Source organism: Schistocerca serialis, chromosome 11, assembly GCF_023864345.2.
Source record: "Schistocerca serialis cubense isolate TAMUIC-IGC-003099 chromosome 11, iqSchSeri2.2, whole genome shotgun sequence".
In the NCBI taxonomy this organism is placed as follows: domain Eukaryota; kingdom Metazoa; phylum Arthropoda; class Insecta; order Orthoptera; family Acrididae; genus Schistocerca; species Schistocerca serialis.
In genome coordinates this window covers 123,779,323-124,356,038 of record NC_064648.1, presented here as the reverse complement: position 1 = coordinate 124,356,038, position 576,716 = coordinate 123,779,323, and the positions used below count along the sequence as shown (strand labels likewise).

The 576,716-nt window shown below is 43.9% G+C and overlaps 1 protein-coding gene across 50 annotated transcripts; it reads left to right on the top strand.

Moving 5' to 3' along the window:
- Positions 1-107,893: 107,893 nt before the first annotated feature.
- On the top strand, positions 107,894-551,209 carry LOC126427195 (THAP domain-containing protein 1 B-like). Of its 50 annotated transcripts, XR_007576547.1 has the most exons (6): positions 107,894-108,340; positions 108,544-108,685; positions 108,808-109,638; positions 329,436-330,012; positions 382,431-382,837; positions 550,704-551,209. XR_007576547.1 is itself a non-coding variant. In XM_050089428.1 (3 exons), exons 1-3 carry the CDS (start codon positions 108,188-108,190, stop codon positions 479,545-479,547), a joined length of 420 nt encoding a protein of 139 aa, XP_049945385.1. In that variant the 5' UTR covers positions 107,894-108,187; the 3' UTR covers positions 479,548-479,622. The 50 variants fall into 50 exon arrangements, 11 of the variants coding, with proteins under 11 accessions (XP_049945385.1, XP_049945386.1, XP_049945383.1 ...); XR_007576562.1 differs by lacking the exons at positions 108,544-108,685; positions 108,808-109,638 and adding an exon at positions 278,083-278,204 and having other exon boundaries at positions 328,602-330,012; XR_007576557.1 differs by lacking the exons at positions 108,544-108,685; positions 108,808-109,638 and adding an exon at positions 328,334-328,479 and having other exon boundaries at positions 328,602-330,012; positions 550,704-551,208.
- Positions 551,210-576,716: the final 25,507 nt, after the last annotated feature.

Sequence of the window (576,716 nt, the reverse complement as noted above, 5' to 3'; positions counted from 1 at the left end):
CCAGGCGCTTAAGTCCGGAACCACGCAGCTGCTACGGTTGCAGGTTCAAATCCTGCCTCGGGAATGGATGTGTGTGATGTCCTTAGGTTAGTTAGATTTAAGTAGTTCTGAGTCTAGGGGACTGATGACCTCAGATGTTAAGTCCTATAGTGCTTACAGCCATTTGAACCATTTTTGAAAGGCATTCTTAACTAACATCAATTCAGCACACCCCATAGCAGAGGTAACTGAAGCTACTAGCACCACCCTTATGTGACTGTGACGCAATCTGAAAAGACATCATCTTTCAGACGTAGAAACACACCCGTCATATTTCGTTCATAATGCACAAGTCCTTCTTGGTGTTGGTATTTTCTTTCCTGTCTGTGTATTGGTGATCTTTCTACTTCACTATATTATCAGCTTTCCATATACAGAAACATACGAGCTAACATGTACCAAATGCAAACTCGTAGCTACTCCAAGTTTTCAATGCAAACATTTGGAAATTCTTGCAGTAGGTTAGTTAATTCTGAACTAGCACAATAACTAAGACCATAAGTGAAATCAACAATTATACTCTGCAAATGACTGTGAGATGCATGGCAGGGGGTACATCCCATTGTACCTGTTATTAGGGCTTTTTCTTGCTTGATTCGCACATGGGGTGTGGGAAGCAGGATTGTTTGAATGTGTGCAGCAGTTATTCTAATCTTATCCTCAATATGCCCCTGTGAGCAATACGTAGCAAGCTGTATTATTTCCCCAAGCCGGTTTCCCGTCTCAACATCCTAGCTTAAACCTCACCATGTCGTGGCAGCATCGTATCTTGTTCAGTAACATCCATTCTCTAGCTACCAACAATCATCTCCTCATGCACACCCTTCTGACCCACTATGTGGATGCCTTCCTCCTCAATAAAACTTTTCTCCAGCCCCCGTGTATCATAAGCACTCATTCACTGCTCCGATAATCCCTTCCTGATGGCACGTGGCAGAGTTGCCATCAGCCACCTATGCCACGTCCCTGTTTGGCTCCAAACCCTCCTTCATGACCCCACTGAACATCTTATCCTCAGCCTCTTTTTCCTTGGCCTCACCATAACCTGTACCACCATCTATGTCCGTGCCACTGGCCTCATACCATTTAACATCCTTTCCCACATTGACTGCACCTTCTCCTCCTACGTGATTGCCGCCAACCTAAACATCCACAGTCGTACCACCGCTGAGCTAGGATGGTGGCATCAGTTCCTCACCTCACTTCAAGGTAATTTCCTTCCCATCCACCACCACACCTTTCCTGAATCCAATACCACTCCCAACGTAGTCCTGGCCTCCTCCAACTTCCTTGTACGCGTTACAGCGGACGTTCTCGACCCTATTGGTGGCATCCATCTCCCTGTCCTTCTTACCATGACAGATGGGTGAAACCCACACCTCGCTCAATGCACCGACCCTCCCCAAAAGTTCGTCCACGACTACCCTCGTCCTAAATAGAATGCCTACCGGGCGACCCTAGATACCCGGTTTGATGACCACCCTCTGGCCTTCCAGCATCCTGATGATGTCACCCATGCCACCTGTTTTTTCCACCAAACCCTGTCTGAGGCTGTTGAAGCTCATTTCCCCACTACCTTCATTCACCTGCACTGCCCCACTTTACCCCCACAGGCCATCCTTCTCCTTCATGAATCCTGCCATCTCTACCATGACTTTCTCCACACATGGGACTGGGACACACTCCATCACCACCGGCAACTCTACAGTGGGATCTGAAATTTGCTCGCTGCCAGAAAACGCTGGGACTGGCACCAGCACCCACCTAAGTGATACTCTCCCTATCATCTCATCCAAGAACTGGTCAGCCTTCCATCGCCTCACTGGATCTAATCCCTCGCCGCATTATCCCCTCCTCCATGATGATCAACGTTTTCCTGGCGACCTCAGCAAGGCCAATCATTTTGCTTCCTACCTGTCCAATATCCTTACTATTCCTGATGATCCCATGTTCGATTACTCCCTCTTCCCAGATGTCTGTGATTGTACTGACACCTCTGGTCCCCTACATGCCCTTAGCTTCCAGTACTTGGACCACATCCCACGCACACCACTTAACGTTCCTATCACCACACAAGACACCATAGCCACACTTCACACTAAACGTTACACCATTCCTGGTCACGACCCTGTCACCTACCACTATCTCTGTGAGGCACCCATATCTTTCCTCACCATCCTGGCTGTGCTCTAAAATGTGGTCCTCATGACCGAATACTACCGCCACCTGTGGAAAACCTCCCGGATCCTGATGTTCATCAATCCTACCAAACCACCCACTGATGGCTCCTCCTACCATCCCCTCACTCTTCAGCAATAATTTGGAGTCCATCTTCACCTGAAGAATTCACCAGCACTTCCACCTGCATTGTCTCCTTCCCTCTATCCAATGTGGCTTCCAACCCTCCTTCTCTGTTGATGACCTCCTCCTCCATCTCACCCACCTCCTCTCCGGCCAACTAAATTCCCATCGCTCCACTGTCTTCATGTCTCTTGACCTCAAACATGCGTACAACCGTGTCTGGCATTCGCACCTCCTCTCCGGCCAACTAAATTCCCATTGCTCCACCATCTTCATGTCCCTTGACCTCAAACTTGCGTACTACCGTGTCTGGCATTCCGGTCTCCTTTTCAAGCTCCAAACCTTCGCCCTTCCCATCAGTTATACCTGTCTGGCCGCCTCCTTCCTCTCCCAACACCCTCCTATGTTACCATCCACAATACTGACTCCTATATCTTCTACTCCTTCGCCAGTGTGACCCAGAGCTCCATCATCTCCCCTCTTCTTTACCTCCTCTATAAGGCGAACATGCCATCACCCCACTCCATCCAACTCCTCCAATTTGCTGATGAGACTGCCTTCCTTGCCCTCGGCCTCACTCTCCAATGCTCCCAATGCCTTCTTCAATCCCACCTTGACCAATTCACCGCTTGATGCACCCAGTGGTTGCTCATGATCAGTCCTTCCAAACCAAGGCAATCATGGTAGGGAACACCACCCCTATCTTCCGTCTCCTAGATTTTTACCTAACCATATACCTACCCAATCAACCTCACCCCACACTCTCAAGTACCTTGGTGTCACCCTCAACTGCCACCTTTCCTGGACCCCCATCTCTGGGCAGTCCAAGCTGAGGCCCGTACCTGCCTCTGTCTCCTTAAACTCTTCTCCACCCAAACATGGGGTTACGACTTCTCCACTCTCTTCCACACTTATCAATCCCTCATCTGCCTCATCCTCTGCTATGCCTATTCCACCTGGGTTTCCGCCCCTCCCACATACTATAAGTCCATCCAAATCCATGAATGCCATGTGCTCTGCCCTGCCTACTGCATCCGCCTCCCATCCCCCATGTGGATCCTTTCTGACCTGATTCCCTTCCTGCACCTTCTCCTTTTCCTCAAACAAATTCTTTACACCCCCTGCAGACTCGATCCTTCACACCCACTTGTCTCTCGCATCTGCGCCCAACCTGGCCCACTGCCATGCCTGTATTCTTGCGTCCTGCCTGCTCTCCATCTTCACACTCTCCATACTCTCGCCCAAGGTGGTTTCTGCCGACTCCCCCTCCCTGTGATGTCTTTGTTCCCCCATCTAGCCCTCCTATCAGATCTAACCCCCTCTCCCTCTCCCCCTTTTTTCCTTCTGGTCTCCCTCTCTTCTCCCCACCTTCCTTTCTCCCCTATCCCCTCTCCTTTGTCTCCCTCTTCCTCCACTTCTCCTCGCCGGGCTTCCAACTTCAGTGTGTTGGTGACCTTTTCGCTGATGATCCTCACCACAGTGGTCAGTGCACCACTGTTACTTCAACAGTGTTTTTCGGTGTCCTTCTACGTTTGTGTCTCCAACTGGATGTCTACATTTTTTTTTAAAAGTATGACCTCATTTGTGTATACCAAGCCTACAGTCGAACGACTTCATTTCTATCATGTTACATATTGTCACCATGTTTTTCCCTACATATATTTTCTATTGTTTTCTATTGTATCTAATGTTGTACCATTTGGCTAAAGAACCTCATATGTAGGCCGCTGCAGGCCCACCTTGTGTGAGGAATGAAATAAGAATAAAGGAACAAAAAAGGAAAAAAGGTATTGAGGGGTAATGAAAGTTTTGGATATGACCTCATCCTCTTCCCCCACCTCCTCCTTCTCCTCCAACATTTACACATCCTTTACACTGTCCACAGGCTTGTTCCTTCTCACCCCCTGGTTTCCTCCTTCCTCTCCACCCTTCGCCCATTGCCGCGACTTTATCGCTATATCCCTCCCTCTCTTAATCACCACATCCTCCATCTCCTTCATCAGGGCAATTTCTAGCACCTCCCCCTCCCAGATTTTGAACTTTGCTGTGACATCTACGCTTCCTCCCAACTGTAACACCCATGTCCTCCCCTAACTCCCTTCTTCCCTTCTTCTTCCCTCCTTCCTCATATGTATGCCCCTGGCAGATGCTCTCTGTCATCGTCATCGGTGTAGTACATCAGTGTTGTGTTTGCTGCCGTTCTCCTGTAGTTCAAGAGCTGTGATTTTGATTGTGTTCTGGACTTGTACATAGTGTTATTGTCAGTGATTGTTATGTGCTACGCTGTCCGTCGATACATTTATAATCCAGCGTGTTGTTTTGTTTTCTGTGCGCTAATTTGTTACTGTTTTTATCTCCATTTTTCAGTCGCCCCCCTTTCGTCTGTTCTCTTCCATGATGTTCCCCCTTATTATATGTATGTACGCCATATTGTCTCCTTTATGTTATTTTAAATGTCTTCTGTTGTATGATTAATGTCTTTCGGCTGAAGAGCAGCGCAAACGCTGCTGCCAGCCCGCCCCAGATGGGGCATTGAAATACAACAAAGAAAAAAAAAAATAGTTTTGGACGGCTCAGTGTAATTTTGTGGTCTGGGCCTATTGGTGCAGAGAAGAACTTCGTGCGCATGAATAAATAGAAACTGGAGAATCGCCATAGGTAGAAACACAGTTGGGGAATTCACGGGTTGCATCCTTCAGCACTGTAATAAGGCTATTATGAGATCCGTTACATTAAAGTATTTTATACTTTAATTAATTACAAGTAGCAACTAACAGGTGCTGGCAGCTATGTGTGCCACCCGCTGCTTCTGCTCAGGTGACTTGTCTCAGTCCAACCGAAATACCATGTTATCGCCTGTAAAATGTGCAAGCTGATTGTTTCTTCGCTGTGTCTCTCAAGTCGTTACGCGTTTTTCAAAGGAATGATAAGTAAATGTAAAGCAAACTGAAAGCAGGAAATGAAAAGTCCATTGTCCCTCTGTCAAAACCGTTCCATAGCCCTAAATTTTCCGTAATGTTGTTGATAAAAATTCGGTTAAGTGTTTTAGGGTTCATGATGGGGAAACGAAAACAGTGGGATGTACAGGTATACTAGTTAAAAGCTGACGTCGGCAATTCTTTTAAGTGCGGTACTTGGAGACACACACAAATAGCTTACCTGTATATCGTAGTATTGAAAAAACAATCCATAAGTTACGTAGTCGACACGTGTTCCATCTCTCAGTATATATCCCTCCATCGCTCCTATATATGAGCGTGTAATACACATCAAAATTCTCGTCGGAACCTTGTCCATTATTTAATATACATTTTATCAATTTTCTTTGCACTTTTACTTCTTGTGAGGGAAAATGTGTTGTGTATATTTAAATATGGCACGAACATTAACGTAAGGTTAACTATAGGTCCATATGTTACCACCACATTTATTAGGTATTTGTAAAGTCAACCGAATTATCATCTTTTACCCTAACGTATACCTTAGGATACGTTACTGATCAGTGTGTCGTCAGAATCAAGATTTCAAGGGGGTAGGGTGAGGGGAGGGTGTCTGATATCAGTCTTCCCAACCGTTGTACAGCGCTAAGTAGCTTCTTCCACGCACTTGACAGTGGTTTGAAAAATAAGCACATCTGTATCTACGTGAATACTCTGCAGTTCACATTTAAGAGCTTGGCGGAAGATTGATCGAACCACTTTCAGACTATTTGACTACCGTTCCATTCTCGAAAAGCTCGCGGGAAAAACGAACACTTAAATCTATTTGTGCGAGTGCTGATTTATCTTATTTTACTAAGATGATAATTTCCTGCTAACAAAATAATTTCCGGTTCAGAGGAGAAAGGTGGCGTTTGGATTTCTGTGAAAACCACTCGGCGAAAAGGAAAACCACTTGCTTTTAATAACTGTCACCTCATCGTACTGATGACACTTTGTCCCTCATTTCGCGATAATAGAATAGGCGCAGCCTGTCTTTGAACTTTTTCGATGTCCTTTGTCAAGCCTGTCTCGTAAGGATCCGAAATAGCACAGTAATATAAGCAGAAGAGAACCAACAAGCGTAATGTAATCGATACACATTGCAAAACCATGGAAAGTGTATCACATCGTTTCCTAGTTTTAGGACCCAGGAATCTGGCTAAAACCTCAGAGATGGAATTTTGAATGACTGTAAAAAGTTTAGTGGACAATAATCACGAGATTTCTGAAGATCGTATCCTCACAGAAATTTCGTACATGGGAAGATTTCTGCAAGCTGGCAAAGTTCAGAAAGAAGAATCCATTTTTGGACGTCTTTAAGGTTCTTATAGTTCGTTTTTGAATACGGATTTTTCGAATCTGTTCGCATCCTCATTTTGGTGCTAAAGTTTTTCTGAACTTGGTGTGTTTCAGTAGTGTCACATCAAAGGAGTTATTTAAAATTCAAACTAATTAATATTATCTTTGGTCTACCATGAGTCAAGCACGACAAAAGTCATCCACAAATCCAGATGCCGATAGTATCGCGTACACACGGCATAAAAGGGCAGTGCATGGGCAGAGCTGTCATTTGTAAACACGTGATTCATGTGAAATGGTTTCCGACATGATTATGGCCGCGCGACCAGAAGTAACAGGCTTTGAACTCTGAACGGTAGTTGGAGCTAGACGCGTGGGGCATTCCATTTCGGAAACGGTTAGGGAGTCCAGTGTTCTGACTTCCACAATTTCAAGATTGTGCCGAAAATATCGAGTTTCAGGCGTTCTCCTCATCACGCACAACGCAGTGGCTGACGGCCTCACGTAACGACCGAGAGCTGGCGAGTTTGTGTAGAGCTGTCAGTACTAACAGAAAGATACACTGCGTGGAATAATAAAAGAAATCAGTGTGGGACGGACGACGAAAGTATCCGTTATGACAGTGCCGCGGGTTCGAGTGTGGTGCAGACCCCACAAAGCCATGGACTCAAGTTGTCAACAAGGCTCTGTGCAAGGTGATGATATTAGGGGATATCCCATGACTTTTGTCACCACAGTGTAGTATGACAATTTTGTCGATGCAAAATAGTGGTGCTAAAGATATCGATTCTGATGGAGCAATAAAAAATTTGCGACATAAGAAGTTACAATAACTCTAAATTACATATTGAACTTACCCACCAATAAGAAGATCACTTGTTATTTGTACTGATTCATCAATAACTAGTTAAAACTATGTTATTTACAAGAATGAGTTTTACATATTCCTATCCATTCATAATAACTGTTTACAAAATTGTAAACACTATATTTTGTTTACTTAAACACTTGTTCCGAAAAATTTGTCCCTACCTCTCCCAGAAGTACTTGTTCAGCTTTTTGTGGGGTTGTCGAGGGGGGCGGGAGGAGAGATTGTGTCTGTCAAGTTAAAACACCGTGCTTGCTGCCGAACTCTGTAACTACGCCAGTGCCTCAGGCATGAAATATAGTTTATTAATAACACCCCCCAGCTTCATCTGAAACTGATCAGGTGTAAAAGTATGCTAAGATATGAAACTACATATAAAAATGTAATGTGATTTAGAATTTAAAACCCTTACACAACTCTATTATGAATAACATAAACTTCACAAGACAGCAGTATTAATCGGAGACAGGACGAAGAAAAAAAAATTTATTTTGCACTGGTGTGGATTAGTTTTGTGAAGTTTACATCTGAAATCCATCACGTTGCTAGATGCACTACAAAAAAAACACTTACTTCTTTTCCCACATAATTTTACATACGATTTCTATGTTAAGTAATCCACTATGAGGGAAATATATATTTACTTCATGTAGTCTAGTAGACTCGTTCGAAAAATGTATCTTTCGTTCCAATTCGATGTAGCCATATTTTGCGTAATTCCGAATTTGTATCACTTTTTGTAATTAAGAGAAACGTACTACTGCGCTCTGCTCTCGAATAGCATTTTGCTGTAGAACACTGTGGCGTTATTCACCACAGAAAAGTTGACACTTTTTTTTGTTTTTGCTCTTAATTTAGTGTACACTCTGAGACAAAAACAACGACATACCACGAAGGAATTAGAATGGGATGGATATCGGTGGATGTAATGTACATATACAGACAAACAAATGATTAAATTTCAGGAAAAGCAGATGATTTATTCAAGAGAAAGAGCTCTGTAAACTGAGCAAGCCAATGATTCGACGGTCCACCTCTGCCCCTTATGCAAGCAGTTATTCGACTTGTCATAGGTTGATTGAGTTGTTGGATGTCTTACTGACGAATGACTTTCCAAATTATGTGGAACTGGCGTGTTAGATCATCAATACACCATACCGACAGAAGGGCCCTGCTAATAAAGCTCGAAACGTTGACAGAGCTCTGGCGACCTTGCTGGTCAAGGTGGGGCATGGAAAGCAGTAGAAACTCTCGTCGTTTGCCGTCGGGCGTTATCCTGCTGAAAAGTATGACCATGCCATGGTGGGGCAACAAAACGGGGCATAGAATATCGTCGACATACCGCTGCACTGTAAGTGTTCCACAGAAGTCAACTAAAGAGGTCTTACTGGGAAATGTAGTAGCACCCCAGACGATAACACCTGATTGTCCTCCCATATGGCGGGACTGTCTGTTTGATATCCCATCACTGTCTGCAGCATCTCCAGGCAAGTGTTCGTTGGTATTCGGGGCTCAGTTCGAAGTGGGACTCATCACTGAAGACAATTCTACTTGACTCAATGGGATTCCAGGCCGAATGTGCCTGACACCACTGAATACGAGCTTGATGCTGTACAGGGGCGACGTGAACACAGCCCCTTTCTGTGAGCCGCCTGTTAATGGTCCCTGCAGTAAATGAAGTACCAGTTGCACGTCAGCTCGACAATAATGATGAATCCGGCTCTCTGAGTGTCTCTCTGATGACTGTCCCGACCTCACGTTCTGTCATCTCCCGAGGTCAAGCACTTCCTTCTTGATGCTATGTTTGGCCACTGTTTACCCATTCCTGCTGACATAGGAAAATAGTGGCATCACTCCCCCTCAGATGTCGAGTGATTCGTCTATTACTCCAACTGCCTTCTTTTAGCCCAACAAGTCTCCCAAATGATGAAATCTGCATATAGTGTCTACGTACCTGTCTGCCAGGCATAGTTGCTGTCCAGAAGAGTACACAGAATGAAATTCGTAAAGATTGTATTTTTTCCTGCCGACATGTCCCTCATTTACTAACTTCGCTAGTTGCGCGTTGAAATTGCTCTGCAGCGTCACACATTCATTCATCGACCACCAAAGTTTACAATTTTGCATTTTCTGTCGATATCTGCATTCATTTCAATTTTTGACCAATATGCACAAGTTGTTTGTGGTGCACCTTTTTCTTCTTTTTCCCCTGTCGCAGTGTAAAATGTATCTGCATGTTTCACACCACTCTATATAATAAAGTAACTACTAATTAAATAAATTCTCCCATATACACATATGAAGTGCTTGGGCAGCCTTTTGCCAACTGCCCAATTTTTTAAAATAATGATATGAAAATGAGGAAATAGATAGGATTTCGTCGTTCTTCTGACTTGGTAAGTAACAAAATTCCTTAGTTGAAGATAAATAGCGGACTGCATTTAATCATCATGAGAAACAAGTCTTTTGTGACGGCATTTATATGTAAAACATTCTCGGTTTTCTTGCCGCATCAATACGGGATAAAATCGCGAGCTTTCGACGATAGCCCCCATCGTCATCGTCAGGATGACACATGAATTTAAGCATATGTCACGTTTGATTTTTTTTCTACTTTAATGAAGTGCCTTTGATCCATGTGCTTGTTTCCCCCGTGATGCCCACTTCTACAACTAGTCTCGCACCTTTATCACCCACATGAACAGGCTATAGCATTGTACGGAATTCTTCTATAGCGTGTCGGTTATGGCTTAAGTGCAGCAGTCGAGAGTACTTGCGCGGATTCCATGGTCATGATATGCAGCATGTTGCCAAATGTTTTCCGATGATTGTCACCCGCGCCAACCGAAAATATTCCCCTTCAACGTAGGACAGATATTCGAAGGATGTAGCATCGCTGTCCTCAACAATGTAGGCGGCCGTATGTCCGAACATCCATAGTGCTACATTTTCTTTCATAACTGGTCATCACATGCGGTCCCGCCACATCCCTTCACGAACGTTCAGATAGCGTGCTGAAATGTTACGTTATAAATGTATAAAGAAGTAGCCCTAGTTTTAATTATCGCCAGAAAATATCGTAAATAATTTTGCATATAAAAATAAATTTGTATATAATTGAAAGAAACGATGTACTAATGAGATGACGTATTTCTAGTTATTTATGAATTATTTTGTAAAGAAGTATCTTTGATTTAAAATGTTGAAACAAAATGTAGTAGGTACGCTTGTTTGTCTAACGATATAAAAAAAAAGCGGAAGGCGACTTGTTTTCCCCTCTCCCTTTTGTCCTGCGGTACCGAGATAAGCTGTGTAGTGTCACATGTGTGCTTTTGTGAAATAATTATATCAATTTCATCTTAAGTAGCCGTGTTTCATTTGAAGATCCCTTTCCCTGCTGTTCACGTTACACATGAGTTTAGTATGGATTTCTTAGTGCAGTTTCGGGCTGTATTGGAGAGAAGTTGTTTCTGGGATTGTTTGGGGGTCATGACCGAACACTGTTAGCGGTCATTCGCAGTTTAATCAATCACATTCTAATTCATACGTCCCTGAGATTATTTTTATCTATGTTTTTCTCTCAAATCGGGGCAATGTTATAACGCGAACCGTGTAGTATTCAGATTGGTCGTTTGCCCCCAAAGAATGTTGTCTATCAATGCATTCGCCGGTTTCATATAATGACGATGCTGGAAGACAGCACAGCGTAATTATAATCTGTTCATCATAAGAATAAAACTGATGTAACCATTACGTCATGTATTCTTGTATGTTTGCTTCAATATAATTGGATTTCGTTTCACGTGGAGCGGAAACCAATCTGAGACCAGTACAGTCAAGTAAGATCATAAGGATACGTTTTGTGCTGTGTTACACGCACACAGACGGAGCGATAATGCGGGACAACAGCTATACCGGAGCATCAAACTTGGACAGCACTGGCCAGCCAGCGGTCCAACTTACCTGCAATGATGTGAACAGTTGCAGCTCAGATGTAAAACGAGACGAGGAAAGAAACAAGATAGCTTCGAATGTCATTTAATTTTTAAAGAGAATGAAACTATATTTGGAGAAACTCCACCACTACCGCTCACTTCTTCAGTCACCAGACGACAAGCATGAAATGCAATTGTTGTCGCCTGACATGGTGTTCTAATTACAAACAAGAGTGATGAAAATTTCCAACTTAAACATAGCGAGCTGTGTATAATGTAAAAGCATACTGCAGGGATTTCATCGTACTGTTGAACACTGAAGCCACTAATGTATTTATTACAGTCAGTCATCTGGTGATCTCTTAGCTCCTGCGTTATCGGAGTCGGAGAAATACATTTCAGTTCTGGAAGTGTCACCTGCTACGTTGATAACGACCCTGTCGACATCAGAATACACGATGCCAACCAGCCGCCCCATTTTCTCTTCTTCTTTTTTGACGAGCCGTTCTGTATCCCGCCAGCGTACTGCGTGACGTGTGAAAAAGCTGCGTGCGTTTGTACCAGTAGTCTACGTCTGGCAGTTGGCAAGTCTTGTTATTTCTTGGGCCAATTCCCTTCATTTGGCAGCAGATCAGTTCTGCTGAGTTCGTATTGTAATGGTACAGTGGCAAATGTAAAAATCCAGAATCTGTATGCCATGCTCGATGCTGTGAAAAGAATTGTTTTTCATGTTTCTACGAGGCTTATCTACTTCTGTGGTATAAAACGATGAAGATAATTCAAATAAAAAGTGTTTGGTTTTTCATTTTTGTCTTAAAACTTATATTCTTATGTTTTCATAATTTAAGCAACTTTTGTTAGCAGTCATTCATAAAAATCGATAATTCAGAATTTATATACCCAATAAAAACGAGAATTTCGCAAGTAATATGTAAGTAGAAACAAGAATTCGTACATTATTCATAAAAAATTATGATGAGTTCTACAATTACGAGATGTAGCTATTTCAAATTGAATGAGAAAAAAAATGACTATGGGGAAATTGCAACCAGGGAACAAACGCCCACAGCGGGCTACCGATTCAGCGAAACCTGCAGTTTTGATGCGTAACTGCACTGTGTCTAACACAGTCCCTCAGAAAAGTTCAAAGCCGATTACCTCTGTAAATTTATGAAAAACATTAAGAATAATCTATTTTTCGGCCCTCTTTTTAACCCTGTTTCACTATGGAACAGTCTGCAGCCTCAGGTATTTTCATTCCGCGTATTAACAGCGCGACAATCAGAGCTCAACAATAAAGAGGCTGTGACTGTAGAGCATTTTTGGCTGGTTCACACGGCTCTGAGCACTATGTGACTTAACGGCCATGGTCATCAGTCCCCTAGAACATAGAACTACTTAAACCTAACTAACCTACGGACGTCACAAAACACCCAGTCATCACGAGGCAGAGAAAATCCCTGACCCCGCCGGGAATCGAACCCGGGAACCCGGGCGTGGGAAGCGAGATCGCTACCGCAGGACCACGAGCTGCGGACGAGCATTTTTGAAATTAAATTAAAATTCGTAGCTAAAGCGTTATTAAGAAAAAGGTTGGTGGCTCTTAATAGATTTGAACATCATACTGTTTTATTTAATGTAGCTAATACATAAGTAGGACCTACTTCCAAGAACGTAATAACACCAGTGTACGTCTGCTAGTGCTTCTGACCTATCATCGCGATTGTGTTTTTTTACACCAGGTTTATTCTTATGGTGAACTCCATATCCATAACGCCATGTCTACCGCTAGCGTCTGCCACTTCCATTTCTTTTTTTTTCCTTTATTGAATCTCGATTGCGCCCTAAGGGGGCGGGCTGGCAGCAGCTTAGTACGCTGCTCTGCAGCCTACAGACTTTTTAAAACGTAAGAAGAAGATAAGAAACAATAAAAGCAGGGGATAAAACGGTGACTTAAATTGTAAAACGGTGGAAAATTGTGGAAAGCTAAAACATAAAGCAAACGGTTGGCAAAGCCAATTAGATACACAGGAAGCAGACAGGTAACATAGTAAACAGACAATTAAAAAACACGGCCACAGTCTGGTTTCTGTTCGCAAGAGATATAAAAATCACACCCTGCGACAGTATGACGTCTGTTCGCAACGCTTCGGAAAAGACACACAACACTGAACACTCACTGTAAGCCGGCCGCGGTGGTCTCGCGGTTCTAGGCGCGCAGTCTGGAACCGTGCGACTGCTACGGTTGCAGGTTCGAATCCTGCCTTGGGCATGGATGTGTGCGATGTCCTTAGGTTAGTTAGGTTTAAGTAGTTCTAAGTTCTAGGGCACTGATGACCACAGCAGTTGAGTCCCATAGTGCTCAGATCCATTTGAACCATTTGAACTCACTGTAAACATTGCACTAAAATGTCGGCACAAAGATGACACACCATAGCCGAGGGCTGATGGGGGGGCTGGACAGATGGGGGGGGGGGTAAAACTAGGAGGGAGGAGAGGAAAAACGAAAGGGGGAGGTACCAAAGGAGGTAGAGGACACATAAGGGGGGGAGGGGCAGGGCAGACGCGACAGGGAATGGGAAAAGGTAGAGAATGGAAATACAAGAGGACTCAGGGGAGGGAAGGCAGGCAGAGAGATGGTAGGTGGGGAAAAAAGAGGATGGAAGGGGAGCCCAGGAAAAGGACGGAGGTAAGGAGGGGGTGAGGATCAGAGTTGATAGGAGGGATAAATGGAGAGAGAGAGGGCATCATCAGGGAGGGGGAGTTGATGGAAGCCACCTTGGGAAAGGAGATGAAGGGTGTAGAGATGGAGGGTAGGGTGACACAACAGTGGAGAGGTGGCAGGGGGCGGGGATGGGAGAGGAGAGGAGCAACCAGGGGGTGAGGGGGATCTAGGCGGCGGGAGGTGTAGAGTATGCGGATATGTTTGAGGAATAGGAGAAGATGGGGGAAAGGAATGAGGTCATAGAGGATCCACATGGGGGATGGGAGGCATATACAGAAGGCAAGGGGGATTGCATGACACTCAAGGATCTGGAGGGACTTATAGAATTTGGTGGGAGCAGATATCCAGGCGGGACTGGCATAACAGAGGATGGGACGGATTAAGGATTTGTAGGTGTGGAGGATGGTAGAGGGGTGCAACCCCCATGTCCGGCCAGAGAGGAGTTTGATGAGTGGGTGGCAGTTGTGGGCCTTGGATTGGATGGAGTGGAGATGAGGGATCCAAGTGAGGTGACGGTCAATGGTGAGGCCAAGGTAGGCGAGGATGGGGTTGAGGTGGAAAGGACGGGCGCAGATGGTAAGGGAGATATCCAGGAGCCAGAAGGAGCGAGTGGTATGACCTATGATGATTGCCTGGGGCTCGGAGGGATTGATTTTCAGGAGCCACTGGTTACACCATGCGGCAAAAAGGACAAGGTGATTCTGGAGAAGGCTTTGGGACCGTTGGTGGGTAGGAGTGAGGGCGAGGAATGTTGTGTCATCGTCATATTGCAAGAGGTGTACTGGAAGGGGGTTGGGGCATATCTGCCATGTACAGGAGGTAGAGGAGAGGGGAGAGGACAGAACCCTGGGGCACACCGGCACAGGGGCAGATGGTGCGGGAATTGGGATTATGGATGGTAACGTAGGAGGGGCGGTGGGAGAGGAAGGAGGTCATCAGTCGGATGTAGTTGACAGGATCGGCGTAGGTTTGGAGTTTAAACAGGAGACCGGGATGCCAGACACGGTCGTAGGCCTTTTCGAGGTCAAGGTTTGCTGAACACTGATGTGAGACAGATAGGACACTAGGGAGATTTTCTTCATCATCTGCAGAGCTAGTTGGCATTTAAACTTGTACTACTGCTGTAGGCATGGGCTTCATGTCTATCTTGGCCACAATAATGAGTTCACTATGCTGTTTGTAGTAGCTTACCTGCACTCCTATTTTCCTATTCATTACTGAAGCTACTCCTGCATTACCCCTATTTGATTTTGTATTTATGATCCTGTATTCGCCTGACCAAAAGTCTTGTCCCTCCTGCCACCAAAGTTCACTAATTCCCACTATATCTAACTTTTACCTATCCATTTCCCTTTATAAATTTTCTAACCTACCTGCCCGATTAAGGGATCTGACATTCCTTGCTCCGATCCCTAGAACGCCAGTTTTCTTTCTCCTGATAACGACGTCCTGCTGAGTAGTCCCCGCCTGGAGATCTGAATAGTGGGCTATTTTACCTCCGGAATATTTTACCCAAAAGGACGCCATCATCATTTAATCATACAGTAAAGCTGCATGCCCTTGGGAAAAATTACTGCTGTAGTTTCGCCTTGCTTTCAGCCGTTCGCAGTACCAGAACAGCAAGGCCATTTTGGTTAGTGTTACAAGGCCAGATCAGTCAATCACCCAGACTGTTGCCCCTGCAACTATTGAAACGGCTGCTGCCCTTCTTCAGGAACCACACGTTCGTCTGGCCTCTCAACAGATACCCCTCCATTGTGGTTGCACCTACGGTACAGCTATCTGTATCGTTGAGGCATGCAAGCCTCCCCACCAACAGCAAGGTCCATGGTTCATGGGGGTGGATTTCAGTTACTGCTCTTAAAATATCTTGGCAGGCTGTTCTACCACTTGTGTTTATTCATAAGTTTTTGTTTGTCTGAAGTAATGGTATTGTGATCAGGTATCTTATTACACATTTTTGATTAATCTTAATGGTACACGGAAAATTAAAAGTAACTGTGGAAGTAAATACGTCTTTTTATGTTTTCTTGTATCATGTCCTGACATGAGGTCCTTCCTACACAAGATTATACCTACTTAACCCGGTACTTTTTTTGTAGCTCTTTGTCTTCGGTACGCATAACAAAATATTTATGCTGGATAACACCTTCGCAGATGTAGATCTGATGCAAGCGTTGCTGCTCTAATTTACAACAGCAGTGTTCTGTTACTGTGTGTACTAACCCAAAGAAAATCTATTATTACAACATGCTACCATTTTGTCAAAAGGAAGGAATTATGTTTGAACCAAGAGCTATAATGCTTATCCCCGAATTAATTAAAATTTTGGTGATTTACACAACCTGAATTCAATATTATTCATCTGTGAAAGATAATTTTAATCCAGAAAGTTACGCATATGCAGTGAAAGGTATCATGTACTTTTTTATAATATTCCATTTAGCCATCATCAGTATAACACTATTTAGCCAAGGTTTCCTATACTCGGTATGTGTTAATTGTTTATGGATTCATCGCCTCAACAAATTCATTGTTTTAGTATGTAGACTACTCCATAATTTCATTGTAAGATGTGCATATTAACACTTTGACTGTACAGTGTAGCATTTAGTATTGCAATTTTGGGCAACTGGTTTCACCAGTTGGAAAGGAAGTTGCTTACAAAATCCTTGTTTTAGTGTGCACTCCTCTCATTCTTAGTTGTATAGATAGCCACATTTTATGTTTAGTGCATCATTAGGAAGCTTTTCATCATCATTAGGGACTCTACAGTTCCATGGTGAAAAGCTAAACACACTATGTAACATTACTGACCTGGTTATATTGCTGGTATTCTTTTATACTGCTAAACTTTTGAAGTATCATTATCTGAAAGTGGTTGAAGATGTAGTCTAGTTCAGTGATGGGCATGATATCATTGATTTAAACTTGTCATTACTTCACATTTATTAGTGCCAAAACACACAATGATGAAGATTAACTTTTGGTATAGCTATTTTTATAGTTCAAATAGACCAAGTCAGCTACTACAATTGATGAACTCTCAGTGGTGGGTTCTTTCCATGGCAAAGTCGTCATCCTAGTCTACAAAAAAGTAAACCTTCAGAAAACAGCATTTGAAAGAACTAAGTCGCTGAAGCTTTACTAACACTTTAACACAGAGAAGTTATGTGGATGACTACAGACAGATTTTTCAAACAAGTTCATTAAATAATCACACTGAGTGACTGTAACAGTAAGATCTGCTCATATTAGTGACTCTGACATTGAAATGTGGAGTAGATATGGATTTTTACATTGAGATATTAAGATGAAAATAGCTAATCGTGACTCTGCCATGGAGAAGTTACTGTAACAATTACTAGAACCTAAATTCCTATTGCTATAGTAAGAGAACATTTTTGAAATTAGTGGCAATCACAATATTGGGAAGCAACTAATAATTTGGTTTATCTGAAAAGTTTGGTGGATTATTTTACTCATATCATGCACACTGCCGTGGGAATTTACAAAGCCTCTTGTAAATTTAACAGGATAGTAGTTTCCTCCATTTCTTAATTGTCAAATTACTCTGATAACCAAAGCTATTTTCTAGTTCAGAATAATTACAGCAAGAAAATTATAACTACATCTATGATTTTATAAACATACTTAAAGGTCCAAATAATAATATTATTTTCTGGGTGTGGAAATTTAATTATGAATGACATTTTAGTTAATTAATTTTCACAAATAATAAAATGTTTACTGATAGAGTGAAATGAGGGCTTTCAAATAATTTATGTCATTCTGGAAATAAACAATTGTTAGCTCACAATATGTTCCTGAGCATATGGCTTCTGAATAAAACAAATTACAGATTTCTCTTAAAAGAACACATACAATGTTTACATTAGCAGAACTCAGTTAAACTGACAGATAATGAATTTTACTGAAACATCACTTAAATAAGAATTTTGGTGCTTTGTGTAAATGTGGTACATCTACAACCAGCAGAAGATAAAAAAAGAAATAAGAAAGTTATCTAAGGAGTAGATTTATAGCAAATGCAGTTACTCCAACTTTCCAAGTTTCAAGTTCCTCATCTCTACAATGGAAGTATGTATTATACTGTCCCCACCTTAAAAAAGTGAGTCTACAGTTCTCAAATCCAAAATGGTGCATGCATGTCAATCAGTGTTTCTGAAGTTACTGTTGATTGCTTTAGCACTGCAGATAAATTTAGCTACATTATGAAAACCTACCAAATTTGTGATAGCTTTAACCCAGCACACAGCTGCAAGATCATGAAGGGAACATGGCATTAAAAAAAATGCTGTAAAATAATAATAGAGTACTTGTGTATGTAGTACACAGAGCTACAAAAGCAAACTTAAGAGTGTGGCATACAAGGGCAGTCAAATATGAAAAATGTGGAAAAATGTAAGTAATCTACTCATTAATACTGAAGTACTTGCCATAGTTGTTAACACATTTATTCCACTGTAATTGCCTTACAATGGTCAACGCCTTTGTGGAAAAATGTTGTCAGACACACACCTCTTTATCTGAAGCAAAGGGACAGCCATGAATGCCTTTCTTCAGCACTTTAAAAATATGGAAATCACATGGAGAGAGATTGGGACTTTATGGAGAATATGTGTTTCCCAGCAAAACTTCTACAACCTACTCTATACAGTCTTGGCAGGCATTTTACTGGCAGGTTGCTTAAACTATGATGCAGAGTTTTGTCTGGGAAGCTTTCACACAACCTCCATACAGTCCCAATCTTTCCTTATGTGATTTCCATATTTTTGGAGCCCTAAAGAAACATTCTTGGTCATTCGTTTGGTTCACACCAAGAGTTCGTACAACACCGCAAACATTTTTCCATGAAGTGATTGACCATATAGTCTCACAGGGGCATAAATGTATTCACAGCTATGGTGATCACTTTTGAAATACTTAACAGTTAACTTACTTTTTTCTATCAATCTTGTTTTATGGAGCTTTCCTCTCGTGTATTCTTTCTGAAGTTTTGCATCAGTGTAACCAAATATATTACAACAAAAAAAGATGAATGTGACAGGGTTCAGATCCTATACAGAGCCAATCACAAAATATTTTGATTTCATTCATCACTTTCAAATTATTGTTTAATTCTGGTATGTTAACGCAATGCTAAATCTATAGTGGCAGATCCATTATTAGGTTGGGATTTCTTAATTAACACATACTAAGATAGATTTTTGCATGTGAGCAGTGCAAACCTTCCCCTGTGCCTCCAACCCTTCTCCCTGCCCTCCCCCGCCCCCCCCCCCCTTGCACCACACAAAAATTCGTAAGACCAGTTTTGTTTATCAGTTTCTTTGAGTGGCAGTGGCAGTGTGCATAAACACAAACACACATACCTTACCACAGAGTCTGGCTGCCAAGGCCAGAATGTGAGCAGCAGTGCAAGATGCTCAAAGTCTTGCCTTGGCAGCCAGAGACTGTGGCCATGTCTGCGCATGTTGTGTTTGTGTGTTGTGTTGTGTGCTGTTTAAGTGTAATGAAGACCTGTTTAGCTGAAAGCTGTGTTTGACAGTATTTTTGTTGTGCCTGTCTGCGAATCAGCGACTCCACTATATGATGGGTAGCAACTATCCATTTCATAAAGCTGTCGAACATAAACCTTCATTTTTCTTTGCTCTAACAAGACAAAGCAATCCAGGTGCAGTTACTGGCACCACTACTTCAAACCAAACAACTGCTTTGGTTGTTATAACCAGCGCTCGATTTGTGATGGTATGCCATACTGATACCTCTGACAAGCCAAAGTACTGGTACCTCTTCTTTTTTATAAATCAAGCACTGGTCATAACTGTTACTACTTCAACTTGTTTTATTCGAGATCATGTCACATCCAGAAGGTCAAACCAAACTGAGCTTATCTAGTAGGAACTGTTGTAAATAAGTGTTCATTTTCATAGCCCATTATGTACTCTCACAGACTGATCAATCTGAAGTTACAAGCAGAGGAGAGGTGATGCGTGGAATGAATCAAAGAAAAAGAACTGAACACATGCCACATAAGAAGCTGTGTATCACTGGCCGAATGTGCTACAATTAGCTCATTATACCTTATTTTAAACATATACACAGTGAATCTTTGATGAGGTTCAAGTTGCACTCCGGCACAAATTTTCACATGTCACTAATATACCTAATACAGCTGATGTCTAATAGTTCACAGTAAGCAAACAAATTTTGAATAATTTAATATATTATAACAACATTCCATGCTGAACCAATCACAACACAGATTCTTGATTCTGTAATTACTTTCTGTGGGTGGGGACGGGAGCAGGGATTGTGAACAACACATTTATAAGATGGGACGATACAACATATGTAAAAGACATACCGGTAACTCCTTTTGCAATAAACAAATTTATTTTACTACTGTTGTTTTTAACATGTCATACTAAAAAATCACATTCACTGCAACAGTAACTCCAACACAAGAGATACACATGTCATCCACATCAATAAACATTTTATGACATGGGTTTTCACAGTGGAATGTAAGCCATTTCATTTTCTTAAAGTGTATCTATGATACTACTACAGACAGTGATATAACATTATTAATACAGGGCTATTACAAATGATTGAAGCGATTTCATAAATTCACTGTAGCTCCATTCATTGACATATGGTCATGACACACTACAGATACTTAGAAACACTCAAAGTTTTGTTGGGCTGAAGTCACACTTCAGGTTTCTGCCGCCAGAGCGCTCGAGGAGCAGTGAGACAAAATGGCGACAGGAGCCGAGAAAGCGTATGTCGTGCTTGAAATGCACTCACATCAGTCAGTCATAACAGCGCAACGACACTTCAGGACGAAGTTCAACAAAGATCCACCAACTGCTAACTCCATTCGGCGATGGTATGCGCAGTTTAAAGCTTCTGGATGCCTCTGTAAGGGGAAATCAACCGGTCGGCCTGCAGTGAGCGAAGAAACGGTTGAACGCGTGCGGGCAAGTTTCACGCATAGCCCGTGGAAGTCGACGAATAAAGCAAGCAGGGAGCTAAACCTACCACAGCCGACGGTTTGGAAAATCTCACGGAAAAGGCTAAAGCAGAAGCCTCACCGTTTACAATTGCTACAAGCCTTGACACCCGATGACAAAGTCAAACGCTTTGAGTTTTCGCCGCGGTTGCAACAGCTCATGGAAGAGGATGCGTTCAGTGCGAAACTTGTTTTCAGTGATGAAGCAACATTTTTTCATAATGGTGAAGTGAACAGACACAATGTGCGAATCCGGGCGGTAGAGAATCCTCACGCATTCGTGCAGCAAATTCGCAATTCACCAAAAGTTAACATGTTTTGTGCAATCTCACGGTTTAAAGTTTATGGGCCCTTTTTCTTCTGCGAAAAAAACGTTACAGGACACGTGTATCTGGACATGCTGGAAAATTGGCTCATGCCACAACTGGAGACCGACAGCGCCGACTTAATCTTTCAACAGGATGGTGCTCCACCGCACTTACATCATGATGTTCGGCATTTCTTAAACAGGAGATTGGAAAATCGATGGATCGGTCGTGGTGGAGATCATGATCAGCAATTCATGTCATGGCCTCCACGCTCTCCTGACTTAACACCATGCGATTTCTTTCTGTGGGTTTATGTGAAAGATTCAGTGTTTAAACCTCCTCTACCAAGAAACGTGCCAGAACTGCGAGCTCGCATCAACGATGCTTTCGAACTAATTAATGGGGACATGCTGCGCCGAGTGTGGGAGGAACTTGATTATCGGCTTGATGTCTGCCGAATCACTAAAGGGGCACATATCGAACATTTTTGTATGTGTGTGCAAAGCATTGTGAAAATATCTCAAATAATAAAGTAATTGTAGAGCTGTGAAATCGCTTCAATCATTTGTAATAACCCTGTATATTACCAGACACATTAATTTTGCACAGATGGAAAATAAAAATAATGATCATGGGTACTGGGTGTTGCCTATCCCTAGTAACCATCCCAGAAAATATAGGGTGGTGGCAGAGAACGTTTGGTTGTGCAATCCTGTAGTCACTCTTTGTGGTACTGGATTTGCAATGTGTTTCTGAAAATACATCAAAGATATATTGAATGAATTATTGCATATTTTAAGATAGAACCTGGCAGTAATGGAAAGAACAAACGTACGTAGAATAACATCATTAGATGACAAATTAGAATAACATCACGACATGTCAAATTAGAAGAGAATTATCTATGTACTGATCAGCAATATGAATTTTGTATGTAGAATACACCACTCTGTGGCCAATTAGGTGCAAATCAAACTCCCAAATTTGACTACATATTAAGTTGTTAAATGGTGGCACATTTAATCAGCTAATCTGATCATGTATTGCATTCACACTGCAACTGGACAGCTGAAGATAGTGATGCTACCATTTACCGACACTCATTATATAGGTACGTGTTCAAGGCATTAAGCGTTCTAATATCACCTTCACATTATATACATTTACTAACATTTCTTGACATAAAGAAACCATCACAATTTCAGAAGAATAGAAATTTATTCTACTCATACATCATATTCTGTACATCCCACCAAGAAGGTGAAAATGATTAGAAATTTCTTCTACTCTACCACCAAGGAGGTGAACCTACAGGGAGTAAGTGAAGGTAAACATTAACAAAAGACAACCAAACATTACTTAAGCTGTACACTATATTAACAAGAAACTATCACAGTACTGCTTGATGCTAGTTCTTTTTATACCAGTTAAATGTGTTCTAGTGAATTAGAAAGAAAGCTGCTGCTACTTCAGTCACATTAGGTACCTTCAGGATGTCTTATAAGAAACTTGATATTTAGTTCATTAATCAAGTATTTTTTAGAAAAAACAGTAACCTACATATGTAATTACATAGGACAGTTTACAACACACTACCTGCCATCCATCTAAAGAAGGAATGAAATCCTTGCACTAAGATAATCAATGGAAGGAGTCACTACTGATGTATTTTTTAAATTTTCCTTTGAATTTCCTGAGATAGCTAATTTCTTGTTTTATGTTAGATGGGAGCTTCTCAAATATCTTCAGACCATAATACGTAACTTTGTTAAATCCTAGTTAAGGATGAAAAGTTTACACAAAATTTATATTTCTGTCTTGTATTGATATTGCAGATCAAATTTCAGCATGAACTGATTTTTTCACAACCACACTACGCCTTGATTAAAGTAACTGTGATTGTGGCAGTGACTAAGAGTCAGCCAACTGCTGTTCTTTTTTGACACCTATGTGCCCACTATAATGACTGATTTTTAGGCACCGCACAGCTTTCTCAGCTGCAGTACGATGCACGGGAAGGCGAGAGCCAACTGTTGCTCTATCCACAATCCCCACTGATTTACTTCCCATTGCTGCTGACAATGACAACAATAAAAGTAATCTGAATGTATGTTTTGCTCTATTTGCATTGCGTGTGCAGCTCTTGCTCATTCCATGTGGAATGATGTAAATAAAGAATGTCCCTTCACCACCATAGCTGTCTGCCAGCCATGAGGTTATTTTAATCAAAATTTAGAAGAAAACATAACAATTGTTTATCACTAAGTCGGCCAAAGGTTCGCAAAAGCGTTCAACAATAACCACAAAAGTTTTCTTATATAATTCACTAATATAATCGGAGGGGGGTCGACAGAAGCGTCCGATCCCACGCGTCGGCTTTGACCCGTGACGTACGTGTGTGACGTCATGACGGCGCGGAGTTTGCCTTGCGAGTGTGGCGTGTTTGTAGATGTCATCGTGTTGTGGTTTGTTGTGCTCTCTGGTGGTGTGTTCAGGGTTTTCGTTTGTATGGTGTAATGGGCTCAGTTTGCTTTTGCTCATTATCCAGAATTGTTCGAGTGTCGGCTGTGTTTGTGGTGGAATTCGTTTCAGTGAGTTAACGATTTTGTGTGAAGGTTAATTTAGTGTTGTTCGCTGTAGATCGTGTGATAATTTTAGTAAAATTAATCGGTTGTTGTTTTTTGTTCAGGAATGGATATGACGGATAAAAGTAACATTGCGCAGCTCAAGGGAAGTGTTCGATCCCAATATGTGGCTGTGTATGTTGATATTGGTATCGGGAGTTGTTTTTGTGCTATATAGGTCAAGGGAAGTGTCCGATTCCAGATCATATTGTGTTTAGTGGTATTTGGGGAGTTTTGTGATCTCAGTTTTTCTCGTCGTTTTGTACGGGGGTGGGTGTCTAAATTTGTTTATATTTAGTTTGCCCCCACCCAAAAACACCCCATTTCCCGTGCTTATCCCGTTAGTGACATAGGCTTTTTGTGGAAAGTGTGTGTGTTTGTTTTTTGATGTATTTTCGTCCTCATAATGTGTACGTACCGACTTTATATGCGCCATATTGGAATCGTGGTTTATGGTCGTTTCCACCATATTTGTGACGTCATGAGTCAAAGCAGACGGGCGGTATCGGACGCTTCCGTATTTCCTCTGAGAGGTGCTAAAAAATTTTTTGAAACTTTCCTGAAATTACTCTCAGTCACCATTTGAATTTTGTTATGCAATCTTTATTTACCAAGACCAGTTTTGAATCACTATCAGCAGATGGTACACATTTATTGCATGTTTGCAGCTTTGTTGGAGTTGTGCAGCTGTGGCCAGGCGAGAACTGTACATACTTCTAACCACATTTGGTGCGTGTATGTTTCATTCTCTTGCCATAACTACATGAGCCACAAGAATGCTGCAAATATGCAATAAATATGCACCATCTGATGATAAACAGCTTGTTAATTTAAAACTAGTCATGGTAAATACAAACTGAAGAACAAAACCAAAGGAAATTGGCTCATGTAGACCTTTACAAAAATTTAAATCTGAACTGAAATTGCTTCTTCTAGCTATTTCTGCTTTAAAGAGGGATATTTAACAAAGACATTGTGGTATAAACAGACTACAATGATTGCTTGTGCTATTTAGAAGTAGATGTAAACATTCTGTAACAGTAACATGAGCAGCGACAGAGACCAATATGTTCATTATAATTATTTTTCAGCCAATAAGTTACCTGGTAATCTGTAAATAGCCAGTATGTAGACATAAACAAAGACACAGAGTGTAAATCCAAAGTAATCTACACCATTTTGATAGAAACAGACCAATGATCTTTGGAACACAGCATTACTTTTAACTAATCAAAATACACACAAACTATATCTGAAAAACAAAATCAGTTTGTATAACGTGATCTACTTCTCAATTATAAAAGGTAGATTGGTCTAAAGTCATGACTCCACCTGTCTGTTTTGACCAGTAATGCCCTCAACAAGGTGTACGCTATTTCAAACAAATACAATATGGTGACCACGACATCACTCATTACACCTGCGAACAAACATAAAGAGCATGTGAAGTATTTAACTCCAGCAATAGAATGAAACTAATACAACAACCAAATGAAGAGGGCAAACTAAATACATGACAGTAAGAGTAATGACATAAATGCAAAACAAATATTCATCCAAAAATGAAGCACACAAAAATGACATAATATAACAAAAAAATTACAAAAATGAAAACTATTGGTGTTGTAAATTTCACGTCACCCATATATCGCAAATGAAGACCTCAGTACCAGTAACCCACACAGAACTCGAAAACTCAACACAATTTTCACTCCAGCTACACAGCTCCAACAAAGCCCTCAATACCAGGAACCGACCACTCTAAAACATTGTGTTGCAAATTTCACTTCACCCGCAAAGCTCCAGATACAAAACTTTCATGTACTCTATCTAAACCAAAGTTCTCAGTACAACAAACCAAACCATGTTCACATGACTAAAGTCAGAAATGTATCCTAAACAACGATGGTACATCAGTACCCATGATACCTACTAATAACATTCCAACAATTACCGAAGACTAACATGGTAATCCCGAAAACTCATGAAAACTTTCACCACCACCAATTCCAATATACGCAAACAACGTCACCTATTGCAACAAGCAATGAGCTACTCTTAACTATCTGTATCTTCTTCACAACAGAAGAAAAAAGAAAAATATTAAATCTCCTTCCACAGGAAACACTGGCACTAATATTTCCAAACATAGAAACGAATCTATCAGCCAAAGTATGCAAATTCAAAGTAACTCACCAGAAAGCCAGCACAAATTCTTTCAATACCAACATGAAACATTCAATTCGTGTCACACTACAAACATCGAGTCTCACCATGACATTACGGGTCAAAGCACCTGACCTTGTGCGAATGCAATGACTGCCAATTGGCAAGAAAAGAGAATTAAATTATCAGAAAAGAAACTTAATTACTGTTGGAACATTGGTCCTGAGTTTGCATCTTTTTGCTAAAACCCAAAAAGGCCAGTACTACCTGCTGTGCACTTAGGATATCTTTCTCACTGTACTGACCCACAAACAGAATACTTTTATTCAATCTGCCCTACAGCATTTTCTTTCTAAGCAGCGCAGCTTAGATCTAAAAATTGTCCATTCTAACATTGAAATTCTAATACTTACATCCTAAACCATTTACTCCCTAATGGTCCTTATGACCAATAATGAAGAGTGAATTCACTAGACACTGATTTGATTTTAGAATTACCTGAATGTCAGGCGGGACATTCACATGAACTCTTACCTGCTGTATCAGCATATTTTGCAAATGCGAATTTCCCTCACTATCTCCAGTTTGCTGCATTTCTCTTCCTGTTTTTAGCGAGTTTCATCGCTATATACTTTAGTGAGTAAAAATAAAGTCCAAAAACTCCATTAATGAACATCTGAACAGGCTTCAACGAGAGTTACCTTTCAAGAGGCCTTTCAACGGCCACTACAACAGTAGTAAGTTGCATACAACACAGCTATGAAACTAAATCTGCCGTTTATAACGTTCATGAGTACAACACTACACGTGCTGCTTTATTACATACGTCACAGTCTAAATAGATCCTATACATTTACATTCTATGGGAAAATACGATATTCTAGCCACAATCATTTTAACCGATCAGCCTGTTTGCATCCCAGAATCCGAATGTACATTACATTTCCTGTTTTCTCTCCAACAATTTCGTGTTCCGCTTTTCGTCTCTTAGAACTCACAATACCACAAAGCCCATTACTAACTAGAAAAGTTCCACGCGGCATCTACTACCCCGACGAAAACAATAACAAACATAGGTCTTTCTGTCCGCCACTTCCTGTGTTTCGCTGTCGCTACAGTCTAAGTCTTGTACTTCCCTGGATTTCCAAAGCTGAGCGCCGGCGACGAAAGAAAAGCTTACTGTCATTTCAATACTGGAGAGAGGGAAGCCGAAAGTATGCTTGGAACTTCATACAAAAAACTAAACTACCATGCAACCATTGAATCGATGAAAGTTACAGATTGGGCAGAGAAGTAAGATAAACACGAAAATAAAAGTAAGGTGGTGCTTTAGGGTAAACTCGATGTAGGTTTAAAACTAAGTGTCCGACTTCTTCAAAAGCCGAAGTTTGGAAATAATAGCAGTCTACACGATTTGACTCTTAGCTTGAGGAGTTGCTTGTTGGGAATTACTGGGGGAGACAGAGATATATACAAATACGTCAGCCCCATAACGCACTAGCAAAGAGAAATGTTGTAGGGAGAATATACATTTAACGCATAGGTAAACAGCGAAAAGATACCGATACAATTATTCTACTTGATACGTAGGGACGGAATAAATTATCCGACCCTTCCAAAAATTGCAAATCACTTTCTAGAAGCCAACGAAGTAAGAAGGACAAAGCAGAAAGTGGCCATATTTAAATCATACCTTACCAAGAAATTTTGTGGGTATGAATTATACTCTTCACAGACAAACCAAGGGGGAGGGTGGTTATTGCTATTTTGTTAGCGGTATAGAAAAAAATACTTGATACAAATACGGAATTGTTTCTTACTATCAATATTTTCCTGCTGAACTTGTAAAGTAAAATAAGCAGCGCTTGAATCCTTCAGTGTTGCTGGGCGCTGCCAACAGATGTCACTGCGAGACGCCACCTCAGAAAATATGGCGATCATTTTAGCTCCGTCTGCAATTCGTGACTGGCCGAAAACGAGTCGCATTGGAGCAACTACACCTAGAAACAAAGCTTACGAACACAATTCTGTGGGAGCTGTGACGTTAGCGTTCTGCAGTTGAGCAGTGCTATCTGTTGTTGAAGCGGTGTTTGGAAGCGTGGTCACGGCATGGGTTGTTTCCGCAGCAGTGTCTGAAAACATGGCTTTGTTTTTGTAACATTTGTGGCGGAAATCTTGCTCTCACTGTTATATACGATTCGGATTGTTATTGAGCATCTGCTCGAGATGCCACGCAAGTGCTGTATGCCCTATTGTAGGGGAAACTACGACAACGGTTTAAAAGTTAGCGTCTTTTCATTCCTGTCTGATGAAGCCTTAAGATTGAAATGGATCGCTGCAGTTCATAGGAAAGACTGGGAACCCAGTAAACAGTTCGTTGTATCTGTAACTTAACTTTATTTCTATATTGTTACTCTTTTTAATACTGTTATGTTACAGAGATGAAAATTCAAATCAATACCCTGTCTATAACAAAGTATTATACTTTTAAGCTCACTTTAAGCAGTCCTCAGTTAGATTTCATTTGTCAGTTTACATTCTGCCTTTACGTTAACAGTAAAATATATGGTTCTTTTCAGATATGTGAACTGCATTTCACTGCAGACGACATTGAGAAAATTACCAGTGCTTACGACCCAAAACTGACAAACTACAGCACCTTTGGACCGTCCACGTTTAAAGAAACGTTCGTGAAAATTTATCGTAAAGGGTACTTGTAATCAGTTTACAGATTAATGTACAGGTTCCTTAATTTTCTTACGATATTGTTAAATATCTAAGATCAATAAACATTGCTATTCGAATCTCATGTTTATCTCTCTCTATTTGCAGATGCTGTACCATCAAAGTTGCCAGGAAGACCTACGTATTTATCTTCAAAACAAGCACCAGCTCGAGAAGATCCAGAGAGTCGCGAACGTTTGGGGAACCAAGCACTTGAGAAAGTCAGTGAGCAGAGTGTGGAATCACACAAAAAATGATGGAGAAGAGTTCATTTGCTAGTTTAGAAGATTTTAAATCAAAATTATCTGATTGTGAAAAGCACAGTGACTGGGTCACGGTAACCAAATCAAATAATTTGTCTTTTGTGTTAAAGGATGCTCCTTATCTAAGTGTTGAGTGTCATGTCATTACAAATAGAGATTTAGTGGTAAGTGCATTTGTGAAGGAAGCTGAGCTAAAGTGTGCTGGTAAGATTAAATTACCAAATCAAGTAAGTGATACTGGTACAGTTAGCAATATTTTGAAAGAGTTGTATGTGATGTTTCATATAAATGCGGCTCAATTTTAGGCAAGTTTGTCTTGCTTTGAAGACATTTTCATCCTGAGCAGACTTCTGCAGACCGCCCACTTTACTATTTTGTGGATACTGTACACATTGTAAAATGTAAACGGAACAACTGGGGTAACGAAAAGGACCAAATTATGTGCTTTCCTTCTTTTAGTGATAGCTTGAAGGGAGGTCTTGCTTCTGTTACAGCATTGAAGGAACTACATTTACTAGAAAAAGGTGAACTTTTGCAGTATGGCAGCACTTTAACACTTAAGTCACTATATCCAGATTCTTTTGAACGGCAAAAATGTGAAATTAGCATTGCGTATTTTTAATATAATGACAGTTGTTGCAATGCAAGAACTAGGTGTAAGAATGAATTTTAAAACTGGGAGACTACTGCCACATTTGTAAAAATAATAAGTCAGTCGTTTGATATTGAATGTTGAAACGCCGCTGAAGGGTGAAAGGCTAAGAAATGTATACCAAGAACAGATTACCCTCAATTCAAAACATATCCATGACTTTTTGAGAAACTTTCTCTCGTGGTTGTGTTCATGGGAAGATTGCAATGGAGGAAAGAAATTGACCAGAGAAACACACTTTGCTCTCAAACATACTACTGCAGCCTTTATTGATTTTAGTGAATACTGGCTGTGTGAGAAGAAGAGAACATATTTGCTCTTTGGGAAAATACAGACAGACAGGTTTGGGAAATACCGCCAACTTAATGGGGGAAGTTACCATGTATCACAAAGGCAGCTATTTGAAACAGAAGGAAAATTAAGGGCCCTGAGTATGTTTTCCCTTGTATTAAAGGCCAAAGTGTTTGGTGATGTTGTTGTAAGACCTAATGATGTTGATGCTGCTTGTTGTAGAATCCCAGACTTTCAAGATATCGACAACCCTGAGCTATTAAATGTAGTAGTTGATGATAGTGATGTTGATAAAATAGAGGAAAACACTTGGCCATTACTCCATTATATTGCTCACACCAAGTGCATCTAAAATAAATTGTCCATATTTAAAAGGTCACACTCTTGAATCTATCATACATTGTATATTGACGTGCAGCGCAAATATTTTACTAAACAACTTTGTAAAACGAATAAATTATGTGTGTGTGACAAAAGATGTAAGTATTTATAAAAGAATGAAAAAGTCTTGACATCTGACTCCTTGTCACAAAAAATCGTGAAATAAATGTTTTCTGGAAATTTACTTATTAAAGTGAAGCTTGTTAAGTATCACATGTCCCATTTTCATAAGTTATTAAATGAAAAAAAATTTAATAAATGATTTGCAGTATTTGCGGTGAATTTTTAAGGTCCTAGTGTATTTTTTATTATGTATTCAAGGAAAATCATTATTCCTTAGGTATTCGAAATATTGCGTTGGTTACCTAATTGTAAGATCTAATCAGCAGTAAGGTGACGCTATAAGTGCTTAAAATCCTAAAAAGTAGGTAGTGGTGACTATATAAACTGGCTTTGAAGATACACGATCCAATATTTATATAAATATTTTTCACTCAATCGTGTTACGACACAATTCATCATTTACGAACTAGGTGATACAGTATGCAGTACTCTCTTAGTTCTAGGTGTCATTGTTTTCGTTACTTCTATCAGTTAAATAGCGAATGTGCATTCCCTCGCGCTACTTCAATGCTAGTTTCTGAACACAGTCCCAGAGCTGTGATGTCACAGCAGGCATTGTGAGGCTTTGTTTCTTGGTGGTGTTGACTGGAGAAGTACGATTAGGTTTGATGAAACAGTCGCCGGCGGGCTCACATGCATGCGTGTTGCGAACAGAAAACATACTGTCGCCATGTTTTTTAAATTTTGCCTGTGTACTTTCTGTATTTCTTCATTAGCCTCATCAACCCCATATTTTCTTTGTTTTAACGTCTGCAACTTTTCCGCCATTTTACCGTTTTTAACAAAGTCGCCGTTTTATTGCTTTTTTATATCGTTTATCTTCCATTTTTTTTTTTTTTTTTTTTTTTTTTTTTTTTTTTTTTTTTTTTTAACGCATCTATCGACAGGGGGGATTGACATTCAGTAAGGGGAAAAAATTAACATCTCGAGGGTTGCATCCCCTCACTTCCAAATCGGACGATGATGCCACCCGGGCTACTCTAAAGGTGCCTTTGCCATCTCTCTGCCGGCCACCGCCGATGCCGTCCGATGCTTCCCACCACCACCGCCGCCGCCCCCCTGTCCCCGTCACAGCCACCCTCCATATCTGTTCTGTTTTCCCATTTCAGTGACTCCTATTGCCAGTGGACAACGCATTCCATCATGGACACACCCACTTGCACCATTATTTACACCTCTACTTGCCCTGCGTCCACCATTACCTCGTGGAGTGCCTCCCACTAACTTAAATAATGTCCTAACCTTGGCCTCCTCCTTCCTGCAACACCTGCTACAAATTCCACCCCGCCTACTCCAAATGCAAAGCCGAACCCCCTCTCACCAATCCTGAGCTCACTGCCCCCGTTCACCACACTGACCAGCCCATCCATCCCATCAATTTCCTCCACCCTCCCCCTACAGCTGAAGACATCTGGTTCCTGTCCATTGTTCTGCAGAATATCCACCCACTGCAACATCCCCACACCCTCCAGCAGATCTTCCTTGCTGCTGCTCCGTCTTCCATTTCAATAGCTATGCCACTTAATCTCACAACCAGGCCCACTTTATCTTCATATGCCTAGACCCTTGTTTAAGCTCCTCTCTGCTCTTCCCCTCCCACTCTGCTGAGCTACTGACAGACAAAACAACTAAACTATCATCTGAAGAACACGCGTCTGATTTCTACCAACCACATACAGGCCCATTCTGAGTGCTGCGCATATTGCCAAAAGACTACGTGATAGATTGGAACGAAAAGCCGGGTTTTTCTTAGTACGAAAACACACAGCAATCACAGACAATTCTAGCTACTTAATCCATGGCAGCAAATGGATAAATGTATGTACAATGATGCTGGGAGTGGAATGACAAATCGACATGATTGGGCTGTGCGCCCTTTATTTGACAAAATAATACTAATCTGGAATCTAAATTTCTAATTTTTATGATGGTTTTTATGCACTGAGGCGCCAAAGAAACTGGTATAGGCATTCAGAACCACAGATACCGTTCACCACATCAACCAGCTCTGTGCTGCATTGTGCAGCTACCTACTGCCAGGTACTCCGTATCAATGACATCATGGGAGAGCAGAATGGGACGCTCCGCGGAACTCACAGACTTTGAACATGGTCAAGTGATTCGGTATCACCTGTGTCATACGTCTATATGCGAAATTTCCACACTCCTAAACATACCTAGGTGCACTGTTTCCGATGTGATAGTGAAGTGAAAACGTGAAGTAACATATACAACACAAAAGCGTACAGACCGAACTCGTCTGTTGACTCGCAGAGACCACCGTCAATTGGAGAGGATCGTTATGTGTAGTAGGCAGACATCTATCCTGACTGTCACACAGTAATTCAAAACTGCATCAGAATCCACTGCAAGTACTATGAAAGTCAGGCAGCAGGTTGAGTAGCTGTTCATAAGGCATACATCACGCCGGTAAATGCCAAACGACGCCCCGCTTAGTGTAAGGAGAGTAACATTGGACGATTGAACAGTGGAAAAACGTTGTGTGGAGTGACGAATCACGGTACACAGTGTGGCAATCCGATGGACAGGGTGCGGGTATGGCGAATGTCCGGTGAACTTCATCTGCTAGCGTATGTAGTGCCAACAGTAAACTTCGGAGGCGATGGTGTTATGGAGTGGTCGTGTTTTTCATGGAGGAGGCTTGCACCCCTTGCTGTTTTGTGTTGCACTATCGCAGCACTAGATTGATGTTTTAACCACCTTCTTGCTCCCACTGTTGAAGATCAATTCGGGGGTGGTGATTGCACCTTTCAACACGATCGAGCACCTATTCATAATGCACGACCTGTGGGGGAGTGGTTACACAACAATAACATCCCTCTAAAGGACTGGCCTGAACAGAGTCTTGACCTGGATCCTATAGAACACCTTTGGGATATTTTGGAATGCCAACTTCGTGCCAGGCCTCACCGACCAACATCAATAACTCTCCTCAGTGCAGCACACCATGAAGAATGGGCTGTCAATCCCGAACAAACCTTCCAGCACCTGATTGAACGTATGCCTGCAATAGTGGAAGCTGTGATCAAGGCTAAAGGTGGGCCAACACTGTACTGAATTCCAGCATTGCCTATGGAGGGCACCACGAACTTGTAAGTCATTTTCAGCCAGGATTACAGATACTTTTGATCACATAGTGTATGTTTCGTAGGGTGAAACTGCTGTTAATTTTCAAGCTTTTACGTGAATATACTTTGCGCAGCCTTTTACAAGTGAGAAGATATCGTGAAGTACGATTGGGAAAGTCTGTAAATTAACCATCTATGTCCCTTTATTGAGTCCAGATGTGTGAGAACTGGTTGAACACAGAGAGTGTCAAATACGCTGACAGATTAAAAAATCGCACCAACAAATAATAATTACTGTGGAGTAATGAAATTTCTTGGCTAAACTTGCTTTGGTAACATATTTCAGTGATTAACACTGCAAGATCATAGGTTAATTTAAGTGCAAGGTAAGCTGTCGCAAATCAAAGGGATAGTACACTATTAACCAGCGTAAGTTCCAAAATGTTGATTGAAACCATGAAATCGTAGATGTTGTGCAGGTCTCAGGTGTCAGTTTGTGGGGTTGAGTTCCATGTCTGTTGCACTGGGTCGGTCAATAACGGTATGGTTAATGCTGGTTGTGGATAGCACTGGATCTGTCGTCCGATGATGTCTCATATGTGCTCGATCAGACAGATCGGTGGTGGAGCACGCTAAAGCAACATGTCGATTCTCTGAAGAGTGTATTGAGCTACAATAGCTGTATGGGGTCGAGTGTTATCCTGTTGCAAAACACCCACTGGACTGTTCTTCATGAATGGCACCACAACAGATCGAATCACCGGACTTACATACAAATTTGCGGCCGGAATGCGTGGGATAACCACGAGAGTGCTCCTGCTGTGATACGAAGTCGCACTCCAGACAATAGCTCCAAGTATAGGTGTATTGTGCCTACCACACAGACAAATTGGTTGCAGGTCTTCAGCTGGCCGAGTCCTAAACAACACACGGCGATCACTGGCACCGACCAACACAAGAAGCTCTCATGAGTAAACACAGCAGACTGCACCCTGCCGTCCAATGAGCTCTCGCTTGGCACTAATTAAGTCGCAAATGGCGGTAGTTTGGCTTCAGTGGGGTGCACATTACAAGGCGCCTGGCTTGGAGCTGTTCTTGAGGCAACTGGTTTCTAACAGTTCGTTGTGTCACTATAGTGCTAACTGCTGCTTAGGCTCCTGGGGCAGATGCAATACGCTGCGCCATAACCATATGCGAAACACGATGGTCGTCCCTCTTGAAAGTGCCACGTGCCTGTCTGGAGATCATTTTTCTTGTGACTACATTTTCGTGACCACTGCTGACAGCAAAAATGTACAGTGAGTCCTTTTCAGCTAAGTCTTTTTGCAGTATCACAGACAGAACATCCAGCTTTGCCTGGCCCTATAATACAGCCTCATTGAAACTCAGTGAGACATTGATAATGGCATCTTTGTCTCCTTAAAGGTATTGTTTTTTGGCCGCTGCGGCCGAGCGGTTCCAGGCGTTTAAGTCCAGAACCGCGCTGCTGCTATGGTCGCAGGTTCGAATCCTGCCTCGGGAATGGATGTGTGTGATGTCCTTAGGTTAGTTAGATTTAAGTAGTTCTGAGTCTAGGGGACTGATGGCCTCAGATGTTAAGTCCTATAGTGCTTACAGCCATTTGAACCATTTTTGAAAGGCATTCTTGACTAACATCAATTCAGCACACCCAATAGCAGAGGCAACTGAAGCTACTAGCACCACCCTTATGCGACTGTGACGCAATCTGAAAAGACATAATCTTTCAGACGTAGAAACACACCTGTCACCTTTTGTTTATAATGCACAACTCCTTCTTGGTGTTGGTATTTTCTTTCCTGTCTGTGTATTGGTGATCCTTCTACTTCACTGTATTATTTGCTTTCTGTATACAGAAACATACGAGCTAACATGCACCAAATGCAAACTCGTAGCTACTCCAAGTTTTCAATGCAAACTTTTGGAAATTCTTGCAGTAGGTAAGTTAATTCTCAACTAGCACAATAACTACGACCATAAGTGAAATCAACCATTATACTCTGCAAACGACTGTGAGATGCATGGCGGGGGGTACATCCCATTGTACGTGTTATTAGGGCTTTTTACTGCTCGATTTGCGCATGGGGTGCGGGAAGCAAGATTTTTTATATGCGTGCAGCAATTATTCCAATCTTATCCTCACTATGACCCTATGTGCAATACGTAGCGAGCTGTATTATTTCCCTACAGTAATCATTTAAAGCCGGTTTCCCATCTCAACATCCTAGTTTAAACCTCACCATGTCGTGGCAGCATCGTATCTTGTTCAGTAACATCCATTCTCTAGCTACCAACAACCATCTCCTCATGCACACTCTTCTGACCCACTACGTGGATGCCTTCCTCCTCAATAAAACTTTTCTCCAGCTCCCGCATGTCATAAGCATTTCGCCCTACCTCATTCACTGCTCCGATAATCCCTTCCTAATTGGTCGTGGCAGAGTTGCCATCAGCCACCTATGCCACATCCCTGTTTGGCTCCAAACCCTCCTTCGTGACCCCACTGAACATCTTATCCTCAGCCTCTTTTTCCCTGGTCTCACCATAACCTGTGCCACCATCTATGTCCGTGCTACTGGTCCCAATCCATTTAACATCCTTTCCCACATTGACTGCACCTACTCCTCCTACATGATTGCCGCCAACCTAGACATACACAGTCATACCACCGCCGAGTTAGGATGGTGGCTTCAGTTCCTCGCCTCACTTCAAGGTGATTTCCTTCCCGTCCCCCACCACAACTTCCCTGAATCCAATACCATTCCCAACGTAGTCCTGGCCTCCTCCAACTGCCTTGGACGCATTACAGCGGACGTTCTCGACCGTATTGGTAGCGTCCATCTCCCTGTCCACCTTACCGTGACAGATGGATGAAACCCACACCTCGGTCCATGCACCAACCCTCCCCAAAAGTTCGTCCATGACTAGTCCCGTGCTAAATAGAATGCCGACCAGGCGACCCTAGATACCTGGTTTGATGACCACCCTCTGGCCTGCCAGCATCCTGATGATGTCACCCATGCCACCTGCTTTCTCCACCAAACCCTGTCTGAGGCTGTTGAAGCTCATTTCCCCACTACCTTCATTCACCTGCACTGCCCCACTTAACCCCCACAGGCCATCCTTCTCCTTCATGAATCCTGCCATCTCTAAAACGACTTTCTCCACACATGGGACTGGGACACGTTCCATCGCCTCTGGCAACTCTAGGGTGGGATCCGAAATTTGCTCGCTGCCAAAAAACGCTGGGCTGGCACCAGCACCCACCTAAGTGATACTCTCCCTATCACATCATCCAAGTATTGGTCAGCCTTCCATTGCCTTACTGGATCTAATCCGTCCCCGCAGTATCCCCTCCTCCATGATGATCAACCTTTTCCTGACAACCTCAGTAAGACCAATCATTTTGCTTCCTACCTGTCCAATATCCTTACTATTTCTGATGATCCCATGTTTGATTACTCCCTCTTCCCAGATGTCTGTGATTGTACTGACACCTCTGGTCCCCCGCATGCCCTTAGCTTCCAGTACTTGGACCACATCCCACACACACCTCTTAACATTCCCATCACCACACAAGACACCATAGCCACACTTCACACTAAACGTTACACAATTCCTGGTCACAACTCTGTCACCTACCACTATCTCTGTGAGGCACCCATATCGTTCCTCACCATTCTGGCTGTGCTCTATAATGTGGTCCTGATGACCGGCTACTACTGCGTCCTGTGTAAAACCTCACAGATCCTGATGTTCGTCAATCCTACCAAACCACCCACTGATGGCTCCTCCTACCATCCCCTAACTCTTCAGCAATGTCTTGGTCCATCTTCACCTGAAGAATTCACCAGCACTTCCACCTGCACTGTCTCCTTCCCTCTATCCAATGTGGCTTCCAACCCTCCTTCTCTGTTGATGACCTCCTCCTCTATCTCACCCACCTCCTGTCCGGCCAACTAAATTCCCATCGCTCCATGTCCCTTGATGTCGAACATGCGTACAACCATGTCTGGCATTTGCGCCTCCTCTCCGGCCAACTAAATTCCCATCGCTCCACCATCTTCATGTCCCTTGACCTAAAAATGGTGTACTACCATGTCTGGCATTTCGGTCTCCTTTTCAAGCCCCAAACCTTCGCCCTTCCCATCAGTTATGCCTGTCTCGTCGCCTCCTTCCTCTCCCATCACCCTCCTATGTTACCATCCACAATACTGACTCCTACATCTTCTACCCCTTCGCCAGTGTGACCCAGGGCTCCATCATCTCCCCTCTTCTTTACCTCCTCTATAAGGCGAATGTGCAATCACCCCACCCCATCCAACTCCTCCAATTTGCTGATGAGACTGCCTTACTTGCCCACGGCCTCACCCTCCAACGCTCCCAATGCCTTCTTTAATCCCACCTTGACCAATTCACTGCTTGATGCAACCTGTGGTTGCTCATGATCAATCCTTCCAAAACCCAGGCAATCATGGTCGGGAACACCACCCCTATCTACCGTCATGAGATTTTTACCTAACCATATATGGCCACCCCATCAACCTCACCCCCCCACTCTCAAGTACCGTGGTGTCACCCTCAACTGCCGCCTTTCCCGGACCCCCATCTCTGGGCAGTCCAAGATGAGGTCCGTACCTGCCTCTGTCTCCTTAAACTCTTCTCCACCGAAACATGGGGTTACCCCTCCCACATACTATAAGTCCATCCAAATCCTTGAATGCCATGTGCTCTGCCTGGCCTATTGCATCCACCTCCCATCCCCCATGTGGATCCTTTATGACTTGATTCCCTTCCCGCACCTTCTCCTTTTCCTCAAACAAATTCTTTACACCCCCTGCGGACTCGATCCTTCACACCCACTTGTCTCTCGCATCTGCGCCCATCCTGGCCCACTGCCGTGCCTGTATTCTTGCATCCCGCCTGCTCTCCATCTTCACACTCTCCATACTCTCGCCCAAGGTGGTTTCTGCCGACTCCACCTCCCTGTGATATCCTTGTTGCCCCATCTAGCCCTCCTACCAGCTCTAACCCTCTCTCCCCCTTTTTTCCTCCTGGTCTTCCTCTCTTCTCCCCACCTTCCTTTCTCCCCTCGCCCCTCTCCCTTATCCCCCTCTTCCTTCTCCTCCCCGGGCTTCCAATACCTACCCTCTACCCTCACCCCACCCTTCTTTCTCTCACTGGTTCCTTCCCCTTCTCCTTTCCTCATGCCTTTTCCTTACACTCAGTGGCAGCCCCCCCCCCCTTCTTCAGTGTGTTGGTTACCTTTTCGCTGATGATCCTCACCACAGTGGTTTAGTACACCACTGTTTCTTCAACAGTGTTTTTCCGTGTCCTTCTACGTTTGTGTCTCCAACTGGATGTCTACATTTCTTTTAACTGTTGACCTCATTTGTGTATACCAAGCCTACAGTCGAACGACTTCATTTCTATCGTGTTACGTATTGTCACCATGTTTTTCCCTACATATATTTTCTATTGTTTTCTATTGTATCTAATGTTGTACCATTTTGCTGAAGAACCGCATATGTAGGCCGCTGCAGGCCCACCTCGTGTGAGGAATGAAATAAGAATAAAGGAACAAAAAAGGAAAAAAGTTATTGAGGGGTAATGAAAGTTTTGGATGTGACCTCATCCTCTTCCCCCACCTCCTCCTTCTCCTCCGACATTTACACATCCTTTACACTGTCCACAGGCTTGTTCCTTCTCACCCCCTGGTTTCCTCCTTCCTCTCCACCCGTCGCCCATTGCTGCGACTTTATCGCTATATCCCTCCCTCTCTTAATCACCACACCCTCCATCTCCTTCATCAGGGCAATTTCTAGCACCTCCCCCTTCAGAGTTTGAACTTTGCTGTGACATCTACGCTGTCTGTCGATACATTTATGATCCAGCGTGTTGTTTTGTTTTCTGTGCACTAATTTGTTACGGTTTTTATCTCCATTTTTCAGTCGACCCCCTTTCGTCTGTTCTCTTCCATGATGTTCCCCCTTATTATACGTATGTACGCCATATTCTCTCCTTTATGTTATTTTAAATGTCTTCTGTTGTATGATTAATGTCTTTCGGCTGAAGAGCAGCGCAAACGCTGCTGCCAGCCCACCCCAGATGGGGCATTGAAATACAATAAAGAAAAAAATGCAATAGCTTTGGACGGCTCAGTGTAATTTTGTGGTCTGGGCGTATTGGTGCAGAGAAGAACTTGGTGCGCATGAATAAATAGAAACTGGAGAATCGCCATAGGTAGAAACGCAGTTGACGAATTCACGGGTTGCATCCTTCAGCACTGTAATAAGGCTATTATGAGATCCGTTACATTAAATATTACACTTTAATTAATTGCAAGTAGGAACTAACAGGTGCTGGCAGCTATGTGTGCCACCCGCTGCTTCTGCCCAGGTGACTTGTCTCAGTCCAACCGAAATACCATGTTATCGCCTGTAAAATGTGCAAACTGATTGTTTCATCGCTGTGGCTCTCAAGTCGTTACGCGTTTTTCAAAGGAATGATAAGTAAATGTAAAGCAAACTGAAAGCAGGCAATGAAAAGTCCATTGTCCCTTTGTCAGAACCGTTCCATAGCCCTAAATTTTCCGTCATGTTGTTGATAAAGATTCGGTTAAGTGTTTTAGGGTTGATGATAGAGAAACGAAAACAGTGGGATGTACAGGTATACTAGTTAAAAGCTGACGTCGGGAATTCTTTTAACCCTTCTAATACCGAGTATTTTTTGTTACACTGAGTACCATTGGGGTCTTTAGTGACCCCAACGGAATTTATTTTTTATTAAAGATAGTTTTAATAATGGTAGAATAATATTACATTCCTTTTTTTTTCCCACAATCTAAAACTTGATGTCAGTGACATTACATTAAATTAAAATGCATATTTTTAAATTATTTATTTCCATATAATTTACAAACGATTCTCATGAAACTACAAACATTTCTGTTTAAATTCCGAATTGACATTTCTGACCCATTACACTTACAGCAATAAATTGCAGAGTGGTTTTTACACACATTTTGAACATTTATCGGTGAATTTTCTATCCTCAGACCTTATACAAAACGGACTCCTTCCTCTTTTTTATTGTCTGTACTGTTGATGGAAGTACTGGGGAAATAATTTTGTCTGGCTTTGTTCCGACGAGCTGCTTTCCTAATTCTATGAGAATTGCCCGTCTCTTGTAGTTGGTCCTTTCTAAGATGTAGCCTTATGATAAATGCATTCAGTGCACTGATATCAATCATGTTGTAAAATAATACCATTGACCACCTTCTGCTCATCCTCTTTGTAGTGTACGTTCTAAGCAGCTTGTCCATAGTACATCTACATCTACATCCATACTCCGCAAGCCACCTGACGGTGTGTGGCAGAGGGATCTACTCCTGATTTTGTTTTATTATAATCCAGAATCATTACTGGCTTCCATTCTTCACGATCATCCACTTCCTTCCTTGAATGCATTATACTGAGCAAAGTTACAACTTTCCCTTTTTCGGACAGTATGAAACAAATGAAGGATGCTCTTGGAATCCAAAAATAGATGAACATTTGACTCGACCTTTGGTCTGAGTGAAAGCTTGTGGTAGTTCTCCTTTATTTTTTCTAATTGTTCCTAAGAGTGTGAGATTGATTTTCAGAAGTTCTCTCGCTAGTGAAAAAATTGTCAGTTGTTACATTTTTGCCACTGTTTTCTAAGCCTTTCACCATATCTAAATCAGCTCTCTTGCCTTGACCAACTTCAAGAGACTCATTTTCTTGTCGACCAGTGTAAACTTGGAGATTGAGAGTGTAAGACGTAGCACTATCACATACAACCCATAATTTCAACCCATATATTCCTGGCTTTGAAGAAATATATTGCCGAAATGGACATCTCCCACGAAATACCACAAGTTGTTCATCAATTGTTACGTTGCCATGAGGAACATATGCTTCTTGAAATGTGTGTAGCCACGTTTCAAATATTTCTCTAATGGGAGCCAGCTTGTCAGGAGCACGGTTGTGACGTCTCACATCTGCGTCATCAAATTGGATGCACCTTGAAATTTGCATAAAGCGATTTCTAGCCATTGCTTCACTAAAAATGGGTCTACCATCCTCTTTGTTCCACAGATGTGTAACTGCTTCATTATGGGCCTTGTAAGCACCTGCTAGGATCAACACACCGATAAAGCACTTCAGTTCAATGGCATCTGCTGCTTTCCATTTACTACCGTAAACAAGACTACCCTCTTTGTTAGTCCGCTTTAGAATTACATCAACAACGTTTCTGCTAAGACACAACTGAAAAGCTGTTTCTATGGAGTCTACATTTTTCACTGCGAATTTTGTTGGACCTGACTTTACTCGCATTATGTTAAATCTCTCTCCTCTTACACAAGCTCTTCTCAACTCGAATTTGTGCCACAATTCTTCTTTGTTTTCAGACCTACACAAAATAAAAATAAAAAATACAAAGGGTATATCTTGGCGCTAGACCCTGACGCACATTTACAAAAATACGATGTGTACTTACATATAACAATCAGAAATATGTGCTACTTCCTGTTCAGGCTGAACATCTGTGCTGTCCACATCTTCTTCTGAACTTCCGTCTGATTGAGGAATATTCTCTTCTAAGACGTCAATTTCTCCATCGCTGCATGAGACATCAGAAACTATATCGCTGATTTGCTATTTGATTCTCCAGATAGAGGATTATCCTGCAGTAGTATCTCAAGCACTTCGTCTTCGGAGAGGTGACGAGACATTTTCCACTAAATGCAACACACACAATAGTAGTATCCACTTGTATGGAACAAATAACTGTCGGCTTATAAAGTATTGGCAACAACCACACGTTACAGCAATATTTACAAGAATAAAACAAAGTAAATACAGCAACAGTTACGCATTCAATGCAGCATTATTGGGTAATAATACTGCAAGAGCTAAATGTGGTCGCATTTAACCCCAATGGTATTCAGTGGCTCTCTCTTGATTTTCGGCAAAACTAAATATTTTCAAAAAGTTATATTAATATATTACGAAACCAATACTTAATTCAGGAAAAGTCCGAATTTTTCTTAATTTTTAGGAATGAGAAATAAGGTATATTTTATAGAAAATTACGGCCTGGGGTCATTATAGACCTCACAGTATTAGGAGGGTTAAGTGGGGTACTTGGAGACATACACAAATAGCTTACCTGTATATCGTAGCATTGAAAAAATTATCCATAAGTTACGTAGTCGACACCTGTTCCATCCATGTCCTATATATGAGCGTGTAATACACATCAAAATTCTCGTCGGAACCTTGTCCATTATTTAATATACATTTTATCAATTTTCTTTGCACTTTTACTTCTTGTGATGGAAAATGTGTGGTGTATATTTAAATATGGCACGAACATTAACATAAGGTTAACTATAGGTCCATATGTTACCACCACATTTATTACGTATTCGTAAACTCAACCGAATTATCATCTTTTACCCTAACGTATACCTTAGGATACGTTACTGATCAGTGTGTCGTCACAATCAAGATTTCAAGGGGGTAGGGTGAGGGGAGGGTGTCTGATATCAGTCTTCCCAACCGTTGTACAGCGCTAAGTAGCTTCTTCCACGCACTTGACGGTGGTTTGAAAAGTAAGCACATCTGTATCTACGTGAATACTCTGCAGTTCACATTTAAGAGCATGGCGGAGGATTGATCGAACCACGTTCAGACTATTTGACTACCGTTCCATTCTCGAAAAGCTCGCGGGGAAAACGAACACTTAAATCTATGTGTGCGAGCACTGATTTATCTTATTTTACTAAGATGATAATTTCCTGCTAACAAAATAATTTCCAGTTCAGAGGAGAAAGGTGGCGGTTGGATTTCAGTGAAAACCACTCGGCGAAAAGGAAAACACTTGGTTTTAATAACTGACAGCCCATCTCGCATATCATACCAATGACACTTTGTCCCTCATTTCGCGATAAGAGAATAGGAGCAGCTTGTCTTTCAACTTTTTCGATGTCCTCTGTCAATCCTATCTCGTAAGGATCCGAAATAGCACAGCAATATAAGCAGAAGAGAACCAACAAGCGTAATGTAGTCGATACCCATTGCAAAACCATGGAAAGTGTATCACATCGTTTCCTACTTTTAGGACCCAGGAATCTGGCTAAAACCTCAGAGATGGAATTTTGAATGACTGTAAAAAGTTTAGTGGACAATTATGATGAGATTTCTGAAGATCGTATCCTCGCGGAAATTTCCCACATGAGAAGATTTCTGCAAGCTGGCAAAGTTCAGAAAGAAGAATCCATTTTTGGACATCTTTAAGGTTCTTATAGTTCGTTTTCGAATATGGATTTGTCGAATCTGTTCCCATCCTCATTTTGGTGCTAAATTTTTTCTGAACTTGGTGTGTTTCAGTGGTGTCACATCAAAGGAGTTATTTAAAATTCAAACTAATTAATATTATCTTTGGTCTACCATGAGTCAAGCACGACAAAAGTCATTCACATATCCAGATGCCGATAGTATCACGTACACACGGCATAAAAGGGCAGTGCATGGGCAGAGCTGTCATTTGTAAACACGTGATTCATGTGAAAAGGTTTCCGACATGATTATGGCCGCGCGACCAGAAGTAACAGGCTTTGAACTCTGAACGGTAGTTGGAGCTGGACGCGTGGGGCATTCCATTTCGGAAATGGTTAGGGAATCCAGTGTTCTGACTTCCACAATTTCAAAATTGTGCCGAAAATACCGAGTTTCAGGCGTTCTCCTCATCACGCACAACGCAGTGGCCGACGTCCTTCACGTAACGACCGAGAGCAGGCGTGTTTGTGTAGAGCTGTCAGTGCTAACAGAAAGATATACTGCGTGGAATAATAACAGTGTGGGACGGACGACAAAAGTATCCGTTATGACAGTGCCGCGGGTTCGAGTGTGGTGCCGACCCCACAAAGCCATGGACTCAAGTTGTCAACAAGGCTCTGTGCAAGGTGATGATGCCTCCTTAATGGCATGGGCTGTGTTGATACGGAATGGACTGTATCCTCTGGGTCAACTGAACCGATCATTAACTGGAAATGGCTACGTTCGGCTACTTGGAGACTGTTTGGCTTAATTCATGGACCTCCTGCTACCAAAAATATCACTGGGCCAGAACTGTTCGAGATTGGTTAGAAGAACATTCTGAAGTATTCCGGCAAATGATTTGGTAGCCAAGAACGCTCGACATTATTCCCACCGAACATCTATGGCACATAATTTGGAGGTCAGTTCGTGTACAAAATGTTGCTCTAGCAACACTTTCACTATTATGGATGGCTGTAGAGGCAGCAAGGCTCAGTACTTCTGCATGGGACTTCCAGTGACTTCCTGAGTCCATCTCACGTCGTGTTGCTGCACTACGTCGTGTAATCGGAGATCCGATACGATATTAGGGGATTTCCCATGACTTTTGTCGCCAGAGTGTAGTATGACAATTTTGTCGATCCAAAATAGTGGTGCTAAAGATATCGATTCTGATGGAGCAATAAAAAATTTGCGACATAAGAAGTTACAATAACTCTAAATTACATATTGAACTTACCCACCAATAAAAAGATCACTTGTTATTTGTACTGATTCATCAATAACTAGTTAAAACTATGTTATTTACAAGAATGAGTTTTACATACTCCTATCCATTCATAATAACTGTTTACAAAATTGTAAACACTATATTTTGCTTACTTAAACACCTGTTCCGAAAAATTTGTCCCTACCTCTCCCAGAAGTACTTGTTCAGCTTTTTGTGGGGTTGTCGAGGGGGGCGGGAGGAGAGATTGTGTCTGACAAGTTAAAACACCGTGCTTGCTGCCGAACTCCGTAACTACGCCAGTGCCTCAGGCATGAAATATAGTTTATTAACAACATCCCCCAGCTTCATCTGAAACTGATCAGGTGTAAAAGTATGCTAAGATATGAAACTACATATAAAAATGTAATGTGATTTAGAATTTAAAACCCTTACACAACTCTATTACGAATAACATAAACTTCACAAGACAGCAGTATTAATCGGAGACAGGACGAAGAAAAAAAAATTTATTTTGCACTCAGTGTGGATTAGTTTTGTGAAGTTTACATCTGAAATCCATCACGTTGCTAGATGCACTACAAAAAAAAAAAAAACACTTGCTTCTTCTCCCAAATAATTTTACATACGACTTCTATGTTCAGTAATCCACTATGAGGGAAATATATATTTACTTCATATAGCCTAGCAGACTCGTTTGAAAAATGTATCTTTCGTTCCAATTCGATGTAGCCATATTTTGCATAATTCCGAATTTGTATCACTTTTTGTAATTAAGAGAAACGTACCACTGCGCTCTGCTCTCGAATAGCATTTTGCTGTAGATCACTGTGGCGTTATTCACCACAGAACAGTTGACACTTTTTTTTTTGCTCTTAATTTAGTGTACACTCTGAGACAAAAACAACGACATACCACGAAGGAATTAGAATGGGACGGATATCGGTTGATGTAATGTACACATACATACAAACAAATGATATCAATTTCAGGAAAAGCAGATGATTTATTCAAGAGAAAGAGCTCTGTAAACTGAGCAAGCCAATGATTCGACGGTCCACCTCTGCCCCTTATGCAAGCAGTTATTCGACTTGTCATAGGTTGATTAAGTTGTTGGATGTCTTACTGAAGGATAACTTACCAAATTCTGTGGAACTGGCGTGTTAGATCATCAATACACCATACCGAGAGAAGGGCCCTGCTAATAATGCTCGAAACGTTGACAGAGCTCTGGCGACCCTGCTGGTCAAGGTGGGGCATGGAAAGCAGTAGAAACTCTCGTCGTTTGCCGTCGGGCGTTATCCTGCTGAAAAGTATGACCAGGCCATGGTGGGGCAACAAAACGGGGCATAGAATATCGTCGACTTACCGCTGCGCTGTAAGGGTTCCACAGAAGTCAACTAAAGAGGTCTTACTGGGAAATGTAGTAGCACCTCAGACGATAACACCTGATTGTCCTCCTGTATGGCGGGACTGTCTGTTTCATATCCCACCACTGTCTGCAGCATCTCCAGACAAGTGTTCGTTGGTATTCGGGGCTCAGTTCGAAGTGGGACTCATCACTGAAAACAATTCTACTCGACTCAATGAGATTCCAGGCCGTATGTGCCCGACACCACTGAATACGAGCTTGATGCTGTACAGGGGCGACGTGAACACAGCCCCTTTCTGTGAGCCGCCTGTTAATGGTCCCTACAGTAAATGAAGTACCAGTTGCACGTCAGCTCGACAATAATGATGAATCTGGCGCTCTGAGTGCCTCTCTGATGACTGCTCTGACCTCACGTTCTGTCATCTCCCGAGGTCAAGCACTTCCTTCTTGATGCTATGTTTGGCCACTGTTTACCCATTCCTGCTAACATAGGAAAATAGTGGCATCACTCCCCCTCAGATGTCGAGCGATTCGTCTATTACTCCAACTGCCTTCTTTCAGCCCAACAAGTCTCCCAAATGATGACATCTGCATATAGTGTCTACGTACCTGTCTGCCAGGCATAGTTGCTGTCCAGAAGAGTACACAGAATGAAATTCGTAAAGACTGTATTTTTACCTGCCGACATGTCCCTCATTTACTAACTTCGCTAGTTGCGCGTTGAAATTACTCTGTAGCATCACACATTCATTCATCGACCACCAAAGTTTACAATTTTGCATTTTCTGCCGATATCTGCATTCATTTCAATTTTTGACCAATCTGCACAAGTTGTTTGCGGTGCACCTTTTTCTTCTTTTTCCCCTGTCACAGTGTAAAATGTATCTGCATGTTTCGCACCACTCTATATAATAAAGTAACTACTAATTAGATAAATTCTCCCATACACACAAATGAAGTGCTTGGGCTGCCTTTTGCCAACTGTCCAATTTTTTAAAATAATGATATGGAAATGAAGAAATAGATAGGATTTCGTCGTTCTTCTGACTTGGTAAGTAACAAAATTCCTTAGTTGAAGATAAATAGCGGACTGAATTTAATCATCATGAGAAAAAAGTCTTTCGTGACGGCATTTATATGTAAAACATTCTCGGTTTTCTTGCCGCATCAATTCGGGGTAAAATCGCGAGCTTTCGACGATAGCCCCCATCGTCATCGTCAGGATGACACATGAATTTAAGCATATGTCAGGTTTGATTTTTTTCTATTTTTAATGAAGTGCCTTTGATCCATGTGCTTGTTTCCCCCATGCTGCCCACTTCTACAACTAGTCTCGCACCTATATCACCCACATGAACAGGCTATAGCATTGTACGGAATTCTTCTATAGCGTGTCGGTTATGGGTTAAGTGCAGCAATCGAGAGTACTTGAGCGGATTCCATGGTCATGATATGCAGCATGTTGCCAAATGTTTTCCGATGATTGTCACCCGCGCCAACCGAAAATATTCCCCTTCAACGTAGGACAGATATTCGAAGGATGTAGCATCGCTGTTCTCAACAATGTAGATGGTTGTATGTCCGAACATCCATAGTGCTACATTTTCTTTCATAACTGGTCATCACATGCGGTCCCGCCACATCCCTTCACGAACGTTCAGATAGCGTGCTGAAATGTTACGTTATAAATGTATAAAGAAGTAGCCCTAGTTTTAATTATCGCCTGATAATATCGTAAATAATTTTGCATATAAAAATAAATTTGTATATAATTGAAAGAAACGATGTACTAATGAGATGATGTATTTCTAGTTATTTATGAATTATTTTCTAAAGAAGTATCTTTGAGTTAAAATGTGAAACAAAATGTAGTAGGTACGCTTGTTTGTCTAACGATATAAAAAAAAAGCGGAAGGCGACTTGTTTTCCCCTCTCCCTTTTGTCCTGCGGTATCGAGATAAGCTGTGTAGTGTCACATGTGTGCTTTTGTGAAATAATTATGTCAATTTCATCTTAAGTAGCCGTGTTTCATTTGAAGATCCCTTTCCTTGCTGTTCACGTTACACATGAGTTTAGTATGGATTTCTTAGTGCAGTTTCGGGCTGTATTGGAGAGAAGTTGTTTCTGGGATTGTTTGGGGGTCATGGCCGAACACTGTTAGCGGTCATTCGGCAGTTTAATCAATCACATTATAATTCATACGTCCCTGAGATTATTTTTAACTATGTTTTTCTCTCAAAATCGGGGCAATGTTATAACGCGAACCGTGTAGTATTCAGATCGGTCGTTTGCCTCCAAAGAATGTCGTCTATCAATGCACTCGCCGGTCTGATATAATGACGATGCTGGAAGACAGCACAGCGTAAGTATAATCTGTTCATCATAAGAATAAAACTGATGTAGCCATTACGTCATGTATTCTTGTATGTTTGCTTCAATATAATTGGATTTCGTTTCACGTGGAGTGGAAACCAATCTGAGACCAGTACAGTCAAGTAAGATCATAAGGTTACTTTTTGTGCTGTGTTACACGCACACAGAGTGAGCGACAATGCGGGACAACAGCTATACCGGAGCATCAAACTTGGACAGCACTGGCCAGCCAGCGGTCCAACTTACCTGCATTGATGTGAACAGTTGCAGTTCGGATGTAAAAAGAGACGAGGAAAGAAACAAGATAGCTTCGAATGTCATTTAATTTTTAATGAGAATGAAACTATATTTGGAGAAACTCCACCACTACCGCTCACTTCTTCAGTGACCAGACGGAAAGCATGAAATGCAATTGTTGTCACCTGACATGGTGTTCTAATTACAAACAAGAGTGATGAAAATTTCCAACTTAAACATAGCGAGCTGTGTGTAATGTAAAAGCATACTGCAGGGATTTCATGGTACTGTTGAACACTGAAGCCACTAATGTATTTATTACAGTCAGTCATCTGGTGATCTCTTAGCTCCTGCGTTATCGGAGTCGGAGAAATACATTTCAGTTCTGGAAGTGTCACCTGCTACGTTGATAACGACCCTGTCGACATCAGAATACACGATGCCAACCAGCCGCCCCATTTTCTCTTCTTCTTTTTTGACGAGCCGTTCTGTATCCCGCCAGCGTACTGCGTGACGTGTGAAAAAGCTGCGTGCGTTTGTACCAGTAGTCTACGTCTGGCAGTTAGCAAGTCTTGTTATTTCTTGGGCCAATTCCCTTCATTTGGCAGCAGATCAATTCTGCTGAGTTCGTATTGTAATGGTACAGTGGCAAATGTAAAAATCCAGAATCTGTATGCCATGCTCGATGCTGTGAAAAGAATTGTTTTTCATGTTTCTACGTGGCTTATCTACATCTTTGGTATAAAACGATGAAGATAGTTCAAATAAAAAGTGTTTGGTTTTTAATTTTTGTTTTCAAACTTATATTCTTATGTTTTCATAATTTAAGCAACTTTTGTTAACAGTCATTCATAGAAATCGATAATTCAGAATTTATATACCCAATAAAAACGAGAATTTCGCATGCAATATGTAATTAGAAACAAGAATTCGTACATTATTCATAAAAAGTTATGATGAGTTCTACAATTACGAGATGTAGCTATTTCAAATTGAATGAGAAAAAAAAATGACTATGGGGAAATTGTAACCAGGGAACAAACGCCCACAGCAGGCTACCGATTCAGCGAAACCTGCAGTTTAGATGCGTAACTGCACTGTGTCTAACACATGCGGGGTGCCGGGGCAAGCAGTGTATTTAACACTAAATTCTTGTAGAATCTACATATGTAAATGATGCTCTAAGCCCCCCCCCCCCTATTCTAACTCCGACTTTTGCTGTTGCACATGGATAAAAAAAATATACGCAAACTGACTGTAATCAACACTGCAAGTGGAGTAGAAAAGAGTTTGGCACCTGCAATAATTTAATTTGATAAATAAGTTAAATAAATGAAGGTTTCATTAACGTAGTGAGAAAAGATGGGTTGCTCTACCGATTAACAGAATGAAAGTTCTGTCCAAAATAACAATAGGATTTATTAAGACTAAACACAAAATAATAAACAAAAACACATGAAACATTTACAGTACATCAAATTGGCTCAAATTGGATACTCATACAAACACTGTAAAGGTGAAGTTGTCCCTAAACTGGGTTGTGAGGATAAAGACGATGTGGTATGTGGAGCCAATTTCTTGCCACTCAAATCTTAAGAGAGACACACAGCTAACCCAACATTAATTGCTGCTACTCAAGACAGAACAAAGTTAGAAAAAGACGAACAGGCGCGCTCTGCTGAGCTCTGATTATCACCTAGGAAAATCCCCATCTGCCGGTGCTATGGACATACATTACCAAACTGTCTTCTTATCTGCCAGAACACGATCTGGCGTACCGGAGGCGATGGCTGGTTGCTTCGACGTCCTCGACCGAAAGGCGAGAGCCGACTACTCCTGAGCACCCGTACAGGCCGAACACAGAACATTCCCGCCCCCATGACAGTGGCCATGGTTGAACATTCCAATCAGCAACTCGAAAACCGGCGGAAAATTCCACTCCATTGCCGGAGCACTACCATTCCACCAATGGAGATTCTTGGCGCCAATTTCTGCGCTGATTTTGCTATGTCACAGAGCTATGCCCTGAGCAAGCCAATCACAGTTACTATTTTGCAGAAAGCGCGGGAATTTTCCCGCCACAACTGCCTGGGTACACAAGTCATTCCCACGCCTCGCTGGTAGCCCGCCAGAAAGTGTTTTCGCTAAGTTTCTGCGAAGTAACAGAACCTCTAGCCCAGCCGCTACTTCAGGCCCCGGCAGGCGCGTCTCTTGACAATGTTAGCGTCTGGAAAGCATTCACTCGACTGCCCCACACCCGTCGGCTTAACCCTCTCGAGATCAGTGGTACCCGCCTGTCACCGGACCACCTGGGTGACGAGAGACGCTGCGTGGGAAGTCCGCGTGTGAAGGAATAGCAACTTTCCACCGCATGCAATTAGAGAGGAGAATCGTAAGATAGAAATATGAGAGGGGGCTCATGCCACCTTTCATTGCCCCTACGCCATTTTAGATTGTAATTGGTGAGCAGTTGTCTCACTTAGGAGCAAGGTAGTGAGTCAATCACCCAAGAACAATCTTACAAACTGACTCCACATGCCGCACTCTATAAAAAATCATTGCAACTGAAAAAATGCAGCTCATAGAAGGAGGATTATTTATGATGTAGCCAACTTCACCTTCTTAAGATGGAACACTAAGACTCACATCACACATCCATACCCAGGGAGCCCCTTCCAAACACCAATTCACACAGACATTCACGTTCTAAATATGGCCCGGGCATGTGAGCCAAATATGGAGCAGTTTATTCTTTACAATCAGAGTTGGAGTGCTCCGCAATTAAATGCCTGAACTCACTCACACATGATACTATTTAAGTTAACAATCTCTTTGTGAGCTTTCAGAATCTAATTAAAACCTCCGATTCATTCTGTCTCCCTGCAGCAAGAATAACCTTTACAAAATGTTCCCTGAACCGATAGTCCATTCACAATGACAGTGGTGGTATCTGCTTCAGTTTATGGGGACTTCAGGCACACTGTTTGCATACACACAACAATAAATACAAAATACAAAAAAAAAAAAACATGGTGTGGAGAACAATACAGTAATTTGTAATAAGAATTACAATGTAAAACAAAAACACATACAAGGTGTAACATACATTACAAAAACAACACAAGAGAAGGAAATTTAAGAAAAAAAACAAGGTTCATGGGTCATCAAATTGTGCGTGCACATTGCACAAAGTTCACGACTGTGCTGAGAATGAGGCACCAAATCACATTGTAAGAAATATTCGAAGCACTTCACAAATTCCACAGTACTGACATCACATAGGGCTAAACGTCGGGTGTTGTTGCTTCATTGTTGCAACGGCAATAGGGTGTGCTGGAGCATCTGCAGTACTCTGTTGAGATTGCACCAAGACCCACGCATATGATCACGGCAGTATGGTAGGAAGACACAGTGATAGGCTCTCCTGACGTCGATTAATTGTCTCTGAGGTCTACTTGTTGGGATACATCACTAGTCTAGGTCTCTTCTCTCGCTGGACAGTATTTATGTTTCCCAATATTGCAGTTCGATGAGGGATGGTGGCACGTGAAGTGACTCCACAAGTGTGTGAGGTCATCCATACAGGATCGAACTAGGAGCGACGATTGCTAAAACTGCTCTCTAATAGAGAGGAGAAGTTAGAAATTAGACCATTCATTTGTTAGAGTGTGTGGCACGATACTGCTTTGTATATGCAGATCGGCCAATGCTAGTGAGTTGTAAAAACCCAAACAGGTGAGTATATAGCGTCCCTTTCTGTCCTGAGGCACATGAGGCGCAGGTTCTGACACGATATGTGATCTTCTTCGTGTACTCACGACAACGTGGTCTGTCGCACGGAATCCCTCCAAACGGCTGCCGCGTCCGGAGAGCTAGCAGGCTGTTGCGTGTGGGTCGCGTGTCAGTGTCAACGGCCAGCCTCACTTTCGCTTGTGGCCCGGCGAGGATTGTCTGCCGCCTAATCCCTCAGGTATACGGCCCGGTGACTGTCAGCTTGTAGGACCGGATGCTCTCGCGCCCTTCACGTCAGGTGGCACGCTGACGCTCTCTTCTTGCAGGTAGCTGATGACCTCTTTTTTGCTCCACCTGGCCTCTGCATTGCCACGATTCCCGTCATCTGCACAGTTCTGACAAAAATCTTATGCCTAACTTTTTCCCATGACCTTCTATGTTATAATAAATTTACATAACGATACATTGATGGTCTGTCATTTCAGACACTCTTATTTTAATTTTATAATTATCAATCTACGGTTATCACTATAACCTAATCTTGGTGTCTCTAAGCTAGACATGGAAATAATCTATCTTGATATTTGTGTAGAGACCGATCTCACTACTGTACATGGTGTGTGACGCTATACTGGATGACCAACTAAACGTGCGGGCCCGCACTAATGTTACTATTAATTATATGGATCGACAGTAGACATGCTCAAGAATTAACTACCATTTGCCAACGATCTACATTCTATGTCTTTTAATTAAATTATGTTGTTATGCAGGTCTAAGTTTTACTGTGCTATAAAGAACATGCAACTATGCTACTTTCGCTCGCCCGTCGTCCCTCCATCTCGGGTCTGTGGTTTGGTGACCTGAAAAATAGCATCTCAACGGGCGCGCGCCGCCAAACACTTGTGGTAGAAAACCGCCACAATATTAAGGATGTAGTTATTGTAAAATCCTAAAGTTTAATTTATCCTAGTATATGGTACTCTCTCTATTATTATTATTATTATTATTATTATTATTATTATACTTTTTTTTTACCTTATACGACACTCTTACATAATTCCTGTTACGCTGAGATGTCTCGCTGCTCGCTGCTATTGACGACAGTGATGTGCGCGCCGTACGACATGGCCTCCGAGTTCTCACTACGCCTCACTGAAACTCCAGAGGCTGGGTTAGCCATGGCTATACAAGACAATAAATTTATAGTTGCAACTTCTTTTTCTATGTTATGCAGTATTCGCGATCAAAGCACACCTTTCCAGAGGCAATGTAATATGACCAAGCCAGGACTGGTTCCTGTTGAGGATTCCGTCGCCCACCACACATCAGCTACACAGTATGACACGAATTTCCAAGTATAATTCCTTGGTTATTCATCTGTGACAGTCACAAGCAGCACGCTAAATCCCCAACCAGCACATTGTCATGGTAGGCTTTATGCCCGCATTTCTATCGTCTAGGGCACCATTGGAGTAAAACACTCACAGGTCCACCTCGAGTTGCAAGACAACGATGCTGGCGCATCACTGGTCAGCCTTCCGTCGCCTTACCGGAACTAAACCCTCCCCCTACTATCCTCTTCTCCATGATGATCATCCTTTCCCTGACACCCTTAGTAAGGCCAATCACTTTGCCTCCTACCTCTCCGATATCTTTTCCATCCCTGATGATCCCCAGTTCGATTACTCCCTCTTCCCGGATATCCGCGATCGAACTGACACCTCTGTCCCTCCCCTCTCTCCTGGTTTCCAGTACTTGGACAACATTGCACACACGGAACTCAATGCCCCTATCACTACACAGGATCTCATTGCTGCACTCCATACAAAATGCAACACCGCTCGTGGTCACGATCGTGTCACCTACCATCACCTTCGTGAAGCTCCTGTCTCTTTCCTCTCCACCCTGGCCAGGCTCTACAATGTAGTCCTGTCCACCGGTTACTACCCCGACCTGTGGAAAACCTCCCATATCCTTATGTTCCTTAAACCTGGCAAACCGCCGTCCGCCGTCTCCTCCTACCGTCCCATCAGCCTTACCTCGGTCTTCAGCAAGGTCCTGGAATCTATCCTCACCCGACGCATCCACCCGCATCTCCGCACGCACCGCCTCCTCCCCATTACCCAGTGGGGCTTTCGGCCATCCTTCTCTTCCGATGACCTTCTCCTTCACCTCTCTCATCTCCTTTCTGAACAGCTTAATTCCCGTCGCTCCACAATCTTTCTCTCCCTGAACCTTGAACGTGCTTATGACCATGTATGGCATTCCGGTCTCCTCTTCAAGCTCCAAACCTTCGCCCTTCCCATTAACTACGTCCGTCTGATCGGCTCCTTTCTCTCCCGCCGTCCTTCCTATGTCACCATCCATAACACGGATTCCTACACCTTTTTCCACTCCGCTGGTGTGCCCCAAGGCTCCGTCGTCTCCCCCCTTCTGTACTTATTGTACACGGCGGACATGCCGCAGTCGTCACCCCTGTCCACCTTCTCCAGCTTGCCAATTACACCGCCTTCCTTGTCCTTGCCCCCACCCTGCAGCGTTCCCAATACCTTCTCCAATCCCATCTTGACCAGTTCACTGCTTGGTGCAGCCAGTGGTTACTCAAGGTCAATCCCTCCAAAACCCAGGCGATCATTGTAGGCAAAACCACCCCTGCCTTCCGCCTCCTTGATTTCTATCTCACCATCTATGGCCGTCCTATTGCCCTCACTCCCACCCTTAAGTACCTTGGCGTCACCCTCGACCGTCGCCTCTCCTGGACTCCCCATCTCCGGACAATCCTAGCCAAGGCACACTCCCGACTCCGTCTCCTCAAGCTCCTTTCCGGCTGTACGTGGGGTCTGGACCCCTCCACCATCCTCCACACTTATAAATCCCTCATCCGCCCTATCCTTTGTTACGCCCAACTATCCTGGATCTCCGTCCCCCCTACCTTTTATAAATCCCTCCAAATCCTTGAACGCCATGCTCTCCGCCTCGCCTATCGCATCCGTCTCCCCTCCCCCACGCGGATCCTGTATGATCTCATTCCCTTCCCCCACCTCGTACTCTTCCTTGAAAGGATACGGACCCTGTACACCTCCCGCAAACTCGATCCTCCTCATCCCGCTTGTCTCACCCATCCTCTCCCGCCCCCGCCCACTGCCGCAACTGTATTCCCACGTCCCACCTGGTCTCCATCTCTCCACCCTCCTCACCCTCTCCCAAGGTGGCTTCCGCCAGCTCCCCCTCCCTGATGATGCCCTCCTCCCCTCCATCTACCCCTCCTATCAACTTTGATCCTCAACCCCACTTCTACATCTACATCTACATCTATACTCCGCGAGCCACCTTACGGTGTGTGGCGGAGGGTACTTATTGTACCACTATCTGATCCCCCCTTCCCTGCTCCATTCACGAATTGTGCGTGGGAAGAACGACTGCTTGTAAGTCTCCGTATTTGCTCTAATTTCTCGGATCTTTTCGTTGTGATCATTACGCGAGATATATGTGGGCGGTAGTAATATGTTGCCCATCTCTTCCCGGAACGTGCTCTCTCGTAATTTCGATAATAAACCTCTCCGTATTGCGTAACGCCTTTCTTGAAGTGTCCGCCACTGGAGCTTGTTCAGCATCTCCGTAACGCTCTCGCGCTGACTAAATGTCCCCATGACGAATCGCGCTGCTTTTCGCTGGATCATGTCTATCTCTTCTATTAATCCAACCTGGTAAGGGTCCCATACTGATGAGCAATACTCAAGAATCGGACGAACAAGCGTTTTGTAAGCTACTTCTTTCGTCGATGAGTCACATTTTCTTAGAATTCTTCCTATGAATCTCAACCTGGCGCCTGCTTTTCCCACTATTTGTTTTATGTGATCATTCCACTTCAGATCGCTCCGGATAGTAACTCCTAAGTATTTTACGGTCGTTACCGCTTCCAATGATTTACCACCTATGGCATAATCGTACTGGAATGGATTTCTGCCCCTATGTATGCGCATTATATTACATTTATCTACGTTTAGGGAAAGCTGCCAGCTGTCGCACCATGCATTAATCCTCTGCAGGTCCTCCTGGAGTACGTACGAGTCTTCTGATGTTGCTACTTTCTTGTAGACAACCGTGTCATCTGCAAATAGCCTCACGGAGCTACCGATGTTGTCAACTAAGTCATTTATGTATATTGTAAACAATAAAGGTCCTATCACGCTTCCCTGCGGTACTCCCGAAATTACCTCTACATCTGCAGATTTTGAACCGTTAAGAATGACATGTTGTGTTCTTTCTTCTAGGAAATCCTGAATCCAATCACAAACCTGGTCCGATATTCCGTAAGCTCGTATTTTTTTCACTAAACGTAAGTGCGGAACCGTATCAAATGCCTTCCTGAAGTCCAGGAATACGGCATCAATCTGCTCGCCAGTGTCTACGGCACTGTGAATTTCTTGGGCAAATAGGGCGAGCTGAGTTTCACATGATCTCTGTTTGCGGAATCCATGTTGGTTATGATGAAGGAGATTTGTATTATCTAAGAACGTCATAATACGAGAACACAAAACATGTTCCATTATTCTACAACAGATTGATGTAAGCGAAATAGGCCTATAATTATTCGCATCTGATTTATGACCCTTCTTGAAAATGGGAACGACCTGCGCTTTCTTCCAGTCGCTAGGTACTTTACGTTCTTCCAGCGATCTACGATAAATTGCTGATAGAAAGGGGGCAAGTTCTTTAGCATAATCACTGTAGAATCTTAAGGGTATCTCGTCTGGACCGGATGCTTTTCCGCTACTAAGTGATAGCAGTTGTTTTTCAATTCCGATATCGTTTATTTCAATATTTTCCATTTTGGCGTCCGTGCGACGGCTGAAGTCAGGGACCGTGTTACGATTTTCCGCAGTGAAACAGTTTCGGAACACTGAATTCAGTATTTCTGCCTTTCTTCGGTCGTCCTCTGTTTCGGTGCCATCGTGGTCAACGAGTGACTGAATAGGGGATTTAGATCCGCTTACCGATTTTACATATGACCAAAACTTTTTAGGGTTCTTGTTTAGATTGTTTGCCAATGTTTTATGTTCGAATTCGTTGAATGCTTCTCTCATTGCTCTCTTTACGCTCTTTTTCGCTTCGTTCAGCTTTTCCTTATCAGCTATGATTCGACTACTCCTGTGTCCTTTCCTTTAGGCACCCTCCCTGCCTTCTCTTCCCTTTTCCCCTGTACCCTCCCTCCACCACTCTTCCCCCAGGCTTCCCCTCCCCCTTCGTCCCTTCCCCCCATCTCCCCTGCCCAGGGCATCTGCTCCTCCCTCCCTCTCCCACCCCCCTCCACCTATCTTGGCAGGTCCCCGGACTCGCACACGCTCAGTGAACATTCGCGCGCCGGAGATCATCGCCATCAGTGTCTCGTGTGGGTGCCTTCGTCTGCGGTTAGTGTTCTTTCGACGTCACGCCTCCACTGTTCACGTGTGCCGTCGCAGTCGTCCTTATTCTGTGCTCCGTGTCAACAAGTGTTAGTGTTTTTTCGTCCAGCGTGAATGGCTTCATGTTTATTGTTTTTGTATCTACATTTTCTTGCCCGCCGTTTTTCTTGTATTGTTTGTGTCTCCTCTATGTCATATTATTGTACCCCTTAAGGCTGAAGAGCGGCGTAATATGCTGCTGACAGCCCGCCTTGTATGAGGTGCTAAAAATTACAATAAAGAACGGTCTCAAGGTACCCTCCAAACCCACCTTAACCAGTTCACCACTTGGTGTAACCAGTGGTTCCTCCGTCTCAACCCCACCAAAACCCAGGCAATCATCATAGGCCGCACCACTCGCTCCTTTCGCCTCCATGATTTCTACCACACCCCTTATGGTCATCCTATCCAGCTCACCCCCACCTTGAAATACCTTGGCCTCACTCTCGACCGACACTTCACCTGGACCCCTCATCTCCAGACCGTCCAGCAGAAAACCCATTCCCGCCTCCACCTGTTGAAACTCCTGTCTGGCCGGACATAGGGATTGCATCCTTCTACCACCCTCCACACCTACAAATCCCTCATCCGTCCTATCCTCTGTCATGCCAGCGTTGCCTGGATCTCCGCCCCCGCTCGCTTTTACAAGGCCCTCCAAATCCTTGAATGCCATACACTCCGCCTTTCCTTCCGTATCTGCCTTCCTTCCCCCACACGGCTCCTGCATGAACTGATCCCCTTCCCCCACCTCCTCCTGTTCCTCCAACATCTCCGCATACTTTACATTGTTCGCAGGCTTGATCCCCCCCACCCTCTGGTTTCCTCCTTCCTCTCCACCCCCCCCCCCCCTGTTTGCCATGCCTCTATCGCTGTATCCCTCCCTCTCTCCACCTCCACACCCTCCATCTTCTTCATCAGGGCAATTTCCAGTGCCTCCCCCTCCCAGATGACGAACTTCGCCGTGACATGTACCCTTCCTTCCAACTATAAGCTGGCCTTGTTCCCCCACCCTCCCCAGGGCCCCCTTTTTCCTCTTCCCTCCTTCTTCCAGAGCGGATTTTCCTCCATCCCCCCCTCCCCTGAGACCCTGCACCCCATACTTGCCTCTTTCCTTCCCACATCCCTCCCTACCTGGCCCTCTTCAGCGCGCCCCCCGCTCATCTCCCCCATCTCTTCCCCTCCCTCCCTTCTTCAGGTCTCCCTCATCTCCTAGCGCCTGGCAGATCCTGTGTATTGATCATCATCAGTGTGCCACATCAGTGTTGTGTTTAGTGCTGTTTCTCCTGTGTGTCAAGAGGTGTGATTTTAATTGTCTACTGCCTTGAGGTTCGCTGTCACTGTTGCGTTATGTGCTATGCCATCCGTCGATACCTTTATGCTCCAGACATACTGTGCGTTGTGTTCTTTTAATCGTTGCAGTGTGTGGCTTTTTGTGTGTGCTACTTTTAAACAGTTTTTTCTCTCCATTTTACAGTCATCCCGTTTTTTGTCTGTTGGCTTCCATGATGTTCCCCCTTTTTTATATCTATGTTCACCTTATTCTCTCCTATGCTGTTTTTAAATGTCTTCTATTGTTTTGTTCTATGTCTTTTCGCTGAAGAGCAGCACATATGCTGCTGCCAGCCCGCCCCGAAGGGGAATTGAAATACAATAAAGAAAAGAAAAAAGTAGTAGTGTTATTTCATTGGTCTTTTTTCAAGCAGTAAATTTTTGAGCGGTCCTGATTGTGATGTTGCGGTCTGGGCCCGTTCGAGACTTGAGAGTATGTAAACTTAAATGTACTAATTGTGCTGGTTAGTAGTAGGTCAAACGGTTATTCTGGAGTAACGTTTATCACAGTTCTGTTAGTCTTTGATAACCGTTATTTTTAACGGCTATTAATAACTGTCAAGTTATATTTCGCTAGCGAATACCGAATGCTCCGATGGGGCTACAGTTAAATAACGACATAGTTGGAATCCATCTGTTTTGTTATCAGTATAACTGCGAGTAGTGTGAAATGGCAGGAATGTTGTATGAATCATGTCATATCCTTAGCTAATTAACTCTGGGTACATTTTAGTTGACGTTAGAACGATTATTAGTGTTTCATATTATATGTATGTAGGTAATCGGTCGCTATTAGAAATATTATCATCACAGCTGCAACAGAAAGTAAGCGGAACTTCGCCACAGCACTGTTTGAGTAAAATGTTAACAACGTGCGTTTTTAAGTATGAAGTAATATGTAATCTGAATAGTGTAGATTAAATTTGAAGCTTAATTTCTTGTGCTGCTCACTTAATAGAATAAGTATACAGCCTTGTAATACAACAAAAAATATACATAATGTATCAGATTTGTTTACTCCTGTCCTGTACAAGATAGTCCTATAGTGGAAAGTGTAAGTACGCTAATCCAAGTTTTATGTGCAATTTGGAAACTGCTCAATTTCTCCAGCTACAGCATTTTTACAACATATGAAGACATGCAGATCGAAAAGGTTGACAGTGTTACATTTCTGGGACTACAACTCGAAAATAAATTCAGTTGGAAAGGGCATACCACAGAATAGATGAAGCGCCTAAACAGGTCTGTATTTAAAGTGTGAGTGATGTTAGATGTAGGTAACTCATCAAACGGAGAAAAAGTTTTTCGCATGTAAAAGCGTGTAATAAAAATCGATTGTGGTATAAATTCAAGAACATCATGTAGGAACCTGTTCAAGGAACTTTGTAGTCTAACCACTGCTTCCTAATATATTTATTCCTTAATGAAATGTATTACAAGTATTTCCAACCAATAGCTCAATACATAATATCAGTACTAGAAATAGGAACAGCAGTCTACATAAAGACCTAAAATCACTTACCTTGCTCCAAAAGGGGTCCAATATTCAGGAACATGCATTTTCAATAAAATGCCAACAAGTCAGCAACCATTAAAAACTTGGTTTAGATAAAGCACTGTTTACAGACTGTTTGAAATAGTTTTTGATACAGAAGCGTCCGATTCCATGCGTGTGCTTTGCCCCAGGACGACATCAATATGCCGGAAATGGCTATTTTAAGTGTTTCTATGACGTCACTATATACACATGGCAACAAACACTAAGATACATATAAATAATACAATAACAGCTCCCACCAAAAAAAAAAAAAAAAAATCAAACCAACGGGACAACTGCGGGATGTTGGTGGTTTTAGGGTGAGGACAAGGTAGTAAAAAAAAAAAAAATCCATGATCCAAAAACACCAAATGAAGAACATAAGGAAATAAGGGGGGAAAAAATACAGCAGTCCGCTACACTAACAAAATCTGCAGGAATCGGACACTTCTCTTTAACAAAATAGGTCAACCATAGGTGACCATACCAAAACACTAATATCCACAACTAAAAGTACGAAAATAGGAATCAGACATTTCCCTTGACCTACATAGGTCAACCTCAGATGACGATACCAACACATCAACACATACAACTATGAAAATGGGAATCGGTCATTTCCAGTGACCTATATACGTCCACCACAACTACTGATGCCAAAAAACCAACAACTACAACTGCGAAAAATAAAACCAAAACCACAACCTCAAAAATCCACAAATCAAACATCGCTACATAAATTAAAACACTTTTAATACTCCATAAATATACAAAACATCACAACTTGAAAAAAAATTAATTAGCACCAGCAAATCCCGGCACTGCAAACTAGATCAGCCAGCCCCCCTCCTTCCCCCCCCCCCCCCACACACTTACAAAACAACACATAAACACTGTGTCATAATGACATTCACACACCACAACATCTTTAAGTCAAAGCAGACGGATGGAATCAGACGCTTCCGTTGACCCCTCCTTCTACTCTGTAGATGAATCTCTTAACAGAGACAGACCAGATTAAGTAAAAATTCTGCTATATTTGAGTTTTGACAGCACTTGGTCGCAACAGTCAAGATCGGGTATTCTGTGTATGATAAATTTATTAAAAGTGTTTTATTCTGACAGTGTATCAATTCTGTAAATATTAGCAGTTACTCACAAGCAGTAAATATTAGCAGTTATTCACATATTTTGACAAATGATGAGGATAATAATTGTTATATTCAAATCTATTATGTTATACTTTCTAAACCGGTCGGTGTGGCCGTGCGGTTCTAGGCGCTTCAGTCTGGAACCGCGTGACCACTACAGTCGCAGGTTCAAACTCTGCCTCGGGCATGGATGAGTGTGATGTCCTTAGGTTAGTTAGGTTTAAGTAGTTCTAAGTTCTAGGGGACTGATGACCACAGATGTTAAGTCCCATAGTGCTCAGAGCCATTTGAACCATTTATACTTTCTGACATGTTATTTGTCATTCGCGATGGCCAGAGGCTATTTTCGAAGAAGTACGAAAATATTAGTTCGCTCCAGTAACTATCCTTTCTGAAAATATCAGCGGGTTGCAAGACTGGAGTCACTGTGTCAGGAACACAGACACACAGTTATACCATTACCAACTTCCAGGTTACCTTTAGTGGTAGCCCGATGACTGCCAGAGAACGAGAACTGTGAGCCAAAACGATCACCAGAGGAAATTATTTTTTTTTCTTTATTGCCATTTCACACCTTAGACAAGGTGGGCTGGCAGTGGCCACAGTACGCCGCTCTTCAGCCACAGGTATTACAAGAGAAAAAAACATTGGAGACACAGAAAGAACATAGCATAACGGGGGACAAAAAAACAGTAGACACAGATTTTAACCTTGACATATACATATTTTAATTAAGTATTTTTATATAAAAAAAAGATCTACTGAATACAGTATGTGCAAATGGAATGTAACAAATGTACCAGACGCCACCTGTCGGTAATAGTGTTATAATTAATATAAATGGCGGGCACTCTGCCAACCAATTTTATGTGACGTAGCATGTGAAAGTTGCTGGATTTGGATGGGTTACTCCTGTAACTGAAATATCAGGTACGTTCTGGTACATTTGATGTTGATTAGATAGGATGAAAAAGATTTGCTTCCGTGAAATAGTAAATTAGTATCATTATTTTTACAGATCTGAAGATGGTTCTGAATGAACCGAAACCGGTCATATGAATAAAAAATTTGCAATCAAGACGGATTTTAAGTAACATTATAAAATCACTGATAGCTGTTATCCCATAAGACATTATGTCTGTTTTTGCAAAGTTTGTGCCACGTCAGGCTTCGGGATACATTACGAAGTTCTTACGTATTAGGCCAAAGATAATGAAAGAAAACCTGAAAATAAAATTTAACAAAACATACTTAGACGCAGGGATTACTCCTAATTACGCAAAAGTAAAAATCAGGAATATGTCAAACATAGCACAAATAGTAAAACGTAAAAGTGAAGTATTATGGGTTAAAACTCAAATTCGAGAAGCATATAAAATGAAAGACAAGTTAAATAGAGAAGCTTTTAATCTTCACTTGATTTTAGGTGACATTTTATCTCCATTACAGTTCACATACGTAAGCAGAGAGATTGAAAATAGAATTGTCAGGGAGCGAGAACTAACTCTAAACAGACATCAGAAGAAGCTTTTTAACCTAGGTGCAGATTTTAATAGTGATGACGAAACGGTGTATAAAAAGTTGCATACTTTTTGTGAGAGGGTCGTGAACTTAACTGAGATAGAATTAACAAAGGATGTGCAGAACCTTTTAAATAAAGGGCTGCAATATAACCTAAATCCCGCAATTAACTCAAATACAATAAAAAAGACTGTCGCAGAAGTGAAAATTGCATGTGTTATCGCAAATATGAATAGATACGAACAGGCCAACACGGCAGTTAAAGTAAAGAAGTCGATTATAGATGAAATGCACTCTGCTCACAAGAACAGAAACGAACTACTAACTCTTAAGGGCTTGAATAAGAAGTTAAAATCACGTAAGGCTATCTATCATCACAAAGGCAGATAAGGGCGGCACTATGGTTTTAATACATGATACAGACTATATAGAGAAAACTGAAAAGTTCTTTGTGGAAAACGGAACAGTAGAAGTCAAGAAAGATCCAACCAAGAAATTTCAAACAGAAATAAGGAAACAAATAGATAACAGTGTGTTTCTATTCACAGAGGAGGAAAAGCTTAAACTGAAAGTAACGAATCCGCGAATCCCCGAATTACGGTCACAAATAAAGCTCCATAAAGTTGAAAAATCGATTCACCCAATCGTTAATAGCACCAGCAGCCCAAGTTATAAGTTAAATAAAGAGCTAAATAACAGATTGAAGGCGGCATATACATATCGTCGGACTTTCAACATTAGCAACAGCTACGAATTTGCCGAGCAAATTAAAGACGTACTTATACCTCAGAATGCGTCACTAGCTTCATTGGATATCACCAATCTGTACAAAAACATTCACGTAAAAGAAACGATTGCGATCATTAAGAACAATCTCCTCACTCATGGTAAATTGGCACTGGGGGAAGTGATTGAACTAGTGGAACTGTTGGAACAAGTCTTGTCGTTCAATTACTTTACTTTCAATGGTAAAATTTATCAACAAAGATGGGCTGGCAATGGGGAATAGTTTAGCTGGGACGCTGGCTGACATTTTTGTAAATCATTTAGAAAACAAATTCTTTGATGAAAATCCTAATATCGATGAGAAAATTGTATATTACAGGAGATATATTGACGACTCCATTTTATTATACAAAGGAGATAAAAATGATATCGAAAACTTAGCACAAAAAATGAGCTCCCAAACCCGAAAATTAGATTCACCATGGAATTTGAAGAAAACAACTGTATAGATTACTTAGATTTAACACTAATAAAGAAAGATGGGAAGCATGAATTTAGCATATTCAGAAAACCTACGTGTACGGATCTAGTTATCAATGAGCGCTCTTGTCACCCACCGCGATACAAATGGGCATATTTAACTTGGATGGTATACAGGCTACTAAGATTGCTACTAAGCTAACAGGAATTAGAAAAGGAGTTAAGTATTTTAAAAGAAGTGACCGTAGCGAACGGATATACGTGTAAGCAGGTGATGAATATTTATAGGAAGACAAAGAAGCGGAAAATGGAACAAATAGAAGGAAATCAAGTAGCAGTTAAGAGGAACAACAAGAAAAAATATGTAGCTCTCACTTACAATGGAAGCATTACAGATAAAATTGAAAGATGCTTTCGTAAATCCGACGTTAAAATAGGGTTCCGAACAAATAACATGTTAAAATTGAAGCTCCGGCATAGAATATGTAATAGTAGGAATAAATTTCAGGATTCAGGGGTATATAAGACCAAATGGAATGACTGCTGTAAACAATATACAGGGCAGGCTGGTAGGAACTTTGAAACCAGATTCAGGGAGCACACCTACTCTCAAAACAAAACAGCTTTTGGGGCGCATATGGCTGCGACAAAGCACTCAGTCACAAACATTGAACGCAAGTTAGACATACTGCATAGAGCTCATAAGGGACGGTTTCTTAACATTTTGGAAGAAATTGAAATACACTCCTGGAAATTGAAATAAGAACACCGTGAATTTATTGTCCCAGGAAGGGGAAACTTTATTGACACATTCCTGGGGTCAGATACATCACATGATCACACTGACAGAACCACAGGCACATAGACACAGGCAACAGAGCATGCACAATGTCGGCACTAGTACAGTGTATATCCACCTTTCGCAGCAATGCAGGCTGCTATTCTCCCATGGAGACGATCGTAGAGATGCTGGATGTAGTCCTGTGGAACGGCTTGCCATGCCATTTCCACCTGGCGCCTCAGTTGGACCAGCGTTCGTGCTGGACGTGCAGACCGCGTGAGACGACGCTTCATCCAGTCCCAAACATGCTCAATGGGGGACAGATCCGGAGATCTTGCTGGCCAGGGTAGTTGACTTACACCTTCTAGAGCATGTTGGGTGGCACGGGATACATGCGGACGTGCATTGTCCTGTTGGAACAGCAAGTTCCCTTGCCGGTCTAGGAATGGTAGAACGATGGGTTTGATGACGGTTTGGATGTACCGTGCACTATTCAGTGTCCCCTCGACGATCACCAGTGGTGTACGGCCAGTGTAGGAGATCGCTCCCCACACCATGATGCCGGGTGTTGGCCCTGTGTGCCTCGGTCGTATGCAGTCCTGATAGTGGCGCTCACCTGCACGGCGCCAAACACGCATACGACCATCATTGGCACCAAGGCAGAAGCGACTCTCATCGCTGAAGACGACACGTCTCCATTCGTCCCTCCATTCACGCCTGTCGCGACACCACTGGAGGCGGGCTGCACGATGTTGGGGCGTGAGCGGAAGACGGCCTAACGGTGTGCGGGACCGTAGCCCAGCTTCATGGAGACGGTTGCGAATGGTCCTCGCCGATACCCCAGGAGCAACAGTGTCCCTAATTTGCTGGGAAGTGGCGGTGCGGTCCCCTACGGCACTGCGTAGGATCCTACGGTCTTGGCGTGCATCCGTGTGTTGCTGCGGTCCGGTCCCAGGTCGACGGGCACGTGCACCTTCCGCCGACCACTGGCGACAACATCGATGTACTGTGGAGACCTCACACCCCACGTGTTGAGCAATTCGGCGGTACGTCCACCCGGCCTCCCGCATGCCCACTATACGCCCTCGCTCAAAGTCCGTCAACTGCACATACGGTTCACGTCCACGCTGTCGCGGCATGCTACCAGTGTTAAAGACTGCGATGGAGCTCCGTATGCCACGGCAAACTGGCTGACACTGACGGCGGCGGTGCACAAATGCTGCGCAGCTAGCGCCATTCGACGGCCAACACCGCGGTTCCTGGTGTGTCCGCTGTGCCGTGCGTGTGATCATTGCTTGTACAGCCCTCTCGCAGTGTCCGGAGCAAGTATGGTGGGTCTGACACACCGGTGTCAATGTGTTCTTTTTTCCATTTCCAGGAGTGTATACACCCACAAAAATTAAAATCCGGATTTAATCCTCAATGAGCAAAGCGAATTCAATCGTAACGCCTATTTTAGCACTTATGACGACCTACTAAGATGACAAGTGTTGCGTGTGGAGATCCAGACTGAGGGATGAGAGATGGTGCACGGTGGAGAAGCCGGAAGACGCGTGCAGCGCCCGGCGTCGTTGACGGGGCCCTCCTGTGCAAGCCCTCTTGCCCGTGGCGATGGACATCAGACGACTGAGTGGACCGCGGCACAACACCGAAATGGCGGAAACCGCAGAAGCAGACCGACCATAGAGGAAAACAAGTTCCCACCAGCACCATAGATATATAAATCGCCCTATGTTTTTTAGATCGTATAAAAATGATAATTTTACTGTTTTTTAATTCTGACAAGTACAGATTTTAACCTTGCCATCTGCATATTTTAATTAAGTATTTTTAATATAAAAAAAGATTTACTGAATAAGGTATGTGCAAATGGAATGTAACAAATGTACCAGATGCCACCTGTCGGTAATAGTGTTATAATTAATATAAATGATGGGCACTCTGCCAACCAATTTTATGTGATGTAGCATGTGAAAGTTGCTGGATTTGGACGGGTTACTCCTGTAACTGAAATATCAGGTACGTTCTGGTACATTTGATGTTGATTAGATAGGATGAAAAAAAGATTTGCTTCCGTGAAATAGTAAAATAGTATCATTATATTTACAGATCTCAAGATGGTTCTGAATGAACCGAAACCGTTCATATGAATAAAAAATTTGCAATCAAGACGGATTTTAAGTAACATTAGAAGGTTTGGGGGTACAGGAAGCCTGGGGGAGGGAGGAGGGACAGAAGGGAGGGAGGGTGTCCTGAGGAAAAAACACTGGAAGTGGAAGAGGAGGATCAAAGTTGATAGGAGGGGTAGATGGAGGGTTGGAGGGCATCATCAGGGTAGGGGAGCTGGTGGAAGCCACCTTGGGAGAGGGTAAGGAGAGTGGAGAGATGCAGAGGAGGTGGGATGTGGGAATACAGGTGCGACAGCGGACAGCAGTGGGAGAGGATGGGAGAGACAAGTGAGTGAGGGGGATCTAGTTTACAGGAGGCGTAGAGGATCTGTATCCGTTCGAGGAAAAGGAGGAGGTGTGGGAATGGATTAATATCGTACAGGATGCATGTGGGGGAGGGGAAACGGATGCGATAGGTGAGGCGGAGAGCGTGGCGTTCAAGGATTTGAAGGGATTTGTAAAAGGTAGGAGGGACAGAGATCCAGGCAGGGTGGGCGTAGCAGAAGATAGGGTGGATGAAGGATTTATAGGTGTGGAGGATGGTGGAGGGACCATAAAGGAACTTGAGGAGTTCGAGTCACGGGCGTGCCTTGGCTTGAATTGTCTGGAGATGGGGGTCGAGGAGAGGCAATGGTCAAGGGTGACGCCAAGGTACGTAAGGGTGGGGGTGAGGGCGATAGGACGGCCATAGATGGTGACATAGAAGTCGAGGAGACGGAAGGAAGGGGTGGATTTGCCTACAATGATCGCCTGGGTCTTGGACGGATTGACCTTGAGCAACCACTGGTAGCACCAAGTGGTGAATTGGTCAAGATGGGATTGGAGAAGGTGTTGGGAGCGCTGCAGGGTGCGGGTGGTGGCAAGGAAGGCGGTGTCATCGGCGTACTGGAGAAGGTGGACGGGGGGGTGAAGGGCCGGCATGTCCGCCGTATACTAAAGGTACAGAAGAGAGGAGAGGACAGAACCTAGGGGCACACCAGTGGAGGGGAAAATTGTGTAGGAATCCGTGTTATGGATGGTGACCTAGGTAGGACGTTGGGAAAGAAAGGACCCAATCAGACGGACGTAGTTAAGAGGAAGGGCAAAGGTTCGGAGAGGAGATGAGTGAGGTGAAGGAAAAGGTTATCGGTAGAGAAGGACGGCTGAAAGCCACACTGGGTAACGGGAAGGAGGCGGTGCTGGCGGAGATGCTGGTGGATGAGTCAGGTGAGGATGGATTCCAGGACCTTGCTGAAGACCGAGGTAAGGCTGATGGGACTGTAGGAGGAGACAGCAGACGGTGGTTTGTCAGGTTCAAGGAACATCAGGATGGGGGATGTTTTCCACAGGTGGGCAGAACTACATTGTTGAGCCTGGCCAGAGAGGAGAGGAAGGAGGCAGGAGCTTCACAAAGTTGGCGATAGGTGACACGATCGTAAACAAGAGCGGTGTTGTGTTTCATGCGGAGTGCAGTGATGAGATCCTGAGTAGTGATGGGGGCATTGCGTTCGTTCTGTGTAATGTTGTCCAAGTACTGGAAGCCAGGAGCGAGGGGAGAGGCAGAGGTGTCAGTTTGACTGCGGACATCTGGGAAGAGGGAGTAATGGAAGTGGGTATCATCTGGGATGGTAAAGACATTGAAGAGGTAGGAGGCAAAGTGATTGGCCTTACTATGGTTGTCAGGGAAGGATTGATTAACATGAAGGAGAGGATAGTAGGGAGGGGGTTTAGATCCGGTAAGGCGGCAGAAGGCTGACCAGTACTTGGACGAGTTGATAGGAAGTGTAGCATTAAGATGGGTGCATGTCTTCGCCAGTCCCAGCATTTCTTAGCCGTGAGCAAGTTTTTGATGTGTCGTTGTAGTTGCCGGTGGCGTTGTAGTGTGTCTGGGTCACACGTGTGAAGGAAGGAACGGTAGGGACGGCGTGATTCACGGAAATGGAAGTGGGGGTAAAGTAGGACAATGGGGGTGGATGGCGATGGAAGGGCCTCCACAACCTCAGACAAGGTCTGGAGGAGAAAGGAGGCGGCACAGGTAATATCATCAAGGTGGTGGTAGGTGAATGGGTGGCTATCAACCTGGATAGAGAGGGTATCCTGGTAGGGATTCCAGTTTGCCGAGAGGAAATTATTATTTTTTTCTTTATTGTTATTTTTCACCTTATACAAATGTGGGCTTGCAGCGGATAAATCTACTGTGTTCTTCAGCCACAAGCATTACAATAAAAGAGACAATGAAGACAGGAAAGTAACAGATTGGTGGTTAAAAAAACAGTAGATACAAAAATTAAAAACACGAAGGCATTCACACTCGACGAAAAACACAAGAAACTGTCAGCACTGCGCACAGACACTGATGACTTAGACGGTACGAGTGAACGAAGGAACGTGGCGGCGAAAAACACTAAATCACAAACACAATGGCACACACACAAGAAACTGATGGCGATGATATCTGGTGTGCAAATGTCCACTGAACTTGTGCGAGGGACCTGACAAGAGGGGAAGAAGGTGGTGGGGGAGGGAGAGGGGAGAGCGAAGATGCCAATGGCAGAGGAGATGGTGGGAGGAATGAAGGTATGGGCGCAAGGGAAGCTGGGGAGGAGGGGGGAAAAGGAGGAGGGAGGGAAGGGGGAAAGAAGGGAGAGAGGGTGCCCATAGGAACAAACACAGGAAGAGGGAGAGGAGTATCAATGTTGGTAGGAGGGGTAGATGGAGGGGAGGAGGGCATCATCAGGGAGGGGGAGCTAGTGGAAGCCTCCTTGAGAGAGGGTAAGGAGAGTGGAGAGATGGAGAGCTTGTGGGAAGTGGAAATACAGGCACGGCAGCGGGCGGGGTCGGAAGAGGATGGGAGAGACAAGCGGGTGAGGAGGATCGAGGTTACGGGAAGTGTAGAGGACCCGTATCCGTTCGAGGAAAAGGAGGAGGTGGGGGAATGTAATAAGGTTGTACAGGATCCACGTTAGGGAGGGGAGACGGATGTGATAGGCGAGGCGAAGAGCATGGTGTTCAAGGATCTGAAGAGATTTGGAAAAGGTAGGAGGATCGGAAATCCAGGCAGGGTGGACGTAGCAGAGGATCGGGCAGATGAGGGATTTATAGGTGTCGAGGATGGTGGAGGGGTCCAGGAAGGACGGCCAGGAAGGAGCTTGAGGAGACGGAGTTGGGAGCGTGCCTTGGCTTGGATTGTCCGGAGGTGGGGGGCCAGAAGAGGCTACAGTCAAGTGTGATGCCATGGTATTTAAGGGTAGGGGTGAGGGCGATAGGGCGGCCATAGATGGTGACATAGAAATCGAGGATGCGGAAGGAAGGGGGTGGTTTTGCCTACAATGATCTCCTAGGTTTTGGAGGGTTTGACCTTAAGCAACCACTGGTTGCACCATGTGGTGAACCGGTCAAGATATGACTGGAGTAGGTGTTGGGAACGCTGCAGGGTGGGGCCGAGGGCAAGTGCCATCGGCGTACTGGAGAAGGTGGATTGGAGGTGAAGGCGGCGGCATGTCCACTGTATGCAAAAGGTACAGAAGAGGGGAGAGGACGGAACCTTGGGTCACACCGGCAGAGGGGAAAAGGTGTAGGAATCCGTGTTATGGTTGGTGACGTAGGAAGGATGGTGGGAGAGAAAGGGGCCGATCAGACGGACGTTGAGGAAATTATGGATCGCTGACAGATGTTTCCATAGTCGCTCGAATTCCTTATGGTAACTCTCTTTATACTACCCATCCACGCTAAATTGACATATAAGGCGGTGGCTCAAGGGAACAACCGTACTTGTTAATGCCTGTACTGCAGCTCCTATCAGCCACCGCTTGGACATTAACTTTATTTAATTGTTTGTGCTAAAAGTAACGAAGGCACACAAAATAGTACACAGCTCTTGTCAATAGATGGCGCGCATTCTCACAGTTATTCCCATGCCCTATAGAACGCCTTCCAAATGGTGTATCCCTCTCTTTCGTTCGTAGCCTGATCTCTGATGAGTTGACGGGAAAGCATAGTATGATCTTTAGTCAACAGATGGCGTGAGGCACTGTCAACTCCTGTTAACTCAGACACTGCTCTGATTGTTAAACGGCGATCTTGTCGAACAAGTTTACCGATGTTTTCAATGTTTGCATCAGTTTTTGCTGACAATGGTCTGCCAGTGCGAGTGTCATCACTGGTGTCTTCGCGGCCATCTTTAAATCGTTTAAACCACTCAAACACTTGTGTTCGCGATAAACAATCATCGCCGTACACTTGTTGTAACATTACAAACGTTTCACTTGCAGATTTTCCTAGTTTGAAACAAAATTTGATGTTAACACTCTGTTCTTTCTGTACACTCAACATTTTCCGACGCACAGACAAAACGTCAACTACTTAAAACAGACGCCACGGGCAGACTGAGTGCAGGAGGCAGATGAAACTCGAGCAGCAGGCGGAGCGAGAGTCACGTGACAGGCCACGCGACTTTCAGCCTTATTGCATTCGTTTTATTGTTTCACCAGTACTAGTTCGGTTTTTTTCTAGCCACACCTCGTATATATGTATCCAAACTTTCAGCCAATGGGCGTTCAGATCGCTGTTGCTAGGCGGATCTGACGTCATGTTTGCGGAAATTGTGACCGAAGTTTGTCTCGTAACACTGTCTCAGATTGTAAGATCCTACTCCCGAATAGACAGATCTCGTCCATACTAAGGTTCCAGAACATTGCCTCCTATGGTTTCATCACTAACAGTCCTTGTTGACGCTTAATTGTCAAATGAACATGTAACCTGGCTGCTACTGAGCGTAATACTTGGCTTAAACATGTGAAGGGATTGCACGTGCAAACACATTCCCCCCCCCCCCTCTTCTTTTATTTTCAAAATTCAATATGCTCGAAGACCCTGTTTAATTTTGAAATATTTTCGGTTGGGTGTCTCTTGCCCTCGGTTTACATCTTTAATCATTGGTATTACTTCGTCTTACACATACTCTACAATCATTGCTTATCGACTACTGTTCTTATTACTACACTATCCTTAACACGTTATAGCTATACAGATACATGTCCCATTGAAGTGAGTATGTATCTTTAAAATTACTTCTGATCGTTATCTGATTCGATCTTTATCTGATGCCTTGAGAGTGGCACCATTTTAGCTTTAAATCATTTCTGAATATACCATGAACACTATATAATACATACCTTAATTAAAATTGAATACTTATTCTGATGCACTTCTGTTTTATCTGAGATGGAACATCTACTCATATGCCCCTTACTTTTAGCTCATCTAAACATTTACATATTAATTATTTCTACATCCAAGTTAATCAAAAATTTATAAAACTCACATTTGGCTAATCTTACTTTATAATGCCCATTTTCTACTACATACAAGAACATGTTCCATAATCATCGGCTAAGTAATTGCCGTCCTTTTAGTCACTGGTTGATTACTTTTTGTTTCTTTTTCGCCAGCGAATACCGTCCTTCTCACTCTTATAACTATAAAGCATTCCCTCTAACTTATTTCAATACTTCTTATCTTTACTGAAGGTACCTCTCGGGTTACCATTACCCATTATTGGATGTGGGGACGCCTTTGTATGACCCTCATCATCTTTATACTTCATAACGTATAGTGATACCATCCTCGGCCACTCATTAACTTATACCTTTTCTTTCTTTTATTCCATGGGGTTTGGACCCAGTTCCCATACTTACATAACTTCAATTCTTCATCTTATTCTGCTGCACTTACCTCTTTATCCTTTGGTCACGATTTACCTTGTCAGTTGGCTAAACATATGTTTCGAATTTTGTTACCATTCGATCTCTTTACTGTTCTCTTATCTAAGCACAATTGCAGAATGATACCCACTTATATCTATTTTTCCTGTTTTCGCTAAGTTGTTTGTTCACTGTCTCCATGGTGTCTTTTTAGAATTTGTTAAATTTGTTTCCAACAGGATAATATTCTTTGTCTCTGTATACCTTGTTTACTCTAATCATAGCTTTTTCCTTGTTGTACTGACTGTCTTTTAGGGTTGATACATGTTATAATCACATAATTTCAGATTTTGCTAAACATTTTCCAACAGGATAACACAATTTTATAAATAGCTTTTCCTTTTTTGTACCGTCTCTTTTTCTCACTTACCAGTGTTACTCACTATTCCCATGTTCCTATATTCTAAGATGAAGCAGGGACTGATGATAGAGCATCATTTTGACAGAAACAAGGGAATATTGGCAATATGACGAGAATTGGAATATTTTGCCGATGCCTGAGCACCTGGTGTGTGTCACGCACCTTACCTTGCAAAGCAGTTGTACACTCTGAAGTTGGATAGCGATGAATTAAAGATGATAGTAAATAGTTCTGACTGAAAGAAGATGAAGATTGACAATATGAAGGGAAACTGAAATAATATTCGCTTCAGTCGCAGGTTCGAATCCTGCCTTGAGCATGGATGTGTGTGATGTCCTTAGGTTAGTTAGGTTTAAGTAGTTCTAAGTTCTAAGGGACTGATGACCACATATGTTAAGTCCCATAGTGCTCAGAGCCAAATGAACCTTTTTTTGAAATAAAATTGTCAATAACTTGAGTGCCAGGTGTTTGTTAAACAACTTGTGTTGTACAGAACACAACGCCCTCTGAGGTTAAAAAAAATGGCTCTGAACACTATGGGACTGAACTTCTGAGGTCATCAGTCCCCTAGAACATAGAACTGCTTAAACCTAACTAACCTAAGGACATCACACACATCCATGCCTGAGGCAGGATTCGAACCTGCGACCGTAGCGGTCGCTCGGTTCCAGACTGCAGCGCCTAGAACCGCTCGGCCACCCCAGCCAACTGAGGTTTTCGGTTGATCCTTTGACCAGTTGTGTGTGTCCTGTCTATCATTGTCTCCTGTTGAGTTATTCCATTATCTGTGTGTTGAGGATATTGTATCTGTCTGTTTGTCAGTTCTCCTTGTATCCTATCTTCATTAGGTCCGTTGTTTTCCCAGGGGTTCCTTCTCCAACCTTCTAGATTCTGATTGTTCCCTGAAAATGAATCCAATTGGTCCAGCGCTTGCACAATTGCGTTTACATCTGCCTTATATATTCCTATCAATTTTCCTTGTACCCTCAGAGGCAACTTGATCAAAATAATTGATATTAAATCCGTTTCTTTCAGGGGATCATCTAAATACAAGTTCTTTTCCACATACTTCTGGAAGAACTCTTTGTAACTCCTGCAACCACAATTATTTAAGTTTCGACAGTGGCATTGTAGTGAGAAGGAACCAATTCTGCCTTACTTCTCTGGTTTAGTATCACTAACCTGGTGTCCTGCTGCTTCGGTAGTCCCTCGTTGCACAGTAGTAGCGCTCAGGTACCAGATTCCACGTAGGTGCGATCCTGGCAGTCATTTATGAATACAGACATGTGCAAATATTTTCACTGCTCTAGGAGAACTCGTCTTTGTTGTATTTTTTCGTACCGTAATTAGTAAAATAACTCAAGGCTCATTCCGCTTAAGAACTTGATGCTCGCAAGTCCTTAAATAAGTCCCTGTGCGGTAGTAATGCATGAAAGGAAACAAACTGTTGGACAAAAGAATGGAGAGCTCCCTGCTTTTTGCGTTTCTGATAGATCGTATGACAAGAATCTGGTGTCATATTATACTTCAGAACCCTAAACTGTTTACTTTCTTACTTCATACGAAAACAAAACCTATAATATGAGAAGAGGAAATGGCTTACGTGCCTCTCAGAAACTTCAGCTTTTTGTGTTTATTTCCTCACTTCATACTAAAACAAGGGCGTTGATATGAGAGGAGGAAATGAAGTATACGCTTCCAAGACATAATATTTCCTTGTGTGCAACTACTGCATGCATGAAAGCTCTGCAGTTAATTTTTGTGTGTTGGATAAATTTTGATATCATCTACATTACTTTGTGAGAAGGTTCCGAGTTTTGGGATTCAAAGAGCGTAAAATTTTCATCACTGGTTAATAATATGATAACTAGTGACGTGATACCCGTTGCAATTGCTCCATGGCACCTGTGAGTAGAGTCTCACGTTGGTTACTATAAGGAAATGCAGGCAGTGATGTCCGCTCACTGCAGTCAGAGCCATGTTTATTTCCTTCTGTTTATGGAGAAGCGTCTGCAGCAGCATCCACGCTCAGCCAACATAAACAAATCGTGGCGGCATTGGGCACTGCTAATCGTTGCACTTGTTGCGGGTCGCGACAACAAGAGCGCACTGTCTCTGGCAACGATATAATGGAGTTTATACATCTTACTTGCTTACCGTAATTTGCAGGACATGGGTTGGCTAAAAATTCAATTTGTAGTAACTAGCCACTGCATTACAATGGTTAACAGTTACATTTGATACAATATTTATTGTGGCTTGTCTCTCTCTTATGTTGATAGTATTGATTCAGATCGGGCACGAACATGAAAACACACACACACACACACACACACACACACACACACACACACAGAGTCACTGATTGCAGTGAGAGTGACGACTGCTGTCTGTTGAACAACACATGCACCAATCAATAATCAGAGACACTGTGACCGAATGGTGTCTCAATTGTTGGCAACAAATTCCAGCTGTAGTAGTAGTGCAAAACACACTGTTGGAGCTATCAGATGGAAAATATTATGTTCACACTACTCTTTGCTCGAGTTTACGTCTTTTGGTAGGATTCAGCCTTTCATTTCTTCCTAGAAAGTTAACGATAAAAGCATCATAACACGTCACCAGTAACAGAATTGCATAGGAATGCTCAATGAGCGACCTGATGACGTTCAAGCCAAACTGTAATAATACTCATTTCATTGATTTTTGTTGTTTCGAATTAGAGCACTCAGTACTCCTACACCAGACTTCTGAACCTTGCCTGTTGAATGCAAATGTCGCATGACGGTTAAATGGTAATCCATAACTTATTACAGTAGTCAAGACTTCCTTAACGTGAAAAATCATTAATGCCAGAACGATCTTTGTTGAACCAAGAATATCTTTTTCTGGCGTATTTTTACCAAAAGCACTCGCTCCAGACACAGTTCAAATTTTTCGAGTTGCCTCCTCTGCATTCAGCCCTCTATTATACAAAAAGCAAATATTGTGTTGCTGATGTTATACCTTTTTCCACTTGCGACCCAATTTTACAACGCTTAACTGTAGTTCATGATTTTCAAGTATGCAAAATCCAATGCTTAACTGCAAGATATAACTAGAACTTGAAATTCTAAAATGACGGTTGATACATACACGACAGTATCGCGCCTCGTTCACCTGGGCGGCGCCGGATTCCATGCAGTGGGTGGCGTCTCGGTGCCTATTCTGTATCTTTCCGGCATTGTGCCGATCGTTTCGGTACTCCAGAGCACCGAACGCTCTAGTACTCGAATTAGCGTCCCTGCATCATTCAGTATGCATTTCGGTAGTGATAACGTTTGGGTCTAGAGAACCGAAACACTGTTGTCGGTTCGCGTTGTGCAAGCCAATCAAAAGCAAGCAGCTGCAGATCCGCACATGCACACTGCAGCGCACACAGCACCATAGACACAAAGTTGGTAGCACATGACACAGGCGCGCTATTCTTCCAAGTACCGAAAATTGCGCTTACGTTGCCATAACGCATGACGCCGCATTCCATCGAGCTGATGTGCCTGCCTTCATCGGTCTTGCCTCCTCCTTAAAAGTATCAGGCGCAGTATATCCATTTCCATGTTCCTCAGCTGAAATGCATAGAAATTTTTACAGTTTCCCTGTCCGCATGTTTCCATGCATGCATAATAACAATAGCGTATTTGTATTCTGCAAATTGTCGTAAAGGCCGCATTATGTCAACTTATTCTCATTGACGCTGACATTGGGTTATGGTGAAGTTTATGTTTCGAAGAATGAGTTAAGGAATAGTGTGTAGTACCACATTGTACTAATATACCTAAAAAACACCAGAAAAATTGATTCTGAGAGTTTCAAAGAATAAGAAGATGAACAGAGTGTGGTTATAACTCACTCCTAGAGATTCACATGATTAAGTAGCCCACTTCCCTATATGATAGGTCAACGATTTGGGTCGTAAAAACAAAACTGAAAAAAAAAAAACATTTTGGGGAGCTCCTGCAGTTCCTCGAAGTTTATAACATGCATCTTATGAATGAAAACCCCCCATGAACCATGGACCTTGCCGTTGGTGTGGAGGCTTGCATGCCTCAGCGATACAGATAGCCGTACCGTAGGTGCAACCACAATGGAGGGGTATCTGTTGAGAGGCCAGACAAATGTGTGGTTCCTGAAGAGGGGCAGCAGCCTTTTCAGTAGTTGCAAGGGCAACAGTCTGGATGATTGACTGATCTGGACTTGTAACAATAACCAAAACGGCATTGCCGTGCCGGTACTGCGAACGGCTGAAAGCAAGGGGAAACTACAGCCGTAATTTTTCCCGAGGGCATGCAGCTTTACTGTATGATTACATGATGATGGCGTCCTCTTGGGTAAAATATTCCGGGGGTAAAATAGTCCCCCTTTCGGATCTCCGGGCGGGGACTACTCAAGAGGATGTCGTTATCAGGAGAAAGAAAACTGGCGTTCTACGGATCGGAGCATGGAATGTCAGATCCCTTAATCGGGCAGGTACGTTAGAAAATTTAAAAAAGGAAATGGATAGGTTGAAGTTAGATATAGTGGGAATTAGTGAAGTTCGGTGGCAGGAGGAACAAGACTTCTGGTCAGGTGACTACAGGGTTATAAACACAAAATCAAATAGGGGTAATGCAGGAGTAGGTTTAATAATGAATAGGAAAATAGGAATGCGGGTAAGCTACTACAAACAGCATAGTGAACGCATTATTGTGGCCAAGATAGATACGAAGCCCACACCTACTACAGTAGTACAAGTTTATATGCCAACTAGCTCTGCAGATGATGAAGAAATTGAAGAAATGTATGATGAAATAAAAGAAATTATTCAGATTGTGAAGGGAGACGAAAATTTAATAGTCATGGGTGACTGGAATTCGAGTGTAGGAAAAGGGAGAGAAGGAAACATAGTAGGTGAATATGGATAGGGGGACAGAAATGAAAGAGGAAGAGGCCTGGTAGAATTTTGCACAGAGCACAACATAATCATAACTAACACTTGGTTTAAGAATCATGAAAGAAGGTTGTATACATGGAAGAACCCTGGAGATACTAAAAGGTATCAGATAGATTATATAATGGTAAGACAGAGATTTAGGAACCAGGTTTTAAATTGTAAGACATTTCCAGGGGCAGATGTGGACTCTGACCACAATCTATTGGTTATGACCTGTAGATTAAAACTGAAGAAACTGCAAAAAGGTGGAAATTTAAGGAGATGGAACCTGGATAAACTAAAAGAACCAGAGGTTGTACAGAGATTCAGGGAGAGCATAAGGGAGCAATTGACAGGAATGGGGGAAATAAATACAGTAGAAGAAGAATGGGTAGCTTTGAGGGATGAAGTAGTGAAGGCAGCAGAGGATCAAGTAGGTAAAAAGACGAGGGCTAGTAGAAATCCTTGGGTAACAGAAGAAATATTGAATTTAATTGATGAAAGGAGGAAATATAAAAATGCAGTAAGTGAAACAGGCAAAAAGGAATACAAACGTCTCAAAAATGAGATTGACGGGAAGTGCAAAATGGCTAAGCAGGGATGGCTAGAGGACAAATGTAAGGATGTAGAGGCCTATCTCACTAGCGGTAAGATAGATACCGCCTACAGGAAAATTAAAGAGACCTTTGGAGATAAGAGAACGACTTGTATGAATATCAAGAGCTCAGATGGAAATCCAGTTCTAAGCAAAGAAGGGAAAGCAGGAAGGTGGAAGGAGTATATAGAGGGTCTATACAAGGGCGATGTACTTGAGGACAATATTATGGAAATGGAAGAGGATGTAGATGAAGATGAAATGGGAGATATGATACTGCGTGAAGAGTTTGACAGAGCACTGAAAGAGCTGAGTCGAAACAAAGCCCCTGGAGTAGACAATATTCCATTGGAACTACTGACGGCCGTGGGAGAGCCAGTCCTGACAAAACTCTACCATCTGGTGAGGATGATGTATGAGACAGGCGAAATACCCTCAGACTTCAAGAAGAATATAATAATTCCAATCCCAAAGAAAGCAGGTGTTGACAGATGTGAAAATTACCGAACTATCAGCTTAATAAGTCACAGCTGCAAAATACTAACACGAATTCTTTACAGACGAATGGAAAAACTAGTAGAAGCCAACCTCGGGGAAGATCAGTTTGGATTCCGTAGAAACACTGGAACACGTGAGGCAATACTGACCTTACGACTCATCTTAGAAGAAAGATTAAGGAAAGGTAAACCTACGTTTCTAGCATTTGTAGACTTAGAGAAAGCTTTTGACAATGTTGACTGGAATACTCTCTTTCAAATTCTAAAGGTGGCAGGGGTAAAATACAGGGAGCGAAAGGCTATTTACAATTTGTACAGAAACCAGATGGCAGTTATAAGAGTCGAGGGACATGAAAGGGAAGCAGTGGTTGGGAAGGGAGTAAGACAGGGTTGTAGCCTCTCCCCGATGTTGTTCAATCTGTATATTGAGCAAGCAGTAAAGGAAACAAAAGAAAAATTCGGAGTAGGTATTAAAATTCATGGAGAAGAAATAAAAACTTTGAGGTTTGCTGATGACATTGTAATTCTGTCAGAGACAGCAAAGGACTTGGAAGAGCAGTTGAATGGAATGGACAGTGTCTTGAAAGGAGGATATAAGATGAACATCAACAAAAGCAAAACAAGGATAATGGAATGTAGTCTAATTAAGTCGGGTGATGCTGAGGGAATTAGATTAGGAAATGAGGCACTTAAAGTAGTAAAGGAGTTTTGCTATTTGGGGAGCAAAATAACTGATGATGGTCGAAGTAGAGAGGATAAAAAATGTAGGCTGGCAATGGCAAGGAAAGCGTTTCCGAAGAAGAGAAATTTGTTAACATCCAGTATTGATTTAAGTGTCAGGAAGTCATTTCTGAAAGTATTCGTATGGAGTGTAGCCATGTATGGAAGTGAAACATGGACGATAAATAGTTTGGACAAGAAGAGAATAGAAGCTTTCGAAATGTGGTGCTACAGAAGAATGCTGAAGATTAGATGGGTAGATCACATAACTAATGAGGAAGTATTGAATAGGATTGGGCAGAAGAGAAGTTTGTGGCACAACTTGACCAGAAGAAGGGATCGGTTGGTAGGACATGTTCTGAGGCATCAAGGGATCACCAATTTAGTATTGGAGGGCAGCATGGAGGGTAAAAATCGTAGAGGGAGACCAAGAGATGAATGCACTAAGCAGATTCAGAAGGATGTAGGTTGCAGTAGGTACTGGGAGATAAAAAAGCTTGCACAGGATAGAGTAGCATGGAGAGCTGCATCAAACCAGTCTCAGGACTGAAGACCACAACAACAACAACATGAATGAAGACGTTTCGTATATGGCGCTACAGTCCAAAAATATTACGATGGGGACCATTCATCTCTGTCTACTGTGGTTGAGGATTCGATCGCAGATAAACAGTTGTGACAAGAAAGCTTCTGAAGATGACTGCTGCTAGTTACATTCCCAGTAATTTAAGTTGTGTTCTTAGATTCCTGTCTAACCGAAACTAGGAAATCGCTATATATTCGGAAAAAAATGGAAAATTATTTCTGACAAGAAAAAATATAAAGGCCACTGTCGGTTGTTTCACCCACAGCAATTTCATCTCCAGCAATTTCGTATTTCGTTTTTTAAACACACACTAATCACGAAATTGTTACTGAGGAAGTGTGCTCTTATATGTAAGTAATAACGAATATTGCTCAAAAATCTTAACTTACACGAATAACAATGTCTCACAACGTGCTGGATACATGAAGCGGAAAAAAAATCTTTCACCCATCCATGTGCGAACCCAGATGCTTGTATACAGCATACCCATGCGCTAACCACAATTTTTTTTTATACATTCTCATTTCGTTCGTTTTCGTTCGTTATATCTGCTCGGTGCGGACATAGAAAAACATCCATTTCAGTTTGTTTTTGATCCATTAACTCAGTTTTTTTGTTACAGAGGGTAGCTATCCCTCTGACCGAACACGCTGAGCTACCGTGTCAGCTACCACTTGGCCACGCCTAACAACAGAAATATACCGCTCAGTTCTTGTACTATTGTGCAGAGTAACGTAGGCTGACTTTGTTGCCAAATGGTGCTCCGTAAGTCATAAATACATGATAGTTTGGAAGGTTTCCAGTATCAGGTTTCAAATAATTGCTTTCCTTTGTTACTTCAAAGTTATAAACACGTTTCGATTATTACTAACTAAACCATTTGTGGGGAAAAGTACAAGAAGCCACTAGTAACGTCAGTTCACACTCATGTAATATACGTAAGCAGAGGCGATGTCTTGATATTTAATGACCTTCAAACTCTTATTTGCATAAAAATAACATGTATTTTGAGAGAATAATGACACAAAACATTTTTTTATGTACTCATTAACAGAAACAACCTAACCTAACCATATTTCTAACAAAGGAAAATTGTCTATTAAGAACTCACTTTCACACTGGATGCATCCTTTGGTGATTCTTTAGTAACACAATCACTAAATCGAAAGCTAAAACCGATAAATATGTTTAAAATAACAAATTATAAGTATACATAAACCACAGCTCACCGATCAACAGGGCCACCCGAAATCCAAAACCTTTCGTTACAATTGTCGTAAAATCGTTGGAAGTCCATTCGGTAACAGGTCTCAGAAGCTTACTGAATAGGATGTTTCGGTAAAGAACCCAAAATGACGTCAGTACCGAGACAAACCTACTACACCAATCGGTATGAACGATACAGAATGGGGCCCCTGGCCAGTTGCTGGTAGCCGCCACAGCACTAGGAAACGCTCAAGCGCAAGCTGTTCTGATCGCGACGTAGCCGCGATCTGTCTTGCAGAATTGTTTCTTGAAGTATTTTTTATTATTGGTGGGTTCAATCACACTCATAACTTTACATGAGGGCCGATACGTCGGGGAAAAAGTTTATATGGTTGGACACAAACACGCGACAATAAGTTTAGAATGCACTATAATTACCACTAGATCACGGGCTCACACTTCACAAGAACACCTAGGAAGCAGACTACCTTTCCTCGTGACACTTCTGCATCTTACAGTGTTGCCAGATTGTGCCAAGGGCCGGACTGAGCGTTGTCAGGGGTGGTCGGTTTTATTGGGCACCTTAAGTGAACAACTCAGGCTTAGTCTCTGTGGCTGCCGGCCGGCGAACAGGTTTTATGTCTAAGACTGTCCATGTAGCCTGGCAGCTACTGAACATTCCCGATCGCTTAAGTGTGTGTAATACTTGGCTTAAACACGTGAAAGGAATGCACGTGCATTACACCAGTCCAAAGCCAAGAGCGGAAAGCAGAAATGTGGAAGGAGTACTGCGTGCAGAGTTTGACAGAGCACTGAATGACCTAAGTCGAAACAAGGCCCTGGAGTAGACAACATTCCGTTAGAACTACTGATAACCTTGGGAGAGCCAGCCCTGACAAACCTCTACCATCTGGTGAGCAAGATGTATGAGACACGTGAAATATCCTCAGACTTCAAGAAGAATATGATAATCCCAATCTCAAAGAAAGCAGGTGTTGACAAATGTGAAAATTACCGAACTATCAATTTAATTAGTCATGGCTGTAAAATACTAACACAAATTTTTTACAGGTGAATGGAAAATATTGTAGAAGCCAAACTACCGAACTATCAATTTAATTAGTCATGGCTGTAAAATACCTACACGAATTCTTTACAGGTGAATGGAAAATCTGGTAGAAGACGACCTCGCAGAAGTTCTGTTTGGATTCCACAGTAACGTTGGAACACGTGAGGCAATACTGACCCTATGACTTATCTTAGAAGATAGATTAAGGAAAGGCAAACCTACGTTTCTAGCATTTGTAGACTTAGAGAAAGCTTTTGACAATGTTGACTGGAATACACTCTTTCAAATTCTGAAGGTGGTAGAGTTCAAATACAGTGAGTCAAAGACTGTTTCCAATTTGTACAGAAACCAGATGGCAGTTTTAACAGTTGAGGGACATGGAAGGGAAGCAGTGGTTGAGAAGGGAGTGAGACAGGTTTGTAGACTATCCCCAATGTTATTCAATCTGTATATTGAGCAAGCAGTAAGGAAACAAAAGAAAATTTCGGAATAGGAATTAAAATCCATGGAGAAGAAATAAAAGCTTGAAGGTTTCTGATGACATTGCAATTCTGTCAGAGACAGCAAAGGACCTGGAAGAGCAGTTGAACGGAATGGACAGTGTCTTGAAAGGAAGATATAAGATAAAAGTCAACAAAAGCAAAACAAGGATAATGGACTGTAGTCGAATTAAATTCCTCTAGTGCGTCCCAAATCCGGGTAGCCTCCATTTGTGGTGAAAAGGAAGCAAGTTTTCCTGATATGTTACGCACTCTGTGGCAGTGTAAATATGTGTTTGCTTGTGCATTATGAATGAAAAAGCATTGCAATCGTTTAAATTTTCTATACATTTCCTTCTATCCCATAAATTACATAAATAAACAATAATATAAATAAAGAACTATATAAACAAACAATATTGCACGCATTCCTTACATTGCAATCGATTTCCCACCAAAATCTATACATAAACAAATAAACTAAATTTCATTCAGAGATTCATATCCCATAAATTGTTTAAATTAACAATATTCCACACATTGTCTAAATTCTTCACATAATATTCCATGAACCAACATCAATTTCCCACCGAATTCTTTAAATAAGTAAACTATATTGCCTAAACTGTTTAAACAATGTTCCATACTCTGCAATCGATTTCCCAACTAAATTCCGTAAATAAATAAACAAATACAAATAATTAAACAATACTCCATACACTGAATTTCACAGTGGGGGAGGGGTTTCCCAGATGGGATTAATCAGTTGATCGATATCATTAGTCAGTCATTCAAATAGATATCAAAAGTGTGCTCGTATCAGCGAGGGGAGTTCACAGAGGGATGGGGATGGATGTTGGAGAAGGGAAGGGTAGGGTGATGGGTGTGGACACTAGGTTAAAGGCCTGTTAATCGAAGAGAAGGATAATCCCCACGGGGTCATAATCCTATTAGCAGAACATTAGGTTAATGACCTGTCAATCAAAAGAGAACAATAGGTTGGCCTCTGAATGTATACTTGTCCCTGATGTAGGCTCTGAGCGCCTCTCTGACATTTCCTCAGTCCTCACATTCTGTCGTGTCTCGAAGTTGACTGCTTCCTTCTTGATGGTGTTTTTCTTCCATGCTTCACCCATTCCTGCTACCATCAGCAAATAGTGGCATCATCCCACTCAGATGTTGAGTGATCTGCCAATTACTCTGACTACCTTCTTTAACCCAACTACACGTCCTCTCTCAAATGTTAACTTCTGCGTATATTGTGCACATGCCTACCCGCCAGGCGTACTTACTGCGTAGCTGAGTACGTAGAATGAAATTCACAAAGACTTTATACCTTGGTATCGACACATCCCCTGTTTGCTAGCCTTGCCAGTCACGCATTGATATTGCACTGCAGTGTCACATGTTCATCCATCAGGCACCAAAGTTTACAATTTTGTATTTTCTGCCGATACCTATATTCGTTTCAGTTTGCGACCAATCTGCATAAGTTGTTCATTGTGCACCTCTTTTTTCTTTATTCACCTCTCAGACTGTAAAATGTATGTTTCACATTGCTCTATATGCTAAGGTAACAACGAGTTAGATAATTCTCCCATTTACACGCATGTCATGTTTGGGTGCAGAACGGCTGGCTTGTACCATGTGACGTCCAACTGACCAATTGTCTTTAATAATAGTATGGAAATGAAGAATTATTTAGGATTATGTAGTGATTCTGAATTCATGAGGTTAAAAAATCCTTTCTTCTGCAAATGTGCAGAAAAATAACTATATCTGCATGAAAGAAATTGTTTATTCTTCGAGTTAAATAAAAGCAATCTTTTGTGGAGATCTCGTCCGAACATCACGTTTCAAGCCATGCCTGTTATGCTCAATAATGTCTGGGGAATTTGGTGGCCAGTGGAAGTGTAGCGGCAGTAACTGATCTAACAACTGCGCCAGCCACTTGTTGTCTTATATAGGCGTTGCCAACTGCATCGCCTTATTCTTCCTTAATTATCTCTGTATTTCAATACGCAATACCCGTATTAGTTTCTTTGGCGATTCAGTGTATATTGTTGTTGTAGGCGATTTTAGAGTTCGATTAAGCGTTACTTCTTTTCTTTTCATTAAGAATTTCGTTTTCTTTCAGTGTATGTCCACCAGATAATTGACAACCTGGCTCTTGAAAGCCAGCAACAGCAGCGGCAGCGGCAGGAACGCCATTGTAAGCAGACCATATATTTTTTTCGTCGTACCACTGCATATCTGTCTACGATCCGGTAAATGCAGGGCCTAGCTATATAGCACCATGCATTAATGTTCAAAATGAAAAGCATAAGGCTTGTTTTGTATGGTCAGTCCTGGCTCGTGAGAGAAATTATGAGAAAAAACCACAGCGTTCATCTCGATATGGTAGGTACTTCGATTTTCGTAATTGTTATAACTTTCATGCTATCGAGTTCTCCGTCAAGATACAGGACACACCTAAATTTGCGGCGCAGAATACCAGACTATTGGTCCATGTTTATGGCGTAGATAAGAAAGCAAGTCAGATGAGTAGGACAAGCAAAATGTTGCCCTGTTTATAGTACTTGTGCCACAACATAACCTGGCAGGTTTTGTCACCACCATGAAGCTGGAAACAGGTGTGGAACACACTCCACCCCTCCGCCTCTTCCTCAAAGACCCGTTAACTATCTGTGTAAGTACTGTTATCTCATCGTACAGTGATTCAATCTGTTCATCTGTGGTGTTGACAGGCATGTTCACTTGTACCACTGTGGTGGGTGGTTTTGGATTTGTGTTTATTTTTCATATAAAGTTAATGCAGGTTAGCGATGGAGCCAAGTATTGTGATACTGCTTCACTGATTGTTTCAATAACAAAGGGGTTAACACATATCTTCTTCATATACAGTAAGGATCAACTGCCACACATTTTCGGTTATAGATACCTACTCCATAAGAGGTGATGTGCAATAATTATGGTAAACTGCACTTCGGTACTGCAACTGTCAATACTAAAAGTTGGTATGAGAGTCACAGCAAGTTTTAGTTCTGGGGTGATCGGTTTCATAAATATTGTCCACTACATAATGAGACAGGGGACAGTCATGAACAGTAATTCGTCCAGTCTCTTTATGATAAAGTAAGAAAACGTGAATAATGAAAGATGTGGAAGAATATTTTGCAAAGAAAATGAAAACTTTGTATGTCTTCACGCAACTCCGTCTTTCTTTCGTGTAGGTTCGTGGTATTGTTAATGAAATTCATCACGCGTCTGAGTGGGTCCCCACCTGCACAGTCATTCTCTGTTGCTAGCGTCTGCCGCTTCCAGCTGGGACTGCCAATTCCTCAAACAGCCGCGTCACCGCGGAAAGCATTTGTCGGCGCTGTTGCTGGGAAACGACCTTAATAGGTACGTCGCTAGTCAGTTGTTTTATCTGGCGAACACATTGTAGACACAAAGTCACACATTTGACTCGCTCTTTCTTCGAAACTAGCGTCAAATACTGTGGGGAAACGGACCGACACTGCAGCAAAGTCAAGTGCGGCTACTGCCCTGTCATCTGTTAGTGGCGCCAAGCGAAAGACGCATAGCCCGATTTTCCATACCAGCCCAAAGTTTTTTTATGGTTTTTTTCTCCCCAAAATGGGGTCGCTTGACAGTGGCACAATACGCCGCTTTTCAGCCAAGAGAGTTACAGAAAAATCATAGTCAAATGAGAAAAGAACACATAACATAGAATTGTATAAAGTGATGAAGAAACGAGAACAAAAACAAATGAGTATAAATGGTAGATTTAAAAACAACATAGACGGGAGCCACACACACATGTGGAGAATGAACACTGTAATTTGACACAAAAATAAAGAAATACCACAGTGTGAACACAAATGAGTGATTCTGGCGACACTGCACATGGTACTAGAGTAATGCTGACACCATAACAAAAACTATAAACATCACTGCACCGAAGGCGACCTACCACTGGGTGAAGGGATGAGAGGGGAAGAAAAGGGGGAAGAGATGGTAGGAGGAAACAAGGAGGGGTTAGAGGGGACAAAGGAGGGGAGAAATAAAGGAGGGGGCAGGTTAAAAGGAAAAGAAGGTGTTTGGCATGGGAAAAGGAAGAAGATGGGAAGGGGGAGAGGGTGGGAGCCCTGAGGAGGGGGAACAAGGAGGGATTAGATCTGGTAGGAGGGGTAGATGGGAGACATGAGGACATCATCCAGAAGGGGGAGTTGGCGGAAGCCACCTTGGGCGAGGGTATGGAGCGTGTGGACATGGAGACCAGGCGGTACACTGTGGTGCAGGTGTGGCAGTGGGCTAAGATGGGAGAGGATGGGAGAAACCAAAGGATGGGGGGGATCCAGTTTGTGGTAGACATATAGGATCCGTATCCATTCTGGGAACAGGAAAGATGGGGGAAAGGAATCAGATCATAACGGATCCGCATGGGGGACAAGAGACAGATGCAATAAGTGAGGTGGAGTGCATGGCGCTCAATGAATTGGAGGGATTTGTAATAGGTGGGGGAGGTGGTGATCGTGGAGTGGGCATAACATAGGAGGGCGCAGATGAGCGACTTATAGGTATGTAGGATAAGTGTGTCTAATTCCCATGTTCGACCAAGGAGGAGACAGAGTCGGATATGTGCCTTGGCTTGGACTGTGAGGAGATAGGGGGTCCTAGAAAGGTGGCAGTCGAGGGTGATGCCAAGGTAGTTGAGGGTGGGAGTGAGGGCAATCAGAGATGATAAGGTAGAAATCTAGAAGGCGGAAGGAGGGGATGGTGTGGCCTACGATGATTACCTGGGTCTTGGAGGGATTGATCTTAAGGAGCCATTGGTTGCACCATGTGGTGAACAGGTCAAGGTGGGACTGGAGCAGGCGCTGGAAGTGTTGGAGGGAGGGGCAAGAGCAAGGAAGGCAGTGTCATCGGCATTTTCCAAGAGATGGGCAGGTGGTGGAGGCTGCGGCATGTCTGCCGTGTGTAACAGGTAGAGGAGAGGGGAAAGGACGGAGCCTTGGGGCATGCCTGTGGAGGAGTAGAAGGTGTAAGAATTGGAGTTGCGGATGGTAACATAGGAGGGGCAGTGAGAGCAGAAGGAGGCTATCATGCGAACATAGTTGATGGGGAAGGTGTAAGTCTGGAGTTCGAAGAGGAGCCCGGGATGCCATACGCGGTTATAGGCACGTTCAAGGTAAAGGGACACAAAGATGGCGGAGCGATGGGAATTGAAATGAGTGGAAAGGAGGTGTGTCAGGTGGAGGAGGAGATCGTCAACAGAGAAGGAAGGTTGGAAGCGACATTGGGTCAAGGGAAGGAGACGGTGCTGGTGGAAGTGGTGGTGAATGCGGCAGGTAATGATGTACTCCAGGACCTTGCTGAACACCGACGTGAGACCCATAGGGCGCTAGGAGGAGGAATTGGAATGGAGTTTGGCAGGTTCGAGAAACATTAAGGATCTGGGAAGACTTCCAAATGTCAGGGTACAAGCCGGTGGAGAGGATAACATTATAGATGGTGGTTAGGACTGTAAGTAAGGAGAGGGGGGGTTCTTTGAGTTGGCAGTATGTAATACGGTCGTGCCCGGGAGCCATATTACGATTGGTGTGTAGTGTGGTGACGATGTCTTGTGTGACGATGGGGGTGTTGAGATAGGATGGTGGTGTGGCCCCCAAGCACTGGAAGCTTGGAGCAAGTGGGGGGGAGAGGTGTCAGTGCGGCCCTGGATGTCAGGCAGACAGCCTGCTCACCTGCCCGTTCACCGACATCCATCGCCTATGCTAACTGCTGTCCAGCTGTCCGTCCCTCTGTCCGTTTGTCCATCCATTGTCCATCGTCGCCGCTACCTGCTGTCCGTCTGTCTGTCGCCATCCGTCCATCATGAACCTTCCCCCCTCCACTGTCATCTACACCTCCCCCTCCCCCTCTTCCACTGTCCATTCCTGGAGTGCTGCTTCTCGCCTCCCTCCTTATACCTCGTTTCCCCTCCCCCAACAACAGCTCCTGCCCCCTCCCACAAATAAACCTCTGCTGCCGTCTCCGCTGCCACCTCTCAGGTTGTCGGTTTGCTCCCTTTGCTCCCTCTCACCCCCCTGTCACTTCATCATCTGCATCCACCGCATTCACCACGCCATGCCATGCGACAATCACCGCCACTGAACCAGCTGCTTCTCCCAGCATGTCCACCACGCCTACAGGATCTGCCACTCGCCACCTCCCTCTCTCCTCCTCCCAGCCTACAGTCTCCAAAAAACCCCACAAACACGTCATTGCCGACTCTACCCCTCCAGCAAAAAGGCACCACCTCCTCCCCCTCCCCCATTGACTCCATGGACACTACCACTCCTCCTGACAACCGTACCCCACACCCCACCCTCCATACCTTCGTCCTGTCCACCCCAGACACTGGTGCTCGCATCTCCCAGCTGATTTCCCGCAGCCGGCCGCTGTGACCGAGTGGTACTGCGCGATTCAGTCTGGAACTGCGCAACTGTTACTGTCGCAGGTTCGAATCCTGTCTCTGGCATGGATGTGTGTGATGTCCTTAGATTAGTTAGGTTTAAGTAGTTCTGTAGTGTCACGGAATAATAAAGAGTTGGAGATGTGGAATATTGTCAAAGTTTCGTTGCCTATGCCGAAAGCCAGAGGCAGTAGGTTGGCCAAGAAGTAAGAGGATTGCATATGTATGGAATGTGTCGTCACGCAGGGGCAATGTCCTGGTTCCACACAACAGGCGAGAGAGAATTGCTTTGCACGCGGGTTTGTGTTAGACGGAGACTTTTGTAGAGTGCAAGACAGAGGTATAGCGTCAGCTGTACTGCATTTCACAACTTTGCATAAGTCTGTCGAATCAACACGTAGGCCTAACTCTGTGGCAAGAACACCTAAGGGGCGAGTACGACAGATACGTCAGCACTATAAGTGGAACAAATGTGGTCATTACAAAAGTGCATGACGTCAGGACGTCTCTCGTGCTTCCTTTAAATACGCAACAGGGCACTCGCACTCACAGTTAGACTTGCAGTTAGATGTGTACTGGGTCGCCGCATAACGCTCACGTCGGTGATCGACATGTTAATCTTTATTAAGGAGATGTTGCAGTAAGGGCGGCCCATCCGGCAGCAGACGTGAGGGGACAGTACCAGCTCTGGTCCTCTCTGCTGCCGCTGTCAGTCATCGACCCAGGATTAGCAGACATCGCGGCAGACTCGCTCGCCGCCTATGCTGACCACATCAGTGAACCGTCGTCGAGATCGTGCGGGGCCTGGGCCCTGTGCATCCGCCATCACAACCGGGTAAGCCAACGACGCTGGGGGACTGCAGCCTGTTCCGCCCGTCCACCGCGGACGAGCCACCAGGAGGAGCAGGGAAGAAGATGGGTTGGGATAGAGTACACTCTGCACTACGAGAACGCTTCTGGTGCCGACAGCGCCGGGGACTCCAACCCGGAGCCTCTACATGCAGCAGCCTGCTGTCTGCCGCGAGCTGGCTGACCAGAGGGGCGCCGGCAACCACGCGCCGCCGACTTGAGGACATTCCTGCGCTACGTCACTGCACGCAGCGCTGCGCTAGCAAGACTGGTGCGGCCCGGATCTGGTGTCATCGCTACGAGTCAGCGAGGACTCGGTGAAGGTCGTTGATATCACCAAGCCACATTGTACCGGCACGAATTAATAATGTTTCTTTGGCGTTTCTGATGCTTTTACAGCCATTTCCTAGCATCCTGACAGCTGGAGAGGTCACCGCTCGGCTATCCAGTCCACTGTAGGCGACCGGGACCACCGGTTGTAGGGAACTGATGACCACGGATGTTAAGTCCCATAGTGCTCAGAGCTATTTGAACCATTTTTCGATTCCTTGCAGGGACTCAGTCCTCATCGAGACCCCTTCTTTCACACAGATCTCCTCCGTTAACTACTGCACATTATGTTTGGCCCCCACACATCCCTGACTCCCTTCCTCTCCTCTTCTTCTCCCTGTCAGCCACAGCCTCCCAATCGTCCCCCCACCTACACCCCACGTCCCCAGCTGTCCCCATTGCAAGGTCTCCCACTTTCTTAAAAACTGCCCCAATCTAGCCACCCCTCCTTCCCGTAACACCTGCAACACCCCCATCCCACCTACTGCTACATGTGTAAAGCTAAACCCCCTCATACCACCCTGAGGTTACTGTCGCTGTTTGTCCTATTGTCCCCCATCCATCCCAACAATTCCCACGTTGACCACACCTTCTGCACCTTTGTAATAGCCATCGACATAAACATCCGTAGCTGCTCCCCTGCCGCCCTTCAGTAGTGGCATCAGTTCCTCTCCACTCCAATCACAGCACAAGACATTAAACTTCTCTGATCCAAATGCAACAAGGCCCACTGTCTCATGACTGTGTCATCTACTGCCACCTTATAGAAAGCCCCATCTCCTTCTTGACTCTCCTGGCCCATTTCTATTACGTCATCTCTCTACCCCCATCCTTTTATTCCTCAAACCCAACAAACCACCTTCCGTCGCCTCTTCCTATCATCCCATCTGCCTCACCTCCATCTTCAGTAAGATCTTCGAATCGATCCTCTCCTGTCATATCTGTCAGCACCTTAATCAACACCACCTCCTCCCCCTTACCCAGTGTGGCTTCCAACACTGCTTCTCAGCAGAAAACCAACTCCTTAACGTAGTTCACCTTCATCTCCACTAGCTTAACTCCATTTGCTCCACCATTTTTGTTTCCTTCGACCTCCAAAATTCCTATGGCCATGTATGGCATCCCGGTCTCCTCCACCTACACCTACCTCCACCCTGCCTATCAATTTTGTACATCTGAGCGCTTCCTTCCTCTCACGCTGTCCTTCCTATGTCATCCTCCACAACACGAACCTTTTATCCCATTGCTGCTGTGCTCCAGGGTCCATCCTCTCCCCTATCCTCTATCTCCTGTACACTGCTGATATGCCCAATCATTCCCCACCTGTCCACCTTCTCCAATATGCTGATTACACCACCTTCCTGGCTTTCTATCCTACCCTTCAATGGTCTCAACACACCCTCCAAAACCACCTTGACCTGTTCACCACTTGGTGTAACCAGTGGTCCCTTCATCTCAACCACTCCAAAACCCAGGCAATCATCATAGATCGCACCACCTGCTTCTTCCATGACTTCTACCTCACTCTTTATGGTCGTCTCATCCAGCTCACCCCCACCCTGAGATACCTTGGCCTCACCCTCAACCCTCACATCGCCTGGACCCCTCACCTCTTGACCATCCAGCAGAAAGCCCATTCACGCCTCCGCCTCCTGTCTGGCCTGACATGGGGTTACATCCTTCCAACATCCTCCACACCTACAAATCCCTCATCTGTCCTATCCTTTGTTATGCCAGTGTTGCCTGGATCTCCACACCCACCAGCTTTTACAAGACCCTCCAAATCTTCAAATGGCATGTGCTGTGCCTTACCCTCCATATCCGCCTGCCTTCCACCACACACCTCCTGTACGACCTCATCCCCTTCCCCCACCTCCTCCTTTTTCCTCCAACATATCTACATCCTTTACACTGTCTGCAGGCTAGATCCTCCCCACACCCTGGTTTCCATAATTTGCCTGGTGCCATTTAATCTAGTGTGTGTTTTTTGATTTTTTGTTTCTATATTCCGCCATGTTTCCTTCATTATATTGTTTTACATGTCTTCCTGCTTAAGCTGCTGCCAGCCTGTCCCTAATCGTGAATGGAAATTACAATAAAGGAAAAAGAAACTATTGAAAACTGTAAGTTCAGATCCCCCACCCCCCCCAACACACAAACACATCTCCCTAACTCACTGTCCCCGTCTGACCTATTTACGATCCCACCTCTCCTGGAAACAGCCTTTGCCCTCCCCCCACAGTCAAGGACATCGTTAGATTCGTAACCATCATCCTACAAAATATCCGCCATTTTCAACGCCCCTGTACCATCCAATAGATCTCCCTAGCTGCCGTTCAATCTTTCACCCTAACACCTTCGCCACCTACTCCCATAACCAAGCCCATTTTACCTTCTCCCATCTCGACACCCTAGTTTAAACCCCACCATAGCGCGGCAGCCTCGTATCTTGTTCAATAACATCCGTTCTCTACCTACCAACAAACAACTCTTCATGCACATCCTTACAACCCACCGTGTGGATGCCTCCCTCCTCAATGAAACATTTCTCCAGGCCCCATGTATCATCAGCACATCACCCTACCCCCTTCAACAATCCAATAATCCCCACCTGATTGCGCATGGTGGAGTTGCCATCGGCTACCTTCACCAGACCTCTGTTGGGCTCCAAACCCTCCTTCCTGAGCCCACTGAACACCTTATCCTCAGCTTCTTGTTCTCTGGCCTTATCATAAACAGCACCACCATCTATGTCCGTGCCACTGCCCTCATCCCGTTTGACTTCCTTTGCCACATTGGCCACACCTTCTCCTCCTATGTGATTGCCACTGACCTAAACATCCACCGTCGTACTGATGCACAGCTACAATGGTGGCATCGGTTCCTCGCCTCACTGCAAGATGAGCTCCTCCACTAACCCGCCACACCTGCCCTGATTCCAATACCACTCACGACGTAGTCCTGGCCTCCAGTGACCTCCTTCGACACATTATGGCGAACGTATTAGACCCCACTGGTAGCGACCATCTCTGTGTCCTCCTTACCGTGACAGACCGACAGAACCCATGCCTCACTCCTCACACCAATCCTCCCCCAAATTTCGTCCATAACTACTCCCATGCTGACTGGAATGGCTACTGGGCAGCCCTAGATACCCAGGTCAGTGGCCATCTTCTGACCATCCAGCATCTGGATGATATCAGCATGCTGCCTCCTTTCTCCAACAGGCCCTGTCTGAGGCCATTGAGGCTCACATCCCCACTACCACCATTTGCACACACCACCACACTTTACCCCCACGTGCCATCCTCCTTTGTGAATCCCATCGTCTCCACCATACCTTTCTCCACACACAGGACCGGGATACACTCCGATGCCACCGAAAACTCCATAGAGATGCCCGTAATTTCCTCGCAGCCAAAAAACGCTGGGACTGGCACCAGGCCTGCACCTGCCTAAATGATACCCTAACTATAAACTCATCAAAGTACCGATCAGCCTTCCATCACCTTACTGGATCTAAACCCTCACCACAGTATCCCCTCCTCCATTGAACCTGATTTATTTTCTAAGAATATCCATAAGAATTTGTTTTATTTACTAGCGATTCATGAATAACATTAACACATTTAATCGGACTATGCGAGCGAGAAAGTAGTTACCAATGGTAACTGAAAAAACAAATTAAAAATTTTATTTTCAATAAATGGAAATTTTATTCCTAAATGCCTTTTTTTTAAACAGATTTAAAATTATAATCTGAAAGCACCCAGTAGATATCAAGTTACAATCTCTTCGGAGGCAGAAATAACATTTTTTTTTTTTTTGTGGTATGAGCTTTTGGGCTGAGAACCTTGCCACTTCCTTTTAACATGGCTGTAGACACGACCGCTCACAACACCTCTTAAAGACTACACTGGTGCAAATCTAAATTAAAATTTTTAACAACTCACACAAACACATAAACTATGCGACCTGTAAGAGGATTGTAAATGGTACAAAACACTCACATTAAAAATTATTTGCCACCGAAAGTGTAACTTGTTTTAAAAGAACCCTTACGGTGAAAGGGTGGCAAATTTATATGATTAATTGACCATTTAAATAAAATCCATGAAATGCAATTTTACATAAAATGTACCAACATGCTCTACATTACACATATACCACCTCACAAGATGATAGACAAGATAAAAACATATTTCAGGAATTCGGCCTTTCCACCTTAAGCAATAAATTCGTTAACACCGAATCCAACAAACAATGCAGAGGCAGCTATTAACGTATGGCAGATTGACAGGGGGATTACTGAACAACCTGAACTGCAGATTGCTCTAAGTTGCCCCCACTCCACAAGGGAAAATGGACCACCCAATTCATAAATAACCAATTTCCCACGGGTGGGCAAGCGGAGAAGAATGGTGGGACGATTACAAAACAAAGCAGCTGGTGATCTCACCAAGAATACTAGTATAATTTAACAAGTAAATGAAACAACATATCTCCAATCACTCAACTTCTAATGAACTGTGATTTCTGGTGAAGGCCTGGCGCAGTACCTCCAACACTATCACTTTTCAATGTCAGTGAAAATCTGAGTAGGCAATGTAACAGATGAGGTCATTAATGTAAACAAGAAAAAAAAACAATGGACCCAAGATGGAACCTTTAACACCACATGTAATTACTTCCCAATCGGATGAAGGCTGACTGCTTAGGTTTTTCACAACAACACCCTTTCTTTCCTGTTAGATAAGAGATTAACAATTTCACAGCACTGCCAGTGACAATATAATATTGCAACTTACTTAAGAGAATGGTGTGGTTCACATAGTCAAAGGATTTTGACAGGTCAAAGAAAATGCCAGTAGCCCCTAATAGCTTTCACTATATCAGAACATTTAAGTAACACACACTGTGACTTTGACAGTATATTATTTGCAGTCAGGTGCTTGAGGATTACAGAAACAACTTAAGATAGAACTCAACTCGAACGAGCACTCTTTGATTAACTTCAAAAAAATGGTTCAAATATCATTGAGCACTATGGGACTTAACATCTTAGGCCATCAGTCCCCTAGAACTTAGAACTACTTAAACCTAACTAACCTAAGGACATCACACACATCCATGCCCGAGGCAGGATTCGAACCTGTGACCGTAGCAGTCCCACAGTTCTGGACTGCAGCGCCTAGAACCGCACGGCCACCGCGGCCGGCCTGATTAACTTCTTTTGATATATTATCATACCCACTTGAATACTTACATTTGAAGGATTTTATGATGAATGCTACTTCTCTGGGAGACCTGAGCACCATTTCTATTTTAGTGAAGTTATTTTTAAGGACTTGTCTTGGATACACAATTGCACTGCTCACCGAACCTGATTACATCAAGCTGTCTGTAACAGAAATGAAGTACTTGTTTAAGAGGTTTGCAACACTACATGCACTTGTTACTGAAGTCTCATTTATTTTTAGAGCTATCTGTTCCCCTTCCTTTTTGGCCCCACCTGTCTGTCTTCACTATATCCCACACAGTTTTTGGTTTGTTGTACGATGTAATTATCTTTTTCTCATAATAAACCTGCTTCGATTTCTGGATTACTTGCTTCAATATTTTGCAGTACTCTTTGTAATACATTATAGTGTTAACATCAGAGTTGTTCCTAGATGGTAGATACAGTCTCCTTTTTGTCCCACATGATATCTTTATTCCTTCTGTTGCACAAGTTTCTAAGTGCCACTCTGATCAAAATTTATTAATATCAATATTCTTGAAATCAAAACAGTTTCTGACAAACTGGCAACTCCTCCTTTGTCTATGTTTTCTCTACAGAAGTAAGAAGCTAACTTTAGTCCTGCAACATTTCACATATATAGAACAGTGGTCACATAACAGACTGAACAGGAACCTGGAGAGTCCCCAACATGACACAAGGCCAAACAAAGTTAGAAGATTAGTTCCCCATACAACTAAACTGTATAGTAGTGGTGAAACTGTAAGGGAGTAGAGCTGAAAAACCATATCCTGAAAAGTAAAAGATATTCAAGACCCAAAAAAATAATTTAAAAAACTTGGTCATTTCAAACAAACCTTTACTGCTGTAGAATATAGGACTTCCTTGAATGTGATTTCTTGTGAATTATACTAAACATATTTTGGGTTGGCATACAAAACTAAACGGTTTCATTAGAAATAAAAATGTTTGATTATGACCAGCATTACTACTCGAACTTACTCTTACCCTTTTAACATTATGAATTCATATTTCATATATTTTCAGTGTGGTGTAAACTACATGAAACAATGTTCTTTTATCATCTGTTTGAGTTTTGTCATATGCTGTTGTACAATGGATGACAGAGGTCACTTGAGATACAATATGATACCACCTTGGAATTACAACAAAGTATATGTACCTCTCTTACTTTCCTTTTTTCACCATCAGTCAACAGTCCAATTGAGCCCCTTGGTACTGCAAACTGTATAGTCATGTTTTTGCCTGTAAATTGCAACAAATGTATAAATTTCCTTCAAATAACAAAATTTGGAAATAGGTTATGAACAAAGACACAGAACATGGAGAGAAACAGTCCACTTTGAGCCACAGACTTGTTTAACTTAAACAGTTGTATCAACACAGCGTAGAATATTAAACCTTATCTGGATGAAACAAGAACAGCAACAGCACATATTTGTGAGGGGTTCTCGGAGGTTTTGCTACAACACAACCTGCACTGAGTTAATGCAGTTATCAGCTGTGTAAGCAAAGTCCTGAGGGCAATTGCTTTTGACTGAAACGAAGACTTACATCCAAGCCATGCCTGTTGCTCCAGTTGGGAGGTAGGAATAAGCTAATTAGTGCCTGCACCTGGGCAGGAGGGAGAAGGGCAGATTATCTGAGCATCTTACAGGTAGTGTAAGAAGGAACATATTTAAGATGGAGTGAGATTACAGAGAGACAGTCGAATCAAATTAGAAATGAAAAGGACCAAAACTTTTCTTTACTGCTTGCTCAATATACAGATTGAATAACATTGGGGATAGGCTACAACCCTGCCTCAATCCCTTCCCATCCACTGCTTCCCTTTGATGTCCCTCTACTCTTATAACTGCCATCTGGTTTCTGTACAAATTGAAAATAGCCTTTTGCTCCCTGTATTTGAAAGAGAGTATTCCAGTCAACATTGTCAAAACCTTTCTCTAAGTCTACAAATGCTAGAAACCTAGGTTTGCCTTTCCTTAATCTTTCTTCTAAGATAAGTTGTAAGGTCAGTATTGCCATACATGTTCCAACATTTCTATGGAATCCAAAGTGACCTTCCCAGAGGTTGGCTTCTATCAGTTTTTCCATTCGTCTGTAAAGAATTCAAGTGAGTATTTTGAGGCTGTGACTTATTAAACTGATAGTTCGGTAATTTTCACTTTTATGAACACCTGTTTTCTTTCGGATTGGAATTGTTATATTCTTCTTGAAGTCTGAGGGTATTTCGCTTGTCTCATATATCTTGCTCACCAGATGGTATAGTTTTGTAAGGACTGGCTCTCCAAAGGCTATCAGTAGCTCTAATGGAATGTTTTCTACTCCCGGGGACTTGTTTCGACTCAGGTCTTTCAGTGCTCTGTCAAACTCTTTACACAATATTGTATCACCCATTTCATCTTCATCTACGTCCTCTTCCATTTCCATAATATTGTCCTCCAGTACATTGCCCTTGTATAGACCCTCTAGATACTCCTTCCACCTTTCTGCTTTCCCTTCTTTGCTTAGAATATTATCCTCAAGTACATCGCCCTTGTATAGACCCGCTATATATTCCTTCCACCTTTCTGATTTCCCTTCTTTGCTTAGAATTGGGATTCCATCTGAGCTCTTGATATTCATACAAGTGGCTCTCTTTTCTCCAAAGGTCTCATTAATTTTCCTGTAGGCAGTATCTATCATACCCCTAGTGAGATAAGCCTCTGCATCCTTACATTTGTTCTCTACCCATCGCTGCTTACCCATTTTGCACTTCCTGTCGATCTCATTTTTGAGACGTTTGTATTCCTTTTTACCTGCTTCATTTACTGCTTTTTTATATTTTCTCCTTTCATCAATTAAATTCAATATTTCTTCTGCTACCCAAAGATTTCAACTAGTCCTTATCTTTTTACCAACTTGATCCTCTGCTGCCTTCACTACTTCATCCCTCAGAGCTACCCATTCTTCTTCTACTGTATTTATTTCCCTCATTCCTGTAAATTGTTCCGTTATGCTCTCCCTGAAACTCTGTACAACCTCTGGTTCTTTCAGTCTATCCAGGTCCCATCTCCTTAAATTCCTACATCATTGCAGTTTCTTCAGGTTTAATCTACAATTCTTCCATGTGTACAACCTTCTTTCATGATTCTTGAACCATGTGTTAGCTATGATTAAGTTATGCTCTGTGCAAAATTCTACCAGACATCCTCCTCTTTCATTTCTGAGCCCCAATCCATATTCACCTACTATGTTTCCTTCCATACCTTTTCCTACTCTCGAATTCCAGTCACCAATGACTATTAAATTTTCGTCTCCCTTCACTACCTGAATAATTTCTTTTATCTCATCATACATTTCATCAATTTCTTCATCATCTGCTGAGCTAGTTGGCAATAAACTTGTACTACTGTAGTAGGCAAGGTCTTCGTGTCTTATCTTGACCACAATAATGCGTTCACTATGCTGTTTGTAGTACCTTACCTGCACTCCTATTTTCCTATTCATTATTAAAGCTACTCCTGCATTACCCCTATTTGATTTTGTATTTATGATCCTGTATTCGCCTGACCAAAAGTCTTGTTCCTCCTGCCACCGAACTTCACTAATTCCCACTATATCTAACTTTAACCTATCCATTTCCCTTTTTAAATTTTCTAACCTACCTGCCCGATTAAGGGATCTGACATTCCACGCTCTGATCCGTAGAATGTCAGTTTTCTTTCTCCTCATAATGATGTCCTCATGAGTAGTCCATGCCTGGAGATCCGAATGGGGGACTATTTTACCTCCGGAATATTTAACCAAAAGGATGCCATCATCATTTAATCATACAGTAAAGCTGCATGCCCTCAGGAAAAATTACGGCTGTAGTCTCCCCTTGCTTCAGCTGTTCACAGTGCCAGCACAGCAAAGCCGTTTTGGTTAGTGTTACAAGGCCAAATCAATCAATCATCCAGAGTCTTGCCCCTGCAATTACTAAAAATGATGCTGCCTCTCTTCAGGAACCACATGTTTGTCTGGCCTCTCAACAGATAACCCTCTGTTGTGGTTGCACCTACGGTACGGCCATCTGTATCACTGAGGCACACAAACCTCCCCACCAATGGCTAGATCCATGGTTCATGTATGATTTTATGACTATTATTTATTTCAATTTATCTGCTTTCCTTTCCCGAGTTTCCTCAGCTGTCATATGTGGCACAGCTGTTTCTGCCAGAATGATGGATTTCCATTTCCTTACAATTCAAATGAAGGTGGAAAATATACTGCTTAAATTAAACAAACAAAAAAAAAATATAGAAATTCCATAGAATGAAATACTGCGTAACTGGAGCTTCAGTAGTTATGTGAGGCTATTTGTCTGTATAGAGGCTGAGAAGCTGGATGGTAGCATTGAAGTGCAGGAAGGCTTGCAGAGGTCCAAATAATAATATTATTTTCAGTGTGTGGAAATTTAATTATGAATGACATTTTAGTTAATTAATTTTCACAAATAATAAAATGTTTACTGATAGAGTGAAATGAGGGCTTTCAAATAATTTATGTCATTCTGGAAATAAACAATTGTTAGCTCACAATATGTTCCTGAGCATATGGCTTCTGAATAAAACAAATTACAGATTTCTATTAAAAGAACACATACAATGTTTACATTAGCAGAACTCAGTTAAACTGGCAGATAATGAATTTTACTGAAACATCACTTAAATAGGAATTTTGGTGCTTTGTGCAAATGTGGTACATCCACAACCAGTAGAATATAAAAAAAAGAAATAAGAAAGTTATCTAAGTAGTAGATTTATACAAAATGCAGTTACTCCAACTTTACAAGTATCAAGTTCGTCAACTGTAAAATAGAAGTACGTGTTCTACTGTTCACACCTTATAAAAGTGAGTCTACAGTTCTCAAATCCAAAATGGTACATGCATGTCAATCAGTGTTTCTGAAGCTACTGTTGATTGCTTTAGCACTGCAGATAAATCTAGCTACATTATGAAAACCTACCAAATTTGGGATAGCTTTAACCCAGCACACAGCTGCAAGATCATGAAGGGAACATGGCATTAAAAAAAATGCTGTAAAATAATAATAGAGTACTTGTGTACGTAGTACACAGAGCTACAAAAGCAAACTTAAGAGAGTGGCATACAAGGGCAGTCAAATATGAAAAATGTGGAAAAATGTAAGTAAACTACTCATTAATAGTGAAGTACTTGCCATAGTTGTTAACACATTTATTCCACTGTAATTGCCTTACAATGGTCAACGCCTTTGTGGAAAAATGTTGCCAGACACACACCTCTTTATCTGAAGCAAAGGGACAGCCATGAATGTCTTTCTTCAGCACTTTAAAAATATGGAAATCACATGGAGAGAGATTGGGACTTCATGGAGAATATGTGTTTCCCAGCAAAACTTCTGCAACATACTCTATACAGTCCTGGCAGGCATTTTACTGGCAGGCTGCTTAAACTATGATGCAGAGTTTTTTCTGGGAAGCTTTCACACAACCTCCATACAGTCCCAATCTCTCCTCATGTGATTTCCATATTTTTGGAGCCCTAAAGGACCATTCTTGGTCATTCGTTTGGTTCACACCAAGAGTTCGTAGTACACCACAAACATTTTTCCATGAAGCGATTGACCATCTTGTCTCACAGGGGCATAAATGTATTCACAGCTACGGTGATTAGTTTTGAAATACTAAACAGTTAACTTCCTTTTTTCCATCAATCTTGTTTTATGGAGTTTTCATCTTGTGTACTCTTTCTGAAATTTTGCATCAGTGTAACTATATATATTACAACAAAAAAAGATGAATGTGACAGGGATCAGATCCCATACAGAGCCAATCACAAAATATTCTGATTTTATTCTTCACTTTCAAATTATTGTTTAATTCTGGTATGTTAACGCAATGCTAAATCTATAGTGGCAGATAAATGATTAGGTTGGGATTTCTTAATTAATACATACTAATATAGATTTTTGCATGTGAGCAGTGCAAACTTTCCCCTCTGCCTCCAACCCCTCCACCACACAAAAATTCATGAGACCTATTTTGTATATCAGTTTCTTTGAGTGGCAGCGGCAGTGTGCGTAAACACAAACACACATACCTGGCCTCAGCATCTGGCTGCCAAGGCCAGAATGTGAGCAGCAGTGCAAGACGCTAAAAGTCTTCCCTTGGCAGCCAGAGACTGTGGCCGCATCTGCGAATGTTGTGTTTGTGTGTTGTGTTGTGTGCTGTTTAAATCTAATGAAGACCTGTTTAGCTGAAAGCTGTGTTTGACAGTGTTTTTGTTGTGCCTATCTGCGAATCAGCGACTCCACTTTGTGGTGGGTAGCAACTATCCTTTTCATAAAACTGTCTAACACATATCTTCATGTTTCATTGCTGTGACAAGACGAAGCAATCCAGGTACAGTTACTGCCATCACTATTCTAAACCAAACAACTGCTTTGGTTGTTATAACCAATGCTCGATATGTGATGGTATGCCATACTGATACCTCTGACAAGCCAAAGTACTGGTACCTCTTCTTTTTTATAAATCAAGCACTGGTCATAACTGTTACTACTTCAACTTGTTTTATTCGAGATCATGTCACATCCAGAAGGTCAAACCAAACTGAACTTATCTACTAGGAACTGTTGTAAATAAGTGTTCATTTTCATAGCCCATTATGTACTCTCACAGACTGATCAATCTGAAGTTACAAGCAGAGGAGAGGTGATGCATGGAATGAATCAAAGAAAAAGAACTGAACACATGCCAAATAGGAAGCTGTGTATCACTGGCCGAATGTGTTACAATTAGCTCATTATACCGTCTTTTAAATATATTCAAAGTGAATCTTTGATGAGGCTCAAGTTGCACTCTGGCACAAATTTTCACATGTCACTAATATACCTAGTACAGCTGATGTCTAATAGTTCACAGTAAGCAAACAAATTTTGAATAATTTAATATATTATAACAACATTCCATGCAGAACCAATCACAACACAGATTCACGATTCTGTAATTACTTTCTGTGGGTGGGGACGGGAGCAGGGATTGTGAACAACACATGTATAAGATGGGACAATACAACATATGTAAAAGACATACCGGTAACTCCTTTTGCAATAAACAAATTTATTTTACTGCTGTTGTTTTTAACATGTCATACTAAAAAATCACATTCACTGCAACAGTAACTCCAACACAAGAGATACACGTATCATCCACGTCAGTAAACATTTTATGACATGGGTTTTCACAGTGGAATGTAAACCATTTCATTTTCTTAAAGTGTATCTATGATACTACTACAGACAGTGATATAACATTATTAATATATTACCAGACACATTAATTTGACACAGATGGTAAAATAAAAATAATGATCTTGGGTACTGGCTGTTGCCTGTCTCTAGTAACCATCCCAGAAAATATAGGGTGTTGGCAGAGAACGTTTGGTTGTGAAATCCTGTAGTCACTCTGTTGTGGTACTGGATTTGCAATGTGTTTCTGAAAATACATCAGAGATATATTGAATGAATTATTGCATATTTTAAGATAGAACCTGGCAGTAACGGAAAGAACAAACGTGAGTAGAATAACATCATTAGATGTCAAATTAGAATAACAGTAATACATGTCAAATTAGAAAAGAATTATGTATGTACTGATCAGCAATATGAATTTTGTATGTAGAATACACAACTCTGTGGCCAATTAGATGCAATCATTTTCAGAAAACTCCTACATTTAACTACATATTAAGTTATTAAATGGTGGCACATTTAGTCAGCTAATCTGATCATGTATTGCATTCACACTGCAACTGGACAGCTGAAGATAGTGATGCTACGGATTTACCGACACTCATTATATAGGTACGTGTTCTAATATCACCTTCACATTATATACATTTACTAACATTTCTTGACATAAATAAACCATCACAATTTCAAAAGAATAGAAATTTATTCTACTCATTCATCATCCCACCAAGAAGGTGAAAAAGAATAGAAATTTCTTCTACTCTACCACCAAGGAAGTGAACCTACAGGGAGTAAGTGAAGGTAAACATTAACAAAAGACAACCAAACATTTTTTAAGCTGTACACTATATTAACAAGAAACTATCACAATACTGCTTAATGCTAGTTCTTTTTATGCCAGTTAAATGTGTTCTAGTGAATTAGAAAGAAAGCTGCTGCTACTTCAGTTACATTAGTTACCTTCAGGATGCCTTATAGGAAACATGATATTTAGTTCATTAATCAAGAATTTTTTAGAAAAAACGGTAACCTACATATGTAATTACATAGGACAGTTTACAGCACACTACCTGCCATCCACCTAAAGTAGGAATGAAATCCTTGCACTAAGACAATCAATGGAAGGAGTCACTACTGAGGTATTTTTTAAATTTTCCTTTGAATTTCCTGAGATAACTTATTTCTTGTTGTATGTTAGATGGGAGCTTCTCAAATATCCTCATACCATAATACATAACTTTGTTAAATCTTAGTTAAGGATGCAAAGTTTACACAAAAGTTATATTTCTGTCTTGTATTGATAGTGCAGATCAAATTTCAGCATGAAATGATTTTTTCACAACCACACTACGCCTTGATTAAAGTAACTGTGATTGTGGGAGTGACTAAGAGTCAGCCAACTGCTGTTCTTTCTTGACACCTATGTGCCCACTATAATGACTGATTTTTAGGCACCACACAGCTTTCTCAGCTGCAGTACGATGCACAGGAAGGCGAGAGCCAACTGTTGCTCTATCCACAATCCCCACTGATGTACTTCCCACTGCTGCTGACAATGACAACAATAAATCTGAACGTATGTTTTGCTCTATTTGCATTGCATGCGCAACTCTTGCTCATTTCATGTGGAACGATGTAAATAATGAATGACTCTTCACCACCACAGCTGTCTGCCACCCATGAGGTTATTTTAATCAAAATTTAGAAGAAAACATAACAATTGTTTATCACTAAGTCTGCCAAAGGTTCACAAAAGCGTTCAACAACAACCACAAAAGTTTTCTTATATAATTCACTAATATAATCTGAGAGGGGACGACAGAAGCGTCCGATCCCACGCGTCGCCTTTGACCCGTGACGTACGGGTGTTGTCGTGTGACGTCATGACGGCGCGGAGTTTGCCTTGCGAGTGTGGCGTGTTTGTAGATGTCGTCGTGTTGTGGTTTGTTGTGCTCTCTTGTGGTGTGTTCAGGGTTTTCGTTTGTGTGCTGTAATGGGCGCAGTTTGCTTTTGCTCATTATCCAGAATTGTTCGAGTGTCGGCTGTGTTTGCAGTGGAATTCGTTTCATTGAGTTAACGTTTTCGTGTTAAGCTTAATATAGTGTTGTTTATTGTAGATAGTGTGGTAATTTTAGTAAAATTTATCACTTGTTGTTTTTTGTTCAGGAATGGATATGACGGATGCCACTACAACAGTAGTAAGTTGCATACAACACAGCTATGAAACTAAATCTGCCGTTTATAACGTTCATGAGTACAACACTTCCCGTGGATCTTTAGTACATACGTCACAGTCTAAACAGATCCTATACATTTATATGCTATGGGAAAATACGATATTCTAGCCACAATCATTTTAACCGATTACATTTCCTGTTTTCTCTCTAACAATTTTGTGTTCCGCTTTTCGTCCCTTAGAACTCACAATACCACAAAGCCCATTACTAAATAGGATCTACTTGCCTGGATTTCCAAAGCTGTGCGCCGTCGACGAAAGAAAGGCTTACTGTAATTTAAATACTGGAGCGAGGGAAGGCGATAGTACCCTTGGAATTTCATACAAAAAACTAAACTATCATGCAACCATTAAATCGATGAAATTTACAGACTGGGCAGACAAGGAAGATAAACACGAAAATAAAAGAAAGGTGGTTGCTTTACTGTAAACTCGATATAGGTTTAAAACTAAGTTTCCGACTTCTTCGAAAGTCGAAGTTTGGAAATACTACCAGTCTACCCGATTTGACTCTTAGCTTGAGGAGTTGCTTGTTGGGAATTACTGGGAGAGACAGGGATATATACAAATAGGTCAGCCCCATAACGCACTAGCAAACCATATTGCAGTTGATAAAACAAATGTTGAAAGGAGAAGATATATTTCACGTATAGTAAAGCACTGAAGAGATACCGATACACAATTTGAGCTTCCTATATAGGGACGGAATATACAATCCGTACCTTACAAAAATTGGACTAATAAAAGATAAGTAATACAAGTCACAGGACAAAGTTACCATATCTAAAGAATACTTTACCAAGAAATTTTGTGGGTATGAAATATATTCTTCACAGACATACCAAGGGCGAGGGTGGTTATTGCTATTTTATTAGCAGTATAGAAATAAATACTTGATATAAATACGGAATTGTTTCTTACTCTCAATATTTTCGTGCTGAACTTGTAAAGTAAAATAAGCAGCGCTTGAATACTTCAGTGTTGCTAGGCGCTGCCAACAGATGTCACTGCGAGGCGCCACCTCAGAAAATATGGCGATCATTTCAGCTCCGTCTGCAATTCGTGACTGGCCGAAAACGAGTCGCATTGTAGCAACTACACATAAAAACAAAGCTTACGCACACAATTCTGTGGGAGCTGTGACGTTAGCGTTCTGCAGTTGAGCAGTGCTATCTGTGGTAGAAGTGGTGTTTCACGTTTGGAAGCGTGGTCACTGCATTGGTTTGTTTTCGTAGCAATGACTGAAAGCATGGCTTTGTTTTTGTAACATTTGTGACGGAAATCTTGTTCTCACTGTCATATGCGATTCGGATTGTTATTGAGCATCTGCTCAAAATGCCATGCAAGTGCTGTATGCCCTATTGTAGGGGAAACTACGACAACGGTTTAAAAGTTAGCGTCTTTTCATTCCCGTCTGATGAAGCATTAAGATTGAAACGGATCGCTGCAGTTCGTAGGAATGACTGGGAACCCAGTAAACAGTTCGTTGTAAGTATCTGTAATTTAAATTTATTTCTATATTGTTACCCTTTTTAATACTGCTATGTCACAGAACTGAATATTCAAATCAATAGCTTATCTATAACGAAGCATAATACTTTTAAGCTCACTTTATGCAGTCCTCAGTTAGATTTCATTTGTCAGTTTACATTCTGCCTTACGTTAACAGTGAAATATATGCTTCTTTTCAGATATGTGAACTGCATTTCACTGCAGACGTCATTGAGAAAATTACCAGTGCTTACGACCCAAAACTGGCAAACTCTTTACAGTTTACAGCACCTTTGGACCGTCCACGTTTAAAGAAACGTTCGTGAAAATTTATCGTAAAGGGTACTTGTAATCAGTTTACAGATTAAAGTACAGGTTCCTTAATTTTCTTACGATATTGTTAAATGTCTAAGATCAATAAACATTGCTATTCGAATCTCATGTTTATCTCTCTCCATTTGCAGATGCTGTACCATCAAAGTTGCTAGGATGTTCTACGTATTTATCTTCAAAACAAGCACCAGCTCGAGAAGATACAGAGGGTCGCGAACGTTTGGGGAACCAAGCACTTGAGAAAGTCATTGAGCAGAGTGTGGGATCACACAAAAAATGATGGAGAAGAGTTCATTTGCTAGTTTAGAAGATTTTAAATCAAAATTATCTGATTGTGAAAAGCACAGTGACTGGGTCACGGGTGTTAAAGGATGCTCCTTATCTAAGTGTTGTGTGTCATGTTATAAATAGTGATTTAGTGTTAAGTGCATTTGTGAAGGAAGCTGAGCTAAATTGTGCTGGTAAGATTAAATTATCAAACCAAGTAAGTGATACTGGTACAGTTAGCAATATTTTGAAAGAGTTGTATGTGATGTTTCATATACATGAGGCTCCATTTGAGGCAAGTTTGTCTTGCATTGAAGACATTTTGGAAAACTTGTAATAAAAATTACCAGAAAGTGAGCATAAAATTAAATTTTTGAAGGAACAAGTTTCATTTCCAAGATTTAATAGTCCAACACAGATTAGGTGCGGGAGTGTTTCAATGATTTTATGGTCATTACCTTATTCTATCTGTCCACATGCATATAGGTTTTTGAGGAGTGCTCGTAATTTTTCCATTCCCGGTCCCAGTACTTTGTCAAAACTTTGGAGTAAAATTCCAACTAACCCAATCATTGAGCATGAGAGTGAGTTGTTTCTCAGTTACATACCACAAAAAGTTGGTGCTTTATCTGTGAATGATAAAACTGTCCTGTTGATGGATGAGATTTATTTAAAGTCACAACTTGACTATAAAGGTGGCAATTTTGTAGGTGGTGCTTTTAACACAGATGTGGTTTTGTGTGCAACTAGTGCTTATGTTTTTATGATCCAGAGTATGGATTCAGTGTACAAAGATGTGGTGCATATTCTCCCAGTTCACACAATTCAATTAAACTAGAAGCAGTGGGATTTGAGGTAATAGTAGTAGCTGACAATAATGCTATTAATAAGCAAGCTATTTCATACTTTTCTTCCCCCCCCCCCTCCCTCCTAGTGTACAGATAAAATATGTTCATCCCGAGCAGACTTCTGCAGACCGCCCAATTTACTATTTTGTAGATACTGTACGCATTTTAAAATGTAAACGGGGCAACTGGGGTAACGAAAAGGACCAAATTTTGTGCTTTCCTTCTTTTAGTGATGGCTTGAAGGGAGGTCTTGCTTCTGTTACAGCACTGAAGGAACTACATTTACTAGAAAAAGGTGAACTATTGCAGTACGGCAGCACTTTAACACTTAAGTCACCATATCCAAATTCTTTTGAATGGCAAAATGTGAAATTAGCATTGCGTATTTTTAATAACACGACAGTTGTTGCAATGCAACAACTAGGTGCAAGAAAGAATTTGAAAACTGGGAGAGTATTGCCACATTTGTAAAAATAATAAGTCAGTGGTTTGATATTAAATGTTGAAACGCTGCTGAAGGGTAAAAGGCTAAGAAATGTTTACCAAGAACAGATTACTCTCAATTCAAAACATATTCATGACTTTTTGAGAAACTTTCTCTCGTGGTTGTGTTCATGGGAAGATTGCAATTGAGGAAAGAAATTGACCAGAGAAACACACTTTCCTCTCAAACATACTACTGCAGCCTTTATTGATTTTAGTGAATACTGGCTGTGTGAGAAGAAGAGAACATATTTGCTCTTTGGGAAAATACAGACAAACAGTTTGAAGGACAGGTTTGGGAAATACCGCCAACTTAATGGGGGAAGTTACCATGTATCGCTAAGGCAGGTATTTGGAACAAGGAAAATTAAGGGCCCAGAGTATGTTTCCTCTTGTATTAAAGTCCAAAGTGTTTGGTGATGTTGTAAGACCTAATTATGTTGATGCTGCTTGTTGTAGAATCCCAGGCTTTCAAGATATCGACAACCCACAGCTATTAAATGTAGTAGTTGATGATAGTGATGTTGATGAAATAGACGAAAACACTTGGCCATTACTCCATTATATTGCTCACACCAAGTGCATCTAAAATAAATTGTCCATATTGTGAAGGGTTTGTAACATCCGAAGAAACAAGACAAGCAGATGATTTGATAATGGCAAATGACAGGGGAGGTTTAACATACCCTAGCGGTGATGTAGTCACATGTGTTTCCTATGTATACTTAACACTATAAAAAATTCTTAAAGAAAAGGAAAAATTTGTTCCTGCAACAAGTAAATCAAAGAAATGTGCTTGTGAAAGAAGCAGCCATTAATGTTCCAAAATACTTACTTCTTGGTTTCCATTGTTTAAAAGGTCACACTCTTGAATCTATCATACATTGTATATTGACTTGCAGTGCAAATATTTTACTAAACAACTTTGTAAAACGAAAAAATGATGTGTGTGTGACAAAAGATGTAAGTATTTATAAAAGAATGAAAAAGTCTTGACATCTGACTCCTTGTCACAAAAACTTGTGAAATAAATGTTTTCTGGAAATTTACTTATTAAAGTGAAGCTTGTTAAGTATCACATGCCCCTTTTTCATAAGTTATTAAATGAAAAAACAATCCATAAGTTACGTAGTCGACACGTGTTCCATCTCTCAGTATATATCCCTCCATCGCTCCTATATATGACCGTGTAATACACATCAAAATTCTCGTCGGAACCTTGTCCATTATTTAATACACATTTTATCAATTTTCTTTGCACTTTTACTTCTTGTGATGGAAAATGTGTTGTGTATATTTAAATATGGCACGAACATTAATGTAAGGTTAACTATAGGTCCATATGTTACCACCACATTTATTAGGTATTTGTAAAGTCAACCGAATTATCATCTTTTACCCTAACGTATACCCTAGGATACGTTACTGATCAGTGTGTCATCAGAATCAAGATTTCAAGGGGGTAGGGTGAGGGGAGGGTGTCTGATATCAGTCTTCCCAACCGTTGTATGGCGCTAAGTAGCTTCTTCCACGCACTTGACAGTGGTTTGAAAAATAAGCACATCTGTATCTACGTGAATACTCTGCAGTTCACATTTAAGAGCATGGCGGAAGATTGATCGAACCACTTTCAGACTATTTGACTACCGTTCCATTCTCGAAAAGCTCGTGGGAAAAACGAACACTTAAATCTATTTGTGCGAGTGCTGATTTATCTTATTTTACTAAGATGATAATTTCCTGCTAACAAAATAATTTCCGGTTCAGAGGAGAAAGGTGGCGTTTGGATTTCAGTGAAAACCACTCGGCGAAAAGGAAAACCACTTGCTTTTAATAACTGTCACCTCATCATACTGATGACACTTTGTCCCTCATTTCGCGATAATAGAATAGGCGCAGCCTGTCTTTGAACTTTTTCGATGTCCTCTGTCAAGCCTGTCTAGTAAGGATCCGAAATAGCACAGTAATATAAGCAGAAGAGAACCAACAAGCGTAATGTAGTCGATACACATTGCAAAACCATGGAAAGTGTATCACATCGTTTCCTAGTTTTAGGACCCAGGAATCTGGCTAAAACCTCAGAGATGGAATTTTGAATGACTGTAAAAAGTTTAGAGGACAATAATCATGAGATTTCTGAAGATTGTATCCTCGCAGAAATTTCGCACATGAGAAGATTTCTGCAAGCTGGCAAAGTTGAGAAAGAAGAATCCATTTTTGGACGTCTTTAAGGTTCTTATAGTTCGTTTTTGAATACGGATTTTTCGAATCTGTTCACATCCTCATTTTGGTGCTAAAGTTTTTCTGAACTTGGTGTATTTCAGTAGTGTCACATCAAAGCAGTTATTTAAAATTCAAACTAATTAATATTATCTTTGGTCTACCATGAGTCAAGCACGACAAAAGTCATTAACATATCCAGATGCCGATAGTATCGCGTACACACGGCATAAAAGGGCAGTGCATGGGCAGAGCTGTCATTTGTAAACACGTGATTCATGTGAAATGGTTTCCGACATGATTATGGCCGCGCGACCGGAAGTAACAGGCTTTGAACTCTGAACGGTAGTTGGAGCTAGACATGTGGGGCATTCCATTTCAGAAATGGTTAGGGAGTCCAGTGTTCTGACTTCCACAATTTCAAGATCGTGCCGAAAATATCGAGTTTCAGGCGTTCTCCTCATCACGCACAACGCAGTGGCTGACGGCCTTCACGTAACGACAGAGAGCAGGCGTGTTTGTGTAGAGCTGTCAGTGCCAACAGAAAGATACACTGCGTGGAATAATAACAGAAATCAGTGTGGGACGGACGACGAAAGTATCCGTTATGACAGTGCCGCGGGTTCGAGTGTGGTGCAGACCCCACAAAGCCATGGACTCAAGTTGTCAACAAGGCTCTGTGCAAGGTGATGATGCCTCCTTAATGGCATGGGCTGTGTTGATACGGAATGGACTGTATCCTCTGGGTCAACTGAACCGATCATTAACTGGAAATGGCTACGTTCGGCTACTTGGAGAGCATTTGGCTTAATTCATGGACTTCCTGCTACCAAAAATATCACTGGGCCAGAACTGTTCGAGATTGGTTAGAAAAACATTCTGAAGTATTCCGGCAAATGATTTGGTAGCCAAGACCGCTCGACATTATTCCCACCGAACATCTATGGCACATAATTCGGAGGTCAGTTCGTGTACAAAATGTTGCTTTAGCAACACTTTCACTATTACGGATGGCTGTAGAGGCAGCAAGGCTCAGTACTTCTGCATGGGACTTCCAGCGACTTCCTGAGTCCATCTCACGTCGTGTTGCTGCACTACCTCGTGTAATCGGATATCCGATACGATATTAGGGGATATCCCATGACTTTTGTCACCACAGTGTAGTATGACAATTTTGTCGATCCAAAATAGTGGTGCTAAAGATATCGATTCCGATGGAGCAAAAAAAATTTGCGACATAATAAGTTACAATAACTCTAAATTATATGTTGAACTTACCCACCAATAAGAAGATCACTTGTTATTTGTACTGATTCATCAATAACTAGTTAGAACTATGGTATTTACAAGAATGAGTTTTACATATTCCTATCCATTCATAATAACTGTTTACAAAATTGTAAACACTATATTTTGTTTACTTAAACACTTGTTCCGAAAAATTTGTCCCTACCTCTTCCAGAAGTACTTGTTCAGCTTTTTGTGGGGTTGTCGAGGGGGGCGGGAGGAGATATTGTGTCTGTCAAGTTAAAACACAGCGCTTGCTGCCAAACTCCGTAACTACGCCAGTGCCTCAGGCATGAAATATAGTTTATTAACAACATCCCCCAGCTTCATCTGAAACTGATCAGGTGTAAAAGTATGCTAAGATATGAAACTACATATAAAAATGTAATGTGATTTAGATTTTAAAACCCTTACACAACTCTATTATGAATAACATAAACTTCACAAGACAGCAGTATTAATCGGAGACAGGACGAAGAAAAAAAAAATTATTTTGCACTGAGTGTGGATTAGTTTTGTGAAGTTTACATCTGAAATCCATCACGTTGCTAGCTGCACTACAAAAAAAAACACTTGCTTCTTTTCCCACATAATTTTACATACGATTTCTATGTTAAGTAATCCACTATGAGGGAAATATATATTTACTTCATGTAGTCTAGCAGACTCTGAAAAATGTATCTTTCGTTCCAATTCGATGTAGCCATATTTTGCATAATTCCGAATTTGTATCACTTTTTGTAATTAAGAGAAACGTACTACTGCGCTCTGCTCTCGACTAGCATTTTGTTGTAGAACACTGTGGCGTTAGTCACCACAGAAAAGTTGACCCTTTTTTTTTGCTCTTAATTTAGTGTACACTCTGAGACAAAAACAACGACATACCACGAAGGAATTAGAGTGGGATGGATATCGGTGGATGTAATGTACATATACAGACAAACAAATGATTACAATTTCAGGAAAAGTAGATGATTTATTCAAGAGAAAGACCTCTGTAAACTGAGCAAGCCAATGATTCGACGGTCCACCTCTGCCCCTTATGCAAGCAGTTATTCGACTTGTCATTGGTTGATTGAGTTGTTGGATGTCTTACTGACGAATGACTTTCCAAATTATGTGGAACTGGCGTGTTAGATCATCAATACACCATACCGACAGAAGGGCCCTGCTAATAAAGCTCGAAACGTTGACAGAGCTCTGGCGACCTTGCTGGTCGAAGTGGAGCATGGAAAGCAGTAGAAACTCTCGTCGTTTGCCGTCGGGCGTTATCCTGCTGAAATGTATGACCAGGCCATGATGGAGCAACAAAACGGGGCATAGAATATCGTCGACTTACCGCTGCGCTGTAAGGGTTCCACAGAAGTCAACTAAAGAGGTTTTACTGGGAAATGTAGTAGCACCCCAGACAGTAAAACCTGATTGTCCTCCCGTATGGCGGGACTGTCTGTTTGATATCCCACCACTGTCTGCAGTATCTCCAGACAAGTGTTTGTTGGTATTTGGGGCTCAGTTCGAAGTGGGACTCATCACTGAAGACAATTCTACTCGACTCAATGGGATTCCAGGCCGAATGTGCCTGACTCCACTGAATACGAGCTTGATGCTGTACAGGGGCGACGTGAACACAGCCCCTTTCTATGAGCCGCCTGTTAATGGTCCCTGCAGTAAATGAAGTACCAGTTGCACGTCAGCTCGACAATAATGACGAATCCGGCGCTCTGAGTGTCTCTCTGAAGACTGCTCCGACCTCACGTTCTGTCATCTCCTGAGGTCAAGCACTTCCTTCTTGATGCTATGTTTGGCCACTGTTTACCCATTCCTGCTGACATAGGAAAATAGTGGCATCACTCCCCCTCAGATGTCGAGCGATTTGTCTATTACTCCAACTGCCTTCTTTCAGCCCAACAAGTCTCCCAAATGATGACATCTGCATATAGTGTCTAAATACCTGTCTGCCATGCATAGTTGCTGTCCAGAAGAGTACACAGAATGAAATTCGTAAAGATTGTATTTTTTCCTGCCGACATGTCCCTCATTTACTAACTTCGCTAGTTGCGCGTTGAAATTGCTCTGCAGCGTCACACATTCATTCATTAACCACCAAAGTTTACAATTTTGCATTTTCTGTCGATATCTGCATTCATTTCAATTTTTGACCAATCTGCACAAGTTGTTTGTGGTGCACCTTTTTCTTCTTTTTCCCCTGTCACAGTGTAAAATGTATCTGCATGTTTCGCACCACTCTATATAATAAAGTAACTACTAATTAGATAAATTCTCCCATATACACAAGTGGAGTGCTTGGGCAGCCTTTTGCCAACTGCCCAATTTTTTAAAATAATGGTATGGAAATGAGGAAATAGATAGGATTTCGTTGTTCTTCTGTCTTGGTAAGTAACAAAATTCCTTAGTTGATGATAAATAGCGGACTGAATTTAATCATCATGAGAAAAAAGTCTTTTGTGACGGCATTTATATGTAAAACATTCTCGGTTTTCTTGCCGCATCAATTCGGGATAAAATCGCGAGCTTTCGACGATAGCCCCCATCGTCATCGTCAGGATGACACATGAATTTAAGCATATGTCAGGTTTGATTTTTTTCTATTTTTAATGAAGTGCCTTTGTTCCATGTGCTTGTTTCCCCCGTGCTGCCCACTTCTACAACTAGTCTCGCACGTATATCACCCACATGAACAGGCTATAGCATTGTACGGAATTCTTCAATAGCGTGTCGGTTATGGGTTAAGTGCAGCAATCGAGAGTACTTGCGCGGATTCCATGGTCATGATATGCAGCATGTTGCCAAATGTTTTCCGATGATTGTCACCCGCGCCAACCGAAAATATTCCCCTTCAACGTAGGACAGATATTCGAAGCATGTAGCATCGTTGTTCTCAACAATGTAGGTGGTTGTATGTCCGAACATCCATAGTGCTACATTTTCTTTCATAACTGGTCATCACATGCGGTCCCGCCACATCCCTTCACGAACGTTCAGATAGCGTGCTGAAATGTTACGTTATAAATGTATAAAGAAGTAGCCCTAGTTTTAATTATCGCCTGAAAATATCGTAAATAATTTTGCATATAAAAATAAATTTGTATATAATTGAAAGAAACGATGTACTAATGAGATGATGTATTTCTAGTTATTTATGAATTATTTTGTAAAGAAGTATCTTTGAGTTAAAATGTTGAAACAAAATGTAGTAGGTACGCTCGTTTGTCTAACGATATAAAAAAAAGCGGAAGGCGACTTGTTTTCCCCTCTCCCTTTTGTCCTGCGGTACCGAGATAAGCTGTGTAGTGTCACATGTGTGCTTTTGTGAAATAATTATGTCAATTTCATCTTAAGTAGCCGTGTTTCATTTGAATATCCCTTTCCTTGCTGTTCACGTCACACATGAGTTTAGTATGGTTTTCATAGTGCAGTTTCGGGCTGTATTGGAGAGAAGTTGTTTCTGGGATTGTTTGGGGGTCATGGCCGAACACTGTTAGCGGTCATTCGCAGTTTAATCAATCACATTCTAATTCATACGTCCCTGAGATTATTTTTATCTATGTTTTTCTCTCAAATCGGGGCAATGTTATAACGCGAACCGTGTAGTATTCAGATTGGTCGTTTGCCCCCAAAGAATGTTGTCTATCAATGCATTCGCCGGTTTCATATAATGACGATGCTGGAAGACAGCACAGCGTAATTATAATCTGTTCATCATAAGAATAAAACTGATGTAACCATTACGTCATGTATTCTTGTATGTTTGCTTCAATATAATTGGATTTCGTTTCACGTGGAGCGGAAACCAATCTGAGACCAGTACAGTCAAGTAAGATCATAAGGATACGTTTTGTGCTGTGTTACACGCACACAGACGGAGCGATAATGCGGGACAACAGCTATACCGGAGCATCAAACTTGGACAGCACTGGCCAGCCAGCGGTCCAACTTACCTGCAATGATGTGAACAGTTGCAGCTCAGATGTAAAACGAGACGAGGAAAGAAACAAGATAGCTTCGAATGTCATTTAATTTTTAAAGAGAATGAAACTATATTTGGAGAAACTCCACCACTACCGCTCACTTCTTCAGTCACCAGACGACAAGCATGAAATGCAATTGTTGTCGCCTGACATGGTGTTCTAATTACAAACAAGAGTGATGAAAATTTCCAACTTAAACATAGCGAGCTGTGTATAATGTAAAAGCATACTGCAGGGATTTCATCGTACTGTTGAACACTGAAGCCACTAATGTATTTATTACAGTCAGTCATCTGGTGATCTCTTAGCTCCTGCGTTATCGGAGTCGGAGAAATACATTTCAGTTCTGGAAGTGTCACCTGCTACGTTGATAACGACCCTGTCGACATCAGAATACACGATGCCAACCAGCCGCCCCATTTTCTCTTCTTCTTTTTTGACGAGCCGTTCTGTATCCCGCCAGCGTACTGCGTGACGTGTGAAAAAGCTGCGTGCGTTTGTACCAGTAGTCTACGTCTGGCAGTTGGCAAGTCTTGTTATTTCTTGGGCCAATTCCCTTCATTTGGCAGCAGATCAGTTCTGCTGAGTTCGTATTGTAATGGTACAGTGGCAAATGTAAAAATCCAGAATCTGTATGCCATGCTCGATGCTGTGAAAAGAATTGTTTTTCATGTTTCTACGAGGCTTATCTACTTCTGTGGTATAAAACGATGAAGATAATTCAAATAAAAAGTGTTTGGTTTTTCATTTTTGTCTTAAAACTTATATTCTTATGTTTTCATAATTTAAGCAACTTTTGTTAGCAGTCATTCATAAAAATCGATAATTCAGAATTTATATACCCAATAAAAACGAGAATTTCGCAAGTAATATGTAAGTAGAAACAAGAATTCGTACATTATTCATAAAAAATTATGATGAGTTCTACAATTACGAGATGTAGCTATTTCAAATTGAATGAGAAAAAAAATGACTATGGGGAAATTGCAACCAGGGAACAAACGCCCACAGCGGGCTACCGATTCAGCGAAACCTGCAGTTTTGATGCGTAACTGCACTGTGTCTAACACAGTCCCTCAGAAAAGTTCAAAGCCGATTACCTCTGTAAATTTATGAAAAACATTAAGAATAATCTATTTTTCGGCCCTCTTTTTAACCCTGTTTCACTATGGAACAGTCTGCAGCCTCAGGTATTTTCATTCCGCGTATTAACAGCGCGACAATCAGAGCTCAACAATAAAGAGGCTGTGACTGTAGAGCATTTTTGGCTGGTTCACACGGCTCTGAGCACTATGTGACTTAACGGCCATGGTCATCAGTCCCCTAGAACATAGAACTACTTAAACCTAACTAACCTACGGACGTCACAAAACACCCAGTCATCACGAGGCAGAGAAAATCCCTGACCCCGCCGGGAATCGAACCCGGGAACCCGGGCGTGGGAAGCGAGATCGCTACCGCAGGACCACGAGCTGCGGACGAGCATTTTTGAAATTAAATTAAAATTCGTAGCTAAAGCGTTATTAAGAAAAAGGTTGGTGGCTCTTAATAGATTTGAACATCATACTGTTTTATTTAATGTAGCTAATACATAAGTAGGACCTACTTCCAAGAACGTAATAACACCAGTGTACGTCTGCTAGTGCTTCTGACCTATCATCGCGATTGTGTTTTTTACACCAGGTTTAGTCTTATGATGAAGTCCATATCCATAACGCCATGTCTACCGCTAGCGTCTGCCACTTCCATTTCTTTTTTTTTCCTTTATTGAATCTCGATTCCGCCCTAAGGGGGCGGGCTGGCAGCAGCTTAGTACGCTGCTCTGCAGCCTTCAGACTTTTTAAAACGTAAGAAAAAGATAAGAAACAATAAAAGCAGGGGATAAAACGGTGACTTAAATTGTAAAACGGTGGAAAATTGTGGAAAGCTAAAACATAAAGCAAACGGTTGGCAAAGCCAATTAGATACACAGGAAGCAGACAGGTAACATAGTAAACAGACAATTAAAAAACACGGCCAAAGTCTGGTTTCTGTTAGCAAGAAATATAAAAATCACACCCAGCGACAGTATGACGTCTGTTCGCAACGCTTCGGAAAAGACACACAACACTGAACACTCACTGTAAGCCGGCCTCGGTGGTCTCGCGGTTCTAGGTGCGCAGTCCGGAACCGTGCGACTGCTACGGTCGCAGGTTCGAATCCTGCCTCGGGCATGGATGTGTGTGATGTCCTTAGGTTAGTTAGGTTTAAGTAGTTCTAAGTTCTAGGGGACTGATGACCACAGCAGTTGAGTCCCATAGTGCTCAGAGCCATTTGAACCATTTGAACTCACTGTAAACATTGCACTAAAATGTCGGCACAAAGATGACACACCATAGCCGAGGGCTGATGGGGGGGAGCTGAACAGATGGGGGGGGGGGGGGGGGGGTAAAACAAGGAGGGAGGAGAGGAAAAACGAAAGGGGGAGGAACCAAAGGAGGTAGAGGACTCATAAGGAGGGGAGGGGCAGGGCAGACGCGAGAGGGAATGGGAAAAGGGAGAGAATGGAAATACAAGAGGACTCAGGGGAGAGAAGGGAGGCAGAGAGATGGTAGGTGGGGAAAAAAGAGGATGGAAGGGGAGCCCAGGAAAAGGACGGAGGTAAGGAGGGGGTGAGGATCAGAGTTGATAGGAGGGATAAATGGAGAGAGAGAGGGCATCATCAGGGATGGGGAGTTGATGGAAGCCACCTTGGGAAAGGAGATGAAGGGTGTAGAGATGGAGGGTAGGGTGACACAACAGTGGAGAGATGGCAGGGGGCGGGGATGGGAGAAGAGATGAGCAAACAGGGGGTGAGGGGGATCTAGGCGGCGGGAGGTGTAGAGTATGTGGATATGTTTGAGGAATAGGAGCAGATGGGGGAAAGGAATGAGGTCATCAAGGATCCGCATGGGGGATGGGAGGCATATACAGAAGGCGAGGGGGACTGCATGACACTCAAGGATCTGGAGGGACTTATAGAATTTGGGGGGAGCAGGACTGGCATAACAGAGGATGGGATGGATTAAGGATTTGTAGGTGTGGAGGATGGTAGAGGGGTGTTGCACCCCATGTCCGGCCAGAGAGGAGTTCGATGAGTGGGTCGCAGTTGTGGGCCTTGGATTGGATGGAGTGGAGTGGAGGGACCCAAGTGAGGTGACGGTCAATGGTGAGGCCAAGGTAGGCGAGGGTGGGGTTGAGGTGGAAAGGACGGGCGCAGATGGTAAGGGAGAAATCCAGGAGCCAGAAGGAGCGAGTGGTATGACCTACGATGATTGCCTGGGTCTCGGAAGGATTGATTTTCAGGAGCCACTGGTTACACCATGCGGCAAAAAGGACAAGGTGATTCCGGAGAAGGCTTTGGGACCGTTGGTGGGTAGGAGTGAGGGCGAGGAATGTGGTGTCATCGTCATATTGCAAGAGGTATACTGGAAGGGGGTTGGGGCATATCTGCCATGTACAGGAGGTAGAGGAGAGGGGAGAGGACAGAACCCTGGGGCACACCGGCAGAGGGGTAGAAGGTGCGGGAATTGGGATTATGGATGGTAACGTAGGAGGGGCGGCGGGAGAGGAAGGAGGCCATGAGTCGGATGTAGTTGACAGGAACGGCGTAGGTTTGGAGTTTAAACAGGAGACCGGGATGCCAGACACAGTCGTAGGCCTTTTTGAGGTCAAGGGAGACAAAAATGGCGGAGCGATGGGAGTTAAGCTGGAGGGAGAGGAAATGAGTGAGGTGGAGGAGTTGGTCATCGGTGGAGAAGAAAGTTCGAAAGCCACATCGGGTGTCAGGGAGGAGGTGGTTTTGGTGGAGGTGGTGATGGATGCGCCGGGTAAGGATAGATTCCAAGAGTTTGCTGAACACCAATGTGAGACAGATAGGACGGTAGGAAGCGGAATCAGATGGAGGCTTGTTTGGTTTGGAGAATATCAGCATACAGGAGGTTGCCACTTTCAGGTGACAATGCCATTTCCTGAAGCAACTGCATCACAGCGGAAAGCATTTGTCACGCAATTGCTGGGAACTGCCTTAATACATACGGCGGTAGTCTGTTATCTTTATCTGGCGAACATGTTCAGACCCTAATTAAAACGTTAAACAAGCTCTTTCTTCTAAACTGGCGTCAAAACTGAAGGGAGAAAGAATCGGCACTGCAGCAATTGCAAGAGTGGCTACTGTGCGTCCATCTGTTGATGACAGCACGGGTGGTGCCGTTCTTCGATACCTGCCTAATGTAAAAGTCGGGTTTACGGTCCCTGCTCGGATATTCGTGAACGATTCGTTTAAGGAAAGCATATTTATAAAAAAAAGATATTTATTCTTTAATGATAATCATGTGAGTGAGAATTAGACTGAATGGTTCCTGACGACGGCTTCATACTCGTTTCTACTATTTATGGCAAATGCTATTCATAAATGCAATCGCAAGTAGTAGTGCCATCTCCGGCGGTAATTCGTTTGAATACCGCCCTTCGATTTGTGCTATTCTGGTACCGATCGAAGTGATAGATGTTGCAGGTGCCAGCCAGCCAGCCAGCCAGCCAGCCAGCCAGCCAGCCAGCCAGCCAGTCAGCCAGCCCGTCGGCGTGCGTCAGTCCAGCCAGCAGCCAGCAACCAGCAGCGGTCTCTGCCAGCGGCGGTCATCGCCAGCAGCGGTCCCCACCGGCAGCCAGCAGCGGTCTACGCCAGCAGCCAGCAGCGGTCCTCGCCTGCGCTGGCCGCAGCCAGCAGCCAGCAGCCAGCAGCAGTCCCTGCCACCAGCGGTCGCAGACAGTGGCCAGCGGTGGTCCTAGCTGCCCCCACCATCCGCCAGCAGCAGCAGCAGCAGAGGAGTCCCCACCAGCCAGTCAGCCAGCCGGATCGCCCCCCCCCCCCCCCAGCGGCAGCAGAGTGGGTCTTAGGCCCCAGTCTCCTTCGTCATTCTCCGTCCCTTTCTCCTCTGTGTCTCTCATTGCTCTGCCCGTCTCTCGTTTGCTCCTTTGTCTAGTACTGTGCTTTTTTCCCCCTTATCATAATGTCAACCCCCACCACCTCTTCTACAGCCACCACCACTGCCATTATATACACCTCCCCTCTGCTGCTGCCACCACTATCACGTTGTGTGCCGCTTCACTCCCCCCTCAGTCCATCCCCCCACTCGTCACTCTCTCATCTCCCTCACTATTTGTCGCCCCGTCCCCGGCTCCTCCCTCAGGCGCCTCCTCTGATCCCTTCCCTCCACTCCCTCCCTCTGCTCCTTCCGTTTCTGCAGCCCCTGCCAGGGTGGTCGCCCGGCGGGCTACGGCCCATGATCCGCTCTCCCCTTCACCTTCGTCTTCATCGTCCTCGACATCGTCTTCGCCATCGCCTTCGCCATCGCCCTCACCATCTCCGGCGCCGACTCCCGCCCCGGGACCTGCCACTACCCGCCACATTCCAGTTGTTCCCATCCCCCCCACCTCCTCCACCGCCGTCAAGCGCCCCAGTGACACCCCTGCCTCTTCTGCTCCCAAAAAGGGTCCGCCTCATCCTCCTTCCCCCACCCCTGATGCCAAGGATGTCTCTCCACCCGTCCCTGCCCCCTCCTCCTCTGCCCCTACCCCCTCCTCCTACCGCTACGTCATCTCCTGTCCTGATCCCTCCCTCCTTGAAGCCCGGAACCTCACCCTGTTCCTTCGCCAGAATTGTCCTGGTGCCCCCATCTCCCTCCTCACTCCTCGCCGTGATTCGGTACTCATCTCCTCCCCCCGCCCTACCCTCCACACCGACCTCCTTTCCCGCATCCCTGTCACCTGCTTTGTCCCTCATGCCTCCCTCCCCCCTGCTCCTTCCCCACCTCCCTCCCGCCAACCCCAACCCCCGCGTCGCCCGCCGACCCTCACCGCCGTGATCACTCGGCTCAGTCCAGTGATCACAGAGGAGGAGGTGTTGGCGAAGCTTCAGGCCCATCCCCATCTGGAGGTGCGTGTGGCTCGCCGCATCCAAAACGCTGCTGACCCCACCCGCCTTATGCGGGTTTTTTCTGGTCACGCCCCCTCAATAGACCGTCTCATGAAGGAGGGTGCCCTCCTTTTAACCAGCGTTATAAGGTTGACCCCTCCCGTTCCCCTCCTCAATCCCTCCGCTGCCAAAGGTGCTTGCGGTATAATGCGCACCCAACATCTGAGTGTCGCGAGGCCCCCACCTGCCCGCACTGTAGGTAAGCCCACTTTTTACGGCAGTGCCCCAATCTCCAGTCCCCCCCCCCCCCCGCCCCCTCCTGTAATACCTGTAACCTGCCTCATCCTACCTACTCTCAGAAGTGTAAGGCCTGGCCCCTCCTACCACTCCTGAACTCACCATTCCTGTCCGCCCTCTGGACGCCCCCACCCCTCACGGTAACTCCCTTCACCCACCCCCTACCGCTGAGGACATCATCAGATTCCTCACCATTGTCCTTCAGAATGTTCATCCTTTTCAGCGCCCGCACACCCTTCAACAGATCTCCCTCGCCGCCCGTTCCGTTTTCCAACTCTAAATGTATGCCACCTACTCCAACAACCAGGCCCATTTCACCTTCTCCCATCTTGACACACTCATTTAAATCCCTGTCATGGCGCGGCAGCACCATATCCTTTTCAACAACATCCGCTCCCTTCCCACCAACAAAAACCTCTTCCTGCACACCCTGCCACCCACTGTGTGGATGCCTTCCTCCTCAATGAAACCTTCCTGAAGCCCCACCACACCATCCACCCTTCGTCCTACCTCCTCCACCGCTCCGATAATCCCCTCCCGATTGCGCGTTTCGGAGTTGCCATTGGGAACCACCGCCATATCCCCGTTCGGCTCCAACCTCTCCTTCCTGACCCCACTGAACACCTGATCCCTAGTCTCTTCTTCCCCAGCCTTACCGTTACTTGCGCCACCATCTATGTCCGCCTCATCGACCCTATTCCCTTCGACTTCCTCTCCCACATCGACCTTACCTTCTCCTCCTATGTGATCGCCGCCGACCTCAACATCCATAGTCCTTCCGCTGCCCAGTTACGGCGGTGGCATTGGTTCCTCTCCTCCCTTCAAGGTGACCTCATTCCCATCCCCCAGCACACCCGTCCCGAATCCAACTCCATTCCCGATGTTATCCTCTCCTCCCCCAACCTGCTTGGCTGCATAACAGTGGATGTCCTGCAGCCTATTCGTAGCGACCATCTCCCTGTCCTCCTCACCGTTTCAGACAGTTGTCGCCCCTGCTCCGACCCCCTCCCTAAGTACGTCCATGACTATTCCCGTGCCAACTGGAATGCCTACCGGGATACTCTCTCCACCCAGGTCGATTGCCACCCTTTCACCTACCACCACCCCGCTGATGTCACCCATGCCACCTTTCTCCAGCAGACCTTGTCTGAGGCCGTGGAGGCCTACGTCCCTACTGTCGCCATCAACCCCCACCATCCTACCTTACCCCCACAGGCCGTCCTCCTCCTCCGTGAATCTCGCCCCGTCTCTACCGTGCTTTCCTCCGCACACGTGACCCGGACACACTACGATGCCACCGGCAACTCCAGCGACACATTCGTAATTTGCTCGCGGCTAAGAAACGCCGGGACTGGCGACAGACATGCACCCATTTAACTGATACTCTACCTATCAGCTCGTCCAAGTTCTGGTCAGCCTTCCGTCGCCTTACCGGAACTAAACCCTCCCCCTACAATCCTCTTCTCCATGATGATCACCCTTTCCCTGACACCCTTAGTAAGGCCAATCACTTTGCCTCCTACCTCTCCGATGTCTTTTCCATCCCTGATGATCCCCAGTTCGATTACTCCCTCTTCCCGGATACCTGTGATCGAACTGACACCTCTGTCCCTCTCCTCGCTCCTAGTATCCAGTACTTGGACAACATTGCACACACGGAACTCAATGCCCCTATCACTTCAAAGGATCTCACTGCTGCACTCCACACAAAACGCAACTCCGCTCCTGGTCACGATCGTGTCACCTACCGTCACCTTTGTGAAGCTCCTGTCTCTTTCCTCTCCACACTGGCCGGGCTCTACAATGTAGTCCTGTCCACCGGTTACTACCCCAACCTGTGGAAAACCTCCCGTATCCTCATGTTCCTTAAACCTGGCAAACCGCCGTCCGCCGTCTCCTCCTACCGTCCCATCAGCCTTACCTCAGTCTTCAGCAAGGTCCTGGAATCTATCCTCACCCGACGCATCCACCCGCATCTCCGCACGCACCGCTTCCTCCCCGTTACCCAGTGTGGCTTTCGGCCGTCCTTCTCTTCCGACGACCTTCTCCTTCACCTCACTCATCTCCTTTCCAACAGCTTAATTCCCGTCGCTCCGCAATCTTCCTCTCCCTGGACCTCGAACGTGCTTATGACCGCATATGGCATTCCGGTCTCCTCTTCAAGCTCCAAACCTTCACCCTTCCCATTAACTACGTCCGTCCGATCGGCTCCTTTCCCTCCCGCCGTCCTTCCTATGTCACCATCCATAACACGGATTCCTACACCTTTTTCCCCTCCGCCGGTGTGCCCCAAGGCTCCGTCTTCTCCCTCCTTCTGTACTTATTGTACACGGCGGACATGCCGCCGCCGTCAGCCCCCATCCACCTTCTCCAGTTTGCCGATTACACCGCCTTCCTTGCCCTTGCCCACACCCTGCAGCGCTCCCAATACCTTCTCCAATCCCATCTTGACCAGTTCACTGCTTGGTGCAACGAGTGGTTGATCAAGGTCAATCCCTCCAAAACCCAGGCGATCATTGTAGGCAAAACCACCCCTTCCTTCCGCCTCCTTGATTTCTATCTCACCATCTATGGCCATCCTATCGCCCTCACTCCCACCCTTAAGTACCTTGGCGTCACCCTCGACCGTCGCCTCTCCTGGACTCCCCATCTCCGGACAATCCTAGCCAAGGCACGCTCCCGACTGTCTCCTCAAGCTCCTTTCCGGCCATACGTGGGGTCTGGACCCCTCCACCATCCTCCAAACTTATAAATCCCTCATCCGCCCTATCCTTTGTTACGCCCATCCGGCCTGGATCTCCGACCCCCCCTACCTTTTATAAATCCCTCCAAATCCACAGTATGTCTATATAAGGGCGATGTACTTGAAGACAATATTATGGAAATGGAAGATCAAATGGGAGATATGATACTGCGTGCAGAGTTTGACAGAGCACTGAAAGAACTAAGTCGAAACAAGGCCGTGGAGTAGACAACATTCCGTTAGAAGTACTGATAACCTTGGGAGAGCCAGCCCGGACAAACCTCTACCATCTGGTGAGCAAGATGTATGAGACACGTGAAATATCCTCAGACTTCAAGAAGAATATGATAATCCCAATCTCAAAGAAAGCAGGTGTTGACAAATGTGAAAATTACCGAACTATCAATTTAATTAGTCATGGCTGTAAAATACTAACACGAATTTTTTGCAGGTGAATGGAAAATATGGTAGAAGCCAAACTACCGAACTATCAATTTAATTAGTCATGGCTGTAAAATACTAACACGAATTCTTTACAGGTGAATGGAAAATCTGGTAGAAGACCACCTCGCAGAAGTTCAGTTTGGACTCCACAGTAACGTTGGAACACGTGAGGTAATACTGACCCTATGACTTATCTTAGAAGATAGATTAAGGAAAGGCAAACCTACGTTTCTAGCATTTGTAGACTTAGAGAAAGCTTTTGACAATGTTGACTGGAATACACTCTTTCAAATTCTGAAGGTGGTAGAGTTCAAATACAGTGAGTCTAAGGCTGTTTCCAATTTGTACAGAAACCAGACGGCAGTTTTAACAGTTGAGGGGCATGGAAGGGAAGCAGTGGTTGAAAAGGGAGTGAGACAGGTTTGTAGACTATCCCCAATGTTATTCAATCTGTATATTGAGCAAGCAGTAAGGAAACAAAAGAAAAATTCGGAGTAGGAATTAAAATCCATGGAGAAGAAATAAAAACTTGAAGGTTTCTGATGACATTGCAATTCTGTCAGAGACAGCAAAGGACCTGGAAGAGCAGTTGAATGGAATGGACAGTGTCTTGAAAGGAAGATATAAGATGAAAGTCAACAAAAGCAAAACAAGGATAATGGACTGTAGTCGAATTAAATTCCTCTAGTGCGTCCCAATCTGGGTAGCCTCCACATGTGGTGAAAAGGAAGCAAGTTTTCCAGATGTGTTTAAGCACTCTGTGACACTGTAAATATGTGTTTGCTTGTGCATTATGAATGAAAAAGCATTGCAATCGTTTTAATGTTCTATACATTTCCTTCTGTCCCATAAATTACATAAATAAACAATAATATAAATAAAGAACTATATAAACAAACAATATTGCACGCATTCCATACATTGCAATCGATTTCCCACCAAAATCTATACATAAACAAATAAAATAAATTTCATTCAGAGATTCATATCCCATAAATTGCTTAAATTTACAATATTCCACACATTGTCTAAATTCTTCACATAATATTCCACGAACCAACATCAATTTCCCACCGAATTCTTTAAATAAATAAACTATATTGCCTAAACTGTTTAAACAATGTTCCATACCCTTCAATCGATTTCCCAACGAAATTCCGTAAATAAATAAACAAATACAAATAATTAAACAATACTCCATACACTGAATTTCACAGTGGGGGAGGGGTTTCCCAGATGGGATTAATCAGTTGATCGATATCATTAATCAATCATTCAAATAGATATCAAAAGTGTGCTCGTATCAGCGAGGGGAGTTCACAGAGGGATGGGGATGGACGTGGGAGAAGGGAAGGGTAGGGTGATGGGTGGGGACACTAGGTTAAAGGCCTGTTAATCGAACAGAGGGATAATCCCCACGGGGTCATAATCCTATTAGCAAAACATTAGGTTAATGACCTGTCAATCAAAAGAGAACAATAGGTTGGCCTCTGAATGTATACTTGTCCCTGATGTAGGCTCTGAGCGCCTCTCTGACATTTCCTCAGTCCTCACATTCTGTCGTCTCTCGAAGTTGACTGCTTCCTTCTTGATGGTGTTTTTCTTCCATGCTTCACCCATTCCTGCTACCATCAGCAAATAGTGGCATCATCCCACTCAGATGGTGAGTGATCTGCCAATTACTCTGACTACCTTCTTTAACCCAACTACACGTCCTCTCTCAAATGTTAACTTCTGCGTATATTGTGCACATGCCTACCTGCCAGGCGTACTTACTGCGTAGCTGAGTACATAGAATGAAATTCACAAAGACTTTATACCTTGGTATCGACACATCCCCTGTTTGCTAGCCTTACAAGTCACGCATTGTTATTGCACTGCAGTGTCACATGTTCATCCATCAGGCACCAAAGTTTATAATTTTGTATTTTCTGCCGATACCTATATTCGTTTCAGTTTGTGACCAATCTGCATAAGTTGTTCATTGTGCACCCTTTTTTTCTTTATTCACCTCTCAGACTGTAAAATGTATGTTTCACATCGCTCTATATGCTAAGGTAACTACGAGTTAGATAATTCTCCCATTTACACTCATGTCGTGCTTGGGTGCAGAACGGCTGGCTTGTACCATGTGACGTCCAACTGACCAATTGTCTTTAATAATAGCATGGAAATGAAGAATTATTTAGGATTATGTAGTGATTCTGAATTCATGAGGTTAAAAAATCCTTTCTTCTGCAAATGTGCAGAAAAATAACTATATCTGCATGAAAACAATTGTTTATTCTTCGAGTTAAATAAATGCAATCTTTTGTGGAGATCTCAACCGAACATCACGTTTCAAGCCATGCCTGTTATGCTCAATAATGTCTGGGGAATTTGGTGGCCAGTGGAAGTGTTTAAACTAACGTTGCTGGAGCCACTTTGTAGCAATTCTGGATGTGTGGGCTGTCGCATTGTCCTGCTGGAATTGCCCAAGTCTGACGGAATGCAAATGGACATGAATGCATGCAGGTATTAAGACAGTATCATTATGTACGTGTCACCTGTCAGAGTCGTATCTAGACATATCAGGGCTCCCAAATCACTCCAACTGCACAAGCCCCACACTATAACAGAGTTCATGAGGTTGTCTCCATACCTGTATATGTCTGTCCCCTCAATACAATTTTAAACGAGATGCATCCAACCAGCCAACATTTTTTAAGTCATTAACAGTACACTGTCAGTGATGATGGGCCCAGACGAGGTGTAATGCTTTGTGTTGGCAGTCATCAAGTGTACACCAGTGGACTTCACCTCCAAAAGAGTGTATCGATGATGTTCCGTACAATGGTTTGCATGCTGACCCTTTTTGATGGCACAGCATTGAATTCTGAAGCAGTTTGCGAAAGGATTGCATTTATGTCCCATTAGACGACTCTCATGAGTCTTAGTTGATCCCATTCTTACAGGATTTTTTTCCGGCCCCATCGATATCGGAGATTTGATGTTTTACCTATTCCTGATATTCACGATACACTCTGAAATACCCCTATGGGATAGTCCCGATTTTATTGCTATCTCGGAGATTCTGTATCGCATCCCTCGAGCACCGTCTGTAACACCACGCCCAAATGCACTGAAATCTTGATAACCTGCCACTGTAGCGGCAGTAACTGATCTAACAACTGCGCCAGCCACTTGTTGTCTTATATAGGCGTTGCCAACTGCATCGCCTTATTCTTCCGTAATTATCTCTGTATTTCAATACGCAATACCCGTATTAGTTTCTTTGGCGATTCAGTGTATATTGTTGTTGTAGGCGATTTCAGAGATCGATTAAGCGTTACTTCTTTTCTTTTCATTAAGAATTTCGTTTTCTTTCAGTATTTGTCCACCGGATAATTGACAACCTGGCTCTTGAAAGCCAGCAACAGCAGCGGCAGCGGCAGCGGCAGGAACGCCATTGTAAGCAGACCATATATTTTTTTCGTCGTACCACTGCATATCCGTCTACGATCCGGTAAATGCAGGGCCTAGCTATATAGCACCATGCATTAATGTTCAAAATGAAAAGCATAAGGCTTGTTTTGTATGGTCAGTCCTGGCTCGTGAGAGAAATTATGAGAAAAAACCACAGTGTTCATCTCGATATGGTAGGTACTTCGATTTGTGTAATTGTTATAACTTTCATGCTATCGAGTTCTCCGTCAAGATACAGGACACACCTAAATTTGCGGCGCAGAATACCAGACTATTGGTCCATGTTTATGGCGTAGAGAAGAAAGCAAGTCAGATGAGCAGGACAAGCAAAATGTTGTCCAGTTTATAGTACTTGTGCCACAACATAACCTGGCAGGTTTTGTCACCACCATGAAGGTGGAAACAGGTGTGGAACACACTCCACCCCTCCGCCTCTTCCTCAAAGACCCGTTAACTATCTGAATAAGTACTGTTATCTCATCGTACAGTGATTCAATCTGTTCATCTGTGGTGTTGACAGGCATGTTCACTTGTACCACTGTGGTGGGTGGATTTTGGATTTATGTTTATTTTTCATATAAAGTTAATGGCAGGTTAGCGATGGAGCCAAGTATTGTGATACTGCTTCACTGATTGTTTCAATAACAAAGGGGTTAACAAAAAAATGGTTCAAATGGCTCTGAGCACTATGGGACTTAACATCTGAGGTCATCAGTCCCCTAGAACTTAGAACTAATTAAACCTAACTAACCTAAGGACATCACACACATCCATGCCCGAGGCAGGATTCGAACCTGCGACCGTAGCGGTCGCGCGGTTCCAGACTGAAGCGCCTTTAACCGCGTGGCCACACTGGCCGGGGGGTTAACATATATCTTCTTCATATACAGTAAGGATCAACTGCCACACATTTTCGGTTATAGATACCTACTCCACAAGAGGTGATGTGCAATAATTATGGTAAACTGCACTTCAGTCCTGCAACTGTCAGTACTAAAAGTTGTTATGAGAGTCACAGCAAGTTTTAGTTCTGGGGTGATCGGTTTCCTAAATATTGTCCACTACATAATGAGACAGGGGACAGTCATGATCAGTAATTCGACCAGTCTCTTTATGATGAAGTAAGAAAACATGAATAATGAAAGATGTGGAAGAATATTTTGCAAAGAAAATGAAAACTTACTATGTCTTCACGCAACTCCCGTCTTTCTTTCGTGTAGGTTCGTGGTATAGTTAATGAAATTCATCACGCGTCTGAGTGGGTCCCCACCTGCACAGTCATTCTCTGTTGCTAGCGTCTGCCGCTTCCAGCTGGGACTGCCAATTCCTCAAACAGCCGCGTCACCGCGGAAAGCATTTGTCGCCGCTGTTGCTGGGAAACGACCTTAATAGGTACGTCGCTAGTCAGTTGTTTTATCTGGCGAACACATTGTAGACACAAATTCACACATCTCACTCGCTCTTTCTTCGAAACTAGCGTCAAATACTGTGGGGAAACGGACCGACACTGCAGCAAAGTCAAGTGCAGCTACTGCCCTGTCATCTGTTAGTGGCGCCAAGCGACAGCCGCATGGCCCGATTTTCCATACCAGCCCAAAGTTTTTTTATGATTTTTTTCTTTATTGATATTTCACTCCCCAAAATGGGGTCGCTTGACAGTGACACAATACGCCGCTTTTCAGCCAAGAGAGTTACAGAAAAATCATAGTCAAATGAGAAAAGAACACATAACATAGAATGGTATAAAGTGATGAAGAAACGAGAACCAAAATAGATGAGTATAAATGGTAGATTTAAAAACAACATAGACGGGAGCCACACACACATGTGGAGAATGAACACTGTAATTTGACACAAAAATAAAGAAATACCACAGTGTGAACACAAATAAGTGATTCTGCCGACACTGCACATGGCACTAGAGTAATGCTGACACCATAACAAAAACGATAAACATCACTGCACCGAAGGCGACCTACCACTGGGTGAAGGGATGAGAGGGGAAGAAAAGGGGGTAGAGATGGTAGGAGGAAACAAGGAAGGGTTAGAGGGGACAAAGGAGGGGAGAAGGAAAGGAGGGGGCAGGTTAAAAGGAAAAGAAGGTGTTTGGCGTGGGAAAAGGAAGAAGATGGGAAGGGGGAGAAGGTGGGAGCCCTGAGGAGGGGGAAAAAGTAGGGATTAGATCTGGTAGGAGGGGTAGATGGAAGACATGAGGGCATCATCCAGAAGGGGGAGTTGGCGGAAGCCACCTTGGGCGAGGGTATGGAGCGTGTGGACATGGAGACCAGGCGGTACACTGTGGTGCAGGTGTGGCAGTGGGCTAAGATGGGAGAGGATGGGAGAAACCAAAGGATGGGGGGGATCCAGTTTGTGGTAGACTTATAGGATCCGTATCCATTCTAGGAACAGGAAAGATGGGGGAAAGGGATCAGATCATAAAGGATCCGCATAGAGGACAAGAGACAGATGCAATAAGTGAGGTGGAGTGCATGGCGCTCCATGAATTGGAGGGATTTGTAATAGGTGGGGGAGGTGGAGATCGTGGAGTGGGCATAACATAGGAGGGCGCAGATGAGCGACTTATAGGTATGTAGGATAGTGGGTCTAATCCCCATGTTCGACCAAGGAGGAGACAGAGTCGGATATGTGCCTTGGCTTGGACTGTGAGGAGATAGGGGGTCCTAGAAAGGTGGCAGTCGAGGGTGATACCAAGGTAGTTGAGGGTGGGAGTGAGGGCAATGGGGCAACCAGAGATGGTAAGGTAGGAATCTAGAAGGCGGAAGGAGGGAGTGGTGTGGCCTACGATGATTACCTGGGTCTTGGAGGGATTGATCTTAAGGAGCCATTGGTTGCACCATGTGGTGAACAGGTCAAGGTGGGACTGGAGGAGGCGCTGGGAGTGTTGGAGGGAGGGGCAAGAGCAAGGAAGGCAGTGTCATCGGCATTTTCCAAGAGATGGGCAGGTGGTGGAGGCTGCGGCATGTCCGCTGTGTATAACAGGTAGAGGAGAGGGGAAAGGACGGAGCCTAGGGGCATGCCTGTGGAGGAGTAGAAGGTGTAAGAATTGGAGTTGCGGATGGTAACATAGGAGAGGCAGTGAGAGCAGAAGGAGGCTATCATGCGAACATAGTTGATGGGAAGGTGTAAGTCTGGAGTTCGAAGACGAGCCTGGGATGCCATACACGGTTATAGGCACATTCTAGGTAAAGGGACACAAAGATGGCGGAGCAATGGGAATTCAGATGAGTGGAAAGGAGGTGTGTCAGGTGGAGGAGGAGATCGTCAACAGAGAAGGAAGGTTGGTAGCAACATTGGGTCAGGGGAAGGAGACGGTGCTGGTGGAAGTGGTGGTGAATGCGGCAGGTAATGATGTACTCCAGGACCTTGCTGAACACCGACGTGAGACCCATATGGCGCTAGGAGGAGGAATTGGAATGGAGTTTGGCAGGTTTGAGAAACATTAAGGATCCAGGAAGACTTCCAAATGTCAGGGTACAAGCCGGTGGGGAGGATAACATTATAGAGGGTGGTTAGGACTGTAAGGAAGGAGAGGGGGGCTTCTTTGAGTTGGCAGTATGTAATACGGTCGTGCCCGGGAGCCATATTACGATTGGTGTGTAGTGTGGTGACGATGTCTTGTGTGACAATGGGGTTGTTGACATAGGATGGTGGCGTGGCCCCCAAGCAGTGGAAGCTTGGAGCAAGCGGGGGGGAGAGGTGTCAGTGCGGCCCTGGATGTCAAGCAGACAGCCTGCCCACCTGCCTGTTCACCGACATCCATCGCCTATGCTAACTGCTGTCCAGCTGTCCGCCCCTCTGTCCATTTGTCCATCCATTGTCCATCGTCGCCGCTGCCTGCTGTCCGTCTGTCTGTCGCCATCCGTCCATCATAAACCTTCCCCCCTCCACTGTCATCTACACCTCCCCCTCCCCCTCTTCCACTGTCCCTTCCTGGAGTGCTGCTTCTCGCCTCCCTCCTTATACCTCGTTTCCCCTCCCCCAACAACAGCTCCTGCCCCCACCCTCAAGTACACCTCTGCTGCCGCCTCCGCTGCCACCTCTCAGGTTGTCGGTTTGCTCCCTTTACTCCCTCTCACCCCCCTGTCACTTCATCATCTGCATCCACCGCATTCACCACGCCATGCCATGCGACAATCACCGCCACTGAACCAGCTGCTTCTCCCAGCATGTCCACCACGCCTACAGGATCTGCCACTCGCCACCTCCCTCTCTCCTCCTCCCAGCCTACGGTCTCCAAAAAACCCCACAAACACGTCATTGCCGACTCTACCCCTCCAGCAAAAAGGCACCACCTCCTCCCCCTCCCCCATTGACTCCATGGACACTACCACTCCTCCTGACAACCGTATCCCACACCCCACCCTCCAAACCTTCGTCCTGTCCACCCCAGACACTGGTGCTCGCATCTCCCAGCTGATTTCTCGCAGCCGGCCGCTGTGACCGAGTGGTACTGCGCGATTCAGTCTGGAACTGCGCAACTGTTACTGTCGCAGGTTCGAATCCTGTCTCGGGCATGGATGTGTGTGATGTCCTTAGATTAGTTAGGTTTAAGTAGTTCTGTAGTGTCACGGAATAATAAAGAGTTGGAGATGTGGAATATTGTCAAAGTTTCGTTGCCTATGCCGAAAGCCAGAGGCAGTAGGTTGGCCAAGAAGTAAGAGGATTGCATATGTATGGAATGTGTCGTCACGCAGGGGCAATGTCCTGGTTCCAGACAACAGGCGAGAGAGAATTGCTTTGCACGCGGGTTTGTGTTAGACGGAGACTTTCGTAGAGTGCAAGACAGAGGTATAGCGTCAGCTGTACTGCATTTCACAACTTCGCGTAAGTCTGTCGAAACAACACGTAGGCCTAACTCTGTGGCAAGAACACCTAAGGGGCGAGTACGACAGATACGTCAGCACTATAAGTGGAACAAATGTGGTCATTACAAACGAGCATGACGTCAGGACGTCTCTCGTGCTTCCTTTAAATACGCCAGCTTTGATAGCAACAGGGCACTCGCACTCGCAGTTAGACTTGCAGTTAGATGTGTACTGGGTCGCTGCATAACTCTCACGTCGGTGATCGACATGTTAATCTTTATTAAGGAGATGTTGCAGTAAGGGCGGCCCATCCGGCAGCAGACGTGAGGGGACAGTACCAGCTCTGGTCCTCTCTGCTGCCGCTGTCAGTCATCGACCCAGGATTAGCAGACATCGCGGCAGACTCGCTCGCCGCCAATGCTGACCACATCAGTGAGCCGTCGTCGAGATCGTGCGGGGCCTAGGCCCTGTGCATCTGACATCACAACCGGGTGAGCCAACGACGCTGGGGGACTGCAGCCTGTTCCGCCCGTCCACCGCGGTCGAGCCACCAGGAGGAGCAGGGAAGGAGATGGGGTGGGATAGAGTACACTCCGCACTACGAGAACGCTTCTGGTGCCGACAGCGCCGGGGACTCCAACCCGAAGCCTCTACATGCAGCAGCCTGCTGTCTGCCGCGAGCTGGCTGACCAGAGGGGCGCCAGCAACCACGCGCCGCCGAAGCGAGGACATTCCTCCGCTACGTCACTGTACTCAGCGCTGCACTAGCAAGACTGGTGCGGCCCGGATCTGGTGTCATCGCTACGAGTCAGCGAGGACTCGGGGAAGGTCGCTGATATCACCAAGCCACATTGTACCGGCACGAATTAATAATGTTTCTTTGGCGTTTCTGATGCTTTTACAGCCATTTCCTAGCATCCTGACAGTTGGAGAGGTCACCGCTCGGCCATCCAGTCCACTGTAGGCGACCGGGACCACCGGTTGTAGGGAACTGATGACCACAGACGTTAAGTCCCATAGTGCTAAGAGCTATTTGAACCAATTTTCGATTCCTTGCAGGGACTCAGTCCTCATCGAGACCCCTTCTTTCACACAGATCTCCTCTGTAAACTACTGCACATTATGTTTGGCCCCCACACATCCCTGACTCCCTTCCTCTCCTCTTCTTCTCCCTGTCAGCCACAGCCTCCCAATCGTCCCCCCACCTACACCCCACGTCCCCAGCTGTCCCCATTGCAAGGTCTCCCACTTTCTTAAAAACTGCCCCAATCTAGCCACCCCTCTTTCCCGTAACACCTGCAACACCCCCATCCCACCTACTGCCACATGTGTAAAGCTAAACCCCCTCATACCACCCTGAGGTTACTGTCCCTGTTTGTCCTATTGCCCCCCATCCATCCCAACAATTCCCACGTTGACCACATCTTCTGCACCTTTGTAATAGCCATCGACATAAACATCAATAGCTGCTCCCCTGCCGCCCTTCAGTAGTGACATCACTTCCTCTCCACTCCAATCACGGCAGAAGACATTAAACTTCTCTGGTCCAAATGCAACAAGGCCCACTGTCTCATGACTGTGTCATCTACTGCCACCTTATAGAAAGCCCCATCTCCTTCTTGACTGTCCTTGCCCATTTCTATAACGTCATCCTCTCTACCCCCATCCTTTTATTCCTCAAACCCAAAAAACCACCTTCCGTCGCCTCTTCCTATCGTCCCATCTGCCTCACCTCCATCTTCAGCAAGATCTTCAAATCGATCCTCTCCCGTCATATCTGTCAGCACCTTAATCAACACCACCTCCTCCCCCTTACCCAGTGTGGCTTCCAACACTGCTTCTCAGCAGAAAACCAACTCCTTAACGTAGTTCACCTTCATCTCCACTAGCTTAACTCCGTTTGCTCCACCATTTTTTTTTCCTTCGACCTCCAAAATTCCTATGGCCATGTATGGCATCCCGGTCTCCTCCACCTACACCTACCTACACCCTGCCTATCAATTTTGTACATCTGATCGCTTCCTTCCTCTCACGCTGTCCTTCCTATGTCATCCTCCACAACACCAACCTTTTATCCCATTGCTGCTGTGCCCCAGGGTCCATCCTCTCCCCTATCCTCTATCTCCTGTACACTGCTGATATGCCCAAGCATTCCCCACCTGTCCACCTTCTCCAATATGCTGATTACACCACCTTCCTGGCTTTCTATCCTACCCTTCAATGGTCTCAACACACCCTCCAAAACCACCTTGACCTGTTCACCACTTGGTGTAACCAGTGGTCCCTTCATCTCAACCACTCCAAAACCCAGGCAATCATCATAGATCGCACCACCTGCTTCTTCCATGACTTCTACCTCACTCTTTATGGTCGTCTCATCCAGCTCACCCCCACCCTGAGATACCTTGGCCTCACCCTCAACCCTCACATCGCCTGGACCCCTCACCTCTTGACCATCCAGCAGAAAGCCCATTCACGCCTCCCCCTCCTGAAACTCCTGTCTGGCCGGACATGGGGTCACATCCTTCCAACATCCTCCACACCTACAAATCCGTCATCTGTCCTATCCTTTGTTATGCCAGTGCTGCCTGGATCTCCGCACCCACCAGCTTTTACAAGACCCTCCTAATCTTCAAATGGCATGTGCTGTGCCTTACCCTCCATATCCGCCATCCTTCCACCACACACCTCCTGTACGACCTCATCCCCTTCCCCCACCTCCTCCTTTTCCTCCAACATATCTGCATCCTTTACACTGTCTGCAGTCTAGATCCTCCCCACCCCCTGGTTTCCATAATTTGCCTGGTGCCATTTAATCTAGTGTGTGTTTTTTGATTTTTTGTTTCTATATTCCGCCATGTTTCCTTCGTTATATTGTTTTACATGTCTTCCTGCTTAAGCTGCTGCCAGCCTGTCCCTAATCGTGAATGGAAATTACAATAAAGGAAAAAGAAACTATTGAAAACTGTAAGGCCAGATCCCCCCCCCCCCCCACACACACACATAAACACATCTCCCTAACTCACTGTCCCCGTCCGACCTATTTACGATCCCAACCCTCCTGGAAACAGCCTTTGCCCTCTCCCCACAGTTGAGGACATCGTTAGATTCGTAACCATCATCCTACAAAATATCCGCCATTTTCAACGCCCCCCTACCATCCAACAGATCTCCCTATCTGCCGTTCAATCTTTCACCCTAACACCTTCGCCACCTACTCCCATAACCAAGCCCATTTTACCTTCTCCCATCTCGACACCCTAGTTTAAACCCCACCATGGCGCGGCAGCCTCGTATCTTGTTCAATAACATCCGTTCTCTACCTACCAACAAACAACTCTTCATGCACATCCTTACAACCCACCATGTGGATGCCTCCCTCCTCAATGAAACATTTCTCCAGCCCCCATGTATCATCAGCACATCACCATACCCCCTTCAACAATCCAATAATCCCCACCTGATTGCGCATGGTGGAGTTGCCATTGGCTACCTTCACCAGACCTCTGTTGGGCTCCAAACCCTCCTTCCTGAGCCCACTGAACACCTTATCCTCAGCTTCTTGTTCTCTGGCCTTACCATAAACAGCACCACCATCTATGTCCGTGCCACTGCCCTCATCCCGTTTGACTTCCTTTGCCACATTGACCACACCTTCTCCTCCTATGTGATTGCCACTGACCTAAACATCCACCGTCGTACTGATGCACAGCTACAATGGTGGCATCGGTTCCTCGCCTCACTGCAAGATGAGCTCCTCCACTCCCCCAACACACCTGCCCTGATTCCAATACCACTCACGATGTAGTCCTGGCCTCCAGTGACCTCCTTCGACACATTATGGCGAATGTACTAGACCCCACTGGTAGCGATCATCTCTGTGTCCTCCTTACCGTGACAGACTGACAGAACCCATGCCTCACTCCTCACACCAATCCTCCCCCAAATTTCGTCCATAACTACTCCCGTGCTGACTGGAATGGCTACTGGGCAGCCCTAGATACCCAGGTCAGCGGCCATCTTCTGACCATCCAGCTTCTGGATGATATCAGCATGCTGCCTCCTTTCTCCAGAAGGCCCTGTCTGACGCCATTGAGGCTCACATCCCCACTACCACCATTTGCACACACCACCACACTTTACCCCCACATGCCATCCTCCTTTGTGAATCCCATCATCTCCACCATGCCTTTCTCCATACACAGGACCAGGATACACTCCAATGCCACCGGAAACTCCAAAGACATGCCTGTAATTTCCTCGCAGCCAAAAAACAGTGAGACTCTCGCCAGGCTTGCACCTGCCTAAATGATACCCTAACTATAAACTCATCCAAGTACTGGTCAGCCTTCCATCACCTTACTGTATCTCAACCCTCCCCACAGTATCCCCTCCTCCATTGAACCTGATTTATTTTCAAAGAATATCCATAAGAATTTATTTTATTTACTAGCGATTCATGAAGAACATTAACACATTTAATCGGACTATACGAGCGTGAAAGTAGTTACCAATGGTAACTGAAAAAACAAATTAAAAATTTTATTTTCAATAAATGGAAATTTTATTCCTGAAAGCCTTTTTTTTAAACAGATTTAAAATTATAATCAGAAAGCACCCTGTAAATATCAAGTTACAATCCATTCAGAGGCAGAAATAACATTTTTTTTTGTGGTATGAACTTTTGGGCTGAGAACCTTGCCACTTCCTTTTAACATTGCTGTAGACACGACCGCTCACAACACCTCTTAAAGAATACACTGGTGCAACTCTGCAACACACCAGATTACCCTAAATCAAAATTTTTAACAACTCTCAGAAACACATAAACTATGCGCCCTGTAAGAGGGTTGTAAATGGTACAAAACACTCACATTAAAAATTATTTGCCACCGAAAGTGTAACTTGTTTTAAAAGAACCCTTACGGTGGAAGGGTGGCAACTTTATATGATAAATTGACCATTTAAATAAAATCCATGAAATGCAATTTTATATAAAATGTACCAACATGCTCTACATTACACATATACCACCTCGCAAGATGATAGACAAGCTAAAAACATATTTCAGGAATTCGGCCTTTACACCTTAAGCAATAAATTCATTAACACCAAATCCAACAAACATGACAGAGGCAGCTATTAACGTATGGCAGATTGACAGGGGGATTACTGAACAACCTGAACTGCAGATTGCTCTAAGTTGCCCCCACTCCACAAGGGAAAATGGACCACCCAATTCATAAATAACCAATTTCCCACGGGTGGGCAAGCGGAGAAGAATGGTGGGACGATTACAAAACAAAGCAGCTGGTGACCTCACCAAGCAAACTAGTATAATTTAACAAGTAAATGAAACAACATATCTCCAATCACTCAACTTCTAATGAACTGCGATTTCTGGCAAAGACCTGGCGCAGTACCTCCAACACTATCACTTATCAATGTCAGTGAAAATCTGAGTAGGCAATGTAACAGATGAGGTCATTAATGTAAACAAGAAAAAAAAACAATGGACCCAAGATGGAACCTTTAACACCACATGTAATTACTTCCCAATCGGATGAAGGCTGACTGCTTAGGTTTTTCACAACAACACCCTTTCTTTCCTGTTAGATAAGAGACTAACAATTTCACAGCACTGCCACAGACACCATAATATTGTAACTGACTTAAGAGAATGGTGTGGTTCACATAGTCAAAGGATTTTGACAGGTCAAAGAAAATGCCAGTAGCCTCTAATAGCTTTCACTATATCAGAACATTTAAGTAACACACACTGTGACTTTGACAGTATATTATTTGCAGTCAGGTGCTTGATGATTACAGAAACAACTTAAGATAGAACTCTACTCGCACGAGCACTCTTTGATTAACTTCAAAAAAATGGTTCAAATGTCTTTGAGCACTATGGGACTTAACATCTTAGGCCATCAGAACTACTTCAACCTAACTAAACTAAGGACATCACACACAACCATGCCCAAGGCAGGATTTGAACCTGTGACAGTAGCAGTCCCACGGTTCTGGACTGCAGCGCCTAGAACTGCACGGCCACCGCGGCCGGCCTGATTAACTTCTTTTGATATATTATCATACCCACTAGAATACTTACATTTGAAGGACTTTATGATGGCTGCTACTTCTCTGGGAGACCTGGGCACCATTTCTATTTTAGTGAAGTTATTTTTAAAGACTTGTCTTGGATACACAATTGCACTGCTCACCGAACCTGATGACACCAAGCTGTCTGTAACAGAAATGAAGTACTTGTTTAAGAGGTTTGCAACACTACATGCACTTGTTACTGAAGTCTCATTTATTTTTACAGCTATCTGTTCCCCTTCCTTTTTGGCCCCACCTGTCTGTCTTCACTATATCCCATACAGTTTTTGGTTTGTTGTTCGATGTAATTATCTTTTTCTCATAATAAACCTGCTTCGATTTCTGGATTACTTGCTTCAATATTTTGCAGTACTCTTCGTAATACATTACAGTGTTAACATCAGAGTTGTTCCTAGATGGTAGATACAGTCTCCTTTTTGTCCCTCATGATATCTTTATTCCTTGTGTAATATTTGGTTTATTGTTTGACTTCTGTGTGATTTGAGTTACCTTTAGAGAAGAACAATTTTCAAAAGTGGAGGTAATTTTATTAGCGAATGCTTTGTATTTTCCATTTGAGTCAGAAGTGTCGTAAGCATATATCCAGTTCATGTTTTTGAGCAATATAAAATTTTTTACTCATGTATTATCCTCCTGTACTCAGATTTAATAGATTTTTTTATCCTGAGAAGTTTCAAAATATAACACAAGAGGCTGCATGTCACGATCAGATAGCCCATTTACTATTGGTTTTGTGATATGCCTTTTTTCCTCTTGATTTGTATACAAAGATATTATGAATGGCAATCTCTGAGCATTTAAATATCCTAGCTGCAAAGTTCACAGTGGGAACTAAATTGAAAGATAGTGTTACTGAGTGCCATAATTGTTCTCTGACAAGAGCTTTTCAATAAACTTACATTAATATCACCAGTAACCACTATATCCATTTTTTTTTTTTTTTTTACTGTGAGAAGGGACAATAGAGCTTTCATAATTCTTTAGAAGAGGTTAAAATTTCCTGAAGGTGATCTGTAAATACCTCTATTATAAAGGACTTATTATAAAACACTAATTCTGTTGCACAAGCTTCTAAGTGCCACTCTGATCAAAATTTATTAATATCAATATTCTTGAAATCAAAACTGTTTCTGACATACTGGCAACTCCTCCATTGTCTATGTTATCTCTACAGAAGTAAGAAGCTAACTTTAATCCTGCAACATTTAACATATATAGAACAGTGGTCACATAACAGACTGAACAGGAACCTGGAGAGTCCCCAATACGACACAAAGCCAAACAAAGTTAGAATATTAGTTCCCCATACAACTAAACTGTATAGTAATGGTGAAACTGTAAGGGAGTCGAGCTGAAAAACCATATCCTGAAAAGTAAAAAATATTCAAGAACCAAAAATTAATTTAAAAAACTTGATCATTTCAAACAAACCTTTACTGCTGTATAATATAGGACTTCCTTCAATGTGATTTCTTGTGATTATACTAAACATATTTTGGGTTGGCATACAAAACTAAATGGTTTCATTAGAAAAAAAATGTTTGATTATGACCAGCATTACTACTCGAACTTACTCTTACCCTTTTAGCATTATGAATTCATGTTTCATATATTTTCAGTGTGGTGTAAACTACATGAAACAATGTTCTTTTATCATCTGTTTGAGTTTTATCATATGCTGTTGTACAATGGATGACAGAGGTCACTTGAGATACAATATGATACCACCTTGGAATTACAACAAAGTATCTGTACCTCTCTTACTTTCCTTTTTTCAACATCAGTCAACAGTCCAATTGAGCCCCTTGGTACTGCAAACTGTATAGTCATGTTTTCCGCCTGTAAATTGCAACAAATGTTTAACATTCCTTCAAATAACAAAATTTGGAAATAGGTTATGGACAATGACATAGAACATGGTGAGAAACAGTCCACATTGAGCCACAGACTTGTTTAACTTAAACAGTTGTATCAACACAGCGTAGAATATTAAACCTTATCTGGATGAAACAAGAGCAGCAACAGCACATATTTGTGAGGGGTTTTCGGAGGTTTTGCTACAACACAACCTGCACTGAGTTAATGCAGTTATCAGCTGTGTAAGCAAAGTCCTGAGGGCAATTGCTTTTGACTGAAACGAAGACTTACATCCAAGCCATGCCTGTTGCTCCAGTTGGGAGATAGGAATAAGCTAATTAGTGCCTGCACCTGGACCGGAGGGGGAAGGGCAGATTATCTGAGCATCTTACAGGTAGTGTAAGAAGGAACATATTTTAGATGGAGTGAGATTACAGAGAGACAGTCGAATCAAATTAGAGATGAAAAGGACCAAAACTTTTCTTTACTGCTTGCTCAATATACAGATTGAATAACGTTGGGGATAGGCTACAACCCTGCCTCAATCCCTTCCCATCCACTGCTTCCCTTTGATGTCCCTCTACTCTTATAACTGCCATCTGGTTTCTGTACAAATTGAAAATAGCCTTTCGCTCCCCGTATTTACCCCTGCTACCTTTAGAATTTGAAAGAGAGTATTCCAGTCAACAATGTCAAAACCTTTCTCTAAGTCTACAAATGCTAGAAACCTAGGTTTGCCTTTCCTTAATCTTTCTTCTAAGATAAGTTGTAAGGTCAGTATTGCTATACGTGTTCCAACATTTCTATGGATTTTCCCCGAGGTTGGCTTCTATCAGTTTTTCCATTCGTCTGTAAAGAATTCAAGTGAGTATTTTGCAGCTGTGACTTATTAAACTGATAGTTCGGTAATTTTCACTTTTGTGAACACCTGCTTTCTTTCGGATTGGAATTATTATATTCTTCTTGAAGTCTGAGGGTATTTCGCCTGTCTCATACATCTTGCTCACCAGATGGTATAGTTTTGTAAAGACTGGCTCTCCAAAGGCTATCAGTAGCTCTAATGGAATGTTTTCTAGTCCCGGGGACTTGTTTCAACTCAGGTCTTTCAGTGCTCAGTCAAACTCTTTACACAATATTGTATCACCCATTTCATCTTCATCTACGTCCTCTTCCATTTCCATAATATCGTCCTCCAGTACATTGCCCTTGTATAGACCCTCTAGATACTCCTTCCACCTTTCTGCTTTCCCTTCTTTGCTTAGAATATTGTCCTCAAGTACATCGCCCTTCTATAGACCCGCTATATATTCCTTCCACCTTTCTGATTTCCCTTCTTTGCTTAGAATTGGGATTCCATCTGAGCTCTTGATATTCATACTAGTGGCTCTCTTTTCTCCAAAGGTCTCTTTAATTTTCCTGTAGGCAGTATCTAGCGTACCCCTAGTGAGATAAGCCTCTGCATCCTTACATTTGTCCTCTACCCATCCCTGCTTATCCATTTTGCACTTCCTGTCGATCTCATTTTTGAGACGTTTGTATTCGTTTTTACCTGCTTCATTTACTGCATTTTTATATTTTCTCCTTTCATCAATTAAATTCAATATTTCTTCTGTTTCCCAAGGATTTTAACTAGTCCTTATCTTTTTACCTACTTGATCCTCTGCTGCCTTCACTACTTCATCCCTCAGAGCTACCCATTCTTCTTCTACTGTATTTATTTCCCTCATTCCTGTAAATTGTTCCCTTATGCTCTCCCTGAAACTCTGTACAACCTCTGGTTCTTTCAGTTTATCCAGATCCCATCTCCTTAAATTCCTACCTCTTTGCAGTTTCTTCAGGTTTAATCTACAATTCTTCCATGTATACAACCTTCTTTCATGATTCTTGAACCATGTGTTAGCTATGATTAAGTTATGCTCTGTGCAAAATTCTACCAGACGGCCTCCTCTTTCATTTCTTAGTCCCAATCCATATTCACCTACTATGTTTCCTTCCATACCTTTTCCTACTCTCGAATTCCAGTCACCAATGACTATTAAATTTTCGTCTCCCTTCACTACCTGAATAATTTCTTTTATCTCATCATACATTTCATCAATTTCTTCATCATCTGCTGAGCTAGTTGACATATAAACTTGTACTACTGTAGTAGGCATGGGCTTCGTGTCTATCTTGACCACAATAATGCGTTCACTATGCTGTTTGTAGTACCTTACCTACACTCCTATTTTCCTATTCATTATTAAAGCTACTCCTGCATTACCCCTATTTGATTTTGTATTTATGATCCTGTATTCGCCTGACCAAAAGTCTTGTTCCTCCTGCCACCGAACTTCACTAATTCCCACTATATCTAACTTTAACCTATCCATTTCCCTTTTTAAATTTTCTAACCTACCTGCCCGGTTAAGGGATCTGACATTCCACGCTCTGATCCGTAGAATGTCAGTTCTCTTTCTCCTCATAATGATGTCCTCATGAGTAGTCCACGCCTGGAGATCCAAATGGGGGACTATTTTACCTCCGGAATATTTAACCAAAAGGATGCCATCATCATTTAATCATACAGTAAAGCTGCATGCCCTCGGGAAAAATTACGGCTGTAATTTCCCCTTGCTTCAGCTGTTCACAGTGCCAGCACAGCAAGGCCATTTTGGTTAGTGTTACAAGGCCAAATCAATCAATCATCCAGAGTCTTGCCCCTGCAACTACTAAAAATGATGCTGCCCCTCTTCAGGAACCACATGTTTGTCTGGCCTCTCAACAGATAACCCTCTGTTGTGGTTGCACCTATGGTACGGCCATCTGTATCGCTGAGGCACACAAACCTCCCCACCAATGGCAAGATCCATGGTTCATGTTTGATTTTATGGCTATTATTTATTTCAATTTATCTGCTTTCCTTTCCCGAGTTTCCTCAGCTGCCATATGTGGCACAGCTGTTTATGCCAGAATGATGGATTTCCATTTCCTTACAATGCAAATGAAGGTGGAAAATATACTGCTTAAATTAAACAAACTAAAAAATATATAGAAATTCCATGTAACTGCAAAAGAATGAAATACTGCGTAACTGGAGCTTCAGTAGTTATGTGAGGCTATTTGTCTGTATGGAGGCTGAGAAGCTGGAAGGCAGCATTGAAGTGCAGGAAGGCTTGCAGAGGTCCAAATAATAATATTATTTTCAGTGTGTGGAAATTTAATTATGAATGACATTTTAGTTAATTAATTTTCACAAATAATAAAATGTTTACTGATAGAGTGAAATGAGGGCTTTCAAATAATTTATGTCATTCTGGAAATAAACAATTGTTAGCTCACAATATGTTCCTGAGCATATGGCTTCTGAATAAAGCAAATTACAGATTTCTATTAAAAGAACACATACAATGTTTACATTAGCAGAACTCAGTTAAACTGGCAGATAATGAATTTTACTGAAACATCACTTAAATAGGAATTTTTGTGCTTTGTGCAAATGTGGTACATCCAAAACCAGTAGAATATAAAAAAAAGAAATAAGAAAGTTATCTAAGTAGTAGATTTATACAAAATGCAGTTACTCCAACTTTACAAGTATCAAGTTCGTCAACTGTAAAATAGAAGTACGTATTCTACTGTTCCCACCTTATAAAAGTGAGTCTACAGTTCTCAAATCCAAAATGGTGCATGCATGTCAATCAGTGTTTCTGAAGCTACTGTTGATTGCTTTAGCACTGCAGATAAATCTAGCTACATTATGAAAACCTACCAAATTTGGGATAGCTTTAACACAGCACACAGCTGCAAGATCATGAAGGGAACATGGCATTTAAAAAAAGGCTGTAAAATAATAATAGAGTACTTGTGTACGTAGTACACAGAGCTACAAAAGCAAACTTAAGAGAGCGGCATACAAGGGCAGTCAAATACGAAAAATGTGGAAAAATGTAAGTAAACTACTCATTAATACTGAAGTACTTGCATAGTTGTTAACACATTTATTCCACTGTAATTGCCTTACAATGGTCAACGCCTTTGTGGAAAAATGTTGCCAGACACACACCTCTTTATCTGAAGCAAAGGGACAGCCATGAATGTCTTTCTTCAGCACTTTAAAAATATGGAAATCACATGGAGAGAGATTGGGACTTTATGGAGAATATGTGTTTCCCAGCAAAACTGCTGCAACATACTCTATACAGTCCTGGCAGGCATTTTACTGGCAGGTTGCTTAAACTATGATGCAGAGTTTTGTTTGGGAAGCTTTCACACAACCTCCATACAGTCCCAATCTCTCCTCATGTGATTTCCATATTTTTGGAGCCCTAAAGAACCATCCTTGGTCATTCGTTTGGTTCACACCAAGAGTTCGTAGTACACCACAAACATTTTTCCATGAAGCGATTGACCATCTTGTCTCACAGGGGCATAAATGTATTCACAGCTATGGTGATTAGTTTTGAAATACTAAACAGTTAACTTCCTTTTTTCCATCAATCTTGTTTTATGGAGTTTTCATCTTGTGTACTCTTTCTGAAGTTTTGCATCAGTGTAACCATATATATTACAACAAAAAAGATGAATGTGACAGGGATCAGATCCCATACAGAGCCAATCACAAAATATTCTGATTTCATTCATCACTTTCAAATTATTGTTTAATTCTGGTATGTTAACGCAATGCTAAATCTATAGTGGCAGATAAATGATTAGGTTGGGATTTCTTAATTAATACATACTAAGATAGATTTTTGCATGTGAGCAGTGCAAACTTTCCCCTCTGCCTCCAACCCCTCCACCACACAAAAATTCATAAGACCTATTTTGTATATCAGTTTCTTTGAGTGGCAGTGGCAGTGTGCGTAAACACAAACACACATACCTGGCCTCAGCATCTGGCTGCCAAGGCCAGAATGTGAGCAGCAGTGCAAGACGCTAAAAGTCTTCCCTTGGCAGCCAGAGACTGTGGCCGCGTCTGCGAATGTTGTGTTTGTGTGTTGTGTTGTGTGCTGTTTAAATCTAATGAAGACCTGTTTAGCTGAAAGCTGTGTTTGACAGTCTTTTTGTTGTGCCTATCTGCGAATCAGCGACTCCACTTTGTGGTGGGTAGCAACTATCCTTTTCATAAAACTGTCTAACACATATCTTCATGTTTCATTGCTGTGACAAGACGAAGCAATCCAGGTACAGTTACTGGCATCACTATTCTAAACCAAACAACTGCTTTGGTTGTTATAACCAGTGCTCGATTTGTGATGGTATGCCATACTGATACCTCTGACAAGCCAAAGTACTGGTACCTCTTCTTTTTTATAAATCAAGCTCTGGTCATAACTGTTACTATTTCAACTTGTTTTATTCGAGATCATGTCACATCCAGAAGGTCAAACCAAACTGAACTTATCTAGTAGGAACTGTTGTAAATAAGTGTTCATTTTCATAGCCCATTATGTACTCTCACAGACTGATCAATCTGAAGTTACAAGCAGAGGAGAGGTGATGCGTGGAATGAATCAAAGAAAAAGAACTGAACACATGCCAAATAAGAAGCTGTGTATCACTGGCCGAATGTGTTACAATTAGCTCATTATACCTTCTTTTAAATATATCCACAGTGAATCTTTGATGAGGCTCAAGTTGCACTCTGGCACAAATTTTCACATGTCACTAATATACCTAATACAGCTGATGTCTAATAGTTCACAGTAAGCAAACAAATTTTGAATAATTTAATATATTATAACAACATTCCATGCAGAACCAATCACAACACAGATTCATGATTCTGTAATTACTTTCTGTGGGTGGGGACGGGAGCAGGAATTGTGAACAACACATGTATAACATGGGACAATACAACATATGTAAAAGACATTTCGGTAACTCATTTTGCAATAAACAAATTTATTTTACTGCTGATGTTTTTAACATGTCATACTAAAAAATCACATTCACTGCAACAGTAACTCCAACACAAGAGATACACGTGTCATCCACGGCAGTAAACATTTTATGACATGGGTTTTCACAGTGGAATGTAAACCATTTCATTTTCTTAAAGTGTATCTATGATACTACTACAGACAGTGATATAACATTATTAATATATTACCAGACACATTAATTTGACACAGATGGTAAAATAAAAATAATGATCTTGGGTACTGGCTGTTGCCTATCTCTAGTAACCATCCCAGAAAATATAGGGTGTTGACAGAGAACGTTTGGTTGTGAAATCCTGTAGTCACTCTGTTGTGGTACTGGATTTGCAATGTGTTTCTGAAAATACATCAGAGATGTACTGAATGAATTATTGCATATTTTAAGATAGAACCTGGCAGTAACGGAAAGAACAAACGTGAGCAGAATAACATCTTTAGATGTCAAATTAGAATAACAGCAATACATGTCAAATTAGAAAAGAATTATGTATGTACTGATCAGCAATATGAATTTTGTATGTAGAATACACCACTCTGTGGCCAATTAGGTGCAAATCATTTTCAAAAAACTCCTACATTTAACTACATATTAAGTTGTTAAATGGTGGCACATTTAGTCAGCTAATCTGATCATGTATTGCATTCACACTGCAACTGGACAGCTGAAGATAGTGATGCTACGGATTTACCGACACTCATTATATAGGTACGTGTTCTAATATCACCTTCACATTACATACATTTACTAAGATTTCTTGACATAAATAAACCATCACAATTTCAAAAGAATAGAAATTTATTCTACTCATTCATCATCCGACCAAGAAGGTGAAAAAGAATAGAAATTTCTTCTACTCTACCACCAAGGAAGTGAACCTACAGGGAGTAAGTGAAGGTAAACATTAACAAAAGGCAACCAAACATTGTTTAAGCTGTACACTATATTAACAAGAAACTATCACAATACTGCTTAATGCTAATTCTTTTTATGCCAGTTTAATGTGTTCTAGTGAATTAGAAAGAAAGCTGCTGCTACTTCAGTTACATTAGTTACCTTCAGGATGCCTTATAAGAAACATGATATTTAGTTCATTAATCAAGTATTTTTTAGAAAAAACAGTAACCTACATATGTAATTACATAGGACAGTTTACAGCACACTACCTGCCATCCACCTAAAGTAGGAATGAAATCCTTGCACTAAGATAATCAATGGAAGGAGTCACTACTGAGGTATTTTTTAAATTTTCCTTTGAATTTCCTGAGATAACTAATTTCTTGTTGTATGTTAGATGGGAGCATCTCAAATATCTTCATACCATAATACATAACTTTGTTAAATCTTAGTTAAGGATGCAAAGTTTACACAAAAGTTATATTTCTGTCTTGTATTGATAGTGCAGATCAAATTTCAGCATGAAATGATTTTTTCACAACCACACTACGCCTTGATTAAAGTAACTGTGATTGTGGCAGTGACTAAGAGTCAGCCAACTGCTGTTCTTTCTTGACACCTATGTGCCCACTATAATGACTGGTTTTTAGGCACCACACAGCTTTCTCAGCTGCAGTACGATGCACAGGAAGGCGAGAGCCAACTGTTGCTCTATCCACAATCCCCACTGATGTACTTCCCACTGCTGCTGACAATGACAACAATAAAAGTAATCTGAATGTATGTTTTGCTCTATTTGCATTGCATGCGCAGCTCTTGCTCATTTCATGTGGAACGATGTAAATAATGAATGACCCTTCACCACCATAGCTGTCTGCCACCCATGAGGTTATTTTAATCAAAATTTAGAAGAAAACATAACAATTGTTTATCACTAAGTCGGCCAAAGGTTCACAAAAGCGTTCAACAACAACCACAAAAGTTTTCTTATATAATTCACTAATATAATCTGAGAGGGGACGACAGAAGCGTCCGAACCCACGCGTCGGCTTTGACCCGTGACGTACGGGTGTTGTCGTGTGACGTCATGACGGCGCGGAGTTTGCCTTGTGAGTGTGGCGTGTTTGTAGATGTCGTCGTATTGTGGTTTGTTGTGCTCTCTTGTGGTGTGTTCAGGGTTTTCGTTTGTGTGATGTAATGGGCGCAGTTTGCTTTTGCTCATTATCCAGAATTGTTCGAGTGTCGGCTGTGTTTGTAGTGGAATTCGTTTCATTGAGTTAACGATTTTGTGTTAAGCTTAATATAGTGTTGTTTATTGTAGATAGAGTGGTAATTTTAGTAAAATTAATCAGTTGTTGTTTTTTGTTCAGGAATGGATATGACAGAAGCCACTACAACAGTAGTAAGTTGCATACAACACAGCTATGAAACTAAATCTGCCGTTTATAACGTTCATGAGTACAACACTTCACGTGCAGCTATAGTACATACGTCACAGTCTAAACAGATCCTATACATTTGTATGCTATGGGAAAATACGATATTCTAGCCACAATCATTTTAACCGATCAGCCTGTTTGCATCCCAGAATCCGAATGTACATTACATTTCCTGTTTTCTCTCTAACAATTTTGTGTTCCGCTTTTCGTCCCTTAGAACTCACAATACCACAAAGCCCATTACTAAATAGGATCTACTTGCCTGGATTTCCAAAACTGTGCGCCGTCGACGAAAGAAAGCTTACTGTAATTAAAATACTGGAGCGAGGGAAGGCGACAGTACCGGTACCCTTGGAATTTCATACAAAAAACTAAACTATCATGCAACCATTAAATCGATGAAATTTACAGACTGGGCAGACAAGGAAGATAAACACGATAATAAAAGAAAGGTGGTTGCTTTATTGTAAACTCGATATAGGTTTAAAACTAAGTTTCCGACTTCTTCGAAAGTCGATGTTTGGAAATACTACCAGTCTACCCGATTTGACCCTTAGCTTGAAGAGTTGCTTGTTGGGAATTACTGGGAGAGACAGGGATATATACAAATACGTCAGCCCCATAACGCACTAGCAAACCATATTGCAGTTGATAAGACAAATGTTGGAAGGAGAAGATATATTTCACGTATAGTAAAGCACTGAAGAGACACCGATACTCAATTTGGGCTTCTAATATAGGTACGTAATATACAATCCGTACCTTACAAAAACCGGACGTTAATAAAGATTATTGTGATTTTAACACCTTATACAAAGGCGGGCTGGCAGCAGCACAATACGCCGCTCTTCAGCCTTGAGTGTTACAACAAGTAGTACATAAAGGTGGCACAGAGTAGACAGTAAAAAAATGGAGTCACTAAAAATCGAAAAAACATGTAGCCGTTCACGCTGGACGAGAAACATCACTAACACTGGGCGACACGATGCACAGAACACGGATGATAACGGTGGGCAAAAAAAATGGAGACACTAAAAATCGAAAAAACATGTAGCCGTTCACGCTGGACGAGAAACATCACTAACACTGGGCGACACGATGCACAGAACACGGATGATGGCGACGGCGAACAACACTACACACAAACGAAGGCGCACACACGGCAATGATCTCCGGCGCGCGAATGTTCACTGAGGGTGTACGATTTTTTTTTTTTTTTTCTTTATTGTTAGTTTCAAGCCCGTACAAACAGGCAGGCTGTCAGCAGCATGGTACGCCGCTCTTCAGCCGTAGAGGAGATAAAGATAGAACAGAAAGAATACACAAATGTGACATAACGGTGGGTAATAAAACAGTAGACACATAAAGACAAACACGGAGGCGTTCACACTTGACGAAAATTCACTACAAACTGTTGTCACGATGCACTAACACTGAAGATGGCGATGGCACGGCACTCACGAGACACTGATGGCGATGATCTCTGGCGCGCGAATGTCCACTCAGCGTGTACGAGTCCGGGGACCTGCCAAGAGAGGAGGAGGAGGAGGAGGAGGAGGAGGAGGAGGAGGAGGCGGAGGCGGCGGCGGCGGCGGCGGCGGCGGCGGCGGCGGCAGAGATGCCATGGGCAAGGGGGGGAGGGGAAGCCCGGTGGAGTGGGGAGGAGGAAGGGGGGAAAAGGAGAGAGGAGGGAAGGGAGGGATAGTTACAGCTTTTTTTTTTTTTTTTTTACTTTATTGTTATTTTAAAACCTGTACAATTCAGGTAGGCTGGCAGCGGCACACTACGCCGCTCTTCAGCCATAGCGGTTTACAAGAGTATAAAACACGGTGAATGACAATGAACAGAGTGACGGGCAAAAGAGAGAGGTCACAGAGACAGAAAAAACACGGAGTCGTTCACATGTGACGATAACAACACTGAAAACACGTTGGCACGGCGCACAAAACACTGGTGAGTCCGACAGCACAAGTGAACGTAGGAGTGGGACGGCGGACACCAAAAACACTATATGACGTCACACACACGAAGCACAAAAGGCGACGATCTCCGGCGCGCGAATGTTCACTATACGTGTGCGAGTCCGGGGACCTGCCAAGAGAGGAGGAGGAGGAGGAAGGGGAGTGGGAGAGCGAGAGGGGAGAGCAGAGATGCCACGGGCAGGGGAGATAGGGGGGAGGGAGGAAGGGGGAGAGGAAGCCCAGGGGAAGAGGGGGAAGGGAGGGGACAGGGAGATGGAAAAAGAAGGGAAGAGAAGAGAAGGGAGGGAGGGTGCCGAAAGGACAGGACACGGGAAGTGGGGGGTGGGGCAGGGTCAAAGTTGATAGGAGGGGTAGATGGAGGGGACGAGGACATCATCAGGGAGAGGGAGCTGGCGGAAGCCACCTTGGGAGAGGGTATGGAGGGTGGAGAGATGGAGACCGGGTGGGACGTGCGAATACAGGCGCGGCAGCGGGCGGGGGTGGGAGAGGAGCGGGGAAACGAGCGGGTGAGGGGGATCAAGTTTACGTGAGGTGTACAGGATGCGTATCCTTTCAAGGAAAAGGAGGAGGTGGGGGAAGGGGATGAGATCATACAGGATCCGCGTGGGGGAGGGGAGACGGATGCGATAGGCAAGGCGGAGAGCATGGCGTTCAAGGATTTGGAGGGATTTATAGAAGGTAGGGGGGGCGGAGATCCAGGCTGGATGGGCGTAACAAAGGATAGGGCGGATGAGGGATTTAGAGGTGTGGAGGATTGTGGAGGGGTCCAGACCCCACGTGCGGCCGGAAAGGAGCTTGAGGAGACGGAGTCGGGAACGTGCCTTGGCTTGGATTGTCTGGAGATGGGGAGTCCAGGAGAGGCGACGGTCGAGGGTGACGCCAAGGTACTTAAGGGTGGGAGTGAGGGCGATAGGACGGCCATAGACGGTGAGATAGAAATCAAGGAGGCGGAAGGAAGGGGTGGTTTTGCCTACAATGATCGCCTGGGTTTTGGAGGGATTGACCTTGAGCAACCACTGGTTGCACCAAGCGGTGAACCGGTCAAGATGGGATTGGAGAAGGCGTTGGGAGCGTTGCAGGGTGGGGGCAAGGGCAAGGAAGGCGGTGTCATCGGCAAACTGGAGGAGGTGGACAGGGGGCGACGGCGGCGGCATGTCCGCTGTGTACAAAAGGTACAGAAGGGGGGAGAGGACGGAGCCTTGGGGCACACCGGCGGAGGGGAAAAAGGTGTAGGAATCGGTGTTATGGATGGTGACATAGGAAGGACGGCGGGAGAGAAAGGAACCGATCAGACGGACGTAGTTAATGGGAAGGGCGAAGGTTTGGAGCTTGAAGAGGAGACCGGAATGCCAGACGCGGTCATAAGCGCGTTCGAGGTCAAGTGAGAGGAAGATGGCGGAGCGACGGGAATTAAGCTGTTCGGAAAGGAGATGAGTGAGGTGAAGGAGAAGATCGTCGGAAGAGAAGGATGGCCGAAAGCCACACTGGGTGACGGGAAGGAGGCGGTGCTGGCGGAGATGCTGGTGGATGCGGCGGGTGAGGATAGATTCTAGGACCTTGCTGAAGACCGAGGTAAGGCTGATGGGACGGTAGGAGGAGACGGCGGACGGCGGTTTGCCAGGTTTAAGGAACATGAGGATACGGGAGGTTTTCCACAGGTCGGGGTAGTAACCGGTGGACAGGACTACATTGTAGAGCCTGGCCAGGGTGGAGAGGAAAAAGACAGGAGCTTCACGAAGGTGACGGTAGGTGGCACGATCGTGACCAGGAGCGGTGTTGCGTTTTGTGCGGAGTGTATCAATGAGATCCTGTGTAGTGATAGGGGCATTGAGTTCCGTGTGTGTAATGTTGTCCAAGTACTGGAAGCCAGGAGCGAGGGGAGGGGAAGAGGTGTCAGTTCGATCGCGGATATCTGGGAAGAGGGAGTAATCGAACTGGGGATCATCGGGGACGGAAAATACATCAGAGAGGTAGGAGGCAAAGTGATTGGCCTTACTAAGGGAGTCAGGGAAAGGGTGATCATCATGGAGAAGAGGATAATAGGGGGAGGGTTTAGTTCCGGTAAGGCGACGGAAGGCCGACCAGAACTTGGACGAGTTGATTGGTAGGGTTGCATTTAAACGGGTGCATGTCTGTCGCCAGTCCCGGCGTTTCTTAGCCGCGAGCAAATTACGAACGTGTCGCTGGAGTTGCCGGTGGCGGCGTAGTGTGTCCGGGTCACGCGTGCGGAGGAAGGCACGGTAGAGACGACGGGATTCACGGAGGAGGAGAACGGCCTGTGGGGGTAAGGTAGGACGGTGGGGGTGGATGGCGACAGTAGGAACGTGGGCCTCCACGGCCTCAGACAAGGTCCGCTGGAGAAAGGAGGCGGCATGGGTGACATCGTCAGGGTGGTGGTAGGTGAGAGGGTGGCTATCGACCTGGGTGGAAAGGGTATCCCGGTAGGCATTCCAGTCGGCTCGGGAATAGTCGTGGACATACTTAGGGGGAGGGTCAGTACGAGGGTCGGGGCGAGGGCGACGACCGTCTGAAACGGTGAGGAGGACAGGGAGATGGTCGCTACCAATAGGCTCCAGGACATCCACCGTGATGCGGCCAAGGAGGTTGGGGGAGGAGAGGATAACATCAGGAGTGGAGTTGGATTCAGGACGGGTATGCCGGGGGATGGGGACGAGGTCACCTTGAAGGGTGGAGAGGAACCGATGCCATCGCCGTAACTGGGCAGCGGAACGACTATGGATGTTGAGGTCGGCGGCGATCACGTAGGAGGAAAAGGTACGATCGACGTGGGAGAGGAAGTCGAAGGGAATAGGAGCGTTGGGGCGGACATAGATGGTGGCGCAGGTAACGGTAAGGCCGGGGAAGAAGAGACTAAGGATCAGGTGTTCGGTGGGGTCGGGAAGGAGAGGTTGGAGCCGAACGGGGATCTGGCGGTGGTGACCAATGGCAACTCCGCCACGCGCAATTGGGAGGGGATTATCGGAGCGGTGGAGGAGGTAGGGCGAAGTGTGGACTGTGTGTTGGGGTTGCAGGAAGGTTTCATTGAGGAGGAAGGCATCCACGCGGTGGGTGGCAAGGGTGTGCAGGAACAGGTTTTTGTTGGCAGGAAGGGAGCGTATGTTGTTGAAAAGGATACGTTGCTGTCGCGCCATGACTGGGATTTAAACGAGGGTGTGAAGACGGGAGAAGGTGAAATGGGCCTGGTTGTTGGAGTAGGTGGCGTACATCTTGAGTTGGAAGATGGAACGGGCAGCAAGGGAGATCTGCTGGAGGGTGTGAGGGCGCTGAAAGGGATGAACATTCTGGAGGACGATGGTGAGGAACCTGATGATGTCCTCAGCGGTGGGTGGGGGACGAAGGGAATTGCCAGGGGGGGTGGGGGCGTCCAGAGGACGGACAGGTACGGTGAGTTCAGGAGTGGTTGGAGGGGGTCGGGCTTTACACGTTTGGGAGTAGGTGGGATGAGGGAGATTGCAGGTATTACAGGAGGGAGGGGATTGGAGGTTAGGGCACTGCCGGAGGAAGTGCGCCTGCCGACAATGCGGGCAGGTGGGGGCCTCGCGGCACTCAGCTGTGGGGTGCGCATTATAGCGCAGACACCTCTGGCAGCGCAGGGATTGAGGAGGGGAACGGGAAGGGTCGACCTTGTACCGCTGGTGGAAGAGGAGGGCACCCTCCTTCAGGAGACGGTCAATGGAGGGGGCGTCCTCAGAGAAAACCCGCATAAGGCGGGTGGGGCCGGCCGAGTTGAAAATGCGGCGGACCGCCCGCACCTCCAGCGTGGGATGGGCCTGGAGCTCCGCCAACACCTCCTCCTCCGTGATCGACGGACTGAGCCGCGTGATCACGGCGGTGAGGGTCGGCGGGCGACGCGGGGGTTGGGGTTGGCGGGTAGGAGATGGAGAAGGAGCAGGGGTAAGGGAGGCGTTGGGACCAAAACGGGTGATGGGGAGACGGGAGAGGATGTCAGTATGGAGGGTTGGGCTGGGGGAGGAGATGAGAACAGAATCTCGGCGAGGAGTGAGGAGGGAGATGGGGGCACCAGGACAATGCTGGCGAAGGAAGAGGGTGAGGTTCCGGGCTTCAAGGAGAGAGGGATCAGGACGGGAGAGGAGGTAGCGGTAGGAGGAAGGGAGAGAGGAGGAGGATGAGGGGGCAGGGACAGGCGGGGAGACTTCCATGGCATCAAGGGTGGGGGAAGGAGGACGAGGTGCAGCCTTTTTGGAAGCAGAGGAAGCAGGGGTGCCACCGGGGCGCTTGACGGCGGTGGAGGAGGTGTGGGGGATGGGAACAACGGGAATGTGGCGGGGAGGGGCAGGTCCCGGGGCCGGAGTCGGCGCCGGAGATGGTGACGGTGACGGTGAAGGCGACGATGACGATGACGGCGGCAGAGGCGGCGGTGATGGCGAAGGTGACGGGGAGAGCTGGGCGTGGGCAGTGGCCCGACGGGCCACCACCCGAGCTGGAGCTGCAGTGACAGGCTGGGGGAGTGGGGGGAAGGGATCAGAACGAGAGGAGCGGGAGGAAGAAGCGGGAGAGGGGGCGACAAAGATAGAAGGTGAAGGGACAGTGAGGAGAGGTGGAATGGAAGGAGGGAGGTGGGACTGGGCACACCAAGTTATAGTGGTGGAGGCGGCGGAAGGGGAGGTATAGACAATGGCGGTGGTGGTAGTAGTGACAGTGGTGGTGGGGGCGGACATGACGGGAGAGAGAAACAAGAACGAACAGAACGAAGAGGAGAGGACAGAAACCGGGGACAGACAAAGACGAAGACGGATGAAGACGAAGACGGCAGACCAGGGTCAGGACGGCGGCGATGGTGGCGACTAGGCGGCACCGGATGGCGGCGGCGGCGGCGGCGAGCACCGGCAGGCGGCGGCGGCGGGCACCGGCAGGCGGCGGCGGCGGGCACCGGCAGGCGGCGACCAGGCGGGGGCGGCGAGCCCCGGCAGGCGGCGACCAGGCGGGGGCGGCGAGCCCCGGCAGGCGGCGACCAGGCGGGGGCGACGGGCGACGAGCCCCGGCAGGCGGCGGCGGCGGCGGCGGCAAGGACCGGAAGGCGGCGACCAAGCGGCGGCGGCGGCGGCAAACAGACGACACGGCAAGGATCTTCCACGTCGAAGGCGCACCCTGAGAGTAGCCCAGGCAGTGAAACACTTCGATGAAGAAGAGAGGGAATCCAACCCTCGAATGATAGTTACAGCAGAAAGTTGCCATATCTAAAGAATACCTTACCAAGAAATTTTGTGGGTATGAAATATATTCTTCACAGACAAACCAAGAGCGAGGGTGGTTATTGCTATTTTATTAGCAGTATAGAAATAAATACTTGGTATAACTACGGAATTGTTTCTTACTCTCAATATTTTCGTGCTGAACTTGTAAAGTAAAATAAGCAGCGCTTGAATACTTCAGTGTTGCTGGGCGCTGCCAACAGATGTCACTGCGAGGCGCCACCTCAGAAAATATGGCGATCATTTCAGCTCCGTCTGCAATTCGTGACTGGCCGAAAACGAGTCGCATTGTAGCAACTACACCCAAAAACAAAGCTTACGCACACAATTCTGTGGGAGCTGTAACGTTAGCGTTCTGCAGTTGAGCAGTGCTATCTGTGGTAGAAGCGGTGTTTCACGTTTGGAAGCGTGGTCACTGCATTGATTTGTTTTCGTAGCAATGACTGAAAGCATCACGCATTCGAGGGTTGGATTCCCTCTCTTCTTCATCGAAGAGTTTCACTGCCTGGGCTACTCTCAGGGTGCGCCTTCTACGTGGAAGATCCCTGCCGTGTCGTCTGCTTGCCGTCCGTACTGCCTGCCGGTGCTCGCCGCCGCCGCCGCCGCTTGGTCGCCGCCTTCCGGTCCTCGCCGCCGCCGCCGCCGTCGCTGCCTGCCGGGGCTCGCCGCCCCCGACTGGTCGCCGCCTGCCGGTGCTCGCCGCCGCCGCCGCCGCCGCCGTCGCCGCCTGTCGGGGCTCGCCGCCGCCGCCGCCGGTGCCCGCCGCCGCCGCCGCCATCCGGTGCCCGCCGCCGCCGCCATCCGGTGCCGCCTGGTCGCCGCCATCGCCGCCGTCCTGACCCTGGTCTACGGCCGTCTTCGTCTTCATCCGTCTTCGTCTTTGTCTGTCCCCAGTTTCTGTCCTCTCCTCTTCGTTCTGTTCGTTCTTGTTTCTCTCTCCCGTCATGTCCGCCCCCACCACCACTGTCACTACTACCACCACCGCCATTGTCTATACCTCCCCTTCCGCCGCCTCCACCACTATAACTTGGTGTGCCCAGTCCCACCCCCCTCCTTCCATTCCACCTCTCCTCACTCTCCCTTCACCCTCTATCTTTGTCGCCCCCTCTCCCGCTTCTTCCTCCCACTCCTCTCGTTCTGATCCCTTCCCCCCACTCCCCCAGCCTGTCACTGCAGCTCCGGCTCGGGTGGTGGCCCGTCGGGCCACTGCCCACACCCAGCTCTCCCCGTCACCTTCGCCATCACCGCCGCCACTGCCACCGTCATCGTCATCGTCGCCGTCGCCTTCGCCTTCACCGTCACTGTCACCATCTCCGGCACCGACTCCGGCCCCGGGACCTGCCCCTCCCCGCCACATTCCCGTTGTTCCCATCCCCCACACCTCCTCCATCACCGTCAAGCGCCCCGGTGGCACTCCTGCTTCCTCTGCTTCCAAAAAGGCTGCGCCTCGTCCTCCTTCCCCCACCCATGATGCCATGGAAGTCTCCCCGCCTGTCCCTGCCCCCTCATCCTCCTCCTCTCCCCCTTCCTCCAACCGCTACCTCCTCTCCCGTCCTGATCCCTCTCTCCTTGAAGCCCGGAACCTCACCCTCTTCCTTCGCCAGCATTGTCCTGGTGCCCCCATCTCCCTCCTCACTCCTCGCCGAGATTCGGTCCTCATCTCCTCCCCCAGCCCCACCCTCCACACCTACCTCCTTTCCCGCATCCCTGTCACCCGCTTTGGCCCTCATGCCTCCCTCACCCCTGCTCCTTCACCACCTCCCTCCCGCCAACCCCAACCTCCGCGTCGCCCGCCAACTCTCACCGCCGTGATCACTCGGCTTAGTCCAGTGCTCACGGAGGAGGAGGTGTTGGCAGAGCTCCAGGCGCATCCCCATTTGGAGGTGCATGCGGTTCGCCGCATACATAACGCTGCCGGCCCCACCCGCCTTATGCGGGTTTTTTCTGAGCACGCCCCCTCCATTGACCATCTCCTGAAGGAGGGTGCCCTCCTTTTTAACCAGCGGTACAAAGTCGACCCCTCCCGTTCCCCTCCTCAATCCCTGCGCTGCCAGAGGTGTCTACGCTATAACGCGCACCCCACAGCTGAGTGCCGCGAGGCCCCCACCTGCCCGCATTGTCGGCAAGCGCACTTCCTCAGGCAGTGCCCCAACCTCCAATCCCCTCCTTCCTGCAATACCTGCAATCTCCCCCATCCCACCTACTCCCAAAAGTGTAAAGCCCGACCCCCTCCAACCACTCCTGAACTCACCGTCCCTGTCCGTCCCCTGGACGCTCCCACCCCTCCTGGCAATTCCCTTCGTCCCCCCCCCCCCCCACCGCTGAGGACATCATCAGGTTCCTTACCATTGTCCTCCAGAATGTTCATCCCTTTCAGCGCCCACACACCCTCCAACAGATCTCCCTCGCCGCCCGTTCCATATTCCAACTCAAGATGTACACCACCTACTCCAACAACCAGGCCCATTTCACCTTCTCCCGCCTCGACACCCTCGTCTAAATCCCTATCATGGCGCGACAGCAACGTATCCTTTTCAACAACATCCGCTCCCTACCCGCCAACAGGAACCTCTTCCTGCACACCCTTGCCACCCACCGCATGGATGCCTTCCTCCTTAATGAAACCTTCCTCCAACCCCACCACACCATTCACACTTCGCCCTACCTCCTCCACCGCTCCGATAATCCCCTCCCGATTGCGCGTGGCGGAGTTGCCATTGGTCACCACCGCCAGATCCCCGTTCGGCTCCAACCTCTCCTTCCCGACCCCACCGAACACCTGATCCTTAGACTCTTCTTCCCCGGCCTTACCGTTACCTGCGCCACCATCTATGTCTGCCCCAACGCTCCTATTCCCTTCGACTTCCTCTCCCACGTCGATCGTACCTTTTCCTCCTACGTGATCGCCGCCGACCTCAACATCCATAGTCGTTCCGCTGCCCAGTTACGGCGATTTCATCGGTTCCTCTCCACCCTTCAAGGTGACCTCGTCCCCATCCCCCGGCATACCCGTCCTGAATCCAACTCCACTCCTGATGTTATCCTCTCCTCCCCCAACCTCCTTGGCCGCATAACGGTGGATGTCCTGGAGCCTATTGGTAGCGACCATCTCCCTGTTCTCCTCACCATTTCAGAAGGTCATCGCCCTCGCCCCGACTCTTGTACTGACCCTCCCCCTAAGTATGTCCATGACTATTCCCGAGCCGACTGGAATGCCTACCGGGATGCCCTTTCCACCCAGGTCGATAGCCACCCTCTCACCTACCACCACCCTGACGATGTCACCCATGCCGCCTCCTTTCTCCAGCAGACCTTGTCTGAGGCCGTGGAGGCCCACGTTCCTACTGTCGCCATCCACCCCCACAGTCCTACCCTACCCCCACAGGCCGTTCTCCTCCTCCGTGAATCCCGTCGTCTCTACCGTGCCTTCCTCCGCACGCGTGACCCGGACACACTACGACGCCACTGGCAACTCCAGCGACACATTCGCAATTTGCTCGCGGCTAAGAAACGCCGGGACTGGCGACAGACATGCACCTGCTTAAATGCAACCCTACCAATCAACTCATCCAAGTTCTGGACGGCCTTCTGTCGCCTTACCGGAACTAAACCCTCCCCCTACTATCCTCTTCTCCACGATGATCACCCCTTCCCTGACACCCTTAGTAAGGCCAATCACTTTGCCTCCTACCTCTCCGATGTCTTCTCCATCCCCGACGATCCACAGTTCGATTACTCCCTCTTCCCGGATATCGGCGATCGAACTGACACCTCTGTCCCTCCCCTCGCTCCTGGTTTCCAGTACTTGGACAACATTACACACACGGAACTCAATGCCCCTATCACTACACAGGATCTCATTGTTACACTCCGCACCAAACGCAACACCGCTCCTGGTCACGATCGTGTCACCTACCGTCACCTTCGTGAAGCTCCTGTCTCTTTCCTCTCCACCCTGGCCAGGCTCTATAATGTAGTCCTGTCAACCGGTTACTACCCCGACCTGTGGAAAACCTCCCGTATCCTCATGTTCCTTAAACCTGGCAAACCGCCGTCCGCCGTCTCTTCCTACCGTCCCATCAGCCTTACTTCGGTCTTCAGCAAGGTCCTGGAATCTATCCTCACCCGACGCATCCACCTGCATCTCCGCCAGCACCGCCTCCTTCCCGTCACCCAGTGTGGCTTTCGGTCGTCCTTCTCTTCCGACGACCTTCTCCTTCACCTCACTCATCTCCTTTCCGAACAGCTTAATTCCGTCGCTCCGCAATCTTCCTCTCCCTGGACCTCGAACGTGCATATGACCGTGTATGGCATTCCGGTCTCCTCTTCAAGCTCCAAACCTGCGCCCTTCCCATCAACTACGTCTGTCTGATCGGCTCCTTTCTCCCCCGCCATCCTTCCTATGTCACCATCCATAACACCGATTCCTACACCTTTTTCCCCTCCGCCGGTGTGCCCCAAGGCTCCGTCCTCTCCCCCCTTCTGTACCTGTTGTATACGGCGGACATGCCGCCGCCGTCACCCCCCGTCCACCTTCTCCAGTTTGCCGATGACACCGCCTTCCTTGCCCTTGCCCCCACCCTACAGCGCTCCCAACGCCTTCTCCAATCCCATCTTGACCGGTTCACCACTTGGTGCAACCAGTGGTTGCTCAAGGTCAATCCTTCCAAAACCCAGGCGATCATTGTAGGCAAAACCACCCCTTCCTTCCGCCTCCTTGATTTCTATCTCACCGTCTATGGCCGTCCCATCGCCCTCACTCCCACGCTTAAGTACCTTGGCGTCACCCTCGACCGTCGCCTCTCCTGGACTCCCCATCTCCAGACAATCCAAGCCAAGGCACGTTCCCGCCTCCGTCTCCTCAAGCTCCTTTCCGGCCGTACGTGGGGTGTGGACCCCTCCACCATCCTCCACACCTATAAATCCCTCATCCGCCCCATCCTTTGTTATGCCCATCCAGCATGGATCTCCGCTCCCCCTACCATCTATAAATCCCTCCTAATCCTTGAACGCCATGCTCTCCGCCTCGCCTATCGCATCCGTCTCCCCTCCCCCACGCGAATCCTCTACGATCTCATCCCCTTCCCCCACCTCCTCCTTTTCCTTGAGAGGATACAGAACCGGTACACCTCCCGCAAACTCGATCCTCCTCACCCGCTCGTCTCCCCGATCCTCTCCCACCCCCGCCCGCTGCCGCGCCTGTATTCGCACGTCCCACCCGATCTCCATCTCTCCACCCTCCTTACCCTCTCCCAAGGTGGCTTCCGCCAGCTCCCCCTCCCTGATGATGCCCTCCTCCCTTCCATCTACCCCTCCTACCAACTTTGATCCTCCCGCCCTCCTCCTGTACTTATTCCTCCGGGCACCCTCCCTCCCTCCTCTCCCTTTTCCCTCCCTCCTCCTTTTCTCCCCCCCTTCTCCCCCGGGCCTCCCCTCCCCTGTTCCTCTCCTCCTGCCCCCGACTCCTCAGCCATTGGCATCCTTTTTCTCCCCTCTCCCCCACCTCCCCCTTCTACCCCTCTTGGCAGGTCCCCGGACTCGCACACGTTACGTGGACATTCGCGCGCCGGAGGTCGCCGCCATCAGTGTTTTGTGTGTTTAGTGTTTAGTGTTTAGTGTTCACCGTCCCCTCCATCGTTCACGAGTGTCATCATCATCTTCAGTGGTTGTGTGTCGTCTCATCAGCTAGCAGTGTGGATTATCGACGAGTGTGAACGGCTCCGTGATTGTCTCTATGTGTCTCCTGTTTTATTGCCCACCGCTCTGTGACTTATGTGTCTTCTCCCTGTTTTTTCTGCTTGTGTCTTCTATGGCTGAAGAGCAGCGTAGTGTGCTGCTGACAGCCTGCCTGTTGTACAGGTTTTAAAATAACAATAAAGTAAAAAAAAAAAAACTGAAAGCATGGCTTTGTTTTTGTAACATTTGTGGCGGAAATCTTGTTCTCACTGTCATATGCGATTCGGATTGTTATTGAGCATCTGCACAAAATGCCATGCAAGTGCTGTATGCCCTATTGTAGGGGAAACTACAACGGTTTAAAAGTTAGCGTCTTTTCATTCCCGTCTGATGAAGCATTAAGATTGAAACGGATCGCTGCAGTTCGTAGGAATGACTGGGAACCCAGTAAACAGTTCGTTGTAAGTATCTGTAATTTAAATTTATTTCTATATTGTTACCCTTTTTAATACTGCTATGTCACAGAACTGAATATTCAAATCAATAGCCTATCCATAACGAAGCATAATACTTTTAAGCTCACTTTATGCAGTCCTCAGTTAGATTTCATTTGTCAGTTTACATTCTGCCTTACGTTAACAGTGAAATATATGCTTCTTTTCAGATATGTGAACTGCATTTCACTGCAGACGTCATTGAGAAAATTACCAGTGCTTACGACCCAAAACTGGCAAACTCTTTACAGTTTACAGCACCTTTGGACCGTCCACGTTTAAAGAAACGTTCGTGAAAATTTATCGTAAAGGGTACTTGTAATCAGTTTACAGATTAAAGTACAGGTTCCTTAATTTTCTTACGATATTGTTAAATATCTAAGATCATCAAACATTGCTATACGAATCTCATGTTTATCTCTCTCTATTTGCAGATGCTGTACCATCAAAGTTGCCAGGAAGACCTACGTATTTATCTTCAAAACAAGCACCAGCTCGAGAAGATCCAGAGGGTCGCGAACGTTTGGGGAACCAAGCACTTGAGAAAGTCATTGAGCAGAGTGTGGAATCACACGAAAAATGATGGAGAAGAGTTCATTTCCTAGTTTAGAAGATTTTAAATCAAAATTATCTGATTGTGAAAAGCACAGTGACTGGGTCACAGGTGTTAAAGGATGCTCCTTATCTAAGTGTTGTGTGTCATGTCGTTATAAATAGTGATTTAGTGTTAAGTGCATTTGTGAAGGAAGCTGAGCTAAATTGTGCTGGTAAGATTAAATTACCAAACCAAGTAAGTGATACTGGTACAGTTAGCAATATTTTGAAAGAGTTGTATGTGATGTTTCATATAAATGAGGCTCCATTTGAGGCAAGTTTGTCTTGCATTGAAGACATTTTGGAAAACTTGTAATAAAAATTACCAGAAAGTTAGCATAAAATTAAATTTTTGAAGGAACAAGTTTCATTTCCAAGATATAATAGTCCAACACAGATTAGGTACGGGAGTGTTTCAATGATTTTATGGTCATTACCTTATTCTATCAGTCCACATGCATATAGGTTTTTGAGGAGTGCTCGTAATTTTTCCATTCCCAGTCCCAGTACTTTGTCAAAACTTTGGAGTAAAATTCCAACTAACCCAATCATTGAGCATCAGAGTGAGCAGTTTCTCAGTTACATACCACAAAAAGTTGGTGCTTTATCTGTGAATGATAAAACTGTCCTGTTGATGGATGAGATTTATTTAAAGTCACAACTTGACTATAAAGGTGGCAATGTTGTAGGTGGTGCTTTTAACACAGATGTGGTTTTGTGTGCAACTAGTGCTTATGTTTTTATGATCCAGAGTATGGATTCAGTGTACAAAGATGTGGTGCATATTCTCCCAGTTCACACAATTCAATTAAACTAGAAGCAGTGGGATTTGAGGTAAAAGTAGTAGCTGACAATAATGCTATTAATAAGGAAGCTATTTCATACTTTTCTTCCCCCCCCCCCCCCCTCCCTCCTAGTGTACAGATAAAATAGGTTCATCCTGAGCAGACTTCTGCAGACCGCCCAATTTACTATTTTGTAGATACTGTACGCATTTTAAAATGTAAACGGGACAACTGGGGTAACGAAAAGGACCAAATTTTGTGCTTTCCTTCTTTTAGTGATGGCTTGAAGGGAGGTCTTGCTTCTGTTACAGCACTGAAGGAACTACATTTACTAGAAAAAGGTGAACTATTGCAGTATGGCAGCACTTTAACACTTAAGTCACCATATCCAAATTCTTTTGAATGGCAAAATGTGAAATTAGCATTGCGTATTTTTAATAACATGACAGTTGTTGCAATGCATAACTAGGTGCAAGAAAGAATTTGAAAACTGGGAGAGTATTGCCACATTTGTAAAAATAATAAGTCAGTGGTTTGATATTAAATGTTGAAACGCTGCTGAAGGGTAAAAGGCTAAGAAATGTTTACCAAGAACAGATTACTCTCAATTCAAAACATATTCATGACTTTTTGAGAAACTTTCTCTCGTGGTTGTGTTCATGGGAAGATTGCAATGGAGGAAAGAAATTGACCAGAGAAACACACTTTGCTCTGAAACATACTACTGCAGCCTTTATTGATTTTAGTGAATACTGGCTGTGTGAGAAGAAGAGAACATATTTGCTCTTTGGGAAAATACAGACAGACAGTTTGAAGGACAGGTTTGGGAAATACCGCCAACTTAATGGGGGAAGTTACCATGTATCGCTAAGGCAGGTATTTGGAACGAGGAAAATTAAGGGCCCAGAGTATGTTTCCTCTTGTATTAAAGTCCAAAGTGTTTGGTGATGTTGTAAGACCTAATTATGTTGATGCTGCTTGTTGTAGAATCCCAGGCTTTCAAGATATCGACAACCCAGAGCTATTAAATGTAGAAGTTGATGATAGTGATGTTGATGAAATAGAGGAAAACACTTGGCCATTACTCCATTATATTGCTCACACCAAGTGCATCTAAAATAAATTGTCCATATTGTGAAGGGTTTGTAACATCCGAAGAAACAAGACAAGCAGATGATTTGATAATGGCAAATAACAGGGGAGGTTTAACATACCCTAGCAGTGATGTAGTCACATGTGTTTCCTATGTATACTTAACACTATAAAAAATTCTTAAAGAAAAGGAAAAATTTGTTCCTGCAACAAGTAAATCAAAGAAATGTGCTTGTGAAAGAAGCAGCCATTAATGTGCCAAAAGACTTACTTCTTGGTTTCCATTGTTTAAAAGGTCACACTCTTGAATCTATCATACATTGTATATTGACTTGCAGTGCAAATATTTTACTAAACAACTTTGTAAAACGAAAAAATGATGTGTGTGTGACAAAAGATGTAAGTATTTATAAAAGAATGAAAAAGTCTTGACATCTGACTCCTTGTCACAAAAAATTGTGAAATAAATGTTTTTTGGAAATTTACTTATTAAAGTGAAGCTTGTTAAGTATTACATGCCCCTTTTTCATAAGTTATTAAATGAAAAAACAATCCATAAGTTATGTAGTCGACACGTGTTCCATCTCTCAGTATATATCCCTCCATCGCTCCTATATATGACCGTGTAATACACATCAAAATTCTCGTCGGAACCTTGTCCATTATTTAATATACATTTTATCAATTTTCTTTGCACTTTTACTTCTTGTGATGGAAAATGTGTTGTGTATATTTAAATATGGCACGAACATTAACGTAAGGTTAACTATAGGTCCATATGTGTACCACCACATTTATTAGGTATTTGTAAAGTCAACCGAATTATCATCTTTTACCCTAACGTATATCTTAGGATACGTTACTGATCAGTGTGTCGTCAGAATCAAAATTTCAAGGGGGTAGGGTGAGGGGAGGGTGTCTGATATCAGTCTTCCCAACCGTTGTACTGCGCTAAGTAGCTTCTTCCACGCACTTGACAGTGGTTTGAAAAATAAGCACATCTGTATCTACGTGAATACTCTGCAGTTCACATTTAAGAGCATGGCGGAAGATTGATCGAACCACTTTCAGACTATTTGACTACCGTTCCATTCTCGAAAAGCTCGCGGGAAAAACGAACACTTAAATCTATTTGTGCGAGCACTGATTTATCTTATTTTACTAAGATGATAATTTCCTGCTAACAAAATAATTTCCGGTTCAGAGGAGAAAGGTGGCATTTGGATTTCAGTGAAAACCACTTGGCGAAAAGGAAAACCACTTGCTTTTAATAACTGTCACCTCATCATACTGATGACACTTTGTCCCTCATTTAGCGATAATAGAATAGGCGCAGCCCGTCTTTGAACTTTTTCGATGTCCTCTGTCAAGCCTGTCTAGTAAGGATCCGAAATAGCACAGTAATATAATCAGAAGAGAACCAACAAGCGTAATGTAGTCGATACACATTGCAAAACCATGGAAAGTGTATCACATCGTTTCCTAGTTTTAGGACCCAGGAATCTGGCTAAAACCTCAGAGATGGAATTTTGAATGACTGTAAAAAGTTTAGTGGACAATAATCATGAGATTTCTGAAGATCGTATCCTCGCAGAAATTTCGCACATGAGAAGATTTCTGCAAGCTGGCAAAGTTCAAAAAGAAGAATCCATTTTTGGACGTCTTTAAGGTTCTTATAGTTCGTTTTTGAATACGGATTTTTCGAATCTGTTCACATCCTCATTTTGGTGCTAAAGTTTTTCTGAACTTGGTATGTTTCAGTAGTGTCACATCAAAGGAGTTATTTAAAATTCAAACTAATTAATATTATCATTGGTCTACCATGAGTCAAGCACGACAAAAGTCATTAACATATCCAGATGCCGATAGTATCGCGTACACACGGCATAAAAGGGCAGTGCATGGGCAGAGCTGTCATTTGTAAACACGTGATTCATGTGAAATGGTTTTCGACATGATTATGGCCGCGCGACCAGAAGTAACAGGCTTTGAACTCTGAACGGTAGTTGGAGCTAGACGCGTGGGGCATTCCATTTCGGAAATGGTTAGGGAGTCCAGTGTTCTGACTTCCACAATTTCAAGATTGTGCCGAAAATACCGAGTTTCAGGCGTTCTCCTCATCACGCACAACGCAGTGGCTGACAGCCTTCACGTAACGACCGAGAGCAGGCGTGTTTGTGTAGAGCTGTCAGTGCTAACAGAAAGATACACTGCGTGGAACAATAACAGAAATCAGTGTGGGACGGACGACGAAAGTATCCGTTATGACAGTGCCGCGGGTTCGAGTGTGGTGCAGACCCCACAAAGCTATGGGCTCAAGTTGTCAACAAGGCTCTGTGCAAGGTGATGATGCATCCTTAATGGCTTGGGCTGTGTTGATACGGAATGGACTGTATCCTCTGGTTCAACTGAACCGATCATTAACTGGAAATGGCTACGTTCGGCTACTTGGAGACCATTTGGCTTAATTCATGGACTTCGTGCTACCAAAAATATCACTGGGCCAGAACTGTTCGGGATTGGTCAGAAGAACATTCTAAAGTATTACGGCAAACGATTTGGTCACCAAGACCGCCCGACGTTATTTCCACCGAACATCTATGGCACATAATTCAGAGGTCAGTTCGTGTACAAAATCTTGCTCCAGCAACACTTTCACTATTACGGATGGCTGTAGAGGCAGCAAGGCTCAGTATTTCTGCAGGGGACTTCCAGCGACTTCCTGAGTCCATCTCACGTCGTGTTGCTGCACTACGTCGTGTAATCGGAGATCCGATACGATATTAGGGGATATCCCATGACTTTTGTCACCACAGTGTAGTATGACAATTTTGTCGATGCAAAATAGTGGTGCTAAAGATATCGATTCTGATGGAGCAAAAAAAATTTGCGACGTAAGAAGTTACAATAACTCTAAATTACATATTGAACTTACCCACCAATAAGAAGAACACTTGTTATTTGTACTGATTTATCAATAACTAGTTAAAACTATGTTATTTACAAGAATGAGTTTTACATATTCCTATCCATTCATAATAACTGTTTACAAAATTGTAAACACTATATTTTGTTTACTTACACACTTGTTCCGAAAAATTTGTCCCTACCTCTCCCAGAAGGACTTGTTCAGCTTTTTGTGGGGTTGTCGAGGGGGGCGGGAGGAGAGATTGTGTCTGACAAGTTAAAACACCGTGCTTGCTGCCGAACTCCGTAACTACGCCAGTGCTTCAGACATGAAATATAGTGTATTAACAACATCCCCCAGCTTCATCTGAAACTGATCAGGTGTAAAAGTATGCTAAGATATGATACTACATATAAAAATGTAACGTGATTTAGAATTTAAAACCCTTACACAACTCTATTATGAATAACATAAACTTCACAAGACAGCAGTATTAATCGGAAACAGGACGAAGAAAAAAAAAATTTATTTTGCACTCAGTGTGGATTAGTTTTGTGAATTTTACATCTGAAATCCATCACGTTGCTAGATGCACTACAAAAAAAAAAAAAAAAAAAAAAAACACTTGATTCTTCTCCCAAATAATTTTACATGCGATTTCTATATTAAGTAATCCACTATGAGGGAAATATATATTTACTTCATGTAGCCTAGCAGACTCGTTTGAAAAATGTATCTTTCGTTCCAATTCGATGTAGCCATATTTTGCATAATTCCGAATTTGTATCACTTTTTGTAATTAAGAGAAACGTACTACTGCGCTCTGCTCTCGAATAGCATTTTGCTGTAGAACACTGTGGCGTTATTCACCACAGAAAAGTTGACACTTTTTTTTTTGCTCTTAATTTAGCGTACACTCTGAGACAAAAACAACGACATACCACGAAGGAATTAGAATGGGATGGATATCGGTGGATGTAATGTACATATACAGACAAACATATGTTTACAATTTCAGGAAAAGTAGATGATTTATTCAAGAGAAAGAGCTCTGTAAACTGAGCAAGCCAATGATTCGACGGTCCACCTCTGCCCCTTATGCAATCAGTTATTCGACTTGTCATTGATTGATTGAGTTGTTGGATGTCTTACTGAAGGATAACTTACCAAATTCTGTGCAACTGGCGTGTTAGATCATCAATACACCATACCGACAGAAGGGCCCTGCTAATAAAGCTCGAAACGTTGACAGAGCTCTGGCGACCTTGCTGGTCAAGGTGGGGCATGGAAAGCAGTAGAAACTCTCGTCGTTTGCCGTCGGGCGTCATCCTGCTGAAAAGTATGACCAGGCCATGGTGGGGCAACAAAACGGGGCATAGAATATCGTCGACATACCGCTGCACTGTAAGTGTTCCACCGAAGTCAACTAAAGAGGACTTACTGGGAAATGTAGTAGCACCCCAGACGATAACACCTGATTGTCCTCCCATATGGCGGGACTGTCTGTTTGATATCCCATCACTGTCTGCAGCATCTCCAGAAAAGCGTTCGTTGGTATTCGGGGCTCAGTTCGAAGTAGGACTCATCACTGAAGACTACTCGAGTCAATGGGATTCCAGGCCGAATGTGCCCGACACCACTGAATACGAGCTTGATGCTGTACAGGGGCGACGTGAACACAGCCCCTTTCTGTGAGCCGCCTGTTAATGGTCCCTGCAGTAAATAAAGTACCAGTTGCACGTCAGCTCGACAATAATGATGAATCCGGCGCTCTGAGTGTCCCTCTGATGACTGTCCCGACCTCACGTTCTGTCATCTCCCGAGGTCAAGCACTTCCTTCTTGATGCTATGTTTGGCCACTGTTTACCCATTGCTGCTAACATAGGAAAATAGTGGCATCACTCCCCCTCAGATATCGAGCGATTCGTCTATTACTCCAACTGCCTTCTTTCAGCCCAACAAGTCTCCCAAATGATGACATCTGCATATAGTGTCTACGTACCTGTCTGCCAGGCATAATTGCTGTCCAGAAGAGTACACAGAATGAAATTCGTAAAGATTGTATTTTTTCCTGCCGACATGTCTCTCATTTACTAACTTCGCTAGTTGCGCGTTGAAATTGCTCTGCAGCGTCACACATTCATTCATCGACCACCAAAGTTTACAATTTTGCATTTTCTGTCGATATCTGCATTCATTTCAATTTTTGACCAATCTGCACAAGTTGTTTGTGGTGCACCTTCTTCTTCTTTTTCCCCTGTCACAGTGTAAAATGTATCTGCATGTTTCACACCACTCTATATAATAAAGTAACTACTAATTAGATTAATTCTCCCATATACACAAATGAAGTGCTTGGGCAGCATTTTGCCAACTGCCCAATTTTTTAAAGTAATGATATGGAAATGAAGAAATAGATAGGATTTCGTCTTGGTAAGTAACAAAATTCCTTAGTTGAAGATAAATAGCGGACTGAATTTAATCATCACGAGAAAAAAGTCTTTCGCGACGGTACTTAAATGTAAAACATTCTCGGTTTTCTTGCCGCATCAATTCGGGATGAAATCGCGAGCTTTGGACGATAGCCCCCATCGTCATCGTCAGGATGACATGAATTTAAGCATATGTCAGGTTTGATTTTTTTCTATTTTTAATGAAGTGCCTTTGATCCATGTGCTTGTTTCCCCCATGCTGCCCACTTCTACAACTAGTCTCGCACCTATATCACCCACATGAACAGGCTATAGCATTGTACGGAATTCTTCTATAGCGTGTCGGTTATGGGTTAAGTGCAGCAATCGAGAGTACTTGCGCGGATTCCATGGTCATGATATGCAGCATGTTGCCAAATGTTTTCCGATGATTGTCACCCGCGCCAACCGAAAATATTCTCCTTCAACGTAGGACAGATATTCGAAGGATGTAGCATCGCTGTTCTCAACAATGTAGGTGGCTGTATGTCCGATCATCCATAGTGCTGCATTTTCTTTCATAACTGGTCATCACATGCGGCCCCGCCACATCCCTTCACGAACGTTCAGACAGCGTGCTGAAATGTTACTTTATAAATGTATAAAGAAGTAGCCCTAGTTTTAATTATCGCCAGAAAATATCGTAAAAAATTTTGCATATAAAAATAAATTTGTATATAATTGAAAGAAACGATGTACTAATGAGATGATGTATTTCTAGTTATTTATGGATTATTTTGTAAAGAAGCATCTTTGAGTTAAATGTTGAAACAAAATGTAGTGGGTACGCTCGTTTGTCTAACGATATAAAAAAAAAGCGGAAGGCGACTTGTTTTCCCTCCCTCCCTTCTGTCCTGCGGTACCGAGATAAGCTGTGTAGTGTCACGTGTGCTTTTGTGAAATAATTATGTCAATTTCATCTTAAGTAGCCGTGTTTCATTTGAAGATCCCTTTCCTTGCTATTCACGTTACACATGAGTTTAGTATGCATTTCTTAGTGCAGTTTCGGGCTGTATCGGAGAGAAGTTGTTTCTGGGATTGTTTGGGGGTCATGGCCGAACACTGTTAGCGGTCAGTCGCAGTTTAATCATTCACATTCTAATTCATACGTCCCTGAGATTATTTTTATCTATGTTTTTCTCTCAAAATCGGGGCAATGTTATAACGCGAACCGTGTAGTATTCAGATCGGTCGTTTGCCTCCAAAGAATGTCGTCTATCAATGCACTCGCCGGTCTGATATAATGACGATGCTGGAAGACAGCACAGCGTAAGTATAATCTGTTCATCATAAGAATAAAACTGATGTAACCATTACGTCATGTATTCTTGTATGTTTGCTTCAATATAATTGGACTCCGTTTCACGTGGAGTGGAAACCAATCTGAGACCAGTACAGTCAAGTAAGATCATAAGGATACGTTTTGTGCTGTGTTATACGCACACAGAGGGAGCGATAATGCGGGACAACAGCTATACTGGAGCATCAAACTCAAACTTGGACAGCACTGGCCAGCCAGCGGTCCAACTTACCTGCAATGATGTGAACAGTTGCAGTTCTGATGAAAAACGAGACGAGGAAAGAAACAAGATAGCTTCGAATGTCATTTAAGTTTTAAAGAGAATCAAACTATATTTGGAAAAACTCCACCACTATCGCTCACTTCTTCAGTCACCAGACGGCAAGCATGAAATGCAATTGTTGTCACCTGCATGGTGTTCTAATTGCAAACAAGAGTGATGAAAATTTCCAACTTAAACATAGCGAGCTGTGTAATGTAAAAGCATACTGCAGGGATTTCATCGTACTGTTGAACACTGAAGCCACTAATGTATTTATTACAGTCAGTCATCTGGTGATCTCTTAGCTCCTGCGTTATCGGAGTCGGAGAAATACATTTCAGTTCTGGAAGTGTCACCTGCTACGTTGATAACGACCCTATCGACATCAGAATACACGATGCCAACCAGCCGCCCCATTTTCTCTTCTTCTTTTTTGACGAGCCGTTCTGTATCCCGCCAGCATTCGGCCAGCATTGGCCAATTCCCTTAATTTGGCAGCAGATCAGTTCTGCTGAGTTCCTGTTGTAATGGTACAGTGGCAAATGTAAAAATCCAGAATTTGTATGCCATGCTCGATGCTGTGAAAAGAATTGTTTTTCATGTTTCTACAAGGCTTACCTACATCTGTGGTATAAAACGATGAAGATAGTTCAAATAAAAAGTGTTTGGTTTTTCATTTTTGTCTTAAAACTTATATTCTTATGTTTTCATAATTTAGGCAACTTAAGTTAACATTCATAAAAATCGATAATTCAGAATTTATATACCCAATAAAAACGAGAATTTCGAATGCAATATGTAATTAGAAACAAGAATTCGTACATTATTCATAAAAAGTTATGATGAATTCTACAATTACGAGATGTAGCTATTTCAAATTGAATGAGAAAAAAAATGACTATGGGGAAATTGTAACCAGGGAACAAACGCCCACAGCAGGCTACCGATTCAGCGAAACCGGCAGTTTAGATGCATAACTGCACTGTGTCTAATACAGTCCCTCAGAAAAGTTCAAAGCCGATTACCTCTGTAAATTTATGAAAAACATTAAGAACAATCTATTTTTCGGCCCTTTTTTTAACCCTGTTTCACTATGGAACAGTCTGCAGCCTCAGGTATTTTCATTCCGCGTATTAACAGCGCGACAATCAGAGCTCAACAATAAAGAGACTGTGACTGTAGAGCATTTTTGAAATTAAATTAAAATACGCAGCTAAAGCGTTATTAAGAAAAAGGTTGGTGGCTCTTAATAGATTCGAACATCATAAAGATTTATTTAATTTAGCTAATACATAAGTAGGACCTACTTCCAAGACCGTAAGAACACCAGTGTACGTCTGCTAGTGCTTCTGACCTATCATCGCTATTGTGTTTTTTTACACCAGGTTTATTCTTATGATGAACTCCATATCCATAACGCCATGTCTACCGCTAGCGTCTGCCACTTCCATTTCCTTTTTTTTTTTTTTTTTTTCCTTTATTGAATTTCGATTCCCCCCTAAGGGGGCAGGCTGGTAGCAGCTTACAGACTTTTTAAAACGTAAGAAGAAGATAAGAAACATTATAAGCAGGGGATAAAACGGTGACTAAACTGTAAAACGGTGGAAAATTGTGGAAAGCTAAAACATAAAGCAAACGGTTGGCAAGGCTAATAAAATACACAGGAAGCAAACAGGTAACATAGTAGACAGACAATTAAAACACACGGTCACAGTCTGGTTTCTGTTCGCAAGAGATATAAAAACCACACCCAGCGACAGTATGATGTCCGTTCGCAACACTTCGGAAAAGACACACAACACTGAACACTCACTGTAAACACTGCACTAAAATGTTGGCACAAAGATGACACACCATAGCTGAGGGTAGTTGGGGGGTGGAGCTGGACAGATGGGGGGGTAAAACAAGGAGGGAGGAGAGGAAAAACGAAAGGGGGAGGAACCAAAGGAGGGAGAGGACTCATAAGGGGCGGGGCAGACGCGAGAGGGAATGAGAAAAGGCAGAGGGTGGAAATACAAAAGGACTCAGGGGAGAGAAGGGAGGCAGAGAGATGGTAGGTGGTGAAAAAAGAGGATGGAAGGGGGGAGAGGGAGCCCAGGAAAAGGACGGAGGTAAGGAGTGGGTGAGGATCAGAATTAATAGGAGGGATAAATGGTGGGAGAGAGGGCATCATCATTGAGCGGGAGTTGATGGAAGCCACCTTTGGAAAGGAGATGAAGGGTGTAGAGATGGAGGGTAGGGGCACACAACAGTGAAGAGGTGGCAGGGGGCGGGGATGGGAGAGGAGAGGAGCAACCAGCGGGTGAGGGGGATCAAGGCGGTGGAAGGTGTAGAGTATGCTGATATGTTCGAGGAATACGAGCAGATGGGGGAAAGGAATGAGGTCATAGAGGATCTGTGTGGGGGATGGGAGGCGTATATGGAAGGCGAGGCGGAGTGCATGACGCTCAAGGATCTGTAGGGACTTATAGAATTTGGGGGAAGCAGATATCCAGGCGGGACTGGCATAACTGAGGATGGGATGGATTAAGGATTTGTAAGTGTGGAGGATGGTAGAGGGGTGCAACCCCCATGTCCGGCCAGAGGGGAGATTGAGGAGTGAGTGGCGGTTGTGGGCTTTGGATTGGAAGGAGCGCAGATGAGGGATCCAGGTGAGGTGACGGTCAATGGTGAGTCCAAGGTAGGTGAGGGTGGGGGTGAGGCGGAAAGGGCGGGCGCAGATGGTAAGGGAGAAATCCAGGAGCCGGAAGGAACGAGTGGTATGACGTACGATGATTCCCTGGGTCTCGGAAGGGTTGATTTTCTGGAGCCACTGGTTACGCTATGTGGCAAAAAGGACAAGGTGATTCTGGAGAAGGCATTGGGACTGTTGGAGGGTAGGAGCGAGGGCGAGGAATGTGGTGTCATTGTCATATTGCAAGAGGTGTACTGGAGGGTGGGTTGGGGCATATCTGCCGTGTACAGGAGGTAGAGGGGAGGGGAGAGGACAGAACCCTGGGGCACACTGGCAGAGGGGTAGAAGGTGCGGGAATTGGGATTATGGATGGTAACATAGGAGGGGCGGCGGGAGAGGAAGGAGGCCATCAGTCGGATGTAGTTGACGGGAAGGGGGTAGGTTGGAAGTTTTAACAGGAGACGGGGATGCCAGACATGATCGTAGGCCTTTTCGAGGTCGAAGGAGACAAAAATGGCAGAGCGACGGGAGTTAAGCTGGAGGGAGAGGAGATGAGTGAGGTGGAGGAGTTGGTCATCGGCGGAGAAGGAAGGTCGAAAGCCACATTGGGTGTCAGGGAGGAGGAGGTTTTGGTGGAGGTGGTCATGGATGCGCCGGGTAAGGATGGATTCCAAGAGTTTGCTGAACACTGATGTGAGACACATAGGACAGTAGGAAGAGGCATCAGATGGAGGCTTGATCGGTTTGGAGAACATCAGGATACAGGAGGTTGCCACTTCTAAGTGACAACGCCATTTCCTCAAGCAGCTGCATCATAGCAGAAAGCGTTTGTCACGCAATTGCTGGGAACTGCCTTAATACATACGGCGGTAGTCTGTTATCTTTATCTGGCGAACATGTTCAGACCCTAATTAAAACATTAAACTAGCTCTTTCTTCTAAACTGGCGTCAAAACTAAAGGGAGAAAGAATCGGCACTGCAGCAATTGCAAGAGTGGCTACTGTGCTGCCATCTGTTGATGACGGCAGGAGCGGGGCCGTTCTTCAATACCTGCCTAACGTAAAAGTCGGGTTTACGGCCCCTGTTTGGATATTCGTGGACGAGTCGTTCAAGGAAAGCTTATTCTATAAAAAATATATTTATTCTTTAATGATAATCATGTGAGTGAGAATTAGACTGAATAGTTCCTGATGATGGCTTCATACTCGTTCCTACTATTTATGGCAAATGCTATATATAAATGCAATTGCAAGTAGTAGTACAGCAACGAAACTCTGGGACTGGCGCCAGACCTGCACACGACTCAACGCCACCCTCCCTATCAACTCCTGCAAGTACTCTTCCGCCTTCCATCGCCTTACTGGTTCCCCTTCTGCTCCCCAGTACCCCCTTCTCCATAACCATCGCCCCCTTCCTGACTACCTCAGTAAGGCCAAACACTTCGCTTCCCACCTTTCCGAAGTGTTCTCCATCCCAGATGAGCCCCACTTTGATTATCCTCTTTTCCCCCTCTTCATGGAACGTGCCGACACCTCGGTCACTCCACTTGCTCCTAATTTCCAGTACTTGGGGCAGTTGACCCCCTCCGACATAAACACTCCCATCACAGCACAAGACATTACACTTATCCTCCGGTCCAAACGCAACACGGCCCCTGGTCATGACTGTGTCACCTACCGCCACCTTCGAGAAAGCCCCTATTCCTTCCTAACTGTCCTCGCCGTCTCTATAATGTCATCCTCTCTACTGGCTTCTACCCTGACCTGTGGAGGACCTCCCGCATCCTCTTATCCTCAAACCCAACAAACCACCTTCTGCCGCCTCTTCCTATCGTCCCATCTGCCTCACCTCCGTCTTCAGTAAGGTCTTTGAATCCATCCTCTCTCGCTGTATACATCAGCACCTTACTCAACACCACCCCCTCCCCCTTACCCAGTGTGGATTCTGACCCTCCTTCTCTGCTGAAGACCAACTCCTAAACCTCGTTCACCTTCTGTCCCTCCAGCTCAACTCCCATCGCTCCACCATTTTTGTTTCCCTTGACCTCCAAAATGCCTATGACCGTATATGGCATCCTGGTCTCCTCTTTAAACTCCAAACCTACGCCCTGCCTATCAATTTTGTCCATCTGGTTGCTTCCTTCCTCTCGCACCGTCCTTCCTATGTCACCCTCCACAACACCAACTCTCATATCTTTTATCACATGGCTGGCGTCCCCCAGGGTTCAGTCCTCTCCCCTTCATCTCTTGTATACGGCTGATATGCCCAAGCCACCCCCACCAGTCCACCTTCTCCAGTATGCTGATGACACCGCCTTCCTGGCTCTCTATCCTACCCTTCAATGGTTCCAACGTACCCTCCAAACCCACCTTAACCAGTTCACCACTTGGTGTAACTAGTGGTTCCTCCTTTCTCAACCCCTCCAAAACCCAGGCAATCATCATAGGCCGCACCACTCGCTCCTTCGCCTCCATAATTTCTACCTCATCCTTTATGGTCGTCCCATCCAGCTCACACCCACCCTGAGATACCTTGGCCTCACCCTCGACCGACACCTCACCTGGACCCCTCATCTCCAGACCGTCCAGCAGAAAGCCCATTCCCGCCTCCGCCTTCTGAAACTCCTGTCTGGCCAGACATGGGGATTACATGCTTCTACCATCCTCCACACCTACAAATCCCTCATCCGTCCTATCCTCAATTATGCCAGCATTGCCTGGATCTCCGCACCCACCCGCTTTTACAAGGCCCTCCAAATCCTTGAATGCCATGCGCTCCGCCTTGCCTTCCGCATCTGCCTTCCTTCCCCTACACGGCTCCTGTATGAACTGATCCCCTTCCCCACCTCCTCCTGTTCCTCCAAGATCTCTGCATCCTTTACATTGTCCGCAGGCTTGATCCCCCCACCCTCTGGTTTCCTCCTTCCTCTCCACCCCCCACCCGTTGACGCCTCTATCGCTGTATCTCTCCCTCTCTCCACTTCCAGACCCTCCTTCCCCTTCATCAGGGCAATTTCCAGCACCTCCCCCTCCCGGATGATGAACTTCGCCGTGACATCTACCCATCCTTCCAACTATAACCTGGCCTTGCCCCCCCCTCCCCAGGGCCCCCTTTTTTCCTCTCCCCTCCTTCGCCCAGAGTGGATTTTCCTCCTTCCCCCCACCCCTTGAGACCCTGCACCCCCTACTTGCCTCTTTCCTTCCCACATCCCTCCCTACCTTGCCCTCTTCATTGCGCACCCTGCCCATCTCGCCCTCTCTTCCCCTCCCTCCCTTCTTGCGGTCTCCCTCATCTCCTTGCACAGATCCTCCATTTTGATCATCGTCAGTGTGCCATGTCAGTGTTGTGTTTAGTGCTGTTTCTCCTGTGCATCAAGATGTGTGATTTTAATTGTGTACTGCCTTGAGGTTCGCCGTCAGTGTTTGTTATGTGCTACGCCATCCACCAATACCTTTTATGCTCCAGTCATACTGTGCCTTGTGTTCTTTTAATTGTCCCAGTGTGTGGCTTTTTGTGTGTGCTACTTTTAAACTGTTTTTTATCTCCATTTTACAGTCACCAGGTTTTTTGTTTATTGCCTTCCATGATGTTCCCCCTTTTTTATATCTATGTTCACCATATTCTCTCCTTTGTTATTTTTAAATGTCTTCTATTGTTTGTTCTATGTCTTTCAGCTGAAGAGCAGCACATATGCTGCTGCCAGCCCACCCCGATGGGGAACTGAAATACAATAAAGAAGAAAGAAAGTAGTAGTATTATTTAATTGGTCTTTTTTCAAGCAGTAAATTTTTGAGCGGCCCTGATTGCGATGTTGCGGTATGGGCCCATTCGAGACTTGGGAGTATGTAAAGTTAAATGGACTAATTGTGCTGGTTAATAGTGGGTCAAACGGTTATTCTGGAGTAACGTTTATCACAGTTCTAGTTAGTCTTTGACAACCGTTACTTTTAACGGCTATTAATAACTATCAAGTTATTTTTCGCTAGCGAATACCGAATACTCCGATGGGACAACAGTTAAATAACGACATAGTTGGAATCCATCAGTTTTGTTATCAGTATAACTGCGAGTGGTGTGAAATGGCAGGAATGTCGTATGAATCGTGTCATAACCTTAGGTAATTAACTCTGGATACATTTTAGTTGATGTTCGAACGATTATTAGTATTTCATATTATTTGTATGTAGGTTATCGGTCGCTATTAGAAATATTATCATCACAGTTGCAACAAAAGTGAGTGGAACTTCGCCACAGCACTGTTTGAGTAAAATGTTAACAACATGCATTTTTAAGTATGAAGTAATATGTAATCTGAATACTGTAGGTTAAATTCGAAGCTTAATTTCTTGTGCTGCTCACTTAACAGAATAAGTGTACAGCCTTGTAATACAAAAAAATATATACGTAATGTGTCAGATTCGTTTACTACTGTCCTGAACAAGATAGTCCTATTGGGGAAAGTGTGGGTACGCTAATCCAAGTTTTATGTGAGATTTGGAAACTGCTCAATTTCTCCAGCTACAGCATCTTTACAACATAAGATCGAAAAGGTTGACAGTGTTACATTTCTGGGACTACAACTCGATAATAAATTCAGTTGGGAAGGGCATACCATAGAATTGATGAAGCGCCTAAACAAGTCTGTATTTACAGTGAGAATGACGTTAGATGTAGGAGACATAGATATAGAAAATCTTACATATTTTCATTCTATTATTTGATAAGGGTTCATATTCTGTGGTAACTCATCAAATGGAGAAAAAGTTTTTCGCATGTAAAAGCGTGTAATAAAGATCGTTTGTGGTATAAATTCAAGAGCACCATGTAGGAACCTGTTCAATGAACTTTATATTCTAACCACTGCTTCCTAATATATTTATTCCTTAATGAAATTTAAAATGGCCCTGAGCACTATGCGACTTAACTTCTGAGGTCATTAGTCGCCGAGAACTTAGAACTAATTCAACCTAACTAACCTAAGGACATCACACACATCCACGCCCGAGACAGGATTCCAACCTGCGACCGTAGCATCCACGCGGTTCCGGACTGAAGTGCCTAGAACCTCACGGCCACTGCGGACGGCTTAATGAAATTTATTACAAGTATTTCCAACCAGTAGTTCAATACATAATATCAGTAGTAGAAATAGGAACAGCAATCTACATAAAGACCTAAAATCACTTACCTTGGTCCAAAAGGGTTCCAACATTCAGGAACATGCATTTCCAATAAACTACAAATAAGTCAGCAACCATTAAAAACTTGGTTTTAGATAAAGCACGGTTTACAGAATATTTGAAAGAGTTCCTGGTACAGAAGTGTCCGATTCCACATGCGTGCTTTGCCCCAGGACGACATCAATATGCCGGAAATGGCTATTTTAAGTGTTTCTGTAACGTCACTACATACACATGGCAACAAAAGCGAAGATACATGTAAATGATACAATAACATCTACCACCAAAAATACAATCAAACCAACACGACAACTGCGGGAAGTAGGGGTTTTTAGGGTGAGGAAAAGAAAGCTAGTAAAAAAAAACACACCATGAGCCAAAAACACAAAATGAGGAACATAAAGAAAAAAAATACAGCACTCCGCTTCACTCACAAAAACTGCAGGAATCGGACACACCTCTCTAACAAAATAGTTCAACCATAGGTGACCATACCAAAACACCAATACCCACAACTAAAAGTACGAAAATTGGAATCAGACATTTCCCTCGACCTACATAGGTCAACCTCAAATGAGGATACCAAAACATCAACACGTACAACTATGAAAATGGGAATCGGTCATTTCCAGTGACCTATATACGTTCACCACAACTACTGATGGAGATTGGTGGGGGGGTGCAGACCGCAAGTGCGACCATAAAGGAGCTTGAGGAGATGGAGTCGCGGGCGTGCTTTGGCTTCGATTGTCTGGAGATGGGGCATCCAGGAGAGGCATCGATCAAGGGTCACGCCAAGGTACTTAAGGGTAGGGGTGAGGGCGATAGGACAGCCATAGATGGTGACATAGAAGTTGAGGATGCGGAAGGAGTGGGTGGTTTTGCCTACAATGATCGCCTGGGTCTTGGAAGGATTGACCTTGAGCAACCACTGGTAGCAAGTGGTGAATCAGTCAAGATGGGATTGGAGAAGGTGTTGGGAGCGCTGCAGGGTGGGGGCTGGGGCAAGGAAGGCGGCGGTGTCATCAGCGTACTGGAGAAGGTGGATGTGGGCTGGCAGCAGATAAATCTACTCCGCTCTTCAGCCACAAGCATTACAATAGAAGAGAAAATGAATACAGGAAAGTAAGAGATTGGTGGTTACACAAAACAGTAAGTACAAAAATTTAAAACAGAAAGCCATTCGCACTCGACGAAAAAACACCAGAAACAGTCGGCACTGCGCACCAACACTGATGTCTTAGATGGTACAAGTGAACGAATGAACGTGGCGGCGAAAAACACTAAATCACAAACATGATGGCAGACACACAAGAAACTGATGGTGATGATATCCGGAGCGCAAATGTCCACTGAACATGTACGAGTCTGGGGACCTGCCAAGAGGGGAAGAAGGTGGTGGGGGAGGGAGAGGGGAGAGCAAAGATGCCAATGGCAGAGGAGATGGTGGGAGGATTGAAGGTATGTGGGTAGGGCAAGCTGGGAGAGGAGGGGGGAAGAAGGGAGGTGGCAGGGAAGGGGAAGAGAAGGGAGAGAGGGTGCCCATAGGAACAAACACAGGAAGAGGGAGAGGAGTATCAACGTTGGTAGGAGGGGTAGATGGAGGAGGGCGTCATCGGGGAGAGGGAGCTTGTGGAAACCTCCTTGGGAGACAGTAAGTAGAGTGGAGAGATGGAGAGCTGGTGGGAAGTGCAAAAACAGGCACGGCAGCGGGCAGGGTTGGGAGAGGATGGGAGAGACAAGTAGGTGGGGATTATCGAGGTTATGGGAGGTGTAGAGGACCCGTACCCATTCGAGGAAAAGGAGGTGGTGGGGGAACAGAATAAGGTCATACAGGATCTGCATGGGGGAGGGGAGACAGATGTGATAGGCGAGGTGAAGAGCATGGTGTTCAAGGATCTGAAAGGATTTGGAAAAGGTAGGAGGAGCGAAGATCCTGGCAGGGTGGGCGTAGCAGAGGATAGGGCAGATGAGGGATTTATAGGTGTGGAGGATGGTGGTGGGGTCCAGACCGCAAGTGCGACCATAAAGGAGCTTGTGGAGACGGAGTTGGGAGCGTGCCTTGGCTTGGATTGTCCAGAGGTGGGGGGTCCAGGAGAGGCGACAGTCAAGGGTGACGCCAAGGTACTTAAGGGTGGAGGTGAGGGCGACAGGGCAGCCATAGATGGTGACATAGAAGTCGAGGAGGCGGAAGGAAGGGGTGGTTTTGCCTACAATGGTCGCCTAGGTTTTGGAAGGTTTGACCTTAAGCAACCACTGGTTGCACCATGTGGTGAACCGGTCAAGATGTGACTGGAGAAGATGTAGGGAGTGCTGCAGGGTGGGTCCAAGGGCAAGGAATGCGGTGTCATCGGCGTACTGGAGAAGGTGGATGGGAGGTGAAGGCGGCGGCATGTCCACCGTATACAAAAGGTACAGAAGAGGGGAGAGGACGGAACCTTGGGGCACATCGGTGAAGGGGAAAAAGGTGTAGGAACCCGTGTTATGGTTGGTGTGGTATGAAGCACATTGGGAAAGAAAGGACCCGATCAGACGGACGTAGTTAATAGGAAGTGCGAAGGTTTGGAGCTTGAAGAGAAAACTTGAATGCCACAACTGGTCAAGGGTCTTGCTTCGAGGTCAAGGGAGAGGAAGATAGCGGAGCGACGGCAATTGAGCTGTTGGGAGAGGAGATGAGTGAGGTGAAGGAGAAGGACATCGGTAGAGAAGGATGGCCGAAAGCCACACTGGGTAACGGGAAGGAGGTGGTGCGGGTTGAGATGCTAGTGGATGTGTTGGTTAAGGATGGATTCCAGGACCTTGCTGGAGACCGATGTAAGGCTAATGGGACTGTAGTAGGAGACCACGGACGGCGGTTTGTCAGGTTTAAGGAACATCAGGATGCAGGAGGTTTTCCACATGTCGGGGTACTAGCTGGTGGAGAGGACTACATTGTAGAGCCTGGCCAGGGTGGAGTGGAAAGAGGCAGTAGCTTCACAAAGATGACACGATCGTGACCGGGAGAGGTGTTGCTTTTGTGCGGAGTGTAGCGATGATATCCTGAGTAGTGATGGGGGCATTGAGTTCGTTGTGTGCAATGTTGTCCAAGTAACAGATACCAGGAGCGAGGGGAGGGAAAGAGGTGTCAGTTCGATCGTGGACATCCGGGAAGAGGGAGTAATCGAACTGGGGATCGTCAGGGGTGATAAAGACATCGGAGAGATAGTCTAGAATGGTATAGACAGCCAAAAGGTAGGAGACAAAGTGATTGGCCTTACTAAGGCTGTGAGGGAAGAGTTGGTTATCATGAAGGGTAGACAGTTATTGAAATAACTGCCTGTATCAGAGGAACGGTGATAGCAGTAACCGTTACTTCTCAGTAACCAGTTATTTCTATCAGTTACGTTATTTTTTGCCACCTCTAGTGCTGGTACTGGGAACGGCTGAAAGCAAGGGGAAACTACAGTCGTACTTTTTCCCGAGGGTGTGTGGTTTCGCTGTATGGGAAAATGATGATGTTGTCCTCTAGGGTAAAATATTCCAGGGGTAAAGTAGCCGCCATTCGGATCTCTAGGCGGGGACTACTGAGGAGGGCGTCGTAATCAGGAGAAAAAAAAATATAGTGCCTTATGTATGGGAGTGTGGAATGTCAGATCCCTTAATCAGGCAGGGAGGTTAGAAAATTTAAAAAGGGAAATGGATAGATTAAAGTTACATATAGTGGGAATTAGTCAAGTTCAGTGGCAGGAGGTACAAGATTTCTGGTCAGGTGAAACAGGGTTATATATAAAAAATCAAATAGAGTAATGTAGGAGAAGGTCTAATACTGAATAAAAAAATAGGAGTGTGGGTGAGCTACTGTCAACAGCATATTTAACACCTTATTGTAACGAAGATAGATACGAAGCCCACTCCTACCACAACAGAACAAGTTTATGTGCCAACTAGCTCCGCACATGGACTCTGACCACAATCTGTTGGTTATGAACTGTAGATCAAACCTGAAGAAACTGCAAAAAGGTGGGAAATTTGAGAACTTGGGACCTGAATAAACTGAGAGAACGAGGGGTTGTAGAGAGTTTCAGGGAGACCATTAGGGAACGATTGACAAGAATGGGGGAAATAAATGCTGTAGAAGAAGAATCAGTAGCTTTGATACATGGAGTAGTGAAGGCAGCGGACGATCAAGTAGGTAAAAAGATGAGGGCTATTAGAAGTCCTTGGGCAACAGAAAAAATACTGAACTTAATTGATGAAAGGAGAAAATTTAGAAATGCAGTAAATGAAGCAGGCAAAAAGGAATACAAACGTCCCAAAAATGAGATCCACAGGAAGTGGAAAATGGCTAAGCGGGGATGGCTAGAGGACAAAAGAAAGGAGGTACAGACATATATCACCAGGGAAGAAATAAATACTGCCTACAGCAAAATTAAAGAGACCTTTGGAGAAAAGAGACCCACTTGTTTGAATATCAAGAGCTCAGATGGAAACCCAGTACAATGCCCTCAGTGACAATGTAGCGAGAAGGAAGCGACTCTGCCTTATTTCTCTGGTTTATGTATCACTAACCTGGTGTCTTGCTGCTTCGGTAGTCCCTCATCCCAAGTATTAGCACTCAGCCACCAGGTTCAATGTAGGGGCGATCTTGCTGAAGTGGAGTGTTTCTGGATGCCAGTAGTTAAATGCCAACAACGCTTTGTACTATACTCATTTTAATAAAGAAAATACTTTGAAACACACTTCACCGAATTTCCAATATGGCGGCTCTTGGCTACGCCGTTATTCAACCCTTTACAACACATTAACACTTTTCAAACTTTCCATAATCGTAATACACACTGCCCACGACACGTGGCGTTCACTGATAACTAACTTTCACTATCTCACGTTTAACAGCTGGAACATTTATTCATCATCGTTCTTTTGGAGTCACCCCCACAGTTACTCGAACGTGCTTTTTGAGTGGCGCCTCGCTACTAACTGGCCCTCTCTTCCCGACGGACAAGAGAAACCCCACCTTTCTCTCTCAGCCAATAAGGACACTTCGCTCATTTCCTACACACACGCGTATATATATATATATATATATATATATATACATATATATATATATATATATATATATATATATATATATATATCCGAACTTTCAGCCAATGGGCGTTCAGATCGCTGTTGCTAGGCCGATCTGACATCATATTTGCGGATATTGTGACGGAAGTTTGTCTCGTAACACTGTTTGAGATTGTAAGATCCTACTCCCGAATAGATGGATCTCGTCCCTTCTAAGGTTGCACAACATTGCCTCCTATGGTTTCATCACTAATGCTGCTTGTTGACGCTTAATTGTCAAATGAACATGTAGCCTGGCTGCTACTAAGCATTCCTGATCGCTTAAATGTGCGTAATACTTGGCTTAAACACTTGAAGGGATTGCACGTGCATTACACATTCCCCCCCTCTTCTTTTATTTTCAAAATTCAATATGCTCGAAGACCTTGTTTAATTTTGAAATATTCTCGGTTGGGTGTCTCTTGCCCTCGGTTAACTTCTTTAATCATTGGTATTACTTAATGTTTCACATACTCTACAATCATTGCTTATCGACTACTGATCTTATTATTACACTACCCTTAACACGATATAGCTATATAGATACATGTCCCATTGAAGTGAGTATGTATTCTATCTTTAAAATTACTTCTGGTCATTATCTGATGCGATCTTTATCTGATGCCTTGAGAGTGACACCATTTTAGCTTTAAATCATTTCTGAATATACCATGAACAATATATAATACATACCTTGATTAAAATTGAATACTTATTCTGATGCACTTCTGTTTTATCTGAGATGGAACATCTACTCATATGCCCCTTCCTTTTAGCTCATCTGAACATTTACATATTAATTATTTCTATATCCAATACAGAACAAGTTAATCAAAAATTTATAAAACTCGCATTTGGCTAATCTTACTTTATAATGCCCATTTTCTACTACATACAAGAACATGTTCCATAATCATTGGCTGTGTAATTGCCGTCCTATTAGTCACTGGTTCACTACTTTTTTTTCTTTTTCGTCATGAATGACGTCCTTCTCACTCTTATAACTATAAAGCATTCCCTCTATCTTATCTCAATACTTCTTATCTTTACTCAAGGTACCTCTCAGGTTACCATTACCCATTATTGGATGTGGGGACACCTTTGTATGACCCTCATCATCTTTATACTTCATAACTTATAGGGATACCGTCCTCGGTCGCTCATTAACTTATACCATCATCTTTATTCTTCATAATGTATAGTGATACTGTCCCCGGCCACATTAACTTATACCTTCTTTCTTTTATTCTATGGGGTTTGGACCCAGTTCCCATACTTACATAACTTTTATTCTTCATCTTATTCTGCTGCACTTACCTCTGTATCCTTTGGTCACGATTTACCTTGTCAGTTAGCTAAACATATGTTTCGCATTTTGTTACCATTCGATCTCGTTACTGTTCACTTATCTAAGCACAATTGCAGAATGATACCCACTTATATCTATTTTTCCTGTTTTCGCTAAGTTGTTTGTTCACTGTCTCCACGGTGTCTTTTTAGAATTTGTTAAATTTGTTTCCAACAGGATAATATTCTTTGTCTCTCTATACCTTGTTTACTCTAATCATAGCTTTTTCCTTGTTGTACTGACTGTCTTTTAGGATAGTTACATGTTATAATTACATAATTTCAGATCTTGCTAAACATTTTCCAACAGGATAACACAATTTTATAGATAGCTTTTCCTTTTTCTCACTTACCAGTGTTACTCGCTATCCCCATGTTCCTATATTCGAAGATGAAGCAGGGACTGATGATACAGTATTGTTTTGACAGAAACAAGGGAATATTGCCAATATGACGAGAATTGGAATATTTTGCCAATGCCTGACCACCTGGTGTGTGTCACACATCTTACCTTGCAAAGCAGTTGTATACTCTGAAGTTGGATAGCGAAGAATTAAAGATGATAGTAAATAGTTCTGACTGAAAGAAGAGGAAGATTGACAATATGAAGGGAAACTGAAATAATATTCGCTACAGTCGCAGGTTCGAATCCTGCCTTGGGCATGGATGTGTGTGATGTCCTTAGGTTAGTTAGGTTTAAGTAGTTATAAGTTCTAGGGGACTGTTGACCACATATGATAAGTCCCATAGTGCTCAGAGCCATTTGAACCTTTTTTTGAAATAAATTGTCAATAACTTGAGTGCCAGATGCTTGTTAAACACCTTGTGTTGTACGGAACACAACGCCCTCTGAGGTTAAAAAAAATGACTCTGAACACTATGGGACTGAACTTCTTAGGTCATCAGTCCCCTAGAACATAGAACTGCTTAAACCTAACTAACCTAAGGACATCACACACATCCATGCCTGAGCCAGGATTCGAACCTGCGACCGTAGCTGTGGCGGGGTTCCAAACTGTAGCGCCTAGAACCACTCGGCCACCACAGCCAACTGAGGTTTTCAGTTGATCCTTTGACCAGTTGTGTGTGTCCTGTCTGTCATTGTCTCCTGCTGAGTTATTTCATTATCTGTGTGTTGAGGATATTGTATCTGTCTGTTTGTCAGTTCTCCTTCTATCCTATCTTCATTAGGTCCGTTATTTCCCCAGGGGTTTCGTTCTCCAACCTTCTAGATTTTGATTGTTCCCTGAAAATGAATCCAATTGGTCCAGCGCTTGCACAATTGCGTTTACATCTGACTTACATATTCCTATCAATTTGTCTTGTACCCTCGGAGGTAACTTGATCAAAATGATTGATATTAAATCCGTTTCTTTCAGGGGATCATCTAAATACAAGTTGTTTTCCACATACGTCTGGAAGAACTCTTTGTAACTCCTGCGACCACAGTTACTTAAGTTTCGACAGTGGCATTGTAGTGAGAAGGAAGCAACTCTGCCTTACTTCTCTGGTTTAGTATCACTAACCTGGTGTCCTGCTGCTTCGGTAGTCCCTCGTTGCACAGTAGTAACGCTCAGGTACCAGGTTCCATGTAGGTGCGATCCTGGCAGTCATTTCTGAATACAGACATGTGCAAATATCTTCACTGCTCTAGGAGAACTCGTCTTTGTTGCATTTTTTCGTACCGTAATTAGCAAAATAACATAAGGCTCATTCTGCTTAAGAACTTGATGCCTCCAAATCCTTAAATAAGAATTGCGAGCGGTAGTAATGCATGAAAGGAAACATACTGTTGGACAAAAGAATGGAGAGCTCCCTGGTTTTGCGTTTTCGATAGATCGTATGACAAGAATCTGGTGTCACATTCTACTTCAGAACCCTAAACTGTTTATTTTTTTACTTCATACGAAAACAAAACCTATAATATGAGAAGACGAAATGCCTTACGTGCCTCTCAGAAACTTCAGTTTTTTGTGTTTATTTCCTCACTTCATACTAAAACAAGGGCGTTGATACGAGAGGAAGAAATGAAGTATATGTTTGCAAGACATAATATTTCCTTGTGTGCAACTACTGCATACATGGGATTCAAATAGCGTGGAAATTTCATCACTGGTTAATATTCTGATGACTAATGGCATGATACCCGTTGCAATTCCTCCATGGCACCTGTGAGTAGAGTCTCACGTTGGTTACTATGAGAACACGCAGGCAGTGATGTCCGCTCACTGCAGTCAGAGCCATGTTTATTTCCTTCTGTTTATGGAGAAGCGTCTGCAGCAGCGTCCACGCTCAGCCAACATAAACAAATCGTGGCGGCATTGGGCACTGCTAATCGTTGCACTTGTCGCGGGTCGCGACAACAAGAGCGCACTGTCTCTGGCAACGATATAATGGCGTTTATACATCTTACTTGCTTAACGTAATTTGCAGGACATGGGTTGGGTAAAAATTCAATTTGTAGTAAGTAGCCAATGCATTACAATGGTTAACAGTTACATTTGATGCAATATTTATTGTTGCTTGTCTCTGTTATGTTGATAGTATTGATTCAGATCGGGCACGAACATGAAAACACACACACACACACACACACACACACACACACACACACACACACACTCACTCACACAGAGAGAGAGGAGAGAGAGAGAGAGAGAGAGAGTCACTGATTCCAGTGAGAGTGACGACTGCTGTCTGTTGAACAACACATGCACCAATCAATTACGCAGAGACACTGCGACCGAATGGTGTCTCAATTGTTGGCAACAAATTCCAGCTGTAGTAGTAGTGCAAAACACACTGTTGGAGCTATCAGATGGAAAATATTATGTTCACACTACTCTTTGCTCGAGTTTACGTCTTTTGGTATGACTCAGCCTTCTTCCTAGAAAGTTAACGATAAAAGCATCATAACACGTCACCAGTAACAGAATTGCATAGGAATGCTCAATGAGCGACCTGATGATGTTCAAGCCAAACTGCAATTATACTCATTCCATTGATTATTGTTGTTTCGAACTGGAGCACTCAGTACTCCTACACCAGACCTCTGAACTTGCCTGTTGAATACAAATGTCGCATGATGGTTAAATGGTAATCCATCACTCATGTCAGTAGTCGAGACTTCTTTAACGTGGAAAATCATTAATGCCAGAACGATCTTTGTTGAATCAAGAATATCTTTTTCTGGCGTATTTTTCGCAAAAGCCCTCGCTCCAGACACAGTTCAAATCTTTCGAGTTTCCTCCTCTGCATTCAGCCCTCTATTATACAAAAAGTAAATATTGTGTTGCTGATGACCTTTTTCCACTTGTGACCCAATTTTACAACGCTTAACTGTAGTTCATGATTTTCAAGTGCGCAAAATCCAATGCTTAACTGCAAGATATAACTAGAACTTCAAATTCGAAAATGTGGTTACAACTCGCTCCTAGAGATTAAAATGATTAAGTAGCCCACTTCCCTATATGATACGTCAACGATTTGGGTCTTAAAAACAAAACTGAAAAAAAAAAACATTTTGGGGAGCTCCTGCAGTTCGTCGAAGTTTATAACATTCATCTTATGAATAAAAATATTTCGTAAATGGTGCTACAGTCCAAAAATATTATGGCGGAGACTTTCATCTCTGTCTACTGTGGATGAGGATTCGATCGCAGATAAACAGTTGTGACAAGCAAGCTTATGAAGATGACTGCTGCTAGTTACATTCCCAGTAATTTAAGTTGTGCTCTTAGATTCCTGTCTAACCGAAACTAGGAAATCGCTATATATTCGGAAAAAATGAAAAATTACTTCTGACAAGAAAAAATATAAAGGTCACTGTCGGTTGTTTCACTCACAGCAATTTCATCTCCAGCAATTTCGTATTTCATTTTTTAAACACACACAAGTCACGAAATCATTAGTGAGGAAGTGCGCTCTTACATGTAAGTAATAACGAATATTGCAGAAAAATCTTAACTTACACGAATAACAGTGTCTCATACATGAAGTGGAAAAAAAAATTTTTCACCCACCCATGTGCGAACCCAGGTGCTTGTATACAGAATACCCACGCGCTAACCACTTGGCCACGCCAAACAACAGAAACATAGCGCTCAATTCTTGTACTATTTTGCAGAGGAACTTCGTTGCAAAACGGTGCTGCGTAAGTCATAAATACATGATAGTTTGGAAGGTTTCTGTTGTGGCGTAACAAGCTAGCTACGCCACACTGAGGAGGAAGCCGAACGGCACGCGTACACACACGCCGACTGACGTCAAGTCTGGAACAGGATACGTTATGACTGCTATAAAGAAAATACGTAGCTTTGGAATATACTTAACGTTTACTGCCTCCTTTGGTATACAGCATTCTTGGTACAATTGAGACTCATTAAGATACATGCACTGTTACAATTGGCGCCTTGCTAGGTCGTAGCCATTAACTTAGCTGAAGGCTATTCTAACTGTCTCTCGGCAAATGAGAGAAAGGCTTCGTCCGTATAGTCGCTAGCAACGTCGTCGTACAACTGGGGCGAGTGCTAGTCCGTCTCTCGAGACCTGCCTTGTGGTGGCGCTCGGTTTGCGATCCTGACAGTGGCGACACGCGGGTCCGACATGTACTAATGGACCGCGGCCGATTTAAGCTACCACCTAGCAAGTGTGGTGTCTAGCGGTGACACCACAGTTTCCAGTATCAGGTTTCACATAATTGCTTTCCTTTGTTACTTGAAAGTTATAAACACGTTTCGATTATTACTAACTAAACCATTTTGGGAAAAAGTACACAAAGTCACTAGTAACGTCAGTTCACACTCATGTAATATACGTAAGCAGAGGTGATGTCTTGATATTTAATGGCCTTCAAACTCTTATTTGCATAAAAATAACATGTATTTTGAGAGAATAATGACCGAAAACATTTTTTTATGTAATCATTCAGAGAAGCAACCTAACCCAACCATATTTCTAACAAAGGAAAATTGTCTATTATGAACTCACTTTCACACTGGATGCATCCTTTGGTGATTCTTTAGTAACACAATCACTAAATCCAAAGCTACAACCGATAAATATGTTTAAAATAACAAATTATAGGTGTACACAAACCACAGCTCACCGATCAACAGGGCCACACTGAAATCCAAAACCTTTCGTTACAATTGTCGTAAAATCGTTGGGAGGACCGTTCGGTAACAGGTCTCAGAAGCTTACTGAATAGGATATTTCGGTAAAGAACCCAAAATGACGTCACTACCGAGACAAACCTACTACACCAATCGGTATGAACGATACAGAATAGGGCCCCTGGCCAGTGGCTGGTAGCTGCCACAGCACGAGGAAACGCTCAAGCGCAAGCTGCTCTGATCGCGATGTAGCCACGAGCTGTCTTGTGGAATTGTTTCTTGAAGTATTTTTTATTATTGGTGGGTTCAATCATACTCATAACTTTAGACGAGGGCCAATACATGGGGAAAAAAGTTTATATGGTTGGACACAAACACGCGACAATAAGTTTAGAATGCACTATGATTACCACTAGATCACGGCCTCACACTACACAAGAACACCTAGGATGCAGACTACCTTTCCTCGTGACACTTCTGCATCTTACAGTGTTGCCAGATTGTGCCGAGCGTCGGACTTAGCGTTGTCAGGGGTGGTCGGTTTTATTGGGCACCTTAAGTGAACAACTTAGGCTTAGTCTCTGTGGTGGCCGGCCGGCGGTCAGGTTTATGTCTAAGACTGTCCATGTAGCCTGGCAGCTACTGAACATTCCCGATCGCTTAAAAGTGTGTAATACTTGGCTTAAACACGTGAAAGGAATGCACGTGCATTACACCAGTGCAAAAGCAAGAGCGGAAAGCAGAAAGGTGGAAGGAGTACTGCGTGCAGAGTTTGACAGAGCACTGAATGACCTAAGTCGAAACAAGACCGCTGAAGTAGACAACATTCCGTTAGAAGTACTGATAGCCTTGGGAGAGCCAGCCCTGACAAACCTCTACCATCTGGTGAGCAAGATGTATGAGACAGGTGAAATACCCTCAGACTTCAAGAAGAATATGATAATCCGAATCTCAAAGAAAGCAGGTGTTGACAAATGTGAAAATTACCGAACTATCAATTTAATTATTCATGGCTGTAAAATACTAACACGAATTCTTTACGGGTGAATGGAAAATCTGATAGAAGCTGACCTCGCAGAAGTTCAGTTTGGATTCCACAGTAACGTTGGAACACGTGAGGCAATACTGACCCCATGACTTATCTTAGAAGATAGATTAAGGAAAGGCAAACATACGTTTCTTGCATTTGTAGACTTAGAGAAAACTTGTGACAATGTTGACTGGAATGCTCTCTTTCAAATTCTGAAGGTGGTAGAGTTCAAATACAGCGAGCTAAAGGATGTTTCCAATTTGTACAGAAACCAGATGGTAGTTTTACAGTTGATGGGCATGGAAGGAAGCAGTGGTTGAGAAGGGAGTGAGACAGGCTTGTAGACCATCCCTGTTGTTATTCAATCTGTATATTGAGCAAGCAGTAAGGAAACAAAAGAAAAATTCGGAGTAGGAATTAAAATCCATGGAGAAGAAATAAAAACTTGAGGGTTTCTGATGACATTGCAATTCTGTCAGAGACAGCAAAGGACCTGGAAGAGCAGTTGAACGGAATGGACAGTGTCTTGAAAGGAGGATATAAGATGAAAGTTAACAAAAGCAAAACAAGGATAATGGACTGTAGTCGCATTAAATCCCTCTAGTGCGTCCCAAATCCGGGTAGCCTACACAGGTGGTGAAAAGGAAGCAAGTTTTCCAGATATGTTTAAGCACTCTGTGACAGTGTAAATATGTGTTTGCTTATGCATTATGAATGAAAAAGCATTGCAATTGTTCAAATTTTCTATACATTACATTCTATCCCATAAATTACATAAATAAACAATAATATAAATAAAGAATTATATAAACAAACAATATTGCACGCATTCCATACATTGCAATCGATTTCCCACCGAAATCTATACATAAACAGATAAACTAAATTTTATTCAGAGATTCATATCCAATAAATTGCTTAAATTAACAATATTCCACACACTGTCTGAATTCTTCACATAATATTCCATGAACCACCATCATTTTCCCACCGAATTCTTTAAATAAATAAACTATATTGCCTAAACGGTTTAAACAATGTTCCATACTCTACAATGGATTTTCCAACAAATTCCGTAATTAAATAAACAAATAAATGAATGAACGATTTTCATACAGAGTCATATATCCGATAAATCATTTAAATAAACTATATTCCACACATTGTCTAATTGTTCAAACAATTCTCCATACACTGAATTTCACAGTTGGGGAGCGGAGAGGGAGACCTGGGGGTTTTCCTAGATGGGATTAATCAGTTGATCGATATCATTAATCAATCATTCAAATTGATATCAAATGTGTGCTCGTATCGGCGAGGGGAGTTCACAGAGGGATGGGGATGGACGTGGGGGAAGGGACGGGTAGGGTGATGGGTGTGGACACTAGGTTAAAGGCCTGTTAATCGAAGAGAAGGATAATCCCCATGGGGTCATAATCCTCTTAGCAGAACATTAGGTTAAGGACCTGTCAATCAAAAGAGAAAAATAGGTTGGCCTCTGAATGTATACTTGTCCCTGATGTAGGGTCTGAGCGCCTCTCTGACATTTCCTCAGTCCTCACATTCTGTCGTCTCTCAAAGTTGACCGCTTCCTTCTGGATGGTGTTTTTTTTCCTTGCTTCACCCATTCCTGCTACCATCAGCAAATAGTGGCATCATCCTCTCTCAAATGTTAACTTCTGCGTATATTGTGCACATGCCTACCTGCCAGGCATACTTACTGCGTAGCTGAGTACATAGAATGAAATTCACAAAGACTTTATACCTTGGTATCGACACATCCCCTGTTCGCTAGCCTTACCAGTCACGCATTGATATTGCACTGCAGCATCACATGTTTATCCATCGGGCACCAAAGTTTATAATTTTGTCTTTTCTGCCGATACCTATATTCGTTTCAGTTTGTGACCAATCTGCATAAGTTGTTCATTGTGCACCCTTTTTTTTCTTTATTCACCTCTCAGACTATAAAATGTATGTTTCACATTGCTCTATATGCTAAGGTAACTACGAGTTAGATAATTCTCCCATTTACACTCATGTCATGCTTGGGTGCAGAACGGCTGGCTTGTGCCATGTGACGTCCAACTGACCAATTGTCTTTAATAATAGTATGGAAATGAAGAATTATTTAGGATTATGTAGTGATTCTGAATTCATGAGGTTAAAAAATCCTTTCTTCTGCAAATGTGCGGAAAAATAACTATATGTGCATGAAAGAAATTTTTTGTTCTTCGAGTTAAATAAAAGCAATCTTTTGTGGAGATCTCGTCCGAACATCACGTTTCAAGGCATGCCTGTTATGTCTCAATAATGTCTGGGACATTTGGTGGCCAGTGGAAAAGTTTAAACTAACGTTGCTGGAGCCACTCTGTAGCAATTCTTGATGTGTGGGCTGTCGCATTGTCCTGCTGGAATTGCCCAAGTCTGACGGAATGCAAATGGACATGAATGCATGCAGGTATTAAGACAGGATCATTATGTATGTGTCACCTGTCAGAGTCGTATCTAGATATATCAGGGCTCCCAAATCACTCCAACTGCACAAGCCCCTCATTATTACAGAGCCTCCACTACCTTGAACGTTCCCCTACTGACATGCAGGGTCCATGGGTTCATGAGGTTGTCTCCATACCTGTACATGTCCGTCCCCTCAACCGCATCGCCTTATTCTTCCTTAATTATCTCTGTATTTCAATACGCAATACCCGTACTAGTTTCTTTGGCGATTCAGTGTATGTTGTTGTTGTAGGTGATTTCAAAGATTGATTAAGCGTTACTTCTTTTCTTTTGGTTAAGAATTTCGTTTTGTTTCAGTATATGTCCAGCGCATAATTCACAACCTGGCTGGTGAAAGCCAGCAACAGCAGCGGCAGTGGCAGAAAAGCCATTGTAAGGAGTCCATATATTTTTTTCGTCATACCACTGCATATCCGTCTATGATCCGGTAAATGTAGGGCCTAGCTATATAGCACCATGCATTAATGTTCAAAATGAAAAGCATAAGGCTTGTTTTGTATGGTCGGTCCTCGCTCGAGAGAGAAATTATGAGAAAAAACCACAGCGTTCATCTCGATATGGTAGATACTTCGATTTTCGTAATTGTTATCACTTTGATGCTATCGAGTTCTCCTTCAAGATAGAGGACATACCTAAATTTGCTGCGCAGAATACCAGACTATTGGTCCATGTTTATAGCGTCGAGAAGAAAGCAAGTCAGATGAGCAGGACAAGCAAAATGTTGTCCAGTTTTTAGTACTTGTGCCACAACGGAACGTGGCAGGTTTTGTCACCACCACGAAGCTGGAAACAGGTGTGTAACAAACTCCACCCCTCCGCCTCTTCCTCAAAGCCCTCCCCCTCTATCGCCACTGGTAATATAACACATTTTAAATATTTGTCCCTGTTAACTATCTGAATAAATTCTTTTATCTCATCGTACAGTGATTCAATCTGTTTATCTGTGGTGTTAAAAGGCATGTAAACTTGTACCACTGTGGTGGGTGGATTTTGGATTTATGTTTATTTTTCATATAAAGTTAATGGCAGGTTAGCGATGGAGCTGAGTATTGTGATCCTGCTTCACTGATTGTTTTAATAACAAAGGGGTTAACACATATCTTCTTCATATACAGTAAGGATCAACTGCCACACATTTTCGGTTATAGATACCTACTCCACAAGAGGTGATGTGCAATAATTATGGTAAACTGCACTTCGGTACTGCAACTGTCAATACTAAAAGTTGTTATGAGAGTCACAGCAAGTTTTAGTTCTGGGGCGGTCAGTTTCCTAAATATTGTCCACTACATAATGAGACAGGGGACAGTCATGAACAGTAATTCGTTCAGTCTCTTTATGATGAAGTAAGAAAACATGAATAATGAAGGATGTGGAAGAATATTTTGCAAAGAAAATGAAAACTTCGTATGTCTTCACGCAACTCCGTCTTTCTTTCGTGTAGGTTCGTGGTATAGTTAATGAAATTCATCACGGGTCTGAGTGGGTCCCCACCTGCACAGTCATTCTCTGTTGCTAGCGTCTGCCGCTTCCAGCTGGGACTGCCAGTTCCTCAAACAGCCGTGTCACCGCGGAAAGCGTTTGTCGCCGCTGTTGCTGGGAAACGACCTTAATAGGTACGTCGCTAGTCAGTTGTTTTATCTGGCGAACACATTGTAGACACAAATTCACACATTTGACTCGCTCTTTCTTCGAAACTAGCGTCAAAAACTGCAGGGAAACGGGCCGACACCGCAGCAAAGACAAGTGCGGCTACTGCCCTGTCATCTGTTAGTGGCGCCAAGCGACAGCCACATGGCCCGATTTTCTATACCAGGCCAAACTTTTTTATGTTTTTTTTCTTTTTTGTTATTTCACTCCCCAAAATGGAGAGGGCTGGCAGCGGCACAATACGCCGCCCTTCAGCCAAAAGAGTTACAGAAAAATCATAGTCAAATGAGAAAAGAACACATAACATAGAATGGTATAAAGTGATGAAGAAAGGAGAACAAAAATAGATGAGCATAAATGGTAGATTTAAAAACAACATAGACGAGAGCCACACACACATGTGGAGAATGAACACTGTAATTCGACACGAAAATAAAGAAATACCACAGTGTGAACACAAATGAGTGATTCTGGCGACACTGCACACGGCACTAGAGTAATGCTGACACCGTAACAAAAACGATAAACATCACAGCACTGAAGGGGACCTACCACTGGGTGAAGGGATGAGGGATAAAGAAAAGGGGGTAGAGGTGGTAGGAGGAAACCAGGAGGGGGTAGGGGGGACAGTGGAGGGGAGAAGGAAAGGAGGGGGTAGGTTAAACGGAAAAAGAAGGTGTTCGGCATGGGAAAAGGAAGAAAATGGGAAGGAGGAGAGTGTGGGAGCCCTGAGGAGGGGGAACAAGGAGGGATTAGATCTGGTAGGAGGGGTGGATGGAAGACATGAGGACATCATCCAGAAGGGGGAGTTGGCGGAAGCCACCTTGGGCGAGGGTATGGAGCGTGTGGACATGGAGACCTGGCTGGACACTGTGGTGCAGGTGTGGCAGTGGGCTAAGGTGGGAGAGGATGGGAGAAACCAAAGGATGGGGGGGGATCCAGTTTGTGGTAGACATATAGGATCCATATTCATTCTAGGAACAGGAAAGATGGGGGAAAGGAATCAGATCATAAAGGATTCGCATGGGGGACAGGAGACGGATGCAATAAGTGAGGTGGAGTGCATGGCGCTCAATGAATTGGAGGGATTTGTAATAGGTGAGGGGAGGGGACATCGTGGGGTGGGCATAACATAGGAGGGTGCAGATCAGGGACTTATGTGTATGTAGGATGGTAGAAGGGTTTAATCCCCATGTTCGACTAGAGAGGAGACAGAGACAGATATGTGCCTTGGCTTGGACTGTGAGGAGATGGGGGTCCTAGAAAGGCGGCAGTCGAGGGTTGATACCAAGGTAGTTGAGGGTGGGAGTGAGGGCAATGGGGCAACCAGTGATGGTAAGGTGGAAATCTAGGAGGCGGAAGGAGGGAGTGGTGTGGCCTACGATGATTACCTGGGTCTTGGAGGGATTCATCTTAAAGAGCCATTGGTTGCACCATGTGGTGAACAGGTCAATGTGGGACTGGAGGAGGCGCTAGGGAATTTTGGAGGGAGGGGCAAGAGCAAGGAAGGCAGTGTGATCGGAATATTCCAAGAGGTGGGCAGGTGGTGGAGGCTGCGGCATGTCCGCCGTGTATAATAGGTAGAGGACAAAGTACGGAGCCTTGGGGCATGCTTGTGGAGGGGTAGAAGGTGTAAGAATTGGAGTTGCGGATGGTAACATAGGAGGGGCAATGAGAGCAGAAGTAGGCCATAATGCGAACATAGTTGATGGGGAAGGTGTAAGTCTGGAGTTCGAAGAGGAGCCCGGGATGCTGTATGCGGTTATAGGCACGTTCAAGGTAAAGGGACACAAAGATGGTGGCGCGATGGGAATTGAGATGAGTGGAAAGGAGGTGTGTCAGGTGGAGGAGGAGATCGTCAGGAGAGAAGGGAGGTTGGAAGTGACATTGGGTCAAGGGAAGGAGACGGTGCTGGTGGAAGTGGTGGTGAATACGGCAGGTAATGATGTACCCCAGGACCTTGCTGAACACCGACGTGAGACTCATTGGGCGCTAGGAGGAGGTATCGGAATGGAGGTTGGCATGTTTGAGAAACATAAGGATCCGGGAAGACTTCTACAGGTCAGGGTAGAAGCCGGTGGAGAGGATAACATTATAGAGGGTGGTTAGGACTGTAAGGAAGGAGAGGGGGGCATCTTTGAGTTGGCAGTATGTAACACGGTCGTGCCCGGGAGCCATATTACGATTGGTGTGTAGTGTGGTGACGATGTCTTGTGTGACAATCGGGGTGTTGAGAAAGGATGGTGGTGTGGTCCCCAAGTACTGGAAGCTAGGAGCAAGTGGGGGGAGAGAGGTGTCAGTGCGGCCCTGTATGTCAGGCAGACAGCCTGCCCACCTGCCCGTTCACCGACATCCATCATCTTTGCCGCCTGATCTCCATCTGTCCGTCTGTCGGTCCATTTGTCCATCCATAGTCCATCGTCGCCGCTGCCTGCTGTCCATCTGTCTGCCGCCATCTGTCCATCATGAACCTTCTCACCTCCACTGTCATCTACTCCTCCCCCTCCCCCTCTTCCACTGTCCCTTCCTGGAGTGCTGCTTCTCGCCTCCCTCCTTATACCTCGTTTCCCCTCCCCCAACAACAGCTCCTGCCCCCACTCTCAAGTACACATCTGCTGCCGCCTCCGCTGCCACCTCTCAGGTTGTCGGTTTGCTCCCTTTACTCCCTCTCACCCCCCTGTCACTTCATCATCTGCATCCACCGCATTCACCACGCCATGCCATGCGACAATCACCGCCACTGAACCAGCTGCTTCTCCCAGCATGTCCACCACGCCTACAGGATCTGCCACTCGCCACCTCCCTCTCTCCTCCTCCCAGCCTACGGTCTCCAAAAAACCCCACAAACACGTCATTGCCGACTCTGCCACTCCAGCAAAAAGGCACCACCTCCTCCCCCTCCCCCCATTGTCTCCATGGACACTACCCCTCTTCCTGACAACCGTACCCCAGACCCCACGCTCCAAACCTTTCTCCTGTCCACCCCAGACACTGGTGCTCCCATCCCCCAGCTGATTTCTCGCAGCCGGCCGCTGTGGCCGAGCGATTCTGCGCGATTCAGTCTGGAACCGCGCAGCTGTTACTGTCGCAGGATTGAATCCTGTCTCGGGCATGGATGTGAGTGATGTCCTTCGATTATTTAGGTTTAAGTGGTTCTGTAGTGTCGCGGAATAGTAAAGAGTTGGAGACGTGAACTATTGTCAAGTTTCGTTGCCTATGCCGAAAGCCAGAAGCAGTAGGTCGGCCAAGAAGTAAGAGGATTGCACATGTATGGAATGTGTCGTTACACAGGGGCCATGGCCTGGTTCCACACAACAGGCGAGAGAGAATTGATTAGCACGCGGGTTTGTGTTAGACGGAGACTTTCATAGAGTGCAAGACAGAGGTATAGTGTCAGCTGTACTGCATTTCACAACTTCGCGTAAGTCTGTCGAAACAACACGTAACTCTGTTGCAAGAACACCTAAGGGGCGAGTACGACAGATAAGTCAGCACTATAAGTGGAACGAATGTGGTCATTACAAACGAGAATGACGTCAGGACGTCGCTCGTGCTTCCTTTAAATGCGCCAGCTTTGATAGCAACAGGGCACTCGCACTCGCAGTTAGACTTGCAGTGAGATGTGTACTGGGTTGCTGCGTAGCACACAGGTCGGTGATCGACATGTTATTCTTTATTAAGGAGATGTTGCAGTAAGGGCGGCCCATCCAGCAGCAGACGTGAGGGGACAGTACCAGCTCTAGTCCTCTCTGCTGCTGCTATCAATCATCAACCCAGGATTAGCAGACATCGCGGCAGACTCGCTCGCCGCCAATGTTGACCACATCAGTGAGCCATCGTCGAGATCGTGCGGGGCCTAGGCCCTGTGCATCCGCCATCACAGCCGGGTGAGCCAACGACGCTAGGGGACTGCAGTCTGTTCCGCCCGTCCACTGCGGATGAGCCACCAGGAGGAGCATGGAAGAAGATGGGGTGGGATAGAGTACACTCCGCACTACGAGAAAGCTTCTGGTGCCAACAGCGCCGGGGACTCCAACCCGAAGCCTCTACGGGCAGCAGCCTGCTGTCTGCCTCGAGCCGGCTCACCAGCCGGGCGCTGCCAGCCACGCGCAACCAAAGTAAGGGCATTCCTCCGCTACATCACTGCACGTGGCGCCGCGCTAGCAAGACTGGTGCGGCCTGGATCTGGTGTCATCGCTACGATTCAGCGAGGACTCGAGGAAGGTCGTTGATATCACCAAGCCACACTGTACTTGGCACGAATAAAGGTGTTATGAATTAATAATGTTTCTTTGGCGTTTCTGACGCTTCTACAGCCATTTCATAGCATCCTGACAGCTGAAGAGGTCACCGCTCGGTCATCCAGTCCACCGTAGGCAACCGGGACCACCGGGACGCATAAAGTTCTAAGTTGTAGGGGACTCATGACAGCAGATGTTAAGTCCCATAGTGCTCAGAGCTATTTGAACCATTTTTCGATTCCTTGCAGGGACTCAGTCCTCATCGAGTCCCATTCTTTCACACACACCTCCTCCGTAAACTACTGCACATTATGTTTGGCCCCCACGCATCCCTGACTCCCTTCCTCTCATCTTCCTCTCCCTGTCAGCGTCAGCCTCCCGATCGTCCCCCCCACCTACACCGCCATGATGACCAAACTCAGCCCGGTGATCACAGAGGATGAGGTGTTGGTGGAACTGAACTCACACCCTAACCTGCAAATCCACTCCGCCCAACGTATCCACAATGCTGCTGGTCCCACCTATTTCATGAGGGTCTTTTCGGAGTCCACCCCCTCCATTGACCACCTCCACTCCCAGGGTGCCCAGATCTACCACCACCACCATCCAGTTGAATCCTCCAAATCCCTCCCCAATCCTACCACTTCCAGCACCACCTCATGTACAATGATCACATGACCCCCAACTGCAAAACCCTCCCCAACTATCCCCATTGCAAGGTCTCCCACATTCTTAAAAACTGCCCCAATCTACCCACCCCTCTCTCCTGTAACACCTGCAACAGCCCCCATTCTACCTACTGCCACATGTGTAAACCTAAACCCCCTCATGCCACCCCTGAGCTTACTGTCCCTGTTTGTCCTATTGTCTCCCACCCACACCAACAATTCCCACTTTGACTTCACCTTCTGCACCTTTGTAATAGCCATCGACATAAACATCCATAGCTGCTCCCCTGCCGCCCTTCATTGGTGGCATCAGTTCCTCTCCACGATCCAAGGCGTCTTTGTTCCACATCGAAAACACATCCATCCCGAAAGCGATGCCACCCACAATGTTGTCATTACCTCCACCTTGACCCCACACGTACTGACCACTTCCCCGTCCTCTCACCATAATGTCTGCTCATCACGCCCCTCCAGCTCTCTGCCCTGCACCCCCTCCCAAGGTCATCCATGTCTACCATTGTGCCAACTGGGATGCCTACTGGGAATCCATCACCACCCAGGTCGAAAGCCATCCTCTTACTTATCACCATCCTGACGACATCATTCATGCCTCGTCCTTCCTTCAGAAGGTAATTACTGACGCCTTGGAGGTCCATGTTCCCACTAAAACCATCCACCCCCACCGTCCCACACTCCCTCTGCAGGCTGTCCTCCTCTTCTGTGAATCCCGCCGCCTCTATCACTCCTTCCTGCGCACTCATGACAGGGATACTCTTCAACACCACCGGCAAATGCAGCGAAACATACAGAAACTTATTACAGAAAAGAAACGCCAAGACTGGCGCCAGACATGTACACGACTGAATTCCACCCTGCCTATCAACTCCTCCAAGTACTGGTCCGCCTCCCTTCGCCTCACTGGTTCCCATTCCGCACCGAATTACCCCCTTCTCCATAACGACTGCCCCCTTCCCGACAACCTCAGTAAAACCAACCGCTTTGCTTCCCAACTTTCTGAGGTCTTCTCCATCCCATTGCTGGTGTCCCCCAGGGCTCCATCCTCTTCCCTCTCCTCTATCTCCTGTACATCGCTGATATGCCCAAGCCATCCCCACCTGTCCACCTTCTCCAATATGCTGATGACACCACCTTCCTGGCTTTCTATCCTACCCTTCAATGGTCTCAACACACCCTCCAAAACCACCTTGACCTGTTCACCACTTGGTGTAAACAGTGGTCCCTTCATATCAACAACTCCAAAACCCAGGCAATCATCATAGATCGCACCACCTGCTTCTTCCATGACTTCTACCTCACCCTTTATGGTCATCTCATCCAATCACCCCCACCCTGAGATACCTTGACCTCACCGTCAACCCTCACATCACCTGGACCCCTCACCTCCTGACATTCCAGTAGAAAGCCCATTCCCGCCTCCGCCTCCTGAAACTCCTGTCTGGCTGGACATGGGGTTACATCCTTCCAACATCCTCCACACCTACAAATCCCTCATCTGGCCTGTCCTTTGTTATGCCAGTGTTGCCTGGATCTCCGCACCCACCAGCTTTTACAAGACCCTCCAAATCTTCAAATGGCATGTGCTGTGCCTTACCTTCCATATCCGCCTTCCCTCCACCACACAGTTCCTGTACTACCTCATCCCCTTCCCCCACCTCCTCCTTTTCCTCCAACATATCTGCATCCTTTACACTGTCTGCAGGCTATATCCTTCCCACCCCCTGGTTTCCATAATTTGCCTGGTGCCTTTTAATCTAGTGTGTGTTTTTTGTGTAGCATAATTTTTTCAGATTTTTATCTCTCATTTAATGTCAGTTCTTCGTATGCTTTCTTTTCTTCTATTTCGCCTTTTTTGTTTCTATATTCCGCCATGTTTCCTTCGTTATATTGTTTTACATGTCTTCCTGTTTATTTATGTCTCTTAGCTGTAGAGCAGCACTTATGCTGGTGCCAGCCTGCCCCTGATCGTGAATGGAAATTACAATATAGGAAAAAGAAACTATTGAAAAATGTAAGGCCAGATACCCCCCACATCTCCCGATCTCACTGTCCAGGTCTGACCTATTTACGATCCCACCCCTCCTGGAAACAGCCTTTGCCCTCTCCCCACAGTCGAGGCATCGATAGATTTGTAACCATCGTCCTACAAAATATCCACCACTTTCAACCCCCCCATACCCTCCAACAGATCTCCCTAGCTGCGATTCAATCATCCACCCTAACACGTTCGACACCTACTCCCATACCCAAGCCAATTTTACCTTCTCCCATTTCAACTCCCTAGTTTAAATCCCACCATGGTGCAGCAGCATCGTATCTTGTTCGTTAACATCCGTTCTCTACCTACCAACAAGCAACTCTTCATGCACATCCGTACAACCCATCATGTGGATGCCTCCCTCCTCAATGAAACATTTCTCCAGCCCCCACGTATTGTCAGCACATCACCCTACCCCCTTCAACAATCCAATAATCCATACCTGATTGCGCATGGTGGAGTTGCCATCGGCTACCTGCGCCAGATCACTATTGGGCTCCAAACCCTCTTTCCTGACCCCACTGAACACCTTATCCTCAGCTTCTTTTTCCCCAGCCTTATCATAAACAGCACCACCATCTATGCCCGTGCCACTGCCCTCATCCCGTTTGATTTCCTTTGCCACATTGATCACACCTTCTCCTCCTAAGTGATTGCCACTGACCTAAACATCCACCGTCGTACCGATCCACAGCTACAATGGTGGCATCGGCTTCTCGCCTCCCTGCAAGGGGAGCTCCTCCACTCCCCTGCCACACCTGCCCTGATTCCAATACCACTCACGATGTAGTCCTGGCATTCAGTGACCTCCTTCGACACATTATGGTGAACGTCCTAGATCCCACTGGTAGCGACCAGCTGTGTGTCCTCCTTACCGTGACAGACCTACAAAAGCCATGCCTCACTCCTCACACCAATCCTCCCCCAAATTTCGTCCATAACTACTCCCGTGCTGACAGGAATGGCTACTGGGCAGCCCTAGATACCCAGGTCAGTGGCCATCATCTGACCATCCAGCATCTGGATGATATCAGCCATGCTTCCTCCTTTCTCCAACACTGAGGCTCACATCCCCACTACCACCATTCACCCACACCACCACACTTTTACCCCACAGGCCATCCTCCTTTGTGAATCCCATCATCTCCACCATGTCTTCCTCCACACACGGGACCGGGACACACTCCGATGCCACCGGCAACTCTAAAGACATGCCTGTAATTTCCTCGCAGCCAAAAAACGCTGGGACTGGCGCCAGGCCTGCACCTGCCTAAATGATACCCTCACTATAAACTCATCCAAGTACTGGTCAGCCTTCCATCACCTTACTGGATCTAAACCCTCCCCACAGTATCCCCTCCTCCATTGAACCTGATTTATTTTCAAAGAATATCCATAAAAATTTATTTTATTTACTAGTGATTCATGAAGAACATTAACACATTTAATCAGACTATGCGAGCGTGAGAGTAGTTGTGAATGGTAACTGAAGAAACAAATTAAAAATTATATTTTCAATAAATGGAAATTTTATTCCGAAAAGCCTTTTTTAAACCGATTTAAAATTATAATCAGAAAGCACCCTGTAAATATCAAGTTACAATTTATTCAGAGGCAGAAATAACAATTTTTTTTGTGGTATGAGCTTTCGAGCTGAGAACCTTGCCGCTCCCTTTTAACATGGCTGTAGACACGACCGCTCACAACACCTCTTAAAGACTACTCTGGTGCAAATCTGCAACACACCAGATTACCCTAAATTAAAATTTTTAACAACTCACACAAACACATAAACTATGCGCCCTGTAAGAGGGTTGTAAATGGTACAAAACACTCACATTAAAAATTATTTGCCACCAAAAGTGTAACTTGTTTTAAATGAACTCTTACGGTGGAAGGGCGGCAACTTTATATGATAAATTGACCGTTTAAATAAAATCCATGAAATGCAATTTTACATAAAATATACCAACATACTCTACATTACACATATACCACCTCGTAAGATGATAGGCAAGATAAAAACATATTTCAGGAATTCAGCCTTTACACCTTAAGCAATAAATTCATTAACACCGAATCCGACAAACATGACAGAGGCAGGTATTAACGTATGGCAGATTGACGGGGGGATAACTGAACAACCTGAACTGCAGATTGCTCTAAGTTGCCCCCACTCCACAAGGGAAAATGGACCACACAATTCATAAATAACCAATTTCCCACAGGTCGGCAAGCAGAGAAGAATGGTGGGACGATCCCAAAACAAAGCAGCTGGTGACATCACCAAGAAAACATGTATAATTTAACAAGTAAATGAAACAACATATCTCCAATCACTTAATTTCTAATTAACTGTGATTTCCGGCGAAGACCTGGCGCAGCACCTCCAACGCTATCACTTACCAATGTCAGTAAAAATCTGAGTAGGGCAATGTAACAGATGAGGTCATTAATGTAAACAAGAAAAAAACAATGGACACAAGATGGAACCTTTAGCACCACATGTAATTAATTCCCAATCGGATGAAGGCTGCCTGCTTAGGTTTTTCACAACAACACCCTTTGTTTCCTGTTAGATAAGAGACAAACAATTTCAAAGCACTGCCAGTGACACCATACTATTGTAACTTCCTTAAGAGAATGGTGTGGTTCACACAGTCAAAGGCTTTTGACAGGTCACAGAAAATGCCAGTAGCCTCTAATAGCTTTCTCTATATCACAACATTTAAGTAACACACACTGTGACTTTGACGGTATATTATTTGCAGTCAGGTGCTTGAGGATTACAGAAACAACTTAAGATAGAACTCAACTTGCACGAGCACTCTTTGATTAAATTCAAAAAAATGGTTCAAATGGCTCTGGGCACTATGGGACTTAACATCTTCGGTCATCAGTCCCCGAGAACTTAGAACTACTTAAACCTAACTAACCTAAGGACATCACACACATCCATGCCCGAGGCAGGATTCGAACCTGTGACCATAGCAGTCCCACGGTTCTGGACTGCTGCGCCTAGAACCGCACAGCCACTGCAGCTGGCCTGATTAACTACTTTTGATATATTATCATACCAACCAGAATACTTACATTTGAAGGATTTTATGATGCATGCTACTTCTCTGGGAGACCTGAGCGCCATTTCTGTTTTACTGAAGTTATGTTTAGAGACTTGTGTTGGATACACAATTGCACTGCCCACTGAACCTGATGACACCAAGCTGTCAGTAACAGAAATGAAGTTCTTGTTTAAGAGGTTTGCAACACTACATGCACTTGTTACCAAAGTCTCATTTATTTTTAGAGCTATCTGTTTCCCTTCCTTTTTGGCCCCACCTGTCTGTCTTCACTATATCCCATACAGTTTTTGGTTTGTTGTTCGATGTAATTATCTTTTTCTCACAATAAACCTGCTTTGATTTCTGGATTACTTGCTTCAATATTTTGCAGTACTCTTTGTAATACATTAAAGTGTTAACATCAGAGTTGTTCCTAGATAGTAGATACAGTCTCCTTTTTGTCCCACATGATATCTTTATTCCTTGTGTAATCCTTGGTTTATTGTTTGACTTCTGTGTGATTTGAGTTACCTTTAGGGAACCGAGCAAGGTGCCGCAGTGGTTAGCACACTGGACTCGCATTCGGGAGGACGACTGTTCAATCCCGTCTCCGGCCATCCTGATTTAGGTTTTCCATGATTTCCCTAAATCGTTTCAGGCAAATGCCGGGGTGGTTCCTTTGAAAGGGCATGGCCGATTTCCTTCCCCATCCTTCCCTCACCCGAGCTTGCGCTCCGTCTCTAATGACCTCGTTGTCGACGGGACATTAAACACTAACCACCACCACCACCTTTAGGGAACAACAATATTCAAAAGTGGAGGTAACTTTATTAGTGAATGCTTTGTATTTTCCATTTGAGTCAGAAGTGTTGTAAGCATATATCCAGTTCATGTTTTTGAGCAATATCTAAATTTTCTACTTATGTATTATCCTCCTGTACTCAGATTTAATACATTTTTTTTTATCCTGAGAAGTTTCAAAATATAACACAAGATGCTGCATGTCATGATCAGATAGCCCATTTACTATTGGTTTTGTGACATGCCTTTTTTCCCCTTGATTTGTATACAAAGATATTATGAATGGCAATCTTTGAGCATTTAAATATGTTAGCTGCAAAGTCCACAGTGGGAACTAAATTGAAAGATAGTGTTACTGAGTGCCATAATTGTTCTCTGACAAGAGCTTTTCAATAAACTCACATTAATATCACCAGTAACCACCATTTCCTTTTTTTTTTACTGTGAGAAGCGGCAACAGACCTTCCATATTTCTTATGAACAGGTTAAAATTTCCTGAAGGTGATTTGTACATACCTCTATTATAAAGGACTTAATTATAAAACACTACTTCTGTTGCACAAGCTTCTAAGTGCCGCTCTGATCAAAATTTATTAATATCAATATTCTTGAAATCAAAACAGTTTCTGACAAACTGGCAACTCCTCCTTTCTCTATGTTTTCTCTACAGAAGTAAGAAGCTAACTTTAATCCTGCAACATTTAACATATATAGAACAGTGGTCACATAACAGACTGAACAGGAACCTGGAGAGTCCCCAACACGACGCAAGGCCAAACAAAGTTAGAAGATTAGTTCCCCATACATCTAAACTGTATAGTAATGGTGAAACTGAAAGGGAGTCGAGCTGAAAAACCATATCCTGAAAAGTAAACAATATTCAAGAACCAAAAAAATAATTTAAAAAACTTGATCATTTCAAAGAAACCATTACTGCTGTAGAATATAGGTTTCTTTAGAAATAAAACTGTTTGATTATGACCAGCATTACTACTCGAACTTACTCTTACCCTTTTAGCATTATGAATTCATGTTTAATATATTTTCAGTGAAGTATAAACTGCATGAAACAATGTTCTTTTATCATCTGTTTGAGTTTTATCATATGCTGTTGTACAATGGATGACAGAGGTCACTTGAGATACAATATGATACCACCTTGGAATTACAACAAAGTATCTGTACCTCTCTTACTTTCCTTTTTTCACCATCAGTCAACAGTCCAACTGAGCCCCTTGGTACTGCGAACTGTATAGTCATGTTTTTTGCCTGTAAATTTCAACAAATGTTTAACATTCCTTCAAATAACAAAATTTGGATATAGGTCATGAACAAAGACACAGAGCATGGAGAGAAACAGTCCACAATGAGCTACAGACTTGTTTAACTTAAACAGTTGTATTAACATAGGGTAGAATATTAAACCTTATCTGGATGAGACAAGAGCAGCAACAGCACATATTTGTGAGGGGTTTTTGGAGGTTTTGCTGCAACACATCCTGCACTGAGTTAATGCAGTTATCAGCTATGTAAGCAAAGTCCTGAGGGCAATTGCTTTTGACTGAAATGAAGACTTACATCTAAGCCATGCCTGTTGCTCCAGTTGGGAGATAGGAATAAGCTAATTGGTGCCTGCACGTGGACAGGAGGGAGAAGGGCAGATTATCTGAGCATCTTACAGGTAGTGTAAGAAGGAACATATTTAAGACGGAGTGAGATTACAGGGAGACAGTCGAATCAAATTAGAAATGAAAAGGACCAAAACTGCTTGCTCAATATACAGAGTGAATAACACCGGGGATAGGCTACAACCCTGCCTCAATCCTTTCCCATCCACTGCTTCCCTTTGATGTCCCTCTACTCTTATAACTGCCATCTGGTTTCTGTACAAATTAAAAATAGCCTTTCGCTCCCTGTATTTTACCCCTGCCACCTTTAGAATTTGAAAGAGAGTATTCCAGTCAACATTGTCAAAAGCTTTCTCTAAGTCTACAAATGCTAGAAACCTAGGTTTTGCCTTTCCTTAATTAAGTTAACTCGTAAAGTCAGTATTGCCTCACATGTTCCAACATTTCTACGGAATCCAAAGTGATCTTCCCTGAGGTTGGCTTCTACCAGTTTTTCCATTCGTCTGTAAAGAATTCAAGTGGGTATTTTGCAGCTGTGACTTATTAAACTGATAGTTTGGTAATTTTCACGTATGTCAACACCTGCTTTCTTTGGAATTATTATATTCTTCTTGAAGTCTGAGGGTATTTCGCCTGTCTCATACATCTTGCTCACCAGATGGTAGAGTTTTGTCAGGACTGGCTCTCCCAAGGTTATCAGGAGTTCTAATGGAATGTTGTGTACTCCTTGTTTCGACTCTCCCTGAAACTCTGTACAACCTCTGGTTCTTTCAGTTTGTCCAGGTCCCATCTCCTTAAAATCTCACCTTTTTGCAGTTTCTTCAGTTTTAATCTACAGTTCATACCCAATAGATTGTGGTCAGAGCCTACATCTGTCCCTGGAAATGTCTTACAATTTAAAACCTTGTTCCTAAATCTCTGTCTTACTATTATATAATCTATCTGATACCTTTTAGTATCTCCAGGGTTGTTCCATGTATACAACCTTCTTTCATGATTCTTGAACCAAGTGTTAGCTATGATTAAGTTATGCTCTGTGCAAAATTCTACAAGGTGGCTTCCTCTTTCATTTCTTAGCCCCAATCCATTTTCACCTACTACATTTCCTTCTCTTCCTTTTCCTACTGTCGAATTCCAGTCACCCATGACTATTAAATTTTCGTCTCCATTCACTACCTGAATAATTTCTTACATCTCATCATACATTTCATCAATTTCTTCATCATCTGCAGAGCTAGTTGGCATATATACTTGTACCAATGTAGTAGGCATGGGCTTCGTGTCTATCTTGGCCACAATAATGAGTTCACTATGCTGTTTGTAGTAGCTTACCTGCACTCCTATTTTCCTATTCATTACTGAAGCTACTCCTGCATTACCCCTATTTGATTTTGTATTTATAATCCTGTATTCGCCTGACCAAAAGTCTTGTTCCTCCTGCCACCAAACTTCACTAATTCCCACTATATCTAACTTTAACCTATCCATTTCCCTTTTTAAATTTTCTAACCTACCTGCCCGATTAAGGGATCTGACATTCCATGCTCCGATCCGTAGAACGCCAGTTTTCTTTCTCCTGATAACGACGTCCTCCTGAGTAGTCCCCACCTGGAGATCCGAATAGTGGGCTATTTTACCTCCGGAATATTTTACCCGAAAGGATGCCATCATCATTTAATCATACAGTAAAGCTGCATGCCCTTGGGAAAAATTACTGCTGTAGTTTCCCCTTGCTTTCAGCCATTCGCAGTACCAGAACAGCAAGGCCATTTTGGTTAGTGTTACAAGGCCAGATCAGTCAATCACCCAGACTGTTGCCCCTGCAACTATTGAAAAGGCTGCTGCCCCTCTTCAGGAACCACATGTTCGTCTGGCCTCTCAACAGATACCCCTCCATTGTGGTTGCACCTACGGTACAGCTATCTGTATCGTTGAGGCATGCAAGCCACCCCACCAACAGCAAGGTCCATGGTTCATGGGGGGGGGGGGGAATTCAGTTACTGCTCTTAAAATATCTTGGCAGGCTGTTCTACCACTTGTGTTTATTCATAAGTTTTTGTTTGTCTGAAGTAATGGTATTGTGATCAGGTATCTTATTACACATATTTGATTAATCTTAATGGTACACGGAAAATAAAAAGTAACTGTGGAAGTAAATACGTCTTTTTATCTTTTCTTGTATCATGTCCTGACATGAGGTCCTTCCTACACAAGATTATACCTACTTAACCCAGTCCTTTTTTTGTAGCTCTTTGTCTTGGGTACGCATAACAAAATATTTATGCTGGATAGCACCTTCGCGGATGTACATCTGGTGCAAGCGTTGCTGCTCTCATTTACAACAGCAGTGTTCTGTTACTGTGTGTACTAAACCAAAGAAATACTATTATTACAACATGCTACCATTTTGTCAAAAGGAAGGAATTATGTTTGAACCAAGAGCTCTAATGCTTATCCCCGAATTAATTAACATTTTGGTGATTAACACAACCTGAATTCAATATTATTCATCTGTGATAGATAATTTTAATCCAGAAAGTTACGCATATGCAGTGAAAGGTATCATGTACTTTTTTATAATATTCTATTTAGCCTTCATCAGCATAACACTATTTAGCCAAGGTTTCCTGTACTTGGAATGTGTTAATTGTTTATGGATTCATCGCCTCAACAAATTCATTGTTTTAGTATGTAGACTACTCCATAATTTCATTGTAAGATGTGCATATTAACACTTTGACTGTACAGTATAACATTTAGTATTGCAGTTTTGGGCAACCTGTTTTTCCAGTTGGAAAGGAAGTTGCTTACAAAATGCTTGTTTCAGTGTGCACTCCTCTCATTCTTAGTTGTATGGATAGCCACATTTTATGTTTAGTGCATCATTAGTAAGCTTTTCATCATCATTAGGGACTCTACAGTTCCATGGTGAAAAACTAAACACACTATGTAACATTACTGACCTGGTTATATTGCTGGTATTCTTTTATACTGCTAAATTTTTGAAGTATCATTATCTGAAAGTGGTTGAAGATGTAGTCTAGTTCAGTGATGGGCATAATATCATTGATTTAAACTTGTCATTACTTCACATTTATTAGTGCCAAAACACACAATGATGAAGATTAACTTTTGGTATAACTATTTTTATAGTTCAAATAGACCAAGTCAGCTACTACAATTGATGAACTCTAAACAGTGGTGGGTTCTTTCCATGGCAAAGTCGTCATCCTAGTCTACAAAAAAGTAAACCTTCAGAAAACAGCATTTGAAAGAACTAAGTCACTGAAGCTTTACTAACACTTTAACACAGAGAAGTTATGTGGATGACTACAGACAGATTTTTCAAACAAGTTCATTAAATAATCACACTGAGTGACTGTAACAGTAAGATCTGCTCATATTAGTGACTCTGACATTGAAATGTGGAGTACATATGGATTTTTACATTGAGATATTAAGATGAAATTAGCTAATCGTGACTCTGCCATGGAGAAGTTACTGTAACAATTACTAGAACCTAAATTCCTATTGCTATATTAAGAGAACATTTTTGAAATTAGTGGCAATGACAATATTGGGAAGCAACTAATAATTTGGTTTATCTGAAAAGTTTGGTGGATTATTTTACTCATATCATGCACACTGCCGTGGGAATTTACAAAGCCTCTTGTAAATTTAACAGGATAGTAGTTTCCTCCATTTCTTAATTGTCAAATTACTCTGATAACCAAAGCTATTTTCTAGTTCAGAATAATTACAGCAAGAAAATTATAACTACATCTATGATTTTATAAACATACTTAAAGGTCCAAATAATAATATTATTTTCTGGGTGTGGAAATTTAATTATGAATGACATTTTAGTTAATTAATTTTCACAAATAATAAAATGTTTACTGATAGAGTGAAATGAGGGCTTTCAAATAATTTATGTCATTCTGGAAATAAACAATTGTTAGCTCACAATATGTTCTGGAGCATATGGCTTCTGAATAAAGCAAATTACAGATTTCTATTAAAAGAACACATACAATGTTTACATTAGCAGAACTCAGTTAAACTGACAGATAATGAATTTTACTGAAACATCACTTAAATAGCAATTTTGGTGCTTTGTGTAAATGTGGTACATCTACAACCAGCAGAATATAAAAAAAGAAATAAGAAAGTTATCTAAGGAGTAGATTTATAGCAAATGCAGTTACTCCAACTTTCCAAGTTTCAAGTTCCTCATCTCTACAATGGAAGTATGTATTATACTGTCCCAACCTAAAAAAAGTGAGTCTACAGTTCTCAAATCCAAAATGGTGCATGCATGTCAATCAGTGTTTCTGAAGTTACTGTTGATTGCTTTAGCACTGCAGATAAATCTAGCTACATTATGAAAACCTACCAAATTTGGGATAGGTTCAACCCAGCACACAGCTGCAAGATCATGAAGGGAACATGGCATTAAAAAAATGCTGTAAAATAATAATAGAGTACTTGTGTACGTAGTACACAGAGCTACAAAAGCAAACTTAAGAGAGTGGCATACAATGGCAGTCAAATATGAAAAAGATGGAAAAAAGTAAGTAAACTACTCATTAATACTGAAGTACTTGCCATAGTTGTTAACACATTTATTCCACTGTAATTGCCTTACAATGGTCAACGCCTTTGTGGAAAAATGTTGCCAGACACACACCTCCTTATCTGAAGGAAAGGGACAGCCATGAATGCCTTTCTTCAGCACTTTAAAAATATGGAAATCACATGGAGAGAGATTGGGACTTTATTGAGAATATGTGTTTCCCAGCAAAACTTCTACAACCTACTCTATACAGTCTTGGCAGGCATTTTACTGGCAGGTTGCTTAAACTATGATGCAGAGTTTTGTCTGGGAAGCTTTCACACAAGCTCCATACAGTCCCAATCTTTCCTTATGTGATTTCCATATTTTTGGAGCCCTAAAGAAACATTCTTGGTCATTCGTTTGGTTCACACCAAGAGTTCGTACAACACCGCAAACATTTTTCCATGAAGCGATTACCATCTAGTCTCACAGGGGCATAAATGGATTCACAGCTATGGTGATCACTTTTGAAATACTTAACAGTTAACTTACTTTTTTCTATCAATCTTGTTTTATGGAGCTTTCCTCCCGTGTATTCTTTCTGAAGTTTTGCAACAGTGTAGCCAAATATATTACAACAAAAAAAGATGAATGTGACAGGGTTCAGATCCCATACAGAGCCAATCACAAAATATTTTGATTTCATTCATCACTTTCAAACTATTGTTTAATTCTGGTATGTTAACGCAATGCTAAATCTATAGTGACAGATCCATTATTACGTTGGGATTTCTTAATTAACACATACTAATATAGATTTTTGCATGTGAGCAGTGCAAACCTTCCCCTGTGCCTCCAACCCTTCTCCCTGCCCCTCCCCCCCCCCCCCCCCCCTGCACCACACAAAAATTCGTAAGACCAGTTTTGTTTATCAGTTTCTTCGAGTGGCAGTGGCAGTGTGCGTAAACACATACACACATAACCAACCACATAGTCTGGCTGCCTAGGCCAGAATCTGAGCAGCAGTGCAAGATGCTCAAAGTCTTGCCTTGGCAGCCAGAGACTGTGGCCATGTCTGCGCATGTTGTGTTTGTGTGTTGTGTTGTGTGCTGTTTAAATGTAATGAAGACCTGTGACGTCCGCGACGGGCGTTGCTTCCTGCCAGCGAGTGAAGCGGTCCACCATAGTTAGGAGGTACCGCTTGCCTTGTGAGAGAGGAAGCGGGCCGACGAGGTCCACGTGAACGTGCGCAAATCGGCGTGTCGCGTCCGGGAAGGTGCCCACAGGTGCGTGGGTGTGCCTCCCGACTTTGGCGCGCTGACATGCGGTGCAAGTGCGCGCCCATTCGCGGCAGTCCTTCCGAAGCCCGGGCCAGACGAAACGCGCAGCCACGAGCGTCGCGGTGGTGTTGATGCCGGGGTGTGACAGTCCGTGGACACGGTCGAAGGCACTGCGCCGGAATTTCTCCGGGAGAAACGGTCGGTGCGTGCCGGTTGAGGTGTCACACCAAATCTTCCGTGTGGAGCCGGGGACAGGCACCAGCTCCAGTTGCAGGCCGCTGGAAGTGTCGTGACGGAAGCGGTGTAGTTCTTCGTCACTCTCCTGTACTTGGGCCTCGTCCTCAAAGTTCACAGGGGGTGAAATAACGGCACACGCTCGGGACAAACAATCGGCGACGATATTGTCTCTCCCCGAAATGTGTCGAATGTCAGTCGTGAATTGCGACACGTACTCTAACTGCTGGAGTTGGCGCGGTGAACACTTAGTGTGGTTGTTCTCGAACGCGTGGGTAATGGGTTTGTGATCGGTGAAAATGATGAACTGTCGGGCTTCTATGGACGGTCGGAAGTATTTCACCGCCGCGTACACCGCAAGCAACTCTCGGTCATAAGCGCTCCATGCACGTTGCGAATCAGGAAGCTTTTTAGAGAAAAAACCGAGAGGCTGCCAACTCCCGCCGACGCGCTGTTGTAACGCCGCGCCGATGGCGGCCTGGCTGGCGTCCACGACTACAGCTAAGTCCGCGTCATGTACCGGGTGTGCGAGCAGCGTCGCTTCCATGAGATTCCTTTTTGAGTCCGTGAAGCTCTGCTCCATTGCGTCTGTCCAATTCACGAGGGTCTTTCCTTTTGAGGTAGGACCTTGCAACGCCTTAGTCAGCGGCTCTTGCACTGCTGCGGCGTTTGGCAGGTGTCGGTGATAAAAGTTCAACATGCCGAGGTAACGTCGTAATTCTTTGTGCGTCTGCGGACGCGGCATGTTCTGTATTGCCTTCACTTTCTCCGGTAGCGGTGTCGATCCGGTGAGCGTAATTAAATGGCCGAGGAACTCAATTTCCGTCACGCCGAACTCGCATTTAGCGGGGTTAATGACGATGTCGGCTTCACTCAGGCGCTGAAAGATGGTCGTTAAGTGGCGGCGGTGGAGATCGGGCGACTTGGAATACACCAAGATGTCGTGGAGGTATGCGAAGCAAAATAGCAAGCCTAGCAAGACGCCGTCCAGGAACCGCTGCCAAGTCTGGGCAGCATTCCGAAGACCGAAAGTCATAAACAGGCTTTCGAAAAGCCCAAAGGGCGTTACGATGGCTGTTTTTTCGATGTCTTCGGGCGCCACCGGAATTTGGGTGTACGCCTTTGCACAGTCAATCTTGCTGAACACCGCGCAGCCCGCCAAGGCATAGCTGAAGTCTTGAAGGTGTGGGACTGGGTATTGATCCGGCACCATTCGCGAATTAAGGGCGCGATAGTCCCCACACGGGCGCCACGAATTATCTTTTTTTTGGCACTAAATGCAACGCCAATGACCATGGGCTGCTCGATGGTCACACGATGCCTTGCCGCAGCATGGCCTCGAACTCTGCCTTTGCTGCTGCGAGTCTGTCCGGCGCGAGTCGACGTGGGCGACACGATGTGGGGGGTCCGGGTGTGGTTATTATGTGGTGCACCGTCGAATGTTTGATGTCTCTCGGTGCACCGGCTGGGCGGGTGAGGTCGGGGAATTGTTCAAGAATGTCAGCGTACGGTCCGGGGCACTTCACGGGTTTAACACTGTAGTATGCAGCCTGCCGGCGCTGTCCCGCTATCTTTAAATTAGTCGTGGCGTCGATGAGCTGGCCGTTTGCAATGTCGACTAGTAGCCCGTAGTGGCCGAGAAAGTCTGCGCCCAGGATCGGCTCATTGACGTCGGCCACGGTAAAAGTCCACGAGAACGTGCGCCGTAGGCCTAGATCTATATTGCGGCTGTGTGTGCCGTAAGTTTTTATAGCGGAATTGTTCGCCGCTGTAAGGCAGAGTGCCTCGGCCCGCCTGCGGTCTCGTAACATAGAACGGGGGAATATCGAGAGGTCCGAACCCGTGTCGACGAGGTACCTCACGCCTGCCCCCGTTCCGCAACAAACAGACGCTTCGATATCATATTGCAGCCGCGTGCGCCTAGGTCCGGTCGCAGCTGGCGTTTGGGTGCGAGCAAGGAGCGCGGCACCTGGTTGCTTCGTTGCCGAAGCGGGCGTGGTACCAGCAGTAGCCGCTTTGTGTGTGCTGTGACGTCGGCGGGGTACCGTTGGAGCGGCTGTTGCTGTGTTGCCGGCTGCGCGAGCCACGCCGCCTGTCGCCCGGTCTGCTGCCGCTGCGGCGCGTGCTGCCCTCTTGCTGCGAGCGCGCCAACCGGTCGACTTGCGTCGAGAGAGCTGCCACCTGTGCGGTCAAGTGTTGCACTAGCTGGTGCAGGTCGGCATCCGATGCGGGTGCGGGAGGCGCTTGCCGCCACGGTGGTGGGGGGACGGAGTAGTAAGCTGCCGCAGACGCGGTGCTAGGCGCCGTTGTCAGCGCGTCGTGCACCCTGTCGGCCAAGTTAGCGACGGCGTCCAGCTGCATCTCCGTCTGTGCGGCTATCACTGCCTGCACCTGAGCTGGGAGGCTGCGCACCCAGATAGTGCGTAACAGCGAATCTGGCACCATATCGGACTGCACTAGGCTCCGCAAGTGGCGCAGGAACTGCGAGGGCCTCCGATCGCCGCATTCCTCTTGCCGCAGCAGTTGGTGCACTCGCTGTTCCTCTGACGACGAAATCCGCCGGATCAGCTCTTCCTTGAGCCGTTTGTAGCTTGACTGCGTCGGCGGGGCGGTGATTATGTCCCGCACTTCGGCCGCATAGTTCTGGTCCAGCTGGCTCACTACGTGCCCAAATTTCGCCAGGTCGCAGGTCACGTGGTTGCTCATAAATACCGCCTCAACCTGGCTGAACCACATCACAGGGTCGCGCGGCCAAAAGGGAGGCAGCCTGATCAGTGCCCGTCCAGCGCTTGTCGGCGTTCCGGCGGTCGTAGGAGGCGTCGGTGTGGCGGGGATTTGCGCGCCAACATTGTCCTGAGCTGTCTGCGGCTGCGCGGCGTCCGCGCGTGTAGTCCGTGCCTGTAGCTCATTCTCTAGCCACGTGTTGCGTGCGAGCAGTTCTTCGACTGTCTTTCGTAACTCCTCTAGTGTCGCCATCTTAGTTCAGAGTCGAATCCTCGTACAAGAGGAAAGTACACACTGAAAATAACACAAGGGAAACACACGAAAGGAAAAAAAATAACACTAAACAGTTCGCGATCAAAATATACGCACACAAAAACAATACAAAAAAAAGTTAGTTAAAGAAAATTTTACTACGGAGCACTGTTCGGCGCGGGCGTATGCGCGCAAGCCTACTCGCGGTTCCACGTCTCTCGTACCGACGAACGTTAGTGTCACCACGTGTTTTTTTAGCCTCAGATCACGTCGGGGTCACCAGTGAAGCGGGAACGTGTTGTATCTCCGCTTACAGTCGCTCATGTGCAGTGAACCGGCATTTATCACCGCGCCCACGCACTATGCTCATGGGAGAGGCTTTGTGGCAATAAACTACTAAAGCGGTTTCTGGACAGGACACATTTATTTTTCCTGCCGTTACAAAAAATGACAAATAATATACTTCGCTAATGTCCGTCTATATAGGCGCGTTGCACTGGCGGCACGGCTCGGTCACCGATCCCGGAGGGTGTACACTCCCGTGACGAGCCGTGGCGCGACCGCGTGGACCGAGCGAGACAAAAGGCCGCGTCACAGAATGTTCTGCTCTTGGCGCGACCGGAGGCGCCGTAACGTCCGCGAAGAAGCGAAAGACAATTTAACGGCGACTGCGTTAACGACCGCGCGTACGCATTTACGGCGGAGTCACGTTGACTCGACGCACGTGGTCCGCGGCGGAAGAACTGGGGAGACGTGTGTCGCGTCGCGTCGACTAGCTCGCACTGGTGGCAGCTTTGTTCCCGTGCGGTCCGGTGTGCGACGCACCGTTGCCGAAATTCCGCATAACGGTACAGCTGCCCCTACTTGTGTCGGCAGTGCCGTAGTTCAGCTCTTCGTGCGTTGGACGGTGCTGCCGCCACAACCCTTCACCACCATAGCTGTCTGCCAGCCATGAGGTTATTTTAATCAAAATTTAGAAGAAAACATAACAATTGTTTATCACTAAGTCGGCCGAAGGTTCACAAAAGCGTTCAACAATAACCACAAAAGTTTTCTTATATAATTCACTAATATAATCGGATGGGGGTTGACAGAAGCGTCCGATCTCACGCGTCGGCTTTGACCCGTGACGTACGGGTGTTGTCGTGTGTGACGTCATGACGGCGCGGAGTTTGCCTTGCGAGTGTGGCGTGTTTGTAGATGTCATCGTGTTGTGGTTTGTTGTGCTCTCTTGTGCTATGTTCAGGGTTTTCGTTTGTATGGTGTAATGGGCTCAGTTTGCTTTTGCTCATTATCCAGAATTGTTCGAGTATCGGCTGTGTTTATGGTGGAATTCGTTTCAGTGAGTTAACGATTTTGTGTGGAGGTTAATTTAGTGTTGTTCGCTGTAGGTCGTGTGATAATTTTAGTAAAATTAATCGGTTGTTGTTTTTTGTTCAGGAATGGATATGACGGATAAAAGTAACATTGCGCAGGTCAAGGGAAGTGTTCGATCCCAATATGTGGCTGTGTGTGTTGATATTGGTATCGGGAATTGTTTTTGTGCTATATAGGTCAAGGGAAGTGTCCGATTCCAGATCATATTGTGTTTAGTGGTAATTGGGGAGTTTTGTGATCTCGGTTTTTCTCGTCGTTTTGTACGGGGGTGGGTGTCTAAATTTGTTTATATTTAGTTTGCCCCCACCCAAAAACACGCCATTTCCCGTGCTTATCCCGTTTGTGACATAGGCTTTTTGTGGAAAGTGTGTGTGTTTGTTTTTTGATGTATTTTCGTCCACATAATGTGTACGTACCGACTTTATATGCGCCATATTGGAATCGTGGTTTATGGTCGTTTCCGCCATATTTGTGACGTCATGGGTCAAAGCAGACGGGCGGTATCGGACGCTTCCGTATTTCCTCTGAGAGGTGCTAAAAAAATTTTTGAAACTTTCCTGAAATTACTCTCAGTCACCATTTGAATTTTGTTTTGCAATCTTTATTTACCAAGACCAGTTTTGAATCACTATCAGCAGATGGTACACATTTATTGCATGTTTGCAGCTTTGTTGGAGTTGTGCAGCTGTGGCCAGGCGAGAACTGTACATACTTCTAACCACATTTGGTGCGTGTATGTTTCATTCTCTTGCCATAACTACATGAGCCACAAGAATGCTGCAAATATGCAATAAATATGCACCATCTGATGATAAACAGCTTGTTAATTTAAAACTAGTCATGGTAAATACAAACTGAAGAACAAAACCAAAGGAAATTGACCTTTACAAAAATTTAAATCTGAACTGAAATTGCTTATTCTAGCAACTTCTGCTTTAAAGAGGGATATTTAACAAAAACATTGTGGTATAAACAGACTACAATGATTGCTTGTGCTATTTAGAAGTAGATGTAAACATTCTGTAACAGTAACATGAGCAGTGACAGAGACCAATATCTTCATTATAATTATTTTTCAGCCAATAAGTTACCTGGTAATCTGTAAATAGCCAGTATGTAGACATAAACAAAGACACAGAGTGTAAATCCAAAGTAATCTACACCATTTTGATAGAAACAGACCAATGATCTTTGGAACACAGCATTACTTTTAACTAATCGAAATACACACAAACTATATCTGAAAAACAAAATCAGTTTGTATAACGTGATCTACTTCTCAATTATAAAAGGTAGATTGGTGTAAAGTCATGACTCCACCTGTCTGTTTTGACCAGTAATGCCCTCAACAAGGTGTACGCTATTTCAAACAAATACAATATGGTGACCACGACATCACTCATTACACCTGCGAACAAACATAAAGAGCATGTGAAGTATTTAACTCCAGAAATAGAATGAAACTAATACAACAACCAAATGAAGAGGGCAAACTAAATACACGACAGTAAGAGTAATGACATCAATGCAAAACAAATATTCATCCAAAAATCAAGCACACAAAAATGACATAATATAACAAAAAAATTACAAAAATGAAAACTATTGGTGTTGTAAATTTCACGTCACCCATATATCGCAAATGAAGACCTCAGTACCAGTAACCCACACAGAACTCGAAAACTCAACACAATTTTCACTCCAGCTACACAGCTCCAAGAAAGCCCTCAATACCAGGAACCGACCACTCTAAAACATTGTGTTGCAAATTTCACTTCACCCGCAAAGCTCCAGATACAAAACTTTCATGTACTCTATCTAAACCAAAGTTCTCAGTACAACAAACCAAACCATGTTCACATGACTAAAGTCAGAAATGTATCCTAAACAACGATGGTACATCAGTACCCATGATACCTACTAATAACATTCCAACAATTACCGAAGACTAACATGGTAATCCCGAAAACTCATGAAAACTTTCACCACCACCAATTCCAATATACGCAAACAACTTCACCTATTGCAACAAGCAATGAGCTACTCTTAACTATCTGTATCTTCTTCACAACAGAAGAAAAAAGAAAAATATTAAATCTCCTTCCACAGGAAACACTGGCACTAATATTTCCAAACATAGAAACGAATCTATCAGCCAAAGTATGCAAATTCAAAGTAACTCACCAGAAAGCCAGCACAAATTCTTTCAATACCAACATGAAACATTCAATTCGTGTCACACTACAAACATCGAGTCTCACCATGACATTACGGGTCAAAGCACCTGACCTTGTGCGAATGCAATGACTGCCAATTGGCAAGAAAAGAGAACAAAATTATCAGAAAAGAAACTTAATTACTGTTGGAACATTGGTCCTGAGTTTGCATCTTTTTGCTAAAACCCAAAAAGGCCAGTACTACCTGCTGTGCACTTAGGATATCTTTCTCACTGTACTGACCCACAAACAGAATACTTTTATTCAATCTGCCCTACAGCATTTTCTTTCTAAGCAGCGCAGCTTAGATCTAAAAATTGTCCAGTCTAACATTGAAATTCTAATACTTACATCCTAAACCATTTACTCCCTAATGGTCCTTATGACCAATAATGAAGAGTGAATTCACTAGACACTGATTTGATTTTAGAATTACCTGAATGTCAGGCGGGACATTCACATGAACTCTTACCTGCTGTATCAGCATATTTTGCAAATGCGAATTTCCCTCACTATCTCCAGTTTGCTGCATTTCTCTTCCTGTTTTTAGCGAGTTTCATCGCTATATACTTTAGTGAGTAAAAATAAAGTCCAAAAACTCCATTAATGAACATCTGAACAGGCTTCAACGAGAGTTACCTTTCAAGAGGCCTTTCAACGGCCACTACAACAGTAGTAAGTTGCATACAACACAGCTATGAAACTAAATCTGCCGTTTATAACGTTCATGAGTACAACACTACACGTGCTGCTTTATTACATACGTCACAGTCTAAATAGATCCTATACATTTACATTCTATGGGAAAATACGATATTCTAGCCACAATCATTTTAACCGATCAGCCTGTTTGCATACCAGAATCCGAATGTATATTACATTTCCTGTTTTCTCTCCAACAATTTTGTGTTCCGCTTTTCGTCTCTTAGAACTCACAATACCACAAAGCCCATTACTAACTAGAAAAGTTCCACGCGGCATCTACTACCCCGACGAAAACAATAACAAACATAGGTCTTTCTGTCCGCCACTTCCTGTGTTTCGCTGTCGCTACAGTCTAAGTCTTGTACTTGCCTGGATTTCCAAAGCTGAGCGCCGGCGACGAAAGAAAAGCTTACTGTCATTTCAATACTGGAGAGAGGGAAGCCGAAAGTATGCTTGGAACTTCATACAAAAAACTAAACTATCATGCAACCATTGAATCGATGAAAGTTACAGATTGGGCAGAGAAGTAAGATAAACACGAAAATAAAAGTAAGGTGGGTGCTTTACTGTAAACTCGATGTAGGTTTAAAACTAAGTGTCCGACTTCTTCAAAAGTCGAAGTTTGGAAATAATAGCAGTCTACACGATTTGACCCTTAGCTTGAGGAGTTGCTTGTTGGGAATTACTGGGGGAGACAGGGATATATACAAATACGTCAGCCCCATAACGCACTAGCAAACCATATTGCAGTTCTTAAGAAAAATGTTGTAGAGAGAATACACATTTACCGCATAGGTAAACACCGAAAAGATACCGATACAGTTCTTCTATTTGATACGTAGGGACGGAATAAATTGTCCGACCCTTCCAAAAATTTCAAATCACTTTCTAGAAGCCAACGAAGTAATAAGGACGAAGCAGAAAGTGGCCATATTTAAATCATACCTTACCAAGAAATTTTGTGGGTATGAATTATACTCTTCACAGACAAACCAAGGGCGAGGGTGGTTATTGCTATTTTATTAGCGGTATAGAAAAAAATACTTGATACAAATACGGAATTGTTTCTTACTATCAATATTTTCCTGCTGAACTTGTAAAGTAAAATAAGCAGCGCTTGAATCCTTCAGTGTTGCTGGGCGCTGCCAACAGATGTCACTGCGAGACGCCACCTCAGAAAATATGGCGATCATTTTAGCTCCGTCTGCAATTCGTGACTGGCCGAAAACGAGTCGCATTGGAGCAACTACACTTAGAAACAAAGCTTACGCACACAATTCTGTGGGAGCTGTGACGTTAGCGTTCTGCAGTTGAGCAGTGCTATCTGTTGTTGAAGCGGTGTTTGGAAGCGTGGTCACGGCATGGGTTGTTTTCGCAGCAGTGTCTGAAAACATGGCTTTGTTTTTGTAACATTTGTGGCGGAAATCTTGCTCTCACTGTTATATACGATTCGGATTGTTATTGAGCATCTGCTCGAGATGCCACGCAAGTGCTGTATGCCCTATTGTAGGGGAAACTACGACAACGGTTTAAAAGTTAGAGTCTTTTCATTCCTGTCTGATGAAGCCTTAAGATTGAAATGGATCGCTGCAGTTCATAGGAAAGACTGGGAACCCAGTAAACAGTTCGTTGTATCTGTAACTTAACTTTATTTCTATATTGTTACTCTTTTTAATACTGTTATGTTACAGAGATGAAAATTCAAATCAATACCCTGTGTATAACAAAGTATTATACTTTTAAGCTCACTTTAAGCAGTCCTCAGTTAGATTTCATTTGTCAGTTTACATTCTGCCTTTACGTTAACAGTAAAATATATGGTTCTTTTCAGATATGTGAACTGCATTTCACTGCAGACGACATTGAGAAAATTACCAGTGCTTACGACCAAAAACTGACAAACTACAGCACCTTTGGACCGTCCACGTTTAAAGAAACGTTCGTGAAAATTTATCGTAAAGGGTACTTGTAATCAGTTTACAGATTAATGTACAGGTTCCTTAATTTTCTTACGATATTGATAAATATCTAAGATCAATAAACATTGCTATTCGAATCTCATGTTTATCTCTCTCTATTTGCAGATGCTGTACCATCAAAGTTGCCAGGAAGACCTACGTATTTATCTTCAAAACAAGCAACAGCTCGAGAAGATCCAGAGAGTCGCGAACGTTTGGGGAACCAAGCACTTGAGAAAGTCATTGAGCAGAGTGTGGAATCACACAAAAAATGATGGAGAAGAGTTCATTTGCTAGTTTAGAAGATTTTAAATCAAAATTATCTCATTGTGAAAAGCACAGTGACTGGGTCACGGTAACCAAATCAAATAATTTGTCTTTTGTGTTAAAGGATGCTCCTTATCTAAGTGTTGAGTGTCATGTCATTACAAATAGAGATTTAGTGGTAAGTGCATTTGTGAAGGAAGCTGAGCTAAAGTGTGCTGGTAAGATTAAATTACCAAATCAAGTAAGTGATACTGGTACAGTTAGCAATATTTTGAAAGAGTTGTATGTGATGTTTCATATAAATGCGGCTCCATTTTAGGCAAGTTTGTCTTGCTTTGAAGACATTTTCATCCTGAGCAGACTTCTGCAGACCGCCCACTTTACTATTTTGTGGATACTGTACACATTGTAAAATGTAAACGGAACAACTGGGGTAACGAAAAGGACCAAATTATGTGCTTTCCTTCTTTTAGTGATAGCTTGAAGGGAGGTCTTGCTTCTGTTACAGCATTGAAGGAACTACATTTACTAGAAAAAGGTGAACTTTTGCAGTATGGCAGCACTTTAACACTTAAGTCACTATATCCAGATTCTTTTGAACGGCAAAAATGTGAAATTAGCATTGCGTATTTTTAATATAATGACAGTTGTTGCAATGCAAGAACTAGGTGTAAGAATGAATTTTAAAACTGGGAGACTACTGCCACATTTGTAAAAATAATAAGTCAGTCGTTTGATATTGAATGTTGAAACGCCGCTGAAGCGTAAAAGGCTAAGAAATGTATACCAAGAACAGATTACCCTCAATTCAAAACATCTCCATGACTTTTTGAGAAACTTTCTCTCGTGGTTGTGTTCATGGGAAGATTGCAATGGAGGAAAGAAATTGACCAGAGAAACACACTTTGCTCTCAAACATACTACTGCAGCCTTTATTGATTTTAGTGAATACTGGCTGTGTGAGAAGAAGAGAACATATTTGCTCTTTGGGAAAATACAGACAGACAGGTTTGGGAAATACCGCCAACTTAATGGGGGAAGTTACCATGTATCACAAAGGCAGCTATTTGAAACAGAAGGAAAATTAAGGGCCCTGAGTATGTTTTCCCTTGTATTAAAGGCCAAAGTGTTTGGTGATGTTGTTGTAAGACCTAATGATGTTGATGCTGCTTGTTGTAGAATCCCAGACTTTCAAGATATCGACAACCCTGAGCTATTAAATGTAGTAGTTGATGATAGTGATGTTGATAAAATAGAGGAAAACACTTGGCCATTACTCCATTATATTGCTCACACCAAGTGCATCTAAAATAAATTGTCCATATTTAAAAGGTCACACTCTTGAATCTATCATACATTGTATATTGACTTGCAGCGCAAATATTTTACTAAACAACTTTGTAAAACGAATAAATTATGTGTGTGTGACAAAAGATGTAAGTATTTATAAAAGAATGAAAAAGTCTTGACATCTGACTCCTTGTCACAAAAAATCGTGAAATAAATGTTTTCTGGAAATTTACTTATTAAAGTGAAGCTTGTTAAGTATCACATGTCCCATTTTCATAAGTTATTAAATGAAAAAAATTTTAATAAATGATTTGCAGTATTTGCGGTGAATTTTTAAGGTCCTAGTGTATTTTTTATTATGTATTCAAGGAAAATCATTATTCCTTAGGTATTCGAAATATTGCGTTGGTTACCTAATTGTAAGATCTAATCAGCAGTAAGGTGACGCTATAAGTGCTTAAAATCCTAAAAAGTATGTAGTGGTGACTATATAAACTGGCTTTGAAGATACACGATCCAATATTTATATAAATATTTTTCACTCAATCGTGTTACGACACAATTCATCATTTACGAACTAGGTGATACAGTATGCAGTACTCTCTTAGTTCTAGGTGTCATTGTTTTCGTTACTTCTATCAGTTAAATAGCGAATGTGCATTCCCTCGCGCTACTTCAATGCTAGTTTCTGAACACAGTCCCAGAGCTGTGATGTCACAGCAGGCATTGTGAGGCTTTGTTTCTTGGTGGTGTTGACTGGAGAATTACGATTAGGTTTGATGAAACAGTCGCCGGCGGGCTCACATGCATGCGTGTTGCGAACAGAAAACATACTGTCGCCATGTTTTTTAAATTTTGCCTGTGTACTTTCTGTATTTCTTCATTAGCCTCATCAACCCCATATTTTCTTTGTTTTAACTTCTGCAACTTTTCCGCCATTTTACCGTTTTTAACAAAGTCGCCGTTTTATTGCTTTTTTATATCGTTTATCTTCCATATTTTTTTTTTGTTTTTTTTTTTTTTTTGCTTAACGCATCTATCGACAGGGGGGATTGACATTCAGTAAGGGGAAAAAATTAACATCTCGAGGGTTGCATCCCCTCACTTCCAAATCGGACGATTATGCCACCCAGGCTACTCTAAAGGTGCCTTTGCCATCTCTCTGCCGGCCACCGCCGATGCCGTCCGATGCTTCCCACCACCACCGCCGCCGCCCCCCTGTCCCCGTCACAGCCACCCTCCATATCTGTTCTGTTTTCCCATTTCAGTGACTCCTATTGCCAGTGGACAACGCATTCCATCATGGACACACCCACTTGCACCATTATTTACACCTCTACTTGCCCTGCGTCCACCATTACCTCGTGGAGTGCCTCCTACTAACTTAAATAATGTCCTAACCTTGGCCTCCTCCTTCCTGCAACACCTGCTACAAATTCCACCCCGCCTACTCCAAATGCAAAGCCGAACCCCCTCTCACCAATCCTGAGCTCACTGCCCCCGTTCACCACATTGACCAGCCCATCCATCCCATCAATTTCCTCCACCCTCCCCCTACAGCTGAAGACATCTGGTTCCTGTCCATTGTTCTGCAGAATATCCACCCACTGCAACATCCCCACACCCTCCAGCAGATCTTCCTTGCTGCTGCTCCGTCTTCCATTTCAATAGCTATGCCACTTAATCTCACAACCAGGCCCACTTTATCTTCATATGCCTAGACCCTTGTTTAAGCTCCTCTCTGCTCTTCCCCTCCCACTCTGCTGAGCTACTGACAGACAAAACAACTAAACTATCATCTGAAGAACACGTGTCTGATTTCTACCAACCACATACAGGCCCATTCTGAGTGCTGCGCATATTGCCAAAAGACTACGTGATAGATTGGAACGAAAAGCCGGGTTTTTCTTAGTACGAAAACACACAGCAATCACAGACAATTCTAGCTACTTAATCCATGGCAGCAAATGGATAAATGTATGTACAATGATGCTGGGAGTGGAATGACAAATCGACATGATTGGGCTGTGCGCCCTTTATTTGACAAAATAATACTAATCTGGAATCTAAATTTCTAATTTTTATGATGGTTTTTATGCACTGAGGCGCCAAAGAAACTGGTATAGGCATTCAGAACCACAGATACCGTTCACCACATCAACCAGCTCTGTGCTGCATTGTGCAGCTACCTACTGCCAGGTACTCCGTATCAATGACATCATGGGAGAGCAGAATGGGACGCTCCGTGGAACTCACAGACTTTGAACATGGTCAAGTGATTGGGTATCACCTGTGTCATACGTCTATATGCGAAATTTCCACACTCCTAAACATACCTAGGTGCACTGTTTCCGATGTGATAGTGAAGTGAAAACGTGAAGTAACATATACAACACAAAAGCGTACAGACCGAACTCGTCTGTTGACTCGCAGAGACCACCGTCAATTGGAGAGGATCGTTATGTGTAGTAGGCAGACATCTATCCTGACTGTCACACAGTAATTCAAAACTGCATCAGAATCCACTGCAAGTACTATGAAAGTCAGGCAGCAGGTGAGAAAACTTAGATTTCATGGTTGAGTAGCTGTTCATAAGGCATACATCACGCCGGTAAATGCCAAACGACGCCCCGCTTAGTGTAAGGAGAGTAACATTGGACGATTGAACAGTGGAAAAACGTTGTGTGGAGTGACGAATCACGGTACACAGTGTGGCAATCCGATGGACAGGGTGCGGGTATGGCGAATGTCCGGTGAACTTCATCTGCTAGCGTATGTAGTGCCAACAGTAAACTTCGGAGGCGATGGTGTTATGGAGTGGTCGTGTTTTTCATGGAGGAGGCTTGCACCCCTTGCTGTTTTGTGTTGCACTATCGCAGCACTAGATTGATGTTTTAACCACCTTCTTGCTCCCACTGTTGAAGATCAATTCGGGGGTGGTGATTGCACCTTTCAACACGATCGAGCACCTATTCATAATGCACGACCTGTGGGGGAGTGGTTACACAACAATAACATCCCTCTAAAGGACTGGCCTGAACAGAGTCTTGACCTGGATCCTATAGAACACCTTTGGGATATTTTGGAATGCCAACTTCGTGCCAGGCCTCACCGACCAACATCAATAACTCTCCTCAGTGCAGCACACCATGAAGAATGGGCTGTCAATCCCGAACAAACCTTCCAGCACCTGATTGAACGTATGCCTGCAATAGTGGAAGCTGTGATCAAGGCTAAAGGTGGGCCAACACTGTACTGAATTCCAGCATTGCCTATGGAGGGCACCACGAACTTGTAAGTCATTTTCAGCCAGGATTACAGATACTTTTGATCACATAGTGTATGTTTCGTAGGGTGAAACTGCTGTTAATTTTCAAGCTTTTACGTGAATATACTTTGCGCAGCCTTTTACAAGTGAGAAGATATCGTGAAGTACGATTGGGAAAGTCTGTAAATTAACCATCTATGTCCCTTTATTGAGTCCAGATGTGTGAGAACTGGTTGAACACAGAGAGTGTCAAATACGCTGACAGATTAAAAAATCGCACCAACAAATAATAATTACTGTGGAGTAATGAAATTTCTTGGCTAAACTTGCTTTGGTAACATATTTCAGTGATTAACACTGCAAGATCATAGGTTAATTTAAGTGCAAGGTAAGCTGTCGCAAATCAAAGGGATAGTACACTATTAACCAGCGTAAGTTCCAAAATGTTGATTGAAACCATGAAATCGTAGATGTTGTGCAGGTCTCAGGTGTCAGTTTGTGGGGTGGAGTTCCATGTCTGTTGCACTGGGTCGGTCAATAACGGTATGGTTAATGCTGGTTGTGGATAGCACTGGATCTGTCGTCCGATGATGTCTCATATGTGCTCGATCAGACAGATCGGTGGTGGAGCACGCTAAAGCAACATGTCGATTCTCTGAAGAGTGTATTGAGCTACAATAGCTGTGTGCGGTCGAGTGTTATCTTGTTGGAAAACACCCACTGGAATGTTCTTCATGAATGGCACCACAACAGATCGAATCACCGGACTTACATACAAATTTGCGGCCGGAATGCGTGGGATAACCACGAGAGTGCTCCTGCTGTGATACGAAGTCGCACTCCAGACAATAGCTCCAAGTATAGGTGTATTGTGCCTACCACACAGACAAATTGGTTGCAGGTCTTCAGCTGGCCGAGTCCTAAACAACACACGGCGATCACTGGCACCGACCAACACAAGAAGCTCTCATGAGTAAACACAGCAGACTGCACCCTGCCGTCCAATGAGCTCTCGCTTGGCACTAATTAAGTCGCAAATGGCGGTAGTTTGGCTTCAGTGGGGTGCACATTACAAGGCGCCTGGCTTGGAGCTGTTCTTGAGGCAACTGGTTTCTAACAGTTCGTTGTGTCACTATAGTGCTAACTGCTGCTTAGGCTCCTGGGGCAGATGCAATACGCTGCGCCATAACCATATGCGAAACACGATGGTCGTCCCTCTTGAAAGTGCCACGTGCCTGTCTGGAGATCATTTTTCTTGTGACTACATTTTCGTGACCACTGCTGACAGCAAAAATGTACAGTGAGTCCTTTCCAGCTAAGTCTTTTTGCAGTATCACAGACAGAACATCCAGCTTTGCCTGGCCCTATAATACAGCCTCATTGAAACTCAGTGAGACATTGATAATGGCATCTTTGTCTCCTTAAAGGTATTGTTTTTTGTCCGCTGCGGCCGAGCGGTTCCAGACGTTTAAGTCCAGAACCGCGCTGCTGCTATGGTCGCAGGTTCGAATCCTGCCTCGGGAATGGATGTGTGTGATGTCCTTAGGTTAGTTAGATTTAAGTAGTTCTGAGTCTAGGGGACTGATGGCCTCAGATGTTAAGTCCTATAGCGCTTACAGCCATTTGAACCATTTTTGAAAGGCATTCTTGACTAACATCAATTCAGCACACCCAATAGCAGAGGCAACTGAAGCTACTACCACCACCCTTATGCGACTGTGACACAATCTGAAAAGACATAATCTTTCAGACGTAGAAACACACCTGTCAGCTTTTGTTTATAATGCACAACTCCTTCTTGGTGTTGGTATTTTCTTTCCTGTCTGTGTATTGGTGATCCTTCTACTTCACTGTATTATTTGCTTTCTGTATACAGAAACATACGAGCTAACATGCACCAAATGCAAACTCGTAGCTACTCCAAGTTTTCAATGCAAACTTTTGGAAATTCTTGCAGTAGGTAAGTTAATTCTCAACTAGCACAATAACTACGACCATAAGTGAAATCAACCATTATACTCTGCAAACGACTGTGAGATGCATGGCGGGGGGTACATCCCATTGTACGTGTTATTAGGGCTTTTTACTGCTCGATTTGCGCATGGGGTGCGGGAAGCAAGATTTTTTATATCCGTGCAGCAATTATTCCAATCTTATCCTCACTATGACCCTATGTGCAATACGTAGCGAGCTGTATTATTTCCCTACAGTAATCATTTAAAGCCGGTTCCCATCTCAACATCCTAGTTTAAACCTCACCATGTCGTGGCAGCATCGTATCTTGTTCAGTAACATCCATTCTCTAGCTACCAACAACCATCTCCTCATGCACACTCTTCTGACCCACTACGTGGATGCCTTCCTCCTCAATAAAACTTTTCTCCAGCTCCCGCATGTCATAAGCATTTCGCCCTACCTCATTCACTGCTCCGATAATCCCTTCCTAATTGGTCGTGGCAGAGTTGCCATCAGCCACCTATGCCACATCCCTGTTTGGCTCCAAACCCTCCTTCGTGACCCCACTGAACATCTTATCCTCAGCCTCTTTTTCCCTGGTCTCACCATAACCTGTGCCACCATCTATGTCCGTGCTACTGGTCCCAATCCATTTAACATCCTTTCCCACATTGACTGCACCTACTCCTCCTACATGATTGCCGCCAACCTAGACATACACAGTCATACCACCGCCGAGTTAGGATGGTGGCTTCAGTTCCTCGCCTCACTTCAAGGTGATTTCCTTCCCGTCCCCCACCACAACTTCCCTGAATCCAATACCATTCCCAACGTAGTCCTGGCCTCCTCCAACTGCCTTGGACGCATTACAGCGGACGTTCTCGACCGTATTGGTAGCGTCCATCTCCCTGTCCACCTTACCGTGACAGATGGATGAAACCCACACCTCGGTCCATGCACCAACCCTCCCCAAAAGTTCGTCCATGACTAGTCCCGTGCTAAATAGAATGCCGACCAGGCGACCCTAGATACCTGGTTTGATGACCACCCTCTGGCCTGCCAGCATCCTGATGATGTCACCCATGCCACCTGCTTTCTCCACCAAACCCTGTCTGAGGCTGTTGAAGCTCATTTCCCCACTACCTTCATTCACCTGCACTGCCCCACTTAACCCCCACAGGCCATCCTTCTCCTTCATGAATCCTGCCATCTCTACCACGACTTTCTCCACACATGGGACTGGGACACGTTCCATCGCCTCTGGCAACTCTAGGGTGGGATCCGAAATTTGCTCGCTGCCAAAAAACGCTGGGCTGGCACCAGCACCCACCTAAGTGATACTCTCCCTATCACATCATCCAAGTACTGGTCAGCCTTCCATTGCCTTACTGGATCTAATCCGTCCCCGCAGTATCCCCTCCTCCATGATGATCAACCTTTTCCTGACAACCTCAGTAAGACCAATCATTTTGCTTCCTACCTGTCCAATATCCTTACTATTTCTGATGATCCCATGTTTGATTACTCCCTCTTCCCAGATGTCTGTGATTGTACTGACACCTCTGGTCCCCCGCATGCCCTTAGCTTCCAGTACTTGGACCACATCCCACACACACCTCTTAACATTCCCATCACCACACAAGACACCATAGCCACACTTCACACTAAACGTTACACAATTCCTGGTCACAACTCTGTCACCTACCACTATCTCTGTGTGGCACCCATATCGTTCCTCACCATTCTGGCTGTGCTCTATAATGTGGTCCTGATGACCGGCTACTACTGCGTCCTGTGTAAAACCTCACAGATCCTGATGTTCGTCAATCCTACCAAACCACCCACTGATGGCTCCTCCTACCATCCCCTAACTCTTCAGCAATGTCTTGGTCCATCTTCACCTGAAGAATTCACCAGCACTTCCACCTGCACTGTCTCCTTCCCTCTATCCAATGTGGCTTCCAACCCTCCTTCTCTGTTGATGACCTCCTCCTCTATCTCACCCACCTCCTGTCCGGCCAACTAAATTCCCATCGCTCCATGTCCCTTGATGTCGAACATGCGTACAACCATGTCTGGCATTTGCGCCTCCTCTCCGGCCAACTAAATTCCCATCGCTCCACCATCTTCATGTCCCTTGACCTAAAAATGGTGTACTACCATGTCTGGCATTTCGGTCTCCTTTTCAAGCCCCAAACCTTCGCCCTTCCCATCAGTTATGCCTGTCTCGTCGCCTCCTTCCTCTCCCATCACCCTCCTATGTTACCATCCACAATACTGACTCCTACATCTTCTACCCCTTCGCCAGTGTGACTCAGGGCTCCATCATCTCCCCTCTTCTTTACCTCCTCTATAAGGCGAATGTGCAATCACCCCACCCCATCCAACTCCTCCAATTTGCTGATGAGACTGCCTTACTTGCCCACGGCCTCACCCTCCAACGCTCCCAATGCCTTCTTTAATCCCACCTTGACCAATTCACTGCTTGATGCAACCTGTGGTTGCTCATGATCAATCCTTCCAAAACCCAGGCAATCATGGTCGGGAACACCACCCCTATCTACTGTCATGAGATTTTTACCTAACCATATATGGCCACCCCATCAACCTCACCCCCCCACTCTCAAGTACCGTGGTGTCACCCTCAACTGCCGCCTTTCCCGGACCCCCATCTCTGGGCAGTCAAAGCTGAGGCCCGTACCTGCCTCTGTCTCCTTAAATTCTCCAGCCAAACATGGGGTTTCGACTTCTCCACTCTCTTCCACACTTATCAATTCCTCATCTGCTATGCCTATCCCACCTGGGTTTCCGCCCCTCCCACATACTATAAGTCCATCCAAATCCTTGAATGCCATGTGCTCTGCCTGGCCTATTGCATCCACCTCCCATCCCCCATGTGGATCCTTTATGACTTGATTCCCTTCCCGCACCTTCTCCTTTTCCTCAAACAAATTCTTTACACCCCCTGCAGACTCGATCCTTCACACCCACTTGTCTCTCGCATCTGCGCCCATCCTGGCCCACTGCCGTGCCTGTATTCTTGCATCCCGCCTGCTCTCCATCTTCACACTCTCCATACTCTCGCCCAAGGTGGTTTCTGCCGACTCCACCTCCCTGTGATATCCTTGTTCCCCCATCTAGCCCTCCTACCAGCTCTAACCCTCTCTCCCCCTTTTTTCCTCCTGGTCTTCCTCTCTTCTCCCCACCTTCCTTTCTCCCCTCGCCCCTCTCCCTTATCCCCCTCTTCCTTCTCCTCCCCGGGCTTCCAATACCTACCCTCTACCCTCACCCCACCCTTCTTTCTCTCACTGGCTCCTTCCCCTTCTCCTTTCCTCATGCCTTTTCCTTACACTCAGTGGCAGCCCCCCCCCCCCCTTCTTCAGTGTGTTGGTTACCTTTTCGCTGATGATCCTCACCACAGTGGTTCAGTGCACCACTGTTTCTTCAACAGTGTTTTTCAGTGTCCTTCTACGTTTGTGTCTCCAACTGGATGTCTACATTTCTTTTAACTGTTGACCTCATTCGTGTATACCAAGCCTACAGTCGAACGACCTCATTTCTATCGTGTTATGTATTGTCACCATGTTTTTCCCTACATATATTTTCTATTGTTTTCTATTGTATCTAATGTTGTACCATTTTGCTGAAGAACCGCATATGTAGGCCGCTGCAGGCCCACCTCGTGTGAGGAATGAAATAAGAATAAAGGAACAAAAAAGGAAAAAAGTTATTGAGGGGTAATGAAAGTTTTGGATATGACCTCATCCTCTTCCCCCACCTCCTCCTTCTCCTCCGACATTTACACATCCTTTACACTGTCCACAGGCTTGTTCCTTCTCACCCCCTGGTTTCCTCCTTCCTCTCCACCCCTCGCCCATTGCTGCGACTTTATCGCTATATCCCTCCCTCTCTTAATCACCACACCCTCCATCTCCTTCATCAGGGCAATTTCTAGCACCTCCCCCTTCAGAGTTTGAACTTTGCTGTGACATCTACGCTGTCTGTCGATACATTTATGATCCAGCGTGTTGTTTTGTTTTCTGTGCACTAATTTGTTACGGTTTTTATCTCCATTTTTCAGTCGACCCCCTTTCGTCTGTTCTCTTCCATGATGTTCCCCCTTATTATACGTATGTACGCCATATTCTCTCCTTTATGTTATTTTAAATGTCTTCTGTTGTATGATTAATGTCTTTCGGCTGAAGAGCAGCGCAAACGCTGCTGCCAGCCCACCCCAGATGGGGCATTGAAATACAATAAAGAAAAAAATGCAATAGCTTTGGACGGCTCAGTGTAATTTTGTGGTCTGGGCGTATTGGTGCAGAGAAGAACTTGGTGCGCATGAATAAATAGAAACTGGAGATTCGCCATAGGTAGAAACGCAGTTGACGAATTCACGGGTTGCATCCTTCAGCACTGTAATAAGGCTATTATGAGATCCGTTACATTAAATATTACACTTTAATTAATTGCAAGTAGCAACTAACAGGTGCTGGCAGCTATGTGTGCCACCCGCTGCTTCTGCCCAGGTGACTTGTCTCAGTCCAACCGAAATACCATGTTATCGCCTGTAAAATGTGCAAACTGATTGTTTCATCGCTGTGGCTCTCAAGTCGTTACGCGTTTTTCAAAGGAATGATAAGTAAATGTAAAGCAAACTGAAAGCAGGCAATGAAAAGTCCATTGTCCCTTTGTCAGAACCGTTCCATAGCCCTAAATTTTCCGTCATGTTGTTGATAAAGATTCGGTTAAGTGTTTTAGGGTTGATGATAGAGAAACGAAAACAGTGGGATGTACAGGTATACTAGTTAAAAGCTGACGTCGGGAATTCTTTTAACCCTTCTAATACCGAGTATTTTTTGTTACACTGAGTACCATTGGGGTCTTTAGTGACCCCAACGGAATTTATTTTTTATTAAAGATAGTTTTAATAATGGTAGAATAATATTACATTCCTTTTTTTTTCCACAATCTAAAACTTGATGTCAGTGACATTACATTAAATTAAAATGCATATTTTTAAATTATTTATTTCCATATAATTTACAAACGATTCTCATGAAACTACAAACATTTCTGTTTAAATTCCGAATTGACATTTCTGACCCATTACACTTACAGCAATAAATTGCAGAGTGGTTTTTACACACAGAAAATCCGCATTTTGAACATTTATCGGTGAATTTTCTATCCTCAGACCTTATACAAAACGGACTCCTTCCTCTTTTTTATTGTCTGTACTGTTGATGGAAGTACTGGGGAAATAATTTTGTCTGGCTTTGTTCCGACGAGCTGCTTTCCTAATTCTATGAGAATTGCCTGTCTCTTGTAGTTGGTCCTTTCTAAGATGTAGCCTTATGATAAATGCATTCAGTGCACTGATATCAATCATGTTGTAAAATAATACCATTGACCACCTTCTGCTCATCCTCTTTGTAGTGTACGTTCTAAGCAGCTTGTCCATAGTACATCTACATCTACATCCATACTCCGCAAGCCACCTGACGGTGTGTGGCAGAGGGATCTACTCCTGATTTTGTTTTATTATAATCCAGAATCATTACTGGCTTGCATTCTTCACGATCATCCACTTCCTTCCTTGAATGCATTATACTGAGCAAAGTTACAACTTTCCCTTTTTCGGACAGTATGAAACAAATGAAGGATGCTCTTGGAATCCAAAAATAGATGAACATTTGACTCGACCTTTGGTCTGAGTGAAAGCTTGTGGTTGTTCTCCTTTATTTTTTCTAATTGTTCCTAAGAGTGTGAAATTGATTTTCAGAAGTTCTCTCGCTAGTGAAAAAATTGTCAGTTGTTACATTTTTGCCACTGTTTTCTAAGCCTTTCACCATATCTAAATCAGCTCTCTTGCCTTGACCAACTTCAAGAGATTCATTTTCTTGTCGACCAGTGTAAACTTGGAGATTGAGAGTGTAAGACGTAGCACTATCACATACAACCCATAATTTCAACCCATATATTCCTGGCTTTGAAGAAATATATTGCCGAAATGGACATCTCCCACGAAATACCACAAGTTGTTCATCAATTGTTACGTTGCCATGAGGAACATATGCTTCTTGAAATGTGTGTAGCCACGTTTCAAATATTTCTCTAATGGGAGCCAGCTTGTCAGGAGCACGGTTGTGACGTCTCACATCTGCGTCATCAAATTGGATGCACCTTGAAATTTGCATAAAGCGATTTCTAGCCATTGCTTCACTAAAAATGGGTCTACCATCCTCTTTGTTCCACAGATGTGTAACTGCTTCATTATGGGCCTTGTAAGCACCTGCTAGGATCAACACACCGATAAAGCACTTCAGTTCAATGGCATCTGCTGCTTTCCATTTACTACCGTAAACAAGACTACCCTCTTTGTTAGTCCGCTTTAGAATTACATCAACAACGTTTCTGCTAAGAAACAACTGAAAAGCTGTTTCTATGGAGTCTACATTTTTCACTGCGAATTTTGTTGGACCTGACTTTACTCGCATTATGTTAAATCTCTCTCCTCTTACACAAGCTCTTCTCAACTCGAATTTGTGCCACAATTCTTCTTTGTTTTCAGACCTACACAAAATAAAAATAAAAAATACAAAGGGTATATCTTGGCGCTAGACCCTGACGCACATTTACAAAAATACGATGTGTACTTACATATAACAATCAGAAATATGTGCTACTTCCTGTTCAGGCTGAACATCTGTGCTGTCCACATCTTCTTCTGAACTTCCGTCTGATTGAGGAATATTCTCTTCTAAGACGTCAATTTCTCCATCGCTGCATGAGACATCAGAAACTATATCGCTGATTTGCTATTTGATTCTCCAGATAGAGGATTATCCTGCAGTAGTATCTCAAGCACTTCGTCTTCGGAGAGGTGACGAGACATTTTCCACTAAATGCAACACACACAATAGTAGTATCCACTTGTATGGAACAAATAACTGTCGGCTTATAAAGTATTGGCAACAACCACACGTTACAGCAATATTTACAAGAATAAAACGAAGTAAATACAGCAACAGTTACGCATTCAATGCAGCATTATTGGGTAATAATACTGCAAGAGCTAAATGTGGTCGCATTTAACCCCAATGGTATTCAGTGGCTCTCTCTTGATTTTCGGCAAAACTAAATATTTTCAAAAAGTTATATTAATATATTACGAAACCAATACTTAATTCAGGAAAAGTCCGAATTTTTCTTAATTCTTAGGAATGAGAAATAAGGTATATTTTATAGAAAATTACGGCCTGGGGTCATTATAGACCTCACAATATTAGGAGGGTTAAGTGGGGTACTTGGAGACATACACAAATAGCTTACCTGTATATCGTAGCATTGAAAAAATTATCCATAAGTTACGTAGTCGACACCTGTTCCATCCATGTCCTATATATGAGCGTGTAATACACATCAAAATTCTCGTCGGGACCTTGTCCATTATTTAATATACATTTTATCAATTTTCTTTGCACTTTTACTTCTTGTGATGGAAAATGTGTGGTGTATATTTAAATATGGCACGAACATTAACATAAGGTTAACTATAGGTCCATATGTTACCACCACATTTATTAGGTATTCGTAAACTCAACCGAATTATCATCTTTTACCCTAACGTATACCTTACGATATGTTACTGATTTACTGATCAGTGCGTCGTCACAACCAAGATTTCAAGGGGGTAGGGTGAGGGGAGGGTGTCTGATATCAGTCTTCCCAACCGTTGTACAGCGCTAAGTAGCTTCTTCCACGCACTTGACGGTGGTTTGAAAAGTAAGCACATCTGTATCTACGTGAATACTCTGCAGTTCACATTTAAGAGCATGGCGGAGGATTGATCGAACCACGTTCAGACTATTTGACTACCGTTCCATTCTCGAAAAGCTCGCGGGAAAAACGAACACTTAAATCTATGTGTGCGAGCACTGATTTATCTTATTTTACTAAGATGATAATTTCCTGCTAACAAAATAATTTCCGGTTCAGAGGAGAAAGGTGGCGGTTGGATTTCAGTGAAAACCACTCGGCGAAAAGGAAAACACTTGGTTTTAATAACTGACAGCCCATCTCGCATATCATACCGATGACACTTTGTCCCTCATTTCGCGATAAGAGAATAGGAGCAGCTTGTCTTTCAACTTTTTCGATGTCCTCTGTCAATCCTATCTCGTAAGGATCCGAAATAGCACAGCAATATAAGCAGAAGAGAACCAACAAGCGTAATGTAGTCGATACCCATTGCAAAACCATGGAAAGTGTATCACATCGTTTCCTACTTTTAGGACCCAGGAATCTGGCTAAAACCCCAGAGATGGAATTTTGAATGACTGTAAAAAGTTTAGTGCACAATTATGATGAGATTTCTGAAGATCGTATCCTCGCAGAAATTTCCCACATGAGAAGATTTCTGCAAGCTGGCAAAGTTCAGAAAGAAGAATCCATTTTTGGACATCTTTAAGGTTCTTATAGTTCGTTTTCGAATATGGATTTGTCGAATCTGTTCCCATCCTCATTTTGGTGCTAAATTTTTTCTGAACTTGGTGTGTTTCAGTGGTGTCACATCAAAGGAGTTATTTAAAATTCAAACTAATTAATATTATCTTTGGTCTACCATGAGTCAAGCACGACAAAAGTCATTCACATATCCAGATGCCGATAGTATCACGTACACACGGCATAAAAGGGCAGTGCATGGGCAGAGCTGTCATTTGTAAACACGTGATTCATGTGAAAAGGTTTCCGACATGATCATGGCCGCGCGACCAGAAGTAACAGGCTTTGAACTCTGAACGGTAGTTGGAGCTGGACGCGTGGGGCATTCCATTTCGGAAATGGTTAGGGAATCCAGTGTTCTGACTTCCACAATTTCAAAATTGTGCCGAAAATACCGAGTTTCAGGCGTTCTCCTCATCACGCACAACGCAGTGGCTGACGTCCTTCACGTAACGACCGAGAGCAGGCGTGTTTGTGTAGAGCTGTCAGTGCTAACAGAAAGATATACTGCGTGGAATAATAACAGGAATCAGTGTGGGACGGACGACAAAAGTATCCGTTATGACAGTGCCGCGGGTTCGAGTGTGGTGCCGACCCCACAAAGCCATGGACTCAAGTTGTCAACAAGGCTCTGTGCAAGGTGATGATGCCTCCTTAATGGCATGGGCTGTGTTGATACGGAATGGACTGTATCCTCTGGGTCAACTGAACCGCTCATTAACTGGAAATGGCTACGTTCGGCTACTTGGAGACTGTTTGGCTTAATTCATGGACCTCCTGCTACCAAAAATATCACTGGGCCAGAACTGTTCGAGATTGGTTAGAAAAACATTCTGAAGTATTCCGGCAAATGATTTGGTAGCCAAGAACGCTCGACATTATTCCCACCGAACATCTATGGCACATAATTTGGAGGTCAGTTCGTGTACAAAATGTTGCTCTAGCAACACTTTCACTATTATGGATGGCTGTAGAGGCAGCAAGGCTCAGTACTTCTGCATGGGACTTCCAGTGACTTCCTGAGTCCATCTCACGTCGTGTTGCTGCACTACGTCGTGTAATCGGAGATCCGATACGATATTAGGGGATTTCCCATGACTTTTGTCGCCAGAGTGTAGTATGACAATTTTGTCGATCCAAAATAGTGGTGCTAAAGATATCGATTCTGATGGAGCAATAAAAAATTTGCGACATAAGAAGTTACAATAACTCTAAATTACATATTGAACTTACCCACCAATAAAAAGATCACTTGTTATTTGTACTGATTCATCAATAACTAGTTAAAACTATGTTATTTACAAGAATGAGTTTTACATACTCCTATCCATTCATAATAACTGTTTACAAAATTGTAAACACTATATTTTGCTTACTTAAACACCTGTTCCGAAAAATTTGTCCCTACCTCTCCCAGAAGTACTTGTTCAGCTTTTTGTGGGGTTGTCGAGGGGGGCGGGAGGAGAGATTGTGTCTGACAAGTTAAAACACCGTGCTTGCTGCCGAACTCCGTAACTACGCCAGTGCCTCAGGCATGAAATATAGTTTATTAACAACATCCCCCAGCTTCATCTGAAACTGATCAGGTGTCAAAGTATGCTAAGATATGAAACTACATATAAAAATGTAATGTGATTTAGAATTTAAAACCCTTACACAACTCTATTACGAATAACATAAACTTCACAAGACAGCAGTATTAATCGGAGACAGGACGAAGAAAAAAAAATTTATTTTGCACTCAGTGTGGATTAGTTTTGTGAAGTTTACATCTGAAATCCATCACGTTGCTAGATGCACTACAAAAAAAAAAAAAAAAAAAAAAAAAAACACTTGCTTCTTCTCCCAAATAATTTTACATACGACTTCTATGTTCAGTAATCCACTATGAGGGAAATATATATTTACTTCATATAGCCTAGCAGACTCGTTTGAAAAATGTATCTTTCGTTCCAATTCGATGTAGCCATATTTTGCATAATTCCGAATTTGTATCACTTTTTGTAATTAAGAGAAACGTACCACTACGCTCTGCTCTCGAATAGCATTTTGCTGTAGATCACTGTGGCGTTATTCACCACAGAACAGTTGACACTTTTTTTTTTGCTCTTAATTTAGTGTACACTCTGAGACAAAAACAACGACATACCACGAAGGAATTAGAATGGGACGAATATCGGTGGATGTAATGTACGTATACATACAAACAAATGATATCAATTTCAGGAAAAGCAGATGATTTATTCAAGAGAAAGAGCTCTGTAAACTGAGCAAGCCAATGATTCGACGGTCCACCTCTGCCCCTTATGCAAGCAGTTATTCGACTTGTCATAGGTTGATTAAGTTGTTGGATGTCTTACTGAAGGATAACTTACCAAATTCTGTGGAACTGGCGTGTTAGATCATCAATACACCATACCGAGAGAAGGGCCCTGCTAATAATGCTCGAAACGTAGACAGAGCTCTGGTGACCCTGCTGGTCAAGGTGGGGCATGGAAAGCAGTAGAAACTCTCGTCGTTTGCCGTCGGGCGTTATCCTGCTGAAAAGTATGACCAGGCCATCGTGGGGCAACAAAACGGGGCATAGAATATCGTCGACTTACCGCTGCGCTGTAAGGGTTCCACAGAAGTCAACTAAAGAGGTCTTACTGGGAAATGTAGTAGCACCCCAGACGATAACACCTGATTGTCCTCCTGTATGGCGGGACTGTCTGTTTCATATCCCACCACTGTCTGCAGCATCTCCAGACAAGTGTTCGTTGGTATTCGGGGCTCAGTTCGAAGTGGGACTCATCACTGAAAACAATTCTACTCGACTCAATGAGATTCCAGGCCGTATGTGCCCGACACCACTGAATACGAGCTTGATGCTGTACAGGGGCGACGTGAACACAGCCCCTTTCTGTGAGCCGCCTGTTAATGGTCCCTACAGTAAATGAAGTACCAGTTGCACGTCAGCTCGACAATAATGATGAATCTGGCGCTCTGAGTGCCTCTCTGATGACTGCTCTGACCTCACGTTCTGTCATCTCCCGAGGTCAAGCACTTCCTTCTTGATGCTATGTTTGGCCACTGTTTACCCATTCCTGCTAACATAGGAAAATAGTGGCATCACTCCCCCTCAGATGTCGAGCGATTCGTCTATTACTCCAACTGCCTTCTTTCAGCCCAACAAGTCTCCCAAATGATGACATCTGCATATAGTGTCTACGTACCTGTCTGCCAGGCATAGTTGCTGTCCAGAAGAGTACACAGAATGAAATTCGTAAAGACTGTATTTTTACCTGCCGACATGTCCCTCATTTACTAACTTCGCTAGTTGCGCGTTGAAATTACTCTGCAGCATCACACATTCATTCATCGACGACCAAAGTTTACAATTTTGCATTTTCTGTCGATATCTGCATTCATTTCAATTTTTGACCAATCTGCACAAGTTGTTTGCGGTGCACCTTTTTCTTCTTTTTCCCCTGTCACAGTGTAAAATTTATCTGCATGTTTCGCACCACTCTATATAATAAAGTAACTACTAATTAGATAAATTCTCCCATACACACAAATGAAGTGCTTGGGCTGCCTTTTGCCAACTGCCCAATTTTTTAAAATAATGATATGGAAATGAAGAAATAGATAGGATTTCGTCGTTCTTCTGACTTGGTAAGTAACAAAATTCCTTAGTTGAAGATAAATAGCGGACTGAATTTAATCATCATGAGAAAAAAGTCTTTCGTGACGGCATTTATATGTAAAACATTCTCGGTTTTCTTGCCGCATCAATTCGGGGTAAAATCGCGAGCTTTCGACGATAGCCCCCATCGTCATCGTCAGGATGACACATGAATTTAAGCATATGTCAGGTTTGATTTTTTTCTATTTTTAATGAAGTGCCTTTGATCCATGTGCTTGTTTCCCCCATGCTGCCCACTTCTACAACTAGTCTCGCAGCTATATCACCCACATGAACAGGCTATAGCATTGTACGGAATTCTTCTATAGCGTGTCGGTTATGGGTTAAGTGCAGCAATCGAGAGTACTTGAGCGGATTCCATGGTCATGATATGCAGCATGTTGCCAAATGTTTTCCGATGATTGTCACCCGCGCCAACCGAAAATATTCCCCTTCAACGTAGGACAGATATTCGAAGGATGTAGCATCGCTGTTCTCAACAATGTAGGTGGTTGTATGTCCGAACATCCATAGTGCTACATTTTCTTTCATAACTGGTCATCACATGCGGTCCCGCCACATCCCTTCACGAACGTTCAGATAGCGTGCTGAAATGTTACGTTATAAATGTATAAAGAAGTAGCCCTAGTTTTAATTATCGCCTGAAAATATCGTAAATAATTTTGCATATAAAAATAAATTTGTATATAATTGAAAGAAACGATGTACTAATGAGATGATGTATTTCTAGTTATTTATGAATTATTTTCTAAAGAAGTATCTTTGAGTTAAAATGTGAAACAAAATGTAGTAGGTACGCTTGTTTGTCTAACGATATAAAAAAAAAAGCGGAAGGCGACTTGTTTTCCCCTCTCCCTTTTGTCCTGCGGTATCGAGATAAGCTGTGTAGTGTCACATGTGTGCTTTTGTGAAATAATTATGTCAATTTCATCTTAAGTAGCCGTGTTTCATTTGAAGATCCCTTTCCTTGCTGTTCACGTTACACATGAGTTTAGTATGGATTTCTTAGTGCAGTTTCGGGCTGTATTGGAGAGAAGTTGTTTCTGGGATTGTTTGGGGGTCATGGCCGAACACTGTTAGCGGTCATTCGGCAGTTTAATCAATCACATTATAATTCATACGTCCCTGAGATTATTTTTAACTATGTTTTTCTCTCAAAATCGGGGCAATGTTATAACGCGAACCGTGTAGTATTCAGATCGGTCGTTTGCCTCCAAAGAATGTCGTCTATCAATGCACTCGCCGGTCTGATATAATGACGATGCTGGAAGACAGCACAGCGTAAGTATAATCTGTTCATCATAAGAATAAAACTGATGTAACCATTACGTCATGTATTCTTGTATGTTTGCTTCAATATAATTGGATTTCGTTTCACGTGGAGTGGAAACCAATCTGAGACCAGTACAGTCAAGTAAGATCATAAGGTTACTTTTTGTGCTGTGTTACACGCACACAGAGTGAGCGACAATGCGGGACAACAGCTATACCGGAGCATCAAACTTGGACAGCACTGGCCAGCCAGCGGTCCAACTTACCTGCATTGATGTGAACAGTTGCAGTTCGGATGTAAAAAGAGACGAGGAAAGAAACAAGATAGCTTCGAATGTCATTTCATTTTTAAAGAGAATGAAACTATATTTGGAGAAACTCCACCACTACCGCTCACTTCTTCAGTGACCAGACGGAAAGCATGAAATGCAATTGTTGTCACCTGACATGGTGTTCTAATTACAAACAAGAGTGATGAAAATTTCCAACTTAAACATAGCGAGCTGTGTGTAAAGTAAAAGCATACTGCAGGGATTTCATCGTACTGTTGAACACTGAAGCCACTAATGTATTTATTACAGTCAGTCATCTGGTTAACTCGTAGCTCCTGCGTTATCGGAGTCGGAGAAATATATTTCAGTTCTGGAAGTGTCACCTGCTACGTTGATAACGACCCTATCGACATCAGAATACACGAAGCCAACCAGCCGCCCCATTTTCCACTTTTTTGACGAGCCGTTCTGTATCCCGCCAGCGTACTGCGTGACGTGTGAAAAAGCTGCGTGCGTTTGTACCAGTAGTCTACGTCTGGCAGTTGGCAAGTCTTCTTATTTCTTGGGCCAATTCCCTTAATTTGGCAGCAGATCAGTTCTGCTGGGTTCCTATTGTAATGGTACAGTGGCAAATGTAAAAATGCAGAATTTGTATGCCATGCTCGATGCTGTGAAAAGAATTGTTTTCATGTTTCTACGAGGCTTATCTACTTCTGTGGTATAAAACGATGAAGATAATTCAAATAAAAAGTGTTTGGTTTTTCATTTTTGTCTTAAAACTTATATTCTTATGTTTTCATAATTTAAGCAACTTTTGTTAACAGTCATTCATAAAAATCGATAAATTCAGAATTTATATACCCAATAAAAACGGGAATTTCGCATGCAATATGTAATTAGAAACAAGAATTCGTACGTTATTCTTAAAAATTTACGATGAGTTCTACAATTACGAGATATATGCTATTTCAAATTGAATGAGAAAGAAAATGATTATGGGGTAATTGTAACCAGGGAACCACCGCCCACAGCAGGCTACCGATTCAGCGAAACCTGCAGTTTAGATGCGTAACGGCACTGTGTCCAATACAGTCCCTCAGAAAAGTTAAAAGCCGATTACCTCTGTAAACTTATGAAAAACCTTAAGAACAATCTATTTTTCGGCCCTTTTTTTAACCCTGTTTCACTATGGAACAGTCTGCAGCCTCAGGTATTTTCATTCCGCGTATTAACAGCGCGACAATCAGAGCCGGATTCCATGCAGTGGGTGGCGTCTGGGTGCCTATTCTGTATCTTTCCGCCATTGTGCCGATCGTTACGGTACTCCAGAGCACCGAACGCTCGAGTACTCGAATTAGAGTCCCTGCATTATTCAGTATGCATTTCGGTAGTGATAACGTTCGGGTATAGAGAACCGAAACGCTGTTGTCGGTTCGTGTTGCGCAAGCCAATCAAAAGCAAGCAGCCGCAGATCCGCGCATGCACACTGCAGCGCACACAGCACCATGGACACAAAGTTGGTAGCACATGACACAGGCGCGCTATTCTTCCAAGTACCGAAAATTGCGCTTACGTTGCCATAACGCATGACGCCGCATTCCATCGAGCTGATGTGCCTGCCCTCATCGGTCGTGCCTCCTCCTTAAAAGTATCAGGCGCAGTATATCCATTTCCATGTTCCTCAGCTGAAATGCATGGAAATTTTAACAGTTTCCCTGTCCGCATGTTTCCATGCATGCATAATAACGATAGCGTATTTGACTGTATTCTGCAGATTGTCGCGCATTATGTCACCTTATTCTCATTGACACTGACATTGGGTTATGGTGGAGTTTACGTTTCGGAAAATGAGTTAAGGAATATTGTGTAGTACCACATTGTACTAATATACCTAAAAAACACCAGAAAGATTGATTCTGAGAATTTCAAAGAATAAGAAGATGAACAGAATGTGGTTATAACTTACTCCTAGAGATTCAAATGATTAAGTAGCCCACTTCCCTATATCATAGGTCAACGATTTGGGCGTAAAAACAAAACTGAAAAAAAAACATTTTGGGGAGCTCCTGCAGTTCGTCGAAGTTTATAACATGCATCATATGAATGAACACGTTTCGTATATGGCGCTACAGTCCAAAAATATTACGATGGAGACCATTCATCTCTGTCTACTGTGGTTGAGGATTCGATCGCAGATAAACAGATGTGACAAGAAAGCTTATGAAGATGACTGCTGCTATTTACATTCCCAGTAGTTTAAGTTGCGCTCTTAGATTCCTGTCTAACTGAAACTAGGAAATCGCTATACATTCGGAAAGAAATGGAAAATTATTTCTGACAAGAAAAAATATAAAGGCCACTGTCGGTTGTTTCACCCACAGCAATTTCATCTCCAGCAATTTCGTATTTCGTTTTTTAAACACACATTAATCACGTAATCATTACTGAGGAAGTGCGCTCTTACATGTAAGTAATAACGAATATTGCTCAAAAATCTTAACTTACACGAATAACAATGTCTCACAACGTGCTGGATACATGAAGCGGAAAAAAAATTTTTCACCCATCCATGTGCGAACCCAGATGCTTGTATACAGCATACCCATGCGCTAACCACTATCTTTTTTTATACACTCTCATTTCGTTCGTTTTCGTTCGTTACATCTGCTCGGTGCGGACGTAGAAAGACATCCATTTCAGTTTGTTTTTGATCCATTAACTCAGTTTTTTTGTTACAGAGGGTAGCTAACCCTCTGACCAAACATGCTGAGCTACCGTGCCAGCTACCACTTGGCCACGCCAAACAACAGAAACATAGCGCTCAGTTCTAGTACTATTGTGCAGAGTAACGTAGGCTGACTTCGTTGCCAAATGGTGCTCCGTAAGTCATAAATACATGATAGTTTGGAAGGTTTCCAGTATCAGGTTTCAAATAATTGCTTTCCTTTGTTACTTCAAAGTTATAAACACGTTTAGATTATTACTAACTAAACTATTTGTGGAAAAAAGTACAAGAAGTCACTAGTAACGTCAGTTCACACTCATGTAATATACGTAAGCGGAGGCGATGTCTTGATATTTAATGATCTTCAAATTCTTATTTGCATAAAAATAATATGTATTTTGAGAGAAGAATGACACAAAACATTTTTTTATGTACTCATTAACAGAAACAACCTAACCTAACCATATCTCTAACAAAGGAAAATTGTCTATTAAGTACTCACTTTCACACTGGATGCATCCTTTGGTGATTCTTTAGTAACACAATCACTAAATCGAAAGCTAAAACCGATAAATATGTTTAAAATAACAAATTATAGGTATACATAAACCACAGCTCACCGATCAACAGGGCCACCCGAAATCCAAAACCTTTCGTTACAATTGTCGTAAAATCGTTGGAAGTCCATTCGGTAACAGGTCTCAGAAGCTTACTGAATAGGATGTTTCGGTAAAGAACCCAAAATGACGTCAGTACCGAGACAAACCTACTACACCAACCGGTATGAACGATACAGAATAGGGCCCCTGGCCAGTGGCTGGTAGCCGCCACAGCACTAGGAAACGCTCAAGCGCAAGCTGTTCTGATCGCGACGTAGCCACGATCTGTCTTGCGGAATTGTTTCTTGAAGTATTTTTTATTATTGGTGGGTTCAATCATACTCATAACTTTACATGAGGGCCGATACGTCGGGGAAAAAGTTTATATGGTTGGACACAAACAAGCGACAATAAGTTTAGAATGCACTATAATTACCACTAGATCACGGGCTCACACTTCACAAGAACACCTAGGAAGCAGACAACCTTTCCTCGTGACACTTCTGCATCTTACAGTGTTGCCAGATTGTGCCGAGCGTCGGACTTAGCGTTGTCAGGGGTGGTCGGTTTTATTGGGCACCTTAAGTGAACAACTCAGGCTTAGTCTCTGTGGCGGCCGGCCGGCGGTCAGGTTTTATGTCTAAGACTGTCCATGTAGCCTGGCAGCTACTGAACATTCCCGATCGCTTAAATGTGTGTAATACTTGGCTTAAACACGTGAAAGGAATGCACGTGCATTACACCAGTCCAAAGCCAAGAACGGAAAGCAGAAATGTGGAAGGAGTACTGCGTGCAGAGTTTAACAGAGCACTGAATGACCTAAGTCGAAACAAGGCCCTGGAGTAGACAACATTCCGTTAGAACTACTGATAACCTTGAGAGAGCCAGCCCGGACAAACCTCTACCATCTGGTGAGCAAGATGTATGAGACACGTGAAATATCCTCAGACTTCAAGAAGAATATGATAATCCCAATCTCAAAGAAAGCAGGTGTTGACAAATGTGAAAATTACCAAACTATCAATTTAATTAGTCATGGCTGTAAAATGCTAACACGAATTTTTCACAGGTGAATGGAAAATATGGTAGAAGCTAAACTACCGAACTATCAATTTAATTAGTCATGGCTGTAAAATACTAACACGAATTCGTTACAGGTGAATGGAAAATCTGGTAGAAGACGACCTCACAGAAGTTCAGTTTGGATTCCACAGTAACGTTGGAACACGTGAGGCAATACTGACCCTATGACTTATCTTAGAAGATAGACTAAGGAAAGGCAAACCTACGATTATAGCATTTGTAGACTTAGAGAAAGCTTTTGACAGTGTTGACTGGAATACACTCTTTCAAATTCTGAAGGTGGTAGAGTTCAAATACAGTGAGTCTAAGGCTGTTTCCAATTTGTACAGAAACCAGATGGCAGTCTTAACAGTTGAGGGGCATGGAAGGGAAGCAGTGGTTGAGAAGGGAGTGAGACAGGTTTGTAGACTATCCCCGATGTTATTCAATCTGTATATTGAGCAAGCAGTAAGGAAACAAAAGAAAAATTCGGAGTAGGAATTAAAATCCATGGAGAAGAAATAAAAACTTGAAGGTTTCTGATGACATTGCAATTCTGTCAGTGACAGCAAAGGACCTGGAAAAGCAGCTGAACGGAATGGACAGTGTCTTGAAAGGAAAATATAAGATGAAAGTCAACAAAAGCAAAACAAGGATAATGGACTGTAGTCGAATTAAATTCCTGTAGTGCGTCCCAAATCCAGGTAGCCTCCACATGTGGTGAAAAGGAAGCAAGTTTTCCAGATGTGTTTAAGCACTCTGTGACAGTGTAAATATGTGTTTGCTTGTGCATTATGAATGAAAAAGCATTGCAATCGTTTAAATTTTCTATACATTTCCTTCTGTCCCATAAATTACATAAATAAACTATAATATAAATAAAGAACTATATAAACAAACAATATTGCACGCATTCCTTACATTGCAATCGATTTCCCACCAAAATCTATACATAAACAAATAAACTAAATTTTATTCAGAGATTCATATACCATAAATTGCTTAAATTAACAATATTCCACACATTGTCTAAATACTTCACATAATATTCCATGAACCAACATCAATTTCCCACCGAATTCTTTAAATAAATAAACTATATTGCCTAAACTGTTTAAACAAGGTTCCATACTCTGCAATCGATTTCCCAACTAAATTCCGTAAATAAATAAACAAATACAAATAATTAAACAATACTCCATACACTGAATTTCACAGTGGGGGAGGGGTTTCCCAGATGGGATTAATCAGTTGATCGATATCATTAATCAATCATTCAAATAGATATCAAAAGTGTGCTCGTATCAGCGAGGGGAGTTCACAGAGGGATGGGGATGGACATGGGAGAAGGGAAGGGTAGGGTGATGGGTGGGGACACTAGGTTAAAGGCCTGTTAATCGAAGAGAAGGATAATCCCCATGGGGTCCTAATCCTATTAGCAGAACATTAGGTTAATGACCTGTCAATCAAAAGAGAACAATAGGTTGGCCTCTGAATGTATACTTGTCCCTGACGTAGGCTCTCAGCGCCTCTCTGACATTTCCTCAGTCCTCACATTCTGTCGTCTCTCGAAGTTGATTGCTTCCTTCTTGATGGTGTTTTTCTTCCATGCTTCACCCATTCCTGCTACCATCAGCAAATAGTGGCATCATCCCACTCAGATGTTGAGTGATCTGCCAATTACTCTAACTACCTTCTTTAACCCACCTACGCGTCCTCTCTCAAATGTTAACTTCTGCGTATATTGTGCACATGCCTACCTGCCAGGCGTACTTACTGCGTAGCTGAGTACATAGAATGAAATTCACAAAGACTTTATACCTTGGTATCGACACATCCCCTGTTTGCTAGCCTTGCCAGTCACGCATTGATATTGCACTGCAGCGTCACATGTTCATCCATCAGGCACCAAAGTTTATAATTTTGTATTTTCTGCCGATACCTATATTCGTTTCAGTTTGTGACCAATCTGCATAAGTTGTTCATTGTGCACCCTTTTTTTTCTTTATTCACCTCTCAGACTGTAAAAGGTATGTTTCACATAGCTCTATATGCTAAGGTAACTACGAGTTAGATAATTCTCCCATTTACACTCACGTCATGCTTGGGTGCAGAACGGCTGGCTTGTACCATGTGACGTCCAACTGACCAATTGTCTTTAATAATAGTATGGAAATGAAGAATTATTTAGGATTATGTAGTGATTCTGAATTCATGAGGTTAAAAAATCCTTTCTTCTGCAAATGTGCAGAAAAATAACTATATCTGCATGAAAGAAATTGTTAATTCTTCGAGTTAAATAAAAGCAATCTTTTGTGGAGATCTCGTCCGAACATCACGTTTCAAGCCATGCCTGTTATGCTCAATAATGTCTGGGGAATTTGGTGGCCAGTGGAAGTGTTTAAACTAACGTTGCTGAAGCCACTTTGTAGCAATTCTGGATGTGTGGGCTGTCGCATTGTCCTGCTGGAATTGCCCAAGTCTGACGGAATGCAAATGGACATGAATGGATGCAGGTATTAAGACAGGATCATTATGTACGTGTCACCTGTCAGAGTCGTATCTAGACATATCAGGGCTCCCAAATCACTCCAACTGCACAAGCCCCACACTATAACAGAGTTCATGATGTTGTCTCCATACCTGTACATGTCCGTCCCCTCAATACAATTTTAAACGAGATGCATCCAACCAGCCAACATTTTTTAAGTCATCAACAGTGCACTGTCAGTGTTGATGGGCCCAGACGAGGTGTAATGCTTTGTGTTGGCAGTCGTCAAGTGTACACCAGTGGACTTCACCTCCAAAAGAGTGTATCGATGATGTTCCGTACAATGGTTCGCATGCTGACCCTTTTTGATGGCACAGCATTGAATTCTGAAGCAATTTGCGAAAGGATTGCATTTATGTCCCATTAGAAGATTCTCATGAGTCTTAGTTGATCCCATTCTTACAGGATTTTTTCCCGGCCCCATCGATATCGGAGATTTGATGTTTTACCTATTCCTGATATTCACGATACACTCAGAAATACCCCTATGGGATAGTCCCGATTTTATTGCTATCTCGGAGATTCTGTATCGCATCCCTCGAGCACCGTCTGTGACACCACGCCCAAATGCACTGAAATCTTGATAACCTGCCACTGTAGCGGCAGTAACTGATCTAACAACTGCGCCAGCCACTTGTTGTCTTATATAGGCGTTGTCAACTGCATCGCCTTATTCTTCCGTAATTATCTCTGTATTTCAATACGCAATACCCATATTAGTTCCTTTGGCGATTCAGTGTATATTGTTTTTGTAGGCGATTTCAGAGATCGATTAAGCGTTACTTCTTTTCTTTTGATTAAGAATTTCGTTTTCTTTCAGTATATGTCCACTGGATAATTGACAACCTGGCTCTTGAAAGCCAGCAACAGCAGCGGCAGCGGCAGGAACGCCATTGTAAGCAGACCATATATGTTTTTCGTCGTACCACTGCATATCCGTCTACGATCCGGTAAATGCAGGGCCTAGCTATATAGCACCATGCATTAATGTTCAAAATGAAAAGCATAAGGCTTGTTTTGTATGGTCAGTCCTGGCTAGTGAGAGAAATTATGAGAAAAAACCACAGCGTTCATCTCGATATGGTAGGTACTTCGATTTGCGTAATTGTTATAACTTTCATGCTATCGAGTTCTCCGTCAAGATACAGGACACACCTAAATTTGCGGCGCAGAATACCAGACTATTGGTCCATGTTTATGGCGTAGAGAAGAAAGCAAGTCAGATGAGCAGGACAAGCAAAATGTTGTCCAGTTTATAGTACTTGTGCCACAACATAACCTGGCAGGTTTTGTCACCACCATGAAGCTGGAAACAGGTGTGGAACACACTCCACCCCTCCGCCTCTTCCTCAAAGACCCGTTAACTATCTGAATAAGTACTGTTATCTCATCGTACAGTGATTCAATCTGTTCATCTGTGGTGTTGACAGGCATGTTCACTTGTACCACTGTGGTGGGTGGATTTTGGATTTATGTTTATTTTTCATATAAAGTTAATGGCAGGTTAGCGATGGAGCCAAGTACTGTGATACTGCTTCACTGATTGTTTCAATAACAAAGGGGTTAACAAAAAAATGGTTCAAATGGCTCTGAGCACTATGGGACTTAACATCTGAGGTCATCAGTCCCCTAGAACTTAGAACTACTTAAACCTAACTAACCTAAGGACATCACACACATCCATGCCCGAGGCAGGATTCGAACCTGCGACCGTAGCGGTCGCGCAGTTCCAGACTGAAGCGCCTTTAACCGCGTGGCCACACAGGCCGGCGGGTTAACACATATCTTCTTCATATACAGTAAGGATCTACTGCCACACATTTTCGGTTATAGATACCTACTCCACAAGAGGTGATGTGCAATAATTATGGTAAACTGCACTTCGGTACTGCAACTGTCAATACTAAAAGTTGTTATGAGAGTCACAGCAAGTTTTAGTTCTGGGGTGATCGGTTTCCTAAATATTGTCCACTAGATAATGAGACAGGGGACAGTCATGATCAGTAATTCGACCAGTCTCTTTATGATGAAGTAAGAAAACATGAATAATGAGAGATGTGGAAGAATATTTTGCAAAGAAAATGAAAACTTAGTATGTCTTCACGCAACTCCCGTCTTTCTTTCATGTATGTTCGTGGTATAGTTAATGAAATTCATCATGCGTCTGAGTGGGTCCCCACCTGCACAGTCATTCTCTGTTGCTAGCGTCTGCCGCTTCCAGCTGGGACTGCCAATTCCTCAAACAGCCGCGTCACCGCGGAAAGCATTTGTCGCCGCTGTTGCTGGGAAACGATCTTAATAGGTACGTCGCTAGTCAGTTGTTTTATCTGGCGAACACATTGTAGACACAAATTCACACATTTCACTCGCTCTTTCTTCGAAACTAGCGTCAAATACTGTGGGGAAACGGACCGACACTGCAGCAAAGTCAAGTGCGGCTACTGCCCTGTCATCTGTTAGTGGCGCCAAGCGACAGACGCATGGCCCGATTTTCCATACCAGCCCAAAGTTTTTTTATGGTTTTTTTTCTTTATTGATATTTCACTCCCCAAAATGGGGTCGCTTGATAGTGGCACAATACGCCGCTTTTCAGCCAAGAGAGTTACAGAAAAATCATAGTCAAATGAGAAAAGAACACATAACATAGAATGGTATAAAGTGATGAAGAAACGAGAACAAAAATAGTTGAGTATAAATGGTAGATTTAAAAACAACATAGACGGGAGCCACACACACATGTGGAGAATGAACACTGTAATTTGACGCAAAAATAAAGAAATACCACAGTGTGAACACAAATAAGTGATTCTGGCGACACTGCACATGGCACTAGAGTAATGCTGACACCATAACAAAAACGATAAACATCACTGCACCGAAGGCGACCTACCACTGGGTGAAGGGATGAGAGGGGAAGAAAAGGGGGTAGAGATGGTAGGAGGAAACAAGGAAGGGTTAGAGGGGACAAAGGAGGGGAGAAGGAAAGGAGGGGGCAGGTTAAAAGGAAAAGAACGTGTTTGGCGTGGGAAAAGGAAGAAGATGGGAAGGGGGAGAGGGTGGGAGCCCTGAGGAGGGGGAAAAAGTAGGGATTAGATCTGGTAGGAGGGGTAGATGGAAGACATGAGGGCATCATCCAGAAGGGGGAGTTGGCGGAAGCCACCTTGGGCGAGGGTATGGAGCGTGTGGACATGGAGACCAGGCGGTACACTGTGGTGCAGGTGTGACACTGGGCTAAGATGGGAGAGGATGGGAGAAACCAAAGGATGGGGGGGATCCAGTTTGTGGTAGACTTATAGGATCTGTATCCATTGTGGGAACAGGAAAGATGGGGGAAAGGAATCAGATCATAAAGGATTCGCATGGGGGACAAGAGACAGATGCAATAAGTGAGGTGGAGTGCATGGCGCTCCATGAATTGGAGAGATTTGTAATAGGTGGGGCAGGTGGAGATCGTGGAGTGGGCATAACATAGGAGGGCGCAGATGAGCGACTTGTAGGTATGTAGGATAGTGGGTCTAATCCCCATGTTCGACCAAGGAGGAGACAGAGTCGGATATGTGCCTTGGCTTGGACTGTGAGGAGATAGGGGGTCCTAGAAAGGTGGCAGTCGAGGGTGATACCAAGGTAGTTGAGGGTGGGAGTGAGGGCAATGGGGCAACCAGAGATGGTAAGGTAGAAATCTAGAAGGCGGAAGGAGGGAGTGGTGTGGCCTACGATGATTACCTGGGTCTTGGAGGGATTGATCTTAAGGAGCCATTGGTTGCACCATGTGGTGAACAGGTCAAGGTGGGACTGGAGGAGGCGCTGGGAGTGTTGGAGGGAGGGGCAAGAGCAAGGAAGGCAGTGTCATCGGCATTTTCCAAGAGATGGGCAGGTGGTGGAGGCTGCGGCATGTCCGCCGTGTATAACAGGTAGAAGAGAGGGGAAAGGACAGAGCCTTGGGGCATTCCTGTGGAGCAGTAGAAGGTGTAACAATTGGAGTTGCGGATGGTAACATAGGAGAGGCATTGAGAGCAGAAGGAGGCTATCATGCGAACATAGTTGATGGGGAAGGTGTAAGTCTGGAGTTCGAAGAGGAGCCTGGGATGCCATACACGGTTATAGGCACGTTCTAGGTAAAGGGACACAAAGATGGTGGAGCAATGGGAATTCAGATGAGTGGAAAGGAGGTGTGTCAGGTGGAGGAGGAGATCGTCAACAGAGAAGGAAGGTTGGAAGCGACATTGGGTCAAGGGAAGGAGACGGTGCTGGTGGAAGTGGTGGTGAATGCGGCAGGTAATGATGTACTCCAGGACCTTGCTGAACACCGACGTGAGACCCATAGGGCGCTAGGAGGAGGAATTGGAATGGAGTTTGGCAGGTTTGAGAAACATTAAAGATCCAGGAAGACTTCCAAATGTCAGGGTACAAGCCGGTGGGGAGGATAACATTATAGAGGGTGGTTAGGACTGTAAGGAAGGAGAGGGGGCTTCTTTGAGTTGGCAGTATGTAATACGGTCGTGCCCAGGAGCCATATTACGATTGGTGTGTAGTGTGGTGACGATGTCTTGTGTGACAATGGGGGTGTTGACTTAGGATGGTGGTGTGGCCCCCAAGCACTGGAAGCTTGGAGCAAGTGGGGGGGAGAGGTGTCAGTGCGGCCCTGGATGTCAGGCAGACAGCCTCCCCACCTGCCTGTTCACCGACATCCATCGCCAATGCTAACTGCTGTCCAGCTGTCCGTCCCTCTGTCCATTTGTCCATCCATTGTCCATCGTCGCCGCTGCCTGCTGTCTGTCTGTCTGTCGCCATCCGTCCATCATAAACCTTCCCCCCTCCACTGTCATCTACACCTCCCCCTCCCCCTCTTCCACTGTCCCTTCCTGGAGTGCTGCTTCTCGCCTCCCTCCTTATACCTCGTTTCCCCTCCCCCAACAACAGCTCCTGCCCCCACCCTCAAGTACACCCCTGCTGCCGCCTCCGCTGCCACCTCTCAGTTTGTTGGTTTGCTCCCTTTACTCCCTCTCACCCCCCTGTCACTTCATCATCTGCATCCACCGCATTCACCACGCCATGCCATGCGACAATCACCGCCACTGAACCAGCTGCTTCTCCCAGCATGTCCACCACGCCTACAGGATCTGCCACTCGCCACCTCCCTCTCTCCTCCTCCCAGCCTACAGTCTCCAAAAAACCCCACAAACACGTCATTGCCGACTCTACCCCTCCAGCAAAAAGGCACCACCTCCTCCCCTTCCCCATTGACTCCATGGACACTACCACTCCTCCTGACAACTGTACCCCACAACCCACCCTCCAAACCTTCGTCCTGTCCACGCCAGACACTGGTGCTCGCATCTCCCAGCTGATTTCTCGCAGCCGGCCGCTGTGACCGAGTGGTACTGCGCGATTCAGTCTGGAACTGCGCAACTGTTACTGTCGCAGGTTCGAATCCTGTCTCGGGCATGGATGTGTGTGATGTCCTTAGATTAGTTAGGTTTAAGTAGTTCTGTAGTGTCACGGAATAATAAAGAGTTGGAGATGTGGAATATTGTCAAAGTTTCGTTGCCTATGCCGAAAGCCAGAGGCAGTAGCTTGGCCAAGAAGTAAGAGGATTGCATATGTATGGAATGTGTCGTCACGCAGGGGCAATGTCCTGGTTCCACACAACAGGCGAGAGAGAATTGCTTTGCACGCGGGTTTGTGTTAGACGGAGACTTTCGTAGAGTGCAAGACAGACGTATAGCGTCAGCTGTACTGCATTTCACAACTTCGCGTAAGTCTGTCGAAACAACACATAGGCCTAACTCTGTGGCAAGAACACCTAAGGGGCGAGTACGACAGATACGTCAGCACTATAAGTGGAACAAATGTGGTCATTACAAACGAGCATGACGTCAGGACGTCTCTCGTGCTTCCTTTAAATACGCCAGCTTTGATAGCAACAGGGCACTCGCACTCGCAGTTAGACTTGCAGTTAGATGTGTACTGGGTCGCTGCATAACTCTCACGTCGGTGATCGACATGTTAATCTTTATTAAGGAGATGTTGCAGTAAGGGCGGCCCATCCGGCAGCAGACGTGAGGGGACAGTACCAGCTCTGGTCCTCTCTGCTGCCGCTGTCAGTCATCGACCCATGATTAGCAGACATCGCGGCAGACTCGCTCGCCGCCAATGCTGACCACATCAGTGAGCCGTCGTCGAGATCGTGCGGGGCCTAGGCTCTGTGCATCTGACATCACAACCGGGTGAGCCAACGACGCTGGGGGACTGCAGCCTGTTCCGCCCGTCCACCACGGACGAGCCACCAGGAGGAGCAGGGAAGGAGATGGGGTGGGATAGAGTACACTCCGCACTACGAAAACGCTTCTGGTGCCGACAGCGCCGGGGACTCCAACCCGAAGCCTCTACATGCAGCAGCCTGCTGTCTGCCGCGAGCTGGCTGACCAGAGGGGCGCCAGCAACCACGCGCCGCCGAAGTGAGGATATTCCTCCGCTACGTCACTGCACGCAGCGCTGCACTAGCAAGACTGGTGCGGCCCGGATCTGGGGTCATCGCTACGAGTCAGCGAGGACTCGGGGAAGGTCGCTGATATCACCAAGCCACATTGTACCGGCACGAATTAATAATGTTTCTTTGGCGTTTCTGATGCTTTTACAGCCATTTCCTAGCATCCTGACAGTTGGAGAGGTCACCACTCGGCCATCCAGTCCACTGTAGGCGACCGGGACCACCGGTTGTAGGGAACTGATGACCACAGATGTTAAGTCCCATAGTGCTCAGAGCTATTTGAACCATTTTTCGATTCCTTGCAGGGACTCAGTCCTCATCGAGACCCCTTCTTTCACACAGATCTCCTCCGTAAACTACTGCACATTATGTTTGGCCCCCACACATCCCTGACTCCCTTCCTCTCCTCTTCTTCTCCCTGTCAGCCACAGCCTCCCAATCGTCCCCCCACCTACACCCCACGTCCCCAGCTGTCCCCATTGCAAGGTCTCCCACTTTCTTAAAAACTGCCCCAGTCTAGCCACCCCTTCTTCCCGTAACACCTGCAACACCCCCATCCCACCTACTGCCACATGTGTAAAGCTAAACCCCCTCATACCACCCTGAGGTTACTGTCCCTGTTTGTCCTATTGTCCCCCATCCATCCCAACAATTCCCATGTTGACCACACCTTCTGCACCTTTGTAATAGCCATCAACATAAACATCAATAGCTGCTCCCCTGCCGCCCTTCAGTAGTGACGTCAGTTCCTCTCCACTCCAATCACAGCAGAAGACATTAAACTTCGCTGGTCCAAATGCAACAAGGCCCACTGTCTCATGACTGTGTCATCTACTGCCACCTTTAGAAAGCCCCATCTCCTTCTTGACTGTCCTTGCCCATTTCTATAACGTCATCTCTCTACCCCCATCCTTTTATTCCTCAAACCCAACAAACCACCTTCCGTCGCCTCTTCCTATCGTCCCATCTGCCTCACCTCCATCTTCAGTAAGATCTTCAAATCGATCCTCTCCCGTCATATCTGTCAGCACCTTAATCAACACCACCTCCTCCCCCTTGCCCAGTGTGGCTTCCAACACTGCTTCTCAGCAGAAAACCAACTCCTTAACGTAGTTCACCTTCATTTCCACTAGCTTAACTCCGTTTGCTCCACCATTTTTGTTTCCTTCGACCCCCAAAATTCCTATGGCCATGTATGGCATCCCTGTCTCCTCCACCTACACCTACCTACACCCTGCCTATCAATTTTGTACATCTGATCACTTCCTTCCTCTCACGATGTCCTTCCTATGTCATCCTCCACAACACCAACCTTTTATCCCATTGCTGCTGTGCCCCAGGGTCCATCCTCTCCCCTATCCTCTATCTCCTGTACACTGCCGATATGCCCAAGCCATCCCCACCTGTCCACCTTCTCCAATATGCTGATGACACCACCTTCCTGGCTTTCTATCCTACCCTTCAATGGTCTCAACACACCCTCCAAAACCACCTTGACCTGTTCACCACTTGGTGTAACCAGTGGTCCCTTCATCTCAACCACTCCAAAACCCAGGCAATCATCATAGATCACACCACCTGCTTCTTCCATGACTTCTACCTCACCCTTTATGGTCGTCTCATCCAGCTCACCCCCACCCTGAGATACCTTGGCCTCACCCTCAACCCTCACATCGCCTGGAACCCTCACCTCTTGACCATCCAGCAGAAAGCCCATTCACGCCACCCCCTCCTGAAACTCCTGTCTGGCCGGACATGGGGTTACATCCTTCCGACATCCTCCACACCTACAAATCCCTCATCTGTCCTATCCTTTGTTATGCCAATGTTGCCTGGATCTCCGCACCCACCAGCTTTTACAAGACCCTCCAAATCTTCAAATGGCATGTGCTGTGCCTTACCCTCCATATCCGCCTTCCTTCCACCACACACCTCCTGTACGACCTCATCCCCTTCCCCCACCTCCTTCTTTTTCCTCCAACATATCTGCATCCTTTACACTGTCTGCAGGCTAGATCCTCCCCACCCCCTGGTTTCCATAATTTGCCTGGTGCCATTTAATCTAGTGTGTGTTTTTTGACTTTTTATTTCTATATTCCGCCATGTTTCCTTCGTTATATTGTTTTACATGTCCTCCTGCTTAAGCTGCTGCCAGCCTGTCCCTAATCGTGAATGGAAATTACAATAAAGGAAAAAGAAACTATTGAAAACTGTAAGGCCAGATCCCCCCCCCCCCCCCCGCCGCACACACACAAACACATCTCTCTAACTCACTGTCCCCGTCCGACCTATTTATGATCCCACCCCTCCTGGAAACAGCCTTTGCCCTCTCCCCACAGTCGAGGACATCGTTAGATTCGTAACCATCATCCTACAAAATATCCGCCATTTTCAACGCCCCCGTACCATCCACAGATCTCCCTATCTGCCGTTCAATCTTTCACCCTAACACCTTCGCCACCTACTCCCATAACCAAGCCCATTTTACCTTCTCCCATCTCGACACCCTAGTTTAAACCCCACCATGGCGCGGCAGGCTCGTATCTTGTTCAATAACATCCGTTCTCTACCTACCAACAAACAACTCTTTATGCACATCCTTACAACCCACCATGTGGATGCCTCCCTCCTCAATGAAACATTTCTCCAGCCCCCATGTATCATCAGCACATCACCATACCCCCTTCAACAATCCAATAATCCCCACCTGATTGCGCATGGTGGAGTTGCCATCGGCTGCCTTCACCAGACCTCTGTTGGGCTCCAAACCCTCCTTCCTGAGCCCACTGAACACCTTATTCTCAGCTTCTTGTTCTCTGGCCTTACCATAAACAGCACCACCATCTATGTCCGTGCCACTGCCCTCATCCCGTTTGACTTCCTTTGCCACATTGACCACACCTTCTCCTCCTATGTGATTGCCACTGACCTAGACATCCACCGTCGTACTGATGCACAGCTACAATGGGTGCATCGGTTCCTCACCTCACTGCAAGATGAGCTCCTCCACTAACCCGCCACACCTGCCCTGATTCCAATACCACTCACGATGTAGTCCTGGCCTCCAGTGACCTCCTTCGACACATTATGGCGAACGTACTAGACCCCACTGGTAGCGACCATCTCTGTGTCCTCCTTACCGTGACAGACCGACAGAACCCATGCCTCACTCCTCACACCAATCCTCCCCCAAATTTCGTCCATAACTACTCCCGTGCTGATGGGAATGGCTACTGGGCAGCCCTAGATACCCAGGTCAGTGGCCATCTTCTGACCATCCAGCATCTGGATGATATCAGCATGCTGCCTCCTTTCTCCAACAGGCCCTGTCTGAGGCCATTGAGGCTCACATCCCCACTACCACCATTTGCACACACCACCACACTTTACCCCCACATGCCATCCTCCTTTGTGAATCCCATCATCTCCACCATGCCTTTCTCCACACACAGGACCAGGATACACTCCGATGCCACCGAAAACTCCAAAGACATGCCCGTAATTTCCTCGCAGCCAAAAAACGCTGAGACTCTCGCCAGGCTTGCACCTGCCTAAATGATACCCTAACTATAAACTCATCCAAGTACTGGTCAGCCTTCCATCACCTTACTGTATCTCAACCCTCCCCACGGTATCCCCTCCTCCATTGAACCTGATTTATTTTCAAAGAATATCCATAAGCATTTATTTTATTTACTAGCGATTCATGAAGAACATTAACACATTTAATCGGACTATGCGAGCGTGAAAGTAACTGAAAAAACAAATTAAAAATTTTATTTTCAATAAATGGAAATTTTATTACTAAAAGCCCTTTTTTTAAACAGATTTAAAATTATAATCAGAAAGCACCCTGTAAAAATCAAGTTACAATCTTTTCGGAGGCAGAAATAACAATTTTTTTTTTTTTTTTTTTTTTTTTTTTTTTTTTTTTTTTTTTTTTTTTTTTTTTTTTTTTTTGTGGTATGAGATTTTGGGCTGAGAACCTTGCCACTTCCTTTTAACATTGCTGTAGACACGACCGCTCACAACACCTCTTAAAGACTACACTGGTGCAAATCTGCAACACACCAGATTACCCTAAATTAAAATTTTTAACAACTCACACAAACACATAAACTATGCGCCCTGTAAGAGGGTTGTAAATGGTACAAAACACTCACATTAAAAATTATTTGCCACCGAAAGTGTAATTTGTTTTAAAAGAACCCTTACGGTGGAAGGGTGGCAACTTTATATGATTAATTGACCATTTAAATAAAATCCATGAAATGCAATTTTATATAAAATGTACCAACATGCTCTACATTACATATATACCACCTCGCAAGATGATAGACAAGATAAAAACATATTTCAGGAATTCGGCCTTTACACCTTAAGCAATAAATTCATTAACACCGAATCCAACAAACATGACAGAGGCAGCTATTAACGTATGGCAGATTGACAGGGGGATTACTGAACAACCTGAACTGCAGATTGCTCTAAGTTGCCCCCACTCGACAAGGGAAAATGGACCACCCAATTCATAAATAACCAATTTCCCACGGGTGGGCAAGCGGAGAAGAATGGTGGGACAATTACAAAACAAAGCAGCTGGTGACCTCACCAAGAAAACTAGTATAATTTAACAAGTAAATGAAACAACATATCTCCAATCACTCAACTTCTAATGAACTGCGATTTCTGGCGAAGACCTGGCGCAGTACCTCCAACACTATCACTTATCAATGTCAGTGAAAATCTGAGTAGGCAATGTAACAGATGAGGTCTTTAATGTAAACAAGAAAAAAAACAATGGACCCAAGATGGAACCTTTAACACCACATGTAATTACTTCCCAATCGGATGAAGGCTGACTGCTTAGGTTTTTCACAACAACACCCTTTCTTTCCTGTTAGATAAGAGACTGACAATTTCACAGCACTGCCACTGACACCATAATATTGTAACTTACTTAAGAGAATGGTGTGGTTCACATAATCAAAGGATTTTGACAGGTCAAAGAAAATGCCAGTAGCATCTAATAGCTTTCACTATATCAGAACATTTAAGTAACACACACTGTGACTTTGACAGTATATTATTTGCAGTCAGGTGCTTGAGGATTACAGAAACAACTTAAGATAGAACTCAACTCGCACGAGCACTCTCTGATTAACTTCAAAAAAATGGTTCAAATGTCTTTGAGCACTATGGGACTTAACATCTTAGGCCATCAGTCCCCTAGAACTTAGAACTACTTAAACCTAACTAAACTAAGGACATCACACACATCCATGCCCGAGGCAGGATTTGAACCAGTGACAGTAGCAGTCCCACGGTTCTGGACTGCAGCGCCTAGAACCGCATGGCCACCGCGGCCGGCCTGATTAACTTCTTTTGATATATTATCATACCCACTAGAATACTTACATTTGAAGGATTTTATGATGGATGCTACTTCTCTGGGAGACCTGAGCACCATTTCTATTTTAGTGAAGTTATTTTTAAAGACTTGTCTTGGATACACAATTGCACTGCTCACCGAACCTGATGACACCAAGCTGTCTGTAACAGAAATGAAGTACTTGTTTAAGAGGTTTGCAACACTACATGCACTTGTTACTGAAGTCTCATTTATTTTTACAGCTATCTGTTCCCCTTCCTTTTTGGCCCCACCTGTCTGTCTTCACTATATCCCATACAGTTTTTGGTTTGTTGTTCGATGTAATTATCTTTTTCTCATAATAAACCTGCTTCGATTTCTGGATTACTTGCTTCAATATTTTGCAGTACTCTTCGTAATACATTACAGTGTTAACATCAGAGTTGTTCCTAGATGGTAGATACAGTCTCCTTTTTGTCCCTCATGATATCTTTATTCCTTGTGTAATATTTGGTTTATTGTTTGACTTCTGTGTGATTTGAGTTACCTTTAGAGAACAACAATTTTCAAAAGTGGAGGTAATTTTATTAGCGAATGCTTTGTATTTTCCATTTGAGTCAGAAGTGTTGTAAGCATATATCCAGTTCATGTTTTTGAGCAATATAAAAATTTTTACTTATGTATTATCCTCCTGTACTCAGAGTTAATAGATTTTTTTATCCTGAGAAGTTTCAAAATATAACACAAGACGCTGCATGTCATGATCAGATAGCCCATTTACTATTGGTTTTGTGATATGCCTTTTTTCCTCTTGATTTGTATACAAAGATATTATGGATGGCAATCATTGAGCATTTAAATATCCTAGCTGCAAAGTTCACAGTGGGAACTAAATTGAAAGATAGTGTTACTGAGTGCCATAATTGTTCTCTGACAAGAGCTTTTGAATAAACGTACATTAATATCACCAGTAACCACTATATCCATTTTTTTTTTTTTACTGTGAGAAGGGACAATAGAGCTTTCATAATTCTTTAGAAGAGGTTAAAATTTCCTGAAGGTGATCTGTAAATACCTCTATTATAAAGGACTTATTATAAAACACTAATTCTGTTGCACAAGCTTCTAAGTGCCACTCTGGTCAAAATTTATTAATATCAATATTCTTGAAATCAAAACTGTTTCTGACATACTGGCAACTCCTCCATTGTCTATGTTATCTCTACAGAAGTAACAAGCTATCTTTAATCCTGCAACATTTCACATATATAGAACAGTGGTCACATAACAGACTGAATAGGAACCTGGAGAGTCCCCAACATGACACAAGGCCAACCAAAGTTAGAATATTAGTTCCCCATACAACTAAACTGTATAGTAATGGTGAAACTGTAAGGGAGTCGAGCTGGAAAACCATATCCTGAAAAGTAAAAAATATTCAAGAACTAAAAAAATAATTTAAAAAACTTGATCATTTCAAACAAACCTTTACTGCTGTATAATATAGGACTTCCTTCAACGTGATTTCTTGTGAATTATACTAAACATATTTTGGGTTGGCATACAAAACTAAACGGTTTCATTAGAAATAAAAATGTTTGATTATGACCAGCATTACTACTCGAACTTACTCTTACCCTTTTAGCATTATGAATTCATGTTTCATATATTTTCAGTGTGGTGTAAACTACATGAAACAATGTTCTTTTATCATCTGTTTGAGTTGTATCATATGCTGTTGTACAATGGATGACAGAGGTCACTTGAGATACAATATGATACCACCTTGGAATTACAACAAAGTATCTGTACCTCTCTTACTTTCCTTTTTTCACCATCAGTCAACAGTCCAATTGAGCCCCTTGGTACTGCGAACTGTATAGTCATGTTCTCCGCCTGTAAATTGCAACAAATGTTTAACATTCCTTCAAATAACAAAATTTGGAAATAGGTTATGAACAAAGACACAGAACATGGTGAGAAACAGTCCACATTGAGCCACAGACTTGTTTAACTTAAACAGTTGTATCAACACAGCGTAGAATATTAAACCTTATCTGGATGAAACAAGAGCAGCAACAGCACATATTTGTGAGGGGTTTTCGGAGGTTTTGCTACAACACAACCTGCACTGAGTTAATGCAGTTATCAGTTGTGTAAGCAAAGTCCTGAGGGCAATTGCTTTTGACTGAAACGAAGACTTACATCCAAGCCATGCCTGTTGCTCCAGTTGGGAGATAGGAATAAGCTAATTAGTGCCTGCACCTGGACAGGAGGGAGAAGGACAGATTATCTGAGCATCTTACAGGTAGTGTAAGAAGGAACATATTTAAGATGGAGTGAGATTACAGAGAGACAGTCGAATCAAATTAGAAATGAAAAGGACCAAAACTTTTCTTTACTGCTTGCTCAATATACAGATTGAATAACGTTGGGGATAGGCTACAACCCTGCCTCAATCCCTTCCCATCCACTGCTTCCCTTTGATGTCCCTCTACTCTTATAACTGCCATCTGGTTTCTGTACAAATTGAAAATAGCCTTTCGCTCCCTGTATTTTACCCCTGCTACATTTAGAATTTGAAAGAGAGTATTCCAGTCAACATTGTCAAAACCTTTCTCTAAGTCTACAAATGCTAGAAACCTAGGTTTGCCTTTCCTTAATCTTTCTTCTAAGATAAGTTGTAAGGTCAGTATTGCTATACATGTTCCAACATTTCTACGGATTTTCCCCGAGGTTGGCTTCTATCAGTTTTTCCATTCGTCTGTAAAGAATTCAAGTGAGTATTTTGAGGCTGTGACTTATTAAACTGATAGTCCGGTAATTTTCACTTTTGTGAACACCTGCTTTCTTTCGGATTGGAATTATTATATTCTTCTTGAAGTCTGAGGGTATTTCGCCTGTTTCATACATCTTGCTCACCAGATGGTATAGTTTTGTAAGGACTGGCTCTCCAAAGGCTATCAGTAGCTCTAATGGAATGTTTTCTACTCCCGGGGACTTGTTTCGACTCAGGTCTTTCAGTGCTCAGTCAAACTCTTTACACAATATTGTATCACCCATTTCATCTTCATCTACGTCCTCTTCCATTTCCATAATATCGTCCTCCAGTACATTGCCCTTGTATAGACCCTCTAGATACTGCTTCCACCTTTCTGCTTTCCCTTCTTTGCTTAGAATATTGTCCTCAAGTACATCGCCCTTGTATAGACCTTCCACCTTTCTGTTTTCCCTTCTTTGCTTAGAATTGGGATTCCATCTGAGCTCTTGATATTCATACAAGTGGCTCTCTTTTCTCCAAAGGTCTCTTTAATTTTCCTGTAGGCACTATCTATCGTACCCCTAGTGAGATAAGCCTCTGCATCCTTAAATTTGTCCTCTACCCATCCCTGCTTAGCCATTTTGCACTTCCTGTCGATCTCATTTTTGAGACGTTTGTATTCCTTTTTACCTGCTTCATTTACTGCATTTTTATATTTTCTCCTTTCATCAATTAAATTCAATATTTCTTCTGTTACCCAAGGATTTCAATTAGTCCTTATCTTTTTACCTACTTGATCCTCTGCTGCCTTCACTACTTCATCCCTCAGAGCTACCCATTCTTCTTCTACTGTATTTATTTCCCTCATTCCTGTAAATTGTTCCCTTATGCTCTCCCTGAAACTCTGTACAACCTCTGGTTCTTTCAGTTTATCCAGATCCCATCTCCTTAAATTCCTACCTCTTTGCAGTTTCTTCAGGTTTAATCTACAATTCTTCCATGTATACAACCTTCTTTCATGATTCTTGAACCATGTGTTAGCTATGATTAAGTTATGCTCTGTGCAAAATTCTACCAGACGGCCTCCTCTTTCATTTCTTAGTCCCAATCCATATTCACCTACTATGTTTCCTTCCATACCTTTTCCTACTCTCGAATTACAGTCACCAATGACTATTAAATTTTCGTCTCCCTTCACTACCTGAATAATTTCTTTTATCTCATCATACATTTCATCAATTTCTTCATCATCTGCTGAGCTAGTTGTCATATAAACTTGTACTACTGTAGTAGGCATGGGCTTCGTGTCTATCTTGACCACAATAATGCGTTCACTATGCTGTTTGTAGTACCTTACCTGCACTCCTATTTTCCTATTCATTATTAAAGCTACTCCTGCATTACCCCTATTTGATTTTGTATTTATGATCCTGTATTCGCCAGACCAAAAGTCTTGTTCCTCCTGCCACCGAACTTCACTAATTCCCACTATATCTAACTTTAACCTATCCATTTCCCTTTTTAAATTTTCTAACCTACCTGCCCGATTAAGGGATCTGACATTCCACGCTCTGATCCATAGAACGTCAGTTTTCTTTCTCCTCATAATGATGTCCTTATGAGTAGTCCACGCCTGGAGATCCGAATGGGGGACTATTTTACCTCCGGAATATTTAACCAAAAGGATGCCATCATCATTTAATCATACAGTAAAGCTGCATTCCCTCGGGAAAAATTACGGCTGTAATTTCCCCTTGCTTCAGCTGTTCGCAGTGCCAGCACAGCAAGGCCATTTTGGTTTATGTTACAAGGCCAAATCAATCAATCATCCAGAGTCTTGCCCCTGCAACTACTAAAAATGATGCTGCCCTTCTTCAGGAACCACACGTTTGTCTGGCCTCTCAACAGATACCCCTCTGTTGTGGTTGCACCTACGGTACGGCCATCTGTATCGCTGAGGCACACAAACCTCTCCACCAACAGCAAGATCCATGGTTCATGTTTGATTTCATGGCTATTATTTATTTCAATTTATCTGCTTTCCTTTCCCGAGTTTCCTCAGTTGCCATATGTGGCACAGCTGTTTATGCCAGAATAATGGATTTCGATTTCCTTACAATGCGAATGAAGGTGGAAAATATACTGCTTAAATTAAACAAACTAAAAAATATATAGAAATTCCATGTAACTGCAAAAGAATGAAATACAACATAACTGGAGCTTCAGTAGCTATGTGAGGCGATTTGTCTGTATGGAGGCTGAGAAGCTGGAAGGCAGCATTGAAGTGCAGGAAGGCTTGCAGAGGTCCAAATAATAATATTATTTTCAGTGTGTGGAAATTTAATTATGAATGACATTTTAGTTAATTAATTTTCACAAATAATAAAATGTTTACTGATAGAGTGAAATGAGGGCTTTCAAATAATTTATGTCATTCTGGAAATAAACAATTGTTAGCTCACAATATGTTCCTGAGCATATGGCTTCTGAATAAAGCAAATTACAGATTTCTCTTAAAAGAACACATACAATGTTTACATTAGCAGAACTCAGTTAAACTGACAGATAATGAATTTTGCTGAAACATCACTTAAATAGGAATTTTGGTGCTTTGTGCAAATGTGGTACATCCACAACCAGTAGAATATAAAAAAAAGAAATAAGAAAGTTATCTATGTAGTAGATTTATACAAAATGCAGTTACTCCAACTTTACAAGTATCAAGTTCATCAACTGTAAAATAGAAGTATGTATTCTACTGTTCCCACCTTATAAAAGTGAGTCTACAGTTCTCAAATCCAAAATGGTGCATGCATGTCAATCAGTGTTTCTGAAGCTACTGTTGATTGCTTTAGCACTGCAGATAAATCTAGCTACATTATGAAAACCTACCAAATTTGGGATAGCTTTAACCCAGCACACAGCTGCAAGATCATGAAGGGAACATGGCATTTAAAAAAATGCTGTAAAATAATAATAGAGTACTTGTGTACGTAGTACACAGAGCTACAAAAGCAAACTTAAGAGAGTGGCATACAAGGGCAGTCAAATATGAAAAATGTGGAAAAATGTAAGTAAACTACTCATTAATACTGAAGTGCTTGCCATAGTTGTTAACACATTTATTCCACTGTAATTGCCTTACAATGGTCAACGCCTTTGTGGAAAAATGTTGCCAGACACACACCTCTTTATCTGGAGCAAAGGGACAGCCATGAATCTCTTTCTTCAGCACTTTAAAAATATGGAAATCACACGGAGAGAAATTGGGACTTTATGGAGAATATGTTTTTCCCAGCAAAACTGCTGCAACATACTCTATACAGTCCTGGCAGGCATTTTACTGGCAGGTTGCTTAAACTATGATGCAGAGTTTTGTCTGGGAAGCTTTCACACAACCTCCATACAGTCCCAATCCCTCCTCATGTGATTTCCATATTTTTGGAGCCCTAAAGAACCATTCCTGGTCATTCGTTTGGTTCACACCAAGAGTTCGTAGTACACCACAAACATTTTTCCATGAAGCGATTGACCATCTTGTCTCACAGGGGCATAAATGTATTCACAGCTATGGTGATTAGTTTTGAAATACTAAACAGTTAACTTCCTTTTTTCCATCAATCTTGTTTTATGGAGTTTTCATCTTTTGTACTCTTTCTGAAGTTTTGCATCAGTGTAACCATATATATTACAACAAAAAAAGATGAATGTGACAGGGATCAGATCCCATACAGAGCCAATCACAAAATATTCTGATTTCATTCATCACTTTCAAATTATTGTTTAATTCTGGTATGTTAACGCAATGCTAAATCTATAGTGGCAGATAAATGATTAGGTTGGGATATCTTAATTAATACATACTAAGATAAATTTTTGCATGTGAGAAGTGAAAAACTTTCCCCTCTGCCTCCAACCCCTCCACCACACAAAAATTCATAAGACCTATTTTGTATATCAGTTTCTTTGAGTGGCAGCGGCAGTGTGCGTAAACACAAACACACATACCTGGCCTCAGCATCTGGCTGCCAAGGCCAGAATGTGAGCAGCAGTGCAAGACGCTAAAAGTCTTCCCTTGGCAGCCAGAGACTGTGGCCGCGTCTGCGAATGTTGTGTTTGTGTGTTGTGTTGTGTGCTGTTTAAATCTAATGAAGACCTGTTTAGCTGAAAGCTGTGTTTGACAGTCTTTTTGTTGTGCCTATCTGCGAATCAGCGACTCCACTTTGTGGTGGGTAGCAACTATCCTTTTCATAAAACTGTCTAACACATATCTTCATGTTTCATTGCTGTGACAAGACGAAGCAATCCAGGTACAGTTACTGGCATCACTATTCTAAACCAAACAACTGCTTTGGTTGTTATAACCAGTGCTCGATTTGTGATGGTATGCCATACTGATACCTCTGACAAGCCAAAGTACTGGTACCTCTTCTTTTTTATAAATCAAGCACTGGTCATAACTGTTACTACTTCAACTTGTTTTATTCGAGATCATGTCACATCCAGAAGGTCAAACCAAACTGAACTTATCTAGTAGGAACTGTTGTAAATAAGTGTTCATTTTCATAGCCCATTATGTACTCTCACAGACTGATCAATCTGAAGTTACAAGCAGAGGAGAGGTGATGCATGGAATGAATCAAAGAAAAAGAACTGAACACATGCCAAATAAGAAGCTGTGTATCACTGGCCGAATGTGTTACAATTAGCTCATTATACCTTCTTTTAAATATATTCACAGTGAATCTTTGATGAGGCTCAAGTTGCACTCTGGCACAAATTTTCACATGTCACTAATATACCTAATACAGCTGATGTCTAATAGTTCACAGTAAGCAAACAAATTTTGAATAATTTAATATATTATAACAACATTCCATGCAGAACCAATCACAACACAGATTCATGATTCTGTAATTACTTTCTGTGGGTGGAAACGGGAGCAGGGATTGTGAACAACACATGTATAAGATGGGACAATACAACATATGTAAAAGACGTACCAGTAATTCCTTTTGCAATAAACAAATTTATTTTACTGCTGTTGTTTTTAACTTGTCATACTAAAAAATCACATTCACTGCAACAGTAACTCCAACACAAGGGATACACGTGTCATCCACGGCAGTAAACATTTTATGACATGGGTTTTCACAGTGGAATGTAAACCATTTCATTTTCTTAAAGTGTATCTATGATACTACTACAGACAGTGATATAACATTATTAATATATTACCAGACACATTAATTTGACACAGATGGTAAAATAAAAATAATGATCTTGGGTACTGGCTGTTGCCTATCTCTAGTAACCATCCCAGAAAATATAGGGTGTTGGCAGAGAACGTTTGGTTGTGCAATCCTGTAGTCACTCTGTTGTGGTACTGGATTTGCAATGTGTTTCTGAAAATACATCAGAGATATATTGAATGAATTATTGCATATTTTAAGATAGAACCTGGCAGTAACGGAAAGAACAAACGTGAGTAGAATAACATCATTACATGTCAAATTAGAATAACAGCAATACATGTCAAATTAGAAAAGAATTATGTATGTACTGATCAGCAATATGAATTTTGTATGTAGAATACACCACTCTGTGGCCAATTAGGTGCAAATCATTTTCAAAAAACTCCTACATTTAACTACATATTAAGTTGTTAAATGGTGGCACATTTAGTCAGCTAATCTGATCATGTATTGCATTCACACTGCAACTGGACAGCTGAAGATAGTGATGCTACGGATTTACCGACACTCATTATATAGGTACGAGTTCTAATATCACCTTCACATTATATACATTTACTAAAATTTCTTGACATAAATAAACCATCACAATTTCAAAAGAATAAGATTTATTCTTCTCATTCATCATCCGACCAAGAAGGTGAAAAAGAACAGAAATTTCTTCTACTCAACCACCAAGGAAGTGAACCTACAGGGAGTAAGTGAAGGTAAACATTAACAAAAGACAACCAAACATTGTTTAAGCTGTACACTATATTAACAAGAAATTATCACAATACTGCTTAATGCTAGTTCTTTTTATGCCAGTTAAATGTGTTCTAGTGAATTAGAAAGAAAGCTGCTGCTACTTCAGTTACATTAGTTACCTTCAGGATGCCTTATAAGAAACATGATATTTAGTTCATTAATCAAGTATTTTTTAGAAAAAACAGTAACCTACATATGTAATTACATAGGACAGTTTACAGCACACTACCTGCCATCCACCTAAAGTAGGAATGAAATCCTTGCACTAAGATAATCAATGGAAGGAGTCACTACTGACGCATTTTTTAAATTTTCCTTTGAATTTCCTGAGATAACTTATTTCTTGTTGTATGTTAGATGGGAGCTTCTCAAATATCCTCATACCATAATACATAACTTTGTTAAATCTTAGTTAAGGATGCAAAGTTTACACAAAAGTTATATTTCTGTCTTGTATTGATAGTGCAGATCAAATTTCAGCATGAAATGATTTTTTCACAACCACACTACGCCTTGATTAAAGTAACTGTGATTGTGGGAGTGACTAAGAGTCAGCCAACTGCTGTTCTTTCTTGACACCTATGTGCCCACTATAATGACTGATTTTTAGGCACCACACAGCTTTCTCAGCTGCAGTACGATGCACAGGAAGGCGAGAGCCAACTGTTGCCCTATCCACAATCCCCACTGATGTACTTCCCACTGCTGCTGACAATGACAACAATAAAAGTAATCTGAATGTATGATTTGCTCTATTTGCATTGCATGCGCAGCTCTTGCTCATTTCATGTGGAACGATGTAAATAATGAATGACCCTTCACCACCATAGCTGTCTGCCACCCATGAGGTTATTTTAATCAAAATTTAGAAGAAAACATAACAATTGTTTATCACTAAGTCTGCCAAAGGTACACCAAAGCGTTCAACAACAACCACAAAAGTTTTCTTATATAATTCACTAGTATAATCTGAGACGACAGAAGCGTCCGATCCCACGCGTCGGCTTTGACCCGTGACGTACGGGTGTTGTCGTGTGACGTCATGACGGCGCGGAATTTGCCTTGTGAGTGTGGCGTGTTTGTAGATGTCGTCGTGTTGTGGTTTGTTGTGCTCTCTTGTGGTGTGTTCAGGGTTTTCGTTTGTGTGCTATAATGGGCGCAGTCTGCTTTTGCTCATTATCCAGAATTGTTCGAGTGTCGGCTGTGTTTGTAGTGGAATTCGTTTCATTGAGTTAACGATTTTGTGTTAAGCTTAATATAGTGTTGTTTATCGTAGATAGTGTGGTAACTTTAGTAAAATTAATCAGTTGTTGTTTTTTGTTCAGGAATGGATATGACGGATGCCACCACAACAGTAGTAAGTTGCATACAACACAGCTATGAAACTAAATCTGCCGTTTATAACGTTCATGAGTACAACACTTCACGTGCAGCTTTAGTACATACCTCACAGTCTAAACAGATCCTATACATTTATATGCTATGGGAAAATACGATATTCTAGCCACAATCATTTTAACCGATCAGCCTGTTTGCATCCCAGAATCCGAATGTACATTACATTTCCTGTTTTCTCTCTAACAATTTTGTGTTCCACTTTTCGTCCCTTAGAACTCACAATACCACAAAGCCCATTACTAAATAGGATCTACTTGCCTGGATTTCCAAAGCTGTGCGCCGTCGACGAAAGAAAAGCTTCCTGTAATTTAAATACTAGAGCGAGGGAAGGCGATAGTACCCTTGGAATTTCATACAAAAAACTAAACTACCATGCAACCATTAAATCGATGAAATTTACAGACTGGGCAGACAAGGAAGATAAACACGAAAATAAAAGAAAGGTGGTTGCTTTACTGTAAACTCGATATTGGTTTAAAACTAAGTTTCCGACTTCTTCGAAAGTCGAAGTTTGGAAATACTACCAGTCTACCCGATTTGACCCTTAGCTTGAGGAGTTGCTTGTTGGGAATTACTGGGAGAGACAGGGATATATACAAATACGTCAGCCCCATAACCCACTAGCAAACCATATTGCACTCGATAAGACAAATGTTGGAAAGAGAAGATATATTTCACGTATAGCACTGCACACATACCGATACTCAATTTGGGCTTCTTATATAGGTACGGAATATACAACCCGTACCTTACAAAAATTCAACATTAATAAAGATAAGTACAACTGGTTACAGCAGAAGTTACCATATCTAAAGAATACCTTACCAAGAAATTTTGTGGGTATGAAATATATTCTTCACAGACAAACCAAGTGCAAGGGTGGTTATTGCTATTTTATTAGCAGTATAGAAATAAATACTTGATATAACTACGGAATTGTTTCTTACTCTCAATATTTTCGTGCTGAACTTGTAAAGTAAAATAAGCAGCGCTTGAATACTTCAGTGTTGCTGGGCGCTGCCAACAGATGTCACTGCGAGGCGCCACCTCAGAAAATATGGCTATCATTTTAGCTCCGTCTGCAATTCGTGACTGGCCGAAAACGAGTCGCATTGTAGCAACTACACCTAAAAACAAAGCTTACGCACACAATTCTGTGGGAGCTGTGACGTTAGCGTTCTGCAGTTGAGCAGTGCTATCTGTGGTAGAAGCAGTGTTTCATGTTTGGAAGCGTGGTCACTGCATTGGTTTGTTTTCGTAGCAATGACTGAAAGCATGGCTTTGTTTTTGTAACATTTGTGACGGAAATCTTGTTCTCACTGTCATATGCGATTCGGATTGTTATTGAGCATCTTGTCAAAATGACACGCAAGTGCTGTATGCCCTATTGTAGGGGAAACTACGACAACGGTTTAAAGGTTAGCGTCTTTTCATTCCCGTCTGATGAAGCATTAAGATTGAAACGGATCGCTGCAGTTCGTAGGAATGACTGGGAACCCAGTACACAGTTCGTTGTAAGTATCTGTAATTTAAATTTATTTCTATATTGTTACCCTTTTTAATACTGCTATGTCACAGAACTGAATATTCAAATCAATAGCCTATCGATAACGAAGCATAATACTTCTAAGCTCACTTTATGCAGTCCTCAGTTAGATTTCATTTGTCAGTTTACATTCTGCCTTACGTTAACAGTGAAATATATGCTTCTTTTCAGATATGTGAACTGCATTTCACTGCAGACGTCATTGAGAAAATTACCAGTGTTTTTTTACGACCCAAAACTGGCAAACTCTTTACAGTTTACAGCACCTTTGGACCGTCCACGTTTAAAGAAACGTTCGTGAAAATTTGTCGTAAAGGGTACTTGTAATCAGTTTACAGATTAAAGTACAGGTTCCTTAATTTTCTTACGATATTGTTAAATATCTAAGATCATTAAACATTGCTATACGAATCTCATGTTTATCTCTCTCTATTTGCAGATGCTGTACCATCAAAGTTGCCAGGAAGACCTACGTATTTATCTTCAAAACAAGCACCAGCTCGAGAAGATCCAGAGGGTCGCGAACGTTTGGGGAACCAAGTACTTGAGAAAATCATTGAGCAGAGTGTGGAATCACACAAAAAATGATGGAGAAAAGTTCATTTGCTGGCTTAGAAGATTTTAAATCAAAATTATCTGATTGTGAAAAGCACAGTGACTGGGTCACGGGTGTTAAAGGATGCTCCTTATCTAAGTGTTGTGTGTCATGTCGTTATAAATAGTGATTTAGTGTTAAGTGCATTTGTGAAGGAAGCTGAGCTGAATTGTGCTGGTAAGATTAAATTACCAAACCAAGTAAGTGATACTGGTACAGTTAGCAATATTTTGAAAGAGTTGTATGTGATGTTTCATATAAATGAGGCTCCATTTGAGGCAAGTTTGTCTTGCATTGAAGACATTTTGGAAAACTTGTAATAAAAATTACCAGAAAGTGAGCATAAAATTAAATTTTTGAAGGAACAAGTTTCATTTCCAAGATTTAATAGTCCAACACAGATTAGGTACGGGAGTGTTTCAATGATTTTATGGTCATTACCTTATTCTATCAGTCCACATGCATATAGTTTTTTGAGGAGTGCTCGTAATTTTTCCATTCCCAGTCCCAGAACTTTGTCAAAACTTTGCAGTAAAATTCCAACTAACCCAATCATTGAGCATCAGAGTGAGCAGTTTCTCAGTTACATACCACAAAAAGTTGGTGCTTTATCTGTGAATGATAAAACTGTCCTGTTGATGGATCAGATTTATTTAAAGTCACAACCTGACTATAAAGGTGGCAATGTTGTAGGTGGTGCTTTTAACACAGATGTGGTTTTGTGTGCAACTAGTGCTTATGTTTTTATGATCCAGAGTATGGATTCAGTGTACAAAGATGTGGTGCATATTCTCCCAGTTCACACAATTCAATTAAACTAGAAGCAGTGGGATTTGAGGTAATAGTAGTAGCTGACAATAATGCTATTCATAAGAAAGCTATTTCGTACTTTTCTTCCCCCCCCCCCCTCCCTCCTAGTGTACAGATAAAATATGTTCATCCTGAGCAGACTTCTGCAGACCGCCCAATTTACTATTTTGTAGATACTGTACACATTTTAAAATGTAAACGGAACAACTGGGGTAATGAAAAGGACCAAATTATATGCTTTCCTTCTTTTAGTGATAGCTTGAAGGGAGGTCTTGCTTCTGTTACAGCACTGAAGGAACTACATTTACTAGAAAAAGGTGAACTATTGCAGTATGGCAGCACTTTAACACTTAAGTCACCATATCCAAATTCTTTTGAATGGCAAAATGTGAAATTAGCATTGCGTATTTTTAATAACATGACAGTTGTTGCAGTGCAACAACTAGGTGCAAGAAATAATTTGAAAACTGGGAGAGTATTGCCACGTTTGTAAAAATAAAAAGTCAGTGGTTTGATATTAAATGTTGAAACGCTGCTGAAGGGTAAAAGGCTAAGAAATGATTACCAAGAACAGATTACTCTCAATTCAAAACATATTCATGACTTTTTGAGAAACTTTCTCTCGTGGTTGTGTTCATGGGAAGATTGCAATGGAGGAAAGAAATTGACCAGAGAAACACACTTTGCTCTCAAACATACTACTGCAGCCTTTATTGATTTTAGTGAATACTGGCTGTGTGAGAAGAAGAGAACATATTTGCTCTTTGGGAAAATACAGACAAACAGTTTGAAGGACAGGTTTGGGAAATACCGCCAACTTAATGGGGGAAGTTACCATGTATCGCTAAGGCAGGTATTTGGAACAAGGAAAATTAAGGGCCCAGAGTATGTTTCCTCTTGTATTAAAGTCCAAAGTGTTTGGTGATGTTGTAAGACCTAATTATGTTGATGCTGCTTGTTGTAGAATCCCAGGCTTTGAAGATAACGACAACCCAGAGCTATTAAATGTAGTAGTTGATGATAGTGATGTTGATGAAATAGAAGAAAACACTTGGCCATTACTCCATTATATTGCTCACACCAAGTGCATCTAAAATAAATTGTCCATATTGTGAAGGGTTTGTAACATCTGAAGAAACAAGACAAGCAGATGATTTGATAATGGCAAATGACAGGGGAGGTTTAACATACCCTAGCAGTGATGTAGTCACATGTGTTTCCTATGTATACTTACACTATAAAAAATTCTTAAAGAAAAGGAAAAATTTGTTCCTGCAACAAGTAAATCAAAGAAATGTGCTTGTCAAAGAAGCAGCCATTAATGTGCCAAAAAACTTACTTCTTGGTTTCCATTGTTTAAAAGGTCACACTCTTGAATCTATCATACATTGTATATTGACTTGCAGTGCAAATATTTTACTAAACAACTTTGTAAAACGAAAAAATGATGTGTGTGTGACAAAAGATGTAAGTATTTATAAAAGAATGAAAAAGTCTTGACATCTGACTCCTTGTCACAAAAAATTGTGAAATAAATGTTTTCTGGAAATTTACTTATTAAAGTGAAGCTTGTTAAGTATCACATGCCCCTTTTTCATAAGTTACTAAATGAAAAAACTTTTAATAAATGATTTACATTATTTGCGGTGAATTTTTAAGGTCCTAGTGTAATGTTATTAACAATCAAGGAAAATCATTATTACTTATGTAGTCTAAACTATCATGTGGAAGGTTACCTAATTATAAAATCGAATATGCAGCAAGGCAATGCTGTAAGTGCTTAAAATTTTACATCGCATAAAAAGTAGGTAGTGGTGACTGAAAAAATAGGATAAATGATTTATATTATTTGTAGGCGAATTTTGAAGGTCCTAGTGTATATTTTTTATTTACTTTATTTGTTTTTATTTTTTTTTTGTATTCAAGGAAAATCATTATTCCTTAGGTAATCGAAATATTGCGTTGGTTACCTAATTGTAAGATTTAATCAGCAGCAAGGTGACGCTATAAGTGCTTAAAATTCTAAAAAGTAGGTAGTGGTGACTATATGAACTGCCTTTGAAGATACAGGATCCAATATTTATATAAATCTTTTTCACTCAATCGTGTTACGCCACAGTTCATCATTTACAATCTAGGTGATACAGTATACAGTACTCTCTTAGTTGAAGGTTTCATTGTTTTCGTTACTTCTATCATTAGTCAAATAGCGAATGTGCATTCCCTTCCGCTACTTCAGTGCTAGTTTCTGAACTCAGTCGCAGAGCTGTGATGTCACAGCAGGCGTAGCGAGGCTTTGTTCCTTGGTGGTGTTGATAGGAGAACTACGATTAGGTTTGTTGAAACAGTCGCCGGTGGGCTCACACGCATGGTTGTTGCAAACAGAAAATGTAACGTCGCCATGTTTTTTAAATTTTGCCTCTGTACTTTCTGTATGCCTTCATTAGCGTCATCAACCCCATATTTTCTCTAACTTATGCAACTTTTCCGCCACTTTACCGTTTTTAACAAAGTCACCGTTTTATTGCCTTTTTATATCGATTGTTATCTTCCCATAATGTGTTTTTTTTTTCTCTTTTCTTATTTGGGCTTTACGCGTCTATCGCCAGGGGGGATTGAATTCAGTAAGGGAATAAAATTAACATCTCGAGGGTTGGATTCCCTCACTTCCAAATCGGAGGATTATGCCACCCGGGCTACTCTCAAGGTGCCTTTGCCATCTGTCTGCCGCCGGCGCCCCCCCCCCTCCCCCCCCTGTCCTCGTCACAGCCACCCTCCATATTTGTATATTTTCCCATTTCAGTGACTCCTATTGCCAGTGGACAACGAATTTCATCATGGACACACCCACTAGCACCATCATTTACACCTCTACTTGCCCGGCATCCACCATTACCTCTTGGAGTGCCTCCCACGACCTTAAACAATGTCCTAACCTTGGTATCCTCCTTCCTGCAACACCTGCTACGAATTCCACCCCACCCACTCCTCCAAATGCAAAGCCAAACCCCCTCTCACCAATCCTGAGCTCACTGCCCCCGTTCACCACACTGACCAGCCCATCCATCCCATCAATTTCCTCCACCCTCCCCCTACAGCTGAAGACATCTGGTTCCTGACCATTGTTCTGCTGAATATCCACCCACTGCAACATCCCCATACAATCCAGCAGATCTCCCTTGCTGCTGCTCCGTCTTCCATTTCAATAGCTACGCCACTTACTCTCACAACCAGGCCCACTTTATCTTCATATGCCTAGACATTTCTTTAAGCTCCTCTCTGCTCTTCCCCTCCCACTCTGCTGAGCTACTGACGGACAAAACAACGAAACTATCGTCTGATGAACGCGTGTCTGATTTCTACCAAACACATACAGGCCCATTCTGAGTTCTACGTAGATTGCCAAAAGACTTCGTGATAGATTGGAACGGAAAGCCGGGTTTTTCTTAGTACGTAAACACACAGCAATCACAGACAATTCTAGCTACTTAATCCATATCAGCAAATGGATAAATGTATGTACAATGATGCTGGGAGTGGAATGACAAATCGACATGATTGGGCTGAGCGCCCTTTATTTGACAAAATAATACTAATCTGGAATCTAGATTTCTAACTTTTATGATGGTTTTTATGCACTCAGGCCCCAAAGAAACTGGTATAGGCATTCAGATCCACAGATACCATTCACCACATCAACCAGCTCTGTGCTGCATTGTGCAGCTACCTACTGCCAGGTACTCCATATCAATGACATCATGAGAGAGCAGAATGGGACACTCTGCGGAACTCACAGACTTTGAACATGGTCAAGAATTCACAGACTTTGAACATGGTCAAGTGATTGGGTATCACCTGTGTCATAAGTCTGTATGCGAAATTTCCCCACTCCTAAACATACCTAGGTGCACTGTTTCCGATGTGATAGTGGAGTGGAAACTAGAAGTAACATATACAGTACAAAAGCGTACAGACCGACCTCGTCTGTTGACTCGCAGAGACCGCCATCAATTGGAGATGATCGTTATGTGTGGTAGGCAGACATCTATCCTCACTGTCACACAGGAATTCAAAACTGCATCAGGATCCACTGCAAGTACTATGAAAGTCAGGCAGCAGGTCAGAAAACTTGGATTTCATGGTCGAGCAGCTGTTCATAAGCCACACATCGCGCCGGTAAATGTCAAACGATGCCCCGCTCGGTGTAAGGAGAGTAAACATTGGACGACTGAACAGTGGAAAATCGTTGTGTGGAGTGACGAATCACGGTACACAATCTGGCGATTCAATGAACAGGGTGCGGGTATGGCGAATGTCCGGTGAACGTCATCTGCTAGCGTATGTAATGCCAACAGTAATCTTCGGAGGTGGTGGTGTTATGGAGTGGTCGTGTTTTTCATGGAGGAGGCTTGCACCCCTTGTTGTTTTGTGTTGCACTATCACAGCACTACATTGATGTTTTAACCACCTTCTTGCTCCCACTGTTGAAGATCAAGTCGGGGGTGGCGATTGCACCTTACAACACGATCGAACACCTATTCGTAATGCACGGCCTGTGGGGGAGTGGTTACACGACAATAACATCCCTCTAAAGGACTGGCCTGAACAGAGTCTTGACCTGAATCCTATAGAACACCTTTGGGATATTTTGGAATGGTAACTTCGTGCCAGGCCTCACCGACTGACATCAATACCTCTCCTCAGTGCAGCACGCCGTGAACAATGGGCTGTCATTCCCGAAAAAACCTTCCAGCACCTGATTGAACGTATGCCTGCAATAGTGGAAGCTGTGATCAAAACTAAAGGTGGGCCAACATTGTACTGAATTCCAGCATTACCGATGGAGGGCGCCACGAACTTGCAAGTCATTTTCAGCCATGTTTCCGGATGCTTTTGATCACATAGTGTATGTTTCGTAGGGGGAAACTGCTGTTAATTTTCAAGCTTTTGCGTGAATATACTTTGCGCATCCTTTTGCAAGCGAGAAGATATCGTGAAGTACGATTGGGAAAGGCTGTAAATTAACCATCTATGTCCCTTTATTTAGTCCAGATGTTGAACAGAGATAATGTTAAATACGCTGACAGAAGAAAAAATCGCACCAACAAATAATAATTACTGTGGAGTAATGAAATTTCTTGGCTAAACTTGCTTTGGTGACATATTTCAGTGATTAACACTGCAAGGTCATAGGTTAATTTAAGTGCAAGATACGCTGTCGCAAATCAAAGGGATAGTACACTATTAACCAGCGTAAGTTCCAAAATGTTGATTGAAACCATGAAAACGTAGATGTATTGTGTTGTACAGGTCTCAGGTGTCAGTTTGTGGGGTGGAGTTCCATGTCTGTTGCACTGGGTCGGTCAATAACGGTATGGTTAATGCTGGTTGTGGATAGCACTGGATCTGTCGTCCGATGATGTCTCATATGTGCTCGATCAGACAGATCGGTGGTGGAGCACGCTAAAGCAACATGTCGATTCTCTGAAGAGTGTATTGAGCTACAATAGCTGTGTGCGGTCGAGTGTTGTCTTCTTGGAAAACACCCACTGGAATGTTCTTCATGAATGGCACCACAACAGATCGAATCACCGGACTTACATACAAATTTGCGGCCGGAATGCGTGGGATAACCACGAGAGTGCTCCTGCTGTGATACGAAGTCGCACTCCAGACAAAAGCTCCAAGTATAGGTCTATTGTGCCTATCACACTGACAGGTTGGTTGCAGGTCGTCAGCTGGCCGAGTCCTAAACAACACACGGCCATCACTGGCACCGACCGACACAAGAAACTCTCATGAGGAAACACAGCAAACTGCACCCTGCCATCCAATGAGCTCTTGCTTGACACTAATTAAGTCGCACATGGCGATGGTTTGGGTTCAGTGGAGTGCACATTACAAGGCGCCTGGCTCGGAGCTGTTCTTGAGGCAACTGTTTTCAAACAGTTCGTTGTGTCACTATAGTGCCAACTGCTGCTTAGACTCCTGGGGCAGACGCAATACGCTGCGCCATAACCATACGCCAAACACGATGGTCGTCCCTCTTGAAAGTGCCAATGTGCCTGTGTGGAGCTCATTTTTCTTGTGACTACATTTTCGTGACCACTGCTGACAGCAATAATGTACAGTGAGCACTTTCCAGCTTAGTCTTTTTGCAGTATCGCAGACAGAACATACAGCTTTGTGTAGCCCTATAATACAGCCTCATTGAAACTCAGTGAGACATTGATAATGGCATCTTTGTCTCCTTAAAGGCATTGTTGTTGGCCGCTGCGGCCGAGCGGTTCCAGGCGCTTAAGTCCAGAACCGCGCTGCTGCTATGGTCGCAGGTTCGAATCCTGCCTCGGGAATGGATGTGTGTGATGTCCTTAGGTTAGTTAGATTTAAGTAGTTCTGAGTCTAGGGGACTGATGGCCTCAGATGTTAAGTCCTATAGTGCTTACAGCCATTTGAACCAGTTTTGAAAGGCATTCTTGACTAACATCAATTCAGCACACCCAGTAGCAGAGGTAACTGAAGCTACTAGCACCACCCTTATGCGACTGTGACGCAATCTGAAAAGACATAATCTTTCAGACATAGAAACACACCTGTCAGCTTTTGTTTATAATGCACAACGCCTTCTTGGTGTTGGTATTTTCTTTCCTGTCTATGTATTGGTGATCCTTCTACTTCACTATATTATCTTCTTTCCGTATACAGAAACATATGAGCTAACATGTACCAAATGCAAACTCGTAGCTACTCCAAGTTTTCAATGCAAACTTTTGGAAATTCTTGCAGTAGGTTAGTTAATTCTGAACCAGCACAATAACTACGACCATAAGTAAAATCAACAGTTATACTCTACAAATGACTGTGAGATTCATGGCAGGGGGTACGTCCCATTGTACCTGTTATTAGGGCTTTTTCCTGCTCGATTCGCACATGGGGTGCGGGAAGATGGATTGTTTGAATGTGTGCAGCAATTATTCTAATCTTATCCTCACTATGCCCCTGTGAGCAATACGTAGCGAGCTGTGTTATTTCCCCAAGCCGGTCTCCCGTCTCAACATCCTAGCTTAAACCTCACCATGTCGTGGCAGCATCGTATCTTGTTCAGTAACATCCATTCTCTAGCTACCAACAATCATCTCCTCATGCACACCCTCCTGACCCACTACGTGGATGCCTTCCTCATCAATAAAACTTTTCTCCAGTCCCCGCGTATCATAAGCACTTCGCCCTACTTCATTCACTGCTCCGATAATCCCTTCCTGATTGCACGTGGCAGAGTTGCCATCAGCCACCTACGCCAGGTCCCTGTTTGGCTCCAAATCCTCCTTCGTGACCCCACGAACATTTTAACCTCAGCCTCTTTTTCCCTGGCCTCACCATAACCTGTGCCACCATCTATGTCCGTGCCACTGGCCTCATACCATTTAACATCCTTTCCCACATTGACTGCACCTTCTCCTCCTACGTGATTGCCGCCAACATAAACATCCGCTGTTGTACCACTGCCGAGCTAGGATGGTGGCATCAGTTCCTCACCTCACTTCAAGCTGATTTCCTTCCCATCCACCACCACATCTTCCCCGAATCCAATACCACTCCCAACATAGTCCTGGCCTTACAGTGGATGTTCTCGACCCTGTTGGTAGCATCCATCTCCCCGTCCTTATCGTGACAGATGGGTGAAACCCACGCCTCGCTCCATGCACCGACCCTCCCCAAAAGTTCGTCCACGACTACTCTCTTGCTAAATAGAATGCCTACCGGGCGACCCTATGTACCCGGTTTGATGACCACCCTCTGGCCTTCCAGCATCCTGATGATGTCACCCATGCCACCTGCTTTCTCCACCAAACCCTGTCTGAGGCTGTTGAAGCTCATTTCCCCACTACCTTCATTCACCTGCACTGCCCCACTTAACCCCCACAGGCCATCCTTCTCCTTCATGAATCCTGCCATCTCTACCATGACTTTCTCCACACATGGGACTGGGACACACTCCATCGCCACTGGCAACTCTAGGGTGGGATCCGAAATTTGCTCGCTGCCAAAAAACGATGGGACTGGCACCAGCACCCACCTAAGTGATACTCTCCCTATCACATCATCCAAGTACTGGTCAGCCTTCCATCGCCTTACTGGATCTAATCCCTCCCCGCAGTATCCCCTCCTCCATGATGATCAACCTTTTCCTGACAACCTCAGTAAGGCCAATCATTTTGCTTCCTACCTGTCCAATATCCTCACTATTCCTGATGATCCCATGTTTGATTACTCCCTCTTCCCAGATGTCTGTGATTGTACTGACACCTCTGGTCCCCCGCATGCCTTTAGCTTCCAGTACTTGGACCACATCCCACACACACGTCTTAACATTCCCATCACCACACAAGACACCATAGCCACACTTCACACTAAACGTTACACCATTCCTGGTCACGACCCTGTCACCTACCACTATCTCTGTGAGGCACCCATATCTTTCCTCACCATCCTGGCTGTGCTCTATAATGTGGTCCTCATGATCGGCTACTACCGCAACCTGTGGAAAACCTCCCGGATCCTGATGTTCGTCAATCCTACCAAACCACCCACTGATGGCTCCTCCTACCATCCCCTCACTCTTCAGCAATAACTTGGAGTCCATCTTCACCTGAAGAATTCACTAGCACTTCCACCTGCATTGTCTCCTTCCCTCTATCCAATGTGGCTTCCAACCCTCCTTCTCTGTTGATGACCTCCTCCTCCATCTCACCCACCTCCTCTCCGGCCAACTAAATTCCCATCGCTCCACCGTCTTCATGTCCCTTGACCTCAAACGTGCGTACAACCGTGTCTGTCATTCGCACCTCCTCGACAGCCAACTAAATTCCCATCGCTCCAGCACCTTCATGTTCCTTGACCTTAAACTTGCATACTACCATGTCTGGCATTCCGGTCTCCTTTTCAAGCTCCAAACCTTCGCCCTTCACATCAGTTATGCCTGTCTGGTCGCCTCCTTCGTCTCCCACCACCCTCCTATGTTACCATCCACAATACTGACTCTTATATCTTCTACCCTTTCGCCAGTGTGACCCAGGGCTCCATCATCTCTCCTCTTCTTTACCTCCTCTATAAGGCGAACATGCCATCACCCCACCCCATCCAACTTCTCCAATTTGCTGATGAGACTGCCTTCCTTGCCCTCGGCCTCATCCTCCAATGCTCTCAACGCCTTCTTCAATCCCACCTTGACCAATTCACCGCTTGATGTAACCAGTGGTTGCTCATGATCAATCCTTCCAAAACCCAGGCAATCATGGTAGGGAACACCACCCCTATCTTCCGTCTCCTAGATTTTTACCTAACCATATATTGCCACCCCATCAACCTCACCCCAAACTCTAAAGTATCTTGGTGTCACCCTCAACTGCCGCCATTCCTGGACCCCCATCTCTGGGCAGTCCAAGATGAGGTCCGTACCTGCCTCTGTCTCCTTAAACTCTTCTCCACCGAAACATGGGGTTACAACTTCTCCACTCTCTTCCACACTTATCAATCCCTCATCTGCTCCATCCTCTGCTATGCCTATCCCACCTGGGTTTCCGCCCCTCCCACATACTATAAGTCCATCCAAATCCTTGAATGCCATGTGCTCTGCCCTGCCTATTGCATCCGCCTCCCATCCCCCATGTGGATCCTTCCTGACTTGATTCCCTTCCCGCACCTTCTCCTTTTCCTCAAACAAATTCTTTACACCCCCTGCGGACTCGATCCTCCACACTCACTTGTCTCTCGCCTCTGCGCCCACCCTGTCCCACTGCCATGCCTGTATTCTTGCGTCCTGCCTGCTCTTCATCTTCACACTCTCCACACTCTCGCCCAGTGTGGTTTCTGCCGACTTCCCCTCCCTGTGATGTCTTTGTTCCCCCATCTAGCCATCCTACCAGCTCTAACCCCCTCTCCCTCTCCCCCTTTTTTCCTCCTGGTCTCCCTCTCTTCTACCAACCTTCCTTTCTCCCCTCTCCCCTCTCCCTTGTCTCCCTCTTCCTCCACTTCTCCTCCCAGGGCTTCCAACACCTACCCTCTCCCCTCACCCCACCCTTCTCTCTCGCACTGGCTACTTCCCCTTCTCCTTCCCTCATGCCTTTTCCTTACACTCAGTTGCAGCCCCCCCTTCTTCAGTGTGTTGGTTACCTTTTCGCTGATGATCCTCACCACAGTGGTTCAGTGCACCACTGTTTCTTCAACAGTGTTTTCCGGTGTCCTTCTATGTTTGTGTCTCCAACTGGATGTCTACATTTTTTTTAACTGTTGACCCTATTTGTGTATACCAAGCCTACAGACGAACGACTTCATTTCTATAGTGTTACATATTGTCACCATGTTTTTCCCTACATATATTTTCTATTGTTTTCTATTGTATCTAATGTTGTACCATTTGGCTGAAGAACCACATATGTAGGCCGCTGCAGGCCCATCTCGTGTGAGGAATGAAATAAGAATAAAGGAACCAAAAAGGAAAAAAGTTATTGAGGGGTAATGAAAGTTTTGGATATGACCTCATCCTCTTCCCCCACCTCCTCCTTCTCCTCCAACATTTACACATCCTTTACACTGTCCACAGGCTTGTTCCTTCTCATCCCCTGGTTTCCTCCTTCCTCTCCACCCCTCGCCCATTGCCGCGACTTTATCGCTATATCCCTCCCTCTCTTAACCACCACATCCTCCATCTTCTTCATCAGGGCAATTTCTAGCACCTCCCCCTCCCAGATTTTGAACTTTGCTGTGACATCTACGCTTCCTTCCAACTGTAACCCCCATGTCCTCCCCTCACTCCCTTCTCTGCTCTCTTTTCCCCTCCCTCCCTTCTTCCCTTCTTCGTCCGTCCTTCCTCATATGTATGCCCCTGGCAGATGCTCTCTGTCGTTGTCATCAGTGTAGTGCATCAGTGTTGTGTTTGCTGCTGTTCTCCTGTAGGTCAAGAGGTGTGATTTTGATTGTGTGCTGGACTTGTACATAGTGTTATTGTCAGTGATTGTTATGTGCTACACTGTCCGTCCATACATTTATGATCCAGCATGTTGTTTTGTTTTCTGTGCGCTAATTTGTTACGGTTTTTATCTCCATTTTTCAGTCGACCCCCTTTCGTCTGTTCTCTTCCATGATGGTCCCCCTTATTATATGTATGTACGCCATATTCTCTCCTTTATGTTTTTTTAAATGTCTTCTGTTGTATGATTAATGTCTTTCGGCTGAAGAGCAGCGCAAACGCTGCTGCCAGCCCGCCCCAGATGGGGCATTGAAATACAATTAAGAAAAAGAAATAGTTTTGGACGGCTTAGTGTAATTTTGTGGTCTGGGCCTATTGGTGCAGAGAAGAACTTGGTACGCATGAATAAACAGAAATGGAGAACCACCATAGGTAGAAACGCAGATGACGAATTCACGGGTTGCATCCTTCAGCACTGTAATAAGGCAATTATGAGATCCGTTACATTAAATATTACAATTTAATTAATTACAAGTGGCAACTAACAGGTGCTGGCAGCTATGTGTGCCACCCGCTGCTTCTGCCCAGGTGACTTGTCTCACTCAACCGAAATACCATCTTATCGCCTGTAAAATGTGCAAGCTGATTGTTTCTTCGCTGTGTCTCTCAAGTCGTTACGCGTTTTTCAAAGGAATGATAAGTAAATGTAAAGCAAACTGAAAGCAGGCAATGAAAAGTCCATCGTCCCTTTGTCAAAACCGTTCCATAGCCCTAAATTTTCCGTCATGTTGTTGATAAAGATTCGGTTAAGTGTTTTAGGGTTGATGATGGGGAAACGAAAACAGTGGGATGTACAGGTATACTAGTTAAAAGCTGACGTCGGCAATTCTTTTAAGTGCGGTACTTGGAGACACACACAAATAGCTTACCTGTATATCGTAGTATTGAAAAAACAATCCATAAGTTACGTAGTCGACACGTGTTCCATCTCTCAGTATATATCCCTCCATCGCTCCTATATATGAGCGTGTAATACACATCAAAATTCTCGTCGGAACCTTGTCCATTATTTAATATACATTTTATCAATTTTCTTTGCACTTTTACTTCTTGTGAGGGAAAATGTGTTGTGTATATTTAAATATGGCACGAACATTAACGTAAGGTTAACTATAGGTCCATATGTTACCACCACATTTATTAGGTATTTGTAAAGTCAACCGAATTATCATCTTTTACCCTAACGTATACCTTAGGATACGTTACTGATCAGTGTGTCGTCAGAATCAAGATTTCAAGGGGGTAGGGTGAGGGGAGGGTGTCTGATATCAGTCTTCCCAACCGTTGTACAGCGCTAAGTAGCTTCTTCCACGCACTTGACAGTGGTTTGAAAAATAAGCACATCTGTATCTACGTGAATACTCTGCAGTTCACATTTAAGAGCATGGCGGAAGATTGATCGAACCACTTTCAGACTATTTGACTACCGTTCCATTCTCGAAAAGCTCGCGGGAAAAACGAACACTTAAATCTATTTGTGCGAGCACTGATTTATCTTATTTTACTAAGATGATAATTTCCTGCTAACAAAATAATTTCCGGTTCAGAGGAGAAAGGTGGCGGTTGGATTTCAGTGAAAACCACTCGGCGAAAAGGAAAACACTTGGTTTTAATAACTGACAGCCCATCTCGCATATCATACCGATGACACTTTGTCCCTCATTTCGCGATAAGAGAATAGGAGCAGCTTGTCTTTCAACTTTTTCGATGTCCTCTGTCAATCCTATCTCGTAAGGATCCGAAATAGCACAGCAATATAAGCAGAAGAGAACCAACAAGCGTAATGTAGTCGATACCCATTGCAAAACCATGGAAAGTGTATCACATCGTTTCCTTCTTTTAGGACCCAGGAATCTGGCTAAAACCTCAGAGATGGAATTTTGAATGACTGTAAAAAGTTTAGTGGACAATTATGATGAGATTTCTGAAGATCGTATCCTCGCAGAAATTTCCCACATGAGAAGATTTCTGCAAACTGGCAAAGTTCAGAAAGAAGAATCCATTTTTGGACATCTTTAAGGTCCTTATAGTTCGTTTTTTAATACGGATTTTTCGAATCTGTTCCCATCCTCATTTTGGTGCTAAAGTTTTTCTGAACTTGGTGTGTTTCAGTGGTGTCACATCAAAGGAGTTATTTAAAATTCAAACTAATTAATATTATCTTTGGTCTACCATGAGTCAAGCACGACAAAAGTCATTCACATATCCAGATGCTGATAGTATCGCGTACACACGGCATAAAAGGGCAGTGCATGGGCAGAGCTGTCATTTGTAAACACGTGATTCATGCGAAAAGGTTTCCGACATGATTATGGCCGCGCGACCAGAAGTAACAGGCTTTGAACTCTGAACGGTAGTTGGAGCTAGGCGCGTGGGGCATTCCATTTCGGAAATGGTTAGGGAGTCCAGTGTTCTGACTTCCACAATTTCAAGATTGTGCCGAAAATACCGAGTTTCAGGCGTTCTCCTCATCACGCACAACGCAGTGGCTGACGGCCTTCACGTAACGACCGAGAGCAGGCGTGTTTGTGTAGAGCTGTCAGTGCTAACAGAAAGATACACTGCGTGGAATAATAACAGAAATCAGTGTGGGACGGACGACAAAAGTATCCGTTATGACAGTGCCGCGGGTTCGAGTGTGGTGCCGACCCCACAAAGCCATGGACTCAAGTTGTCAACAAGGCTCTGTGCAAGGTGATGATGCCTCCTTAATGGCATGGGCTGTGTTGATACGGAATGGACTGTATCCTCTGGGTCAACTGAACCGATCATTAACTGGAAATGGCTACGTTCGGCTACTTGGAGACTGTTTGGCTTAATTCATGGACCTCCTGCTACCAAAAATATCACTGGGCCAGAACTGTTTGAGATTGGTTAGAAGAACATTCTGAAGTATTCCGGCAAATGATTTGGTAGCCAAGAACGCTCGACATTATTCCCACCGAACATCTATGGCACATAATTTGGAGGTCAGTTCGTGTACAAAATGTTGCTCTAGCAACACTTTCACTATTATGGATGGCTGTAGAGGCAGCAAGGCTCAGTACTTCTGCATGGGACTTCCAGTGACTTCCTGAGTCCATCTCACGTCGTGTTGCTGCACTACGTCGTGTAATCGGAGATCCGATACGATATTAGGGGATTTCCCATGACTTTTGTCGCCAGAGTGTAGTATGACAATTTTGTCGATCCAAAATAGTGGTGCTAAAGATATCGATTCTGATGGAGCAATAAAAAATTTGCGACATAAGAAGTTACAATAACTCTAAATTACATATTGAACTTACCCACCAATAAAAAGATCACTTGTTATTTGTACTGATTCATCAATAACTAGTTAAAACTATGTTATTTACAAGAATGAGTTTTACATACTCCTATCCATTCATAATAACTGTTTACAAAATTGTAAACACTATATTTTGCTTACTTAAACACCTGTTCCGAAAAATTTGTCCCTACCTCTCCCAGAAGTACTTGTTCAGCTTTTTGTGGGGTTGTCGAGGGGGGCGGGAGGAGAGATTGTGTCTGACAAGTTAAAACACCGTGCTTGCTGCCGAACTCCGTAACTACGCCAGTGCCTCAGGCATGAAATATAGTTTATTAACAACATCCCCCAGCTTCATCTGAAACTGATCAGGTGTCAAAGTATGCTAAGATATGAAACTACATATAAAAATGTAATGTGATTTAGAATTTAAAACCCTTACACAACTCTATTACGAATAACATAAACTTCACAAGACAGCAGTATTAATCGGAGACAGGACGAAGAAAAAAAAATTTATTTTGCACTCAGTGTGGATTAGTTTTGTGAAGTTTACATCTGAAATCCATCACTTTGCTAGATGCACTACAAAAAAAAAAAAAAAAACACTTGCTACTTCTCCCAAATAATTTTACATACGACTTCTATGTTCAGTAATCCACTATGAGGGAAATATATATTTACTTCATATAGCCTAGCAGACTCGTTTGAAAAATGTATCTTTCGTTCCAATTCGATGTAGCCATATTTTGCATAATTCCGAATTTGTATCACTTTTTGTAATTAAGAGAAACGTACCACTGCGCTCTGCTCTCGAATAGCATTTTGCTGTAGATCACTGTGGCGTTATTCACCACAGAACAGTTGACACTTTTTTTTTGCTCTTAATTTAGTGTACACTCTGAGACAAAAACAACGACATACCACGAAGGAATTAGAATGGGACGAATATCGGTGGATGTAATGTAGGTATACATACAAACAAATGATATCAATTTCAGGAAAAGCAGATGATTTATTCAAGAGAAAGAGCTCTGTAAACTGAGCAAGCCAATGATTCGACGGTCCACCTCTGCCCCTTATGCAAGCAGTTATTCGACTTGTCATAGGTTGATTAAGTTGTTGGATGTCTTACTGAAGGATAACTTACCAAATTCTGTGGAACTGGCGTGTTAGATCATCAATACACCATACCGAGAGAAGGGCCCTGCTAATAATGCTCGAAACGTTGACAGAGCTCTGGTGACCCTGCTGGTCAAGGTGGGGCATGGAAAGCAGTAGAAACTCTCGTCGTTTGCCGTCGGGCGTTATCCTGCTGAAAAGTATGACCAGGCCATCGTGGGGCAACAAAACGGGGCATAGAATATCGTCGACTTACCGCTGCGCTGTAAGGGTTCCACAGAAGTCAACTAAAGAGGTCTTACTGGGAAATGTAGTAGCACCCCAGACGATAACACCTGATTGTCCTCCTGTATGGCGGGACTGTCTGTTTCATATCCCACCACTGTCTGCAGCATCTCCAGACAAGTGTTCGTTGGTATTCGGGGCTCAGTTCGAAGTGGGACTCATCACTGAAAACAATTCTACTCGACTCAATGAGATTCCAGGCCGTATGTGCCCGACACCACTGAATACGAGCTTGATGCTGTACAGGGGCGACGTGAACACAGCCCCTTTCTGTGAGCCGCCTGTTAATGGTCCCTACAGTAAATGAAGTACCAGTTGCACGTCAGCTCGACAATAATGATGAATCTGGCGCTCTGAGTGCCTCTCTGATGACTGCTCTGACCTCACGTTCTGTCATCTCCCGAGGTCAAGCACTTCCTTCTTGATGCTATGTTTGGCCACTGTTTACCCATGCCTGCTAACATAGGAAAATAGTGGCATCACTCCCCCTCAGATGTCGAGCGATTCGTCTATTACTCCAGCTGCCTTCTTTCAGCCCAACAAGTCTCCCAAATGATGACATCTGCATATAGTGTCTACGTACCTGTCTGCCAGGCATAGTTGCTGTCCAGAAGAGTACACAGAATGAAATTCGTAAAGACTGTATTTTTACCTGCCGACATGTCCCTCATTTACTAACTTCGCTAGTTGCGCGTTGAAATTACTCTGCAGCATCACACATTCATTCATCGACGACCAAAGTTTACAATTTTGCATTTTCTGTCGATATCTGCATTCATTTCAATTTTTGACCAATCTGCACAAGTTGTTTGCGGTGCACCTTTTTCTTCTTTTTCCCCTGTCACAGTGTAAAATGTATCTGCATGTTTCGCACCACTCTATATAATAAAGTAACTACTAATTAGATAAATTCTCCCATACACACAAATGAAGTGCTTGGGCTGCCTTTTGCCAACTGCCCAATTTTTTAAAATAATGATATGGAAATGAAGAAATAGATAGGATTTCGTCGTTCTTCTGACTTGGTAAGTAACAAAATTCCTTAGTTGAAGATAAATAGCGGACTGAATTTAATCATCATGAGAAAAAAGTCTTTCGTGACGGCATTTATATGTAAAACATTCTCGGTTTTCTTGCCGCATCAATTCGGGGTAAAATCGCGAGCTTTCGACGATAGCCCCCATCGTCATCGTCAGGATGACACATGAATTTAAGCATATGTCAGGTTTGATTTTTTTCTATTTTTAATGAAGTGCCTTTGATCCATGTGCTTGTTTCCCCCATGCTGCCCACTTCTACAACTAGTCTCGCAGCTATATCACCCACATGAACAGGCTATAGCATTGTACGGAATTCTTCTATAGCGTGTCGGTTATGGGTTAAGTGCAGCAATCGAGAGTACTTGAGCGGATTCCATGGTCATGATATGCAGCATGTTGCCAAATGTTTTCCGATGATTGTCACCCGCGCCAACCGAAAATATTCCCCTTCAACGTAGGACAGATATTCGAAGGATGTAGCATCGCTGTTCTCAACAATGTAGGTGGTTGTATGTCCGAACATCCATAGTGCTACATTTTCTTTCATAACTGGTCATCACATGCGGTCCCGCCACATCCCTTCACGAACGTTCAGATAGCGTGCTGAAATGTTACGTTATAAATGTATAAAGAAGTAGCCCTAGTTTTAATTATCGCCTGAAAATATCGTAAATAATTATGCATATAAAAATAAATTTGTATATAATTGAAAGAAACGATGTACTAATGAGATGATGTATTTCTAGTTATTTATGAATTATTTTCTAAAGAAGTATCTTTGAGTTAAAATGTGAAACAAAATGTAGTAGGTACGCTTGTTTGTCTAACGATATAAAAAAAAAGCGGAAGGCGACTTGTTTTCCCCTCTCCCTTTTGTCCTGCGGTATCGAGATAAGCTGTGTAGTGTCACATGTGTGCTTTTGTGAAATAATTATGTCAATTTCATCTTAAGTAGCCGTGTTTCATTTGAAGATCCCTTTCCTTGCTGTTCACGTTACACATGAGTTTAGTATGGATTTCTTAGTGCAGTTTCGGGCTGTATTGGAGAGAAGTTGTTTCTGGGATTGTTTGGGGGTCATGGCCGAACACTGTTAGCGGTCATTCGGCAGTTTAATCAATCACATTATAATTCATACGTCCCTGAGATTATTTTTAACTATGTTTTTCTCTCAAAATCGGGGCAATGTTATAACGCGAACCGTGTAGTATTCAGATCGGTCGTTTGCCTCCAAAGAATGTCGTCTATCAATGCACTCGCCGGTCTGATATAATGACGATGCTGGAAGACAGCACAGCGTAAGTATAATCTGTTCATCATAAGAATAAAACTGATGTAACCATTACGTCATGTATTCTTGTATGTTTGCTTCAATATAATTGGATTTCGTTTCACGTGGAGTGGAAACCAATCTGAGACCAGTACAGTCAAGTAAGATCATAAGGTTACTTTTTGTGCTGTGTTACACGCACACAGAGTGAGCGACAATGCGGGACAACAGCTATACCGGAGCATCAAACTTGGACAGCACTGGCCAGCCAGCGGTCCAACTTACCTGCATTGATGTGAACAGTTGCAGTTCGGATGTAAAAAGTGACGAGGAAAGAAACAAGATAGCTTCGAATGTCGTTTAATTTTTAAAGAGAATGAAACTATATTTGGAGAAACGCCACCACTACCGCTCACTTCTTCAGTGACCAGACGGAAAGCATGGAATGCAATTGTTGTCACCTGACATGGTGTTCTAATTACAAACAAGAGTGATGAAAATTTCCAACTTAAACATAGCGAGCTGTGTGTAAAGTAAAAGCATACTGCAGGGATTTCATCGTACTGTTGAACACTGAAGCCACTAATGTATTTATTACAGTCAGTCATCTGGTTAACTCGTAGCTCCTGCGTTATCGGAGTCGGAGAAATATATTTCAGTTCTGGAAGTGTCACCTGCTACGTTGATAACGACCCTATCGACATCAGAATACACGAAGCCAACCAGCCGCCCCATTTTCCTCTTTTTTGACGAGCCGTTCTGTATCCCGCCAGCATTCGGCGCGACGTAAGAAAAAGCTGCGTGCGTTTGTACCAGTAGTCTACGTCCGGCAGTTGGCAAGTCTTCTTATTTCTTCGGCCAATTCCCTTAATTTGGCAGCAGATCAGTTCTGCTGAGTTCCTATTGTAATGGTACAGTGGCAAATGTAAAAATGCAGAATTTGTATGCCATGCTCGATGCTGTGAAAAGAATTGTTTTCATGTTTCTACGAGGCTTATCTACATCTGTGGTATAAAACGATGAAGATAATTCAAATAAAAAGTGTTTGGTTTTTCATTTTTGTCTTAAAACTTATATTCTTATGTTTTCATAATTTAAGCAACTTTTGTTAACAGTCATTCATAAAAAATGATAAATTCAGAATTTATATACCCAATAAAAACGGGAATTTCGCATGCAATATGTAATTAGAAACAAGAATTCGTACGTTATTCTTAAAAATTTACGATGAGTTCTACAATTACGAGATATATGCTATTTCAAATTGAATGAGAAAGAAAATGATTATGGGGTAATTGTAACCAGGGAACCACCGCCCACAGCAGGCTACCGATTCAGCGAAACCTGCAGTTTAGATGCGTAACGGCACTGTGTCCAATACAGTCCCTCAGAAAAGTTAAAAGCCGATTACCTCTGTAAACTTATGAAAAACCTTAAGAACAATCTATTTTTCGGCCCTTTTTTTAACCCTGTTTCACTATGGAACAGTCTGCAGCCTCAGGTATTTTCATTCCGCGTATTAACAGCGCGACAATCAGAGCCGGATTCCATGCAGTGGGTGGCGTCTGGGTGCCTATTCTGTATCTTTCCGCCATTGTGCCGATCGTTACGGTACTCCAGAGCACCGAACGCTCGAGTACTCGAATTAGAGTCCCTGCATTATTCAGTATGCATTTCGGTAGTGATAACGTTCGGGTATAGAGAACCGAAACGCTGTTGTCGGTTCGTGTTGCGCAAGCCAATCAAAAGCAAGCAGCTGCAGATCCGCGCATGCACACTGCAGCGCACACAGCACCATGGACACAAAGTTGGTAGCACATGACACAGGCGCGCTATTCTTCCAAGTACCGAAAATTGCGCTTACGTTGCCATAACGCATGACGCCGCATTCCATCGAGCTGATGTGCCTGCCCTCATCGGTCGTGCCTCCTCCTTAAAAGTATCAGGCGCAGTATATCCATTTCCATGTTCCTCAGCTGAAATGCATGGAAATTTTAACAGTTTCCCTGTCCGCATGTTTCCATGCATGCATAATAACGATAGCGTATTTGACTGTATTCTGCAGATTGTCGCGCATTATGTCACCTTATTCTCATTGACACTGACATTGGGTTATGGTGGAGTTTACGTTTCGGAAAATGAGTTAAGGAATATTGTGTAGTACCACATTGTACTAATATACCTAAAAAACACCAGAAAGATTGATTCTGAGAATTTCAAAGAATAAGAAGATGAACAGAATGTGGTTATAACTCACTCCTAGAGATTCAAATGATTAAGTAGCCCACTTCCCTATATCATAGGTCAACGATTTGGGCGTAAAAACAAAACTGAAAAAAAAACATTTTGGGGAGCTCCTGCAGTTCGTCGAAGTTTATAACATGCATCATATGAATGAACACGTTTCGTATATGGCGCTACAGTCCAAAAATATTACGATGGAGACCATTCATCTCTGTCTACTGTGGTTGAGGATTCGATCGCAGATAAACAGATGTGACAAGAAAGCTTATGAAGATGACTGCTGCTATTTACATTCCCAGTAGTTTAAGTTGCGCTCTTAGATTCCTGTCTAACTGAAACTAGGAAATCGCTATACATTCGGAAAGAAATGGAAAATTATTTCTGACAAGAAAAAATATAAAGGCCACTGTCGGTTGTTTCACCCACAGCAATTTCATCTCCAGCAATTTCGTATTTCGTTTTTTAAACACACATTAATCACGTAATCATTACTGAGGAAGTGCGCTCTTACATGTAAGTAATAACGAATATTGCTCAAAAATCTTAACTTACACGAATAACAATGTCTCACAACGTGCTGGATACATGAAGCGGAAAAAAAATTTTTCACCCATCCATGTGCGAACCCAGATGCTTGTATACAGCATACCCATGCGCTAACCACTATCTTTTTTTATACACTCTCATTTCGTTCGTTTTCGTTCGTTACATCTGCTCGGTGCGGACGTAGAAAGACATCCATTTCAGTTTGTTTTTGATCCATTAACTCAGTTTTTTTGTTACAGAGGGTAGCTAACCCTCTGACCAAACATGCTGAGCTACCGTGCCAGCTACCACTTGGCCACGCCAAACAACAGAAACATAGCGCTCAGTTCTAGTACTATTGTGCAGAGTAACGTAGGCTGACTTCGTTGCCAAATGGTGCTCCGTAAGTCATAAATACATGATAGTTTGGAAGGTTTCCAGTATCAGGTTTCAAATAATTGCTTTCCTTTGTTACTTCAAAGTTATAAACACGTTTAGATTATTACTAACTAAACTATTTGTGGAAAAAAGTACAAGAAGTCACTAGTAACGTCAGTTCACACTCATGTAATATACGTAAGCGGAGGCGATGTCTTGATATTTAATGATCTTCAAATTCTTATTTGCATAAAAATAACATGTATTTTGAGAGAAGAATGACACAAAACATTTTTTTATGTACTCATTAACAGAAACAACCTAACCTAACCATATCTCTAACAAAGGAAAATTGTCTATTAAGAACTCACTTTCACACTGGATGCATCCTTTGATGATTCTTTAGTAACACAATCACTAAATCGAAAGCTAAAACCGATAAATATGTTTAAAATAACAAATTATAGGTATACATAAACCACAGCTCACCGATCAACAGGGCCACCCGAAATCCAAAACCTTTCGTTACAATTGTCGTAAAATCGTTGGAAGTCCATTCGGTAACAGGTCTCAGAAGCTTACTGAATAGGATGTTTCGGTAAAGAACCCAAAATGACGTCAGTACCGAGACAAACCTACTACACCAACCGGTATGAACGATACAGAATAGGGCCCCTGGCCAGTGGCTGGTAGCCGCCACAGCACTAGGAAACGCTCAAGCGCAAGCTGTTCTGATCGCGACGTAGCCACGATCTGTCTTGCGGAATTGTTTCTTGAAGTATTTTTTATTATTGGTGGGTTCAATCATACTCATAACTTTACATGAGGGCTGATACGTCGGGGAAAAAGTTTATATGGTTGGACACAAACAAGCGACAATAAGTTTAGAATGCACTATAATTACCACTAGATCACGGGCTCACACTTCACAAGAACACCTAGGAAGCAGACAACCTTTCCTCGTGACACTTCTGCATCTTACAGTGTTGCCAGATTGTGCCGAGCGTCGGACTTAGCGTTGTCAGGGGTGGTCGGTTTTATTGGGCACCTTAAGTGAACAACTCAGGCTTAGTCTCTGTGGCGGCCGGCCGGCGGTCAGGTTTTATGTCTAAGACTGTCCATGTAGCCTGGCAGCTACTGAACATTCCCGATCGCTTAAATGTGTGTAATACTTGGCTTAAACACGTGAAAGGAATGCACGTGCATTACACCAGTCCAAAGCCAAGAACGGAAAGCAGAAATGTGGAAGGAGTACTGCGTGCAGAGTTTAACAGAGCACTGAATGACCTAAGTCGAAACAAGGCCCTGGAGTAGACAACATTCCGTTAGAACTACTGATAACCTTGAGAGAGCCAGCCCGGACAAACCTCTACCATCTAGTGAGCAAGATGTATGAGACACGTGAAATATCCTCAGACTTCAAGAAGAATATGATAATCCCAATCTCAAAGAAAGCAGGTGTTGACAAATGTGAAAATTACCGAACTATCAATTTAATTAGTCATGGCTGTAAAATGCTAACACGAATTTTTCACAGGTGAATGGAAAATATGGTAGAAGCTAAACTACCGAACTATCAATTTAATTAGTCATGGCTGTAAAATACTAACACGAATTCGTTACAGGTGAATGGAAAATCTGGTAGAAGACGACCTCGCAGAAGTTCAGTTTGGATTCCACAGTAACGTTGGAACACGTGAGGCAATACTGACCCTATGACTTATCTTAGAAGATAGACTAAGGAAAGGCAAACCTACGATTATAGCATTTGTAGACTTAGAGAAAGCTTTTGACAGTGCTGACTGGAATACACTCTTTCAAATTCTGAAGGTGGTAGAGTTCAAATACAGTGAGTCTAAGGCTGTTTCCAATTTGTACAGAAACCAGATGGCAGTCTTAACAGTAGAGGGGCATGGAAGGGAAGCAGTGGTTGAGAAGGGAGTGAGACAGGTTTGTGGACTATCCCTGATGTTATTCAATCTGTATATTGAGCAAGCAGTAAGGAAACAAAAGAAAAATTCGGAGTAGGAATTAAAATCCATGGAGAAGAAATAAAAACTTGAAGGTTTCTGATGACATTGCAATTCTGTCAGTGACAGCAAAGGACCTGGAAAAGCAGCTGAACGGAATGGACAGTGTCTTGAAAGGAAAATATAAGATGAAAGTCAACAAAAGCAAAACAAGGATAATGGACTGTAGTCGAATTAAATTCCTGTAGTGCGTCCCAAATCCAGGTAGCCTCCACATGTGGTGAAAAGGAAGCAAGTTTTCCAGATGTGTTTAAGCACTCTGTGACAGTGTAAATATGTGTTTGCTTGTGCATTATGAATGAAAAAGCATTGCAATCGTTTAAATTTTCTATACATTTCCTTCTGTCCCATAAATTACATAAATAAACTATAATATAAATAAAGAACTATATAAACAAACAATATTGCACGCATTCCTTACATTGCAATCGATTTCCCACCAAAATCTATACATAAACAAATAAACTAAATTTTATTCAGAGATTCATATACCATAAATTGCTTAAATTAACAATATTCCACACATTGTCTAAATACTTCACATAATATTCCATGAACCAACATCAATTTCCCACCGAATTCTTTAAATAAATAAACTATATTGCCTAAACTGTTTAAACAAGGTTCCATACTCTGCAATCGATTTCCCAACTAAATTCCGTAAATAAATAAACAAATACAAATAATTAAACAATACTCCATACACTGAATTTCACAGTGGGGGAGGGGTTTCCCAGATGGGATTAATCAGTTGATCGATATCATTAATCAATCATTCAAATAGATATCAAAAGTGTGCTCGTATCAGCGAGGGGAGTTCACAGAGGGATGGGGATGGACATGGGAGAAGGGAAGGGTAGGGTGATGGGTGGGGACACTAGGTTAAAGGCCTGTTAATCGAAGAGAAGGATAATCCCCATGGGGTCATAATCCTATTAGCAGAACATTAGGTTAATGACCTGTCAATCAAAAGAGAACAATAGGTTGGCCTCTGAATGTATAGTTGTCCCTGACGTAGGCTCTGGGCGCCTCTCTGACATTTCCTCAGTCCTCACATTCTGTCGTCTCTCGAAGTTGATTGCTTCCTTCTTGATGGTGTTTTTCTTCCATGCTTCACCCATTCCTGCTACCATCAGCAAATAGTGGCATCGTCCCACTCAGATGTTGAGTGATCTGCCAATTACTCTGACTACCTTCTTTAACCCACCTACGCGTCCTCTCTCAAATGTTAACTTCTGCGTATATTGTGCACATGCCTACCTGCCAGGCGTACTTACTGCGTAGCTGAGTACATAGAATGAAATTCACAAAGACTTTATACCTTGGTATCGACACATCCCCTGTTTGCTAGCCTTGCCAGTCACGCATTGATATTGCACTGCAGCGTCACATGTTCATCCATCAGGCACCAAAGTTTATAATTTTGTATTTTCTGCCGATACCTATATTCGTTTCAGTTTGTGACCAATCTGCATAAGTTGTTCATTGTGCACCCTTTTTTTTCTTTATTCACCTCTCAGACTGTAAAATGTATGTTTCACATAGCTCTATATGCTAAGGTAACTACGAGTTAGGTAATTCTCCCATTTACACTCACGTCATGCTTGGGTGCAGAACGGCTGGCTTGTACCATGTGACGTCCAACTGACCAATTGTCTTTAATAATAGTATGGAAATGAAGAATTATTTAGGATTATGTAGTGATTCTGAATTCATGAGGTTAAAAAATCCTTTCTTCTGCAAATGTGCAGAAAAATAACTATATCTGCATGAAAGAAATTGTTAATTCTTCGAGTTAAATAGAAGCAATCTTTTGTGGAGATCTCGTCCGAACATCACGTTTCAAGCCATGCCTGTTATGCTCAATAATGTCTGGGGAATTTGGTGGCCAGTGGAAGTGTTTAAACTAACGTTGCTGAAGCCACTTTGTAGCAATTCTGGATGTGTGGGCTGTCGCATTGTCCGGCTGGAATTGCCCAAGTCTGACGGAATGCAAATGGACATGAATGGATGCAGGTATTAAGACAGGATCATTATGTACGCGTCACCTGTCAGAGTCGTATCTAGACATATCAGGGCTCCCAAATCACTCCAACTGCACAAGCCCCACACTATAACAGAGTTCATGATGTTGTCTCCATACCTGTACATGTCCGTCCCCTCAATACAATTTTAAACGAGATGCATCCAACCAGCCAACATTTTTTAAGTCATCAACAGTGCACTGTCAGTGTTGATGGGCCCAGACGAGGTGTAATGCTTTGAGTTGGCAGTCGTCAAGTGTACACCAGTGGACTTCACCTCCAAAAGAGTGTATCGATGATGTTCCGTACAATGGTTCGCATGCTGACCCTTTTTGATGGCACAGCATTGAATTCTGAAGCAATTTGCGAAAGGATTGCATTTATGTCCCATTAGAAGATTCTCATGAGTCTTAGTTGATCCCATTCTTACAGGATTTTTTCCCGGCCCCATCGATATCGGAGATTTGATGTTTTACCTATTCCTGATATTCACGATACACTCAGAAATACCCCTATGGGATAGTCCCGATTTTATTGCTATCTCGGAGATTCTGTATCGCATCCCTCGAGCACCGTCTGTGACACCACGCCCAAATGCACTGAAATCTTGATAACCTGCCACTGTAGCGGCAGTAACTGATCTAACAACTGCGCCAGCCACTTGTTGTCTTATATAGGCGTTGCCAACTGCATCGCCTTATTCTTCCGTAATTATCTCTGTATTTCAATACGCAATACCCATATTAGTTCCTTTGGCGATTCAGTGTATATTGTTTTTGTAGGCGATTTCAGAGATCGATTAAGCGTTACTTCTTTTCTTTTGATTAAGAATTTCGTTTTCTTTCAGTATATGTCCACTGGATAATTGACAACCTGGCTCTTGAAAGCCAGCAACAGCAGCGGCAGCGGCAGGAACGCCATTGTAAGCAGACCATATATGTTTTTCGTCGTACCACTGCATATCCGTCTACGATCCGGTAAATGCAGGGCCTAGCTATATAGCACCATGCATTAATGTTCAAAATGAAAAGCATAAGGCTTGTTTTGTATGGTCAGTCCTGGCTAGTGAGAGAAATTATGAGAAAAAACCACAGCGTTCATCTCGATATGGTAGGTACTTCGATTTGCGTAATTGTTATAACTTTCATGGTATCGAGTTCTCCGTCAAGATAGAGGACATACCTAAATTTGCGGCGCAGAATACCAGACTATTGGTCCATGTTTATGGCGTAGAGAAGAAAGCAAGTCAGATGAGCAGGACAAGCAAAATGTTGTCCAGTTTATAGTACTTGTGCCACAACATAACCTGGCAGGTTTTGTCACCACCATGAAGCTGGAAACAGGTGTGGAACACACTCCACCCCTCCGCCTCTTCCTCAAAGACCCGTTAACTATCTGAATAAGTACTGTTATCTCATCGTACAGTGATTCAATCTGTTCATCTGTGGTGTTGACAGGCATGTTCACTTGTACCACTGTGGTGGGTGGATTTTGGATTTATGTTTATTTTTCATATAAAGTTAATGGCAGGTTAGCGATGGAGCCAAGTACTGTGATACTGCTTCACTGATTGTTTCAATAACAAAGGGGTTAACAAAAAAATGGTTCAAATGGCTCTGAGCACTATGGGACTTAACATCTGAGGTCATCAGTCCCCTAGAACTTAGAACTACTTAAACCTAACTAACCTAAGGACATCACACACATCCATGCCCGAGGCAGGATTCGAACCTGCGACCGTAGCGGTCGCGCAGTTCCAGACTGAAGCGCCTTTAACCGCGTGGCCACACAGGCCGGCGGGTTAACACATATCTTCTTCATATACAGTAAGGATCTACTGCCACACATTTTCGGTTATAGATACCTACTCCACAAGAGGTGATGTGCAATAATTATGGTAAACTGCACTTCGGTACTGCAACTGTCAATACTAAAAGTTGTTATGAGAGTCACAGCAAGTTTTAGTTCTGGGGTGATCGGTTTCCTAAATATTGTCCACTAGATAATGAGACAGGGGACAGTCATGATCAGTAATTCGACCAGTCTCTTTATGATGAAGTAAGAAAACATGAATAATGAGAGATGTGGAAGAATATTTTGCAAAGAAAATGAAAACTTAGTATGTCTTCACGCAACTCCCGTCTTTCTTTCATGTAGGTTCGTGGTATAGTTAATGAAATTCATCATGCGCCTGAGTGGGTCCCCACCTGCACAGTCATTCTCTGTTGCTAGCGTCTGCCGCTTCCAGCTGGGACTGCCAATTCCTCAAACAGCCGCGTCACCGCGGAAAGCATTTGTCGCCGCTGTTGCTGGGAAACGATCTTAATAGGTACGTCGCTAGTCAGTTGTTTTATCTGGCGAACACATTGTAGACACAAATTCACACATTTCACTCGCTCTTTCTTCGAAACTAGCGTCAAATACTGTGGGGAAACGGACCGACACTGCAGCAAAGTCAAGTGCGGCTACTGCCCTGTCATCTGTTAGTGGCGCCAAGCGACAGACGCATGGCCCGATTTTCCATACCAGCCCAAAGTTTTTTTATGGTTTTTTTTCTTTATTGATATTTCACTCCCCAAAATGGGGTCGCTTGATAGTGGCACAATACGCCGCTTTTCAGCCAAGAGAGTTACAGAAAAATCATAGTCAAATGAGAAAAGAACACATAACATGGAATGGTATAAAGTGATGAAGAAACGAGAACAAAAATAGTTGAGTATAAATGGTAGATTTAAAAACAACATAGACGGGAGCCACACACACATGTGGAGAATGAACACTGTAATTTGACGCAAAAATAAAGAAATACCACAGTGTGAACACAAATAAGTGATTCTGGCGACACTGCACATGGCACTAGAGTAATGCTGACACCATAACAAAAACGATAAACATCACTGCACCGAAGGCGGCCTACCACTGGGTGAAGGGATGAGAGGGGAAGAAAAGGGGGTAGAGATGGTAGGAAGAAACAAGGAAGGGTTAGAGGGGACAAAGGAGGGGAGAAGGAAAGGAGGGGGCAGGTTAAAAGGAAAAGAAGGTGTTTGGCGTGGGAAAAGGAAGAAGATGGGAAGGGGGAGAGGGTGGGAGCCCTGAGGAGGGGGAAAAAGTAGGGATTAGATCTGGTAGGAGGGGTAGATGGAAGACATGAGGGCATCATCCAGAAGGGGGAGTTGGCGGAAGCCACCTTGGGCGAGGGTATGGAGCGTGTGGACATGGAGACCAGGCGGTACACTGTGGTGCAGGTGTGACAGTGGGCTAAGATGGGAGAGGATGGGAGAAACCAAAGGATGGGGGGGATCCAGTTTGTGGTAGACTTATAGGATCTGTATCCATTGTGGGAACAGGAAAGATGGGGGAAAGGAATCAGATCATAAAGGATTCGCATGGGGGACAAGAGACAGATGCAATAAGTGAGGTGGAGTGCATGGCGCTCCATGAATTGGAGAGATTTGTAATAGGTGGGGCAGGTGGAGATCGTGGAGTGGGCATAACATAGGAGGGCGCAGATGAGCGACTTATAGGTATGTAGGATAGTGGGTCTAATCCCCATGTTCGACCAAGGAGGAGACAGAGTCGGATATGTGCCTTGGCTTGGACTGTGAGGAGATAGGGGGTCCTAGAAAGGTGGCAGACGAGGGTGATACCAAGGTAGTTGAGGGTGGGAGTGAGGGCAATGGGGCAACCAGAGATGGTAAGGTAGAAATCTAGAAGGCGGAAGGAGGGAGTGGTGTGGCCTACGATGATTACCTGGGTCTTGGAGGGATTGATCTTAAGGAGCCATTGGTTGCACCATGTGGTGAACAGGTCAAGGTGGGACTGGAGGAGGCGCTGGGAGTGTTGGAGGGAGGGGCAAGAGCAAGGAAGGCAGTGTCATCGGCATTTTCCAAGAGATGGGCAGGTGGTGGAGGCTGCGGCATGTCCGCCGTGTATAACAGGTAGAAGAGAGGGGAAAGGACGGAGCCTTGGGGCGTTCCTGTGGAGCAGTAGAAGGTGTAACAATTGGAGTTGCGGATGGTAACATAGGAGAGGCATTGAGAGCAGAAGGAGGCTATCATGCGAACATAGTTGATGGGGAAGGTGTAAGTCTGGAGTTCGAAGAGGAGCCTGGGATGCCATACACGGTTATAGGCACGTTCTAGGTAAAGGGACACAAAGATGGTGGAGCAATGGGAATTCAGATGAGTGGAAAGGAGGTGTGTCAGGTGGAGGAGGAGATCGTCAACAGAGAAGGAAGGTTGGAAGCGACATTGGGTCAAGGGAAGGAGACGGTGCTGGTGGAAGTGGTGGTGAATGCGGCAGGTAATGATGTACTCCAGGACCTTGCTGAACACCGACGTGAGACCCATAGGGCGCTAGGAGGAGGAATTGGAATGGAGTTTGGCAGGTTTGAGAAACATTAAGGATCCAGGAAGACTTCCAAATGTCAGGGTACAAGCCGGTGGGGAGGATAACATTATAGAGGGTGGTTAGGACTGTAAGGAAGGAGAGGGGGCTTCTTTGAGTTGGCAGTATGTAATACGGTCGTGCCCAGGAGCCATATTACGATTGGTGTGTAGTGTGGTGACGATGTCTTGTGTGACAATGGGGGTGTTGACTTAGGATGGTGGTGTGGCCCCCAAGCACTGGAAGCTTGGAGCAAGTGGGGGGGAGAGGTGTCAGTGCGGCCCTGGATGTCAGGCAGACAGCCTGCCCACCTGCCTGTTCACCGACATCCATCGCCAATGCTAACTGCTGTCCAGCTGTCCGTCCCTCTGTCCATTTGTCCATCCATTGTCCATCGTCGCCGCTGCCTGCTGTCCGTCTGTCTGTCGCCATCCGTCCATCATAAACCTTCCCCCCTCCACTGTCATCTACACCTCCCCCTCCCCCTCTTCCACTGTCCCTTCCTGGAGTGCTGCTTCTCGCCTCCCTCCTTATACCTCGTTTCCCCTCCCCCAACAACAGCTCCTGCCCCCACCCTCAAGTACACCCCTGCTGCCGCCTCCGCTGCCACCTCTCAGTTTGTCGGTTTGCTCCCTTTACTCCCTCTCACCCCCCTGTCACTTCATCATCTGCATCCACCGCATTCACCACGCCATGCCATGCGACAATCACCGCCACTGAACCAGCTGCTTCTCCCAGCATGTCCACCACGCCTACAGGATCTGCCACTCGCCACCTCCCTCTCTCCTCCTCCCAGCCTACAGTCTCCAAAAAACCCCACAAACACGTCATTGCCGACTCTACCCCTCCAGCAAAAAGGCACCACCTCCTCCCCCTCCCCCATTGACTCCATGGACACTACCACTCCTCCTGACAACTGTACCCCACAACCCACCCTCCAAACCTTCGTCCTGTCCACCCCAGACACTGGTGCTCGCATCTCCCAGCTGATTTCTCGCAGCCGGCCGCTGTGACCGAGTGGTACTGCGCGATTCAGTCTGGAACTGCGCAACTGTTACTGTCGCAGGTTCGAATCCTGTCTCGGGCATGGATGTGTGTGATGTCCTTAGATTAGTTAGGTTTAAGTAGTTCTGTAGTGTCACGGAATAATAAAGAGTTGGAGATGTGGAATATTGTCAAAGTTTCGTTGCCTATGCCGAAAGCCAGAGGCAGTAGCTTGGCCAAGAAGTAAGAGGATTGCATATGTATGGAATGTGTCGTCACGCAGGGGCAATGTCCTGGTTCCACACAACAGGCGAGAGAGAATTGCTTTGCACGCGGGTTTGTGTTAGACGGAGACTTTCGTAGAGTGCAAGACAGACGTATAGCGTCAGCTGTACTGCATTTCACAACTTCGCGTAAGTCTGTCGAAACAACACATAGGCCTAACTCTGTGGCAAGAACACCTAAGGGGCGAGTACGACAGATACGTCAGCACTATAAGTGGAACAAATGTGGTCATTACAAACGAGCATGACGTCAGGACGTCTCTCGTGCTTCCTTTAAATACGCCAGCTTTGATAGCAACAGGGCACTCGCACTCGCAGTTAGACTTGCAGTTAGGTGTGTACTGGGTCGCTGCATAACTCTCACGTCGGTGATCGACATGTTAATCTTTATTAAGGAGATGTTGCAGTAAGGGCGGCCCATCCGGCAGCAGACGTGAGGGGACAGTACCAGCTCTGGTCCTCTCTGCTGCCGCTGTCAGTCATCGACCCATGATTAGCAGACATCGCGGCAGACTCGCTCGCCGCCAATGCTGACCACATCAGTGAGCCGTCGTCGAGATCGTGCGGGGCCTAGGCTCTGTGCATCTGACATCACAACCGGGTGAGCCAACGACGCTGGGGGACTGCAGCCTGTTCCGCCCGTCCACCACGGACGAGCCACCAGGAGGAGCAGGGAAGGAGATGGGGTGGGATAGAGTACACTCCGCACTACGAGAACGCTTCTGGTGCCGACAGCGCCGGGGACTCCAACCCGAAGCCTCTACATGCAGCAGCCTGCTGTCTGCCGCGAGCTGGCTGACCAGAGGGGCGCCAGCAACCACGCGCCGCCGAAGTGAGGATATTCCTCCGCTACGTCACTGCACGCAGCGCTGCACTAGCAAGACTGGTGCGGCCCGGATCTGGGGTCATCGCTACGAGTCAGCGAGGACTCGGGGAAGGTCGCTGATATCACCAAGCCACATTGTACCGGCACGAATTAATAATGTTTCTTTGGCGTTTCTGATGCTTTTACAGCCATTTCCTAGCATCCTGACAGTTGGAGAGGTCACCACTCGGCCATCCAGTCCACTGTAGGCGACCAGGACCACCGGTTGTAGGGAACTGATGACCACAGATGTTAAGTCCCATAGTGCTCAGAGCTATTTGAACCATTTTTCGATTCCTTGCAGGGACTCAGTCCTCATCGAGACCCCTTCTTTCACACAGATCTCCTCCGTAAACTACTGCACATTATGTTTGGCCCCCACACATCCCTGACTCCCTTCCTCTCCTCTTCTTCTCCCTGTCAGCCACAGCCTCCCAATCGTCCCCCCACCTACACCCCACGTCCCCAGCTGTCCCCATTGCAAGGTCTCCCACTTTCTTAAAAACTGCCCCAGTCTAGCCACCCCTCCTTCCCGTAACACCTGCAACACCCCCATCCCACCTACTGCCACATGTGTAAAGCTAAACCCCCTCATACCACCCTGAGGTTACTGTCCCTGTTTGTCCTATTGTCCCCCATCCATCCCAACAATTCCCATGTTGACCACACCTTCTGCACCTTTGTAATAGCCATCAACATAAACATCAATAGCTGCTCCCCTGCCGCCCTTCAGTAGTGACGTCAGTTCCTCTCCACTCCAATCACAGCAGAAGACATTAAACGTCGCTGGTCCAAATGCAACAAGGCCCACTGTCTCATGACTGTGTCATCTACTGCCACCTTTAGAAAGCCCCATCTCCTTCTTGACTGTCCTTGCCCATTTCTATAACGTCATCTCTCTACCCCCATCCTTTTATTCCTCAAACCCAACAAACCACCTTCCGTCGCCTCTTCCTATCGTCCCATCTGCCTCACCTCCATCTTCAGTAAGATCTTCAAATCGATCCTCTCCCGTCATATCTGTCAGCACCTTAATCAACACCACCTCCTCCCCCTTACCCAGTGTGGCTTCCAACACTGCTTCTCAGCAGAAAACCAACTCCTTAACGTAGTTCACCTTCATTTCCACTAGCTTAACTCCGTTTGCTCCACCATTTTTGTTTCCTTCGACCCCCAAAATTCCTATGGCCATGTATGGCATCCCTGTCTCCTCCACCTACACCTACCTACACCCTGCCTATCAATTTTGTACATCTGATCACTTCCTTCCTCTCACGATGTCCTTCCTATGTCATCCTCCACAACACCAACCTTTTATCCCATTGCTGCTGTGCCCCAGGGTCCATCCTCTCCCCTATCCTCTATCTCCTGTACACTGCCGATATGCCCAAGCCATCCCCACCTGTCCACCTTCTCCAATATGCTGATGACACCACCTTCCTGGCTTTCTATCCTACCCTTCAATGGTCTCAACACACCCTCCAAAACCACCTTGACCTGTTCACCACTTGGTGTAACCAGTGGTCCCTTCATCTCAACCACTCCAAAACCCAGGCAATCATCATAGATCACACCACCTGCTTCTTCCATGACTTCTACCTCACCCTTTATGGTCGTCTCATCCAGCTCACCCCCACCCTGAGATACCTTGGCCTCACCCTCAACCCTCACATCGCCTGGAACCCTCACCTCTTGACCATCCAGCAGAAAGCCCATTCACGCCTCCGCCTCCTGAAACTCCTGTCTGGCCGGACATGGGGTTACATCCTTCCGACATCCTCCACACCTACAAATCCCTCATCTGTCCTATCCTTTGTTATGCCAATGTTGCCTGGATCTCCGCACCCACCAGCTTTTACAAGACCCTCCAAATCTTCAAATGGCATGTGCTGTGCCTTACCCTCCATATCCGCCTTCCTTCCACCACACACCTCCTGTACGACCTCATCCCCTTCCCCCACCTCCTTCTTTTTCCTCCAACATATCTGCATCCTTTACACTGTCTGCAGGCTAGATCCTCCCCACCCCCTGGTTTCCATAATTTGCCTGGTGCCATTTAATCTAGTGTGTGTTTTTTGACTTTTTATTTCTATATTCCGCCATGTTTCCTTCGTTATATTGTGTTACATGTCCTCCTGCTTAAGCTGCTGCCAGCCTGTCCCTAATCGTGAATGGAAATTACAATAAAGGAAAAAGAAACTATTGAAAACTGTAAGGCCAGATCCCCCCCCCCCCCCCCCCCCCCCGCCGCACACACACAAACACATCTCTCTAACTCACTGTCCCCGTCCGACCTATTTACGATCCCACCCCTCCTGGAAACAGCCTTTGCCCTCTCCCCACAGTCGAGGACATCGTTAGATTCGTAACCATCATCCTACAAAATATCCGCCATTTTCAACGCCCCCATACCATCCACAGATCTCCCTATCTGCCGTTCAATCTTTCACCCTAACACCTTCGCCACCTACTCCCATAACCAAGCCCATTTTACCTTCTCCCATCTCGACACCCTAGTTTAAACCCCACCATGGCGCGGCAGGCTCGTATCTTGTTCAATAACATCCGTTCTCTACCTACCAACAAACAACTCTTTATGCACATCCTTACAACCCACCATGTGGATGCCTCCCTCCTCAATGAAACATTTCTCCAGCCCCCATGTATCATCAGCACATCACCATACCCCCTTCAACAATCCAATAATCCCCACCTGATTGCGCATGGTGGAGTTGCCATCGGCTGCCTTCACCAGACCTCTGTTGGGCTCCAAACCCTCCTTCCTGAGCCCACTGAACACCTTATCCTCAGCTTCTTGTTCTCTGGCCTTACCATAAACAGCACCACCATCTATGTCCGTGCCACTGCCCTCATCCCGTTTGACTTCCTTTGCCACATTGACCACACCTTCTCCGCCTATGTGATTGCCACTGACCTAGACATCCACCGTCGTACTGATGCACAGCTACAATGGGTGCATCGGTTCCTCACCTCACTGCAAGATGAGCTCCTCCACTAACCCGCCACACCTGCCCTGATTCCAATACCACTCACGATGTAGTCCTGGCCTCCAGTGACCTCCTTCGACACATTATGGCGAACGTACTAGACCCCACTGGTAGCGACCATCTCTGTGTCCTCCTTACCGTGACAGACCGACAGAACCCATGCCTTACTCCTCACACCAATCCTCCCCCAAATTTCGTCCATAACTACTCGCGTGCTGACTGGAATGGCTACTGGGCAGCCCTAGATACCCAGGTCAGTGGCCATCTTCTGACCATCCAGCATCTGGATGATATCAGCATGCTGCCTCCTTTCTCCAACAGGCCCTGTCTGAGGCCATTGAGGCTCACATCCCCACTACCACCATTTGCACACACCACCACACTTTACCCCCACATGCCATCCTCCTTTGTGAATCCCATCATCTCCACCATGCCTTTCTCCACACACAGGACCAGGATACACTCCGATGCCACCGAAAACTCCAAAGACATGCCCGTAATTTCCTCGCAGCCAAAAAACGCTGAGACTCTCGCCAGGCTTGCACCTGCCTAAATGATACCCTAACTATAAACTCATCCAAGTACTGGTCAGCCTTCCATCACCTTACTGTATCTCAACCCTCCCCACGGTATCCCCTCCTCCATTGAACCTGATTTATTTTCAAAGAATATCCATAAGCATTTATTTTATTTACTAGCGATTTATTTTCAAAGAATATCCATAAGAATTTATTTTATTTACTAGCGATTCATGAAGAACATTAACACATTTAATTGGACTATGCGAGCGTGAAAGTAACTGAAAAAACAAATTAAAAATTTTATTTTCAATAAATGGAAATTTTATTCCTAAAAGCCCTTTTTTTAAACAGATTTAAAATTATAATCAGAAAGCACCCTGTAAAAATCAAGTTACAATCTTTTGGGAGGCAGAAATAACAATTTTTTTTTTTTTTTTTTTTTTTTTTTTTTTTTTTTTTTTTTTTTTTGTGGTATGAGATTTTGGGCTGAGAACCTTGCCACTTCCTTTTAACATTGCTGTAGACACGACCGCTCACAACACCTCTTAAAGACTACACTGGTGCAAATCTGCAACACACCAGATTACCCTAAATTAAAATTTTTAACAACTCACACAAACACATAAACTATGCGCCCTGTAAGAGGGTTGTAAATGGTACAAAACACTCACATTAAAAATTATTTGCCACCGAAAGTGTAATTTGTTTTAAAAGAACCCTTACGGTGGAAGGGTGGCAACTTTATATGATTAATTGACCATTTAAACAAAATCCATGAAATGCAATTTTATATAAAATGTACCAACATGCTCTACATTACATATATACCACCTCGCAAGATGATAGACAAGATAAAAACATATTTCAGGAATTCGGCCTTTACACCTTAAGCAATAAATTCATTAACACCGAATCCAACAAACATGACAGAGGCAGCTATTAACGTATGGCAGATTGACAGGGGGATTACTGAACAACCTGAACTGCAGATTGCTCTAAGTTGCCCCCACTCGACAAGGGAAAATGGACCACCCAATTCATAAATAACCAATTTCCCATGGGTGGGCAAGCGGAGAAGAATGGTGGGACAATTACAAAACAAAGCAGCTGGTGACCTCACCAAGAAAACTAGTATAATTTAACAAGTAAATGAAACAACATATCTCCAATCACTCAACTTCTAATGAACTGCGATTTCTGGCGAAGACCTGGCGCAGTACCTCCAACACTATCACTTATCAATGTCAGTGAAAATCTGAGTAGGCAATGTAACAGATGAGGTCATTAATGTAAACAAGAAAAAAAACAATGGACCCAAGATGGAACCTTTAACACCACATGTAATTACTTCCCAATCGGATGAAGGCTGACTGCTTAGGTTTTTCACAACAACACCCTTTCTTTCCTGTTAGATAAGAGACTAACAATTTCACAGCACTGCCACTGACACCATAATATTGTAACTTACTTAAGAGAATGGTGTGGTTCACATAATCAAAGGATTTTGACAGGTCAAAGAAAATGCCAGTAGCCTCTAATAGCTTTCACTATATCAGAACATTTAAGTAACACACACTGTGACTTTGACAGTATATTATTTGCAGTCAGGTGCTTGAGGATTACAGAAACAACTTAAGATAGAACTCAACTCGCACGAGCACTCTCTGATTAACTTCAAAAAAATGGTTCAAATGTCTTTGAGCACTATGGGACTTAACATCTTAGGCCATCAGTCCCCTAGAACTTAGAACTACTTAAACCTAACTAAACTAAGGACATCACACACATCCATGCCCGAGGCAGGATTTGAACCAGTGACAGTAGCAGTCCCACGGTTCTGGACTGCAGCGCCTAGAACCGCATGGCCACCGCGGCCGGCCTGATTAACTTCTTTTGATATATTATCATACCCACTAGAATACTTACATTTGAAGGACTTTATGATGGATGCTACTTCTCTGGGAGACCTGAGCACCATTTCTATTTTAGTGAAGTTATTTTTAAAGACTTGTCTTGGATACACAATTGCACTGCTCACCGAACCTGATGACACCAAGCTGTCTGTAACAGAAATGAAGTACTTGTTTAAGAGGTTTGCAACACTACATGCACTTGTTACTGAAGTCTCATTTATTTTTACAGCTATCTGTTCCCCTTCCTTTTTGGCCCCACCTGTCTGTCTTCACTATATCCCATACAGTTTTTGGTTTGTTGTTCGATGTAATTATGTTTTTCTCATAATAAACCTGCTTCGATTTCTGGATTACTTGCTTCAATATTTTGCAGTACTCTTCGTAATACATTACAGTGTTAACATCAGAGTTGTTCCTAGATGGTAGATACAGTCTCCTTTTTGTCCCTCATGATATCTTTATTCCTTGTGTAATATTTGTTTATTGTTTGACTTCTGTGTGATTTGAGTTACCTTTAGAGAACAACAATTTTCAAAAGTGGAGGTAATTTTATTAGCGAATGCTTTGTATTTTCCATTTGAGTCAGAAGTGTTGTAAGCATATATCCAGTTCATGTTTTTGAGCAATATAAAAATTTTTACTTATGTATTATCCTCCTGTACTCAGATTTAATAGATTTTTTTATCCTGAGAAGTTCCAAAATATAACACAAGACGCTGCATGTCATGATCAGATAGCCCATTTACTATTGGTTTTGTGATATGCCTTTTTTCCTCTTGATTTGTATACAAAGATATTATGGATGGCAATCTTTGAGCATTTAAATATCCTAGCTGCAAAGTTCACAGTGGGAACTAAATTGAAAGATAGTGTTACTGAGTGCCATAATTGTTCTCTGACAAGAGCTTTTCAATAAACGTACATTAATATCACCAGTAACCACTATATCCATTTTTTTTTTTTACTGTGAGAAGGGACAATAGATCTTTCATAATTCTTTAGAAGAGGTTAAAATTTCCTGAAGGTGATCTGTAAATACCTCTATTATAAAGGACTTATTATAAAACACTAATTCTGTTGCACAAGCTTCTAAGTGCCACTCTGGTCAAAATTTATTAATATCAATATTCTTGAAATCAAAACTGTTTCTGACATACTGGCAACTCCTCCATTGTCTATGTTATCTCTACAGAAGTAACAAGCTATCTTTAATCCTGCAACATTTCACATATATAGAACAGTGGTCACATAACAGACTGAACAGGAACCTGGAGAGTCCCCAACATGACACAAGGCCAACCAAAGTTAGAATATTAGTTCCCCATACAACTAAACTGTATAGTAATGGTGAAACTGTAAGGGAGTCGAGCTGGAAAACCATATCCTGAAAAGTAAAAAATATTCAAGAACTAAAAAAATAATTTAAAAAACTTGATCATTTCAAACAAACCTTTACTGCTGTATAATATAGGACTTCCTTCAACGTGATTTCTTGTGAATTATACTAAACATATTTTGGGTTGGCATACAAAACTAAACGGTTTCATTAGAAATAAAAATGTTTGATTATGACCAGCATTACTACTCGAACTTACTCTTACCCTTTTAGCATTATGAATTCATGTTTCATATATTTTCAGTGTGGTGTAAACTACATGAAACAATGTTCTTTTATCATCTGTTTGAGTTGTATCATATGCTGTTGTACAATGGATGACAGAGGTCACTTGAGATAGAATATGATACCACCTTGGAATTACAACAAAGTATCTGTACCTCTCTTACTTTCCTTTTTTCACCATCAGTCAACAGTCCAATTGAGCCCCTTGGTACTGCGAACTGTATAGTCATGTTCTCCGCCTGTAAATTGCAACAAATGTTTAACATTCCTTCAAATAACAAAATTTGGAAATAGGTTATGAACAAAGACACAGAACATGGTGAGAAACAGTCCACATTGAGCCACAGACTTGTTTAACTTAAACAGTTGTATCAACACAGCGTAGAATATTAAACCTTATCTGGATGAAACAAGAGCAGCAACAGCACATATTTGTGAGGGGTTTTCGGAGGTTTTGCTACAACACAACCTGCACTGAGTTAGTGCAGTTATCAGTTGTGTAAGCAAAGTCCTGAGGGCAATTGCTTTTGACTGAAACGAAGACTTACATCCAAGCCATGCCTGTTGCTCCAGTTGGGAGATAGGAATAAGCTAATTAGTGCCTGCACCTGGACAGGAGGGAGAAGGGCAGATTATCTGAGCATCTTACAGGTAGTGTAAGAAGGAACATATTTAAGATGGAGTGAGATTACAGAGAGACAGTCGAATCAAATTAGAAATGAAAAGGACCAAAACTTTTCTTTACTGCTTGCTCAATATACAGATTGAATAACGTTGGGGATAGGCTACAACCCTGCCTCAATCCCTTCCCATCCACTGCTTCCCTTTGATGTCCCTCTACTCTTATAACTGCCATCTGGTTTCTGTACAAATTGAAAATAGCCTTTCGCTCCCTGTATTTTACCCCTGCTACCTTTAGAATTTGAAAGAGAGTATTCCAGTCAACATTGTCAAAACCTTTCTCTAAGTCTACAAATGCTAGAAACCTAGGTTTGCCTTTCCTTAATCTTTCTTCTAAGATAAGTTGTAAGGTCAGTATTGCTATACATGTTCCAACATTTCTACGGATTTTCCCCGAGGTTGGCTTCTATCAGTTTTTCCATTCGTCTGTAAAGAATTCAAGTGAGTATTTTGAGGCTGTGACTTATTAAACTGATAGTCCGGTAATTTTCACTTTTGTGAACACCTGCTTTCTTTCGGATTGGAATTATTATATTCTTCTTGAAGTCTGAGGGTATTTCGCCTGTTTCATACATCTTGCTCACCAGATGGTATAGTTTTGTAAGGACTGGCTCTCCAAAGGCTATCAGTAGCTCTAATGGAATGTTTTCTACTCCCGGGGACTTGTTTCGACTCAGGTCTTTCAGTGCTCAGTCAAACTCTTTACACAATATTGTATCACCCATTTCATCTTCATCTACGTCCTCTTCCATTTCCATAATATCGTCCTCCAGTACATTGCCCTTGTATAGACCCTCTAGATACTCCTTCCACCTTTCTGCTTTCCCTTCTTTGCTTAGAATATTGTCCTCAAGTACATCGCCCTTGTATAGACCTTCCACCTTTCTGTTTTCCCTTCTTTGCTTAGAATTGGGATTCCATCTGAGCTCTTGATATTCATACAAGTGGCTCTCTTTTCTCCAAAGGTCTCTTTAATTTTCCTGTAGGCACTATCTATCGTACCCCTAGTGAGATAAGCCTCTGCATCCTTAAATTTGTCCTCTACCCATCCCTGCTTAGCCATTTTGCACTTCCTGTCGATCTCATTTTTGAGACGTTTGTATTCCTTTTTACCTGCTTCATTTACTGCATTTTTATATTTTCTCCTTTCATCAATTAAATTCAATATTTCTTCTGTTACCCAAGGATTTCAATTAGTCCTTATCTTTTTACCTACTTGATCCTCTGCTGCCTTCACTACTTCATCCCTCAGAGCTACCCATTCTTCTTCTACTGTATTTATTTCCCTCATTCCTGTAAATTGTTCCCTTATGCTCTCCCTGAAACTCTGTACAACCTCTGGTTCTTTCAGTTTATCCAGATCCCATCTCCTTAAATTCCTACCTCTTTGCAGTTTCTTCAGGTTTAATCTACAATTCTTCCATGTATACAACCTTCTTTCATGATTCTTGAACCATGTGTTAGCTATGATTAAGTTATGCTCTGTGCAAAATTCTACCAGACGGCCTCCTCTTTCATTTCTTAGTCCCAATCCATATTCACCTACTATGTTTCCTTCCATACCTTTTCCTACTCTCTAATTCCAGTCACCAATGACTATTAAATTTTCGTCTCCCTTCACTACCTGAATAATTTCTTTTATCTCATCATACATTTCATCAATTTCTTCATCATCTGCTGAGCTAGTTGTCATATAAACTTGTACTACTGTAGTAGGCATGGGCTTCGTGTCTATCTTGACCACAATAATGCGTTCACTATGCTGTTTGTAGTACCTTACCTGCACTCCTATTTTCCTATTCATTATTAAAGCTACTCCTGCATTACCCCTATTTGATTTTGTATTTATGATCCTGTATTCGCCAGACCAAAAGTCTTGTTCCTCCTGCCACCGAACTTCACTAATTCCCACTATATCTAACTTTAACCTATCCATTTCCCTTTTTAAATTTTCTAACCTACCTGCCCGATTAAGGGATCTGACATTCCACGCTCTGATCCATAGAACGTCAGTTTTCTTTCTCCTCATAATGATGTCCTTATGAGTAGTCCACGCCTGGAGATCCGAATGGGGGACTATTTTACCTCCGGAATATTTAACCAAAAGGATGCCATCATCATTTAATCATACAGTAAAGCTGCATTCCCTCGGGAAAAATTACGGCTGTAATTTCCCCTTGCTTCAGCTGTTCGCAGTGCCAGCACAGCAAGGCAATTTTGGTTAGTGTTACAAGGCCAAATCAATCAATCATCCAGAGTCTTGCCCCTGCAACTACTAAAAATGATGCTGCCCCTCTTCAGGAACCGCACGTTTGTCTGGCCTCTCAACAGATACCCCTCTGTTGTGGTTGCACCTACGGTACGGCCATCTGTATCGCTGAGGCACACAAACCTCTCCACCAACAGCAAGATCCATGGTTCATGTTTGATTTCATGGCTATTATTTATTTCAATTTATCTGCTTTCCTTTCCCGAGTTTCCTCAGTTGCCATATGTGGCACAGCTGTTTATGCCAGAATAATGGATTTCGATTTCCTTACAATGCGAATGAAGGTGGAAAATATACTGCTTAAATTAAACAAACTAAAAAATATATAGAAATTCCATGTAACTGCAAAAGAATGAAATACAACATAACTGGAGCTTCAGTAGCTATGTGAGGCGATTTGTCTGTATGGAGGCTGAGAAGCTGGAAGGCAGCATTGAAGTGCAGGAAGGCTTGCAGAGGTCCAAATAATAATATTATTTTCAGTGTGTGGAAATTTAATTATGAATGACATTTTAGTTAGTTAATTTTCACAAATAATAAAATGTTTACTGATAGAGTGAAATGAGGGCTTTCAAATAATTTATGTCATTCTGGAAATAAACAATTGTTAGCTCACAATATGTTCCTGAGCATATGGCTTCTGAATAAAGCAAATTACAGATTTCTCTTAAAAGAACACATACAATGTTTACATTAGCAGAACTCAGTTAAACTGACAGATAATGAATTTTACTGAAACATCACTTAAATAGGAATTTTGGTGCTTTGTGCAAATGTGGTACATCCACAACCAGTAGAATATAAAAAAAAAGAAATAAGAAAGTTATCTATGTAGTAGATTTATACAAAATGCAGTTACTCCAACTTTACAAGTATCAAGTTCATCAACTGTAAAATAGAAGTATGTATTCTACTGTTCCCACCTTATAAAAGTGAGTCTACAGTTCTCAAATCCAAAATGGTGCATGCATGTCAATCAGTGTTTCTGAAGCTACTGTTGATTGCTTTAGCACTGCAGATAAATCTAGCTACATTATGAAAACCTACCAAATTTGGGATAGCTTTAACCCAGCACACAGCTGCAAGATCATGAAGGGAACATGGCATTTAAAAAAATGCTGTAAAATAATAATAGAGTACTTGTGTACGTAGTACACAGAGCTACAAAAGCAAACTTAAGAGAGTGGCATACAAGGGCAGTCAAATATGAAAAATGTGGAAAAATGTAAGTAAACTACTCATTAATACTGAAGTGCTTGCCATAGTTGTTAACACATTTATTCCACTGTAATTGCCTTACAATGGTCGACGCCTTTGTGGAAAAATGTTGCCAGACACACACCTCTTTATCTGGAGCAAAGGGACAGCCATGAATCTCTTTCTTCAGCACTTTAAAAATATGGAAATCACACGGAGAGAAATTGGGACTTTATGGAGAATATGTTTTTCCCAGCAAAACTGCTGCAACATACTCTATACAGTCCTGGCAGGCATTTTACTGGCAGGTTGCTTAAACTATGATGCAGAGTTTTGTCTGGGAAGCTTTCACACAACCTCCATACAGTCCCAATCTCTCCTCATGTGATTTCCATATTTTTGGAGCCCTAAAGAACCATTCCTGGTCATTCGTTTGGTTCACACCAAGAGTTCGTAGTACACCACAAACATTTTTCCATGAAGCGATTGACCATCTTGTCTCACAGGGGCATAAATGTATTCACAGCTATGGTGATTAGTTTTGAAATACTAAACAGTTAACTTCCTTTTTTCCATCAATTTTGTTTTATGGAGTTTTCATCTTTTGTACTCTTTCTGAAGTTTTGCATCAGTGTAACCATATATATTACAACAAAAAAAGATGAATGTGACAGGGATCAGATCCCATACAGAGCCAATCACAAAATATTCTGATTTCATTCATCACTTTCAAATTATTGTTTAATTCTGGTATGTTAACGCAATGCTAAATCTATAGTGGCAGATAAATGATTAGGTTGGGATATCTTAATTAATACATACTAAGATAAATTTTTGCATGTGAGAAGTGAAAAACTTTCCCCTCTGCCTCCAACCCCTCCACCACACAAAAATTCATAAGACCTATTTTGTATATCAGTTTCTTTGAGTGGCAGCGGCAGTGTGCGTAAACACAAACACACATACCTGGCCTCAGCATCTGGCTGCCAAGGCCAGAATGTGAGCAGCAGTGCAAGACGCTAAAAGTCTTCCCTTGGCAGCCAGAGACTGTGGCCGCATCTGTGAATGTTGTGTTTGTGTGTTGTGTTGTGTGCTGTTTAAATCTAATGAAGACCTGTTTAGCTGAAAGCTGTGTTTGACAGTCTTTTTGTTGTGCCTATCTGCAAATCAGCGACTCCACTTTGTGGTGGGTAGCAACTATCCTTTTCATAAAACTGTCTAACACATATCTTCATGTTTCATTGCTGTGACAAGACGAAGCAATCCAGGTACAGTTACTGGCATCACTATTCTAAACCAAACAACTGCTTTGGTTGTTATAACCAGTGCTCGATTTGTGATGGTATGCCATACTGATACCTCTGACAAGCCAAAGTACTGGTACCTCTTCTTTTTTATAAATCAAGCACTGGTCATAACTGTTACTACTTCAACTTGTTTTATTCGAGATCATGTCACATCCAGAAGGTCAAACCAAACTGAACTTATCTAGTAGGAACTGTTGTAAATAAGTGTTCATTTTCATAGCCCATTATGTACTCTCACAGACTGATCAATCTGAAGTTACAAGCAGAGGAGAGGTGATGCATGGAATGAATCAAAGAAAAAGAACTGAACACATGCCAAATAAGAAGCTGTGTATCACTGGCCGAATGTGTTACAATTAGCTCATTATACCTTCTTTTAAATATATTCACAGTGAATCTTTGATGAGGCTCAAGTTGCACTCTGGCACAAATTTTCACATGTCACTAATATACCTAATACAGCTGATGTCTAATAGTTCACAGTAAGCAAACAAATTTTGAATAATTTAATATATTATAACAACATTCCATGCAGAACCAATCACAACACAGATTCATGATTCTGTAATTACTTTCTGTGGGTGGGGACGGGAGCAGGGATTGTGAACAACACATGTATAAGATGGGACAATACAACATATTTAAAAGACGTACCAGTAATTCCTTTTGCAATAAACAAATTTATTTTACTGCTGTTGTTTTTAACTTGTCATACTAAAAAATCACATTCACTGCAACAGTAACTCCAACACAAGGGATACACGTGTCATCCACGGCAGTAAACATTTTATGACATGGGTTTTCACAGTGGAATGTAAACCATTTCATTTTCTTAAAGTGTATCTATGATACTACTACAGACAGTGATATAACATTATTAATATATTACCAGACACATTAATTTGACACAGATGGTAAAATAAAAATAATGATCTTGGGTACTGGCTGTTGCCTATCTCTAGTAACCATCCCAGAAAATATAGGGTGTTGGCAGAGAACGTTTGGTTGTGCAATCCTGTAGTCACTCTGTTGTGGTACTGGATTTGCAATGTGTTTCTGAAAATACATCAGAGATATATTGAATGAATTATTGCATATTTTAAGATAGAACCTGGCAGTAACGGAAAGAACAAACGTGAGTAGAATAACATCATTACATGTCAAATTAGAATAACAGCAATACATGTCAAATTAGAAAAGAATTATGTATGTACTGATCAGCAATATGAATTTTGTATGTAGAATACACCACTCTGTGGCCAATTAGGTGCAAATCATTTTCAAAAAACTCCTACATTTAACTACATATTAAGTTGTTAAATGGTGGCACATTTAGTCAGCTAATCTGATCATGTATTGCATTCACACTGCAACTGGACAGCTGAAGATAGTGATGCTACGGATTTACCGACACTCATTATATAGGTACGAGTTCTAATATCACCTTCACATTATATACATTTACTAAAATTTCTTGACGTAAATAAACCATCACAATTTCAAAAGAATAAGATTTATTCTACTCATTCATCATCCGACCAAGAAGGTGAAAAAGAACAGAAATTTCTTCTACTCAACCACCAAGGAAGTGAACCTACAGGGAGTAAGTGAAGGTAAACATTAACAAAAGACAACCAAACATTGTTTAAGCTGTACACTATATTAACAAGAAACTATCACAATACTGCTTAATGCTAGTTCTTTTTATGCCAGTTAAATGTGTTCTAGTGAATTAGAAAGAAAGCTGCTGCTACTTCAGTTACATTAGTTACCTTCGGGATGCCTTATAAGAAACATGATATTTAGTTCATTAATCAAGTATTTTTTAGAAAAAACAGTAACCTACATATGTAATTACATAGGACAGTTTACAGCACACTACCTGCCATCCACCTAAAGTAGGAATGAAATCCTTGCACTAAGATAATCAATGGAAGGAGTCACTACTGACGCATTTTTTAAATTTTCCTTTGAATTTCCTGAGATAACTTATTTCTTGTTGTATGTTAGATGGGAGCTTCTCAAATATCCTCATACCATAATACATAACTTTGTTAAATCTTAGTTAAGGATGCAAAGTTTACACAAAAGTTATATTTCTGTCTTGTATTGATAGTGCAGATCAAATTTCAGCATGAAATGATTTTTTCACAACCACACTACGCCTTGATTAAAGTAACTGTGATTGTGGGAGTGACTAAGAGTCAGCCAACTGCTGTTCTTTCTTGACACCTATGTGCCCACTATAATGACTGATTTTTAGGCACCACACAGCTTTCTCAGCTGCAGTACGATGCACAGGAAGGCGAGAGCCAACTGTTGCTCTATCCACAATCCCCACTGATGTACTTCCCACTGCTGCTGACAATGACAACAATAAAAGTAATCTGAATGTATGATTTGCTCTATTTGCATTGCATGCGCAGCTCTTGCTCATTTCATGTGGAACGATGTAAATAATGAATGACCCTTCACCACCATAGCTGTCTGCCACCCATGAGGTTATTTTAATCAAAATTTAGAAGAAAACATAACAATTGTTTATCACTAAGTCTGCCAAAGGTACACCAAAGCGTTCAACAACAACCACAAAAGTTTTCTTATATAAATCACTAGTATAATCTGAGACGACAGAAGCGTCCGATCCCACGCGTCGGCTTTGACCCGTGACGTACGGGTGTTGTCGTGTGACGTCATGACGGCGCGGAGTTTGCCTTGTGAGTGTGGCGTGTTTGTAGATGTCGTCGTGTTGTGGTTTGTTGTGCTCTCTTGTGGTGTGTTCAGGGTTTTCGTTTGTGTGCTATAATGGGCGCAGTCTGCTTTTGCTCATTATCCAGAATTGTTCGAGTGTCGGCTGTGTTTGTAGTGGAATTCGTTTCATTGAGTTAACGATTTTGTGTTAAGCTTAATATAGTGTTATTTATCGTAGATAGTGTGGTAATTTTAGTAAAATTAATCAGTTGTTGTTTTTTGTTCAGGAATGGATATGACGGATGCCACCACAACAGTAGTAAGTTGCATACAACACAGCTATGAAACTAAATCTGCCGTTTATAACGTTCATGAGTACAACACTTCACGTGCAGCTTTAGTACATACCTCACAGTCTAAACAGATCCTATACATTTATATGCTATGGGAAAATACGATATTCTAGCCACAATCATTTTAACCGATCAGCCTGTTTGCATCCCAGAATCCGAATGTACATTACATTTCCTGTTTTCTCTCTAACAATTTTGTGTTCCACTTTTCGTCCCTTAGAACTCACAATACCACAAAGCCCATTACTAAATAGGATCTACTTGCCTGGATTTCCAAAGCTGTGCGCCGTCGACGAAAGAAAAGCTTCCTGTAATTTAAATACTAGAGCGAGGGAAGGCGATAGTACCCTTGGAATTTCATACAAAAAACTAAACTACCATGCAACCATTAAATCGATGAAATTTACAGACTGGGCAGACAAGGAAGATAAACACGAAAATAAAAGAAAGGTGGTTGCTTTACTGTAAACTCGATATTGGTTTAAAACTAAGTTTCCGACTTCTTCGAAAGTCGAAGTTTGGAAATACTACCAGTCTACCCGATTTGACCCTTAGCTTGAGGAGTTGCTTGTTGGGAATTACTGGGAGAGACAGGGATATATACAAATACGTCAGCCCCATAACGCACTAGCAAACCATATTGCACTCGATAAGACAAATGTTGGAAAGAGAAGATGTATTTCACGTATAGCACTGCAGACATACCGATACTCAATTTGGGCTTCTTATATAGGTACGGAATATACAATCCGTACCTTACAAAAATTCAACATTAATAAAGATAAGTACAACTGGTTACAGCAGAAGTTACCATATCTAAAGAATACCTTACCAAGAAATTTTGTGGGTATGAAATATATTCTTCACAGACAAACCAAGTGCAAGGGTGGTTATTGCTATTTTATTAGCAGCATAGAAATAAATACTTGATATAACTACGGAATTGTTTCTTACTCTCAATATTTTCGTGCTGAACTTGTAAGGTAAAATAAGCAGCGCTTGAATACTTCAGTGTTGCTGGGCGCTGCCAACAGATGTCACTGCGAGGCGCCACCTCAGAAAATATGGCTATCATTTTACCTCCGTCTGCAATTCGTGACTGGCCGAAAACGAGTCGCATTGTAGCAACTACACCTAAAAACAAAGCTTACGCACACAATTCTGTGGGAGCTGTGACGTTAGCGTTCTGCAGTTGAGCAGTGCTATCTGTGGTAGAAGCAGTGTTTCATGTTTGGAAGCGTGGTCACTGCATTGGTTTGTTTTCGTAGCAATGACTGAAAGCATGGCTTTGTTTTTGTAACATTTGTGACGGAAATCTTGTTCTCACTGTCATATGCGATTCGGATTGTTATTGAGCATCTTGTCAAAATGACACGCAAGTGCTGTATGCCCTATTGTAGGGGAAACTACGACAACGGTTTAAAGGTTAGCGTCTTTTCATTCCCGTCTGATGAAGCATTAAGATTGAAACGGATCGCTGCAGTTCGTAGGAATGACTGGGAACCCAGTACACAGTTCGTTGTAAGTATCTGTAATTTAAATTTATTTCTATATTGTTACCCTTTTTAATACTGCTATGTCACAGAACTGAATATTCAAATCAATAGCCTATCGATAACGAAGCATAATACTTTTAAGCTCACTTTATGCAGTCCTCAGTTAGATTTCATTTGTCAGTTTACATTCTGCCTTACGTTAACAGTGAAATATATGCTTCTTTTCAGATATGTGAACTGCATTTCACTGCAGACGTCATTGAGAAAATTACCAGTGTTTTTTTACGACCCAAAACTGGCAAACTCTTTACAGTTTACAGCACCTTTGGACCGTCCACGTTTAAAGAAACGTTCGTGAAAATTTGTCGTAAAGGGTACTTGTAATCAGTTTACAGATTAAAGTACAGGTTCCTTAATTTTCTTACGATATTGTTAAATATCTAAGATCATTAAACATTGCTATACGAATCTCATGTTTATCTCTCTCTATTTGCAGATGCTGTACCATCAAAGTTGCCAGGAAGACCTACGTATTTATCTTCAAAACAAGCACCAGCTCGAGAAGATCCAGAGGGTCGCGAACGTTTGGGGAACCAAGTACTTGAGAAAATCATTGAGCAGAGTGTGGAATCACACAAAAAATGATGGAGAAGAGTTCATTTGCTGGCTTAGAAGATTTTAAATCAAAATTATCTGATTGTGAAAAGCACAGTGACTGGGTCACGGGTGTTAAAGGATGCTCCTTATCTAAGTGTTGTGTGTCATGTCGTTATAAATAGTGATTTAGTGTTAAGTGCATTTGTGAAGGAAGCTGAGCTGAATTGTGCTGGTAAGATTAAATTACCAAACCAAGTAAGTGATACTGGTACAGTTAGCAATATTTTGAAAGAGTTGTATGTGATGTTTAATATAAATGAGGCTCCATTTGAGGCAAGTTTGTCTTGCATTGAAGACATTTTGGAAAACTTGTAATAAAAATTACCAGAAAGTGAGCATAAAATTAAATTTTTGAAGGAACAAGTTTCATTTCCAAGATTTAATAGTCCAACACAGATTAGGTACGGGAGTGTTTCAATGATTTTATGGTCATTACCTTATTCTATCAGTCCACATGCATATAGTTTTTTGAGGAGTGCTCGTAATTTTTCCATTCCCAGTCCCAGAACTTTGTCAAAACTTTGCAGTAAAATTCCAACTAACCCAATCATTGAGCATCAGAGTGAGCAGTTTCTCAGTTACATACCACAAAAAGTTGGTGCTTTATCTGTGAATGATAAAACTGTCCTGTTGATGGATCAGATTTATTTAAAGTCACAACCTGACTATAAAGGTGGCAATGTTGTAGGTGGTGCTTTTAACACAGATGTGGTTTTGTGTGCAACTAGTGCTTATGTTTTTATGATCCAGAGTATGGATTCAGTGTACAAAGATGTGGTGCATATTCTCCCAGTTCACACAATTCAATTAAACTAGAAGCAGTGGGATTTGAGGTAATAGTAGTAGCTGACAATAATGCTATTCATAAGAAAGCTATTTCGTACTTTTCTTCCCCCCCCCCCTCCCTCCTAGTGTACAGATAAAATATGTTCATCCTGAGCAGACTTCTGCAGACCGCCCAATTTACTATTTTGTAGATACTGTACACATTTTAAAATGTAAACGGAACAACTGGGGTAATGAAAAGGACCAAATTATATGCTTTCCTTCTTTTAGTGATAGCTTGAAGGGAGGTCTTGCTTCTGTTACAGCACTGAAGGAACTACATTTACTAGAAAAAGGTGAACTATTGCAGTATGGCAGCACTTTAACACTTAAGTCACCATATCCAAATTCTTTTGAATGGCAAAATGTGAAATTAGCATTGCGTATTTTTAATAACATGACAGTTGTTGCAATGCAACAACTAGGTGCAAGAAATAATTTGAAAACTGGGAGAGTATTGCCACGTTTGTAAAAATAAAAAGTCAGTGGTTTGATATTAAATGTTGAAACGCTGCTGAAGGGTAAAAGGCTAAGAAATGTTTACCAAGAACAGATTACTCTCAATTCAAAACATATTCATGACTTTTTGAGAAACTTTCTCTCGTGGTTGTGTTCATGGGAAGATTGCAATGGAGGAAAGAAATTGACCAGAGAAACACACTTTGCTCTCAAACATACTACTGCAGTCTTTATTGATTTTAGTGAATACTGGCTGTGTGAGAAGAAGAGAACATATTTGCTCTTTGGGAAAATACAGACAAACAGTTTGAAGGACAGGTTTGGGAAATACCGCCAACTTAATGGGGGAAGTTACCATGTATCGCTAAGGCAGGTATTTGGAACAAGGAAAATTAAGGGCCCAGAGTATGTTTCCTCTTGTATTAAAGTCCAAAGTGTTTGGTGATGTTGTAAGACCTAATTATGTTGATGCTGCTTGTTGCAGAATCCCAGGCTTTGAAGATAACGACAACCCAGAGCTATTAAATGTAGTAGTTGATGATAGTGATGTTGATGAAATAGAAGAAAACACTTGGCCATTACTCCATTATATTGCTCACACCAAGTGCATCTAAAATAAATTGTCCATATTGTGAAGGGTTTGTAACATCTGAAGAAACAAGACAAGCAGATGATTTGATAATGGCAAATGACAGGGGAGGTTTAACATACCCTAGCAGTGATGTGGTCACATGTGTTTCCTATGTATACTTACACTATAAAAAATTCTTAAAGAAAAGGAAAAATTTGTTCCTGCAACAAGTAAATCAAAGAAATGTGCTTGTCAAAGAAGCAGCCATTAATGTGCCAAAAAACTTACTTCTTGGTTTCCATTGTTTAAAAGGTCACACTCTTGAATCTATCATACATTGTATATTGACTTGCAGTGCAAATATTTTACTAAACAACTTTGTAAAACGAAAAAATGATGTGTGTGTGACAAAAGATGTAAGTATTTATAAAAGAATGAAAAAGTCTTGACATCTGACTCCTTGTCACAAAAAATTGTGAAATAAATGTTTTCTGGAAATTTACTTGTTAAAGTGAAGCTTGTTAAGTATCACATGCCCATTTTTCATAAGTTACTAAATGAAAAAACTTTTAATAAATGATTTACATTATTTGCGGTGAATTTTTAAGGTCCTAGTGTAATGTTATTAACAATCAAGGAAAATCATTATTACTTATGTAGTCTAAACTATCATGTGGAAGGTTACCTAATTATAAAATCGAATATGCAGCAAGGCAATGCTGTAAGTGCTTAAAATTTTACATCGCATAAAAAGTAGGTAGTGGTGACTGAAAAAATAGGATAAATGATTTATATTATTTGTAGGCGAATTTTGAAGGCCCTAGTGTATTTTTTTTATTTACTTTATTTGTTTTTATTTTTTTTTGTATTCAAGGAAAATCATTATTCCTTAGGTAATCGAAATATTGCGTTGGTTACCTAATTGTAAGATTTAATCAGCAGCAAGGTGACGCTATAAGTGCTTAAAATTCTAAAAAGTAGGTAGTGGTGACTATATGAACTGCCTTTGAAGATACAGGATCCAATATTTATATAAATCTTTTTCACTCAATCGTGTTACGCCACAGTTCATCATTTACAATCTAGGTGATACAGTATACAGTACTCTCTTAGTTGAAGGTTTCATTGTTTTCGTTACTTCTATCATTAGTCAAATAGCGAATGTGCATTCCCTTCCGCTACTTCAGTGCTAGTTTCTGAACTCAGTCGCAGAGCTGTGATGTCACAGCAGGCGTAGCGAGGCTTTGTTCCTTGGTGGTGTTGATAGGAGAACTACGATTAGGTTTGTTGAAACAGTCGCCGGTGGGCTCACACGCATGGTTGTTGCAAACAGAAAATGTAACGTCGCCATGTTTTTTAAATTTTGCCTCTGTACTTTCTGTATGCCTTCATTAGCGTCATCAACCCCATATTTTCTCTAACTTATGCAACTTTTCCGCCACTTTACCGTTTTTAACAAAGTCACCGTTTTATTGCCTTTTTATATCGTTTGTTATCTTCCCATAATGTGTTTTTTTTTCTCTTTTCTTATTTGGGCTTTACGCGTCTATCGCCAGGGGGGATTGAATTCAGTAAGGGAATAAAATTAACATCTCGAGGGTTGGATTCCCTCACTTCCAAATCGGAGGATTATGCCACCCGGGCTACTCTCAAGGTGCCTTTGCCATCTGTCTGCCGCCGGCGCCCCCCCCCTCCCCCCCCTGTCCTCGTCACAGCCACCCTCCATATTTGTATATTTTCCCATTTCAGTGACTCCTATTGCCAGTGGACAACGAATTTCATCATGGACACACCCACTAGCACCATCATTTACACCTCTACTTGCCCGGCATCCACCATTACCTCTTGGAGTGCCTCCCACGACCTTAAACAATGTCCTAACCTTGGTATCCTCCTTCCTGCAACACCTGCTACGAATTCCACCCCACCCACTCCTCCAAATGCAAAGCCAAACCCCCTCTCACCAATCCTGAGCTCACTGCCCCCGTTCACCACACTGACCAGCCCATCCATCCCATCAATTTCCTCCACCCTCCCCCTACAGCTGAAGACATCTGGTTCCTGACCATTGTTCTGCTGAATATCCACCCACTGCAACATCCCCATACAATCCAGCAGATCTCCCTTGCTGCTGCTCCGTCTTCCATTTCAATAGCTACGCCACTTACTCTCACAACCAGGCCCACATTATCTTCATATGCCTAGACATTTCTTTAAGCTCCTCTCTGCTCTTCCCCTCCCACTCTGCTGAGCTACTGACGGTCAAAACAACGAAACTATCGTCTGATGAACGCGTGTCTGATTTCTACCAAACACATACAGGCCCATTCTGAGTGCTACGTAGATTGCCAAAAGACTTCGTGATAGATTGGAACGGAAAGCCGGGTTTTTCTTAGTACGTAAACACACAGCAATCACAGACAATTCTAGCTACTTAATCCATATCAGCAAATGGATAAATGTATGTACAATGATGCTGGGAGTGGAATGACAAATCGACATGATTGGGCTGAGCGCCCTTTATTTGACAAAATAATACTAATCTGGAATCTAGATTTCTAACTTTTATGATGGTTTTTATGCACTCAGGCCCCAAAGAAACTGGTATAGGCATTCAGATCCACAGATACCATTCACCACATCAACCAGCTCTGTGCTGCATTGTGCAGCTACCTACTGCCAGGTACTCCATATCAATGACATCATGAGAGAGCAGAATGGGACACTCTGCGGAACTCACAGACTTTGAACATGGTCAAGAATTCACAGACTTTGAACATGGTCAAGTGATTGGGTATCACCTGTGTCATAAGTCTGTATGCGAAATTTCCCCACTCCTAAACATACCTAGGTGCACTGTTTCCGATGTGATAGTGGAGTGGAAACTAGAAGTAACATATACAGTACAAAAGCGTACAGACCGACCTCGTCTGTTGACTCGCAGAGACCGCCATCAATTGGAGATGATCATTATGTGTGGTAGGCAGACATCTATCCTCACTGTCACACAGGAATTCAAAACTGCATCAGGATCCACTGCAAGTACTATGAAAGTCAGGCAGCAGGTCAGAAAACTTGGATTTCATGGTCGAGCGGCTGTTCATAAGCCACACATCGCGCCGGTAAATGTCAAACGATGCCCCGCTCGGTGTAAGGAGAGTAAACATTGGACGACTGAACAGTGGAAAATCGTTGTGTGGAGTGACGAATCACGGTACACAATCTGGCGATTCAATGAACAGGGTGCGGGTATGGCGAATGTCCGGTGAACGTCATCTGCTAGCGTATGTAATGCCAACAGTAATCTTCGGAGGTGGTGGTGTTATGGAGTGGTCGTGTTTTTCATGGAGGAGGCTTGCACCCCTTGTTGTTTTGTGTTGCACTATCACAGCACTACATTGATGTTTTAACCACCTTCTTGCTCCCACTGTTGAAGATCAAGTCGGGGGTGGCGATTGCACCTTACAACACGATCGAACACCTATTCGTAATGCACGGCCTGTGGGGGAGTGGTTACACGACAATAACATCCCTCTAAAGGACTGGCCTGAACAGAGTCTTGACCTGAATCCTATAGAACACCTTTGGGATATTTTGGAATGGTAACTTCGTGCCAGGCCTCACCGACTGACATCAATACCTCTCCTCAGTGCAGCACGCCGTGAAGAATGGGCTGTCATTCCCGAAAAAACCTTCCAGCACCTGATTGAACGTATGCCTGCAATAGTGGAAGCTGTGATCAAAACTAAAGGTGGGCCAACATTGTACTGAATTCCAGCATTACCGATGGAGGGCGCCACGAACTTGCAAGTCATTTTCAGCCATGTTTCCGGATGCTTTTGATCACATAGTGTATGTTTCGTAGGGGGAAACTGCTGTTAATTTTCAAGCTTTTACGTGAATATACTTTGCGCATCCTTTTGCAAGCGAGAAGATATCGTGAAGTACGATTGGGAAAGGCTGTAAATTAACCATCTATGTCCCTTTATTTAGTCCAGATGTTGAACAGAGATAATGTTAAATACGCTGACAGAAGAAAAAATCGCACCAACAAATAATAATTACTGTGGAGTAATGAAATTTCTTGGCTAAACTTGCTTTGGTGACATATTTCAGTGATTAACACTGCAAGATCATAGGTTAATTTAAGTGCAAGATACGCTGTCGCAAATCAAAGGGATAGTACACTATTAACCAGCGTAAGTTCCAAAATGTTGATTGAAACCATGAAAACGTAGATGTATTGTGTTGTACAGGTCTCAGGTGTCAGTTTGTGGGGTGGAGTTCCATGTCTGCTGCACTGGGTCGGTCAATAACGGTATGGTTAATGCTGGTTGTGGATAGCACTGGATCTGTCGTCCGATGATGTCTCATATGTGCTCGATCAGACAGATCGGTGGTGGAGCACGCTAAAGCAACATGTCGATTCTCTGAAGAGTGTATTGAGCTACAATAGCTGTGTGCGGTCGAGTGTTGTCTTCTTGGAAAACACCCACTGGAATGTTCTTCATGAATGGCACCACAACAGATCGAATCACCGGACTTACATACAAATTTGCGGCCGGAATGCGTGGGATAACCACGAGAGTGCTCCTGCTGTGATACGAAGTCGCACTCCAGACAAAAGCTCCAAGTATAGGTGTATTGTGCCTATCACACTGACAGGTTGGTTGCAGGTCGTCAGCTGGCCGAGTCCTAAACAACACACGGCCATCACTGGCACCGACCGACACAAGAAACTCTCATGAGGAAACACAGCAAACTGCACCCTGCCATCCAATGAGCTCTTGCTTGACACTAATTAAGTCGCACATGGCGATGGTTTGGGTTCAGTGGAGTGCACATTACAAGGCGCCTGGCTCGGAGCTGTTCTTGAGGCAACTGTTTTCAAACAGTTCGTTGTGTCACTATAGTGCCAACTGCTGCTTAGACTCCTGGGGCAGACGCAATACGCTGCGCCATAACCATACGCCAAACACGATGGTCGTCCCTCTTGAAAGTGCCAATGTGCCTGTGTGGAGCTCATTTTTCTTGTGACTACATTTTCGTGACCACTGCTGACAGCAATAATGTACAGTGAGCACTTTCCAGCTTAGTCTTTTTGCAGTATCGCAGACAGAACATACAGCTTTGTGTAGCCCTATAATACAGCCTCATTGAAACTCAGTGAGACATTGATAATGGCATCTTTGTCTCCTTAAAGGCATTGTTGTTGGCCGCTGCGGCCGAGCGGTTCCAGGCGCTTAAGTCCAGAACCGCGCTGCTGCTATGGTCGCAGGTTCGAATCCTGCCTCGGGAATGGATGTGTGTGATGTCCTTAGGTTAGTTAGATTTAAGTAGTTCTGAGTCTAGGGGACTGATGGCCTCAGATGTTAAGTCCTATAGTGCTTACAGCCATTTGAACCAGTTTTGAAAGGCATTCTTGACTAACATCAATTCAGCACACCCAGTAGCAGAGGTAACTGAAGCTACTAGCACCACCCTTATGCGACTGTGACGCAATCTGAAAAGACATAATCTTTCAGACATAGAAACACACCTGTCAGCTTTTGTTTATAATGCACAACGCCTTCTTGGTGTTGGTATTTTCTTTCCTGTCTATGTATTGGTGATCCTTCTACTTCACTATATTATCTTCTTTCCGTATACAGAAACATATGAGCTAACATGTACCAAATGCAAACTCGTAGCTACTCCAAGTTTTCAATGCAAACTTTTGGAAATTCTTGCAGTAGGTTAGTTAATTCTGAACCAGCACAATAACTACGACCACAAGTAAAATCAACAGTTATACTCTACAAATGACTGTGAGATTCATGGCAGGGGGTACGTCCCATTGTACCTGTTATTAGGGCTTTTTCCTGCTCGATTCGCACATGGGGTGCGGGAAGATGGAGTGTTTGAATGTGTGCAGCAATTATTCTAATCTTATCCTCACTATGCCCCTGTGAGCAATACGTAGCGAGCTGTGTTATTTCCCCAAGCCGGTCTCCCGTCTCAACATCCTAGCTTAAACCTCACCATGTCGTGGCAGCATCGTATCTTGTTCAGTAACATCCATTCTCTAGCTACCAACAATCATCTCCTCATGCACACCCTCCTGACCCACTACGTGGATGCCTTCCTCATCAATAAAACTTTTCTCCAGTCCCCGCGTATCATAAGCACTTCGCCCTACTTCATTCACTGCTCCGATAATCCCTTCCTGATTGCACGTGGCAGAGTTGCCATCAGCCACCTACGCCAGGTCCCTGTTTGGCTCCAAATCCTCCTTCGTGACCCCACGAACATTTTAACCTCAGCCTCTTTTTCCCTGGCCTCACCATAACCTGTGCCACCATCTATGTCCGTGCCACTGGCCTCATACCATTTAACATCCTTTCCCACATTGACTGCACCTTCTCCTCCTACGTGATTGCCGCCAACATAAACATCCGCAGTTGTACCACTGCCGAGCTAGGATGGTGGCATCAGTTCCTCACCTCACTTCAAGCTGATTTCCTTCCCATCCACCACCACATCTTCCCCGAATCCAATACCACTCCCAACATAGTCCTGGCCTTACAGTGGATGTTCTCGACCCTGTTGGTAGCATCCATCTCCCCGTCCTTATCGTGACAGATGGGTGAAACCCACGCCTCGCTCCATGCACCGACCCTCCCCAAAAGTTCGTCCACGACTACTCTCTTGCTAAATAGAATGCCTACCGGGCGACCCTATGTACCCGGTTTGATGACCACCCTCTGGCCTTCCAGCATCCTGATGATGTCACCCATGCCACCTGCTTTCTCCACCAAACCCTGTCTGAGGCTGTTGAAGCTCATTTCCCCACTACCTTCATTCACCTGCACTGCCCCACTTAACCCCCACAGGCCATCCTTCTCCTTCATGAATCCTGCCATCTCTACCATGACTTTCTCCACACATGGGACTGGGACACACTCCATCGCCACTGGCAACTCTAGGGTGGGATCCGAAATTTGCTCGCTGCCAAAAAACGCTGGGACTGGCACCAGCACCCACCTAAGTGATACTCTCCCTATCACATCATCCAAGTACTGGTCAGCCTTCCATCGCCTTACTGGATCTAATCCCTCGCCGCAGTATCCCCTCCTCCATGATGATCAACCTTTTCCTGACAACCTCAGTAAGGCCAATCATTTTGCTTCCTACCTGTCCAATATCCTCACTATTCCTGATGATCCCATGTTTGATTACTCCCTCTTCCCAGATGTCTGTGATTGTACTGACACCTCTGGTCCCCCGCATGCCTTTAGCTTCCAGTACTTGGACCACATCCCACACACACGTCTTAACATTCCCATCACCACACAAGACACCATAGCCACACTTCACACTAAACGTTACACCATTCCTGGTCACGACCCTGTCACCTACCACTATCTCTGTGAGGCACCCATATCTTTCCTCACCATCCTGGCTGTGCTCTATAATGTGGTCCTCATGATCGGCTACTACCGCAACCTGTGGAAAACCTCCCGGATCCTGATGTTCGTCAATCCTACCAAACCACCCACTGATGGCTCCTCCTACCATCCCCTCACTCTTCAGCAATAACTTGGAGTCCATCTTCACCTGAAGAATTCACTAGCACTTCCACCTGCATTGTCTCCTTCCCTCTATCAAATGTGGCTTCCAACCCTCCTTCTCTGTTGATGACCTCCTCCTCCATCTCACCCACCTCCTCTCCGGCCAACTAAATTCCCATCGCTCCACCATCTTCATGTCCCTTGACCTCAAACGTGCGTACAACCGTGTCTGTCATTCGCACCTCCTCGACAGCCAACTAAATTCCCATCTCTCCAGCACCTTCATGTTCCTTGACCTTAAACTTGCATACTACCATGTCTGGCATTCCGGTCTCCTTTTCAAGCTCCAAACCTTCGCCCTTCACATCAGTTATGCCTGTCTGGTCGCCTCCTTCGTCTCCCACCACCCTCCTATGTTACCATCCACAATACTGACTCTTATATCTTCTACCCTTTCGCCAGTGTGACCCAGGGCTCCATCATCTCTCCTCTTCTTTACCTCCTCTATAAGGCGAACATGCCATCACCCCACCCCATCCAACTTCTCCAATTTGCTGATGAGACTGCCTTCCTTGCCCTCGGCCTCATCCTCCAATGCTCTCAACGCCTTCTTCAATCCCACCTTGACCAATTCACCGCTTGATGTAACCAGTGGTTGCTCATGATCAATCCTTCCAAAACCCAGGCAATCATGGTAGGGAACACCACCCCTATCTTCCGTCTCCTAGATTTTTACCTAACCATATATTGCCACCCCATCAACCTCACCCCAAACTCTAAAGTATCTTGGTGTCACCCTCAACTGCCGCCATTCCTGGACCCCCATCTCTGGGCAGTCCAAGATGAGGTCCGTACCTGCCTCTGTCTCCTTAAACTCTTCTCCACCGAAACATGGGGTTACAACTTCTCCACTCTCTTCCACACTTATCAATCCCTCATCTGCTCCATCCTCTGCTATGCCTATCCCACCTGGGTTTCCGCCCCTCCCACATACTATAAGTCCATCCAAATCCTTGAATGCCATGTGCTCTGCCCTGCCTATTGCATCCGCCTCCCATCCCCCATGTGGATCCTTCCTGACTTGATTCCCTTCCCGCACCTTCTCCTTTTCCTCAAACAAATTCTTTACACCCCCTGCGGACTCGATCCTCCACACTCACTTGTCTCTCGCCTCTGCGCCCACCCTGTCCCACTGCCATGCCTGTATTCTTGCGTCCTGCCTGCTCTTCATCTTCACACTCTCCACACTCTCGCCCAGTGTGGTTTCTGCCGACTTCCCCTCCCTGTGATGTCTTTGTTCCCCCATCTAGCCATCCTACCAGCTCTAACCCCCTCTCCCTCTCCCCCTTTTTTCCTCCTGGTCTCCCTCTCTTCTACCAACCTTCCTTTCTCCCCTCTCCCCTCTCCCTTGTCTCCCTCTTCCTCCACTTCTCCTCCCAGGGCTTCCAACACCTACCCTCTCCCCTCACCCCACCCTTCTCTCTCGCACTGGCTACTTCCCCTTCTCCTTCCCTCATGCCTTTTCCTTACACTCAGTTGCAGCCCCCCCTTCTTCAGTGTGTTGGTTACCTTTTCGCTGATGATCCTCACCACAGTGGTTCAGTGCACCACTGTTTCTTCAACAGTGTTTTCCGGTGTCCTTCTATGTTTGTGTCTCCAACTGGATGTCTACATTTTTTTTAACTGTTGACCCTATTTGTGTATACCAAGCCTACAGACGAACGACTTCATTTCTATAGTGTTACATATTGTCACCATGTTTTTCCCTACATATATTTTCTATTGTTTTCTATTGTATCTAATGTTGTACCATTTGGCTGAAGAACCACATATGTAGGCCGCTGCAGGCCCATCTCGTGTGAGGAACGAAATAAGAATAAAGGAACCAAAAAGGAAAAAAGTTATTGAGGGGTAATGAAAGTTTTGGATATGACCTCATCCTCTTCCCCCACCTCCTCCTTCTCCTCCAACATTTACACATCCTTTACACTGTCCACAGGCTTGTTCCTTCTCATCCCCTGGTTTCCTCCTTCCTCTCCACCCCTCGCCCATTGCCGCGACTTTATCGCTATATCCCTCCCTCTCTTAACCACCACATCCTCCATCTTCTTCATCAGGGCAATTTCTAGCACCTCCCCCTCCCAGATTTTGAACTTTGCTGTGACATCTACGCTTCCTTCCAACTGTAACCCCCATGTCCTCCCCTCACTCCCTTCTCTGCTCTCTTTTCCCCTCCCTCCCTTCTTCCCTTCTTCGTCCGTCCTTCCTCATATGTATGCCCCTGGCAGATGCTCTCTGTCGTTGTCATCAGTGTAGTGCATCAGTGTTGTGTTTGCTGCTGTTCTCCTGTAGGTCAAGAGGTGTGATTTTGATTGTGTGCTGGACTTGTACATAGTGTTATTGTCAGTGATTGTTATGTGCTGCACTGTCCGTCCATACATTTATGATCCAGCATGTTGTTTTGTTTTCTGTGCGCTAATTTGTTACGGTTTTTATCTCCATTTTTCAGTCGACCCCCTTTCGTCTGTTCTCTTCCATGATGGTCCCCCTTATTATATGTATGTACGCCATATTCTCTCCTTTATGTTTTTTTAAATGTCTTCTGTTGTATGATTAATGTCTTTCGGCTGAAGAGCAGCGCAAACGCTGCTGCCAGCCCGCCCCAGATGGGGCATTGAAATACAATAAAGAAAAAGAAATAGTTTTGGACGGCTTAGTGTAATTTTGTGGTCTTGGCCTATTGGTGCAGAGAAGAACTTGGTACGCATGAATAAACAGAAATGGAGAACCGCCATAGGTAGAAACGCAGATGACGAATTCACGGGTTGCATCCTTCAGCACTGTAATAAGGCAATTATGAGATCCGTTACATTAAATATTACAATTTAATTAATTACAAGTGGCAACTAACAGGTGCTGGCAGCTATGTGTGCCACCCGCTGCTTCTGCCCAGGTGACTTGTCTCACTCAACCGAAATACCATGTTATCGCCTGTAAAATGTGCAAGCTGATTGTTTCTTCGCTGTGTCTCTCAAGTCGTTACGCGTTTTTCAAAGGAATGATAAGTAAATGTAAAGCAAACTGAAAGCAGGCAATGAAAAGTCCATCGTCCCTTTGTCAAAACCGTTCCATAGCCCTAAATTTTCCGTCATGTTGTTGATAAAGATTCGGTTAAGTGTTTTAGGGTTGATGATGGGGAAACGAAAACAGTGGGATGTACAGGTATACTAGTTAAAAGCTGACGTCGGCAATTCTTTTAAGTGCGGTACTTGGAGACACACACAAATAGCTTACCTGTATATCGTAGTATTGAAAAAACAATCCATAAGTTACGTAGTCGACACGTGTTCCATCTCTCAGTATATATCCCTCCATCGCTCCTATATATGAGCGTGTAATACACATCAAAATTCTCGTCGGAACCTTGTCCATTATTTAATATACATTTTATCAATTTTCTTTGCACTTTTACTTCTTGTGAGGGAAAATGTGTTGTGTATATTTAAATATGGCACGAACATTAACGTAAGGTTAACTATAGGTCCATATGTTACCACCACATTTATTAGGTATTTGTAAAGTCAACCGAATTATCATCTTTTACCCTAACGTATACCTTAGGATACGTTACTGATCAGTGTGTCGTCAGAATCAAGATTTCAAGGGGGTAGGGTGAGGGGAGGGTGTCTGATATCGGTCTTCCCAACCGTTGTACAGCGCTAAGTAGCTTCTTCCACGCACTTGACAGTGGTTTGAAAAATAAGCACATCTGTATCTACGTGAATACTCTGCAGTTCACATTTAAGAGCATGGCGGAAGATTGATCGAACCACTTTCAGACTATTTGACTACCGTTCCATTCTCGAAAAGCTCGCGGGAAAAACGAACACTTAAATCTATTTGTGCGAGCACTGATTTATCTTATTTTACTAAGATGATAATTTCCTGCTAACAAAATAATTTCCGGTTCAGAGGAGAAAGGTGGCGGTTGGATTTCAGTGAAAACCACTCGGCGAAAAGGAAAACACTTGGTTTTAATAACTGACAGCCCATCTCGCATATCATACCGATGACACTTTGTCCCTCATTTCGCGATAAGAGAATAGGAGCAGCTTGTCTTTCAACTTTTTCGATGTCCTCTGTCAATCCTATCTCGTAAGGATCCGAAATAGCACAGCAATATAAGCAGAAGAGAACCAACAAGCGTAATGTAGTCGATACCCATTGCAAAATCATGGAAAGTGTATCACATCGTTTCCTACTTTTAGGACCCAGGAATCTGGCTAAAACCTCAGAGATGGAATTTTGAATGACTGTAAAAAGTTTAGTGGACAATTATGATGAGATTTCTGAAGATCGTATCCTCGCAGAAATTTCCCACATGAGAAGATTTCTGCAAACTGGCAAAGTTCAGAAAGAAGAATCCATTTTTGGACATCTTTAAGGTCCTTATAGTTCGTTTTTTAATACGGATTTTTCGAATCTGTTCCCATCCTCATTTTGGTGCTAAAGTTTTTCTGAACTTGGTGTGTTTCAGTGGTGTCACATCAAAGGAGTTATTTAAAATTCAAACTAATTAATATTATCTTTGGCCTACCATGAGTCAAGCACGACAAAAGTCATTCACATATCCAGATGCTGATAGTATCGCGTACACACGGCATAAAAGGGCAGTGCATGGGCAGAGCTGTCATTTGTAAACACGTGATTCATGCGAAAAGGTTTCCGACATGATTATGGCCGCGCGACCAGAAGTAACAGGCTTTGAACTCTGAACGGTAGTTGGAGCTAGACGCGTGGGGCATTCCATTTCGGAAATGGTTAGGGAGTCCAGTGTTCTGACTTCCACAATTTCAAGATTGTGCCGAAAATACCGAGTTTCAGGCGTTCTCCTCATCACGCACAACGCAGTGGCTGACGGCCTTCACGTAACGACCGAGAGCAGGCGTGTTTGTGTAGAGCTGTCAGTGCTAACAGAAAGATACACTGCGTGGAATAATAACAGAAATCAGTGTGGGACGGACGACGAAAGTATCCGTTATGACAGTGCCGCGGGTTCGAGTGTGGTGCCGACCCCACAAAGCCATGGACTCAAGTTGTCAACAAGGCTCTGTGCAAGGTGATGATGCCTCCTTAATGGCATGGGCTGTGTTGATACGGAATGGACTGTATCCTCTGGGTCAACTGAACCGATCATTAACTGGAAATGGCTACGTTCGGCTACTTGGAGACTGTTTGGCTTAATTCGTGGACCTCCTGCTACCAAAAATATCACTGGGCCAGAACTGTTCGAGATTGGTTAGAAGAACATTCTGAAGTATTCCGGCAAATGATTTGGTAGCCAAGACCGCTCGACATTATTCCCACCGAACATCTATGGCACATAATTTGGAGGTCAGTTCGTGTACAAAATGTTGCTCTAGCAACACTTTCACTATTATGGATGGCTGTAGAGGCAGCAAGGCTCAGTACTTCTGCATGGGACTTCCAGTGACTTCCTGAGTCCATCTCACGTCGTGTTGCTGCACTACGTCGTGTAATCGGAGATCCGATACGATATTAGGGGATATCCCATGACTTTTGTCACCACAGTGTAGTATGACAATTTTGTCGATCCAAAATAGTGGTGCTAAAGATATCGATTCTGATGGAGCAATAAAAAATTTGCGACATAAGAAGTTACAATAACTCTAAATTACATATTGAACTTACCCACCAATAAGAAGATCACTTGTTATTTGTACTGATTCATCAATAACTAGTTAAAACTATGTTATTTACAAGAATGAGTTTTACATACTCCTATCCATTCATAATAACTGTTTACAAAATTGTAAACACTATATTTTGCTTACTTAAACACCTGTTCCGAAAAATTTGTCCCTACCTCTCCCAGAAGTACTTGTTCAGCTTTTTGTGGGGTTGTCGAGGGGGGCGGGAGGAGAGATTGTGTCTGACAAGTTAAAACACCGTGCTTGCTGCCGAACTCCGTAACTACGCCAGTGCCTCAGGCATGAAATATAGTTTATTAACAACATCCCCCAGCTTCATCTGAAACTGATCAGGTGTCAAAGTATGCTAAGATATGAAACTACATATAAAAATGTAATGTGATTTAGAATTTAAAACCCTTACACAACTCTATTATGAATAACATAAACTTCACAAGACAGCAGTATTAATCGGAAACAGGACGAACAAAAAAAAAATTTATTTTGCACTCAGTGTGGATTAGTTTTGTGAAGTTTACATCTGAAATCCATCACGTTGGTAGATGCACTACAAAAAAAAAAAAAAAAAAAAACACTTGCTTCTTCTCCCAAATAGTTTTACATACGATTTCTATGTTAAGTAATCCACTATGAGGGAAATACATATTTACTTCATGTAGCCTAGCAGACTCGTTTGAAAAATGTATCTTTCGTTCCAATTCGATGTAACCATATTTTGCATAATTCCGAATTTGTATCACTTTTTGTAATTAAGAGAAACGTACTACTGCGCTCTGCTCTCGAATAGCATTTTGCTGTAGAACACTGTGGCGTTATTCACCACAGAACAGTTGACACTTTTTTTTTTTTGCTCTTAATTTACTGTACACTCTGTGACATAAACAACGACATACCACGAAGGAATTAGAATGGAACGGAAATCGGTGGATGTGATGTACATACACAGACAAACAAATGATTACAATTTCAGGAAAATTAGATGATTTATTCAAGAGAAAGAGCTCTGTAAACTGAGCAAGCCAATGATTCGACGGTCCATCTCTGCCCCTTATGCAAGCAGTTATTCGACTTGTCATTGGTTGATTAAGTTGTTGGATGTCTTACTGAAGGATAACTTACCAAATTCTGTGCAACTGGCGTGTTAGATCATCAATACACCATACCGACAGAAGGGCCCTGCTAATAATGCTCGAAACGTTGACAGAACTCTGGCGACCCTGCTGTACAAGGTGGGGCATGGAAAGCAGTAGAAACTCTCGTCGTTTGCCGTCGGGCGTTATCCTGCTGAAAAGTATGACCAGGCCATGGTGGGGCAACAAAACGGGGCATAGAATATCGTTGACTTACCACTGCGCTGTAAGGGTTCCACAGAAGTCAACTAAAGAGGTCTTACTGGGAAATGTAGTAGCACCCCAGACGATAACACCTGATTGTCCTCACGTATGGCGGGACTGTCTGTTTCATATCCCACCACTGTCTGCAGCATCTCCAGACAAGTGTTCGTTGGTATTCGGGGCTCAGTTCGAAGTGGGACTCATCACTGAAGACAATTCCACTCGACTCAATGAGATTCCAGGCCGTATGTGCCCGACACCACTGAATACGAGCTTGATGCTGTACAGGGGCGACGTGAACACAGCCCCTTTCTGTGAGCCGCCTGTTAATGGTCCCTACAGTAAATGAAGTACCAGTTGCACGTCAGCTCGACAATAATGAAGAATCTGGCGCTCTGAGTGCCTCTCTGATGACTGCTCTGATCTCACGTTCTGTCATCTCCCGAGGTCAAGCACTTCCTTCTTGATGCTATGTTTGGCCACTGTTTAACCCATTGCTGCTAACATAGGAAAATAGTGGCATCACTCCCCCTCAGATGTCGAGCGATTCGTCTATTACTCCAACTGCCTTCTTTCAGCCCAACAAGTCTCCCAAATGATGACATCTGCATATAGTGTCTACGTACCTGTCTGCCAGGCATAGTTGCTGTCCAGAAGAGTACACAGAATGAAATTCGTAAAGATTGTATTTTTACCTGCCGACATGTCCCTCATTTACTAACTTCGCTAGTTGCGCGTTGAAATTACTCTGCAGCGTCACACATTCATTCATCAACCACCAAAGATTACAATTTTGCATTTTCTGTCGATATCTGCATTCATTTCAACTTTTGACCAATCTGCACAAGTTGTTTGCGGTGCACATTTTTCTTCTTTTTCCCCTGTCACAGTGTAAAATGTATCTGCATGTTTCGCTCCACTCTATATAATGAAGTAACTACTAATTAGATAAATTCTCCCATACACACAAATGAAGTGCTTGGGCTGCCTTTTGCCAACTGCCCAATTTTTTAAAATAATGATATGGAAATGAAGAAATAGATAGGATTTCGTCGTTCTTCTGACTTGGTAAGTAACAAAATTCCTTAGTTGAAGATAAATAGCGGATTGAATTTAATCATCATGAGAAAAAAGTCTTTCGTGACGGCATTTATATGTAAAACATTCTCGGTTTTCTTGCCGCATCAATTCGGGATAAAATCGCGAGCTTTCGACGATAGGCCCCATCGTCATCGTCAGGATGACACATGAATTTAAGCATCTGTCACGTTTGATTTTTTTCTATTTTTAACGAAGTGCCTTTGATCCATGTGCTTGTTTCCCCCATGCTGCCCACTTCTACAACTAGTCTCGCAGCTATATCACCCACATGAACAGGCTATAGCATTGTACGGAATTCTTCAATAGCGTGTCGGTTATGGGTTAAGTGCAGCAATCGAGAGTACTTGAGCGGATTCCATGGTCATGATATGCAGCATGTTGCCAAATGTTTTCCGATGATTGTCACCCGCGCCAACCGAAAATATTCCCCTTCAACGTAGGACAGATATTCGAAGGATGTAGCATCGCTGTTCTCAACAATGTAGATGGTTGTATGTCCGAACATCCATAGTGCTACATTTTCTTTCATAACTGGTCATCACATGCGGTCCCGCCACATCCCTTCACGAACGTTCAGATAGCGTGCTGAAATGTTACGTTATAAATGTATAAAGAAGTAGCCCTAGTTTTAATTATCGCCTGAAAATATCGTAAATAATTATGCATATAAAAATAAATTTGTATATAATTGAAAGAAACGATGTACTAATGAGATGATGTATTTCTAGTTATTTATGAATTATTTTCTAAAGAAGTATCTTTGAGTTAAAATGTTGAAACAAAATGTAGTAGGTACGCTTGTTTGTCTAACGATATAAAAAAAAAAGCGGAAGGCGACTTGTTTTCCCCTCTCCCTTTTGTCCTGCGGTACCGAGATAAGCTGTGTAGTGTCACATGTGTGCTTTTGTGAAATAATTATGTCAATTTCATCTTAAGTAGCCATGTTTCATTTGAAGATCCCTTTCCTTGCTGTTCACGTTACACATGAGTTTAGTATGGATTTCTTATTGCAGTTTCGGGCTGTATTGGAGAGAAGTTGTTTCTGGGATTGTTTGGGGGTCATGGCCGAACACTGTTAGCGGTCATTCGCAGTTTAATCAATCACATTATAATTCCTACGTCCCTGAGATTATTTTTAACTATGTTTTTCTCTCAAAATCGGGGCAATGTTATAACGCGAACCGTGTAGTATTCAGATCGGTCGTTTGCCTCCAAAGAATGTCGTCTATCAATGCACTCGCCGGTCTGATATAATGACGATGCTGGAAGACAGCACAGAGTAAGTATAATCTGTTCATCATAAGAATAAAACTGATGTAACCATTACATCATGTATTCTTGTATGTTTGCTTCAATATAATTGGATTTCGTTTCACGTGGAGTGGAAACCAATCTGAGACCAGTACAGTCAAGTAAGATCATAAGGATACTTTTTGTGCTGTGTTACACGCACACAGAGTGAGCGATAATGCGGGACAACAGCTATACTGGAGCATCAAACTTGGACAGCACTGGCCAGCCAGCGGTCCAACTTAACTGCATTGATGTGAACAGTTGCAGTTCGGATGTAAAAAGAGACGAGGAAAGAAACAAGATAGCTTCGAATGTCATTTAATTTTTAAAGAGAATGAAACTATATTTGGAGAAACTCCACCACTACCGCTCACTTCTTCAGTGACCAGACGGAAAGCATGAAATGCAATTGTTGTCACCTGACATGGTGTTCTAATTACAAACAAGAGTGATGAAAATTTCCAACTTAAACATAGCGAGCTGTGTGTAAAGTAAAAGCATACTGCAGGGATTTCATCGTACTGTTGAACACTGAAGCCACTAATGTATTTATTACAGTCAGTCATCTCGTTAACTCGTAGCTCCTGCGTTATCGGAGTCGGAGAAATATATTTCAGTTCTGGAAGTGTCACCTGCTACGTTGATAACGACCCTATCGACATCAGAATACACGAAGCCAACCAGCCGCCCCATTTTCCCCTTTTTTGACGAGCCGTTCTGTATCCCGCCAGCGTTCGGCGTGACGTGTGAGAAAGCTGCGTGCGTTTGTACCAGTAGTCTACGTCTGGCAGTTGGCAAGTCTTCTTATTTCTTGGGCCAATTCCCTTAATTTGGCAGCAGATCAGTTCTGCTGAGTTCCTATTGTAATGGTACAGTGGCAAATGTAAAAATGCAGAATTTGTATGCCATGCTCGATGCTGTGAAAAGAATTGTTTTCATGTTTCTATGAGGCTTATCTACATCTGTGGTATAAAACGACGAAGATAGTTCAAATAAAGAGTGTTTGGTTTTTCATTTTTGTCTTAAAACTTATATTGTTATTTTTTCTTAATTTAAGCAACTTTTGTTAATAGTCACTCATAAAAATCGATAATTCAGAATTTATATACCCAATAAAAACGGGAATTTCGCATGCAATATGTAATTAGAAACAAGAATTCGTACATTATTCTTAAAAATTTACGATGAGTTCTACAATTACGAGATATATGCTATTTCAAATTGAATGAAAAAAAAAATGACTATGGGGAAATTGTAACCAGGGAACCACCGCCCACAGCAGGCTACCGATTCAGCGAAACCTGCAGTTTAGATGCGTAACGGCACTGTGTCCAATACAGTCCCTCAGAAAAGTTAAAAGCCGATTACCTCTGTAAACTTATGAAAAACATTAAGAACAATCTATTTTTCGGCCCTTTTTTTAACCCTGTTTCACTATGGAACAGTCTGCAGCCTCAGGTATTTTCATTCTGCGTATTAACAGCGCGACAATCAGAGCCGGATTCCATGCAGTGGGTGGCGTCTGGGTGCCTATTCTGTATCTTTCCGCCATTGTGCCGATCGTTACGGTACTCCAGAGCACCGAACGCTCTAGTACTCGAATTAGAGTCCCTGCATTATTCAGTATGCATTTCGGTAGTGATAACGTTCGGGTATAGAGAACCGAAACGCTGTTGTCGGTTCGTGTTGCGCAAGCCAATCAAAAGCAAGCTGCCGCAGATCCGCGCATGCACACTGCAGCGCACACAGCACCATGGACACAAAGTTGGTAGCACATGACACAGGCGCGCTATTCTTCCAAGTACCGAAATTTGCGCTTACGTTGCCATAACGCATAACGACGCATTCCATCGAGCTGATGTGCCTGCCCTCATCGGTCGTGCCTCCTCCTTAAAAGTATCAGGCGCAGTATATCCATTTCCATGTTCCTCAGCTGAAATGCATGGAAATTTTAACAGTTTCCCTGTCCGCATGTTTCCATGCATGCATAATAACGATTGCGTATTTGACTGTATTCTGCAGATTGTCGTAGAGGCCGCATTATGTCACCTTATTCTCATTGACACTGACATTGGGTTATGGTGGAGTTTACGTTTCGGAAAATGAGTTAAGGAATATTATGTAGTACCACATTGTACTAATATACCTAAAAAACACCAGAAAGATTGATTCTGAGAATTTCAAAGAATAAGAAGATGAACAGAATGTGGTTATAACTCACTCCTAGAGATTCAACTGATTAAGTAGCCTACTTCCCTATATGATAGGTCAACGATTTGGGCGTAAAAACAAAACTGAAAAAAAAAACATTTTGGGGAGCTCCTGCAGTTCGTCGAAGTTTATAACATGCATCTTATGAATGAAAACGTTTCGTATATGGCGCTACAGTCCAAAAATATTACGATGGCGACCATTCATCTCTGTCTACTGTGGTTGAGGATTCGATCGCAGATAAACAGTTGTGACAAGAAAGCTTCTGAAGATGATTGCTGCTAGTTACATTCCCAGTAATTTAAATTGTGCTCTTAGATTCCTGTCTAACCGAAACTAGGAAATCGCTATACATTCGGAAAGAAATGGAAAATTATTTCTGACAAGAAAAAATATAAAGGCCACTGTCGGTTGTTTCACCCACAGCAATTTCATCTCCAGCAATTTCGTATTTCGTTTTTTAAACACACACAAATCACGAAATCATTACTGAGGAAGTGCGCTCTTACCTGTAAGTAATAACGAATATTGCTCAAAAATCTTAACTTACACGAATAACAATGTCTCACAACGTGCTGGATACATGAAGCGGAAAAAAAATTTTTCACCCATCCATGTGCGAACCCAGATGCTTGTATACAGCATACCCATGCGCTAACCACTATTTTTTTTTATACACTCTCATTTCGTTCGTTTTCGTTCGTTATATCTGCTCGGTGCGGACGTAGAAAGACATCCATTTCAGTTTGTTTTTGATCCATTAACTCAGTTTTTTTGTTACAGAGGGTAGCTAACCCTCTGACCAAACATGCTGAGCTACCGTGCCAGCTACCACTTGGCCACGCCAAACAACAGAAACATAGCGCTCAGTTCTAGTACTATTGTGCAGAGTAACATAGGCTGACTTCGTTGCCAAATGGTGCTCCGTAAGTCATAAATACATGATAGTTTGGAAGGTTTCCAGTATCAGGTTTGAAATAATTGCTTTCCTTTGTTACTTCAAAGTTATAAACACGTTTCGATTATTACTAACTAAACCATTTGTGGGGAAAAGCACAAGGAGCCACTAGTAACGTCAGTTCACACTCATGTAATATACGTAAGCAGAGGCGATGTCTTGATATTTAATGACCTTCAAACTCTTATTTGCATAAAAATAACATGTATTTTGAGAGAATAATGACACAAAACATTTTTTTATGTACTCATTAACAGAAACAACCTAACCTAACCATATTTCTAACAAAGGAAAATTGTCTATTAAGAACTCACTTTCACACTGGATGCATCCTTTGGTGATTCTTTAGTAACACAATCACTAAATCGAAAGCTAAAACCGATAAATATGTTTAAAATAACAAATTATAGGTATACTTAAACCACAGCTCACCGATCAACAGGGCCACCCGAAATCCAAAACCTTTCGTTACAATTGTCGTAAAATCGTTGGAAGTCCATTCGGTAACAGGTCTCAGAAGCTTACTGAATAGGATGTTTCGGTAAAGAACCCAAAATGACGTCAGTACCGAGACAAACCTACTACACCAATCGGTATGAACGATACAGAATAGGGCCCCTGGCTAGTGGCTGGTAGCCACCACAGCACTAGGAAACCCTCAAGCGCAAGCTGTTCTGATCACGACGAAGCCACGATCTGTCTTGCGGAATTGTTTCTTGAAGTATTTTTTATTATTGGTGGGTTCAATCGTACTCATAACTTTACATGAGGGCCGATACGTCGGGGAAAAAGTTTATATGGTTGGACACAAACACGCGACAATAAGTTTAGAATGCACTATAATTACCACTAGATCACGGGCTCACACTTCACAAGAACACCTAGGAAGCAGACAACCTTTCCTCATGACACTTCCACATCTTACAGTGTTGCCAGATTGTGCCAAGGGCCGGACTGAGCGTTGTCAGGGGTGGTCGGTTTTATTGGGCACCTTAAGTGAACAACTCAGGCTTAGTCTCTGTGGCGGCCAGCCGGCGGTCAGGTTTTATGTCTAAGACTGTCCATGTAGCCTGGCAGCTACTGAACATTCCCAATCGCTTAAATGTGTGTAATACTTGGCTTAAGCACGTGAAAGGAATGCACGTGCATTACACCAGTCCAAAGCCAAGAACGGAAAGCAGAAATGTGGAAGGAGTACTGCGTGCAGAGTTTGACAGAGCACTGAATGACCTAAGTCGAAACAAGGCCCTGGAGTAGACAACATTCCGTTAGAACTACTGATAACCTTGGGAGAGCCAGCCCAGACAAACCTCTACCATCTGGTGAGCAAGATGTATGAGACACGTGAAATATCCTCAGACTTCAAGAAGAATATCATAATCCCAATCTCAAAGAAAGCAGGTGTTGACAAATGTGAAAATTACCGAACTATCAATTTAATTAGTCATGGCTGTAAAATACTAACACAAATTCTTTACAGGTGAATGGAAAATCTGGTAGAAGACGACCTCGCAGAAGTTCAGTTTGGATTCCACAGTAACGTTGGAACATGTGAGGCAATACTGACCCTATGACTTATCTTAGAATATAGATTAAGGAAAGGCAAACCTACGATTCTAGCATTTGTAGACTTAGAGAAAGCTTTTGACAGTGTTGACTGGAATACACTCTTTCAAATTCTGAAGGTGGTAGAGTTCAAATACAGTGAGTCTAAGGCTGTTTCCAATTTGTACAGAAACCAGATGGCAGTTTTAACAGTTGAGGGGCATGGAAGGGAAGCAGTGGTTGAGAAGGGAGTGAGACAGGTTTGTAGACTATCCCCAATGTTATTCAATCTGTATATTGAGCAAGCAGTAAGGAAACAAAAGAAAAATTCGGAGTAGGAATTAAAATCCATGGAGAAGAAATAAAAACTTGAAGGTTTCTGATGACATTGCAATTCTGTCAGAGACAGCAAACGACCTGGAAGAGCAGCTGAACGGAATGGACAGTGTCTTGAAAGGAAGATATAAGATGAAAGTCAACAAAAGCAAAACAAGGATAATGGACTGTAGTCGAATTAAATTCCTCTAGTGCGTCCCAAATCCAGGTAGCCTCCACATGTGGTGAAAAGGAAGCAAGTTTTCCAGATGTGTTTAAGCACTCTGTGAGAGTGTAAATATGTGTTTGCTTGTGCATTGTGAATGAAAAAGCATTGCAATCGTTTAAATTTTCTATACATTTCCTTCTGTCCCATAAATTACATAAATAAACAATAATATAAATAAAGAACTATATAAACAAACAATATTGCACGCATTCCATACATTGCAATCGATTTCCCACCAAAATCTATACATAAACAAATAAACTAAATTTCATTCAGAGATTCATATCCCATAAATTGCTTAAATTAACAATATTCCACACATTGTCTAAATACTTCACATAATATTCCATGAACCAACATCAATTTCCCACCGAATTCTTTAAATAAATAAACTATATTGCCTAAACTGTTTAAACAATGTTCCATACTCTGCAATGTATTTCCCAACTAAATTCCGTAAATAAATAAACAAATACAAATAATTAAACAATACTCCATACACTGAATTTCACAGTGGGGGAGGGGTTTCCCAGATGGGATTAATCAGTTGATCGATATCATTAATCAATCATTCAAATAGATATCAAAAGTGTGCTCGTATCAGCGAGGGGAGTTCACAGAGGGATGCGGATGGACGTGGGAGAAGGGAAGGGTAGGGTGATGGGTGGGGACACTAGGTTAAAGGCCTGTTAATCGAAGAGAAGGATAATCCCCATGGGGTCATAATCCTATTAGCAGAACATTAGGTTAATGACCTGTCAATCAACAGAGAACAATAGGTTGGCCTCTGAATGTATACTTGTCCCTGATGTAGGCTCTCAGCGCCTCTCTGACATTTCCTCAGTCCTCACATTCTGTCGTCTCTCGAAGTTGACTGCTTCCTTCTTGATGGTGTTTTTCTTCCATGCTTCACCCATTCCTGCTACCATCAGCAAATAGTGGCAACATCCCACTCAGATGTTGAGTGATCTGCCAATTACTCTGACTACCTTCTTTAACCCAACTACACATCCTCTCTCAAATGTTAACTTCTGCGTATATTGTGCACATGCCTACCTGCCAGGCGTACTTACTGCGTAGCTGAGTACATAGAATGAAATTCACAAAGACTTTATACCTTGGTATCGACACATCCCCTGTTTGCTAGCCTTGCCAGTCACGCATTGATATTGCACTGCAGCGTCACATGTTCATCCATCAGGCACCAAAGTTTATAATTTTGTATTTTCTGCCGATACCTATATTCGTTTCAGTTTGCGACCAATCTGCATAAGTTGTTCATTGTGCACCTTTTTTTTCTTTATTCACCTCTCAGGCTGTAAAATGTATGTTTCACATCGCTCTATATGCTAAGGTAACAACGAGTTAGATAATTCTCCCATTTACACTCATGTCATGCTTGGGTGCAGAACGGCTGGCTTGTACCATGTGACGTCCAACTGACCAATTGTCTTTAATAATAGTATGGAAATGAAGAATTATTTAGGATTATGTAGTGATTCTGAATTCATGAGGTTAAAAAATCCTTTCTTCTGCAAATGTGCAGAAAAATAACTATATCTGCATGAAAGAAATTGTTTATTCTTCGAGTTAAATAAAAACAATCTTTTGTGGAGATCTCGTCCGAACATCACGTTTCAAGGCATGCCTGCTGTGCTCAATAATGTCTGGGGAATTTGGTGGCCAGTGGAAGTGTTTAAACTAACGTTGCTGAAGCCACTTTGTAGCAATTCTGGATGTGTGTGCTGTCGCATTGTCCTGCTGGAATTGTCCAAGTCTGACGGAATGCAAATGGACATGAATGGATGCAGGTATTAAGACAGGATCATTATGTACGTGTCACCTGTCAGAGTCGTATCTAGACATATCAGGGCTCCCAAATCACTCCAACTGCACAAGCCCCACACTATAACAGAGTTCATGATGTTGTCTCCATACCTGTACATGTCCGTCCCCTCAATACAATTTTAAACGAGATGCATCCAACCAGCCAACATTTTTTAAGTCATCAACAGTACACTGTCAGTGTTGATGGGCCCAGACGAGGTGTAATGCTTTGTGTTGGCAGTCATCAAGTGTACACCAGTGGACTTCACCTCCAAAAGAGTGTATCGATGATGTTCCGTACAATGGTTCGCATGCTGACCCTTTTTGATGGCACAGCATTGAATTCTGAAGCAATTTGCGAAAGAATTGCATTTATGTCCCATTAGACAATTCTCATGAGTCTTAGTTGATCCCATTCTTACAGGATTTTTTCCCGGCCCCATCGATATCGGAGATTTGATGTTTTACCTATTCCTGATATTCACGATACACTCTGAAATACCCCTATGGGATAGTCCCGATTTTATTGCTATCTCGGAGATTCTGTATCGCATCCCTCGAGCACCGTCTGTAACACCACGCCCAAATGCACTGAAATCTTGATAACCTGCCACTGTAGCGGCAGTAACTGATCTAACAACTGCGCCAGCCACTTGTTGTCTTATATAGGCGTTGCCAACTGCATCGCCTTATTCTTCCGTAATTATCTCTGTATTTCAATACGCAATACCCGTTTTAGTTTCTTTGGCGATTCAGTTTATATTGTTGTTGTAGGCGATTTCAGAGATCGATTAAGCGTTACTTCTTTTCTTTTCATTAAGAATTTCGTTTTCTTTCAGTATATGTCCACCGGATAATTGACAACCTGGCTCTTGAAAGCCAGCAACAGCAGCGGCAGCGGCAGGAACGCCATTGTAAGCAGACCATATATTTTTTTCGTCGTACCACTGCATATCCGTCTACGATCCGGTAAATGCAGGGCCTAGCTATATAGCACCATGCATTAATGTTCAAAATGAAAAGCATAAGGCTTGTTTTGTATGGTCAGTCCTGGCTCGTGAGAGAAATTATGAGGAAAAACCACAGCGTTCATCAGGATATGGTAGGTACTTCGATTTGCGTAATTGTTATAACTTTCATGGTATCGAGTTCTCCGTCAAGATACAGGACACACCTAAATTTGCGGCGCAGAATACCAGACTATTGGTCCATGTTTATGGCGTAGAGAAGAAAGCAAGTCAGATGAGCAGGACAAGCAAAATGTTGTCCAGTTTATAGTACTTGTGCCACAACATAACCTGGCAGGTTTTGTCACCACCATGAAGCTGGAAACAGGTGTAGAACACACTCCACCCCTCCGCCTCTTCCTCAAAGACCCGTTAACTATCTGAATAAGTACTGTTATCTCATCGTACAGTGATTCAATCTGTTCATCTGTGGTGTTGACAGGCATGTTCACTTGTAACACTGTGGTGGGTGGATTTTGGATTTATGTTTATTTTTCATATAAAGTTAATGGCAGGTTAGCGATGGAGCCAAGTATTGTGATACTGCTTCACTGATTGTTTCAATAACAAAGGGGTTAACAAAAAAATGGTTCAAATGGCTCTGAGCACTATGGGACTTAACATCTGAGGTCATCAGTCCCCTAGAACTTAGAACTACTTAAACCTAACTAACCTAAGGACATCACACACATCCATGCCCGAGGCAGGATTCGAACCTGCGACCGTAGCGGTCGCGCGGTTCCAGACTGAAGCGCCTTTAACCGCGTGGCCACACTGGCTGGCGGGTTAACACATATCTTCTTCATATACAGTAAGGATCAACTGCCACACATTTTCGGTTATAGATACCTACTCCACAACAGGTGATGTGCAATAATTATGGTAAACTGCACTTCGGTACTGCAACTGTCAATACTAAAAGTTGTTATGAGAGTCACAGCAAGTTTTAGTTCTGGGGTGATCGGTTTCCTAAATATTGTCCACTACATAATGAGACAGGGGACAGTCATGATCAGTAAATCGACCAGTCTCTTTATGATGAAGTAAGAAAACATGAATAATGGAAGATGTGGAAGAATATTTTGCAAAGAAAATGAAAACTTAGTATGTCTTCACGCAACTCCCGTCTTTCTTTCGTGTAGGTTCGTGGTATAGTTAATGAAATTCATCACGCGTCTGAGTGGGTCCCCACCTGCACAGTCATTCTCTGTTGCTAGCGTCTGCCGCTTCCAGCTGGGACTGCCAATTCCTCAAACAGCCACGTCACCGCGGAAAGCATTTGTCGCCGCTGTTGCTGGGAAACGACCTTAATAGGTACGTCGCTAGTCAGTTGTTTTATCTGGCGAACACATTGTAGACACAAATTCACACATTTCACTCGCTCTTTCATCGAAACTAGCGACAAATACTGTGGGGAAACGGACCGACACTGCAGCAAAGTCAAGTGCGGCTACTGCCCTGTCATCTGTTAGTGGCGCCAAGCGACAGCCGCATGGCCCGATTTTCCATACCAGCCCAAAGTTTTTTTATGGTTTTTTTCTTTATTGATATTTCACTCCCCAAAATGGGGTCGCTTGACAGTGGCACAATACGCCGCTTTTCAGCCAAGAGAGTTACAGAAAAATCATAGTCAAATGAGAAAAGAACACATAACATAGAATGGTATAAAGTGATGAAGAAACGAGAACAAAAATAGATGAGTATAAATGGTAAATTTAAAAACAACATAGACGGGAGCCACACACACATGTGGAGAATGAACACTGTAATTTGACACAAAAATAAAGAAATACCACAGTGTGAACACAAATAAGTGATTCTGGCGACACTGCACATGGCACTAGAGTAATGCTGACACCATAACAAAAACGATAAACATCACTGCACCGAAGGCGACCTACCACTGGGTGAAGGGCTGAGAGGGGAAGAAAAGGGGGTAGAGATGGTAGGAGGAAACAAGGAAGGGTTAGAGGGGACAAAGGAGGGGAGAAGGAAAGGAGGGGGCAGGTTAAAAGGAAAAGAAGGTGTTTGGCGTGGGAAAAGGAAGAAGATGGGAAGGGGGAGAGGGTGGGAGCCCTGAGGAGGGGGAAAAAGTAGGGATTAGATCTGGTAGGAGGGGTAGATGGAAGACATGAGGGCATCATCCAGAAGGGGGAGTTGGTGGAAGCCACCTTGGGCGAGGGTATGGAGCGTGTGGACATGGAGACCAGGCGGTACACTGTGGTGCAGGTGTGGCAGTGGGCTAAGATGGGAGAGGATGGGAGAAACGAAAGGATGGGGGGGATCCAGTTTGTGGTAGACTTATAGGATCCGTATCCATTCTAGGAACAGGAAAGATGGGGGAAAGGAATCATGACCATAAAGGATCCGCATAGTGGACAAGAGACGGATGCAATAAGTGAGGTGGAGTGCATGGCGCTCCATGAATTGGAGGGATTTGTAATAGGTGGGGGAGGTGCAGATCGTGGAGTGGGCATAACATAGGAGGGCGCAGATGAGCGACTTATAGGTATGTAGGATAGTGGGTCTAATCCCCATGTTCGACCAAGGAGGAGACAGAGTCGGATATGAGCCTTGGCTTGGACTGTGAGGAGATAGGGGGTCCTAGAAAGGTGGCAGTCGAGGGTGATACCAAGGTAGTTGAGGGTGGGAGTGAGGGCAATGGGGCAACCAGAGATGGTAAGGTAGAAATCTAGAAGGCGGAAGGAGGGAGTGGTGTGGCCTATGATGATTACCTGGGTCTTGGAGGGATTGATCTCAAGGAGCCATTGGTTGCACCATGTGGTGTACAGGTCAAGGTGGGACTGGAGGGGGCGCTGGGAGTGTTGGAGGGAGGGGCAAGAGCAAGGAAGGCAGTGTCATCGGAATTTTCCAAGAGATGGGCAGGTGGTGGAGGCTGCGGCATGTCCGCCGTGTATAACAGGTAGAGGAGAGGGGAAAGGACGGAGCCTTGGGGCATGCCTGTGGAGGAGTAGAAGGTGTAAGAATTGGAGTTGTGGATGGTAACATAGGAGAGGCAGTGAGAGCAGAAGGAGGCTATCATGCGAACATAGTTGATGGGGAAGGTGTAAGTCTGGAGTTCGAAGAGGAGCCTGGGATGCCATACACGGTTATAGGCACGTTCTAGGTAAAGGGACACAAAGATGGCGGAGCAATGGGAATTCAGATGAGTGGAAAGGAGGTGTGTCAGGTGGAGGAGGAGATCGTCAACAGAGAAGGAAGGTTGGAAGCGACATTGGGTCAAGGGAAGGAGACGGTGCTGGTGGAAGTGGTGGTGAATGCGGCAGGTAATGATGTACTCCAGGACCTTGCTGAACACCGACGTGAGACCCATAGGGCGCTAGGAGGAGGAATTGGAATGGAGTTTGGCAGGTTTGAGAAACATTAAGGATCCAGGAAGACTTCCAAATGTCAGGGTACAAGCCGGTGGGGAGGATAACATTATAGAGGGTGGTTAGGACTGTAAGGAAGGAGAGGGGGGCTTCTTTGAGTTGGCAGTATGTAATACGGTCGTGCCCGGGAGCCATATTACGATTGGTGTGTAGTGTGGTGACGATGTCTTGTGTGACAATGGGGGTGTTGACATAGGATGGTGGTGTGGCCCCCAAGCGCTGGAAGCTTGGAGCAAGTGGGGGGGAGAGGTGTCAGTGCAGCCCTGGATGTCAGGCAGACAGCCTGCCCACCTGCCTGTTCACCGACATCCATCGCCTATGCTAACTGCTGTCCAGCTGTCCGTCCCTCTGTCCATTTGTCCATCCATTGTCCATCGTCGCCGCTGCCTGCTGTCCGTCTGTCCGTCGCCATCCGTCCATCATAAACCTTCCCCCCTCCACTGTCATCTACACCTCCCCCTCCCCCTCTTCCACTGTCCCTTCCTGGAGTGCTGCTTCTCGCCTCCCTCCTTATACCTCGTTTCCCCTCCCCCAACAACAGCTCCTGCCCCCACCCTCAAGTACACCTCTGCTGCCGCCTCCGCTGCCACCTCTCAGGTTGTCGGTTTGCTCCCTTTACTCCCTCTCACCCCCCTGTCACTTCATCATCTGCATCCACCGCATTCACCACGCCATGCCATGCGACAATCACCGCCACTGAACCAGCTGCTTCTCCCAGCATGTCCACCACGCCTACAGGATCTGCCACTCGCCACCTCCCTCTCTCCTCCTCCCAGCCTACGGTCTCCAAAAAACCCCACAAACACGTCATTGCCGACTCTACCCCTCCAGCAAAAAGGCACCACCTCCTCCCCCTCCCCCATTGACTCCATGGACACTACCACTCCTCCTGACAACCGTACCCCACACCCCACCCTCCAAACCTTCGTCCTGTCCACCCCAGACACTGGTGCTCGCATCTCCCAGCTGATTTCTCGCAGCCGGCCGCTGTGACCGAGTGGTACTGCGCGATTCAGTCTGGAACTGCGCAACTGTTACTGTCGCAGGTTCGAATCCTGTCTCGGGCATGGATGTGTGTGATGTCCTTAGATTAGTTAGGTTTAAGTAGTTCTGTAGTGTCACGGAATAATAAAGAGTTGGAGATGTGGAATATTGTCAAAGTTTCGTTGCCTATGCCGAAAGCCAGAGGCAGTAGGTTGGCCAAGAAGTGAGAGGATTGCATATGTATGGAATGTGTCGTCACGCAGGGGCAATGTCCTGGTTCCACACAACAGGCGAGAGAGAATTGCTTTGCACGCGGGTTTGTGTTAGACGGAGACTTTCGTAGAGTGCAAGACAGAGGTATAGCGTCAGCTGTGCTGCATTTCACAACTTCGCGTAAGTCTGTCGAAACAACACGTAGGCCTAACTCTGTGGCAAGAACACCTAAGGGGCGAGTACGACAGATACGTCAGCACTATAAGTGGAACAAATGTGGTCATTACAAACGAGCATGACGTCAGGACGTCTCTCGTGCTTCCTTTAAATACGCCAGCTTTGATAGCAACAGGGCACTCGCACTCGCAGGTTGACTTGCAGTTAGATGTTTACTGGGTCGCTGCATAACTCTCACGTCGGTGATCGACATGTTAATCTTTATTAAGGAGATGTTGCAGTAAGGGCGGCCCATCCGGCAGCAGACGTGAGGGGACAGTACCAGCTCTGGTCCTCTCTGCTGCCGCTGTCAGTCATTGACCCAGGATTAGCAGACATCGCGGCAGACTCGCTCGCCGCCAATGCTGACCACATCAGTGAGCCGTCGTCGAGATCGTGCGGGGCCTAGGCCCTGTGCATCTGACATCACAACCGGGTGAGCCAACGACGCTGGGGGACTGCAGCCTGTTCCGCCCGTCCACCGCGGTCGAGCCACCAGGAGGAGCAGGGAAGGAAATGGGGTGGGATAGAGTACACTCCGCACTACGAGAACGCTTCTGGTGCCGACAGCGCCGGGGACTCCAACCCGAAGCCTCTACATGCAGCAGCCTGCTGTCTGCTGCGAGCTGGCTGACCAGAGGGGCGCCAGCAACCACGCGCCGCCGAAGTGAGGACATTCCTCCGCTACGTCACTCACGCAGCGCTGCACTAGCAAGAGTGGTGCGGCCCGGATCTGGTGTCATCGCTACGAGTCAGCGAGGACTCGGGGAAGGTCGCTGATATCACCAAGCCACATTGTACCGGCAGGAATTAATAATGTTTCTTTGGCGTTTCTGATGCTTTTACAGCCATTTCCTAGCATCCTGACAGTTGGAGAGGTCACCGCTCGGCCATCCAGTCCACTGTAGGCGACCGGGACCACCGGTTGTAGGGAACTGATGACCACAGATGTTAAGTCCCATAGTGCTCAGAGCTATTTGAACCATTTTTCGATTCCTTGCAGGGACTCAGTCCTCATTGAGACCCCCTTCTTTCACACAGATCTCCTCCGTAAACTACTGCACATTATGTTTGGCCCCCACACATCCCTGACTCCCTTCCTCTCCTCTTCTTCTCCCTGTCAGCCACAGCATCCCAATCGTCCCCCCACCTACACCCCACGTCCCCAGCTGTCCCCATTGCAAGGTCTCCCACTTTCTTAAAAACTGCCCCAATCTAGCCACCCCTCCTTCCCGTAACACCTGCAACACCCCCATCCCACCTACTGCCACATGTGTAAAGCTAAACCCCCTCATACCACCCTGAGGTTACTGTCCCTGTTTGTCCTATTGTCCCCCATCCATCCCAACAATTCCCACGTTGACCACACCTTCTGCACCTTTGTAATAGCCATCGACATAAACATCAATAGCTGCTCCCCTGCCGCCCTTCAGTAGTGACATCAGTTCCTCTCCACTCCAATCACAGCACAAGACATTAAACTTCTCTGGTCCAAATGCAACAAGGCCCACTGTCTTATGACTGTGTCATCTACTGCCACCTTATAGAAAGCCCCATCTCCTTCTTGACTGTCCTTGCCCATTTCTATAACGTCATCCTCTCTACCCCCATCCTTTTATTCCTCAAACCCAACAAACCACCTTCCGTCGCCTCTTCCTATCGTCCCATCTGCCTCACCTCCATCTTCAGTAAGATCTTCAAATCGATCCTCTCCCGTCATATCTGTCAGCACCTTAATCAACACCACTTCCTCCCCCTTACCCAGTGTGGCTTCCAACACTGCTTCTCAGCAGAAAACCAACTCCTTAACGTAGTTCACCTTCATCTCCACTAGCTTAACTCCGTTTGCTCCACCATTTTTGTTTCCTTCGACCTCCAAAATTCCTATGGCCATGTTTGGCATCCCAGTCTCCTCCACCTACACCTACCTACACCCTGCCTATCAATTTTGTACATCTGATCGCTTCCTTCCTCTCACGCTGTCCTTCCTATGTTATCCTCCACAACACCAACCTTTTATCCCATTGCTGATGTGCCCCAGGGTCCATCCTCTCCCCTATCCTCTATCTCCTGTACACTGCTGATATGCCCAAGCATTCCCCACCTGTCCACCTTCTCCAATATGCTGATTACACCACCTTCCTGGCTTTCTATCCTACCCTTCAATGGTCTCAACACACCCTCCAAAACCACCTTGACCTGTTCACCACTTGGTGTAACCAGTGGTCCCTTCATCTCAACCACTCCAAAACCCAGGCAATCATCATAGATCACACCACCTGCTTCTTCCATGACTTCTACCTCACCCTTTATGGTCGTCTCATCCAGCTCACCCCCACCCTGAGATACCTTGGCCTCACCCTCAACCCTCACATCGCCTGGAACCCTCACCTCTTGACCATCCAGCAGAAAGCCCATTCACGCCTCCCCCTCCTGAAACTCCTGTCTGGCCGGACATGGGGTTACATCCTTCCAACATCCTCCACACCTACAAATCCCTCATCTGTCCTATCCTTTGTTATGCCAGTGTTGCCTGGATCTCCGCACCCACCAGCTTTTACAAGACCCTCCAAATCTTCAAATGGCATGTGCTGTGCCTTACCCTCCATATCCGCCTTCCTTCCACCACACACCTCCTGTACGACCTCATCCCCTTCCCCCACCTCCTCCTTTTCCTCCAACATATCTGCATCCTTTACACTGTCTGCAGGCTAGATCCTCCCCACCCCCTGGTTTCCATAATTTGCCTGGTGCCATTTAATCTAGTGTGTGTTTTTTGATTTTTTGTTTCTATATTCCGCCATGTCTCCTCCGTTATATTGCTTTACATGTCTTCCTGCTTAAGCTGCTGCCAGCCTGTCCCTAATCGTGAATGGAAATTACAATAAAGGAAAAAGAAACTATTGAAAACTGTAAGGCCAGATCCCCCCCCACACACACAAACACATCTCCCTAACTCACTGTCCCCGTCCGACCTATTTACGATCCCACTCCTCCTGGAAACAGCCTTTGCCCTCTCCCCACAGTCGAGGACATCGTTAGATTCGTAACCATCATCCTACAAAATATCCGCCATTTTCAACGCCCCCGTACCATCCAACAGATCTCCCTAGCTGCCGTTCAATCATTCACCCTAACACCTTCGCCACCTACTCCCATAACCAAGCCCATTTTACCTTCTCCCATCTCGACACCCTAGTTTAAACCCCACCATGGCGCGGCAGCCTCGTATCTTGTTCAATAACATCTGTTCTCTACCTAACAACAAACAACTCTTCATGCACATCCTTACAACCCACCGTGTGGATGCCTCCCTCCTCAATGAAACATTTCTCCAGCCCCCATGTATCATCAGCACATCACCCTACCCCCTTCAACAATCCAATAATCCCCACCTGATTGCGCATGGTGGAGTTGCCATCGGCTACCTTCACCAGACCTCTGTTGGGCTCCAAACCCTCCTTCCTGTGCCCACTGAACACCTTATCCTCAGCTTCTTGTTCTCTGGCCTTTGCATAAACAGCACCACCATCTATGTCCGTGCCACTGCCCTCATCCCGTTTGACTTCCTTTGCCACATTGACCACACCTTCTCCTCCTATGTGATTGCCACTGACCTAAACATCCACCGTCGTACTGATGAACAGCTACAATGGTGGCATCGGTTCCTCGCCTCACTGCAAGATGAGCTCCTCCACTCCCCCGCCACACCTGCCCTGATTCCAATACCACTCACGATGTAGTCCTGGCCTCCAGTGACCTCCTTCGACACATTATGGCGAATGTACTAGACCCCACTGGTAGCGATCATCTATGTGTCCTCCTTACCGTGACAGACCGACAGAACCCATGCCTCATTCCTCACACCAATCCTCCCCCAAATTTCGTCCATAACTACTCCCGTGCTGACTGGAATGGCTATTGGGCAGCCCTAGATACCCAGGTCAGTGGCCATCTTCTGACCATCCAGCATCTGGATGATATCAGCATGCTGCCTCCTTTCTCCAACAGGCCCTGTCTGAGGCCATTGAGGCTCACATCCCCACTACCACCATTTGCGCACACCACCACACTTTACCCCCACATGCCATCCTCCTTTGTGAATCCCATCATCTCCACCATGCCTTTCTCCACACACAGGACTGGGATACACTCCGATGCCACCGGAAACTCCAAAGTCTTGCCCGTAATTTCCTCGCAGCCAAAAAACGCTGAGTCTCTCGCCAGGCTTGCACCTGCCTAAATGATACCCTAACTATAAACTCATCCAAGTACTGGTCAGCCTTCCATCACCTTACTGAATCTCAACCCTCCCCACAGTATCCCCTCCTCCATTGAACCTGATTTATTTTCAAAGAATATCCATAAGAATTTATTTTATTTACTAGCGATTCATGAAGAACATTAACACATTTAATCAGACTATGTGAGCGTGAGAGTAGTTGCCAATGGTAACTGAAGAAAAAATTAAAAATTTTATTTTCAATAAATGGAAATTTTATTCCTAAAAGCCCTTTTTTTAAACAGATTTAAAATAATAATCAGAAAGCACTCTGTAAATATCAAGTTACAATCTGTTCGGAGGCAGAAATAACAATTTTTTTTTTTTTTTGTGGTATGAGCTTTTGGGCTGAGAACCTTGCCACTTCCTTTTAACATTGCTGTAGACACGACCGCTCACAACACCTCTTAAAGACTACACTGGTGCAAATCTGCAACACACCAGATTACCCTAAATTAAAATTTTTAACAACTCACACAAACACATAAACTATGCGCCCTGTAAGAGGGTTGTAAATGGTACAAAACACTCACATTAAAAATTATTTGCCACTGAAAGTGTAACTTGTTTTAAAAGAACCCTTACAGTGGAAGGGTGGCAACTTTATATGATTAATTGACCATTTAAATAAAATCCATGAAATGCAATTTTACATAAAATGTACCAACATGCTCTACATTACACATATACCACCTCGTAAGATGATAGACAAGATAAAAACATATTTCAGGAATTCGGCCTTTACACCTTAAGCAATAAATTCGGTAACACCGAATCCAACAAACAATGCAGAGGCAGCTATTAACGTATGGCAGATTGACAGGGGGATTACTGAACAACCTGAACTGCAGATTGCTCTAAGTTGCCCCCACTCCACAAGGGAAAATGGACCACCCAATTCATAAATAACCAATTTCCCACGGGTGGGCAAGCGGAGAAGAATGGTGGGACGATTACAAAACAAAGCAGCTGGTGACCTCACCAAGAATACTAGTATAATTTAACAAGTAAATGAAACAACATATCTCCAATCACTTAATTTCTAATAAACTGCGATTTCTGGCGAAGACCTGGCGCAGTACCTCCAACACTATCACTTTTCAATGTCAGTGAAAATCTGAGTAGGCAATGTAACAGATGAGGACGTTAATGTAAACAAGAAAAAAACAATGGACCCAAGATGGAACCTTTAACACCACATGTAATTACTTCCCAATCGGATGAAGGCTGACTGCTTAGGTTTTTCACAACAACACCCTTTCTTTCCTGTTAGATAAGAGACTAACATACACTACTACAAACAGCATAGTGAACGCATTATTGTGGCCAAGATAGATACAAAGCCCACACCTACTACAGTAGTACAAGTTGATATGCCAACTAGCTCTGCAGATGACGAAGAAATTGAAGAAATGTATGATGAAATAAAAGAAATTATTCAGATTGTGAACGGAGACGAAAATTTAATAGTCATGGGTGACTGGAATTCGAGTGTAGGAAAAGGGAGAGAAGGAAACATAGTAGGTGAATATGGATTGGGGACAGAAATGAAAGAGGAAACCTCCTGGTAGAATTTTGCACAGAGCACAACATAATCATAACTAACACCTGGTTTAAGAATCATGAAAGAAGGTTGTATACATGGAAGAACCCTGGAGATACTAAAAGGTATCAGATAGATTATATAATGGTAAGACAGAGATTTAGGAACCAGGTTTTAAATTGTAAGACATTTCCAGGGGCAGATGTGGATTCTGACCACAATCTCTTGGTTATGAGCTGCAGATTTAAGCTGAAGAAACTGCAAAAAGGTGGGAATTTAAGGAGATGGGACTTGGATAAACTAAAAGAACCAGAGGTTGTACAGAGATTCAGGGAGAGCATAAGGGAGTAATTGACTGGAATGGGGGAAATAAATACAGTAGAAGAAGAATGGGTAGCTTTGAGGGATGAAGTAGTGAAGACAGCAGAGGATCAAGTAGGTAAAAAGACGAGGGCCAGTAGAAATCCTTGGGTAACAGAAGAAATATTGAATTTAATTGATGAAAGGAGAAAATATAAAAATGCAGTAAGTGAATCAGGCAAAAAGGAATACAAACGTCTCAAAAATGAGATCGAAAGGAAGTGCAAAATGGCTAAGCAGGGATGGCTAGAGGACAAATGTAAGGATGTAGAGGCCTATCTCACTAGGGGTAAGATAGATACCGCCTACAGGAAAATTAAAGAGACCTTTGGAGATAAGAGAACGACTTGTATGAATATCAAGAGCTCAGATGGAAACCCAGTTCTAAGCAAAGAAGGGAAAGCAGAAAGGTGGAAGGAGTATATAGAGGGTCTACAAGGGCGATGTACTTGAGGACAATATTATGGAAATGAAAGAGGATGTAGATGAAGATGAAATGGGAGATATGATACTGCATGAAGAGTTTGACAGAGCACTGAAAGACCTGAGTCGAAACAAGGCCCCCGGAATAGACAATATTCCATTGGAACTACTGACGGCCGTGGGAGAGCCAGTCCTGACAAAACTCTACCATCTGGTGAGCAAGATGTATGAAACTGGCGAAATACCCTCAGACTTCAAGAAGAATATAATAATTCCAATCCCAAAGAAAGCAGGTGTTGACAGATGTGAAAATTACCGAACTATCAGCTTAATAAGTCACAGCTGCAAAATACTAACACGAATTCTTTACAGACGAATGGAAAAACTAGTAGAAGCCAACCTCGGGGAAGATCAGCTTGGATTCCGTAGAAACACTGGAACACGTGAGGCAATACTGACCTTACGACTTATCTTAGAAGAAAGATTAAGGAAAGGCAAACCTACGTTTCTAGCATTTGTAGACTTAGAGAAAGCTTTTGACAATGTTGACTGGAATACTCTCTTTCAAATTCTAAAGGTGGCAGGGGTAAAATACAGGGAGCGAAAGGCTATTTACAATTTGTACAGAAACCAGATGGCAGTTATAAGAGACGAGGGACATGAAAGGTAAGCAGTGGTTGGGAAGGGAGTAAGACAGGGTTGTAGCCTCTCCCCGATGTTGTTCAATCTGTACATTGAGCAAGCAGTAAAGGAAACAAAAGAAAAATTCGGACTAGGTATTAAAATCCATGGAGAAGAAATAAAAACTTTGAGGTTCGCCGATGACATTGTAATTCTGTCGAGACAGCAAAGGACTTGGAAGAGCAGTTGAATGGAATGGACAGTGTCTTGAAAAGAGGATATAAGATGAACATCAACAAAAGCAAAACAAGGATAATGGAATGTAGTCTAATTAAGTCGGGTGATGCTGAGGGAATTAGATTAGGAAATGAGGCACTTAAAGTAGTAAAGGAGTTTTGCTATTTGGGGAGCAAAATAACTGATAACGGTCGAAGTAGAGAGGATATAAAATGTAGGCTGGCAATGGCAAGGAAAGCGTTTCTGAAGAAGAGGAATTTGTTAACATCCAGTACTGATTTAAGTGTCAGGAAGTCATTTCTAAAAGTATTCGTATGGAGTGTAGCCATGTATGGAAGTGAAACATGGACGATAAATAGTTTGGACAAGAAGAGAATAGAAGCTTTCGAAATGTGGTGCTACTACAGAAGAATGCTGAAGATTAGATGGGTAGATCACATAACTACTGAGGAAGTATTGAATAGGATTGGGGAGAAGAGAAGTTTGTGGCACAACTTGACCAGAAGAAGGGATCGGTTGGTAGGACATGTTCTGAGGCATCAAGGGATCACCAATTTAGTATTGGAGGGCAGCGTGGAGGGTAAAAATCGTGGAGGGAGACCAAGAGATGAATACACTAAGCAGATTCAGAAGGATGTAGGTTGCAGTAGGTACTGGGAGATGAAAAAGCTTGCACAGGATAGAGTAGCATGGAGAGCTGCATCAAACCAGTCTCAGGACTGAACACCACAACAACAACAACAAGAGACTAACAATTTCACAGCACTGCCAGTGACACCATAATATTGTAACTTACTTAAGAGAATGGTGTGGTTCACATAGTCAAATGATTTTTACAGGTCAAAGAAAATGCAGTAGCCCCTAATAGCTTTCACTATTTCAGAACATTTAAGTAACACACACTGTGACTTTGACAGTATATTATTTGCAGTCAGGTGCTTGAGGATTACAGAAACAACTTAAGATAGAACTCAACTCGCACGAGCATTCTTTGATTAACTTCAAAAAAATGGTTCAAATATCTTTGAGCACTATGGGACTTAACATCTTAGGCCATCAGTCCCCTAGAACTTGGAACTACTTAAACCTAACTAACCTAAGGACATCACACACATCCATGCCCGAGGCAGGATTTGAACCTGTGACCGTAGCAGTCCCACGGTTCTGGACTGCAGCGCCTAGAACCACACGGCCACCGCGGCCAGCCTGATTAACTTCTTTTGATATATTATCATACCCACTTAAATACTTACATTTGAAGGATTTTATGATGAATGCTACTTCTCTGGGAGACCTGAGCACCATTTCTATTTTAGTGAAGTTATTTTTAAAGACTTGTCTTGGATACACAATTGCACTGCTCACCGAACCTGATGACATCAAGCTGTCTGTAACAGAAATGAAGTACTTGTTTAAGAGGTTTGCAACACTACATGCACTTGTTACTGAAGTCTCATTTATTTTTACAGCTATCTGTTCCCCTTCCTTTTTGGCCCCACCTGTCTGTCTTCACTATATCCCATACAGTTTTTGGTTTGTTGTTCGATGTAATTATCTTTTTCTCATAATAAACCTGCTTCGATTTCTGCATTACTTGCTTCAATATTTTGCAGTACTCTTTGTAATACATTACAGTGTTAACATCAGAGTTGTTCCTAGATGGTAGATTCAGTCTCCTTTTTGTCCCACATGATATCTTTATTCCTTGTGTAATCCTTGGTTTATTGTTTTACTTCTGTGTGATTTGAGTTACCTTTAGAGAACAACAATTTTCAAAAGTGGAGGTAACTTTATTAGTGAATGCTTTGTATTTTCCATTTGAGTCAGAAGTGTTGTAAGCATATATCCAGTTCATGTTTTTGAGCAATATAAAAATTTTTACTTATGTATTATCCTCCTGTACTCAGATTTAATAGATTTTTTTTTTTTCCTGAGAAGTTTCAAAATATAACACAAGATGCTGCATGTCATGATCAGATAGCCCATTTACTATTGGTTTTGTGGTATGCCTTTTTTCCCCTTGATTTGTATACAAAGAAATTATGAATGGCAATCTTTGAGCATTTACATATCCTAGCTGCAAAGTTCACAGTGGGAAATAAATTGAAAGATGGTGTTACTGAGTGCCATAATTGTTCTCTGACAAGAGTTTTTCAATAAACTTACATTAATATCACCAGTAACCAATATATCAATTTTTTTTTTTTTTTTTTTTTTTTTTTTTTTTTTTTTTTTTTTTTTTTTTTTTTTTTTACTGTGAGAAGGGACAATAGAGCTTTCATAATTCTTAAGAAGAGGTTAAAATTTCCTGAAGGTGATCTCCAAATACCTCTATTATAAAGGACTTATTTTAAAACACTAATTCTGTTGCACAAGTTTCTAAGTGCCACTCTGATCAAAATTTATTAATATCAATATTCTTGAAATCAAAACAGTTTCTGACAAATTGGCAACTCCTCCTTTGTCTATGTTTTCTCTACAGAAGTAAGAAGCTAACTTTAGTCCTGCAACATTTCACATACTCGAACTTACTCTTACCCTTTTAGCATTATGAATTCATGTTTCATGTATTTTCAGTGTGGTGTAAACTACATGAAACAATGTTCTTTAATCATCTGTTTGAGTTGTATCATATGCTGTTGTACAATGGATGACAGAGGTCACTTGAGATACAATATGATACCACCTTGGAATTACAACAAAGTATATGTACCTCTCTTACTTTCCTTTTTTCACCATCATTCAACAGTCCAATTGAGCCCCTTGGTACTGCAAACTGTATAGTCATGTTTTTCGCCTGTAAATTGGAACAAATGTATAAATTTCCTTCAAATAACAAAATTTGGAAATAGGTTATGAACAAAGACACAGAACATGGAGAGAAACAGTCCACATTGAGCCACAGACTTGTTTAACTTAAACAGTTGTATCAACACAGCGTAGAATATTAAACCTTATCTGGATGAAACAAGAGCAGCAACAGCACATATTTGTGAGGGGTTCTTGGAGGTTTTGCTACAACACAACATGCACTGAGTTAATGCAGTTATCAGCTGTGTAAGCAAAGTCCTGAGGGCAATTGCTTTTGACGGAAACGAAGACTTACATCCAAGCCATGCCTGTTGCTCCAGTTGGGAGATAGGAATAAGCTAATTAGTGCCTGCACCTGGACAGGAGGGAGAAGGGCAGATTATCTGAGCATCTTACAGGTAGTGTAAGAAGGAACATATTTAAGATGGAGTGAGATTACAGAGAGACAGTCGAATCAAATTAGAAATGAAAAGGACCAAAACTTTTCTTTACTGCTTGCTGAATATACAGATTGAATAACATTGGGGATAGGCTACAACCCTGCCTCAATCCCTTCCCATCCACTGCTTCCCTTTGATGTCCCTCTACTCTTATAACTGCCATCTGGTTTCTGTACAAATTGAAAATAGCCTTTCGCTCCCTGTATTTTACCCCGCTACCTTTAGAATTTGAAAAAGAGTATTCCAGTCAACATTGTCAAAACCTTTCTCTAAGTCTACAAATGCTAGAAACCTAGGTTTGCCTTTCCTTAATCTTTCTTCTAAGATAAGTTGTAAGGTCAGTATTGCTATACATGTTCCAACATTTCTACGGATTTTCCCCGAGGTTGGCTTCTATCAGTTTTTCCATTCGTCTGTAAAGAATTCAAGTGAGTATTTTGAGGCTGTGACTTATTAAACTGATAGTTCGGTAATTTTCACTTTCATGAACACCTGCTTTCTTTCGGATTGGAATTATTATACTATTCTTGAAGTCTGAGGGTATTTCGCCTGTCTCATACATCTTGCTCACCAGATGGTAGAGTTTTGTAAGGACTGGCTCTCCAAAGGCTATCAGTAGCTCTAATGGAATGTTTTCTACTCCCGGGGACTTGTTTCGACTCAGGTCTTTCAGTGCTCTGTCAAACTCTTTACACAATATTGTATCACCCATTTCATCTTCATCTACGTCCTCTTCCATTTCCATAATATCGTCCTCCAGTACATTGCCCTTGTATAGACCCTCTAGACACTCCTTCCACCTTTCTGCTTTCCCTTCTTTGCTTAGAATATTGTCCTCAAGTACATCGCCCTTGTATAGACCCGCTATATATTCCTTCCACCTTTCTGATTTCCCTTCTTTGCTTAGAATTGGGATTCCATCTGAGCTCTTGATATTCATACAAGTGGCTCTCTTTTCTCCAAAGGTCTCTTTAATTTTCCTGTAGGCAGTATCTATCGTACCCCTAGTGAGATAAGCCTCTGCATCCTTACATTTGTTCTCTACCCATCCCTGCTTACCCAATTTGCACTTCCTGTCGATCTCATTTTTGAGACGTTTGTATTCCTTTTTACCTGCTTCATTTACTGCATTTTTATATTTTCTCCTTTCATCAATTAAATTCAATATTTCTTCTGTTACCCAAGGATTTCAACTAGTCCTTATCTTTTTACCCACTTGATCCTCTGCTGCCTTCACTACTTCATCCCTCAGAGCTACCCATTCTTCTTCTACTGTATTTATTTCCCTCATTCCTGTAAATTGTTCCCTTATGCTCTCCCTGAAACTCTGTACAACCTCTGGTTCTTTCAGTCTATCCAGGTCCCATCTTCTTAAAATCCTACCTCTTTGCAGTTTCTTCAGGTTTAATCTACAATTCTTGCATGTGTACAACCTTCTTTCATGATTCTTGAATCATGTGTTAGCTATGATTAAGTTATGCTCTGTGCAAAATTCTACCAGACAGCCTCCTCTTTCATTTCTGAGCCCCTAATCCATACTCACCTACTATGTTTCCTTCCATACCTTTTCCTACTCTCGAATGCCAGTCACCAATGACTATTAAATTATCGTCTCCCTTCACTACCTGAATAATTTCTTTTATCTCATCATACATTTCATCAATTTCTTCATCATCTGCTGAGCTAGTTGTCATATAAACTTGTACTACTGTAGTAGGCATGGGCTTCGTGTCTATCTTGACCACAATAATGCGTTCACTATGCTGTTTGTAGTACCTTACCTGCACTCCTATTTTCCTATTCATTATTAAAGCTACTCCTGCATTACCCCTAATTTGATTTTGTATTTATGATCCTGTATTCGCCAGACCAAAAGTCTTGTTCCTCCTGCCACCGAACTTCACTAATTCCCACTATATCTAACTTTAACCTATCCATTTCCCTTTTTAAATTTTCTAACCTACCTGCCCGATTAAGGGATCTGACATTCCACGCTCTGATCCGTAGAACGTCAGTTTTCTTTCTCCTCATAATGATGTCCTCATGAGTAGTCCACGCCTGGGGATCTGAATGGGGGACTATTTTACCTCCGGAATATTTAACCAAAAGGATGCCATCATCATTTAATCATACAGTAAAGCTGCATGCCCTCGGGAAAAATTACGGCTGTAGTCTCCCCTTGCTTCAGCTGTTCGCAGTGCCAGCACAGCAAGGCCATTTTGGTTAGTGTTACAAGGCCAAATCAATCAATCATCCAGAGTCTTGCCCCTGCAACTACTAAAAATGATGCTGCCCCTCTTCAGGAACCACATGTTTGTCTGGCCTCTCAACAGATAACCCTCTGTTGTGGTTGCACCTACGGTACGGCCATCTGTATCGCTGAGGCACACAAACCTCCCCACCAATGGCAAGATCCATGGTTCATGTATGATTTTATGACTATTATTTATTTCAATTTATCTGCTTTCCTTTCCCGAGTTTCCTCAGCTGTCATATGTGGCACAGCTGTTTCTGCCAGAATGATGGATTTCCATTTCCTTACAATGCAAATGAAGGTGGAAAATATACTTCTTAAATTAAACAAACAAAGAAAAATATAGAAATTCCATGTAACAGCAAAAGAATGAAATACTGCGTAACTGGAGCTTCAGTAGTTATGTGAGGCTATTTGTCTGTATAGAGGCTGAGAAGCTGGAAGGCAGCATTGAAGTGCAGGAAGGCTTGCAGAGGTCCAAATAATAATATTATTTTCAGTGTGCGGAAATTTAATTATGAATGACATTTTAGTTAATTAATTTTCACAAATAATAAAATGTTTACTGATAGAGTGAAATGAGGGCTTTCAAATAATTTAAGTCATTCTGGAAATAAACAATTGTTAGCTCACAATATGTTCCTGAGCATATGGCTTCTGAATAAAGCAAATTACAGATTTCTCTTAAAAGAACACATACAATGTTTACATTAGCAGAACTCAGTTAAACTGACAGATAATGAATTTTACTGAAACATCACTTAAATAGGAATTTTGGTGCTTTGTGCAAATGTGGTACATCCACAACCAGTAGAATATAAAAAAAAGAAATAAGAAAGTTATCTAAGTAGTAGATTTATACAAAATGCAGTTACTCCAACTTTACAAGTATCAAGTTCGTCAACTGTAAAATAGAAGTACGTATTCTACTGTTCCCACCTTATAAAAGTGAGTCTACAGTTCTCAAATCCAAAATGGTGCATGCATGTCAATCAGTGTTTCTGAAGCTACTGTTGATTGCTTTAGCACTGCAGATAAATCTAGCTACATTATGAAAACCTACCAAATTTGGGATAGCTTTAACCCAGCACACAGCTGCAAGATCATGAAGGGAACATGGCATTTAAAAAAATGCTGTAAAATAATAATAGAGTACTTGTGTACGTAGTACACAGAGCTACAAAAGCAAACTTAAGAGAGTGGCATACAAGGGCAGTCAAATATGAAAAATGTGGAAAAATGTAAGTAAACTACTCATTAATACTGAAGTGCTTGCCATAGTTGTTAACACATTTATTCCACTGTAATTGCCTTACAATGGTCAACGCCTTTGTGGAAAAATGTTGCCAGACACACACCTCTTTATCTGGAGCAAAGGGACAGCCATGAATCTCTTTCTTCAGCACTTTAAAAATATGGAAATCACACGGAGAGAAATTGGGACTTTATGGAGAATATGTTTTTCCCAGCAAAACTGCTGCAACATACTCTATACAGTCCTGGCAGGCATTTTACTGGCAGGTTGCTTAAACTATGATGCAGAGTTTTGTCTGGGAAGCTTTCACACAACCTCCATACAGTCCCAATCTCTCCTCATGTGATTTCCATATTTTTGGAGCCCTGAAGAACCATTCTTGGTCATTCGTTTGGTTCACACCAAGAGTTCGTAGTACACCACAAACATTTTTCCATGAAGCGATTGACCATCTTGTCTCACAGGGGCATAAATGTATTCACAGCTATGGTGATTAGTTTTGACAAACTAAACAGTTAACTTCCTTTTTTCCATCAATCTTGTTTTATGGAGTTTTCATCTTGTGTACTCTTTCTGAAATTTTGCATCAGTGTAACCATATATATTACAACAAAAAAAGATGAATGTGACAGGGATCAGATCCTATACAGAGCCAATCCAAAAATATTCTGATTTCATTCATCACTTTCAAATTATTGTTTAATTCTGGTATGTTAACGCAATGCTAAATCTATAGTGGCAGATAAATGATTAGGTTGGGATTTCTTAATTAATACATACTAAGATAGATTTTTGCATGTGAGCAGTGCAAACTTTCCCCTCTGCCTCCAACCCCTCCACCACACAAAAATTCATAAGACCTATTTTGTATATCAGTTTCTTTGAGTGGCAGCGGCAGTGTGCGTAAACACAAACACACATACCTGGCCTCAGCATCTGGCTGCCAAGGCCAGAATGTGAGCAGCAGTGCAAGACGCTAAAAGTCTTCCCTTGGCAGCCAGAGACTGTGGCCGCGTCTGCGAACGTTGTGTTTGTGTGTTGTGTTGTGTGGTGTTTAAATCTAATTAAGACCTGTGTAGCTGAAAGCTGTGTTTGACAGTCTTTTTGTTGCGCCTATCTGCGAATCAGCGACTCCACTTTGTGGTGGGTAGCAACTATCCTTTTCATAAAACTGTGTAACACATATCTTCATGTTTCATTGCTGTGACAAGACGAAGCAATCCAGGTACAGTTACTGGCATCACTATTCTAAACCAAACAACTGCTTTGGTTGTTATAACCAGTGCTCAATTTGTGATGGTATGGCATACTGATACCTCTGACAAATCAACCACTGGTCATAACTGTTACTACTTCAACTTGTTTTATTGGAGATCATGTCACATCCAGAAGGTCAAACCAAACTGAACTTATCTAGTAGGAACTGTTGTAAATAAGTGTTCATTTTCATAGCCCATTATGTACTCTCACAGACTGATCAATCTGAAGTTACAAGCAGAGGAGAAGTGATACGTGGAATGAATCAAAGTAAAAGGACTGAACACATGCCAAATAAGAAGCTGTGTATCACTGGCCGAATGTGTTACAATTAGCTCATTATACCTTCTTTTAAATATATTCACAGTGAATCTTTGATGAGGCTCAAGTTGCACTCTGGCACAAATTTTCATATGTCACTAATATACCTAATACAGCTGATGTCTAATAGTTCACAGTAAGCAAACAAATTTTGAATAATTTAATATATTATAACAACATTCCATGCAGAACCAATCACAACACAGATTCATGATTCTGTAATTACTTTCGGTGGGTGGGGACGGGAGCAGGGATTGTGAACAACACATGTATAAGATGGGACAATACAACATATGTAAAAGACATACCGGTAACCCCTTTTGCAATAAACAAATTTATTTTACTGCTGTTGTTTTTAACATGTCATACTAAAAAATCACATTCACTGCAACAGTAACTCCAACACAAGAGATACACGTGTCATCCACGGCAGTAAACATTTTATGACATGGGTTTTCACAGTGGAATGTAAACCATTTCATTTTCTTAAAGTGTATCTATGATACTACTACAGACAGTGATATAACATTATTAATATATTACCAGACACATTAATTTGACACAGATGGTAAAATAAAAATAATGATCTTGGGTACTGGCTGTTGCCTATCTCTAGTAACCATCCCAGAAAATATAGGGTGTTGGCAGAGAACGTTTGGTTGTGCAATCCTGTAGTCACTCTGTTGTGGTACTGGATTTGCAATGTGTTTCTGAAAATACATCAGAGATATACTGAATGAATTATTGCATATTTTAAGATAGAACCTGGCAGTAACGGAAAGAACAAACGTGAGTAGAATAACATCATTAGATGTCAAATTAGAATAACAGCAATACATGTCAAATTAGAAAAGAATTATGTATGTACTCATCAGCAATATGAATTTTGTATGTAGAATACAACACTCTGTGGCCAATTAGGTCCAAATCATTTTCATAAAACTCCTACATTTAACTACATATTAAGTTGTTAAATGGTGGCACATTTAGTCAGCTAATCTGTTCATGTATTGCATTCACACTGCAACTGGACAGCTGAAGATAGTGATGCTACGGATTTACCGACACTCATTATATAGGTACGTGTTCTAATATCACCTTCACATTATATACATTTACTAACATTTCTTGACATAAATAAACCATCACAACTTCAAAAGAATAGAAATTTATTCTACTCATTCATCATCCGACCAAGAAGGTGAAAAAGAATAGAAATTTCTTCTACTCTACCACCAAGGAAGTGAACCTACAGGGAGTAAGTGAAGGTAAACATTAGCAAAAAACAACCAAACATTGTTTAAGCTCTACACTATATTAACAAGAAACTATCACAATACTGCTTAATGCTAGTTCTTTTTGTGCCAGTTAAATGTGTTCTAGTGAATTAGAAAGAAAGCTGCCGCTACTTCAGTTACATTAGTTACCTTCAGGATGCCTTATAAGAAACATGATATTTAGTTCATTAATCAAGTATTTTTTAGAAAAAACAGTAACCTACATATGTAATTACATAGGACAGTTTACAGCACACTACCTGCCATCCACCTAAAGTAGGAATGAAATCATTGCACTAAGATAATCAATGGAAGGAGTCACTACTGAGGTATTTTTTAAATTTTCCTTTGAATTTCCTGAGATAACTAATTTCTTGTTGTATGTTAGATGGGAGCTTCTCAAATATCTTCATACCACAATACATAACTTTGTTAAATCTTAGTTAAGGATGCAAAGTTTACATAAAAGTTATATTTCTGTCTTGTATTGATAGTGCAGATCAAATTTCAGCATGAAATGATTTTTTCACAACCACACTACGCCTTGATTAAAGTAACTGTGATTGTGGGAGTGACTAAGAGTCAGCCAACTGCTGTTCTTTCTTGACACCTATGTGCCCACTATAATGACTGATTTTTTGGCACCACACAGCTTTCTCAGTTGCAGTACAATGCACAGGAAGGCGAGAGCCAACTGTTGCTCTATCCACAATCCCCACTGATGTACTTCCCACTGCTGCTGACAATGACAACAATAATTCTGAATGTATGTTTTGCTCTATTTGCATTGCATGCGCAGCTCTTGCTCATTTCATGTGGAACGATGTAAATAATGAATGACCCTTCACCACCATAGCTGTCTGCCACCCATGAGGTTATTTTAATCAAAATTTAGAAGAAAACATAACAATTGTTTATCACTAAGTCGGCCAAAGGTTCACAAAAGCGTTCAACAACAACCACAAAAATTTTCTTATATAATTCACTAATATAATCTGAGAGGGGACGACAGAAGCGTCCGATCCCACGCGTTGGCTTTGACCCGTGACGTACGGGTGTTGTCGTGTGACGTCATGACGGCGCGGAGTTTGCCTTGTGAGTGTGGCGTGTTTGTAGATGTCGTCGTGTTGTGGTTTGTTGTGCTCTCTTGTGGTGTGTTCAGGGTTTTTGTTTGTGTGCTGTAATGGGCGCAGTTTGCTTTTGCTCATTATCCAGAATTGTTCGAGTGTCGGCTGTGTTTGTAGTGGAATTCGTTTCATTGAGTTAACGATTTTGTGTTAAGCTTAATATAGTGTTGTTTATTGTAGATAGTGTGGTAATTTTAGTAAAATTAATCAGTTGTTGTTTTTTGTTCAGGAATGGATATGACGGATGCCACTACAACAGTAGTAAGTTGCATACAACACAGCTATGAAACCAAATCTGCCGTTTATAACGTTCATGAGTACAACACTTCACGTGCAGCTTTAGTACATACCTCACAGTCTAAACAGATCCTATACATTTATATGCTATGGGAAAATACGATATTCTAGCCACAATCATTTTAACCGATCAGCCTGTTTGCATCCCAGAATCCGAATGTACATTACATTTCCTGTTTTCTCTCTAACAATTTTGTGTTCCGCTTTTCGTCCCTTAGAACTCACAATACCACAAAGCCCATTACTAAATAGGATCTACTTGCCTGGATTTCCAAAGCTGTGCGCCGTCGACGAAAGAAAAGCTTCCTGTAATTTAAATACTAGAGCGAGGGAAGGCGATAGTACCCTTGGAATTTCATACAAAAAACTAAACTATCATGCAACCATTAAATCGATGAAATTTACAGACTGGGCAGACAAGGAAGATAAACACGAAAATAAAAGAAAGGTGGTTGCTTTACTGTAAACTCGATATAGGTTTAAAACTAAGTTTCCGACTTCTTCGAAAGGTGAAGTTTGGAAATACTACCAGTCTACCCGATTTGACCCTTAGCTTGAGGAGTTGCTTGTTGGGAATTACTGGGAGAGACAGGGATATATACAAATACGTCAGCCCCATAACGCACTAGCAAACCATATTGCACTCGATAAGACAAATGTTGGAAAGAGAAGATATATTTCACGTATAGCACTGCAGACATACCGATACTCAATTTGGGCTTCTTATATAGGTACGGAATATACAATCCGTACCTTACAAAAATTCAACATTAATAAAGATAAGTACAACTGGTTACAGCAGAAATTACCATATCTATAGAATACCTTACCAAGAAATTTTGTGGGTATGAAATATATTCTTCACAGACAAACCAAGTGCAAGGGTGGTTATTGCTAGTTTATTAGCAGTATAGAAATAAATACTTGATATAACTACGGAATTGTTTCTTACTCTCAATATTTTCGTGCTGAACTTGTAAAGTAAAATAAGCAGTGCTTGAATACTTCCGTGTTGCTGGGCGTTGCCAACAGATGTCAGTGCGAGACGCCACCTCAGAAAATATGACGATCATTTTAGCTCCGTCTGCAATTCGTGACTGACCGAAAAACGAGTCGCATTGGAGCAACTACACCTAAAAACAAAGCTTACGCACACAATTCTGTGGGAGCTGTGACGTTGGCGTTCTGCGGTTGAGCAGTGCTATCTGTGGTAGAAGCGGTGTTTCATGTTTGGAAGCGTGGTCACTGCATTGGTTTGTTTTTGTAGCAATGACTGAAAGCATGGCTTTGTTTTTGTAACATTTGTGGCGGAAATCTTGTTCTCACTGTCATATGCGATTCGGATTGTTATTGAGCATCTGTTCAAAATGCCATGCAAGTGCTGTATGCCCTATTGTAGGGGAAACTACGACAACGGTTTAAAAGTTAGCGTCTTTTCATTCCCGTCTGATGAAGCATTAAGATTGAAACGGATCGCTGCAGTTCATAGGAATGACTGGGAACCCAGTAAACAGTTCGTTGTAAGTATCTGTAATTTAACTTTATTTCTATATTGTTACTCTTTAATACTGTTATGTTACAGAACTGAAAATTCAAATCAATAGCCTATCTATAACGAAGCATTATAATTTTAAGCTCACTTTATGCAGTCCTCAGTTAGATTTCATTTGTCGGTTTACATTCTGCCTTTACGTTAACAAAAATATATGCTTCTTTTCAGATATGTGAACTGCATTTCACTGCAGACGTCATTGAGAAAATTACCAGTGTTTTTTTACGACCCAAAACTGGCAAACTCTTTACAGTTTACAGCACCTTTGGACCGTCCACGTTTAAAGAAACGTTCGTGAAAATTTGTCGTAAAGGGTACTTGTAATCAGTTTACAGATTAATGTACAGGTTCCTTAATTTTCTTACGAAATTGTTAAATATCTAAGATCATTAAACATTGCTATACGAATCTCATGTTTATCTCTCTCTATTTGCAGATGCTGTACCATCAAAGTTGCCAGGAAGACCTACGTATTTATCTTCAAAACAAGCACCAGCTCGAGAAGATCCAGAGGGTCGCGAACGTTTGGGGAACCAAGTACTTGAGAAAATCATTGAGCAGAGTGTGGAATCACACAAAAAATGATGGAGAAGAGTTCATTTGCTGGCTTAGAAGATTTTAAATCAAAATTATCTGATTGTGAAAAGCACAGTGACTGGGTCACGGGTGTTAAAGGATGCTCCTTATCTAAGTGTTGTGTGTCATGTCGTTATAAATAGTGATTTAGTGTTAAGTGCATTTGTGAAGGAAGCTGAGCTAAATTGTGCTGGTAAGATTAAATTATCAAACCAAGTAAGTGATACTGGTACAGTTAGCAATATTTTGAAAGAGGTGTATGTGATGTTTCATATAAATGAGGCTCCATTTGAGGCAAGTTTGTCTTGCATTGAAGACATTTTGGAAAACTTGTAAGAAAAATTACCAGAAAGTGAGCATAAAATTAAATTTTTGAAGGAACAAGTTTCATTTCCAAGATTTAATAGTCCAACAGAGATTAGGTATGGGAGTGTTTCAATGATTTTATGGTCATTAGCCCAATCTATCAGTCCACATGCATATAGGTTTTTGAGGAGTGCTCGTAATTTTTCCATTCCAAGTCCCAGTACTTTGTCAAAACTTTGCAGTAAACTTCCAACTAACCCAATCATTCAACATCAGGGTGAACAGTTTCTCAGTTACATACCACAAAAAGTTGGTGCTTTATCTGTGAATGATAAAACTGTCCTGTTGATGGATGAGATTTATTTAAAGTCACAACTTGACTATAAAGGTGGCAATGTTGTAGGTGGTGCTTTTAACACAGATGTGGTTTTGTGTGCAACTAGTGCTTATGTTTTTATGATCCAGAGTATGGATTCAGTGTACAATGATGTGGTGCATATTCTCCCAGTTCACACAATTCAATTAAACTAGAAGCAGTGGGATTTCAGGTAATAGTAGTAGCTGACAATAATGCTATTCATAAGAAAGCTATTTCGTACTTTTCTTCCCCCCCCCCCCCTCCCTCCTAGTGTACAGATAAAATATGTTCATCCTGAGCAGACTTCTGCAGACCGCCCAATTTACTATTTTGTAGATACTGTACACATTTTAAAATGTAAACGGAACAACTGGGGTAATGAAAAGGACCAAATTATATGCTTTCCTTCTTTTAGTGATAGCTTGAAGGGAGGTCTTGCTTCTGTTACAGCACTGAAGGAACTACATTTACTAGAAAAAGGTGAACTATTGCAGTATGGCAGCACTTTAACACTTAAGTCACTATATCCAAATTCTTTTGAATGGCAAAATGTGAAATTAGCATTGCGTATTTTTAATAACACGACAGTTGTTGCAATGCAACAACTAGGTGCAAGAAAGAATTTGAAAACTGGGAAAGTATTGCCACATTTGTAAAAATAATAAGGCAGTGGTTTGATATTAAATGTTGAAACGCTGCTGAAGGGTAAAAGGCTAAGAAATGTTTACCAAGAACAGCTTACTCTCAATTCAAAACATATTCATGACTTTTTGAGAAACTTTCTCTCGTGGTTGTGTTCATGGGAAGATTGCAATGGAGGAAAGAAATTGACCAGAGAAACACACTTTGCTCTCAAACATACTACTGCAGCCTTTATTGATTTTAGTGAATACTGGCTGTGTGAGAAGAAGAGAACATATTTGCTCTTTGGGAAAATACAGACAGACAGTTTGAAGGACAGGTTTGGGAAATACCGCCAACTTAATGGGGGAAGTTACCATGTATCGCTAAGGCAGGTATTTGGAACAAGGAAAATTAAGGGCCCAGAGTATGTTTCCTCTTGTATTAAAGTCCAAAGTGTTTGGTGATGTTGTAAGACCTAATTATGTTGATGCTGCTTGTTGTAGAATCCCAGGCTTTCAAGATATCGACAACACAGAGCTATTAAATGTAGTAGTTGATGATAGTGATGTTGATGAAATAGACGAAAACACTTGGCCATTACTCCATTATATTGCTCACACCAAGTGCATCTAAAATAAATTGTCCATATTGTGAAGGGTTTGTAACATCTGAAGAAACAAGACAAGCAGATGATTTGATAATGGGAAATGACAGGGGAGGTTTAACATACCCTAGCAGTGATGTAGTCACATGTGTTTCCTATGTATACTTAACACTATAAAAAATTCTTAAAGAAAAGGAAAAATTTGTTCCTGCAACAAGTAAATCAAAGAAATGTGCTTGTCAAAGAAGCAGCCATTAATGTGCCAAAAAACTTACTTCTTGGTTTCCATTGTTTAAAAGGTCACACTCTTGAATCTATCATACATTGTATATTGACTTGCAGTGCAAATATTTTACTAAACAACTTTGCAAAACGAAAAAATGATGTGTGTGTGACAAAAGATGTAAGTATTTATAAAAGAATGAAAAAGTCTTGACATCCGACTCCTTGTCACAAAAAATTGTGAAATAAATGTTTTCTGGAAATTTACTTATTAAAGTGAAGCATGTTAAGTATTACATGCCCCTTTTTCATAAGTTACTAAATGAAAAAACTTTTAATAAATGATTTACATTATTTGCAGCGAATTTTTAAGGTCCTAGTGTAATGTTATTAACAATCAAGGAAAATCATTATTACTTATGTAGTCGAAATATTGCGTTGGTTACCTAATTGTAAGATCTAATCAGCAGCAAGGTGACGCTATAAGTGCTTAAAATTCTAAAAAGTAGGTAGTGGTGACTATATAAACTTGCTTTGAAGATACAGGATCCAATATTTATATAAATCTTTTTCACTCAATCGTGTTACGACACAATTCATCATTTACGAACTAGGTGATACAGTATGCAGCACTCTCTTAGTTGAAGGTTTCATTGTTTTCGTTACTTCTATCATTAGTCAAATAGCGAATGTGCATTCCCTTCCGCTACTTCAGTGCTAGTTTCTGAACTCAGTCGCAGAGCTGTGATGTCACAGCAGGCGTAGCGAGGCTTTGTTCCTTGGTGGTGTTGATAGGAGAACTACGATTAGGTTTGTTGAAACAGTCGCCGGTGGGCTCACACGCATGGTTGTTGCAAACAGAAAACGTAACGTCGCCATGTTTTTTAAATTTTGCCTTTGTACTTTCTGTATGCCTTCATTAGCGTCATCAACCCCATATTTTCTCTAACTTATGCAACTTTTCCGCCACTTTACCGTTTTTAACAAAGTCACCGTTTTATTGCCTTTTTATATCGTTTGTTACCTTCCCATAATGTGTTTTTTTTCCTCTTTTCTTATTTGGGCTTTACGCGTCTATCGCCAGGGGGGATTGAATTCAATAAGGGAATAAAATTAACATCTCGAGGGTTGGATCCCCTCACTTCCAAATCGGAGGATTATGCCACCCGGGCTACTCTCAAGGTGCCTTTGCCATCTGTCTGCCGCCGGCGTCCCCCCCCCCCCCCCTGCCCTCGTCGCAGCCACCCTCCATATTTGTATATTTTCCCATTTCAGTGACTCCTATTGCCAGTGGACAACGAATTTCATCATGGACACACCCACTAGCACCATCATTTAGACCTCTACTTGCCCGGCATCCACCATTACCTCGTGGAGTGCCTCCCACGACCTTAAACAATGTCCTAACCTTGGTATCCTCCTTCCTGCAACACCTGCTACGAATTCCACCCCACCCACTCCTCCAAATGCAAAGCCAAACCCCCTCTCACCAATCCTGAGCTCACTGTCCCCATTCACCACATTGACCAGCCCATCCATCCCATCAATTTCCTCCACCCTCCCCCTACAGCTGAAGACATCTGGTTCCTGACCATTGTTCTGCTGAATATCCACCCACTGCAACTTCCCCATACAATCCAGCAGATCTCCCTTGCTGCTGCTCCGTCTTCCATTTCAATAGCTACGCCACTTACTCTCACAACCAGGCCCACTTTATCTTCATATGCCTAGACATTTCTTTAAGCTCCTCTCTGCTCTTCCCCTCCCACTCTGCTGAGCTACTGACAGACAAAACAACGAAACTATCGTCTGAAGAACACGTGTCTGATTTCTACCAACCACATACAGGCCCATTCTGAGTGCTGCGCAGAGTGCCAAAAGACTACGTGATAGATTGGAACGGAAAGCCAGGCTTTTCTTAGTGCGAAAACACACAGCAATCACAGACAATTCTAGCTACTTAATCCATGGCAGCAAATGGATAAATGTATGTACAATGATGCTGGGAGTGGAATGACAAATCGACATGATTGGGCTGAGCGCCCTTTATTTGAGAAAATAGTACTAATCTGGAATCTAGATTTCTAACTTTTATGATGGTTTTTATGCACTCAGGCCCCAAAGAAACTGGTATAGGCATTCAGATCCACAGATACCGTTCACCACATCAACCAGCTCTGTGCTGCATTGTGCAGCTACCTACTGCCAGGTACTCCATATCAATGACATCATGAGAGAGCAGAATGGGACGCTCCGTGGAACTCACAGACTTTGAACATGGTCAAGAATTCACAGACTTTGAACATGGTCAAGTGATTGGGTATCACCTGTGTCATAAGTCTGTATGCGAAATTTCCCCACTCCTAAACATACCTAGGTGCACTGTTTCCGATGTGATAGTGGAGTGGAAACTAGAAGTAACATATACAGCACAAAAGCGTACAGACCGACCTCGTCTGTTGACTCGCAGAGACCACCGTCAATTGGAGAGGATCGTTATGTGTGGTACGCAGACATCTATCCTGACTGTCACACAGGAATTCAAAACTGCATCAGGATCCACTGCAAGTACTATGAAAGTCAGGCAGCAGGTGAGAAAACTTAGATTTCATCGTTGATCAGCTGTTCATAAGCCTTACATCACGCCGGTAAATGCCAAACGACGCCCCACTTAGTGTAAGGAGAGTAACATTGGACGATTGAACAGTGGAAAAACGTTGTGTGGAGTGACGAATCACGGTACACAGTGTGCCAATCCGATGGACAGGGTGCGGGTATGGCGAATGTCCGGTGAACGTCATCTGCTAGCGTATGTAATGCCAACAGTAATCTTCGGAGGTGGTGGTGTTATGGAGTGGTCGTGTTTTTCATGGAGGAGGCTTGCACCCCTTGTTGTTTTGTGTTGCACTATCACAGCATGGACCTACATTGATGTTTTAACCACCTTCTTGCTCCCACTGTTGAAGATCAAGTCGGGGGTGGCGATTGCACCTTACAACACGATCGAACACCTATTCGTAATGCACGGCCTGTGGGGGAGTGGTTACACGACAATAACATCCCTCTAAAGAACTGGCCTGAACAGAGTCTTGACCTGAATCCTATAGAACACCTTTGGGATATTTTGGAATGGTAACTTCGTGCCAGGCTTCACCGACTGACATCAATACCTCTCCTCAGTGCAGCACGCCGTGAAGAATGGGCTGTCATTCCCGAAAAAACCTTCCAGCACCTGATTGAACGTATGCCTGCAATAGTGGAAGCTGTGATCAAAGCTAAAGGTGGGCCAACACTGTACTGAATTCCAGCATTACCGATGGAGGGCGCCACGAACTTGTAAGTCATTTTCAGCCATGTTTCCGGATACTTTTGATCACATAGTGTATGTCTCGTAGGGGGAAACTGCTGTTAATTTTCAAGCTTTTACGTCAATATACTTTGCGCATCCTTTTGCAAGCAAGAAGATATCGTGAAGTACGATTGGGAAAGGCTGTAAATTAACCATATATGTCCCTTTATTGAGTCCAGATGTTGAACAGAGAGAATGTTAAATACGCTGACAGAAGAAAAAATCGCACCAACAAATAATAATTACTGTGGAGTAATGAAATTTCTTGGCTAAACTTGCTTTGGTGACATATTTCAGTGATTAACACTGCAAGGTCATGGGTTAATTTAAGTGCAAGATAGGCTGTCGCAAATCAAAGGGATAGTACACTATTAACCAGCGTAAGTTCCAAAATGTTGATTGAAACCATGAAAACGTAGATGTATTGTGTTGTGCAGGTCTCAGGTGTCAGTTTGTGGGGTGGAGTTCCATGTCTGTTGCACTGGGTCGGTCAATAACGGTATGGTTAATGCTGGTTGTGGATAGCACTGGATCTGTCGTCCAATGATGTCTCATATGTGCTCGATCAGACAGATCGGTGGTGAAGCACGCTAAAGCAACATGTCGATTCTCTGAAGAGTGTATTGAGCTACAATAGATGTGTGCGGTCGAGTGTTATCTTGTTGGAAAACACCCACTGGAATGTTCTTCATGAATGGCACCACAACAGATCGAATCACCGGACTTACATACAAATTTGCGGCCGGAATGCGTGGGATAACCACGAGAGTGCTCCTGCTGTGATACGAAGTCGCACTCCAGACAAAAGCTCCAAGTATAGGTCTATTGTGCCTATCACACTGACAGGTTGGTTGCAGGTCGTCAGCTGGCCGAGTCCTAAACAACACACGGCCATCACTGGCACCGACCGATACAAGAAACTCTCATGAGGAAACACAGCAAACTGCACCCTGCCATCCAATGAGCTCTTGCTTGACACTAATTAAGTCGCAAATGGCGATGGTTTGGGTTCAGTGGAGTGCACATTACAAGGCGCCTGGCTCGGAGCTGTTCTTGAGGCAACTGGTTTCTAACAGTTCGTTGTGTCACTATAGTGCCAACTGCTGCTTACACTCCTGGGGCAGACGCAATACGCTGCGCCATAACCATACGCCAAACACGATGGTCATCCCTCTCGAAAGTGCCAATGTGCCTGTCTGGAGCTCATTTTTCTTGTGACTACATTTTCGTGACCACTGCTGACAGCAATAATGTACAGTGAGCACTTTCCAGCTTAGTCTTTTTGCAGTATCAAAGACAGAACGTCCAGCTTTGCGTAGTCCTATAATACAGCCTCATTGAAACTCAGTGAGACATTGATAATGGCATCTTTGTCTCCTTAAAGGCATTGTTGTTGGCCGCTGCGGCCGAGCGGTTCCAGGCGCTTAAGTCCAGAACCGCGCTCCTGCTATGGTCGCAGGTTCGAATCCTGCCTCGGGAATGGATGTGTGTGATGTCCTTAGGTTAGTTAGATTTAAGTAGTTCTGAGTCTAGGGGACTGATGGCCTCAGATGTTAAGTCCTATAGTGCTTACAGCCATTTGAACCAGTTTTGAAAAGCATTCTTGACTAACATCAATTCAGCACACCCAATAGCAGAGGTAACTGAAGCTACTAGCACCACCCTTATGCGACTGTGACGCAATCTGAAAAGACATAATCTTTCAGACGTAGAAACACACCTGTCAGCTTTTGTTTATAATGCACAACGCCTTCTTGGTGTTGGCATTTTTTTTCCTGTCTATGTATTGGTGATCCTTCTACTTCACTATATTATCTGCTTTCCGTATACAGAAACATATGAGCAAACATGTAACAAATGCAAACTCGTAGCTACTCCAAGTTTTCAATGCAAACTTTTGGAAATTCTTGCAGTAGGTTAATTAATTCTGAACTAGCACAATAACTACGACCATAAGTAAAATGAACAGTTATACTCTACAAATGACTGTGAGTTGCATGGCAGGGGGTACGTCCCATTGCACCTGTTATTAGGGCTTTTTCCTGCTCGATTCGCACATGGGGTGCGGGAAAATGGATTGTTTGAATGTGTGCAGCAATTATTCTAATCTTATCCTCACTATGCCCCTGTGAGCAATACGTAGCAAGCTGTGTTATTTCCCCAAGCCGGTCTCCCGTCTCAACATCCTGGCTTAAACCTCACCATGTCGTGGCAGCATCGTATCTTGTTCAGTAACATCCATTCTCTAGCTACCAACAACCATCTCCTCATGCACACCCTCCTGACCCACTACGTGAATGCCTTCCTCATCAATAAAACTTTTCTCGAGTCCCTGCGTATCATAAGCACTTCGCTCTACCTCATTCACTGCTCCGATAATCCCTTCCTGATTGCACGTGGCAGAGTTGCCATCAGCCACCTACGCCAGGTCCCTGTTTGGCTCCAAATCCTCCTTCGTGACCCCACTGAACATTTTAACCTCAGCCTCTTTTTCCCTGGCCTCACCATAACCTGTGCCACCATCTATGTCCGTGCCACTGGCCCCATACCATTTAACATCCTTTCCCACATTGACTGCACCTTCGCCTCCTACGTGATTGCCGCCAACATAAACATCCGCAGTTGTACCACCGCCGAGCTAGGATGGTGGCATCAGTTCCTCACCTCACTTCAAGCTGATTTCCTTCCCATCCACCACCACATCTTCCCCGAATCCAATACCACTCCCAACATAGTCCTGGCCTTACAGTGGATGTTCTCGACCCTATTGGTAGCATCCATCTCCCTGTCCATATCGTGACAGATGGGTGAAACCCACGCCTCGCTCCATGCACCGACCCTCCCCAAAAGTTCGTCCACGACTACTCTCGTGCTAAATAGAACACCTACCGGGCGACCCTAGGTACCCAGTTTGATGACCACCCTCTGGCCTTCCAGCATCCTGATGATATCACCCATGCCACCTGCTTTCTCCACCAAACCCTGTCTGAGGCTGTTGAAGCTCATTTCCCCACTACCTTCATTCACCTGCACTGCCCCACTTAACCCCCACAGGCCATCCTTCTCCTTCATGAATCCTGCCATCTCTACCATGACTTTCTCCACACATGGGACTGGGACACACTCCATCGCCACTGGCAACTCTAGGGTGGGATCCGAAATTTGCTCGCTGCCAAAAAACGATGGGACTGGCACCAGCACCCACCTAAGTGATACTCTCCCTATCACATCATCCAAGTACTGGTCAGCCTTCCATCGCCTTACTGGATCTAATCCCTCCCCACAGTATCCCCTCCTCCATGATGATCAACCTTTTCCTGACAACCTCAGTAAGGCCAATCATTTTGCTTCCTACCTGTCCAATATCCTTACTATTCCTGATGATCCCATGTTTGATTACTCCCTCTTCCCAGATGTCTGTGATTGTACTGACACCTCTGGTCCCCCACATGCCCTTAGCTTCCAGTACTTGGACCACATCCCACACACACCTCTTAACATTCCCATCACCACACAAGACACCATAGCCACACTTCACACTAAACGTTACACCATTCCTGGTCACGACCCTGTCACCTACCACTATCTCTGTGAGGCACCCATATCTTTCCTCACCATCCTGGCTGTGCTCTATAATGTGGTCCTCATGATCGGCTACTACCGCAACCTGAGGAAAACCTCCCAGATCCTGATGTTCGTCAATCCTCCCAAACCACCCACTGATGGCTCCTCCTACCATCCCCTCACTCTTCAGCAATAACTTGGGAGTCCATCTTCACCTGAAGAATTCACCAGCACTTCCACCTGCATTGTCTCCTTCCCTCTATCCAATGTGGCTTCCAACCCTCCTTCTCTGTTGATGACCTCCTCCTACATCTCACCCACCTCCTCTCCGGCAAACTAAATTCCCATCGCTCCACCATCTTCATGTCCCTTGACCTCAAACGTGCATACAGCCGTGTCTGGCATTCGCACCTCCTCGACAGCCAACTAAATTCCCATCGCTCCAGCACCTTCATGTTCCTTGACCTTAAACTTGCATACTACCATGTCTGGCATTCCGGTCTCCTTTTCAAGCTCCAAACCTTCGCCCTTCACATCAGTTATGCCTGTCTGGTCGCCTCCTTCGTCTCCCACCACCCTCCTATGTTACCATCCACAATACTGACTCTTATATCTTCTACCCTTTCGCCAGTGTGACCCAGGGCTCCATCATCTCTCCTCTTCTTTACCTCCTCTATAAGGCGAACATGCCATCACCCCACTCCATCCAACTTCTCCAATTTGCTGATGAGACTGCCTTCCTTGCCCTCGGCCTCACCCTCCAATGCTCCCAATGCCTTCTTCAATCCCACGTTGACCAATTCACCGCTTGATGTAACCAGTGGTTGCTCATGATCAATCCTTCCAAAACCCAGGCAATCATGGTAGGGAACACCACCCCTATCTTCCGTCTCCTAGATTTTTACCTAACCATATATTGCCACCCCATCAACCTCACCCCAAACTCTGAAGTATCTTGGTGTCACCCTCAACTGCCGCCATTCCTGGACCCCCATCTCTGGGCAGTCCAAGATGAGGCCCGTACCTGCCTCTGTCTCCTTAAACTCTTCTCCACCCAAACATGGGGTTACAACTTCTCCACTCTCTTCCACACTTATCAATCACTCATCTGCCCCATCCTCTGCTATGCCTATCCCACCTGGGTTTCCGCCCCTCCCACATACTATAAGTCCATCCAAATCCTTGAATGCCATGTGCTCTGCCCTGCCTATTGCATCCGCCTCCCATCCCCCATGTGGATCCTTTCTGACTTGATTCCCTTCCCGCACCTTCTCCTTTTCCTCAAACAAATTCTTTACACCCCCTGCAGACTCGATCCTCCACACTCACTTGTCTCTCGCCTCTGCGCCCACCCTGTCCCACTGCCATGCCTGTATTCTTTCGTCCTGCCTGCTCTTCATCTTCACACTCTCCACACTCTCGGCCAGTGTGGTTTCTGCCGACTTCCCCTCCCTGTGATGTCTTTGTTCCCCCATCTAGCCATCCTACCAGCTCTAACCCCCTCTCCCTCTCCCCCTTTTTTCCTCCTGGTCTCCCTCTCTTCTACCAACCTTCCTTTCTCCCCTCTCCCCTCTCCCCTCTCCCCTCTCCCTTGTCTCCCTCTTCCTCCACTTCTCCTCCCAGGGCTTCCAACACCTACCCTCTCCCCTCACCCCACCCTTCTCTCTCGCACTGGCTCCTTCCCCTTCTCCTTCCCTCATGCCTTTTCCTTACACTCAGTGGTAGCCCCCCCTTCTTCAGTGTGTTGGTTACCTTTTCGCTGATGATCCTCACCACAGTGGTTCAGTGCACCACTGTTTCTTCAACAGTGTTTTTCGGTGTCCTTCTACGTTTGTGTCTCCAACTGGATGTCTACATTTTTTTAAACTGTTGACCTCATTTGTGTATACCAAGCCTACAGACGAACGACTTCATTTCTATAGTGTTACATATTGTCACCATGTTTTTCCCTACATATATTTTCTATTGTTTTCTATTATATCTAATGTTGTACCATTTGGCTGAAGAACGACATATGTAGGCCGCTGCAGGCCCATCTCGTGTGAGGAATGAAATAAGAATAAAGGAACCAAAAAGGAAAAAAGTTATTGAGGGGTAATGAAAGTTTTGGATATGACCTCATCCTCTTCCCCCACCTCCTCCTTCTCCTCCGACATTTACACATCCTTTACACTGTCCACAGGCTTGTTCCTTCTCACCCCCTGGTTTCCTCCTTCCTCTCCACCCCTCGCCCATCGCCGCGACTTTATCGATATATCCCTGCCTCTCTTAACCACCACATCCTCCATCTTCTTCATCAGGGCAATTTCTAGCACCTCCCCCTCCCAGATTTTGAACTTTGCTGTGACATCTACGCTTCCTTCCAACTGTAACCCCCATGTCCTCCCCTCACTCCCTTCTCTGCTCTCTTTTCCCCTCCCTCCCTTCTTCCCTTCTTCGTCCGTCCTTCCTCATATGTATGCCCCTGGCAGATGCTCTCTGTCGTTGTCATCAGTGTAGTGCATCAGTGTTGTGTTTGCTGCTGTTCTCCTGTAGGTCAAGAGGTGTGATTTTGATTGTGTGCTGGACTTGTACATAGTGTTATTGTCAGTGATTGTTATGTGCTACACTGTCCGTCCATACATTTATGATCCAGCATGTTGTTTTGTTTTCTGTGCGCTAATTTGTTACGGTTTTTATCTCCATTTTTCAGTCGACCCCCTTTCGTCTGTTCTCTTCCATGATGTTCCCCCTTATTATGTGTATGTACGCCATATTCTCTCCTTTATGTTATTTTAAATGTCTTCTGTTGTATGATTAATGTCTTTTGGCTGAAGAGCAGCGCAAACGCTGCTGCCAGCCCGCTCCAGATGGGGCATTGAAATACAATAAAGAAAAAAAAATAGTTTTGGACGGCTCAGTGTAATTTTGTGGTCTGGGCCTATTGGTGCAGAGAAGAACTTGGTGCACATGAATAAATAGAAACTGGAGAATCGCCATAGGTAGAAACACAGTTGACGAATTCACGGGTTGCATCCTTCAGCACTGTAATAAGGCAATTACGAAATCCGTTACATTAAATATTACAATTTAATTAATTACAAGTGGCAACTAACAGGTGCTGGCAGCTATGTGTGCCACCCGCTGCTTCTGCCCAGGTGACTTGTCTCATTCAACCGAAATACCATGTTATCGCCTGTAAAATGTGCAAGCTGATTGTTTCTTCGCTGTGTCTCTCAAGTCGTTACGCGTTTTTCAAAGGAATGATAAGTAAATGTAAAGCAAACTGAAAGCAGGCAATGAAAAGTCCATCGTCCCTTTGTCAAAACCGTTCCATAGCCCTAAATTTTCCGTCATGTTGTTGATAAAGATTCGGTTAAGTGTTTTAGGGTTGATGATGGGGAAACGAAAACAGTGGGATGTACAGGTATACTAGTTAAAAGCTGACGTCGGGAATTCTTTTAAGTGCGGTACTTGGAGACACACACAAATAGCTTACCTGTATATCGTAGTATTGAAAAAACAATCCATAAGTTACGTAGTCGACACGTGTTCCATCTCTCAGTAGATATTCCTCCATCGCTCCTATATATGAGCGTGTAATACACATCAAAATTCTCGTCGGAACCTTGTCCATTATTTAATACACATTTTATCAATTTTCTTTGCACTTTTACTTCTTGTGAGGGAAAATGTGTTGTGTATATTTAAATACGGCACGAACATTAACGTAAGGTTAACTATAGGTCCATATGTTACCACCACATTTATTAGGTATTTGTAAAGTCAACCGAATTATCATCTTTTACCCTAACGTATACCTTAGGATACGTTACTGATCAGTGTGTCGTCACAATCAAGATTTCAAGGGGGTAGGGTGAGGGGAGGGTGTCTGATATCAGTCTTCCCAACCGTTGTACAGCGCTAAGTAGCTTCTTCCACGCACTTGACAGTGGTTTGAAAAATAAGCACATCTGTATCTACGTGAATACTCTGCAGTTCACATTTAAGAGCATGACGGAAGATTGATCGAACTACTTTCAGACTATTTGACTACCGTTCCATTCTCGAAAAGCTCGCGGGAAAAACGAACACTTAAATCTATGTGTGCGAGCACTGATTTATCTTATTTTACTAAGATGATAATTTCCTGCTAACAAAATAATTTCCGGTTCAGAGGAGAAAGGTGGCGTTTGGATTTCAGTGAAAACCACTCGGCGAAAAGGAAAACACTTGGTTTTAATAACTGTCAGCCCATCTCGCATATCATACCGATGACAATTTGTCCCTCATTTCTCGATAAGAGAATAGGAGCAGCTTGTCTTTGAACTTTTTCGATGTCCTCTGTCAATCCTATCTCGTAAGGATCCGAAATAGCACAGCAATATAAGCAGAAGAGAACCAACAAGCGTAATGTAGTCGATACCCATTGCAAAACCATGGAAAGTGTATCACATCGTTTCCTACTTTTAGGACCCAGGAATCTGGCTAATTCCTCAGAGATGGAATTTTGAATGACTGTAAAAAGTTTAGTGGACAATTATGATGAGATTTCTGAAGATCGTATCCTCGCAGAAATTTCCCACATGAGAAGATTCCTGCAAACTGGCAAAGTTCAGAAAGAAGAATCCATTTTTGGACATCTTTAAGGTTCTTATAGTTCGTTTTTGAATATGGATTTGTCGAATCTGTTCCCATCCTCATTTTGGTGCTAAAGTTTTTCTGAACTTGGTGTGTTTCAGTGGTGTCACATCAAAGGAGTTATTTAAAATTCAAACTAATTAATATTATCTTTGGTCTACCATGAGTCAAGCACGACAAAAGTCATTCACATATCCAGATGCCGATAGTATCGCGTACACACGGCATAAAAGGGCAGTCCATGGGCAGAGCTGTCATTTGTAAACACGTGATTCATGTGAAATGGTTTCCGACATGATTATGGCCGCGCGACCAGAAGTAACAGGCTTTGAACTCTGAACGGTAGTTGGAGCTAGACGCGTGGGGCATTCCATTTCGGAAATGGTTAGGGAGTCCAGTGTTCTGACTTCCACAATTTCAAGATTGTGCCGAAAATATCGAGTTTCAGGCGTTCTCCTCATCACGCACAACGCAGTGGCTGACGGCCTTCACGTAACGACCGAGAGCAGGCGTGTTTGTGTAGAGCTGTCAGTGCTAACAGAAAGATACACTGCGTGGAATAATAACAGAAATCAGTGTGGGACGGACGACGAAAGTATCCGTTATGACAGTGCCGCGGGTTCGAGTGTGGTGCAGACCCCACAAAGCCATGGACTCAAGTTGTCAACAAGGCTCTGTGGAAGGTGATGATGCATCCTTAATGGCTTGGGCTGTGTTGATACGGAATGGACTGTATCCTCTGGTTCAACTGAACCGATCATTAACTGGAAATGGCTACGTTCGGCTACTTGGAGACCGTTTGGCTTAGTTCATGGACTTCGTGCTACCAAAAATATCACTGGGCCAGAACTGTTCGAGATTGGTTAGAAGAACATTCTGAAGTATTCCGGCAAATGATTTGGTAGCCAAGACCGCTCGACATTATTCCCACCGAACATCCATTGCACATAATTCGGAGGTCAGTTCGTGTACAAAATCTTGCTCCAGCAACACTTTCGCTATTGCGGATGGCTGTAGAGGCAGCAAGGCTCAGTATTTCTGCAGGGGACTTCCAGCGACTTCCTGAGTCCATCTCACGTCGTGTTGCTGCACTACGTCGTGTAATCGGAGATCCGATACGATATTAGGGGATATCCCATGACTTTTGTCACCACAGTGTAGTATGACAATTTTGTCGATGCAAAATAGTGGTGCTAAAGATATCGATTCTGATGGAGCAATAAAAAATTTGCGACATAAGAAGTTACAATAACTCTAAATTACATATTGAACTTACCCACCAATATGAAGATCACTTGTTATTTGTCCTGATTCATCAATAACTAGTTAAAACTATGTTATTTACAAGAATGAGTTTTACATATTCCTATCCATTCATAATAACTGTTTACAAAATTGTAAACACTATATTTTGCTTACTTAAACACTTGTTCCGAAAAATTTGTCCCTACCTCTCCCAGAAGTACTTGTTCAGCTTTTTGTGCGGTTGTCGAGGGGGGCGGGAGGAGAGATTGTGTCTGTCAAGTTAAAACACCGTGCCTGCTGCCGAACTCCGTAACTACGCCAGTGCCTCAGGCATGAAATATAGTTTATTAACAACATCCCCCAGCTTCATCTGAAACTGATCAGGTGTAAAAGTATGCTAAGATATGAAACTACATATAAAAATGTAATGTGATTTAGAATTTAAAACCCTTACACAACTCTATTATGAATAACATAAATTTCACAAGACAGCAGTATTAATCGGAGACAGGACGAAGAAAAAAAAAATTATTTTGCACTCAGTGTGGATTAGTTTTGTGAAGTTTACATCTGAAATCCATCACGTTGCTAGATGCACTACAAAAAAAACACTTGCTTCTTTTCCCACATAATTTTACATACGATTTCTATGTTAAGTAATCCACTATGAGGGAAATATATATTTACTTCATGTAGTCTAGCAGACTCTGAAAAATGTATCTTTCGTTCCAATTCGATGTAGCCATATTTTGCGTAATTCCGAATTTGTATCACTTTTTGTAATTAAGAGAAACGTACTACTGCGCTCTGCTCTCGAATAGCATTTTGCTGTAGAACACTGTGGCGTTATTCACCACAGAAAAGTTGACACTTTTTTTTTTTTGCTCTTAATTTAGTGTACACTCTGAGACAAAAACAACGACATGCCACGAAGGAATTAGAATGGGACGGATATCGGTTGATGTAATGTACATATACATACAAACAAATGATATCAATTTCAGGAAAAGCAGATGATTTATTCAAGAGAAAGAGCTCTGTAAACTGAGCAAGCCAATGATTCGACGGTCCACCTCTGCCCCTTATGGAAGCAGTTATTCGACTTGTCATTGGTTGATTGAGTTGTTGGATGTCTTACTGAAGGAAAAAATACCAAATTCTGTGGAACTGGCGTGTTAGATCATCAATACACCATACCGACAGAAGGGCCCTGCTAATAATGCTCGAAACGTTGACAGAGCTCTGGCGACCTTGGAGGTCAAGGTGGGGCATGGAAAACAGTAGAAACTCTCGTCGTTTGCCGTCGGGCGTTATCCTGCTGAAAAGTATGACCAGGTCATGGTGGGGCAACAAAACGGGGCATAGAATATCGTCGACTTACCGCTGCGCTGTAAGGGTTCCACAGAAGTCAACTAAAGAGGTCTTACTGGGAAATGTAGTAGCACCCCAGACGATAACACCTGATTGTCCTCCCGTATGGCGGGACTGTCTGTTTGATATCCCACCACTGTCTGCAGCATCTCCAGACAAGTGTTCGTTGGTATTCGGGGCTCAGTTCGAAGTGGGACTCATCACTGAAGACAATTCCACTCGACTCAATGGGATTCCAGGCCGAATGTGCCTGACACCACTGAATACGAGCTTGATGCTGTACAGGGGCGACGTAAACACAGCCCATTTCTGTGAGCCGCCTGTTAATGGACCCTGCAGTAAATGAAGTACCAGTTGCACGTCAGCTCGACAATAATGATGAATCCGGCTCTCTGAGTGTCTCTCTGATGACTGCTCCGACCTCACGTTCTGTCATCTCCCGAGGTCAAGCACTTCCTTCTTGATGCTATGTTTGGCCACTGTTTACCCATTCCTGCTAACATAGGAAAATAGTGGCATCACTCCCCCTCAGATGTCGAGCGATTCGTCTATTACTCCAACTGCCTTCTTTTAGCCCAACAAGTCTCCCAAATGATGACATCTGCATATAGTGTCTACGTACCTGTCTGCCAGGCATAGTTGCTGTCCAGAAGAGTACACAGAGTGAAATTCGTAAAGATTGTATGTTTTCCTGCCGACATGTCCCTCATTTACTAACTTCGCTAGTTGCTCGTTGAAATTGCTCTGCAGCGTCACACATTCATTCATCGGCCACCAAAGTTTACAATTTTGCATTTTCTGTCGATATCTGCATTCATTTCAATTTTTGACCAATCTGCACAAGTTGTTTGTGGTGCACCTTTTTCTTCTTTTTCCCCTGTCACAGTGTAAAATGTATCTGCATGTTTCGCACCACTCTATATAATAAAGTAACTACTAATTAGATAAATTCTCCCATATACACAAATGAAGTTCTTGGTGCAGTTTCGGGCTGTATTGGAGAGAAGTTGTTTCTGGGATTGTTTGGGGGTCATGGCCGAACACTGTTAGCGGTCATTCGGCAGTTTAATCAATCACATTATAATTCATACGTCCCTGAGATTATTTTTAACTATGTTTTTCTCTCAAAATCGAGGCAATGTTATAACGCGAACCGTGTAGTATTCAGATCGGTCGTTTGCCTCCAAAGAATGTCGTCTATCAATGCAGTCGCCGGTCTGATATAATGACGATGCTGGAAGACAGCACAGCGTAATTATAATCTGTTCATCATAAGAATAAAACTGATGTAACCATTACGTCATGTATTCTTGTATGTTTGCTTCAATATATTTGGATTTCGTTTCACGTGGAGCGGAAACCAATCTGAGACCAGAACAGTCAAGTAAGATCATAAGGATACGTTTTGTGCTGTGTTACACGCACACAGAGTGAGCGATAATGCGGGACAACAGCTATACCGGAGCATCAAACTTTTACAGCACTGGCCAGCCAGCGGTCCAACTTACCTGCATTGATGTGAACAGTTGCAGTTCGGATGTAAAAAGAGACGAGGAAAGAAACAAGATAGCTTCGAATGTCATTTAATTTTTAAAGAGAATGAAACTATATTTGGAGAAACTCCACCACTACCGCTCACTTCTTCAGTGACCAGACGGAAAGCATGAAATGCAATTGTTGTCACCTGACATGGTGTTCTAATTACAAACAAGAGTGGTGGAAATTTCCAACTTAAACATAGCGAGCTGTGTGTAAAGTAAAAGCATACTGCAGGGATTTCATCGTACTGTTGAACACTGAAGCCACTAATGTATTTATTACAGTCAGTCATCTCGTTAACTCGTAGCTCCTGCGGTATCGGAGTCGGAGAAATACATTTCAGTTCTGGAAGTGTCACCTGCTACGTTGATAACGACCCTATCGACATCAGAATACACGAAGCCAACCAGCCGCCCCATTTTCCCCTTTTTTGACGAGCCGTTCTGTATCCCGCCAGCGTTCGGCGTGACGTGTGAAAAAGCTGCGTGCGTTTGTACCAGTAGTCTACGTCTGGCAGTTGGCAAGTCTTGTTAGTTCTTGGGCCAACTCCCTTAATTTGGCAGCAGATCAGTTCTGCTGAGTTCATATTGTAATGGTACAGTGGCAAATGTAAAAATCCAGAATCTGTATGCCATGCTCGATGCTGTGAAAATATTTGTTTTTCATGGTTCTACGAGGCTTATCTACTTCTGTGGTATAAAACGATGAAGATAATTCAAATAAAAAGTGTTTGGTTTTTCATTTTTGTCTTAAAAGATATATTCTTATGTTTTCATAATTTAAGCAACTTTTGTTAACAGTCATTCATAAAAATCGATAATTCAGAATTTATATACCCAATAAAAACGGGAATTTCGCATGCAATATGAAATTAGAAACAAGAATTCGTACATTATTCTTAAAAATTCGCGATGAGTTCTACAATTGCGAGATGTAGCTATTTCAAATTGAATGAGAAAAAAAATGACTATGGGGAAATTGTAACCAGGGAACCACCGCCCACAGCAGGCTACCGATTCAGCGAAACCTGCAGTTTAGATGCGTAACTGCACTGTGTCCAATACAGTCCCTCAGAAAAGTTCAAAGCCGATTACCTCTCTAAACTTATGAAAAACATTAAGAACAATCTATTTTTCGGCCCTTTTTTTAACCCTGTTTCACTATGGAACAGTCTGCAGCCTCAGGTATTTTCATTCTGCGTATTAACAGCGCGACAATCAGAGCCGGATTCCATGCAGTGGGTGGCGTCTGGGTGCCTATTCTGCATCTTTCCGCCATTGTGCCGATCGTTACGGTACTCCAGAGCACCGAACGCTCTAGTACTCGAATTAGAGTCCCTGCATTTTTCAGTATGCATTTCGGTAGTGATAACGTTCGGGTCTAGACAACCGAAACACTGTTGTCGGTTCGCGTTGCGCAAGCCAATCAAAAGCAAGCAGCCGCAGATCCGCGCATGCACACTGCAGCGCACACAGCACCATGGACACAAAGTTGGTAGCACATGACACAGGCGCGCTATTCTTCCAAGTACCGAAAATTGCGCTTACGTTGCCATAACGCATGACGCCGCATTCCATCAAGCTGATGTGCCTGCCTTCATCGGTCGTGACTCCTCCTTAAAAGTATCAGGCGCAGTATATCCATTTCCATGTTCCTCAGCTGAAATGCATGGAAATCTTAACAGTTTCCCTGTCCGCATATTTCCATGCATGCATAATAACGATAGCGTATTTGACTGTATTCTGCAGATTGTCGTAAAGGCTGCATTATGTCACCTTATTCTCATTGACACTGACATTGGGTTATGGTGGAGTTTACGTTTCGGAAAATGAGTTAAGGAATATTGTGTAGTACCACATTGTACTAATATACCTAAAAACACCAGAAAGATTTATTCTGATAGTTTCAAAGAATAAGAAGATGAACAGAATGTGGTTATAACTCACTCCTAGAGATTCACATGATTATGTAGCCCACTTCCCTATATGATAGGTCAACGATTTGGGTCGTAAAAACAAAACAGAAAAAAAAAACGTTTTGGGGAGCTCCCGCAGTTCGTCGAAGTTTATAACATGCATCTTATTAATGAAAACGTTTCGTATATGGCGCTACAGTCCAAAAATATTACGATGGAGACCATTCATCTCTGTCTACTGTGGTTGAGGATTCGATCGCAGATAAACAGTTGTGACAAGAAAGCTTCTGAAGATGACTGCTGCTAGTTACATTCCCAGTAATTTAAGTTGTGTTCTTAGATTCCTGTCTAACCGAAACTAGGAAATCGCTATATATTCGGAAAAAAAATGGAAAATTATTTCTGACAAGAACAAAAAAAAAGGCCACTGTCGGTTGTTTCACCCACAGCTATTTCATCTCCAGCAATTTCGTATTTCGTTTTTTAAACACACACTAATCACGAAATCATTACTGAGGAAGTGCGCTCTTACATGTAAGTAATAACGAATATTGCTCAAAAATCTTAACTTACACGAATAACAATGTCTCACAACGTGCTGGATACATGAAGCGGAAAAAAATTTTTCACCCATCCATGTGCGAACCCAGATGCTTGTATACAGCATACCCATGCGCTAACCACTATTTTTTTTATACACTCTCATTTCGTTCGTTTTCGTTCGTTATATCTGCTCAGTGCGGACGTAGAAAGACATCCATTTCAGTTTGTTTTTGATCCATTAACTCAGTTTTTTTGTTACAGAGGGTAGCTAACCCTCTGACCAAACATGCTGAGCTACCGTGTCAGCTACCACTTGGCCACGCCAAACAACAGAAACATAGCGCTCAGTTCTAGTACTATTGTGCAGAGTAACGTAGGCTGACTTCGTTGCCAAATAGTGCTCCGTAAGTCATAAATACATGATAGTTTGGAAGGTTTCCAGTATCAGGTTTCAAATAATTGCTTTCCTTTGTTACTTCAAAGTTATAAACACGTTTCGATTATTACTAACTAAACCATTTGTGGGGAAAAGCACAAGAAGCCACTAGTAACGTCAGTTCACACTCATGTAATATACGTAAGCAGAGGTGATGTCATGATATTTAATGATCTTCAACTCTTATTTGCACAAAAATAAAATGTATTTTGAGAGAATAATGACACAAAACATTTTTTTATGTACTCATTAACAGAAACAACCTAACCTAACCATATTTCTAACAAAGGAAAATTGTCTATTAAGAACTCACTTTCACACTGGATGCATCCTTTGGTGATTCTTTCGTAACACAATCACTAAATCCAAAGCTACAACCGATAAATATGTTTAAAATAACAAATTATAGGTATACATAAACCACAGCTCACCGATCAACAGGGCCACCCGAAATCCAAAACCTTTCGTTACAATTGTCGTAAAATCGTTGGAAGTCCATTCGGTAACAGGTCTCAGAAGCTTACTGAATAGGATGTTTCGGTAAAGAACCCAAAATGACGTCAGTACCGAGACAAACCTACTACACCAACCGGTATGAACGATACAGAATAGGGCCCCTGGCCAGTGGCTGGTAGCCGCCACAGCACGAGGAAACGCTCAAGCGCAAGCTGTTCTGATCGCGACGTAGCCACGACCTGTCTTGCAGAATTGTTTCTTGAAGTATTTTTTGTTATTGGTGGGTTCAATCATACTCATAACTTTACATGAGGGCCGATAAGTCGGGGAAAAAGTTTATATGGTTGGACACAAACACGCGACAATAAGTTTAGAATGCACTATAATTACCACTAGATCACGGGCTCACACTTCACAAGAACACCTAGGAAGCAGACTACCTTTCCTCGTGACACTTCTGCATCTTACAGTGTTGCCAGATTGTGCCGAGCGTCGGACTTAGCGTTGTCAGGGGTGGTCGGTTTTATTGGGCACCTTAAGTGAACAACTCAGGCTTAGTCTCTGTGGTGGCCGGCCGGCGGTCAGGTTTATGTCTAAGACTGTCCATGTAGCCTGGCAGCTACTGAACATTCCCGATCGCTTAAAAGTGTGTAATACTTGGCTTAAACACGTGAAAGGAATGCACGTGCGTTACACCAGTGCAAAGCCAAGAGCTGAAAGCAGAAAGGTGGAAGGAGTACTGCATGCAGAGTTTGACACAGCACTGAATGACCTAAGTCGAAACAAGACCGCTGGAGTAGACAACATTCCGTTAGAACTACTGATAGCCTTGGGAGACCCAGCCTTGACAAACCTCTACCATCTGGTGAGCAAGATATATGAGACAGGTGAAATACCCTCAGACTTCAAGAAGAATATGATAATCCGAATCTCAAAGAAAGCAGGTGTTGACAAATGTGAAAATTACCGAACTATCAATTTAATTAGTCATGGCTGTAAAATACTAACACGAATTCTTTACGGGTGAATGGAAAATCTGACAGAAGCTGACCTCGCAGAAGTTCAGTTTGAATTCCACAGTAACGTTGGAACACGTGAGGCAATACTGACCCTATGACTTATCTTAGAAGATAGATTAAGGAAAGGCAAACATACATTTCTAGCATTTGTAGACTTTGAGAAAACTTTTGACAATGTTGACTGGAATACTCTCTTTCAAATTCTGAAGGTGGTAGAGTTCAAACACAGCGAGCAAAGGCTGTTTCCAATTTGTACAGAAACCAGATAGCAGTTTTAACAGTTGAGGGGCATGGAAGGGAAGCAGTGGTTGAGAAGGGAGTGTGACAGGGTTGTAGCCTATCCCTGATGTTATTCAATCTGTATATTGAGCAAGCAGTAAGGAAACAAAAGAAAAATTCGGAGTAAGAATTAAAAGCCATGGAGAAGAAATAAAAACTTGAGGGTTTCTGATGACATTGCAATTCTGTCAGAGACAGCAAAGGACCTGGAAGAGCAGTTGAACGGAATGGACAGTGTCTTGAAAGGAGGATATAAGATGAAAGTCAACAAAAGCAAAACAAGGATAATGGACTGTAATCGAATTAAATTCCTCTAGGTCGTCCCAAATCTGGGTAGCCTACACATGTGGTGAAAAGGAAGCAAGTTTTGCAGATGTGTTTAAGCACTCTATGACAGTGTAAATATGTGTTTGCTTATGCATTATGAATGAAAAAGCTTTGCAATTGTTTAAATTTTCTATACATTTCCTTCTATCCCTTAAATTACATAAATAAACAATTATATAAATAAAGAATTATATAAACAAACAATATTGCACGCATTCCATACATTGGAATCGATTTCCCACCGAAATCTATACATAAACAAATAAACTAAATTTTATTCAGAGATTCATATCCCATAAATTGCTTAAATTAACAATATTCCACACACTGTCTGAATTCTTCACATAATATCCCATGAACCACCATCAATTTCCCACCGAATTCTTTAAATAAATAAACTATATTGCCTAAACTGTTTAAACAATGTTCCATACTCTGCAATGTATTTCCCAATAAATTCCGTAAATAAGTAAACAAATAAATGAATGAACGATTTTCATACACAGTCATATATCCTATAATTCGTTTAAATAAACTATATTCCACACATTGTCTAATTGTTCAAACAATACTCCATACACCGAATTTCACAGTTGGGGAGGGGAGAGGGAGACCTGGGGGTTTTCCCAGATGGGATTGATCAGTTGATCGATATCATTAATCAATCATTCAAATTAATATCAAAAGTGTGCTTGTATCGTCGAGGGGAGTTCACAGAGGGATGGGGATGGACCTGGGGGAAGGGAAGGGTTGGGTGATGGGTGGGGACACTAGGTTAAAGGCCTGTTAATCGAACAGAAGGATAATCCCCATGGGGTCATAATCCTCTTAGCAGAACATTAGGTTAAGGACCTGTCAATCAAAAGAGAACAATAGGTTGGCCTCTGAATGTATACTTGTCCCTGATGCAGGCTCTGAGCGCCTCTCTGACATTTCCTCAGTCCTCACATTCTGTCTTCTCTCGAAGTTGACCGCTTCCTTCTGGATGGTGTTTTTCTTCCTTGCTTCACCCATTCCTGCTGCCATCAGCAAACAGTGGCATCATCCCACTCAGATGTTGAGTGATCTGCCAATTACTCAGACTACCTTCTTTAACCCAACTACACATCCTCTCTCAAATGTTAACTTCTGCGTATATTGTGCACATGCCTACCTGCCAGGCGTACTTACTGCATAGCTGAGTACATAGAATGAAATTCACAAAGACTTTGTACCTTGGTATCGACACAGCCCCTGTTCACTAGCCTTGCCAGTCACGCACTGATATTGCACTGCAGCATCACATGTTCATCCATCGGGCACCCAAGTTTATAATTTTGTCTTTTCTGCCGATTCCTATATTCGTTTCAGTTTGTGACCAATCTGCATAAGTTGTTCATTGTGCACCTTTTTTTTCTTTATTGACCTCTCAGACTGTAAAATGTATGTTTTACATCGCTCTATACGCTAAGGTAACTACGAGTTAGATAATTCTCCCATTTACACACATGTCATGCTTGGGTGCAGAACGGCTGGCTTGTGCCATGTGACGTCCAACTGACCAATTGTCTTTAATAATAGTATGCAAATGAAGAATTATTTAGAATTATGTAGTGATTCTGAATGCATGAGGTTAAAAAATCCTTTCTTCTGCAAATGTGCAGAAAAATAACTATATCTGCATGAAAGAAATTTTTTGTTCTTCGAGTTAAATAAAAGCAATCTTTTGTGGATATCTCGTCCGAACATCACGTTTCAAGGCATGCCTGTTATGCTCAATAATGTCTGGGACATTTGTTGGCCAGTGGAAGTGCTTAAACTAACGTTGCTGGAGCCACTCTGTAGCAATTCTGGATGTGTGGGCTGTCGCATTGTCCTGCTGGAATTGTCCAAGTCTGACGGAATGCAAATGGACATGAATGCATGCAGGTATTAAGACAGGATCATTATATACGTGTCACCTGTCAGAGTCGTATCTAGATATATCAGGGCTCCCAAATCACTCCAACTGCACAAGCCCCACACTATTACAGAGCCTCCACTACCTTGAACGTTCCCCTACTGACATGCAGGGTCCATGGGTTCATGAGGTTGTCTCCATACCTGTACATGTCCGTCCCCTCAACTGCATCGCCTTATTCTTCCTTAATTATCTCTGTATTTCAATACGCAATACCCGTACTAGTTTCTTTGGCGATTCAGTGTATGTTGTTGTTGTAGGTGATTTCAAAGATTGATTAAGCGTTACTTCTTTTCTTTTCGTTAAGAATTTCGTTTTGTTTCTGTATATGTCCAGCGCATAATTGACAACCTGGCTGGTGAAAGCCAGCAACAGCAGCGGCAGTGGCAGAAACGCCACTGTAAGTAGTCCATACATTTTTTTCGTCGTACCACTGCATAACCGTCTATGATCCGGTAAATGCAGGGCCTAGCTATATAGCACCATGCATTAATGTTCAAAATGAATAGCATAAGGCTTGTTTTGTATGGTCGGTCCTGGCTCGTGAGAGAAATTATGAGAAAAAACCACAGTGTTCATCTCGATATCGTAGATACCTCGATTTTCGTAATTGTTATAACTTTGATGCTATCGAGTTCTCCGTCAAGATAGAGGACATACCTAGATTTGCTGTGCAGAATACCAGACTATTGGTCCATGTTTATGGCGTCGAGCAGAAAGCTAGTCAGATGAGCAGGACAAGCAAAATGTTGTTCAGTTTTTAGTACTTGTGCCACAACAGAACGTGGCAGGTTTTGTCACCACCACGAAGCTGGAAACAGGTGTGGAACACACTCCACCCCTCCGCCTCTTCCTCAAAGACCCCCCTCTATCGCCACTGGTCATATCACATTTTAAATATTTGTCCCCATTAACTATCTGAATAAGTTCTTTTATCTCATCGTACAGTGATTCAATCTGTTCATCTGTGGTGGTGAAAGGCATGTAAACTTGTACCACTGTGGTGGGTGGATTTTAGATTTATGTTTATTTTTCATATAAAGTTAATGGCAGGTTAGCGATGGAGCTGAGCATTGTGATACTGCTTCACTGATTGTTTCAATAACAAAGGGGTTAACACATATCTTCTTCATATACAGTAAGGACCAACTGCCACACATTTTCGGTTATAGATACCTATTCGACAAGAGGTGATGTGCAATAATTATGGTAAACTGCACTTTGGTACTGCAACTGTCAATACTAAAAGTTGTTATGAGAGTCACAGCAAGTTTTAGTTCTGGGGCGGTCAGTTTCCTAAATATTGTCCACTACATAATGAGACAGGGGACAGTCATGAACAGTAATTCGTCCAGTCTCTTTATGATGAAGTAAGAAAACATGAATAATGAAAGATGTGGAAGAATATTTTGCAAAGAAAATATAAACTTAGTACGTCTTCACACAACTCAGTCTTTCTTTCGTGTAGGTTTGTGGTGTAGTTAACGAAATTCATCACGCGTCTGAGTGGGTCCCCACCTGCACAGTCATTCTCTGTTGCTAGCGTCTGCCGCTTCCAGCTGGGACTGCCAATTCCTCAAACAGCCGCGTCACCGCGGAAAGCGTTTGTCGCCGCTGTTGCTGGGAAACGACCTTAATAGGTACGTCGCTAGTCAGTTGTTTTATCTGGCGAACACATTGTAGGCACAAATTCACACATTTCACTCGCTCTTTCTTCGAAACTAGCGTCAAAAATAGCGGGGAAACGGACCGACACTGCAGCAAAGGCAAGTGCGGCTACTGCCCTGTCATCTGTTAGTGGCGCCAAGCGACAGCCGCATGGCCCGATTTTCCATACCAGCCCAAACTTTTTTATGTTTTTTTTTTTTTTTTTTTTTTTTTTTTGTTATTTCACTCCCCAAAATGGAGAGGGCTGGCAGCGGCACAATACGCCGCTCTTCAGCCAAGAGAGTTACAGAAAAATCTAGTCAAATGAGAAAAGAACACATAACATAGAATGGTATAAAGTGATGAAGAAACGAGAACAAAAATAGATGAGCATAAATGGTAGATTTAAAAAGAACATAGACGAGAGCCACACACACATGTGGAGAATGAACACTGTCATTCGACTCGAAAATAAAGAAATACCACAGTGTGAACACAAATGAGTGATTCTGGCGACACTGCACATGGCACTAGAGTAATGCTGACACCATAACAAAAACGATAAACATCACAGCACTGAAGGGGACCTACCACTGGGTGAAGGGATGAGGGGGAAAGAAAAGGGGGTAGAGATGGTAGGAGGAAACAAGGATGGGGTAGGGGGGCAGTGGAGGGGAGAAGGAAAGGAGGGGGCAGGTTAAAAGGAAAAAGAAGGTGTTCAGCATGGGAAAAGGAAGAAAATGGGAAGGGGGAGAGGGTGGGAGACCTGAGGAGGGGGAAAAAGGAGGGATTAGATCTGGTAGGAGGGGTAGATGGAAGACATGAGGGCATCATCCAGAAGGGGGAGTTGGCGGAAGCCACCTTGGGCGAGGGTATGGAGCGTGTGGACATGGAGACCAGGCGGGACACTGTGGTGCAGGTGTGGCAGTGGGCTAAGGTGGGAGAGGATGGGAGAAACCAAAAATGGGCGGGGGATCCAGTTTGTGGTAGACATATAGGATGCGTATTCATTCTAGGAACAGGAAAGATAGGGGAAAGGAATCAGATCATAAAGGATTCGCATGGGGAACGGGAGACGGATGCAATAAGTGAGGTGGAGTGCATGGCGCTCAATGAATTGGAGCGATTTGTAATAGGTGGGGGAAGTGGACATCGTGGGGTGGGCGTAACATTGGAGGGTGCAGATGAGGGACTTATAGGTATGTAGGGTAGTGGAAGGGTCTAGTCCCCATGTTCGACCAGGGAGGAGACAGAGACAGATATGTGCCTTGGCTTGGACTGTGAGGAGATGGTGGGTCCTAGAAAGGCGGCAGTCGAGGGTGATAGCAAGGTAGTTGAGGGTGGGAGTGAGGGCAATGGGGCAACCAGTGATGGTAAGGTGGAAATCTAGGAGGCGGAAGGAGGGAGTGGTGTGGCGTACGATGATTACCTGGGTCTTGGAGGGATTCAACTTAAGGAGCCATTGGTTGCACCATGTGGTGAACAGGTCAATGTGGGACTGGAGGAGGCGCTGGGAGTGTTGGAGGGAGGGGCAAGGGCAAGGAAGGCAGTGTGATCGGAATATTCCAAGAGATGGGCAGGTGGTGGAGGCTGCGGCATGTCCGCCGTGTATAACAGGTAGAGGAAAGGGCAAAGGACAAAGCCTTGAGGCATGCTTGTGGAGGGGTAGAAGGTGTAGGAATTGGAGTTGCGGATGGTAACATAGGAGGGGCAGTGAGAGCAGAAGGAGGCCATAATGCGAACATAGTTGATGAGGAAGGTGTAAGTCTGGAGTTCGAAGAGGAGCCCGGGATGCCATAGGCGGTTATAGGCACATTCAAGGTAAAGGGACACAAAGACGGCGGAGCGATGGGAATTGAGATGAGAGGATAGGAGGTGTGACAGGAGGAGGAGGAGATCGTCAGGAGAGAAGGGAAGTTGGAAGTGACATTGAGTCAAGGGAAGGAGACGGTGCTGGTGGAAGTGGTGGTGAATGCGGGAGGTAATGATGTACCCCAGGACCTTGCTGAACACCGACGTGAGACTCATAGGGCGCTGGGAGGAGGTATCGGAATGGAGTTTGGCAGGATTGAGAATCATAAGGATCCGGGAAGACTTCTACAGGTCAGGGTAGAAGCCGGATAACATTATAGAGGGTGGTTAGGACTGTAAGGAAGGAGAAGGGGCTTCTTTGAGTTGGCAGTATGTAATACGGTCGTGCCCAGGAGCCATATTACGATTGGTGTGTAGTGTGGTGACGACGTCTTGTGTGACAATGGGGGGTGTTGAGAAAGGATGATGGTGTGGCTCCCAAGTACTGGAAGCTAGGAGCAAGTGGGGGGAGAGAGGTGTCAGTGCGGCCCTGGATGTCAGGCAGACAGCCTGCCCACCTGCCCGTTCACCGACATCCATCACCTTTCCCGCCTGCTGTCCATCTGTCCGTCTGTCGGTCCATTTGTCCATCCATTGTCCATCGTCACCGCTGCCTGCTGTCCGTCTGTCTGTCGCCATCCGTCCATCATGAACCTTCTCACCTCCACTGTCATCTACTCCTCCCCCTCCCCCTCTTCCACTGTCCCTTCCTGGAGTGCTGCTTCTCGCCTCCCTCCTTATACATCGTCCTTCCTCCCCTCCCTCACCCATTCCCCCATCTCCTCCTCTGCTATGTACCCCCCCCCCCACATCTACACTCTTCCCCTAGCCTCCACACCCACAACAGCTCCTGCCCCCACCCTCAAGTACACCTCTGCTGCCACCTTCGGTTTGCTCCCTCTCACCACCCTGTCACATCATCATCTGCTTCCACCGCATTCACCACGCCATGCCCGGCCACAATCACCGCCACTGAACCAGCTGCTTCCCCCAGCACCTCCACCACGCCTACAGGATCTGCCACCCACCACCTCCCTCTCCTCCCCATCCCTCTCTCCTCCTCCCAGCCTACGGTCTCCAAAAAACTCCACAAACAAGTCATTTCCGACTCTGCCCCTCCAGCAAAAAGGCACCACCTCCTCCCCCTCCCCCCATTGTCTCCATGGACACTACCCCTCCTCCTGACAACCGTACCCCACACCCCTCCCTCCAAACATTAGTCCTGTCCACCCCAGACACTGGTGCTCCCATCCCCCAGCTGATTTCTCGCAGCCGGCCGCTGTGGCAGAGCGACTCTGCGTGATTCAGTCTGGAACCGCGCAGCTGTTACCGTCGCAGGATCGAATCCTGTCTCGGGCATGGATGTGTGTGATGTCCTTAGATTATTTAGGCTTAAGTAGTTCTGTAGTGTCGCGGAATAGTAGAGAGTTGGAGGCATGGACTATTGTCAAGTTTCGTTGCCTATGCCGAAAGCCAGAAGCAGTAGGTCGACCAAGAAGTAAGAGGATTGCACATGTATGGAATGTGTCGTCACGCAGGGGCCATGGCCTGGTTCCACACAACAGGCGAGAGAGAATTGATTAGCACGCGGGTTTGTGTTAGACGGAGACTTTCATAGAGTGCAAGACAGAGGTATAGTGTCAGCTGTACTGCATTTCACAACTTCGCGTAAGTCTGTCGAAACAACACGTAACTCTGTTGCAAGAACACCTAAGGGGCGAGTACGACAGATAAGTCAGCACTATAAGTGGAACGAATGTGGTCATTACAAACGAGAATGATGTCAGGACGTCGCTCGTGCTTCCTTTAAATACGCCAACTTTGATAGCAACAGGGCACTTGCACCCGCAGTTAGACTTGCAGTTAGATGTGTACTGGGTTGCTGCGTAGCACTCAGGTCGGTGATCGACATGTTATTCTTTATTAAGGAGATGTTGCAGTAAGAGCGGCCCATCCAGCAGCACACGTGAGGGGACAGTACCAGCTCTGGTCCTCTCCGCTGCCACTATCAATCATCAACCCAGGATTAGCAGACATCGCGGCAGACTCGCTCGCCGCCAGTGTTGCCCACATCAGTGAGCCGTCGTCGAGATCGTGCGGGGCCTAGGCCCTGTGCATCCGCCATCACAGCCGGGTGAGCCAATGACGCTAGGGGACTGCAGTCTGTTCTGCCCGTCCACTGCGGACGAGCCACCAGGAGGAGCACGGAAGAAGATGGGGTGGGATAGAGTACACTCCGCACTACGAGAAAGGTTCTGGTGCCAACAGCGCCGGGGACTCCAACCCGAAGCCTCTACGTGCAGCAGCCTGCTGTCTGCCACGAGCCTGCTCACCAGTCGGGCGCCGCCAGGGACGCGCGACTGAAGTAAGGGCATTCCTCCGCTACATCACTGCACGCGGCGCTGCGCTAAGAAGACTGGTGCGGCCCGGATCTGGTGTCATCGCTACGAGTCAGCGAGGACTCGGGGAAGGTCGTTGATATCACCAAGCAACATTGTACTCGGCACGAAGAAAGGTGTTATGAATTAATAATGTTTCTTTATCGTTTCTGACGCTTCTACAGCCATTTCATAGCATCCCGACAGCTGTAGAGGTTACCACTCGGTCATCCAGTCCATCGTAGGCGACCAGGACCACCGCGGCGCATACAGTTCTAAGTTGTAGGGGACTGATGACCGCAGATGTTAAGTCCCATAGTGCTCAGAGCTATTCGAACCATTTTTCGATTCCTTCAGGGACTCAGTCCTCATCTTCCGGATCTGGTGTCATCGCTACGAGTCAGCGAGGACTCGGGGAAGGTCGTTGATATCACCAAACAACATTGTACTCGGCACGAATAAAGGTGTTATGAATTAATAATGTTTCTTTGGCGTTTCTGACGCTTCTACAGCCATTTCATAGCATCCCGACAGCTGTAGAGGTCACCACTCGGTCATCCAGTCCATCGTAGGCGACCAGGACCACTGCGGCGCATACAGTTCTAAGTTGTAGGGGACTGATGACCGCAGATGTTAGGTCCCATAGTGCTCAGAGCTATTCGAACCATTTTTCGATTCCTTCAGGGACTCAGTCCTCATCGAGTCCCCTTCTTTCACACACACCTCCTCCGTAAACTACTGCGCAGTATGTTTGGCCCCCATGCATCCCTGACTCCCTTCTTCTCATCTTCCTCTCCTTGTCAGCGTCAGCCTCTCGATCGTCCCCCCACCTACACCGCCATGATGACCAAACTCAGCCTGGTGATCACGGAGGATGAGGCGTTGGTGGAACTGAACTAACACCCTAACCTGCAAATCCACTCCGCCCAACGTATCCACAATGCTGCTGGTCCCACCTATCTCATGAGGGTCTTTTCGGAGTCCATCCCCTCCACTGACCACCTCCACTCCCAGGGTGCTCAGATTTACCACCATCACCATCCAGTTGAATCCTCCAAATCCCTCCCCAATCGTACCACTTCCAGCACTGCCTCATGTACAATGATCACATGACCCCCAACTGCCAAAGCCTTCCCAACTGTCCCCATTGCAAGGTCTCCCACTTTCTTAAAAACTGCCCCAATCTAGCCACCCCTCTCTCCTGTAACACCTGCAACAGCCCCCATTCTACCTACTGCCACATGTGTAAAGCTAAACCCCCTCATGCCACCCCTGAGCTTACTGTCCCTGTTTGCCCTATTGTCTCCCATCCACCGCAACAATTCCCACGTTGACTGCACCTTCTGCACCTTTGTAAAAATAACATAAACATCCATAGCTGCTCCCCTGCCGCCCTTCATTGGTGGCATCAGTTCCTCTCCACGATCCAAGGTGACTTTGTTCTTCTTCCAAAACACATCCATCCCAAAAGCAACACCACCCACAATGTTGTCATTACCTCCACCAACCTTTGTGGGCGTATCACCTTCGACATCTTTGACCCCACAGGTACTGACCACTTCCCCGTCCTCTCACCATAATGTCTGCTCATCACGCCCCTCCAGCTCTCTGCCCTGCACCCACTCCCAAGGTCATCCATGTCTACCATTGTGCCAACTGGGATGCCTACTGGGAATCCATCACCACCCAGGTCGAAAGCCATCCTCTTACTTATCACCATCTTGACGACATCATTCATGCCTCGTCCTTCCTTCAGAAGGTAATTATTGACGCCTTGGAGGTCCATGTTCCCACTAAAACCATCCACCCCCACCGTCCCACTCCATCTGCAGGCTGTCCTCCTATTCTCTGAATCCCGCCGCCTCTATCGCTCCTTCCTGTGCACTCATGACAGGGATACTCTTCAACACCACCGGCAAATACAGCAAAACGTACAGAACTTAATTACAGAAAAGAAACGCCAAGACTGGCGCCAGACATGTACACGACTGAATTCCACCCTGCCTCTCAACTCCTCCAAGTACCGGTCTCCTCCCATCGCCTCACTGGTTCCCATTCTGCACCGGATTACCCCCTTCTCCATAACGACTGCCCCCTTCCTGACAACCTCAGTAAAGCCAATCACTTTGCTTCCCACCTTTCTGAGGTCTTCTCCATCCCAGATGATCCCCACTTTGATTATTCTCTCTTCCCCATCGTCATGGAATGCGCCAATACCTGGGTCACTCCACTTGCCCCTAGTCTCCAGTACTTGGGGCAGTTGTCCCCTTCTGAAATGAACACTCCAATCATAGCACAAGACATTAAACTTCTCTGGTCCAATTGCAACAAGGTCCACTCCCTCATGACTGTGTCATCTACTGCCACCTTAGAGAATGCCCCATCTCCTTCTTGACTGTCCTTGCCTATCTCTATAACGTCATCCTATCTAAAGACTCCTACCCTGACCTGTGGAAGACTTCCCCCATCCTCTTATTCATCAAACCCAACAAACCACCTTCCGTGCCTCTTCCTATTGTCCCATCTGCCTCACCTCCATCTTCAGTAAGGTCTTCGAGTTAATCCTCTCCCGTCGTATCTGTCAGCACCTTAATTAACACCACCTCCTCCCCCTTATCCAGTGTGGCTTCCAACACTCCTTCTCTGCAGAAAACCAACTACTTATTGTAATTCGCCTTCACCTCCAGCTTAACTCCGTTTGCTACACCATTTTTGTTTCCTTCGACCTCCAAAATTCCTATGGCCGTGTATGGCATCCTGGTCTCCTCCACCTACACCTACCTACACCCTGCTTATCAATTTTGTCCATCTGATTGCCTCCTTCCTCTCACGCTGCCCATCCTATGTTATCCTCCACAACACCAACCTTTTATGCCATTGCTGGTGTCCCCCAGGGCTCCATCCTCTTCCCTCTCCTCTATCTCCTGTACTCCACTGATATGCCCAAGCCATCCCCACCTGTCCACCTTCTCCAATATGCTGATGACACCACCTTCCTGGCTTTCTATCCTACCCTTCAATGGTCTCAACACACCCTCCAAAACCACCTTGACCTGTTCACCACTTGGTGTAACCAGTGCTCCCTTCATCTCAACCACTCCAAAACCCAGGCAATCATCATAGATCGCACCACCTGCTTCTTCCATGACTTCTACCTCACCCTTTATGGTCATCTCATCCAGATCACCTCCACCCTGAGATACCTTGACGTACCCTCAACCCTCACATCACCTGGACCCCTCACCTCCTGACCATCCAGCAGAAAGCCCATTCCCGCCTCCACCTCCTGAAACTCCTGTCTGGCTGGACATGGGGTTACATCCTTCCAACATCCTCCACACCTACAAATCCTTCATCTGTCCTATCCTTTGTTATGCCAGTGTTGCCTGGATCTCCGCACCCACCAGCTTTTACAAGACCCTCCAAATCTTAAAATGGCATGTGCTGTGCCTTACCTTCCATATCCGCCTTCCCTCCACCACACATTTCCTGTACGACCTCATCCCCTTCCCCCACCTCCTCCTTTTCCTCCAACATCTCTGCATCCTTTACATTGTCTGCAGGCTAGATACTCCCCACCCCATGGTTTCCATAATTTGCCTGGTGCTATTTAATCTAGTGTGTGTTTTTTGTGTACCATAATTTTTTTTTATTTTTAACTCTCATTTAATGTCAGTGCTTTGTATTCTTTCTTTTCTTCTGTGTGTGTGTTTTTTGATTTTTTGTTTCTGTATTCCGCCATGTTTCCTTCGTTATATTGTTTTACATGTCTTCCTGCTTAAGCTGCTGCCAGCCTGCCCCTGATCGTGAATGGAAATTACAATAAAGGAAAAAGAAACTATTGAAAAATGTAAGGCCAGATACCACCCACATCTCCCGATCTCACTGTCCCCGTCAAACCTATTTACGATCCCACCCCTCCTGGAAACAGCCTTTGCCCTCTCCCCACAGTCGAGGACATCGATAGATTTGTAACCATCGTCCTACAAAATATCCACCACTTTCAACGCCCCCATACCCTCCAACAGCTCTCCCTAGCTGCCATTCACTCATCCACCCTAACACCTTCGACACCTACTCCCATAACCAAGAACATTTTACCTTCTCCCGTCTCAACACCCTAGTTTAAACCCCACCATGGTGCAGCAGCATCGTATCTTGTTCAGTAACATCCGTTCTCTACTTACCAACAAGCAACTCTTCATGCACATCCGTACAACCCACCGTGTGGATGCCTCCCTCCTCAATGAAACATTTCTCCAGCCCCCTCGTATCATCAGCACATCACCCTACCCCCTTCCACAATCCAATAATCCTTACCTGATTGCGCATGGTGGAGTTGCCATCGGCTACCTTCGCCAGATCCCTATTGGGCTCCAAACCCTCTTTCCTGATCCCACTGAACACCTTATCCTCAGCTTCTTTTTCCCCAGCCTTATCATAAACAGCGCCACCATCTATGCCCGTGCCACTGCCCTCATCCTGTTTGACTTCCTTTGCCACATTGATCACACCTTCTCCTCCTATGTGATTGCCACTGACCTAAACATCCACCATCGTACCGATGCACAGCTACAATGGTGGCATCGGCTCCTCGCCTCACTGCAAGGGGAGCTCCCCGCCACACCTGCCCTGATTCCAATACCACTCACGATGTAGTCCTGGCCTCCAGTGACCTCCTTCGACACATTGTGGTGAACGTCCTAGATCCCACTGGTAGTGACCAGCTGTGTATCCTCCTTACCGTGACAGACCTACAAAACCCATGCCTCACTCCTCACACCAATCCTCCCCAAAATTTCGTCCATAACTACTCCCGTGCTGATGGGAATGGCTGCTGGGCAGCCCTAGATACCCAGGTCAGTGGCCATCATCTGATCATCCAGCATCTGGATGATATCAGCCATGCTGCCTCCTTTCTCTAACAGGTCCTGTCTGAGGCCACTGAGGCTCACATCCCCACTACCACCATTCACCCACACCACCACACTTTACCCCCACAGGCCATCCTCCTTTGTGAATCCCATCATCTCCACCATGCCTTTCTCCACACACAGGACCGGGACACATTTCAATGCCACCAGCAACTCCAAAGACATGCCTGTAATTTCCTCGCAGCCAAAAAACGCTGGGACTGGCGCCAGGTCTGCACCTGCCTAAATGATACCCTAACTATAAACTCATCCAAGTACTGGTCAGCCTTCCATCACCTTACTGGATCTAAACCCTCCCCACAGTATCCCCTCCTCCATTGAACCTGATTTATTTTCAAAGAATATCCATAAGAATTTATTTTATTTACTAGTGATTCATGAAGAACATTAACACATTTAATCAGACTATGTGAGCCTGAGAGTAGTTGCCAATGGTAACTGAAAAAACAAATTAAAAATTTTATTTTCAATAAATGGAAATTTTATTCCTAAGAGCCCTTTTTTTAAACAGATTAAAAATTATAATCAGAAAGCACCCTGTAAATATCGAGTTACAATCTGTTCGGAGGCAGAAATAACAATTTTTTTTTTTTTGTGGTATGAGCTTTTGGGCTGAGAACCTTGCCACTTCCTTTTAACATTGCTGTAGACACGACCGCTCACAACACCTCTTAAAGACTACACTGGTGCAAATCTGCAAAACACCAGATTACCCTAAATTAAAATTTTTAACAACTCACACAAACACATAAACTATGCGCCCCGTAAGAGGGTTGTAAATGCTACAAAACACTCACATTAAAAATTATTTGCCACCAAAAGTGTAACTTGTTTTAAAAGAACTCTTACGGCGGAAGGGTGGCAACTTTATATGATAAATTGACCATTTAAATAAAATCCATGAAATGCAATTTTACATAAAATATACCAACATACTCTGCATTACACATATACCACCTCGCACGATGATAGGCAAGATAAAAACATATTTCAGGAATTCGGCCTTTACACCTTAAGCAGTAAATTCGTTAACACCGAATCCAACAAACATGACAGAGGCAGCTATTAACGTATGGCAGATTGACGGGGGCATAACTGAACAACCTGAACTGCAGATTGCTCTAAGTTGCCCCCACTCCACAAGGGAAAATGGACCACCCAATTCATAAATAACCAATTTCCACAGGTGGGCAAGCAGAGAAGAATGGTGGGACGATCCCAAAACAAAGCAGCTGGTGACCTCACCAAGAAAACAAGTATAATTTAACAAGTAAATGAAACAACATATCTCCAATCACTTAATTTCTAATAAACTGTGAAGACCTGGCGCAGCACCTCCAACGCTATCACTAATCAATGTCAATGAAAATCTGAGTAGGGCAATGTAACAGATGAGGTCATTAATATAAACAAGAAAAAAACAATGGACACAAGATGGAACCTTTAACACCACATGTAATTAATTCCCAATCAGATGAAGGCTGCCTGCTTAGGTTTTGCACAACAACACCCTTTCTTTCCTGTTAGATAAGATACAAACAATTTCACAGTGCTGCCAGTGACACCATACTATTGTAAGTTACTTAAGAGAATGGTGTGGTTCACACAGTCAAAGGCTTTTGACAGGTCACAGAAAATGCCAGTAGCCTCTAATAGCTTTCTCTATATCACAACATTTAAGTAACCCAAACTGTGACTTTGACAATATATTATTTGCAGTCAGGTGCTTGAGGATTACAGAAACAACTTAAGATAGAACTCAAGTTGCACGAGCACTCTTTGATTAAATTTAAAAAAAAATGGTTCAAATGTCTTTGAGCACTTGACATCTTAGGTCATCAGTCCCCTAGAACATAGAACTACTTAAACCTAACTAACCTAAGGACATCACACACATCCATGCCCGAGGCAGGATTCGAACCTGTGACCGTAGCAGTCCCACGGTTCTGGACTGCAGCGCCTAGACCCGCACGGCCAACGCGGCCGGCCTGATTAACTTCTTTTGATATACTATCATACCCACTAGAATACTTACATTTGATGGATTTTATGATGGATGCTACTTCTCTGGGAGACCTGAGCACCATTTCTATTTTAGTGAAGTTTTTTTAAAGACTTCTCTTGGATACACAATCGCACTGCCCAACGAACCTGATGACACCAAGCTGTCTGTAACGGAAATGAAGTACTTGTTTAAGAGGTTTGCAACACTACATGCACTTGTTACCAAAGTCTCATTTATTTTTAGAGCTATCTGTTCCCCTTCCATTTTGCCCCCACCTGTCTGTCTTCACTATATACCATACAGATTTTGGTTTGTTGTTCGATGTAATTATCTTTTTCTCATAATAAACCTGCTTCGATTTCTGGATTACTTGCTTCAATATTTTGCAGTATTCTTTGTAATACATTACAGTGTTAACATCAGAGTTGTTCCTAGATAGTAAATACAGTCTCCTTTTTGTCCCACATGTTATCTTTATTCCTTGTGTAATCCTTGGTTTATTGTTTGACTTCTGTGTGATTTGAGTTACCTTTAGGGAACAACAATTTTCAAAAGTGGAGGTAACTCTATTAGTGAATGCTTTGTATTTTCCATTTGAGTCAGAACTGTTGTAAGCATATTTCCAGTTCATGTTTTTGAGCAATATCTAAATTTTCTACTTATGTATTATCCTCCTGTACTCAGATTTAATAGATTTTTTTTATCCTGAGAAGTTTCAAAATATAACACAAGATGCTTCATGTCATGATCAGATAGCCCATTTACTATTGGTTTTGTGGTATGCCTTTTTTTCCCCTTGATTTGTATACAAAGATATTATGAATGGCAATCTCAGAGCATTTACATATCCTAGCTACAAAGTCCACAGTGGGAACTAAATTGAAAGATAGTGTTACTGAGTGCCATAATTGTTCTCTGACAAGAGCTTTTCAATAAACTCACATTAATATCACCAGTAACCACTATTTCCTTTTTTTTTACTGTGAGAAGGGACAACAGAGCTTCCATATTTCTTATGAAGAGGTTAAAATTTCCTGAAGGACTTAATTATAAAACATTACTTCTAAGTGCCGCTCTGATCAAAAATTATTAATATCAATATTCTTGAAATCAAAACAGTTTCTGACAAACTGGCAACTCCTCCTTTGTCTATGTTTTCTCTACAGAAGTAAGAAGCTAACTTTAATCCTGCAACATTTCACATATATAGAACACTGGTCACATAACAGACTGTACAGGAACCTGGAGAGTCCCCAACACGACACAAGGCCAAACAAAGTTAGAAGATTAGTTCCCCATATAATCTAAACTGTATAGTAATGGTGAAACTGAAAGGGAGTCGATCTGAAAAACCATATCCTGAAAAGTAAAAAATATTCAAGACCAACAAAATAATTTAAAAAACTTGATCATGTCAAACAAACCATTACTGCTGTAGAATATAGGACTTCCTTGAATGTGATTTCTTGTGATTTATACTGAACGTATTTTCCGTTGGCATACAAAACTAAACGGTTTCTTTAGAAATAAAAATGTTTAATTACGACCAGCATTACTACTCGAACTTACTCTTACCCTTTTAGCATTATGAATTCATGTTTAATATATTTTCAGTGTGGTGTAAACTACATGAAACAATGTTCTTTTATCATCTGTTTGAGTTGTGTCATATGCTGTTGTACAATGGATGACAGAGGTCACTTGAGATACAATATGGTACAACTTTGGAATTACAGCAAAGTATCTCTACCTCTCTTACTTTCCTTTTTTCACCATCAGTCAAGAGTCCAACTGAGCCCCTTGGTACTGTGAACTGTATAGTCATGTTTTTTGTATGTAAATTTCAACAAATGTTTAACATTCCTTCAAATAACAAAATTTGGAAATAGGTCGTGAACAAAGACACAGAACATGGAGAGAAACAGTCCACATTGAGCCACAGACTTGATAAACTTAAACAGTTGTATCAACATAGTGTAGAATATTATACCTTATCTGGATGAGACAAGAGCAGCAACAGCACATATTTGTGAGGGGTTTTTGGAGGTTTTGCTGCAACACAAACTGCACTGAGTTAATGCAGTTATCAGCTGTGTAAGCAATGTCCTGAGGGCAACTGCTTTTGACTGAAACGAAGACTTACATCCAAGCCATGCCTGTTGCTCCAGTTGGGAGATAGGAATAAGCTAATTAGTGCCTGCACCTGGACAGGAGGGAGACAGGCAGATTATCTGAGGATCTTACAGGTAGTGTGAGAAGGAACATATTTAAGATGGAGTGAGATTACAGGGAGACAGTCGAATCAAATTAGAAATGAAAAGGACCAAAACTTTTCTTTACTGCTTGCTCAATATACAGATTGAATAACACTGGGGATAGGCTACAACCCTGCCTTAATCCCTTCCCAACCACTGATTCCCTTTGATGTCCCTTGATTCTTATAACTGCCATCTGGTTTCTGTACAAATTGTAAATAGCCTTTCGCTCCCTGTATTTTACCCCTGCCATCTTTAGAATTTGAAAGAGAGTATTCCAGTCAACATTGTCAAAAGTTTTCTCTAAGTCTACAAATGCTAGAAACCTAGGTTTGCCTTTCCTTAATCATTCCTCTAAGATAAGTCGTAAGGTCAGTATTGCCTCACACGTTCCAACATTTCTACGGAATCCAAAGTGATCTTCCCTGAGGTTGGCTTCTACCAGTTTTTCCATTCGTCTGTAAAGAATTCAAGTGGGTATTTTGCAGCTGTGGCTTATTAAACTGATAGTTCGGTAATTTTCACTTTTGTGAACACCAGCTTTGTTTGGAATTATTATGTTCTTCTTGAAGTCTGAGGGTATTTCGCCTGTCTCATACATCTTGCTCACCAGATGGTAGAGTTTTGTCAGGACTGGCTCTCCCAAAGTTATCAGTAGTTCTAATGGAATGTTGTGTACTCCTTGTTTCGACTCTCCCTGAAACTCTGTACAACCTCTGGTTCTTTCAGTTTATGCAGGTCCCATCTCCTTAAATTCCCACCTTTTTGCAGTTTCTTCAGTTTTGATCTACAGTTCATACCCAATAGATTGTAGTCATAGTCTACATCTGTCCCTGGAAATGTCTTACAATCTGTCTGCCGGCTGCCGCCCGGTGCTCCCCACCACCACCGCCGCCACCGGCTTCCCCCTGTCCTCGTCACAGCCACCCTCCATATTTGTCTATTTCCCCATTTCAGTGACTCCTATTGTCAGTGGACAACGAATTTCATCACCGACACACCCACTAGCACCATCATTTACACCTCTACTTGCCCTGCTTTCACCATTACCTTGTGGAGTGCCTCCCACGACCTTAAACAATGTCCTTACCTTGGTCTCCTCCTTCCTGCAACACCTGCTACGAATTCCACCCCACCCACTCCTCCAAATGCAAAGCCAAACCCCCTCTCACCAATCCTGAGCTCACTGTCCCCATTCACCACATTGACCAGCCCATCCATCCCATCAATTTCCACCACTCTCCCCCTACAGCTGAAGATATCTGGTTCCTGTCCATTGTTCTGCAGAATATCCACCCACTGCAACATCCCCACACAATCCAGCAGATCTCCCTTACTGCTGCTCCGTCTTCCATTTCAATAGCTACGCCACTTACTCTCACAACCAGGCCCACTTTATCTTCATATCCCTAGACATTTCTTTAAGCTCCTCTCTGCTCTTCCCCTCCCACTCTGCTGAGCTACTGACGGACAAAACAACGAAACTATTGTCTGAAGAACACGTGTCTGATTTCTACCAACCACATACAGGCCCATTCTGAGTGCTGCGCAGATTGCCAAAAGACTACGTGATAGATTGGAACGAAGAGCCGGGTTTTTCTTAGTACGAAAGCACACAGCAATCACAGACAATTCTAGCTACTTAATCCATGGCAGTAAATGGATAAATGTATGTACAATGATGCTGGGAGTGGAATGACAAATCGACATGATTGGGCTGAGCGCCCTTTATTTGAGAAAATAGTACTAATCTGGAATCTAGATTTCTAATTTTTATGATGGTTTTTATGCACTGAGGCGCCAAAGAAACTGGTATAGGCATTCAGAACCACAGATACCGTTCACCACATCAACCAGCTCTGTGCTGCATTGTGCAGCTACCTACTGCCAGGTACTCCGTATCAATGACATCATGAGAGAGCAGAATGGGACGCTCCGCGGAACTCACGGACTTTGAACATGGTCAAGTGATTGGGTATCACCTGTGTCATACATCTGTATGCGAAATTTCCACACTCCTAAACATACCTTGGTGCGCTGTTTCCGATGTGATAGTGAAGTGGAAATGTGAAGTAACATATACAACACAAAAGCGTACAGACCGACCTCGTCTGTTGACTCGCAGAGACTGCCGTCAATTGGAGAGGATCGTTATGTGTAGTAGGCAGACATCTATCCTGACTGTCACACAGGAATTCAAAACTGCATCAGGATCCACTGCAAGTACTATGAAAGTCAGGCAGCAGGTGAGAAAACTTAGATTTCATCGTTGAGCAGCTGTTCATAAGCCTTACATCACGCCGGTAAATGCCAAACGACGCCCCACTTAGTGTAAGGAGAGTAACATTGGACGATTGAACAGTGGAAAAACGTTGTGTGGAGTGACGAATCACGGTACACAGTGTGCCAATCCGATGGACAGGGTGCGGGTATGGCGAATGTCCGGTGAACTTCATCTGCTAGCGTATGTAGTGCCAACAGTAAACTTCGGTGGCGATGGTGTTATGGAGTGGTCGTGTATTTGGAGGAAGCTTGCACCCCTTGCTGTTTTGTGTTGCACTATCACAGCACTACATTGATGTTTTAACCACCTTCTTGCTCCCACTGTTGAAGATCAATTCGGGGCTGGAGATTGCACCTTTCAACACGATCGAGCACCTATTCATAATGCACGACCTGTGGGGGAGTGCTTACACGACAATAACATCCCTCTAAAGGACTGGCCTGCACAGAGTCTTGACCTGGATCCTATAGAACACCTTTGGGATACTTTGGAATGCCAACTTCGTGCCAGGCCTCACTGACCAACATTAATACCTCTCCTCAGTGCAGCACACCATGAAGAATGGGCTGTCATTCCCGAACAAACCTTCCAGCACCTGATTGAACGTATGCCTGCAATAGTGGAAGCTGTGATCAAGGCTAAAGGTGGGCCAACACTGTACTGAATTCCAGCATTACCTATGGAGGGCACCACGAATTTGTAAGTCATTTTCAGCCAGGATTCCGGATACTTTCGATCACATAGTGTATGTTTCGTAGGGGGAAACTGCTGTTAATTTTCAAGCTTTTACGTGAATATACTTTGCGCAGCCTTTTGCAAGTGAGAAGATATCGTGAAGTACGATTGGGAAAGGCTGTAAATTAACCATCTATGTCCCTTTATTGAGTCCAGATGTGTGAGAACTGGTTGAACAGAGAGAGTGTCAAATACGCTGACAGAAGAAAAAATCGCACCAACAATTAATAATTACTTTAGAGTAATGAAATTTCTTGGCTAAACATGCTTTGGTAACATATTTCAGTGATTAACACTGCAAGGTCATAGGTTAATTTAAGTGCAAGATAAGCTGTCGCAAATCAAAGGGATAGTACTCTATTAACCGGTGTAAGTTCCAAAATATTGACTGAAACCATGAAAACGTAGATGCATTGTGTTGTGCAGGTCTCAGGTGTCAGTTTGTGGGGTGGAGTTCCATAGTTCCATGTCTGTTGCACTTGGTCGGTCAATAACAGTATGGTTAATGCTGGTTGTGGATAGCACTGGATCTGTCGTCCGATGAGGTCTCGTATGTGCTCGATCAGATACAGATCAGTGATGGAGCATGCTAAAGCAACATGTCGATTCTCTGAAGAGCGTATTGAGCTAAAATAGCTGTATGTGGCCGAGTGTTATCCTGTTGGAAAACAGCCACTGGAATGTTGTTCATGAATGGCACCACAACAGATCGAATCACCGGACTGACATACAAATTTGCGGCCGGAATGCGTGGGATAACCACGAGAGTGCTCCTGCTGTGATATGAAATCTCACTCCAGACAATAGCTCAAAGTGTAGGTGTATTGTGCCTACCACAGAGACAGGTTGGTTGCAGGTCTTCAGCTGGACGAGTCCTAAACAACACACGGCGATCACTGGCACCGACCGACACAAGAAGCTCTCATGAGTAAACACAGCAGACTGCACCCTGCCGTCCAATGAGCTCTCGCTTGACACTAATTAAGTCGCAAATGGCGATGGTTTGAATTCAGTGGGGTGCACATTACAAGGCGCCTGGCTTGGAGCTGTTCTTGAGGCAACTGGTTTCTAACAGTTCGTTGTGTCACTGTAGTGCCAACTGCTGCTTAGACTCCTGGGCCAGATGCAATATGCTGCGCCATAACCATATGCCAAACATGATGGTCGTCCCTCTTGAAAGTGCCACGTGCCTGTCTGGAGCTCATTTTTCTTGTGACTACATTTTCGTGACCACTGCTGACAGCAATAATGTACAGTGAGTACTTTCCAGCTAAGTCTTTTTGCAGTATCACAGACAGAACATCCAGTTTTGCCTGGCCCTATCATACAGCATCATTGAAACTCAGTGAGACATTGATAATGGCATCTTTGTCTCCTTAAAGGTATTGTTGTTGGCCGCTGCGGCCGAGCGGTTCCAGGCGCTTAAGTCTAGAACCACGCTGCTGCTATGGTCGCAGGTTCGAATCCTGCCTCGGGAATAGATGTGTGTGATGTCCGTAGGTTAGTTAGACTTAAGTAGTTCTGAGTCTAGGGGACTGATGGCCTCAGATGTTAAGTCCTATAGTGCTTACAGCCATTTGAACCATTTTTGAAAGGCATTCTTGACTAACATCAATTCAGCACACCCAATAGCAGAGGTAACTGAAGCTACTAGCGCCACCCTTATGCGACTGTGACGCAATCTGAAAAGACATAATCTTTCAGACGTAGAAACACACCGGTCAGCTTTTGTTTATAATGCACAACTCCTTCTTGGTGTTGGTATTTTCTTTCCTGTCTGTGTATTGGTGATCCTTCTACTTCACTGTATTATTTGCTTTCTGTATACAGAAACATACGAGCTAACATGCACCAAATGCAAACTCGTAGCTACTCCAAGTTTTCAACTTTTGGAAATTCTTGCAGTAGGTTAGTTAATTCTGAACTAGCACAATAACTACGACCATAAGTGAAATCAACCATTATACTCTGCAAACGACTGTGAGATACATGGCAGGGGGTACATCCCACTGTACCTGTTATTAGGGCTTTTTCCTTATCGATTTGTGCAAGGGTGTGGGAAGCAAGTTTTTTATATGCGTGCAGCAATTATTCTAATCTTATCCTCACTATGCCCCTATGAGCAATACGTAGCGAGCTGTATTATTTCCCTACAGTAATCATTTAAAGCCGGTTTCCCATCTCAACATCCTAGTTTAAACCTCACCATGTCGTGGCAGCATCGTATCTTGTTCAGTAACATCCATTCTCTAGCTACCAACAACCTTCTCCTCATGCACACCCTTCTGACCCACTACGTGGATGCCTTCCTCCTCAATAAAACTTTTCTCCAGCCCCCGCATATCACAAGCATTTCGCCCTACTTCATTCGCTGCTCCGATAATCCCTCCCTGATTGCTTGTGGCAGAGTTGCCGTCAGCCACCTACGCCACGTCCCTGTTTGGCTCCAAACCCTCCTTCGTGACCCCACTGAACATCTTATCCTCAGCCTCTTTTTCCCTGGTCTCACCATAACCTGTGCCACCATCTATGTCCGTGCCACTGGCCCCATTCCATTCAACATCCTTTCCCACATTGACTGCACCTTCTCCTCCTACATGATTGCCGCCAACCTAGACATACACAGTCATACCACCGCCGAGCTAGGATGGTGGCTTCAGTTCCTCGCCTCACTTCAAGGTGATTTCCTTCCCGTCCCCCACCACACCTTCCCTGAATCCAATACCACTCCCAACGTAGTCCTCGCCTCCTCCAACTTCCTTGGACGCATTACAGCGGACGTACTCGACCCTATTGGTAGCATCCATCTCCCTGTCCTCCTTACCGTGACAGATGGATGAAACCCACACCTCAGTCCATGCACCGACCCTCCCCAAAAGTTCGTCCATGACTACCCCTGTGCTAAATAGAATGCCTACCAGGCGACCCTAGATACCTGGTTTGATGACCACCCTCTGGCCTTCCAGCATCATGATGATGTCACCCATGCCACCTGCTTTCTCCACCAAACCATGTCTGAGGCTGTTGAAGCTCATTTCCCCACTACCTTCATTCACCTGCACTGCCCCACTTAACCCCCACAGGCCATCCTTCTCCTTCATGAATCCTGCCATCTCTACCACGACTTTCTCCACACATGGGACTGGGACACACTCCATCGCCACTGGCAACTCTACTGTGGGATCCGAAATTTGCTCGCTGCCAAAAAACGCTGGGCTGGCACCAGCACCCACCTAAGTGATACTCTCCCTATCACATCATCCAAGTACTGGTCAGCCTTCCATCGCCTTACTGGATCTAATCCGTCCCCGCAGTATCCCCTCCTCCATGATGATCAACCTTTTCCTGACAACCTCAGTAAGACCAATCATTTTGCTTCCTACCTGTCCAATATCCTTACTATTCCTGATGATCCCATGTTTGATTACTCCCTCTTCCCAGATGTCTGTGATTGTACTGACACCTCTGGTCCCTCGCATGTCCTTAGCTTCCAGTACACCTCTTAACATTCCCATCACCACACAAGACACCATAGCCACACTTCACACTAAACGTTACACCATTCCTGGTCACAACTCTGTCACTTACCACTATCTCTGTGAGGCACCCATATCGTTCCTCACCATTCTGGCTGTGCTCTATAATGTGGTCCTCATGACCAGCTACTACTGCGTCCTGTGTAAAACCTCACGGATCCTGATGTTCGTCAATCTACCAAACCACCCACTGATGGCTCCTCCTACCATCCCCTAACTCTCCAGCAATGTCTTGGTCCATCTTCACCTGAAGAATTCACCAGAACTTCCACCTGCACTGTCTCCTTCCCTCTATCCAATGTGGCTTCCAACCCTCCATCTCTGTTGTTGACCTCCTCCTCCATCTCACCCACCTCCTCTCCCGCCAACTAAATTCCCATTGCTCCATGTCCCTTGATGTCAAACATGCGTACAACCGTGTCTGGCATTTGCACCTCCTCTCTGGCCAACTAAATTCCCATCGCTCCACCATCTTCATGTCCCTTGACCTAAACAATGTGTACTACCGTGTCTGGCATTTTCAAGCTCCAAACCTTCACCATTCCCGTCAGTTATGCCTGTCTGGTCGCCTCCTTCCTCTCCCATCACCCTCCTACATTACCATCCACAATACTGACTCCTACATCTTCTACCTCTTCGCCAGTGTGACCCAGGGCTCCATCATCTCCCCTCTTCTTTACCTCCTCTATAAGGCGAATGTGCAATCACCCCACCCCATCCAACTCCTCCAATTTGCTGTTGAGACTGCCTTCCTTGCCCTCGGCCTCACCCTCCAACGCTCCCAATGCCTTCTTCAATCCCACCTTGACCAATTCACTGCTTGATGCAACCTGTGGTTGTTCATGATCAGTCCTTCCAAAACCCAGGCAATCATGGTAGGGAACACCATCCCTATCTCCCGTCTCCTAGATTTTTACCTAACCATATATGCCACCCCATCAACCTCACCCACCCACTCTCAAGTACCGTGGTGTCACCCTCAACTGCCACCTTTCCCGGACCCCCATCTCTGGGCAGTCCAAGCTGAGGCCCGCACCTGCCTCTGTCTCCTTAAACTCTTCTCCGGCCAAACATGGGGTTTCGACTTCTCCACTCTCTTCTACACTTATCAATCCCTCATCTGCCCCATCCTCTCCTATGCCTATCCCACCTGGGTTTCCGCCCCTCCCACATACTATAAGTCCATCCGAATCCTTGAATGCCATGTGCTCTGCCCTGCCTATTGCATCTGCCTCACATCCCCCATGTGGATCCTTTATGACTTGATTCCCTTCCCGCACCTTCTCCTTTTCCTCAAACAAATTCTTTACACCCCCTGTGGACTCGATCCTTCACACCCACTTGTCTCTCGCATCTGCGCCCATCCTGGCCCACTGCCGTGCCTGTATTCTTGCATCCTGCCTGCTCTCCATCTTCACACTCTCCATACTCTTGCACAAGGTGGTTTCTCCCGACTCCCCCTCCCTGTGATACCCTTGTTCACCCATCTAGCCCTCCTACCAGCTCTAACCCCCTCTCTCTCTCCCCCTTGTTTCCTCCTGGTCTTCCTCCCCAGCTTCCTTTCTCCCCTCTCCCCTCTCCCTTGTCCCCCTCTTCCTCCAATTCTCCTCCCCGGGCTTCCAACACACCCTCTACCCTCACCCCACCCTTCTTTCTCCCACTGGCTCCTTCCCCTTCTCCTTTCCTCATGCCTTTTCCTTACACTCAGTGGCAGCCCCCCCCCCCCCTTCTTCAGTGTGTTGGTTACCTTTTCGCTGATGATCCTCACCACAGTGGTTCAGTGCACCACTGTTTCTTCAACAGTGTTTTTCGGTGTCCTTCTACGTTTGTGTCTACTACTGGATGTCTACATTTATTTTAACTGTTGACCTCATTTCTGTATACCAAGCCTACAGTTTAACGACTTCATTTCTATCGTGTTACGTATTGTCACCATGTTTTTCCCTACATATATTTTCTATTGTTTTCTATTGTATCTAATGTTGTAGCATTTTGCTGAAGAACCGCATATGTAGGCAGCTGCAGGCCCACCTCGTTGAGGAATGAAATAAGAATAAAGGAACAAAAAAGGAAAAAAGTTATTGAGGGATAATGAAAGTTTTGGATATGACCTCATCCTCTTCCTCCACCTCCTCCTTCTCCTTCAACATTTACACATCCTTTACAATGTCCACAGGCTTGTTCCTTCTTACCCCCTGGTTTCCTCCTTCCTCTCGACCCCTCGCCCATTGCCGCGACTTTATCGCTATATCCCTCCCTCTCTTAACCACCACAACCCCCATCTCCTTCATCAGGGCAATTTCTAGCACCTCCCCCTCCCAGATTTTGAACTTTGCTGTGACATCTACGCTTCCTCCCAGCTGTAACACCCATGTCCTCCCCTCACTCCCTTCTTCCCTTCTTCTTCCCTCCTTCCTCATATGTATGCCCCTGGCAGATGCTCTCTGTCATCGTCATCGGTGTAGTACATCAGTGTTGTGTTTGCTGCCGTTCTCCTGTAGGTCAAGAGCTGTGATTTTGATTGTGTGCTGGACTTGTAAATAGTGTTATTGTCAGTGATTGTTATGTGCTACGCTGTCCGTCGATACATTTATGATCTAGCGTGTTGTTTTGTTTTCTGTGCGCTAATTTGTTACAGTTTGTATCTCCATTTTTCAGTCGCCCCCCTCTCGTCTGTTCTCTTCCATGATGTTCCCCCTAATTATATGTATGTACGCCATATTCTCTCCTTTACGTTATTTTAAATGTCTTCTGTTGTATGATTAATGTCTTTCGGCTGAAGAGCAGCGCAAACGCTGCTGCCAGCCCGCCCCAGATGGGGCATTGAAATACAATAAAGAAAAAAAAATAGTTTTGGACGGCTCAGTTTGTAATTTTGTGGTCTGGGTTTATTGGTGCAAGAAGAACTTGGTACGCATGAGTAAATAGAAACTGGTGAATCGCCACAGGTAGAAACGCAGTTCACGAATTCACGGGTTACATCCTTCAACACTGTAATAACGCTATTATGAGATCCGTTTCATTAAATATTACGCTTTAATTAATTGCAAGTAGCAACTAACAGGTGCTGGCAGCTATGTGTGCCACCCGCTGCTTCTGCCCAGGTGACTTGTCTCAGTCCAACCGAAATACGATGTTATCGCCTGTAAAATGTGCAAACTGATTGTTTCATCGCTGTGTCTCTCAAGTCGTTACGCGTTTTTCAAAGGAATGATAAGTAAATGTAAAGCAAACTGAAAGCAGGCAATGAAAAGTCCATTGTCCCTTTGTCAGAACCGTTCCATAGCCCTAAATTTTCCGTCATGTTGTTGATAAAGATTCGGTTAAGTGTTTTAGGGTTGATGATAGGGAAACGAAAACAGTGGCATGTACAGGTATACTAGTTATAAGCTGACGTCGGGAATTCTTTTAACCATTCTAATTCCGAGTATTTTTTGTTACACTGAGTACCATTGGGGTCTTTAGTGACCCCAACGGAATTTATTTTTTTATTAAAGATAGTTTTAATAATGGTAGAATAATATCACATTTCTTATTTTTTCCACAATCTAAAACTTGATGTCAGTGACATAACATTAAATTAAAATGCATATTTTTAAATTATTTATTTCCATATAATTTACAAACGATTCTCATGAAACTACAAACATTTTTGTTTAAATTCCGAATTGACATTTCTGACCCATTACACTTACAGCAATAAATTGCAGAGTGGTTTTTACACTCAGAAAATCCACATTTTGAACATTTATCGGTGAATTTTCTATCCTCAGACCTTATACAAAACGGACTCATTCCTCTTTTTTATTGTCTGTACTGTTGATGGAAGTACTGGGGAAATAATTTTGTCTGGCTTTGTTCCGACGAGCTGCTTTCCTAATTCTATGAGAATTGCCCGTCTCTTGTAGTTGGTCCTTTCTAAGATGTAGCCTTATGATAAATGCATTCAGTGCACTGATATCAATCATGTTGTAAAATAATACCATTGACCACCTTCTGCTCATCCTCTTTGTAGTGTACGTTCTAAGCAGCTTGTCCATAGTACATCTACATCTACATCCATACTCCGCAAGCCACCTGACGGTGTGTGGCAGAGGGATCTACTCCTGATTTTGTTTTATTATAATCCAGAATCATTACTGGCTTGCATTCTTCACGATCGTCCACTTCCTTCCTTGAATGCATTATACTGAGCAAAGTTACAACTTTCCCTTTTTCGGACAGTATGAAACAAATGAAGGATGCTCTTGGAATCCAAAAATAGATGAACATTTGACTCGACCTTTGGTCTGAGTGAAAGCTTGTGGTAGTTCTCCTTTATTTTTTCTAATTGTTCCTAAGAGTGTGAGATTGATTTTCTGAAGTTCTCTCGCTAGTGAAAAAATTGTCAGTTGTTACATTTTTGCCACTGTTTTCTAAGCCTTTCACCATATCTAAATCAGCTCTCTTGCCTTGACCAACTTCACGAGACTCATTTTCTTGTCGATCAGTGTAAACTTGGAGATTGAGAGTGTAAGACGTAGCACTATCACATACAACCCATAATTTCAACCCATATTTTCCTGGCTTTGAAGAAATATACTGCCGAAATGGACATCTCCCACGAAATACCACAAGTTGTTCATCAATTGTTACGTTGCCATGAGGAACATATGCTTCTTGAAATGTGTGTACCCACGTTTTAAATATTTCTCTAATGGGAGCCAGCTTGTCAGGAGCACGGTTGTGACGTCTCACATCTGCGTCATCAAATTGGATGCACCTTGAAATTTGCATAAAGCGATTTCTAGCAATTGCTTCACTAAAAATGGGTCTACCATCCTCTTTGTTCCACAGATGTGTAACTGCTTCATTATGGGCCTTGTAAGCACCTGCTAGGATCAACACACCGATAAAGCACTTCAGTTCAATGGCATCTGCTGCTTTCCATTTACTACCGTAAACAAAACTACCCTCTTTGTTAGTCCGCTTTAGAATTACATCAACAACGTTTCTGCTAAGAAACAACTGAAAAGCTGTTTCTATGGAGTCTACATTTTTCACTGCGAATTTTGTTGGACCTGACTTTACTCGCATTATGTTAAATCTCTCTCCTCTTCCACAAGCTCTTCTCAACTCGAGTTTGTGCCACAATTCTTCTTTGTTTTCAGACCTACACAAAATAAAAATAAAAAATACAAAGGGTATATCTTGGCGCTAGACCCTGACGCACATTTACAAAAATACGATGTGTACTTACATATAACAATCAGAAATATGTGCTACTTCCTGTTCAGGCTGAACATCTGTGCTGTCCAAATCTGCTTCTGAACTTCCGTCTGATTGAGGAATATTCTCTTCTAAGACGTCAATTTCTCCATCGCTGCATGAGACATCAGAAACTATATCGCTGATTTGCTATTTGATTCTCCAGATAGAGGATTATCCTGCAGTAGTATCTCAAGCACTTCGTCTTCGGAGAGGTGACGAGACATTTTCCACTAAATGCAACACACACAATAGTAGTATCCACTTGTATGGAACAAATAACTGTCGGCTTATAAAGTATTGGCAACAACCACACGTTACAGCAATATTTACAAGAATAAAACAAAGTAAATACAGCAACAGTTACGCATTCAATGCAGCATTATTGGGTAATAATACTGCAAGAGCTAAATGTGGTCGCATTTAACCCCAATGGTATTCAGTGGCTCTCTCTTGATTTTCGGCAAAACTAAATATTTTCAAAAAGTTATATTAATATATTACGAAACCAATAATTAATTCAGGAAAAGTCCGAATTTTTCTTAATTTTTAGAAATGAGAAATAAGGTATATTTTATAGAAAATTACGGCCTGTGGTCATTATAGACCTCACAGTATTAGGAGGGTTAAGTGGGGTACTTGGAGACATACACAAATAGCTTACCTGTATATCGTAGCATTGAAAAAATTATCCATAAGTTACGTAGTCGACACCTGTTCCATCCATGTCCTATATATGAGCGTGTAATACACATCAAAATTCTCGTCGGAACCTTGTCCATTATTTAATATACATTTTATCAATTTTCTTTGCACTTTTACTTCTTGTGATGGAAAATGTGTGGTGTATATTTAAATATGGCACGAACATTAACATAAGGTTAACTATAGGTCCATATGTTACCACCACATTTATTAGGTATTCGTAAACTCAACCGAATTATCATCTTTTACCCTAACGTATACCTTACGATATGTTACTGATTTACTGATCAGTGCGTCGTCACAACCAAGATTTCAAGGGGGTAGGGTGAGGGGAGGGTGTCTGATATCAGTCTCCCCAAACGTTTTACAGCGCTAAGTAGCTTCTTCCACGCACTTGACGGTGGTTTGAAAAGTAAGCACATCTGTATCTACGTGAATACTCTGCAGTTCACATTTAAGAGCATGGCGGAGGATTGATCGAACCACGTTCAGACAATTTGACTACCGTTCCATTCTCGAAAAGCTCGCGGGAAAAACGAACACTTAAATCTATGTGTGCGAGCACTGATTTATCTTATTTTACTAAGATGATAATTTCCTGCTAACAAAATAATTTCCGGTTCAGAGGAGAAAGGTGGCGTTTGGATTTCAGTGAAAACCACTCGGCGAAAAGGAAAACACTTGGTTTTAATAACTGTCAGCCCATCTCGCATATCATACCGATGACACTTTGTCCCTCATTTCGCGATAAGAGAATAGGAGCAGCTTGTCTTTGAACTTTTTCGATGTCCTCTGTCAATCCTATCTCGTAAGGATCCGAAATAGCACAGCAATATAAGCAGAAGAGAACCAACAAGCGTAATGTAGTCGATACCCATTGCAAAACCATGGAAAGTGTATCACATCGTTTCCTACTTTTAGGACCCAGGAATCTGGCTAAAACCTCAGAGATGGAATTTTGAATGACTGTAAAAAGTTTAGTGGACAATTATGATGAGATTTCTGAAGATCGTATCCTCGCAGAAATTTCCCACATGAGAAGATTTTTGCAAGCTGGCAAAGTTCAGAAAGAAGAATCCATTTTTGGACATCTTTAAGGTTCTTATAGTTCGTTTTTGAATATGGATTTGTCGAATCTGTTCCCATCCTCATTTTGGTGCCAAATTTTTTCTGAACTTGGTGTGTTTCAGTGGTGTCACATCAAAGGAGTTATTTAAAATTCAAACTAATTAATATTATCTTTGGTCTACCATGAGTCAAGCACGACAGAAGTCATTCACATATCCAGATGCCGATAGTATCGCGTACACACGGCATAAAAGGGCAGTGCATGGGCAGAGCTGTCATTTGTAAACACGTGATTCATGTGAAAAGGTTTCCGACATGATTATGGCCGCGCGACCAGAAGTAACAGGCTTTGAACTCTGAACGGTAGTTGGAGCTGGACGCGTGGGGCATTCCATTTCGGAAATGGTTAGGGAGTCCAGTGTTCTGACTTCCACAATTTCAAGATTGTGCCGAAAATATCGAGTTTCAGGCGTTCTCCTCATCACGCACAACGCAGTGGCCGACGTCCTTCACGTAACGACCGAGAGCAGGCGTGTTTGTGTAGAGCTGTCAGTGCTAACAGAAAGATACACTGCGTGGGATAATAACAGAAATCAGTGTGGGACGGACGACAAAAGTATCCGTTATGACAGTGCCGCGGGTTCGAGTGTGGTACCGACCCCACAAAGCCATGGACTCAAGTTGTCAACAAGGCTCTGTGCAAGGTGATGATGCCTCCTTAATGGCATGGGCTGTGTTGATACGGAATGGACTGTATCCTCTGGGTCAACTGAACCGATCATTAACTGGAAATGGCTACGTTCGGCTACTTGGAGACTGTTTGGCTTGATTCATGGACCTCCTGCTACCAAAAATATCACTGGGCCAGAACTGTTCGAGATTGGTTAGAAGAACATTCTGAAGTATTCCGGCAAATGATTTGGTAGCCAAGACCACTCGACATTATTCGCACCGAACATCTATGGCACATAATTCGGAGGTCAGTTCGTGTACAAAATGTTGCTCTAGCAACACTTTCACTATTATGGATGGCTGTAGAGGCAGCAAGGCTCAGTACTTCTGCATGGGACTTCCAGTGACTTCCTGAGTCCATCTCACGTCGTGTTGCTGCACTACGTCGTGTAATCGGAGATCCAATACGATATTAGGGGATTTCCCATGACTTTTGTCACCACAGTGTAGTATGACAATTTTGTCGATCCAGAATAGTGGTGCTAAAGATATCGATTCTGATGGAGCAATAAAAAATTTGCGACATAAGAAGTTACAATAACTCTAAATTACATATTGAACTTACCCACCAATAAGAAGATCACTTGTTATTTGTACTGATTCATCAATAACTAGTTAAAACTATGTTATTTACAAGAATGAGTTTTACATACTCCTATCCATTCATAATAACTGTTTACAAAATTGTAAACACTATATTTTGCTTACTTAAACACCTGTTCCGAAAAATTTGTCCCTACCTCTCCCAGAAGTACTTGTTCAGCTTTTTGTGCGGTTGTCGAGGGGGGCGGGAGGAGAGATTGTGTCTGATAAGTTAAAACACCGTGCTTGCTGCCGAACTCCGTAACTACGCCAGAGCCTCAGGCACGAAATATAGTTTATTAACAACATCCCCCAGCTTCATCTGAAACTGATCAGGTGTCAAAGTATGCTAAGATATGAAACTACATATAAAAATGTAATGTGATTTAGAATTTAAAACCCTTACACAACTCTATTATGAATAACATAAACTTCACAAGACAGCAGTATTAATCGGAAACAGCACGAAGAAAAAAAAATTTATTTTGCACTCAGTGTGGATTAGTTTTGTGAAGTTTACATCTGAAATCCATCACGTTGGTAGATGTACTACAAAAAAAAAAAAAAAAAAAAAAACACTTGCTTCTTCTCCCAAATAATTTTACATACGATTTCTATGTTAAGTAATCCACTATGAGGGAAATATATATTTACTTCATGTAGCCTAGCAGACTCGTTTGAAAAATGTATCTTTCGTTCCAATTCGATGTAGCCATATTTTGCATAATTCCGAATTTGTATCACTTTTTGTAATTAAGAGAAACGTACTACTGCGCTCTGCTCTCGAATAGCATTTTGCTGTAGAACACTGTGGCGTTATTCACCACAGAACAGTTGACACTTTTTTTTTTTTTTGCTCTTAATTTACTGTACACTCTGTGACATAAACAACGACATACCACGAAGGAATTAGAATGGAACGGAAATCGGTGGATGTGATGTACATACACAGACAAACAAATGATTACAATTTCAGGAAAAGCAGATGATTTATTCAAGAGAAAGAGCTCTGTAAACTGAGCAAGCCAATGATTCGACGGTCCACCTCTGCCCCTTATGCAAGCAGTTATTCGACTTGTCATTGGTTGATTAAGTTGTTGGATGTCTTACTGAAGGATAACTTACCAAATTCTGTGGAACTGGCGTGTTAGATCATCAATACACCATACCGACAGAAGGGCCCTGCTAATAAAGCTCGAAACGTTGACAGAGCTCTGGCGACCCTGCTGGTCAAGGTGGGGCATGGAAAGCGGTAGAAACTCTCGTCGTTTGCCGTCGGGCGTTATCCTGCTGAAAAGTATGACCAGGCCATGGTGGGGCAACAAAACGGGGCATAGAATATCGTCGACTTACCGCTGCGCTGTAAGGGTTCCACAGAAGTCAACTAAAGAGGTCTTACTGGGAAATGTAGTAGCACCCCAGACGATAACACCTGATTGTCCTCCTGTATGGCGGGACTGTCTGTTTCATATCCCACCACTGTCTGCAGCATCTCCAGACAAGTGTTCGTTGGTATTCGGGGCTCAGTTCGAAGTGGGACTCATCACTGAAGACAATTCCACTCGACTCAATGAGATTCCAGGCCGTATGTGCCCAACACCACTGAATACGAGCTTGATGCTGTACAGGGGCGACGTGAACACAGCCCCTTTCTGTGAGCCGCCTGTTAATGGTCCCTACAGTAAATGAAGTACCAGTTGCACGTCAGCTCGACAATAATGATGAATCTGGCGCTCTGAGTGCCTCTCTGATGACTGCTCTGACCTCACGTTCTGTCATCTCCCGAGGTCAAGCACTTCCTTCTTGATGCTATGTTTGTCCACTGTTTAACCCATTGCTGCTAACATAGGAAAATAGTGGCATCACTCCCCCTCAGATGTCGAGCGATTCGTCTATTACTCCAACTGCCTTCTTTCAGCCCAACAAGTCTCCCAAATGATGACATCTGCATATAGTGTCTACGTACCTGTCTGCCAGGCATAGTTGCTGTCCATTCGTAAAGATTGTATTTTTACCTGCCGACATGTCCCTCATTTACTAACTTCGCTAGTTGCGCGTTGAAATTACTCTGCAGCGTCACACATTCATTCATCAACCACCAAAGATTACAATTTTGCATTTTCTGTCGATATCTGCTTTCATTTCAACTTTTGACCAATCTGCACAAGTTGTTTGCGGTGCACATTTTTCTTCTTTTTCCCCTGTCACAGTGTAAAATGTATCTGCATGTTTCGCTCCACTCTATACAATGAAGTAACTACTAATTAGATAAATTCTCCCATACACACAAATGAAGTGCTTGGGCTGCCTTTTGCCAACTGCCCAATTTTTTAAAATAATGATATGGAAATGAAGAAATAGATACGATTTCGTCGTTCTTCTGACTTGGTAAGTAACAAAATTCCTTAGTTGAAGATAAATAGCGGATTGAATTTAATCATCATGAGAAAAAAGTCTTTCGTGACGGCATTTATATGTAAAACATTTTCGGTTTTCTTGCCGCATCAATTCGGGATAAAATCGCGAGCTTTCGACGAACGATAGCCCCCATCGTCATCGTCAGGATGACACATGAGTTTAAGCATCTGTCTTGTTTGATTTTTTTCTATTTTTAATGAAGTGCCTTTGATCCATGTGCTTGTTTCCCCCATGCTGCCCACTTCTACAACTAGTCTCGCAGCTATATCACCCACATGAACAGGCTATAGCATTGTACGGAATTCTTCTATAGCGTGTCGGTTATGGGTTAAGTGCCGCAATCGAGAGTACTTGAGCGGATTCCATGGTCATGATATGCAGCATGTTGCCAAATGTTTTCCGATGATTGTCACCCGCGCCAACCGAAAATATTCTCCTTCAACGTAGGGCAGATATTCGAAGGATGTAGCATCGCTGTTCTCAACAATGTAGGTGGCTGTATGTCCGATCATCCATAGTGCTGCATTTTCTTTCATAACTGGTCATCACATGCGGCCCCGCCACATCCCTTCACGAACGTTCAGATAGCGTGCTGAAATGTTACGTTATAAATGTATAAAGAAGTAGCCCTAGTTTTAATCATCGCCAGAAAATATCGTAAATAATTTTGCATATAAAAATAAATCTGTATATAATTGAAAGAAAGGATGTACTAATGAGATGATGTATTTCTAGTTATTTATGAATTATTTTCTAAAGAAGTATCTTTGAGTTAAAATGTTGAAACAAAATGTAGTAGGTACGCTTGTTTGTCTAACGATATAAAAAAAAAAGCGGAAGGCGACTTGTTTTCCCCTCTCCCTTTTGTCCTGCGGTACCGAGATAAGCTGTGTAGTGACACATGTGTGCTTTTGTGAAATAATAATGTCAATTTCATCTTAAGTAGCCGTGTTTCATTTGAAGATCCCTTTCCTTGCTGTTCACGTTACACATGAGTTTAGTATGGATTTCTTATTGCAGTTTCGGGCTGTATTGGAGAGAAGTTGTTTCTGGGATTGTTTGGGGGTCATGGCCGAACACTGTTAGCGGTCATTCGGCAGTTTAATCAATCACATTATAATTCATACGTCCCTGAGATTATTTTTAACTATGTTTTTCTCTCAAAATCGGGGCAATGTTATAACGCGAACCGTGTAGTATTCAGATCGGTCGTTTGCCTCCAAAGAATGTCGTCTATCAATGCACTCGCCGGTCTGATATAATGACGATGCTGGAAGACAGCACAGCGTAAGTATAATCTGTTCATCATAAGAATAAAACTGATGTAGCCATTACGTCATGTATTCTTGTATGTTTGCTTCAATATAATTGGATTTCGTTTCACGTGGAGTGGAAACCAATCTGAGACCAGTACAGTCAAGTAAGATCATAAGGATACTTTTTGTGCTGTGTTACACGCACACAGAGTGAGCGATAATGCGGGACAACAGCTATACTGGAGCATCAAACTTGGACAGCACTGGCCAGCCAGCGGTCCAACTTAACTGCATTGATGTGAACAGTTGCAGTTCGGATGTAAAAAGAGACGAGGAAAGAAACAAGATAGCTTCGAATGTCATTTAATTTTTAAAGAGAATGAAACTATATTTGGAGAAACTCCACCACTACCGCTCACTTCTTCAGTGACCAGACGGAAAGCATGAAATGCAATTGTTGTCACCTGACATGGTGTTCTAATTACAAACAAGAGTGGTGGAAATTTCCAACTTAAACATAGCGAGCTGTGTGTAAAGTAAAAGCATACTGCAGGGATTTCATCGTACTGTTGAACACTGAAGCCACTAATGTATTTATTACAGTCAGTCATCTCGTTAACTCGTAGCTCCTGCGTTATCGGAGTCGAAGAAATATATTTCAGTTCTGGAAGTGTCACCTGCTACGTTGATAACGACCCTATCGACATCAGAATACACGAAGCCAACCAGCCGCCTCATTTTCCCCTTTTTTGACGAGCCGTTCTGTATCCCGCCAGCGTTCGGCGTGACGTGTGAGAAAGCTGCGTGCGTTTGTACCAGTAGTCTACGTCTGGCAGTTGGCAAGTCTTCTTATTTCTTGGGCCAATTCCCTTAATTTGGCAGCATATCAGTTCTGCTGAGTTCCTATTGTAATGGTACAGTGGCAAATGTAAAAATGCAGAATTTGTATGCCATGCTCGATGCTGTGAAAAGAATTGTTTTCATGTTTCTACGAGGCTTATCTACATCTGTGGTATAAAACGACGAAGATAGTTCAAATAAAGAGTGTTTGGTTTTTCATTTTTGGCTTAAAACTTATATTGTTATTTTTTCTTAATTTAAGCAACTTTTGTTAACAGTCATTCATAAAAATCGATAATTCAGAATTTATATACCCAATAAAAACGGGAATTTCGCATGCAATATGTAATTAGAAACAAGAATTCGTACATTATTCTTAAAAATTTACGATGAGTTCTACAATTACGAGATGTAGCTATTTCAAATTGAATGAGAAAAAAAATGACTATGGGGAAATTGTAACCAGGGAACCACCGCCCACAGCAGGCTACCGATTCAGCGAAACCTGCAGTTTAGATGCGTAACGGCACTGTGTCCAATACAGTCCCTCAGAAAAGTTCAAAGCCGATTACCTCTGTAAACTTATGAAAAACATTAAGAACAATCTATTTTTCGGCCCTTTTTTTAACCCTGTTTCACTATGGAACAGTCTGCAGCCTCAGGTATTTTCATTCTGAGTATTAACAGCGCGACAATCAGAGCCGGATTCCATGCAGTGGGTGGCGTCTGGGTGCCTATTCTGTATCTTTCCGCCATTGTGCCGATCGTTACGGTACTCCAGAGCACCGAACGCTCGAGTACTCTAATTAGAGTCCCTGCATTATTCAGTATGCATTTCGGTAGTGATAACGTTCGGGTCTAGAGAACCGAAACACTGTTGTCGGTTCGCGTTGCACAAGCCAATCAAAAGCAAGCAGCCGCAGATCCGCGCATGCACACTGCAGCGCACACAGCACCATAGACACAAAGTTGGTAGCACATGACACAGGCGCGCTATTCTTCCAAGTACCGAAAATTGCGCTTACGTTGCCATAACGCATGACGCCGCATTCCATCGAGCTGATGTGCCTGCCTTCATCGGTCGTGACTCCTCCTTAAATGTATCAGGCGCAGTATATCCATTTCCATGTTCCTCAGCTGAAATGCATGGAAATTTTTACAGTTTCCCTGTCCGCATGTTTCCATGCATGCATAATAACGATAGCGTATTTGACTGTATTCTGCAGATTGTTGTAAAGGCCGCATTATGTCATCTTATTCTCATTGACACTGACATTGGGTTATGGTGGAGTTTACGTTTCGGAAAATGAGTTAAGGAATATTGTGTACTACCACATTGTACTAATATACCTAAGAACGCCAGAAACATTGATTCTGAGTGTTTCAAAGAATAAGAAGATGAACAGAATGTGGTTATAACTCACTCCTAGAGATTCAACTGATTAAGTAGCCTACTTCCCTATATGATAGGTCAACGATTTGGGTCGTAAAAACAAAACAGAAAAAAAAGAACGTTTTGGGGAGCTCCTGCAGTTCGTCGAAGTTTATAACATGCATCTTATGAATGAAAACGTTTCGTATATGGCGCTACAGTCCAAAAATATTACGATGGAGACCATTCATCTCTGTCTACTGTGGTTGAGGATTCGATCGCAGATAAACAGTTGTGACAAGAAAGCTTATGAAGATAACTGCTGCTAGTTACATTCCCAGTAATTTAAGTTGTGCTCTTAGATTCCTGTCTAACCAAAACTAGGAAATCGCTATACATTCGGAAAGAAATGGAAAATTATTTCTGACAAGAACAAATATAAAGGCCACTGTCGGTTGTTTCACCCACAGCAATTTCATCTCCAGCAATTTCGTAATTCGTTTTTTAAACACACACAAATCACGAAATCATTACTGAGGAAGTGCGCTCTTACATGTAAGTAATAACGAATATTGCTCAAAAATCTTAACTTACACGAATAACAATGTCTCACAACGTGCTGGATACATGAAGCGGAAAAAAAATTTTTCACCCATCCATGTGCGATCCCAGATGCTTGTATACAGCATACCCATGCGCTAACCACTATTTTTTTTTATACACTCTCATTTCGTTCGTTTTCGTTCGTTATATCTGCTCAGTGCGGACGTAGAAAAATATCCATTTCAGTTTGTTTTTGATCCATTAACTCAGTTTTTTTGTTACAGAGGGTAGCTAACCCTCTGACCAAACATGCTGAGCTACCGTGCCAGCTACCACTTGGCCACGCCAAACAACAGAAACATAGCGCTCAGTTCTAGTACTATTGTGCAGAGTAACGTAGGCTGACTTCGTTGCCAAATGGTGCTCCATAAGTCATAAATACATGATAGTTTGGAAGGTTTCCAGTATCAGGTTTCAAATAATTGCTTTCCTTTGTTACTTCAAAGTTATAAACACGTTTCGATTATTACTAACTAAACCATTTGTGGGGAAAAGCACAAGAAGCCACTAGTAACGTCAGTTCACACTCATGTAATATACGTAAGCAGAGGCGATGTCTTGATATTTAATGACCTTCAAATTCTTATTTGCATAAAAATAACATGTATTTTGAGAGAATAATGACACAAAACATTTTTTTATGTACTCATTAACAGAAACAACCTAACCTAACCATATTTCTAACAAAGGAAAATTGTCTATTAAGAACTCACTTTCACACTGGATGCATCCTTTGGTGATTCTTTAGTAACACAATCACTAAATCGAAAGCTACAACCGATAAATATGTTTAAAATAACAAATTATAGGTATACATAAACCACAGCTCACCGATCAACAGGCCCACCCGAAATCCAAAACCTTTCGTTACAGTTGTCGTAAAATCGTTGGAAGTCCATTCGGTAACAGGTCTCAGAAGCTTACTGAATAGGATGTTTCGGTAAAGAACCCAAAATGACGTCAGTACCGAGACAAACGTACTACACCAATCGGTATGAACGATACACAATGGGGCCCCTCCCCAGTTGCTGGTAGCCGCCACAGCACTAGGAAACGCTCAAGCGCAAGCTGTTCTGATCGCGACGTAGCCACGATCTGTCTTGCAGAATTGTTTCTTGAAGTATTTTTTATTATTGGTGGGTTCAATCATACTCATAACGTTACATGAGGGCCGATACGTCGGGGAAAAAGTTTATATGGTTGGACACAAACACGCGACAATAAGTTTAGAATGCACTATAATTACCACTAGATCACGGGCTCACACTTCACAAGAACACCTAGGAAGCAGACTACCTTTCCTCGTGACACTTCCGCATCTTACAGTGTTGCCAGATTGTGCCAAGGGCCGGACTGAGTGTTGTCAGGGGTGGTCGGTTTTATTGGGCACCTTAAGTGAACAACTCAGGCTTAGTCTCTGTGGCGGCCAGCCGGCGGTCAGGTTTTATGTCTAAGACTGTCCATGTAGCCTGGCAGCTACTGAACTTTCCCAATCGCTTAAATGTGTGTAATACTTGGCTTAAACACGTGAAAGGAATGCACGTGCATTACACCAGTCCAAAGCCAAGAACGGAAAGCAGAAATGTGGAAGGAGTACTGCATGCAGAGTTTGACACAGCACTGAATGACCTAAGTCGAAACAAGGCCCTGGAGTAGACAACATTCCGTTAGAACTACTGATAACCTTCGTAGAGCCAGCCCTGACAAACCTCTACCATCTGGTGAGCAAGATGTATGAGACACGTGAAATATCCTCAGACTTCAAGAAGAATATGATAATCCCAATCTCAAAGAAAGCAGGTGTTGACAAATGTGAAAATTACCGAACTATCAATTTAATTAGTCATGGCTGTAAAATACTAACACGAATTTTTCACAGGTGAATGGAAAATATGGTAGAAGCCAAACTACCGAACTATCAATTTAATTAGTCATGGCTGTAAAATACTAACACGAATTCTTTACAGGTGAATGGAAAATCTGGTAGAAGACGACCTCGCAGAAGTTCAGTTTGGATTCCACAGTAACGTTGGAACATGTGAGGCAATACTGACCCTGTGACTTATCTTAGAATATAGATTAGGGAAAGGCAAACCTACGATTCTAGCATTTGTAGACTTAGAGAAAGCTTTTGACAGTGTTGACTGGAATACACTCTTTCAAATTCTGAAGGTGGTAGAGTTCAAATACAGTGAGTCTAAGGCTGTTTCCAATTTGTACAGAAACCAGATGGCAGTTTTAACAGTTGAGGGGCATGGAAGGGAAGCAGTGGTTGAGAAGGGAGTGAGACAGGTTTGTAGCCTATCCCCAATGTTATTCAATCTGTATATTGAGCAAGCAGTAAGGAAACAAAATAAAAATTCGGAGTAGGAATCAAAATCCATGGAGAAGAAATAAAAACTTGAAGGTTTCTGATGACATTGCAATTCTGTCAGAGACAGCAAAGGACCTGGAAGAGCAGCTGAACGGAATGGACAGTGTCTTGAAAGGAAGATATAAGATGAAAGTCAACAAAAGCAAAACAAGGATAATGGACTGTAGTCGAATTAAATTCCTCTAGTGCGTCCCAAATCCGGGTAGCCTCCACATGTGGTGAAAAGGAAGCAAGTTTTCCAGATGTGTTTAAGCACTCTGTGACAGTGTAAATATGTGTTTGCTTGTGCATTATGAATGAAAAAGCATTGCAATCGTTTAAATTTTCTATACATTTCCTTCTGTCCCATAAATTACATAAATAAACAATAATATAAATAAAGAACTATATAAACAAACAATATTGCACGCATTCCATACATTGCAATCGATTTCCCACCAAAATCTATACATAAACAAATAAACTAAATTCCATTCAGAGATTCATATCCCATAAATTGCTTAAATTAGCAATATTCCACACATTGTCTAAATACTTCACATAATATTCCATGAACCAACATCAATTTCCCACCGAATTCTTTAAATAAATAAACTATATTGCCTAAACTGTTTAAACGATGTTCCATACTCTGCAATCGATTTCCCAACTAAATTCCATAAATAAATAAACAAATACAAATAATTAAACAATACTCCATACACTGAATTTCACAGTGGGGGAATGGTTTCCCAGATGGGATTAATCAGTTGATCGATATCATTAATCAATCATTCAAATAGATATCAAAAGTGTGCTCGTATCAGCGAGGGGAGTTCACAGAGGGATGGGGATGGACGTGGGAGAAGGGAAGGGTAGGGTGATGGGTGGGGACACTAGGTTAAAGGCCTGTTAATCGAAGAGAAGGATAATCCCCATGGGGTCATAATCCTATTAGCAGAACATTAGGTTAATGACCTGTCAATCAACAGAGAACAATAGGTTGGCCTCTGAATGTATACTTGTCCCTGATGTAGGCTCTGAGCGCCTCTCTGACATTTCCTCAGTCCTCACATTCTGTCGTCTCTCGAAGTTGACTGCTTCCTTCTTGATGGTGTTTTTCTTCCATGCTTCACCCATTCCTGCTACCATCAGCAAATAGTGGCATCATCCCACTCAGATGTTGAGTGATCTGCCAATTACTCTGACTACCTTCTTTAACCCAACTACACATCCTCTCTCAAATGTTAACTTCTGCGTATATTGTGCACATGCCTACCTGCCAGGCGTACTTACTGCGTAGCTGAGTACGTAGAATGAAATTCACAAAGACTTTATACCTTGGTATCGACACATCCCCTGTTTGCTAGCCTTGCCAGTCACGCATTGATATTGCACTGCAGCGTCACATGTTCATCCATCAGGCACCAAAGTTTATAATTTTGTATTTTCTGCCGATACCTATATTCGTTTCCGTTTGCGACCAATCTGCATAAGTTGTTCATTGTGCACCTTTTTTTTCTTTATTCACCTCTCAGACTGTAAAATGTATGTTTCACATTGCTCTATATGCTAAGGTAACAACGAGTTAGATAATTCTCCCATTTACACTCATGTCATGCTTGGGTGCAGAACGGCTGGCTTGTACCATGTGACGTCCAACTGACCAATTGTCTTCAATATTAGTATGGAAATGAAGAATTATTTAGGATTATGTAGTGATTCTGAATTCATGAGGTTAAAAAATCCTTTCTTCTGCAAATGTGCAGAAAAATAACTATATCTGCATGAAAGAAATTGTTTATTCTTCGAGTTAAATAAAAGCGATCTTTTGTGGAGATCTCGTCCGAACATTACGTTTCAAGCCATGCCTGTTATGCTCAATAATGTCTGGGGAATTTGGTGGCCAGTGGAAGTGTTTAAACTAACGTTGTTGAAGCCACTTTGTAGCAACTCTGGATGTGTGGGCTGCCGCATTGTCCTGCTGGAATTGCCCAAGTCTGACGGAATGCAAATGGACATGAATGGATGCAGGTATTAAGACAGGATCATTATGTACGTGTCACCTGTCAGAGTCGTATCTAGACATATCAGGGCTCCCAAATCACTCCAACTGCACAAGCCCCACACTATATCAGAGTTCATGATGTTGTCTCCATACCTGTACATGTCCGTCCCCTCAATACAATTTTAAACGAGATGCATCCAACCAGTCAACATTTTTTAAGTCATCAACAGTACACTGTCAGTGTTGATGGGCCCAGACGAGGTGTAATGCTTTGTGTTGGCAGTCATCAAGTGTACACCAGTGGACTTCACCTCCAAAAGAGTGTATCGATGATGTTCCGTACAATGGTTCGCATGCTGACCCTTTTTGATGGCACAGCATTGAATTCTGAAGCAATTTGCGAAAGGATTGCATTTATGTCCCATTAGACAATTCTCATGAGTCTTAGTTGATCCCATTCTTACAGGATTTTTTCCCGGCCCCATCGATATCGGAGATTTGATGTTTTACCTATTCCTGATTTTCACGATACACTCTGAAATACCCCTATGGGATAGTCCCGATTTTATTGCTATCTCGGAGATTCTGTATCGCATCCCTCGAGCACCGTCTGTAACACCACGCCCAAATGCACTGAAATCTTGATAACCTGCCACTGTAGCGGCAGTAACTGATCTAACAACTGCGCCAGCCACTTGTTGTCTTATATAGGCGTTGCCAACTGCATCGCCTTATTCTTCCGTAATTATCTTTGTATTTCAATACGCAATACCCGTATTAGTTTCTTTGGCGATTCAGTGTATATTGTTGTTGTAGGCGATTTCAGAGATCGATTAAGCGTTACTTCTTTTCTTTTCATTAAGAATTTCGTTTTCTTTCAGTATATGTCCACCGGATAATTGACAACCTGGCTCTTGAAAGCCAGCAACAGCAGCAGCAGCGGCAGCGGCAGCGGCAAGAACGCCATTGTAAGCAGACCATATATTTTTTTCGTCGTACCACTGCATATCTGTCTACGATCCGGTAAATGCAGGGCCTAGCTATACTGTATAGCACCATGCATTAATGTTCAAAATGAAAAGCATAAGGCTTGTTTTGTATGGTCAGTCCTGGCTCGTGAGAGAAATTATGAGGAAAAACCACAGCGTTCATCTCGATATGGTAGGTACTTCGATTTGCGTAATTGTTATAACTTTCATGCTATCGAGTTCTCCGTCAAGATACAGGACACACCTAAATTTGCGGCGCAGAATACCAGACTATTGGTCCATGTTTATGGCGTAGAGAAGAAAGCAAGTCAGATGAGCAGGACAAGCAAAATGTTGTCCAGTTTATAGTACTTGTGCCACAACATAACCTGGCAGGTTTTGTCACCACCATGAAGCTGGAAACAGGTGTGGAACACACTCCACCCCTCCGCCTCTTCCTCAAAGACCCGTTAACTATCTGAATAAGTACTGTTATCTCATCGTACAGTGATTCAATCTGTTCATCTGTGGTGTTGACAGGCATGTTCACTTGTACCACTGTGGTGGGTGGATTTTGGATTTATGTTTATTTTTCATATAAAGTTAATGGCAGGTTAGCGATGGAGCCAAGTATTGTGATACTGCTTCACTGAGTGTTTCAATAACAAAGGGGTTAACAAAAAAATGGTTCAAATTGCTCTGAGCACTATGGGACTTAACATCTGAGGTCATCAGTCCCCTAGAACTTAGAACTACTTAAACCTAACTAACCTAAGGACATCACACACATCCATGCCCGAGGCAGGATTCGAACCTGCGACCGTAGCGGTCGCGCGGTTCCAGACTGAAGCGCCTTTAACCGCGTGGCCACACTGGCCGGCGGGTTAACACATATCTTCTTCATATACAGTAAGGATCAACTGCCACACATTTTCGGTTATAGATACCTACTCCACAAGAGGTGACGTGCAATAATTATGGTAAACTGCACTTCGGTACTGCAACTGTCAATACTAAAAGTTGTTATGAGAGCCACAGCAAGTTTTAGTTCTGGGGTAATCGGTTTCCTAAATATTGTCCACTACATAATGAGACAGGGGACAGTCATGATCAGCAATTCGACCAGTCTCTTTATGATGAAGTAAGAAAACATGAATAATGAAAGATGTGGAAGAATATTTTGCAAAGAAAATGAAAACTTAGTATGTCTTCACGCAACTCCCGTCTTTCTTTCGTGTAGGTTCGTGGTATAGTTAATGAAATTCATCACGCGTCTGAGTGGGTCCCCACCTGCACAGTCATTCTCTGTTGCTAGCGTCTGCCGCTTCCAGCTGGAACTGCCAATTCCTCAAACAGCCGCGTCACCGCGGAAAGCATTTGTCGCCGCTGTTGCTGGGAAACGACCTTAATAGGTACGTCGCTAGTCAGTTGTTTTATCTGGCGAACACATTGTAGACACAAATTCACACATTTCACTCGCTCTTTCTTCGAAACTAGCGTCAAATACTGTGGGGAAACGGACCGACACTGCAGCAAAGTCAAGTGCGGCTACTGCCCTGTCATCTGTTAGTGGCGCCAAGCGACAGCTGCATGGCCCGATTTTCCATACCAGCCCAAAGTTTTTTTATGGTTTTTTTCTTTATTGATATTTCACTCCCCAAAATGGGGTCGCTTGACAGTGGCACAATACGCCGCTTTTCAGCCAAGAGAGTTACAGAAAAATCATAGTCAAATGAGAAAAGAACACATAACATAGAATTGTATAAAGTGATGAAGAAACGAGAACAAAAATAGATGAGTATAAATGGTAGATTTAAAAACAAAATAGACGGGAGCCACACACACATGTGGAGAATGAACACTGTAATTTGACACAAAAATAAAGAAATACCACAGTGTGAACACAAATGAGTGATTCTGGCGACACTGCACATGGCACTAGAGTAATGCTGACACCATAACAAAAACGATAAACATCACTGCACCGAAGGCGACCTACCACTGGGTGAAGGGATGAGAGGGGAAGAAAAGGGGGTAGAGATGGTAGGAGGAAACTAGGAGCGGGTAGAGGGTACAGTGGAGGGGAGAAGGAAAGGAGGGGGCAGGTTAAAAGGAAAAGAATGTGTTTGACGTGGGAAAAGGAAGAAGATGGGAAGGGGGAGAGGGTGGGAGCCCTGAGGAGGGGGAAAAAGTAGGGATTAGATCTGGTAGGAGGGGTAGATGGAAGACATGAGGGCATCATCCAGAAGGGGGAGTTGGTGGAAGCCACCTTGGGCGAGGGTATGGAGCGTGTGGACATGGAGACCAGGCGGTACACTGTGGTGCAGGTGTGGCAGTGGGCTAAGATGGGAGAGGATGGGAGAAATCAAAGGATGGGGGGGGATCCAGTTTGTGGTTGACTTATAGGATCTGTATCCATTCTAGGAACAGGAAAGATGGGGGAAAGGAATCAGATCATAAAGGACCCGCATAGAGGACAAGAGACAGATGCAATAAGTGAGGTGGAGTGAATGGCGCTCCATGAATTGGAGGGATTTGTAATAGGTGGGGGAGGTGGAGATCGTGGAGTGGGCATAACATAGGAGGGCGCAGATGAGCGACTTATAGGTATGTAGGATAGTGGGTCTAATCCCCATGTTCGACCAAGGAGGAGACAGAGTCGGATATGTGCCTTGTCTTGGACTGTGAAGAGATAGGGGGTCCTAGAAAGGTGGCAGTCGAGGGTGATACCAAGGTAGTTGAGGGTGGGAGTGAGGGCAATGGGGCAACCAGAGATGGTAAGGTAGAAATCTAGAAGGCGGAAGGAGGGAGTGGTGTGGCCTACGATGATTACCTGGGTCTTGGAGGGATTGATCTTAAGGAGCCATTGGTTGCACCATGTGGTGAACAGGTCAAGGTGGGACTGGAGGGGGCGCTGGGAGTGTTGGAGTGAGGGGCAAGAGCAAGGAAGGCAGTGTCATCGGCATTTTCCAAGAGATGGGCAGGTGGTGGAGGCTGCGGCATGTCCGCCGTGTATAACAGGTAGAAGAGAGGGGAAAGGACGGAGCCTTGGGGCATTCCTGTGGAGGAGTAGAAGGTGTAACAATTGGAGTTGCGGATGGTAACATAGGAGAGGCAGTGAGAGCAGAAGGAGGCTATCATCTATCATGCGAACATAGTTGATGGGGAAGGTGTAAGTCTGGAGTTCGAAGAGGAGCCTGGGATGCCATACACGGTTATAGGCACGTTCTAGGTAAAGGGACACAAAGATGGCGGAGCAATGGGAATTCAGATGAGTGGAAAGGAGGTGTGTCAGGTGGAGGAGGAGATCGTCAACAGAGAAGGAAGGTTGGAAGCGACATTGGGTCTAGGGAAGGAGACGGTGCTGGTGGAAGTGGTGGTGAATGCGGCAGGTAATGATGTACTCCAGGACCTTGCTGAACACCGACGTGAGACCCATAGGGCGCTAGGAGGAGGAATTGGAATGGAGTTTGGCAGGTTTGAGAAACATTAAGGATCCAGGAAGACTTCCAAATGTCAGGGTACAAGCCGGTGGGGAGGATAACATTATAGAGGGTGGTTAGGACTGTAAGGAAAGAGAGGGGGGCTTCTTTGAGTTGGCGGTAAGTAATACGGTCGTGCCCGGGAGCCATATTACGATTGGTGTGTAGTGTGGTGACGATGTCTTGTGTGACAATGGGGGTGTTGACATAGGATGGTGGTGTGGCCCCCAAGCACTGGAAGCTTGGAGCAAGTGGGGGGGGGAGAGGTGTCAGTGCGGCCCTGGATGTCAGGCAGACAGCCTGCCCACCTGCCTGTTCACCGACATCCATCGCCTATGCTAACTGCTGTCCAGCTGTCCGTCCCTCTGTCCATTTGTCCAACCATTGTCCATCGTCGCCGCTGCCTGCTGTCCGTCTGTCTGTCGCCATCCGTCCATCATAAACCTTCCCCCCTCCACTGTCATCTACACCTCCCCCTCCCCCTCTTCCACTGTCCCTTCCTGGAGTGCTGCTTCTCGCCTCCCTCCTTATACCTCGTTTCCCCTCCCCCAACAACAGCTCCTGCCCCCACCCTCAAGTACACCTCTGCTGCCGCCTCCGCTGCCACCTCTCAGGTTGTCGGTTTGCTCCCTTTACTCCCTCTCACCCCCCTGTCACTTCATCATCTGCATCCACCGCATTCACCACGCCATGCCATGCGACAATCACCGCCACTGAACCAGCTGCTTCTCCCGGCATGTCCACCACGCCTACAGGATCTGCCACTCGCCACCTCCCTCTCTCCTCCTCCCAGCCTACGGTCTCCAAAAAACCCCACAAACACGTCATTGCCGACTCTACCCCTCCAGCAAAAAGGCACCACCTCCTCCCCCTCCCCCATTGACTCCATGGACACTACCACTCCTCCTGACAACCGTACCCCACACCCCACCCTCCAAACCTTCGTCCTGTCCACGCCAGACACTGGTGCTCGCATCTCACAGCTGATTTCTCGCAGCCGGCCGCTGTGACCGAGTGGTACTGCGCGATTCAGTCTGGAACTGCGCAACTGTTACTGTCGCAGGTTCGAATCCTGTCTCGGGCATGGATGTGTGTGATGTCCTTAGATTAGTTAGGTTTAAGTAGTTCTGTAGTGTCACGGAATAATAAAGAGTTGGAGATGTGGAATATTGTCAAAGTTTCGTTGCCTATGCCGAAAGCCAGAGGCAGTAGGTTGGCCAAGAAGTAAGAGGATTGCATATGTATGGAATGTGTCGTCACGCAGGGGCAATGTCCTGGTTCCACACAACTGGCGAGAGAGAATTGCTTTGCACGCGGGTTTGTGTTAGACGGAGACTTTCGTAGAGTGCAAGACAGAGGTATAGCGTCAGCTGTACTGCATTTCACAACTTCGCGTAAGTCTGTCGAAACAACACGTAGGCCTAACTCTGTGGCAAGAAGACCTAAGGGGCGAGTACGACAGATACGTCAGCACTATAAGTGGAACAAATGTGGTCATTACAAACGAGCATGACGTCAGGACGTCTCTCGTGCTTCCTTTAAATACGCCAGCTTTGATAGCAACAGGGCACTCGCACTCGCAGTTAGACTTGCAGTTAGATGTGTACTGGGTCGCTGCATAACTCTCACGTCGGTGATCGACATGTTAATTTTTATTAAGGAGATGTTGCAGTAAGGGCGGCCCATCCGGCAGCAGACGTGAGGGGACAGTACCAGCTCTGGTCCTCTCTGCTGCCGCTGTCAGTCATCGACCCAGGATTAGCAGACATCGCGGCAGACTGGCTCGCCGCCTATGCTGACCACATCAGTGAGCCGTCGTCGAGATCGTGCGGGGCCTAGGCTCTGTGCATCTGACATCACAACCGGGTGAGCCAACGACGCTGGGGGACTGCAGCCTGTTCCGCCCGTCCACCGCGGACGAGCCACCAGGAGGAGCAGGGAAGGAGATGGGGTGGGATAGAGTACACTCCGCACTACGTGAACGCTTCTGGTGCCGACAGCGCCGGGGACTCCAACCCGAAGCCTCTACATGCAGTAGCCTGCTCTCTGCCGCGAGCTGGCTGACCAGAGGGGCGCCAGCAACCACGCGCCGCCGAAGTGAGGACATTCCTCCGCTACGTCACTGCACGCAGCGCTGCACTAGCAAGACTGGTGCGGCCCGGATCTGGTGTCATCGCCAGGAGTCAGCGAGGACTCGGGGAAGGTCACTGATATCACCAAGCCACATTGTACCGGCACGAATTAATAATGTTTCTTTGGCGTTTCTGATGCTTTTACAGCCATTTCCTAGCATCCTGACAGTTGGAGAGGTCACCGCTCGGCCATCCAGTCCGCTGTAGGCGACCGGGACCACCGGTTGTAGGGAACTGATGACCACAGATGTTAAGTCCCATAGTGCTCAGAGCTATTTGAACCATTTTTCGATTCCTTGCAGGGACTCAGTCCTCATAGAGACCCCTTCTTTCACACAGATCTCCTCCGTAAACTACTGCACATTATGTTTGGCCCCCACACATCCCTGACTCCCTTCCTCTCCTCTTCTTCTCCCTGTCAGCCACAGCCTCCCAATCGTCCCCCCACCTACACCCCACGTGCCCAGCTGTCCCCATTGCAAGGTCTCCCACTTTCTTAAAAACTGCCCCAGTCTAGCCACCCCTCCTTCCCGTAACACCTGCAACACCCCCATCCCACCTACTGCCACATGTGTAAAGCTAAACCCCCTCATACCACCCTGAGGTTACTGTCCCTGTTTGTCCTATTGTCCCCCATCCATCCCAACAATTCCCATATTGACCACAGCTTCTGCACCTTTGTAATAGCCATCAACATAAACATCAATAGCTGCTCCCCTGCCGCCCTTCAGTAGTGACGTCAGTTCCTCTCCACTCCAATCACAGCAGAAGACATTAAACTTCTCTGGCCCAAATGCAACAAGGCCCACTGTCTCATGACTGTGTCATCTACTGCCACCTTATAGAAAGCCCCATCTCCTTCTTGACTGTCCTTGCCCATTTCTATAACGTCATCCTCTCTACCCCCATGCTTTTATTCCTCAAACCCAACCAACCACCTTCCGTCGCCTCTTCCTATCGTCCCATCTGCCTCACCTCCATCTTCAGTAAGATCTTCAAATCCATCCTCTCCCGTCATATCTGTCAGCACCTTAATCAACACCACCTCCTCCCCCTTACCCAGTGTGGCTTCCAACACTGCTTCTCAGCAGAAAACCAACTCCTTAATGTAGTTCACCTTCATCTCCACTAGCTTAACTCCGTTTGCTCCACCATTTTTTTTTCCTTCGACCTCCAAAATTCCTATGGCCATGTATGGCATCCCGGTCTCCTCCACCTACACCTACCTACACCCTGCCTATCAATTTTGTACATCTGATCGCTTCCTTCCTCTCACGCTGTCCTTCCTATGTCATCCTCCACAACACCAACCTTTTATCCCATTGCTGCTGTGCCCCAGGGTCCATCCTCTCCCCTATCCTCTATCTCCTGTACACTGCTGATATGCCCAAGCATTCCCCACCTGTCCACCTTCTCCAATATGCTGATTACACCACCTTCCTAGCTTTCTATCCTACCCTTCAATGGTCTCAACACACCCTCCAAAACCACCTTGACCTGTTCACCACTTGGTGTAACCAGTGGTCCCTTCATCTCAACCACTCCAAAACCCAGGCAATCATCATAGATCGCACCACCTGCGTCTTCCATGACTTCTACCTCACCCTTTATGGTCATCTCATCCAGCTCACCCCCACCCTGAGATACCTTGGCCTCACCCTCAACCCTCACATCGCCTGGACCCCTCACCTCTTGACCATCCAGCAGAAAGCCCATTCACGCCTCCCCCTCCTGAAACTCCTGTCTGGCCGGACATGGGGTTACATCCTTCCAACATCCTCCACACCTACAAATCCCTCATCTGTCCTATCCTTTGTTATGCCAGTGTTGCCTGGATCTCCGCACCCACCAGCTTTTACAAGACCCTCCAAATCTTCAAATGGCATGTGCTGTGCCTTACCCTCCATATCCGACTTCCTTCCGCCACACACCTCCTGTACGACCTCATCCCCTTCCCCCACCTCCTCCTTTTCCTCCAACATATCTGCATCATTTACACTGTCTGCAGGCTAGATCCTCCCCACCCCCTGGTTTCCATAATTTGCCTGGTGCCATTTAATCTAGTGTGTGTTTTTTGATTTTTTGTTTGTATATTCCGCCATGTTTCCTTCGTTATATTGTTTTACATGTCCTCCTGCTTAAGCTGCTGCCAGCCTGTCCCTAATGGTGAATGGAAATTACAATAAAGGAAAAAGAAACTATTGAAAACTGTAAGGCCAGATCCCCTCCCCCCCCCCCCCACACACACACAAACACATCTCCCTAACTCACTGTCCCCGTCCGACCTATTTACGATCCCACCCCTCCTGGAAACAGCCTTTGCCCTCTCCCCACAGTCGAGGACATCGTTAGATTCGTAACCATCATCCTACAAAATATCCGCCATTTTCAACGCCCCCGTACCATCCAACAGATCTCCCTAGCTGCCGTTCAATCATTCACCCTAACACCTTCACCACCTACTCCCATAACCAAGCCCATTTTACCTTCTCCCATCTCGACACCCTAGTTTAAACCCCACCATGGCGCGGCAGCCTCGTATCTTGTTCAATAACATCCGTTCTCTACCTAACAACAAACAACTCTTCATGCACATCCTTACAACCCACCGTGTGGATGCCTCCCTCCTCAATGAAACATTTCTCCAGCCCCCATGTATCATCAGCACATCACCATACCCCCTTCAACAATCCAATAATCCCAACCTGATTGTGCATGGTGGAGTTGCCATCGGCTACCTTCACCAGACCTCTGTTGGGCTCCAAACCCACCTCCCTGAGCCCACTGAACACCTTATCCTCAGCTTCTTGTTCTATGGCCTTACCATAAACAGCACCACCATCTATGTCCGTGCCACTGCCCTCATCCTGTTTGACTTCCTTTGCCATATTGACCACACCTTCTCCTCCTATGTGATTGCCACTGACCTAAACATCCACCGTCGTACTGATGCACAGCTACAATGGTGGCATCGGTTCCTTGCCTCACTGCAAGATGAGCTCCTCCACTCCCCAGCCACACCTGCCCTGATTCCAATACCACTCACGATTTAGTCCTGGCCTCCAGTGACCTCCTTCGACACATTATGGCGAACGTATTAGACCCCACTGGTAGCGACCATCTCTGTGTCCTCCTTACCGTGACAGACCGACAGAACCCATGCCTCACTCCTCACACCAATCCTCCCCCAAATTTCGTCCATAACTACTCCCATGCTGACTGGAATGGCTACTGGGCAGCCCTAGATACCAAGGTCAGTGGCCATCTTCTGACCATCCAGCATCTGGATGATATCAGCATGCTGCCTCCTTTCTCCAACAGGCCCTGTCTGAGGCCATTGAGGCTCACATCCCCACTACCACCATTTGCGCACACCACCACACTTTACCCCCACATGCCGTCCTCCTTTGTGAATCCCATCATCTCCACCATGTCTTTCTCCACACACAGGACCAGGATACACTCCGATGCCACCGAAAACTCCAAAGACATGCCCGTAATTTCCTCGCAGCCAAAAAACGCTGAGACTCTCGCCAGGCTTGCACCTGCCTAAATGATACCCTAACTATAAACTCATCCAAGTACTGGTCAGCCTTCCATCACCTTACTGTATCTCAACCCTCCCCACAGTATCCCCTCCTCCATTGAACCTGATTTATTTTCAAAGAATATCCATAAGAATTTATTTTATTTACTAGCGATTCATGAAGAACATTAACACATTTAATCGGACTATGCGAGCATGAAAGTAACTGAAAAAACAAATTAAAAATTTTATTTTCAATAAATGGAAATTTTATTCCTAAAAGCCCTTTTTTTAAACAGATTTAAAATAATAATCAGAAAGCACTCTGTAAATATCAAGTTACAATCTGTTCGGAGGCAGAAATAACAATTTTTTTTTTTTTTGTGGTATGAGCTTTTGGGCTGAGAACCTTGCCACTTCCTTTTAACATTGCTGTAGACACGACCGCTCACAACACCTCTTAAAGACTACACTGGTGCAAATCTGCAACACACCAGATTACCCTAAATTAAAATTTTTAACAACTCACACAAACACATAAACTATGCGCCCTGTAAGAGGGTTGTAAATGGTACAAAACACTCACATTAAAAATTATTTGCCACCGAAAGTGTAACTTGTTTTAAAAGAACCCTTACGGTGGAAGGGTGGCAACTTTATGTGATTAATTGACCATTTAAATAAAATCCATGAAATGCAATTTTATATAAAATGTACCAACATGCTCTACATTACACATATACCACCTCGCAAGATGATAGACAAGATAAAAACATATTTCAGGAATTCGGCCTTTACACCTTAAGCAATAAATTCATTAACACCGAATCCAACAAACATGACAGAGGCAGCTATTAACGTATGGCAGATTGACAGGGGGATTACTGAACAACCTGAACTGCAGATTGCTCTAAGTTGCCCTCACTCCACAAGGGAAAATGGGCCACCCAATTCATAAATAACCAATTTCCCACGGGTGGGCAAGCGGAGAAGAATGGTGGGACGATTACAAAACAAAGCAGCTGGTGACCTCACCAAGAAAACAAGTATAATTTAACAAGTAAATGAAACAACATATCTCCAATCACTCAACTTCTAATGAACTGTGATTTCTGGCGAAGACCTGGCGCAGTACCTCCAACACTATCACTTATCAATGTCAGTGAAAATCTGAGTAGGCAATGTAACAGATGAGGTCATTAATGTAAACAAGAAAAAAAACAATGGACCCAAGATGAAACCTTTAACACCACATGTAATTACTTCCCAATCGGATGAAGGCTGACTGCTTAGGTTTTTCACAACAACACCCTTTCTTTCCTGTTAGATAAGAGACTAACAATTTCACAGCACTGCCACTGACACCATAATATTGTAACTTACTTAAGAGAATGGTGTGGTTCACATAGTCAAAGGACTTTGACAGGTCAAAGAAAATGCCAGTAGCCTCTAATAGCTTTCACTATATCAGAACATTTAAGTAACACACACTGTGACTTTGACAGTATATTATTTGCAGTCAGGTGCTTGAGGATTACAGAAACAACTTAAGATAGAACTCAACTCGCACGAGCACTCTTTGATTAACTTCAAAAAAATGGTTCAAATGTCTTTGAGCACTATGGGACTTAACATCTTAGGCCATCAGTCCCCTAGAACTTAGAACTACTTAAACCTAACTAAACTAAGGACATCACACACATCCATGCCCGAGGCAGGATTTGAACCTGTGACAGTAGCAGTCCCACGGTTCTGGACTGCAGCGCCTAGAACCGCATGGCCACCGCGGCCGGCCTGATTAACTTCTTTTGATATATTATCATACCCTCTAGAATACTTACATTTGAAGGACTTTATGATGGATGCTACTTCTCTGGGAGACCAGAGCACCATTTCTATTTTAGTGAAGTTATTTTTAAAGACTTGTCTTGGATACACAATTGCACTGCTCACCGAACCTGATGACACCAAGCTGTCTGTAACAGAAATGAAGTACTTGTTTAAGAGGTTTGCAACACTACGTGCACTTGTTACTGAAGTCTCATTTATTTTTACAGCTATCTGTTCCCCTTCCTTTTTGGCCCCACCTGTCTGTCTTCACTATATCCCATACAGGTTTTGGTTTGTTGTTCGATGTAATTATCTTTTTCTCATAATAAACCTGCTTCGATTTCTGGATTACTTGCTTCAATATTTTGCAGTACTCTTCGTAATACATTACAGTGTTAACTTCAGAGTTGTTCCTAGATGGTAGATACAGTCTCCTTTTTGTCCCTCATGATATCTTTATTCCTTGTGTAATATTTGGTTTATTGTTTGACTTCTGTGTGATTTGAGTTACATTTAGAGAACAACAATTTTCAAAAGTGGAGGTAATTTTATTAGCGAATGCTTTGTATTTTCCAATTGAGTCATAAGTGTTGTAAGCATATGTCCAGTTCATGTTTTTGAGCAATATAAAAATTTTTACTTATGTATTATCCTCCTGTACTCAGATTTAATAGATTTTTTTATCCTGAGAAGTTTCAAAATATAACACAAGACGCTGCATGTCATGATCAGATAGCCCATTTACTATTGGTTTTGTGATATGCCTTTTTTCCTCTTGATTTGTATACAAAGATATTATGAATGGCAATCTTTGAGCATTTAAATATCCTAGCTGCAAAGTTCACAGTGGGAACTAAATTGAAAGATAGTGTTACTGAGTGCCATAATTGTTCTCTGACAAGAGCTTTTCAATAAACTTATATTAATATCACCAGTAACCACTATATCCATTTTTTTTTTGTTTTTTTTACTGTGAGAAGGGACAATAGAGCTTTCATAATTCTTTAGAAGAGGTTAAAATTTCCTGAAGGTGATCTGTAAATACCTCTATTATAAAGGACTTATTATAAAACACTAATTCTGTTGCACAAGCTTCTAAGTGCCACTCTGAACAAAATTTATTAATATCAATATTCTTGAAATCAAAACTGTTTCTGACATACTGGCAACTCCTCCATTGTCTATGTTCTCTCTACAGAAGTAACAAGCTAACTTTAATCCTGCAACATTTAACATATATAGAACAGTGGTCACATAACAGACTGAACAGGAACCTGGAGAGTCCCCAACATGACACAAGGCCAAACAAAGTTAGAATATTAGTTCCCCATAGAACTAAACTGTATAGTAATGGTGAAACTGCAAGGGAGTCGACCTGAAAAACCATATCCTGAAAAGTAAAAAATATTCAAGAACTAAAAAAATAATTTAAAAAACTTGATCATTTCAAACAAACCTTTACTGCTGTATAATATAGGACTTCCTTCAATGTGATTTCTTGTGAATTATACTAAACATATTTTGGGTTGGCATACAAAACTAAACGGTTTCATTAGAAATTAAAATGTTTGATTATGACCAGCATTACTACTCGAACTTACTCTTACCCTTTTAGCATTATGAATTCATGTTTCATATATTTTCAGTGTGGTGTAAACTACATGAAACAATGTTCTTTTATCATCTGTTTGAGTTTTATCATATGCTGTTGTACAATGGATGACAGAGGTCACTTGAGATACAATATGATACCACCTTGGAATTACAACAAAGTATATGTACCTCTCTTACTTTCCTTTTTTCACCATCAGTCAACAGTCCAGTTGAGCCCCTTGGTACTGCGAACTGGATAGTCATGTTCTCCGCCTGTAAATTGCAAAAAATGTTTAACATTCCTACAAATAACAAAATTTGGAAATAGGTTATGAACAAAGACACAGAACATGGTGAGAAACAGTCCACATTGAGCCACAGACCTCTTTAACTTAAACAGTTGTATCAACACAGCGTAGAATATTAAACCTTATCTGGATGAAACAAGAGCAGCAACAGCACATATTTGTGAGGGGTTTTCGGAGGTTTTGCTACAACACAACCTGCACTGAGTTAATGCAGTTATCAGCTGTGTAAGCAAAGTCCTGAGGGCAATTGCTTTTGACTGAAACGAAGACTTACATCCAAGCCATGCCTGTTGCTCCAGTTGGGAGATAGGAATAAGCTAATTAGTGCCTGCACCTGGACAGGAGGGAGAAGGGCAGATTATCTGAGCATCTTACAGGTAGTGTAAGAAGGAACATATTTAAGATGGAGTGAGATTACAGAGAGGCAGTCGAATCAAATTAGAAATGAAAAGGACCAAAACTTTTCTTTACTGCTTGCTCAATATACAGATTGAATAACGTTGGGGATAGGCTACAACCCTGCCTCAATCCCTTCCCATCCACTGCTTCCCTTTGATGTCCCTCTACTCTTATAACTGCCATCTGGTTTCTGTAGAAATTGAAAATAGCCTTTCGCTCCCTGTATTTTACCCCTGCTACGTTTAGAATTTGAAAGAGAATATTCCAGTGAACATTGTCAAAACCTTTCTCTAAGTCTACAAATGCTAGAAACCTAGGTTTGCCTTTCCTTAATCTTTCTTCTAAGATAAGTTGTAAGGTCAGTATTGCTATACATGTTCCAACATTTCTACGGATTTTCCCCGAGGTTGGCTTCTATCAGTTTTTCCATTCATCTGTAAAGAATTCAAGTGAGTATTTTGCAGCTGTGACTTATTAGACTGATAGTCCGGTAATTTTCACTTTTGTGAACACCTGCTTTCTTTCGGATTGGAATTATTATATTCTTCTTGAAGTCTGAGGGTATTTCGCCTGTCGCATACATCTTGCTCACCAGATGGTATAGTTTTGTAAGGACTGGCTCTCCAAAGGCTATCAGTAGCTCTAATGGAATGTTTTCTACTCCCGGGGACTTGTTTCGACTCAGGTCTTTCAGTGCTCAGTCAAACTCTTTACACAATATTGTATCACCCATTTCATCTTCATCTACGTCCTCTTCCATTTCCATAATATCGTCCTCCAGTACATTGCCCTTGTATAGACCCTCTAGATACTCCTTCCACCTTTCTGCTTTCCCTTCTTTGCTTAGAATATTGTCCTCAAGTACATCGCCCTTGTATAGACCCGCTATATATTCCTTCCACCTTTCTGATTTCCCATCTTTGCTTAGAATTGGGATTCCATCTGAGCTCTTGATATTCATACAAGTGGCTCTCTTTTCTCCAAAGGTCTCTTTAATTTTCCTGTAGGCAGTATCTATCGTACCCCTAGTGAGATAAGCCTCTGCATCCTTACATTTGTTCTCTACCCATCCCTGCTTACCCATTTTGCACTTCCTGTCGATCTCATTTTTGAGACGTTTGTATTCCTTTTTACCTGCTTCATTTACTGCATTTTTATATTTTCTCCTTTCATCAATTAAATTCAATATTTCTTCTGTTACCCAAGGATTTCAACTAGTCCTTATCTTTTTACCTACTTGATCCTCTGCTGCCTTCACTACTTCATCCCTCAGAGCTACCCATTCTTCTTCTACTGTATTTATTTCCCTCATTCCTGTAAATTGTTCCCTTATGCTCTCCCTGAAACTCTGTACAACCTCTGGTTCTTTCAGTCTATCCAGGTCCCATCTCCTTAAATTCCTACCTCTTTGCAGTTTCTTCAGGTTTAATCTACAATTCTTCCATGTGTACAACCTTCTTTCATGATTCTTGAATCATGTGTTAGCTATGATTAAGTTATGCTCTGTGCAAAATTCTACCAGACAGCCTCCTCTTTCATTTCTGAGCCCCTAATCCATATTCACCTACTATGTTTCCTTCCATACCTTTTCCTACTCTCGAATTCCAGTCACCAACGACTATTAAATTATCGTCTCCCTTCACTACCTGAATAATTTCTTTTATCTCATCATACATTTCATCAATTTCTTCATCATCTGCTGAGCTAGTTGGCATATAAACTTGTACTACTGTAGTAGGCAAGGGCTTCATGTCTATCTTGACCACAATAATGCGTTCACTATGCTGTTTGTAGTACCTTACCTGCACTCCTATTTTCCTATTCATTATTAAAGCTACTCCTGCATTACCCCTATTTGATTTTGTATTTATGATCCTGTATTCGCCAGACCAAAAGTCTTGTTCCTCCTGCCACTGAACTTCACTAATTCCCACTATATCTAACTTTAACCTATCCATTTCCCTTTTTAAATTTTCTAACCTACCTGCCCGATTAAGGGATCTGACATTCCACGCTCTGATCCATAGAACGTCAGTTTTCTTTCTCCTCATAATGATGTCCTCATGAGTAGTCCACGCCTGGAGATCCGAATGGGGGACTATTTTACCTCCGGAATATTTAACCAAAAGGATGCCATCATCATTTAAGCATACAGTAAAGCTGCATGCCCTCGGGAAAAATTCGCAGTGCCAGCACAGCAAGGCCATTTTGGTTAGTGTTACAAGGCCAAATCAATCAATCATCCAGAGTCTTGCCCCTGCAACTACTAAAAATGATGCTGCCCCTCTTCAGGAGCCACACGTTTGTCTGGCCTCTCAACAGATACCCCTCTGTTGTGGTTGCACCTACGGTACGGCCATCTGTATCGCTGAGGCACACAAACCTCTCCACCAACAGCAAGATCCATGGTTCATGTTTGATTTCATGGCTATTATTTATTTCAATTTATCTGCTTTCCTTTCCCGAGTTTCCTCAGCTGCCATATGTGGCACAGCTGTTTATGCCAGAATGATGGATTTCCATTTCCTTACAATGCGAATGCAGGTGGAAAATATACTGCTTAAATTAAACAAACTAAAAAATATATAGAAATTCCATGTAACTGCAAAAGAATGAAATACTGCATAACTGGAGCTTCAGTAGTTATGTGAGGCTATTTGTCTGTATGGAGGCTGAGAAGCTGGAAGGCAGCATTGAAGTGCAGGAAGGCTTGCAGAGGTCCAAATAATAATATTATTTTCAGTGTGTGGAAATTTAATTATGAATGACATTTTAGTTAATTAATTTTCACAAATAATAAAATGTTTACTGATAGAGTGAAATAAGGGCTTTCAAATAATTGATGTCATTCTGGAAATAAACAATTGTTAGCTCACAATATGTTCCTGAGCATATGGCTTCTGAATAAAGCAAATTACAGATTTCTCTTAAAAGAACACATACAATGTTTACATTAGCAGAACTCAGTTAAACTGACAGATAATGAATTTTACTGAAACATCACTTAAATAGGAATTTTGGTGCTTTGTGCAATTGTGGTACATCCACAACCAGTAGAATATAAAAAAAAGAAATAAGAAAGTTATCTAAGTAGTAGATTTATACAAAATGCAGTTACTCCAACTTTACAAGTATCAAGTTCGTCAACTGTAAAATAGAAGTACGTATTCTACTGTTCCCACCTTATAAAAGTGAGTCTACAGTTCTCAAATCCAAAATGGTGCATGTATGTCAATCAGTGTTTCTGAAGCTACTGTTGATTGCTTTAGCACTGCAGATAAATCTAGCTACATTATGAAAACCAACCAAATTTCGGATAGCTTTAACCCAGCACACAGCTGCAAGATCATGAAGGGAACATGGCATTTAAAAAAATGCTGTAAAATAATAATAGAGTACTTGTGTATGTAGTACACAGAGCTACAAAAGCAAACTTAAGAGAGTGGCATACAAGGGCAGTCAAATATGAAAAATGTGGAAAAATGTAAGTAAACTACTCATTAATACCGAAGTACTTGCCATAGTTGTTAACACATTTATTCCACTGTAATTGCCTTACAATGGTCAACGCCTTTGTGGAAAAATGTTGCCAGACACACACCTCTTTATCTGGAGCAAAGGGACAGCCATGAATGTCTTTCTTCAGCACTTTAAAAATATGGAAATCACATGGAGAGAAATTGGGACTTTATGGAGAATATGTTTTTCCCAGCAAAACTGCTGCAACATACTCTATACAGTCCTGGCAGGCATTTTACTGGCAGGTTGCTTAAACTATGATGCAGAGTTTTGTCTGGGAAGCTTTCACACAACCTCCATACAGTCCCAATCTCTCCTCATGTGATTTCCATATTTTTGGAGCCCTAAAGAACCATTCTTGGTCATTCGTTTGGTTCACACCAACAGTTCGTAGTACACCACAAACATTTTTCCATGAAGCGATTGACCATCTTGTCTCACAGGGGCATAAATGTATTCACAGCTATGGTGATTAGTTTTGAAATACTAAACAGTTAACTTCCTTTTTTCCATCAATCTTGTTTTATGGAGTTTTCATCTTGTGTACTCTTTCTGAAGTTTTGCATCAGTGTAACCATATATATTACAACAAAAAAAGATGAATGTGACAGGGATCAGATCCCATACAGAGCCAATCACAAAATATTCTGATTTCATTCATCACTTTCAAATTATTGTTTAATTCTGGTGTTTTAACGCAATGCTAAATCTATAGTGGCAGATAAATGATTAGGTTGGGATTTCTTAATTAATCCATACTAAGATAGATTTTTACATGTGAGCAGTGCAAACTTTCCCCTCTGCCTCCAACCCCTCCACCACACAAAAATTCATAAGACCTATTTTGTATATCAATTTCTTTGAGTGGCAGCGGCAGTGTGCGTAAACACAAACACACATACCTGGCCTCAGCATCTGGCTGCCAAGGCCAGAATGTGAGCAGCAGTGCAAGACGCTATAAGTTGCAAAGATGGCGGAGATGTTGTGTGTACAAGTGAGTAGTGTTCCTGCGAAAAACGAAAATAATATCGGTAAAAGTACAGTGTGTGTGAATTGTAAGGACGAAATTATTAAGTTAAATGAGTGTATTTCTAGCCTTCAGCAAATCGTCAGTGTATTGAGTAGTGAGATGTCAGAACTTCGAAAAGAAATAAGTGAGTCATTAGTCAAACAAACGGCCAGTTCTCTTCCGCAAAAAAACTCTAATGAGTGGACAAATATACCATATAAAAACAGAGGTGTGAATACGAAAGCATCACCAGGGAGTAAAAACACGAAGCAGTGGGCTGTTAAAAACAAATTTCAAGTTCTTTCCGTGAGTGAAGAGGCGGATTTAGGCCTAACATCGGTAAGGGAACATGAACTTTTGAACAAACTTTGTAATCAGAATGGTGATACAGGCTCTGAGTTCAGCATTAACACAAACAATAAAGGTGCGATATTGAGCATGCCCTCTATTGTACATAATAATGGGGCATCTATTGCACGAAGTAATGAGAAAGACACTATCGATCAAAACGTACAACAGTGCAAAGACGAAAGTAATGTATTATTTTTAACGGACAGTCACGGCAGAAAAATGACGAGACTATTCAAAGAAAAGACGAAATACGACGCAACAGGTTTTGTGAAGCCAGGAGCAACAGCAAAAAACATTATTGGTGTTGATTTACAAGACAAAATGTCGGGAAAAAATGACTATGTCGTGTGTATAGCGGGCGCAAATGATGTTGCGAAAAACGAAGCAAATAACTGTCTCACTGAACTAAAGAAATTCCTGGAACGCAGTAAACAAAAAAATACGATAGTTGCAACATTACCACACAGATATGATCTAATGTATCACTCGTGTGTAAATAAAGAAATTCGTAAAACTAACATTAAAATAAAACAGATGTGTTCTTTGTTTGGAAAATGTAGCGTCCTTGATATAGGCAAATTGGACAGATGCCAGCATACCAAACACGGAATGCATCTAAATTATGAAGGAAAAAACGTTGTATGTAAAATGATAAAAGAAATCATTGCGAACAGAGAGAGAGCGAACAGAAAAATTCCATGTACCGGTATGGGACCAGTCTCAGCAAAAGAAGAAGAAGCATCCTCAAAAGCAGCAGAATCGTCAGTGGCGGAACCAACAGCTAAAACAACATATTCAGCGGTAACTATTGCCCGTCCTACACGCAACAGAAAACAAACTCAGCGTTTTTTATGGTGAGTAACACGAGAGATGAGGATTCAAAGTTGCGTGAAGCATCTCTCTCGTGTGTTCAATATGAGTTTTCCACACCCCAAGCAATACTATCAACTAATGTACTGAAAAAAGCCATTCCTAGCAAACATCACGCAAATGCAGAGGTGAGGAAAAATCAAACTTTGTCTTTATTCCACCAAAATATATGTAGCCTCAAGAATAAAATAGACCAGTTGCTAATAAATTTAAAAGACGAGTGTGAAAGTGAGCCTGATATACTGTGTTTCTCAGAACATCACGTTAAGAATGGGATCCACATGATACAGATTGAGAACTTTAGTTTAGCTACTCATTACTGTAGATCTGTTATGGAAAAAGGTGGTGTTGCAATATTTATAAAAAATAATATAGTGTATAAATCCCTAGATTTAAGCAAATACTGTGATGAACAACATTTTGAGGTGTGTGGCATTGAGTTAACAGCAGATAGTGCAACTGTTATTGTTCTGGCTGTTTACAGGGCACCTGCTGGAAATCTAAATGTATTTCTAAGACAAACTGAATCACTTCTGGTCCACCTATGTAGGAAAACTAAATCTATCATTGTTATGGGTGACTTCAATGTGGACCTTTTAACAGAAAATAGAAACAAGACAGATTTTGAACATTTAATGTACTGTTACAATTTAGTACCACTTGTGAACACTCCAACTAGAGTAACTGCCAGCTCTAGCACTTTAATAGATAATGTATTTGTAGATAAGGATATTTGCAATAATTTAACCATGAAAAATATTATAAATGGTCTCTCTGATCATGAAGGGCAATTCCTCACTCTAAACCAAATGAATGTACGAAGAAAAGAAAATTTCATTTGGAAAACATTTAGGATTATAAACAGACACACCACTGAAACCTTTAATCAGCAATTACGGCTTGTGGACTGGTCTCCTGTATATGCTACAGTTGGTGTTAATTCAAAATTTAATATATTTATCAATGAAGTTACAAGCCTTTTTGAAGAAGCATTTCCTAAAAAATCAGTGAGAGAAAACCTGTGCAAATCTGGAAACAAGCCTTGGATTACTAAAGGCATCAAAATCTCTTGTAAAACAAGAAGAGAACTATATGCTGCAGCCAGGAGTTCAAATGATAACAGTAGGATTACACACTATAAAATCTACAGTAAAGTTCTGAATAAGACAATTCAGGCAGCAAAGAACATGTGCTTGAAGGCAGAAATTGACAACTCAAGCAATAAAGTAAAAACTATCTGGAAATTTGTAAAGAAGGAAACCGGGAAAAATGCAGTTTGTAGTGAAAATATCCAAATCAAAAGTGAGGGTAATCTTGTTAGCGATCCAAAAACAGTTGCAGACACATTCAACTACAATTTTTTAACAGTAACAGAAAAAATAGGTTTACAAGGGTCCATGAAGCAAGCCATCAATCTTTTGAAAGCTAGAGTACCTGGTTTAGTGCAACACATGAAGGTAAAAACAGTCACTGTTCAAGAAATTGAAAGAGTTATTAAATCCCTGAAAAGTAAAAACTCTGCTGGAATTGACAACATTTCTAACAAATTATTAAAATACTGCTCCAGCCATGTAAGTAAAGTCCTTTGCCACATTTTTGATGCATCACTTAAGCAAGGAATAGTTCCTGAGAGGCTTAAGTATGCAGTTGTAAAACCGCTGTATAAGAAGGGGGATAAGACGGATACTGCTAACTATAGGCCAATATCACTACTGACAAGCTTTTCGAAAGTTTTAGAGAAACTAATGCATGCCAGGATAGTTAAGCATCTCAGTGAACACAATAGCTTCAGCAAAAGTCAATTTGGGTTTCAGAAAGGTTTGTCAACAGAAGATGCAATATTTGCATTTACTGGCAAACTCTTGGAATCTATCAACAAAAAACTGAAAGTGATTGGCATATTTTGTGACCTAACAAAAGCATTTGACTGTGTAAATCACCAAATTCTTTTACAAAAAGCTGCACATCTCGGTATAAGTGGTGCAGCAGGGAAATGGCTCGACTCATATCTGTCAAACAGAAAACAAAAAGTTGTAGTAGATAGTCAAGTTGGTGTCCCTATATCTTCAGAATGGGGTACCATCTCATGTGGAGTGCCGCAGGGCTCAGTTCTGGGCCCCCTACTTTTTATTATATTTATAAATGATCTTCCTCTCTCTACGGAATATTGTAGATTCACCATTTTCGCGGATGACACTACACTACTTATTGATAATTCGGAAGATAAGCTTGAGGTAACGGCAAATAAGATTTTAAATGAAACGGTGAACTGGTTCAACATTAATGGTCTTATTTTAAATTACTGTAAAACAAACTACATTCAGTTCCACAAAACATCCAAAGATGAGGAAATATTTGTAAAGGTAGGTGAGCAGACAATGAACAGGGTAGATTCCTCAAAATACCTAGGCTTGCATATTGATAGCAAACTGAATTGGTCCAGCCACATCGTGGATCTGTGCAAAAGACTAAGTTCAGCAACATATGCATTGCGCATTGTTTCTTCTTATAGAAATATGGAAACCATGAAGTCAGCATATTATGGTTACTTTCATGCAATTATGGCATTTGGAATTATATTTTGGGGAAATCAGCCACTGGCTAAAAAAGTACTGTGTGTACAAAAAAGAGCCATAAGGATCATGTGTGGAGTCAATCCTAGAGCCACATGCAGGAATCTTTTTAAGAAGCTTGAAATACTTACATCCACTGCGCAATATATATTCTCATTGATGTGCTTCATAAGGAAAGAAAAATCCATCTTTAAGCTGAATAGTGCATATCACAGTCACAATACTAGAAGGAAACATGATATCCACTATGAACAGCCAAATCTAAGTATGGTGCAGAAAGGAGTCCATTTCAGTGGCTGTAAGATTTTTAATGCCCTCCCTTCAAGAATTAAGTGTTTGATAGATGATGATCTCCTGTTCAAAAAAACCTTAAGGCAGTTCCTATTGCAAGGATCATTTTATACATTAGAAGAGTTCCTGAACTACAGTGTTTAACATCTCTTGTATTGTGAAATGCCCAAATTTGTGTTTGTAATACCGAATATTTTTATTGTGAACATATATTTTGCAATATTTATTTCTTTGTAACACTTATTATTTTGTAATCTTTATCTCTCTCTAAAATGTATTTTTGTAGTGGGACCTAAGTTACTGTTCACTGTTTTTTGTTTTGTAATCTCTATCTATATCTAAAATGTATTTTTTTGTAGTGGGACCTAAGTTACTGTTTACTGTTTTTGTTTTGTTTTATGTATTACCATAAATTCTGGCCAAAAGCTTGTAAAATTGACACGTTCCATATCCTGTGATACTGTCACAACATGGATCACCGGAACAAGAGATAAATAAATAAATAAAATAAATAAATAAAGTCTTCCCTTGGCAGCCAGAGACTGTGGCCGCATCTGCGAATGTTGTGTTTGTGTGTTGTGTTGTGTGCTGTTTAAATCTAATGAAAACCTGTTTAGCTGAAAGCTGTGTTTGACAGTCTTTTTGTTGTGCCTATCTGCGAATCAGCGACTCCACTTTGTGGTGGGTAGCAACTATCCTTTTCATAAAACTGTGTAACACATATCTTCATGTTTCATTGCTGTGACAAGACGAAGCAATCCAGGTACAGTTACTGGCATCACTATTCTAAACCAAACAACTGCTTTGGTTGTTATAACCAGTGCTCGATTTGTGATGGTATGCCATACTGATACCTCTGACAAGCCAAAGTACTGGTACCTCTTCTTTTTTATAAATCAAGCACTGGTCATAACTGTTACTACTTCAACTTGTTTTATTCGAGATCATGTCACATCCAGAAGGTCAAACCAAACTGAACTTATCTAGTAGGAACTGTTGTAAATAAGTGTTCATTTTCATAGCCCATTATGTACTCTCACAGACTGATCAATCTGAAGTTACAAGCAGAGGAGAGGTGATGCGTGGAATGAATCAAAGAAAAAGAACTGAACACATGCCAAATAAGAAGCTGTGTATCACTGGCCGAATGTGTTACAATTAGCTCATTATACCTTCTTTTAAATATATTCACAGTGAATCTTTGATGAGGCTCAAGTTGCACTCTGGCACAAATTTTCACATGTCACTAATATACCTAATACAGCTGATGTCTAATAGTTCACAGTAAGCAAACAAATTTTGAATAATTTAATATATTATAACAACATTCCATGCAGAACCAATCACAACACAGATTCATGATTCTGTAATTACTTTCTGTGGGTGGGGACGGGAGCAGGGATTGTGAACAACACATGTATAAGATGGGACAATACAACATATGTAAAAGACATACCGGTAACTCCTTTTGCAATAAACAAATTTATTTTACTGCTGTTGTTTTTAACATGTCATACTAAAAAATCACATTCACTGCAACAGTAACTCCAACACAAGAGATACACGTGTCATTCACGGCAGTAAACATTTTATGACATGGGTTTTCACAGTGGAATGTAAACCATTTCATTTTCTTAAAGTGTATCTATGATACTACTACAGACAGTGATATAACATTATTAATATATTACCAGACACATTAATTTGACACAGATGGTAAAATAAAAATAATGATCTTGGGTACTGGCTGTTGCCTATCTCTAGTAACCATCCCAGAAAATATAGGGTGTTGGCAGTGAACGTTTGGTTGTGAAATCCTGTAGTCACTCTGTTGTGGTACTGGATTTGCAATGTGTTTCTGAAAATACATCAGAGATATATTGAATGAATTATTGCATATTTTAAGATAGAACCTGGCAGTAACAGAAAGAACAAACGTGAGTAGAATAACATCATTAGATGTCAAATTAGAATAACAGCAATACATGTCAAATTAGAAAAGAATTATGTATGTACTGATCAGCAATATGAATTTTGTATGTAGAATACACCACTCTGTGGCCAATTAGGTGCAAATCATTTTCAAAAAACTCCTACATTTAACTACGTATTAAGTTGTTAAATGGTGGCACATTTAGTCAGCTAATCTGATCATGTATTGCATTCACACTGCAACTGGACAGCTGAAGATAGTGATGCTACGGATTTACCGACACTCATTATATAGGTACGTGTTCTAATATCACCTTCACATTATATACATTTACTAACATTTCTTGACATAAATAAACCATCACAACTTCAAAAGAATAGAAATTTATTCTACTCATTCATCATCCGACCAAGAAGGTGAAAAAGAATAGAAATTTCTTCTACTCAACCACCAAGGAAGTGAACCTACAGGGAGTAAGTGAAGGTAAACATTAACAAAAGACAACCAAACATTGTTTAAGCTGTACACTATATTAACAAGAAACCATCACAATACTGCTTAATGCTAGTTCTTTTTATGCCAGTTAAATGTGTTCTAGTGAATTAGAAAGGAAGCTGCTGCTACTTCAGTTACATTAGTTACCTTCAGGATGCCTTATAAGAAACATGATATTTAGTTCATTAATCAAGTATTTTTTAGAAAAAACAGTAACCTACATATGTAATTACATAGGACAGTTTACAGCACACTACCTGCCGTCCACCTAAAGTAGGAATGAAATCCTTGCACTAAGATAATCAATGAAAGGAGTCACTACTGACGCATTTTTTAAATTTTCCTTTGAATTTCCTGAGATAACTAATTTCTTGATGTATGTGAGATGGGAGCTTCTCAAATATCTTCATACCATAATACATAACTTTGTTACATCTTTGTTAAGGATGCAAAGTTTACACAAAAGTTATATTTCTGTCTTGTATTGATAGTGCAGATCAAATTTCAGCATGAAATGATTTTTTCACAACCACACTACGCCTTGATTAAAGTAACTGTGATTGTGGGAGTGACTAAGAGTCAGCCAACTGCTGTTCTTTCTTGACACCTATGTGCCCACTATAATGACTGATTTTTAGGCACCACACAGCTTTCTCAGCTGCAGTACGATGCACAGGAAGGCGAGAGCCAACTGTTGCTCTATCCACAATCCCCACTGATGTACTTCCCACTGCTGCTGACAATGACAACAATAAATCTGAAAGTATGTTTTGCTCTATTTGCATTGCATGCGCAGCTCTTGCTCATTTCATGTGGAACGATGTAAATAATGAATGACCCTTCACCACCATAGCTGTCTGCCACCCATGAGGTTATTTTAATCAAAATTTAGAAGAAAACATAACAATTGTTTATCACTAAGTCTGCCAAAGGTTCACAAAAGCGTTCAACAACAACCACAAAAGTTTTCTTATATAATTCACTAGCATAATCTGAGAGGGGACGACAGAAGCGTCCGATCCCACGCGTCGGCTTTGACCCGTGACGTACGGGTGTTGTCGTGTGACGTCATGACGGCGCGGAGTTTGCCTTGTGAGTGTGGCGTGTTTGTAGATGTCGTTGTGTTGTGGTTTGTTGTGCTCTCTTGTGGTGTGTTCAGGGTTTTCGTTTGTGTGCTATAATGGGCGCAGTTTGGTTTTGCTCATTATCCAGAATTGTTCGAGTGTCGGCTGTGTTTGTAGTGGAATTCGTTTCATTGAGTTAACGATTTTGTGTTAAGCTTAATATAGTGTTGTTTATTGTAGATAGTGTGGTAATTTTAGTAAAATTAATCAGTTGTTGTTTTTTGTTCAGGAATGGATATGACGGATGCCACCACAACAGTAGTAAGTTGCATACAACACAGCTATGAAACTAAATCTGCCGTTTATAACGTTCATGAGTACAACACTTCACTTGCAGCTTTAGTACATACCTCACAGTCTAAACAGATCCTATACATTTATATGCTATGGGAAAATACGATACTCTAGCCACAATCATTTTAACCGATCAGCCTGTTTGCATCCCAGAATCCGAATGTACATTACATTTCCTGTTTTCTCTCTAACAATTTTGTGTTCCGCTTTTCGTCCCTTAGAACTCACAATACCACAAAGCCCATTACTAAATAGGATGTACTTGCCTGGATTTCCAAAGCTGTGCGCCGTCGACGAAAGAAAAGCTTACTGTAATTTAAATACTGGAGCGAGGGAAGGCGATAGTACCCTTGGAATTTCATACAAAAAACTAAACTATCATGCAACCATTAAATCGATGAAATTTACAGACTGGGCAGACAAGGAAGATAAACACGAAAATAAAAGAAAGGTGGTTGCTTTACTGTAAACTCGATATTGGTTTAAAACTAAGTTTCCGACTTCTTCGAAAGTCGAAGTTTGGAAATACAACCAGTCTACCCGACTCGACCCTTAGCTTGAGGAGTTGCTTGTTGGGAATTACTGGGAGAGACAGGGGTATATACAAATACGTCAGCCCCATAACGCACTGGCAAACCATATTGCTGTTGATAAGACAAATGTTGGAAGGAGAAGATGTATTTCACGTATAGTAAAGCACTGCAGAGATACCGATACTTTTTTTTTTTTTTCTTTATTGTTATTTTCAAACCCGTACAAACAGGCAGGCTGTCAGCAGCATGGTACGCCGCTCTTCAGCCGTAAAGGAGATAAAGAAAGAACAGAAAGAATACACAAATGTGACATAACGGTGGGTAATAAAACAGTAGACACATAAAGACAAACACAGAGCCGTTCACACTCGACGATAATTCACTACAAACTGTTGTCACGACGCACTAACACTGAAGATGGCGATGGCACAGGTGAACGATGGAGTATGACGGGAACACTGAACACTAAACATGACGGCACTCACGAGACACTGATGGCGATGATCTCCGGCGAGCGAATGTCCACTCAGCGTGTACGAGTCCGGGGACCTGCCAAGAGAGGAGTTGGAGGAGGATGAATGGGAAGGGGAATGGGAGAGGGGGGAGCAGAGATGCCATGGGCAAAGGAGAGAGGGGGAGGGAGGAAGGGGGAGGGGAAGCCCGGAGGAGAGGGGAGGAGGGAGGGGGGAAAGGAAAGAGGAGGGAAGGGAAGGGAAGGAGGGAGGGTGCCTAAAGGAGAGGACACAGGAGGTGGGGGGGGGAGGATCAAAGTTGATAGGAGGGGTAGATGCAGGGGAGGAGGACATCATCAGGGAGGGGGAGCTGGCGGAAGCCACCTTGGAAGAGGGTAAGGAGGGTGGAGAGATGGAGACCGGGTGGGACGTGGGAATACAGGCGCGGCAGCGGGCGGGGGTGGGAGAGGATCGGGGACACGAGCGGGTGAGGAGGATCAAGTTTACGGGAGGTGTACAGGATCCGTATCCTTTCAAGGAAAAGGAGGAGGTGGGGGAAGGGGATGAGATCATACAGGATCCGCGTGGGGGAGGGGAGACGGATGCGATAGGCAAGGCGGAGAGCATGGCGTTCAAGGATTTGGAGGGATTTATAGAAGGTAGGGGGGGCGGAGATCCAGGCTGGATGGGCGTAACAAAGGAAAGGGCGGATGAGGGATTTATAGGTGTGGAGGATTGTGGAGGGGTCCAGACCCCACGTGCGGCCGGAAAGGAGCTTGAGGAGACGGAGTCGGGAACGTGCCTTGGCTTGGATCGTCTGGAGATGGGGAGTCCAGGAGAGGCGACGGTCGAGGGTGACGCCAAGGTACTTAAGGGTGGGAGTGAGGGCGATAGGACGGCCATAGACGGTGAGATAGAAATCAAGGAGGCGGAAGGAAGGGGTGGTTTTGCCTACAATGATCGCCTGGGTTTTGGAGGGATTGACCTTGAGCAACCACTGGTTGCACCAAGCGGTGAACCGGTCAAGATGGGATTGGAGAAGGCGTTGGGAGCGTTGCAGGGTGGGGGCAAGAGCGAGGAACGCGGTGTCATCGGCAAACTGGAGGAGGTGGACGGGGGGTGACGGCGGCGGCATGTCCGCCGTGTACAAAAGGTACAGAAGGGGGGAGAGGACGGAGCCTTGGGGCACACCGGCGGAGGGGAAAAAGGTGTAGGAATCGGTGTTATGGATGGTGACATAGGAAGGACGGCGGGAGAAAAAGGAACCGAACAGACGGACGTAGTTAATGGGAAGGGTAAAGGCTTGGAGCTTGAAGAGGAGGCTGGAATGCCAGACGCGGTCATAAGCGCGTTCGAGGTCGAGGGAGAGGAAGATTGCGGAGCGACGGGAATTAAGCTGTTCAGAAAGGAGATGAGTGAGGTGAAGGAGAAGATCGTCGGAAGAGAAGGTTGGCCGAAAGCCACACTGGGTGACAGGAAGGAGGCGGTGCTGGCGGAGATGCTGGTGGATGCGGCGGGTGAGGATAGATTCCAGGACCTTGCTGAAGACCGAGGTAAGGCTGATGGGACGGTAGGAGGAGACGGCGGATGGCGGTTTGCCAGGTTTAAGGAACATGAGGATACGGGAGGTTTTTCACAGGTCGGGGTAGTAACCGGTGGACAGGACTACATTGTAGAGCCTGGCCAGGGTGGAGAGGAAAGAGACAGGAGCTTCACGAAGGTGACGGTAGGTGGCACGATCGTGACCAGGAGCGGTGTTGCGTTTGGTGCGGAGTGTATCAATGAGATCCCGGGTAGTGATAGGGGCATTGAGTTCCGTGTGTGTAATGTTGTCCAAGTACTGGAAACCAGGAGCGAGGGGAGGGACAGAGGTGTCAGTTCGATCGCGGATATCCGGGAAGAGGGAGTAATCGAACTGGGGATCATCGGGGATGGAGAAAACATTGGAGAGGTAGGAGGCAAAGTGATTGGCCTTACTAAGGGTGTCAGGGAAGGGGTGATCATCGTGGAGAAGAGGATAGTAGGGGGAGGGTTTAGTTCCGGTAAGGCGACGGAAGGCCGACCAGAACTTGGACGAGTTGATTGGTAGGGTTGCATTTAAACGGGTGCATGTCTGTCGCCAGTCCCGGCGTTTCTTAGCCGCGAGCAAATTACGAACGTGTCGCTGGAGTTGCCGGTGGCATCGTAGTGTGTCCGGGTCACGCGTGCGGAGGAAGGCACGGTAGAGACGACGGGATTAATGGAGGAGGAGAATGGCCTGTGGGGGAAAGGTAGGACGGTGGGGGTGGATGGCGACAGTAGGAACGTGGGCCTCCACGGCCTCAGACAAGGTCTGCTGGAGAAAGGAGGCGGCATGGGTGACATCATCAGGGTGGCTATCGACCTGGGTGGAAAGGGTATCCCGGTAGGCATTCCAGTCGGCTCGGGAATAGTCGTGGACATACTTAGGGGGATGATCAGTATGAGGATCGGGGCGAGGGCGATGACCGTCTGAAATGGTGAGGAGGACAGGGAGATGGTCGCTACCAATAGGTTCCAGGACATCCACCGTTATGCGGCCAAGGAGGTTGGGGGAGGAGAGGATAACATCAGGAGTGGAGTTGGATTCGGGACGGGTATGCTGGGGGATGGGGACGAGGTCGCCTTGAAGGGTGGAGAGGAACCGATGCCACCGCCGTAACTGGGCAGCGGAACGACTATGGATGTTGAGGTCGGCGGCGATCACGTAGGAGGAAATGGTACGATCGACGTGGGAGAGGAAGTCGAAGGGAATAGGAGCGTTGGGGCGGACATAGATGGTGGCGCAGGTAACGGTAAGGCCGGGGAAGAAGAGACTAAGGATCAGGTGTTCGGTGGGGTCGTGAAAGAGAGGTTGGAGCCGAACGGGGATCTGGCAGTGGTGACTAATGGCAACTCCACCACGCGCAATTGGGAGGGGAGTATCAGAGCGGTGGAGGAGGTAGGGCGAAGTGTGAACGGTATGGTGGGGTTGGAGGAAGGTTTCATTAAGGAGGAAGGCATCCACGCGGTGGGTGGCAAGGGTGTGCAGGAAGAGGTTCCTGTTGGCGGGTAGGGAGCATATGTTGTTGAAAAGGATACGTTGCTGTCGCGCCATGACTGGGATTTAAACGAGGGTGTCAAGACGGGAGAAGGTGAAATGGGCCTGGTTGTTGGAGTAGGTGGCGTACATTTTGAGGTGGAAAACGGATCGGGCGGCGAGGGAGATCTGTTGGAGGGTGTGTGGGCGCTGAAAAGGATGTACATTCTGCAGGACAATGCTGAGGAATCGGATGATGTCCTCAGCGGTAGGGGGTGGGCGAAGGGAGTTGCCGGGAGGGGTGGGGGCGTCCAGAGGGCGGACAGGAACAGTGAGTTCAGGAGTGGTAGGAGGGGGTCGGGCCTTACACTTCTGGGAGTAGGTGGGATGAGGGAGGTTACAGGTATTACAGGAGGGGGGGGATTGGAGGTTAGGGCACTGCCTGAGGAAGTGCGCTTGCCGACAATGCGGGCAGGTGGGGGCCTCGCGGCACTCAGCTGTGGGGTGCGCGTTATAGCGCAGACACCTCTGGCAGTGCAGGGATTGAGGAGGGGAACGGGAGGTGTCGACCTTGTACCGCTGGTTAAAAAGGAGGGCACCCTACTTCAGGAGACGGTCAATGGAGGGGGCGTGCTCAGAAAAAACCCGCATAAGGCGGGTGGGGCCGGCAGCGTTATGTATGCGGCGAACCGCACGCACCTCCAAATGGGGATGCGCCTTGAGCTCCGCCAACACCTCCTCCTCCGTGATCACTGGACTAAGCCATCTTGGAAGCAGAGGAAGCAGGGGTGCCACTGGGGCGCCTGACGGCGGTGGAGGAGGTGTGAGGGATGGGAACAACGGGAAAGTGGCTGGGAGGGGCACGTCCCGGGGCCGGAGTCGGCGCCGGAGATGGTGACGGTGACAGTGAAGGCGAAGGCGGCGGCGACGATGACGATGACGGTGGCAGTGGCGGCGGTGATGGCGAAGGGGACGGGAAGAGCTGGGCGTGGACAGTGGCCCGACGGGCCACCACCCGAGCTGAAGCTGCAGTGACAGGCTGGGGGAGTGGGGGGAAAGGATCAGAACGAGAGGAGCGAGAGGAAGAAGCGGGAGAGGGGGCGACAAAGATAGAGGGTGAAGGGAGAGTGAGGAGAGGTGGGATGGAAGGAGGGGTGTGGGACTGGGCACACCAAGTTATAGTGGTGGAGGCGGCGGAAGGGGAAGTATAAACTATGGCGGTGGTGGTAGCGGTGGCAGCGGTGGTGGGGGCAGACATGACGGTAGAGAGAAACAAGAACGAACAGAACGAAGAGGAAAGGACAGAAACTGGGGACAGACAAAGACGAAGACGGATGAAGACGAAGACGGCCGTAGACCAGGGTCAGGACGGCGGCGACGGCGGCAACCAGGCGGCGGTGGCGGGCACCGGATGGCGGCGGCGGCGGCGGCGGGCACCGGCGGCGGCGGGCACCGGCTGGCGGCGGCGACGAACAGACAGACGGACGGACAGCAAACGGCGGCGAACAGGCAGACGGACGGACGGACGGACAGCAGGCAGCAGCGGCGGCGGCGGCGGCGGCGGCGGACAGCGAGCAGGCAGGCGGACAGACGGACGAACAGAGACAGCAGGAAGCGACGAGCAGGCAGACACACAGACAGGCAGGCAGGCAGACAGACAGACAGACAGACATACACAACCGCCGTAGACGGAGATTACAACCTGAGAGTAGCCCAGGCGTTGCAACCTGACGTCGTCGACTGAGGGGATCCAACCCTCTGGATACCGATACTCAATTTGGGCTCACGACCCAAAACTGGCAAACTCTTTACAGTTTACAGCACCTTTGGACTGTCCACGTTTAAAGAAACGTTCGTGAAAATTTATCGTAAAGGGTACTTGTAATCAGTTTACAGATTAAAGTACAGGTTCCTTAATTTTCTTATGATATTGTTAAATATCTAAGATCGTTAAACATTGCTATACGAATCTCATGTTTATCTCTCTCTATTTGCAGATGCTGTACCATCAAAGTTGCCAGGAAGACCTACGTATTTATCTTCAAAACAAGCACCAGCTCGAGAAGATCCAGAGGGTCGCGAACGTTTGGGGAACCAAGCACTTGAGAAAGTCATTGAGCAGAGTGTGGGATCACACAAAAAATGATGGAGAAGAGTTCATTTCCTAGTTTAGAAGATTTTAAATCAAAATTATCTGATTGTGAAAAGCACAGTGACTGAGTCACGGGTGTTAAAGGATGCTCCTTATCTAAGTGTTATGTGTCATGTCGTTATAAATAGTGATTTAGTGTTAAGTGCATTTGTGAAGGAAGCTGAGCTAAATTGTGCTGATAAGATTAAATTATCAAACCAAGTAAGTGATACTGGTACAGTTAGCAATATTTTGAAAGAGTTGTATGTGATGTTTAATATAAATGAGGCTCCATTTGAGGCAAGTTTGTCTTGCATTGAAGACATTTTGGAAAACTTGTAAGAAAAATTACCAGAAAGTGAGCATAAAATTAAATTTTTGAAGGAACAAGTTTCATTTCCAAGATTTAATAGTCCAACAGAGATTAGGTATGGGAGTGTTTCAATGATTTTATGGTCATTAGCCTATTCTATCAGTCCACATGCATATAGGTTTTTGACGAGTGCTCGTAATTTTTCCATTCCAAGTCCCAGTACTTTGTCAAAACTTTGCAGTAAACTTCCAACTAACCCAATCATTCAACATCAGGGTGAACAGTTTCTCAGTTACATACCACAAAAAGTTGGTGCTTTATCTGTGAATGATAAAACTGTCCTGTTGATGGATGAGATTTATTTAAAGTCACAACTTGACTATAAAGGTGGCAATGTTGTAGGTGGTGCTTTTAACACAGATGTGGTTTTGTGTGCAACTTGTGCTTATGTTTTTATGATCCAGAGTATGCATTCAGTGTACAAAGATGTGGTGCATATTCTCCCAGTTCACACAATTCAATTAAACTAGAAGCAGTGGGATTTCAGGTAATAGGAGTAGTAGCTGACAATAATGCTATTAATAAGAAAGCTATTTCGTACTTTTCTCCTCCCCCCCCTCCCTCCTAGTGTACAGATAAAATATGTTCATCCTGAGCAGACATCTGCAGACCGCCCAATTTACTATTTTGTAGATACTGTACACATTTTAAAATGTAAACGGAACAACTGGGGTAATGAAAAGGACCAAATTATATGCTTTCCTTCTTTTAGTGATAGCTTGAAGGGAGGTCTTGCTTCTGTTACAGCACTGAAGGAACTACATTTACTAGAAAAAGGTGAACTATTGCAGTATGGCAGCACTTTAACACTTAAGTCACCATATCCAAATTCTTTTGAATGGCAAAATGTGAAATTAGCATTGCGTATTTTTAATAACACGACAGTTGTTGCAATGCAACAACTAGGTGCAAGAAAGAATTTGAAAACTGGGAGAGTATTGCCACATTTGTAAAAGTAATAAGTCAGTGGTTTGATATTAAATGTTGAAACGCTGCTGAAGGGTAAAAGGCTAAGAAATGTTTACCAAGAACAGATTACTCTCAATTCAAAACATATTCATGACTTTTTGAGAAACTTTCTCTCGTGGTTGTGTTCATGGGAAGATTGCAATGGAGGAAAGAAATTGACCAGAGAAACATACTTTGCTCTCAAACATACTACTGCAGCCTTTATTGATTTTAGTGAATACTGGCTGTGTGAGAAGAAGAGAACATATTTGCTCTTTGGGAAAATACAGACAAATAGTTTGAAGGACAGGTTTGGGAAATACCGCCAACTTAATGGGGGAAGTTACCATGTATCGCTAAGGCAGGTATTTGGAACAAGGAAAATTAAGGGCCCAGAGTATGTTTCCTCTTGTATTAAAGTCCAAAGTGTTTGGTGATGTTGTAAGACCTAATTATGTTGATGCTGCTTGTTGTAGAATCCCAGGCTATCAAGATATCGACAACCCAGAGCTATTAAATGTAGTAGTTGATGATAGTGATGTTGATGAAATAGACGAAAACATTTGGCCATTACTCCATTATATTGCTCACACCAAGTGCATCTAAAATAAATTGTCCATATTGTGAAGGGTTTGTAACATCCGAAGAAACAAGACAAGCAGATGATTTGATAATGGCAAATGACAGGGGAGGTTTAACATACCCTAGCAGTGATGTAGTCACATGTGTTTCCTATGTATACTTAACACTATAAAAAATTCTTAAAGAAAAGGAAAAATTTGTTCCTGCAACAAGTAAGTCAAAGAAATGTGCTTGTGAAAGAAGCAGCCATTAATGTGCCAAAAGACTTCTTGGTTTCCATTGTTTAAAAGGCCACACTCTTGAATCTATCATACATTGTATATTGACTTGCAGTGCAAATATTTTACTAAACAACTTTGTAAAACGAAAAATGATGTGTGTGTGACAAAAGATGTAAGTATTTATAAAAGAATGAAAAAGTCTTGACATCTGACTCCTTGTCACAAAAAATTGTGAAATAAATGTTTTCTGGACGTTTACTTATTAAAGTGAAGCTTGTTAAGTATCACATGCCCCTTTTTCATAAGTTACTAAATGAAAAAACTTTTAATAAATGATTTACATTATTTGCGGTGAATTTTTAAGGTCCTAGTGTAATGTTATTAACAATCAAGGAAAATCATTATTACTTATGTAGTCTAAACTATCATGTGGAAGGTTACCTAATTATAAAATTGAATATGCAGCAAGGCAATGCTGTAAGTGCTTAAAATTTTACATCGCATAAAAAGTAGGTAGTGGTAGCTGAAAAAAATAGGATAAATGATTTATATTATTTGTAGGCGAATTTTGAAGGACCTAGTGTTTTTTAATTCGAGGAAAATCATTATTCCTTAGGTAGTCGAAATATTGCGTTGGTTACCTAATTGTAAGATCTAATCAGCAGCAAGGTGACGCTATAAGTGCTTAAAATTCTAAAAAGTAGGTAGTGGTGACTATATGAACTGCCTTTGAAGATACAGGATCCAATATTTATATAAATCTTTTTCACTCAATCGTGTTACGCCACAGTTCATCATTTACAATCTAGGTGATACAGTATGCAGTACTCTCTTAGTTGAAGGTTTCATTGTTTTCGTTACTTCTATCATTAGTCAAATAGCGAATGTGCATTCCATTCCGCTACTTCAGTGCTAGTTTCTGAACTCAGTCGCAGAGCTGTGATGTCACAGCAGGCGTAGCGAGGCTTTGTTCCTTGGTGGTGTTGATAGGAGAACTACGATTAGGTTTGTTGAAACAGTCGCCGGTGGGCTCACACGCATGGTTGTTTCAAACAGAAAACGTAACGCAAATCGGAGGATTATGCCACCCGGGCTACTCTCAAGGTGCTTTTGCCATCTGTCTGCCGGCTACTTGCCCCACATCCATCATTACCTCATGAAGTGCCTCCCACTACCTTAAACAATGTCCTAACCTTGGCCTCGTCCTTCCTGCAACACCTGCTACGAATTCCACCCCACCCACTCCTCCAAATGCAAATCCTGAGCTCACTGTCCCCATTCACCACATTGACCAGCCCATCCATCCCATCAATTTCCTCCACCCTCCCCCTACAGCTGAAGACATCTGGTTCCTGTCCATTGTTCTGCAGAATATCCACCCACTGCAACATCCCCACACCCTCCAGCAGATCTTCCTTGCTGCTGCTCCGTCTTCCATTTCAATAGCTACGCCACTTACTCTCACAACCAGGCCCACTTTATCTTCATATGCCTAGACATTTCTTTAAGCTCCTCTCTGCTCTTCCCCTCCCACTCTGCTGAGCTACTGACAGACAAAACAACGAAACTATCGTCTGAAGAACACGTGTCTGATTTCTACCAAACACATACAGGCCCATTCTGAGTGCTGCGCAGATTGCCAAAAGACTTCGTGATAGATTGGAACGGAAAGCCGGGTTTTTCTTAGTACGAAAACACACAGCAATCACAGACAATTCTAGCTACTTAACCCATGGCAGCAAATGGATAAATGTATGTACAATGATGCTGGGAGTGGAATGACAAATCGACATGATTGGGCTGAGCGCCCTTTATTTGACAAAATAATACTAATCTGGAATCTAGATTTCTAGCTTTTATGATGGTTTTTATGCACTCAGGCCCCAAAGAAACTGGTATAGGCATTCAGATCCACAGATACCATTCACCACATCAACCAGCTCTGTGCTGCATTGTGCAGCTACCTACTGCCAGGTACTCCATATCAATGACATCATGAGAGAGCAGAATGGGACGCTCCACGGAACTCACAGACTTTGAACATGGTCAAGAATTCACAGACTTTGAACATGGTCAAGTGATTGGGTATCACCTGTGTCATAAGTCTGTATGCGAAATTTCCCCACTCCTAAACATACCTAGGTGCACTGTTTCCGATGTGATAGTGGAGTGGAAACTAGAAGTAACATATACAGCACAAAAGCGTACAGACCGACCTCGTCTGTTGACTCGCAGAGACCGCCGTCAATTGGAGAGGATTGTTATGTGTGGTACGCAGACATCTATCCTCACTGTCACACAGGAATTCAAAACTGCATCAGGATCCACTGCAAGTACTATGAAAGTCAGGCAGCAGGTCAGAAAACTTGGATTTCATGGTCGAGCAGCTGTTCATAAGCCACACATCACGCCGGTAAATGTCAAACGATGCCCCGCTCGGTGTAAGGAGAGTAAACATTGGACGATTGAACAGTGGAAAAACGTTGTGTGGAGTGACGAATCACGGTACACAATCTGGCGATTCAATGAACAGGGTGCGGGTATGGCGAATGTCCGGTGAACGTCATCTGCTAGCGTATGTAATGCCAACAGTAATCTTCGGAGGTGGTGGTGTTATGGAGTGGTCGTGTTTTTCATGGAGGAGGCTTGCACCCCTTGTTGTTTTGTGTTGCACTATCACAGCACGGACCTACATTGATGTTTTAACCACCTTCTTGCTCCCACTGTTGAAGATCAAGTCGGGGGTGGCGATTGCACCTTACAACACGATCGAACACCTATTCGTAATGCACGGCCTGTGGGGGAGTGGTTACACGACAATAACATCCCTCTAAAGGACTGGCCTGAACAGAGTCTTGACCTGAATCCTATAGAACACCTTTGGGATATTTTGGAATGGTAACTTCGTGCCAGGCCTCACCGACTGACATCAATACCTCTCCTCAGTGCAGCACTCCGTGAAGAATGGGCTGTCATTCCCGAAAAAGCTTCCAGCATCTGATTGAACGTATGCCTGCAATAGTGGAAGCTGTGATCAAAGCTAAAGGTGGGCCAACACTGTACTGAATTCCAGCATTACCGATGGAGGGCGCCACGAACTTGTAAGTCATTTTCAGCCATGTTTCCGGATACTTTTGATCACATAGTGTATGTTTCGTAGGGGGAAACTGCTGTTAATTTTCAAGCTTTTACGTGAATATACTTTGCGCATCCTTTTGCAAGCGAGAAGATATCGTGAAGTACGATTGGGAAAGGCTGTAAATTAACCATCTATGTCCCTTTATTGAGTCCAGATGTTGAACAGAGAGAATGTTAAATACGCTGACAGAAGAAAAAATCGCACCAACAAATAATAATTACTGTGGAGTAATGAAATTTCTTGGCTAAACTTGCTTTGGTGACATATTTCAGTGATTAACACTGCAAGGTCATAGGTTAATTTAAGTGCAAGATAAGCTGTCGCAAATCAAAGGGATAGTACACTATTAACCAGCGTAAGTTCCAAAATGTTGATTGAAACCATGAAAACGTAGACGTATTGTGTTGTGCAGGTCTCAGGTGTCAGTGTGTGGGGTGGAGTTCCATGTCTGTTGCACTGGGTCGGTCAATAACGGTATGGTTAATGCTGGTTGTGGATAGCACTGGATCTGTCGTCCGATGATGTCTCATATGTGCTCGATCAGACAGATCGGTGGTGGAGCACGCTAAAGCAACATGTCGATTCTCTGAAGAGTGTATTGAGCTACAATAGCTGTGTGCGGTCGAGTGTTGTCTTGTTGGAAAACACCCACTGGAATGTTCTTCATGAATGGCACCACAACAGATCGAATCACCGGACTTACATACAAATTTGCGGCCGGAATGCGTGGGATAACCACGAGAGTGCTCCTGCTGTGATACGAAGTCGCACTCCAGACAAAAGCTCCAAGTATAGGTCTATTGTGCCTATCACACTGACAGGTTGGTTGCAGGTCGTCAGCTGGCCGAGTCCTAAATAACACACGGCCATCACTGGCACCGACCGACACAAGAAACTCTCATGAGGAAACACAGCAAACTGCACCCTGCCATCCAATGAGCTCTTGCTTGACACTAATTAAGTCGCAAATGGCGATGGTTTGGGTTCAGTGGAGTGCACATTACAAGGCGCTTGGCTCGGAGCTGCTCTTGAGGCAACTGGTTTCTAACAGTTCGTTGTGTCACTATAGTGCCAACAGCTGCTTACACTCCTGGGGCAGACGCAATACGCTGCGCCATAACCATACGCCAAACACGATGGTCATGTCTCTTGAAAGTGCCAATGTGCCTGTCTGGAGCTCATTTTTCTTGTGACTACATTTTCGTGACCACTGCTGACAGCAATAATGTACAGTGAGCACTTTCCAGCTTAGTCTTTTTGCAGTATCACAGACAGAACATCCAGCTTTGCGTAGCCCTATAATACAGCCTCATTGAAACTCAGTGAGACATTGATAATGGCATCTTTGTCTCCTTAAAGGCATTGTTGTTGGCCGCTGCGGCCGAGTGGTTCCAGGCGCTTAAGTCCAGAACCGCGCTGCTGCTATGGTCGCAGGTTCGAATCCTGCCTCGGGAATGGATGTGTGTGATGTCCGTAGGTTAGTTAGACTTAAGTAGTTCTGAGTCTAGGGGACTGATGGCCTCAGATGTTAAGTCCTATAGTGCTTACAGCCATTTGAACCAGTTTTGAAAAGCATTCTTGACTAACATCAATTCAGCACACCCAATAGCAGAGGTAACTGAAGCTACTAGCACCACCCTTATGCGACTGTGACGCAATCTGAAAAGACATAATCTTTCAGATGTAGAAACACACCTGTCAGCTTTTGTTTATAATGCACAACGCCTTCTTGGTGTTGGTATTTTCTTTCCTGTCTATGTATTGGTGATCCTTCTACTTCACTATATTACCTGCTTTCCGTATACAGAAACATATGAGCTAACATGTACCAAATGCAAACTCGTAGCTACTCCAAGTTTTCAATGCAAACTTTTGGAAATTCTTGCAGTAGGTTAGTTAATTCTGAACTAGCACAATAACTACAACCATAAGTAAAATCAACAGTTATACTCTACAAATGACTGTGAGATGCATGGCAGGGGGTACGTCCCATTGTACCTGTTATTAGGGCTTTTTCCTGCTCGATTCGCACATGGGGTGCGGGAAGATGGATTGTTTGAATGTGTGCAGCAATTATTCTAATCTTATCCTCACTATGCCCCTGTGAGCAATACGTAGCGAGCTGTGTTATTTCCCCAAGCCGGTCTCCCGTCTCAACATCCTAGCTTAAACCTCACCATGTCGTGGCAGCATCGTATCTTGTTCAGTAACATCCATTCTCTAGCTACCAACAACCATCTCCTCATGCACACCCTCCTGACCCACTACGTGGATGCCTTCCTCATCAATAAAACTTTTCTCTAGTCCCCGCGTATCATAAGCACTTCGCCCTACTTCATTCACTGCTCCGATAATCCCTTCCTGATTGCACGTGGCAGAGTTGCCATCAGCCACCTACGCCAGGTCCCTGTTTGGCTCCAAATCCTCCTTCGTGACACCACTGAACATTTTAACCTCAGCCTCTTTTTCCCTGGCCTCACCATAACCTGTGCCACCATCTATGTCCGTGCCACTGGCCCCATACCATTTAACATCCTTTCCCACATTGACTGCACCTTCTCCTCCTACGTGATTGCCGCCAACATAAACATCCGCAGTTGTACCACCGCCGAGCTAGGATGGTGGTATCAGTTCCTCACCTCACTTCAAGCTGATTTCCTTCCCATCCCCCACCACACCTTCCCCGAATCCAATACCACTCCCAACATAGTCCTGGCCTTACAGTGGATGTTCTCGACCCTATTGGTAGCATCCATCTCCCTGTCCATATCGTGACAGATGGGTGAAACCCACGCCTCGCTCCATGCACCGACCCTCCCCAAAAGTTCGTCCACGACTACTCTCGTGCTGAATAGACTGCCTACCGGGCGACCCTAGGTACCCGGTTTGATGACCACCCTCTGGCCATCCAGCATCCTGATGATGTCACCCATGCCACCTGCTTTCTCCACCAAACCCTGTCTGAGGCTGTTGAAGCTCATTTCCCCACTACCTTCATTCACCTGCACTGCCCCACTTAACCCCCACAGGCCATCCTTCTCCTTCATGAATCCTGCCATCTCTACCATGACTTTCTCCACACATGGGACTGGGACACACTCCATCGCCACTGGCAACTCTAGGGTGGGATCCGAAACTTGCTCGCTGCCAAAAAACGCTGGGACTGGCACCAGCACCCACCTAAGTGATACTCTCCCTATCACATCATCCAAGTACTGGTCAGCCTTCCATCGCCTTACTGGATCTAATCCCTCCCCGCAGTATCCCCTCCTCCATGATGATCAAACTTTTCCTGACAACCTCAGTAAGGCCAATCATTTTGCTTCCTACCTGTCCAATATCCTTACTATTCCTGATGATCCCATGTTTGATTACTCCCTCTTCCCAGATGTCTGTGATTGTACTGACACCTCCGGTCCCCCGCATGCCCTCAGCTTCCAGTACTTGGACCACATCCCACACACACCTCTTAACATTCCCATCACCACACAAGACACCATAGCCACACTTCACACTAAACGTTACACCATTCCTGGTCACGACCCTGTCACCTACCACTATCTCTGTGAGGCACCCATATCTTTCCTCACCATCCTGGCTGTGCTCTGTAATGTGGTCCTCATGATCGGCTACTACCGCAACCTGAGGAAAACCTCCCAGATCCTGATGTTCGTCAATCCTCCCAAACCACCCACTGATGGCTCCTCCTACCATCCCCTCACTCTTCAGCAATAACTTGGAGTCCATCTTCACCTGAAGAATTCACCAGCACTTCCACCTGCATTGTCTCCTTCCCTCTATCCAATGTGGCTTCCAACCCTCCTTCTCTGTTGATGACCTCCTCCTCCATCTCACCCACCTCCTCTCCGGCAAACTAAATTCCCATCGCTCCACCATCTTCATGTCCCTTGACCTCAAACGTGCATACAGCCGTGTCTGGCATTCGCACCTCCTCGACAGCCAACTAAATTCCCATCGCTCCAGCACCTTCATGTGCCTTGACCTTAAACTTGCATACTACCATGTCTGGCATTCCGGTCTCCTTTTCAAGCTCCAAACCTTCGCCCTTCACATCAGTTATGCCTGTCTGGTCGCCTCCTTCGTCTCCCACCACCCTCCTATGTTACCATCCACAATACTGACTCTTATATCTTCTACCCTTTCGCCAGTGTGACCCAGGGCTCCATCATCTCTCCTCTTCTTTACCTCCTCTATAAGGCGAACATGCCATCACCCCACCCCATCCAACTTCTCCAATTTGCTGATGAGACTGCCTTCCTTGCCCTCGGCCTCACCCTCCAATGCTCCCAATGCCTTCTTCAATCCCACCTTGACCAATTCACCGCTTGATGTAACCAGTGGTTGCTCATGATCAATCCTTCCAAAACCCAGGCAATCATGGTAGGGAACACCACCCCTATCTTCCGTCTCCTAGATTTTTACCTAACCATATATTGCCACCCCATCAACCTCACCCCAAACTCTAAAGTATCTTGGTGTCACCCTCAACTGCCGCCATTCCTGGACCCCCATCTCTGGGCAGTCCAAGATGAGGCCCGTACCTGCCTCTGTCTCCTTAAACTCTTCTCCACCCAAACATGGGGTTACAACTTCTCCACTCTCTTCCACACTTATCAATCCCTCATCTGCCGCATCCTCTGCTATGCCTATCCCGCCTGGGTTTCCGCCCCTCCCACATACTATAAGTCCATCCAAATCCTTGAATGCCATGTGCTCTGCCCTGCCTATTGCATCCGCCTCCCATCCCCCATGTGGATCCTTTCTGACTTGATTCCCTTCCCGCACCTTCTCATTTTCCTCAAACAAATTCTTTACACCCCCTGCGGACTCGATACTCCACACCCACTTGTCTCTCGCCTCTGCGTCCACCCTGTCCCACTGCCATGCCTGTATTCTTGCGTCCTGCCTGCTCTTCATCTTCACACTCTCCACACTCTCGGCCAGTGTGGTTTCTGCCGACTTCCCCTCCCTGTGATGTCTTTGTTCCCCCATCTAGCCATCCTACCAGCTCTAACCCCCTCTCCCTCTCCCCCTTTTATCCTCCTGGTCTCCCTCTCTTCTACCAACCTTCCTTTCTCCCCTCTCCCCTCTCCCTTGTCTCCCTCTTCCTCCACTTCTCCTCCCAGGGCTTCCAACACCTACCCTCTCCCCTCACCCCACCCTTCTCTCTCGCACTGGCTCCTTCCCCTTCTCCTTCCCTCATGCCTTTTCCTTACAGTCAGTGGCAGCCCCCCCTTCTTCAGTGTGTTGGTTACCTTTTCGCTGATGATCCTCACCACAGTGGTTCAGTGCACCACTGTTTCTTCAACAGTGTTTTTCGGTGTCCTTCTACGTTTGTGTCTCCAACTGGATGTCTACATTTTTTTTAACTGTTGACCTCATTTGTGTATACCAAGCCTACAGACGAACGACTTCATTTCTATAGTGTTACATATTGTCACCATGTTTTTCCCTACATATATTTTCTATTGTTTTCTATTGTATCTAATGTTGTACCATTTGGCTGAAGAACCACATATGTAGGCCGCTGCAGGTCCATCTCGTGTGAGGAATGAAATAAGAATAAAGGAACCAAAAAGGAAAAAAGTTATTGAGGGGTAATGAAAGTTTTGGATATGACCTCATCCTCTTCCCCCACCTCCTCCTTCTCCTCCAACATTTACACATCCTTTACACTGTCCACAGGCTTGTTCCTTCTCACCCCCTGGTTTCCTCCTTCCTCTCCACCCCTCGCCCATTGCCGCGACTTTATCGCTATATCCCTCCCTCTCTTAACCACCACATCCTCCATCTCCTTCATCAGGGCAATTTCTAGCACCTTCCAGATTTTGAACTTTGCTGTGACATCTACGCTTCCTTCCAACTGTAACCCCCATGTCCTCCCCTCACTCCCATCTCTACTCTCTTTTCCCCTCCCTCCCTTCTTCGTCCGTCTTTCCTCATATGTATGCCCCTGGCAGATGCTCTCTGTCGTCGTCATCAGTGTAGTGCATCAGTGTTGTGTTTGCTGCTGTTCTCCTGTAGGTCAAGAGGTGTGATTTTGATTGTGTGCTGGACTTGTACATAGTGTTATTGTCAGTGATTGTTATGTGCTACACTGTCCGTCCATACATTTATGATCCAGCATGTTGTTTTGTTTTCTGTGCGCTAATTTGTTACGGTTTTTATCTCCATTTTTCAGTCGACCCCCTTTCGTCTGTTCTCTTCCATCATGTTCCCCCTTATTGTATGTATGTACGCCATATTCTCTCCTTTATGTTATTTTAAATGTCTTCTGTTGTATGATTAATGTCTTTTGGCTGAAGAGCAGCGCAAACGCTGCTGCCAGCCCGCCCCAGATGGGGCATTGAAATACAATAAAGAAAAAAAAAATAGTTTTGGACGGCTCAGTGTAATTTTGTGGTCTGGGCCTATTGGTGCAGAGAAGAACTTGGTACGCATGAATAAACAGAAACTGGAGAATCGCCATAGGTAGAAACGCAGATGACGAATTCACGGGTTGCATCCTTCAGCACTGTAATAAGGCAATTATGAGATCCGTTACATTAAATATTACAATTTAATTAATTACAAGTGGCAACTAACAGGTGCTGGCAGCTATGTGTGCCACCCGCTGCTTCTGCCCAGGTGACTTGTCTCATTCAACCGAAATACCATGTTATCGCCTGTAAAATGTGCAAACTGATTGTTTCTTCGCTGTGTCTCTCAAGTCGTTACGCGTTTTTCAAAGGAATGATAAGTAAATGTAAAGCAAACTGAAAGCAGGCAATGAAAAGTCCATCGTCCCTTTGTCAAAACCGTTCCATAGCCCTAAATTTTCCGTCATGTTGTTGATAAAGATTCGGTTAAGTGTCTTAGGGTTGATGATGGGGAAACGAAAACAGTGGGATGTACAGGTATACTAGTTAAAAGCTGACGTCGGCAATTCTTTTAAGTGCGGTACTTGGAGACACACACAAATAGCTTACCTGTATATCGTAGTATTGAAAAAACAATCCATAAGTTACGTAGTCGACACGTGTTCCATCTCTCAGTATATATCCCTCCATCGCTCCTATATATGAGCGTGTAATACACATCAAAATTCTCGTCGGAACCTTGTCCATTATTTAATATACATTTTATCAATTTTCTTTGCACTTTTACTTCTTGTGAGGGAAAATGTGTTGTGTATATTTAAATATGGCACGAACGTTAACGTAAGGTTAACTATAGGTCCATATGTTACCACCACATTTATTAGGTATTTGTAAAGTCAACCGAATTATCATCTTTTACCCTAACGTATACCTTAGGATACGTTACTGATCAGTGTGTCGTCACAATCAAGATTTCAAGGGGGTAGGGTGAGGGGAGGGTGTCTGATATCAGTCTTCCCAACCGTTGTACAGCGCTAAGTAGCTTCTTCCACGCACTTGACAGTGGTTTGAAAAATAGGCACATCTGTATCTACGTGAATACTCTGCAGTTCACATTTAAGAGCATGGCGGAAGATTGATCGAACCACTTTCAGACTATTTGACTACCGTCCCATTCTCGAAAAGCTCGCGGGAAAAACGAACACTTAAATCTATTTGTGCGAGCACTGATTTATCTTATTTTACTAAGATGATAATTTCCTGCTAACAAAATAATTTCCGGTTCAGAGGAGAAAGGTGGCGTTTGGATTTTAGTGAAAATCACTCGGCGAAAAGGAAAACACTTGGTTTTAATAACTGTCAGCCCATCTCGCATATCATACCGATGACACTTTGTCCCTCATTTCGCGATAAGAGAATAGGAGCAGCTTGTCTTTGAACTTTTTCGATGTACTCTGTCAATCCTATCTCGTAAGGATCCGAAATAGCACAGCAATATAAGCAGAAGAGAACCAACAAGCGTAATGTAGTCGATACCCATTGCAAAACCACGGAAAGTGTATCACATCGTTTCCTACTTTTAGGACCCAGGAATCTGGCTAAAACCTCAGAGATGGAATTTTGAATGACTGTAAAAAGTTTAGTGGACAATTATGATGAGATTTCTGAAGATCGTATCCTCGCAGAAATTTCCCACATGAGAAGATTTCTGCAAACTGGCAAAGTTCAGAAAGAAGAATCCATTTTTGGACATTTTTAAGGTTCTTATAGTTCGTTTTTGAATATGGATTTGTCGAATCTGTTCACATCCTCATTTTGGTGCTGAAGTTTTTCTGAACTTGGTGTGTTTCAGTGGTGTCACATCAAAGGAGTTATTTAAAATTCAAACTAATTAATATTATCTTTGGTCTACCATGAGTCAAGCACGACAAAAATCATTCACATATCCAGATGCCGATAGTATCGCGTACACACGGCATAAAAGGGCAGTGCATGGGCAGAGCTGTCATTTGTAAACACGTGATTCATGTGAAATGGTTTCCGACATGATTATGGCCGCACGACCAGAAGTAACAGGCTTTGAACTCTGAACGGTAGTTGGAGCTAGACGCGTGGGGCATTCCATTTCGGAAATGGTTAGGGAGTCCAGTGTTCTGACTTCCACAATTTCAAGATTGTGCCGAAAATATCGAGTTTCAGGCGTTCTCCTCATCACGCACAACGCAGTGGCTGACGGCCTTCACGTAACGACCGAGAGCAGGCGTGTTTGTGTAGAGCTGTCAGTGCTAACAGAAAGATACACTGCGTGGAATAATAACAGAAATCAGTGTGGGACGGACGACAAAAGTATCCGTTATGACAGTGCCGCGGGTTCGAGTGTGGTGCCGGCCCCACAAAGCCATAGACTCAAGTTGTCAACAAGGCTCTGTGCAAGGTGATGATGCATCCTTAATGGCTTGGGCTGTGTTGATACGGAATGGACTGTATCCTCTGGGTCAACTGAACCGATCATTAACTGGAAATGGCTACGTTCGGCTACTTGGAGACTGTTTGGCTTGATTCATGGACCTCCTGCTACCAAAAATATCACTGGGCCAGAACTGTTCGAGATTGGTTAGAAGAACATTCTGAAGTATTCCGGCAAATGATTTGGTAGCCAAGACCACTCGACATTATTCCCACCGAACATCTATGGCACAGAATTCGGAGGTCAGTTCGTTTACAAAATGTTGCTCTAGCAACACTTTCACTATTATGGATGGCTGTAGAGGCAGCAAGGCTCAGTACGTCTGCATGGGACTTCCAGCGACTTCCTGAGTCCATCTCACGTCGTGTTGCTGCACTACGTCGTGTAATCGGAGATCCAATACGATATTAGGGGATTTCCCATGACTTTTCTCACCACAGTGTAGTATGACAGTTTTGTCGATCCAGAATAGTGGTGCTAAAGATATCGATTCTGATGGAGCAATAAAAAATTTGCGACATAAGAAGTTACAATAACTCCAAATTACATATTGAACTTACCCACCAGTAAGAAGATCACTTGTTATTTGTACTGATTCATCAATAACTAGTTAAAACTATGTTATTTACAAGAATGAGTTTTACATATTCCTATCCATTCATAATAACTGTTTACAAAATTGTAAACACTATATTTTGTTTACTTAAACACTTGTTCCGAAAAATTTGTCCCTACCTCTCCCAGAAGTACTTGTTCAGCTTTTTGTGGGGTTGTCGAGGGGGCGGGAGGAGAGATTGTGTCTGTCAAGTTAAAACACCGTGCTTTCTGCCGAACTCCGTAACTACGCCAGTGCTTCAGGCATGAAATATAGTTTATTAACAACATCCCCCAGCTTCATCTGAAACTGATCAGGTGTAAAAGTATGCTAAGATATGAAACTACATATAAAAATGTAATGTGATTTAGAATTTAAAACCCTTACACAACTCTATTATGAATAACATAAACTTCACAACACAGCAGTATTAATCGGAGACAGGACGAAGAAAAAAAAATTTATTTTGCACTCAGTGTGGATTAGTTTTGTGAAGTTTACATGTGAAATCCATCATGTTGCTAGATGCACTACAAAAAAAAAAAAAACACTTGCTTCTTTTCCCACATAATTTTACATACGATTTCTATGTTAAGTAATCCACTATGAGGGAAATATATATTTACTTCATGTAGTCTAGCAAACTCTGAAAAATGTATCTTTCTTTCCAATTCGATAAAGCCATATTTTGCGTGATTCCGAATTTGTACCACTTTTTGTAATTAAGAGAAACGTACTACTGCGCTCTGCTCTCGAATAGCATTTTGCTGTAGGACACTGTGGCGTTATTCACCACAGAAAAGTTGACACTTTTTTTTTTTTTTTTTTTTTGCTCTTAATTTAGTGTACACTCTGAGACAAAACAACGACATACCACGAAGGAATTAGAATGGGACGGATATCGGTGGATGTAATGTACGTATACATACAAACAAATGATATCAATTTCAGGAAAATCAGATGATTTATTCAAGAGAAAGAGCTCTGTAAACTGAGCAAGCCAATGAATCGACGGTCCACCTCTGCCCCTTATGCAAGCAGTTATTCGACTTGTCATTGGTTGAATGAGTTGTTGGATGTCTTACTGACGAATGACTTTCCAAATTATGTGGAACTGGCGTGTTAGATCATCAATACACCATACCGACAGAAGGGCCCTGCTAATAATGCTCGAAACGTTGACAGAGCTCTGGCGACCCTGCTGGTCAAGGTGGGGCATGGAAAGCAGTAGAAACTCTCGTCGTTTGCCGTCGGGCGTTATCCTGCTGAAAAGTATGACCAGGCCATGGTGGGGCAACAAAACGGGGCATAGAATATCGTCGACTTACCGCTGCGCTGTAAGGGTTCCACAGAAGTCAACTAAAGAGGTCTTACTGGGAAATGTAGTAGCACCCTTGAAGATAACACCTGATTGTCGTCACGTATGGCGGGACTGTCTGTTTGACATCCCACCACTGTCTGCAGCATCTCCAGACAATGTTCGTTGGTATTCGGGGCTCAGTTCGAAGTGGGACTCATCACTGAAGACAATTCTACTCGACTCAATGGGATTCCAGGCCGAATGTGCCCGACACCACTGAATACGAGCTTGATGCTGTACAGGGGCGACGTGAACGCAGCCCCTTTCGGTTAGCCGCCTGTTAATGGTCCCTGCAGTAAATGAAGTACCAGTTGCACGTCAGCTCGACAGTAATGATGAATCCGGCTCTCTGAGTGTCTCTCTGATGACTGCTCCGACCTCACGTTCTGTCATCTCCCGAGGTCAAGTACTTCCTTCTTGATGCTATGTTTGGCCACTGTTTACCCATTCCTGCTAACATAGGAAAATAGTGGCATCACTCCCCCTCAGATGTCGAGCGATTCGTCTATTACTCCAACTGCCTTCTTTTAGCCCAACAAGTCTCCCAAATGATGACATCTGCATATAGTGTCTATGTACCTGTCTGCCAGGCATAGTTGCTGTCCAGAAGAGTACACAGAATGAAATTCGTAAAGATTGTATTTTTTCCTGCCGACATGTCCCTCATTTACTAACTTCGCTAGTTGCGCGTTGAAATTGCTCTGCAGCGTCACACATTCATTCATCGACCACCAAAGTTTACAATTTTGCATTTTCTGTCGATATCTGCATTCATTTAAATTTTTGACCAATATGCACAAGTTGTTTGTGGTGCACCTTTTTCCTCTTTTTCCCCTGTCACAGTGTAAAATGTATCTGCATATAATAAAGTAACTTCTAATTAGATAAATTCTCCCATATACACAAATGAAGTGCTTGGGCAGCCTTTTGCCAACTGCCCAATTTTCTAAATTAATGATATGGAAATGAGGAAATAGATAGGATTTCGTCGTTGTTCCGACTTGGTAAGTAACAAAATTCCTTAGTTGAAGATAAATAGCGGACTGAATTTAATCATCATGAGAAAAAAGTCTTTCGTGACGGCATTTATATGTAAAACATTCTCGGTTTTCTCGCCGCATCAGTTCGGGTTAAAATCGCGAGCTTTCGACGATAGCCCCCATCGTCATCGTCAGGATGACACATGAATTTAAGCATATGTCACGTTTGATTTTTTTCTATTTTTAATGAAGTGCCTTTGATCCATGTGCTTGTTTCCCCCGTGCTGACCACTTCTACAACTAGTCTCGCACCTATATCACCCACATGAACAGGCTATAGCATTGTACGGAATTCTTCTATAGCGTGTCGGTTATGGGTTAAGTGCAGCAATCGAGAGTACTTGAGCGGATTCCATGGTCATGATATGCAGCATGTTGCCAAATGTTTTCCGATGATTGTCACCCGCGCCAACCGAAAATATTCCCCTTCAACGTAGGACAGATATTCGAAGGATGTAGCATCGCTGTTCTCAACAATGTAGGTGGTTGTATGTCCGAACATCCATAGTGCTACAGTTTCTTTCATAACTGGTCATCACATGCGGTCCCGCCACATCCCTTCACGAACGTTCAGATAGCATGTTGAAATGTTACGTTATAAATGTATAAAGAAGTAGCCCTAGTTTTAATTATCGCCTGAAAATATCGTAAATAATTTTGCATATAAAAATAAATTTGTATATAATTGAAAGAAACGATGTACTAATGAGATGATGTATTTCTAGTTATTTATGGATTATTTTCTAAAGAAGTATCTTTGAGTTAAAATGTTGAAACAAAATGTATTAGGTACGCTTGTTTGTCTAACGATATAAAAAAAAAGCGGAAGGCGACTTGTTTTCCCCTCTCCCTTTTGTCCTGCGGTACCGAGATAAGCTGTGTAGTGTCACATGTGTGCTTTTGTGAAATAATTATGTCAATTTCATCTTAAGTAGCCGTGTTTCATTTGAAGATCCCTTTCCTTGCTGTTCACGTTACACATGAGTTTAGTATGCATTTCTTAGTGCAGTTTCGGGCTGTATTGGAGAGAAGTTGTTTCTGGGATTGTTTGGGGGTCATGGCCGAACACTGTTAGCGGTCATTCGCAGTTTAATAAATCACATTATAATTCATTCGTCCCTGAGATATTTTTAACTATGTTTTTCTCTCAAAATCGGGGCAATGTTATAACGCGAACCGTGTAGTATTCAGATCGGTCGTTTGCCTCCAAAGAATGTCGTCTATCAATGCACTCGCCGGTCTGATATAATGACGATGCTGGAAGACAGCACAGCGTCAGTATAATCTGTTCATCATAAGAATAAAACTGATGTAACCATTACGCCATGTATTCTTGTATGTTTGCTTCAATATAATTGGATTTCGTTTCACGTGGAGCGGAAACCAATCTGAGACCAGTACAGTCAAGTAAGATCATAAGGTTACTTTTTGTGCTGTGTTACACGCACACAGAGTGAGCGATAATGCGGGACAACAGCTATACCGGAGCATCAAACTTGGACAGCACTGGCCAGCCAGCGGTCCAACTTACCTGCATTGATGTGAACAGTTGCAGTTCGGATGTAAAAAGAGACGAGAAAAGAAACAAGATAGCTTCGAATGTCATTTAATTTTTAAAGAGAATGAAACTATATTTGGAGAAACTCCACCACTACCGCTCACTTCTTCAGGCACCAGACGGCAAGCTTGAAATGCAATTGTTGTCACCTGACATGGTGTTCTAATTGCAAACAAGAGTGATGAAAATTTCCAACTTAAACATAGCGAGCTGTGTGTAATGTAAAAGCATACTGCAGGGATTTCATCGTACTGTTGAACACTGAAGCCACTAATGTATTTATTACAGTCAGTCATCTGGTTAACTCGTAGCTCCTGCGTTATCGGAGTCGAAGAAATACATTTCAGTTCTGGAAGTGTCACCTGCTACGTTGATAACGACCCTATCGACATCAGAATACACGAAGCCAACCAGCCGCCCCATTTTCTCTTCTTCTTTTTTGACGAGCCGTTCTGTATCCCGCCAGCGTTCGGCGTGACGTGTGAAAAAGCTGCGTGCGTTTGTACCAGTAGTCTACGTCTGCCAGTTGGCAAGTCTTCTTATTTCTTGGGCCAATTCCCTTAATTTGGCAGCAGATCAGTTCTGCTGAGTTCCTATTGTAATGGTACAGTGGCAAATGAAAAAATGCAGAATTTGTATGCCATGCTCGATGCTGTAAAAAGAACTGTTTTCATGTTTCTACGAGGCTTATCTACATCTGTGGTATAAAACGATGAAGATTGTTCAAATAAAGAGTGTTTGGTTTTCCATTTTTGTCTTAAAACTTATATTGTTATGTTTTCTTAATTTAAGCAACTTTTGTTAACAGTCATTCATAAAAATCGATAATTCAGAATTTATATACCCAATAAAAACGGGAATTTCGCATGCAATATGTAATTAGAAGCAAGAATTCGTACATTATTCTTAAAAATTTACGATGAGTACTACAATTACGAGATGTAGCTAATTCAAATTGAATGAAAAAAAAAATGACTATGTGGAAATTGTAACCAGGGAACCACCGCCCACAGCAGGCTACCGATTCAGCGAAACCTGCAGTTTAGATGCGTAACTGCACTGTGTCCAATACAGTCCCTCAGAAAAGTTCAAAGCCGATTACCTCTGTAAACTTATGAAAAACATTAAGAACAATCTATTTTTCGGCCCTTTTCTTAACCCTGTTTCACTATGGAACAGTCTGCAGCCTCAGGTATTTTCATTCCGCGTATTAACAGCGCGACAATCAGAGCTCAACAATAAAGAGGCTGTGACTGTAGAGCATTTTTAAAATTAAATTAAAATATGTAGCTAAAGCGTTATTAAGAAAAAGCTTGGTGGCTCTTAATAGATTTGAACATCATAAAGATTTATTTAATTTAGCTAATACATAAGTAGGACCTACTTCCAAGACCGTAATAACACCAGTGTACGTCTGCTAGTGCTTCTGACCTATCATCACGATTGTGTTTTTTGACACCAGGTTTGTTCTTATGACGAACTCCATATCCATAAGGCCATGTCTACCGCTAGTGTCTGCCACTTCCATTCCTTTTTTTTTTCCTTTATTGAATTTCGATTCCCCCCTAAGGGGGCGGGCTGGCAGCAGCTTAGTACGCTGCTCTGCAGCCTACAGACTTTTTAAAACGTAAGAAGAAGATAAGAAACAATATAAGCAGGGGATAAAACGGTGACTAAATTGTAAAACGGTGGAAAATTGTGGAAAGCTAAAACATAAAGCAAACGGTTGGGAAGGCTAATAAAATACACAGGAAGCAAACAGGTAACATAGTAGACAGACAATTAAAAAACACGGCCACAGTCTGGTTTCTGTTCGCAAGAGATATAAAAACCACACCCAGCGAAAGTATGATGTCCGTTCGCAACACTTCGGAAAAGACACACAACACTGAACACTCACTGTAAACGCTGCACTAAAATGTCGGCACAAAGATGACACACCATAGCCGAGGGCAGTTGGTGGGGGAGGGGGGGAGCTGGACAGATGGAGGGGGTGGGTAAAACAAAGAGGGAGGTGAGGAAAAACGAAAGGGGGAGGAACCAAACGAGGGAGAGGACTCATAAGGGGCAGGGCAGACGCGAGAGGGAATGGGAAAAGGCAGAGGATGGAAATACAAAAGGACTCAGGGGAGAGAAGGGAGGCGGAGAGATGGTAGGTGGGGAAAAAAGAGGATGGAAGGGGGGAGAGGGAGCCCAGGTAAAGGACGGAGGTAAGGAGGGGGTGAGGATCAGAATTGATAGGAGGGATAAATGGCGGGAGAGAGGGCATCATCATTGAGGGGGAGTTGATGGAAGCCACCTTTGGAAAGGAGATGAAGGGTGTAGAGATGGAGGGTAGGGGCACACAACAGTAAAGAGGTGGCAGGGGGCAGGGATGGGAGAGGAGAGGAGCAACCAGGGGGTGAGGGGGATCAAGGCGGCGGGAGGTGTAGAGTATGCGGATATGTTCGAGGAATACTAGCAGATGGGGGAAAGGAATGAGGTCATAGAGGATCCGTGTGGGGGATGGGTGGCGTATAGGGAAGGCGAGGCGGAGTGCATGACGCTCAAGGATCTGTAGGGACTTATAGAATTTGGGGGGAGCAAATATCCAGGTGGGACTGGCATAACAGAGGATGGGACGGATTAAGGATTTGTAAGTGTGGAGGATGGTAGAGGGGTGCAACCCCCATGTCCGGCCAGAGGGGAGTTTGAGGAGTGGGTGGCGGTTGTGGGCTTTGGATTGGAAGGAGCGGAGATGAGGGATCCAGGTGAGGTGACGGTCAATTGTGAGGCCAAGGTAGGTGAGGGTGGGGGTGAGGCGGAAAGGACGGGCGCAGATGGTAAGGGAGAAATCCAGGAGCTGGAAGGAACGAGTGGTATGACCTACGATGATTCCCTGGGTCTCGGAAGGGTTGATTTTCTGAAGCCACTGGTTACACCATGCGGCAAAAAGGACAAGGTGATTCTGGAGAAGGCATTGGGACTGTAGGATGGTAGGAGCGAGCGCAAGGAATGTGGTGTCATTGTCACATTGCAAGAGGTGTACTGGAGGGGGGGTTGGGGCATATCTGCCGTGTACAGGAGGTATAGGGGAGGGGAGAGGACAGAACCCTGGGGCACACTGGCAGAGGGGTAGAAGGTGCGGGAATTGGGATTATGGATTATGGATGGTAACATAGGAGGGGCGGCGGGAGAGGAAGGAGGCCATCAGACAGATGTAGTTGACAGGAAGGGGGTAGGTTTGGAGTTTAAACAGGAGACGGGGATGCCAGACACAGTCGTATTCCTTTTCGAGGTCGAAGGAGACAAAAATGGCGGAGCGACGGGAGATAAGCTGGAGGGAGATTAGATGAGTGAGGTGGAGGAGTTGGTCATCGGCGGAGAAGGAAGGTCGAAAGCCACATTGGGTGTCAGGGAGGAGGTGGTTTTGGTGGAGGTGGTGATGGATGCGCCGGGTAAGGATGGATTCCAAGAGTTTGCTGAACACTCATGTGAGACGCATAGGACGGTAGGAAGAGGCATCAGATGGAGGCTTGTTCGGTTTGGGGAACATCAGGATACAGGAGGTTGCCACTTCCAGGTGACAACGCCATTTCCTCAAGCAGCTGCATCATAGCAGAAAGCGTTTGTCACGCAATTGCTGGGAACTGCCTTAATACATACGGCGGTAGTCTGTTATCTTTATCTGGCGAACATGTTCAGACCCTAATTAAAACATTAAACAAGCTATTTCTTCTAAACTGGAGTCAAAACTGAAGGGAGAAAGAATCGGCACTGCAGCAATTGCAAGAGTGGCTACTGTGCTGCCATCTGTTGATGACGGCAGGAGCAGGGCCGTTCTTCAATACCTGCCTAACGTAAAAGTCGGGTTTACGGCTCCTGTTTGGATATTCGTGGACGATTCGTTTAAGGAAAGCTTATTCTATAAAAAAAAATATATTTATTCTTTAATGATAATCATGTGAGTGAGAATTAGACTGAATAGTTCCTGACGATGGCTTCATACTCGGTCCTACTATTTATGGCAAATGCTATATATAAATGCAATCGCAAGTAGTAGTACCGTCGTGATTCGAGGGTTGGATTCCCTCTCTTCTTCATCGAAGAGTATTACTGCCTGGGCTACTCTCAGGGTGCACCTTCGACGTGGAAGATTCCCGCCGTTTCGCTGCCGTGTCGTCTGCTTGCCGTCCATACTGCCTGCCGGTGCTCGCCGCTGCCGCCGCCGCCGCCGTCGCCGTCGCCGCCTGCCGGGGCTCGCCGCCGCCGCCTGGTCGCCGCCTGCCGGTACTCGCCGCCGCCGCCGCCTGCTGGTCGCCGCCTTCCGGTCCTCGCCGCCGCCGCCGCCGCCGCCGCCGTCGCCTGCCGGGGCTCGCCGCCGCCGTCGCCTGCCGGGGCTCGCCGCCGCCGCCGCCTGCCGGTGCTCGCCGCCGCCGCCGCCGCCGCCTGCCGGTCGCCGCCGTCGCCGTCTGGTCGCCGCCGCCGCCCTTCTCGCGCGCCGCCGCCATGTCCCAACCCACCACCACTACCACTATCATTTTCACCTCTCCCTCCGCTGCTCCAACCACCATCACATGGAGCTCATCCTCCACCCCACTTCCCGTCCTTCCTTCTCTCCCTGTCCACCCCACCCCTGCGCCACTTTCGGCTGTACCCACCCCCAACTCCTCTTCCCCTATCACTGTCGCCCCATCGACAGCTACAGACTTTCCGCCGCTCCCCGCACCGCCTCCGACAGGCTCCAAGGCAGCACGGATCTCTGCTCGACGTTCCACAGTCTCAGTGACACCCACGCCCCCACCGTCTGCGTCTTCCGCTGCTCAGGGTGGTCCTGCCCCCCGCCATCTCCCCCTGCAACCCGTCCCCCTGCCCCCTCCCCACCCAGTGGTGTCCACGAAACCTTCCAAGCGCCCGAATGCTGACCCTTCCCCCAAAGTCTCCTCCAAAAAAACCCCCAATCCCCGTGACCCACCCACTCCCATGGACGCGGCCCCGACCCCCGCCCCCGCCACGCCTGCCACCCACACCTTTGTCCTCTCCAATCCTGACCCTCAATTCCTTGATGCCCGCTCCCTCACTCTCGCCATCCGGAAATACTGCCCCAATGCTCCCATCTCCCAACTGATTCCTCGCAAGGACTCGGTCCTCATAAAATCCCCCAATGCTTCCTTCCACACCGACCTCCTCTCCCGCATCCCTCGTATCCAATTTGGCCAACGTGCAACCCTCACCCCCTACCACACCCCGTCCTCTCCCCGTCAGCCTCAACCTCCCCGACGTCCGCCGACCTTCACCGCTGTGATCACGAAGCTTAGCCCCGTGATCACGGAGGCTGAGGTGTTGGCGGAACTCAACTCCCGGCCCGACATCGAAATCCGCTCGGCCCGTCGCATCTTCAATTATGCCGGGCCGACTTTTCTCATGCGGATATTCACTGAATCCTCCTCCTCCATTGACCGCCTCCTCACCGAGGGAGCCCTCATCTACAATCAGCGCCGTAAGGTGGACCCCTCCTGTTCCCCAGTCCAATCCTACCGCTGCCAACGCTGTCTCACCTACAACGACCACGTTACCTCTGCCTGCAAGAACCCCCCTACTTGTCCCCACTGCAAAGCTTCCCACTTCCTCAAGCATTGCCCCAACCTCACCTCTCCCCCCTCCTGCAACACTTGTAATGAACCCCATCCTACCTACTCCTCGAAGTGTAAAGCGAAACCTCCACCAGTAACCCCTGAGCTCGCCGTCCCTGTCCATCCTGTTGATGACCCCATCCACCCCAACAACTCGCTCCGCCCTCCCCCTACTGCTGAGGACATCATCCGTTTCACCACCATTGTGCTCCAAAACATCCACCCCTTCCAGCGCTCCCACACTCTTTCCCAAATCGCCCTCGCTGCCCGTTCCATCTTCCATCTTACCACCTATGCCACTTACTCCCACCACCAGGCCCACTTCACCTTCACCCCCCTCACCACCCTCGTCTAACTCTCCACTCCCATGGTACAACAACCGTACCGTATCCTGTACCACAACATTCGCTCCCTGCCCACCCACAAACTCCTCTTCCTCCACACCCTACGTCAGCACCGCGTGGATGCCTTCGTCCTCAATGAAACCTTCCTTCAGCCCCGTATCTCCGTCTCCACTGCCCCTTACACCCTACATCGCACCGATAACCCGTACCCTCTGGCACGTGGCGGAGTTGCTATAGGCCACCTCAAGCACCTCCCAGTCCGGCCCCAACCTCTCCTTAACAATCCTGCCGAGCATCTCACCCTCAGCCTCTTCTTCCCCGCCCTTACCATCACCTGTGCCACCATTTATGTCCGCCCTCGCACCCCCATCCCGTACGATTTCCTGGCCCACATTGACCGCACCTTCTCCACCTACGTGATTGCCGCCGACCTCAATATCCACAGCCGTGATCCTGCCGACCTCCGGCGGTGGCATCAGTTTCTCACCACTCTCCAGGGAGACCTGGTTCCCCTGCCCCAGCACACCCGGCCCGAATCCAACACCACTCCTGATGTAGTCCTTGCCTCTCCCAACCTTCTTGGGCGCGTAACCGCGGATGTCCTTGACCTCATTGGCAGTGACCATGCTCCTGTCCTCCTCACTATCTCTAACGGTCGCCATCCCCGCCACACTCCTCGCCCTGACGTCCCTCCTAAACTTGTCCATGATTACTCCCGTGCCAACTGGGATGCCTACCGGGATTCCATTCACACCCAGGTTGACAGCCACGACCTTACCCTCCAGTCTCCTGATGACATCTCTCGCACTGCTGCCTTCCTGCACCAGACCTTGTCTGACGCCGTCGCCACCCATATCCCCACCAAAGCCATCCACCCTCACCGCCCTGCCCTACCTCCACAGGCCGTCCTTCTCCTTCGGGAGTCCCGCCGCCTCTACCGCTCTTTTCTCCGCACTCGTGACCGGGATACACTTACCCGCCACCGGCAATTACAGCGGCACATCCGCAACCTGCTTGTTGCGAAGAAACGCCGAGCCTGGCGCCAGACATGTACACACCTCAACACCACGCTCCCCATCAACTCTTCCAAGTATTGGTCTGCTTTCCACCGCCTTACTGGGAACCGCCCCACCCCCCAGTACCCTCTCCTCCTTAATGACCGTCCCTTTCCTGACAACCTCAGTAAGGCCAACCACTTTGCCTCCCACCTCTCTGATGTTTTTTCCATCCCAGATGATCCCCACTTTGATTATTCCCTCTTCCCTGATGTCGTGGACCGTACGGATACCTCTGTTCCTCCCCTTGCTCCTAGCTTCCAGTACTTGGGCCACACCCCACCATCTGCACTTAACACTCCCATCACTACACAGGACATCAGCCTCACACTCCGCACTAAACGCAACACTGCTCCCGGCCACGACTGCGTTACCTACCGCCACCTCAAACACTGCCCTCCCTCCTTCCTTTCCCTCCTTGCCGCCCTCTACAATGTCATCCTTGCCACTGGCTTCTATCCCGACCTGTGGAAAACCTCCCGTATCCTGATGTTCTCCAAACCCAATAAGCCTCCATCTGATGCCTCTTCCTATCGTCCTATCTGTCTCACGTCGGTGTTCAGCAAGCTCTTGGAATCCATCCTTTCCCGGCGCATCCATCTCCACCTCCACCAAAACCACCTCCTCCCAAACACCCAATGTGGCTTTCGACCTTCCTTCTCTGCTGATGACCAACTCCTCCGCCTCACTCATCTCCTCTCCCTCCAGCTTAACTCCCGTCGCTCCGCCATTTTTGTCTCACTTGACCTTGAAAAGGCCTACGACCGTGTCTGGCATCCCAGTCTCCTGTTTAAACTCCAAACCTACGCCCTTCCTATCAACTACATCCGTCTGGTGGCCTCCTTCCTCTCCCGCCGCCCCTCCTACGTTACCATCCATCATGCCAATTCCCGCACCTTCTACCCCTCTGCCGGTGTGCCCCAGGGCTCTGTCCTCTCCCCTCTCCTCTACCTCCTGTACACGGCCGATATGCCCCAACCCCCCCCTCAAGTGCACCTCTTGCAATATGCTGATGACACCGCATTCCTCGCCCTCGCTCCTACCCTCCAACGGTCCCAACGCCTTCTCCAGAATCACCTTGACCTTTTTTCTGCATGGTGTAACCAATGGCTCCTGAAACTAAATCCTTCCAAGACCCAGGCAATCATCGTAGGTCGTACCACTCGCTCCTTCCGGCTCCTGGATTTCTCCCTTACTGTCTGCGCACGTCCTGTCCGTCTCACCCCCACCCTCACCTACCTTGGCCTCACCATTGACCGTCACCTCACCTGGATCCCTCATCTCCGATCCATCCAATCCAAAGCCCACAACCGCCTCCGCCTCCTCAAACTCCTCTCTGGCCGGACATGGGGGTTGCACCCCTCCACCATCCTCCACACCTACAAATCCTTAATCCGTCCCATCCTCTGTTATGCCAGTCCTGCCTGGATATCTGCCCCCCCCCCCAAATTCTATCAGTCCCTCCAGATCCTTGAGCGTCATGCACTCCGCCTCGCCTTCCGTATCCGCCTCCCGTCCCCCACGCGGATCCTCTATGATCTCATTCCTTTCCCCCATCTGCTCCTCTTCCTCGAACATATCCGCATCCTCTACACCTCCCGCCGTCTTGAACCCCCTCACCCCCTGGTTGCTCCTCTCCTCTCCCATCCTTGCCCCCTGCCACGTCTTCACCGTTGTGTCCCCCCTACCCTCCATCTCTACACCCTCCATCTCCTTTCCCAAGGTGGCTTCCGTCAGCTCCCCCTCCCGGATGATGCCCTCTCTCCCTCCATTTATCCTTCCTATCAACTCTGATCCTCCCTCCCCCTCCTTTCCTCTGTCCTTTCCCTGGGCTCCCTCTTCCCCCCCCCCTTCCGTCCTGTTTCCTCCCCACTACGGCTCTCCCTACCTCCCTTCTCCCCCCCAGTCCTTTTGTATTCCCCTCCTCTAACTACCCCCCTCCCTGTCGCGTCTGCCCCCTACCCCTCTTATGGGTCCTCATCCTCCATCAGCTCATTTCCCGGTTCCCCCCCCCCTTCGCTTTTACTCTCCTTTCCCCCCTTTTGTTTTCCCATCTCCTGTCCAGTTTCCCCCCACCTGCTCTCGACTGTGGTGTCACCTTTGCCGACTTTTTCGTGCTGTGTTCTAGTGCCTATTCAGTGTTGTGTTGCGAACAGAAACCATGCTGTCGCTGGGTGTGAATTTTATATACTTTGCGAACAGAATCCAGACTGTCGCCGTGCTTTTTTTTTTTAACTGTCTATTGTTTTCCCTGTCTGCTCCGTATGTATTTTTATTCGCTTCATCATCCCTCTGTTGCTTGTTTTAATTTCCCCATTTTCTTTTCACCTTGTTACTCACTAAGTCCCCGATTTTATCGCCTGTTTTTTATTATTATTTATTCTCCTGCTCTTTGTCAGAAAATCTGTAGGCTGCAGAGCGGCGTCCTAAGCTGCTGCCAGCCCGCCCCCTTTGGGGGGAATTGAAATTCAATAAAGAAAAAAAAAAAAAAGTAGTAGTACCGTATTCGAGGGTTGGATTCCCTCTCTTCTTCATCGAAGAGTTTCACTGCCTGGGCTACTCTCAGGGTGCACCTTCGACGTGGAAGATCCCTGCCGTGTCGTCTGCTTGCCGTCCATACTGCCTGCCGGTGCTCGCCGCCGCCGCCGCCGCTTGGTCGCCGCCTTCCGGTCCTCGCCGCCGCCGCCGTCGCCGCCTGCCGGGGCTCGCCGCACCCGCCTGGTCGCCGCCTGCCGGTGCTCGCCGCCGCCGCCGCCGCCGCCGCCGCCAGCCGGTGCCCGCCGCCGCCGCCGGTGCCCGCCGCCGCCGCCGCAGCCATCCGGTGCCCGCCGCCGCCGCCGCCATCCGGTGCCGCCTGGTCGCCGCCATCGCCGCCGTCCTGACCCTGGTCTACGGCCGTCTTCGTCTTCATCCGTCTTCGTCTTTGTCTGTCCCCAGTTTCTGTCCTTTCCTCTTCGTTCTGTTCGTTATTGCTTCTCTCTACCGTCATGTCCGCCCCCACCACCACCGTCACTACTACCACAACCGCCATAGTTTATACTTCCCCTTCCGCCGCCTCCACCACTATAACTTGGTGTGCCCAGTCCCACCCGCCTTCTTCCATCCCACCTGTCCTCACTCTCCCTTCACCCTCAATCTTTGTCGCCCCCTCTCCCACTTCTTCCTCTCGCTCCTCTCGTTCTGATCCTTTCCCCCCACTTCCCCTGCCTGTCACTGCAGCTCCGGCTCGGGTGGTGGCCCGTCGGGCCACTGTCCATGCCCAGCTCTCCCCGTCACCTTCACCATCACCGCCGCCACTGCCATCGTCATCGTCGCCGTCGCCTTCGCCTTCGCCGTCACCGTCACCATCTCCGGCGCCGACTCCGGCCCCGGGACCTGCCCCTCCCCGCCACATTCCCGTTGTTCCCATCCCCCACACCTCCTCCACCGCCGTCAAGCGCCCCAGTGGCACCCCTGCTCCCTCTGCTTCCAAAAAGGCTTCGCCTCGTCCTCCATCCCCCACCCGTGATGCCATGGATGTCTCCCCGCCTGTCCCTGCCCCCTCATCCTCCTCCTCTACCCCCTCCTCCTACCGCTACCTCCTCTCCCGTCCTGATCCCTCTCTCCTTGAAGCCCGGAACCTCACCCTCTTCCTTCGCCAGTATTGTCCTGGTGCCCCCATTTCCCTCCTCACTCCTCGCCGTGATTCGGTCCTCATCTCCTCCCCCACCCCCACCCTCCACACATACCTCCTTTCCCACATCCCTGTCACCCGCTTTGGCCCTCATGCCTCTCTCACTCCTTCTCCTTCACCACCTCCCTCCCGCCAACCCCAACCTCCGCGTCGCCCGCCCACTCTCACCGCCGTGATCACTCGGCTTAGTCCAGTGATCACGGAGGAGGAGGTGTTGGTGGAGCTCAAGGCGCATCCCCATTTGGAGGTGCGTGCGGTTCGCCGCATACATAACGCTGCCGGACCCACCCGCCTTATGTGGGTTTTTTCTGAGCACGCCCCCTCCATTGACCGTCTCCTGAAGGAGGGTGCCCTCCTTTTTAACCAGCAGTACAAGGTCGACCCCTCCCGCTCCCCTCCTCAATCCCTGCGCTGCCAGAGGTGTCTGCGCTGTAACGCGCACCCCACAGCTGAGTGCCGCGAGGCCCCCACCTGCCCGCATTGTCGGCAAGCGCACTTCCTCCGGCAGTGCCCTAACCTCCAATCCCCTCCTTCCTGCAATACCTGCAATCTCCCCCATCCCACCTACTCCCAAAAGTGTAAAGCCCGACCCCCTCCAACCATTCCTGAACTCACCGTCCCTGTCCGTCCCCTGGAAGCCCCCACCCCTCCTGGCAATTCCCTTCGTCAACCCCCCCACCGCTGAGGACGTCATCAGGTTCCTTACCATCGTCCTCCAGAATGTTCATCCCTTTCAGCGCCCTCACACCCTCCAGCAGATCTCCCTTGCTGCCCGTTCCATCTTCCAACTCAAGATGTACGCCACCTACTCCAACAACCAGGCCCATTTCACCTTCTCCCGTCTTGACACCCTCGTTTAAATCCCAGTCATGGCGCGACAGCAACGTATCCTTTTCAACAACATACGCTCCCTTCCCGCCAACAAAAACCTCTTCCTGCACACCCTTGCCACCCACCGCGTGATTGCCTTCCTCCTCAATGAAACCTTCCTGCAACCCCACCACACAGTCCACACTTCGCCCTACCTCCTCCACCGCTCCGATAATCCCCTCCCGATTGCGCGTGGCGGAGTTGCCATTGGGCACCACCGCCAGATCCCTATTCGGCTCCAACCTCTCCTTCCCGACCCCACCGAACGCCTGATCCTTAGTCTCTTCTTCCCCGGCCTTACCGTTACCTGCGCCACCATCTATGTCCGCCCCAACGCTCCTATTCCCTTCGACTTCCTCTTCCACGTCGATCGTACCTTTTCCTCCTACGTGATCGCCGCCGACCTCAACATCCATAGTCGTTCCGCTGCCCAGTTACGGCGATGGCATCGGTTCCTCTCCACCCTTCAAGGTGACCTCGTCCCCATCCCCCGGCATACCCGTCCTGAATCCAACTCCACTCCTGATGTTATCCTCTCCTCCCCCAACCTCCTTGGCCGCATAATGGTGGATGTCCTGGAGCCTATTGGTAGCGACCATCTCCCTGTCCTCCTCACCGTTTCAGACGGTCGTCGCCCTCGCCCCGACCCTCGTGCTGACCCTCCCCCTAAGTATGTCCACGACTATTCCCGAGCCGACTGGAATGCCTACCGGGATACCCTTTCCACCCAGGTCGATAGCCACCCTCTCACCTACCGCCACCCTGACGATGTCACCCATGCCGCCTCCTTTCTCCAGCAGACCTTGTCTGAGGCCGTGGAGGCCCACGTTCCTACTGTTGCCATCCACCCCCACCGTCCTACCTTACCCCCACAGGCCGTTCTCCTCCTCCGTGAATCCCGTCGTCTCTACCGTGCCTTCCTCCGCACGCGTGACCCGGACACACTACGACGCCACCGGCAACTCCAGCGACAAGTTCGTAATTTGCTCGCGGCTAAGAAACGCCGGGACTGGCGACAGACATGCACCCGTTTAAATGCAACCCTACCAATCAACTCGTCCAAGTTCTGGATGGCCTTCCGTCGCCTTACCAGAACTAAACCCTCCCCCTACTATCCTCTTCTCCACGATGATCACCCCTTCCCTGACACCCTTAGTAAGGCCAATCACTTTGCCTCCTACCTCTCCGATGTCTTCTCCATCCCCGACGATCCCCAGTTCGATTACTCCCTCTTCCCGGATATCCGCGATCGAACTGACACCTCTGTCCCTCCCCTCGCTCCTGGTTTCCAGTACTTGGACAACATTACACACACGGAACTCAATGCCCCTATCACTACACAGGATCTCCTTGTTACACTCCGCACCAAACGCAACACCGCTCCTGGTCACGATCGTGTCACCTACCGTCACCTTCGTGAAGCTCCTGTCTCTTTCCTCTCCACCCTGGCCAGGCTCTACAATGTAGTCCTGTCCACCGGTTACTACCCCGACCTGTGGAAAACCTCCCGTATCCTCATGTTCCTTAAACCTGGCAAACCGCCGTCCGCCGTCTCCTCCTACTGTCCCATCAGCCTTACCTCGGTCTTCAGCAAGGTCCTGGAATCTATCCTCACCCGTCGCATCCACCAGCATCTCCGCCAGCACCGCCTCCTTCCCGTCACCCAGTGTGGCTTTCGGCCGTCCTTCTCTTCCGACGACCTTCTCCTTCACCTCACTCATCTCCTTTCCGAACAGCTTAATTCCCGTCGCTCCGCAATCTTCCTCTCCCTGGACCTCGAACGTGCATATGACCGCGTATGGCATTCCGGTCTCCTCTTCAAGCTCCAAACTTTCGCCCTTCCCATTAACTACGTCCGTCTGATCGGCTCCTTTCTCTCCCGCCGTCCTTCCTATGTCACCATCCATAACACCGATTCCTACACCTTTTTCCCCTCCGCCGGTGTGCCCCAAGCTCCGTCCTCTCCCCCCTTCTGTACCTGTTGTACACGGCGGACATGCCGCCGCCGTCACCCCCCCCGTCCACCTTCTCCAGTTTGCCGATGACACCGCCTTCCTTGCCCTTGCCCCCACCCTACAGCGCTCCCAACGCCTTCTCCAATCCCATCTTGACAGGTTCACCGCTTGGTGCAACCAGTGGTTGCTCAAGGTCAATCCTTCCAAAACCCAGGCGATCATTGTAGGCAAAACCACCCCTTCCTTCCGCCTACTTGATTTCTATCTCACCGTCTATGGCCGTCCCATCGCCCTCACTCCCACCCTTAAGTACCTTGGCGTCACCCTCGATCGTCGCCTCTCCTGGACTCCCCATCTCCAGACAATCCAAGCCAAGGCACGTTCCCGCCTCCGTCTCCTCAAGCTCCTTTCCGGCCGTACGTGGGGTCTGGACCCCTCCACCATCCTCCACACCTATAAATCCCTCATCCGCCCTATCCTTTGTTATGCCCATCCAGCATGGATCTCCACTCCCCCTACCTTTTATAAATCCCTCCAAATCCTTGAACGCCATGCTCTCCACCTTGCCTATCGCATCCGTCTCCCCTCCCCCACGCGGATCCTCTACGATCTCATCCCCTTCCCCCACCTCCTCCTTTTCCTTGAAAGGATACGGATCTTGTACACCTCCCGCAAACTCGATCCTCCTCACCCGCTCGTCTCCCCGATCCTCTCCCACCCCCGCCCGCTGCCGCGCCTGTATTCGCACGTCCCACCCGGTCTCCATCTCTCCACCCTCCTTACCCTCTCCCAAGGTGGCTTCCGCCAGCTCCCCCTCCCTGATGATGCCCTCCTCCCTTCCATCTACCCCTCCTACCAACTTTGATTCTCCCGCCCTCCTCCTGTACTTCTTCCTCTGGGCACCCTCCCTCCCTCCTCTCCCTTTTCCCTCCCTCCTCCTTTTCTCCCCCCCTCCTCCCCCAGGCCTCCCCTCACCTGTTCCTCTCCTCCTGCCCCCGACTCCTCAGCCATTGGCATCCTTTTTCTCCCCTCTCCCCCACCTCCCCCTTCTACCCCTCTTGGCAGGTCCCAGGACTCGCACACGTTACGTGGACATTCGCGCGCCGGAGGTCGCCGCCATCAGTGTTTTGTGTGTTTAGTGTTTAGTGTTTAGTGTTCACCGTCCCCTCCATCGTTCACCAGTGCCATCATCATCTTCAGTGGTTGTGCGTCGTCTCATCAGCTAGCAGTGTGGATTATCGACGAGTGTGAACGGCTCCGTGATTGTCTCTATGTGTCTCCTGTTTTCTTGCCCACCGCTCTGTGACTTATGTGTCTTCTCACTGTTTTTGCTGCTTGTGTCTTCTATGGCTGAAGAGCAGCGTAGTGTGCTGCTAACAGCCTGCCTGTTGTACAGGTTTTAAAATATCAATAAAGTAAAAAAAAAAAAAAAAAAAAAAGTAGTAGTACGGTCTAGAGGGTTGGATCCCCTCCTTCGAAAGTGTCAGATTGCAAAGCCTGGGCTACTCTCAGGGTGGAATCTCCGTCTTCGAAGATTGTGTGTGTCTGTCTGTCTGTCTGTCTGTCTGCCCGCTGCTGTCGCTGTTCGTTCGTTCGTTCGTTCGTTCGTCCGTCCGTCCGTCCGCCTCCTGGCTGTCCATCGCCGTCGTCGCAACCGCTGCCGCCGCCGCCGCCGCCGCCTGCTGTTCGTCCGTCTGTTCGCCGCAGCCGACGCCGCCTGCTGTTCGCCGCTGCCCATCACCGACGCCGACGCCGCCTGCTGCACGTCCGTCTGTCCGACGCCGTTCGTCTGCAATGAGTACTCCCACCTCCACGGTCATCTACACCTCCCCCTCTCCCACAGTCACTTCCTGGAGTGCCGCCTCTGGCCTCCCTCCTTCCACCTCCCCTTCCCTTCCTCCACTTACCCACCCACCTATCCCCTCCCCTGCTGTATACCCACACCTCTACACCCTTCCTCCAGCCTCCACACCCTCACCAGCTCCCACTACTACCCCCGTCCTCACGTACGCCTCTGTTGCCGCCTCTGCTGCCGCCCCTCAGGTGGTTGGCTTCCCCTCTCTCACCGACCCCGTCGCGTCGTCTTCTGCATCTCCCGCACGCATCACGTTGCGCCGAGCCACCATCGCCACCAATGAACCACCTGCTTCTCCCGGTGCCTCCACTACGCCACAGGGATCTGCCACCCGCCACCTCCCTCTCCTCCCCGTCCCTCTCCCCTCCTCCCAGCCTCCAGTCTCCAAAAAACCCCAAAAGCGCGTCCTTACCGACTCTGCTCCCGCCACTTCCCACAAAAAATCAACGCCACCTCCCCCTCCCCCTGCCGTCACCATGGACACCACCCCTCCTCCTGCCACCCCTACCTTGGCCCCCACCCTCCACACCTTTGTCCTGTCAACTCCGGATCCTAAGTTCCTCGACGCTCGTACCCTCACCAAGGAAATACGAAAGTACTTACCTGGTGCTCCCATCTCCCAACTCATTCCCCACAGGGACTCAGTCCTTATCAAGTCCCCGTCCCCATCATTTCACACAGACCTCCTGCGAAAACTCCCACGAGTTATGTTTGGCCCCCACGCCTCTCTGACACCCTTCCTTTCCGCTTCCACTCCTCGTCAGCCCCAGCCTCCCCGTCGCCCCCCCCACCTACACTGCTGTGATCACCAAGCTCAGCCCGGTGATCACAGATGATGAAGTGTTGGTAGAACTGAACTCCCCCCCGGACTTGGAAATCCACTCTGCCCACCATATCCACAATGCCTCTGGTCCCACCTACCTCATGCGGGTATTCTCAGAGTCCGCCCCGTCCATAGACCATCTCCTCACCCAGGGTGCCCTGATATACCACCGTCGCCACCCTGTTGAATCCTCCAAATCCCCTCCCCAATCCTACCGTTGCCAACGGTGCCTGATGTACAATGACCACCTGACTCCCAACTGCAAAAACCCCCCCACCTGTCCCCATTGCAAGGCCTCCCACTTTCTCAAGAACTGCCCCAACCTCGCTGCTCCTCCTTCCTGTAATACCTGCAATGGCCCCCATCCCACATACTCCCACAAGTGTAAAGCTAAACCCCCTCCAGCCACCCCTGAACTTACAGTCCCAGTTCGTCCCGTCGATCCTCCTGTCCATCCTAACAATTCCCTCCGTCCACCCCCCACGGCCGAGGACATCATCCGGTTCATTACCGTTGTACTCCAAAACATTCACCCTTTTCAGCGCCCGCACACCTTCCAACAAATATCCCTTGCTGCTCGCTCTGTTTTCCACCTGAACACCTTCGCCACTTACTCCCACAACCAAGCCCACTTCACCTTCACCCACCTCGACACCCTAGTTTAAGTCTCTTCCCTTCCCTCTCTTCCCCCCTCCTTCCCGTCATGGCGCGGCACGAGTCTCACATCCTCTTCCAGAACATTCGCTCCTTCCGCTCCAACAAATACCTCCTCATGCACACCCTCTCCCACCACCAGGTCGACGCCTTCCTCTTGAACGAAACCATTCTCCAGCCCCACCATTCTATCCGCACCTCCCCCTATATCCTCCACCGCACTGATGCTCCTGGTCCTCGTGCGCAGGGTGGAGTCGCGATTGGCCACCTTAAGCATATCCCCGTCCGGCCACAACCTCTCCTCAATGACCCCACTGAACACCTTATCCTTAGCGTCTTCTTCCCCTCCCTCACCATTACCTGAGCCACCATCTATGTCCGCTCCACTGCTCCTCTTCCTTATGACTTCATCTCACACATTGACCACACCTTCTCCACCTACGTGATTGCCGCCGACCTCAACATCCATAGCCGCACTCCTGCTGCCCTTCGGCGGTGGCATCAGTTCCTCTCCACAATCCAGGGTGACCTTGTTCCCATTCCCCAGCACACCCGACCCGAAAGTAACACCACCCCCGATGTTGTCATTGCTTCCGCCAACCTCCTTGGGCGTATCACTGTCGCCGTCCTTGACCCCACAGGTAGCGATCACTTCCCTGTCCTTCTCACCATAACGTCTGCAAACCGCCCCCCTCTGGCTCCGCAACCTGCACCCCCTCCCAAGGTCGTCCATGACTATCGCCGTGCCAACTGGGATGCCTACCGGGACTCCATCTCCATCCAGGTCGAAAGCCACCCTCTTACCTATCGCCATCCTGACGACATCATCCGCGCCTCATCCTTCCTTCAGACGGTAATTACTGACGCCGTGGAGGCCCATGTTCCTACTAAACCCATCCACCCACACCGTCCCACTCTCCCTCCGCGGGCTGTCCTCCTCCTCCGTGAATCCCGCCGCCTCTATCGCTCCTTCCTCCGCACTCGTGACAGGGATACACTCCAACGCCACCGGCAAATACAGCGACACGTACGGAACCTTATTACAGCAACGAAACGCCGGGACTGGCGCCAGACCTGCACACGACTCAATGCCACCGTCCCTATCAACTCCTCCAAGTACTGGTCTGCCATCGTCTTACTGGTTCCCTTTCCGCTCCCCACTACCCCCTTCTCCATAACGATCGCCCCCTTCCAGACAACCTCAGTAAGGCCAACCACTTCGCTTCCCACCTTTCCGAGGTCTTCTCCATCCCCGATGATCCCCACTTTGATTATTCTCTTTTCCCCACCGTCATGGAACGTGCTGAAACCTCAGTCGCTCCACTTGCTCCTAGTCTCCAGTACTTGGGGCAGTTGCCCCCCTCCGACGTCAACACTCCCATCACAGCACAAGACATTAAACTTCTCCTCCAGTCCAAACGCAACACGGCCCCTGGTCACGACTGTGTCACCTACCGTCACCTTCGAGAAAGCCCCTATTCCTTCCTAACTGTCCTCGCCCATCTCTATAATGTCATCCTCTCTACTGGCTTCTACCCTGACCTGTGGAAGACCTCCCGCGTCCTCCTCTTCCTCAAACCCAACAAACCCCCTTCTGCCGCCTCTTCCTATCGTCCCATCTGCCTCACCTCCGTCTTCAGTAAGGTCCTTGAATCCATCCTCTCCCACCGTATCCATCGGCACCTTGCTCAACACCACCTCCTCCCCCTTACCCAGTGTGGCTTCCGACCCTCCTTCTCTGCTGACGACCAACTCCTCAACCTTGTTCACCTTCTGTCCCTCCAGCTCAACTCCCGTCGCTCCGCCATTTTTGTTTCCCTTGACCTCCAAAATGTCTATGACCGTGTATGGCATCCCGGTCTCCTCTTTAAACTCCAAACCTACGCCCTGCCTATCAATTTTGTACGTCTGGTCGCTTCCTTCCTCTCGCACCATCCTTCCTATGTCACCCTCCACAACACCAACTCCCGTATCTTTTATCCCACGGCTGGCGTCCCCCAGGGTTCTGTCCTCTCCCCTCTCCTTTATCTCTTGTATACAGCTGATATGCCCAAGCCACCCCCACCAGTTCACCTTCTCCAATATGCTGATGACACCGCCTTCCTGGCTCTCTATCCTACCCTTCAACGGTTTCAACGTACCCTCCAAACCCACCTTAACCAGTTCACCACTTGGTGTAACCAGTGGCTCCTCCGTCTCAACCCCTCCAAAACCCAGGCAATCATCATAGGCCGTACCACTCGCTCCTTTCGCCTCCAAGATTTCTATCTCACCCTTTATGGTCGTCCTATCCAACTCACCCCCACCCTGAAATACCTTGGCCTCACCCTTGACCGACACCTCACCTGGACCCCTCATCTCCTGACCATCCAGCAGAAAGCCCATTCCCGCCTCCGCCTGCTGAAACTCCTGTCCGGCCGGACATGGGGATTGCATCGCTCTACCATCCTCCACACCTACAAATCCCTCATCCTTCTTATCCTCTGTTATGCCAGCGTCGCCTGGATCTCCACACCCATCCACTTTTACAAGGCCCTCCAAATCCTTGAATGCCATGCGCTCTGCCTTGCCTTCCGCATCTGCCTTCCTTCCCCTACATGGTTCCTGTATGAACTGATCCCCTTCCCCACGTCCTCCTGTTCCTCCAAGATCTCCGCATCCTTTACATTGTCCGCAGGCTTGATCCCCCCACCCTCTGGTTTCCTCCTTCCTCTCCACACCCCGCCCGTTGGCGCCTCTATCGCTGTATCCCTCCCTCTCTCCACTTCCAGACCCTCCTTCTCCTTCATCAGGGCAATTTCCAATACCTCCCCCTCCAGGATGATGAACTTCGCCGTGACATCTACCCTTCCTTCCAACTATAACCTGGCCTTGTCCCCTCCCCCCTCCCCAGGGCCCCTTTTTTCCTCTCCCCTCCTTCTCCCAGAGCGGATTTTCCTCCTTCCCCCCACCACCTGAGACCCTGCACCCCCTACTTGCCTCTTTCCTTCCCACATCCCTCCCTACCTTTCCCTCTTCATTGCGCACCCTGCCCATCTCGCCCTCTCTTCCCCTCCCTCCCTTCTTCCAGTCTCCCTCATCTCCTTGCGCAGATCCTCCATTTTGATCATTGTCAGTGTGCCATGTCAGTGTTGTGTTTAGTGCTGTTTCTCCTGTGCGTCAAGATGTGTGATTTTAATTGTGTACTGCCTTGAGGTTCGACGTCAGTGTTTGTTATGTGCTACGCCCTCCGTCGATACCTTTTATGCTCCAGTCATACTGTACCTTGCGTTCTTTTAATTGTCCCAGTGTGTGGCTTTTTGTGTGTGCTACTTTTAAACAGTTTTTTATCTCCATTTTACAGTCACCAGATTTTTTTGTTTATTGTTTTCCATGATGTTCCCTCTTTTTTATATCTATGTTCACCATATTCTGTCCTTTGTTATTTTTAAATGTCTTCTATTGTTTTTTCTATGTCTTTTGGCTGAAGAGCAGCGCATATGCTGCTGCCAGCGCACCCCGATGGGGAATTGAAATACAGTAAAGAAAAAAAAAGTAGTAGTATTATATAATTTCTTGTGCTGCTCACTTAATAGAATAAGTGTACAGCCTTGTAATACAAAAAAATATATATGTAATGTGTCAGATTCGTTTACTCCTGTCCTGAAGAAGATAGTCCTATTGGGGAAAGTGTGAGTACGCTAATCCAAGTTTTATGTGAGATTTGGAAACTGCTCAATTTCTCCAGCTACAGCATCTTTACAACATAAGATCGAAAAGGTTGACAGTGTTACATTTCTGGGACTACAGCTCGATAATAAATTCAGTTGGGAAGGGCATACCATAGAATTGATGAAGCACCTAAACAAGTCTGTATTTACAGTGAGAATGACGTTAGATGTAGGAGACATAGATATAGAAAATCTTGCATATTTTCATTCTATTATTTGATAAGGGTTCATATTCTGTGGTAACTCATCAAATGGAGAAAAAGTTTTTCGCATGTAAAAGCGTGTAATAAAGATCGTTTGTGGTATAAATTCAAGAACATCATGTAGGAACCTGTTCAATGAACTTTGTATTCTAACCACTGCTTCCTAATATATTTATTCCTTAAAGAAATTTAAAATGGCTCTGAGCACTATGCAACTTAACTTCTGAGGTCATTAGTCGCCGAGAACTTAGAACTAATTCAACCTAACTAACCTAAGGACATCACACACATCCACGCCCGAGACAGGATTCCAACCTGCGACCGTAGCATCCACGCGGTTCCGGACTGAAGTGCCTAGAACCGCACGGCCACCGCGGCCGGCTTAATGAAATTTATTACAAGTGTTTCCAACCAATAGCTCAATACATAATATCAGTAGTAGAAATAGGAACAGCAATCTACATACAGACCTAAAATCACTTACCTTGGTCCAAAAGGGTTCCAATATTCAGGAACATGCATTTCCAATAAACTACCAATAAGTCAGCAACCATTAAGAACTTGGTTTTAGATGAAGCACGGTATACAGAGTATTTGAAAGAGATTCTGGTGCAGAAGTGTCCGATTCCACATTCGTGCTTTGCCCCAGGACGACACCAATATGCTGGAAATGGCTATTTTAAGTGTTTCTATGACGTCACTACATACACATGGCAACAAAAGCGAAGACACATGTAAATGATACAATAACATCTACCACCAAAAATACAATCAAACCAACGCCACAACTGCGGGAAGTAGGGGTTTTTAGGGTGAGGACAAGAAAGCTAGTAAAAAAAACACACCATGAGCCAAAAACACAAAATGAGGAACATAAAGAAAAAAAATACTGCACTCCGCTACACTAACAAAAACTGCAGGAACCGGACACTTCTCTTTAACAAAATAGTTCAACCATAGGTGACCATACCAAAACACCAATACCCACAACTAAAAGTACGAAAATTGGAATCAGACATTTCCCTTCACCTACATAGGTGAACCTCAAATGAGGATACCAAAACATCAATACGTACAACTATGAAAATGGGGATCGGTCATTTCCAGTGACCAATATACGTTCACCACAACTACTGATGGAGGTTGGTGGGGGGTCCAAATCGCAAGTGCGACCATAAAGGAGCTTGAGGAGATGGAGTCGCGGGCGTGCCTTGGCTTCGATTGTCTGGAGATGGGGAGTCCAGGAGAGGCAACGGTCAAGGGTCATGCCAAGGTACTTAAGGGTAGGGGTGAGGGCGATAGGACAGCCATAGATGGTGACATAGAAGTTGAGGAGGCGGAAGGAATGGGTGGTGTTGCCTACAATGATCGCCTGGGTCTTGGAAGGATTGCCCTTGAGCAACCACTGGTAGCAAGTGGTGAATCAGTCAAGATGGGATTGGAGAAGGTGTTGGGAGCGCTGCAGAGTGGGGGCTGGGGCAAGGAAGGCGGCGGTGTCATCGGCGTACTGGAGAAGGTGGATGGGGGGTGGGGGTGAAGGTGGCGGCATGTCCACCGTATACAAAAGGTACAGAAGAGGGGAGAGGACGGAACCTTGGGGTACACCAGTGGAGGGAAAAAGGTGTAGGAATCCGTGTTATGGAGGGTGACCTAGGTAGGACATTGGGAAAGAAAGGACCCGCTGAGATGGACGTAGTTAAGAGGAAGGGCAAAGGTTTGGAGAGGAGATGAGTCAGGTGAAGGAAAAGGTGATCGGTAGAGAAGGACGGCCGAAAGCTACACTGGGTAACGGGGAGGATGCAGTGCTGGCGGAGATGCTGGTGCATGCGACGGGTGAGGATGGATTCCAGGACCTTGCTGAAGACTGAGGTAAGACTGATGGGACTGTAGGAGGAGACAGCGGACAGCGGTTTGTCGGGTTTAAGGAACATCAGGATGTGGGAGGTTTTCCACAGGTCGGGGTAGTAGCTGGTGGAAAGGACTAGATTGTAGAGCCTGGCCAGAGTGGAGAGGAAGGAAGCAGGAGCTTCACGAAGTTGGCGATAGGTGACACGATCGTGACCGGGAGCGGTGTTGCTTTTCATGCGGAGTGTAGTGATGAGATCCTGAGTAGTGACGGGGGCATTGACTTCGTACCGTGCAGTGTTGTCCAAGTACTGAAAGCCTGGAGCGAGGGGAGGGACAGAGGTGTCAGTTCGACTGCGAACATCTGGGAAGAGGGAATAATGGGACTGGGGATCATCTGGGATGGTAAAGACATTGGAGAGATAGGAGGCAAAATGATTGGCCTTACTATGGTTGTCAGGGAAGGGTTGATTATCATGAAGGAGAGGGTAGTAGGGAGGGGGTTTAAATCCGGTAAGGCGGCAGAAGGCTGACCAGTACTTGGACGAGTTGATTGGAAGTGTAGCATTAAGACGAGTGCAAGTCTGTCACCAGTCCCGGCATTTCCTAGCTGCGAGCAAGTTTCTGATGTGTCGTTGTAGTTGCCAGTGGCGTCGTAGTGTGTCCGGGTCACACGTGTGAAAGAAGGAACGGTAGAGATGGCGGGATACACGGAAATGGAGGATAGCCTGTGGGGGTAAAGTAGGACGATGGGGGTGGAAGGCGACAGAAGGGACTGGGCCTCCATGACCTCAGACAAGGTCTGCAGGAGAAAGGAGGCGGCACGGGTAATATCATCAGGGTGGTGGTAGGTGAGGCAGTGGCTATCGACCTGGATAGAGAGGGTATCCTAGTAGGCATACCAGTCGGCCGAGAGGAAATTATTATTTTTTTTATTGTTATTTTTCACCTTGTTCAAATGTGGGCTGGCAGCAGATAAATCTACACCGCTCTTCAGCCACAAGCATAACAATAGAAGAGAATATGAATACAGGAAAGTAAGAGATTGGTGGTTACAAAAAACAGTAGCTAATAAAATTTAAAACACAAAGCCATTCGCACTCGACGAAAAAACACGAGAAACAGTCGGAACTGCGCACCAACACTGATGTCTTAGATGGTACAAGTGAACGAATGAACGTGGCGGCGAAAAACACTAAATCACAAACATGATGGCACACACACAAGAAACTGATGGCGATGATATCCAGAGCGCAAATGTCCACTGAACATGTACGAGTCTGGGGACCTGCCAAGAGGGGAAGAAGGTGGTGGGGGAGGGAGAGGGGAGAGCAAAGATGCCAATGGCAGAGGAGATGGTGGGAGGAATGAAGGTATGTGGGTAGGGGAAGCTGGGGGAGGAGGGGGAAGAAGGGAGGTGGGAGGGAAGGGGGAGAGAAGGGAGAGAGGGTGCCCATAGGAACAAACACAGGAAGAGGGAGAGGAGTATCAATGTTGGTAGGAGGGGTAGATGGAGGAGGGCGTCATCGGGGAGGGGGAGCTTGTGGAAACCTCCTTGGGAGACGGTAAGTAGAGTGAAGAGATGGAGAGCTGGTGGGAAGTGGAAATACAGGCACGGCAGCGGGCGGGGTCGGGAGAGGATGGGAGAGACAAGTGGGTGAGGAGTATCGAGGTTATGGGAGGTGTAGAGGACCCGTATCCATTCGAGGAAAAAGGAGGTGGTGTGGGGGAACAGAATAAGGTCATACAGGATCTGCATGGGGGAGGGGAGACAGATGTGATAGGCGAGGTGAAGAGCATGGTGCTCAAGGATCTGAAGGGATTTGGAAAAGGTAGGAGGAGCGGAGATCCAGGCAGGGTGGGCGTAGCAGAGGATAGGGCAGATGAGGGATTTATAGGTGTGGAGGATGGTGGTGGGGTCCAGACCACAAGTGCGACCATAAAGGAGCTTGTGGAGATGGAGTTGGGAGCGTGCCTTGGCTTGGATGGTCCAGAGGTGGGGGGTCCAGGAGAGGCGACAGTCAAGGGTGACGCCAAGGTACTTAAGGGTGGAGGTGAGGGCGATAGGGCAGCCATAGATGGTGACATAGAAGTCGAGGAGGCGGAAGGAAGGGGTGGTTTTGCCTACAATGGTCGCCTAGGTTTTGGAAGGTTTGACCTTAAGCAACCACTGGTTGCACCATGTGGTGAACCGGTCAAGATGTGACTGGAGAAGATGTTGGGAGTGCTGCAGGGTGGGGCCAAGGGCAAGGAACGCGGTGTCATCGGCGTACTGGAGAAGGTGGATGGGAGGTGAAGGCGGCGGCATGTCCAACGTATACAAAAGGTACAGAAGAGGGGAGAGGATGGAACCTTGGGGCACATCGGCGGAGGGGAAAAGGGTGTAGGAACCTGTGTTATGGTTGGTGTGGTAGGAAGCACATTGGGAAAGAAAGGACCCGATCAGATGGACGTAGTTAATAGGAAGTGCGAAGGTTTGGAGCTTGAAGAGGAAACTGGAATGCCACAACTGGTCAAGGGTCTTGCTTCGAGGTCAAGGGAGAGGAAGATAGCGGAGCGACGGGAATTGAGCTGTTGGGAGAGGAGATGAGTGAGGTGAAGGAGAAGGACATCGGTAGAGAAGGATGGCCGAAAGCCACACTGGGTAACGGGAAGGAGGTGGTGCTGGTTGAGATGCTAGTGGATGTGTCGGTTAAGGATGGATTCCAGGACCTTGCTGAAGACTGATGTAAGGCTAATGGGACTGTAGGAGGAGACAGCGGACGGCGGTTTGTCAGGTTTAAGGAACATCAGGATGCAGGAAGTTTTCCACATGTTGGGGTAGTAGCTGGTGGAGAGGACTACATTGTAGAGCCTGGCCAGGGTGGAGAGGAAAGAGACAGGAGCTTCACAAAGGTGACACGATCGTGACCGGGAGCGGTGTTGCTTTTGTGCGGAGTGTAGCGATGATATCCGGAGTAGTGATGGGGGCATTGAGTTCGTTGTGTGCAATGTTGTCCAAGTAACAGAAACCAGGAACGAGGGGAAGGACAGAGGTGTCAGTTCGATCGTGGACATCCGGGAAGAGGGAGTAATCGAACTGGGGATCGTCAGGGGTGATAAAGACATCAGAGAGATAGTCTAGAATGGGAAAGACAACCGAAAGGGAGGAGACAAAGTGATTGGCCTTACTAAGGCTGTCAGAAAAGGGTTGGTTATCATGAAGGGTAGACAGTTATTGAAATAACTGCCTGTATCAGAGGAATGGTTACAGCAGTAACCGTTACTTCTCAGTAACCGGTTATTTCTATCAGTTACGTTATTTTTTGCCACCTCTAGTACTGCTACTGGGAATGGCTGGAACCAAGGGGAAACTACAGTTGTAATTTTTCCCAAGTGTGTGTGGTTTCGCTGTATGGGAAAATGATGATGTTGTCCTCTAGGGTAAAATATTCCAGAGGTAAAGTAGCCGCCATTCGGATCTCTAGGCGGGGACTACTGAGGAGGGCGTCGTAATCAGGAGAAAAAAAATATAGTGCTCTATGTATGGGAGCGTGGAATGTCAGATCCCTTAATCAGGCAGGCAGGTTAGAAAATTTAAAAAGGGAAATGGATAGGTTAAAGTTACATATAGTGGGAATTAGTCAAGTTCAGTGGCTGGAGGTACAAGATTTCTCGTCAGGTGAAACGGGGTTATATATAAAAAATCAAATACAGTAATGCAGGAGAAGGTCTAATACTGAATTTAAAAAAATAGGAGTGCGGGTGAGCTACAGTGAACAGCATATTTAACACCTTACTGTAACGAAGATAGACACGAAGCCCACTCCTACCACAATAGAACAAGTTTATTTGCCAAGTACCTCCGCACATGGACTCTGGCCACAATCTGTTGGTTATGAACTGTAGATCAAAACTGAAGAAGCTGCAAAAAGGTGTTAAATTTGAGAACTTGGGACCTGGATAAACTGAGAGAACGAGGGGTTATAGACAGTTTCAGGGAGACCATTAAGGAACGATTGACAAGAATGGGGGAAATAAATGCTGTAGAAGAAGAATCAGTAGCTTTGATACATGGAGTAGTGAAGGCAGCGGAGGATCAAGTAGGTAAGAAGATGAGGGCTATTGAAATCCTTGGGCAACAGAAGAAATATTGAATTTAATTGATGAAAGGAGAAAATTTAGAAATGCAGTAAATGAAGCAGGCAAAATGGAATACAAACGTCCCAAAAATGAGATCCACAGGAAGTGTAAAATGGCTAAGCAGGGATGGCTAGAGGACAAAAGAAAGGAGGTACAGACATATATCACCAGGTGTGAAATAGATACTGCCTACAGTAAAATTAAAGAGACCTTTGGTGAAAAGAGAACCACTTGTTTGAATATCAAGAGCTCAGATGGAAACCCAGTACAATACCCTCAGTGACAATGTAGCGAGAAGGAAGCGACTTACTTCTCTGGTTTATGTATCACTAATCTGGTGTCTTGCTGCTTCGGTAGTCCCTCATCCCAAGTATTAGCACTCAGCCACCAGGTTCAATGAAGGGGCGATCTTGCTGAAGTGGAGTGTTTCTGGATGCCAGTAGTTAAATGTCAACAACACTTTGTACTATACTCATTTTAATAAAGAAAATACTTTGAAACACACTTCACCGAATTTCCAATATGGCGGCTCTTGGCTACGCCGTTATTCAACCCTTTACAACACATTAACACTTTTCTAACTTTCCATAATCGTAATACACACTGCCCACGACACGTGGCGTTCACTGATAACTAACTTTCACTATCTCATGTTTAACAGCTGGAACATTTATTCGTCATCGTTCGTTTGGAGCCACCCCCACAGTTACTCGAACGTGCTTTTTCAGCTACTAACTCGCCTTCTCATCCCGACGGACAAGAGAAACCCACAACTTTTCTCTCTCAGCCAATAAGGACACTTCGCTCATTTCCTACACACATGCATATATATATATATATATATATATATATATATATATATATATATATATACAATCTGAGACAGTGTTACGAAACAAACTTCCGTCACAATTTCCGCAAACATGATGTCAGATCCGCCTAGTAACAGCGATCTGAACGCCCATTGACTGAATGTTTGGATATATATATATATATATATATATATATATATATATATAGCTGTTGCTAGGCGGATCTGACATCATGTTTGCGGAAATTGTGACGGAAGTTTGTTTCGTAACACTGTCTCAGATTGTAAGATCCTACTCCCGAATAGACGGATCTCGTCCCTACTAAGGTTGCACAACATTGCCTCCTATGGTTTCATCACTAATGCTCCTTGTTGACGCTTAATTGTCAAATGAACATGTAGCCTGGCTGCTACTAAGCATTCCTGATCGCTTAAATGTGCGTAATACTTGGCTTAAACACGTGAAGGGATTGCATGTGCATTACACATTCCCCCCTCTTCTTCTATTTTCAAAATTCAATATACTCGAAGACCTTGTTTAATTTTGAAATATTCTCGGTTGGGTGTCTCTTGCCCTCGGTTAACATCTTTAATCATTGGTATTACTTAATCTTATACATACTCTACAATCATTGCTTATCGACTACTGTTCTTATTATTACACTATCCTTAACACGATATAGCTATACAGATACATGTCCCATTGAAGTGAGTATGTATTCTATCTTTAAAATTACTTCTGATCATTATCTGATGCGATCTTTATCTGATGCCTTGAGAGTGGAACCATTTTAGCTTTAAATCATTTCTGAATGTACCATGAACACTATATAATACATACTTTAATTAAAATTGAATACTTATTCTGATGCACTTCTGTTTTATCTGAGATGGAACATATACTCATATGCCCCTTCCTTTTAGCTCATCTACATATTAATTACTTCTATATCCAATACAGAACAAGCTAATCAAAAATTTATAAAACTCGCATTTGGCTAATCTTACTTTATAATGCCCATTTTCTACAACATACAAGAACATGTTCCATAATCATCGGCTAAGTAATTGCCGTCCTATTAGTCACTGGTTCACTACTTTTTTCTCTTTTTCGTCATGAATGACGTCCTTCTCACTCTTATAACTATAAAGTATTCCCTCTAATTTATCTCAATACTTCTCATCTTTACTCAAGGTACCTCTCAGGTTACCATTACCCATTATTGGATGTGGGGACACCTTTGTATGACCCTCATCATCTTTATACTTCATAACTTATAGGGATACCGTCCTCGGCCGCTCATTAACTTATACCATCATCTTTATTCTTCATCATGTATACTGATACTGTCCTCGGCCACATTAACTTATACCTTCTTTCATTTATTCTATGGGGTTTGGACCCAGTTCCCATACTTACATAAATTTTATTTTTCATCTTATTCTGCTGCACTTACCTCTTTATCCTTTGGTCACGATTTACCTTGTCAGTTAGCTAAACATATGTTTCGCATTTTGTTACCATTCTATCTCGTTACTGTTCACTTATCTAAGCACAATTGCAGAATGATACCCACTTATATCTATTTTTCCTGTTTTCGCTAAGTTGTTTGTTCCTGTCTCCACGGTGTCTTTTTAGAATTTGTTAAATTTGTTTCCAACAGGATAATATTCTTTGTCTCTCTATACCTTGTTTACTCTAATCATAGCTTTTTCCTTGTTGTACTGACTGTCTTTTAGGATAGTTACATGTTATAATCATATAATTTCAGATTTTGCTAAACATTTTCCAACAGGATAACACAATTTTATAGATAGCTTTTCCTTTTTCTCACTTACCAGTGTTACTCGCTATCCCCATGTTCCTATATTCGAAGATGAAGCAGGGACTGATGATACAGTATTGTTTTGACAGAAACAAGGGAATATTGCCAATATGACGAGAATTGGAATATTTCGCCAATGCCTGACCACCTGGTGTGTGTCACGCATCTTACCTTGCAAAGCAGTTGTATACTCTGAAGTTGGATAGCGAAGAATTAAAGATGATAGTAAATAGTTCTGACTGAAAGAAGAGGAAGATTGGCAATATGAAGGGAAACTGAAATAATATTCGCTACAGTCGCAGGTTCGAATCCTGCCTTGTGCATGGATGTGTGTGATGTCCTTAGGTTAGTTAGGTTTAAGTAGTTATAAGTTCTAGGGGACTGATGACCACAGATGTTAAGTCCCATAGTGCTCAGAGCCATTTGAACCATTTGAACCAAAGCCAACCCCTTTGCTTCCCACCTTTCTGAGGTGTTCTCCATCCCAGATGATCCCCACTTTTATTATTCTCTCTTCCCCATCGTCATGGAATGCGCCGATACCTCGGTCACTCCACTTGCCCCTAGTCTCCAGTACTTGGAGCACTTGTCCCCTTCTGAAATGAACACTCCAATCACAGCACAAGACTAAACTTCTCTGGTCCAAATGCAACAAGGCCCACTGTCTCATGACTGTGTCATCTACTGCCACCTTAGAGAAAGCCCCATCTCCTTCTTGACTGTCCTTGCCCATCTCTATAACGTCATCCTATCTTTAACTATATATGACGGTAGTATCTGTTCCCGAAAGAACAGTTACCGTCGATGACCATGCAGCTTTGCTAGAAATGAAATGATAATTAAATAGACACCCTAGCTGCAAGCAGGCGTTGATACACTTCATTGGGGACATGTTGAAAATGTGTGCCCCGACCGGAACTCGAACCCGGGATCTCCTGCTTACATGGCAGATGCTCTATCCATCTGATCCACCGCGGGCACAGAGGATAGTGCGTCTGCAGGGACTTATCCCTAGCACGCTCCCCGTGAGATCCACATTCCCAACATGTCCACAACACTACATTCGTAGTATTAGGCAAAGCTGCATGGTCATCGACCTACAAATCCCTTATCTGTCCGATCCTTTGTTATGTCAGTGTTGCCTGGATCTCCGCACCCACCAGCTTTTACAAGACCCTCAAATCTTCAAATGGCATGTGCTGTGCCTTACCTTCCATATCCGCCTTCCCTCCACCACACAGTTACTGTACGACCCCATCCCCTTCCCCCACCTGCTCCTTTTCCTCCAACATCTCTTCATCCTTTACACTGTCTGCAGGCTAGATCCTTCCCACACCCTTGTTTCCATAATTTGCCTAGTGCCTTTTAATCTAGTGTGTGTTTTTTGTGTAGCATAATTTTTTCAGATTTTTATTTCTCATTTAATGTCAGTGCTTCGTATGCTTTCTTCTCTTCTATTTCGCCTTTTTTGTTTCTATATTCCGCCATGTTTCCTTCGTTATATTGTTTTACATGTCTTCCTGTTTATTTATGTCTCTTAGCTGTAGAGCAACGCTTATGCTGGTGCCAGCCTGCCACTGATCGTGAATGGAAATTACAATAAAGGAAAAAGAAAGTATTGAAAAATGTAAGGCCAGATACCCCCCACATCTCCCGATCTCACTGTCCCCGTCCAACCTATTTACGATCCCACCCCTCCTGGAAACAGCCTTTGCCCTCTCCCCACAGTCGAGGACATCGATAGATTTGTAACCATCGTCCTATAAAATATCCACCACTTTCAACGCCCCCATACCCTCCAGTAGATCCCCCAACTGCTGTTCAATCATCCACCCTAACACCTTCGACACCTACTCCCATAACCAAGCCCATTTTACCTTCTCCCGTCCCAACACCCTAGTTTAAACCCCACCATGGTGCAGCAGCATCGTATCTTGTTCAGTAACATCCGTTCTCTACCTACCAACAAGCAACTCTTCATGCACATCCGTACAACCCACCGTGTGGATGCCTCCCTCCTCAATGAAACATTTCTCCAGCCCCCACGTATCATCAGCACATCACCCTACCCCCTTCAACAATCCAATAATCCCCACCTTATTGCGCATGGTGGAGTTGCCATCGGCTACCTTCGCCAGATCCCTATTGGGCTCCAAACCCTCTTTCCTGACACCACTGAACACCTTATCCTCAGCTTCTTTTTCCCCAGCCTTATCATAAACAGCGCCACCATCTATGCCCGTGCCACTGCCCTCATCCCGTTTGACTTCCTTTGCCACATTGATCACACCTTCTCCTCCTACGTGATTGCCACTGACCTAAACATCCACCATCGTACCGATGCACAGCTACAATGGTGGCATCGGCTCCTCGCCTCACTGCAAGGGGAGCTCCTCCACTCCCCCGCCACACCTGCCCTGATTCCAATACCACTCACCATGTAGTCCTGACCTACAGTGACCTCCTTCGACACATTATGGCGAACATCCTAGATCCCACTGGTAGCGACCAGCTGTGTATCCTCCTTACCGTGACAGACCTACAAAACACACGCCTCACTCCTCACACCAATCCTCCCCAAAATTTCGTCCATAACTACTCCCGTGCTGATGGGAATGGCTACTGGGCAGCCCTAGATACCAAGGTCAGTGGCCATCATCTGACCATCCAGCATCCAGCATGATATCAGCCATGCTGCCTCCTTTCTCCAACAGGTCCTGTCTGAGGCCACTGAGGCTCACATCCCCACCACCACCATTCACCCACACCACCACACTTTACCCCCACAGGCCATCCTCCTATGTGAATCCCATCATCTCCGCCATGCCTTTCTCCACACACGGGACTGGGATACACTCCGATGCCACCGGCAACTCCAACGACATGCCTGTAATTTCCTCGCAGCCAAAAAACGCTGGGACTGGCGCCAGGCCTGCATCTGCCTAAATGATACCCTAACTATAAACTCATCCAAGTACTGGTCAGCCTTCCATCACCTTACTGGATCTAAACCCTCACCACAGTATCCCCTCCTCCATTGAACCTGATTTATTTTCAAAGAATATCCATAAGAATTTATTTTATTTACTAGCGATTCATGAAGAATATTAACACATTTAATCAGACTATGTGAGCGTGAGAGTAGTTGCCAATGGTAACTGAAGAAAAAATTAAAAATTTTATTTTCAATAAATGGAAATTTTATTCCGAAAAGCCTTTTTTTAAACAGATTTAAAATTATAATCAGAAAGCTCCCTTTTAAAATGGCTGTAGACACGACCGCTCACAACACCTCTTAAAGACTACACTGATGCAAATCTGCAACACACCAGATTACCCTAAATTAAAATTTTTAACACCTCACACAAACACATAATCTATGCGCCCTGTAAGAGGATTGTAAATGGTACAAAACACTCACATTAAAAATTATTTGCCACCAAAAGTGTAACTTGTTTTAAAAGAACTCTTACGGTGGAAGGGTGGCAACTTTATATGATAAATTGACCATTTAAATAAAATCCATGAAATGCAATTTTACATAAAATATACCAACATACTCTACATTACACATATACCACCTCGCAAGATGATAGGCAAGATAAAAACATATTTCAGGAATTCAGCCTTTACACCTTAAGCAATAAATTCGTTAACACCAAATCTGACAAACATGACATAGGCAGCTATTAACATATGGCAGATTGACGGGGGGATAACTGAACAACCTAAACTGCAGATTGCTCTAAGTTGCTCCCACTCCACAAGGGAAAATGGGCCACCCAATTCATAAATAACCAATTTCCCACAGGTGGGCAAGTAGAGAAGAATTGTGGGACGATCCCAAAACAAAGCAGCTGGTGACCTCACCAAGAAAACTAGTATAATTTAACAAGTAAATGAAACAACATATCTCCAATCACTTAATTTCTAATAAACTGTGATTTCCAGCGAAGACCTGGCGCAGCACCTCCAATGCTATCACTTATCAATGTCAGTGAAAATCTGAGTAGGGCAATGTAACAGATGAGATCATTAATGTAAACAAAAAAAAAAAAAAAACAATGGACACAAGATGGAACCTTTAACACCACATGTAATTAATTCCCAATCGGAGGAAGGCTGACTGCTTAGGTTTTTCACAACAACACCCTTTGTTTCCTGTTAGATAAGAGACAAACAATTTCATAGCACTGCCAGTGACACCATACTATTGTAACTTACTTAAGAGAATGATGTGGTTCACACAGTCAAAGGCTTTTGACAGGAACAGAAAATGCCAGTAGCCTCTAATAGCTTTCTCTATATCACAACATTTAAGTAACCCAAACTGTGACTTTGACAATATATTATTTGCAGTCAGGTGCTTGAGGATTACAGAAACAACTTAAGATAGAACTCAACTTGCACGAGCACTCTTTGATTAAATTCAAAAAAATGGTTCAAATGGCTCTGAGCACTATGAGACTTAACATCTTAGGTAATCAGTCCCTGAGAACTTAGAACTACTTGAACCTAACTAACCTAAGGACATAACACACATCCATGCTCAAGGCAGGATTCGAACCTGTGACCATAGCAGTCCCGCGGTTCTGGACTGCAGCGCCTAGAACCGCACAGCCACCGCAGCCGGCTTGATTAACTTCTTTTAATATATTGTCATACCCACTAGAATACTTGCATTTGAAGGATTTTATGATGGATGCTACTTCTCTGGGAGACCTGAGCGCCATTTCTATTTTAGTGAAGTTATTTTTAAAGACTTGTCTTGGATACACAATTGCACTGCCCACCGAACCTGATGACACCAAGCTGTCTGTAACAGAAATGAAGTACTTGTTTAAGAGGTTTGCAGCACTACATGCACTTGTTACCAAAGTCTCATTTATTTTTAGAGCTATCTGTTCCCCTTCCTTTTTGGCCCCACCTGTCTGTCTTCACTATATCCCATACAGATTTTGGTTTGTTGTTCGATGTAATTATCTTTTTCTCATAATAAACCTGCTTCGATTTCTGGATTACTTGCTTCAATATTTTGCAGTATTCTTTGTAATACATTACAGTGTTAACATCAGAGTTGTTCCTAGATAGTAGATACAGTCTCCTTTTTGTCCCACATGTTATATATATTCCTTGTGTAATCCTTGGTTTATTGTTTGAGTTCTGTGTGATTTGAGTTACCTTTAGCGAACAACAATTTTCAAAAGTGGAGGTAACTTTATTAGTGAATGCTTGGTATTTTCCATTTGAGTCAGAAGTGTTGTAAGCATATTTCCAGTTCATGTTTTTGAGCAATATCTAAATTTTCTACTTATGTATTATCCTCCTGTACTCAGATTTAATAGATGTTTTTTATCCTGAGAACTTTCAAAATATAACACTAGATGCTGCATGTCATGATCAGATAGCCCATTTACTATTGGTTTTGTGATATGCCTTTTTCCCCCTTGATTTGTATACAAAGATATTATGAATGGCAATCTCAGAGCATTTACATATCCTAGCTGCAAAGTCCACAGTGGGAACTAAATTGAAAGATGGTGTTACTGAGTACCATAATTGTTCTCTGACAAAAGCTTTTCAATAATCTCACATTAATATCACCAGTAACCACTATTTCCTTTTTTTTTACTGTGAGAAGGGACAACAGAGCTTCCATATTTCTTATGAAGAGGTTAAAATTTCCTGAAGGTGATCTGTACATACCTCTATTATAAAGGTCTTAATTATAAAACACTACTTCTGTTGCACAAGCTTCTAAGTGCTGCTCTGATCAAAATTTATTAATATCAATATTCTTGAAATCAAAACAGTTTCTGACAAACTGGCAACTCCTCCTTTGTCTATGTTATCTCTACAGAAGTAAGAAGCTAACTTTAATCCTGCAACATTTAACATATATAGAACAGTGGTAACATAACAGACTGTATAGGAACCTGGAGACTCCCCAACATGACGCAAGGCCAAACAAAGTTAGGAGATTAGTTCCCCATACATCTAAACTGTATAGTAATGGTGAAACTGAAAGGGAGTCGAGCTGAAAAACCATATCTTGAAAAGTAAAAAATATTCAAGAACCAACATAATAATTTAAAAAACTTGATCATTTCAAACAAACCATTACTGCTGTAGAATATAGGACTTCCTTGAATGTGATTTCTTGTGAATTATACTAAACATATTTTGGGTTGACATACAAAGCTAAACGGTTTCTTTAGAAATAAAAATGTTTGATTACGACCAGCATTACTACTCGAACTTACTCTTACACTTTTAGCATTTTGAATTCATGTTTAATATATTTTCAGTGAGGTATAAACTACATGAAACAATGTTCTTTTATCATGTGTTTGAGTTGTATCATATGCTGTTGTACAATGGATGACAGAGGTCACTTGAGGTACAATATGATACCACTTTGGAATTACAACAAAGTATCTGTACTTCTCTTACTTTGCTTTTTTCACCATCAGTCAACAGTCCAACTGAGCCCCTTGGTACTGTGAACTGTATAGTCATGTTTTTTGTATGTAAATTTCAACAAATGTTTAACATTCCTACAAATAACAAAATTTGGAAATAGGTCATGAACAAAGACACAGAACATGGAGAGAAACAGTCCACAATCAGCCACAGACGTGTTTAACTTAAACAGTTGTATCAACATAGGGTAGAATATTAAACCTTATCTGGATGAGACAAGATCAACAACAGCACATATTTGTGAGGGGTTTTTGGAGGTTTTGCTGCAACACAACCTGCACTGAGTTAATGCAGTTATCAGCTGTGTAAGCAATGTCTTGAGGACAATTGCTTTTGACTGAAATGAAGACTTACATCTAAGCCATGCCGGTTGCTCCAGTTGGGAGATAGGAATAAGCTAATTAGTGCCTGCACCTGGACAGGAGGGAGACAGGCAGATTATCTGAGCATCTTACAGGTAGTGTAAGAAGGAACATATTTAAGATGGAGTGAGATTACAGGGAGACAGTCGAATCAAATTAGAAATGAAAAGGACCAAAACTTTTCTTTACTGCTTGCTCAATATACAGATTGAATATCGTTGGGGATAGGCTACAACCCTGCCTCAATCCCTTCCCATCCACTGCTTCCCTTTGATGTCCCTCTACTCTTATAACTACCATCTGGTTTCTGTACAAATTGTAAATAGCCTTTCGCTCCCTGTATTTTACCCCTGCCACCTTTAGAATTTGAAAGAGAGTATTCCAGACAACATTGTCAAAAGCTTTCTCTAAGTCTACAAATGCTAGAAACCTAGGTTTGCCTTTCCTTAATCATTCCTCTAAGATAACTCGTAAAGTCAGTATTGCCTCACATGTTCCAACATTTCTACGGAATCCAAAGTGATCTTCCCTGAGGTTGGTACTACCAGTTTTTCCATTCGTCTGTAAAGAATTCAAGTGGGTATTTTGCAACTGTGACTTATTAAACTGATAGTTTGGTAATTTTCACATCTGTCAACACCTGCTTTCTTTGGAATTATTATATTCTTCTTGAAGTCTGAGGGTATTTCGCCTGTCTCATACATCTTGCTCACCAGATGGTAGAGTTTTGTCAGGACTGGCTCTCCCAAGGTTATCAGTAGTTCTAATGGAATGTTGTGTACTCCTTGTTTCGACTCTCCCTGAAACTCTGTACAACCTCTGGTTCTTTCAGTTTATCCAGGTCCCATCTCCTTAAATTCCCCCCTTTTTGCAGTTTCTTCAGTTTTAATCTACAGTTCATACCCAATAGATTGTGGTCAGAGGCTACATCTGTCCCTGGAAATGTCTTACAATTTAAAACCTTGTTCCTAAATCTCTGTCTTACTATTATATAATCTATCTGATACCTTTTAGTATCTCCAGGGTTGTTCCATGTATACAACCTTCTTTCATGATTCTTGAATCAAGTGTTAGCTATGATTAAGTTATGCTCTGTGCAAAATTCTACAAGGTGGCTTCCTCTTTCATTTCTTAGCCCCAATCCATTTTCACCTACTACATTTCCTTCTCTTCCTTTTCCTACTGTCGAATTCCAGTCACCAATGACTATTCAATTTTCGTCTCCATTCACTACCTGAATAATTTCTTACATCTCATCATACATTTCATCAGTTTCTTCATCATCTGCAGAGCTAGTTGGCATATATACTTGTACTACTGTAGTAGGCATGGGCTTCGTGTCTATCTTGGCCACAATAATGAGTTCATTATGCTGTTTGTAGTAGCTTACCTGCACTCCTATTTTCCTATTCATTACTGAAACTACTCCTGCATTACCCCTATTTGATTTTGTATTTATGATCCTGTATTCGCCTGACCAAAAGTCTTGTTCCTCCTGCCACCAAAGTTCACTAATTCTCACTATATCTAACTTTAACCTATCCATTTCCCTTTTTAAATTTTCTAACCTACCTGCCCGATTAAGGGATCTGACATTCCATGCTCCGATCCGTAGAACGCCAGTTTTCTTTCTCCTGATAACGACGTCCTCCTGAGTAGTCCCCACCTGGAGATCCGAATAGTGGACTATTTTACCTCCGGAATATTTTACCCAAAAGGACACCATCATCATTTAATCATACAGTAAAGCTGCATGCCCTTGGGAAAAATTACTGCTGTAGTTTCCCCTTGCTTTCAGCCGTTCGCAGTACCAGAACAGCAAGGCCATTTTGATTAGTGTTACAAGGCCAGATCAGTCAATCACCCAGACTGTTGCCCCTGCAACTATTGAAACGGCTGCTGCCCCTCTTCAGGAACCACACGTTCGTCTGGCCTCTCAACAGATACCCCTCCATTGTGGTTGCACCTACGGTACAGCTATCTGTATCGTTGAGGCATGCAAGCCTCCCCACCAACAGCAAGGTCCATGGTTCATGGGGGGGGGGGGGGGGGGGATTTCAGTTACTGCTCTTAAAATATCTTGGCAGGCTGTTCTACCACTTGTGTTTATTCATAAGTTTTTGTTTGTCTGAAGAATGGTATTGTGATCAGGTATCTTATTACACATATTTGATTAATCTTAATGGTACACGGAAAATAAAAAGTAACTGTGGAAGTAAATACGTCTTTTTATGTTTTCTTGTATCATGTCCTGACATGAGGTCCTTCCTACACAAGATTATACCTACTTAACCCAGTCCTTTTTTTGTAGCTCTTTGTCTTGGGTACGCATAACAAAATATTTATACTGGATAGCACCTTCGCGGATGTACATCTGGTGCAAGCGTTGCTGCTCTCATTTACAACAGCAGTGTTCTGTTACTGTGTGTACTAAACCAAAGAAATACTATTATTACAACATGCTACCATTTTGTCAAAAGGAAGGAATTATGTTTGAACCAAGAGCTCTAATGTTTATCCCCGAATTAATTAACATTTTGGTGATTAACACAACCTGAATTCAATATTATTCATCTGTGATAGATAATTTTAATCCAGAAAGTTACGCATATGCAGTGAAAGGTATCATGTACGTTTTATAATATTCTATTTAGCCTTCATCAGCATAACACTATTTAGCCAAGGTTTCCTGTACTTGGAATGTGTTAACTGTTTATGGATTCATCGCCTCAACAAATTCATTGTTTTAGTATGTAGACTACTCCATAATTTCATTGTAAGATGTGCATATTAACACTTTGACTGTACAGTATAACATTTAGTATTGCAGTTTTGGGCAACCTGTTTTTCCAGTTGGAAAGGAAGTTGCTTACAAAATGCTTGTTTTAGTGTGCACTCCTCTCATTCTTAGTTGTATGGGTAGCCACATTTTATGTTTAGTGCATCATTAGGAAGCTTTTCATCATAATTAGGGACTCTACAGTTCCATGGTGGAAAGCTAAACACACTATGTAACATTACTGACCTGGTTATATTGCTGGTATTCTTTTATACTGCTAAACTTTTGAAGTATCATTATCTGAAAGTGGTTGAAGATGTAGTCTAGTTCAGTGATGGGCATGATATCATTGATTTAAACTTGTCATTACTTCACATTTCTTAGTGCCAAAACACACAATGATGAAGATTAACTTTTTGTATAACTATTTTTATAGTTCAAATAGACCAAGTCAGCTACTACAATTGATGAACTCTAAACAGTGATGGGTTCTTTCCATGGCAAAGTCGTCATCCTAGTCTACAAAAAAGTAAACCTTCAGAAAATAGCATTTGAAAGAACTAAGTCACTGAAACTTTACTAACACTTTAACACAGAGAAGTTATGTGGATGACTACAGACAGATTTTTCAAACAAGTTCATTAAATAATCACACTGAGTGACTGTAACAGTAAGATCTGCTCATATTAGTGACTTTGACATTGAAATGTGGAGTACATATGGATTTTTACATTGAGATATTAAGATGAAAATAGTTAATCGTGACTCTGCCATGGAGAATTTACTGTAACAATTACTAGAACCTAAATTCCTATTGCTATATTAAGAGAACATTTCTGAAATTAGTGGCAATGACAATATTGGGAAGCAACTAATAATTTGGTTTATCTGAAAAGTTTGGTGGATTATTTTACTTATATCATGCACACTGCCGTGGGAATTTACCAAGCCTCTTGTAAATTTAACAGGATAGTAGTTTCCTCCATTTCTTAATTGTCAAATTACTCTGATAACCAAAGCTATTTTCTAGTTCAGAAAAATTACAGCAAGAAAATTATAACTACATCTATGATTTAATAAACATACTTAAAGGTCCAAATAATAATATTATTTTCTGGGTGTGGAAATCTAATTATGAATGACATTTTAGTTAATTAATTTTCACAAATAATAAAATGTTTACTGATAGAGTGAAATGAGGGCTTTCAAATAATTGATGTCATTCTGGAAATAAACAATTGTTAGCTCACAATATGTTCTTGAGCATATGGCTTCTGAATAAAGCAAATTACAGATTTCTCTTAAAAGAACACATACAATGTTTACATTAGCAGAACTCAGTTAAACTGACAGATAATGAATTTTACTGAAACATCACTTAAATAGGAATTTTGGTGCTTTGTGCAAATGTGGTACATCCACAACCAGTAGAATATAAAAAAAAAGAAATAAGAAAGTTATCTAAGTAGTAGATTTATACAAAATGCAGTTACTCCAACTTTACAAGTTTCAAGTTTGTCAACTGTAAAATAGAAGTACGTATTCTACTGTTCCCACCTTATAAAAGTTACAGCTGCAAGATCATGAAGGGAACATGGCATTAAAAAAAATGCTGTAAAATAATAATAGAGTACTTGTGTACGTAGTACACAGAGCTACAAAAGCAAACTTAAGAGAGTGGCATACAAGGGCAGTCAAATACGAAAAAGATGGAAAAATGTAAGTAAACTACTCATTAATACTGAAGTACTTGCCATAGTTGTTAACACATTTATTCCACTGTAATTGCCTTACAATGGTCAATGCCTTTGTGGAAAAATGTTTCCAGACACACACCTCTTTATCTGAAGCAAAGGGACAGCCATGAATGCCTTTCTTCAGCACTTTAAAAATATGGAAATCACATGGAGAGAGATTGGGACTTTATTGAGAATATGTGTTTCCCAGCAAAACTTCTACAACCTACTCTATACAGTCTTGGCAGGCATTTTACTGGCAGGTTGCTTAAACTATGATGCAGAGTTTTGTCTGGGAAGCTTTCACACAACCTCCATACAGTCCCAATCTTTCCTTATGTAATTTCCATATTTTTGGAGCCCTAAAGAAACATTCTTGGTCATTCGTTTGGTTCACACCAAGAGTTCGTACAACACCGCAAACATTTTTCCATGAAGCGATTGACCACCTAGTCTCACAGGGGCATAAATGTATTCACAGCTATGGTGATCACTTTAGAAATACTTAACAGTTAACTTACTTTTTTCTATCAATCTTGTTTTATGGAGCTTTCCTCTTCGTGTATTCTTTCTGAAGTTTTGCATCAGTGTAACCAAATACATTACAACAAAAAAAGATGAATGTGACAGGGTTCAGATCCCATACAGAGCCAATCACAAAATATTTTCATTTCATTCGTCACTTTCAAATTATTGTTTAATTCTGGTATGTTAACGCAATGCTAAATCTATAGTGGCAGATCCATGATTAGGTTGGGATTTCCTAATTAACGCATAGTAAGATAGAATTTTGCATGTGGGCAGTGCAAACCTACCCCTCTGACTCCAACCCCTCCCATCCCCCTCACCCCCTCCACCACACAAAAGTTCATAAGACCTATTTTGTTTATCAGTTTCTTTGAGTGGCAATGGCAGTGTGCGTAAACACAAACACACATACCTTACCACAGAGTCTGGCTGCCAAGGCCAGAATGTGAGCAGCAGTGCAAGATGCTCAAAGTCTTGCCTTGGCAGCCAGAGACTGTGGCCATGTCTGCGCATGTTGTGTTTGTGTGTTGTGTTGTGTGCTGTTTAAATCTAATGAAGACCTGTTTAGCCAAAAGCTGTGTTTGACAGTCTTTTTGTTGTGCCTATCTGCGAATCAGCAACTCCACTATATGGTGGGTAGCAACTATCCTTTTCATAAAGCTGTCGAACATATATCTTCATTTTTCATTGCTGTGACAAGACGAAGCAATGCAGGTACAGTTACTGGCATCAGTATTCTAAACCAAACAACTGCTTTGGTTGTTATAACCAGTGCTCGATTTGTGATGGTATGCCATACTGATACCTCTGACAAGTCACAGTACTGGTACCTCTTCTTTTTTATAAATCAAGCACTGGTCATAACTGTTACTACTTCAACATGTTTTATTCGAGATCATGTCACATCCAGAAGGTCAAACCAAACTGAACTTATCTAGTAGGAACTGTTGTAAATAAGTGTTCATTTTCATAGCCCATTATGTACTCTCACAGACTGATCAATCTGAAGTTACAAGCAGAGGAGAGGTGATTCGTGGAATGAATCAAAGAAAAAGAACTGAACACATGCCATATAAGAAGCTGTGTATCACTGGCCGAATGTGCTACAATTAGCTCATTATACCTTATTTTAAACATATACACAGTGAATCTTTGATGAGGCTCAAGTTGCACTCCGGCACAAATTTTCACATGTCACTAATATACCTAATACAGATGATGTCTAATAGTTCACAGTAAGCAAACAAATTTTGAATAATTGAATATATTATAACAACATTCCATGCAGAACCAATCACAACACAGATTCATGATTCTGTAATTACTTTCTGTGGGTGGGGATGGGAGCAGGGAATGTGAACAACACATGTATAAGATGGGAGAATACAACATACGTAAAAGACATACCGGTAACTCCTTTTGCAATAAACAAATTTATTTTACTGCTGTTGTTTTTAACATGTCATACTAAAAAATCACATTCACTGCAACAGTAACTCCAACACAAGAGGTAAACGTGTCATCCATGTCAATAAACATTTTATGACATGGGTTTTCACAGTGGAATGTAAACCATTTCATTTTCTTAAAGTGTATCTATGATACTACTACAGACAGTCATATAACATTATTAATATATTACCAGACACATTAATTTGACACAGATGGTAAAATAAAAATAATGATCTTGGGTACTGGCTGTTGCCTATCTCTAGTAACCATCCCAGAAAATATAGGGTGTTGGCAGAGAACGTTTGGTTGTGAAATCCTGTAGTCACTCTGTTGTGGTACTGGATTTGCAATGTGTTTCTGAAAATACATCAGAGATATATTGAATGAATTATTGCATATTTTAAGATAGAACCTGGCAGTAACGGAAAGAACAAACGTACGTAGAATAACATCATTAGATGTCAAATTAGAATAACATCAATAAATGTCAAATAAGAAAAGAATTATGTATGTACTGATCAGCAATATGAATTTTGTATGTAGAATACACAACTCTGTGGCCAATTAGGTCCAAATCATTTTCATAAAACTCCCACATTTAACTACATATTAAGTTGTTAAATGGTGGCACATTTAATCAGCTAATCTGATCATGTATTGCATGCACATGGCAACTGGACAGCTAAAGATAGTGATGCTACGGATTTACCGACACTCATTATATAGGTACGTGTTCAAGGCATTAAGCATTCTAGTATCACCTTCACATTATATACATTTACTAACATTTCTTGACATAAATAAACCATCACAATTTCAAAAGAATAGAAATTTATTCTACTCATTCATCATATTCTGTACATCCCACCAAGAAGGTGAAAAAGAATAGAAATTTCTTCTACTCTACCACCAAGGAGGTGAACCTACAGGTAGTAAGTGAAGGTTTGTTGTGCTCTCTTGTGGTGTGTTCAGGGTTTTCGTTTGTGTGCTATAATGGGCGCAGTCTGCTTTTGCTCATTATCCAGAATTGTTCGAGTGTCGGCTGTGTTTGTAGTGGAATTCGTTTCATTGAGTTAACGATTTTGTGTTAAGCTTAATATAGTGTTATTTATCGTAGATAGTGTGGTAATTTTAGTAAAATTAATCAGTTGTTGTTTTTTGTTCAGGAATGGATATGACGGATGCGACTACAACAGTAGTAAGTTGCATACAACACAGCTATGAAACTAAATCTGCCGTTTATAACGTTCACGAGTACAACACTACACGTGCAGCTGTAGTACATACAGTGCAAATAGATCCTATACATTTATATTCTATGGGAATATACGATATTCTAACCACAATCATTTTAACCGATCACACTGTTTGCATCCCAGAATCCGAATGTACATTACACTTCCTGTTTTCTCTCCAACAATTTTGTGTTCCGCTTTTCGTCTCTTAGAACTCACAATACCACAAAGCCCATTACTAACTAGAATTTACTTGCCTAGATTTCCAAAGCTGAGCGCCGGCGACGAAAGAAAAGCTTACTGTCATTTCAATACTGGAGAGAAGGAAGGCGAAAGTACGCTTGGAATTTCATACAAAAAACTAAACTATCATGCAATCATTAAATCGTTGAAAGTTACAGATTGGGCGGACAAGGAAGATAAACACGAAAATAAAAGTAAGGTGGGTGCTTTACTGTAAACTCGATATAGGTTTAAAACTAAGTTTCCGACTTCTTCGAAAGTCGAAGTTTGGAAATACTACCAGTCTACACGATTTGACCTTTAGCTTGAGGAGTTGCTTGTTGGGAATTACTGGGGGAGACTGGGATATATACAAATACGTCAGGCCCCATAACGCACTAGCTAACCATACTCAAATTGTTAACAGGAATGTTGGAAGTAGAAGATATATTTCATGTATAGTAAGGCACTGAAGAGATACAGACACACATATTGGGACGGAATATACAATCCGTACCTTGCAAAAATTGAGTTCAATTTAAGTATTCATAGCACCTAGGATTTTTTTTTTTTTTTTTTTTTTTTTTTTTTTTTTTTTTTTTTTTTTTGGTGCTGAAGTCTGATTAACTTCGTTGATTTTTACTTCTGTAGGGAATGGAAGGGGTAAAAATTTTCTCTTTATTTATTTATTCTTCTTTCAGCTTTAGTTTGGGCACACAGAAGGGTCCTTTAACTCGCTGCTTTTGGTGTGTGTTTGAAAACATGTGTGTAGAAGTGCTAAAGGACGATATGTCCTTAAATTATGGAGAAGTACGTAGGGATATCATTTACGGAGGCTCAAATACTATCGCCTTCGGTACTTTATATTTGTGGTTGCGTAAGGGTTCTACCGCCCCTACTGTGGTGAGTTGTGGTGTACTGTCACGTATCATGTCCAACTTCCGAAATAAGGTTCGTGCCTTCTCCTTGACCTTGTCTGAGAGGTAAGATTCGCTTAAGGCTCGATGAATGTCTTGATTTCGGATCCACCATTGGGCTCCTGTGATCCATCGCAGGCATCTGCTTTGTACAACCTGTAACTGCTTGTAGTTCGTGGCACACGTAGTACCCCAAGAGGTCGATCCATACAAAATGGGTGGTTCGACTGTGGCATGGTACAGCTGGAGTTTCGTGCGTTGGCTGAGGTATGAGCTCTTCAGAAAGGGGAGGAGAGCTCCCAGCATTTTGAGGCCAGACGTCTTCTTCTCCATAATGTGATGACTATACAACAGTTTGGCGTCTAGATGCACTCCCAGGTATTTTACAGTTGTTGCCCAGGGGAGTGGCTGGTCTGATATCCGCAGGCGGTCATTGACGATGGGTCTCCGACGTGTGAAGACAATAACTTTGGTTTTTTCCGCATTGACCGTTATTTTGTTCATGTGGGTCCAGTGGTCCACTAAATCTAGTTGGCGCTGCATCCGTGTGACGAGGTGGTCCATTCTGGTGCCTGCAGTCAGGAGCGCTGTGTCGTCGGCATAGAAACTGGCAGTAACATGTGGCACCGTCGGGAGGTCGTTAATATATAAATTAAACAGCAGTGGAGAGATGACCGATCCTTGTGGAAGTCCTTCAAGGACAGGCCGTGTTGTTGAATTCTTGTCATCAATGCGAACATATAGTCTGCGATCCTGAAGAAAATTGTCGAGAAGTTTTAAATAGCAGTCTGGTAGGGGAGTGGTACGTCGGAGCTTGACGATCAAGTTGCGTTGCCATACTTTATCGTAAGCCTTCTCTATATCGAGAAAGACTCCAATAGTATGTCGTTTCTTGTTGAAATTGTCCTGGATAGATTCCGTGATGCGCAGTAGTTGTAACTCAGCCGATAGCTTCGCCTGGAAGCCAAACTGCTCCGGTCGGATGATGTTGTGTGCCACAAGGATGTCCAGCAGGCGTTTCAGTAGGACACGTTCCAGTACCTTCCCCAGCGTCGACAGTAAACTTATGGGTCTGTAGCTGCCAGGGTGTGAGAGATCCTTGCCCGGTTTTGGTATTGGCACTATTCTGGCAATCTTCCATGCCTCTGGGAAGTATCCAATCCTGAGGCAGCTGTTCACTATCCGGGTGAGAAGCACAACAGGCTTTCTCGGGAGGTGTTTCAATTCCGTATTGCTGATTCTATCTGCTCCAGGTGAGGTGTGTTTGCTATACTTGATAATCCTCCGAATTTCCTCCGGCGTTGTCAGCTGGGGCATAGTGTTAGTCGGGGCGTCCCGAATAGCTTCCCATTCCGCCGCTGTGGCCTCCTCTGCACGGTGGAGTGCATCATCTCCATCCTCCGTGGGGGGCGTAGTCATCTGTTGTTGGTATGTATCCGCATACAGCTCCGCCTGCGCCAGTGAGTCGTACAAGAGGCCATGGGGTCCTCGAATTGCCCTTTTGGGGGGCTGTTGCTGTCTGAGACTTTTAACTATTCGCCATTCATCTTTGGTGCGTAATGGAAAGTTGTCCATTTTGAGTTCCCATGTGTGTTGCTTCCAGTCCTGAACCTTCCGCCGGAGTTCTCGGGTTAGTCTGTGAGTTTCCCGTCTATCGTCCGGATGGCGGTAACGGACCCATCGTTTCCGACAGCGATTGCGCCTTGTCTTAAGCTCCTGCAGTGGTGGTGGAAACTCGTCATAATTGACTTCCGGTTGCAGGTGCTCCGTGAGTGCTCGTTGTTTCGCACTGGTAATCTTCTTCGTGAGTACTGCGACTGCCACATCAATCGCTTCTCTTGTAGTAACAACCTGGGTTGGTCGCACATTGTTGTTGAGGTACGCTTGGAACTGCTGCCAGTCGTAAGTTCTTGTCGTCGGCAGTGGGAGTTGCAAAGTAGCCCTCTCTATGAGTCCTAACACCGGTCTGTGGTCCGACGAAAGATCATCCAGCGTTCGCAGATGGAGATTCGGATTGATGTTCTTGATTATGGCGATGTCTAGAACATCAGCGTCTTGTGTCTGGACGTAAGGTATCCTCGTCGGTTCCCGTGGTCCATGGACGGAAACATGTAAATTCTCAGCCAGTGCAAACAACATATGTCCTTTTGGGTTAGTCTTACGGGAATTCCAGGCAACATGTTTACTATTAAGATCCCCTCCAAGGAGGATCTTGTCGTAACCCTCTGTAACGGAGTAAAGATCTTCTGGGTGGAGAGGCTTCTTTGGGCTAAGGTATGCCGCAATACAGGTAATGTTTCCGAGCGTTGTGTGGATTGTTACTGCCGTGGCCTCTAAAGTCTGGAGTTGAGGTAAACGTTCTTGGTGGTGACGAATACATTTTTTGATCAGAACTGCGGTCCCTCCACCCCGTTGGTCCCGTCTGTCCGTCCGGTAGATGTGCATGTTCCTCAAGCGCAGGTCGGTTGACTCGCGAAGATGTGTTTCGGAGACAAATGCTACGTCTATCTTGTGGCGATGTAAGAAGTCCGTGAATTCTATTTTCTTCGGTTTCAGGCCGTTGGCATTCCAAATGCAGAAGTTAAGATTCCTCGCGTGATGCCGTCTATCCATTTAGGGTGTTTGAAAAGCTGTCAGTACGCTTTCTACAAGCGAGAGGATAGACGTCAGCTTCTGCTGGAGGGCGGTGAGTAGTTGAAGAATATCTGTTAACGCTGGTGTAAAGGTGGTCGACCAGGCAGATGACGTCTCCGCTGGTGTTGGAGTCGGCGGATGGGCATGTAGTGCTTCGGAGTACGTGCGCTGTTGTCTTGTCTGCCGTAGAGTCACTCTGGGTGCCGGTTGTGGTCGAGAGGCGATTGTTTCCACAGGGAGAGGTGCCGCTTGTTGTTGGGTGGCCGGAATCGCAGCCATGGCCGAGTTCTTAAAAATTAAGGGCCGTTGTGGGGTCGACTTCTTTGGTGTCCTTCTAGTATATTTCCGTAGGAGGTCTTGAAATTTGGGGCAGCCACGGAAGGTCGCTGGATGTTCTTGTTCACAATTGGCGCACTTTGGGGGCGCCGTCCTAGGATGGGTACAATTCGATGATTTATGGGATCCACCGCAGCGGACGCAGCGGGCTGGCATGCTGCAGTAGTTCGCTGTATGCTCGAAACGTTGGCAATGTCGGCACTGGACTGGTCCTTCTTTACTGTTATAGGTTTCTATTATCACTCGTGTGTAGAGCAGGTATTTGACATCATAGATCTTGTCACTGTCTTTTCCGGATGGGAGGGTGACTCGGTACACAGGTTGCGGTATCAATTGTTTCGTCTTCTCGTCGCGTTCCTTAAATTGGTAGACTTGTAGCACTTTGAAGCCTTTTTCCTTGAGGGCATAGTAAAGTTGTTCTTCGGTAACTTCCGCCGGAAGGCGTTTGACAACTACTTTCAGTTCCCTGTCTTCTGGTGCTTGATGTGTAAAATAGGAGAAGTTGTGGTTCGTGAAGAATTTTATTGCACGCCTTTGGTCTTCGAAGGACTCAAAGTGGTATTTGATGCGGTCCTTTTGGTATATAGCTTTAAGGTTGCCCTCTAGAAGTCCGTTGAGCGTTTCATTGAGGTGAACGTAATCCTTTGTGTAATAAATTGTGACTGGGGGCACTTTGCGAAGCACATTCTTGTCTCTGTCCACGGCTTCTGCGGCATTAGAAGTTTGTCCCTGCGGCTTGTTGGTGGTTGATGGAGGCGCAGCTTGAGGTGTCAGTGGGGCGAATCGGTTCGTTGTGGGGATGGTCTCCGTTCGTCTCTTAGCTGGGTTGGCTAAGTCCTTGGCTAATGCGTTGCTTCTGCGTCGTTTGTTGTGTACGAGCGTAAAGTCCCCCTCTGCGTGTAGGGAGTCGTTGTCGTTGTCTGCTGGAAAGGCCGCTGCCATCTCCGCGTCGTCGACCGTTTGGTGGGAGTGCTGTGATTCGACATCTGAGTCCACAGATGGAGATGCCAGACAGGTGTCGTTCTCCTGCTCTTGCGTTTCCCGTGAATAGCGGATAAGGCGTTGTATGTCCTTCAGCGTTTCTTTGTCCTCCTCCCGACATATATCGAGCCTTCTGGCGTAGTCCTGGCGGTCGTCTTCATTGCTGCGTCCGTCGTGATGTGATGTATGGCCGACGTCCGAATATGGTTTCGTCGTGTGGTGTGTAGTTTTCTGCGGTCGAATAGCGCCTGTCGATCGTCGTTCTATCCTGTCATGAACCGGTGCCGTAGCCTGGGTCGTCAACCTGGGATCCGTCCTGTGTGGAGCGGCCGCTGGAGCGTCCGGCGGGCCAGGCCCAACCGACCGACCAGCGGCCGACTCCAGCGCGTCCGAGGCGGCTGCCCCGGCCGCGCGCGCATCGTCCTCGCTCGTCGGCATCGCGAACCGTCCCTGTCCTGTCCAGCACCTAGGAGCAGAAAGTTGCCATATCTAAATAATACCTTACCAAGAAATTTTCTGGGAATAAAATATATTCTTCACAGACAAACCAAGGGCGAGGGTGGTTATTGCTATTTTATTAGCAGTATAGAAATAAATACTTGATATAACTACGGAATTGTTTCTTACTCTCAATATTTTCGTGCTGAACTTGTAAAGTAAAATAAGCAGCGCTTGAATACTTCCGTGTTTCTGGGCGCTGCCAACAGATGTCAGTGCGAGGCGCCACCTCAGAAAATATGGCGATCATTTTAGCTCCGTCTGCGATTCGTGACTGGCCGAAAACGAGTCGCATTGTAGCTACTACACCTAAAAACAAAGCTTACGCACACAATTCTGTGGGAGCTGTGACGTTGGCGTTCTGCGGTTGAGCAGTGCTATCTGTGGTAGAAGCGGTGTTTCATGTTTGGAAGCGTGGTCATTGCATGGGTTTGTTTTCATAGCAGTGACCGAAAGCTTGGCTTTGTTTTCGTAACATTTGTGGCGGAAATCTTGTTCTCACTGCCATATGCGATTCGGATTGTTATTGAGCATCTGCTCAAAATGCCACACAAGTGCTGTACGCCCTATTGTAGGGGAAACTACGACAACGGTTTAAAAGTTAGCGTCTTTTCATTCCCGTCTGATGAAGCATTAAGATTGAAACGGTTCGCTGCAGTTCATAGGAATGACTGGGAACCCAGTAAACAGTTCGTTGTAAGTATCTGTAATTTAACTTTATTTCTATATTGTTACTCTTTAATACTGTTATGTTACAGAACTGAAAATTCAAATCAATAGCCTATCTATAACGAAGCATTATACTTTTAAGCTCACTTTATGCAGTCCTCAGTTAGATTTCATTTGTCGGTTTACATTCTGCCTTTACGTTAACAAAAATATATGCTTCTTTTCAGATATGTGAACTGCATTTCACTGCAGACGACATTGAGAAAATTACCAGTGCTTACGACCCAAAACTGGCAAACTCTTTACAGTTTACAGCACCTTTGGACCGTCCACGTTTAAAGAAACGTTCGTGAAAATTGATCGTAAAGGGTACTTGTAATCAGTTTTCAGATTAATGTACAGGTTCCTTAATTTTCTTACGATATTGTTAAATATCTAAGATTATGAAACATTGCTATACGAATCTCATGTTTATCTCTCTCTATTTGCAGATGCTGTACCATCAAAGTTGCCAGGATGACCTACGTCTTTATCTTCAAAACAAGCACCAGCTCGAGAAGATCCAGAGAGGCGCGAATGTTTGGAGAACCAAGCACTTGAGAAAGTCATTGAGCACAGTGTGGAATCACACAATAAATGATGGAGAAGAGTTCATTTCCTAGTTTAGAAGATTTTAAATCAAAATTATCTGATTGTGAAAAGCACAGTGACTGGGTCACGGTAACCAAATCAAATAATTTGTGTCTTGTGTTAAAGGATGCTCCTTATCTAAGTGTTGTGTGTCATGTCGTTATAAATAGTGATTTAGTGTTAAGTGCATTTGTGAAGGAAGCTTAGCTAAATTGTGCTGGTAAGATAAAATTACCAAACCAAGTAAGTGATACTGGTACAGTTAGCAATATTTTGAAATAGTTGTATGTGATGTTTCATATAAATGAGGCTCCATTTGAGGCAAGTTTGTCTTGCATTGAAGACATTTTGGAAAACTTGTAATAAAAATTACCAGAAAGTGAGCATAAAATTAAATTTTTGAAGGAACAAGTTTCATTTCCAAGATTTAATAGTCCAACAGAGATTAGGTACGGGAGTGTTTCAATGATTTTATGGTCATTAGCTTATTCTATCAGGAGGTTTTTGAGGAGTGCTCGTAATTTTTCCATTCTCAGTCCCAGTACTTTGTCAAAACTTTGCAGTAAACTTCCAACTAACCCAATCATTGAGCTTCAGAGTGAGCAGTTTCTCAGTTACATACCACAAAAAGTTTGTGCTTTATCTGTGAATGATAAAACTGTCCTGTTGATGGATGAGATTTATTTAAAGTCACAACTTGACTATAAAGGTGGCAATGTTGTAGGTGGTGCTTTTAACACAGATGTGGTTTTGTGTTTATGTTTTTATGATCCAGAGTATGGATTCAGTGTACAAAGATGTGGTGCATATTCTCCCAGTTCACACAATTCAATTAAACTAGAAGCAGTGGGATTTCAGGTAATAGTAGTAGCTGACAATAATGCTATTAATAAGAAATCTATTTCATACTTTTCTTCCCTCCCCCCCCCCCCCCCTCCCTCCTAGTGTACAGATACAATAGGTTCATCCTGAGCAGACTTCTGCAGACCGCCCACTTTACTATTTTGTGGATACTGTGCACATTTTAAAATGTAAACGGAACAACTGGGGTAATGAAAAGGACCAAATTATATGCTTTCCTTCTTTTAGTGATAGCTTGAAGGTAGGTCTTGCTTCTGTTACAGCACTGAAGGGACTATATTTACTAGAAAAAGTTAAACTGTTGCAGTATGGCAGCACTTTAACACTTAAGTCACTATATCCAGATTCTTTTGAACGGCAAAAATGTGAAAATAGCATTGCGTATTTTTAATAACATGACAGTTGTTGCAATGCAACAACTAGGTGCAAGAAAGAATTTGAAAACTGGGAGAGTATTGCCACATTTGTAAAAATAATAAGTCAGTGGTTTGATATTAAATGTTGAAACGCTGCTGAAGGGTAAAAGGCTAAGAAATGTTTACCAAGAACAGATTACTCTCAATTCAAAACATATTCATGTCTTTTTGAGAAACTTTCTCTCGTGGTTGTGTTCATGGGAAGATTGCAATCGAGGAAAGAAATTGACCAGAGAAACACACTTTCCTCTCAAACATACTACTGCAGCCTTTATTGATTTTAGTGAATACTGGCTGTGTGAGAAGAAGAGAACATATTTGCTCTTTGGGAAAATACAGACAGACAGTTTGGACAGGTTTGGGAAATACCACCAACTTAATGGGGGAGGTTACCATGTATCGCTAAGGCAGGTATTTGAAACAGAAGGAAAATTAAGGGCCCAGAGTATGTTTTCTCTTGTATTAAAGTCCAAAGTGTTTGGTGATGTTGTTGGTAGACCTAATAATGTTGATGCTGCTTGTTGTAGAATCCCAGGCTTTCAAGATATCGACATCCCAGAGCTGTTAAATGTAGTAGTTGATGATAGTGATGTTGATGAAATAGACGAAAACACTTGGCCATTACTCCATTATATTGCTCACACCAAGTGCATCTAAAATAAATTGTCCATATTGTGAAGGGTTTGTAACATCCGAAGAAACAAGACAAGCAGATGATTTGATAATGGCAAATGACAGGGGAGGTTTAACATACCCTAGCAGTGATGTAGTCACATGTGTTTCCTATTTATACTTAACACTACAAAAAATTCTTAAAGAAAAGGAAAAATTTGTTCCTGCAACAAGTAAATCAAAGAAATGTGCTTGTGAGAGAAGCAGCCATTAATGTGCCAAAAGACTTCTTGGTTTCCATTGTATATTGACTTGCAGTGCAATTATTTTACTAAACAACTTTGTAAAACGAAAGAATGATGTGTGTGTGACAAAAGATGTAATTATTTACAAAAGAATGAAAAAGTCTTGACATCAGACTCCTTGTCACAAAAAATTGTGAAATAAATGTTTTCTGGACGTTTACTTATTAAAGTGAAGCTTGTTAAGTATCACATGCCCCTTTTTCATAAATTATTAAATGAAAAAACTTGTAATAAATGATTTACATTATTTGCGGTGAATTTTTAAGGTCCAAGCGTAATTTTATTAACAATCAAGGAAAATCATTATTACTTATGTAGTCTAAACTATCATGTGGAAGGTTACCTAATTATAAAATCGAATATGCAGCAAGGCAATGCTGTAAGTGCTTAAAATTTTGCATCGCATATAAAGTGGGTAGTGGTGACTGAAAAAATAGGATTAATGATTTGTTTTATTTGTAGGCTAATTTTGAAGGTCCTAGTGTATTTTTTTTATTTATTTTTTTTTTTTTTTTGTATTCAAGGAAAATCATTATTCATTAGGTAGTCGAAATATTGCGTTGGTTACCTAATTGTAAGATCTAATCAGCAGCAAGGTGACGCTATAAGTGCTTAAAATTCTAAAATGTAGGTAGTTGTGACTATATGAACAGCCTTTGAAGATATAGGATCCAATATTTATATAAATCTTTTTCACTCGATCGTGTTACGCCACAATTCATCATTTACAAACTAGGTGATACAGTATGCACTACTCTCTTAGTTGAAGGTTTCATTGTTTTCGTTACTTCTATCATTAGTTAAATAGCGAATGTGCATTCCCTTGCGCTACTTCAGTGCTAGTTTCTGAACTCAGTCGCAGAGCTGTGACGTCACAACAGGCGTTGTGAAGCTTTGTTTCTTGGTGGTGTTGATAGGAGAAGTACGATTAGGTTTGTTGAAACAGTCGCCGGTGGGCTCACACGCATGCGCGTTGCAAACAGAAAACGTACCATCGCCATGTTTTTTAAATTTTGCCTGTGTACTTTCTGTATGTCTTCACTAGCGTCATCAACCCCATATTTTCTCTGTTTTAACTTCTGCAACTTTTCCGTCACTTTACTGTTTTTAACAAAGTCACTGTTTTATTCCCTTTTTATATCGTTTGTCATCTTCCCATAATGTGTTTTTTTTCTCTATTCTTATTTCGGCTTTACACATCTATCGCCAGGGGGGATTGACATTCAGTAAGGGGAAAAAACTAACATCTCGAGGGTTGGATCCCCTCACTTCCAAATCGGAGGATTATGCCACCTGGGCTGCTCTCAAGGTGTCTTTGCCATCTGTCTGCCGGCTGCCGCCCGGTGCTCCCCACCACCACCTCCGCCGCCGGCGTCCCCCTGTCCTCATCACAGCCACCCTCCATATTTGTCTATTTCCCCATTTCAGTGACTCCTATTGCCAGTGGACAACGAATTCCATCATGGACATACCCACTAGCACCATCATTTACACCTCTACTTGCCCCACATCCATCATTACCTCATGAAGTGCCTCCCACTACCTTAAACAATGTCCTAACCTTGGCCTCGTCCTTCCTGCAACACCTGCTACGAATTCCACCCCACCCACTCCTCCAAATGCAAATCCTGAGCTCACTGTCCCCATTCACCACATTGACCAGCCCATCCATCCCATCAATTTCCTCCACCCTCCCCCTACAGCTGAAGACATCTGGTTCCTGTCCATTGTTCTGCAGAATATCCACCCACTGCAACATCCCCACACAATCCAGCAGATCTCCCTTGCTGCTGCTCCGTCTTCCATTTCAATAGCTACGCCACTTACTCTCACAACCAGGCCCACTTTATCTTCATATGCCTAGACACTTGTTTAAGCTCCTCTCTGCTCTTCCCCTCCCACTCTGCTGAGCTACTGACAGACAAAACAACGAAACTATCGTCTGAAGAACACGTGTCTGATTTCTACCAAACACATACAGGCCCATTCTGAGTGCTGCGCAGATTGCCAAAAGACTTCGTGATAGATTGGAACGGAAAGCCGGGTTTTTCTTAGTACGAAAACACACAGCAATCACAGACAATTCTAGCTACTTAACCCATGGCAGCAAATGGATAAATGTATGTACAATGATGCTGGGAGTGGAATGACAAATCGACATGATTGGGCTGAGCGCCCTTTATTTGACAAAATAATACTAATCTGGAATCTAAATTTCTAATTTTTATGATGGCATTCAGATCCACAGATACCATTCACCACATCAACCTGCTCTGTGCTGCATTGTGCAGCTACCTACGGCCAGGTACTCCATATCAATGACATCATGAGAGAGCAGAATGGGACGCTCCGCGGAACTCACAGACTTTGAACATGGTCAAGTGATTGGGTATCACCTGTGTCATACGTCTGTATGCGAAATTTTCACACTCCTAAACATACCTAGGTGCACTGTTTCCGATGTGATAGTGGAGTGGAAACTAGAAGTAACATATACAGCACAAAAGCATACAGACCGACCTTGTCTGTTGACTCGCAGAGACCGCCGTCAATTGGAGAGGATCGTTATGTGTAGTAGGCAGACATCTATCCTGACTGTCACACAGGAATTCAAAACTGCATCAGGATCCACTGCAAGTACTATGAAAGTCAGGCAGCAGGTGAGAAAACTTGGATTTCATGGTCGAGCAGCTGTTCACAAGCCACACATCACGCCGGTAAATGCCAAATGACGCCCCGTTCGGTGTAAGGAGAGTAAACATTGGACGATTGAACAGTGGAAAAACGTTGTGTGGAGTGACGTATCGCGGTACACAATCTGGCATCCAATGATCGGGGTGCGGGTATGGCGAATGTCTGGTGAACGTCATCTGCTAGCGTATGTAATGCCAACAGCAATCTTCGGAGGTGGTGGTGTTATGGAGTGGTCGTGTTTTTCATGGAGGAGGCTTGCACCCCTTGTTGTTTTGTGTTGCACTGTCACAGCACGGGCGTACATTGATGTTTTAAACACCTTCTTGCTCCCACTGTTGAAGATCAAGTCGGGGGTGGCGATTGCACCTTTCAACACGATCGAGCACCTATTCGTAATCCACGGCATGTGGGGGAGTGGTTACATGACAATAACATCCCTCTTAAGGACTGGCCTGCACAGAGTCTTGACCTGAATCTTACAGAACACCTTTGGGATATTTTGGAATGGCAACTTCGTGCCAGGCCTCATCGACCGACATCAATACCTCTGCTCAGTGCAGCACGCCGTGAAGAATGGGCTGTCATTCCCGAAATAAGCTTCCAGCACCTGATTGAACGTATGCCTGCAATAGTGGAAGCTGTGATCAAGGCTGAAGGTGGGTCAACACTGTACTGAATTCCAGCATTACCGATGGAGGGCGCCACGAACTTGTAAGTCATTTTCAGCCAGGTTTCCGGATACTTTTGATCACATAGTGTATGTTTCGTAGGGGGAAACTGCTGTTTATTTGCAAGCTTTTACGTGAATATACAGTGCTATTACAAATGATTGAAGCGATTCATAAATTCACTGTGGCTCCATTCATTGGCATATGGTCACGACACACTACAGATACGTAGAAAAACTCATAAAGTATTGTTCGGCTGAAGCCGCACTTCAGGTTTCTGCCGCCAAAGCGCTCGAGAGCGCAGTGAGACAAAATAGCGACAGGTGCCGAGAAAGCGTATGTCGTGCTTGAAATGCACTCACATCAGTCACTCATAACAGTGCAACGACACTTCAGGACGAAGTTAAACAAAGATCCACCAACTGCTAACTCCATTCGGCGTTGGTATGCGCAGTTTAAAGCTTCTGGATGCCTCTGTAAGGGGAAATCAACGGGTCGGCCTGCAGTGAGCGAAGAAATGGTTGAACGCGTGCGGGCAAGTTTCACGCGTAGCCCGTGGAAGTCAACGAATAAAGCAAGCGGGGAGCTAAACGTACCACAGCCGACGGTTTGGAAAATCTTACGGAAAAGGCTAAACCAGAAGACATACCGTTTACAATTGCTACAAGCCCTGACACCCGATAACAAAATCAAACGCTTTTAATTTTCGGCGCGGTTGCAACAGCTCATGGAAGAGGATGCGTTCAGTGCGAAACTCGTTTTCAGTGATGAAGCAACATTTTTTCTTAATGGTGAAGTGAACAGACACAATGCGCGAATCTGGGTGGTAGAGAATCCTCACGCATTCGTGCAGCAAATTCGCAATTCGCCAAAAGTTAACGTGTTTTGTGCAATCTCACGGTTTAAAGTTTACGGGCCCTTTTTCTTCTCGAAAAAAACGTTACAGGACGCGTGTATCTGGACATGCTGGAAAATTGGCTCACGCCACAACTGGAGACCGACAGCGCCGACTTCATCTTTCAACAGGATGGTGCTCCACCGCACATCCATCATGATGTTCGGCATCTCTTAAACAGGAGATTGGAAAACCGATGGATCGGTCGTGGTGGAGATCATGATTAGCAATTCGTGTCATGGCCTCCACGCTCTCCTTACTTAAACCCATGCGATTTCTTTTTGTGGGTTTATGTGAAAGATTCGGTGTTTAAACCTCCTCTACCAAAAAACGTGCCAGAACTGCGAGCTCGCATCAACGGTGCTTTCGAACTCATTGATGGGGACATGCTGCGCCGAGTGTGGGAGGAACTTGATTATCGGCTTGATGTCTGCCGAATCACTAAAGGGGCACATATCGAACATTTTTGAATGCCTAAAAAAACTTATTGAGTTTTTGTATGTGTGTGTAAAGCATTGTGAAAATATCTCAAATAATAAAGTTATTGTAGAGCTGTGAAATCGCTTCAATCATTTGTAATAACCCTGTACTTTGCGCATCCTTTTGCAAGCGAGAAGATATCGTGAAGTACGATTGGGAAAGGCTGTAAATTAACCATCTATGTCCCTTTATTGAGTCCAGATGTGTGAGAACTGGTTGAACAGAGAGATTGTCAAATACCCTGGGAAATGTAGTAGCACCCCAGACAATAACACCTGATTGTGTTCCCGTATGACGGGACTGTCTGTCTGATATCCCACCACTGTCTGCAGCATCTCCAGACACGTGTTCGTTGGTATTCGGGGCTCAGTTTGAAGTGGGACTAATCACTGAAGACAATTCTACTCGACTCAATGAGATTCCAGGCCGAATGTGCCCGACACCACTGAATACGAGCTTGATGCTGTACAGGGGCGGCGTGGACACAGCCCCTTTCTGTGAGCCGCCTGTTAATGGTCCCTGCAGTAAATGAAGTACCAGTTGCACGTCAGCTCGACAATAATGATAAATCCGGCTCTCTGAGTGTCTCTCTGATGACTGCTCCGACCTCACGTTCTGTCATCTCCCGAGGTCAAGCACTTCCTTCTTGATGCTATGTTTGGCCACTGTTTACCCATTGCTGCTAACATAGGAAAATAGTGGCATCACTCCCCCTCAGATGTCGAGCGATTCGTCTATTACTCCAACTGCCTTCTTTCAGCCCAACAAGTCTCCCAAATGATGACATCTGCATATAGTGTCTACGTACCTGTCTGCCAGGCATAGTTGCTGTCCAGAAGAGTACACAGAATGAAATTCGTAAAGATTGTATTTTTTCCTGCCGACAAGTCCCTCGTTTACTAACTTCGCCAGTTGCGCGTTGAAATTGCTCTGCAGCGTCACACATTCATTCATCGACCACCAAAGTTTACAAATTTGCATTTTCTGTCGATATCTGCATTCATTTAAATTTTTGACCAATCTGCACAAGTTGTTTGTGGTACACCTTTTTCTTCTTTTTCCCCTGTCATAGTGTAAAATGTATCTGCATGTTTCGCACCACTCTATATAATAAAGTAACTACTAATTAGATAAATTCTCCCATATACACAAATGTAGTGCTTGGGCAGCCTTTTGCCAACTGCCCAATTTTTTAAAATAATGATATGGAAATGAAGAAATAGATAGGATTTCGTCGTTCTTCTGACTTGGTAAGTAACAAAATTCCTTAGTTGAAGATAAATAGCGGATTGAATTTAATCATCATGAGAAAAAAGTCTTTCGCAACGGCATTTATGTGTAAAACGTTCTCGGTTTTCTTGCCGCATCAATTCGGGATAAAATCGCGAGCTTTCGACGATAGCCCCCATCGTCATCGTCAGGATGACATAGATTTAAGCATATGTCACGTTTGATTTGTTCCTATTTTTAATGAAGTGCCTTTGATCCATGTGCCTGTTTCCCCCATGCTGCCCACTTCTACAACTAGTCTCGCACCTATATCACCCACATGAACAGGCTATAGCATTGTGCGGAATTCTTCTATAGCGTGTCGGTTATGGGTTAAGAGCAGCAATCGAGAGTACTTGCGCGGATTCCATGGTCATGATATGCAGCATGTTGCCAAATGTTTTCCGATGATTGTCATCTCGCGCCAACCGAAAATATTCCCCTTCAACGTAGGACAGATATTCGGAGGATGTAGCATCGCTGTTCTCAACAATGTAGGTGGCTGTATGTCTAAACATCCATAGTGCTACATTTTCTTTCATAACTGGTCATCACATGCGGTCCCGCCACGTCCCTTCACGAACGTTCAGATAGCGTGCTGAAATGTTACATTATAAATGTATAAAGAAGTAGCCCTAGTTTTAATTATCGCCTGAAAATATCGTAAATAATTTTGCATATAAAAATAAATTTGTATATAATTGAAAGAAACGATGTACTAATAAGATGATGTATTTCTAGTTATTTATGGATTATTTTGTAAAGAAGTATCTTTGAGTTAAAATATTGAAACAAAATGTAGTAGGTACGCTTGTTTGTCTAACGATATAAAAAAAAAGCGGAAGGCGACTTGTTTTCCCTCTCTCCCTTCTGTCCTGCGGTACCGAGATAAGCTGTGTAGTGTCACATGTGTGATTTTGTGAAATAATTATGTCAATTTCATCTTAAGTAGCCGTGTTTCATTTGAAGATCCCTTTCCTTTCTATTCACGTTACACATGAGTTTAGTATGCATTTCTTAGTGCAGTTTCGGGCTGTATTGGAGAGAAGTTGTTTCTGGGATTGTTTGGGGGTCATGGCCGAACACTGTTAGCGGTCATTCGCAGTTTAATCAATCACATTATAATTCATACTTTAATCAATCACATTATAATTCATACGTCCCTGAGATTATTTTTATCTATGTTTTGCTCTCACAATCGGGGCAATGTTATAACGCGAATCGTGTAGTATTCAGATCGGTCGTTTGCCTCCAAAGAATGTCGTCTATCAATGCACTCGCCGGTCTGATATAATGACAATGCTGGAAGACAGCACAGCTTAATTATGCTCTGTTCATAATAAGAATAAAACTGATGTAATCACTACACCATGTAATCTTGCACGTTTGCTTGAATCTAATTGGAGCTTGTTTCACGTGGGGCGGAATCCAAGCTGAGACCAGTACAGTCAAGTACGATCATAAGGATATGTTTTATGTTGTGTTACACGCACGTAGACTGAGCGATAATGCGGAACAACAGCTATACCGGAGCATCAAACTTGGACAGCACTGGCCAGCCAGCGGTGATAGCTTCGAATGTCATTTAATTTTTAAAGAGAATGAAACTATATTTGGAGAAACTCCACCACTACCGAGCGCTTCTTCAGTGACAAGACGGAAAGCATGAAAGGCAATTGTTGTCACCTGACATGGTGTTCTAATTACAAGAGTGATGAAAATTTCCAACTTAAACATAGCCAGCTGTGTGTAACGTAAAAGCATACTGCAGGGATTTCATCGTACTGTTGAACACTGAAGCCACTAATATATTTATTACAGTCAGTCATCTGGTGATCTCTTACCTCCCGCCTTATCGGAGTCCGAGAAATACATTTCAGTTCTGGAAGTGTCACCTGCTACGTTGATAACGACCCTACCGACATCAGAATACACGAAGCCAACCAGCCGCCCCATTTTCTCTTCTTCTTTCGTTCTGTATCCCGCTAGCGTTCGGCGTGACGTGTGAAAAAGCTGCGTGCGTTTGTACCAGTAGTCTACGTCTGGCAGTTGGCAAGTCTTGTTATTTCTTGGTCCAATTCCCTTAATTTGGCAGCAGATCAGTTCTGCTGAGTTCGTATTGTAATGGTACAGTGGCAAATGTAAAAATGCAGAATTTGTATGCCGTGCTCGATGCTGTGAAAATATTTGTTTTTCATGTTTCTACGAGGCTTATCTACATCTGCGGTATGAAGCGATGAAGGTAGTTCAAATAAAAAGTGTTTGATTTTTCATTTTTGTCTTAAAAATTATATTGTTATGTTTTCTTAATTTAAGCAACTTTTGTTAACAGTTATTCATAAAATATCGATAATTCAGACTTTATATACCCAATAAAAACGGGAATTTCGCATGCAATATGTAACTAGAAACAAGAATTCGTACATTATTCATAAAAAGTTATGATGAATTCTACAATTACGAGATGTAGCTATTTCAAATTGAATGAGAAAAAAAATGACTATGGGGAAATTGTAACCAGGGAACAAACGCCCACAGCAGGCTACCGATTCAGCGAAACCTGCAGTTTAGATGTGTAACTGCACTGTGTCTAATACAGTCCCTCAGAAAAGTTCAAAGCCGATTGATTACCTCTGTAAACTTATGAAAAACATTAAGAACAATCTATTTCTCGGCCCTCTTTTTAACCCTGTTTCACTATGGAACAGTCTGCAGCCTTAGGTATTTTCATTCCGCGTATTAACAGAGCGACAATCAGAGCTCAACAATAAAGAGGCTGTGACTAGAGCATTTTTGAAATTAAATTAAAATACGTAGCTAAAGCGTTATTAAGAAAAAGGTTGGTGGCTCTTAATAGAATTGAACATCATAAAGTTTTATTTAATGTAGCTAATACATAAGTAGGACCTACTTCCAAGACCGTAATAACACCAGTGTACGTCTGCTAGTGCTTCTGACCTATCATCGCGATTGTGTTTTTTGACACCAGGTTTATTCTTATGATGAATTCCATATCCATAACGCCATGTCTACCGCTAGTGTCTGCCACTTCCATTCCTTTTTTCTTTCCTTTATTGAATTTCGATTCCCCCCTAAGGGGGCGGGCTGGCAGCAGCTTAGTACGCTGCTCTGCAGCCTACAGACTTTTTAAAACGTAAGAAGAAGATAAGAAACAATAAAAGCAGGGGATAAAACAGTGACTTAAATTGTGACACGGTGGAAAATTGTGCAAAGCTAAAACATAAAGTAAACCGTTGGCAAAGCTAATAAAATACACAAGAAGCAAACATGTAACATAGTAGACAGACAATTAAAGAACACGGCCACAGTCTGGTTTCTGTACGCAAGAGATATAAAAATCACACCCAGCGACAGTATGATGTCTGTTCACAACACTTCGGAAATGACACAACACTGAACACTCACTGTAAACACTGCACTAAAATGTCGGCACAAAGATGACACAACATAGCCGAGGGCAGATGGGGGAGGGGTCTGGACAGATGGGAGGGTAAAACAAGGAGGGAGGAGAGGAAAAACGAAAGGGGGAGGAACCAAAGGAGGGAGAGGACTCATAATGGGGGGGAGGAGCAGGGCAGACGCGATAGGGAAAGGGAAAAGGCAGAGGATGGAAATGCAAAAGGACTCGGGGGTGAGAAGGGAGGCAGAGAGATGGTAGGTGGGGAAAACAGAGGTTGGAAGGGGGGAGAGGGAGCCCACGAAAAGGACAGAGGTAAGGAGGGGGTCGAGGATCAGAGTTGATAGGAGGGATAAATGGAGAGAGAGAGGGCATCATCAGGGAGGGGGAGTTGATGGAAACCACCTTGGTAAAGGAGATGAAGGGTGTAGAGATGGAGCGTAGGGGGACACAAAAGTGAAGAGGTGGCAGGGGGCAGGGATGGGAGAGGAGAGGAGCAACCAGGGTGTGAGGGGGATCAAGGCGGTGGGAGGTGTAGAGTATGCGGATGTGTTCGAGGAATAGGAGCAGATGGGGGAAAGGAATGAGATCATAGAGGATCCACGTGGGGGACGGGAGGCGTATACAGAAGGCGAGGGGGAGTGCAAGACGCTCAAGGATCTGGAGGGACTTACAGAATTTGGGGGTAGCAGATATCCAGGTGGGACTGGCATAACAGAGGATGAGACGGATTGAGGATTTGTAGGTGTGGAGGATGGTAGAAGGGTACAACCCCCATGTCCGGCCAGAGAGGAGTTTGATGAGTGGGTGGCGGTTGTGGGCTTTGGATTGGATGGAGTGGATATGAGGGATCCAGGTTAGGTGACAGTCAATGGTGAGGCCAAGGTAGGTGAGGGTGGGGGTGAGGCAGACAGGACGTGTGCAGACGGTAAGGGAGAAATCCAGGAGCCAGAAGAAGTGAGTGGTACGACCTACGCTGATTGCCTGGGTCTTGGAAGGATTGATTTTCAGGAGCCACTGGTTACACCATGCGGCAAAAAGGACAAGGTGATTCTGGAGACGGCATTGGGACCGTTGGAGGGTATGAGCGAGGGCGAGGAATGTGGCGTCATCGTCATATTGCAAGAGGTGTACTGGAGAGGGGGGTTGGGGCATATCTGCCATGTACAGGAGGTTGAGGAGAGGAGAGAGGACAGAACCCTGGGGCACACCGGCAGAGAGGTAGAAGGTGCGTGGATTGGGATTATGGATGGTAACATAGGAGGGGCGGCGGGAGAGGAAGGAGGCCATCAGACGGATGTAGCTGACAGGAATGGCATAGATTTGGTTTAAACAGGAGACCGGGATGCCTGACACGGTTGTAGGCCTTTTCAAGGTCGAGGGAGACAAAAATGGCGGAGCGATGGGAGTTTAGCTGGAGGGAGAGGAAATGAGTGAGGTGGAGGACCTGGTCATCGGCGGAGAAGGAAGGTCGAAAGCCACGTGGGTGTCAGGAAGGAGGTGATTTTGGTGGGGGTGGTGATGAATGCGCCGGGTAAGGAGAGGGGAGAGGACAGAACCCTGGGGCACACCGGCAGAGGGGTAGAAGGTGCGTGGATTGGGATTATGGATGGTAACATAGGAGGGGCAGCGGGAGAGGAAGGAGGCCATCAGACGGATGTAGCTGACAGGAATGGCATAGATTTGGAGTTTAAACAGGAGACCGGGATGCCTGACACGGTTGTAGGCCTTTTCGAGGTCAAGGGAGACAAAAACGGCGGAGCGATGGGAGTTTAGCTGGAGGGAGAGGAAATGAGTGAGGTGGAGGACTTGGTCATCGGCGGAGAAGGAACGTCTAAAGCAACATTGGGTGTCAGGAAGGAGGTGATTTTGGTGGAGGTGGTGATGAATGCGCCGGGTAAGGATGGATTCCAAGAGTTTGCTGAACACTGATTTAAGACAGATAGGACGGTAGGAAGAGGCATCAGATGGAGGCTTGTTCGTTTGGAGAACATCAGGATACAGGAGGTTGCCACTTTCAGGTGACAACGCCATTTCCTCAAGCAGCTGCATCACAGCAGAAAGCGTTTTTCATGCAATTGCTTTGAACTGCCTTAATGCATATGGCGGTATTCTGTTATCTTTATCTGGCGAACACGTTCAGACCCTAATTATAACATTCAACTCGCTCTTTCTTCTAAACTGGAGTCAAAACTGAAGGGAGAAAGAATCGACACTGCAGCAATTGCAAGAGTGGCTACTGTGCTGCCATCTGTTGATGATGGCAGGAGCAGGGCCGTTCTTCGATACCTGCCTAACGTAAAAGTTGGGTTTCCGGCCCCTGTTCGGATATTCGTGGACGATTCGTTTAAGGAAAGCTTATTTATAAAAAATATATTTATTCTTTAATGATAATCACGTGAGTGAGAATTAGACTGAATGGTTCCTGACGACAGCTTCATACTCGTTTCTACTATTTACGGCAAATGCTATATATAAATGCAATCGCAAGTAGTAGTGTCGGTCTTCAGCAAGGTCCTGGAATCTATCCTCACTCGACCCTTCCACCAGCATCTCCGCCAGCACCGCCTCCTTCCCGTTACCCAGTGTGGCTTTCGGCCGTCCTTCTCTTCCGACGACCTTCTCCTTCACCTCACTCATCTCCTTTCTGAACAGCTTAATTCCCGTCGCTCCGCAATCTTCCTCTCCCTGGACCTCGAACGTGCCTATAACCGCGTATGGCATTCTGGTGGACTCCTCTTCAAGCTCCAAACCTTCGCCCTTCCCATTGACTACGTCCGTCCCGACTCCTTTCTCTCCCGCCGTCCTTCCTATGTCACCACCCATAACACAGATTCCTACACCTTTTTCCCCTCCGCCGGTGTGTCCCAAGGCTCCGTCCTCTCCCCCCTTCTGTACCTTTTGTACACGGCGGACATGCCGCCGCCGTCACCCCCCATCCACCTTCTCCAGTTTGCCGATGACACCGCCTTCCTTGCCCTTGCCCCCACCCTGCAGCGCTCCCAACACCTTCTCCAATCCCATCTTGACCGGTTCACTGCTTGGTGCAACCAGTGGTTGCTCAAGGTCAATCCCTCCAAAACCCAGGCGATCATTGTAGGGAAAACCACCCCTTCCTTCCGCCTCCTTGATTTCTACATCACCATCTATGGCCGTCCTATCGCCCTCACTCCCACCCTTAAGTACCTTGGCATAATCCTCAACCGTCGCCTCTCCTGGACTCCCCACCTCCGGACAATCCAAGCCAAGGCACGCTCCCGACTCAGTCTCCTCAAGCTCCTCTCCGGCCGTACGTGGGGGCTGGATCCCTCCACCATCCTCCACACCTATAAATCCCTCATCCGCCCTATCCTTTGTTATGCCCATCCGGCTTGGATCACCGCCCCCCCCCTACCTTTTATAAATCCCTCCAAATCCTTGAACGCCATGCTCTCCACCTTGCCTATCGCATCCGTCTCCCCTCCCCTACGCGGATCCTGTACGATCTCATCCCCTTCCCCCACCTCCTCCTTTTCCTTGAAAGGATACGGATCCTGTACACCTCCCGTAAACTCGATCCTCCTCACCCGCTCATCTCCCCGATCCTCTCTCACCCCCGCCCGCTGCCGCACCTGTATTCCCACGTCCCACCCGGTCTCCATCTCTCCACCCTCCTTACCCTCTCCCAAGGTGGCTTCCGCCAGCTCCCCCTCCCTGATGATGTCCTCCTCCCCTGCATCTACCCCTCCTATCAACTTTGACCCTGCCCCACCCCCACTTCCGGTGTCCTTTCCTTTAGGCAGCCTCCCTCCCTTCCCTTCCCTTCTCTTTCCTTTTCCCCCGTCCCCTCCCTCCACCCCTCTTCCCCCGGGCTTCCCCTCCCCCTTCCTCCCTCCCCCCTTTCTCCCCTGCCCGTGGCATCTCTGCTCTCCCCTCTCGCTCTCCCACTCCCCTTCCTCCTCCTCTCTTGGCAGATCCCCGGACTCGCACACGCATAGTGAACATTCGCGCGCCGGAGATCATCACCGTCAGTGTCTCGTGTGTGTGCTTCGTTTTGTGTTTCGTGCAGTTACAACTCCACTGTTCACATGTGCCATCGCCGTTCTCCGTGTTTTGTGCGCCGTGTCAACAAGTGTTAGTGTTTTTATCGTCCAGCGTGAGCGGCTTCATGTTTACTGTTTTTTGTATCTCCATTTTTTGCCCGCCGTTCTTTGTATTGTCTGTATCACCTCTATGTCATGTTATTGTTCCACTTAAGGCCGAAGAGCAGCGTAATATGCTGCTGACAGCCCGCCTGTATAGGTGATTAAAATTACAACAAAGGAAAAAAAAGTAGTAGTGTTATTTAATTGGTCATTTTTCAAACAGTAAATATTTGAGCGGCCCTGATTGCGATGTTGCGGTCTGGGCCCGTTCGAGACTTGAGAGTATGTTGGAAAAAGACCCACCATGATCCAAAAACACAAACTGAAGAACATAAAGAAAAAAACACAGCATTCCGCTACACTAACAAAATCTGCCTGAATCGGACACTTCTCTTTAACAAAATAGGTCAACCATAGGTGACCATACCAAAACACCAATATCCGCAATTAAAAGTACGAAAATTGGAATTAGACATTTCCCTTGACCTACATTAGTCAACCACAGATGATGATACCAGAACATCATCACGTACAACTACGAAAATGGAAATTGGTCATTTCCGGTGACCAATATACGTCCACCACAGCTACTGATGCCAAAAATCCAACAACTACAACTGCGAAAAACAAAACCAAAACCACAACCCCAAAAATCCACAAATCAAACATCCCTACATAAATTAAAACACATTCAATATTCCATAAATACAGAAAACATCACAACTAGAAAAAAATTAATTACCACCAGCAAATCCCGGCACTGCAAACTAGATCAGCCAGCCCCCTCCTCCCCCCCCCCTCCCCACACACACAAAACAACACATAAACACCATGTCATAATGACATTCACACACCACAACATCTTTACGTCAAAGCAGACGGGGGGAATCGGACGCTTCCATTGACCCCTCCTTCTACTCTGTAGATGAATATCTTAACAGAGAGAAATAGACCAGCTTAAGAAGAATTTTGTTATATTTCAATTTTGACAGCACTTGGTCGCAACAGCCAAGATCGGGTATTCTGTGTATGATAAATTTATTAAAAGTGCATAACTGTGTTTTATTCTGATAGTGTATCAATTCTGTAAATATTAGCAGTTACTCACAAGCAATGAATATTGGCAGTTATTCACATATTTTGACAATCTCTGGACAAATGATGAGGATAATAATTAGTATGTTCAAATCTATTATGTTATACTTTCTGAGCTGGCCAGTGTGGCCGTGCAGTTCTAGGCACTTCAGTCTGGAACCACGTGGCCGCTGCAGTCGCAGGTTCGAACCCTGCCTCGAGCATGGATGTGTGTGATGTCCTTAGGTTAGTTAGGTTTAAGTAGTTCTAAGTCCTAGGGGGCTGATGACCACAGATGTTAAGTCCCATAGTGCTCAGAGCCATTTCAACCATTTATACTTTCTGACATGTTATTTGTCATTCACGATGGCCAGTGGCTATTTACAAAGAAGTACGAAAATATTTGTTCGCTCCAGTAACTATCCTTTCTGGAAAAATCACTAGGGTCCAAGACTGGAGTCACTGTGTCAGGAACAGAGACACACAGTTATTCCATTACCAACTTCCAGGTTACCTTTAGTGATAGCCCGATGACTGCCAGAGAACGAGAACCGTGAGCCAATAACGATAACCAGAGGAAATTATTTTTCTTTCTTTATTGTTATTTCACACCTTACACAAGGTGGGCTGGCAGCGGCAACAGTACGCCGCTCTTCAGCCACAGGTATTACAAGAGGAAAAAACATTGGAGACACAGAAAAAAATGGTTCAAATGGCTCTGAGCACTATGGGACTCAACTGCTGTGGTCATAAGTCCCCTATAACTTAGAACTACTTAAACCTAACTAACCTAAAGACATCACACACATCCATGCCCGAGGCAGGATTCGAACCTGCGACCGTAGCAGTCGCAAGGTTCCGGACTGCGCGCCTAGAACCGCGAGACCAGGAGACACAGAAAGAACATAGCATAATAGGGGGCAAAACAACAGTAGACACAGTAACGAAGAAACATGAAGCCATTCACAAGGGAAGAAAACCGAAGAAACTGTTAGCACTGTACACTAAAACTGATGATGGAGATGACACACGTGAACGATGGAGTGTGCACGGCGAAAACACTGAAGCACAAACACGATGGCACACACACAAAACCAATGGCAATGATGTCTGGCGCACTAATGTTCACTGAACGTGTTCGAGTCCGGGGACCTGCCAAAAGGGGAAAAAGGTGGGGGAGGTGGAAGGTGGAGGGCAGAGATGCCAGGGGCAGAGGAGATGGGGAAGGAAAGAAGGTATGTGGGTAGGGGACGCCTGGGGGGGGAGGGAGGAGGGACAGAAGGGAGGGAGGGTGCCCTGAGGAAAAAACACAGGAAGTGGAAGAGGAGGATCAAAGTTGATAGGAGGGTTGGAGGGCATCATCAGGGAAGGGGAGCTGGTGGAAGCCACCTTGGGAGAGGGTTAGGTGAGTGGAGAGATGGAGAGGAGGTGGGACGTGGGAATACAGGCGCGGCAGTGGACAGGGGTGGGAGAGGATGAGAGAGACAAGTGGGTGAGGGGTATCTAGTTTACAGGAGGTGTAGAGGATCTGTATCCGTTCTTGGAAAAGGAGGAGGTGTGGGAATGGATTAATGTCGTGCAGGATGCACGTGGGGGAGGGGAAACGGATGCGATAGGCGAGGCGGAGAGCATGGCGTTCGAGAATTTGAAGGGATTTGTAAACGATAGGAGGGGCGGAGATCCAGGCAGGGTGGGCGTAGCAGAAGATAGGGCGGATGAGTGATTTATAGGTGTGGAGGATGGTGGAGGGGTCCGGACCCCAAGTGCGACCATAAAGGAGCTTGAGGAGACAGAGTCGCGGGTGTGCCTTGGCTTGGATTGTCTGGAGATGGGAGGTCCAGGAGAGGCGACAGTCAAGGGTGGCGCCAAAGTACTTAAGGGTGGGAGTGAGGCCGATAGGATAGCCATAGATGGTGACATAGAAGTCGACAAGGCGGAAGGAAGGGGTGGTTTTGCCTACATTGATCGACTGAGTCTTGGAAGGATTGACCTTGAGCAACCACCAAGTGGTGAATCGGTCAAGATGGGATTGGAGAAGGTGTCAGGAGCGCTGCAGGGTGCGGGTGGGGGCAAGAAGGGCGGTGTCATCGGCGTAGTGGAGAAAGTGGATGGGGGGGGGGGGGGTGAAGGTGCTGGCATGTCCGCCTTATACAACAGGTACGGAAGAGAGGAGAGGGCGGAACCTTGGGGCACACCAGTGGAGGGGAAAAAGGTGTAGGAATCCGTGTTATGGGTGGTGACCTTGGTAGGACGTTGGGAAGGAAAGGACCTGATCAGATGGACGTTGTAATTGCCGGTGGCGTTGTAGTGTGTCCGGGTCACACGTGTGAAGGAAGGAACGGTAGAGACGGCGGGATTCACAGAAATGGATGACGGCCTGTGGGGGTAAAGTAGGATGATGGGGGTGAATGGCGACGGAAGGGACTGGGCCTCCACGACCTCAGACAAGATCTGCAGGAGAAAGGAGGTGGCACAGGTAATATCGTCAGGGTGGTGGTAGGTGAGCAGGTGGCTATCGACCTGGATAGAGAGGGTATCCTGGTAGGCATCCCAGTCAGCCAAGAGGAAATTATTACTTCTTTATTGTTATTTTTCACCTTATACAAATGTAGGCATGCAGCAGGTAAATCTACTCTGCTCTTCAACCACAAGCATTACAGTAAAAGAGAAAACGAAGACAGGAAAGTAACAGATTGGTGGTTAAAAAAACAGTAGGTACAAAAATTAAAAACACGAAGCCATTCACACTCGGCGAAAAAACACAAGAAATGGTCAGCGCTGCGCACAAACACTGATGACTTAGATGGTACAAGTGAACGAAGGACCGTGGCGGGAAAAAACACTAAATCACAAACACGATGGCACACACACGAGAAACTGATGGCGATAATATCCGGCGTGCGAATGTCCACTGAACGTGCGCGAGTCCAGGGACCTGCCAAGAGGGGAAGAAGGTGGTGGGGGAGGGAGAGGGGAGAGCAAAGATGGTAATGGCAGAGGAGATGGTGGGAGGAATGAAGGTATGGGGGTAGGGGAAGCTGGGGGAGGAGGGGGGGAAAGGAGGAGGGAGCGAAGGGGAAGAGAAGGAAGAGAGGGTGACCATAGGAACAAACACAGGAAGAGGGAGAGGAGTATCAATGTTGGTAGGAGGGGTAGATGGAGGGGAGGAGGGCATCATCAGGGAGGGGGAGCTGGTGGAAGCCTCCTTGGGAGAGGGTAACGAGAGTGGAGAGATGGAGAGCTGGTGGGAAACAGAAATACAGGCATGGCAGCGGGTGGGGTCGGGAGAAGATGGGAGAGACAAGCGGGTGAGGAGGATCCAGGTTACGGTAAGTGTAGAGGACCCGTATCCGTTGGAGGAAAAGGAGGAGGTGGGGGAACGAAATAAGGTCATGCAGCATCCACGTGGGGGAGGGGAGATAGATGTGATAAGCGAGTTGAAGAGCATGGCGTTCAAGGATCTGAAGGGATTTGGAAAAGGTAGGAGGGTCGGAGATCCAGGCAGGGTTGGCATAGCAGAAGATAGGGCAGATGAGGGATTTATAGATGTGGAGGATGCTGGACGGGGGTCCAGACCCCATGTACGGCCAGAAAGGAGCTTGAGGAGACAGAGTTTGGAGTGTGCCTTGGCTGGGAGTGTCCGGAGGTGGGGGGTCCACGAGAGGCGACAGTCAAGGGTGACGCCTAGGTACTTAAGGGTCCAGGTGAGGGCGATAGGGCGGCCATAGATGGTGACATAGAAGTCGAGGAGGCGAGAGGAAGGGGTGGTTTTGCCTACAATGATCGCCTAGGTTTTGGAAGGTTGGACCTTAAGCAACCACTGGTTGCACCATGTGGTGAACCGGTCAAGATGTGACTGGAGAAGGTATTGGGAGCGTTGCAGGGTGGGGGCGAGGGCAACTAAGGTGGTGTCATCGGCGCATTGGAGAAGGTGGATGGGAGGTGAAGGCGACGGCATGTCCACCGTATACAAAAGGTACAGAAGAGGGAAGAGGACGCAGCCTTGGGGCACACTGGCGCCGGGGAAAAAGGTGTAGGAATCCATGTTATGGATGGTGAGGTAGGAAGGACGTTGGGAAAGAAAGGACCCAATCAGACGGACGTAGTTAATAGGAAGGGCGTAGGTTTGGAGCTTGAAGAGGAAACTGGAATGCCACTACTGGTCATAGGCGCGTTCGAGATCAAGGAAGGGGAAGATAGCAGATAGACGGGAATTGAGCTGTTGGGAGAGGAGATGAGTGAGGTGAAGGAGAAGGTCATCGTCAGAGAAGGACGGCCGAAAGCCATACTCGGTAACGGGATGGAGGCGGTGCTGGTGGTGATGCTAGAGGATGTGTCGGGTAAGGATGGATTCCAAGACCTTGCTGAAGACCGAGGTAAGGCTGATGGGACTGTAGGAAGAGACAGCGGACGGCGGTTTGTCGGGTTTAAGGAACCTCAGGATGCAGGAGGTTTTCCACAGGTCAGGGTACTAGCCGATGGAGAGGACTACATAGTAGAGCCTGGCCAGAGTGGAGAGGAGGGAGGCAGGAATTTCACGAAGGTGGCGATAGGTGACATGATCTTGACCAGGAGCGGTGTTACATTTCGTGCAGAGTGTAGCGATGATATCCTGAGTAGTGATGCGGTCATTGAGTTTGGTGTGTGCAATGTTGTCCAAGTACTGGAAACCATGGGCTAGGGGAGGGACAGAGGTGTCAGTTCGATCGTGGACATCTGGGAAGAGGGGGTAATCGATCTGGGGATCATCGGGGATGATAAAGACATTGGACAGGTAGGAGGCAAAGTGATTGGCCTTACTAAGGTTGTCAGGGAAGGGTTGATCATCGTGAAGGAGAGGGTAGTAGGGAGGGTGTTTAGATCCGGTAAGGCAGCTGAAAGCTGACCAGTACTTGGACGAGTTGATAGGAAGCGTAGCACTAAGACGGGTGCATGTCTGTCGCCAGTCCCAGCGTCTCTTAGCCGCGAGCAAGTTTCAGAGGTGTCGTTGTAGTTGCGTGTGGCCGGTGTCCGGTTCACGCATGTGAAGGAGGGCACAGTAGAGACGACGGAAAACACGGAGAAGGAGGACGGCCTGTGGGGCTAAAGTAGGATGGTGGGGGTGGATGGCGACGGAAGTTATGTGGGTCTCCACGGCCTCAGACACGGTCTGCAGGAGAAAGGAGGGGGCACAGGTAAAATCATCAGGGTGGTGGTAGGTGAGAGGGTATCCCGGTAGCTATTCCAGTCGGCCTTGAGTAAATTATGGATCGCTGACAGATATTTCCATAGTCGCTCGAATTCCTTATGGTAACTCTCTTTATACTACCCATCCACGCTAAATTGACATATAAGGCGGTGGCTCAAGGGAACAACCGTACTTGTTAATTCCTGTACTGCAGCTCCTATCAGCCACCGCTCGGACATTAACTTTATTTAATTGTTTGTGCTAAAAGTAACGACGGCACATGAAATAGTACACAGTTCTTGTCAACAGATGGCGCGCAGTCTCACAGTTATTCCCATGGTCTATAGAACGCTTTCCAAATGGTCTATCCCTCTCTTTCGTTCGTAACCTGATCTCCGATGAGTTGACAGGATAGCATAGTATGATCTTCGGTCAACAGATGGCGTGAGTCACTGTTGACACTAGATAGTTATTGAAATAACTGCCTGTATCAGAGGAATGGTTATAGCAGTAACCGTTACTTCTCAGTAACCGGTTATTTCTATCAGTTACGTTATTTTTTGCCACTTCTAGTACTGGTACTGGGAATGGATGGAACCAAGGGGAAACTACAGTCGTAATTTTTCCCGAGGGCGTGTGGTTTCAGTGTATGGTAAAATGATGATGGTGTCCTCTAGGGTAAAATATTCCAGAGGTAAAGTAGCCGCCATTCGGATCTCTGGGTGGGGACTACTGAGGAGGGCGTCGTAATCAGGAGAAAAAAAATTGGCGTTCTATGTATGGGAGTGTGGAATGTCAGATCCCTTAATCAGGCAGGCAGGTTAGAAAAGTTATAAAGGAAAATGGATAGGTTAAAGTTACATATAGTGGGAATTAGTCAAGTTCAGCGGCAGGAGGTACAAGATTTCTGGTCAGGTGAATACAGGGTTATAAATAAAAAATCAAATAGAGTAATGCAGGAGAAGGTCTAATAATGAATTTAAAAAATAGGAGTGCCGGTGAGCTACAGTGAACAGCATAGTTAACACCTTATTGTAACGAAGGTAGACACGAAGCCCACACCTGCCACAATAGAACAAGTTTATGTGCCAACTAGATCCGCACATGGACTCTGACCACAATCTATTGGTTATGAACTGTAGATCAAAAATGAAGAAAGTGCAAAAAGGTGGGAAATTTAAGAACTTGGTACCTTGATATACTGGGAGAACGAGGGGTTGTAGAGAGTTTCAGGGAGACCATTAGGGAACGATTGACAAGAATGGGGGAAATAAATGCTGTAGAAGAAGAATCAGTAGCTTTGATACATGGAATAGTGAAGGCAGGGGAGGATCAAGTAGGTAAAAAGATGAGGGCTATTAGAAATCCTTGGGTAACAGAAGAAATATTGAATTTCATTGATGAAAGAAGAAAATTTAGAAATGTAGTAAATGAAGCATGCAAAAAGGAATACAAACGTCCCAAAAATGAGATCCACAGGAAGGGCAAAATGGCTAAGCAGCAATGGCTAGAGGACAAAAGAAAGGAGGTACAGACATATATCACCAGGGGTGAAATAGATACTACCTACAGTAAAATTAAAGAGACCTTTGGAGAAAAGAGAACCACTTGTTTGAATATCAAGAGCTCAGATAGAAACCCAGTACAATGCCCTTAGTGACACTGTAGCGAGAAGGAAACGACTCTGCCTTACTTCTCTGGTATAAGTATCACTAACCTGGTGTCTTGCTGCTTCGGTAGTCCCTCATCCCAAGTATTAGCACTCAGCCACCAGGTTCAATGTAGGGGCGATCTTGCTGAAGTGGAGTGTTTCTGGATGCCAGTAGTTAAATGCCAACAACGCTTTGTACTATACTCATTTTAATAAAGAAAATACTTTGAAACACACTTCACCGAACTTCCAATATGGCGGCTCTTGGCTACGCCGTTATTCAACCCTTTTACAACACATTAACACTTTTCTAACTTTCCATAATCGTAATACACACTGCCCACGACACGTGGCGTTCACTGATAACTAACTTTCACTATCTCATGTTTAACAGCTGGAACATTTATTCGTCATCGTTCTTTTGGAGCCACCCCCAGTAACTCGAACGTGCTTTTTCAGTGGCGCCTCGCTACTAACTCGCCCTCTCTTCCCGACGGACAAGAGAAACCCCACCTTTCTCTCTCAGCCTATAAGGACACTTCGCTCATTTCCTACACACAACGTATATATATATATATATATATATATATATATATATATATATATATATATATATATATATATGTCCAAACTTTCAGCCAATGGGCGTTCAGATTGCTGTTGCTAGGCGGATGTGACATCATGTTTGCGGAAACTGTGACGGAAGTTTGTCTCGTAACACTGTCTCAGATTGTAAGATCCTACTCCGAATAGACGGATCTCGTCCCTACTAAGGTTGCACAACATTGCCTCCTATGGTTTCATCACTAATGCTCCTTGTTGACGCTTAATTGTCAAATGAACATGTAGCCTGGCTGCTGCTGAGCATTCCTGATCGCTTAAATGTGCGTAATACTTGGCTTAAACACGTGAAGGGATTGAAAGTGCATTACACATTCCTCCCTCTTCTTTTATTTTCAAAATTCAATATGCTCGAAGACCTTGTTTAATTTTGAAATATTCTCGGTTGGGTGTCTCTTGCCCTCGGTTAACTTCTTTAATCACTGGTATCACTTAATCTTACGCATACTCTACAATCATTGCTTATCGACTACTGTTCTTATTATTACACTATCCTTAACACGATATAGCAATACAGATATATGTCCCATTAAAGTGAGTATGTATTCTATCTTTAAAATTACTTCTGATCATTATCTGATGCGATCTTTATCTGATGCCTTGAGAGTGGCACCATTTTAGCTTTAAATCATTTCTGAATATACCATGAACACTATATAATACATAACTTAATTATAATTGAATACTTATTCTGATGCACTACTGTTTTATCTGAGATGGAATATATACTCACATGCCCTTTCCTTTTAGCTCATCTAAACATTTACATATTAATTATTTCTATATCCAATACAGAACAAGCTAATCAAAAATTTATAAAACTCGCATTTGGCTAATCTTACTTTATAATGCCCATTTTCTACTACATACAAGAACATGATCCATAATCATCGGCTAAGTAATTGCCGTCCTATTAGTCACTGGTTCACTACTTTTTGTTTCTTTTTCGCCAGCGAATACCGTCCTTTTCACTCTTATAACTATAAAGCATTCCCTCTAACTTATCTCAGTACTTCTTATCTTTACTCAAGGTACCTCTCGGGTTACCATTACCCATTATTGGATGTGGGGACACCTTTGTATGACCCTCATCATCTTTATACTTCATAACTTATAGGGATACCGTCCTCGGGCGCTCATTAACTTATACCATCATCTTTATTCTTCATAATGTATAGTGATACTGTCCTCGGCCACATTAACTTATACCTTTTCTTTCTTTTATTCTATGGGGTTTGGACCCAGTTCCCATACTTACATAACTTTTATTCTTCATCTTGTTCTGCTGTACTTACCTCTTTATCCTTTGGTCACGATTTACCTTGTCAGTTGGCTAAACGTATGTTTCGCATTTTGTTACCATTTGATCTCGTTACTGTTCACTTATCTAAGCACAATTGCAGAATGATACCCACTTATATCTATTTTTCGTGTTTTCGCTAAGTTGTTTGTTCACTGTCTCCACGGTGTCTTTTTAGAATTTGTTAAATTTGTTTCCAACAGGATAATATTCTTTGTCTCTCTATACCTTGTTTACACTAATCATAGCTTTTTCCTTGTTGTACTGACTGTCTTTTAGGGTAGTTACATGTTATAATTACATAATTTCAGATTTTGCTAAACATTTTCCAACAGGATAACACAATTTTATAGAAAGCTTTTCCTTTTTTGTGCCATCCCTTTTTCTCACTTACCAGTGTTACTCGCTATCCCCACGTTCCTATATTCGAAGATGAAGCAGGGGCTGATGATACAGTATTGTTTTGACAGAAACAAGGGAATATTACCAATATGACGAGAATTGGAATATTTTGCCAATGCCTGACCACCTGGTGTGTGTCATGCATCTTACTTTGCAAAGCAGCTGTATACTCTGAAGTTGGATAGCGATGAATTAAAGATGATAGTAAATAGTTCTGACTGAAAGAAGAGGAAGATTGACAATATGATGGAAACTGAAATAATATTCGCTACAGTCGCAGGTTCGAATCCTGCCTTGGGCATGGATGTGTGTGATGTCCTTAGGTTAGTTAGGTTTAAGTAGTTATAAGTTCTAGGGGAGTGATGACCACAGATGTTAAGTCCCATAGTGCTCAGAGCCATTTGAACCATTTTTTTAAATAATATTGTCAATAACTTGGGTGCCAGGTGTTTGTTAAACACCTTGTGTTGTACAGGACACAACGCCCTCTGAGGTTTAAAAAAAATGGCTCTGAGCACTATGGGACTCAATTTCTGAGGTCATCATTCCCCTAGAACATAGAACTGCTTAAACCTAACTAACCTAAGGACATCACACACATCCACGCCTGTGCCAGGATTCGAACCTGCGACCATAGCGGTGGCGCGGTTCCAAACCGCTCGGTCACCCCAGCCAACTGAGGTTTTCAGTTGATCCTTTGACCAGTTGTGTGTGTCCTGTCTATCATTGTCTCCTGCTGAGTTATTTCATTATTTGTGTGTTGAGGATATTGTATCTGTCTGTTTGTCAGTTCTCTTTGTATCCTATCTTCATTAGGTTCGTTGTTTCCCCAGGGGTTCCTTCTCCAACCTTCTAGATTCTGATTGTTCCCTGAAAATGAATCCAATTGGTCCAGCGCTTGCACAATTGCGTTTACATCTGACTTATATATTCCTATCAATTTTCGTTGTACCCTCAGAGGCAACTTGATCAAAATGATTGATATTAAATCCGTTTCTTTCAGGGGATCATCTAAATACAAGTTCTTTTCCACCTTCATCTGGAAGAACTCATTGTAACTCCTGCAACCACAATTACTTAAGATTCGACAGTGGCATTGTAGTGAGAAGGAAGCAACTCTACCTTCCTTCTCTGGTTTAGTATCACTAACCTGGTGTCCTGCTGCTTCGGTAGTCCCTCGTTGCACAGTAGTGACGCTCAGGTACCAGGTTCCATGTAGGTGCGATCCTGGCAGTCATTTCTGAATACAGACATGTGCAAATATCTTCACTGCTCTAGGAGAACTCGTCTTTGTTGCATTTTTTCGTACCGTAATTAGTAAAATAACTCAAGGCTCATTCTGCTTAAGAACTTGATGGCTCCAAATCCTTAAATAAGAATCTGCGAGCGGTAGTAATGCATGAAAGGAAACAAACTGTTGGACAAAAGAATGGAGAGCTCCCTGGTTTTGTGTTTCCGATAGATCGTATGACAAGAATCTGGTGTCACATTCTACTTCAGAACCCTAAACTGTTTATTTTTTTATTTCATACGAAAACAAAACCTATAATATGAGAAGAGGAAATGGCTTACGTGCCTCTCAGAAACTTCAGTTTTTTGTGTTTATTTCCTCACTTCATACTAAAACAAGGGTGTTGATACGAGAGGAGGAAATGAAGTATACGCTTGCAAGACATAACATTTCCTTGTGTGTAACTACTGAATGCATGGGATTCAAATAGCGTGGAAATTTCATCACTGGTTA

What these genes read in the sequence shown, in the direction of transcription:
- LOC126427195 (XM_050089428.1), top strand. Translation starts at nt 108,188, where the DNA reads ATGCCATGCAAGTGCTGTATGCCCTATTGTAGGGGAAACTACGACAAC. An exon ending in AACCCAGTAAACAGTTCGTT is followed by an intron (nt 108,341 to 165,277) that starts GTAAGTATCTGT and finishes GCTTCTTTTCAG; the next exon opens with ATATGTGAACTGCATTTCAC. An exon ending in CCGTCCACGTTTAAAGAAAC is followed by an intron (nt 165,396 to 479,398) that starts GTTCGTGAAAAT and finishes CTCTATTTGCAG; the next exon opens with ATGCTGTACCATCAAAGTTG.